This window comes from Euleptes europaea, chromosome 18, assembly GCF_029931775.1.
Source record: "Euleptes europaea isolate rEulEur1 chromosome 18, rEulEur1.hap1, whole genome shotgun sequence".
Classification (NCBI taxonomy): Eukaryota; Metazoa; Chordata; class Lepidosauria; order Squamata; family Sphaerodactylidae; genus Euleptes; species Euleptes europaea.
In genome coordinates, this window is record NC_079329.1 from 40,971,748 (window position 1) to 41,399,110 (window position 427,363).

Below are 427,363 nucleotides of genomic sequence, written 5' to 3' on the forward strand. Positions count from 1 at the left end.
AGTCTCGCAGCTGTTGTGGCATATATCAAAAAGGTTCTTTGTGTTGCTAAGTCGTCTGGAATCATACTCAATAACATCATTTCTGGTGTTTTGGATATATTCTTTTGTAGTATTAATCTCAGTTCGTTATAAATCATGTCCCAGAAGTCTTTGGCTTTGTCACAGGTCCACCACATGTGATAAAAGGAACCAATTTCTTTGTTACATTTCCAACAAGTAGGGGACATCGTTTTATAAATCTTTGCAATTTTCTTGGGTGTTAGATACCATCTATACATCATTTTATAGATGTTTTCTCGCACTGACTGTGCTTTTATTCCTTTTAAATCTTTAGACCATAATCTTTCCCATTTATTTAAAACAATATCATGTCCCACATTTTGAGCCCAATCAATCATAGTTGGTTTAATCGTGTCCTGCTCACAGTATATTGTTAAAAGGAGATTATACATTTTAGAAATCAGCTTTGTATTATGGTCTAGTAGAATCCTTTGAAAAGGAGATTTTTCTTTAGAGAAACCTTTTTTTGCATCTTGTACAAAAACTGATTTGATTTGGTAATATTGAAGCCATTGTAAATCATCCTTAAGCAGTTGAAAGTCTTTTAGTGAGCATTTCTTTCCTTCCCAATTAATTAGATCTTGATAAGTAATAAATTTGTCTGGTCTAAGTGGGCGCAAAGTTAGCATTTCTTGGGGCGATATCCACATCGGTGTTTCTGGTTCCAAAATGTGTTTATATCTCATCCAAATACGAAGTAGAGAGGACCTGATTATATGATTACGGAATGTTGCTTGTAATTTAATTTTATCATACCACAAATAACCATGCCATCCACTTAAGTTATTATAACCTTCCAAGTCTAGCAAACGTACATTTGACAAATTCATCCAGTCTTTTAGCCATACTAAAGCTACCGCTTCAGCATAGAGTTGAAAGTTAGGCAGTGCTAAACCTCCTCTAGTTTTTAGATCCACCAAGTATTTATAAGCAGTCCTTGGTTTTTTTCCTTGCCAGATGAAGTTTGAAATGTCTTTCCTCCAAGTTTCAAAATATTTTGTTTGTGATATTATTGGTAAATTTTGGAATAAGAAGAGCATCCTCGGTAAGACATTCATTTGGATCGTTGAGATACGTCCCATTAATGACAATTTTTTGTTTGACCATATAATCATATCAGTTTTAATCTTAATTTCTGTTGCCTTTGTTGAAGTGCTTTTATATCTTTGATATTTTCATCTATCTTCAATCCTCATTAAGGTTTCTTGTAAATTCTTGTTGCTCTCGCAGATTCTCATTGCTTTCCTTGTTTCCTTGCACTCTCCTCACTGAGTTGTAGCATAAAACTTTTAAGCTCTTCTGTTTATAAACCTGTTGCTGTTCCCGGGCCCTTGGAGCTTCTCCTTAGGTTGCAGTGTGTGTGTGTGGAGGGGGGGAACCATGTTGCCAGACCTGCTGGGTGGCACTTAGTTGCTCCCTGTATCTACTGGCCTTGGTAAGTGTGGTGGTGGGTGTGAGCCCTTGGCCCACAGAACCAGAAATCACCACAAAGTCATATAGAGTCCAAACAGATGGCTTTTACTGATCAAATAGGCATACAGTGCAAACGAATAAAATGACAGCTATGAGAGGCTCACTAGCTGGGAGATATTATAAGGCAGGAAAGGCGGGAGATTACACGCATGAATACAGTTTCCCAGGAGCTGAGTTCCCAGGCCTAGGTATGCGACCTTGGGGGGCAGACAATACAGCACAGAGACAGAGGCAATAACGAAACCGAGATAGCAGCCTGACATTCTGCTCCCCTCAAGGCCCCCTCCCAGTTCGCAAGGGGGCTGGCCTGTCCGGGTAAGCAATGTGAAAGGCGTCGACGAGGTCGGGGGCGGAGACATCCCGTGCGCGCACCCATTCGTCATAGGCAGGGGGGAAATGTTTCCAACGAACTAGATATTGCAGATTGCCATGGTGAATACGGGAGTCAAGGATCTTGGAGACTTCGAAGTGTTCTTCCCCCCCCACCATGATGGGTTGCGCAGGCGGTGGGTCCGGATGCCACCGTGGAGAAGCAACATGGGGTTTGAGGAGGCTTATGTGGAAAACAGGATGCACACGCCTCAAGGATTTGGGGAGAGCCAGTTCCACTGTGACAGGGTTTATGACCCGAGTAATGGGGAAAGGGCCAATGAATTTGGCGCTGAGCTTATGGCACGGTTGGGTGGAACGGAGATTTTTGGTGGAAAGGTAAACCAAAGCACCCACTTGCAGATCACCCCCGGGGGAGCGATGTTTGTCAGCTTGCGCTTTGTATTTACGTTTGGCCCGGTCGAGGTTGCTAACGAGCCAGGGCCAAGTGGTACGGAGGGCGTGTGCCCAGGAGGCAATGTCGGGGTTCCCCTCCCCCTCTACATCATCTGTAGGAGCGATGGGACTGAAATCTTGTCCATACACAGCAAAAAACGGGCTAAAACCTGTGGATTGATGCATGGCATTATTGTAGGCATATTCTGCTAAAGGTAACAGTTCCACCCAGTTATCCTGGTGGTAGTTAACATAACAACGCAAATAACATTCAAGTACAGCATTGACACGTTCAGTTTGACCATCAGTTTGAGGATGGTATGCACTAGACAATCCCTGTTCCACCCCCACCAACTTGAGGAAAGCTTTCCAAAACTTAGAAACGAAACCACTTCCGCGGTCACAAATTATTTTACGCGGAAACGAATGTAAACGAAAGATATGCGTCACGAAGAGGCGGGCCAGTTTCTGAGCAGAGGGGATCCCTGCGCATGGAATCAAATGTATTTGCTTAGAAAACAAATCAGTAACAACCCACAACACAGTTTTACCCCCACTGAGAGGGAGATCAGTCATGAAGTCCATAGCAATTACTTCCCAAGGTCTGCTGGGCGTTTCAAGAGGTTGTAGCAGTCCCGGGGGTTTGCCCTGCGATCGTTTCGCAGCGGCACAAACGGGACAGCTGCGGATGAAGGAGTCAATGTCGGAACGCATTCCCCCCCACCAGAACTGTCTGCGCAATAAGTGAAGGGTCTTCAGAAACCCAAAGTGCCCAGCTGTTTTGGCTCCATGAGCTAAATGTAAAACGTCCTTCCGGAGAGCTTTGGGTACATACAATTTTGAGTCTTTGTACCAGGACCCCCCTTGTTCCAAAACACCAGGAGGTAGGGTATGAGCGGAACGTTCTAAAAGGCACTGGTCCCGAAGGACAGTTAAAAAGGATTCGGAGATGGGGATTTTGGAGGGAGCCCCCCCGTCGGTCATGGAGATCTGAGAAACAGTTATAGGGCTAGTGCTTACGTGCGGCGGCGCGCAGACTGCAGGCGGCTGAGCGGTCGGAGGGGTAGGAGGGGCGGGAACTCCGGTCTGTTGCGGTGGCGGCTGGGCAGCCGGTTGGGCTGGCGGAGCTTGCGAGTTAGGGAAGGTGTGCTGATGCTGGGATCGGGTTTGCACAGCCAGCATAGGTAGGGCCCCACGTTGCATAGGGGTGAACAGAGAGTTGGTGGGTCTTTCGAGTTTTACCGGATATTGTGGTAAACGGGAGAGGGCATCCGCGAGAACGTTCTGCTTCCCAGGGACGTGCTTCAGGGTGAAACGGAACTGAGCAAAGAACTCCGCCCACCGTTGTTGTTTCGCCGATAGCTTATGGGACCCCGTGAGGGCAGCTAGATTTTTGTGATCGGTCCAAACTTCAAAGGGTACTTTAGACCCTTCCAAGAATTGCCGCCATAAAGTCAGTGCATGATGAACTGCAGAGGCCTCTTTCTCCCAGATGGGCCAGTTTAATTGAGCGTGCGCAAATTTTTTTGAAAAGTAAGCGCAAGGGTGAAGAAGACCGTCCGGTCCTTGCTGGAGGAGAGCCCCTCCCATGGCTACATCGGAAGCATCGACTTGCACAATGAACATTTGATTTGGGTCTGGGTGCCGTAGCACCGGCTCCGAAGTGAAGAGGCGTTTGAGGGCCAGAAAGGCGGCTTGGCATTGCTCAGTCCATAGGATTTTTGCGGAGGGCAAGGCAGCCGAGCTTACTTTTCCCTTAGTTTTCAGCAGGTCCGTAATGGGTAGAGCCACTTGGGCGAAGTTAGGGATGAATCCCCGATAGAAGTTTGCAAATCCCAGAAATTGCTGTACTTGCTTACGGTTGGTGGGGGGAGTCCAATCGAGGACGGCTTGGACTTTGGCGGGGTCCATGCGAAGACCTTGGTGGGAGATGATGTATCCCAAAAACGTGAGTTTGCTTTGGTGAAATTCACACTTAGCTAGTTTAGCGAACAGTTGATGGTTACGCAGGCGTTGTAGAACTTCCCTGACCAGAGTCACATGCTCGTCCACAGTTTTCGAATAAATGAGAATGTCATCTAAGTAGACCACCACCCCACGATATAGAAGGTCATGTAGGATTTCATTGATGAGTTGCATGAAGACCCCCGGGGCCCCTTTTAATCCGAATGGCATTACAAGGAATTCATACATTCCGAAACAGCTAGAGAAGGCAGTGAGGTGTTCATCTCCTTCGCGGATACGGACTCGGTAGTAGGCTTCCACCAAGTCTAATTTAGAGAACACACGGCCTTCCTGTAATTGTCCCAAAATATCCGATATTAATGGGATAGGATAGGCGTTGGTCTGGGTAACCGCATTGAGCTTTCTGAAGTCAATGCACAGGCGAAGGTCGCCCTCTTTTTTCCGGACGAAAAACGCGGGGGCCGAGTTTGGGGCATTCGAAGGGCGAATGAACCCTCTGGCGAGGTTTTTGTCCAAAAAGTCCCGGAGGACAGTGCGCTCGGAAGCGCTCATAGGGTAAATCTTACTTTTGGTTAATGTGCAGTCCTTTACTACTTCAATCGCACAGTCTGAGGCCCGGTGGGGGGGTAAGGCATCACATTCCCTAAGGTCGAAGACATCTTCAAAGTCCCGGTATACAGCGGGTAGAGCCGGTGGTACTGGGGCAGTAGAGGTTAATGCTGGAACGGGCGGAAATGGCAGAGCAAAGTTTTGCCGATGCTGGTCGCAGGTGGGACTAGCGAAAGAGATAGTGTTTGTTTCCCAATCAATACTGGGACTATGTCCTTTAATCCAGTTAATTCCCAAGACCACTTCAAATCGGATAGGGGCTATAGTGAAGTCTATTTGTTCCCAGTGGGAATCAATTCCCATTGCCACCCCTATGGTGCGGTGATCAACTGGACCCCCCTGGAATTGGCTCCCGTCCATTTGAGCAAATTGGACGGGGGCGGGTAAAGCCTCTGAGTCGGCTCTGAGTGCAGCAAACGTGGCTTCGCTTATGAGAGTGCGACAGCAACCGGAGTCAATTAGTGCTTTGACGGGGATTTGTGGACCTCCGTTAAGTTGTTGTAAAACTGCATCCACGTAGATGGTGGAGTCCACTTCTTTGATTTTGGTAGGAGCATTCGGTTTGATAGGAAGATCCTGAGAGGTCTGTGGAGATGCTCCATTCACCACAGACCGGAGCCGTTTTTTGACAAGTCGAGGGGAGATTCCAGGTTTAAGGCTGGAGAAATCCAAGGGTTTTCCTCATCCGAAGAGGGAAAGCTGTCCCCCAATGGGGCACTTGTAATCCGAGACCCGGCGGGGTCGTTGGAAGCAGGCAGGGAGGCTGGGTCCCCGGCATGGAGTGCAGAGGGTGTGGGCCTTCCCGGAGCTGCGCTGCGGGTGGCCGCGGTGCCTCTGCGTGGTGGACGACCTCGGGCGCGGGTTGTCGTGCTGGGACGAAATAATTCCTGGCGGCGTGGGCAAACGGCTGCAAAGTGGCCCATTTCTCCGCATGTAAGACAGGCACCCCTCTGAAATCGGGCTTCACGTTCCTGGAGCGGACGTGGGGGATTTCGTGGGACGAGCAGTGGTGCCTTGGGTTGAGGCTTTTGGGTGCCCTTCTCCTTGTGCTTTTGACGGACGAGAGAAATAAAGCGGCGGCGGCTTTCCACTTCCTCGGCTAATAGGATCCAGCCTTCGAGGGTATCGGGATCGCCCCGCATGTAAGACCAGTTCAGAATGTCAGGATGCAAGGCTTCCCTGAAATGATGGATTAGGGTGGTCTCGGGCCAACCTACAATTTTACTTGCCAGTCGCTGAAATTCATCGGCAAATTCCCGAACTGTAGCAGAGCCTTGTTTTAATTGTAAGAGTTCCGTTTTGGCTCTTTCCCCCAGGAAGGGGTCCTCAAACCTCCTTCTCAGGGCAGTCATGAAGTTGTTGAGGGAACGAATCGCACGAGAGCGGGTGTCAAACTGGAGGACCATCCAGTCAGCCGCTTTGCCTGTCAGGAGGGAAGCTACGTACCGCACCCGGCTATCTTCCGTGGGGAAAAGTTGACCTTGTTCTCGCATATAACTGTCCACTTGATGCAAGAAACAAGGCAAAGTCTCAAGAGATCCGTCATACGTAGTCCTCAATTTGAGTTGCTTCCAAGGGCCGGGCGCGGGTTGACCCGGTTGCACGGGTGGTCCGGGCGGAGGAGCAACAGGAGCTCCAGGAGGCAAGGGTGGAGCAGGCACATTAGCAGGTGGTTGCACGGGTGGTCCGGGCGGAGGAGCAACAGGAGCTCCAGGAGGTAAGGGTGGAGCAGGCACATTAGCGGGTGGTTGTACGGGTACCCCCTGACCCGGTATCGGAACGGGCTGTCTCTGAGCTATCAGGGTTTGTTGTAATTGCCTGTTCTCTTGAAGCATAAGTTCCATTACTTCCTGGAGTTGATCAACACGGTCGGAGAGCTCCCGATTCTGGGCTCGTAAAAGATGAACCTCCTCACTTGGGCCACCAGTAAGATGAGGCTTACTGGTTCGGAAGCTCGTGGCCCATTGAGAGCTATCCCCATATAAATCCTCGTCTTCAGACTCATCTGAGTCTCGACGTCGGTCAGCCAAACGGCGTGCGCGTTGGGTCGCACGCGACGGGACAAACGCCGGGGAAAAAGTTAGACCTGATAGTCCCAGTACATAGTCCTTGGGGCGCGTGTCCACGTTCACCTGATTCCTAATCCTTGCTGCAGCCGCCCTGGCTGCTTCCGCCGCCTCTCTCTCTCTTGCGACCCTAGCCGCTTCGGCGGCTTGCTGATCCGCAAGAACTTTGGCGTTCTCAAGTCTTAGGGCAGTCTCTGCCGTAATGCGCGGCAAAAGTTCTGTCTCGAGGAGCAAGAGTATGGGGTCAGGTTCCCCGCCCAGCAGAGGTTGTACTCGAACCGCCAGTGCGGATGCCTCGGCTCCAAACGTCGGGGTCAAAACTTGAGCCAAGGTGGCTACCGGGGTGTCCTTTGTACATTCCACAAGGAGAAGAGCGGTGCTAATAGCGACTCGCTTGGCCTCAGCCTGGCAGCTGGCCGCATCCGGGATCAGGGAAAAACCCTCCGGCGGGGCTCCCGCCATGGTAGAAAGAGTTTGTCGAGAAATAAGATTATCCAAAAGTCCAGTTAATATTTGTAAATCCTCAGTCGCCAATCAGGCATCGTCCAGTAATTGATCCAAGTCCTGAAGATCTAAACGAGCATCAGTATCCTCCGATGTTAACATCCAGAGACGTCCTGTAAGAGATTGCCACTGCGCCTGTACCAGTCCCCTCAAGCGGCAAACCTCTCGGGTCGTCCGGAAAAGTTCAGCGATTAAGTCTTGTAACAGAGTAGGGTCCTCTGAGAAGGGCTCCAGGGTAGTAGATCACCTGGAGAGCTGCACAGCTCCCATCCAAGTGGCAGGCGAACCCCCCTGGGCTCCAGCCTGGCTAGGAGAACGGTGAAGATGAGTGATAGCTGTCATAATGTGAGCCCTTGGCCCACAGAACCAGAAATCACCACAAAGTCATATAGAGTCCAAACAGATGGCTTTTACTGATCAAATAGGCATACAGTGCAAACGAATAAAATGACAGCTATGAGAGGCTCACTAGCTGGGAGATATTATAAGGCAGGAAAGGCGGGAGATTACACGCATGAATACAGTTTCCCAGGAGCTGAGTTCCCAGGCCTAGGTATGCGACCTTGGGGGGGCAGACAATACAGCACAGAGACAGAGGCAATAACGAAACCGAGATAGCAGCCTGACAGTGGGCTCCCCAACTCTGCACACACAAACCTCTTGGTGATGGCTTGGCTTAGGCTTCTGAGACCTTGAAAATCCTGGACATAAATTCTGCATTCAGGTGATCCTTGCTGGGCTGGTGTTGCACAGCAAACCTAAAGGGCAAGAGGAAAAGAAACCACCTTAAACATTGTGGTCTTTACTTCAACACATCTACTGTAATAAGGCATGGTCCATGACCAGCATGAATGGGTAATTAGTGAGATAATATTGGACGGCCCATATTCCACCACGAGCTTCCTTTTCTACTGTGGCATAATGCGTTTTCAGGGTCTGCAACCTATGGCTTAAAAATAATATTTAGAATTCTTGTCCATCCCAGTACTGAGACAGGACCATTCCAAAATTGGAGACCAAGGCATCTGTATACAGGATGAAGGGGCTTATCAAAATCAGGGTTCCAGAGGGTGGAGGTCTGAGACAGCACTGACTGACATGCCCAAAAGACATTGGTTACATTGCCTTCATTGGAGGCAATCAGAGACAGTTGCAACCCACAAAGTGAAGTGGGGGGATAAATCTGGTGTGGCAGCCTATCAGGCCCAGGACCCGCTGCATCTGCGGCTTGTTACTGGGGACTGCACATGCCTCCAGGGAGGCCAGATTTTCAGGGACTGGCTTTAGGCGACTGTCACCAACAAGCACTCCCAGATAATGTAGCTCTCCGAAGCCAATGTGGCTCATTGTGGTGTTGGCTTTTAGTCCATAGAATCGAAGAATTGGAAGGGACCACCAGGGTCATCAAGTCCAACCCCCTGCACAATGCAGGAAATTCACAACTACCTCCCCTCCACACCCCCAGTGACCCCTACTCCATGCCCAGAAGATGGCCAAGATGCCCTCCCTCTCATCACCTGCTTAAGGTCATAGAATCAGCATTGCTGACAGATGGCCATTAAAAACCTCCAGGGAAGGAGAGCTTACTACCTCCCGAGGAAGCCTGTTCCACTGAGGAACCGCTGTGTTAGAAAATTCTTCCTAATGTCTAGATGGAAACTCTTTTGATTTAATTTCAACCCGTTGGTTCCGGTCCGACCTTCTGGGGTAACAGAAAACAACTCAGCACTCTCCTCTATATGACAGCCCTCCAAGTACTTGAAGATGGTTATCATATCACCTCTCAGTCTTCTCTTCAGGCTAAACATACCCATCTCCTTCAACCTTTCCTCATAGGACTTGGCCTCCAGACCCCTCACCATCTTTGTTGCCCTTCTCTGGACACATTCCAGCTTGTCTACATTCTTCTTAAATTGTGGTGCCCAAAACTGAACACAATACTCTAGGTGAGGTCTAACGAGAGCAGAGTAAAGCGATACCATCACTTCGCGTGATCTAGACACTATACCTCTGTTGATACAGCCCAAGATCGCATTTGCCTTTTTAGCTACCGTATCGCACTGCTGACTCATGTGCAGTGTTTGGTCTACTAAGACCCCAAGATCCTTTTCACACACTACTGCTGAGACAAGTCTCCCCCATCCTATAATTATGCATTTGATTTTTTCTTACCTCAATGCAGAACTTTACATTTATCTTTGTTGAAGTGCATTTTATTGGTTTTTGCCCAGTTCTCCAGACTGTCAAGATCATCCTGTGTCCTGGATGATCTTGACAGGATATTGACAGTCTGGTCTAGGGCATCTAGGACTGCCTGAGTGTGACAAAGGTGTTATTGTCAACTGGGACTAAACATGATAATGTTATCTACATAACATGAATGCAAAAATTACGACAGTTGGCTAAAATGTGATCCAGAAGTTATTAGAAAAGGGCAGCAGTGCCATGGAGTCCAACCGTAATTCTGCAGAATGGAAGTAGCCCTTGCAGAGTCCTTCACAGACCCTCAGGCTCACAGGGCACTTGCCAGTATCCTTTCATAAGGTTGACAGAGGTCAAGAAACAGGCAGTTCTGAGCTAGTCTATGAGCACATTGTCATGAGACATCCGATAGGCATTGTACTTAGTCACCTTATTCTTTTCCCTTTTTCAACATAGACCAGGACAAACAGAATGAGGAATGCAAATTTACTGCCAGAGAAAAGGAATGGAGGTGAGAGCCCACTGGACAACGAGACGCACATTTGTGTGCTTCCAATCTACTTTAGTCTTTAATTAAAAAAGGATGAAGTAGATGGATGAGAGGGGGGCAAAAGGATTTCAAACTAGACATTTTAAAGTCATTAGTTTAAGGCTTCTTTTTTCCTGATTTAACAAGCCAGATAAACTGATCTCTGGAAAGGCAGAGCTGGTTAATTGTCAGGGAAGCTAACGGGGGGTAAAGACCCAAGAATTAAAAGTCAACTTACTCGAAGCCACAGAGAGTCCTGCCAAACAAGAAGGAATTTTGCCAGCTTAGATGGATTTTATCCAAGAAAGATTTCGTAGGCAAAGCTCTTAAATAAAACTTAATAGAATGATAGCATACGGAATTAAAAGTTCTGCTTGTGTCCATGTTATACAGTAGGTTTAATGATCAAATAACTGATGTTAAAATACAAACAGGAACTGGGAAGGAAAGTCAGCAAATCTGATAAGAGTGTCCAGAGCTTTTTGCACTGCTAAATGATCTGTCAAACTGCTGAAGCACAAGTCATGTATTTGAAATCTTTGTTTCTCGACAGTACATTTTTACTACGTGAATCTACGCTATGCTATATAAATCTATGCCATGTCTGCACAAACTTGTCCTATGTATCAGTATCCTATCTATCAGCATCAGTGAACCAGGTTTTTTCTCCACTCCTCCCCATGAATGGTAGACTCTAATATGGAAAACCGGGTTCGATTCCCCACTCCTCCACATGAAGCCTGCTGGGTGATCTTGGGCCAGTCACAGTTTTCTCAGAACTCTCTCAGCCCCATCTACTTCACAAGTTACCTGTTGTGGGGAGAGGAAGGGAAGGAGATTGTAAGCCAGTTTGATATTCCTTTAAAAAGGTAGGAGTCAATGTATAAAAACCAACTCTTCTTCTTCTAAGATGGATTCTGTCAGGAGATAGGCCACGTTAGTAGTGGTGAGTCAGATGCAAAGGTGGTCTTGGCACAGTTACAACTTCAGGATGACCTGACCCAGCCTCAATGGGACTTTTTGGCATGAGGACACCTTTGAGAGAGACTCATTCTTGCCTGTAATTTTTATATGCCCATATGATTTTTTTTTTGCCAAATTCCACATGGAAAGACCCTGCCAGCAAATTGGTAAAAATCCAGTATGGGTTGGAGCACCTTGATTGGCTTAGAGGTATCAGGCTTTGGAGGGTAGGTAAACTGGATAAAGTATAAGAATGAGTGATCAGTAGGGAATCAAAGAGGATACAAGCCTCTCTCCTTCATTCTCTCTCCTTCAGATACTCCTCTGAAGGGGACGAATTTGCTGAAGAAAGGGGCCCTCAAGGTGAACAGCTCCTTGACCACTTTTGTGTGTGCTTTGCTGCCCTCTTCCAGTGGACTGGTGAGATTACGGTTTTATGATTAATGAGCTATACAGAAATTAGCTACTAAATCAAATTAAATTGTATCCTCTGAGAATGTCTGTGCTGGGGTGCGTTCTGGAAAATTACTCATGTAATTAAAGAGAAGCAAACTCTTGTTAAAAGCTTATGGACCAATAAAATCCCATAAAACCATATAACCTGGTGTCCACGTTTCTTTTTCCTGGTAGTGCTATTCCCTACATAAGAATTAAAAGATCCCTCTCAAAGTACAAGTTTAGCCTGGAAAACTATGCAGGTTAACAACAGGTCACTGATGTTCATGGACACAAGAACGTTAGACCATGCGCCTTCTGGCCAGATAGGCAGTGAGAAGATGCTTGTGGATCATGAAGCTCATAGTCCCTCAGTCGAGCATGTCATTTTCCTGAACTGTGAAGAGTCGGCAGCGGACCCTTGGTTTGCTGACTAGCATAGCTATGTCCATCTAGCACCATCATCATGGCAGCACTCAAAAAATAAAGGTTTTAATAAGAAACTAAACATATATACACAGCAAAACTGAGTAAGGATTAAATGAAAAGTGATAAAACTGCAGTCCTTTAACCCCTAGCACTTTACATACTTTAAAGATGGTTAATATAGATGGTTAATATAAGGATATGCCATTTGTTCTTGAAGTTTGAAGTTTCAGAAATGATCCATTACCTGGGATTCACGATGTGAGGGTTTTCCCCTGTGTTTACCAACGTGGTCACGGCTGCCATTGCAATGGGGCTCTGGTGTGAGAGAGCTTCCAGTAAGACAAGAGGGCATTTTTTTTCTCATGGTCAGGGGATTTATGATTCAATTCCTTGTGGGGCATCTTTCTTTCCTTGAACCAGAAGGACAATTTATTTCCATTTTGGCCTCTCAGGCTCTGTGGCTTCTGTCTTTCGGTCTTCCTTGGCTGGGCCATCTGCATGTCTATGGAATGGGATAGCTCTGGTACTAGGAGATGTCTGTACCTGTACTTGTGTACCTGTACTTGTGAGCCTGTAAAAGACACAACACTCTCAGTAGAGAGGACAAATCCATTTGACATAAAATCTGGGGTGTAGGGGTTTACAGCAGCGGATTCTAATCTGGAGAACCAGGTTCAATTCCCCACTCCTCCACATGAAGCCTGCTGGATTACCTTGGGCTAGTTGCAGTTCACTCAAAACTCTCTCAGCCCAGGTGAAGGCAGGCGTTGGCAAACCACCTCCGAAATTCTCTTGCCTTGAAAACCCTACAGGATCACAGGCACTTTACCACCAAGGCATTTTACCACAGGTACAAACTAGGCCTTCTCATACTAAACCCCTTGAGAAGTGTTGAAGTCAATGTTTGACATGCTTCCTCCATTTTAGCTATACTGGAGATTTTAAAACTATTTCACACACACACACACCATTTAGTAAAATATACATAAATGAGAGAAAAAGAAAGGAAACTGTCCTGACTACTTTCTTTTTTTCTATGAATACAAAAGCCTTTATTGGCATTAAAAGGGAAACTGTACAGTGAAGTTTACAGTAGGATCATGATATAAAGGCATCCAGATATCATATGACAAAGTTGACTATAAAATCATTTTTATAAGAACATACAAATCCCACTAAATTGGTTACTTGGTTATTCAATCCTGACTTAACCGTTATATGGTGCAGAGTAACAATCACGTCCTCTAATTACAAGCTGAAAAAACCTTGGCCCCGAGTCAATAATTGCTGGATCCTGCGTGGTCATAAGGTGGGACACCTTTGATTTGGTACGTAACCATTCCCTATCAGCAAGTAACGGGTCTATGTCCTTTGTGTTGTGTGTGTTAAGTGCCGTCAAGTAGGGCTGTCGATTCAGTTCGGCCCGGGAGTCCCGGGAAGAGGGGCGGGGGGTCTTTAAACCCCTCTGCCCTGCCTGCGCAGACAGCGCAGAGGGGCTTGGCAACCCACCGCTCCTCTTCCCAGGAGTCCCGGGAAGAAAGGGGGGGTCTTTAAACCCCTCTTCCCTGCTTTGCAGGCAGCGCAGAGGGGCTTGACAACCCACCGCCCCTCTTCCCGGGAGTCCCGGAAAGAGGGGCGGGGGGTCTTTAAACCCCTCTGCCCCCCCCCGTGCCTTCACTGGCTTCCCTGAAGGCGCGCGCGGGGGCCTTTAAACAGATCTGTACCTGGAAGGCGCAATCTGTTTAAAGAGCCCCCTGCGCGCCTTCGTGGAAGCCCCGTGAAGGCCCGCGGGGGGGCTCTTTAAAGACCCCAGGCCCCTTCCCGACTCTTTGAAGTGGTGAGCGCCGCCTGGGCAGGCGGCGCCCAGCACTTCAAAGACCCGGCCGAATGTTTCCCCAAACTCCGGATCTCCCGCCGAATTTCGGGGATCCAAAGCGGGGCTTCCTTTATTGAGTCAATCCATCTCTTGTTGGGTCTTCCTCTTTTCCTGCTGTCTATGTCCTAGCTACCTGAAATTGCTGGTCCATTTTTTGTGGAGCTGTTTTTTCTGTGGTAGCACCTCATCTATGGAATGCCTTTATGCCTCTGTCTTTTTATATTGATAATTCTTATATGTTTGAATGATTGTATTGTTTGACTTAATGAGTCACATTGGGCAGGTCTCTGAAGAGCTGGCAGGTAAATTTTCTAAGTAAATTAAAAGGGTGCTGATGGGAGCCATGGTGCTTTTCTCTGAAGCCCTCACTTCAGACTGACAGAGAACGGCTTCCAACTGTAATGTTCCACTGGGACAATGCTGCCCTCTAAGTAGATTTCGAATGCAAATTCTGTTTTGGCCTTGTTGCTAGCTGACTATTCCTTTGTTAGGCTAATGGCTCGTAAAGGTTGGCTAATGTTTCTCACAACTGGTAGAAGATTATAGGTCTGTCAGGTCCTTGCAGCAGAGGGGAAAGGCTAGGTATGAGAGAGAGAAAACCAAGGGTTTGAGGCTGGAAGAGAGATGGAGAGGTGCAGACAGACTGCTGTGAGATGGCCGGTGCCTTGGGGGTTCAGGATTTCTCTTTCTCCAGTGATCTGATGTGGGTAATAGATCTGACCAGCAGGAGTACCTCTTGGCCTTCTCCTGTTCTCATATTTATAAAGTAATTAAAAAACCAAGTAAAACTGTACCTGGAACGTCTTACTGCTTGTTGAAGTGTGCTGCATGTTTTCACACTACAATATCTTATAATGGATTGCAATTGCCTGTTATTAAGGACATAAGAAAAGCCATGCTGGATCAGACCAAGGCCCATCACCATTTATTCATACTCTCTGTTTCCTATTTTTCATCCAGCTTCGAGCCCCGTGGCGCAGAGAGGTAAGCTGCAGTACTACAGTCCAAACTCTGCGCACGACCTGAGTTCGTGGGGGTAAAGGGAAGATGACTGGGGAAGGCACTGGCAAACCACCCCGTAAACAAAGTCTGCCTAGTAAACATGGGGATGTGATGTCACCCCATGGGTCAGGAAAGACCCAATGCTTGCACAGGGGACCTTTACCTTTTACCTTTTTTTCAATCCATAAGCAGTCTGGCTCATTCCTGTCCACATGCTTATTGACACTTTCAAAAAACTCTAAAAGGTTAGTAGGACCTACTCTTGCAGAAGCCATATTGGGTTTTGCTCAGCAGGGCTTGCCCTTCTGTATGCTTGACAATTCTATCTTTAATAATGCTTTCCATTAATTTACCTGGAACAGATATTAAGCTAGTTCTGGCCTGTAATTTCCTGGGTCCCCCTGGAACCCTTTTTATAAATGGGTGTAACATTGGCCATTCTCCAGTCCTCTGGTACAGAGGCTGATCTAAGAGATATGGTACATATCATTGTTAGAAGTTCAGCAATTTCCCATCTGAGTTCTTGAAAAACTCCAGGATTAATACCATCTGGCCCCAGTGACTTGTTAGTTTGCAGTTTGTCTACAAGCTTGCATTTCTTTGTGCAAGTTTGTGTTTGCTTTTGTTTGCCTCGCTTGGGCAAGCGTTCCAGTTTCTGGAAGCCTTTTTTCCCTCTATCTTCACCTTACCTGTTAGCCATGGCGATGACGTCTTGAACTTTATACTACCTTTCCTGGCCTGCAGTATACAGTCTAGCTGACTCTCTAGTATTGAGGACTTGAGTAACCCCCATGCCTTTTCCAGAGATTTAACCCTTCTAACTGTTCCTTTCAACTTTCTTTTTAACAGGTTCCTCATTTTAGCGAAGTTCTCTCTTTTAAAGTCAAAGGTATTTGTGTATGATTTCCCAGGCACTTTCCCACATACATATAAATTAAATTTGATGTCACTGTGGTCACTGTTGCCAATTAGCTCAACCACATCCACATCCCACACATCCACATCGCTGGCAGCTCCACAGAGTATTAAGTCCAGGATTGCCTCCCTTCTGGTTGGGTCCATGACCAACTGTTTGAGGGCACATTCATTGAGGATGTCTAGAAATTTTCCCTCTTTGGCTTGACTGGAGCATGCATTTATCCAGTCAATATGAGGGTAGTTAAAGTCTCCCTTTATTACAACTTCATCACCTTTGCATTTCCCTGATTTCATTCTCCATCTCTACGTCACCCTGAGCTTTTGGTTAGGGGGCCAATAGTACCTTTGGGGCCCAGTATTGTTACTCACAGGGATTCTGTGGACGAGTTTGCCCGTTTTATGGTGCCTTTGATGTACACAGCAAACCCCCTAATACGCCCCTCCCTATCATTTCTATAGTTCGTATCCAGGAATTACTGTATCCTACTGGTTCTCTCCCTTCCACTAGGTTTCTGTAATATTCACTATATCTAAGTTTCCCCTTAAAACCAAGCGTTCTAACTCCACCATTTTCACTTGGAGGTTTCTAGCATTGGCATAGAAACATTTCCACACTACCTCTCTCTTTTGATTTGTGCCCTTGGGTATCCTTAAGTGGCTACCCTGCTTTACTTTATCATCCCCTTTCCTATCTACCCCATCCCCATGTGGGCAATCAGGAGCATCATGACTAGTATTCATTTTGACTAGTAGCCATAGATAGCCCTATCCTCCATGAATGTCCACTCCCCTCTTAAAGTCTTCCAAGTTGGCAGCCATTAGAGAGACAGTATAGGAGCCTTTGAGGCTTACAGGGAGTCTGGTCAGTACAAATGTGTGCAGATGTTCCTTTATTTAAATCTTTGCTATGTGATGACCAATCCAGTGTATGGCCAGTGGCTGACAAAAACCTCTGTGTGAGAGATCCCCTCTCTCCGAGTTTACTTCTCCAAATCAAATGTTCAGACGTTGGTAAAGAAACAAAGGATTTATTGAAGACATCAGGAGATGAGACAGGCACAGGTAGAGAGTTGCAAGTGAGGGACTATTTGGGTTTACAGAATATATTGACTCCAGGGCACTGGGGCACTGGGGTTCACACTTATTGTTATGGGAAGTTACAAGCTTGGCATAATACAAAACATCAGACGAGTCCCAGGAAGTCTGGTGAAGCTATCACACTTCCAAGGCCGCATCGGCCTGAGGGAGTACTGACAGGAAGAACAGCGGGGGGGGGGGAAGATACTTGGGGCAATCAGGCCTGGCGCCTGAGACCAGAAGGTGTGAACTGCTTTTACGAGTTCACTGATAACAAAGCAGGTGATGGGAAGCAGAGACACATAGACAAAGACCCTCACACTCTGTCTATTTCAGAAAAAATAAAATAAAACACTACAACTAACTATTTCTTGTTGACCCCATGCTGATATAGGTAGAGACTGATTGTTCACTTGGGGATGGGGTAGATATGAATGGGGATGATAAAGTAAAGCAGAATAAAATAAATCTACAATCAGTTTGTAAGTTCATACTGGTAATGCCTGTGTTTCCTTCATATTGGAAGTTCATACTGGTAACTCTTGTGATGGGCAATCAGCCAGTAATGACAGCTTCTGAACTAGCAGGGCTATGTTCATTTATTTTTAAGCAAATGACTCCTACATCATTTGAACCGCATCCAGCCTAAAATTGTTGGAAAGGAAATTTTTAGGGACATCATCTCTTTCTGACCATGGGACTCCATTAGCCTAGTCAACAACATTTGACTGGTGGATGTAGTTGAGCTCAGTTTGTCACATATTATCCTTCTTGGCTGTACCTGATTTAACTTTGCTAGCATGAGAACTGTTCCCTGAAGAAACTTTTGTTGTGACATTAAAAAATATATATCTGGGTCCAAGATAGTCATGTTTAAATTATTTATTTTCAAAAATGTGAGCATATATATATGCATCCTCTCACTCCTCTCTGTGCATCCCCTCCCCCATTCAGATTGTCAATTCATACATACAATCTCGGTTTTCTCAGCAATTGGTCCCATTAATTGGTAAATTCTTACATACAATCTCAGTTTTTTCAGCAACTGGTCCCATTACACCTAGCCTCTCAATAGAGAGTTCATATGCAAAATAAAGACTTCTTGGTGGCATCACAGAATGCTATCAAGTTTTGCTATCGGGTAAAGTTTACCTTTGGAAAAATGTCAGGAGAAACTCGTTTTTAAAATCCCAGTGAAGATTCCCACAAATCTAACCAAAGCCTTGAATAAGTCTGTTATATGTATGTCTGTTGATACTTGATAGCCTGCAAGTCTTCTCCTTCTTCTCAGCTATCGGATCTTATCTGACTGTGCCAATACTGCCATCTTGCTAACTGTGTGCAAATTTTTGTGATTTTAATTATTTAATAATTGTAATAGCATAAATACATAGAATCCTTGCCCTTTTTGGAATTGGTGCCTGGTAGTGTTTGTAATCGTGTCAGTCTGTACCAATCCTGGTGCAGTTATAGTAAGAACCTGCCCCACTCAGAATTTTAGGCTTAGTATGATGACTAGGAACTGTGAAAACAAGAGGAAATATTCTTTTAAACTGTGCCTCTTAATTAGGGATTCATCACTTATGTATGATCACCATGGCAACTAAGAGACTGGAATAGTGAATTCCTTTTATGGCCCATTTCCTGCTTCAGCGTGGCCAGAATTGGTGCTTGCAGTTACTTAGCAACCTGTTCTCATGCTGCAGTTGCACACTGTCCATTGCAAAGTGTTTTTTTTTTACCAGCAGCGCCTTACTTAATTATCATGTGTTTCATTCTGCTTGCTTTTGTTTCTCTCTCTGCCGTTAGCTGTGGTATGAATAATTGGAATGAGATAAATCTGTAGAGAAATTGCTGTTTTCCTTTGGCTTTGTTGCTACCTTTCCCCCATCCTTGACTGTGTGATTATTTTGCGTTTTTGGGAAAGAACTACAAAATAACAGGCAATTGTCTTCAAACATTCCATGCCAAGGTATTAGTTATCAAAATGATTTGGTTAGAAAAACACTACATTGCATATGAGAAAATATACAGGATAGGCTTTGTAAAATACTGATGTCATTTATATGTACCAATCTGCATCAAGAGTACACTGAACGTACAAAGATAATTTTCTTTCCTGAGCAGTTTGTGGTCCATTATCTTGATTCAGATACATTTCAGTTGTGACAAATACACTGTGCCTATTTAACTTGAACCAAGTGACTGGAACTGTTGGAAGATAACTATACATTTGATTAATAAATGGTGTGTATTGATTTTTTTGTGTTCACGTGAATGATATAAACTAGAATATTTACCTGCTTAGGATCTGGTTCCAAAAGGAAAGAGACTATAAGGACAGATGCCTTTCAGTCCTACTTTTTTGTGAAAGCTAATCTTTCTCCTTTTCTCTGATTAGCAGGGTAAAGAAATTGGGGTAGATGTTCAGGTGAACCTCCAAGGAATTTGGTGAGGGATTAATACTTCCACAAGACAGCTACTCCACTTAGAAAGCAGACCTAAAATATAAGCCACCTTCCAGTTACCAGAGACAATTAAGATTAATCTCTGGGGTGTCAGGTTCTCCAGCCAACCTGGGCAATTCCCAAAAAGCCACTCGCTCAGACAGTCAAGTCAGAAGCAGGTTAACTTTATTGTAGAAGCATCAGGTACAGCTAAGGTAACTTGCAGGTTTCAAAGCTGCTAATGGCGGGTCAGAATACAGGATAATACTTAAAGCATAGTTACACAATTACATCACAGGTGCGAACACTAACAGGCTTGGGAAAGGGATTGATAACAAGAAAGGGCTTGATAACAGTGTCTGGTGGAGAGGAGAGCGAAACAACCCTGGGTAAGAACCATGAAACTCGCGAACCAAGCGAGGGGCCGCGACATGTGGGGCAGCCACCCACTCATCCTGGGCTGGTCCCAGGTGTTTCCATCGAACCAGATAAAACAACTTCCCCCTCTTAAGTTTGGAATCCAGTACCTTAGCAACTTCCAAATGCATCTCCCCCCACCCCACCATGGTAGACACTTCAGGACCCGGCTCTGGATGGAAGTGGGGGGCCGTAGTGTGAGGCTTGAGGAGACTGACATGAAATATGGGATGCACCCCTCTAAGAGCTTTGGTGAGCGCCAGCTCGACTGCAACTTCATTGATCACTCTAGTGATCGGGTATGGACCCACATATTTCTCACTGAGCTTTTTACACGGACGTAAGGATCGCAGATTCTTTGTAGACAGATACACTTGATCCCCAACCTTAAACTCTCCCCGGGAGAACGATGTTTATCAGCTTGCTCCTTATATTTGGTCTTGGCTCGCTCCAAGTTTTTTTGAAGCCAAGGCTAAGTGGTTTGTACTATATGTACCCAATCTTGGACCTCCATAGCCCCCTCCCCCTCCGGGGAATAGGAAGCATTAACAAAAGGTCAGAACTCTCTGCCATACACTACCCGAAAGGGGCTGAATCCTGTGGACGAATGAGGAGCATTATTGTAGGCATATTCAGCAAAAGGTAACAAATCAACCCAGTCATCCTGATGGTAATTCACATAACATCGTAAATAACATTCGATCACAGCATTGACTCTTTCTGTTTGTCCATCCGTTTGAGGGTGGTAAGCCGAAGACAACCCCTGTTCCACCCCCATTAACTTTAAGAAGGCCCTCTAAAATTGTGCCACGAATTGGGGGGCCCTGTTGGAGACCACCTTACGTGGCCACCCGTGATATTTCATCACATGTGTAACGAACATGCGTGTCAACTTCTGGGCAGAAGGTAAACCTGAACAGGGGACAAAATGCACTTGCTTGGAAAACAGGTCCGTCACCACCCACAACACAGTTTTCCCCTGACTGGGGGGAAGATGTGTAATGAAGTCCATGGCTACAACCTCCCAGGGAACAGACGGAGTTTCCAGGGGTTTGAGAAGGCCTGGGGGCTTGCCCATAAGCTTTTTCGAAGTTGCGCAGATTGGACAACTGTGCACAAATAGATCCACATCTGCCCTCATTCCTGGCCACCAGAACTGACGACGCAACAGATGTAAAGATTTAACAAACCCAAAATGTCCAGCTGTTTTTGCCCCATGAACCATTTCTAAAATGTCCTTTCTGACGGTTGAAGGCACGTACACTTGTTCTCCATGAAACCACAAGTCCCCCTGACGAGTAAGAGCTTGGGGGAGGGTCTGACTGCTTTCCTCTTGGCACAACGCTTCACACAGTTTTACCCGGAAAACCTCGGGGGGCTTACTGGATGCGGTGGAATCCCTTGCCCGGCTTTGAGCCCGGGTTGTCACGGCTAGCTCCTACACCTCCCCCCGCTGCTCCGGGGTGAAGAGGGAATCCACGGGACGGTCGATTTCCCCTCGGTATTGGGGCAGGCGAGACAAGGCATCTGCCAAAGAATTGTCTTTCCCTGCAACATGTTTTAACACAAACTGAAATTTAGCAAAGAACTGAGCCCAACAAACTTGTTTTGCTGACAATTTTCTTGCTCCCTTAAGAGCCTCTAGGTTTTTGTGATCGGTCCAGACCTCAAAGGGCACCTCAACCCCTTCCAGGAAATGTCTCCAAATTGTGAGGGCATGCTTCACAGTGGCCGCCTCCTTTTCCAAAATGGCCCAGTTAAGCTCCGTTTGCGAAAACTTCTTTGAGAAATAGGCACACGGCTTTAAATGCCCATTGCATCAGCTCCCCCCCCCCCATCGCAACATCAGAAGCGTCTACCTGCACAACAAACGGTTTTTCACAATCAGGATGTTGCAGTACCGGTTCAGATGTGAACAACTGCTTAAGAGTATCAAACGCCTGTTGACACTCAGGAGCCCACTGAAGCTGGGCAGACGGCAAGGTGGCTTCAGGCCCTTTCCCTTTAGTTCGTAGCAATGAGGTGAGGGGCAAGGCAACTTGGGCAAAATGAGGAATTAAATTCCGATAGAAATTAGCAAACCCGAGGAACTGTTGTAACTGCTTGCGAGTAGTGGGAGCCTCCCACTCCACTACCACCCGAACCTTTTCGGGATCCATCTCAAACCCTTGATGTGACACAATGTAACCCAGGAAAGTTAGAGACGACTGATGAAAGTCACACTTGGATACTTTCGCATACAGTTTATGGGCACGCAAACGTTTTAAAACTTCTTTGACCAGGGTCACATGTTCCTCCATGGTTTTTGTGTAAATAAGAATGTCATCTAAATAAACAATCACCCCTTTGAATAGCAAGTCGTGCAGTACTCATTTGCATGAACACACTAGGAGCCCCCGTCAATCCGAACGGCATGACTAAATATTCAAACATTCCAAAGCAGCAGGAAAAAGCAGTTTACTTTCGTCCCCTTCCCTAATCCTGATGTGATGGTAAGCTTCTACCAAGTCCAGTTTAGTGAAAATCCGGCCTTCCTTTAACTGAGCAAGCAGGTCTGGAATGAGAGGAAGGGGATAGGCATTAGACTGTGTGACCGCGCTCAACCTGCGGAAGTCAATACAAATCACCAGTCTTAAATCACCAGTCTTTTTTTTCACAAAGAACGCGGGTGCTGAGTAAGGCGCTTTGGAAGGACGTATGAAACCTCTTGCCAAATTAGTGTCCAAATAGTCTCTTAAAACCGCCTTTTCATTAGGACTCATAAGGTAAATTTTTCCTTTCGAGAGTTTTCCATCCCCCACCACTTCAATAGCGCAGTCAGTATCCCAGTGGGGGGGCAACTCGTCACATTCGCAAACATCAAACACATCAGCAAACTGAGCATACTCTTTAGGAAGCAGGGACGGCTTCCCCGGCAGTTGCTCTACCACCGCAGCTGCTGACGCTCTGAGGACCCAGTCCCGGTTATGCCTGTCACACTGAGCTTGAGAGAACGTTAGAGTGTATTCTTTCCAGTTTATGATGGGACTGTGACCAAGCAACCAGTTCATACCCAACACAACAGGGGCTTGTATAGGAGCTATGGTGAAGTGGAGTTGTTCCCAATGTTCTCCCACACCCAAGGCGACCCGTGCAGTCCTATGAGTGACTGGACCACCCTTAAAGTCGCTTCCGTCCATCTGGGAGAATTTAACGGGCTCGGGTAGCTCAACCCGTTTCACTTTTAACACCTGGGCTGTCTCTTCGTTCATTAAAGTCCGAGCACAGCCCGAATCGACCAGTGCTGCCACCCGCAGTGTTGGTCCCCCTCTAGGCAACTTCAGGGTTACCTCAACGTACACATTATCCTCTTGTTCGTTTTTTGCCGGCAGTCTCCCCTCCTCCCTGTCACTCAAGGAGAGGGAATCAGAATTTGTAATCTGCGACTCCGATGAGTCAGAAGTCGGATTTGTAATCCGCGGCCCCGATGGGCCGGCTGCTTTCGGTTGGTCCCGGTCAAGCTGTGCCTGCAGTGCTGAGGGTATACTCCGCCTTCCTGGCAGGCCACTCTGGCAATGGGACGAAACTTCGGTGCATGCTCTCTCGGTGTCTCCGACCGTGGGCTGGGAAGGACCCGGTCTCTCGGCTCAGGAAGGACAACAGGCAGCGAAATGCCCCAAACCCCCGCAAACGAGACAAGCCCCACTCTCAAAGAGTTTGTGGCGTTCTTCCACGGACTGCCCCCCTCCTTGGCCGGGGCGAAAGTCCTTAACAGTCCCAGGCTTGTCTCCACGGGGTTTGGCGTCTCGTGCAGTGCGCTGCTTGGAAATCTGCAGAAGCTGCCTGCAATTCTCGATGTCGGCCGCATGCCGCACCCACCCCTCCACATCAGGAGGGTTTCGTTGCATAAAGGCCCAGTGTTGTAACTTGGGATTGAGGCTCTCACGGAAATATTGCACTCGGGTAGCCTCACTCCAGTCAAGGATTTTACTGGAAAGTAACTGGAACTCACTTGCATACTGCACCACCGACAGTCCCTTGGCGCAGCTGTAGCAGGGCAGTCTTGGCTCGCTCTCCCTGGTGCGGTTCCGGTTCCGGAGAGCAACCATAAAGTCAACCAGGCTTCGTAAAATACGGGAGCGGAGTTCATATTGCTGCACCATCCACGCTGCAGCCTCACCTTACAGCAGCGAAGCAACATACTGAACCCGGCTTTCTTCGGAGGGAAAGGTGTCCCCCTGCGCCCGCATGAACACATCCACTTGAATCAAAAAGTAAGACAGCAGGTCACTCGACCCATCGAACATTATTTTCAAGTCCTGTCCATGTGGCGGAGCTGGAGTGGGGTGGTCCCCTGGAGGCAGCACCGGCACAACCGGCTGCCCTACCCCTACGGGTTGCTGGGGCTATGGCAGTCTCCGCCTCAAATCATCCAGTTCCCGTGCCATGACTTGCATTGCAGTGTACATAGCATCCATTCAGTCAGACATCTCCTGTCTCTCAAATTGCATATGCCAACGTTCCTCTTCCCATTCATGCCGTAAGAGAGACTCCCGACGCACTGCATCATCTTCCAGGTCCTCCAACCCAGAGATCGCTGGTCTCCGTTGGGTGGTCGTAACCCCTGATGGGACCCAGGGGGAAGGGGAGTCCAGCCAGGCATTGAGACGGGACACCTTCTGTTTGGCCCCAGTGCCTGCTCTGGCTGGCCTCTCACTCCGGCTTTTCTCCCACCGGCTTCTCCTTCGGGACGTTAGGATCGGGCTCACCCGGTGTCGCCTTGTCCCCTTCAGCTTTGTCATCCCTGTCTCCCGCCATAGCCACCCCAACGTTAGAATGGGAGCGAGATCCGGAGCACGATGATTAGCAGCTTAATGTCAGGTTCTCCATCCAACCTGGGCAATTCCCAAAAAGCCACTCGCTCAGACAGCCAAGTCAGAAGCAGGTTAACTTTATTGTAGAAGCATCAGGTACAGCTAAGGTAACTTGCAGGTTTCAAAGCTGCTAATGGTGGGCCAGAGTACAGGATAATACTTAAAGCATGGTTACACAATTACATCACAGGTGCGAACACTAACAGGCTTGGGAAAGGGATTAATAACAAGAAAGGGCTTGATAACAGTGTCTGGTGGAGAGGAGAGCGAAGCAACCCAAAACAGACTACAGCTTGTTAGCCACTCAAGGCCAAGGCAGAGGGCGGGGGGAAACCGGGAGTGAGAACAGTAAAGCAACATTGTAAACACCCCGCAGGGCCCTGACTCATGTCAAGAGCCTGACCGCTTGTACGGGCCAGCTCCAGCATGGCCAGTATGGGTAACACAGGCATCAGAGAAGAAGGAACCAAAGACCACCTCTGACAGTAAGGACCTGTGATTCATTTGACTTCATGTGGGACATGAAGGATACCAGGTCGGAAACCTAAGAACTATCTGGCATGATTATTTGTTGCTGTGAACATTCTTTCAAAGGTTGGTCTGCAGCACAAAAGCTAGATTTGAGCCTAGTAGTGCCTTTGAGACCAATGAGATTTTTGTGGTATGAGCTTGTGGAATCAAAGCGCCCTTCATTAGATACAAAACTGTAGGGTTGTGATCTTTCTGCCTTCAATGTGTGGTCTCAGTCTCTACTCATCTTTAGTCTGCAACCAGCCCGCCTATCCAGCCATCTTAGGAAAGCCTTACACACCCTAGTCTAAAGTTATTTACCAAAAGAACTGGATGAGCCTCAGTTGGAGGGGGCTATGTGAAAGACAGAGGAGGTTAGATTGGACAGGAAAAAGCATTTCCATGACAACCATGTATAACGATGACTCAGTCAGGCATTGCCGGCTCTGCAGTTACTGTTGTAAAAAAAACCAGTTCGATCAGGGCACAATTGTTGCTCGGCCTCAGTCGTGCTGAACAGATGGGTCAAAATGGTTTTCTGATGGCTCTGAGTGGGTTTTCCTGTCAATATGGTCAGTGCTCCTGTCAATGCCCTAGTTGACCTCTGGAATGAGGAAATCCCGAGAAAATAACATGATACTAGGCACCCTCTCAGGTGTTCGAACCCAGGTAGCCCCTTGATTTACTGCGGGGCTGTGGGTGATGTCAAGATGAGGCGATGGCTAGTGACAGTGGTGGAAGATGGGATTAATCTAACAAGACATGGGCTAGAGCTCATTTTAAACCCTAAACTGTGGTGGTGGTGATGACAGCAAAAAAGCAACATTTCCCCACTACTTTTGCACCTGTACAGTGCAGGCCAGCACCACTGCAGGTTAAAGGAGATCTGCTGACACTTTACAGAAAAAAATTCTTGTTTTTGTACAGACTTGGACTGTGTATTAGTAGTAACAGGTCAAATGGTGTTTGGACACCTACGTGCCCAGTTGTTTGGGATAATTATCGGTTTATTCAGTGTGAGGATGTGAACAAGTTCCTTGGATTTGAGGCCTATCGCCTGTATGTATGACCCTCACCCTTGCCCTTCCTGGCTGCTTAAATCAGTGCCTGGAGGTAGTTCTGGGATGAATAGCGAATAAATTGAAGCTTAATCCTGACATGTAACTGCTATATTGGAGTGATTTACAATTTAAGGTGTCACCCATTCTGGATGGGGGTTGCACTCTCCCCCTGAAGGAGAGAGCAGGTCTGTACCTTGGAACTGTTGGACCCCAGGTCTACTACTGGATAAGCAGGCAGGTGGCCTGTGGGTAGGAGGTGCCTTTTAGCAATGTGGTATAGTGGTTAAGAGTGTGGGACCAGTATTAAGGAGACCTGGGCTGGAATCCCCACTCGTGCCATGGAAGCTCGCTTTGGGCCAATCCTACTCTCTCAGTATAACCAACTGTCAGAGTGTCTGAGGTTGTCAGAGGTTGCCTTTTGATTGTCTTCTGAGTTCTTGCCTAGCCATGCTTGGGCTGGCCCAACAAGCGGTCAGGCTCTTGACATGAGTTCAGCCAGTGTTTGCATTTTGCTTTGATGTACATTTGCTCTGTTATTCCCACTCCCTGTTCCATTCCCCCTCCCTTGCCTTGGCCTTGAGCGGCTAACGAACAGCACCGTGTTTAGGCTCCGTTTCCCCCCTCACTGCCAAGTACCGTTATCTAGTCATTTCCCAGGCCATTTGAAACGGCACCTGTGATGTAATCATGCTTTTATGTTATGCCTCGTAGCCTGGCTCGTCATTAACAGCTTTGAACCTGCAAGTTGCCTTAGCTGTACCTGTTGCTTCTACAATAAAGTTTACTTCTGACTTGGCTGTCTGAGCGAGTGGCTTTTTGGGAATTGCCCAGGTTGGCTGGAGAACCTGACATTAAGCTGCTAATCATCTTTGCTCCGGTCTCCGCTCCCATCCTAACGCTCGGGTGACTATGGCGGGGAACGGTGATGACAAGAAAGAGGAGGACAAGACAGTGCCGGGTGAGCCTGCTCCTGACTCCAAGAAAGAAAGGCCTGTGGGGGAGAAGCCGGACGGGGCGGGCACGGGAGCCAAACCGCGAGTGTCCCGTCTCAGCACTTGGCTGGATTCCCCCCACACCTGGGTCCCTTCCGGGGTCAACACCATGCGGCAGAAGCCGGCGGTCTCCAGTTTGGAGGAGTTTGATGGCGATGCTGCCCGACGAGAATCCCGCTTACGGCATGAGTGGGAAGAGGAACGTTGGCATCTACAGTTTGAGCACCAGGAGATTGCAGAACGGATGGACGCCATGTACACCTTGATGCAAGACATGGCGCGGGAATTGGATGACTTGCGGCAGAGACCTCTGCAGCCACAGCAGCCCGTGGGGGCTGGACAGCCCATGGGGGCAGGACAGCCCATTGTACCTCCGCCGCCGCTGGGGGATCAGCCTGCTCCAGTCCCGCTGCACCGGCGGGAATTGAAGGTGACTTTCAATGGGTCGAGTGACCTGTTGTCTTATTTTCTGATCCAAGTGGATGTTTTTATGCGAGAGCAGGGGAAAACTTTCACCGGGTTCAGTACGTTGCTTTGCTGCTGCAAGGAGAGGCCGCAGCGTGGATGGTGCAACAGTATGAACTACGCTCCCGTGTTTTGCAGAGTCTGGATGACTTCATGATTGCTCTCCGGAACCGGTTCGAAGACCCGCACCGGGGGGAGCGGGCCAAGACAGCTCTGCTGCAACTGCGCCAAGGGACTAAATCGGTGGTGCAATATGCAAACGAGTTTCAATTGCTTTCGAGTAAAATCCTGGACTGGAGTGAGGCCACCCGGGTGCAATACTTCCGTGAAAGACTTAACCCCGACTTGCAGCATTGGGCCTTTATGCAGGGGAACCCTCCGGATGTGGAGGGAAGGGTACGGCATGCGGCCGACATCAAAAACCATAGACAATTACTGCAAATCTCCAGGCAGCGGACAGCGTGAGAGGCCAAACTCCGTGTAGACACACCAGGTACCTTCAAAGACCTGAGGCCCATCCAGGGAGGGGGGCAGTCCGTGGCAGAACGCCGCAAACGCTTCGAGAGTGGGGCTTGTCTCATTTGCGGGGGTTTGGGACACTTTGCCGCCCGTTGTCCTTCCCGGAGAGGCCAGGACTTGCTCAACCACCACTTGGAGAAACCGAAAGAGCACGTACTGAGGGACAGTCCCACCGCCAGAGCGGCTTGCCTGGGAAGCGGAGTACACCCTCGACGCTTCAAGCACAACCCGACCAGGACCAGCCAAAAGCTACCGGCCCATCGGGGTCACGGATTACAAATCCAGCGTCCGGCTCATTGGAGCCGCGGATTACAAATTCTGATTCCCCCTCCTCCAGTGATGGGGAGGAGTGGGGCCGGCAAAAAACACCGCCGGTCTGCTGTAAAGGGAGCTCCTTGGCAGACTGCCCCGGACCGTGAGCAGGGAGCTCCAGTTATGGTAAGCGAACAGGAGGACAATGTGTACGTTGAGGTCGCCCTCGCGTTACCCAAAGGGGGACCAATGTTGCGAGTGGCAGCCCTGGTTGATTCGGGCTGTGCTCGGACTTTAATGAAGAGACAGCCTGTGCTTTGAAGGTGAAACGGGTCAAGTTACCTGAACAGTTAGGTTTTCCCAGATGGATGGGAGTGACTTTAGGGGTGGACCTGTCACTCATAGGATGGCCCGGGTTGCCTTGGGAGTGGAAGAGCATTGGGAACAGCTCCACTTCACCATAGCTCCCATACAGGCCCCTATTGTCTTGGGAATGAACTGGTTACAGGGGCACAGTCCCATCATAGACTGGAAAGAATGCATGCTAACGTTCTCCCAAGCTCAGTGTGACAGACATAGACGGCAGTTAGTCTTCAGAGAGCAAGTGGCTGCATTGCTGGATCAGCCGTCGGTGAAAACTCCACCGCCTCAGCTCCCTAAAGAGTATGCACAGTTTGCCGATGTATTCGATGTTCGCGAATGTGATGAGTTGCCCCCCCATCAGGACACTGACTGCGCAATTGAAGTGGTGGGGGACGGCAACCTGTCAAAAGGGAAAATCGACCCTATGAGTCCTAAAGAAAAGGCAGTATTACGGGAGTATTTGGATACTAATTTGGCAAGGGAGTTCATCCGTCCTTCCAAAGCACCTTATTCAGCGCCCACTTTCTTTGTGAAGAAAAAGACTGGTGATTTACGACTCTCTATTGATTTTTGCAGACTCAATGCGGTCACACAGTCTAATGCTTACCCCCTTCCTCTCATTCCAGACCTGCTCGCTCAATTGAAAGAAGGCCGGATTTTTACTAAGCTGGACTTGGTGGAAGCTTACCATCGTATCAGGATTAGGGAAGGGGATGAACATAAAACTGCCTTCTCTAGTTGTTTTGGGATGTTTGAGTACTTAGTAATGCCGTTCGGATTAATGGGGGCTCCTAGTATGTTCATGCAAATGATTAATGAGGTGTTACACAACTTGCTATTCAGAGGAGTGATTGTTTATTTGGATGACATTTTAATTTACACGAAAACTATGGACGAACATGTGGCCCTGGTCAAAGAAATTTTGAAACAGTTGCTTGCTCATAAACTGTATGCAAGTGTCTGTCAGGCTGTTATCTCGGTTTCGATGTTGCCTCTGTTCCTTTGCTGAACCGTCCAGACTTCTAGGACGGCTCCACATACCAAAGCCTGGGAACGCTACTCCTGGGAAAGTGTGCTCTGTTTATGCTTTGTAATCTCCCGCCGTTTTCAAGCTTTATATTGCCAACTAGCTAGCAAGACACTCATAGCTGTCATCTTATCCTCAATGCACTGTATTGCCTATTTGACCAGTAAAAGCCATCTGCTTGGATTCTAAATGTCTCTGTGGTGAGCTCACATTATGACAGCTATATCATACAACTCTTCCTCAACGATCCCCTAGTCAGGCTGGAGCCCTGGAGGGTTCGCCTGCCACTCGGATGGGAGCTAGCAGGTCGCTCTCCGAGTGAACCGTGACTACTACTCCTTGGAACCCTGGAGTCCTCATTTGAGGATCCTACCCTTCTACAGGACATAGTCGCTGAACTCTTTAGGACTAATTTAGAGGTTTGCCGCTTGAGGGGACTGGTACAGACACAGTGGCAATCTCTAGTGAGAGTTCTCTGGATGTTAAAGTCGGAGGATACTAATACTCGTCTAGACCTCCAGGATTTTGATCAGTTGCTGGATGATGCCCGGCTGGCAACTGAGGACTTACAAGTACTAACCGGATTATTGGACAAGCTTATTGCCCGGGAGACTCTCCCATCCACGGCTCTAACGCGTCCTGTTGCCCTGGGAAAAGGTACCATGGCAGGACCCGCGCCGGCAGGTTTTTCCCTGATACCCGATGCAGCTAGCTGTCAAGCTGAAGCCAAGCGGGTCGCTATCCAGACGGCTCTCCTCTTTGCGGATTGTACAAAGGATACCACGGTAGCCACCTTGGTTCAACGTTTGGCCTCGACGTTTGGGGCCGATGCACCCGCGATTGCGGTTCGAATACAACCATTGCTGGGCGGGGAACCCGACCCCATACTCACATTCCTGGAAACGGAACTTTTACCGCACATTACCGCAGCTGCAGCCCTGAGACTTGAAAACGAAAAAGTTCTCGCGGATAAAGAAGCGGCTAAAGCGGCAGCCGAGGCTCAAGCAGCAAGGGATAAGGAGTTACAGTTGGCTGCGGATCGGGCGCGGACAGGCGGTCGCCCCAAGGACACTGTAAGGAGCGGCCCTCCGTTAGGTCTGTCTTTTCCCCCGGTATTTGCCCCGTCGCGCACGACCCAACGCGCACGCTGCCTTGCAGACCGACGCCAAGACTCCGGAGAGTCTGAGGAAGAGGACCTATATGAGGACAGTTCTCAATGGGCCACGAGTTTTCGGACAAGTAAACCTCATTGTACTGGTGGCCCAGGAGAGGACGTTCACCTGTTACGAGCCCAAAATCGAGAGCTATCTGACCGGGTTGATCAACTCCAAGAGCTAATGGAACGTATGCTTCAGGACAACAGGCAGTTACAGCAAGCCCTGGCAGCCCAGGCACAGCACAGCCCGTCCCGATACCGGGTCAGGGGGCGCCAGTCCAGCCACCCGCTAATGTGCCTGTGCCACCTCCGCCTCCCGGAGGCCCCGTTTTACCTGCACCCAGGGCACCCGTGCAACCGGGTCAGCCTATGCCCGGTCCTTGGAAACAACTCAAATTGAAAACTACGTACGATGGATCTCTCAAAACCCTACCCTGTTTCTTGCATCAGGTGGACAGCTATATGCGAGAACAAGGACAGTTCTTCCCTACAGAGGACAGCCGGGTTCGCTATGTGGCTTCCCTTTTGACAGGTAAAGCAGCCGACTGGATGGTCCTTCAATTCGACACCCGATCCCGCTCTATCCGTTCCCTCAACAATTTCATGACTGACTTACGTAGGAGGTTTGAGGACCCCTTTCTGGGGGAACGAGCCAAAGCGGAACTGTTACAACTAAGACAAGGCTCTACTCCAGTTCGAGAATTTGCCGATGAATTTCAAAGACTGCCAAGCAAAATTGTGGGCTGGCCCGAAGCCACCCTAATTCACCATTTCAGGGAAGCCTTACACCCTGACGTTCTGAACTGGTCGTACATGCGGGGTGATCCCGAAACTCTTGAGGATTGGATTCTATTAGCCGAAGAGGTGGAAAGCCGCCGACGCTTTATTTCCCTTGTCCGCCAAAAGCACAAGGAGAAAAGCGTCCAAAAGCCCCAGCCCAAGGCACCACCTCCCAATCCACGGAAACCTACGCGTCCACCCCAGGATCGCGAAACCCGATTTCAAAGAGTTGCCTGCCTCATTTGTGGGGAACTGGGCCACTTTGCAGCAGTCTGCCCATACCGCCCTGAACCCTTTCGTCCCAGCACGACAACCCGAGCCAGAGGACGACCGCAACGCAGAGGCACCACGGCCACCCGCAGCGCAGCGCCGGGAAGACCCACACCCTCTGCACTTCACGCTGGAGACTCAGCCATCCTGCCTACATCGAATGACCCCGCCGGGTCTCGGATTACAAGTGCCCCATTGGGGGACAACTTTCCCTCTTCTGATGAAGAGAACCCATGGAATTCTCCGGCTTTAAACCTGGAATCCCCCCTTGATTTGTCAAAAAACGGCTCCGGTCTGTGGTGAGTGGAGCGTCTCCACAGACCTCTGCAGATTCTCCTGCTAAACCGAATGCTCCCACTAAAGTAAAAGAAGTAGAAACCACCGTTTATGTGGACGCAATCTTACAACACCATGAAGGTGGTCCCCAACTACCCGTTAAGGCACTCATTGACTCCGGTTGCAGTCGCACTCTCATAAACGAAGCCACATTTGCAGCACTCAAAGTCGAGTCCGAGGCTTTACCAGCCCCCGTCCAATTTGCCCAAATGGACGGGAGCCATTTCCAGGGGGGCCCAGTTGATCATCGCACCATAGGGGTGGCGATGGGAATTGGCTCCCACTGGGAGCAAATAGACTTTACCATAGCCCCTATCCGATTTGAAGTAGTTCTGGGAATTAACTGGATTAAAGGTCATTGTCCCAGTATAGACTGGGAGACGAACACGATCTCCTTTGCCAACCCCAAATGCGACCAGCACCGGCAGCAAGTTGCGCTGCTATCTCCACCCGCTCCAGCATTAATCTCCGATGTCCCATCACCGCCATCCCTCCCTCCTGTATACCAGGACTTTGCGGATGTCTTCAACATTAAAGAATGTGATGCCTTACCCCCCCCACCGGACCACTGACTGTGCAATTGAAGTGGTGAAGGACTGCACACTAACCAAGAGTAAAATCTACCCTATGAGCACTTCCGAGCGCACTGTACTACGGGACTTTTTAGACAAAAACCTTGCCAGAGGATTCATTCGCCCATCGAATGCTCCCAACTCAGCCCCCGCATTTTTCGTCCGAAAAAAGGAGGGCGACCTACGCCTCTGCATTGACTTCCGAAAACTCAATGCAGTTACTCAAGCCAACGCCTATCCTATACCGCTAATATCAGATATTTTGGGACAACTGCAAGAGGGACGTATTTTCTCTAAATTGGACCTAGTTGAAGCCTACTACCGCGTCCGTATCCGCGAGGGGGACGAACCCCTCACTGCCTTCTCTAGCTGCTTTGGAATGTTTGAATTCCTTGTGATGCCCTTCGGGTTAAAAGGGGCCCCGGGAGTATTCATGCAACTCATCAACGAAATCCTTCATGATTTACTATACCGCGGGGTGGTGGTTTATTTAGACGACATTCTTATTTATTCAAAAACCATGGACGAACACGTCGCATTGGTCCGAGAAGTTCTACACCGCTTACGCAACCACCAACTCTTTGCAAAACTGGCTAAATGCGAATTTCACCAGAGCAAAATAACTTTCTTGGGATATATAATCTCCCACCATGGCCTTAGCATGGACCCGGCCAAGGTCCGTTCCGTCCTCGATTGGACACCTCCCACCAACCGCAAACAAGTACAACAGTTTCTAGGCTTTGCTAATTTCTACCGCGGATTTATTCCTAACTTCGCCCAAATAGCACTGCCCATCACCGACCTTCTGAAAACCAAAGGTAAAGAAAACTCTGCCACATTGCCCTCCGCTAAGATACTGTGGACTGATCAATGCCAGACCGCCTTTGTAGCCCTCAAACGCCTTTTCACATCGGAACCTGTGCTACGGCACCCAGACCCTAACCGAATGTTCATTGTACAAGTCGATGCCTCCGACGTAGCTATGGGGGGGGGCCTACTGCAAAGAGGACCAGATGGTCTCCTTCACCCCTGCGCTTACTTCTCTAAAAAATTTGCGCACTTCCAATTGAACTGGCCTATTTGGGAGAAAGAAGCCTCCGCTGTTCACCATGCACTTACTCTATGGCGACAATTCCTGGAAGGGTCTAAAGTCCCCTTCGAAGTTTGGACCGATCACAAGAATCTAGCCGCCCTCACAGGAACCCATAAGTTATCCGCGAAACAACAGCGTTGGGCGGAATTCTTTGCGCAGTTTTGTCTTGTCCTGAAGCATGTCCCAGGAAAACAAAACGTTCTCGCGGATGCTCTCTCCCGATTGCCTCAATACCCGGCGAAACTCGATCGGCCAACAGACTCTTTATTTACGCCCGCACAAAGAGAAGCCCTACCCGTATTGGCTGTGCAAACTCGATCCCAAACGCTACCCCAGCGACAGCACACAGTCACCGGCGTGCAAACTCCTCCAACCCTACCGGCTGCCCAGCTGCCCCCGCAACGGAACACCACGATGACCAACGCTCCAGCTCCTCCAACCCAACTGGCCGCCCAACCGCCTGCAGTCTGCGCACCGCAGCACGTAAGCACTTCCCCCTCGTCAGCCCCCCTAACTGCTCCTACTGCCACTTTAATCAAGGGGGGGGTTCCCGTCTCCGATTCTTTCTTAAAGTCCCTTCGGGAACAATGCCTTATGGAACACTCCAATCAAACCCTGCCTCCTGGTGTAATCGAACAAGGAGGTTCTTGGTACAAAGACTCGAAATTGTATGTGCCCAAAACGCTCCGAAAAGACGTTTTACACTTGGCCCATGGAGTAAAGACCGCTGGACACTTTGGGTTCCTAAAGACCCTTCACCTGTTGCGCAGACAATTTTGGTGGGGGGGAATGCGTTCTGATATTGACTCTTTTATTCGCAGTTGTCCTATTTGCGCCACAGTCAAACGATCTCAAGGCAAGCCCCCAGGACTACTGCAACCACTTGAAATACCCTCCAAACCCTGGGAAGTGATTGCTATGGATTTTATGATGGATCTCCCTCTCAGCGGGGGAAAAGCTGTATTATGGGTTATCACTGACTTATTTTCTAAGCAAATACATTTGGTTCCATGTGCGGGGATCCCCTCCGCTCAAAAATTGGCCCGCCTCTTCGTGTCACATATCTTTAGACTACATTCGTTTCCGCGCAAGATAATCTGCGACCGTGGCAGTAGTTTTGTTGCAAAGTTTTGGAAAGCTTTTCTCAAATTGGTGGGGGTGGAGCAGGGATTGTCTAGTGCATACCATCCCCAAACGGATGGCCAAACCGAACGTGTTAATGCTGTACTTGAATGTTATTTGCGCTGTTATGTCAATTACCATCAAGATAACTGGGTAGAATTATTGCCTTTTGCAGAATATGCTTACAATAATGCTGTACATCAGTCCACTGGTTTCAGCCCATTTTATGCAATATATGGACAGGACTTCGGTCCTATCACCCCAATGGAAGATTTGGAGGGGGAGGGGGATGCAGACATTGCCTCTTGGGCACACACCCTCCGCACCACATGGCCCTGGCTGGTTAGCAACCTTGACCGAGCCAAGCGCAAATACAAAGCACAGGCTGATAAGCATCGGTCCCCCAGTGGGGACCTACAAGTGGGTAACCTGGTATACCTATCCACCAAGAACCTGCGTTCCACCCGTCCGTGCCATAAGCTCAACGCTAAGTACATTGGCCCATTCCCCATCATTCGCATCATAAATCCTGTCACGGTGGAACTATCTCTCCCCAAAACCCTAAGGCGTGTGCACCCCGTTTTCCACATCAGCCTCCTGAAGCCCCATATTGCTTCTCCGCAATGGCATCCAGAACCGCCTCCTGAACAGCCCCTAATGGTGGGGGGGGGGAGAACATTTCGAGGTCTCCAAAATCCTAGACTCCCGCATTCACCATGGGGTCTTGCAATATTTGGTCCGCTGGAAACACTTCCCCCCTGCCTATGACGAATGGGTTCGCGCACGAGATGTCTCCGCCCCCAAACTCGTCAACGCCTTTCACATTGCCTACCCAGACAGAGCAGCCCCCTTGCAGAATGGGAGGGGGCCTTAAGGGGAGCAGGATGTCAGGCTGTTATCCGGTTTCGATGTTGCCTCTGTTCCTTTGCTGAACCGTCCAGACTTCAAGGATGGCTCCACATACCAAAGCCTGGGAACGCTACTCCTGGGAAAGTGTGCTCTGTTTATGCTTTGTAATCTCCCGCCGTTTTCAAGCTTTATATTGCCAACTAGCTAGCAAGACACTCATAGCTGTCATCTTATCCTCAATGCACTGTATTGCCTTTTTGACCAGTAAAAGCCATCTGCTTGGATTCTAAATGTCTCTGTGGTGATTTCTGGTTCTTTGGGTCAAGAGCTCACAGTGTCCAAGTGTGACTTCCATCAGCCGTCTATAACTTTCTTGGGTTATATTGTGTCGCAACAGGGGCTTGAGATGGATCCTGAAAAGGTTCGGGCCTTGGTAGAGTGGGAAGCTCCCACTATCGCAAACAGTTACAGCAATTTCTCGGGTTTGCTAATTTTTATCGAAATTTCATTCCTGATTTTGCCCAAGTTGCTTTGCTTCCTAAAATTGATGGGATTGGAACAAGGTTTGTCTTCAGCTTACCACCCTCAAACGGATGGACAAACAGAAAGTCAATGCTGTAATTGAATGTTATTTATGGTGTTATGTAAATTACCATCAAGACAATTGGGTTGAGTTGTTGCCCTTTGCTGAATATGCTTACAATAATGCTCCCCATTCGTCTACGGGGTTTAGCCCTTTTCGGGTGGTACATGGCAGAGAGTTTGGGCCTTTCGGGAACATAGCCCTTTCCCCGGAGGTGGAAGGTACAGGGGAAATCAAAGATTGGGTACACGTAGTACAAACCACCTGGCCTTGGCTCCAGAAAAATTTGGAACGAGCAAAAAACAAATACAAGGAGCAAGCGGATAAACACTGTTCACCAGGGTGGGATCTAAAGGTGGGGGATCAAGTGTATCTGTCCACAAAAAATCTGTGGTCTTTACGTCCTAGTAAGAAACTCAGTGAGAAGTATGTAGGTCCCTATCCCATTACTAGAGTGATCAACGATGTCACGGTGGATTTAGCGCTTCCTAAAGCACTCAGGGGGGTACACCCAGTGTTTCATATCAGTCTTCTCAAACCCTATACGGCAGCCCCCACTTCCACCCAGAGCCTGAGCCTGAAGAGCCTACCATGGTGGAGGGGGGGAGGTACATCTGGAAGTGTCTAAAATTCTGGATTCCAAACTGAAAAGGGGAAAGCTGTTTTATCTGGTTCAATGGAAACATCTGGGACCGGCCCATGATGAGTGGGTAGCCGCCCCGCATGTTGCGGCTCCTCGGCTGGTTCGCGAATTTCATTGCGCCTACCCTCTGAAGCCCCAACCGAGCTCGGATGGGGGAGGGGGGGTCTTAAGGGGGGCAGAATGTCAGAGTGTCTGAGGTTGCCTTCTGATTGTCTTCTGAGTTCTTGCCTAGCCATGCTTGGGCTGGCCCGTACAAGCGGTCAGGCTCTTGACATGAGTTCGGCCAGTGTTTGCATTTTACTTTGATGTACATTTGCTCTGTTATTCCCACTCCCTGTTCCATTCCCCCTCCCTTGCCTTGGCCTTGAGCGGCTAACGAGCAGCACCGTGTTTAGGCTCCGTTTCCCCCCTCACTGCCAAGTACCGTTATCTAGTCATTTCCCAGGCCGTTTGAAACTGCACCTGTGATGTAATCATGCTTTTAAGTTATGCCTCGTAGCCTGGCTCGTCATTAGCAGCTTTGAACCTGCAAGTTGCCTTAGCTGTACCTGTTGCTTCTACAATAAAGTTTACCTGCTTCTGACTTGGCTGTCTGAGCGAGTGGCTTTTTGGGAATTGCCCAGGTTGGCTGGAGAACCTGACACCAACCTCACTGGGTTGATGTGAGGATAAAATAGAGGAGAGGAGAATTATGTAAGATGCATTGGGTCCCCATTGGGGAGAATTAAATTTCTTTGTTGCACCTTGGTTGATGATGGAGCCAAGGAATAGAACATCTTGAACAATTTCCGTTTCTTCATTGTCAATCATGTAATTTCTCACTAGTAATTACTTTCATTTTCTTCATGTTCAGCTGTAATCCTGCTTTGGCACTTTCTCCTTTAACCTACATCTGTAGTTATTTCAAGTCTTAACTCTTTTCTGCCTAATGTGTATCTCAAATTATGAAAGTTCCTTCCACCATCTAAATCTAGTCCAGCTTTCCTTACAATATGTTCTGCATATAGATTGAACAGATGGGGAGATAATATAGAAACTTGTCTGACACCTCGGTGGAGCATACATAGCTTTTCATAATCCACAGTCAAAAGCTTTGCTTTATAAAACACCAATTGATTTTCTTCTAAAATTCTCTGGTATGCTCCAGTAGCCAATGTAAATTTGCAATATGACCTCTAGCTTCTCTTCCTATTCCAAAATCTAGCTTGAACATCTGGATTTTATTGTTCCACATATGGTAAGAGACTTTGTTGTAAGATTTTGAATATCTCTTTACTTGTGTGGGAAATCAATACAATGATAAATAAATAAATTTTATTTGTGGCTAGTATGCCAGATAAAACAGAAACTGACCATACAGAGTAGATGTCTCCAACCAAGGCCAATAACATTAGGAATCACCCAATTTTACACTTCCACAGATTAAGGATGTACATTAAGGCGACACAGCTTCATTGCTACTGCATAGTGTTTTGCGACCTGTGTGGTGAGTGGTGCGCTGTCTCCCAGCAGAAACCTTTTTGGTCCATTCACCCTCATCACCAGAGCCCATTTCCCTAATCAAAGGGTCAATAATATTGAAGCAGGCTAACTTGTGGAGGGGGCATCTAAAAAATACATGCTCAATGGTTTCCAGCTCCCCTGTGTTACACGGGCAAAGTATCTTCACCCTGGGGATCTTCTTAAATCTCCCTTCTAATATGGCAGATGGTAGGGCTGCACATCTGGCCGGTGTATAGACCCCCCTATGTGTGTTCCTTTCCAGGGAGTATAAATATGCAGCTGGTGCTAGAATATACCTGGAATGTTGAGGTGCTATAAATGCAGGGATCTCAAGAAATCCATTTGATGCTCAGTATCTTTGACTCTTTCATTTATAGTTAGTCTAGCTTGGTCCATACCCATTTGCAAAAGTGCTGACGGAGCAAGTCCCAAACTATTTAGTTTATCCCCTATAGCAATGATTTATCTTGACTCAGTACCAGTGGCAAAAGACCCCTAGGATTAAGATTCATCCTAAACCATATGTAGAGAGAGGATAAGCAGACCTTTGCCTTTACCATCATACCAGTTTCCAATCAGATCAGGGAATTTGACATGCATCTTGGGAGTTGAAGGGCAGCTCTAAGAAATTTGGATTGCACCAGTTCAAGAGGTGTAAAGCAAGAAGGTGCAGAGCCAAGGTGCGTTCCACAGAGCATCTGAGCTAATGTTTTTGCCTGGAAGAAGGGCAGCAGGGACATAGTGAGCCCCTTTTGTCTGCAAGAACTTAATTATATTGCCAGCTGTTCTCGTGCCTAGATTGGTGGCATAGGTATTATGGGCCATCTTAGATCCAGAAGCCTGAATAATCACACCTAGGTATTTAAAACTAGACACCTGTTCCAATCTTTGCCCATTGACACTCCAAATCCTATTTCTAGGACGTTTACCAAAGGCCGTCACTTTTGTTTTCTCATAGTTGATTGTTAATCGTTCGTTTTCACAGAACTCTGCCACTCTTGCAAGTGCTCTCCTTAATCCCACTGGAGTCCTGGATAAGATCACAGCATCATCCGCATAAAGCAAAACAGAAATGTGCCTACTCACCAGTTTAGGTGGATGAAGTTCTGGTGCATTAAGAGAACTAACCAAGTTGTTTATATATAAGGTGAAAAGCATAGGAGCAATACAATGGTTGGATAGTTACTGCAATCTTTGACATCTTCTTTTTTTGGAATTAGAATTAGAATCTTTGTTTTGGAATTTCTAGTCATTTCTAGTTTTCCATATTTGACATATTCTTTTTACAATTTTGATGGACTCACTTTCTGCAACTTGAAATAGCTCTATTGATATCCCATATACTCCTGGTAATTTGTTTCTCCCGATTTCTTTGAGTACAGCTTTCTTTCACTTCACTTTCTAAAACTTGTCCGGATTCTTCTGGTTCTATTGCTTCTCTAGCACACGTGCTTCTGGAACATCCTTTTTAGGAGGATCTAAGATCAAAAGTACCCAGCTTGCTGGGGGTAAAGGGAGGATGACTGGGGAAGGCACTGGCAAACCACCCCAAAAACAAAGTCTGCCTAGAAAACGTCGGGATGTGACATCACCCCATGGGTCAGGAATGACCCGGTGCTTGCACAGGGGACCTTTACCTTTTTTTAAAGATCAAGATGCTGTTAAGGATAGGACACTTTGGAGGACATTGATTCATAGGGTCACCATGAGTCAGAAATGACTTGACGGCACTTAACACACACACACACACACACACAAGATCAAGATATATTATTCCTCTCCTAGCAGATCGTACTAGTAACTGTGTTTGAGCTAATAACCTATTTATTATGTGACAACAAACTAATCAGTCACAGCATCCAGGCACCTGGCCAGTGTGTCCAGAGCGGAGTCTGGGTGGTCCATCAGCAAGTAAAGCTGGGTGTCATCAGCATACTGATGACATCCCAGCCTGAAACTCCAGACAAGCTGGGCTACGGGTTGCATATAGATGTTAAACAACATAGGGGAGAGGCTTGTCAGCATGGTTTAGTGGTTAAGAGCAGTGGTTTGGAGCAGTGGAGTCTGATCTGGAGAACCCTCGAAGTCTTTAGGCTCCCCGGAACCTGGCCTGCCCCGAGAAGTAGTACGCAGGCAGTGGCTCACCTTTGTGCCTGACGTCCCAGAATATGAGGACGACTTGTATGCAGAGGAGGGCGACTGGAATACTAACTACCGAGCTAGCCAAGCCCGACGGACCAGGGGGGCTGAGGAGGAGATCCATGCCTTAAGGTTTCAAAACCGAGAGCTTTTGGATTGTATGGCTCGTATGCAGGACCAAATGGACATGTTGATGCATGAATACGGTCACCTGCAGCGAGCTCAAGTGGCACCTGCGCCAGCACCGGCCCCAGGCCAGAAACCCCCTGGCCAGCAGCCTCTGGTACAGCCAGTACCACAGCAACCTCCAGGACAAGCGCCGCCGGGGCAGCCGGGACAACAACCCCCCGGCCAGCAGCCTCCGGCACAGCCGGTTCCAAGACAGCCTCCGGCACCTCCACCAGTGGCACCGGTGGTGCACTGGAAGCAACCCTGATTGCGTGTGACATTTGATGCCTCTGTGGATGCATTGCCCTGTTTTCATCACCAAGTAGACAGTTACATGAGAGAACAAGGGCATACCTTTCCCACGGAAGACAGTCGAGTAAGGTTCGTTTCCTCACTTCTAACTGGAAAGGCTGCAGAATGGATGGTCCTCCAGTTTGATACCCGAGCCCACTCCATACGGTCGCTTAATGAATTCATGCAAGTGTTGAGAAGGCGTTTTGAGGACCCGTTTCAAGGGGAGAAGGCCAAAGCGGCCCTCCTACAACGTCAAGGATCCTCCTCAGTCCGAAAGTTTGCAGATGAGTTCCAAAGACTCGCTAATAAAATAGTGGACTGGACTGAAGCCACCTGGGTTCACTACTTCAGAGCAGCATTACATCCTGAGATTCTAAACTGGGCATACATGCAGCGGGACCCAGCCACCTTGGAAGAGTGGATTTTACTGGCGGAAGAAGTGGAAAGCCGCCGCCAGTTTATTTCTCTTGCCCGCCAGCAAACCAGGGAGGGGGGAAGCCAGAAAAACCCTCCCAAACCTGCCGCTCCTCAGGCCCCGCGGAGGCCGGCTCTACCTCCACCAGACCGAGTGTTACGGTTTCAAAGGGGAGCCTGCCTCGTTTGCGGTGCCATGGGTCACTTCGCTGCCACTTGTCCGTCACACCCGGGGCTGCTGAGTCCCACTCCCCAGCCAGATGGGACTCCTCACAGGAGAGGACGCACCTGGGGAAGAGGCACCACAGCCGAGCAGAGCATCTCTCCAAGACGAAAAGCGCCCCCAGCTCTACACGCCAGAGAAGTGATGACGTACCTTTCGCCAGCGGACCCATCGGGGTCCAGGATTACAATTACTACTCCTGGGGAGAGTAGCCCTGCATCTTCAGAGGAGAGCGACCACTGGAACTCCCCAGCCCTTAACTTGGGATCTCCCCTCGACCAGCCAAAAAACGGACTGGGTCTGCGGTAGAGGCAGCGATACCGCAGACCTCCACAGGTGTTCCTGCGAAACCCGAGGCTCCTGTCATGGAGAGTGAAGTAGAAGAGACTGTCTTTGTAGATGTGATATTACGACATTATCGAAAAGGTCCTCAATTACAAGTTAAAGCCTTAATAGACTCAGGGTGTGCCCGCTCGTTAATTAACGAAACCACCTTTAAGGCACTCCAAGTGAAGTCAGTCCCTTTACCGGCACCTGTTCACTTTGCTCAAGTGGATGGCAGTGATTTCGGGGGGGGGGGGCAGTCGACCGTCGCACTCACGGAGTGGCAATGGGAATTGGCCACTATTGGGAACAAATCAACTTCATTATTGTGTCCAGTGTTCGATATGCTGTGGTGTTAGGAGCAAATTGGCTCAAAGGGCACAGTCCCACCATAGACTGGGAAGCTGAGACCTTAACGTTCAATAGCCCGCTATGTGAATTGCACCTATACGAAGTGTCCGTTAAAACCGTAATCCAACCAACTCCTGCCCTAGTCTCAGACACCTCCAGTCCGACCCAATTGGCACTCGACTACCAGGACTTTGCAGATGTATTTAATGTGCAGGATTGTGACGTGTTTGTTACCCCCCCCACCGCCGTATGGACTGTGCTACTGAAGTGGTGGGGGATGAAAAACTGCCAAAAAGTAAAATCTACCCGATGAGTCCTACGGAACGGGCGGTGCTCCGCAGATTTTTAGACAAGAACTTGGCTCGCGGTTTCATCCGACCCTCCACCGCGCCCTATTCGGCACCGGCTTTCTTCGTACGTAAGAAAACAGGAGATTTACATTTGTGTATTGACTTTTGAAAACTCAATGCTGTTACCCAAACAAATGCTTATCCCATCCCCCTCATTTCTGATCTCTTGGGACAGTTGAAAGAGGGACACATTTTCACCAAATTGGACTTAGTTGAAGCTTATTACAGAGTCAGAATCCGGTAGGGTGATGAATCTCTGACTGCCTTTTCTAGTTGCTTTGGAATGTTCGAATTTATGGTGATGCCTTTTAGATTAAAAGGGGCCCCGGGGGTCTTCATGCAACTCATTAATGAGATCCTCCATGATCTACTGTTCAAAGGAGTGGTGGTCTCTTTAGATTATATTCTCATTTACTCTAAAACCATGGATGAGCATGTTGCCTTGGTTCGGGAAGTGTTGCAACGTCTGAGACAATCAGCTGTATGCTAAAGTATCTAAGTGCGAGTTCCATAAGAAGCAACTGACTTTCCTGGGATACATTATCTCTCACCAGGGACTGACTATGGATCCTGAAAAGGTGCAAGCAGTGCTCGATTGGGAACCACCCTCTACTTGTAAACAAGTCCAAAGATTCCTCGGGTTTGCAAATTTTTACAAAGCGTTCCTCCCACATTTCGCTCAAATTGCGCTACCCATCACGAACCTTCTTAAGACTAAGGGAAAGGGGAGTACAGCCACCTTACCAAATGCCCGGGTGGAGTGGACCCCCCAGTGTCAAGCCGCCTTCGATAGTCTTAAGCAGCTTTTTACACCCAAACCTGTTTTGCAGCACCCGGACTGCAATCAACCATTCGTACATGTAGACGCTTCCGACGTAGCGATGGGGGGTGCACTCCTACAGCGTGGGGGGGATGGGCACTTGCATCCATTGGCTTATTTTTCTAAAAAGTTTACTCCATCCAAACTCAATTGGGCCGTTTGGGAAAAGGAAGCCGCTGCGGTAAAGCATGCCCTGACAGTGTGGAGGCAGTTTTTAGAAGGTTCTAAGGTGCCCTTTGAAGTGTGGTCCAATCACAATGGGGCCCTAATGGGGGCTCGTAAGCTGTCCGCAAAACACGTGCGCTGGGCGGACTTCTTCGCCCAGTTTCGATTTGTCCTAAAATATGTACCAGGGAAACAAAACCTTCTGGCTGACGCTTTATCCAGACTTCCCCAATATACCACCAAGGTTGAACAGCCCACAGAGTCGCTCTTCACCCCTGCCCAATGAGGTCTATTGCCCACTTTGGCCATGCAAACCCGGTCTCAGACCCGATCCCCACTGCCTTCGATGGCGGGGGGAAGTCCCACGCCTGGCTGAGCCAACAGCACCGCCCGCCTTCCTTCCTCCTCCCCCTGAGCGACTGACAGCCACGGTTCCTGAGGTCCGGGGACCCAAGCGCCCCGTTCAGTCGCTCCCTACACCTGTATCGACTCCGTCCCCAGTCGAGCTGCCCGACGCCTCCTCTCTGGAGGGGGTGGAAGGACTGTCTGATTCCTTTAAGGAGACTCTCCTTCGCAGTTATCAAGCGGAACTGTCCTCGCAAACCCTCCCAGCTACTTTACTTAAACGCGGGGAGTTTTGGTACAAAGATTCTAAATTGTATGTTCCGGCAGTGTTGCGGGGGGAGGTTTTGGGTTTGGTTCATGGCGCCAAGACCACCGGACATTTCGGATTCCTCAAAACATTGCATTTGCTACAGAGACAGTTTTGGTGGGCGGGCATGCAGTCAGATGTGGACTCCTTCATCCGCATCTGCCCCATATGTGCAGCAGCCGAACTATCACAAGGCAAATTCAGAAGGACACTAGTAAGGGGCAAAGTCAAGGTGCAGAGCATATATGGAAAAGCAACAGGAGATAACTGGTAACCTAGGCAACCCCCCTCCCAAAGGCAGGAAGGAGCACTTGGCAACAGTGGGACTTTTACAACCGTTAAAGACTCTCTCAAAACCATGGGAAGTGATTGCAATGGACTTCATGATGGACCTACCCCTTAGTGGGGGAAAGACAGTTCTTTGGGTAATTACTGATTTGTTTTCAAAACAGGTGCATCTTGTACCCTGTGAAGGTATCCCTTCCGCCCCAAAATTGGCCCGCCTCTTTGTGTCACATCTTCCGTCTCCATTCCTTTCCGCGCAAAATAATCACGGACAGGGTGTGAGAGATCCCCTCTCTCTGAGTTTACTTCTCCAAATCAAATGTTCAGACGTTGGTAAAGAAACAAAGGATTTATTGAAGACATCAGGAGATGAGACAGGCACAGGTAGCAAGTTGCAAGTGAGGGGCTAATCGGGTTTACAGAATATATTGACTCCAGGGCACTGGGGCACTGGGGTTCACACTTATTGTTATGGGAAGTTACAAGCTTGGCATAATACAAAACATCAGACGAGTCCCAGGATGTCTGGTGAAGCTATCACACTTCCAAGGCCGCATCGGCCTGAGGGAGTACTGACAGGAAGAACAGCGGGGGGGAAGATACTTGGGGCAATCAGGCCTGGCGCCTGAGACCAGAAGGTGTGAACTGCTTTTATGAGTTCACTGATAGCAGGTGATGGGAAGCAGAGACACATATACAGAGACCCTCACATTCTGCCCCCCTTAAGGCCCCCCTCCGGGGTCCTCGAGAGGGCGAGGCTTATCGGGATAAGCGAGGTGGAATTCTCGGACCAAGCGAGGGGCCGCCATGTGGGGTGCGGCCACCCACTCGTCATGAGCGGACCCAAGGTTTTTCCAACGAACAAAGTAAAACAGTTTCCCCTTCTTCCATTTGGAATCTAAGACCTTGGATATTTCCAGATGGGTATCCCCTCCTACCACAGTAGGAATTTCATGGTCGGGAGGGGGGTGGAACTGGGGAGCTGCCACATATGGTTTGAGGAGACTAATATGAAATACAGGATGGACTCCCTTGAGGGTCTTTGGGAGTTTCAGTTCCACGGTAACCTCATTGATCACTCTGGTAATGGGGAAAGGTCCCACATAACGGTCGCTCAGTTTTTTGCAGGGACGAAGAGAGCGGAGGTTTTTGGTAGACAGATACACTTGCTCCCCCACCTTTAGCTCCCATCCCGGAGACCGGTGTTTGTCTGCTTGTTCCTTGTACTTGCTTTTCGCCTTCTCAAGATTTTTGAGCAGCCACGGCCAGGTAGATTTAACTGCCTGAATCCACTCCTGAAGATCAGGGGTGGTTTGGAGCTCTGGCGTGACGGGGGCGGAACCGAAAGGACCGAATTCCGTCCCGTATATTACTTGGAAGGGACTAAAGCCGGTAGAGGAATGCGGTGCATTGTTGTACGCATATTCGGCGAATGGCAGCAGGTCGACCCAGTCATCCTGGTGGAAATTTACATAGCAACACAAATAACATTCTACCACCGCGTTTACTCGTTCCGTTTGACCATCCGTTTGGGGGTGATAGGCGGAAGACAAACCCTGTTCCTCCACCCCCATGAGCTTTAGGAATGCTCGCCAGAATTTGGCAACAAACTGGACCCCCCGGTCGGAGAGGACCTTCCTCGGTACCGAGTGTAGCCTGAGGACATGTGTAACAAATAGTTTAGCCAAACCCTGGGCTGAAGGAAGACCTGCACACGGAACAAAATGGACCTGTTTGGAAAAAAGGTCCGTGATTACCCAGAGAACCGTTTTTCCCCGACTAGGAGGTAGGTCGGTGATAAAATCCATGGCTATGACTTCCCAGGGGCGGGAGGGGTTCTCCAGCGGTTTGAGAAGCCCGGGGGGTTTTCCCATCCGTTTCATAGCTGTGGCGCACGTGGGGCAGCTACGCACATACAGCTCCACATCGGCTCTCATACCGGGCCACCAGAACTGCCTCCGTACCAGGTGAAGTGTTTTAATGAAACCAAAATGACCCGCCAATCTGGCACCATGTACAAGTCCCAACACCTCTTTGCGAAGGGAGGATGGGACATACAGTTTCCCCCCCTGCATCCACCAAGTGTTGGTTCGTTCCAGGCCAGTAGGGAGGAGATGGTGCTCCTCCTCCTGTAAGGAAGCGTCCCGGAGCCGCTGTTGGAAGGCTTCCGGGATACCCTTGAGTGAAGGGGGGGTCTCTGGTCGATGGGCTTGGGACCGGGTGGTGACGGCTAAGCCGGGGACCTCCCCACGCTGCTCGGGCGTGAACAGGGAGTCGACAGGGCGATCGAAATCGTTGCGATACTGGGGGAGTCGAGACAGAGCGTCGGCTAGGGCATTGTCTTTACCCGGGACATGTTTGAGAGTGAACCGGAATTTGGCAAAGAATTGGGCCCACCGGATTTGTTTGGCGTTGAGCTTTCTAGCTCCCTTGAGAGCCTCGAGATTTTTGTGATCGGTACACACTTCAAACGGCAGTTCGGCACCTTCTAAAAAGTGTCTCCATATGGTGAGGGCATGTTTGACCGCCGCCGCCTCCTTCTCCCAAATAGCCCAGTTGATTTCGGACTGGGAAAACTTTTTGGAGAAGTAGGCGCATGGTCTCAACCGCCCCCCTTCATCCCTCTGCAATAAGGCCCCACCCATGGCCACATCCGAGGCATCCACCTGCACCACGAAAGGCTTGGTGCAATCCGGGTGAGCCAAAACGGGTTCGGATGAAAAAAGTAGTTTTAAACATTCAAAAGCCTGCTGGCACTGGGGGGACCATTGCAAACGGGCTGAGGGAAGCGTGGCGCTAGCCCCCTTGTCCTTGGTACGCAACAGATTGGTGAGAGGAAGCGCAACTTGGGCAAAGTTGGGAATGAAGTTTCGGTAAAAGTTAGCGAATCCCAAAAACTGCTGAAGCTGGCGGCGGGTAGTGGGGGGTTCCCAATCTCGCACCGCCTGGACCTTTGCGGGGTCCATTTCTAAACCTTGGTGGGAAATCACGTACCCAAGAAATGTAATGGAAGGTTGGTGGAACTCACATTTGGATACCTTAGCATACAGTTTGTGCTCCCGCAGCCGCTGGAGCACTTCTCGCACTAGGCGCACATGTTCTTCCATGGTTTCAGAGTAAATGAGTATGTCATCGAGAAATACCACCACCCCCCGAAACAACAAATCATGTAAAACCTCATTAATCAATTGCATAAACACACTGGGAGCCCCCGAAAGTCCGAACGGCATGACTAGGTATTCAAACATTCCAAAACAGCTGGAAAAGGCCGTTTTGGGTTCGTCTCCTTCTTTAATGCGAATGCGGTGGTATGCTTCCACTAAGTCCAGTTTGGTGAAGATTCGGCCCTCCTTTAATTGTGCTAAAAGGTCGGGAATAAGAGGGAGAGGGTAAGCGTTAGACTGGGTGACCGCGTTTAGCCTACGAAAGTCAATACACAGTCTTAGATCTCCCGTCTTTTTCTTCACAAAGAAGGCTGGGGCCGAATAAGGAGCTTTGGAAGGGCGTATGAAACCCCTCGCCAAGTTGGCGTCCAGATAGTCCCGTAACACCGCCTTCTCACTAGGGCTCATGGGATAGACCTTCCCTTTAGACAGTTTGCCTTCCCCCACGATTTCGATGGCACAGTCCGTCTCTCTGTGGGGAGGTAGTTCGTCACATTCCTTAACATCAAAAACATCCGCAAACTGCGAGTATTCTGTGGGAAGTTGAGGAGGAACGGAGATCGGGGTGGGGGACCCTACCAATGCGGCGGCCGGAGTCCTGAGTACCCGTTCCTTGTCATGCAACCCACAGGGGCTTTCGGGAAACGAGAGCACCCGTTTAACCCAGTCGATGGAGGGGTTATGTCCCCGTAGCCAGTTCATCCCTAACACCACTGGGGTTACAATAGGGGCGATGGTAAAATACAAGCGTTCCCAATGTTCTCCCACAGACATAATCACAGCTGCAGTTCGGTGGGTCACTGGGCCCCGTTTAAAATCACTCCCGTCCATTTGGGAAAAGCGGAGGGGTCCCGGAAGCCGCTTGCGCCGGACTCCCAGCTTTTTGGCAGCTTCCTCACTAATCATAGTGCGGGCACACCCCGAGTCAACCAAAGCGGGGAATTCTAAACTGGGACCCCCTTTGGGTAGGGACAGGTGAACACGCACATACACATTGTCCTCTTGGGCGCTTACCATCGGTGGAGCTCCTTGCACAACGACAGGGGCGGTCTGCTGCGGAGCCCCCTCTACAGCAGACCGACGGCGTTTTTTGCCGGCTGTTCCCACTCTTCCTCCTCACTGGAAGAGGGGGACGGAGTGGTGGCGTTCGGGGATCCGTCCGAATCAAAAGTAGTATTTGTAATCCGGGACCCCGTTGGGCCTGTAGAGGTGGAGATCACATCCTGGGGGCGCGCATGGAGAGCGGAGGGTGCGCCGGAACGCCGGCCCGGTGGCCCGCTCCTGCGGCAGAGTTGGTCCTCAGCGGCCGCCTTCTGCGGTTCGGTCGGGGCTTGGCGAAGGGGGTTGGGACGACCCGCACGAGAGGGGCATTGCGACGCAAAGTGTCCCTTTCCTCCACAGGTCAGGCAGACGCCGGTCTCAAAACGTTTGCGGCGTTCAGCGGCCGAGGGACCCCCGCTCCCTCCCGGTCGGAAGTCTCGGCCCCGGTCACTCCGGGGTCTCGGGTCTCGTCCAACGCGTTGCTTGGACAAGGTCAGGAGTTGTTTGCGGTTCTCGATGTCGGCAGCGTGGCGAACCCAACCTTCCACATCCGGGGGGTTCCCTTGCATAAAAGCCCAATGCTGGAGGTCCGGGTTGAGGCCCTCCCTGAAACACTGTACCAAAGTGGCCTCACTCCAGTCCAGGATTCGGCTGGCCAGTGATTGGAACTCACTTGCATACTGCGCCACCGACTTGGTCCCTTGGCGCAGTTGCATCAGGGAGGCTTTAGCCCGCTCACCCAGAGTCGGGTCCTCGAATCGGTTTCGGAGTGCTACCATAAACTCGTCCAGGGTTCGCAGCACCGGCGAGCGGAGCTCATACTGCAACACCATCCAGGCGGCCGCCTCCCCTTGCAGCAAGGAAGCCACGTACTGCACCCGGGACTCCTCGGAAGTGAAGGTTCGGCCTTGTTCTCGCATAAAAATGTCCACTTGGACCATGAAAAAGGTCAACTGGTCTCCTGAACCGTCATAGGTGACTTTCAGGTCCCGACGGGATGGGAGGCTAGGAGGCGCGGGAGGGGCTGCCGGTGTTCCGTCCGGGGGGTTGCCGGCAGGCGGTTGCACTTTCAACGCGTCCAGGGCCGCGGCCATCTCACCCATCACCCGCCGCATGGACTCCATCTGCTCCTGCATGGCTTGGCGATCCTCCAGCCACTGCCTGCGTTCCTCTTCCATCAGGGCCTCCTTGCGCGCCGGGTCCCCCTCAAGTCCCGTGCTGGGGAAGGCCAAACGGCGATCCTTCGCCGCGGTTCGGGAGAGAGACCAACCCTTGGGGGAGTCCAGCCAATTGTTAAAAAGTCCTCGGGGGCGTCCGTCCTGGCCTTGGTCGGGGATGGGATCCCTAGGCTTCTTTGGCTTGGCACCCTCCTCCTTGGGGTCCGGTTTCTCCGGTACCACCGGTCCGTCCGGTGCGTCAGGGGTAGTAGGGGTGTTTTCCTCATCGCCTGACATTCTGTCCCAAAAGGTACAGCAGCAGTTCGAGAGGCGAAGACTTGCAACTTAATGTGAGAGATCCCCTCTCTCTGAGTTTACTTCTCCAAATCAAATGTTCAGACGTTGGTAAAGAAACAAAGGATTTATTGAAGACATCAGGAGATGAGACAGGCACAGGTAGCAAGTTGCAAGTGAGGGGCTAATCGGGTTTACAGAATATATTGACTCCAGGGCACTGGGGCACTGGGGTTCACACTTATTGTTATGGGAAGTTACAAGCTTGGCATAATACAAAACATCAGACGAGTCCCAGGATGTCTGGTGAAGCTATCACACTTCCAAGGCCGCATCGGCCTGAGGGAGTACTGACAGGAAGAACAGCGGGGGGGAAGATACTTGGGGCAATCAGGCCTGGCGCCTGAGACCAGAAGGTGTGAACTGCTTTTATGAGTTCACTGATAGCAGGTGATGGGAAGCAGAGACACATATACAGAGACCCTCACACAGGGGTTCAAATTTCGTGGCCAAATTTTGGAAGGCTTTTCTCAGGTTGGTCGGAGTAGAACAAGGACCGTCTAGTGCCTTCCATCCCCAAACGGATGGTCAGACTGAACGAGTGAATGCAGTGTTGAAATGCTATTTACGCTGTTACGTTAATTACCATCAGGATGATTGGGTAGACCTGTTGCCTTTTGCTGAATATGCTTATAATAATGCGGTTCACCAATCCACAGGGTTCAGCCCTTTCCAGGTTGTCCATGGTAAAGAGTTTGGCCCCGCTGGTCATATTGATATTTCTGAGGAAGAGGGGGGAGCTGATGTGGATGGATGGGTGCGTTCGATTCAAACAACCTGGCCATGGCTGGTTAAAAATCTGGAGCGAGCAAAACAACGTTACAAGGCTCAGGCTGATAAGCATCGCTCCAGTATGGAATGCAAAGTGGGGGATCTTGTCTATCTGTCCACCAAAAAACTACGATCCACCCGCCCATGTGATAAACTCAGTGCTAAATATGTGGGTCCATTTCCCATTTCCTGGAAATGGCTGTGGCTGTGGAACTCTCCTTGCCCAAGTCCCTATGGAGGATCCATCCTGTGTTCCATGTCAGTCTTTTAAAACCGTATGTTCCTTCCCAAAAATGGCATCCTGAACCACAACCCGAAGTGCCTGAAATGGTGCTGGTGGTGGGGAGAATTTTGAAGTAGCTAAAATACTGGATTCTCACATTCGCTACGGTACCCTTCAGTACCTGGTCCGCTGGAAGCATTTTAGTCCCGCCCAGGATGAATGGGTGCGCGCCTGTGATGTCTCCGCTCCCCGCTTAGTACAAGAATTTCATGCAGCTTACCCTTACAAACCCACAATGGGAGGGTGAGGGGCGGGTCTTTAGGGGGGCAGAACATCAGGAGCAAGCCATGAGAATGGTATGCGGTAGTGAAATTGTGCTGGTCCCAGGTGCTGTTGTGCTGTTCTGTCCAAGGTCAATCTGTGCCCCGTGTTTAGTCTTCCTAAAATCCCACTGTTGCCAAGTGCTCCTTCCTGCCTCTGGGAGGGGGGTTGCCTAGGTTACCAGTTATCTCCTGTTGCTTTTCCATATATGCTCTGCACCTTGACTTTGCCCCTTACTAGTGTCCTTCTGAATATGGCTTCTGAAACCTGTTGATAACCAATAAAACTGCTTTCGTGGATTTGCCGTCTGCTGGAATCTGTTTATGGTTTGCCGCAGGGCTAGAGCTTACATTCTGCCACCACCAACTCCAGCTCATCTTGACCTTGGGATTCCATGGAATTTCGTCAACCCTAGATTGGGTGTTTCGGTGGCCAGAGTATGGTCTGCCTGGACCTGCCACAGAATTTGGGACAGGCATGAGGCATCACGGCCCAGTAGTATCGGGGAAGGCAGTTGATCCATCCGGGTGACTTCCAAGGGAAATGTTCTTTCGCCCCATTTTATGCTAATGGCCACAACAGGGTACTCTTCGAGGTGCCCATGGAAGCACGCTACTGTAGCCCGCCGGATGACAGGTAGGTGACCAGGCAGTATATTTGTGCATATCATTGAAATAGAGCTCTCACTATCCAAGAAGGCTTTCAGAACCCGTCGGTTGAGGTGCACCGGGACCACCAAAGGTGGAGGTCAACCACCGTGACGTGAGACATGCTAGACTTCTTCCCACCCCATGGCTCACACTCCATGGTGGGACAATCCCGGTTTAGATGCCCTCACTGTCCACAGGTGTAACAGGGCCCCATGTTGGAGCCCTCCGCTCAGGGAGGGGTCTCTCTGGGGTTAGCATGCCTCTGTGGGTGTCTAGGGGTCAGCGACAGGGCTTCAGTAACAGCGGGTGGCCAGCAGGGTCTCAAACCCCCCACGCCAGGTGCCAGCCTTATCTTCCCCCCTTTGTTACCTTCTGGCGGACCGGGGGTCTGGGGTCGGAGTGTTCCTGGGTCATTTCATGGTTCTCGCATTTCTGATGCTACAACATTTTCCAACAGCCAAGTGGCCTCTGTAAGGTTGGCCAGTTTGTTGTATGTGATCCACTCTTTAGCCTTGTGATTAATTGTTCCAGCATTACTTGGTCCACCACCCCTTTTGCTTCATCGGATTTGGGTGTCTATAGTACTTGCAATACCCTTGCACTGAGAAATTATTGTTTGGTTATTGATTACCTACCACTATCTTTTAGTGAGGGTGAACAACGATCCAGAAACTGGAACAGAGTTGTTTCAACTTACAAAAAACACGTCTGATGATGTCGGCAGGGACTCTTGAAAGCTGCTGCTGGAATAAACTGTGACACCAGACTCCTGTTTAAATTTTGTGCAATAGACTAATACAAGTGGGCATCTTATTTCCCTCTCCCTGAAAGCCTTCATACCCTTTCCATGTTTCCTGCTTCCTTCTCTCTTTTGTACCCAAGAGCCTTCCTTCCCTGCCAGCAGCCTCTACCTGGAAAAATTATGACCCAGTTGTGTGGTAGGGAACCTGCAAGGACTTGTAGGGTATACCTTACCCCCCCCCGGCAGTATCCTTCTCCCTGCACTATTTCTTCTTTCTCTCCTCCTGCAACCCCATATCCTTTACCCTTTCCCTGTTTTCTGTCCTTCTCAGTCATTCACCAACTTAACATTTATCTGCCTTCCACCTTTAGCTATATTTATTATTAATCTACTTCATTTATACTCCACCTTTCTCCACAGTGGAACCAAAGCAGCTTACATTGTTCTCCTTTCTTCCTTTTTTTATCTGCACAACAACCCTGTGAGGTAGATTAGACTAAAGTATGTGACAAAATCACTCACTTCTGCAGCAAGATGGGAATTTGAATCTGGGTCTCCCAGGCCCTTCTCTGGCTTTCATAGGGCGGCAGCTGTTGAAGAGTAGCAAGCAGCCAGGCCTAGTTGAGTAATGGAGTTGGGTGGTATCAAGTCATCCAGAGGCTGCTGCCAGGCCGAGGGTTGTCAACCTCCAGGTTGGACCTGGAGATCCCCTGGAATTACAACTGAACTCTAGATGACAAAGATCTGCCCCCCTGGAGAAAATGGTGGCTTTGGAGGGTGGACTCTGTGGCATTACATTCGGCTAAGGCTCTCTCCGCCCCAAGCTCTGCCCTCCTCAGACTCTACCACAAAATCTCCAGGAATATCACAACTTGGAGGTGGCAGCCCTCAGAACACTTCTGCGAGTCCCAGGGGCTCTTGATCCCCGGGGTGGGGGGGGGGCTGGCCATCCCAGTCCCCGACTAGCGTATCTATCTGGGCTTAGAGACCATGCTGGGAAATCCACTCCACATGTTCTTTGCCACTCTTTTCGTGTAATGCATTTCAATGGAGCCCATGCAAGTCGAGGGACACCCCCCGCCCGGCTCCCATTATCTTCAGGGGGGGGGCTGGGCGTCCTCTCGCCCTGCGTCTGAGCGCGTCCCCCGAGGGAGGGGGTCCCTCGCTTGAAGCCGCAACCTCTTCTTTGCGTCACGCGGGGCTTTTAAAGCGGGGGGGGGGGCGCCTCGCCCGCGTCCAGCTCCGGTCCGAAGTGTCCGAGCGTCCAAAGACTCGGCTGACGTCACCGTCAGACTGCAAGCGAGGCCGGCCGCGGCGGCGGCACCGTCGCCTGGAGCGTCCTGGCCGGCGGGCGCGAGGAGGGCCGCGGAGTGCCGCCGAAACCCCCGGGGGCGACCCCCCCTTCCGCCCCCTCCGCAGCCCCCTTTTTCCCGCCCAGCGCCCCTCCCTCCGCCGGCAGCTGGGATCCTTCCCCCACACGGAGGCCGCCGGCAGCGCCTTCTGCAGCCCGACGCCGCAGGGGGGGCTCTGGCGGGGCCCCCCCGGGGTGGGAGGAAGGGAGGGGAAGGGCTGGGGTCCGCCGCTCCTCCCCCTCCTCGCCGGGGCCTCCGCGCAGTCAGTCCCCGCCTCCCTCGCCCACCCGGGCGCCGGGCACGTGCCGAGGGGGGGGAAGGGCGGGGCGGGGCCGGGGCGCGCGGTTGCGGGCGGCGCGGGGGCGCGCGCGCGCCTCGGAGGTGTTTCTCGTTCCGCCCAGCACCTGCGCACACGCGCCCGCCTCCGCCCTTCGCGCCGGGGGTGGGCAGCGCGCGCGCGCACGGGGGGGGAGCGGGCCCGCGCACCACCCAAGGCGGCGGCGGACGAGGCGCTGCCGGAGCTCCGAAAGCGCCCCCTCCGGCCCTGAGGGTGCCGGCCGCGCGCGCGCGCTCCCGCTCGGGGGAGAGGCGGCTGGGCGACCCCCGGCGGCGGCAGCGGCGGCGTCGGGCGGGCGGGCAGGCGGGCAGGCAGGCAGGCGGGGGCCGACCCTGCCCCCCACCCGGGGATGCGGTGAGGGCGGCCGGGAAGGCGTCCCGGCGGGGAGGAAGGAACGACGGACGGGCAGGGCCGGAGCGGCCGCGCCCGGCGGGGAGCCCGGCCCCGCACCAGGTGAGGCTGCCGGGGGGGGAGGCGGCGGAGGGAAATGGGGGGATGGGCCGCGGCGGGTCCGTGGGCGCGCTCCCGGCGCGAGTGGCCCCCTGCGGGCGGGGAGGGGGCGGAGGCGGCGCCAGCCGGCCCGCGGGGACCCCCCCCTGCAGAGGCCGCTGGCCCGCCCCGCTAGGCGTGATGAAGGTAAGGGGCGAGGGGGGGCTGCTTGGAGGCCCTCGGGCAGCGGCCGAGGAGGGACCCGGGTGGCCAGAGGAGGCGCTGCTGGGGGCGCCCTCCGCCTCCCCCCCCCCGAACAACCCCATTTGCCACGTCGTTGTGGGAAGGTGGGCTGGGCTGGTGTGCTGGGGGTGGGTGACGAGCTGGGTCGTCAGCAGCAGAACTTAAGGTGAAGTGGGGGGGCAGGTCGCTTGGTCTCTGGGGACTGACCCTGGTAGCGGGTGGGCCGGGGTGGCTGGGAGGGGGCTGTCAGCTGGGACCCAGCGGAGCCCCTGGGGAGCAGAACCCCCCCCCGCGGCAGAGGTGGGCGGCTCCGCCTGGGGGCGGGGGGGGAGAGGAGGGGCCGTCTGTCCGTCCGTCCTGCCGCTGGGGTCCAGCAGCGCCTCCGCGGCCAGGTGGCGCCTGGGGTCGACTGTTGAGCGGCTGCGGAGAGGGCTGTCGCCGCCGCCGCCACGTGTTGCCGCTTTTAAGCATGTTGCGCCTTTGCGTTGTTTTCATCCATGGAGCGGGGGGGGGGCGCTTCAGTGCCTTGTCAACACGTGCGGAGTGGGGGACGGGAGTGGCCGGGATGCGCCGGTGAAGAAGCTCTTTCAGCGTTCAGCAGCTTTGTGTGGGGAGCAGATAACATTTTGACCTGAAGGATGGCGGAGCGCGCTTTGTAAGGCAGCAGAAGGTCGAGGCATGGGACCAACTCAACGGGGGGGGGGGCGGTTGTGTGTGCGGGCAGGGAAACAGGCTTGTGGGCGCAGGGCAGGACTGAATGGGTGACTGTATCTTATTGTCTGGAGATGGGCCCTTTAAGAGTGATGGGGTGGCAGGAAGACTTCCTTCTTAGACATCCTCCTGCCCTGTTCATGGGCCTGGTCTGTGGCAAGAATTACAAGTACACTCCAATTGCTGTTTGAACTTTCTCTTAGCACTGCTGGTGAGAAGCAAAATTATTTGGAATTCAAATATTTTACAGACTTTATGCCCCACTCTTATCCTCAGAGTGATTTACAAGATTCTGCTTTCCTCCATTTTATCTGCACAACAAACCTGAGAGGTAGGTTAGGTTGAGAGTGTGTAACTGGCCCAGTGTCAGCCAGCAAGCTTATTTGGCAGAGCTGGGATTCAAACCTAGGTCTCCCAAATCCTAGTCCGACACTCTTAACAATTACACCAGTTACTATGATCTTATATGCACTGGCTGAAAGTAGTGAGCAGTGTAATTCTAGTGCTCTTTTGTGGGGGCTGATCAGAAGAGACCCCCCAACTGAGTTACTCAGACTGTGTCAAGAAAGTAATTGAGTTAATCTGGTTGACGGAGACTACCTTGATCATGCATATGAAATATGTAATTTCTACTACTATTAATAGTTAATGAAACTTAGCACCATTATGTGATCTCTCTTGCATGAAATCATGAACAGTATGACACAGTTGTGTTTGTAGGGCATCTGACTTGTTTGTTTGTAATTAAAGATACAAAGTTACCTTATAGCAGCACTTGTATTTAATTTTAAATTGCATGGGAGCAGCAGTATCTTCACACAAGGCAAAGTCAACCAATCCTCAAGTAATGGTGATCTATATTATGCACTAAAAGAATAATGAATGGTTTAGAACTGGGGGTGAGTTGTGCAGTTGCCAAGTTAGCAGATGATAGCAAATTATTCAGGACGGTGAAAACCAAGGTGGATTGTGAAACCTACAGGAGGCCTTCTCTAAATTGGGTAAATAGGCAACAATGGGGCAAATGAAGTTCAGTGTGGTGTGATGTATATTGGAACAAAATCCTAATTTTAAATATATGATGACAGGGTCTGAACTCGCTGAGATGAAGACTGAAAGAGAACTGGGAGTTGTAGTGGAAAGCTTGCCGAAAATGTCGGTCCAGTGTGCAGCAGTGGTGAAAAAGTAAAACTTCGTACTAGGAGTTATTAGGAAAGGGAATAAAAATTAAACCTCCAGTATTGTAATGCCCTTGTATAAAGCTATGGTGTGACCTCATTTAGAACACTGTGTGCAGCCTTATCTCAAAAAAAGGATATTGCAGGAGCTGGAAAATGTACAAAGGAGTGCACCAAAGATGATTTAGGGGTTGGAGCACTTTTCCTACGAGGAAAGGCTGTAGAGCAGGGGTGTCGAACTCATGTTATGAGGGCCGGATATGACATAAATGTCACCTGGTCGTGCCGGGCCATGTGTGCCAAATCAAACAAACAAATAAATACCATAAAATGTAATGCCTGGTACCGGAGATATGGACTTAATAGAAGACACAGGCAAAGTCAATTAATTATATTATTTTTGTTATCATTTTAAGCATGTTTGTATTTTAAGGAAAAAATATATCATTAATTGGCTTTGCCTGTGTCTTCTATAAAGTTTGTATTTCTGGTCCTTGGCCTTTAATTTGATCTGGACTGGAGGGGTGGCTGCCTTGGGTTGCCAGAGCTGGATTTACATATTTTTTGAAGTGGGGCACAACATAATGTCCCTATATACTATATACATATTTTTTCTTTATAAATACATATATAATATACATACCAACTCTTTTAAACAATGGAATAAATTGTGCTGTCTTCCATGAATTGTTAATGAATGGTTACACTTTTACATCATCTGAGAGGCTCTAGGCAGGGATCAGGGTCTACCAAGAACTGGTACTGGTGTGGCTGGTGAGCATGCAGTGGGAATGGGGGGGAGGAGCGGGGGTGGCTGCTTTGGCTCTGCAGGCCGGATAAAAGCCCTCGGCGGGCTAATCCGCCCCGCGGGCCGTGCCTTTGACGCCCCTGCTGTAGAGTCTGGGAGTTTTCTAGAAAACAAGATGGTAAAGGGGAGATATGATAGAGATTTAAAAGATTGTGCATGGAATGGAGAAAGTGGACAGCGGGAGCTCCCCCCCCCCCCCCGTCCATAATAAAAGAACTCGGGGCATCCAATGAAATAGTTGGAAATAGGTTCACGAGAGACAAAAGGCAATACTTCTTTACTCAACAAGTAATTCTACTGTGGAATTCATTGCCAGTGGTGGTAGTGATGGCCACGGGCATAGATAGCTTTAAAAGGGGGTTAGACATTTGTTTCTTTAAAAAAGATGCAACTTCCATTCAATGAAGGAGGATTTGGTTTCCCTGATCTTAGTTTATATTATAAAACATACTTTTTAACTTGTACTAATTATTGGGATCGCTCCTTACAGTTGGAATATCCATCTAGGACTGTTGAAGGCCTCTTGTCTGGTGCCCCTCTCTAAGTGGAAAGCATTAGAGTCTGCTTCTGCTAGAGTGGATTCCATTCTTCAGGCAATTTCTGCAACTAGAAAGCATAATGTCATGACAATATCAATTTGATTCATTTTCACTTGCTAAATTAATATTGTGGGCCAATCCAAACTTAAATATTGGGAATAAATTTTTTTAATGGAAGGCTTGGACCAATGTTTTTTTTTTTTTTTTTACATTGGACAAGTCGTTAGACAGCTCATTCCTGAGCCTTTTGACAGCCGGGGGACGGGATGGCTGAGGCACCGCTGCTGCGCCTCCAAAGAGGTTCCCCAGCCACCGAAAGGTCTAAAAAAGCCTTTTAAGGCTTTCTAGGAAAGGAGGGCATTTTTCCCCATAAAGAACACTGAAGCTGTGCCAGGGAAAACCTGGCACAGCAACACTGTTGCAGGAGGAGGCATTCTCGGGCTGGAGGGGCTTTGGAAGCAGACTACCATCAGCTCCGCCCCGGGATGCTCCCCACGCCCCCCGCCCCATATGCTGGTGCCGCATTTCCCTTCCGGGATTTAGGTCCTGGAGAGTCTGTGGCGTCAGGTGAGCAATGTGGAGCTCTGTGGCACCCAGGTGCTGACAGAACTGTCTCTTCTGCCAGCTCTTATCACGGAATAAGAGCACGTACGCTGGCAGCGGGGTTACACCTCCTATGCACTGCCAGCCCATTTCTCAGGAATGGGCTATAAGATTATGAGTTTTTGTCATTTTCTCGGCTGACGTCTAGATATGACTTGTCAACTTCTGTAGAATCAATACAAAGTTAGCCTGTTGTCATGTAGGTAGTGAATAAGAAACAACAGAATGGCCAAACAACAAATGATATGCAAGGGTGAGCGCTGTTATCAGTGTATCAAAGAAGTGCAACAAAGTGCAAAGACATGTAACAAGAAACAGCTTGTATACGAAATACAATTATATACAAAAGTACAAAATATAAAAATGTCCAAGAAATATGGTTTACCGGATCCCTGTATTCCTACACTCTTGATACAGGTCAAGGGAACTCTACAACAGCTCTTTATGTCCAAGAACACGTGCTATAAAGCAAACAGGTGGATAGCCCTGGAGGCACCTTTACCAGGTTCACACTGTGAACTAAAAGGACCATATTTCTTGGACATTTTTGTACTTTTGTATTTTGTATATAATTGTATTTCGTATACAAGCTGTGTCTTGTTACATGTCTTTGCACTTAGTTGCACTTCTTTGATACATTGATAACGTTCTGTAGAATGGCAACGTTTACAGTTGCAGCATCTGTTGGTATCTCAGTATGGCACCACAACATTAAGGCTGCAGTCCTGAAGGGGGGTCTTAGTAGCCGGTGTGACCTCACTCCAGCATAGGTGCTACCTTATCATGGAATAAGTTGGCACCTACGCTGGCGCAGGGGCAAACATGCCAGCGCCAGAAAGCCACGCCACTGCACGGGGCTCTGCTGCCAGCTCTGCTATGCTGGCAGCAAAATCCCAGGATTGGGAGCCCATACTGGTTTGTGGGGCGTTCCTAGGGGCGGAGCTGCCTTTAGGCAGCTTCCTAATCCCTTTGGACCCGGGAACGCCCCGGCTATGGCACCGTTTTTGGTGCCATAGCCTTGCTGTTTGCTATGGGGGCATTATCCCTTTTTTATTTTTTAAACTGCTTTTATTTTGAGCAGCTGGGAAGCCTTTGTGGATGTGGCGTGGCTGTGCTGCTCCTGGCCACCGCGGATCTACCCCCTCCTTAGGAATGGGCTGCCCGTGTCTCAGAGTCCCCTTTGCTCCTAGAAACTCTAATTGAGTCAATGCATAAAACAAAACCTACAATATGTGTATAAATGTTTGATATTGATTACTATATATCACTGGTTCCCAACCAGGGGTCCGTGGACCCCCAGGGGTCCGCGAGAACTAAATTAAAGTCCGCAAAACAAAGTTATAAACCCATAATAAATTAATGTTTTCAATTAAAAGTTCTCTATTATAAAAATATATATTCAAATATTATTCTAAGCTTAATGTTTAACAGTTATGATTAAAGTTTATGTTCAAATTCTCGGCATTTTTATTTTGAGCCTTGGGGTCCCTGCACCGAACAAAAAAGTCCTAGTGGTCCCTGGTCAAAAAAAGGTTGGGAACCACTGCTATATATGATGCGCAGGGTCTCAGGAATAAATGATATAAGGAGCTAGGTCACCCTGTTTTGAGAAAGCGATGGAATATGGCCTTAAAGTTTATATCTTCTCTCTCTATGGATCTTAATTTGTGGCATTCAGCAAAAATTATGTTTAGGTTGTACTGAACACTGCAGCGACTCTTTAGCAGAGGACTAATTGTAGTGTCTAACTATTGCTGTAACTCACAGAATGCATCCCTTAAACATATGATTTGGACATGTCTAGTTATTTGGTTTTTTGGGAAAAGGTCATATAAATTTTGACTCATATAAATTCTGTATTAGAATATTCATTGGTATTTGAGGCTGCTTATGTACTTTTAAACTATCTGCCAGTCTCTTGGAGGGTAACTGACTCACTTTGACATTGGAGAGATAAAAGCCCACCTCTGGTGAATCAATGAATTGTAGACCTTAAAACTTTATCAATATTTGAACACATAGCACATAGACGGCAATTGCTTATGGACTCGTTTTTAGATATTTGGAAACTCTTTATAGAAACTTATATGTAGATCTACCATCTGTGTTGTTATATTTTTGTCTTTATGTGTGTGTGTGTGTGTGTGTGTGTGTGTATATATATATATATATATATATATATATATATATATATATATATATATATATATTTCTTTTAAAAACATCTTATTTAGTTGCTGCATTTTAAGTTTTTCCTCCTTGTTCTTTTTCTGTTTTTTTTGAAAGAAAGAAATAATTAAAATTATTTTTAAACATTTAAAAAAGAGATTGCAAGTTTTTCATACATATGATTTTCCGTTGGACCCCAACCAATACACTCATGTTCAAACTGTGGCCTCACTTCTGTATTTCGTTGGACATTCTTGCGATTCTCAGAGGCTTCTTGTGCCTGGGCCCAGACACATTTTATATCTATTGATATTAACTCTGTTATTTTTAATCTACCAAATGCCATATTCTCTGATCTGGATAGCCCAGGCTAGCCTGATCTCATTAGATCTCAGAAGCTAAGCAGGGTCGACCCTGGTAAGTATTTGGATGGGAGACCTCCAAGGAGTACCAGGGTCGTGTCGTGGAGACAGGCAATGGCAAACCACCTCTGAATGTCTCTTGCCTTGAAAACCCCACCAGGGTCACCATAAGTCGGATGTGACTTGATGGCAAAAAAACCAAAACACCCCTCCCCCACACGCACGCCATATTATTTTGTTACTCCTTTGTTCCTCACCTCTCCCCAAGGCGCTTCAATTCTCTCTTTACCAAGTTTAGATCAAAGACCAGGCAGGCCTTGTTTATGGCCTGCAGAAGCATCTTCCATGATCTTTTTAGTCACGACCAGCGGCACATCCCCTGTGTTTCTGACCATCTGTTCTCGTTCTGGGCTCTCCAGGCATCTTGCAACTGTGGGTTTTACCATCACGTGCCCAGGGAGGCAGGACTAAAAGCTTCACTTCCTGTCTTCCTGGGCGGGATCTCCACCCATATCCAGTTTCCGTCCTGCCTTGTACAGGGAAGCAGCTTCGCCGATAGGCTCCGCCATTGTACCCTTTTCACCCAGGATTTTCCTGTCTTCTGATCCTTTGCCTTCTGTTCCCTTGGCTCTTCACTTCCTAATTCCTCCTCTGTTAAAAAAAAAAGAGAGAGATAGAGAGATCCAATCTCTCCCTCCTGCTTCTTTACCGTTCCCCCCCCCCTCTTCCCACTCCTCCCTCTTCGCTCCGGAGAGCAAGATGATGGGCGAACGGGGTGACTCGGATGAGGAGCTCCTCTCCGAGGGGGAGAATGACCCAGCCCTCGTCGCTTCGACAGGGCGGAGTCGCAAAAGGAATTCCAACGGCCGCCCTTGTGGTTCTGTGGAATCGGGCGCGGAGAGCCCAGGCGCCTCAAAAACAGTGCGCGCCACAAACTCAGGCGCGGAGGCTTCTGGCGCCACAAAGAGAGCGCGCTCGGCTGAGCCGCTTGAAAATGGCGCCCATGGGTTCCCGCATGGTGGCGAGTTGAGCGGCGGCATGCCGGACGTGAGTACTCCGCCAGGGGAAGGCGCTCCTTTTAAAAGCGGGGGGGGGCATGCACGTTTTCCCCAGATTCTCCGCTTTCCCGCGGGGAAGCCTTTAATTTGTTTACGGGGGTTATGGAAAAGCAGCACAGATGCTGCAGGCTTTTAGCGAGTCCCTCTCCCCTCTGTTCAGGTCCTTGGGGAGATTTTCTCAGGATAGTGCTACGAGCTCAGATTCTGGAGACACTCAGGGCACACCTGGTGAGGGCCCCCTAGAGACAAAAGGGCCGGGCTGGAACACAAAGGTGGCAAGGAAATCTTCCCGCGCCCTCCAGACTAGGGCCCCCCTGGAGGATGATTCATCCGTTTTGGGTGATTCTGAAGGGGAGAGCAGAGAGGAGGGCGAATTTGACTCCGACGAAGACAACCCACTGGTTTGGGAGGAACAACAGCTACTCCTCTTTGGGGCAGAGGATTTTCAGAGCCTACTAGTTGCCCTAGATCTGAATGAAGAGCCAGACTCGGCTCCAGTGACTACCAGCACAAAGAAAAAAGGGGATAAGGAATTTTTCCCCAGATCCCAGCCCCGGCAACATACCTTTCCTTTCCTGGAATATTTTGAAAACCAGGTCAAAGCAGAATTAGACAAACCCCTGGCCAACAGACAGTTCCCAGCCAGCGTCAAGAGGCTCTATGCCATGACACCTCAGGCTATGGAACTTTTACAGGTACCTATCATTGATGCCCCAGTCGCTGCAGTCCATTCCCCGGACTTACCCGCTGAGGACGGCATGGGCAACATAAAGAGACCCCATGGATAGAAAGGCCGAAAATCTGACCAGGAAAATTCATGACTCCTCGGCACTAGCCATTCAAGCCTCGGCAGCAACTTCAATCATGGCCAGAGCATCCATAGTTTGGATTAGAAAGATAGCTCAGCTGTATTCAGGCGAGAACTGCAGGGTTGTAGAGGGCCTTAATTGCCTCTCCAAAGTGGCTGCTTTCATGGCAGATGCGTCCTTTGACTCAATGACCTTCGCAGCCCGCAGCCTATCCTCCACCATAGCAGTGAGAAGGTCCCTGTGGTTGAGGCCTTGGAAGAATTTCAAAACCAAGTCACTTACCCTTTCCTACCCCTTCACAGGAGGGAAGCTGTTTGGGGATAGGCTTGAAAAGATCCTGGTCGAGGACAAGGACAAAAGGAAGGTACTACCAAAGTCAGTCAGAAAGGATAGGAGATCCACCACTTCCTACCCTGCCTTCAGGTCCTTCCACTCACTACCACGTTTCAGGCCAGACCAGCGTAGAGATAGCTGGAACAGCTCCAGGGGCTCCTTTCGCAGGGGGAGTGGAAAGTTTTTTCATCCCAACAGGGCCAACAGCATTTCCACCCCAAGGGAGACAAGTTCTCCAAGGGCAATAAGCCATGACGCCGAACACCTGGCAGTGGGGGGGAGACTGCAGCACTTCAGCCACAAGTGGGTCCCTCCCCACACAGACGTTTGGGTATCCCGAGTGGTGTCCGAGGGATATCAAATAGAGTTTGTGAACACACCAAAAAGCAGATTCCTGAGGTCCCCCAGATCACAAAAAAGGGAAAAGCACCAGAGAACCCTGGCAGTCATAACCCATCTCATGTCCATGCAGGCAATAGAAGCGGTTCCCTCCACGGAGATTGGCAGCGGGACTTAATCTACTTTACAGTCCCAAAACGCAACGGGGACTGGAGGGCCATCCTGAACCTGAAGCCCCTGAACAGGGCTGTAAGGTACAGAAGGTTCAGGATGGAGACGTTGAAGTCCATCATAGAAGCACTGCAGCCAGGGGACTTCATGACGTCCTTGGATCTCAAAGAAGCCTACCTGCATATCCTTATTCACCCACTGCACAGGAGGTTTCTCCGCTTTTACTACGCGGGAAAACATTACCAATTCAGGGCCCTCCCCTTTGGATTGGGCTCCCCCCGTCGAGTGTTCACCAAGGTACTTATAACCCTGGTGGCCACCCTCAGACTGGAGGGGATAAGAGTTTTTCCTTATTTGGACGATCTTCTGATCTGCTCCAGGTCGGTGCCGGAAGCAGAGGTAGTGCAGACTCTGTCAGAGCATGGCTTCCTGATAAATCTGGAGAAAAGCCAGTTGACACCCACTCAGCGCCTATGTCATCTAGGGGTCATTTTGGACACCAGCAGGAATTTAGTCTCCCTGCCTCCAGACAAGATACAAAAAATCAGATCCGTCCGTCCTAACACTGCTAAGGGCAAAATCGGGAAAAATAATGTTTCTAACCAAGTTGATGGGACTAATGGTGTCTTGCCTGAGTTGTGTTCCCTGGGCCAGGTTCCACTCGAGACCACTGCAGAGTCTTCTACAGCCTCACCAGCAGCTGATCACCAAGAAGTTAAACAAAAGCCTACTGCTGGACCAGAGCTTCCGGTCCAGCCTACTGAGGTGGCACAACCCAAGGAATCTCAGCAAGGGATTGGCCTTCCTGATGGAGGATCAGATCCAGATCCACACGAATGCCAGCATGGAAGGATGGGGAGCGACATGCCTATCTCACATATCCCAAGGAACGTGGTCAAGGTCAGAAAAAGGTCTTCACATAAACGTCCTCGAGCTCTGAGCCATCTGCCTAGCCCTGATCCAGTTTCAAGACACGCTTCGCCATCGTCATGTCCTCGTGAGAACAATGTGTCAGCCAAGGCACACATAAACAAGCAAGGGGGCTCCAGGTCGTCAAGACTTCACAAGGAAGCAGTCCTCATGTTCACCTGGGCAGAACAGAACCTCCGGTCCATCTCGGCGGAACACGTCAGAGGAGTCCTAAATCTCCAAGCCAACTGGCTGAGTCGCCAGACATTCGACGAAGGGGAATGGACCCTCAACAGATCCATCTTTCTCCAAATCTCAGAGAGATTCAGACAGCCGACAGTGGACCTGTTTGCTTCGGGTGAGAATCATCTCCTCCCATGCTTCTTCACGAGGTACTTCCATCCACAAGCAGAGAAAATGGATGCCCTGGTGTCTCCATGGCCCTCAGAGCTCCTCTTCGCCTTTCCACCTCTTCCCATTCTCCCGAAGGTACTCAGAAAGATCAGGAAGGAGGAGGCAACAGTCATCCTGGTTCCCCACACATCCTGGACAAGAAGGCCATGGTTTCCCAGTCTCGAGCTGGCGATACAGCAGCCTTGGGAGCTGCCCCCGATACCAGACTTACTACTTCAGGGGCCTCTGCATCATCCAGACCCTCAATGGCTGCGCTTGACCGCCTGGAAGTTGAGCGGAACCGGCTCCTAGAACAGGGATACAGCACAGCGATCGTCAATACCATGATCGAGGCTAGAAAGCCATCCACTAGGAGAATATACGGCCTGTCGTGGAAGGCCTTCGTTATGTGGTGCAGAAGAAAAGATGTCGACCCTCTTTTTCCTACAGTTCCCGAGGTCCTGGAATTCTTGCAAGACGGGGTGGAACAGGGACTGAAAGCAGCTACACTACGCAGGCAGCTAGCAGCTCTATCTTCAGTCATTCCTTCCATTAATGGCATTGCACTCTCCAGGCACCCACACATTCAGACCTTCCTGAAGGGAGTGATCCAGACCAGCCCTCCAGCCATCCTCCGTTTTCCTACATGGCGTCTCAACGTGGTGCTGGCTGCACTCACTAGACCTCCCTTTGAACCCATCAGGGAGATCCCGCTAAAGATGCTAAGAATGAGAGCAATTTTCTTAATGGCAGTTACCTCGGCCAGGAGGGTCTCGGAATTAGGAGCATTATCAGTTAGGAAGGGCTTGTGTGTTTTTCACAGGGACAAGGTTGTCCTGTGACCGGAAATCCACCTGCCGTCTTTCTGCCCCAACCCTAGCCATTCAAAGGAAAAGGAGTGGCACAACTTGGATCTGTGGAGAACACTCAGGGTCTACATTAAGCGTACTTCTCACTTGAGAAGGTCAGACTCTCTGTTTATCTCTTTAACCAGCAAGGGTCTTAAGATGTCTAGGACGGCTATAGGCTACGCCATAAGACAGTGCATCGCTACGGCGTACCAAGCCAGTAAGGTCCCGGTCCCGGAAGGGATCACGGCTCATTCAGTGCGAAGTGCTGCCGCCTCAGCAGCCTTCAATAGACAAGCCTCGGTGGAGGAGATTGTAAGGCAGCCACCTGGATGTCAGTGTCCACCTTCACCAGGCACTATAAGATTAACACCATGGCCTCTGCCGACGCAGCCTTTGGCAGGAGAGTTCTGCAACACGTCTTGGAAGCTCCTCAGCCCGCCCAAACAGGGTAGCTCTTGGAGATCCCACAGTTGCAAGATGCCTGGAGAGCCCAGAACGAGAACGGAGCCTTGTTGACTTACGTGAGGGCTCCTTCTGTTCTGGGATCGAAGGCATCTTGCCCGCCCAGAGCTCACTTCTAAGACATAGTAGTAATTTAATGTAATCAGTTTCAGGATTTTCATGGGGCACCCTGTAGGGGACCATACCGTCTCCTTCGCCAGTCAACTTTCTCTCAACAAGAGCGTGTGTATCCTTAAGTGCTCATGTGGATATGTTTCCTCTCATTTCCTTCTCTCACTCTAATAATCCTGGGTAGCGTTGTTGCTGTTTTTTGCACTTACCTGTCTCCTTTAGCTTGGCGAGTCCGAAAATGGATATGGGTGGAGATCCCGCCCAGGAAGACATGAAGTGAAGCTTTTAGTCCTGCCTCCCTGGGCACGTGATGGTAAAACCCACAGTTGCATGATGCCTTCGATCCCAGAACAGAAGGAGCCCTCACGTAAGAAAACAAGGCTCCGTTTCACAAAGTGAATCACCAACTTAACCTGTTCTCCCCCGCACATGTGCTAATCAAATAAGTTTCAGTAACGTTAGCAATTTCCTCCTTGCATTTTTTTAACTTCTTTTGTGGTTATAGCCAATGTACATTTGTTTTTCCAGAGATTCGATTCTTACCTATTTTATCAGGTAGGATTTTTAGGTTTCAAAGCAAGCTTCCTTGCATGTCTCTTTGATTCTGCTACTTGATCCTTTTGGACTTGTTTGCCTTTGCTTAATAGTGTGTGGGATATATATGATTATATTCAAAAAGATTGTGGACAGAATGGAGCGGGTGCAGAGGAGAGTAACAAGAGTGATCGGGGGACTGGAGACCAAGCCCTACGAGGAAAGGAGCTGGTAATGTTTAGTCTGTAGAAGAGGAGGTTGAGGGGGGGTCATCATTGCTGTCTTTAAGTATTTGAAGGGTTGTCACTTAGAGGAGGGCAGGGGGCTCTTCCTGTTGGCAGCAGAGGATAGGAATTCACAATAATGGGTTTAAATTACGGGTGGAAGGGTACTGGCTGGACATTCAGTAGAGGAATTGGCTGCCTAGGGCAGTGATGGCGAACCTTTTAGAGACCGAGTGCTCAAACTGCAACCCAAAACCCACTTATTTATCGCATAGTGCCAATACGGCAATTTAACCTGAATACTGAGCTTTTAGTTTAGAAAAAACAACTCATACATTAACTAATTAATGGCATTTGTACAATCCCCTCTTAAAGGCATCTAGGCTAGATGCCATCACCACATCTTGTGGCAAAGAGTTCCACAGGTTAGTTACATCCTGGGTAAGTGGGTGTTCCTCTTTTAGTAGGGGATTTCACTGAAAGGTGGGAGGTGCCACAAAGCCCGCGCTGTGGCCACAGCGCCCTGCTCCTCTCCAGCTATGCCACTCTGTGAGCTATGCTCCCCTCCAACCTAGCTCCTCTCCAACCCCACCACGGGAATCACCTTCGCCACAGACTCAACAGGCTGCCATCTGCGCCGCACCCTCACGCCGCATGTGAGTCACCCTGCCACATGTGACGGGAGGGAGGAAGCACTCCCTTTGGGCTGCTGGGCAGAGGGGCGGGTGATGTGAGAAATGCCCTAAGGCACATGTGGAGAGGGGGAGGGGAGCAGCCTGGCCCCACGTCTCTCTGGCTTTCTAGTAATGAACTCAGGCGAACTCTGCGCTGGGGCGACGGCAATCATGCCCACAGAGAGGGCTCTGAGTGCCCCCTCTGGCACGCGTGCCATAGGTTCGCCGCCACTGGCCTAGGGATATGGTGAACTCCCCCTCACTGGCAGTCTTCAAGCAGCGGCTGGATGAACACTTTTCAGGGATACTCTAGGTAGGCTGATCTTGCATTGAGCAGGGGGTTGGACTAGATGGCCTGTATGGCCTCTTCCACCTCTATAATTCCATGATATATTGTGGTTTTTAAATCATGTTTCAAAATGAGACTGTATTCTTTTATTCAGTAATGTGGATTTCTTGAAAAATATGAATCAGGAACCTTTCTGAATGCCCTAAACACCATACAGTTTGAGTTAGCATTTTTATTTTGACTTGTATTTAGTAAACAAAAGTAAAAAGGGTAAAGGTAAAGGTCCCCTGTGCAAGCACCGGGTCATTCCTAACCCATGGGTGATGTCACATCCCGACGTTTCCAAGGCAGACTTTGTTTGTGGGGTGGTTTGCCAGTGCCTTCCCCAGTCATCTTCCCTTTACCCCCAGCATGCTGGGTACTCATTTGACCGACCTCGGAAGGATGGAAGGCTGAGTCAACCTTGAGCCGGCTACCTGAAACCAACTTCCGTTGGGATCGAACTCAGGTCGTGAGCAGAGCTTTTGACTGCCGTACCGCAGCTTGCCCTGACCTGGATGGCCCAGGCTAGCCTGATCTCATCAGATCTCAGAAGCTAAGCAGGGTCAGCCCTGGTTAGTATTTGGATGGGAGACCACCAAAGAAGTCCAGGGTTGCCATACAGAGGAAGGCACTGGCAAACCACCTCTGTTAGTCTCTTGCCATGAAAACCCCATAAGGGGTCGCCATAAGTCGGCTGCGACTTGACGGCACTTTACACACACACCGCAGCTTAACACTCTGCGCCACGGGGCTCCTAAACAAAAGTAGCCCTTGTATGTCCCAATAACAACAAATATTTGAACGGAAATATTTGATTGAGAAAAAACAACTGTCATTTACATTTTCAAACAACTTCAAAGTCTTATGTAAAAATTGCTTTAAAAAAGACAATATCACATGTAGTTCTTTTACATAGCTTAAGCTTATGAAAAAATTGGTTCTTGTAGGTTATCCGGGTTGTGTGACTGTGGTCTTGGTATTTTCTTTCCTGACGTTTCGCCCACAGCTGTGGCAGGCATCTTCAGAGGAGTAACACTGAAGGACAGTGTCTCTCAGTGTCAAGTATGGAGGAAGAGCAACATCTAGTCAGAAGGGGGTTGGGTTTGAGCTGAGTCATTGTCCTGTAAAGTATTGAAGGTAATGTGCTAATCATTGTCCTGTAAGTATCAAGATAATGTGCTAATGAGGGTGTGGTATGTTAATGTGGAACCATTGTATCCTGAAGTGATACAATGAAGTTGTATCCTGAAGTTCCAAGACACTGACATACTGGACAATTCTACCAACTATTTTGTCAGATTGCACCGAGAAGCCATTGAAATTCATAAACATCAGCACAACTTTAACAGAAAAGAAGAGAGTTTAAGAATGAATAAGGCTTGGCTTCCTGTCCTGAAAACCTCCAGACCAACAAAGACTACAGTCCACAATAGCCATGCAGATTAGCTTTGGATTCCGCATGTTAACAGATCACTTCAGGATACAATGGTTCCATATTAACATACCACACCCTCATTAGCACATTATCTTGATACTTACAGGACAATGAATAGCACATTACCTTCAGTACTTTACAGGACTATGACTCAGCTCAAACCCTGACTATATATTGCTCTTCCTACACACTTGACACTGAGAGACACTGTCCTTCAGTGTTACTCCTCTAAAGATGCTTGTCACAGCTGTGGGCGAAACGTCAGGAAAGAAAATACCAAGACCACGGTCACACAAACCGGATAACCTACAAGAACCAATGAACTCTGACCGTGAAAGCCTTCGACAATACTTATGAAAAACAACAACCCAAAGGCACTGAAAACTGTTAATACATCAAGTTTAGCATACACAAAGAAGTGTGCATGATGTATCTTTGACTTGGTTGTCCACACATCCAACAGAACGTAACTCTCTTCCACTGAGGTTACCAGCACTGACTGTGTAGTACTGAGAAGAGTTGGGAGGACAGGGAGAAGATTCTTGGCCCTTTTAAGAAAGAGCACAGGTCATCCTGAATTCGTTAGAGTTAACATCCTTCTTAAGGATGAATTTTCTCAGGTAACAAAGTTAGTGGACAAGTTTTGTAGAATTGTATTTAATTATAGGAAATCTAAATAGAAATGAAAAAGTTGTAGAGTGGATTGATTGTTTAATTTTATATAGTTTTTAAAGAGTAATATTTTGTATAGTGTTTTAATCAAAAGGTATTGTTTTATACTGCCGGTCTGAGAAAGGCGATGTACGGTCTAAGGACCATAAAATTGAATAAACTAAACTGGGGGAAGTGAGTATGATGTTGGGTCCCCATTAAGAAGAAGTGGGGTATAAATATCTAAATGAATCCCGGTTTCACTGTCACTTATTTGCATTTTCCAAAGCATTTCTTTAGGAGGAACATTTTGGGCTCCAGCAGGAGGGGAAGGTAAGAAACATGTGCTTGGCAGACTGTAATTTTTCTGTCCGTGGAAACACTGAGGAGGATTCAGCCCAGCCTCAGTGATGTTGCTTGTAGTGCTTGTTCTATCAGAATGGGGGTTACTGTACCACTTCCACCATGTAAAAAGGGGTATATAAATAAGAATTTTAGATTTGATTTTGATTTGACCTGTGCAGCCAATCAGGTGAATTCATAACTTGATTTTTAAAATTTGAATTATTATCCTCGATGCTGGTCTAAGCTCTTTCTTGGAAGGGTTTGTGCTTCCCACGTCTGATGGGGTTCAGATGCGAAGGCCTGGAAAAATTCAGAAAAAATGTATTTTCCCCAAGCACTTTCCCTTGGAAACTTGGGGTGTGTGTGCTGAAAACCCCTCTGTTATGAACAGTTTTCTCTTCTAGAGTGACTGAAATACTTCTTAAGGGAGGCCTTAACAAATTAGCTTTGGATCTAGGAGCCAGTCCACAATTTAGGAGCCAGACTTTTAAAGACATTATTTTCATTGTCCTGTGAGCACCTCGAGCGGATCTCTGAAGACACTTGAAGCATTTGCCAGTGCCAGATTTAGAAGCCCACTGAATTGCTTTCCCTTTCCAAGCACTTTGAATTCATGCCACTCACTGAGAAGAAGTTGTGTATTCTACATGTTTGTGGTGAAAGTTTTTGGAAATGCTGAGCCAGTGGTGTTATTTCAGTGACACTATAATTTTCAAGATTACATGCTGGCCAATCCTCATGCAACCAAAGAACAAAATACTCTGTCCCCCAGACCTACTAACTGGCTGGAAACTACAATTTTCAGCTGAGAATCACTGAGCAAGTATTAGCTCATATGCAAGGGATGGGACACAGAAATTTCAGATAGTTTTAACCATCCAAATTAAACACATTTTTTGCATACTAATCATGGAATGTGCTTTTCTCTTAGGGACAGCAGCTACAAAAAGGTTTGGATAGGATTTTTTTCCTTCCCAGTTGATGCTGAATGCTTGAGCACTGACTCATGAACTCTCATACTGAAATAAATATTATTAGTCTTTAAGGTACCACTTGACTGTTTTGTTACAACAGACGTAACACTGTTACCTGTCTGCACTCCTATTCACAGTTATATAAGAGTGTGGTAGAAAGTGCCCTCAAGACACAGATGACTGTGATCCTGTAGGGTTTTCAAGACGAGATGTTCGGAGGTGGTTTGCCATTGCTCACCTTTGCATGGGCTGATAGAGTTCTGAGAGAACTGTGATTGACCCAAGGTCCCCTAGCAGACTTCATGTGGAGGAGTAGGGAAATTGAACCTGGTTCCCCAGATTAGAGTCTGCTGCTATTAACTACTATACAATGCTGGCTCTCTATATAGGGGTAAACACCATTAAACCCAGTGGGACTTGCTTCAGATTAAATACGCACATGATCAGACTGAAGCGCTCTAGCAATTGGATTTTGGAAAAAAAAATATGTTTTTAGCAGAAATAAGTTGCAAAATTTATTTTAAAATGTTTTTAGCAGAAATAAGCAGCAAAATTTATTTAAGTTCTTAAAAAAGAACAACTCTCTAATCAACTGCTAGATGGCAGCCCCAGTTTTAGCATCAAATGGTTAGCAGAACCAAGGCCAGGGCTAGATTCTAAATAATAAGTAAGCATTTATTTAATAAACAAGGTTTCAGCAAGCGCAGATTACTAAAGCAATTATTTAAAATTAGTCCACAATGCCAATTTATTGGACTTACAAAAGAGGCTCCTGACCTGGATGGACAGACTAACTTGATCTCATCAGTTGTAGTAAGTATGACAAATGCACAGTTAAAACTAAAAGGAAAAGAAACTTGCCCTTCTCTTCTTCTGTGGAGAAAAAATGACTGGGGGGGGAGGGGGAAGCTGTGATGCCACACATGAATTTGTTGCAAGGCTGGTGGGTAACTTGCCAAACAAAGTGGAAGTCCAGCGGCATCTTAACAACTAACGTTTACCCAGTATGAGTTTTTTATGAGTCATCTTTTAAAATGCTGGATGGTGAGCATAGTTCATGATCAGCAGATTCATATGAACTTATGCAGTTATTTAGGAGTAAACTCCCCCCACCCCCCAGAAGTGGGACTATGCATATGATCAGACTGGTCCTGGTCTCCGATTTGGTGTTGAGCTAATTGCCATCAACCAGGCAAACTCCATCAGCAAAAAGTGAGGGCCTAGGAATGGTTTGCTGCCTACCCTGGGCTTTCCCAAATCCTCTGTCACAAACAAATTGTAAAACTGCCAGTTGCCAGGAGCCAGCTTGCGGTCAATGTGACCTGGAATCTGGGGTTTGTTAAGCCCTGTCTAAAGTGTAAGTGGATGGCCCAGGCTGGCCTGATCTCGTCAGATATCAGAAGCTAAGCAGGGTCGACCCTGGTTAGTAATTGGATGGGAGACCACCAAGTAATGCCAGGATCACGATACAGAGGAAGGCTCTGGCAAACCACCTCTGTTAGTCTCTTGCCTTGGAAACCCTATGGGGTCACCATAAGTCGGCTGCGACTTGACAGCACTACACGCACAAAGTGTAAGACTTAGCTTGTTTAAAGAAAATAATGGTTCATTCACCAAGCAAACAAAAAAGCAGAAAGTAAGTACACTCAAGTGTAAGCATGTTGCATCACACGCATAAATGCCTCGCAGGGCTTAAAGCATATAAAGCATATTATGCCGCACTGAATTACACAATTACACAACTTTAAGGTTGACAATGAGGAAATTGAAATTGTTCAAGACTTTCTATTCCTTGGCTCCACCATCAACCAAAAGGGAGACTGCAGCCAAGAAATTAGAAGGAGATTGAGACTGGGAAGGGCAGCCATGAAGGAGCTAGAAAATATTTTGAAGTGTAAGGATGTGACTCTGGCCACCAAGACTAGATTAATTCATGCCATCATATTCCCTATTACTATGTATGGGTGTGAAAGCTGGACAGTGAAGAAAGCTGATAGGAAGAAAATAGATTCCTTTGAAATGTGGTGTTGGAGGAGAGTGTTACGGATTCCGTGGACTGCCAAAAAAACAAATCAGTGGGTTATAGATCAAATCAAGCCTGAACTGACCCTAGAAGCTAAAATGACTAAACTGAGGCTGTCGTATTTTGGTCACGTCGTGAGACGACAAGAGTCACTGGAAAAGACCGTCATGTTAGGAAAAGTAGAGGGCAGCAGGAAAAGAGGAAGACCCAACAAGAGATGGATTGACTCAATAAAGGAATCCACAGCCTTCAATTTGCAAGATCTGAGCAAGGCTGTCAAAGATAGGACATTTTGGAGGACTTTCATTCATAGGGTCGCCATGAGTCGGAAGCGACTTGACGGCACTTAACACACACACACATGCCGCACTGAGCTAGTAAAATAAACAAAGTGAAAGTACAGCCGCTGAGTGCTACAATTTTTCAACCATGACAGTAGCGCACTATTAAAAGTTCAGATTGAAGATATTTCGTGCTGTCACAAAGTATTGATCACTGAGAAACGGAGACAAAGAAACAGCTGGTTGGTGGCAAGAACAAGTTTCGGGAAGCCTTTTTCAGCTTGCCGACTGGATCGCTGCTGTAGAAACCGCCGCTGCGAATTGCTTTCAGCTGTTACGCAGAAATTGTTGCATATTTCTAGAGTACAACACAACAGAATGACACTGTAACCAAATATCTATAGGCTAAGTTGCAAAATTTAGAAAACATATACATAGTGACAATGTAGCTTACCCAAATCTTCAAAAGCAACCAGCATAGCCCTCAAAGTTTTCAGTATGCAAGAATGGTGCAAAGCTGGCCACTGTCACTTTGACGCGGTTTTAGCTTGCGGTTGGGATGACACAGCTGAATGTATTTGAGTGCTTTGCATGATTATGAGTTAGGTATATTATTAACTTGTTTTATTTTTGACCTTAAACTTTTTTTTTTCTTACCTCTCGAATTATAAAAATCAAGTTAAATGTGCTGTGGTAATATAGGGTGTGGTAGTTTGCAACTCTCTCAAGTATCTGGTATATTTGCAATTTCTCTTATGCAAAATGAAGCCAGTTATTCTTTTCAAGTAAATTATAAATTATACATTAAATGTTATTAAGACAGTAAAAGAAGTTTAGGTTGGATTAGAAAATAAGTATTGCATATATTTCAGTTTTTCCTGAAATGTCCTCCCCCCCACCAATGGGTTCAAAACGTCTTGAAAATTATATATATCTTGGTTCAGCTATTTATTTTAAACATTTATTAGCTTTCTTTCTCCCTTTGTGGGACAAGCTGCGAACCTGGTTTTTCAAGGCTTTCCAGTAACCCCATCCAAGACGGGAGATGTGAAGTCTCTGGTCTGCCTTTTTGCTGGCCCAGAGAACCTCTGTCTTGTCACAATTAAATTTCACATCAACATCCTCAGAATTAGGTGGAAAAGAAAGCGGGGCTGGGTATCATCTGCATATTGGTGACACCGCAGCACATACCTCCTGTTGACCTCTCCCATCTTCATCTAGATCTCTTCATATAAATATTAAATGACCTCTTCATAAATAATTAAATAGCATGGGAGATATTAAATAGCATGGGAGATAACTTGTGGGGTGCCACAGCATTCCATCTTAATGGCCATGGGCAGAGCAGGAATCCCCCAACACTTCTGAGACCGAACTCCCAGATGGGATTCGAACCACTGTAACATGGTACCCCTTAGTTCCAGTGCCAAGAGGCGGCCCAGTAGAATACCATGGACAGTGGCATCAGAGGCTGCTGGGAGATCCAGCGGAACTAGCAGGGTCACATTCCCCCGTCTAATTCTCAATAAAGGTCATCAGCCAGGGTGACCAAAGCAGTCTCTGTTCCAAATCCTGGCCAGAAGCCAGACTGCAAATGGGGCCAGAAAATCAGTCTCTTCCAAGAATCCCTGGCGCTCTTAACACCTTGCCCAAGAACGAAACATTGGAGACAGGCCAGACATTTTCTAATATAGTAGTGCTCAGGGATGTTTTTTCCAAAACAGGTCTAATCACTGCCTCCTTGAGCACGGGCAGCGCAACTCCTGCTCTAAAGGAAGCATTTACCACTCCCCTTACCCACTCAGCCAGTTTTCCTCTGGCAGCTTTTATCAGCCAGGAAGGACAAGGGTCAAGAACACAAGTGGTAGGTATCTGTCCAATGTGAGTTTACAATGCCAGCAATTAGAAACTTTGCTTAATCCTTTACTAAAGAGTCACAGTGGTGTATAATATATCCTAAACACATTTATTGCTGAATCAGTGTCAACTTCAGATCCTTAGATAAAACAGGTATAAACTTAAAGGCCATATCCCATTGCTTTGGCAAAATACGGTGTTCTAGCTCCTATTCCATTCATTTGTGAGACTTTGCATATAATATTTATTAATCAACATCAAATATTTATAAACAAACATTGTAGGTTTCATCTTTTGTATTGATTCAGTTAAAGTTTCCAGGACCAGAGGGGACTCTGAAACACTTAATGGCCATATTTAGATACCAACAGATGTTGCAATTGTAAATACTACCATTCAGCAGAGGTTAAAAAAGTCGTATGTAGACCTCACCTGAGAAAGTGAAAAAGACTCATTTTATCAATTGATCCAAAGTAAAAATCCCCCTATTGGTCCAAGCCTTCCATTAAAAAAGATTTCTTCTCACTTTTTAGGTCTGTAAAAATGGACCAAATTGCTAATCTCTGGCTGCTGGAATGGGATCCACTCTAGCCTAAGTAGATTCCGCTTATAGAAGGGCATCAGACAAGGAGCCTCCAAAAGAGCCCACGCCCTGCTGAAAAGAGCAATTCCAGTGATTAGTACTAGAAATCAAACATGCTTGATGATATAAACGAAGATCAGGGAAACCAGTCCTCCTTCATTAAATGGGATTGCATCCTCTTTAAAGAAATCCCAGGTGGTAGGGAGCCCCACATACGTCTCCAGAATAAAGTATTAATTTTATGAATATATCTACAAAATATGTGGAAAGAAATTGCATTTAAAACATATGTAATCCTAGATATAATGTTCATTTTGTTGTGTATTTACTTTCCTCCATAAAGACCTGTTTAAGTTGGCCCGTCTGTCCACATTCAGTAATCAGCTTGTGGAAATTTAGCATAGCATAATTATACGCACAATATAGGAAAATGTCCATGAGCAAATAAACTCCATGATATATTGCCTCCTAATGGCATCAACTCAGGTTTTGTCCAATTAATCAATAGCCAGACATATATTCATTAATCATATGCATTAAGACAGGAATGGAAGACTGAGGTTCTGAAGTAAACAATAAAAAATCATCTGAACAAATAATAATTTTAAGTTCCAAAGAATTTATGTACAAAGTTATGGATCTTATTAGTTTGTTTGATGGAAGAAGCCAGAGGAAGGTGGACTATAAATTAAGTAAGCAAGCAAATATGTTTTTGTACACGTGTAACCCCTTTTTGTGCCAATGGCCAGGTTCCAGTATTTCAGAGAATTTATTTCAGTCTTTATATCCCTCAAACATTAGATTTAAAATTACACTGCTCAAGATCAGTGGATCAAGGAGCTTCTAAGGGATAAAGGAAAGTGTTTCAGAGATTCTGACAATTTAATTAAACAAGGCAAAGAACATTCCAGAATCCTAGAAAATGTCCAAATGGTCCATTAACAACTAGCCATACCAGACCCATGATCATCCTTGTCCCTCTCCTCTGCACCCGCTCCATTCTGTCCACATCCTTTTTGAAGTGGGGCCTCCAAAACAGCACACAATACTCCAGGTGTAGCCTGACCAATGCTGTGTACAGCGAAACTATGACATCTTGTAGTTTGGATGTTATGCCTCTGTTGATGCACCCCAAGATAGCATTTGCTTCTTTTGTTGCTGTATCACAGTGGCTGCTCATTTAACTTACGGTCCACTTGTACCCTAAGATCTTGTTCACACACACTGCTACCCAGAAGTGTACCCCCCATCCAGTATGTATATCCCTCATTTCTGTTACCCAGATGTAGAACTTGGCACGTATCCTTGTTGAATTGCATCTTGTTCACATCTGCCCACTTTCCCCCAGTGTGTTCAGATCTCGTTGAATTCTATCTCTGTCTTCTGGTGGGTTTGCTGCTCCTCCCAATTTGGTGTCATCTGATATTCACTGAGTAGTCCCTCCACACCCTCATCATTTATAAAAATGTTGAAAAGTACCGGGCCCAGAACCTAACCCTGTGGCACCTCGCTGGATACCTCCATCCATTCAGATGAAATGCCACCGACAACTACTTTTTGAATGCAGTTTTCCCTTTTTTCAGCTTGTTTCAGAAAAATGAGAAGCCTCTTTGGTTTGCTTGATTATGAAGAATGTCCCCCCCCCCCCCCCGTTAAGCTTGGTACCTTTTCTTGTGTACTGTTACTGGAACAATTTAGACCTCAAAAGATTTTTCTGCTATCCATTCCTATATAATCTGGCATGCTGTCATCAGTAGTGAAATGCCCACCCAACAGACATTTGGTTCTCTTTTGTAAGCAATTGTCTTGCTAGATGAATGCTAGATGTTGTACTTTTGACTTGACATAACAATTGGTGTCTTTTAAATTGCCATGTAGTTTTTTGGAATTTGTTACTGAGGCCTTGGATTTTCAGAAATCCCAGACACACCAGAGTTTTGTGACCACCTTGGCTGTAGGTTAGTGTTGGGCTTGTGCATTCATTCCCTCCTTTCCTTTTCTTCTTGCAAGGTGTTCCTAGGTTGAAGATGGATGTCTGAATGCTGGTGCCTTAACAAATTGAAGTTTATTTCATTCCTAGTAAACGGGATTGATAAACTTGGTTTAATCTAGGCATGCCAAGGGAGGGAAGGAGCAGAGCAATAAGCCAGCTTCAGGCCCATTACAAGTCATTCATGACATCTGAGTACACCTTTGAAAACTCAAATGAGTAGCTTTTATATCCTCCTTCAAAGTGGAACATGCCAGATTTGTGCATATTTATTGTTCTGAATGTGAACTTTAAGATTTGAGCTGGAATTTAGTATGCTGGGTACTACAGCTTTCCCGTCGTTCTAGAGAGACAGAAACTTGGTTGCAGTTTCTGTCTTTATATATAGGTGGTGCCTTCCGCCTTTAGTTATTTTTCTTGCATGGACAAAATTAGAGCTCTGCTTCTATCTTTCCTTTGCCCTTCTATTTGTAGTTCTCCTGTTGCAGAAAACATTTTCTTTCTTCTGTGTCTATGAATTTTTTACTTCGACAGCAACAATCATCCTTCTTTGCCTATCCTGCCTTTTCTTCTTTTGTTTTTCCTACCTGTTAGCTGAGTGGATTCAGTGGCAAAAGCCTCCAAAGCAGCAGGAATCTTCTGACTTGGGTACTAAAATCACCATGTCGAAGAGCAGGTGGACCCCCTGTCAGCTTGTGCGGCAGTCCTGATGGCCAACTCCAGGGTATAAGAAGGCCCAGCTGAGTTAGGATGTGAAAATGGCAACAACAGGCTGTGCCACCTTTTTGATGCCAAAATATCTAGCACCCACTGGCTGGGGGTAAAGTAGCACGGAGTGAAAGGCCAGTGGGCCCTTTTGCTCTGCGTAAGTCTAGAGGAGACTTCTCAAGCCCACCCCACTCTCTTATGATGGATGATGAGGAAGAGCTTTTACCAAGTATTACAAAGTAGATGCGGTGCTTTGGGAAAGGGAAATGGCTCCAATGGACAAGAAGGAATTCAGGAGGAGAAACCTGTTTGAGACAAACACCCCCTGTTTATCCCCTCGGTGGTCTCACTAGTGACTGGCTTCGAAACTCAGTGTTGCCTGACAAGGGGAAATTGTACTTCGGGACAGAACTCAGAAGATCAGAAACAGCAGCCATGGTGCGGGAAACCTGGTGTTCTTGACTCAAATTCAGGGCTTGTGGCCATAGATAGCAATGGTTATCTCGGCCAGATTGCACACACTCCCATATTCTGCCATCGACCTTATTACCCTTTCAAAATGAGACAGCCTTGAGCAGCTAGGTCAGAGTCAGGATGAGTACACAACTTTGACACAGCATGGCAGTCGGTGCGCTCGTTCCTGTCGGAAGGGAAACACTTCCAGATTCAGGACAAGTTTGCTATCACCATGGGAGCTTCTTGGCTTGAGCGCGCTTGGTCGGCTGGAACCGGTCCAAGGAACCTGGATGGAGGTGGAAGAAATGCTTGGCGTAAGTCTGCTGGGACTGAGAGTCATTCAGCAAGTCTTGTTTCACCCTCACAGTTTCTTGACCAGCTGGCCCTTGCACATCCCCTTGTCAGTGTAATTGCAAAAACTCAATCCTTTGTCAAATAGGAGGCAGGTCTAATGAGTTACAGGAAGAAACTTGGGACACTTCTTACGTGGGCAGAGAAGAATGTAGCTTCGTATGGGTAGTACATGTCAGCAGTGTAAACACTGAAGAGGCCCGTTGGCTTAGCAGGATACAGTCTTGGGTGAATGTACTTTGAGAATTCAGAGGAATTTGTCTCCATTTTGGATAATTTCATGTAGATATCTTCGCCTCACTGCAGAATACACAGCTACCTAGATCCTTCTCCTGGTTCAGCTGCCAGAAAGATTAACAGATGGGAGCTCTCTGAGCACCATGGCTTGCTGTGTTCCTGTAGTAATTTCTTCCTTTTCCCAATATTCCCAATATGCTTAACAAGTTTAGGTGGGAGGAGGTAAAGATGATCTACATAACTCCAAAGTGGCTAAAGGAAATTTTGGTTCTCCATCCTAATGGAACTGTCAGTTCAACTACATTGAACAGTTCTTACCTCTGAAAAGATGCTAACACAGGGACCAGTCTCTCATCTGGACCGGCTTCACTTAGTTATATAGTATATCATTATATCACTTAGTTATATAGTATATCACTTTCTGAAAAGCTGTTTTTTCCCTTCATTTTGACTCTTGTTATCTCTTTCTTTCCACTTCCTTTTTTAAGCAGTACACTAAGTATTTTCCAGGTTTGTTAGCATATTGGAAATGTCTTTGCTTAACAAATGTCATTTTTCTTTGCAATTCTTCTGTGGCTATCATGTCAATTTCAACCCTTTTCTTAATTTCCTTTAAAGTGCTTTTCTTATGTGTTTTGATATGTTGTTCTTCTAGCTTTTTTAATTCTTGCATTAATTTTTCTTGTTGCTTCAGTTTCTGCTTTTTCAATTTCACATTTATTGCCATCAATTTCCCTCTCATAAAGGCCTTAGTTGCATCTCATATCATTGCTTGCATGACATCTGGAGTGTTATTGACTTCAAAACATTCTTTCAGTTCTTTTTTACGTTGATTTATGATCTCTTTTTAAAGTAGAATGTTGTCAAACAAAGATGTTTGCAGGTGCACCTAAGGAAAGGGGCATCATGCATCTCACAAAGACCAGATAGACCATGGATTGTAAGTACCTTGTTAGTAGTAACTTTTCATTTGTTTATTTTGCTAAGTGTACCTAGAGTCTGTCTTGTAGTACCCTGAGTTTGTTCCTTACAGAAATAAAGTTGTTTAACTAAGAGAGTCTGCACACTTCCTTACCCACCTACTCGACATGCTGAAGTAATACACCCCTGTGGCATCAGCATCGGGTGACACCAAGGGAGAGAGGGGCTGATCTAACCGAGATGGTGGCAGCTATTGGAGAAAGGAGGGCAAGAAAAGACTTTCTGACACAGCTTCTGGGCTGGGCTGTGAGCTGGCTGGGGAAGTCTGGGGAGAAAGTACCCTCACCACATGGTGAACAGGGTACACTAAGAGTCAAGCCAACAACACCATGCCAAAGATGTCAACTGCACAGCTGCCGATTACAGGCAAGGGATGCAACACAGATAATTTACATGACGCTTCCCACTGCACAGGCACAAAGAGGGGAGAAACTGAGTGATATGCTCCCTTTAGTGATGTTGTCTGACCATTAATCTGGGGGGAGTTTGAGTTCCCAGACTGTGGAGTTGCAGAAGTGCCTGCAAGACACAAAGAAGCAGAACTTATTTATGAAGGCTACTGTGCAGCTGAATGTTCAAGTCAGGATGAATCAATCATGCATGTAGTGTGTTTGCCTGTGATTGTGTTCACAGTGAAATTCTCAGCATCCTTAGTGCTGACTTAGAATATTTTAATTGACCATCAGTGTGCAGATTTGGGAGCATCTGCTGATATGCAGTACAAATGCAGGTTTCACTCTCTGCAATCTGCTGCAATAAACAAATCCATGATGTCAACTTGCTATTAATACTGCACCCACAACCGGTCATTCTCAAAGTGACCACTTCTTCTCATTTTGGGTCAAGCACTGACAAGTATCCAGCAAACATCTGTAATTTTGAATGTCTGCTTGGGTTACTTTATTATGACGCTGAAGTGTGATTTTTGCAAGATCAAAGGTAACAAGATGGGGTGTCCTTATCACCCTTCCTGTTTGGAACTGCTAGTGATAATAAGAGGGAACTGATAAGATAAAAGTGCTATCAAGAATACACTGGAAAAAACTGGTATGCTGGTGACATATTACTGACCAAAACAGAACCTGAATGTTCCCTGAAAGAGTTTGATAAAGTCATGAGGGTTTATGGACAGCAAGCTGGATATAAAGTAAATAAAGAAAAACACACATTATGGCAATTAAAAGGGAGAGAAGCAACATGGATTTTACATGTGATTAGACAAATAAGCCTACAAGATACTTCGGCATCTATGTAGCAAATTAATGGGGTTCTTTAAAAACATAATAATAACAAGCTGTTTATTATCACTGTTAGTAGACCAGTAGAAAAAGTTAAATTTATCTGAAATAATGTCATTTTCTTAGTCAACAATCCTACCAAAAATTAACTTCCTTTTCCAATTCTTGGCAATGAAAGTGAAGGAAGATGATATAAACGATTTGTAACATCTTTTGAGTAAACATGTGGGTTGGCACAGCAACCCTGGATAAGGGTTTTGGTTGGGTGCATTTTGAAGTATAGGGATGCAGTTTTTGTTATATGGGTAGTGATTACCCCTGATTAGTCAGTACAAGCTGCTCTGAGCCCGGCCTTTGGCTGGGGAGGGCAGGGTAGAAATGAAATAAAATATAAATTATATATAATACATAAATAAGAGAGATATAACTGGAAGTGAATTATCATGAATTATCACAGTTTTTTGGGAAAAGGACAAACATTGAAAGGAGGTAAAAGCTCCTCTGTAGCTAATTTGTTGAGAGTCTGGTATATAGACTGCTTAAATCCTCTAAAAACGTCTAAGGCTTCTGTAGTAGACGAACAAGATTTTAATCATGAATTTCAAAAGGTTTTAAGATTCAGCAAGTACTAGAGGTTTACTGATAGGAAGACTTGAATGAGTATATAATGTTCACTTTTAATGAAGTTAGACTCAGAATTAATGGAGTTGCTCCTCCGTCATTAGAATATTTTCATATCACAGCATATTTGCAATCCTTTCTGAAGAGGAACCACTTTCTATGACCACTAACATTATTTGAGAGAGAGATGCTTAGATATGAGAAACGTGCTTTATTTAAAATGTATAAAAAACCCCAAACAGTTTGAATATGAACCTGAACAATTTAAGTAGTAAATGATGACATGGGCTGTGGTTATGGAAGAAACCGTGTGTATGTGTAGATACCTGGGAATATTTTTGGGGAAATGGACATCGTTTCTCTTGAACATTGATAATGAAAATTTTTTAAGACGGTACACAATACTGGTAGTTTTAAGTAAGATAGATCTCGCCTATAGGAGCAAATGTTGAAAGTGTCAGGAAATGTTGAAAGTGTTCGTTTTTCTAATCTTTGGTGAACATGCAGCTATATCAGAAGATTTTGGTGGAAACGTGTGCAGATGAATTAAAAAATCCTGTGATAAGTGAGTTCTTATCCATTGTTGAGCTTGCTAACCTATTACAGAGTTGTTGCGAGGATAAAATAGAGTACAGGAGAATGTTGTGAGCCACTTTGGGTCCCCATTGGGAAGAAAAGCGAGATACAAAATTACATAAATAAAATATGAGAATATTATGCATTTCAAAGATGGAGTTAGTCTTGTCATGGTAGCCAGAATAGAGTACACTAACTTATTTAACATTAACACTTGGGTATATGTTGTGCTGTTATTAATTTGTTTTATTAATCATTACTAATATTTTGATCTGGACTTTTGGGGGGAAGTGTTGTCCAATCAACCTTTATTGGCATATACCCAGAAACATAACATTAGCAGTGCACAAAATTCTCATTTTCAGTTTAAATACAGTTTAGACTTTGGTCCTAGTTTTGACAACTTTCATCAGAAATTCCGCTACCTTTAAAGTGACTTCAGGAATAGAATAATTCAATAAAAACCGGCATACAGAGGATTCTTGGCGAGAAGTGTCTCTCCCCTGCTGCCATCTCCATTATTTCTGCTCAGGCCTAGGCTTTCCACCTTCAATCCTTGGCTTCTTTGTCCACTGTTTCACCACTAATAACTAGCCCTGGCTTATTTTCACTTGAGGAGATTGTGGAAGAAAATACTCTCCTGCTTAGAGTCCCTGGGGGCAGGAAGTAGGCTAATCTTTCAGTCTCTATTTGAAGAGGGAGTACCTGGGCTGGTGACCCCAGGAGGCCAACCATGTCTGGGAGCAGTTTATCTTAGAGGAGTATAGGGCACATCACTCTGAGATGTTCCGCTGAATGCTCCAGTTTCCCACAAGGCAGGTTTCTTTAATCTCTCATTGTCCTAGCAAGAGGCAGCAGATAAAAACACAGTGGATAATCTTTTACCAAATAGTTGACCAAACCTATTCCATTACATTAAAAATTCTCCAGTGTTTACTCTGTTTTCTTCATGAGTCCCTCAAAGGCCATTCTGGACCTCAAGCTTCTGAGCTAAGTATTGACATATAAGCAGTTCATGTGGAGACTCTCTAAGGTTCTTCAGATGGGGGATTTCTATGATCGCAATAGGTTTGATGGAAACATACCTTTGTGTTCCCATTCTGCCTGATAATTCCACTGATTTGTTTATATTTATTTAAAATATTTATATCCAGCTTTCCACAATGCCTAAGGTGGCTGGCAAAATGTACACAATTATAGAACATAGTTCAAACACATAAAACACATCACACTAAAATGTTGTCACTAGTAGCTGCCCAAGATTACTTCTGCTAAAGGAAGAAAGTGTAGAAGCTTTCCATACCAAATCTGGCAGGCTATTCCAGAGAGCACTGAAAATGAACATGCATTGGACTATAGCTGAAGCAGCCTGAACTGTCAGAAGTGAGGCGCATGATGACTATAGTGGGTACGCAGGATCACAGGGGGAAAGCTAGTCCTTTACATGTGCAGTTTGCAGGCTGTGAAAGGTAACAACCAGCATCTTGAATTGTTATAGAAATAAATAGGTAACCAGTGAAGCTGCTGAAGCGCCAGTGTAATATGATTATAGAGTCATAGAAGAGACCACCAAGGTCATCTAGTCCAACCACCTGCACAATCCAGGAAATTAATAACTGCCTCCCCACCCCACCCCACTCCATCATACTAGTGTAAACTAGCCAGTAATTTAACAAAAACAAAAGAGAACAACAAAAAAGCAAGAACAAGAGATCTGATCCACAAGATCCAAGAAATCAAGGGGAAATTTAAAGCATGGTTAGGCATGCTGAATGTTCAACATTAACTGAACAGGACAAAATAAAAAAGGTGGGAACAATACACTAAAAAACTATACAAAAGAGATGAAAGGATAAAAGATGCTTTCCAAAAAGAATCTTTTGAAGAAGAACCTACAGTTTTAGAAAGTGAAAGCTGCGTTGAGAGCAACTGGGAGAAACAAATCACCAGGAGCAGGTAAGATATCCCAAGCCACAGAGTTATTCCAAGCCACAGAAACAGAGTTCATCAAAATCTTAACAAGAATATGCTAACAAATATGGAAAACAAAGCAATGGCCCACAGACTGGAAACTTTCAATTTACATTCCAATTCCCAAGAAAGGAGATGTCAAAGATTTCAGCAACTATTGGATCATCACATTAATTTCTCATGTAAGTAAAGTGGTGCTCAAAATCTTACAGCAAAGGCTTTTACCATATATGGAACGAGAAATGCCTGATATTCAAGCTGGATTCTGAAAAGGAAGAGGCACTAGATATCATATTGCAAATCAACGTTGGTTACTGGAGCACACGAGAGAATTTCAGTAGGAAATCAGCTTGTGTTTCATAGATTAAAGCAAAGCTTTTGACTGTGGATCACAGAAAGCTATGGCAGGTTTTAAAGGAAATGGGTGTGCTACAACATCTGATTATTTTGATGCACAACCTGTACTCTGGACAAGAGGCCATGCTTAGGACAGAATATGGAGAAACAGAATGGTTTCCAATTGTCAAAGGTGTTAGACAGGGATGTATTTTATCTCCCTATCTCTTCAACCTGTATGCAGAACATATAATTAGGAAAACTGGATTAGATGTAGATGAAGGTGGAGTGAAAACTGGGGAGAGGAACATTAACAATTTGAGATATGCTGATGATACTACATTACTGGTAGAAAATAGCGAAGACATGAAACGACTATTGCTGAAAGTTAAAGGAGAAAGTGCCAAAGCAGGCCTACAGCTGAACATCAAGTAGACAAAAGTAATGACTACAGGATAATTACTCAACTTTAAGGTTGACAAAGAGGAAATTGAAATTGTTCAGGACTTTCCATTCCTTGGCTCCATCATCAACCAAAAGGGAGACTGCAGCCAAGAAATCAGAAGGAGATTGAGACTGGGAAGGGCAGCCATTAAGGAGCTAGAAAAGATTCTTAAGTGTAAGGATGTATGACTGGCAACCATGATCAAGTAGATTCATGCCATCATATTCCCTATTACTATATATGGGTGTGAAAGCTGATAGGAAGAAAGTAGATTCCTTTGAAATGTGATGTTGGAGGAGAGTGTTAAAGATAGGACATTTTGGAGGACACTGATTCATAGGGTCGCCATGACTCAGAAGCAACTTGACGGCACTTAACACACACATAATCTAACAGTCTCGTTCTGTACTAGCTGTAGTTTCTGAACAATTTTCAGGGTCAGCCCCACATATAATATATTACAGTAATCTAGCCTTGAGGTTAAAGAGGCATGAATTAGTATGGCAAGTTAACTGAAGTTTTGTGTTGTTTTAAATGTTGTTACCTTGCCCTGAGCCTGGCCTGGCTGGGAATGAGGGCAGGCTATAACTTTAAAAATAAATAAAATAACTAAAGGGTAGCACCATCAAAATAGGGAGCCAGCTGGTTCAGTCAATATGAAAAAAATGAAAGTGTACTTCTCCAACTTGCTTTTCTAAGAGCAGAGTTGTGTGCAGTGTTATTCTCAGGCTTTCCACCAACTCAGAGAAGTATTAGTATTGACCTCATACAATTGGCCTTCAATACCAGCATTACCTCCATCTTCTTCTGGATTGAGTTTGTTTGTTCTGCCTTAACCACTTGATCACCACTTCCAGGCATGGGCTTATCACCAAGACCATAACTTCTGATGGTTTAGATAAAGAGATGTACACTTAGGTGTCATCTGCATATTGGTGACAGCCACACAAACGTTTCAAACAATCTCCATCAAAGGATGTACATAGATGTCCAGTTTTTCTGTTGAGCCAAGAGATAGGTCATCTATTAGGCTGAAGAGGCACACAGTGTGGTTGATTCCATTTGTTTTGGAAGTCTCAAACCTGAAGAGAGGTGAGTACTCCCTCTTCAACTGGAGAAAGCTCAGCCTGATTTCAGCCTCCAGAGATTGTGGGCAGGAGAGTACTCGGTTGTTCTGGAATGCTCTCAAGTAAAATGAACGTTCATTGTACAGTGTTCTTTCTATCTTGACACATGCTTTTGGGCTGCTGAGCACCTTTGGAGGATATGTAAAATCTGCCTGACTTTGGTGACCTTAAACATTGCTGTCTTCTGTGCTACATATGTGGTCAAGCAACATTACCACCACATACTGATTAAAATCCTTTCTAAAAATTCCCCAAGCCTCTCCTCTGCCTTTTGATATTTTGCTGAGACATTCCCCATGGTCTTCTCTCACTTTCCTCCGGGGACCCATCTTTTTGTGATGCCTCTGGTATGTCTCCTTAACCTTGATTCCAAATATAACAGGTTTAATTATGTGTAACTGCATCAGCCACAAACACACCCTGGCTGTCTTTTGTTTTTGCTTCCTTCCCTCTGGTGCGTCCTGCATTGTTGCTTATAGGTCGTCCTCTCCTGGGGAGTGGTCAGTCCTCTGGCATTTGTTGCCTGTGTAACTCTGCAAGGTGCCATGTTCATTGCTGACACTTGGATACACTTTATTTTTATATTTGTACAGCTTCTGGGGTGTGCTGATTCAAGAACCGTCATGTTCCGGAACAGTCTCAAGATGCTTCTGACAGGTGGGAAATCAAACCGTAAAAACAGATCCAGTGGTAAGTGAATGAAAGATTATCTTGGTGTAGTTGCAGTCACTTCAGCAAATGAAATTCATTTATAGAAACTTGGTGGGCCGGGGTGGGGGCGGAACCACCGTCACGTCTCGCAATCTGGTGGGTACGTTTTGTCATATTAGTGATTTCTGCGCAGTCCCCAGCTTTTTTTGCCAAGCGTTGTAGCAGTAGGGGTTGGATCCAAAGACCTTCTATAGACTGTCTTTCTTCCTGGTTGCAGAAAAACCAGCTGTTTAAAAGTGTTGATACAAAATTTACCAGGATGTTTCCCATCAAACTCCCCACCTTGCTGTGCAGAATGCTAGTTGGTTTGAATGGCAGGCATTTTTTGAGGGGGGAGGGAGAGATTTGGGCTTGTTATTTTAGTCTAGTTTTAACTGGAAGTGAGTTTTATTATTATTGTAAGCCTCCTTGAACCACAAGGAAAGGTGGGATGTAAATATCTTATTAAAAAAATAAAAATTGTTCCAAGGTTTTAAAAAAGGGAGTTATTTTTAACAAAAAAGAGGCAATCAATAGATTTTTAATGACTAATAATGCTGAGCGCCGAAAAAAACCAATGAAACAAAAGGAAAAGTACTCAAGTTATGGGAAGAAAGAATCAGGCAGAGAAAGGAGGTTGGGGAAAAGCAAAACTCGTTCCCCACAGCATAAAAAACACCCACCTTTGCTCTTGGAGAAAATGTTGGTTTTCGTCCCAAGGCACCCATTGTGACTCACTTTTGAATAACATGTATAGAATTTGACTTTTAACGAACTAATGATTTTGTGCTTCAGTTATATAAAGTTCTACCCTAATATATCATGCTGCTTTTTGATTTAAGAAAAATGTAGTAATTCCAAAATGCAGTGCACAAAAGATGCTTTTAAAAAAAATTGCTTTTAGAAGAAATTTATATTCAAATGCTGGTAAAACATGCCAGTGTTATTTTACAAAATGTCCAGATGTCTTGAGTACAGTGTTTTATTTATAACAGATCTATGTTGGTATGTAAAGTTTCTATTTCCTCCCTTGCTAAATATAAATAAAGGGGATTAAATAAAGCATTTTGGTAGAGTTGCAGGACCTGATATTGACTCTAAGCTCTTAATCTGTGAGAGGGACGTGTTGGTTTGTGGATCATTATCATAGTTTGTGTGTTTACTGGACTACTAATTGCATATTTTTGAATTTGACACCTAGATTTCAATGGGTTAGATCAGTGACGGCGAGCCTTTTAGAGACCGAGTGCCCAAACTGCAACCCAAAGCCCACTTATTTATCGCAAAGTGCCGACACGGCAATTTAACCTGAATACTGAGGTTTTAGTTTAGAAAAAACAACTCATATATTAACATCTTTTGCCTTAAAGCAGGGGTGTCCACTCTTTTTTCAAAGAGAGCCAGATTTGATGAAGTGAAGATGCGTGAGGGTCGACCATTTTGCCTGACATTCTTTGAACCATTAAAATTAAATGCAAATTAACTACTTTATGCAAAGTTTATTGCAAACGGCATACTTTTCATTTCGTCACATGGATGACAAATCTAAACAGGTGTTAAATCACTCTGCCTTTTATATCTGAAGGCCAGATGAAAAAAAATCCAGGAAGCTGAAATATATGTCAGGAACATTGTAAAGTACATTACATATTATTGGTAATAAAGGTTGTCTGTCAACTTTTAAGTTCAAAAAATCATGTGAGCGCAGTGCCAGAGGTTTTGGTCTAAGTGTGTTACTAAGTTCCTTAGTAAGACTTCAGCACAATGCTAGAGAGTTGGAATTCATATGCAGATCTGATACTGAGCCTTGGACAGAATAAAAAAATGTTACCAGCTGATAGTAATACCATGCATCTGACAAACTGGGCTGGCTTCAGTAGATAATGCCACAATAGGTGCCACAAGAATTTGTTGTTTTAGCTGCAGCAGATTGCCACTGCTACTCCAGTTAAAAAGGTTCAAATTTATTTATTTGAGTGTGTTTTTCACATGACAAGGGACCAAGTCTACACAGCTTCCAGACTGTATAGGGGCCGTGGCTCAGTGGTAGAGCCTCTGCTTGACACGCAGAAGGTCCCAGGTTCAATCCCCAAAATCTAATGACACATATACAGCCCTGCATATATGTAATATGTGTTATTAGATTCAATTCAGGGCTGTATATGTGTTATATGTGTTATTATATTTTAACCTGTAATAAATCCACATAGACATTGGGCACTGACACAACCTCCCGGCTGTTTTACCTTTACCTGCACAACCCTTGGCCTTGAAAGTTTCCTTCTTTTTTCCTGACCTTGTGGGTATTTAATTCCCTGCCGGGTACACCATGGTGATTCTGAGCAGAAACTCCAGTGCGAACTACAATCATTAGATGCAGGCAACGCACAGTGAGAAAAAACCACCAGGAGAAAGCAGGCTTTTCCAACACACATTTGCCCCCATTCTTGAATCTGCGCCTTGTCGAACCACTAACATTAAAGCACCGAGCTCTTCCGCTGCGACGCTTTCTACCCTTCCATAAAACAGCCGGGGAGCAGAAAATTCGAGCGCCACTTACTTAACATTGGCCACTTAAGCATGGGAAGTTTTGCCCTGGATTTGCCGCTCTCTAGATGCTCATCTTCCACATCTGAATTCTCAAAACTCTGCATGGGGGGGGCTTATTTTTGAGTTTTGAGAACTGGAAAAATGTGCATCTAGAGAGCGGCAAATCCAAGACAATACCTCCCATGCAGAAATGGCCATCCATACACAATTAAGCCTCCTCTTTTAGAAAAAATATTATTCTCTTATGGGGGGGTGGTGCGGTTTCCACAAACTTCCTCTTTTGAGGGAAAAGCTACATTTAAACAACTCCCCTGCGTTCAAAGCCACCCAGCTGTATGTAATGACTTAAAAGGCACGCGACGCCAACTAGAGTGCGACGCGGGCTTCACCTCCCCCTCTCCGAGCGGCACCGACCGGGAACGCTCCCCATGGGTCTATTATTAACATGCTCGGGCAGAGGCGTTTCTTCCTCTCCCACGCGCCGAAAGGCTTCAGAAAGGGCTTGGCGGCTCAGAGCGAGGCGCCCCGTGACGCAGGCCTCGGCCCGGGGTTTTTCTGCCGCCGCACGAGACCCAAGAGTGAGCTGGTGGTCAGGACTGGAGGAAGACGGCCACAGAGCGCCAGGGCTACCGCCACAGACCCGCGCCGCCCCCTCCCTCGACCTTGTACCTGCCAGTCCTCTGGTGAGGTCGATCACTTCCTCAGAGAGGAGATAGTCCACCCTTCTATTCAGGCTTTGCTCTTTTGCACGGCTCTGCCTCCCACCTGCCCTCACCTCCTCCTTCCCTTCCTCTACACGTTTTTCAAGCGCTGCTGCCGGGAGCCGCTGCAACCCGCTCGGCCCCAGCCTCGCCCGGCGGAGAGGGAAGCGGGCGAGGCTGAGCTGGAGCTGCGGCCAGACGCCGGCGAGAGAGGCGGGGCGGGGAGACCCGACAAACAGCTGAGAGAGAGGGAGGCGGCCTGGGGAGGAGCCGACAAACAGCTGAGCTATTGATTTGAGCATAAGAATTTTGTGTTTTCAGAAGAAGGTGCCAGAAGTTATTCTTGGAAGGTGACAGGTTATGCACAGAGAAACCAAACGGCTGGGGGTGAATCCTCACACCCCAGGGCAGGGGTCGGCAGACTCATTAGTCAAAAGAGCCAAATAACAACAGTACAACGACTGAGATTTCTTTTGAGAGCCAAATTTCTTAAACTTAAACTATATAGGTAGGTACACTGTTTATTAACTTAATAAACTTTAATTAAAGTTTTAAGTCTCAATTAAACTATAGGTACACTGAATAAAACTTGATATCATACTTAATAGTGATCTTATTTATTGATAAAAATTAAATTGTAAGTCCCTGCCATTTCCCCCTCTCCGTCTGGAGGCCTCGTCTGGAGGCCTGGTCTACCGCCATAAAAGCCTGTTGGTAGACCTGGCCTCCGGCTGAGTCCCATTGGGAGGCCAGGTCTACCCATTGGCTTTCTTGGCAGTAGACCTGGCCTCCGGAGGCCCATAGAAGCCAATTGGTAGACCTGGCCTCTGAAGGGTGACTTTTTCCCCTCCTCGGAGTCCAGGTCTACCGCCAAGAAAGCCAGTGGGTAGACAAGGCCTCCCAATGGGACTCAGCCGGAGGCCAGGTCTACCAAAGGAAGCCCGCCCGGCCCAACAGCTGATGGGCGGAGGGGGGGCAGGAACCGCCAAACCGCCCGGCCAGCAATCGCGCGGCTAGAGGCTTTAGCCTCCCAACCATTGAGGGCAAGGGAAAGGGGGACCTGGCCATTCTCCACGGTGGGGGGGGGGAGAGACAGTGCGCCCGCTCGCCTGCTCTCTCTCTCTCTCTCTCTCAGGCGTGTCGGTTCCGCAGCCCGGGTGCGAGAGCAGGGGCTCCAAACCAAGTTCGGAGAGCCGCACTCAGCGGGCCAAAGAGCCGCATGCGGCTCGGGAGCCGCAGTTTGCAGACCCCTGCCCCAGGGTAACCAGCACCACCAGTCTCTGTAACTAACCCTTTAGCCAAGAGACCAAGGGACAGAAGCTCTAGCCTTTACGAATGTTCATCAGGAAGTCAGCCCTGCAAGATGGAACACTTGGAAGCTGAGTTCCACAAAACAATTACTCTGGTTGCTGTTGCCAATAAAGGGCTGAAGTACTGGAGTCAGATTGCAGTCCCCAAACCCAAGAACACCACAAAATATAATTAATAAGGGTAAAGGAATGTGCAGAGGTAGACAATAGAAGAGCAGTGAATAGCAAGGATAAAATAATAAAAGCTAAATATCTAACCTAAGGCACTTGTACAAGCATTGGTCTTCTAATCTAGATGTCACCTGATCAGTCTGAGTCCAGTTTCAAAGTCCATGGCAGGTGTTCTGGCCAGCGCCCTAATTTGGAATCAAGAGGTGACCCAAAGGCAGGTATAATCCAGACAAAGGGCACAGACTAGAATGAGGGATCCCCCTTTATCTCAAACTGTCTGGATTGGCATGATTCTAGCTGACCAATCAGATGCGTTGCTAACCAGGCAATCTTAACTAATCAGGTGTGTTGCTACCATGAGACCATGTACTCTGCTTGATGTTTTAGAACTATACTTCGAGGCTCTGGAACTTTGCAGGGAATCTGGCCTACATGGCTTAACTTCCTGCTTCTTCTCCTAGTTGGAAGAAATGTGGCTGAGATGATTTTGGAAAACGATCTGACTATACTTGCAAGTCAACTTGAGAATCAGTTTGGATTTACATCTGACACCAGTTAGTGGAGCAGTGCTCATATTTTAATACCTCTTGCCATTTTTAGAAGTTTTCCACCTTGCAAAATGTTAACTGTATGATTTTTTTTTGTAATAAATATTTTCTATTTTTTGAATTAAAAAAGACCATGTACTCTGCAGCTGTACATAGGCCCGATTAAGCAAGCCACCTTCCCCCCACCTGGGGGACCTTGTACTAACGAGAGATGGAATGTGTAGGTGAAACTCCCTCCTGGCTCCTGGCCTTGAGATCTCCAGGCTCCATGACTTGACTGGGCACCTGTGTCCCTCGCTTCCTCCTTACCTTGTTCTCTGAAGCTGCAGTCAGCAAGCATGACCTTGAATTCACAGAGAGAAGCTCCTGAATCAATGTTCCTGAAAAGCCAAGAGACTGCTAGGCAAGCCAGTCTATTTATAGGTATAGTCTGTTTCTTCATGATGTTGTTTTCCAGGAAATAGTTTTACTAGGCCTCTTGTTTGGCACTAGCCTGGCATGGATTCTTCTTTTCCCTATAGCAAACTGACAGTAGAAGTGTGTGATGTTTCGCTCATTTATTTGTCACAATTTGTACATGGCCTGTTGATCAGGACCGTCAGCCAATTGTATACTCTCAGTCTAATCTGCCTCACAGGGTTGTTATGAGGGTGAAATGGAGGTGAGGAGAACAATATAAGCTGCGTTGGGTCCCCGACAGACTATAAATGAAGTAAATAAATTAGAGGCTTATAGGGGAGGTTCCTTTAGGTTTTCTCAAGGCTCACGGGTCAGCCCACACTCAGGGTGGCTATTGGTCTCTCCAGGACACTGAACTGTGGGCAGCACAAGCAGCCCTGTTGCCTGCTGCATTAAGCCTTTCCCTTCTTACTGAGGAGTGACCAGCAGCCTGTCAGCAAGAGGATGGTCTTGGGTCCCTGCTTAATTTATACCAAATAAAATGGAAACTGTGTCATCGTCATCGATAAAATTTATTGTCTGTGGCCGAAGGCCATCACAATCCACCATACGAAACATTAAAATAACATTAAATTACTTTAAAACAGTCTGACCCACAAGAAACTAGTATTTATGTTAAGTTTCCTGATTAAAAACAGCTTTAGCTCAGATTTTCTTAGCTGCTAAAGCAAAGAGTGACACTTTATAGGAAACATCAGGATTGGCATCTGATAGGAGAAAGAGCAGCTTTTCTGGATCTGGAGAAAGATTTAGTCCCTTTAGAAACGCTCTGAGAAATTTAGATCTGGGCTCTGTGTAAAGAGGACAGAATAAGGTGTAATGAATTAGGTCCTCTGGAGCGGCTCTACAAATACATAGGCGAGAGGTCCGGGAGTAACGTCCAGCTATCCAAGCCGGAGGGAGGTAAAAGCGATTCTGAGGTTATGGAAGGGGATACTGACCAGGTATGAAGCTCTGACATGATCCCTTTTAAACTGTTTAAACAGTGGTGAGAATTTGGACTGCGAGATTGATTGCCTGTCTGATGCAGCATCACACTTCAGCACCCAGTCCCAAATGTTGGTACCTGCTGTGGGGACAGCCTGGGTGTCATCTGATATGGAGTAGCAATGCAGGATGTTGTTAGAGCAGGCTAGCTTGTTGGTATCATTTTGCACCATCAATTTAAAACACTGCCTGCGATGTAAATTGGTGGTGTCACTACTTTGCTTTCTCCAAGATCTTAACAGGGCTAAGTGAACACGGGCCCTGATTGAGGGCAGACTGCTTGCATCAGGGCTGCAGGGCTGCCTCTGGGTAAGGCTAGAATTCTCCTCAAGAAGGTGATTTTGGATAGACTCCAGGTTTGTGACCAGATAATCCTTCCAGCCCCAAACCTCTGCACCATACAAAAGTTGGGGAACCGCCTTACTTTGATAAAGTTTCAGAGCTGGGTCAATCAAGAATCCCCCTTTTATAGAATAAAATTTCAGAATAGCCCCTATGGATCTTAAGACTATGGCTCTGGTAATTGCCAAATGAGCCCTGCAGGTTAAAATTTCATGGAACGTCATCCCTAGATATTTGAAGGTGCTGGATTGCTCTATAGTTGGTCTATGGACCACTTAAACTTGCGAGGCTTTTTCCTAAAGACCATCACTTTGGTCTTAGCATAGTTGATTCTTAAGGCGTCTTCTTTACAGTAATCCCCTAGTTTGTGCAACAAATGGAAACTGTGGCTAATCAGCTTGTGGCCTTTTTATACTCAGCTCATTGTATAAATCTTGTCCTTTGTCCTCTCCGCTTTCCCATCATCTCTTAAAAGCAATTGTTCTTGTTAAAGCCATTTTTAAAATTTCATTTATAGTCCACCGTTCTCAATGAGACTCAACATGAATTACACAATGCAGTCAGACAGCATAAAGTATCCAATAAACAAAGCTATAGAAGTTAGGTTACAGAACAGGAAAAATGCAGCAAAAACCTATCCATGCATCTGCTTGCCGGCTTAGTATTTGAAGCAGAATTCAAATATATATTATGATATTTAGATAGCATAAGTCTTCCATTTGGTATCCATCTAGTTTTATGTTGGGAGCCCCCCCCCTGTTTTGGTCAGTTTTGTTGGCATCACTTTCCTGCAGTTTTTTTTTCCTTCTGTGCATGCTGCCATATTTTTCTTCTCTTCCCAGCTCAAACATCAAGTTATATTATCAAATGATAGTCCGACATACACAACAGTGGTAGGGAACATGGTCTTCTAGATATTGTGGGGGGGGGGATATTATGCTCTTCTGTGCATTGTATATGTTGCAGTTCCCAACCATTTGGGGACTGCAGACTCCTTTGGGGTTTTGAGAGTGGGCAGTGAGCACCTCCCCAGAATGGTTATCACGGGAGGCAGAGCCAAATGGAGTACCTCCCTCTGGGAAGAAGGAAATCCTGGCAGGGGAATGAAACCACACCCTAAGGAAAGCACAGGTGTTTACCGGTCCTTAGGATCCTTCAGTGGAAAACCCTTTCATTTGAAAGAGGGCAGCCAATATCAAGCCCTGCCTCGTGATTGGCTGCCCTCTTGGCAGTTGTCAAGGGAAGAACTGGAGGGAAGAGTTCCGTTGGGAAACCCTGGAAACCTGGTGTGGTTGACATAACAGTTTTGCATATTTCAATTTTTTTCTGCATAAATGGCACTGCAATGTGGTAAGCCAAAACTGGAAACTCTGTATTGGGTTTAACGGGGGTTCTTTGAAGGGAGTGAAGATAGGAGATTTGCTCGAGCAGAGCAGCATTTTAGGCTCTGAAGGTTCCTGCCCTGCTGGATCAGATCCAGGATCCAGGCACCAGCAGCCAGCCATGCGTCTGTCTGCAGAGAACAGCCGTTGTCCGCTGTTTGTTGACTCTGTTTGGCATTGAGACAATGTGAGGAGGGTGGCATGTGGCTGGTAGTGGCTAGTGCAAACAAGAAGTAAGGCTGGTTTTCTCTCCTTGCCCCCAGCCGGATAAATATCTAAGACTGCATAATCATGCATAAGTAAACAGAGCAGGTTATATACACTTTGCTTTTAACTGTATGGAACACATTTTCCAGAGTTTCAAAGACCAGTAGGGATGGAACTATTGTTAAGCAATTTTTGCACACTTGTGCCTGTAAAATTCAACAGCTGAATACTTCATGTTCTTGTATATTTATAGTAACAAATCATGTAATGTTTATATGGTGCTGATGATGAACCAGTAAAGGAAGTACAAGTATACTGGAGGTTGTGCATATAGCTGATTTGTAAAAAGTGTCCTTTGCATCTAGTATTGTATTGATTATTTTGTTGCTTTACTGTACACAAGTATTATTTTTTAAACTCTTATTAGTTTAAAAAATCCCTCATGTATTTATTCTCTTATTCAATTTAGCTTAATATCAGTATGTACATTATTTATCAATATTAACCATTCCAAGATATCACCATGCCTTCCCCACCCTTCTAAGCCCTTTGGACCCCTTCTTCGATGCACACTGAAGCGGGTCAGTGCCTTTCGAGTGACTATGCTCTTAGAATTGACCCCTTCCTGAGAAGTGGTATGTCATCTTAATTCAGATAGTCACCTACTAAGCTGGACTCAACTACTTTACTCACTTTAAAAAAGCAAGTCTTTTTATTGATATACTCCAATGTAATTGTGTATATATATGTGTATATGCAAGTATTACAAAGTCCTAATATTCAGTAACAATGTATAGTAGCAATGTATACAGTAAAGCAAGCAAGTTCTACATACTATTCAGTTTTAAAATCCAACACTTAAAATGTAACAGTCAAATAAGTCTGATTTATTGGTTCTTGTAGGTTATCCGGGCTGTGTGACCGTGGTCTTGGTATTTTCTTTCCTAACGTTTCGCCAGCAGCTGTGGCAGGCATCTTCAGAAGAGTAACACTGAAGGACAGTGTTACTCCTCTGAAGATGCCTGCCACAGCTGCTGGCGAAACGTCAGGAAAGAAAATACCAAGACCACGGTCACACAGCCCGGATAACCTACAAGAACCAATGAACTCTGACCGTGAAAGCCTTCGACAATATTTTGAACGCCTCTACGGGGAGGAAATATTTCAACAGACCCGGAGATTGGAAACACTTTGGAACAAGTCTGATTTAGTTCAAAGTATCTAATTCACACTCTATAATAATATATTTGTAAAGCCATATATCTCTTCTTGAGACCCTCTGAGAGAGGTCTGAAGTACTAGCCTTTCTGTGCCTGTATTTATACTGTTTCGGTCACCTTATGGATGTGAAACCAATTCTCAATGTATGTGAAACTGATTCTCAATGAAGAGACAGTTTTACTGTACATGCTCAGTAGCCTTGTCAGGAGTGGGCCTGTTCTCGACGCTTCTCGACTCTCTGGGTTGTTTTGCATTTCTCGCAGCTTCTCACAGCTGCTTTGCTTTGCTCGTCTCAGCCAAGGATTATTGATCTAATGGATATTTTATCTCGGGCATTCCTTCTGACTCTTCTTCCATGGGAGAAGGGGTTGCCATGCCAACCTACACTATCTGCTATGCCAATATATGTTACTGAATTGAACCAGCCAGCCATTCCTGGCTTAGTTTTATGCAAGCTCTGTTTACCTGCATGATTTCCAATAAAGTCAACTTGCCTTAGGACCACCTGCCTGGGTTGTTGCTTTTGGGGATTCTACGGACCAAGGGCTTACATTAAGCAAGGAATCATCTTTTAACCTGCATGGCTGGAGCCGCGGAGGGTTCGCCTACATCTCAGGTGGAGGTCACGTCTCCCCGAGTACGGGTCCACGTCTGGAATCCTGGAGGACTTAACCCGTTGGGCCCTTTTTTTCATTCATTCATAAACCTTTAATGGCATATAAATTGTTACAATTGATACGAACAATGGTCATAAATCTTAAAACCGATAAGATAAAATCATAGCCAGTAACATCAGATATCAGAGGTTATACGTTTTTGGACATTTAGCACTTCTAATAAAAAATTGGCGACATCCACAGTAACCTCTGGAACTGAATCATTCATTAAAAATTGACATTTAACTTTATTAGACAGGTAAAACTTGGGATGTAACCAGTTTTTTAACCATTTTCTACGTTGGGCCCTTTTGTTGGGTACATCTGCCTTCCCAGACTACCCTACTCTGCCGCATGATGTGCTCGTGGAAGCTCTGCAGACTGATGTGGAAATTAACCACCTAGTTGGACTTCTTCGGCTTCAGTGGCGCTGCCTTACGGAAACGACGCCCTGGACATCTGAGGACGTTGACCGTGAAGCCCGTCACGATCTCTTAGCCCTGGACGGACTATTGGAAGGGCTAAAGCCGAACTTTTACAGCTCCGACAGGGCTCAACCCCAGTTCGGGAATTCGCTGACGAGTTTCAACGACTCACCAGTAAAATAGTGGACTGGCCTGAAGCAACCCGCATACACTATTTCCGGGAGGCCTTACACCCTGACATTTTGAACTGGGCATATATGCGAAGGGATCCTGACATCTTGGAGGATTGGATCCTGCTGGCGGAAGAGGTGGAAAGCCGCCTCCAGTTCATCTCTCTGGTTCGGCGCCGGACCAAAGAGGGGAGCAGTCAAAAGCCTCCCTCTAAGGGTTCAACGCCCAACCCGCGGAGACCAATGCGACCCTCTCAAGACCGCGAACCCCGGTTTCAGAGGGGAGCCTGTCTCGTTTGCGGCACCATGGGCCACTTCGCATCAGCCTGCCCGCGTTGTCCAGACCTCCCTCTTCCTCCTCATCCGGAAGGACCTCCCCGGGCCCGGGGGCGACCTCAATCGGGGGGTAGAGGCAGCCAACCCCTGAGAGGAGTCTGGGACTGGCTCCTCCGCCTTTCCCCCCCGCTCTCGCTGAAAGGTTTCTCCCCCCCTTTCTGTGACTGTCTCGGGAAGATCTCCTGGGATCGCCAGGGATGGGGGGGGTACAGGCAGCCTTCTCCTAAGGGGGTTCTGGGACTAGCTCCCTCGCCGCTGCACGGGCTTGGGCTCTGGTCAAAACCCCCGCGCTTGTCCCCTCCGGTTCCAAGCCCAGGTGTTCCCGGGTAAAAAGGGATCCCACCGGCCATTCGACCTTACAGTCATATTGCGGCATCCGGGATAGCCCGTCGGCCAAGCAGTTTTCCTTCCCCGCCATGTGTTTAATGCTGAAACGGAACTTGGAGAAAAAGTGCCCAGCGAAGCTGTTTGGCCAATAGCTTCCTCTGACCCAATATAGCCTCAAGATTCCGGTGGTCCGTCCAAACCTCGAAAGGCTCCGCCTCCTCCTCTAGGAATTTCTGCCAGACCGTAAGGGCATGCTTGATAGCCATGGCCTCCTTTTCCCCAATCGGCCAGTTTAGCTTGGGGCCAGAGTACTTCCTAGAAAAATAGGCACAGGGTCTAAGCACCCCTTGGTCATCCCTCTGAAGGAGCGCACCTCCCATGGCCTTCTCCGAGGTGTCTACTTGGAGGGTGAACAGCTTCAAACAATCCGGGTGAGCCAGAATGGGCTCGGAGGTAAAACGCTCTTTCAGAGTCTCGAATGCCGCCTGACACCGGTCAGTCCATGGCACTTGGTATTGCACAAAGGTAGCCTCCTGCCCCTTCCCCTTAGTCTTGAGCAGATTGGTGATTGGTAAGGCTACCTTGGCAAAGTCCTGCATAAAATTCCTATAAAAAATTGCGAACCCCAAGAACTGCTGAACCTGCTTGCGAGTTCTGGGGGGCTCCCACTCCCTGACTGCCTGGACCTTCTCGGGGTCCATGATCAAACCTTGGGGGGACACAACATACCCGAGAAAGGACAATTGGCTCTGATTGAATGCACATTTCGAAAGCTTGGCATAGAAATGGTTGTCCCTTAAACGACGCAAAACCTCCCGCACCAAATTCCGGTGTTCCTCGGGATCCCTGGAGTAGATCAGAATATCGTCCAGATAAATGATTACACCTTTAAACAGTAGATCATGCAGGACCTCATTGATTAATTGCATGAAGCACGACGGTACCCCCGATAGACTGAATGGCATAACCATGAATTCAAATAACCCATAACAAGAAAAAGCCATTTTTGCTTCATCTCCCTCCTTAATACGGACCCGGTAGTAAGCTTCCGCCAGGTCAAGTTTCGAGAAAACACAGCCCTCCTGGAGAGCACTCAGGAGGTCCGGAATTAAAGGGATGGGGTAAGCGTTAGTCTCAGTAATTGTGTTACGTCCCCTATAGTCCACACACTGCCTGAGATCAGATGTCCCTTTCAAAGAAGCAGGGAGACGAGAACGTGGCCTTGGATGACCGTATGAACCCCCGCTCCAAGTTCTTGTCCAGGAATTCCCGCAGTACCGCCTTCTCTTGGGGGCCCATGGGAAAGACCCGGGCTTTGGATGGCTTAATGTCTTTAGTAAGTTCTATGGCACAGTCCGTCTTGTGGTGAGGTGGTAATAAGTCACAGTCAGTCCCCTCAAACACATCCGCAAAGTCACTATACTCCAGGGGCTGCGTGAGTGCCTCAAACGTAGCGGCATCTCCTCCTTCGCCTCCAGGTATGTTGTCCCGGCTGTGCCTCTCGCATTGGGGGGCCCCAAACACTATCCGCCGCTGTTCCCAGTCGATACTAGGGTTGTGTCCCGCCAGCCAGTTGCTACCGAGAACCATCGGATAAGAGATCTTAGGCACTACCGTGAAGTGGATCTGTTCCCAGTGGTCCCCCACCCCCAGCAACACCTTGCGGGAGCACAAATGGACTGGACCCCCCGTAGATCACTCCCATCCATCTGATGGAAATGCAAGGGCTGGTCCAGTTCTAGAGTTCAGACCGTCAGGCGTTCCACCACAGCCTGATCTATTAAAGTCCGGGAGCACCCGGAGTCCAGGATAGCAACAACAGCAACAGGTTCCCCTCCCCGGCGGTTCCGCAACACAATAGGCAGCAGTAAAGTTTCCCCCTGGTCACTCACCTTACTTGGAGCCGGTTTGGAATCTTCCGAGGGTGCCCTCCGTGCCTTCTCGCTCACAGAAGGCTGTCCTCGTTTTTGGCCGGTGAGGGGTCTCTGGAGAGGCCTTGAGGGCTAAGGCTGTACGGACCAGATGCCGGTTCCGCTTGAAGGGCCACCGCTCCACGTCGGCTGGCTGTCCCCTCTGCTCTTCTCCGATCCAGGGTCCTAGTCAGGGTAGTCTCCCGTTCTCGGGACGCTCGGTTGCCTGACAACTCCGCCGATGTGCTGGTGCATTTCGCCATGAAATGGCACATCCTCCTGCACTGGAGACATGCTCCTTCCTTGAAACGGCGCGCCTTTTCCAGGCTGAAGCCCCCTCAGTTCCTTCCGTCTTGCTGCGGTTCCGCTGCATTGCCCCCTTTGGCGGGACCCGCGGGGGGCTCCTTTGACGGGCGATCTTTGGAGTACTGGAGGATCTGCTTACGATTCTCCACTAAGGCCGCCAGTTTAATCCATTCTTCTACCGACTCTGGGTCTCCCAGGGTCAGGCAGCCGTCCAGCACTTCCCAACGCAGTCCTTCGCGAAAGTGCTGAACCTTGGTGGACTCACTCCATTCCCTTATCTTACAGGATAGGGATTGAAAGTCCTGGGCATACTCAATTATGGAGCGGGCCCCCTGTTTCAAACGACACATGGCAATCTTGGTTTTCTCCCCCCTATGAGGGTCTTCAAAACGGCGTCGCAGAGCAGACAAAAATTCATCCAGGGACCTCAAGACCCCGGGCATAGTCTCTGCCACCGTCACTGCCCATTCCACCGCCACTTTCTCCAGTATGCTGATCACGTACCTGACCCGGGCTTCCTCCGAGGGAAAAGTCTCCCCTTGGTCCTTCATGAACCCAGAGACTTGGAGTAGGAAATGGGGTAACTGTGCGCTGGATCCGTCAAAGGACACCTTCAGATCCCTGGCAGTAGGGCGCCTGGGTAAGGGCGCCTCTCCACAGACGGGTGGTTCAGCGGCGGGCAGCGAGCTGGCTCGGGGTTGCTATGAGGGCTTTCTGAGATCCCTCACTGCCCCCAAAACTGCAGCCAAGTCCCTTTGCAGAATGCTCATCTGTGCCTGTAGGTCCCGGTTCTGTAGAGCCAGCGCCTGATTCTGTCCGCGTAGCAGGATGACTTCCTCCGTGGCAATGGGGGCTGGGGTGACTGGAGCGTGGGTGATCGAGGGTCCTTCCAACCATTCCCTAGGAATGACCTCCCGGCTTTGCTCTTCCCCCTCTCTGTACCAATCGGTTAGCGGTCCTCAGTACAACCCGCCCCAAGGTTCCGACACTGCCCATTCACTGGCCCCAATTCTCCGTCGCTGCTCGGCTTGCATGGGTAAGTAGGTCCATGTCGGCATCCCAGGGAAATCGGTAAGCCCGGGTGAGCTCTGCTCCGGGGTCGCTTCTTCCTGGCCAACATCAATATCAATAACGGTCTGACGAAGGTCCTCTCCCGCGGAGAGCGGATTTGAGGATCTTGCAGACATACTAATACTAACTTTTCACTAGACAAAAAAATAAATAAATAAACTAAAATAAAAATAAAGAGGAAGGCTAAGGAAAACTGGGATTCTGACCTACTGTCAGGACTTCAGGACTTCATTGCATATCAGTAATAATAAACTTCACTCCAGACGGTGCAGCAAGTTAAAAGTTTTATTAAGAAGGCAAAACGAGTTCAGTAGGTCCATACAAACTTAAGGTCAGAATACAGATGGGGGAAAATACTGGTCATCTTTATAGGGAACTACACATAATGGCGGAACACAAAAGGATGAGATGCAGCAGAGCTGTTTTGAATGGGAAAGGATACAAGTTTACAATAAGGAAGTATTTGCCGGTAATTACCCATTACGAGACATACTGGTGAAATTGACTAGTAAAGGACTGGGCGATTTCTCGGGCTCCCAGGCATAGTCCTGCGGCTCCAGCTAGCTCACAGCAGATGTCTGTTGAAACGCTAATGCCGAGCGAGAGAAAGAATGAGCACGGGGGGGGGGGGGAGGAGAGAACAGAGCTTGCTTATCCGGTCCCGAATGGAAGCCCTTGCTGACACCTCTCCGGGCAGGCACAGCGAGCCCCCCCCCCCAGCTCCACTCTCTTGCCAGCTCTCCTGGAGCCACTCACCCAGAGCTGGAGGGGGAGGCCCGTGGGGGGAGATCCCATCTTTCCCTCTCCCCCTCACCTTCCAGCCTGGCTACAGCCGGACGGGCCTGCCAATGTTTCCCAGGCTCCACTGCGGATGGGCCTGTGCTAGTGGCTCCCAGGCTACGCCACTGCAGTGGGCGCAGCAGCTGTGTACCCTGCTCCCAACTGGGCCAGCAGGGGTTATAGGCAGCCCCGAATGGTAGGTGTGTTCTCTGTGGGTGCGCAGAGAATGCTTTTTAAAAAAATCTGTGGGATTTAAACTCCCCGTTGTTTTAATTTCAGATGTTGCAGATCTAGGGGGGTCCCCCAAGTCTGCAGAAACATCTGTTGGGGTGGGTGTGCCGCCATCTGCAGATTTCAGTCTCTGCAGGCAGGGGGGGCTCACTTTGGAATCAGATACATAGATTAATACCTTATCCCAGTTACTGAAGATAAATAAAATATGAAAGTTAAGTAAAAATGGAGTGAGACATGGCATGATGGACAAGTTAGGCTCTGCCTGTCCCTAAGAGCGACCAATGAGAGCTAATTGAATGTTGGGGAGGGACCAGTGAAAACAGCCCTCATTTCAGTGGAGGGTGAGGCTGAGCCGAGGGGGGGGGGCGACGCTGCTGCGGCAGAAGAGCGGCTGAAACTCCCGCTTGGGAAAAAAGCCAACTTGGAAAAAAGAACGGCAAATGCCAGAATAAGGAAATAGCTCAAACTTCTACTGAAAAGCAACCTTGTAACCGCTACCTGATTTTCTCCAATGTTATATTCAAACCATAAATAAAAGTCAACTCTTTGTGTGTTTGACCCTGTGGGCTTTGTCTATAGGGTCTCAAGGGAAGAAGTGCACACACAAGCTAAGATCTTGGTTTATATATAACTATACATCAGGATGTGAAAAAATGGTGACAGTGTGTGAATGAAGCAGCAGTTGAGTCCCAGCCCCCAACAGTTCTGTGCAGTGTCTGAGCGAGGGGTTATTATTAAGAGGGACTGGACTACCTTGTCTGGTAATGTCTGTGTAAGAGAGGGGACCTGGTATGTTAAAGGGTCTTGGCTCTCTAGATATTTTAAAAGAGGCAAGACAGGTGGTAAACTGTGACTGCCTGACCTACATGTAACCCACAACCTGTGAGACAGAAGGTGTGGAGGTGGTAGCGATTCTGAGTGAGGTGGTAACTCAAGAGCATACCCTAAACATATTTGTTGAAGTTGTCCAAAGATTAAGGAAGTTTAAATGTTGGTTTTGGAACATGCTTAAAATGAGAGGGCAGGAAATGACATTTCAGTTAGTTTTTGTTCAGTCGGGATTTTTAAAGGATATGGTTTTCTTTGATGAATATGTTTGAGGGGAAGCATCCGAGTAAAGAAAGAATGGTGTCTGCAGGATCTGAGGAGTTGTCCTGAAAATTAGGAATCCCTGGAACAGCATGCCCATGTGATATGACTTAGAAACAAGGTAATAGCAACCACTTCCAACCTAGCCATTGTCTGCCTAAAAACTATTTTAAAAGAGCTTTTCAATATCCAAAGCACTTATTTTAAGGGAATTTTATTTTGTTTTGCCTTTCTGTTGCAGAAGAGCACAATTGTATTCTTCTCTATACAGAAACACCTTCAAAGCTAGTCCTTTTTGTGCCAAAATTGTTTTTTCTTTTTAAACCTTTTCAGCACACAAAGGGATGGTTCCCTTTTTGTTGTATCAGATGCGTGGTTTTTTTGGGGGATCCCTGAATCTCAAGAGTTGTGAAAATGGGCCCCTTTGGGATTTTTTATTTGCAGTCTCTGGATATTGGGGGAAATAAGGGAGTCTCCACACACATGCAAGCCCCTCTTGGACTGCTCATCAGATCTCCAATGGAGTTTCAGTCTGAAGGTATGGATGATGAACCAGGTTTAACTACAAAATACGTTTTAGTTGGATTTTATCATCCCTCCTAATCTGTGGGGAGTTGTTGAAGGCATACGAGGGGGTTCTTGCAAACAGATTTGGAGGGCACTGTAATAGCTATTTTCCTTCTGATGCTGTACATGTAGATTTTTACTTTATTCTGTTGTTTTAATGGATTTAATTGAATTTGTAACTTGCCTTGGATCCATGATATGGATTGGGGTTGGGTAGTAGTGGAATAATTAAAAAAAAAAAACCTTCAAAACAAATATTGCGGCGACCTTGTTCTCCCTGGCTCCTTGTTCCTGTCTTGTCTGTGTCCCCTTCTGAAATTACACTGGTGTTAACCACGTCTCTGTTTGTTGCAACCACTGGTCTTCAGGTGGAGGAGAGAGCAGAATGCTTTCTGCAATGGGCAGTTGATAGCAAGCCTGAAGCACAGAAAGGCCTGAAGAGAGATCACATATTGTGACTTCAAAGATTATTGCACCAAGTCCTTTGCTTGCTTGTCTCCTTCCACTATATGGTTCTACAGCTTTTCTAGGTGGTTTTGAACAATATTGTTGTGAGAGTTTGTGCTAGATTTGAAGAATGGCACTTGTATGTCTAGCTAAAATGAATAAGAAATTAAACATTTACAACATTTAGCACAATGAAATGTACAAAATTTCAGGTTTCTGCATAATTTGTTCTACTTCAATTCTTTATTTTTACTGAGGACTCTGGAGTTTGAATCCACTTATCTACAAAAGATTGAAGTGGGCTTGTCACTATTTCCCAGTCTAACATATCCCATAAGAGCTGCTTACAAAAAGTATGTGAATCAGAGATCACCTTTTGGCCTTTTGTGAATGAGCAAGGCCCCCCATTATCCATTGAGCTATTGTGGCTTTGAAAAACAATGAAAATAGTGTCGAAGGCTTTCACAGTCAGAGTTCATCGGTTCTTGTAGGTTTTCCGGGCTGTGTGACCGTGGTCTTGGAATTTTCTTTCCTGACGTTTCGCCAGCAGCTGTGGCAGGCACCTTCAGAGGAGTAACACTGAAGGACAGTGTCTCTCAGTGTCAAGTGTGTAGGAAGAGTTATATATAGTCAGAAGGGGGTTAGGTTTGAGCTGAGTCATTGTCCTGCAAAGTATTAAAGGTAATGTGCTAATCATTGTCCTGTAAGTATCAAGATAATGTGCTAATGAGGGTGTGGTATGTTAATGTGGAACCATTGTATCCTGAAGTGATCCGTTAATGAAAATAGTGATGAAATAAGTTGTAATCTCAGACAGAACCTAGTGAGAAATGCCTCTATTAATGAAGAGTAGGAGAGTATGTGATTCCATATTTGACTCCTCCCATTCCCCCACATCTTACTTTGCAAAGTTTGGGGTAGTTGTGAATTAAAAATGAGTTTGGGTGGCACCATTACAGACTGCTTTGAGGACGGTGCTGCTTAGAACCCCGGCTTACACCTCATGACAGGCCACCAAAGCAGTCCGTGACATTCTTGCAATATTTCTCCATAGTTTGAAGAGCTCATGCTTTCCTACTCCCTATTCTGGGCCAATTGCGCCCCCCTAGGTAGTCTAAGTATTACGTATTAAATAAATAATATTTTGGGATGAGGGAATAGTGAGCTGTCTGCTGCTGTGTGCAGACTGTGATCCAGTCACTTGGCTGAATCTCAGAAATAAAGCAGCAACACTTTCCTTGTAAAGGACCTGAGCAGTTAGGCCACCGGCAAAGATCAATTTCCAAGTTACTTATTGACGGTAATGGCCTTGCATTTCCTGGTTGCTGAGGACAGTGAAGGTGAAGTGGATATTCTGGATAGCCATAATTATTGGGTAAAGAGTTAGCAAACAGCCACAACTTTTATCAGCTGATTGCATGGTAAATACCGTGAGACATGGTAGATACATTGGGCTTATATATATAACATTCTGGGCTTAGTTTAGCACTTCAGCATTACATTCTAGTACCGTGTTGGTGAACCTATGGCACCCGTGCCGGACTTGGCATGCGGAGCTCTCTCTGTGGGCACGCGCCCACCGCCTAGGTGGGCGGCGGGGGCTTTCTAACGGGGGGGGAGGTTGGGGGCAGCAGGGCCAGGTGCCCGGGGGGGGACAGGGGGGGCTCGTCCTGCATTTGTGCTCAGTCAAGTTGGAAGGGACCTCCAGGGTCATCTAGTCCAACCCCCTGCACAATGCAGGAAATTCACAACTGCCCCCCACACCCCCAGTGACCCCTACTCCATGCCCAGAAGATGGTTCATCTAGGCCAGCAACCTCCTTCACACAGTGGCCAGCTATTTGCCCTGTAAGGGCAACAAACAGGGCAAAGAGGCCAAGACCTTCTCCTGATGTTGCCTCCTAGTACTGAGCTTCAGAAGTTCATGGCCTCTAAATATGAGAGTTTCCTTTACTCACCATGGCTAGTAGCCATTTATGGATGTGTTCTCCATGAATCTCTCTAACTCCCTTTTAAAGCCATGTATACTTGTGGCCATCGCTACATCCTCTGGCAAGAAGTTCCATGATTTAATTATTTATTAAGTAAACAAGTGTTTCCTTTGTCCTGACACTATTGCACATTGGGTGCCCCAAAGTTCTAGTATTATGGGGGAAGGAGAAAAAGATCACTGTGTTTGCATTCTCCACCCAGTGTATCATTTTAGAACCTCTATTTATCGTGTTCCCCTTAGTCATCTATTTTCTGAACTGAATAGTCCCAGACTCTTCAGCCTTTCCTCACAGGAAAGGTGTTCAAACCCCGTAATCATCTTGGTTGCCCTCTTCTATTCATTTTCCAGCTCTGCAATATCCTTTTTGAGATAGTATTCCTAGAACTGTACACAGTATTCCAAATGCAGGTGTCCGGTTGCTGTACACAAGGGCATTACAATATTGGCTGTTTTTATTCTCGGACCCTTTCCTCATAATTCCCAACGCGAACTTTGCCTTTTTCACTTCTGCTGCATGATGAGTTGACATTTTCATCAAGCTGTCCACTATGACCAAGAGATCTCTCTTCAGATCTCATCAACGTATATTTAAAGTTAGGATTTTTTGTTCCAGTGGGCATCATCAGTGTGCTTACAACACTGAACATTCAACTCTCACCCAATTTAGAACGATACTTATATTGCTCTTCATAATTTGCCTTGGTTTTCACTGCCCTGAATAATTTGGTATAATGTGCCAACTTTGCTAATAAACTACTCACCCCAGTTCCATATAATTTATGAACAAATTAAATGGTGACAGTTCCAGTACTGATGCTTGTGTCAGGCATAGGCCTGAGAACGGTATGCTGTGGTTTCACCAGGTGCCGACCAAGGCTGGCTCCCAGATTGTTTTGACTTTCTCCAGTGGGAACTCTTCCAGAGCTCCTGACAACTCTAGTGAGGGAGGTTGCCATGGTACCCAGACTTATCTCCCATTTGCCCATCTATTTATGCCATGTATGAATTTATGATCTTTACTAGTATCCTTTTGACTCCTGGCTTCTGCTACCTGTAGATTTTCTAATAAATCAGCTTTCTTTGGACTGTGTCTGCTGAAGTCTGTTTATGGGATTATCACGGGACTAGAGCTCACAGCTTGTTCAGTTTCCCAAAGAACTCCAAAATGTTGATGAGGCAGGACTTCCCTTTGTAGAAGCCATGCTAGTTTTCCCTTAGCAAGCTTTGCTTCTCTACATGCTTAACAGTTCTCTCTTAATCACATTTTCTACTAATTTACCTGGAACAGATTTTCTTTTTTTGTTCATTTTGATTTTTATTCCACCCTAAATCCCAGGTGAAGGTCGGGCTCAGGGCAGCTAACAACATAGTATTTGATACAATAAAATGCAATTGAGAGTCTATGGGTAAAAATAAAAGGAGTAAGAAGTAATCATGCTATTACGGTGGGGGTCTGCTATCGTCCACCAAACCAGGCAGAGGACTTGGATGAGACACTCCTAGACCAGATTACAAAGTTCTCAAAGAGACGGGGCACAGTGGTCATGGGAGACTTTGTGTGTGTAAAGTGCTGTCAAGTCGCAGCCGACTTATAGCGACCCCTTTTTGGGGTTTTCATGGCAAGAGAGCAACAGAGGTGGTTTGCCAGTGCCTTCCTCTGCACAGCAACCCTGGTATTCCTTGGTGGTCTCCCATCCAAATACTAACCAGGGCTGACCCTGCTTAGCTTCCGAGATCTGACGAGATCAGGCTAGCCTGGGCCATCCAGGTCAAGGCTGGGAGATTTTAATTACCCGGATATCTGTTGGAAGTCCAACTCTGCTAGAAATGTAAGATCCAATAAATTCCTGACTTGTCTTGCTGACAACTTCATATTCCAGAAAGTGGACAGGGAAACAAGATCTGCTTAGACTTGATTCTCACCAACAGGGAAGAACTGGTTGATGAGGTTAAAGTAGTAGGCACTCTGGGTAGTAATGACCATGTAATCTTGGAATTTACAATCTTGGGGAAAGGAAAAACTGTATGTAGTCAGACATATAGGTTGGACTTTAGGAGAGCACATTTTACGAAACTTAAACTTATGCTGGGTAGAATCCCATGGTCAGAAATACTTAAGGAGAAGGGAATTCAAGAAGGGTGGGAGTTTCTTAAAAACGAAATACTGAAGGCACAATCACAAACCATTCTTATGAGAAGGAAACATGGGAGGAGCCTAAAGAGGCCAGGGTGGCTCCATAAACAGCTTTTTATAGAGTTGAGAAATAAGACTCATTTAGGAAGTGGAAGGAGGGCCTTATAACCAAAGAGAAATATAAACAAATAACTAGTGCTTGTAGGGAGAGTGTTAGGAAAGCTAAAGCTCAGTATGAGCTTAGGCTAGCGAGAGATGCTAAACACAACAAAAAAGGATTCTTTTCCTATGTACAGAGTAAGAATAAGGACAAGATAAGCCCATTGCAGGGACCGGAAAGTGAAATTATAGCAGGAGATGAAGAGAGGGCAGAACTCCTCAATTCCTACTTTTCCCCAGTCTTTTCTTGTGAGGGAAGCAGTGCTCAACATGGCATAAACAGAACACATGATGAGGGAAGGGATTTGCATCTTAGGATTGGCTTTGGGGTAGTGCACAAATACTTTCTTTAAACTAAACAAAGTCCTCAGGGCCAGATGAATTACATCCAAGGGTACTCAAAGAACTTGCAGATGTAATTTCTGATCCTCTGTCCATTATTTTTGAGAAGTCTTGGAGAACAGGTGCCAGAAGATTGGAGGCAGGCAAATGTCGTCCCCATCTTCAAGAAGGGGGGAAAGGAGGATCCGGGTAACTACGACCCATCAGCTCGAACCAATCATCAAACAGTCAGCCCTTGAGCATTTAGAAAGGATGGATCTGATCACTAAGAGCCAGCATGGGTTTCTCAAGAACAAGTCATGTCAGACTGATCTTATCTTTTCTGAGAAAGTTACTACCTTGCTGGATTAGGGAATGCTGTAGACATAGTTTATTTTGATTTCAGTTGACAAATTTTGATTTGTTGACAAATTGGGAAAATGTGGTTTAGATCCGATTACTGTAACTGGTTGACAGATCGCACCCAAAGAGTGCTTGTTAATGGTTCTTCATCCACTTGGAGAGAAGTGACTAGTGGAGTGCCTCAGGGATCTGTCCTGGGTCCTGTGTTCAACATCTTTATAAATGATTTGGATGAAGGAACTGAGGGGATGCTTATTAAATTTGCAGATGATACTAAATTGGGAGGGGTAGCAAATACGGTAGAAGACAGAGCCAGGATACAGGATGATCTTGACGGGCTGGAGAATTGGGCTAAAACTAATAAAATGCACTTCAACAAAGATGAATGTAAAGTTCTGCGTTTAGGAAGGAAAGACCAAGTCCTATGAGGAAAGGTTGAAGGAGCTGGGTATGTTTCGCCTGAAGAGGAGAAGGCTGAGAGGGGATATGATAACTATCTTCAAGTACTTGAAGGGCTGTCATATAGAGGATGGTGCTGAGTTGTTTTCTGTTGCCCCAGAAGGTCGGACCAGAACCAATGGGTTGAAATTAAATCAAAGGAGTTTCCTTCTACACATTAGAAAGAATTTTCTAACAGTTAGAGCAGTTCCTCAGTGGAACAGGCTTCCTCGGGAGGTGGTAAGCTCTTCTTCCTTGGAGCTTTTTAAGAAGAGGTTAGTTGACCATCTGTCAGCAATGCTGATTCTATGCTACAACAGTGGCGAGAGTTGTTCTGGCAAAAAAGTCGAAACAACCAACTTTGCCAGACATTGATGACTGGAAAGATAAAATGATGGAATATGCCACAATGGCTAAAATGACTCACATGATAAATACAACCGATGAGGAAATTCTCTAACAGTTGAATGAAAAATGAAAGTTGTTCTATAGATATATAGAAACTAGTTGTTGAAACTCTATAACAATAGCAGTACATCAAAAGGTATAAACATCTCTCAAAGAATAGTGAAGTTATTTTCCAGCAGAATAAGATACAAAGGTACTAACATTGGTTAAAGTATATCTTCTAGTAGAATAAGATACTTTATTTGATTAATCGGAGAAATAGATGTGGTAACTACGTTATAATTTTCTATGTTGAAATGTTCTCGTTCATATATATTTTTTATCAGTAGACAGTTCCCCTATCCTACCTTTTTTCTCTTCTGTATCCCCTTTTCTGAAATAAATAAATAAATATTTTTTAAAAATTCTGATTCTAAGACCTTAAGTAGATGATGAGAGGGAGGGCATCTTGGCCATCTTCTGGGCATGGAGTAAGGGTCACTGTGTGTGTGTGTGTGGGGGGGAAGGTCGTTGTGAATTTCCTGCATTGTGCAGGGGGTTGGACTAGATGACCCTGGTTGTCTCTTCCAACTCTATGATTCTGTGATTCTATAAATAAAATAAAATCACAATATATAAGTCTATAAAATAGGAGCTATTTAGCAGCCCCATGAATGAAAATGATAAACAAATGATGTTCATCATTTAAGCATACAGACCTCTGTAGGCCTGAAAGAACAGTCGGGTCCCCATATATTAGTTGTTTCCAATATACTGGAAGGGGGTGGGTAGGGAGACCAGCTCAGATGGAAAAAATGTAGCTGGCCTGGCAGAATATCTCAATTTTACAGGTCCCATGGAATTCATTAAGATCTCGTAGGGCCCTTGTCTCATTGGAAAGGGAGTTCCACCTGGCCCTAGTTGAGGACAGTCGGACACTCTTTGAGCGGGGGACCACCAGCAGATTGTTATTAGCAGAATATAATGCTCTCTGGGGGCATACCAGGAGAGGCGGTCCCGCAGATATGATGGTCCCAGACTGTGTAATGCTTTAAAGGCCAAAACCAGCACCTTGAACCTGAGCCAGTGCTCCACCTGGAGCCAGTGCAGTTGACAGAGCACTGGCTGAATATGGGCCCTCAATGGGGTCCCCGTAAGGACCCTCAGCTAATATTCTGGACGAAATCCTTCATATCAGTCGCTACTGGCAGAATGACACCACTCACTGAATCACAATTCTACTGTTCCTGATACAGTATACTACAATAATATGATACAGTACATTATAAACACTATAAGCTATAGCCTCACTGCCCCACTTCCCCCCAAGCATCTCACTTTGACCTATTTACTAAAAGCTAAGATGTAACTGTTCTTTTGCTTAATGCTGAGCAATGTTCTAACAAGAATATTGTGAACTATAATTGCTATATGTATAGATGACACATCCCAACCACAGGAACAGTCTCTTTCGTATCAAGAGAGAGGGAGAGGAAGAGGGGGGAGAGAGGGAGAGGGGAGCGCTTCCCTCCTTAGCCAAGACAACACGTTCTCTAGTGGCAATTCCCAGGATGTAAGCGGCACTGAGCAGTGCCAGCAGGGAAAGGGAAGCAAACCTCACAAGCTCAGTAGCCATTCCATGACTCCCATGGAATTAAAGTCCCATGGAATTAAAGCCTGAAGGCAAGCGTCCTAAAAGTCGCCGCCAGGGGTTATCTGCCCTTCAGTCAACAGCGAGGGATGATGGTACTACCTTGGCTAAATGGCCTGTAATTCCCTGGGTTCCCTCTGGACCCCTTTCTAAAAATTGGGGTGACTTCCCAGTCCTCTGGCCCAGAGGCCAATTTTAGTGACAAGTCACAAAATGCTGGCCAGCACATGGGTCACCAGCCCTTTTCAGCTGAAGGCAGCTTTGGCGTTTTGAGAGGGGGTGGGGGAGTCCCACCCCGAAGGGCCACGGGGTAGACCCAGGATGGTGGCCACAGGAGGCGGAGCCAGACACAGTACCTCCCCCCCCCACGCTATAGAGGAATTGCACCCCAACCATAAACGAACACAACGAAGCAACCGTATTCCATTCACCTTTCAATGTTCGAATGGCCTCTGCTCTGACTGGCAAATATCCTTGGTGACATTCTGTTGAGTGACATTCACATTGTTTACGTTTCTCTCAGGGTTCCTATAATAATAGGCCTTTTTATGGGGCAACCGAATATTTATTAAGAGAAGGGAAAAAGAAATGAAGAAATGCCTGGGAGGAAGAGAGGGAGAAAGAGAGGGAAGGGGAATAAAAAGAAATGAAGGGAAGTCTGAGGGAGGAGAGGAGAGATGAAAAGATAATGAAAAGAAAGCTGGGTGGGGGGAGTGAAGGGAACTGGAACCTCATGGGGTTTAAGGAAAGGCCAGGTGCTTGTCAGTCCCACCAATCCCCCGGTGGCCGTGGCTACAGTTGGTGCCATTAAAAGCCCATCTGTTTGAAGGAGGTTAGCCTTGCCTTCAGTGGCCTCAGCCACCTTGAAGACCTTTCTTTGAGACTGGGCCAGTCACGCACGTTTGTTTTCTGTAAACTACCTCACAGAGTTGTGAAGGTAAAATGGGGCAGGAATACCACATCTATTGCCCTGACCTCCTTGGAGGAAGAGTATGGTTGTCAACTCTGAGTTGGGAAATTCCTGGAAGTTTTTGGGTGAAGCTTGAAGAGGGTGGGGTTTGGATCGGGGAGGGACCTCAGGTATAATGCCAGAGTCCATCCTCCAAAGCAGCCATTTTCTCCAAGGGAACTGGATTCTGTAGTCTGGGGATCAGTCGTAATTCTGCAATATCTCCAGGCCCCACCTGGAGGTTGGCAGCCCTAATGAAGGGAGCGATTAAAGTGTGGTTGACAGACAAAATGTTGTACTTCGTTGATCTGTTTTCAAAAATCTGCACATCTGCATATCCTGCTATAAGTGAGGGCGGAATACCAAGGGGGTATTCCTGTATGTTTGGATGAGAGCAGAGCACCAAGAGATAGGCTGTCTACTCAGATGTGCTCGTAATATAGGAGTCCTGTCTCTGTCATGACGACAGGCAGTTTGCTCCATTATGAAAGCTAAATATCTTTTCACAAAATAATTAAAAAGCAAGATTATAAAATAATTTATTTGGCATACTGTGTATTCAAATACATTACAAAGTTTCAGTTTATTTATCAAGTTGTAACACAGTTAATACATTTACATATCCAGGCATCACAATCATGTGGAATTTGCAATCAATTCAGAGCATGATACTGCCATGAAACTTCTTGATATACATTCTGCCTCTTAAATCAAGATTTTGTCCATTATGCTGATCTGGATCTTCCATAGCCTGATCCTGCAATTGATTAGTGACGAGTATAAGCAGAGCGCACACCTGCTGTTGCGAGAACAGAAAGGCGGCCCTGGCTGCAGCAGAAGGGCTTTCGGTAGGCACCTGTGGGTTTAGTGCATTCAATGCACAGACTGCAGTATGAGGTTAGTGCTGACATTGCTGACTCCGGGAGACTCCTTTGCCGGCTGCTCTGGCAGCTTCCGCACCGTTCAGAAGACGAGGCAAAATGGTGCAGTGTGATCTGGGCTTGCTTGAGAAACAATAACCTTCGATCTGATCCAGAGGTAGGTTTTCAGTGCTGGCTAGCAGAACAGAGAGATGGAGAGGGAGCAAGAAGAATTGCTTTAGCAAGATTATTCTGGATGTACCACATTATCAGAGCCTGAATTTAGTTACAAGCATTTGAATTTTGCATGTGAAATATGTCTGCATGCTTATGTTAAGAGATAATGTGGAACACATTGCTACATGTATTAGATGTAAATGTATGGTGAATATTTCTAGCATATTTGAAAGACATGCATTCTTATACTAAGCTGTATTCTTTAGACAATTATCATGAGCTATTTGTAGTTGCAGTGGATTCCTTGGGGGTAGGCAGGGGGAGGAGAAGGGAGGATGATTTATTTTGTGTTCGTGGAAGATTCTCAGTTGAAATGGAAAAAGAGAAGAAACCTATAAACAGCACTTTATCTTTTTGTTGATGATTGCAGTCTCCTGTTAGGTTTTGATCAGATTTTGAAAATCACTTCCTTCGTAAACAAACTAATTGTATTTGATACAGGGAGGGATATAAGAACAATGAAGAGCCCAAGGACCCATTTCTCACGATACAGCAAGCATAAAAGCAAATTAGATTTCTCTTTGCTGAAAGCATTGTGTTTAAAATAGCTCTAGTACTGATTGTTTACAACTATTTGCTGTACAGTTCATGTACATCGATAATACAACATCACTAGAAATGTTTTGATGAAAAGTGATAGGAATTGGTCTGTCGGTAATCTGAAACCATATGGTTTCTGGTTAGTTTTAAGTGCGATTGTGTTATTTTCCCTACTTTTTTATTTTTCTTTAGCCTGGCTCTCAAGCTTTTCTTATTGCATGCTGAAGGTTAGGGAATGTAATAAAAGGTTGAGATTAATTGGCCACAGCTGGGTGTTTTTGTGGCATCTTGGTCTGTGATACGATAAATTTGTAATCCGGTGTGCACGCACAAAATGGAGTGAGGCATTTCAGGCAATGCTGCATTATTAGCTTGATGATTGCTATGCTTTGTTTAGATCTGTTTAATACAAAACACATTTGATTGAAAGGACTGCATCTACCTGTGTACTAGAAAACAAAAAAAAGCCACATATGCATAGAGAAGTGGTGGTACTCATCTCTTCTCCATCTATAGGGGTATTTCGAACGATGGTTTGGTGTGGTGATTATTTTGTTGGTGGAATAAAGTATTGCTCCTGGGGGAGAAAACGCAGAATGTAATTTTTAAGGGTAGAGAAATGGCTAGGTGTAGGAATTTTATTGCCATTTTGAAATTACTGGTGATGATCTAAATATTCTTCATTTTCGATTCTACATTAAGAAATTTCTCCTCTCCAATCTAATCAAAGAAATAAGTTGAATACAGTTTTTAATATTACAAAATATAGAATGTTTACCTTTTACCAATATCCAGTATTTATCCTAGGAGACCACCAAGGAATACCAGGGCTGCCATGTGGAGGCAGGGCAGTGGCAAACCCCCTCTGTTTGTCTCTTGTCTTGAAAACCCTCTGGGGTCACTGTTAAGTCCCCTGTGACGGCATTTTACACACACACAACTTCATTTTCATTGTCTTCCTTTGAGCCCAAAAGTGCTCTTCTGTTCCCATGTGTTAAGCCCTGTGTTGTTGCTGTCGTTATTGCACTATTGTGTGCAACTGTAACAAGATTTAGAACATCATTTTATGTGCAAGCAAGTAACTGACCTGAGTTGTGTACTTGCTCTCATGACTAAGTCTCCTGCATGCGATAACTTCTGGACATTTTAATGTCTGTAAAACATTATATAATGCTGATGGAGTGTTGCAGATGAAATGGAGGAACCTGATTGGCTGTTTAATGAGATACAGCAACAGTGAGATGTGTTTGAGTGTCTGCTTCAACCTCTTCTTAAGCTTGCTGGTGAGAGAGGAATGTCTCTGGGGCATATGGGGAAAAACCAAGACAAAGAGAAGCCAGGGCAAACCTTAGCTCAGTGTTCAGGGTGAATTAAGGTTGTGCTCTGTCTTTTATTCTGTAGAGTTGAAATCAAACATTTTTGTATGTTGTGCTATATTATTTGGGCTCACTTTCCATTATAAAATTGGGCCGTATTGAGAAGATGCTCTGCACGAGGGAGGGTGATTTAATCTCAACTAGTTGCTGTCCTGGAGTACCGAATGTAAAACTTACATTTGGGACAGATGACTCTAGTGAAACACAGACCACAAGCTCCGAAAGTGTCTGAGTTTAGATTTTTAAAGCATATTGGAAAGAGGACAAAGTAATTGGCATTCATACAGCAGGTTATTGCAGTGATGCAGGTGGGGATTTGGTTTCCTTTTACTGCTTTGCAGGAGCCAGAGTATCGTATGCGGGCTTTGACATTTATTATTTATAGCCAGCTAATGCAAGGAAGTAGATTTATTATTATTTTACGAAATGTGTGACTATTTTCCCTTTTATTGTTAAACATTTAAAAGGTTAGCTGTAGTTTAAAACTGTTTATAGGGAAAGTATTTTGTTCTCAAATCATAGAGTTTAAATCTTGCCTCCTATTTAATGTTTGAGTGGCTGCAGTATGTGTGTGGATGTGAAAATAAGAGGCTCAGAAAAACTGCTATGTCCTATGAACAAAGGCATGGTCTCCCATGTCTGATATCTTGTGGGATATATTATTCGAGTTGTTAAATTTAAAAATAACGAGGTCTGCTAATCAAGAAGTAGAATGGAGACATCTGGTAGCCAGCCTTTCACGCGCCAAACAAAATGGCTGGTAACTCCTTTGGCTGCAAATTGCAGTTGAAGAACTGGCCGCAATTAAAATACATTTTCAGTGCAAGGGAGAATAACAACATAGGGCGATTTGGACTGGCTGTTTTGTGGCAGATATTTTCAGGAAAGAGAGATAAAATACTCATTTCCTATTAAAGAACATTTGCAAACAAATGCTCTGAGTTGTGGTTTTAATGTTTTTTAAAGGTAAAAATGGTACAGAATAGATGAATGTTTTCAGTAACGTTGTACGTTTTTATTCTTCTAAGGCCGTGTTGGCGAACCTATGGCACGTGTGCCACTTCCGGCACGTGTAGCCCTCTCTGCCGGCATGACAGATCCTCCAAGCCGCTGGCCTTTCCGGCTCTGCCCCTCCCCGGATGGGGGAGGCTGTAGCCCAGGGGTGGGGAACCTCCGACATCACTGGCGATGGCCCCCGGACTCTCCCACAGAAGCAGCCGCCATTGCCGCCACTGGAGGGAGAGTGCGCGGCCGGCCAGGCGGGTGGGAGAGCGGGGAACAGAAGCCGGGCGCCCACACTCGGCATGGCTGGCGGCTTCTCCGGCGCCCTCTGGGCCTGTGCGGGCAGAGGGGCGTCGCTGGCCGGTGGGCGCGAAGGAGGCGCCCTCTGCCCCACTTCGCTCGCCTCTCCCCGCATCCCCCCCTTGGAGATCCCCTCTGGGCGGGGGGCTTAGGGGCCTGGGCAGGCAGGCAGAGAGGGGCACTGAGCTAGGCTAGGCTGGGCTCCCTCCCTCCTTCTTTCCTTTCCGCCAGAGCTCCACTCTGAAAGGGGTGGGTGGAGGCGGTGGTGGCGAGGCCCAGCTGGGCGGGGGATCCTCCTCCTGCTGCTGCTCACCCCGGGCACGTGGGAGGCGGCCGGGGGGGTCCAGCCCCGTGCACAGGCGAAGGGCGCAGTGGCAGGGCTGGTGGCTGGCGAGCCGTGGGGCGGGAAGTCAGGCGGAGGCTCTGGGGCGCCTCCGGGGCAGGACACCGAGCCTCCGCTGGAAGGGAAGGGTCTCCTGGCACCCGTGTGCTGCGGGCTGTTCTGCGCGTGCGCGCCCCTTCTCTGCTGCGGGCTGAGGGAGGAGGGTGTGTGTGTGTGTGTGTGAGAGAGAGAGAGAGAGAAGCGGGAAGGCTTTCCTGTCTCTGGCCATTCATGCATGGGATGTTTTGCCTTGGATTTGCCACTCTGTAGATGCACATTTTCCCCCTCCAAATTCTCAAAACTCATCAGTAAGTCCCCATGCAGAGTTTTGAGACTCCGGATGGGGAAAATGTGCATCTGGAGAGGCAAAACCTCCCATGCATAAATGGCCTCTTTCTTTCTCTGTCTCCCTCTGTCCTTTTCTTTCCCTACTTTTCTTTCTCTTTCTCGCTCCATTTCTTTCTCCCTTTCTCTCTCTTTTTCTTTCTTTCACTCCCTCCCTTCCTTCCCTTTCCCCCTACCTTCCCTTCTTTCCTTCCTTCCTTCCTTCCTTCCTTCCTTCCTTCCTTCCTTCCTTCCTTCCTTCCTTCCTTCCTTCCTTCCTTCCTTCCTTCCTTCCTTCCTTCCTTCCTTCCTTCCTTCCTTCCTTCTTTCCCTCCAGCGGCTTCTCCGGCGCCCTCTGGGTCTGTGCGGGCGGAGGGGCGTGCAGTCCTATTCCACCTTTGAAGTGCCCACAAGCCATCCTCCAAACACCTTCCCATTTGTCTTGATATGTAGAGAGAAAACACTAGTTGCCAGTCTCCAGGTACTAGCTGGAGATCTCCTGCTATTACAAGTGATCTCCAACCAATAGAGATCAGTTCCCCTGGAAAAAATTGCCACTTTGGCAATTGGATTCTATGGCACTGAAGTCCTTCCCTAAACCCCGCCCTCCTCAGGCACCACCCCAAATACCTCCCACTCATGGCGAAGAGGAACTTGGCAACCCTAGCCTCTCCCTCTGGGCCCCCTCTGGGGGTGGTATTCAGGTTAAATTGCCGCATTGGCACGCGGCGATAAATAAGTGGGTTTTTGGTTGCAGTTTGGGCACTCGGTCTCTAAAAGGTTTGCCATCACTGTTCTAAGGGCAATAAGTATTTCCATTTATTTAAAACAAAATGTAATTTAAATTATGGAAGCAAAAGTTCAGGTTTTTACATTCTTAGAGATTTAAATGTATCTTGAGGGAAGACAAAAGCTTTTCAGAAAAGTGTACATAATGTTTTAGGAAGGCAGTTTGTATGAGTTCATAAGACAATGACAAATTGCCCAGGTCTTAGGATACAAGGAATTATCCTTCCAGTTGTTATTAAAATATGGAACGGAGATAATTGTTTGAAGCGTTTCCAGTTAGTTGTATGGGTCCCGTGACCTCATACTCTTCTGCCACAGCCAAGGGGAGGGGCTCTTTGCTGGCTGTGTTTTGGCAGTGGTGCCCACACCCGACCAGCTTCAGTATGCATACCTCGTCCTATGGAGTAGCGTAACACAATTCATTGTACAGCACAGTGTTTGCTTCTCCTGGGGGAACAGCTAACTACAGGTGGTTGGATGGGCTTTCCTTCCTTCTTCCCTGCTAACTATTTCCTGGTACCCTCCATCTATCCGATTGCCAAAGCGGCCATTTTCCCGAGGGGAACTGGTTTCTGTCGCCTGGAGATCCAATTCAAATTTATTAATACGGTCAACTGACCAATCATATTCCAACACATCAAAATTTCCAGACTAAATAGTTTTGCACCGCAAAATTACAGACTGCCCATACAAATAAAGGTGTAAAATCAATAAAAGCAACCCCCATCAGCTGGCCGGCGGGAGCGCGCTGGGAGAGGGCCCGGCAGGCGAATTACCGTATTGACCCGAGTATAAGCCGAGGTGAGTTTTTAAAGCCAAAAATCATGGCTAAAAAACTCGGCTTATACTCGAGTATATACGGTAACCTCTTTGATCTAGGGATCTTCTTATATTTCCCTTCTAAAATAGCCGATGGTAGGGCCTGACATCTTGCAAGGGTAAAGGCCTTTCTATAATTAATAGGCTCAAGATGAGAAAAGTAAGCTGCAGGTGAGACTAAGTATCTAGACTTATCAGGTACTAGAAAAAATGGTGATTTTCCGAGGTCTGTCTGGTGTTCAATGTCTTCCACCCTTTGCTTCAAGAAACGTGATGCTCAGTCTACGCCCATGGCTAACAGGGTAGGTGGAGAAAGGCCCAGGCAGGCCATTTTATTAAGGACCATCTTTAGCCATGTTGACTGGAACTTAATCCTGTAGAAGCAGGGGTAGTAGTCCTTGAGGGTTAAGATTTAATTTAAGCCAAAGAATAATGGAAGCAGTATAAACCCTTGCCTCCACCCTCACCAGTCCTGCCTTCAGTCTAGCAGTAGCATTTGAGGTAAATGGGGGGCTGCTCTCAAAAATTTAGATTGAACCTGCTCCAGTGGGACAAAAAGTAGATGAAGGTGGCCCGAGTACCCTCCATCTAGAATGCACTGGTTAAATCCAATAATCTCATTCATTCAAATAAAAGTTTCACTAAAGCACATTGAAGAAACATTAAAGCATGCTGAAGAAGTTTAATCTTGGGCATCTCCAATTAAAATGGACATAAGTAACAAGGCTGGAAAAAGATCTTAGAGACCCACAGGCAATCACAGCTGATGTACTTCACCCCCCTGGTGGGGTTTTCAGGGCAAGAGACTGTTCGGAGGTGGTTTGCCATTGCCTGTCTCCGTACCAAACCCCTGGGCTAGGGGCAACTACTTTTGGCCATAGGCTGCTGAGTGGGTGAGAGGTGGAGAGTAGGTGTGTACCCTTCTTGAGAAGATGAGCCAGTTCCCTTCTAGACACGGATGAGGGATGATTGAGATGGGCTGTGTCTCAGGACTTTATAAAGCAGCCAAAAGCCTTTTGCACCATTACGGAGGACTCTGGGGCACATCTTCACCAGGGAATGCCAAGAGCTTCATGAACACAGTTGCAGACAACCTTGCCTTGATCCATCTCCTTACTTATGGATTGTGTCGATGTTGCTGTTTGATGTCAGACTCAAGAACAAAGTTAGTGTAATATCTTTTATTCCAGTGAGATTGACACAAAGCATTTTTAGACCCAGAAGCCGCGATGAGCAGCTTTGTGGCTGCTCCAGTAACTGCTTCTGCTTATAGGGCCATGGCTTGGCTAGGACTTCTTAGATCAATGTCATTTACTCTGTCATTTAGATCAATGTCATTTACTCTGAGTGCTTGAACACTCAGGGATCTCAGTCTTTCCCCAACATCATGGTTGGATCACTAAAGTGATTTTTGTATTCATCGCACAAGAAATGAGTTCATAAGAGTTATTTTATGTTTTTAAATGTTTAATGCTATCATGTTTCCCTGCAATACAAGGGGGGACCCACAAGGAACTTGTGGGAAGATGCCTCTCATGCCCCCCCCACTGCTTTTCTCCCACTCAGCATTTCTCTCTCTCTTTCTCCCTCCCCCCCCCACCCTCTTTCCCGGGCTTTCACTTTCTCACTCTCCCTTTCTCTCAGATTCGCATTGTGAGGGTCCTCCTTCCTTTTTTGAACCCTCACAAATTTTTTCTTCTGTTACCAATAACTGTGAGGGTTTTTTAGTATTTCTTAAATCCCACACTTGGTCACCTTTGTTTGTGTGAGGAGAAAGCTTCCCTTTCCTCTCTCTCTCTCCCCCCCAGGTGAAATTGAGAGGCTTCGAGGCTGTAACTGATTTTATAATAATTAATATAAATTGAAGTTTATTATTTACAGAAAAGGTTGTTAGATTGATGGTTTTTCTTCAAGAGAGACACAAAGTTTAGTTGGTTACAAGCAGTCCAAATCTTAGATGGTTACAGGTCCTTTTGTCCTTTAAACCTTTATTGGCATACAGAATACCTGCAGAGAACATAATCATACAATTTTACTCAACAGAGCTCGCCTGTTTCTGTTTACAGCATCTTTCGCGGATCCACATTGCATGTTGCAAAAACTTGGCTACATGGTCAGTTGTGGCCACATCCTGAGTAGACATAAGAAAGGCTACCTTGCGCTCAACTGGGTGCCCCATTCCCTACCAGCGAACAACGGGTTGATGAACTTAAGGCAGATTCCCTGATAAAGGGGGCAGCGCAAAAGACCATGTGCAACCGATTCTGTGTGTTTCATTCCACAGGGGCATAACCTTGCAGTGAGTGGTATTGATGGATAGTTCTCAGTTCAGTTTCTTCAGGTTACTCAGATGTTGTTCAATATATTCATATACTTAATATACTCAGTGTGGACTCAGACTACCCCAGTGCACAAAATACCAGAGAGTGGAGGTTTATTCACAAACTTTCCCACTTCTCAGACTTGCCCACCTCCTGTGGAAAACAAATCTTTCTCCCCAAAACACTGAATCAGGAGTCTCCCTACTTCAGGAGCCACCTCGCACTTAGTGACTGAAGAAAGAGTTATCTCTCTCTCTGCCACAGGCTTCCCCTTGTCGCCACTCAGGTTTGGCTTGTGCCAAACCTCCAAGAAGACTCCTGTCAGCTCACCAGCCTCCACCCACCGCCTGCGGGCATTGGCTGACAGAACTCCTTAGCCTCAGTGCTTACATTTAACCCTGTATCCGTCACACGCATCTTAAAAACTGCTTGGTTGCTCAGCATGGCTCCAAGTGCTGTGAAGTGCACGGAGGGGTTCCTGCTTCCCTCCCATGCTGTTTTCCCTACAGGAAACAGCTATGGGAAAGAAGGCAGGACCAAAGCCCCTCCTCACAGCACTTGGAGCTACACCAAGCAAGTTATTAAGGCGAGCCCCTGAAAGATCCCCCTGCCCCGAGCTTGCACTGTTGGTGCAAGCACCGGATTCTTGTCTGTTTGGGGGGATTTAACTCCCCAAACATTTTTTCTAAGTCTTAGGATCTTTCTGCAAACCTGGAGGGTTCCCCCGCGCTTCAGAGCTCACCGAGGGGGGGGGGGTTCCCCAGTGCTGCTAGAACAGCTCTTTTTCCCCAGGGGAAAGGGTCATAAAAGGCACACAGTGTCAGCAAAGCGGAGGTGTATTTCCACAAAGGTATAACCATTCATCTACCCTGCCAAAATACGAGTGGGATATTAAAACCTGTGCAACGTGAACTCTAGTAGAAAAGAGCAAGAGTCCAGTAGCACCTTAAAGACTAACAAAAATATTTTCTGGCAGGGTATGAGCTTTCGTGAGCCATCTCACTTCTTCAGATACAGCTAGAATGTGAATCCATCTGTCTTTAAGTAGAGGAGAGTGAATTCAGACAAGCATTAGTATGTAAATGTTAACAGTATGTAAATGTGAATATCAGGCGTGATGGGATTAGGTGTGGTATGCAGAAGAGTCTGTGATGTCCAGGGGAGAGATGGGTGTGGAGAAATCAGCATTGGTAATGAGCCATGAATGCAAGGTCTTTATTCAGCCCCGGTAAATGCATTGACTTTAGTTTGAATATCAACTGTAATACAGCAGTTTCTCTTTCCAATCTCCCTTTGAAATTCCTTTGTAAGAGAACTGCTACTCTTCTGCAACAGAATGTCCTGGAAGGTTGAAATGTTCTCCCACTGGTTTTTGAATATTGTGGTTTCTGATGTCAGACTTATGTCCATTTAATCTTTGTCTAAGAGACTGACCTGTTTGTCCAATGTAGATTGTGGAAGGGCATTGCTGGCATGTGATGATTAGAAAAACGTGAACTCTGTGATGATTGAAGGGGGAGGCACTCTGGATTGGGTGAGGAACTTCCAACCAGCTAGGGTGGAAAGGGTTAAAAGGTCTGAACAGCCCAGTAATGTTGTTCAAATGCTGGGATTGTGTTGGGGGCCGGGATCAGTGTTTGTCCCATGAGGTGTCCAAAGCAAGAGGTGTGGAGGTAAAGAACTGTAACATTAGGGTTAGGCAAGAGGTGTGACTTTTCTTTTTCTAAATCTGCTGCAGCCTGTTATGCACACTGAGAAAGGGGAGGGGTAGTTGGGGAAATCTGCCCTTTGTACATGCTCAGAGACAGCTTTTATTTGTACCTCCCAGACTGCTAGTAACCGTAAAAGACTGGGTTCTTAGTCTGGGGTGGTGACAACTGAAGACCTGACACACACACACAAACTGGGACACCCTCAAGTTAGAGAAAAATTTTCCTTCTCTCAATGTGGCTCTGGTCTGTGGATTTAAGGCAGGGCCAGGTTGAGAATTAGATATATCACAAGCAAGGACCCACAAGGAACTTGCAGGGAGGGCACATCCCATTCCCCCTGCCTTTCTTTCCCACTCTCTTGCCCACTTCTTATTTCTCTCTCTCCCCCTCCTCCACAATACCTTCTCTTTTTTACTCTCCCTCCCTCTCTCTCTTCAGGGAGGAATTGGTGGTGAGGATGGTGGCAGTGGCAACAGTGCTGGCTCCTGATCCCCCTCCCCTGCTTCCTCCTTGTTCCTGCCGGAGAGGAAGAAATGGTGGGCATGGCAGTGGTTCCTTCCTGCCACCTGCAGCGATGACTGGACTGGGTGGTGGTGGTGCATCCTCCTGCCCCACCCACGGCACCTCCACCAGCTCTCCAGCACACAGAGCTGCTCCTGAGGAGAGTCCTTTCCTTTCCTTTATCCCTTAGAAGCTCCTTGATCCATTGATCTTGAGCAGCGTAAATCTAATGTTTGGCGGATGTAAGGACTGAAACAAATCTCGCCACTGACAACGTAGCCTTGGGATCCCTGTCACTTAATTAAAAAAAGGCACTATGTCAGACACAGAGGCATTAGATTTATATGTTAAAAGGGGAGAGAAATAATGTGATCGGAGGGCCTCATAAAAGCGGCATTGCAAGAGGGCACGAACTAATGGATCAACACAGCCAGAAGAGCAAGGACAGGTCCTGTCTGGGTATGGTATGTTCAGAATTCCGCCCTGCGTGACCATAGAGGGGTTAGCATTCAGTCTAGCTAAACAGAAGGCTCTAGAAAGAGGAGTAGGCTGAGGAGAGTCAGCGATGACAGGGCAGCCAGCGTGAGTAGCCGTGCTGCGCATGTTCATATAAGGTTGGAAGAAGTTGGTTTTTGTACTCTGCTTTTCTCTACTTTAAGGAGTCCCAAAGCGGCTTACAATTGCGTTCCCTTTCCCTCCCAACAACAGATACCTTGTGAGGTAGGTGGGGCTGAGAGAGTTCGGAAAGAACTGTGACTGGCCCAAGGTCACCCAGCAGACTTCACATGGAGGAGCTGGGAATCAAACCTGGTTCTCAAGATTAGAGTCTGCTGTTCTTAACCACTAAGCCATGCAGGCTGGTTCTATATTTTGAGGTTGTTTAAAAAAAAAAAAAAAACCCTTGTAAAGGTTTTAGGGTTTTTTTTTTTTTTTTTTTTTGAAAACCAAGAGAGGTTTTCCAAATTTGGAGAGAAATCTCCCTTCTGTCAGCGTGGCCCCACTCTATGGATATATGTGATCTTCGTATGGGACCACACTTGACTATTAGAATATAAGATACTAAAACATAAATAAACTCAAAATATTGTCGAAGGCTTTCACGGTCAGAGTTCATTGGTTCTTGTAGGTTATCCGGGCTGTGTAACCGTGGTCTTGGTATTTTCTTTCCTGACGTTTCGCCAGCAGCTGTGGCCGGCATCTTCAGAGTAGTAACACTGAAGGACAGTGTCTCTCAGTGTCAAGTGTGTAGGAAGAGTAATATATAGTCAGAAAGGGGTTGGGTTTGAGCTGAATCATTGTCCTGCAAAAGTATCAAAGGTAATGTGCTAATCATAGTCCTGTAAGTATCAAGATAATGATCTAATGAGGGTGTGGTATGTTAATATGGAACCATTGTATCCTGAAGTGATCTGTTAACATGTGAAATCCAAAACTAATCTGCATGGCTATTGTGGACTGTAGTCTTTGTTAGTCTGGAGGTTTTCAGGACAGGAAGCCAAGCCTTATTCATTCTTAAACTCTCTTCTTTTCTGTTAAAGTTGTGCTGATGTTTATGAATTTCAATGGCTTCTCTGTGCAATCTGACAAAATAGTTGGTAGAATTGTCCAGTATTTCAGTGCCTTGGAATAAGACCCTGTTTCCTGTTTGGGTCAGTCCATGTTCAGCCACTGCTGATTTCTCAGGTTGGCCACCCTGAGAAACTTCAGATACTGCAGAGTTGGCCAACCTGAGAAATCAGCAGTGGCTGAACATGGACTGACCCAAACAGGACACAGGGTCTTATTCCAAGACACTGAAATACTGGACAATTCTACCAGTAGAAAAATACTATGGCAGGGTATATGTATTTTTATGAGCCTATGTAATAAAGGGCATCCATATTTCCAAAAAGTTATTTTTCATGTTCAGATTCCTGGCCAACAATACCTGTTCCTTTCCTTTTTATCCCTTAGAAGCTCCTTGATCAATTGATCTTGAGCAGCATATATCTAGTGTTGGAGGGATATAAGGACTGAAACAAATCTTGCCACTGACAATGTAGCCTTGGGGTCCCTATCGCTTAGTAAAAAAGGCATTATGTCAGTCACAGAGGCATTGGATTTGTATATTTAAAAGGGGGGAAATATAGTGCGATCGAAGTTCCTCGTAAAAGCGGCATTCCAAAAGGGCATGGGCTAATGTGTCAATAGAGCCAGAAGAGCAAGGGCAGATCCTGTCAGAGTATGGTATATTCAGAATTCTGCCCTGCATTACCATAGAAGGGTTAGCATTCAATCTAGCCAAGCAAAAAGCTCTACAGAGATGAGGAGTTGTTAGATAATATGTATAGGCAGGCAGACCACGTGGAGGGGGTATTCCGAAGAACTGGGATGAACAGACGCGACGAGCACGAAAAGTAGTGCTGTTATAATCGAGGTCTTCAATGCGCCTTTTAATCTTGGCAAAAGCTTCAGTTTTCCCAAGATCTGATAACATGTCCTGCGAGAAGCCCAACGACGACAGTTTCTCATCTAAGATTTTTTGCCATGAGGATTTAAAAGGGTCATGCTTCAGAGAAGCTAGGAACCCCTCAGTGCTAAAGCACAGTTTAAGGTGGAGTTTAAAGGCGGCCAACCATGCCCTAGCTTCAAGTGACATTTGGCCAAACTCGGAACGAAGAGTAACGCCAGCAACACATCGAGGGGCATTTAGGAGTTTTCGTAAGAACTGAAGCAGTGGACGATCTATAGATTCATTGATGACTGTAATCCAGATGGCAACACCAAAGAGGATAATTGGGGTAATTTTCAGGTTAAAAACCTGAATAGCCCCTGGAATATATTTGCCACCTTTTGTGTGAAAAAAATTGACAATAGCACCAACCCCAGGTTTAATTTTGTTGGACCCTGCTTTTTTGATGGGCATTCCAATTTAGGTTATGGGAAAACAGAATACCAAGGTAAACAAACTCCTTGACTTGGTCAACCTCAAAGCCATCTAATACCTGTTCAGTGCTTTTGCCCATAATGGCCTTATCTGAGCATGCAGTGCAATGACTGAGGGAAGGAGCTGCGCAGGAGTTCCACTCTCGGACTATGCAGAATTTGGTAGCACTTAGAAGAAATCTAAGAAGCTCTAATAAGCTCTTTGGGGGCGGGGGATAAAGAAAAGCATACCATTCCAGCCACCTGGCAGCCCTAACCATCTGTGGGGCTATATAAAATTTTCCCATTACATGGCAGGTTGCTCAAAAGAAAAGCAACAGCTCTCCAGGAGGCTGACCTGGTGTGCATCACTGAGGTACGGTTGGCGGAGGTGGGAGGTGTTAACCGCTCTCAGCTGTTGGTCCCAGGGTCATCAGCGGAGCTTCAGCACAGGCCTGGTAGGCAGCAGAATAGTGTTGCTGTAGTTTGTAGGGGCTCTGGTGCCCCGTCCAGGACTCTTTCAGTTTTAAGGCTGTGCCCCTACTGCTTACCTTGCTGTCTAACATTCTCCCAGGGGGTGTGGGCATGGAGGTGATGTTGAGGACCCCCAGGCTGATTGTCCTGGGGGGGTGGGACTTCAGCATTCATGCCAAGGCTGCCTTGGGACTGGCTCAGGATTCATAGCCTCTATTACAGCCATGGGCCTATCTCAAGTAACTGGTGTAGGTCACACTCTTGATCTGGCGTTTTGTTCTGAGCAGGAAGAAGCTCATCTGAAGATATAAGAATTGACTATTGTTCCTTTATCATGGAAAGAACGCTATTTGCTCAGGTTTGGGCTTTGCAGAGGTGGGGAAACTATGAAAATGGTCTGCCCTTGGAGCTAGATGGATCCAAATGACTTTCCGGTGGCTCTCAGGGATTTTGCTATTGATAGTCGGTGTTCCTGTTGATGCCATAGTTGACCTCAGGAATGAGGAAATAGCGTGAGAAGTTTTCAAGTGTTAGAGGCCAGGTAGCCCTAGGATTACTGAGGGGCTACTGGGGATGGAATGGCTAGTGAAGGAGCAGGAAGCCTTGGGATGAGTGTAGTCAGGCACGGGCCATCCTGTGGTGGTGATGGCAGCAAAGAACCAGTACTTTCCCACTACCACTGTGTCTGTGCAGGGCAAGCATGTCCCACAATGTAGGGCACGCGTATCAAACATATGGCCCCCGGGCTGGATCCAGCCCCCCGAGAGCTGCAGTCTGGCCCGCGAGCTAGCTGAGGCAGCCTCTCTCTCACACATACACACATTGCTCCCGATATCGTGTCTCCCAGTGGCCCCACGCCCGCTCCTGTTCTCTGCGTTTGGCCGGCTTCTCAGAATGAGCATGCGGGCCCCCACAGGAGTTTCCTGGAGGAGTGTTTGAGCTCCATTGTTGGCAAATACGGGGCAGAGGGAACTAAAATGGGCTTAATGATTAGTATGTGTTTCCCAGAATTTGAGGAGAAAATGGGCCGTAGATTTTCTGGTTCTCTGTTTTAGTTATGTTACTTTTATGGCTCTAAGGGGGAGAGGAAGTGACTGTACATTTTGGGAGAAGATACAGTCAGTGAACACAAATGGAGGAAGACAGAGTAACCATGACCTGTTACAGGACTCTTTTTTTAAGAAAACCAAACAAAGCCAGCTTTCTCCCTATCATGTATACATTTCTCTTTTGTATGATGAAAATAATATTTTAAAAACCTGTGGAAGTGGTGCTTTTATGCAAAGCTTAATTTTTAAATTCAAAGACTGGCACCTTGTGAAGGAAATAGGTCAAATGTATTTCTGTGATTCTCAGTTCTGAGTAAACTTGTCTTTTCCTGGTCAAAGAGAATGTGCTCATAAATACCAGTGCCATCCTATGGACATTCACGCACTTGCACGACCCTTGCTTCAGTCTCTTAGCCTCAGTGTTCCCCAGCTGTAAAATGGGTCATTATGCTTCCGCATGCAGACACAATTTGCAGGGTCTGGCCTTGAGTTAATCCTTTATTTATCTTTTTATCTCCTTTCTGTCCCCTTCCCCATCCTGTCAATGGCAGGTAGATTTGTTGTTAGGTAACCCGGGTTTAAATAGTTGTGGTATTTGATAGGTTTCTTCCATTACTGCTTCTGACGTCATGAGCTGCTTCAAGTCTATGTTGAGTGGAGACGTGGGTTTAAAATGTCCAAATAAATATAACAGTATTTACACATTTGAGGTTTAAGCTTGTATTCTGCAGAGTGGCGTCAGGAGGAGCTCAGAATGCATGGAACCAATAACGGCTTTTCTCCCTGGAATACATTTCTGACATGCTTTTGCTCTGCTGCGACTGTTGTGGGTTACTGAGATGGCCTGTTTTTGATGTTTTGGGAAAGAGGCTGGTTTTATATTGGATATGTTGTGCTAGTTCGTCCTAGTCTTTTTCTATTTTGTCTTCCAACTGCTGGTTTTTGTTCTTCTGTATTTTGGATGTTTTAATGCATGCCCCTTTTAAAAACTGTTGTCAAGAAACGGAGTCCCTTCAGTTTCTTGTTCTTTCAAAGACTGGTTCAGGCTTTTTGGGCCTACATGGCAAAAACTTATGTTGGGAAAATAACTATGCTGGTGCTTGGAATTCAGCAAGCAATTACCTTTAGCAACTGAGATAAGAATTCCAGGGACTGGGAGGCTAGCAACTGCTACCCTAACTCCCTCCCTCGTAGGTTGTCAAGGTTGTAGAACCGAGGTGCCACATTCCATTGAATTAGTAGAGAAATTATGGTCTGTCACATGAGAGAAATGGGAAGTTTTAGCTGCAGATAAGACATACCACTTTTATCTCACGCCAAACCTTTCAGTCACCTGACCAGCAACAAGGTAGTGTAATTACCTTGGATGAAAGGAATAGAGGGGATGCATTTGCAGATGATACTAAATTGGGAGGGGTAGCAAATACGGTAGAAGCCAGCCAGGATACAGGATGATCTTGACAGGCTGGAGAATTGGTCTAAAACCAATAAAAATGCACTTCAACAGAGATAAATGTAAAGTTCTGCATTTAGGTAGGAAAAACCAAATGCATAATTATAGGATGGGGGAGACTTGTCTCAGCAGCAGTGTGTGCGAAAAGGAACTTGGGGTCTTAGTTGACCAAACACTGAACATGAGTCAGCAGTGTGATGCGGTAGCTAAAAAGGCAAATGCGATCTTGGGCTGCATCAACAGAAGTATAGTGTCCAGATCACGTGAAGTGATGGTATCGCTTTACTCTGCTCTGGTTAGACCTCACCTAGAGTACTGTGTTCAGTTTTGGGCACCACAATTTAAGAAAGATGTAGACAAGCTGGAACGTGTCTAGAGGAGGACAACAAAGATGGTGAGGGGTCTGGAGACCAAGTCCTATGAGGAAAGGTTGAAGGAGCTGGGTATGTGTCGTCTGAAGAGGAGAAGACTGAGAGGGGATATGATAACCATCTTCAAGTACTTGAAGAGCTGTCATACGGAGGAGGGTGCCGAGTTGTTTTCTGTTGCCCCAGAAGGTCGGACCAGAACCAATGGGTTGAAATTAAATCAAAAGAGTTTCCATCTCAACATTAGGAAGACTTTTCTAACACAGCAGTTCCTCAGTGGAACAGGCTTCCTCGGGAGGTGGTAAGTGCTCTTTCCCTGGAGGATTTTAAGCAGAGGCTAGATGGCCATCTGTCAGCAATGCTGATTCTATGACCTTAGGCTGTTCATGAGAGCGAGGGCATCTAGGCCAACTTCTGGGCATGGAGTAGGGGTCGCTGGGGGAGTGTGGGGGAGGTAGTTGTGAAATTCCTGCATTGTGCAGGGGGTTGGACTTGATTACCCTGGTAGTCCCTTCCAACTATGATTCTATGATTAATTAATTGAGATGATCATCAGCCAAAGATCTGGTCAAGAGCTCAGGGCAACTCAGCATCTTTTGGCCATAAAACTAGCATTTCCAATTTCGAAATCATGGTGCTATGATCCAACTTCTTGGACCTCTCATTTCATGCTTGCTCTGTGGGTCAGGTGCACTGTCTGCCCATGACTCTGGACAGTTGGATATCTTGTTGTTTTGAACCAATGTATTACTGTGTATAGAAGCCCCATGGCGCAGAGTGGTAAGCTGCAGTACTGCAGTCCAAGCTCTGCTCATGACCTGAGTTCGATCCCAACGGAAGCTGGTTTCAGGTAGCCGGCTCAAGGTTGACTCAGCCTTCCATCCTTCCAAGGTCGGTAAAATGAGTACCCGGCTTGCTGGGGGTAAAGGGAAGAGGACTGGGGAAGGCACTGGCAAACCACCCCGTAAACAAAGTCTGCCTAGAAAACATCGGGATGTGACATCACCCCATGGGTCAGTCATAACCCGGTGCTTGCACAGGGGACCTTTACCTTTTTATTACTGTGTAGCTAGTTCTCTTGCTTTAGCTTTGGTCTAGTCACAGTTCTCTTAGAGCTCTCGCAGCCCAACTACCTCACAAGGTGTCTGTTGTGAGGAGAGGAAGGGTAGGAGATTGTAAGATGGTTTGGTTCTCCTTAAAAGGTAGAGAAAATCGGCATATAAAAACCAGCTCTTTTACTGTGAAGGGGGAGGGGCTGTGGCTCAGTGGTAGAGCCTCTGCTTGGCATGCAGAAGGTCCCATATTCAATCCTCGGCATCTCCAGTTAAAGGAACTAGGCAAGTAGGTGATGGGAAAGACCTTTCTCTGCCTGAGACCCTGGAGAGCCTCTGCCGGTCTGGGTAGACAATACTGACTTTGAGGGACCAAGAATCTGATTCAGTATGAGGCAGCTTCATGTGTTCATGTGTTTGTGTGTTATTTTAAATGCCTCACTTGCTCACTGTCCTTTTAGAGATATTCTTGCACAAGTTTAATCAATCACTTTAATTTTATCTTGTGTTGTTTTTTACTTCAGGTGGCTTCAGTCTAATTCCAGTACCTTGACCTAAGTGCTACACCTACCAGGTTAACTATTTGTGAAACTTATGCTACAGGTGGACTACCTTGCAGGGCTGATTTTCTGTCTTAAATCCCAGGATGGTTGGAAGTCTGCCCATTGGCTTCTGGTTGTTTGGTTTAGAGAATGAGAATTATTTTTACAGTGACAGTAGTTCAGCAGAGGAATTGGCTACCTAGGGAAGTGGCAAGCTCCTCCTCTCTGGCAGTCTTCAAGTAGTGGCTGGACAAACACACTTGTCAGGGGGGCTTTAGGCTGATCCTGCATTGAGGGGGGGGGTTGGACTTGATGGCCTGTCTGTCCCCTCCCAGGTCTATGATTCAATAAATCTCTGATGAAGGGAGCTCTGACTCTCAAAAATGTGGTTGGTTTTTAAGATGTGACTGGACTTGAATCTTGCTCTGTAATAAATTGTTTTCTGCCCTCAAATTGCGGAGGGAGAGAATTTGTATGAAAGACAAAAGGAAAATGTGAATAGCTGGTGGCAATTTTGTCAGCATGCAAAATAGGAGAGACTAACAAGGAAAATGAAAATAAAAAAACGTGAGAGGGTCTGCAAAATAATGTGTAGAAACACAAACTGCTGGGACCTACCTGTTGTTTTTAGAAATTTCTAAATTAAAAACTCTTCCAACAAGCCACTTTAACATAAGAAATAGACTGGCAGTGCCTGGCCTGACTTCCATCTGTTCTACAAAATACAGCTTAAGGAGGCGACAACTGGACAGTTTATGTAATTGTCAACAATGTGTAATTTAAGGATTTATGACTTTTGGCCAGCATGGTGTAGTGGTTAAGAGCAGGTGGACTCTAATCTGGGGAACCCCACTCATCCACATGAAGCCTGCTGGATGACCTTGGGCTAGTCACAGTTCTCTCCAAACTCTCTCAGTCCCACCTACCTCACAAGGTGTCTGTTGTGGGGAGAGGAAAGGAAGGCGGTTGTAAGCTGGTTTGAGACTCCTTAATGGTAGAGAAAATCTGGGTATAAAAAACAACTCCTCTTCTTACTTCTGCTTTCAGTATGGCTGTGGGAGTGTGAATGTTGATGCTGTGATGGAGTGATGTTTCATTCCATTACCTCCGTAAATGTTTGCCACTTTGCTGGCAAAGTGCTCAAAGGTTAAGCTAGAATTAAGTCAAAACATAGCAGAACAAGTTTTTCCTTTTAGCGACTAGCCTGCAAAGGTAGCATGGTGTCATTTTATATAGTGATGGAGATAGCCAGAATTAGATCTTTTCCTGGAGCCCAGGAGAGCAACACCTATTCAGTGGAGATTTCAAGAACCTTCTGGGAGCTTGATAGTAATTTTACTGTAGATAGGATGGGAGGGCTGTTATCGGGGAGAATATGGTTTGATTTGGGAATTCTTTGTGGGAAGAGAGGGGAGGGGAGAAAGACCTCAAAGCCAAAGGCCAACAAAATAGTGGAGAAAGTAACGAGAATAACTCACATAATGGCCATCAAGGGATCATGTCACCTAGTTCCCAAACATTTTCTTTATAAACAGAAGGATCTACCCTTTGAAAAATCCTGGACTTTCCCTAATTCTGAAAAATGGCTTGTTAAGGACTTAATAACTTGTGTTTTATGGAAGGAAATGTGATTTCCAAGACCTGGACTGACTTGGATGTCTTTCAGATGGATGTACCAGTAATATAATAGAATGGGGTGCAGAATCATTCAGAGAATTAATCTGAATGGGTACAAGGGGATTGTAAACAGTGTTTTGCATGTATGATTATCTGCCTGCTGGACAGAAACTGTGCATGTATGTTCCTGATGCATGGAGCTCTTGGTTCTCAGTGAATGAATTTATTCCCTTGAGGCTAGCATTACCTACCTTGAGAAGATGAGAAAGAGAGGGGGATGAGAGGGAGGGCAGGAAGGTTTGCATCAGTGTTTGACTCTCATGGCCCTTTCTTGCATGTGCAGGGTAGTGCTGATTGCCACTTTGGGGTCAGGAGATACTTTTTCCTCCAGGCCAGATTGGCCAGGTGTCCTGGAGGGGTTTTTCTTTGCCATCTTCTGGGCGTGGAGTAGGGGATCACTGCGGTGTGTGTGTGCGGGGGTGGGGAGGTAGTTGTTAATTTCCTGCATTATGCAGGGGGTTGGACTAGATGACCCTGGTGGACCCTTCCAACTCTCTGATTTTATGATTCTGAAACAGAGAGGTTTGTGGGTGAGATCTTCAGGGACCTCCTCTGTTGTGGAGAATGCAGGCATCAGGTTGAATTGTTCTCTAATACCAAGGATGCCCCACTGGGACTGGGCAGAGATGGATGGTTGGTATTGGGAAATTTGGCCATTAGTAACATAGAGAGTGTGATGCTGTTAAGTATAATACCGGATATCATAGTGACTCAGAGATCGTTCTTGATGTATGCCACTACAGCCGCTAGATTGGTTTACGGTAAGAAATGGAAAATGACTGAGATACCAAATAAGACTGAGTAGATAGATAAAATGATGGAACTAGCTGAAATGGCAAAACCTACAGCATTAATAAATCAAAAAGAAGATATTGAATTTGTGGCAGAATGGGAGGCATGGACAAAATACTGTATGAATGAATTTAATTGTGATATCAAGGGATATATTTTGATCTAATTCAGATTTGCTGAAATAATTACGAGAAGATATGAATCAATTATATCTATATGTAAATTACATGGGTGATTTATTATAAAGAATTAGACAATAAATACAAAGAGAGCAACAATGATAATAAAGAGACAGGAGGGGAGAGGGGAAGTCAAAGATATACATGTTAGTTATGATAGGAAAAAGTTTGTTATATTATATAATTTGTTAATGGATATTTGTAATTGAATATGAACAAATTTGGGGAAAAAATAAAAAAAAATATTTTAAAAAAAGTAACATGGAGAGTGGGGTCTGTTATGAGTGTTTTGATTTGCTGGTGTAGTGTGAAGGTTGTGAACATCATATATTGTCTTAACAGGTTGAGCTCTAGTACAGGTCAGCAGTCATGGTGTCTTATTCTACCAGTGATATTGGAAGTATAGTCTTTGGCCTTGGAGGAAAAAATTAGGTTACTGTCCAGGACCTCAAAGGGAGCATTTTCAGAATTGCTATCTGTACATGGAGGGCAAGGCCGGCTAGGCATGCAAGAGAGTAGGGGTCTCAATGCATGGATGAGAAAGTAGGTACTGGGAAGAAGGATTTAGATTTGTTAGTCACTGGGGAACTTTCTGGGACAAAGGTGAATCTGTACGAAAGAGATGGGATCCACTTGAACTGAAATGGGACCAGGTTTTATTACAATCATAGATCAGCATAAATGCTTAATACAGAAAAGGTGGAGGGAAAGCTGGGGGCAGACAGCAACGGCTGTTCATTAGATGGAGCTTCCAGTTCACTAGATGGACTGTTATTTATGTAATTTAAAAGGTTTATTAGCGGCCTCTCCCTGTGATCTTAGTTTCTGGGCATGACTGTATGGGAGGAGACAGTCCTTCAGATACCCTGGTCCCAAGCCACGTAGGGCTTTCAAGGTCAAAACCAACATCTTGAATTGGGCTCATGAGTGTATCAGAAGCCAGTGAATCGCAGTAAGATTGGGATCACATGATCCCAATAACTACTCCCAACTAGTAGTATACCCACAGCATTCTTCACTAGCTGCAGCTTCCAAACACTTCCCAAGGGTAGCTCCAAGCAGAGCACATTGCAGTAGTTTAGTCTAGATGTAAGCTAAGGCCTAGGTCCTGTGGCTAGATCAGACTGAGCCAGGAATGGGCACCGCTGGCGCATAAGCCAAAGCTGGGCGAAAACACTCCGAACCACAGCAGATGCCTGGTTTTCTAAGGTGGAAGTTGGGTCGAGCAGCACTCCCAAGCTGCGGACCTGACTTTTCAAGGGGGGTGTAACCCCAACAAGACAGGGGAGATCCCCAGTCCTCCTTTCTACTAAACCAGAGCACCTTTGTCCTGTTGGAATTAAGTTCCAGCTTGTTCACCCTTATCCAACCTATCACTGACTCCAAGCACTGGCTTAGAACATCAACAGCATCTTCAGAATTAGGTGGAAAAGAAAGGTAAAGCTGAGTATCACCTGCATATTGGTGACCCTGCAGTCCAAGCCTCCTCATGATCGGGTCCGTGATAGACAAGTTTGTTTATTTACAAAAATGTGAGCACATATGTGCATCTTGGAGCATTATACCATATCTTTCTCTCCGACTCCCTTTCAAATTCCTGCTTCTCCCCTTATAAATTCTGTCATGACATATACAGTCTTCACTTAAGAAGCTTATCTTAGTATTCTGGCAGCATCCTTTCACAACCAGATACTTCTAACCTTGATTCTGTGATGAGACTTCTGGGTGCCAGAAAAAAAGAGTGTGAATATGACTTGCAAATGAGTATGTTCTTTGGAAGGTGATAACTATCAAATACAAAGGTCACCAGGCATTAATCAAATGGAAATTGAAAGTCCCCAGGTTGGCAAGTGAACATCTTTCAGTGAGAGGATGAAGTCTTGTGAACTTTGTGGATTTCTGGGTGATTTCAATGTGATTTCCATTTGTAAATGCTATGGAAAAAATTACTCTGGAATCAGTAAGTACACGTACTTATATAATTAGTGTTAAAACAAGTTGCTAAAGTGGCTGTGCTATTCTGAAATTATTTGTATCCAGTTTTTCTGTCACTATAGTTATTGAGATGCATAATGGTATTGCCCATGTGATAATCTGATTGCTGAAGAATGCATGTAATTAAATGCATATTATTTCCATGTCCTCATCTGTCCCCAAAGGATTCGTTCTATGTTACTATCTGCTATTGCAGCAGGGTGGATTTGATGCAAAGTAAATTTAAATTACTTGTCAGGAATATCATAGCTTTCTACATTTCTTATAGATTAGTACAACTTTAATTCTTCATAACTCAGAGACATGTAGGTTTCATTTTCGATAGTACTAAACACAATGCATTTTAAAACAGTGATTTGTTTTGAAAACTTTTAAAGATTAATTTTACAGTTATATCAAAATGAATGAGGTATTTCGTTTCCCATAGTTAACTGAAGCAGGTATTTATGAAGTCGTTGGGAAGTGAAGATCTCCCATTCTGTAGGTTAATCATTCCTGTTTAGGGGATATTCTTGTTGTGCTGTATTAGGCTGTACTTATCACCAGACAGGGAGTTTAATTGTTTTATTTAACTAAATGCAACAAATGCTATAAATTCTGGATTTTTTCTTTGACCGCAGACATATAGTAGTTTAACACAAATATGTATTTTTGGATTTAGTTAAAACATTTAAGGTTTTTAAAAATCAGGTTTGTTTGTTTATTAAAATTGTTTTTCACTATAATAGCTAAATGATCAAAAAATTAAATCAATTGTGTCAGCCTGGTCAGCAGAAGAAACTTAAATACTGACCTGTGCTCTGAATCAATTGTACTCCCCTTAATTTTGCTGGGTGTTCGTAATCTCAAAAAGAAAAACAAGTTCTCCAGCTTTTTCATGATTTCTCAGTTGGCAATGAATTATGGTTTGGGAGCAGCATACCTTAAGGGCAGGCACACTCCCATGTGCTCCTGCTTGACCACTGTGGTCATCTTTAGCGATCCTGGTTTGGGTGCCCCTGTTATTTGAGGCAAGGCAGCTGGTAACCTGAGAAAGGGCCTTCTTGGCACCTAAATCATGGCACCTAAATGATGGAATTCCCTACCTCAATCCTGGTTTTGGTGCCCCTGTTATTTGAGGCAAGGCAGCTGGTAACCTGAGAAAGGGCCTTCTTGGCACCTAAATGATGGAATTCCCTACCTCAAAATAGAACACTTTACAATCCAAATGGCTAATGACCCAGAGTAGAGTCGTTGGTGTGCAGGTCAGCCATACTTAGATTGGCTTGCCTTGCTAGGGTTAATGCCTTTCCTTCAAGGATGCTATATGGAAGGTATCAACAAATACCAATCCAGGATAGGACTTGTCCCTGTGATGCCTATTCCCTGGACTCAATTGATCATATTCTGTTGGTCTGCCCCTTATATGAATCACCCCTGGGGAAATGGTTAAAAAATTGGCTTCTTTCCAAATATCACCTATCTACCCAAGCAAAACGTCAATTTTTATTAAACGATTCCAATCCGGAGGTTACCTTAGATGTTGCCAATTTTCTAGTGGATGTGATGAAAGTTCAAAAAGCCCAAAGTTTGTAATTTGTAATTTCTACTTTTGGAATTTACTGGCCTATGTTTTTATCTTAATGACTGCATATTTTATGTACCTTTGTAACAATTGTAATATTACTTATGCCATTAAAGGTTTTCAATATGAAGGGATTAGATTGGCTTGCCTCATCATCATCTTTATCAGGGGGGCAACAAACCTTGCCATTTGGAAAGCAATTAAAATTATCCCTGTCTGTCAGTGGCAGTGCTAAGTTATCCTGATCTGATTTCCCCAGGAAATGAGATATAACGGCTCTCAGAAATCTTTCACGCTGAGTGTCAAGTCACTGAATGTGATGTGGGACAAGTCTTCAGTGGCCCTACAGTCACAGGGGCAAACTCGTTCACTATATGGAATCCCATTGAAGCGGCAGAGATAATTCTACTCTGACCATAGCTGAAGATGTCGAGGGAGGAACAGCCAACAGAAGACGGGCAAATTTGTTTTGAGCAACTTCTAAGGAATGGAGATTTCCAGAGCCCCAAATTGCTGCTCCATATAGAAACTGGGCACTAATTTCATTTTAAAGATTTCCAAAGTTGGAGAAACCACACAACCTCCTTTCTTCCTATAAAATCTAAGGATACCAAGGACAGCCTTTTCAAGGTTATGGTTAGCATAATCAATATAGGCTGTCCAAGAGACTGATAGATGGAACACCATCCCTAATAACTGGGCACCTGACCTTGCGGGAGGGGGAATCCAAGACACAAGACCCTCACATTCTGCCCCCCTTAAGGCCCCCATCCCGCAAGGTCAGGAAGACGGGGCTTATCGGGATAAGCGCAGTGGAATTCGTGAACCAGTCGGGGGGCTGCCATGTGGGGAGCTGCCACCCATTCATCGTGAGCAGGTCCCAGATGTTTCCACCGGACAAAATAGAACAATTTCCCCTTTTTCCATTTGGAATCCAATACTTTGGACACTTCCAAATGGGTGTCCCCTCCCACAACAGTAGGAACTTCGGGTTTCGGGGGGGAGTGGAACTGGGGGGCGGCCACGTAAGGTTTGAGGAGACTTATATGAAAGACGGGATGGACGCCCTTAAGGGTCTTTGGTAGGTCTAGTTCCACAGTGACTTCATTGATCACCCGGGAAATGGGGAAAGGTCCCACGTATCGATCGTTCAGCTTTTTACAGGGCCGGAGTGAGCGCAGGTTCTTGGTGGAGAGATAGACTTGCCCCCCCACCTTGAGCTCCCAGCCCGGGGACCGATGTTTGTCAGCTTGTTCCTTGTATTTGCGTTTGGCTCGTTCGAGGTTTTTGAGTAACCAGGGCCAGGTAGACCGGACCACCCGCACCCATTCTTGGACCTCTGGGACCGTCTCGAGCTCGGGGGTGACGGGAGTGGAACCGAAAGGACCGAACTCCGTTCCGTACACTACCCGGAAAGGACTGAAACCTGTGGAGGAGTGGGGGGCATTGTTGTAAGCGTATTCGGCAAACGGCAGCAGATCCACCCAATCATCCTGGTGGTAATTGACATAGCAACGGAGGTAACATTCGACCACTGCATTTACCCGTTCCGTTTGACCATCGGTCTGGGGGTGGTAAGCCGAGGAGAGACCCTGCTCCTCCACCCCCATCAGTTTTAGGAAGGCCCGCCAGAATTTGGCGACGAACTGGACCCCCCTGTCGGAGAGGACCTTTCTGGGGATCGAGTGTAGCCTGAGGACATGGGTGACGAATAATTTGGCTAACCCCTGGGCCGAGGGGAGTCCGGCGCAGGGAACGAAGTGGACCTGTTTGGAGAAAAGGTCTGTGATCACCCATAGGACCGTTTTACCCCGGCTGGGAGGTAGGTCGGTGATAAAATCCATGGCGATCACCTCCCAGGGTCGGGTGGGATTTTCCAGGGGTTTTAAAAGTCCAGGGGGCTTTCCCATCCTTTTCTTGGCCGTAGCGCAGATGGGGCAGCTGCGCACGTACAGTTCCACATCGGCTCTCATACCGGGCCACCAAAATTGCCTCCTTACTAGATGCAGCGTTTTTACAAAACCAAAATGACCCGCCAGTTTGGCCCCGTGGACCAGTCCCAGAACCTTCTTGCGGAGAGACGTTGGGACATAGAGTTTTCCCCCTTGCACCCACCAGGAGTCCTTTTGCTCCATGCCCGCAGGAAGGATTTGTCGCTCCACCTCTTGCAGGGATGCGTCCCGGAGTCTTTGCTGGAAGGCTTCCGGGATACCTTTGAGCAGGGGACTCCCTGGCAGGCGGGCTTGAGACCGGGTAGTGACGGCGAGTCCCGGGACTTCCCCTCGTTGTTCTGGGGTGAAGAGGGAGTCCACAGGACGTTCAAAATCATTGCGATACTGGGGCAGTCGGGACAGGGCATCCGCCAGGGCATTTTCTTTTCCGGGGACATGTTTGAGGGTGAAGCGGAATTTGGCAAAAAATTGCGCCCACCGAATCTGCTTAGCGTTGAGTTTCCTAGCCCCCTTGAGGGCCTCTAAATTTTTGTGGTCGGTACACACCTCAAACGGAAACTCGGCCCCTTCCAAGAAATGCCTCCAAACGGTGAGGGCATGTTTCACCGCCGCCGCCTCCTTCTCCCAAATCGCCCAATTGATTTCGGATTGGGAGAATTTTTTGGAGAAGTAGGCGCATGGTCGCAACTTCCCCTCCTCGTCCCTTTGCAGGAGAGCCCCTCCCATGGCCACGTCCGAGGCGTCCACCTGGACTACAAACGGCTTAGTGCAGTCCGGGTGGGCCAAAACTGGCTCTGACGAAAAAAGCAATTTTAGCTCATCAAACGCCTGCTGACAGGGAGGGGACCACTGCAACCAGGCCGAGGGCAGTGCGGCGTTCGCCCCCTTTCCCTTGGTGCGCAAAAGGGAAGTGAGGGGGAGGGCCACCTGCGCGAAATTGGGGATGAAGTTGCGGTAGAAGTTGGCAAACCCCAAAAACTGTTGTAGGTGGCGGCGTGTGGTGGGGGGTTCCCAATCCCGCACAGCTTGAACCTTCTCGGGATCCATTTCTAAACCCTGGTGAGAAATCACGTAGCCTAGGAAGGTGATGGAGGGCTGGTGAAACTCACATTTAGACACTTTGGCATACAGTTTGTGCTCCCGCAAGCGTTGGAGGACTTCGCGAACCAATCTAACGTGCTCCTCCATGGTTTCAGAATATATGAGAATATCATCCAGAAATACCACCACCCCCTGAAATAACAAATCATGTAAAACTTCATTGATTAATTGCATAAAAACACTCGGAGCCCCCGAAAGTCCGCACGGCATAACCAGGTATTCAAACATTCCGAAACAACTAGAAAAGGCAGTCTTGGATTCATCCCCCTCCTTAATGCGGATGCGGTGGTAGGCTTCCACCAAATCCAATTTGGTGAAGATCCGGCCCTCTTTCAATTGCGCTAGAAGGTCTGGAATGAGAGGGAGGGGGTAAGCGTTAGACTGGGTCACGCGTTCAGTCTGCGAAAGTCAATGCACAGCCTTAAGTCCCCCGTTTTTTTCTTAACGAAGAAGGCGGGGGCGGAGTACGGGGCTTTGGAGGGGCGAATGAAGCCCCTTGCGAGGTTGGTGTCCAGATAGTCCCGCAGCACCGTCTTTTCGTTGGGGCTCATGGGGTAAACCTTCCCCTTGGACAACTTGCCTTCCCCCACGATCTCAATCGCGCAGTCCGTGTCTCGGTGTGGGGGCAATTCGTCACATTCCCTCACATCGAATACGTCCGCGAACTGGGAATATTCCGCGGGTAGACGGGGCGGAGAGGCAATCGGGGAGGGGGACCCCACCAACGCTGCGGCCGGGGCGCAAAGCACTCGGTCCTTGTCGTGCACCCCACAAGGGTCCTCAGGGAATGTGAGTGTCCGTTTGACCCAGTCGATCGAGGGATTATGCCCCTGCAACCAATTCATCCCCAGGACTATGGGGGCAACTATGGGGGCAATAGTAAAATACAAACGTTCCCAATGTTCCCCTACAGCCATAATCACCGCAGTAGTACGGTGAGTAACGGGTCCCTTCTTAAAGTCACTGCCATCCATTTGGGAAAAGCGGAGGGGACCCGGAAGCCGTTTGCGTCGAACGCCTAACCTTTTGGCCGCTTCCTCACTAATCAAGGTGCGGGCGCACCCCGAATCTACCAAGGCGGGAAATTCTAAGACGGGGCCCCCTTTTGGTAGGGAAAGGTGTGCCCGAATATACACATTGTCCTCTTGGGCGCTTACCATCGGTGGAGCTCCTTGCACAACGACTGGGGCGGTCTGCTGAGGAGCCCCCTTTACAGCAGACCGACGGCGTTTTTTGCCGGCATCTCCCACTCTTCCTCCTCTCTGGACGAAGGAGATGAGGCAGTGGTAGTTGTAATCCGTGACTCGGCTGAGTCAAAGGTTGTACTTATAATCCGAGGTCCCGATGGACCAGTTGAGGAGGATGCTCCATCTTGAGGGCGTGCGTGCAGCGCGGAGGGCGCGCTCCGCCGGCCCGACGCTCCACTACGGCGCCGGGGTTGGCCCTCCGCCGGGGCTTTCTCCGGCTCGGTCGGTGCCTGGCGAGGAGGTGCTGGACGGCCCGAGCAGGATGGGCACTGCGAGGCGAAGTGCCCCTTACCTCCACAAGTCAGGCATACTCCGGTCTCGAACCGCTTGCGGCGCTCGGCTGTCGAGGGACCGCCCCCGCTCATGGGTCGGGAGTCCCTGCCGCCGGTCCTGTCACCCCGGGCCTTTGGATCTCGTCCGACTCGTTGTTTGGACAGGGTCAAAAGTTGCTTCCGATTCTCGATATCGGCAGCGTGGCGGACCCAACCTTCGACGTCTGGGGGGTTACCTTGCATGAAGGCCCAATGTTGGAGGTCCGGGTTCAGACCCTCCCTGAAGCACTGTACTCTAGTGGCTTCACTCCAATCCAAGATCCTGCTGGAAAGGGACTGGAATTCACTCGCATACTGCGCCACCGACTTAGTCCCTTGGCGCAGTTGCATTAAAGTGGCCTTGGCCCGTTCTCCCAGGTTCGGGTCTTCGAACCTGTTCCGGAGGGCTACCATGAACTCGTCAAGGCTCCGCAGTACGGGGGAGCGGAGTTCATATTGTAACACCATCCACGCAGCTGCTTCACCTTGTAGTAGGGAAGCTACGTATTGGACCTGGGACTCCTCGGAAGTAAAGGTCCGACCTTGCTCCCGCATAAAAATGTCCACTTGGACCATAAAGAAGGTCAACTGGTCCCCGGAGCCGTCGTACGTGATCTTCAGGTCTCGACGGGTCGGAGTACTGGGCAGAACGGGGGGAGTCGCCGGTGTCCCATCCGGGGGGTTGCCGGGGGGGGTGTACCTTCAGCGCGTCCATGGCGGCAGCCATCTCACCCATCACGGTCTGCATGGCATCCATGCGCTCCAGCATGGCTTGGCGTTCCTCCTGCCACTGCCTCCGTTCCTCGTCCATCAGGGCTTCCCTACGCGCGGGGTCGTCTTCGAGTCCCGTGCTGGGAAAAGCCATCCGGTGTGACTTCATCTCGGTCCGGGAGAGCGACCAGCCCTTAGGAGAGTCCAGCCAAGAGTTAAAGGTGTTCTTGGGCTTCGTACCCAAGCCCGGTCCCGGGTGGGGGGCACCGGGCACCTTCCGCTTGGCACCCTCCTCGTTAGGGTCAGGTTTCTCCGGAACCTCGGGTTTCTCCGGAGAACCCGGGGGGGAAGAGGTATCCTCCTCGCCTGGCATTACTGTCCCGAAAGGTACAGATGCAGAACGAAAAGGCAGTGACTTGCAACTTAATGTGAGAGTTCCCACCTCTAGTGCTAACTTCGCAAAATCACTGCTCAGGCTCGGATGCAGAAACAAAGGATTTATTGAAGGCTTCAGATAGATGAGACAGACACGAGTTTAAAGTTGCAAGTGAGCTGGCATACCAGAGTTACAAAATATATCTACTCCAGGGCACTGGGGTTCACACTAGTGTTATGGGAAGTTACAAGATAGATTGGTGCAATACAAAACATCAAACGGGTCCCAGCGAGACTGCTGGGACTATCAGATCTTCAAGGCCGGACTCGGCCCGAGGGAGTGCTTACAGGAAGCGCGGCAGGGGAGGGCACCTGGGAAAGGCAGAAGAGGCGCCCGGTTGCAGGGAGGCATAGGGAGGTGTGAACTGCTTTTACGAGTTCAAAGAGATAGGCAAAGAACAAAGAGGGGAAGGGGGAATCCAAGACACAAGACCCTCACAGGCTTCTCACCCATTGTCCATTTATAATGATGTACCCTTCTACTAAAAATCATGGGAATTTGAGAATGATAAATGTCACATATAATTGCCTAGATAATCCGTTCAAGTATTTATTAATAAGATGTTGCAACAGAAGGCAATGGTCTAGGGTTGAATGTCCCTGTCTAAATCCAGTTTGCTCTGGTGCTAACAAATTCTTTTTCATTTTCCCATGCCTCCAGCTTCAGTAGAAGATGTCTTGCATAGAACTTTCCTATCAAATCCAGCAGACTGATCGACCTGTAGTTAGCTGGATCAGTATGCTCCTCCTTCTTATAAATTGGCACAACAATAGAAGAGGTCAATTCCTGGGGAAACCTACCAGACATATATAATATATGTTTGACTAATAGATACAGGCAGCCATTCTGTTGATTTAGTTGATGGCATTATCATGGGGATGTCAATTATGTTTCCTTCCTGAGTTGGATTATTAAGTACTTTAAAAAGGTGTTCTTCCCAGCAATCCTTAGATATGTAAGAGTCTAGCTCATGGTGTACTCTAATTTCCGAGGTTGTGAGAATACTCCAAAATTGGCATGTTTTTCTGTGTTCATACCAAGGCGAACTCCTGCCATGATTCTCACACTGAGAAGTTGTGTTTTTCCCCCTTAGGGTAGATGTTGATATTTATTATGAAGCTCAGAGGACTTAAAAAGGTAAAGGTCCCCTGTGCAAGCACCGGGTCATTCCTGACCCATGGGGTGACGTCACATCCTGATGTTTCCAAGGCAGACTTTGTTTGCGGGGTGGTTTGCCAGTGCCTTCCCCAGTCATCTTCCCTTTACCCCCAGCAAGCTGGGTACTCATTCGACCGACCTCGGAAGGATGGAAGGCTGAGTCAACCTTGAGCCGGCTACCTGAAACCGACTTCCGTCGGGATCGAACTCAGGTCGTGAGCAGAGCTTTTGACTGCAGTACTGCAGCTTAACACTCTGCGCCACGGGGCTCCTCTCAGAGGACTTAGGTAAGCAGATAATTTGAGTCTGCTTGTATAGCCTAATAGCATGCCTTAGTTGCTTTTTTTCATATCTGAGTGCTCACTGTCAAACCAATTGTTCTTAAATTGCCCTCTTCCATTTGATATTCAACGTTCTTAGTCAAGAAGGGCCTCAAGGATTTAATTAATTCACCAAATAGTGTCAGGGCTGCCGCAATGTCTTGTGCTACAAGAATTTTCCCCCTAAGCTCATGGAATGGTTCACTGTTAAACATCTGTTGAATTTCATGTTGGAGGGTATAGGCCCATTTCAGACAAATATCAGTAGTAATTTCAACATGGGATATTGATGACCCACAAGACCTCAAAATACAGTTATACAATATAAGCAGTGACCCTACTTCAAAATGCAATGTATCATCACAAAGAGATGGTGATATTAATATATAATCAACCACACTGGTGCTATTTTGATTATAATAAGTGAATTCCCATACCGTATATACTCGGGTATAAGCCGACCCGAGTATAAGCCGAGGTGCCTAACTTCACCTCAAAAATGGGGGAAAATTAGTCACCCGAGTATAAGCAGAGGGGGAAATGCACCCCCTCCCCCTCCCGCAGGCTTACCTGACCGGGCTCCAGGCGCGCAGGCAGGCGGTGGCGGCGGCAGCGGCCCCCTCCCTGCGTGCAGGAGGCCCCGCAGGGTCAGCTGGCAAGCGGGAGGACCGGCCCAGGTGAGGTGGGGGGGTGGGGGGGGGAAGAAACTGCCACCGCCGCCGCGCAGAAGGCGCGATTGGGTGGGGTGGGGGGGAGAAGGCGGGACAGCCCATCCATCAGCTGGCCGGCGGGAGCGCGCTGGGAGAGGGCCTGGCAGGCAAATTACCGTATTGACCCGAGTATAAGCCGAGGTGAGTTTTTTAAACAAAAATCATGGCTAAAAAACTCGGCTTATGCTGGAGTATATACGGTATTTATCTTCCTCTGTGTTACCATTTAGTATTATAAAGTTAAGCTTGTTGATTGGTTGGCTGAAAATTACACCAAGGGGTCTTTTGTATTCCTCTTCCTATAATAGAGCCCCATGGCACAGACTGGTAAGCTGTAGTACTGCAGTCCAAGCTCTGCTCACGACCTGAGTTCGATCCTGACGGAAGTTGGTTTCAGGTAGCCGGCTCAAGGTTGACTCAGCCTTCCATCCTTCTGATCAAATGAGTACCCAGCTTGCTGGGGGTAAAGGGAAGATGACTGGGGAAGGCAATGGCAAATTACCCCGTAAACAAAGTCTGCCTTGGAAACGTTGGGATGTGACGTCACCCCATGGGTCAGGAATGACCCGCTGCTTGCACAGGGGACCTTTACTTTTACTTACTGCTATTATAGAGGTCAGCATTGTAGTCATTTCCCCTAACCCTTACACTACCACTCCTATTGTGAGCATTAACAATATTACTTGTGCCTTGGGATATTTGACTTCACGTTCATAGATGTAGTTTTCCAAATCAGGCCAATAATGCTCATAATAAAAGGGCGAAGGGTAAGGAGGGTTATATACATTTGCAGCCAAAACCTGATCTTTAAGAGTCAAAAGATAGGCCATTCCTATGTATCTGAAATGAGAAAGCAATGAAGTAGAAATCAAATATTCCAGTCTGCCCCCCTCCCCCAGGGCATCCTTTAGTAGACTGGAGGGTGGGTAGGATTGAACGTGTAAGTGAGGAATCCATTGAATATCAATGCTGATGTTAACCAGGTCTCTTGGATCCGCTACTACATTCCAGTCATGGGAATCATCCCATCAAGTTTCCATAATGTCTACTAAATCTGACTGCATTAGAAGCTCAAGCTCTTCTTTCTTATTTTCCAAGCTTTAAGCATTGTTACAGAGACACCTGAAGCCCCGCACCTTTGTCTCCTTTAGACCAGTCCCTCCCAGGTGGGTCTCTGCTGTTCATAGAATCATAGAGTTGGAAGGGACTGCCAGGGTAATCTAGGCCTACACCCTGCACAATGCAGTAAATTCACAACTACCTCTCCCACACCTCCAGTGACCCGTACTCCATGCCCAGAAGATGGCCAAGATGCCCTCCCTCTCATGAACTGCCTAAGGTCATAGAATCAGCATTGCTGCAGATGGCCATCTAGCCTCTGCTTAAAATCCTCCAGGGAAGGAACACTTACCACCTCCCGAGGAAGCCTGTTCCACTGAGGAACCGCTGTGTTAGAAAATTCTTCCTAATGTCTAGACGGAAACTCTTTTGAGTTAATTTCAACCCGTTGGTTCTGGTCCGACCTTCTGGGGCAACAGAAAACAACTCGGCACCATCCTCTATATGACAGCCGCTCAAGTACTTGAAGGTGGTTATCATATCACCTCTCAGTCTTCTCTTCTTCAGGCTAAACATACTCAGGCTATGTTTCAGGCTAAACATACCCAGCTCCTTCAACCTTTCCTCATAGGACTTGTTCTCCAGACCCCACACCATCTTTGTTGCCCTCCTCTGGACACATTCCAGCTTGTCTACATAGTTCTTAAATTGTGGTGCCCAAAACTGAACACAATACTCTAGGTGAGGTCTAACGAGAGCAGAGTAAAGCGATACCATCACTTCACATGATCTGGACACTATACTTCTGTTGATGCAGCCCAAGATCGCATTTGCCTTTTTAGCTACCTCATCACACTGCTGACTCATGTTCAGTGTTTGGTCTACTGAGACCCCAAGATCCTTTTTGCACACACTACTCCTCAGACAAGTCTCCCCCATCCTATAATTATGCATTTGAAATTTCCTACCTAAATGCAGAACTTATCTCTGTTGAAGTGCATTTTATTGGTTTTATTGGAAATGCATTTTATTGGAAATGCATTTTATTCTCCAGCCTGTCAAGATCATCCTGTATCCTGGCTCTGTCTGCTACCGTATTTGCTACCCCTCCCAATTTAGTATCATCTCCACATTTAATAAGCATCCCCTCTATTCCTTCATCCAAATCATGTATAAAGATATTGAACAACACAGGGCCCAGGACAGATCCCTGAGGCTCTCCTTCATTTAAATCCCTACATTGGTCATCTCCTTACCCTTGCAGTATTAGTTTAAAGCCCTCCTGGTGAATCTCTCCAGGTTTCTTCCAAAAACATTCTTTTCCAACCTTGAAAGGTGAATTTCATTGTATGCTAGTATTTTGTCATCCAACCCAGTGTTGAGGGCTTTGGCTCAAACAGTGCCATCTTTAAAATCATAGAATCGTAGAGTTGGAAGGGACCTCCAGGGTCATCAAGTCCAACCCCCTGCACAATGCAGGAAATTCACAACAACAAACACAGATTTGCTCACAAACTGTCATTAGATTAGGCCAGTTTTCAATATAGTGCTCAAAGCAGCCCACTGCTAAGTTCTGTCCCATATCCTGTGGGAGAATTAGTTTGGGTCCTTCCACTTTTTTTGGATTAGTTCTGCAACGTGATTGTTATGGAAGTATGTTGTGATTTCAATTATGCTGTTCAACTCTGAAGTCTTCAGCTATTAGGTACATCAAATGAGCACTGACTGCAACCAGTCAGTGTGGCTGATTTAGCTTGTGGCTTTCTTTTAAATTTCTTCTAATCTTGCGTAGACTTTCAGCATTGCCTGTGACCAAGCTACAGACTAGATATTTTTTCACAGCTTGTTATATGTTTTCCTGCTACTTGTTAAATATTCTGCTGGGTGTTCATTTCCTGATACATCGATTGTTCCTGTAAAGAAGATATTCTTCGCTTCTGTTATCACTCGCTTACATATAACTAGGATCATTGTAGACATTTCTCAACCCATTGAGACTGAGGCTAACCATATTACCCTCTACACTTTTTGAACACTGCTGAGTTTCTTTCATTCACTTTATCCAGTAATTTGCCTGCAGCATCTGCTGTATTGGGTGGACTGAATCCTGGTCTTAAAAGACTGGATCGCATTAATGGAGTGTGGGTTCTCATACAGAGAAGTCATACAGAAAGCATAAACAAACATGGCAAATTTTCATCAGTTGCTGCTCAGTATGATGTAGTGGCTAAAAGTGTTGGACTAATATCTGGAAGACCTGGGTTTGAATCCCAACTCATCCCATAGAAGTTGGCTGGGTGACCTTGGGCCAGACACACTCTCTCACCCTAACCTACCTCACAGGGTTGTTGTGCGGATAAAATGGAGAAGAGGAGAACAATGTAGGTTGTTTTGGGTCCCCATCGCGGAGAAAGGGTACAAATGAATTTAATTTTTAAAAATAAAATGAATTTTCAACCCTCTGGTTCTTACCACAGACTTTTCTGTGGCTGCTTCTGGATGATGGAGGTCCCCCCTTTTGATGCAGGGGATGATGATCCTGGGTATCACTGAAGGAGCCATGCCTTTCTGGCTGAGGCTGTCTGGCACCTGCTTGGTTCTCCTTTAGGCCTCAGGCCAAAGTGCTTATTTCCCCTCAGCTTTTAATTAAGTGGCTGATCTTTCAACACGATTTTATAGTCTTTATCCTGAAAAATGTAAAACTAAAAAGTAACTCAATATGTAATGTTTTTATTATGTTTTGTCTTGTAAACCACCTTGGGCAGGTTCCCTGGTGAGATTTCACAGAAATTTTCTAAATAAAGAATTATGAAACGACAAAAATTACCGATGTGAAGTTCTGACCCGCTCCTTTCACCAGCTTCAAGTCCATCGTAGCTTCCTCCTGAGAAGGAACACTTCTCATAATGTAGACAGAATGATTCTGTATAATTTATACAGAAATCTCTGGAGCCCCATTAGAGTGGACAACTAATCCTTGAACTGTTGGAACTTGTTTATAAAACCTTCCTTAAACATTGTAAATGTATTACAATGTATTAGAATGTATTTAAGCAAAACTAGCTTTTAAAATTTCCTCAAAAAAGCACTTTATTACAAAATCGACTTTAAAATTTATAATCCCAGAGGAATTTAAAGCAAATCCCCTTTTATCTATGCATTTCTAAGAATTGCACATACTGAATTGGGGGAAAAAGAAGAAGTTTTGCGTTTCGTCTTCCTGGCCACAATAACATCGGTTGGCTGGTTTCCTCTGTTGTCCCATAAGAGACAGCCAGGGCAGGGAAGGAAAGCTGATTTTTCTACTCTCCTTATACATTTTTGCTATTTTGGCTGTCCTGCAGATGGAGGGAGCGAAGAACCAAAAGACCGAAGGCAGGCAAGTGTAGATTACCGGCAGAGCCATTCTGGGCAAGGTAGGTAAACAAAGACTTTCCAAAGATTGCATATGCCTTGTAGAGTGTATATGTCATGTTCTGTTCTATGGTACTACAGATGTGGGATTAAAAAGTCTAATATGCAGAGCAGGAGATAAACTCTAGCACAGGTTGTAGTGGCCCAAATAGTTTTGTAGGACCCCAAATCTTAAACCCATTAAATATGGTTCATTTCATGTGAAATATAGTTAGGACAGCAATATACTCTGTTTCCTTGAATTAGTAGGCTGCTTCTTGCAGTGGGCTTCATTATCCTTGGGGTAGAGAAACAACAAGCCCATACTTGGCCACAGAAGGATGGGGCCTGATAATTTGCCGCACTTTTCTCTGAGGGAAGATTCCACTGGAATGCAGATTATGTGAGCTGCATTAAGGAACTCACTAAAGGTAATTAGGATAAAAGAATGTCACCTCAGCTGTGGTAAAGGATATCTTATTACTCATTTAATTATTTGATTCCTTTGTACCACACCTTTCTCCATAATTGGGACGCAAAGTGGATTACATCATTCTCTTTTCTGCCATTTTATCCTCACAGCAACCATGTGTGGTAGGTTAGGCTGAGAGAATGTGACTGGACCAGGATCTCCCAGCAAGCTTCCATGGTGCGAGTGGGGATTCAAACCCGGGTCTCTCCGCTACAAGTCTGACACTTTTAACCACTACATCACACTGGCTCTTCTCTAATCCCACCCCCAGAAGCTTAATGTAGGTGTCTGAAATTAACCAGCTTCACTCCAGCTGCCTCGCAGTGTCCATTCTGTGACATGCAAAATGTTCTCTAGGAATGCAGAATTAAGGGCAGCCGGAATTCTCCTCATGAGGAAATCTGTGGACAGCTTAATTAGTAATTGTGTGATACAAAATGTGTAGCTCCTTTCCCCCAGCTCCTTTCCTTTGGTCATGCTGTTCTGCTGATTTTATTTACCCTCTTTTGCTCATTCTGCTTTGCTGTCTGTCAGGAATTGTTTTGTGTCTCTCCCATCTTTGAGCTTCTTCTTCAGCAGTTAAGGAAAGAGGACTATACATTTATACAGCCTGTGAAAGAACAGATCCCCCCCCCCCCTTTCCTTCAGGCTGGCACCCAGAATGTCACAAAACCCAGTGGCTGTCCAAAGTCTCTGCTCTGCATCACCAAACCTTTCCGTTACTCCTGGGGAGGGGGCGGTACCAAAAATAAACTGGACATACCCTGCCACCAGCAACTCAGAGAGTATCTCCTGTAGGAGTTGCTTAACTGTGAGTCTGCATTGCCGTTTAGAGGCTCCACCCAGTGGCCGTGCCTCCCGCTGCTCCTACAAGCTAGCACTGGGAAGGTCTGTTGCCGCTTTGCAGTTTTGAGCTGTTGTACTCCAGGGTCGGAGTGAGGTGAATTCTAGGTTGAAGGGCATTTCTCCACTCAGCCTATATGACTGTTAGAATGCCAGGTCTAATTTTTTAAAAGTTATATGTGGAATATGAATGCCAGTCTCCATAAGCAGTATTCCACAAAAGTCCTCGCCTGTAGTAAAGGTGTGTTTATGAAGTTTTCTGTATTGCTCCTTAAGAGCTTCGCAGAACAAGGTTTGAATTCTTGGCCCAGGTTTCAAAAGCTGCTGTTCTGCTTCCCTTTCCCTGCTAATATTTTCCCATTCAGGAAAAGAGAGATACTGGAGAAAGTGAACGAGCACTCAGCACCATTATGAAAAGTACCACTTTTCCTCCTTGCCTTTGGATATCTAGCAGGGAAGAATAGAACAGTGTTTTTCTTTGTGGTCTCAATATACCACACTAATGGGAGCATGGGCAGAGCCTCTAGTCATAACCTTCTAAAGTTAATGTAAAAGGTTCCTGGCACCAGTTCTACTTCTCTGCCAAGCTGGGGGTGAAACCATGCATACCTGTTGTGGGTGAGGTCGCACCTTCTGTTCAGTTCTTCATCAGTCATCACAGCAGTACTTCAAGAGGAACTTTTTCTCTTCAGAGCTTTCTTAAGTTTTATTTTCTGGTTAATTTGACTACTGGATTCCCTCTGTTATGGTCTTCTGTGCACCTATGGTGACGTGAAGATCTTTCAAGCACTGATCATTGTGTGGGAGAAAGATACTGTCTACAGATGGTTATGACCATTGCCTATTGTGTTGAGGAATATGTTGTCCATTGATTCCTGCTTGCAGAGTCAAAATCCACTGAACAGGCTCATTAGAACAGATCCTCCAGATTATGGGCGTGGCTTAGGGAATGGGCACTTCCCACTGAATCCGGGGTCTTTATCATACTTCATCCTCAATACTGAGTCTGCCTTTGTTGGCTGTGTCAGCTCCATCTTGGTCGCTGAAGGTGGCTTCAGTCCTGTCCTTATTGGAACCTTCTGGTCCTGAGCAACAGTTATTCAATTGCCATCCAGGTGTATAAGACTAAGGTAGCTCCGTTATTATTATTTGGTGTACCTTTGGCTATTGCCAAAGTTAATGAAAAGTATGATTCCTGCTTAATTTTTTTTTACGTTCCATGTTCAACTTGCCAACATGTATTTCTGGTCTAGCAATTCATTTGGAATTTGCAGAAACATCCTTTAGAAGCTAAAGCTTGGGTTGCAACATTCATCGTCAGATTGAAAATTCTTTATTCTTCAGAGGGATTCTATTTGAATTTACTTATGAAAGACAGCTTTTGCAGTTCAAGGCAAAAATTTGTTGATGATAGATTGCAGAGACTGAGCTTTTCCTTTGAGGCTTTAAAGCAAATGGAATATCCCTCTGCATGTAAAATAGTCAGATCTAGAGTGTTGCACTTTGACAAACGGAGCACTGGCTGTGGAGCCCGTAGGCTATGCTCCTTGTACTATCTGGGCCTCCCCATTTGAAGGATCCTACCTGCTTATTGTAAATTTTTAACTGTCCCCAAATATATAATACTTTTTTCTAAGGTCAGATTAAATGCACTACCATTGGGGGATTTTCAGGCAGATTTTCAGGGATCCCATTTTCTAAACGATTTTGTGACTGTAAATCAGGGAACATGGGCATTGTTTGGCACTTTTTAATTGATTGTAAAAAGTATGATCCCCAGAGATAAAGGGATCACAGTATACATCCAGAAGTGGGGACTTGCCCTGAAGCAAGAAATAGTTGCGAAGCTATTGGCTGACACGGATCCAATTTTAAACCTTGCTGTGGCAAAATTTTTACCTATGGCTTTTAATGATACTTTTACTAATTGTATACCTTAGTTTCTGTGTTTTTCTATTTCTGTATGTTTGGCTACTTCTGTATTACTGTCAGGCCGGCTCTCTGCAGATAGAAACAGACTGTGCTTGTTTTGGTTTCAACAGGTGCAGTCCAAGGCCGAGAACTGGTAACTGTCAAATTCCTTTCCTAGCTGTGGGAACGGCCCTCGTAAGGAGGGTGGTTGCCATTACTGCAACCGCTATCTTGATGTGACCAATGCTTTTCCATATAGGCCGCAGGCCATGCCTTCAATCCCCATTCGTGCCAATTTACCTGTTAGCTCTGTATACCTGTAGGTTTTCTAATAAATCAACTCTCTTTTGGACTATTGTCGAAGGCTTTCACGGTCAGAGTTCATTGTTTCTTGTAGGTTATCCGGGCTGTGTAACCGTGATCTTGGAATTTTCTTTCCTGACGTTTCGCCAGCAACTGTGGCAGGCATCTTCAGAGGATTAACACTGAAGGACAGTGTCTCTCAGTGTCAAGTGTGTAGGAAGAGTAATATATAGTCAGAAAGGGGTTGGGTTTGAGCTGAGTACTGTCCTGCAGAAGTAATGTGCTACTCATTGTCCTGTAAGTATCAAGATAATGTGCTAATGAGGGTATGGTATGTTAATATGGAACCATTGTATCCTGAAGTGATCTGTTAATGTGTGTAATCCAAGGTTAATCTGCATGGCTATTGTTGACTGTTGCCTTTGTTATTCCCACTCTGAGCGAAGGGCATCTTGCAAGCTTGGGTTTTCCCGCCCTTTACCCGGGGAGGCAGGACCAAATTTCAACTTCCTGTCTCTCTGGCGGGAAAGCCTACAACTTCCACTTTCCCTCCTGCCTTTGACGGGGAGAGCTGGTGATTAGCAGAGCTCCGCTCTACTTACCCTATTCTTCTAATTCTTACCGCTCTCTTCTTACTTCCTATTCATTCTCCTGTCTTTTCCACTTATCCAAAAAAAAAAAAAAAAAAAAAAGCCCCCCCTTTTCCCCCCCTCTGATCTCTGCTAAGAACGGCCCCCCCCCAAAAAATGGCGGACGCCATTCAAGAGGTCCCCAGAGAGGACGATTTGTTGTCGGAGAGAGACTATGATCCCTCCCTTCGCCCCCTTGTAGTCACGCAACCGCTAGAAGCTTCGGGCGGTGGCTCTGGTGCAGCGGCGGAGATCACAGAGCCGGGCAAGTCCGCTGCCGCCAAATCCAGCTCCGGAAAAAAGACAGGAGCAAAACGAAAGGTTAAATCCTCCAGCTCCGGGAGGAGCTCCAAGCGGCATCGGGTTTCCAAGCGCAGCTCGGGTAACCCGCCAGCCGCCGTCTCCGGTCTTCCCTCCTTTGCAAAGCGAGTGGAAGTACCGCCCCCCATCGATTCAGTACAAGCCCGGAGGACGTCGGACGGTAATGTACCAACGCCCGGGTCGGCTTCGGTTGGGGGAAGCCTCTTCTCCTTTGAGGAAATGGAGGCTATGATGCAATTTGTATTGAGTAGAAGGCAGGCTCAGCTTAACATATCCGCGCCTGCTGGCCAACTTGCAGAGCAGCCCTCTCCCTCCCCCTCCCAGTCCTTGAGTAGCGAGCCTTGCTGCAGCCACCAGATGGCAGCCAAGTCTTGGCCCACTAAGGCTGCTCTGAAGGAGAGTTCCCGCGTCCAGACAGAGGCTGATCTGTCCTCTTATTCTTCCTATAGTGATGAAGACAGGGAGGAAGGAGAATATAATTCTGATACTGAGGACCCTGTCAGGGAAGGGGAGGATCCCCAGAGGCTTTTCTCCCCGGAGGATTACCAATTCCTTTTGTCTAAAGCTCTCATTGCCCTAGAGCTCTCTGAGGAACCAGGCACCACTGAGGAGCCTAAGGCCAAGCAATGGCCCACTGGGGCCAAAGGATACTTTCCCCGAGCCTCCACCCAGACCAAGAAAGTTCCCATGCCAGAGTATTTTGTCAAACTCATCAAAACGGAATGGGATAAACCTACCCAAAACAGGCAATTCCCATTTGCCATAAAAAAGCTATATGATATGTCCCCAGCAGCCATGGATCTCCTTAGCCTACCGGTAGTGGATGCTCCTATAGCATCATTGCAATCCTCTGATGTCCTGTCTGAGGATGGGGCGGGAACTATTAAGGATAAGTTTGACCGCAAAATGGAGTTTCTCTCCAGGAAAGTCCATGAGTCCTCAGCCCTGGCGATTCAGGCTACTACCACAGCTGCCATTATGGCCAGAGCTTCCATTGCATGGGGTAAAAAGATATTCCAACTCCTTGAAGGAGCTGATAGGAGAATAGTTGATGGAGTAGACAGACTAGTAAGAGCCTCAGCCTTCCTGGCAGATGCATCCTTGGATGCTCTGTCCTTCTCTGCCCGCTCTATGTCTTCTAACGCGGCAATCCGTAGGGCCCTTTGGCTGAGGGCTTGGAAGGTGGAAGGCAATTCCAAATCCATGCTATTGTCAATCCCCCTCCAGGCTGGCAAACTATTTGGAGACCGCCTGGACAAAATGCTGGCAGAAACTAAAGATAAAAAACGCACCATGCCTGACCCTCCCAAAAAGGAGTCCAGGCCCTTTTCCAGGCCTTTCCGTTCTTCCCACACTCTTTCTCGCTACCGACAAGAGCAGAGGCGCCCATCCTGGCCTAGCAACCGGCAGCCCTTTCGTCGCCAAGGGCGATTCAGTCGCCCTTTCCAGCAGCAACAACAACAATTTAGAGGCGACAAATCTGAGAGGTTCCAGAAACCTCAAAAACAGTGACGCCAAGTCACTACCAGTGGGCGGAAGACTACAGCTGTTCAGCCCACAATGGACAACCTCCCAGTCGGATGCCTGGATACTACAAACCATTCAACACGGCTACAGCATAGAGTTCCGAAAGACTCCTCCAGACCGCTACCTACCATCTCCTGTGTCTCGGTCCCAGGCAAAGCACTCGAGATCCTTGGACGCCATACATCATCTTCTGCTCATAGGGGCAGTGGAGAAGGTCCCTCCCAAGGAACTTTTCTTGGGGGTCTACTCGATCTTCTTCACTGTCCCAAAGAAGAACGGGGACTGGAGGTCCATCCTCGACCTCAAGTTTCTCAACCGCTACGTGCCACGGAGACGTTTCAGGATGGAGACCCTGCTCTCCGTCACAGAAGCCCTCAAACACGGAGACTACATGACTTCCATAGATCTTCGCGAAGCTTACCTGCACATCCCAATACACCCATCAGATCGGAAGTTCCTAAGGTTTGCGTACATGGGAAACCACTTTCAATTCAAGGCTCTTCCCTTCGGACTTGGCTCCGCCCCAAGGACCTTCACCAAGGTTCTGGTATCCCTGATCGCTCAGCTAAGACGGGAAGGTATCCAAGTCCATCCTTACTTAGACGATCTAATTATCTGTGCACAGTCGGTCCATCTATCCCAGGCTCACACCAGCAGAGTCATTCAAATCCTAGAGGAGCACGGCTTCCTAATCAACGAAGAAAAAAGCCATCTCACACCCACCCAAAGAATTCGACATTTGGGTGTGGTCATAGACACCTCATTGGACGTCATATTTCTTCCAGAGGACAAGGCCATCAAGATCGCCAGACTGGCAGACACCATAGCCAAATCAAGCCAAGCACCTCTCCTATCCCTAGCATGTCTACTCGGGCAGATGATTGCTTGCATCTCCTCCATCTCCTGGGCACGCTTCCACACTCGCCCTCTACAGTGGCTCCTCAGACCACACCAACGATCCATTACACTAAAAATCAACAAGCTCATCCCATTAACACATCAAGTCAGGAAGAGTTTACTCTGGTGGAGTCACGCCCCAAACCTTCAGAAGGGCAAGCTCTTCATCCTCCCGGACCCCATCCAGATTTTTACCGACGCATCCCTTCAGGGCTGGGGAGCTACCATGGACAAGCAAGCAGTTCAGGGACAATGGTCAGAATCAGAACAGAAATTGCACATCAATATCCTGGAGCTGAGAGCGGTTCGGTTAGCTCTCTTCCACTTCCAACCCCTCCTGCGCTCCAAAAATGTGCTAATCAGAACCGACAATATTTCGACGAAGGCCCACCTAAACAAGCAGGGTGGGTCCAGATCGTCGTCCCTACACCTGGAGGCCCAGATCATCCTGAAGTGGGCAGAAAAGAACCTTCTCCACCTTCAAGCCGAGCACGTTCAGGGAGTCCAAAACATTCAGGCCGACTGGCTCAGTCGTCGCTCCTTGGACGAAGGCGAATGGTCCCTCTGCTCCCAGGCTTTTCAGATGGTCAACACCAAAGCAGGCCCTCTACTGGTGGACCTTTTTGCGTCAGGGTTGAATCACCGCCTTCCCAGGTTCTTCTCCAGATTTCACCATCCGCGAGCAGAACAGATAGACGCGCTCCTGACACCCTGGCCTCGGGGAATCCTTTACGCATTTCCTCCTCTACCTATCCTGCCAAGGGTGATCAGGAAGATTCGTTCAGAAAGAGCCAAGGTGATTCTGATTGCTCCAGACTGGCCTCGACGGCCTTGGTATGCAGCTCTCCAGCAGATGTCGGTCCAGAGTCCATGGCGCCTCCCTCTTCTTCCCAACCTCCTACAACAGGGTCCCATCATTCATCCCAACCCGGCTTGGTTCCAACTAGCCGTTTGGACATTGAAAGGCTCCGGCTAAGTCATCTCGGTCTCAGCAAAGACGTCATTGACACCATCATCGCAGCCAGACGTCCCGCTACTAGAAGGATCTATGAGTACACTTGGAAAACCTTCGCCAGGTGGTGTCGCAGAAAATCAAAAGATCCCTTACTCATTGATCTACCATCGTTACTGGAATTCCTACAGGATGGAGTTCACCAAAACCTTAGACCTGCCACCTTGCGTAAACAGGTATCCGCTATCTCTACAATCATCCCGACACTAGACGCTTACAAGTTAGCCGAGCATCCCCAAATTAGAGCCTTTCTAAGAGGGGTCGTCCAATCCAACCCTCCTCCTATTCATCGGTTCCCTACCTGGAAGCTCAACACCGTCCTCCAGGCACTTACCAAACCTCCTTTCGAACCGTTACGAGAGGTCCCTCTTAGATTTTTAGGTCAAAAAGTTATCTTCCTAACAGCTATCACTTCGGCTAGAAGAGTATCGGAACTTGGAGCCCTTTCCATCCGCAAAGAGTTATGTGTTTTCCATAAAGACAAAATAGTCCTAAGACTTGATCCTACCTTTATTCCCAAAGTGAACTCGGTTTTTCACAGGCAACAAGAACTCCAACTTCCATCCTTTTGCCCTCACCCAGCCAACCCAAAGGAAAAGGAGTGGCACTCCTTGGATGTTCGGCGAGCTATTAGAATTTACATCAACCGAACGGCGCCATTTAGATCTTCCGACTCGCTCTTCGTAGCCCTCTCAAGGCCCAACAAAGGTCGGAAGTTATCCCGACCCTCTCTCAGCCGGGCGATCAAGCAGTGCATCGTTGAAGCATATCACGCTAGCAAACTTACCATCCCAGAGGGCATCTCTGCCCATTCCATTCGGAGTGCGGCGACCACAGCGGCTCTTCACAACCAGGCATCAGTGGAAGAGATTTGCAAAGCGGCCACCTGGTCCAATGTCTCCACCTTCGTACGTCACTATCGCATAAACACCTATGCCTCAGCTGAAGCCGCCTTCGGGAGACGTGTTCTCCAGCATGTTGTCGAGGAACAGGACGATTAACCCCACCCGGAGATTTAGCTCTTGGACATCCCAAGCTTGCAAGATGCCCTTCGCTCAGAGTGGGAATGTAGCCTTGGTACTCACCGAGATGGCTCTTTCCACTCTGAGGAAGAAGGGCATCTTGCCCACCCAAAATTCTTATACTCTCACGTTAATCGCCTGGGTGGTCACTCTTGGCTGGGATGTTTCCAACTTAATAGAGTTTGCCTCGACATTTTTTCCAATAATAAGTAACCTCAGAAAATGTAATTCCCATGACAAGGCCCATCCACTGCCCTTGCCTTAATCCTAACCTCTGTCCCTGCGGTTTTTTATCTTCCGCAAACCCTGTTTTCCTGTTGTCCAGTTAGACTTTACTAAGTCTCCGAGTTGACCTACGTACATATGTGTACTTCTTTTATATGTTTAGCCTTTTCTACTGTTATCCTTACGGTTGACAATGTTACACTGTTATTATTCCTGTCTCTATCGGTCTATGCTTTCGGAAAATTGGAAGTTGTAGGCTTTCCCGCCAGAGAGACAGGAAGTTGAAATTTGGTCCTGCCTCCCCGGGTAAAGGGCGGGAAAACCCAAGCTTGCAAGATGCCCTTCTTCCTCAGAGTGGAAAGAGCCATCTCGGTGAGTACCAAGGCTACAGTCTGGAGGTTTTCAGAACAGGAAGCCAAGCCTTATTCATTCTTAAACTCTCCTCTTTTCTGTTAAAGTTGTGCTGATGTTTATGAATTTCAATGGCTTCTCTGTGCAATCTGACAAAATAGTTGGTAGAATTGTCCAGTCTTTCAGTGTCTTGGAATAAGACCCTGTGTCCTGTTTGTGTCAGTCCATGTTCAGCCACTGCTGATTTCTCAGGTTGGCCAAGTCTGCAGTATCTTTCATGTTCTTTTATCCTTGTTTGTATGCTGCGTTTTGTGGTCCCGATGTAAACTTCTCCACAGCTTTCTCTTTTGGACTACTCGTCTGTGGATGTTGTTTATGGGATTACCACGGGGACAAGTGCTCACATTTTGGCACGAATCCCTTTCCACCATCACCTGCCTGGCTGGAGCCCTGGAGGGATCGCCAGGATCTCGGATGGGAGCAGGTGACGTGCTCTCTGAGTGAGTTGCCTGTGGCTGGAGCCCCGGAGGGTTCGCCTGGGCCCCGGGTGGGAGCAGGGAGAGTGCTCCCCGGGTAGAGGGTTCCTGGCTGGAGCCCTGGAGGGTCCTGAATGTTGGTACCTTCCGTAGGGAACGTCGGACGAGTTCCCCGACGACCCTACTCTGCTGCATGACGTTCTTGCTGAGGCGCTGCGGACTGATGCGGAGATCAACCGCCTAGTTGGACTTATTCGGGTGCAGTGGCATCGCCTTGCTGAAACGACCCCCTGGACGACCCACGACGCAGATCAACGTGCCCAGCACGACCTCCTGACACTGGACAAGTTGTTGGAGGAAGTTCGGCTGGCGCAGGAGGATTTAGCAATGTTGACCCACTTGCTAGTGGGATTGACAGTGCGTGAGGCGCAACAGGAGCCGGCGGCGGCCCCGCCCCGTGTGTGACTCTTCCATGGCTGGAATGCGGGCGGAGGGGGTTCCGATGTCAACCGTTCCCGATCCCAACGTGTGCCTAAAAGAGGCACCGGACATGGCAGCCCGGACGGCTTTACAGTTTGGCTGAGATCACGAAACGACTAACCCCGGAGTTTGGATCAGACGCAGCTGCTCTGGCAGTCCGGGTTCAACGATTGTTGGACCAAACTTCCTCTGAGCTCCTGCTTCTGGAGCAAGAGGCCCTCCCGATCGTTACAATGGTGCTCGCCGTTAAGCTCGAGGCCGACCAAGCACTCGCCGATCGGCAGTGAGCCGAGGAACAGTTGCGGGCCACCAATGCGGCTGCAGCCCAGACGCTGGTCGATCTGAACAAGGCTGAGGAGCTACGTTTGACTCAAGCGGCCAACGCTCGGAGCAGCGTGATGACGGCAGCGGACAAGCGTCCCAAAGGAAGCACAGGGTTCGGATTGTTCCCCTCATTTTCCCCGACCTGTGGCCCGTCTCGAGATGTGAAACGCGCACTCAGATGAGGAGGAGTTATATTATGAGGAGTCTCACTGGGCTACTGGCCTCCGAGTCAGTCAGGCCCAATGTACTGGGGGTACTGGGGACGAGATGCGTCTCTTACGGGGCCAGAACCGGGACTTGACTGATTGTGTGGCCCGTTTGCAGGACCAAATGGAGCTCCTGTTGCGAGAAAACGAATGTTTACAGTGAGCTCAAACGCCCCCAGTTCAACTGGTGCCAGGGCGTCCAACTCAGCCGGCTCCACGGCCGCAAGTTCCACCGCTGAGACCGCCGACTCTGCCCCCTCCGGGGCAACCGGCCCAGCCGGCACCGGGGGCACCAGTCCTATCGCCTCTGAGACTGCCGACTCTGCCCCCTCCGGGGCAACCGGCCCAGCCGGCACTGGGGGCACCAGTCCTACCGCCTCTGGGACAACCAGTTTTGCTGCCCCCAGGGCAACTGCCAGCACCACCCCCAGCGCCCCCTCTCATGCAGTGGAAGCAACCACGGTTAAGGGTGACTTATGACGGCTCAGTTGAGACTCTGCCCTGTTTCCTACACCAAGTGGACAGTTATATGAGGGAACAAGGGCAGCACTTCCCCACTGAAGACAGCCGAGTACGTTTAGTTGCCTCACTATTGACTGGAAAAGCCGCCGACTGGATGGTTCTCAAGTTTGACACTCGGGCCCGATCTATACGCTCACTCGATGATTTAATGCGAGCATTGCGGCGATGTTTTGAGGACCCCTTCCTGGGAGAGAAGGCCAAGGCAGCCCTTCTGCAACTTCGACAAGGCTCTACACCAGTGCGGGAATTCGCAGACGAATTCCAAAGGCTCGCCAGTAAAATAGTGGACTGGACCGAGGCTACCCGAATACATTATTTCCGGGAAGCCTTACATCCTGAGATATTGAACTGGGCTTATATGCAACGAGACCCAGCCACTCTTGAAGAATGGATTTTATTAGCTGAAGAGGTGGAAAGCCACCGCCAATTCATTTCGCTGGCCCGACATTGGGCCAGGGAGAGGGGCAACCCAAAGCCCCCGTCTAAGGTTGCTACTCCTACACCGCAGAGACCTGCTCAACCCTTGCAAGACCGCGTGTCTCGGTTTCAAAGGGGAGCCTGTCTCGTTTGCGGAACCATGGGCCACTTTGCTGCAGCCTGCCCGCTTCGACCGGACCGGTTAGCCCCTTCTCGACTGGATGGACCGCCCCGGAATTGGGGGCGAGCTCAGCGAAGAGGCACCGCGGCCAACCGTAGCACTGCTCCAGGACGGACCGCGCCATCGGCACTCCATGTCGGAGATGCGCCCAGCGAGCCTGCACCGACGGACCCATCGGGGTCCCGGATTACAAGTGCCCCGAGAGGGGACAGCTCACCATCTTCGGATGAGGACAGAGGCTGGGACCCCCCTGCTTTAAATCTTGAATCTCCTTTGGATCTGTCAAAAAACGGGCAGAGTCTGCAGTGAGTGGAGCGACACCGCGGACCCTCACAGCTGTTCCTGCAAAACCCAAAGCTCCAGTGAAGGTGAGTGAGATCGAAGATACTGTGTATGTGGACGTAGTGTTACAACACCATAAAAGGGGCCCCCAGTTACAAGTCAAAGCACTCATAGACTCCGGGTGTGCCCGCTCCCTGATCAATGAAGCCACTTTCAAAATGCTCAAAGTCAAGTCAGAGGCCCTGTCAGCTCCCATCCAGTTCGCCCAAATGGATGGCAGTGACTTCAATGGTGGGCCAGTAGATCGTCGCACTCACGGGCGGCGATGGGCAATGGCCACTATTGGGAGCAAATTGACTTCACCATAGCCCCTATCAGATACGAAGTGGTGTTGGGAATTAACTGGCTCAAGGGGCACAGCCCGTATATTGACTGGGGGGCTGGGACTAAAAAGTTCTCTGATCCTAATTGTGACCAACACTGTCACGAGGTGGCTGTTGTACCTCCATCAACGTCGGCTTTAGTCTCAGACACCCCCTCGTCCTCTCCACTACCTGTTGAATATCAGGACTTTGCAGACGTTTTTGATGTGCAGGAATGTGATGTACTACTCCCCCACCGCCGAACAGACTGTGCTATTGAAGTGGTGGGGGACGAGAAACTACTTAAGAGTAAGATTTATCCCATGAGCGATTCCGAACGTACCGTGCTACGTGAATTCTTGGACAAGAATTTGGCTCGGGTTTCATCTGACCACCTACTGCCCCTTTTTCTGCCCCTACTTTTTTTGTGCGCAAGAAAACGGGTGACTTGCGCTTATGCATCGACTTTCGAAAACTCAATGCAGTCACCCAGTCCAATGCCTATCCCATTCCCCTGATCTCGGATCTCTTGGGACAATTAAAGGAGGGGCGTATCTTTACTAAATTAGACTTGGTGGAAGCCTATTACAGAATCAGAATAAGGGAAGGCGATGTACCTCTAACAGCCTTTTCCAGTTGCTTTGGCATGTATGAATTCTTAGTGATGCCTTTTGGATAAAAAGGGGCCCCGGGGGTCTTCATGCAATTCATTAATGAGATCCTACATGACTTGTTGTATAGAGGAGTGGTGGTTTATTTGGATGATATTCTCATTTACTCTAAAACTATGGACGAACACGTTGCCCTGGTGAGGGAAGTATTGCAACGCCTCAGAGACAATCAGCTCTATGCTAAGGTGTCCAAGTGCGAGTTTCACCAAAAACAATTGACCTTCTTGGGCTATATAATTTCACACCACGGTCTCACTATGGACCCTGAAAAGGTGCAGTCTGTAACCAGTTGGGAACCACCCTCCACCCGTAAGCAGGTTCAGCAATTTCTTGGGTTCGCTAACTTCTACAGAGGGTTCATCCCCAACTTCGCTCAAATCGCACTCCCCATCACTGATCTCCTTAAGACTAAGGGAAAAGGAAGTGCCGCCGCATTGCCTTCAGCTAAAACCAATTGGACCCCCCCCCAGTGCCAAATCACTTTTGATACTCTCAAGTGACTGTTTACCTCCGAACCAGTGTTAAAACACCCTGATCCTGAACAGATGTCTATAGTCCAGGTGGATGCCTCGGACATGGCAATAGGGGGTGTGCTTCTACAGCGAGGGAGGGACCGTCTTCTGCATCCGTGCGCTTACTTCTCTAAGACGTTCACGCAGTTTCAGCTCAACTGGCCGATCTGGGAAAAAGAAGCGGCCGCCGTCCACCATGCCATCATGGTGTGGAGACAGTTTTTGGAAGGTTCTAAAGTCCCTTTTGAGGTATGGAGCGATCACAAGAGCCTGGAGGCGCTCACGGGGGCCCGTAAACTGTCCGCGAAACAGGTACACTGGGCGGACTTTTTTGCTGAGTTCCGTTTTGTATTGAAACATGTACCCGGGAAGCAGAATGTCCTGGCTGATGCTCTATCCAGACTTCCCCAATACCCAACCGAGGTTGAACGCCCCACAGAATCCCTGTTCACTCCTGCTCAAAGAGGTTTGCTGCCCACTCTAGCAGTCCAAACTCGATCACAAGCCCGGCTCCCGAGGGGGGGAATTCCAAGTCCGACCACGCCAGTCGGCCCGACCACGCCACCCCTTATGCCTCCTTCACCAACTCCACCTGCACCCGGTCGCCCTGAGAATTCAGCCATCTGACCCCCCTCAGGGATGTCAGCTTCCCCTAATGCCAGCACGGTGCCCACAAATCTGGATGGGGGGGGTCTAACAGACTCTTTTTTGAACTCACTTCGTTCCGGTTGCCAAGCAGAACTCTCTGCGCAAACCCTCCCCACCACTCTTAACGGAACGTGGGGGTTTTTGGTACAAAGACTAAGCTGTATGTGCTGAAAGGACTACGGAAGGAAGTACTGCAGCTAGTCCATGGAGCCAAGACTGCAGGACACTTTGGATTTCTAAAAACGTTACATTTGTTACGTAGACAGTTTTGGTGGGAGGGCATGCAAACTGACGTGGACTCGTTCATCCGCGGTTGCCCGGTATGTGCTACTGTCAAAAGGTCCCAAGGTAAACCCCCCGGGTTGTTGCAACCATTAGAGACCCCCACTAGACCTTGGGAAGTAATTGCAATGGATTTTATGACCGATCGCCCCCTCAGTGAAGGAAAAACTGTACTTTGGGTAATAACGGACCTATTCTCTAAACAGGTGCATCTTGTCCCTTGCGCAGGTATCCCATCCGCTCCAAAACTGGCCCGCCTTTTTGTGTCACATGTCTTCCGACTCCATAGCTTTCCGCGCAAGGTGATAAGCGACTGCGGAAGTAGCTATGTAGCCAAGTTCTTGAAAGCTTTCTTAAAATTGGTGGGGGTGGAACAAGGTCTTTCAAGTGCTTTCCATCCCCAAACTGACGGCCAGACTGAGTGGGTAAATGCTGTATTAGAATGCTACTTGCGTTGTTATGTTAACTATCATCAGGATGATTGGGTTGAATTGTTGCCCTTTGCTGAATATGCATACAATAACTCTGTACATCAGTCTACAGGGTATAGCCCCTTCCGGGCCGTGTATGGTCAGGACTTCGGTCCCATTAGTCATGCTGATGTCTCCAAGGTGGAGGGAGGTAAAGGAGTTGTTGACTGGGTGCAGACAATTCAAACAACCTGGCCTTGGCTTGTAAAGAACTTAGAACGAGCCAAACGTAAATACAAAGCTCAGGCTGACAAACATCGCTCCCCCGGGAAGAACTATACAGTGGGAGACATGGTTTATTTGTCCACCAAGAACCTACGTTCCAATCGCCTGTGTAACAAACTCAGTGCCAAATATGTGGGACCCTTTCCTATTTCTCGAATCATCAACCCAGTAACTGTGGAACTTTCGCTCCCAAAGCATTAAGACGAATCCATCCTGTGTTTCATGTCAGTTTGTTGAAGCCGCATGTGCCTTCCCCGGAATGGCATCCAGAGCCTCTCCCTGAACCACCGGTGATGGTGGTGGTGGTGGGGGAGAACATTTTGAAATTGCAAAAATCTTGGACTCGTGCATCCATCACGGCTCCCTCCAATATCTAGTTCGTTGGAAACACTTCAGTGCTGCACAAGATGAATGGGTACACGCACATGATGTTTCAGCACCCCACCTGCTCCGTCAGTTCCATACTGCTTACCCTCACAAGCCTGTGTCCACTCGCTGGGCGGTGGGAGGGGGGCCTTAGGGGGAGCAGGATGTCAGTCCGGCTCTCTGCAGAGAGAAACAGACTGTGCATTTTTTGGTTTCAACAGGTGCAGTCCAAGGCCGAGAACTGGTAACTGTCAAATTCCTTTCCTAGCTGTGGGAACGGCCCTCGTAATTTTCTAATAAATCAACTCTCTTTTGGACTATTCGTCTGTGGATGTTGTTTATGGGATTACCACGGGGACAAGTGCTCACAATTACTAAATTTATTGATTTGTTTTGCTCATGACCTGTTGGTCTGCAGCACATGGAACAGAATAAAGTTTCATTAGGTTCAATTTCCACAAAATAGGACCATCCATGCCACCCACCCACCTAGGTCCTGCAATAGCATCAGACCCTGCTGCCATAAGTGTGCAATCCTCTGCTGATCTTCCCATATCAAGACTTTCTCAATGCCAATGGTGACTTTGGTACCATGGCAGACACCTCTTCTTACTCCAGTGCAATATCTGATACCTAAGACTATCACCAAAACCACAATCTGTATTTCAGTGTTCCAAGTCCACATTAGCTTCCAAACTGAGGTAAAGAAGTCCCCAAGTGAATTGAGTGAGAGCAAAATAATATGAACATCTAAACCTGGAAAGGCTAAAATGTAAGCAAGCACCTACTTATTGATTTTTAACTATAAAATGTTGACATCTATATTGGCTAAAATGACCTGGATAGCCCAGGCTATGTCATCAGATCTCAGAAGCAAAGCAGAATTGGCTTGGTTAGTGTGTGGATGGGAGACCATCAAGGAATAACAGGGTCACTGCACAGAGACAGGCAATGGAAAACCACCTCTGAATGTCTCTTGCCTTGAAAACCCTGCGGGGGTCATCATAAGTCAGTTGTGACTTGATGGAAAACAAAATGGGTAAAAGTCTGTGAAGCATGACAGCTAAGCATGGGCAGCCCGTTCCTGAAGGGGGGCAGTTATGCAACATCCGGGGGTAGCACAGCCATGCCGCCTCCACAGAGGCTTCCAGGCCTCTGAACAGAAATTAAACTATTTAAAAAATAAGAGGGGAACGCCGGTTTGAGCCGTCCACACAAGCGCCCAGCCGGCTCTGTGCCGCCCGCCCGCCTCCCAGCTGGCCGTCGGGAAGGGGGGCGGTGGGGGTTTAAACTGCTCTGCGCTGCCTGCCAAGGCAGCGTGGAGCACTTCCCCCCCCAGCTCAGCTGTTAGGCGGGAGCATCGGGACGGGAAGGGGGGGAAAGTGCTCTGCGCTGCCTGCCCAGGCAGCGCAGAGCACTTCCCCCTTAGCTCAGCTGTTGGGCGGGCAACAGCTGAGCATCGGACTGGGAAGGGGGGGGAAGTGCTCTGCTCTTCCTGGGCAGGCAGCGCAGAGCAGTTTAAAGACCCACTGCCCCCCTTCCCGGGACTCTCTGGAAGGGGGGCAGTGGGGGTTTAAACTTCTCTGCACTGCCTGCCTAGGCAGCGCAGAGCAGTTTAACCTCCACACACCCCCGCGCTTCCCGGTCCCGAGGCTCAGCTGTTGGGCGGGGGCAGGGGCAGGTCCCATCCAACAGCTGAGCCATGGGACCAGGAAGCGCGGGGGGAGGGGGGAGGTTAAACTGCTCTGCACTTCCTAGGCAGCTTTGCCCTTCTCCCCGGGGCCGGATTCATACACATTCGCTCCATAAGACGCACAGACATTTCCCCTCACTTTTGAGGAGGAAAAAAGTGTGTCTAATGGAGCGAAAAATATGGTACTACCTCCTGAGGAAGCCTGTTCCACTGAGGAACTGTTCTTACTGTTAGAAAATTCTTCCTAATGTCTAGACGGAAACTCTTTTGATTTAATTTAATCAACGGGGTATGGCACCAAAAAAGGTGGCATAGCCACACCACTGTAAGGGGGGGTTCCCGGGCGAGAAGGGGTTAGGAAGCTTCCTAAAAGCAACTCTGCACCTGGGAATGCCCCCCCCCCCATGCTGGTGTTGGCTTTCCGGGAACTCCCTGCTGGTGTGGCTGCGCTGGTGGCAGGGGCCGGCGCAGCGCTGCAGCTTTCCAACGCTGGCATGTTTGCCACTGGAATGGCATAAGTGCTCCTTATCCCGAGTTAAAGGGGCCTTACGTTGGCGCGGGGTCATGCCAGCTCCTAAGGAGCTTTGCCCCCCCCAGGATTGCACGCATAGTTACCGATCAAACAGGGTACACCTCAAAATAGCATATCTAATATATCAATGTGATGTACATTATATAATATTTTAAAAAGAAAAATAATAATTGGCCATATATGGAGAGTTTTGGCACAGCACAGTTTCTGTTGTTACAAGCTCCAGATCCTGCCAAATAAGGAAACCATGTTTTCTCTGACCATAACCTGACTGCAACACATCCTGCCAGTTTAAGCCATTCCTCATGGAAGGGTGAGGTAAGAGTGAAGTGGCAATTTTGGGTTCTAGCTGGATGTATTTTGAAGTGAACTGTGATTGTACTCTTTCGTTTCCCTCTAGCTATATAGAATTGGTTGTTATCTAATGAGAAACTGAGCAGAGAGAATTGCATCTATCAGATGATTTATATAATATTGTGTATAATAAAGTACCATGGATATTAGAAAGGATTAAAGCATTTTGAATGACATGTTTTAAAGGTTTTTTTCTTTCCTTTTTTCTCCCCCCCATATATGCAATTAACATATTATCTACTTTTAAATTTTATTGTTATTACTGTCATTGACCAGAAAATGCATATTCACATATATAAAACATTCAAGACAACATTGAAGACAAAAGCAATTTTCGATACAACAACACCAGAGGACTAATTCATGATAATAGTAAAACCGTTTAGCCACTTGTATAATTCCAATAACGGTAGAGTCAATAAATAAATCTGTAAAAGCTAAAATAAAAATAAAATACAGTAAAAATATGACATTTAAAATTCATTTAGCATTTGTATTATTATACCTGCGGCATATTTTATATACAGAAGCACAGAACTTACCAACATTACTTGTGACTTGTGGGTTTTCATCAGAGAAGAGTTTTTCGAGTTGAGTTTTTTCAGAATGACCTGCAGTTTTCTTCTTTGATAATTGATCAGAAGCTCACAATAAACAGAGAGTTTGTTCAGTGCGCTATAGAGCCCCACTGGGGTTCTAGAAAGAAGAACAGCATCATTGGCGTATAACAATATAGGTCAGTGATGGCGAACCTTTTAGAGACCGAGTGCCCAAACTGCAACCCAAAACCCACTTATTTATCGCCGAGTGCCAATGCGACAATTTAACCTGAATACCACCCCCAGAGGGGGCCCAGAGGGAGAGGCTAGGGTTGCCAAGTTCCTCTTTGCCATGAGTGGGAGGTTTTTGGGGTGGCGCCTGAGGAGGGCGGGGTTTGGGGAAGGACTTCAGTGCCATAGAGTCCAATTGCCAAAGTGGCAATTTTTTCCAGGGGAACTGATCTCTATTGGTTGGAGATCACTTGTAATAGCAGGATATCTCCAGCTAGTACCTGGAGATTGGCAACTAGTTCCTTAGTGTTTTCTCTCTACATATCAAGACAAATGGAAAGGTGTTTGGAGGATGGCTTGTGGGCCCTTCAAAGGTGGAACAGGACTGCATGCCCCTCCGCCCGCACAGACCCAGAGGGCGCCGGAGAAGCCGCTGGAGGGAAAGAAGGAAGGAAGGAAGGAAAGAAGGGAAGAGAGGGAGAAAGGGAAGGGAGGGAGAGAAAGAAAGAAAGAAAGAAAAAGAGAAAGGGAGAAAGAAATGGAGCGTGGGAGAGAAAGAAAAGTAGGGAAAGAAAAGGACGGAGGGAGACAGAGAAAGAAAGAGGCCATTTATGCATGGGAGGTTTTGCTTTGGATTTGCCACTCTCCAGATGCACATTTTCCCCATCTGGATTCTCAAAACTCTGCATGGGGACTTACTGATGAGTTTTGAGAATTTGGATGGGGAAAATGTGCATCTACAGAGCAGCAAATCCAAGGCAAAACCTCCCATGCTTGAGTGGCCAGAGACAGAAAAGGCTTCCTGCTTTCTCTCTCTCTCTCTCTCTCTCTCTCTCTCTCTCTCTCTCTCACACACACACACACACACACACACACACACACACACACGGCCCTCGCCTCCTCCCTCAGCAGAGAAGTGGGGGGCGCGCACGCAGAACAGCCCGCAGCGCAAGGGGGGGGCGGGAGACCCTTCCCTTCTCGCGAAGGCTTGGTGTCCTGCCCCGCTCCTACACAACCATGGAGGGCTGGGGCAGGTCCTGGGTGAGGGAGAAGGAGCTGGGAGAGGAAGGGTGAAGGGGCAGGAGAGGCAGAGCAGCCCAAGGAAGGTCAACAATGCGGTGGTGTGGCTCAGGCCCACCAGCCAGCTGGGCGGCGAGCAGGAAGGCATGCAAGGGGAGAAGGGGGGAAAGGGGGGAATGGACAAGGGCCCAGAAGCCTTCCCCAATCAGGCACCAGCTGCGAAGGGGGACAAGAAGGGAAAAAGAAAAAAAATCCTGCCCCGCTGACAGCTGCCCCCACCCAGCCGGGCCGGCCGCCAGCGAGGGAGGGAGGCACCCCAGAGCCTCTGCCTGACTTGCCGCCCTGTGGCTCACCAGCCCTGCCGCTGCGCCCTTTGCCTATGGATGGGGCTGGGTCCCGCCGCCTCCCACGTGCCAGGGGCGAGCAGCAGCAGGAGGAGGATCCCCCGCCCGGCTGGGCCTCGCCGCCACCGCCTCCATCCACCCCTTTCAGAGTGGAGCTCCGGCGGAAAAGAGGCCCGTCTGGCGCGGAGGGAGGGAAGGAGGGAGGGAGCCCAGCCTAGCTCAGCGCCCCTCTCTGCCTGCCTGGCTTGCCCAGGCCCCTAAGCCCCCCACCCAGAGGGGATCTCCCACCCGGCCTGCCTGCCTGCCCCGAGGGGAGGATGCGGCGGTGGGGCGCGGCGGCGGCAGGCTTGTGAGAGGCCAGCGGGGTGGGGCAGAGGGCGCCTCCTTCGCATCCACCGGCCAGCCACACCCCTCCGCCCGCTCAGACCCAGAGGGCGCCGGAGAAGCTACCGGCCATGCCTAGTGCGGGCGCTTGCCTTCTGTTCCCCGTTCTCCCACCCTCCTGGCTGGCCACGCGCTCCAGCGGCGGCTTCTGTGGGAGAGTCTGGGGGCCACCGCCAATGATGTTGGAGGTTCCCCACCCCTGGGCTACAGCCTCCCCCATCCGGGGCGGGGCAGAGCCGAAAAGGCCAGCGGCTTGGAGGAACCGCGCGTGCCAGCAGAGAGGGCTACGCGTGCCGGAAGTGGCACGCGTGCCATAGGTTCGCCAACACGGATATAGGTACATGTCAGCGCGCAAGTTTAGGTGGGTGACACTCAACATCTTTAATACATTTGACCATATCGTCTATATAAACAGCATAGGTGTCAGGCTGTCTGTAACCTCCTCATTTCACCTTGACTTCAAGGTTGTTTTCTGGCGCAGCTGCCAGTTGCTTTGCTTTGCCTCGCTTCCCAGGGTCTGAAGTTCGTGGGAGCTTGGCGTTTCCAGACTGCATATGTTATCATGATGTGACTGTACTTCTGTGTCTGTAATTCTCCATATAACCAAGTGCACCCCCATCCCCCACCGTTCCTGCCTTTTGATCTCTAAGCTCTGCATACCTGTTTCAATAAACCAACTCTTTTGGACTTTTGTCTCTTGATGTGGCTTTTGGATTTCGGTACCTACAAGTGCCAAAAGCCAACCCTAGAGATTTTAATTGGATCTGTTAAAAGTCCTTGTCTCCTACATCTAAGGGTGTTTTGATCGTAATGGGCTCTGATCAGGAAAAAAAGCCTTCTATCTATAGTAGAGGAATCTAGCTTCTCATGTGGATAACTTTACCAACTTTTCTGTGGTGAAAACAAGTGCAAATGATTAATTCTATTGCTGTTTAATCTTCCCATTTGGGGGAGAGGAGGTTTTCTTTTGTTTTAGGGTATGAAAGTTTATGGAATTCATTGAAGTGCCAATACAGAAAGGGGAAAGATGGTGGATAGTTGGCTTTGCTGAAAGTATCTTGAATGGCTCACTCTAGGCTTTCCTGTCTGTTCCCCATCCTTTTTTTTTTTTTGCAGAAGACTAGTAGTGAACAGGCTACATACATAGCAAAATATTGCCAGCAGCTGGGCAATGTAAAGGTGCTTAGGGTAGCATCCAAGAATTCTTAGAATCAGGAGAGGAGGGGAGTAGCAGAGTTTACGAATAATCTTTGGTTTCTAAGGTATTTCTGACAACTATGGTTTGCACAAATGCATATTAGTTGTGTTGACAAATAGACTATAGGTGAGTCGGTAAGTACTTTCCAGCTGCATGCCTGTGGATGTCATACCCTTTCCATGAGTTCAAAAGGGAAGGTGTTTTGGAAAGAGGGAAAAATCAGAAAGTACCAAAACAAGGATAGAGGGAGCCAGTTCATAGTCTTGTTTCTATCAAGGCAGGAAACAGGGTGGAGAAGAGGAAGAGGCTCAACCAGAAATTATGGCAAATTCATTATTAATTCTAGAATCAAGAAACATTTGATTTAAGAGAGAGCATTTTTACATGCACCAAAAACATGACATGGTATGTTAGGGCATCCCCCTTAAATTCAATATCATGTTAACATTTTCTACTGGCTGGCATACTGTGCTCACTTATAGCTTAGCCCACATTCACTTGCACAAAGAATACAAGCCCTGAGAGAGGGGTGTGGTGGCAAATGTCTGTATCATCATCAGGCAACATGCAAATAAACAAAGAGAAAGGAGGAGATGAAGACATTGTACATATGATTAAACATGCATTGGAAATGGCCGTTACAACTGGTTGGTTCTGTTCAAAACGTACTAATTGAAGCCTTAGGATTTAAATAATGCATCAGTATTACTTTGCTGTTATTACTATGGTTAAATGTGCACATGGTAGTTCTCTGCAGCTTAAAATAAGATTTGTAGGGTTATTGTGAAAATTATTCAATACAGATGTACCGCTAGCACCAGCATTAATGTTTCCCAGTGAAAGATTTAGGGAATGTATATGGAGGCTAAATAAGCCAACACAATGGCTCATCCTTCAAAATCATGGTTTAAACTTTGGTTAGTTGGTTGTCTGAAAGAGAACCTCTCCACTATGGTTAGTTAGCGTCCATCAAACTAGGACCTGAAAATAGGATCTGAAATTAGTTTATTTAACAACAGTTAACTTTAAGTATGATTTCGCATGATGCATGAACCCAGAATCCTGTTTAAGTGTGACTTACTCCCTGGAGTTGCCATGTACACTCGTTGGCTGCAGAGATACCTGGCTAGACCAACTCACAAAGGTCTCGCCTTTCCCTGCCTCCGACAAACAGACCCCACACCCGTGCCCTTGGCTCTGATAATTGCCTGGGCTCCGGCAGTGACGTTATTTACATCATCACCCGACTGTCTTTTTTTCACAGAGCCAGCAATAGGGAGGGTGGAGGGAAAGCTAACCGGGCAGGGCTCCCTGCTGCCCTGTGATAGGAGGAAAGCCTGGATATCTGTGCTCAGGTCACCCACTGGTTAGTTATCCTATGGAAAGCTGCAAGTAAACAATTATGTGTGAATGACCTAAGCAAGCCATGGGTTGTCTGCAGGACCAGCTGCAAAACACTCCGTCCCTCACTCCTGTCTCCCCGGAGCACAGGAAGAGAACAGCTGGCCCAGGCAACTCCTGCCCACCCTGCCACCGCACACCAGGGCATCACACGGTCTGTCACCTATAAGTGAAGACTCTCAGGATTCCAATTAGTTAAAAATGGGAGGGCAAATCAGTTGGCAGAGGTTGTACGACAGGAGGCAAGGCAAGCATCCCCCATCCACCCCAGCAGCTCAGGCCTAAAAGATAAAAAGGTCTGGCTATCAGTCTTCCAACTTTCTCTCTGAATTATCTCCCCTTTTACTGTTCATTTTCTGTGGAAACACACAATGGGATTGGAAGCTATACAAAGCACTAAAAACCTGCTCTTTCCCTGTACAGGTGATCTTCAGAGGGCTTCTGAGGAGGAGGAAGAGCAAGAAAAAGATCTTCATGCTCGTCCACTCATAGGGGTGCATCTTGAGGAGGAAGAGATTGAGGCACAGGGTGTGTGTGTGTTTGTGTGTATGTCTCCAGGTGACTAGGAAAATCACTTGTAGTACCATAAAAGCTACTTGTCGCCAAGAATGATCCTGTACAACCCCTTGCAACCCCACCTTGTTTTAGGATGCCTAGAACCTCCTTACTTCTTGAAGGTCCTAGGAGCAAGCCAGAGACAGGACTTTTTTTTCTGGGCAGCAGAGGACAATAGTTCTATCTCTTACTGTTTCTCCTTAAGGATCCTTAGTATTTCTGTGTCTCTGTTTTGAAGGTCTTGTGTCATTGTTCCTAAGAAAAGCTTTCTGCTGTTTTGAGTAGCAGGGAGTCTATCCATGAAGAGATGTTTGCTGAAATTATTAGCATACAACTATTTCCATTTTGAATGCAAAGCGCCATCGGTCAGTCGGTTACTTGTTATAGTCTGCCTGCTTCCTTCACTCATCAAGAGTCAAGGGCCTTATTGGCCTTCTTTAGGATTCTTCTGTTAATGGTATTTTTGTTCAATAGTAAATACTTTTCCTGAGAAAAGTACAGTGTGATCCTAAGTAGAATTTATTTAAATTACATATTTATTTTGCCCCTCCTTTTCCTTGTGGCTCCAGGTGGCTCTTCCCCTCCCCCAAACAGCGTCAGCTCAAGCACCATTAAAAGCCCTACCAAGTAAATTTGGCCTTACACATTTGTGAACGAACGAATAGGAATGAATACGAAGCCTTTATTGGCATTAGTTATACAAACACTAGGATCTATATCTTATACATTTGCTTTCTAAAAACTTCTAAGAATGGTTCCTTCTCACTTCCTCTGGAAGCCCATTCCACAAGGTAGGAGCCACTGCTTGAAAAACACTAGGTCATGGGAGATTCCAAGCAGGCAACCTTAAGGAAGGGGACAGTCAGAGGGTATATATTTATTTACTTCATTTATAGTCTGTCTTTCTCATTGAGACTCAAGGCAGATTACAGAATTTGGTAATGCAGCAGGAACGGTATAAGATATATAATAAACACTGTAGTAAGTCTCCCAGTTTCCACAGGTGATCCATGTGATGCATGTTAAGCGTGGATATCATTGAAGACCATCCCTATGATATTCAGTTGTGGCTCATGTCCCTATTCCGTGTACCAAGGATCATTGATGAAATACCTGTAATTACTATCAACCTCTCTTGGGTGTCAGTGAAGAGGATATTTGGCTATTGGAAGTATTGCTAGAGAGCCCTGATTTTTTTTTTTGTCAAGTTGCAACCGACTTATGGTCACTCCATAGGGTTCTCAAGGCAAGAGATGTTCATGGGTGGTTTGCCATTGCCTTCCTCTGCATAGCGACCCTGGTTTTTCTTGATGGGCTCCCATCCAAGTACTAACCGGGGCCTAAGTACTAACAAGTACTTAGTTTCCAAGATCTGATGAGATTGGTGTATCCTGGGCTATCCTGGTCAGAATGCAAGGAGTCCTGTATACACTGTTGGATACCCCAGAAGATCTTTGGAGGTCTTTAAGCAGAGGCTGGCTGGCCATCTGTCGGGAGTGCTTTGATTGTGGGATCCTGCATGGTGGGGGGAGGGTTGGGGTCATTGGGGATATGCGGGGAGGTAGTTGTTAATTTCCTGCATTGTTCAGGGGGTTGGACTAGATGACCTTGGTCCCTACTGCTGCATTGTGCAGGGGGTTGGACTAGATGATCCTTGGTCCCTTCCAACTCTATGATTCTATGATCTGGTGGTAGATATGTTTTGTGTTGCATGCTGCTCAACATTTGTGAATCCAGAGTTGATCTGCTTCTGCAGAAACAGCTGAAACTCCCATGTGAGGCCTCCCATGTGAGGCCAAGGTACATGAGTATCCAGGGCAACTGCATGTGTTGGATCACCTGTCCCAGACTATAAACGTCCAAGGGACCAGGCTGGAAGGAAGGATGGGGCACAGGAGAAGGAAAGACTGAATGTGCTTTCTTGGTGCTTTGGTAGTGACTGAACTCTGTATGAGTAAACACTCTTGAGGAAGACAGCTGGGGGAGGAATTACACAGTAAGCATCTAATATGGCAGATGTGCAATGTTTGGTCATTTTGGGGTAGAATGAGGTTTCAAAGGTGGAATGGTACCCTTGAGTGACCTTGGGTGTTCATATGTCTGTGTGGGGGATGTGTTTAAATAGGCAGCAGGAGTTTGGTTTATTTGGGTTGGTGTGAGGAAAGGATTAACCTCAAGAGCAAGGCAGCTTCCTTTGCAAGTGCCTGAGGAAGGGGGCATTTGCTGTCCTGAGAATGGGCAAAGATTGTGGAAGAGCCAAACGTGGCTTTGTGGCCCTCACAGTGCTGGAGAAATGGGCTAGAACTAATAAAATGCACTTCAACAAAGACAAATGTAAAGTTCTTCATTTAGGTAGGAAAAATCAAATGCATAATTATAGGATGGGGGAGACTTGTTTGAGCAGTAGTGTGTGTGAAAAGGATCTTGGGCTCTTAGTAGACCAAACACTGAACATGAGTCAGTAGTGTGATGCTGTAACTAAAAAGGCAAACGCAGACTTGGGCTGCATCAACAGAAGTATAATGTCCAGATCACGCGAAGTGATGGTATCGCTTTACTCTGCTCTCGTTAGACCTCAACTAGAGTACTGTGTTCAGTTTGGGGCACCACAATTTAAGAAAGATGTAGACAAGCTGGAACGTGTCCAGAGAAGGGCAACAAAGATGGTGAGGGGTCTGGAGACCAAATCCTATGAGGAAAGGTTGAAGGAGCTGGGTATGTGTCGTCTGAAGAGGAGAGGACTGAGAGGGGATATGATAACCATGCTCAAGTACTTGAAGGGCTGTCATATAGAGGATGGTGCAGAGTTGTTTTCTGTTGCTCAAGAAGGTCGGACCAGAACCAACAGGTTGAAATTAAATCAAAAGAGTTTCCGTCTAGACATTAGGAAGAATTTTCTAACAGTTAGAGCGGTTCCTCAGTGGAACAGGCTTCCTCGGGAGGTGGTAAGCTCTCCTTCCCTGGAGGTTTTTAAGAAGAGGTTGGATGGCCATCTGTCAGCAATGCTGATTCTGTGACCTTAGGCAGATGATGAGAGGGAGGGCATCTTGGCCATCTTCTGGTCACTAGGGGTGTGGAGGGGGGAGGTAGTTGTGAATTTCCTGCATTGTGCAGGGGTTGGACTTGATGGCCCTGGTGGTCCCTTCCAACTCTATGATTCTATGATTCTAAGTAGTAGTTTAGTATAATAGTTTCTTCCATGGTCAAGCCATTATCTATTGAATGCTCATATAGTTGTGGCTCCTTTTCCCTGTGGGTACCTCTCCTGGAGAAATATGGATCTGATTGGATTCCAGAAAATTCTAGGGGAATTGGGGTCCCAGAATAGTTAATCTGCTCATGCCGTGTTGGAGGCATAGAATATGAGGCTTTTAGAGTAATTCATAAGATGGGATCTGGCCCCATAATTTACTATGGAACTACTTGAACTGAAGAGGATTGAAAGATGGCTAGAGTGTTATTGATGGGAAACTTGGGGTGAGCCTGACGGGAATTGATTCTAAGACCTGCATTCAAAACACATGCTTTACTACTCAGACCCTGCCTGCCTCCACAAAAATACTGGGAACATTGCTGCAAATTGAGATAATATTAGCATTATTGTGCTTGATCATATTATAAGTGCTTCATGTGTCATCAGTAATCTTTACAGCAACCACTGTCAAGGAGGCAACTTTCATTTTTCTCCTTATTATCCCTGTGTTTTTTAAAGGATCTTCATAGTTTATTTTATATTTCAGGAAGTGTGCAAAGCTTACAATGTTAACAATTGTTGTTAATTTCATATTACCCGTATTTTGAGGGGGAGGGGAAGCTGTGAGAGAATGATTTATAACAACCATGGGACACAGAATGCAAATCAAGTGACCATGTTGGAAATCTCAGAACACATACACAGTGTATTAATCCAGAAAATAAGTTCAGACTGCAGTTAAAGGCACAGTATGGAATTTAAGCTGCAAGAATTAAGCATGTAGAAAAACATTTGGACATTCTACAGATAGAGAATAAAGATAGATTTCAAAATATTGTCGAAGGCTTTCACGGTCAGAGTTCATTGGTTCTTGTAGGTTATCCGGGCTGTGTAACCGTGGTCTTGGAATTTTCTTTCCTGACGTTTCGCCAGCAACTGTGGCAGGCATCTTCAGAGTAGTAACACTGAAGGACAGTGTCTCTCAGTGTCAAGGGTGTAGGAAGAGTAATATATAGTCAGAAAGGGGTTGGGTTTGAGCTGAGTATTGTCCTGCAAAAGTATTGTCCTGTAAGTATCAAGATAATGTGCTAATGAGGGTATGGTATGTTAATATGGAACCATTGTATCCTGAAGTGATCTGTTAATGTGTGTAATCCAAAACTAATCTGTATGGCTATTGTTGAATGTTGTCTTTGTCTGGAGGTTTTTCAGGGCAGGAAGCCAAGCCTTATTCATTCTTAAACTCTCCTCTTTTCTGTTAAAGTTGTGCTGATGTTTATGAATTTCAATGGCTTCTCTGTGCAATCTGACAAAATAGTTGGTAGAATTGTCCAGTCTTTCAGTGTCTTGGAATAAGACCCTGTGTCCTGTTTGTGTCAGTCCATGTTCAGCCACTGCTGATTTCTCAGGTTGGCCCAGTCTGCAGTATCTTTCATGTTATTTTATCCTTGTTTGTATGCTGCGTTTTGTTGTCCCGATGTAAACTTGTCCACAGCTGCAAGGTATATGATATACTCCTGCAGAGGTGAGGGGGTCTCTTTTGTCTTTTGCTGATCGTAGCATTTGTTGTATTTTCTTGGTGGGTTTAAACACAGTTTGTAGGTTATGTTTTTTCAAAAGTTTCTCCATCCTATCAGTGACTCCTTTAATAAATGGCAAGAATACCTTTCCTATGGGAGACTGTTTTTCCTGAGTTTTCTGATTTTTGTTTGGTTTAATGGCCCTTCTGATTTCATTCTTGGAATAGCCGTTTGCTAGCAGTGCGTGATTTAGATGATTAGTTTCTTCCTTGAGAAACTGTGGTTCACAGATCCGTCTTGCACGGTCCATTAATGTTTTGATTATTCCTCTTTTCTGTCGGGGGTGGCGGTTGGAGTTTTTGTGTAAGTAGCGATCTGTGTGAGTTGGTTTCCGGTAGACCTTGTGACCTAACTGAAGGTTTGTTTTACGGATGACAAGGGTATAGATAGATTTCATTGGATGTGAACTGTTGTCACTTGTGTGCACCACCCATTCTCTCACACATATATAGCTTTCCTCTCTTTGCTTTGCACAGGTACATATGTAACCACAACACCTGTCTCTTACTCTCTCAACACTTCTACCCCCACACCTGTTTCAGGCTCCTCCTGGGTTCTGCATGCCTGTTTCAGCTCTTGACAGTCATTTTTCTTTGACATTGTGAGCACTTGTCCCCATGGTAATCCCACAAACAACATCCACAGACGAGGAGTCCAAAAGAGAGTTGATTTATTGGAAGAAGAAGGGGCGGTAGACGGCCAGATGAAACCCCGAGCCAAATTCTTGTCCAAGAATTCACGTAGCACGGCACGTTTGGAAGCGCTCATGGGATAAATCAATAGCACAGTCTGTCTGGCGGTGGGGGGCAGTACATCACATTCCTGCACATCAAAAACGTCTGCAAAGTCTTGATATTCAACAGGTATTGGACAGGACGAGGGGGTGTCTGAGACTAAAGCCGAAGTTAATGGAGGTGCAACAGCCACCTCGAGACGGTGTTGGTCGCAGTTAGGATCAGAGAACTTTATAGTCCCAGCCCCCCAGTCAATACAGGGGCTGTGCCCCTTGAGCCAGTTAATTCCCAACACCACTTTGTATCTGATAGGGGCTATGGTAAAGTCAATTTGTTCCCAGTGGTGGCCAATGCCCATCGCCACCCCGCGAGTGCAACGATCTACTGGCCCACCCTTGAAATCACTGCAATCCATTTGGGCGAACTGGATGGGAGCTGGCAGGGTTTCAGACTTGACTTTGAGCGCTTTGAAAGTGGTTTCGTTGATCAGGGAGCGGGCACACCTGGAGTCTATGAGTGCTTTGACTTGTAACTAGGGGCCCCCTTTATGGCTCTGTAACAGTACGTCCACATACACAGTCTCTTCGATCTCACTCACCTTCACTGGAGTTTTGGGTTTTGCAGGAATAGCTGCGAGGGCCCGCGGTGTCACTCCATTCACCGCAGACCCCGGCCATTTTTTGACAGATCCTAAGGTGATTCAAGGTTCAAAGCAGGGGGGTCCCAGTTCCTGTCTTCATCCGAAGACGGTGAGCTGTCCCCAAGTGGGGCACTTGTAATCCGGAACCCCGATGGGCTCGTTGGTGCAGGGTCGCGAGGCGCATCTCCGACGTGGAGAGCCGATGGCGCAGTCCGCCCTGGAGCAGAGCTTCGGTTGGCTGCGGTGCCTCGGTGCTGAGGTCACCCCCGATTCCGGGCCGTCCATCCAGTCAAGAAGGAACCAACCGGTCTGGTCAAAGCGGGCAGGCTGCTGCAAAGTGGCCTATGGTTCCGCAAACGAGACAGGCTCCCCTTTGAAACCGAGACACGCGGTCTTGTGAGGGTAGAGCAGGTCTCCACAGTGTAGGAGCTGCAGCCTTAGTAGGGGGCTTTTGGTTGCCCCCTCCCTGGCTCGACGTCGGGCCAGCGAAATGAATTGGCGACGACTTTCTACCTCCTCAGCTAGTAAAATCCATTCTTCAAGAGTGTCTGGGTCACGTTGCATATAAGCCCAGTTCAATATCTCAGGATGTAAAGCTTCCTGGAAATAATGTATTCGGGTAGCCTTGTTCCAGTCCACTATTTTAGTTGCTAGCCTTTGGAATTTTTCCGCGAATTCCCGCACTGGTATAGAGCCTTGTCGAAGTTGCAGGAGGGCTGCCTTGGCCTTCTCACCCAGGAAAGGGTCCTCAAAACGTCGCCGCAACGCTCGCATGAATTCGTTGAGTGAACGTATGGATCGGGACCGAGTGTCAAACTGGACCATCCAGTCAGCGGCCTTTCCAGTCAATAGGGAGGCAGCGAAGCGCACCCAGCTGTCTTCGGTGGGGAAGTGCTGCCCCTGTTCCCGCATATAACTGTCCACTTGGTGTAGGAAACAGGGCAGCGCCTCAACTGAGCCGTCGTAGGTCACTCTTAACCGTGGTTGTTTCCACTGTATGGGAGGGGGCACTGGGGGTAGCACTGGCGGTTGCCCTGGAGGCAGCAAAACCAGTGCTCCTGGGGCCGGCAAAACCAGTGCTCCGGGGACTGGCTGAGCTGGAAGTCTTGGAGGCGGCTGGGCCGGTTGTCCCAGAGGGCGAAGAAGTGGTGCCCTCAGCAGCTTGTGGAGCAGGCAGAGTTGGCTGAGTTGGCACCGGTTGGACTGGGGTAGTTTGAGCTCGTTGTAAACATTCATTTTCTCGAAGTAATTGCTCCATTTGGTCCTGCAGACTGGCCACACGATCAGTCAAGTCCTGGTTCTGGTCCTGCAAGACGCATGTCGTCCCCAGCCCCCCCCCCCCGTGCGTCGGGACTGGCTGACCTGGAGATCAGTAGCCCAGTGGGGTTCCTCACCATACAGGTCCTCCTCATCCAAGTAGTCCGGCTCGGTGAAGCGACCTGCAAGCCGACATGCGCGTTGTGTGTTGTGCGTTGCGAGATGGGCCAAAACTTGGGGAAAATGAGGAGATAAACCCAACTCCTGTGCTGTCTCTGGGACGCACGTCCATGACCGTGTGGGCTCGAGCAGCGGCCAAACGTTGTTCCTCTTCTTTCTCGGCTCGCGCCCGAGCTGCTGCCGCATCCACTGCCCGCAATTGTTCCTCGGCTCGCTGTCAGTCAGCCTCGAGCTTGGCGGCGATCGCCGTGGTGACGATCGGGAGAGCTTCTCGTTCCAGAAGCAGAAGGAATTCAGAGAAATCTTGTAGGTCCAATAACAGTTGAACCTGGACTGCCAGAGCAGCAGCGTCTCACCAAAATCAGGGGTTAAGCGTTTCGTGAGTTCAGCCACTGTGGCCATGGCCGAGGTTAGTCCTACAAACAGTAAGGCCGTCCGGGCCGCTACATCCCGTGCTTCCTTCAAGCACAGGTTGGGATCAGAAGCGGTTGCGATCGGGGCCTCCTCCGCCCGCATTCCCGCCATAGGTCGGGGCGGAGCGGGGGGGATCGGAGCCGCTACCTGCTCTTGTTGCTCCTCATGTACAGTTAACCCCGCTAACAAACGGGTCAAGGCTGCTAAATCCTCCTGCGCCAGTCGCACTTCTTCCACCAAACAATCCAGTATTCGGAGGTCGTGCTGGGCACTTTGATCTGCGTCGGGGTTTGTCCAGGGGGTCGTGTCAGCCAGGCGACGCCACTGAACTCGAATGAGTACAATCAGGCGATTGATCTCCGCATCCGTACGCAGCGCCTCAGCAAGAATGTCATTCAGCAAGGAAGGGTCGTCGGGGTACTCGTCCGACGGTTCCAACGGAGGGTACCAAGGTTCAGGACCCTCCAGGGTTTCAGCCAGAAACCCTCCACCTGGGGAGCACTGTCTCAACTCCCACCCGGGACCCAGGCGAACCCTCCAGGGCTCCAGCCACAGGTAATTCACTCGGAGAGCACGTCCCCTGCTCCAATCCGAGACCCTGGCGAACCCTCCAGGCAGGTAAAAAATAGAGAAGTTAGTTGTGCCAAAATGTGAGCACTTGTCCCCGTGGTAATCCCACAAACAACATCCACAGACGAGGAGTCCAAAAGAGAGTTGATTTATTGGAAAACCTACAGAGCTAACAGGTAAATTGGCACAACTGGGAACGGCTAGCACAGAGCAAGGCCTATATTGGAAAGCATGAGTCACAACAGGTCACGGTAACCCCCCCTCCCAACGAGGAGCCGTTCCCATGGGAGATAGTGCTGGAACAGGAATGCAACAGCAGGTTCGGCCTTGAAAGGCCTCAAAATCAAAACATTCTCAGTCTGACAGGCTGCTGAGAGCCGAGGAAAGCAGGCCTGACAGACATGGATATACATGGCCTTCCATTTTTCCTAGCATTCTTGTATTTTTCAGTGACTCTTATCTTCGTTTTAGCTTCTAGGGAGAATTCAGGCTTCATGTGATCTAAAAAAGGTAAAGGTACCGTGCAAGCACCGGGTAATTCCTGACCCATGGGGTGACGTCACATCCCGACGTTTACTAGGCAGACTTTATTTACGTGGTGGTGGTTTGCCAGTGCCTTCCCCAGTCATCTTCCCTTTACCCCCAGCAAGCTGGGTACTCATTTTACCAACCTCTGAAGAATGGAGGGCTGAGTCGACCTTGAGCCGGCTACCTGAAACCGACTTCCGTTGGGATCGAACTCAGGTTGTGAGCAGAGCTTTTGACTTCAGTACTGCAGCTTACCGCTCTGTGCCATGGGGCTCTTTATGTGATCTAGAACCCACTTATTTGTCTTTTTGGTGGTCCATGGTATGTGTGTGTGTGTGTGTGTGTGTGTTTGTTTGTTTCAATTTATACCCCACCCTTTCCTAACCAAGTCGGGCTCAGGGCGACTACCAACAATCAACATATCTGTAAAACTCTCCTTCAACATTACATTTCAAATGAATCAGTTCTTTTACTTTCAGTTTCCTTCGTTTTCCAACCTTTACATCCGTACATAGTAATAAGGAATATCATAGTATGAATTACCTTAATATTGGTTGCCAGCAACGTTTTCTTACACTTAATGATCTTTTCTAGTTCCTTCATGGCTGCCCTTCTAAGTCTCAATCTCCTTCCTGTTTTCTTGGTTGTCATTTCCTTTGTGGTTGATGAGGGAGCCAAAGAACAGAAACTCTTCAGAAACTCTTCAGAAACTCTTCAGAAACAATTTCAGATTCTTCATTGTCAGCCTTAAAGTTGTGCAATTCCTCATTAGTCATTACTTTTGTCTTCTTAATGTTCCGCTGCAATCCTGCTTTGGCACTTTCTGCGTTACCCTTCATCAGGAGTTGTTTTCAAGTCTTCAATATTTTCTGCCTGTAATGTGGTGTTATCTGCTTATCTCAAATTATTTATGTTCCTTCCACCAATTTTCACTCCCCTTCATCTAAATCTAACACAGTTTTCCTTATGATAGGTTGTGCATGTAGATTGTTTTACAGCATTTAGTGTGAGCAATAAAATGAGGTTCAGCGATGGGCATATTATGGCACCCGTCTATTCCCAGTTTCTCACTTTACTCAGGCCCAGTTGTAGAGAAACAGAAAGTGGGCCTTGCCCGTGCCTAATTCCTGGTTCTTCCCCAGAAGTGCAGTGTAGCCAAGTTGTATTGATAGGAAGATGAAATGCAGCATCTCTCATATAATGATCAATACTAAAGGAAAGGTGTGAGCGCTCTTGTTCAGTTCCAACGTTCATTATTTCTTATTGATTTGTATTTGTGCACTGGAATTACAATATGCTTCAGTATTTCTGATCCCTGCCGTCTAGGCCACATTGTCGACTGTGCCCTTTCCCTGACGATGTTCTGTCATCCTTAGCTGTGCAGTCTGTCAAGCTGGATTTGCTGACAGACAAGGGTATTGTTACCCTAATCACCTAAATGCATAGTCTCCAATTAATAGTTGGGGAATATTAGCTCTAGAGACAGAAAGGCAAGCAAGAGGGGGTAACAGGAGATCTTTGTCTACCAGGATAGTCTTAAAGAGGAGCTGTAAATAATGAGACTGATGTTGAATTAAAAAGGTATTTTTATTACGAAAGAATATAAACAGAATAATATAAATAGTACAAAGGCTAACACACAATTCAAACAAGAGCTGCAGAAGGAAAGAATGGAATCTGAATAGAGTTAGGGTGGATGATATTTATCAATCAGACGAGATGTGGCCCTCAAGGTGCAGCATTTGTAAGAGGCAAAGGTAGCGTATCCCACCATGCAAGGTGAGGGTGGTGCGAAGCACACATACCTCTGCCTAAAAAGGACCTCTCTTTATACTCAATAACCAAGGTGTTGTAAAAGTGGTCTAGAAGTGTAAAAGTACTATTGAGAACAAAGGATTTTATTGTTTATCCGGAGTTTGATTAAAGAAAGGAAAGGCAATAATGCATGAAATATTTGAAATGTAAACACTGTCAGGCTGCATGGTAGACTTTTTGTGGGAGACTTTATATGTCAATTGCTTATTGGCATCCTTTTGAGGGTGTCATGGTGCAAAGGAAATGTGTCTGACTCCTGGGATAGACACCAGGTGCGTCGCAGGCATGTTTGTGGCCTCCCTGCCTACCTGAAGAATGGTCCTAATGGGCAGTCAAGAATCCAAGAGAATATCTGTGTGATCCTCTTGAATAACTTAATTATCTAAAGAGGGTGCAAGAAAGATGGGGAGATGGTTTGCCGGTAATTGCTAATTAAATCTCTTTTTGGAGTGTTGAAGGACTTCCATCCTTCTTCAGCCATTTGACACCCCGAGCCTAGGAAGTGTCAGGCAGCCCGCTCTCTTCCTCAAGAGTTTTGCTCACCCATGTGGAGCAATACTTTGCTTGTTGCCAACTTTGGGGCAAAATGGTATCCCTGTAGCTGGAGATAGCCCGACTAGCTACAGTATGTCCTGAAGGAAAAGAGCCCAGCTTGAGATTTTTGGCCTGTAGAACTGCGCAGTTTCCACTTACTGAGAAAGCAGTGTGATTCTTAGAAGAAAGTGGCCCATTTCAACCCCTGCTTCTATATGAAGAATTGCTGGTCCTTGCCATGGTAGTCTTTTGTCTATGAGCTGTTTCAGAACCAAGAGGAGGTATCTGGTTATGATGTTTTCTGTTGACCTTCCTCCCAGGTGGCAACTCTGCAGAGAACGAGTGTGCTTTTGAATCGGAGTATGCGCTCCCGTCGCCCCCGGTGCCTGAAGGAATGCAGCACATCCGGATTATGGAAGGCGTGTCCCGCTCTCTCCCTTCTTCCCCGTTATTAACACATCAGTCGATCAGTGTTCGGCTTCAGCCCATGAAGAAGTTGACTGGTAAGGACCTTCCAGGAGTTTATTGGCATATGAATTGTTTGATAAAACTTTTTCCCCCCAAGCCAAGCAAAGAGGTTGAGAACAAAGATTGTAAAAGTGCCTGGCGATTTGTAAAAAAAGTGTGTATGCATTCTCTGTTCCCCACATTCCATAAGAGTCTAGGGTCACATGATGTAAGCGGGCAGTCTGCTGAACTGCACATTGGTCTGTATACTGTTGGTGCTGAAATGGTAGAATATTCAAATAGAAGTGACAGTTGAATGTTTGTTTTTAACTGAGGAAGGGAGTTTTTACTTCATGATGTCTGGTTGAGAGATGCCCTCAGCTTATCTGGAATATAAAACACAAGTTTTGTGTGAGTTGTAGGGGCTGATGATGAGGCTTATAGACGAGGTGGTACAACTCAGTGCTCCTTTTCTCAGGGCTGGGGCCCTTCTTCCGTCTCCTCCTCCTCTGTCTCCTCCAGCTCTTTAATTCAAGCGATCCTGTTCACTTTTCTCCTCCACCACCAAGCCTCTCTGCCTCCCCTGCTCTTTTCCCTATTCCCCCCTCACCCTCACTGTTCTTTATACCCCTTGCTTTCTCTGCCACTCTTGCTCCTCCCAGGCAGCCTTGTGTGGCCAGTTAAGAGCCCTCCACCTCTCCCTGAGCCACACCCCGCAGGCCATGTCTTGAACCACCTGTATTTGGATGAGCTCCTGCAGCTGATGGTGGTTATTCATGGGTGGCGGGGGCAGGGGTAATCCTCCTGGCTAGCTGACTGTCAGATCCACAGCTGGAGACATTGGCAGTCCTCCTTTGGTCCCCCAAGGCTGCTGTGGGATCAGTCCCCTCCCTCCACAGATTTTTATCTTGGGAGTCAACCCAAGTGAGGACTGTGGTGAAATGAGGGGTGGGGGTGGGAGGAGATGCCTTGACAATTATGGGGATGGAATGCAGTTCTGGTGTTTTGGTTGCTAGGAAGAAGGGGAAAAGATGCTCTTTGCTGGATATGGAGCATCCTATCCGGCAGGGAGGGATAACACGCCAACCCTTCAATGTATTAACACCTCTTGATTGGCGGGTCTGGTGGGCTGGAGACCCAAGGCTTAGCCCCCAGATAGGCTGAAGACCCCAGAACATGCATGGGATGGGCTCTGAAAAGGGTAGCTGTTCCTTTGTTAGAGACGCCTTCTTGTTTCAAGCTCTTGGGGGGGGGGCTCCTTATTGGGAACTCTTTGGAGTGGGTGTTTTGCTATGAGGGATGACAGAGGGGAGAATGATGCTAAAGAGAGTTGCAGATGTACCAGGGCGGGGGCATCCTGCAACTACCAGATCAGATGCAGCGTGGATTGTAAGTACCTGTATTGTTAGCACCTGTCTTTTGTTTACTTTCTTTAGTGTGCCTTCCTTTGCAATACCCTGAGTTTGTTCCTTATATTTCTATAGAAGTAATTTTTATATTTCTATTGTTCCTTATATTCTATAAAGTTTTGTTTAACTGGAAGGAGTCTGCACAAGTCCTGACCCACCTGCCTGGCTGCTTGGCATGCTGCTGAACAGTACCCCACGAGGTTGACTTTGGGCAACCATGTGAGAGAGGAGCTGGATTTTACCTGAGCGAGTGGCAGTGACAGTAAAGGGGGACAAAACAGTGGCTAGTCTTGGCCCACAAAGTGACAGAGACCATGACAGGGCCCCACAATAAATTAATAGGAAAAATAGTATGTCGTATTCCTTTGTCTGATGTGTGTGAAGAGCGCCTTATAGTGGAGGCATGAACCCAGCCCGTGTGACTGCAGTATCTGGGTTTTACATGGCTGTGGTCAAGGAACAGGGCCTGAAGTAAGACAGGGCTTTTTTGGTGGTGGCACCTTGCCATTGGAATGCCCCCCCTTTCAGGCTCAGATTGTATTTACTTTCTAGCTGTTTTATAGTCTGCTCCTAGTCTGAGGATGGTTTTATTAATATCATTTTAGACCAGTGGTTCTCAACCTGGGGCCATATGGCCCCCCCAGGGGCCCCCAAGATATTCCAAGGGGGCTACAGGTGAAAATTGCTGTGTGCATTTTGTGCTGTGTGCATTTTCTTTATGCTTCTTTGTTCCTTGGCTATTTACAAACAAAACATTTAAATGGCTACCTTTCTACTGGTAGGACAGGAAAGAAACAAGGTCGGAAGGGGGCCGCGGTTGGAAAAAGGTTGAGAACCACTGTTTTAGAGTGCTTTGATGTTTTATGTGCTTTCATGCCCTGAGTTGCTTTTAGTGGTTTTTTAAAACTGTTTTTTATTGTATTTTTGTTTTGTGCTATTGCTATGATCTACCTTGAACAGGTCTGGAGAGGCAGCATACACAGTTTCTAAATATACAAATACATAATAGAATGAGAAAGAGCACAGGGGAGAAAGAACTTGAGAAGTGGTAGAAGCACTACCTCTTGGAAGAGTGAGGTTGGTTTGGAGTGACAGAGCCAGAGATGGAGAAAGAGAGAGAGGACAGGCAGCTAGAAAAGGAGAAGACAGAGGAGGAGGAAGGAGGGGCATCCTTGACGGGGGATGGGGGGTAGAGAAAGCCGAGGCGGGTGGCCTGGGTGCTGTTAACTGTTAATGTTAAATGATAACATTTTAAAGTTGCTTTTAAAAGTGAACTTCGCATTCCTAATTCAGTTTCTGATACTTCACCACACCATAACCCCCCAAATCCCTTTAGCAGCTGTTCTAGATAAAGTACAAGCGACGTATCTCCCTGTCTGCCAGGTAGAGAACACCACATGGATAGAATGGATTCTGTGTCCACCAGGGATGTGTTTATGAGGGCATGAAAGGGAGGTCTGTTGTTTGTATTCCTGCCTCTCCCCTTTGAACTCAATATCTTCTCTTAATACAACAGCAGGTTGTTGATCGTGAGGTGCTCCCCGCTTGGAAATCCTCTGCTCATGTACAGGGCTGGCTACTAGGAAATCTTACGGTCACAAGTAAAGAAGATTTGTATACATTTTCCCTGTGCATTTTGTATAAATTTTTCCTGACACAATGTGCTTGGTCTGTCCATAACACCCTGGAGCATGGGGTGTGTTTGCAGATCCATCTGCACGGGCCCTTTTCCGTCACTGAGAGTTGGTCTCTTTGCCTTTCATCTTCTGTTGGATGAATGCTCTGTTTTTTAAAATATAAATTGGCTAAAGGTTTGTCGAAGGCTTTCACGGTCAGAGTTCATTGGTTCTTGTAGGTTATCCGGGCTGTGTAACCGTGGTCTTGGAATTTTCTTTCCTGACGTTTCACCAGCAACTGTGGCAGGCATCTTCAGAGTAGTAACACTGAAGGACAGTGTCTCTCACAGTTGCTGGCGAAACGTCAGGAAAGAAAATTCCAAGACCACGGTTACACAGCCCGGATAACCTACAAGAACCAATGGCTAAAGGTTTCTTTGAAGGCCTGCAGGATGTAGACTTGCTCCGTTTCACTACCGGGAATCGTTCCACGGCTTTGTCCCAAGTGATGTGCAAGTGCTTTAAAGCCTTTTTTGTTCTGCAGTTTCTGGCGTCCGGTGCTTTTGGTGGCTGCAGCTTTAGGTGAGTGTGTGAGTGAGCTGTGCATTGTGCATCCTGCCCCACTTTCCTGATGCATTCTTCGGGGCTGTCTTTTGCTGTCTCAGAATGGGTTTGAATGTGCTCTGCCTACCCTTAGTGTCTGCACTGGCTCTGTAGCTCCATGCTACTGCCTTCTGATAGATGGAAAGGCTTTGTATGGGATGGCATTCCTAATCAAGCATTTTTTTCTCACTGGCTGGTCTCCATCATTACTTGTGTTATAAAATGTCCCACAAACCTCTCTCTTTGGGTCAAGGGTCGTTCATCTAGAGGGACAACTAATTCTTCAGCCTTTCCTAGAGGACTGTCTGTCTGTCAGAGACCTGTGGAAGGTTGCCACCCAATTCTACATTGGATGGATGGTTTTAGGTTACTGCTGTTTTGCTCAGGGCAGTCCTTTTCAATGCCCCACCCCCCGAGAACACCAGTAAACTCATTTAAATACTTCGGTTCTCTCAAGGGCCATTCTAGGGTCAAGGAGACCCAGGTCTGAATCCCCACGTGCCATGGGAGCTTCCTGGGTGACAGTGGGCTAGACACACACTCTCAGCCTAACCTGCCTGTGAGGATAAAATGGAGTAGAGGAGAATGATGTAAAATGCTTTGGGTCCCCATTAGGGAGAAAAGTGTGGTATAAATGAGGCAAATAAAAGAAATGAGTGTCCAATACGTAGGACTTCACTGAGACCATGAAAAAGGACAGGTTGTTCATTTGTAGCTGTAGGTGTTTGAGGGGGTCACATGTGCCTTCTAGCTCAGCACCTTCACTGCTGTTACCACCAGTCACACAAACCACCTTTCCTTCCTGCTGCAGGTGTTATTGGCCTTAATGAAGGTGGTGGTGGTGATAATGGTAGCGGTGGTAACAGCAGTGAAGGTGGTGAGCTGGAAGGCACTCGCCCTACCTCCAGTGGTACGCACATAGGCTAAAGGCCTCCTTGGAGAGGAGCTGTCCCCACCAGCTTCCTAGCTAGAACTCTGCAATTTCTGAACTTGGGTCCCTGTTGACTGCTTCAAAATCAACAGCTACAGGTAACCAGCCTGACTTTTCTGTTCCTCAAGGTCATCTGAACTAAGAACTTTGAGCGTTTTAATACACAAGCGGTTAGGTCATATCCATAGAGATATTTGCAGCTTATGTGTATTCATTTTTTCTAAACATGCTTGTAGCTCTTGAGGCTCTAACTTGGCATTTATAGGGCTAAAAAAATGACTGTTGTAGTAGTGACAAGGCATTCTTGGGTATTTGACCCTGCAGTTTTGAAACTGAAGCATTTTAATCAGCTCCTTCAGTCCATATAGCAAATAGGTAAACGTGCTGCCTCTCCGAAGAGCTGGCCAGCTGTTGCTGAGGTCAGCTATTGCAAGGGACAGCATATTTCTGCAGAAGTATACAGAATGGATTTTTGAGCCACCAATTTAATGCTGAAAAGGTTTCAGCAGAACTTCCTGTGGCAGTGGCTTTATCTGTGAGGCGCCTTCCCTTTGAAGGGGATGGGCCACCTGGAAAGGAGGCATGAAGTTCCAGGAAAGATAGGAGTCTGAAGCATGTGGACAGTGAGCAGTGGGGTCCCTCAGGGACCTGTGTCGGGACCGGTGCTTTTCAACCTGTTCATCAATGACCTGGAGTTGGGGTTGAACAGCGAGGTGGCCAGGTTTGCAGATGACACCAAATTATTTAGGGTGGTTAAAACAAAATTGGACTGTGAAGAGCTCCAAAAGGATCTCGACAAGCTGGAAGAATGGGCATTAAAGTGGCAAATGAGATTCAATGTGAGCAAGTGTAAAGTGATACATATTGGGGCAAAAAATTCCAACTTCACATATGCACTGATGGGATCTGTTCTTGTAGCGACTAACCAAGAAAGGGATCTTGGGGTGGTAGTGGATAGCTCAATGAAGATGTCAACCCAGTGTGCGGCTGCTGTGAAAAAGGCAAATTTCATGCTGGCCATAATTAGATGAGGAATAGAGAATAAAACTGCTGATATCATACTGCCCTTGTTCAAATCTATGGTGAGACCACACTTGGAATTCTGTATACAGTTCTGGTCACCACACCTCAAAAAGGATATTGTGGAGCTTGAGAAGGTGCCGAAAAGAGCAACCAAAATGGTTAGGGGACTAGAGCAAATGCCCTATGAGTTAAAACGCTTAGGGCTGTTTAGCTTGGAAGGTGGTTAAGGGAAGACATGATAGAGGTCTATAAAATTATGCATGGTTTGGAGAGAGTGGACAGAGAGAAGGTTTTCTCCCTCTCCCGTAATATTAGAATGTGGGGTCATCTGCTGAACTTGCAGGTGAGAGATTCAAAACAGATAAAAGAAAGCATTTATTCACACAACACATAGTTAAATTGTGGAACTGCCTGCCCCAGGAGGGTGGTGATGGCTGCCAACGTGGAAAGCTTTAAGAGGGGAGTGGACATGTTCATGGAGGAGAGGGCTATTCATGGCTCCTAGTCAAAATGGATATTAGTCATGATGCATACCTATTCTCTCCAGGATCAGAGGAGCATGCCTATTATATGAGGTGCTGTGAAACACAGGCAGGACAACATTGCTGCAGTCGTCTTGTTTCTGGGCTTCCTAGGGGCAACTGGTTGGCCACTGTGTGAACAGACAGCTGGACTGGATGGGCCTTGGTCTGATCCAGCATGGCTTTTCTTATGTTCTTCTATAAACTGGTGGAGCCTTCCCCTATGCACCAGCCAATAGGTGGCTGGCATGAAATGCCTTCTAGATTCCATCCATTCACATGGGATCCATGGTGGGACTGGATTCTCCACTTGCCCCTATCAAACCAACCTTCTTGGTTTGTCCTGATGGTGCTGAGTCAGCTGTGTATGAGTCTGTACCGCTTTCTAGTGCCACTGGGTGGGGTTTGCATATAGTTGGCTGTCTACACATGACGGCTTTCAAAAATCTCTGCATGTTCTGTTGTGGATCAGATGATTGGTGTGCGATTGGGGAACACAAGAGAGAAAGTTGTTTTGGGAGGCTCAAGCTAAGGAGGCTTGAGAAAAACCGACCTCTGATAAGCTCTAAATCACTGAGATTCAGTTTTGAGAATTTGTGGGATATCTCCTCCTCCTCCAGAGTTTTGTCTTAGGCTAGAAGTCCCCAATGTGGTAGCCATGGCGCTCTCTCTCTCTCTCTCTCTCTCTCTCTCTCTCTCTCTCTCTCTCTCTCTCTCTCTCTCTCTCTCTCTCTCTCTCTCTCTCTCTCTGTTTCCCAGTGTATTTTTAAACTACCCCTCTAATCCCCTGCACACTGCACGTGGGCTTCCTCTGTGTGTGTGGCTCCACCCCCTGTGGCAACCATGTGGAGATTGCTCCCACAACCCTGTGTCCAAATTCCAAAGGTGCCCACAGGCTCAAAAAAGTTGGGACTCCTCTCCTAGGCCAAGGTAAACATTTAAAGCGGTCCCCTCCTGTACAGCAGTGCTGACATAATAGGTCAGAGGGTTAGTGGGTTGCTTGGATGTCATAACTGAGGAAAGGCTGGGCACTCTCTGTTCACGGGAAAGCCGTAGCCGCAGCCCTGCCTTGAGTTCCAAGGCACTGACTCTCCCTTAGCTCGTCCCTGTAGGGGCCTGGAAGGCAGCCAGCTTCTTTGTCGAGCAACTCTCCCTCCTCAAAGAATTGCTGGGGGTGGAAACAGAGAGGCAGAAACACAAAAATAGTCAACTGTAGGCGGAGTAATGCTAGATTAATGTATAATGTGTGTGGTTTTATGAAGGGGCTGTGAAAGAGCATCATGGCACGAAGATACAGGAATAAACCTGTAATTCTTGGCTACTTCTCTTCACCTTTATGATGCAAGAAATTCCTGTGGCTTCTCATTATAAAGGGATTTTTAGATACATTTTTCCAAGGTTGGAAATGGTTTGGAAGAATACAACAGGCATGAGCATCTGATGGGGGAAAGGGCTGCTGGGGGAATTGCCCCTGCGGTTATTATGATAAACAAGCACCATAATGCCTTGTACTTGTGCACTGGCCTCTTTCACATCTGTGAAAAAGTTAAAACAAAGGAGGTTTTAAATTCCTTGCATTTCAGTTGATTTCAAGTAACTATAACTAATATTAAGCTTTATTAATAATAATTTTATGTAGTTTGTGTATATTGCTTCACTTATAGTATTTTTCAGGGTTTCCAGCTGACCTGCAAGGTAGGCTGCAGGATCACAGTAGTGCAGACAAGGTGTGTGGTGGCTGTGGGGTGAGAGAAAGGGGGTGGGAGGCTCTGGGTCAATTGGGGTCTTCTGGTCTGTAGAATGCCCAGTTCCCCCCCCCCCCACACACACAACAACTGGCCTCTCTTATAGATTATTTAGACCCTAACCACCCACAACCCAATAAAAAGGGGGACACCAGCTTTGGATCAAGGACTGGTAGCGTGTCAGCTATGTGGCTCCCTAAAGGTCTCCTATTTGGAAACCTGCTAGACCGAGGCTGTGCTTATTTGTGAAGTAAATTGAGATCATGTTTTTAGATATTTGACCTGGCAGACACGACACAGATGGAGATGAACATCAAAGGTTTATTTAACAGAAAATAAAGTATTTAATGAGGCAAATATGAGGTGTGGAGAACTTAAATGTATAAAGTAAAGCTGGCTCTCAACGCAAATAACCCCTGAGGGGAGACTTAGAATTCCCCTTTCTCTGGACAGGGAGCCTCAGCAGGCCCAATGGCCGCTCTTTCCTCTCACAGAGCTCCTTTCCACAGAACCAGCACACCCCAGGTAGGCATGGCGGGCCCTTAACAGGGTGCTTATTTGTCACACAAAAACCAGCTTCCTTCCCTAAGCTGCCCCCCAAACCCTCACTAAAGAGCCCAGATAAAAGGCTGCTCTGCTGAGGCCCCTTTCCGGAGCCACGAACCTCCCCGGCCTCCCCAGAGGGAAACATTTTTCTTCACCACCACCACCACTACCACCACCACCACCACCCCCTGAACGTCTGAGGCTGGCTCACCCCCTCCCCTCCAGTGGCTTTTCCTGGGCTCTGCTTGATCACTTGGATTTGCCAGTGATTGCTAATCCTCTTCACATCAGCTTGTTGTGAAGAGGCCTTTCTAACATAGTTTATGGGGATTTGTTTCCGGTTAAGATGTCGGTAACTGTGGTGTCTAGACTCTACAAGGTGGTTTAAAAACAATCTGCATTTTATAGCCATATGCCTACAATATAGCACATATCTTGTAGCTTTGGCCTAGATGAAGAGTCTACGTTGCCTGAGACGTGGTGGCTTTTGAATGTTTAGGACCAGAAAAGTGTTGCTGGAAAGTTAGATCAATGCTTCTTAATGGGGCAATCTACATTGGGAGGCATTTAGAACTTTGGGGTTCAAGTAGAGGCATTCAGAATTTTAAGCAGCCCTTTCTCCCCATTTGCAACAGCCTCTGGCATCCAGCAGAGGAGGGTACTTTTATACTGCTTACCCCCTGCCTGAGAATAAAATTGCAGATCTGAGATTTCTCCCAGCCCCCACCCCCCCGGCCCGTAAAAAAAAAGTAACACCCAGAAAACAGGAATCTAATATCACATCAAGGAGTTGGCTGTTGGATATTAAGGTTGAGAGTCTCATTGACTCTTAGATCACTGTATCAAATTCATGTCATAAATATTCCTATATAAAATAAAGTTGCTTTGCTTGGAAAGCTTTTTTTATATTCTATTTTTTATTGTGCCCTGAGGAGCATTCAGTGATTATGATGCATATCTGGTGGGAGGCAATTGATTAGACATTAAGAATCACTGTGTGAGATGCTAGATTCTAAAACCATTCTGGATGTAAGGAATTATACTGGTATCAAAAGGGAATTAGTATTTTATAAATACCATGTGATGAGTTTTAATTTGGAATATTGTTTATAGAGACAGTGATGGCTTTGAAGGATTCTCCTTTATGATATGCTGAACTTTTAAAATTATTTTTATACAGGTTGTTTAGGTGGACCTGATGATATTCCCTGTTTTATAGCTTGGCAGAATTTAAAAATATTTTCTTTCTTTTTTTATTCTTTTTTTATTTTCAAATCAATTAAATACAAACAAGACATACAAACAATACATAACACTGAAACAAACACAACACAATATCCTTAAAACTAGAGTATACCAAAACATTCTTTAGATGGGTGAACTTACAACTGATTTCATCCTGTGTTCTACAATATATGAGTCTAATATAATGCTATTACTGACTGCCCTTTACATTACCATTGAAATCATAATATACATGCTTTTCTTTTGCCTTATTACAATGGGCTACAAATACATTTATGATTACTGTCAACTTATATATATTCAAAAGGGATTATACAAAGCTTTACCAATATAGTCTTATATCTAAGCATTTTCATCTTTAGTTGTACTTTACTCTTGCATAATAGTTCTATCCAGGATTAAAAGCTATCACCAATAAAATGCTTATAGGATTTTTTTTAATGATAACTAACTTGTATAATGCCCTGACCTGGATGGCCCAGGCTAACCTGATCTCGTCAGATCTCAGAAGCTAAGCAGGGTCAGCCCTGGTTAGTATTTGGATGGGAGACCATCAAGGAATACCAGGGTTGCTGTGCAGAGGAAGGCACTGGCAAACCACCTCTGTTAGTCTTTTGCCATGAAAACCCCAAAAGGGGTCACCATAAGTCGGCTGCGACTTGAAGGCACTTTACACACACACACACAACTTGTATAATGCTAATTCCAACACAATCTTATAGTTAAACAGTTTCCTTTCTATTTATACAAGCTTTACGGTACATATGAATAGTACAATTTTCAGTTTTTTTAAAACTATTCGCTAGATTTTTTATTTACTTGATTTGTCAACTTCGCCATCACTGCGTACTCGGCTAGTTTATCTTTCCAGTCTTCAGTGTCTGGACAGTCTTCTGACTTCCACTTTGATTCAATAATCACTGTTGCAGCTGTAATCATATATCTAGCCAACTCTTCCGAAGTCTTCATAATAACGGATGGTAACAATCCTAACAGCATAGTTTTGGAATCTATTGTAAATTTCACCTTTAAAATATTTTGAATTCCAGAACTTTTTTTATCTTCTTACACGTCCACCATAAAAAAGTCCCATCTGTCTTCTTTCATTTCCAGCAGTGTCCGCTCAATCCCATATTCATCTTCTGGATTTCCTTTGGTGTAATATACCAGCAGAAGAACATCTTATACCAATTTTCTCTCGCTTGGCTTGCTGTAAATTTGATTGATTTAGTCCATAACCGCTCCCACTGTTGCAACTTAATCTCCTCTCAAACTTCTGTATCCATTTCACCATACAGGGTTTTACTTGTTCAGGCTTTGTATCATATTTAAGTAACAGCTTGTATAGCTTACTCAAAAGATGATCTTTATTCTTTATAATCAAACTTTCAAACCCTGTCAAACCTCTCAGTTTACCAGTTACTAAAAAGTCTTTTTTTCTTAATCTTGATACCAATTGGCAGTATGCAAGCCATTGTATATTTCATTTTCTTTCTGTGCTGTCTTAGTACACTTCTATTGGGACATCAGTGGTGACTGTGTAGGACTTAGCCTCTTTTTATTTGTCATCCATATCCTCAACAAACTGTCCTTGATTACATGTTCTCTGCCTTGTTATATCTCTCAGTGTTTTTTTCATCCAAAGATGACAATGTAATCCTTCTTTCATATCAGCTTTTTTTCCAAATTTTTCATAGCAGCTTTTCCCAACTGTTTGCTGGGCTCTGAGTGGGACTTGGAAAGTGCTGCTGTACTGCTGAGTGTGCCTAACTGAGGGAGCTGAGTGCAGAAGGTGATTGCCCTTGATTGGGGAGGATCTGCTCTGCCTGGGCTGATTGCTGGCCCCACCTTCTGCTGTTGGCTGTTGAGGGGTGGGGCTGAGAGCCTTTAATTAAGAAGGCTCCTCTCACTCTTGCCCTGTGGCTCATAACCTGGGGGTCAGGCCTGGGGGCCCTGTAAGCAGCTGACACATTTATACATTTTAGATGCATTGAGTGTTTTTGCTTCTTCAAGCAGGGAGTCTAGAGAGGCAGTTTGTCAGCGGAGCTATCAGGGAAGTGCAGGAAAGAAACTGAACCACCTCAGCAATGGATCGCAGCAGCATGGCTAGTGAGGAGAAGGGAGTTCAAGAAGGGTGGGAGTTTCTTAACAATGAAATACTGAGGGCGCAATCCCAAACCATTCCTATGAGAAGGAGAAATGGGAGGAGCCTAAAGAGGCCAGGGTGGCTCCATAAACAGCTTTTAAAAGACTTGATAAATAACAAAGACTCATTTAGGAAGTGGCCTTATAACCAAAGAGGAATATAAACAAATAACTAGTGCTTGTAGGGAGAGTGTTAGGAAAGCTAAAGCTCAGTGTGAGCTTAGGCTAGCGAGAGATGCTAAACACAACAAAAAAGGTTGTTGTTTTTTCCTATGTTCAGAGTAAGAATAAGAAAAAGGACACGATAAGCCCATTGCAGGGATCAGAAAATGAAATTGTAACTGGAGATGAAGAGAGGGCAGAACTCCTTAATTCCTACTTTTCCTCAGTCTTCTGTTGCGAGGGAAACGGTGCTCAGCGTGGCCTAAACAGAACACATGATGAGGGAAGGGAGTTGCAGCCTAGGATTGGCATTTGGATAGTGCATAAACACCTAGTTTCTTTAAATGAAAAATGTCCTCAGGGCCAGATGAATTGCATCCAAGGGTACTTAAAGAAACTGCAGATGTAATTTCTGAGCCTCTATCCATTATTTTTGAGAATTCTTGGAGAACAAGTGAGGTGCCAGAAGATCAGAGGCGGGCAAATGTTGTCTCCATCTTCAAGAATGGGAAAAAGGAGGATCCAGGAAACTACTGACCTATCAGCTTGACCTCTATACCTGGAAATGTTTTTGAACAAATCATCAATCGTTCAGTCCTTGAGCATTTAGAAAGGATGGATCTGATTACTAAGAGTCAGCATGGGTTTCTCAAGAACAAGTCATGTCAGACTAATCTTATCTCCTTTTTTGAGAAAGTTACTATCTTGCTGAAATAAAAGTCACAGATGAAGATTTCTGATCTTAAAACGACAGGGTTACAAGGGAAAAGTTTATATCATCATAGCAAAATATGCTCCTAACAATGCGAGAGAGAATTTTTTTGATAAGTTTTTCCAATCAATTTTAGATTTTCAACAAGGAGAAGTAATGATCCTAGGGAACATGAATGGAATTCTGGGCCCCAAATCGGACAGATCTAAAAATAATAAAGGAGACAAACTACCAAAGAATGTCTTCAACTATTTGGAATTGTTGCATTTGCAAGATGGTTGGAGAAACAAGCACCCAAAGACTAAGGACTATACTTCCTTTTCAGATAGATACAACTCATTTTCAAGGATAGACATGTTGGATATCCAGGACTTTGATGAATAATCTTGAAAGCGCTGAAATCTTACCAAAAACGTTTGCAGATCACAATCCATCGGAAGTGCTGTGATCATATGGGAAACAGGAGGAGACTTAATGACAGTTACAACAAGAGGAAATAGTTAAAAAATGCCAGAAAGATTTAAATAATACACCAGAAGTCTCTAGTGATACAGTATGGGATGCTAGTAAAAGCCTTTATGAGGGGTGGACTTATTGCAATAAATGCCAGTAAGAAGAGAGACAAGAACAGTGAAAAAAACTAATAAAGATTAAGAGCCGTGAGGAGCAGCATCAAAAAAATACACAAGAAAAACATTATGAAGGAAATTGTGTGTGTGTGTTAAGTGCTGTCAAGTCGCTTCCGACTCATGGCGACCCTATGAATGAAAATCCTCCAAAATGTCCTATCTTTGACAGTCTTGCTCAGATCTTGCAAATTGAAGGCTGTGGATTCCTTTATTGAGTCAATCCATCTCTTGTTGGGTCTTCCTCTTTTCCTGCTGCCCTCAACTTTTCCTAGCATGACTGTCTTTTCCAGTGACTCTTGTCTTCTCATGACGTGACCAAAATACGATAGCCTTAGTTTTGTCATTTTAGCTTCTAGGGTCAGTTCAGGCTTGATTTGATCTATAACCCACTGATTTGTTTTTTTGGCAGTCCACAGAATCCAACACCACATTTCAAAGGAATCTATTTTCTTCCTATCAGCTTTCTTCACTGTCTAGCTTTCACACCCATACATAGTAATAGGGAATACGATGGCATGAATTAATCTAGTCTTGGTGGCCAGTGACACATCCTTACACTTCAAAATCTTTTCTAGCTCCTTCATGGCTGCCCTTCCCAGTCTCAATCTCCTTCTGATTTCTTGGCTGCAGTCTCCCTTTTGGTTGATGGTGGAGCCAAGGAATAGAAAGTCTTCAACAATTTCAATTTTCTCATTGTCAACCTTAAAGTTGTGTAATTCTCCTGTAGTCATTACTTTTGTTTTCTTGATGTTCAGCTGTAGTCCTGCTTTGACACTTTCTCTTTTAACTTTCAGCAGTAAAGGAAGGAAATTAAGAAGTGGAAAAATATGTTGGATCTGCTAGATACAGAGGAAGTGCAAAACAAGATTAAATTTATAAAGCAGAAGCTTTTTGAACATGCCAACAAGCCAGGCAGATATCTCGCACATTGTTTGAGAAAATAATCTGAAAAAGAACGATAATTGGAGTTAAGAAAAACAATGAGATAAGCTATATGGGAAAGATATTAAGGAACAATTCTATTCTTTTTTTCTGAACTGTATAAAAGTCAGCAAATAACACAGGATGGAATGGAGGATTATATGAGAAATTATCAGAAAGAGTCATTTTCAACAGAGGAAAAAGAGGCACTTAACCAAAGTATATCGATGCAAGAAGTTACATAAGCAATTGCAAATCTGAAATTAGAGAAGCACCAGGACCAGATGGCTTTACAACTAAGTATTACAAATGGTTTGAAGAATAAATTGCTTTACAGCTTAAAAAAGTAATGACTGATATAACCAGGGAAGGAAATATCCCCACATCTTGGCAGGAAGCATATATGGCATTAATATTTAGGGAAGTATGAGCACTTGTCCCGTGGTAGTCCCACAAACAGCATCCAGAGACAAAGAATCCAAAAGAGAGCTGATTTAATGGAAAACACACAGGAATTGCAGAGCTTACAGGTACATTAGCACGAATGGCAATTGGGAGCACAGGGTAGGCCTATAAGGGAAAGTATTAGTCATGACAGGTCAAGGCGCGCCCCCCCCCCTTCTACTGAGGAGCCGTTCCCACGGGAGATAGCACTGGAACAGGAATTCAGCAGTTAGCAAGTTCAACCTTGAGAGGCACCTGGTGGAATCGAAACTAAAACTGTCAGAGTCTGACAGGCTGCTTAGAGCTGTGGAAAGAAGGCCTGACAGGAAGGAAATAATTATCTATTACCACAATCTTATAGACCTATCTCAATTCTGAATGTGGATTATAAACTTTTTGCAGCCATTATGGCTGAAAGACTTAAGAAGATAATAACCAAGGTGATACACCCGGACCAAACAGGATTTATATCAAAAAGACAAATGAAAGATAATGTTCATTTTGTATCGAATGCAACACAGTTTGTGAAAAAGAGGTGCAACAAAGCTGCGTCTATATTATTGGACGTAGAAAAGGCTTTTGGTAATAATTCCTGGTAATTTTTATTAAAAATTTAAAAATATTTTCAAACATATGTGTTCCATCTATTCCTCAAATAGCAAGCGCCTCTTAGAATGTAAATGTTTAAAGAGAAGTAAAGTGTCCTCAATGGGTCGCCCAAAATGCGGCCTAGCCAGTCTGATCAGGAACAATAGCTTCTTTAAGCAAACCTTTTTGGGAAATTGTGATTGTTTTGCTCAAGCAATATTACTCTCCTCTCCTACTCTGAGCCTTATTATGATTAATACCTACCTGCCACCCTCTAATAATATTAAGGACTTGGACACTATGTGGTCCAACCTCTCTAAATTTACTTTTAAAATTGCTCAAAATCATCCGTTGGCTCAAATTGTTTTATTGGGAGATTTAAATGCTCAAATTGGATCAAACCAGCAGGAATGGTCCACCTCTATGGGTTTTGATGGGGAAGACTTGTTACCTCCCCAGTTAAGTTTGCCTCATTACTCTACTGATAAAATATATAATAAGGCTGGAGTTAGACTGATAGAGTTTTGTGTGACTCATAGCTTAATAACTAAATGGACTACCACAATTCCCTTCATCAACGAACTCCACCTTTATATCTACAAGAGGCTGTAGTGTGATTGATTATGGTTTATGCTCTTTGAACTTGTTGCCTCTTTTCAAGTCAGTGAATATTGAAACCCGTACCAAAAGTGATCATCTCCCCCTTTCATTTCTATTAAATTTCCCAATAAAGACCTTCAATTTTTTAAATCCCTCCCCTGATGAGAACAAGGTTTTAATCCTGACAAGGATTAAATGGTCAGAATCTACAGAAATTGAATTGTTCAGTATCCTCCAATCTGATTTATTCTCCAAACTAAAGATGTCTATAATTGGCTCTTCCTCTCATGAGGAGGTACTAATAGCCTTTTCTCAAGTTATAGAGCAATGTAGCTCTATAGCCAAACCGATATGTAAAACTACTTTTGAAACATCGACCTGGTTTGATTATGAATGTTTAACTCAAAAAAGGAATTTGCGATCGGTTTTTGGGAAATCTAGGAAAGGAGGCCAAACAATCGATATGGAGCAATAATTATCATCAAAAAAAGCTTATCAGGAATTAGTGGCTAATAAAAAGAAAGCCTATTATCAAAAAAGATGGGACCAGCTCTTTTTATCTCTGAAATCAAGTGACAGTAAAATCTTTTGGAGAACAATTTCTTGTCTATTAAACAACAAACCCTTTCCTGACTCAAATATTATTCCTCAAGTATGGGTTGATTATTTTTCCAACATCTTTGGCCATGCTGTGGTCCCTCCATCTGATAATGAGGAAATTATTCCCTCAAATATCCCTCCATGGCATGCAGTAAGTAGGGAAGAAATTATGACCCTAATTTCTAAACTAAAAACCGGTCGAGCACCAGGTCCTGATGGGCTCCCTGTCGAACTCTTTAAGAAATATGCTGACTGGTGGGCTTCACTACTAGCCAGTCTTTTTACATCAATTGATCGTTATGGTATCCTTCCTGATTCATGGCTGAACTCAATCTTAATGCCAATCTATAAAAAGGGAGACCCCAGTCTACCAGGAAATTATCGTCCTATTAGCTTGCTATCAGTACTGGGCAAGTTATATGCTAGACACCTTGAGACCCGCCTTTTGGAGTGGTCTCAAGCTAAATCCATTAATGGCCCAGAGCAAATAGGATTCACTAAGAACAAATCATCTTTAGATCACTGTCTCGTTTTATCCTTTCTTGTGGAAAAATACATGAAGATGGGGGGGGGTTGTTTGCAGCTTTCATAGATCTAAAAAGTGCTTTTGACTCTATTTTTAGAGAGAAACTGTGGGACAAATTGTCAAATCTAGGAATTGACCCCAGGCTGCTAATACTTTTAAAGAAATTACACTTAAACACCACCTGCCAAGTGGCAAGCAACTCGAACAGCACACAGAGCAAGACTCCACAGAGCTGCAGATTCTGGGCAAGCCAGGTTTTGGATTCATGTTCCCACAATGCTTGACACTCTCCAGTGGTGAAACCCACCAGTAGTTTATAACACTGATGTGAGGAAGTGTGGAGAGAAGGTCTTACAAAGAGAGTTGGGGGTGGGGGGCTGTAGGCTGTGGAAAGAAGCCATGTAGAATCCCCCTGGTGGGATAAAGAACCTGCTTTTATCACTGCAGAGGCCTGCAGAAAAGATACCGAGAAGCCAGACCTGTAGAAGTATAAGGGACCCAGCAGAGCTGTCACTGGGGATGCCTCGGTGGACTGATTACTGCTCCAGCTTCTTGTTGTCTGCCAGGATCAATAATGGGTGTTGAAGTAGTTCTGTGGAAAAGGTTTTAAAGATGGAGACCTGCCGTTAGAAGCCTGGCTGAAAGAAACGCTGTAGCCTCATGGTGAGGTACCACCACTGAAAAAGCCCTTATCTCTCCCTTATCTCTGCAAGTAGAGACACGGAAAGCAGCGCTTGAGAAAAGGACCTTCAATAGTGCCTTATGAGTAAGAAGCAGCACTTGAATTGTGCCTGGAAACAGATGTGCAGTCAAAGTAGATCTTTCAAAACAGAGCTGATACAACCCCAGTTTCTAGTTCCTGGCGATAACCTGACTGCCACATTTTGGGCCAATTGAAGTTTCCAGACAGTTTTCAAAGGCATGTCAAGTGCATGGCAGGAATCTAACCTGGGTGAGGATGGATCACCATGGCCAGATCATGCTTTTTGAGGAATGGTTGGTACTGGCATTTCAGCCGAAGCTGATGAAAAGCTTACTTGCCCCAGAGGACACCTGTGCCTCCAGCAGTAGGCCAGGATCCATCAGCACTCTATTCTGGATGACTCTGTTAGGCCTGATTCAGATATAGGTGTGCGCATAAGAAGCCGTAGGCATCTAGTTACCTTTCCTGTATCAGATCATTTAATTCCTGGTAAGAGGTACACCTCAACAACATTTTTGGTTCATTATCATACACAAGTAATATGATTAGAGAATCTTTGGTTCCGTTTTATCCATTCATAACATATAACTATATGCATCTTTAACATTGACTAAATCAAAATAAAATTATACCATCTGTTACTGCTACATAGAGAGCAATTGCATGAGTCCATTAAAATATCTTACCCAAAGATAAGGAGGCCCACAAGCAAGGATCCTCTTCTAAGAAGAAGCTCTTAATCAATTCAGACTCCCATATTTATAAGTTTTAAAAATAATCTTCCAATAATACTTAGCTGTCCCACTTTATAAGGGCACACATTCTTGGCTAACTAATTATAACTTTAAACACCATACAGAGTTATCTGTGCTTGAACATCTTCCTACAATATATAAAAACTAATTATAACTTTAAACACCATACATAATTTTAAACATCTGTACTTGAACATCTTACAATATATAAAAACTGTTCGTTCATTCTTCTTTTTATTATAACAAGGTCTATTTAAAAATAGTGATTACAAGTTTCTCATACATACAAACGTCTGTTCTCCCCCAACCAATACACCTCCTGTTTGAACTATATCCTCACTTCTGTGAAACTGGGCATTCTTGCTATTCTCAGATGATTCTCACACCCGTGTCTTGTGATATCGGTTAGACTGTTTCTAATCTACACAAGGCCATATAGTTGTGCTACTCCTTTCTTTCTTGCCTCTCTCCAAGGCTATTCTATTCTGGGTCTGTAGACTCCCCTTTTAGCATGTTCACCTGAGAGGCTGGGCCAACAGCCGCACACAGGGAGAGCACCCATGAGTCCTCTCCTATAAAGCAAGTGTCTGTTGGCTCCTTCTAATTGGATATTATTCTGTTTACAGGGTGAATTGTTTCACTGTAAATTGCAAGTATAGTTATTTCTTCTCTATCTTTTTACATCTCCCTGTCAGTAAAGTCAGCTGATGTTGACTGTAGAACTGCCTCCCTTTCCATCCACACACACTTGCTTATGTACACAGGCTTAAAGATCCCATGCATGGGTTAAGCAGCACATGTGTGAAGGTGCCACATCTGTTAGAGAGCTTAGAGATAGAGCATTTCTTGGTGAAGAGATTAACATAAGATCTTCCGAAATTGTCAAGGCAGTGTGAGGGAGAGTCATTCCAAAGTTGAACATTGAAGGAGGAGGGTCTCTGTGTCTCTTTGTCACAGGACTTCAGGGCGGCTCCCCTGGCTCCTTTTCAGTAGACTGTGCCCGCTCTGTGCCTGCCTGGCATCCCTGGGTCCTCGCTTCTCTTCCAAGAGTCCGGATCACAACCCAAGGGGGATCTCTGTGCTTAGCTGCTGCCAGAGGAGTTTTGTGGCATTAAAGTGTTGTTACTGCAGCTGCACTTTTCCAGAACAAACAGGGTGTGTTTTTTTAATGGGAGGTGACAGTGAGAATTTGTTGTGACTGAAAGGAAAGGCTGTGCATAGCTATGTGGTAGAGAGAAGGTCATCATTAAAGGTTTATGGCTTTTTAATATCAACGGTTCGCAGAATCCATGTCACAGCTCCATATATGGTGTTGCTCTCCCCCCCCCCGCACTGTGTGAGTTGCCATGACAACAGCAGCACTGCACCATTCATCAGCCCTGGACAAGGTTTGCATCACCATCCTTTACTGAATGTTACTCCTGAATGTTAAGGAGCCGTGAATCATCCGTCCGTGTCCGCTGGGGTCTCTGCTGCGCCATGATCGACCTGTGTCCCTTCAGTGCTTGGCTCTGACAGGGGCTGAGGCAAGTGAAATGTGCAGTAGAGAGGAGCAGGAAATATTGCATTTAACTCCCAGGGAGATGTAGAGTGCACATTTTGGTTTGATGTGGCAGTGCGAAGGAAGGAACCTGACGGAGAGAGAGACTCTGCATTTATGAGAGCTCCCCTGCAACTGACCTTGAATTGGCTTTGCTGGTTCCCTCAGAAGAAGCTGTCCATGCCAGAAGGAGGCTAGCTTTTAGGATCCGATCTGACAAGATGCATAACAGCACAGTGATGTTGTCAGTGGCAATATGGACCCGATAGCACAGAAATCGAGCGGTGGGGATCACCGAATGCCTTCCTCATGGCAACTATGCCTGTGAAAGAGCAGGCATTTTGTCTTGCCAGCAGAAAGATTGCATGGTTTCGAATGGGAAAGAAGAATGGAAGCCTGTAAGTAAATGGGGAGGAATATTTGCCTCTTGGCTCTCCTCTAGCTGAGCATATTTGTTAGTCCTTTCAGGCCTTTAACTTGCATTAAAATCCATTCTTGAAAAGGAATTTTGATTCTTGAAGTGAATACACAAGATGTTGCCATTGTGAAGCCAGGGTGTTATTGTTGGGATTTCAAATGGCTTGCTTGCATAATACATATATAGTGCTCTTATATTTAAAAAATCCATCTTTCCTTTTTCAAATAAGGGTTTTACTTTTACATGAAACAAATTAAAAATGTAATGATTTTCATAAAGCATTAGTAGTTGCATTTTTTTCTGTTCAAATTTCCTAAATGGCTGGATTACGAAACCTGTATCTCTCCATAATTTTCCACCACCCACAAAGGAAAAAAAATAGACCTGACCTTTGAAGTTGTTTATGCACTACAAAGATTCAGCAATGTAAGGAACTGTAGGGAAGGATTCTTGAGTTGTGGATTTTGTTATCTGAGATGGAAATTTATTTTATTTTAGGAAGTTGCTTCAAAATTTTGTGTGTGGACCAATATTTGGATTTTCAAGCAAATGTACTGAGTTTTTTAGATTACCTTCTTCATTTGGAAAAGGGCAAACCTTTGAATATGTGAACTATAATCTGAATTTCATTAGATGCCTGAAAATCTGTAAATGGGCTTAAAGATGGTACCAGGTAGAAAGGGTGGACGAGGAAGCTTTTATTTTTGCATTAGCCTCAGTGGACTTGTGAGCTATTGAAACTATAGAATTGAGCAAAGATTGCAACTCATGTTTGTTATATTCTATGCCAACATGGAAATAAGAGTTCTTGAAATTAGTAGGGCTTTTGTTTACAGCTTGACTGGTTTTACATCCCATAACTTCTCCTCTTTGATGGGAAGTTTATAAATCGCTTGATCTCATATAATTTTCAGAACCCATTCTAATGTGTTGGTCTTCCAAAAGAGCAAAGTGAGGAAGATGTATACTGATGACTATGCAGGCCTGTGATGAACGAGCTTGACAGCTCAATCCTATGCAACGGGACTCCTGTCTAAACTCCATTAAATTAATGCACTCCAGGTCATGCTGGAATGGAAAAGGTTGTGGGTCTTTAAGGTGCCAGGAGACCCCTGCTGATTTCTGCTGCAGCAGACTATAACCCACCCCCAAGGAAATCATTATTGTTGCCTTTTACTTGTGCATGGTTTGGTGTAATGGATTTGTGATTTTTCCTCTGCGTTCATTGCTGACTATGGCTGTAGAATTTCTAGAGAATAACAGTGCATTCCTGAGCCTCGAGAGCAAAAGCCCTTAGGAGGCCAGGATGGCGCTGTGCCGGCGTTCGGGCCCCCCACACTGGCGCTCGGGCTACTTATGCCAGTGTTAGTGGCCCCAATGCCGGTGTGGAGGCCGGTGTCATGGGTCAGCCTGCTGAGGCTTCCTCAGGAGTAGAAGAGCTGGAAACTGCTGCCAGTGACAGGGAGGAACCACAGGAGGCAGAGCAGGCACAGGCAGATGACTGTGCCCCATGCCTACAACCACCCAGAGCAGAGGACTCACCTGGACCCAGCAGCAGTCCCCCACCCCCGCTACAGCAGCAGCGCCAAAGGGGTAGAACCCTCCTCCTCCAGCGTAGGAGAAGTGCAAGATTACAAGCTCTACGGAGAACCATGCCAGCTGACAGCGATGAGCAGGATAAGCTCCCTCCGGCAAGGACTGGGTCCTCTTAGGCTATTTAAACAAACATTAGCAGCCAGGCTGGTGTGGGAACAACTTGTGTTTTCACTCCGTGCTACCTGTGAGTTACTGACCTGAAACCCTTCATGTATCTGTGACTTTGGACTGGACTTTGACTATTCTCTTGCACTGTGTTTACCTGCTTCTGACCCTCGGCTTTGAACTTGGACTTCTCTTGACCATGCTTCTCTGCCTCTGGCCCTGGGACCTGACACCCGGACACCGGGTGCCACCATGACAGCATCGCCCTGGAATGCTGGTGGGGCCTTCTGCCGGCGTACCACTAGTGTAAAGGCCCGCACCAGCGTTTTTTTTGGGGGGGGCATTCCAGCATCCCGGGAGGCATTCCCGGGGCGTTCCAGGGGAGGAGCTGCTGTTAGGCAGCCTCCTGTCCTCTTTCGCTCTGGGTACGTCGACTGCGAGAAGAGCGAAGCTGCACCTGCTTTTCTCTATGTGGCTCATAACCTGGGGGTCAGGCCTGGGGCCCCTGTAAGCAGCTGACACATTTATACATTTTAGATGCATTGAGTGTTTTTGCTTCTTCAAGCAGGGAGTCTTGAGAGGCAGTTTGTCAGCGGAGCTATCAGGGAAGTGCAGGAAAGAAACTGAACCACCTCAGCAATGGATCGCAGCAGCATGGCTAGTGAGGAGAAGGGAGTTCAAGAAGGGTGGGTGTTTCTTAACAGTGAAATACTGAGGGCGCAATCCCAAACCATTCCTATGAGAAGGAGAAATGGGAGGAGCCTAAAGAGGCCAGGGTGGCTCCATAAACAGCTTTTAAAAGACTTGATAAATAACAAAGACTCATTTAGGAAGTGGAAGGAGGGCCTTATAACCAAAGAGGAATATAAACAAATAACTAGTGCTTGTAGGGAGAGTGTTAGGAAAGCTAATGCTCAGTGTGAGCTTAGGCTAGCGCAGGGGTCGGCAAACTCATTAGTCAAAAGAGCCAGATATCAACAGTACAACGATTGAGATTTCTTTTGAGAGCCAAATTACTTAAACTATATAGGTAGGTACTCTGTTTATTAACTTAATAAACTTTAATTAAAGTTTTAAGTCTTAATTAAACTATAGGTTCACTGAATAAAACTTGATATCATACTTAATAGTGATCTTATTTATTGATAAAAATTAAATTGTAAGTCCCTGCCATTTCCCCCTCCCCGTCCGGAGTCCTTGTCTGGAGGCCTGGTCTACCGCCATAAAAGCCTATTGGTAGACCTGGCCTCCGGCTGAGTCCCATTGGGAGGCCAGGTCTACCCATTGGCTTTCTTGGCAGTAGACCTGGCCTCCGGAGGCCCATAGAAGCCAATTGGTAGACCTGGCCTCTGAAGGGGGACTTTTTCCCCTCCTCGGAGTCCAGGTCTACCGCCAAGAAAGCCAGTGGGTAGACATGGCCTCCCAATGGGACTCAGCCGGAGGCCAGGTCTACCAAAGGAAGCCCGCCCGGCCCAACAGCTGATGGGCGGAGAGGGGGCAGGAACCGCCAAGTCGCCCGGCCAGCAATCGCGCGGCTAGAGGGGAGGGGAGGCTTTAGCCTCCCAACCATTGAGGCAAGGGAAAGGGGGACCTGGCCATTCTCCACGCCGGGGGTGGGGGGGAGAGACAGTGCGCCCGCTCGCCTGCTCTCTCGCACTCGCGCTCTCTCAGGTGCGCCGGCTTCACAGCCCAGTTGCCGGCGCGAGCGGGCGCGAGAGCAGGGGCTCCGAACCAAGTTCAGAGAGTCGCACTCAACAGGCCAAAGAGCCGCATGCCGCTCGGGAGCCGCAGTTTGCAGACCCCTGGGCTAGCGAGAGATGCTAAACATAACAAAAAAGGGTTATTATCCTATGTACAGAGTAAGAATTAGAACAAAGGCATGATAAGCACATTGCGGGGGCCAAAAAGTGAAATTGTAACAGGAGATGAAGAGAGAGCAGAACTGCTCAATTCCTACTTTCCCTCAGTCTTTTCTTGTGAGGGAAATGGTGCTCATTGTGGCATAAACAGAACACATGATGAGGGGAGTTGCAGCCTAGGATTGGCATTGGGGTAGTCCGCAAACACCTAGTTTCTTTAAATGTAACGAAGTCCTCAGGGCCAGATGAATTACATCCACGAGTACTTAAAGAACTTTCAGATGTAATTTCTGAGCCTCTGTCCTTTATTTTTGAGAATTCTTGGAGAACATGTGAGGTGCCAGAGGATTGGAGGCAGGCAAATGTTCTCCCCATCTTCAAGAAGGGCGAAAAAGGAGGATTCGGGTAACTACCGACCCATCAGCTTGTCGTCTATACTGGGAAAAGTTTTCAAATCAATCATCAGTCAGTCAGTTCTTGAGCATAGAAAGGAAGGATCTGATTGCTTAGAGCCAGCATGGGTTTCTCAAGAACAAGTCATGTCAGACTAATCTTATCTTTTCTGAGAAAGTTACTAACTTGCTGGATCAGGGGAATGCTGTAGACGTAGTTTATCTTGATTTCAGTAAGGCTTTTGATACGGTTCCCCATAATATTCTTGTTGGCAAATTGGGAAAATGTGGTTTAGATTCTATCACTATTGGTGGATCTGTAACTGGTTGACAGATTGCACCCAAAGAGTGCTTGTTAATGGTTCCTCATCCACTGGTAGAGGAGTGACTAGTGGAGTGCCTCAGGGATCTTGTGATATTCAACATCTTTATAAATTATTTGAATGAAGGAATAAAGGGGATGCTTATTAAATTTGCAGATGATGCTAAATTGGGAGGGGTAGCAAATACAGCAGAAGACAGTGCCAAGATACAGTATGATCTTGACAGGATGGAGAATTGGGCTAAAACTAATAAAATGCACTTCAACAAAGATAAATGTAAAGTTCTGCATTTAGGTAGGAAAAATGAAATGCATAATTATAGGATGGGGGAGACTCGTCTGATCAGTAGTGTGTGCGAAAAGGATCTTGAGGTCTTAGTAGACCAAACACTGAACACTCGTCAGCAGTATGAAGCTGTAGGTAAAAAGTCAAATGCAATCTTGGGCTGTATCTACAGAAGTATAGTGTCCAGATCATGCAAAGTGATGGTATTGCCTTACTCTGCTCTGGTTAGATCTCACCTAGAGCATCGTGTTCAGTTTTGGGCACCACAATTTAAGAAGGTTGTAGACAAGCTGGAACGTGTCCAGAGGAGGGCAACAAAGAGGGTGAGGGTTCTGGAGACCAAGTCCTATGAGGAAAGGTTGAAGGAGCTGGGTATGTTTAGCCTGAAGAGGAGAACACTGAGAGGGGATATGATAAACATCTTCAAGTACTTAAAGGATTGTCATATAGAGGATGGTGCCGAGTTGTTTTCTGTTGCCCCAGAAGGTCGGACCAGAACCAACCGGTTGAAATTAAGTCAAAAGAGTTTCCATCTAGACATTAGGAAGAATTTTCTAACAGTTAGAGCAGTTCCTCAGTGGAACAGGCTTCCTCGGGAGGTGGTGAGCTCTCCTTCCTTGGAAGCTTTTAAGCAGAGGCTTGATGGCCATCCGTCAGCAATGCTGATTCTATGACCTTCAGCTTATGATGATAGGGATGGCATCTTGGCCATCTTCTGGGAATGGAGTAGAGGTCTGTGGGGATGTGGGGTGGGGAGGTAGTTGTGAATTTCCTGCATTGTGCAGGGCTTTGGACTAGATGACCCTGGTGTTCCCTTCCAACTCTATGATTCTATGATTCTGTTCAAAGACTTAAAGAAGTCCAGGGGGAAGGGCCAGTGACCTCACCACTTCAATGCAAGCATCCATTGGCCCAGGGGCTTGTCACTCCCCAGGGCTGGATTGCTCATACCCTGCCAGAAATTTTGTTAGTCTTGTTAGTCTTTAAAGTGCTACTGGACTGTTGCTCTTTTTTACTGCTAGTGACAGACTAACACAGCTACCCATTGTGATCTGTCTCCAGGGCTGTATTGGTGAGGAAGGGTTGGCTGAGCCCAGGATTATCCCTCTCTTGGGACAGCATTTAAAGGGCGTTCCCAGGACCAGTGGGGGGGGGGGAGCCAGACCCATTCCAAGGCAGCAGAGAATAGGTTAATGGGTGAGCAGAGTGGGGAAGTTGGGTGAAGAGGAACCCCCTCCTCTTGCTGTATTGTGAGGCTATATCCTGGGGCACCTGGCCCAACTTAAGGCGGCCCTGGAGATGGAGGATGAGAGACAGCCCCTGGACCTCTGGGGTACATTCTGTCTTCAGCCCACCATTTTTCCTTTGGGTAATTTTCAAAATAATGTTTTTCTGCCTGGTGGCGGAAGGAATGGGCAGGAGCCGGGGCTCACTGAGCGGGTAGGAGAGAGTCTGTGCTAGCGGGAGAGAGTCTGCGCAGGAGGCTCTCGCGATACGACGGAGCGACCGCGTGCCGCTGATGCTGGGGAGTAAGAGAAGAACCAAGGTAAAGAAATGTGTCCTTCTGCCCGTGGCAATGGCTTTTCTTTTTGGCGGGGGTGTGGCATTGAATGGTGAAAACGTCGCCAGCCTGCCCGCTGCCTCCTGGCTTCTGCTTTGGGCTCCTCGAGAGAAATTCGCATTGCGCCAAAGGATGCGGCGCCCGGACGAGGAAGCCCCACACGGCGCCTTTCTCTCTTGAGGCCGCCCGCAGCCTGGAGGAGAGGGGGAGGCAGAGAGCGAGCTGTCCCCACCTCCCTGCTGCGCGGGCCCTCCTTCCTCCGGGGCTGGCAAGGGGAGCGCCAGAGCGCGGCGCTCCCTTCAGTGGAGAGGGGGGCTTGCCAACAACAGACGGGAGCAAGAGGCGGGAAGGGGCCCGCCCCGGCACTCAGTGGCTTGGCCTTTGGGGAACTCCGAAGGAGAGCAGAGGCCCCCTTTCCCCCCTCCCCCGGCCTTTTCTGAGCTTCCTGGGGGCCGTGCGTGGCCAGAGAGGGAGTGCCGAAGGCTTCTGCCCGGTTGCACCGGGCTGCGGGGCCGCATGTACGGCCCTGTGTGTGTGTGAGGGGAGAGCACTCAGCGGGGCACCGACCAGTTCTGGGCCACCTAGGCAGGTCCCGATGGTGCCCCACCGCTGCTGTGCCCCACCACCTCCGGGAGGCACCCGGCACAGCTGAGCTGCTACTTGTCCTCCTCCACCACCACATTCTGGCAGGCACCCAAAATGGAGGGAGGGCTGATAAATTGGCAAACTTAAGTGGAGGAGTGAGAGGATTTTGGGATCATGATGCACGCCTGTTCTCTCTAGGATCAGAGGTGCATGCCTATTATATTCCCCCAAATTGTATTTCTTGCACTTTGCAAATTTGAGAGATTGTCCACGGCCCGGGATTTTGCTAGTATATGGCCTGGTGTTTGAGTGACTGTACTGACCATCATAGGGTTCTTAATTATAAGATTTGGGGAAAGCAACCCTTAATCCAGTGTTTTATATACATTAAATTTATATACATGAAGTAGCAACGAAAATAATTTTCAGGGGACTCCCCTGAAGGCGCACGGGGGGCCCCTTTAAATAGATTTGTGGCTCCCGGCTGGGAGGCACAGATCTGTTTAAAGACCCCCCGCGCGCCTTCAGGGAAGCTCCCTGAAGGCGCGCGCAGGGGGGGGGGAGATCTGCACCTCCCGTCCGGGAGGCACAGATCTATTTAAAGGGCCCCCCGCGCACTTTCAGGGAAGTCCTGGGAAGAGGGGCGGGGGGGTCTTTAAACCCCTCTGCGCTGCCTGCGCAGACAGCGCAGAGGGGCTTGACAACCCATCCCGGGAGTCCCGGGAAGAGGGGCGGGGGGTCTTTAAACCCCTCTGCCCCCCGCGCCTTCACGGGCTTCCCTGAAGGCGCACCGGGGGCCCTTTAAACAGATCTGCGCCTTCTAGCTGGAAGGCGCAGATCTGTTTAAAGAGCCCCCTGCGTGCCTTCATGGAAGCCTCGGGAAGGCCCGCGGGGGGGGGGAATTTCCCCCCAAACTCCGGATCTCGCCCGAATTTCGGGGATCTGAAGCGGGGGAGTTCGGACTTAGGCATGGCCCGAATTTAAAAGGGCCGAATTTTGCCGAAGCCGAGCTTTACCTATTTTTTTTCCCCTAACAGCCCTAGTATTAGGCCTGGTGCTGTTTAATTTGTTCCCAAATGATCTGGAACTGGGGTGAGCAGTGTAGTGGCCAAGTTAGCAGATGGCACAAAATTATTCAGGATGGTGAAAACTAAGGCCAACTTCAAAGAGCTCCAGGAAGATCTCCACAAATTGGGTGAGTGGACAGTGATGTGGCAAATGAAGTTCGGTGTAGATAAGTGTAAGATGATGCACACTGAAACAAAAGATCCCAACATCAAGTCTAGGCTGATGGGGTCTGAACTTGCTGAGTCTGAGAGGGAAAGAGGCTGTGGGTGGATAGCTCAATGGAAGTTTTGCACTTTTCAGCATTTTTAAAAAAGGTGGGGAGAGAAGCCATGTCCCCTCCTCCCATTACACTCAGCCAGAACTGTATATAGGACATCGCAGTTTCAATTTTTTCCTCGGATTGTTTGAAAGACGATCACCCCGCCCCCCGCCCAATTTCAGTTGTATTTTTTCCACCTATTTTATGTCTGACTCTTTTAAAAAGGATGTATTGTTATGGTTTTTTTCATCTCCTATATATTGAATGAATCTTCTGAGTTGTTGGCATTTTTCTTGTTTTGGTGATATATCTTCAAATATCTTCCAAATCTGTGTTCTCAATATTCATGAGCTCCCAACTTTCTTAAGCGTTAACTCTCCGGTGCCTCGTTAATTGAAATGGAAGAACCTTTTGACAATTTTATGACTGAATGGAGGGAAATTTGGTTTTATTAGGACCAATGAAAATATCATAGAAGAGTGGCAAACTTTTGAATTCTTCATAAGACTGGATGTGCAGTACAAAAGACAGGGAGGGAGTAGGGGATTTTTTCAAAGAATAATGGGAGAGTCTCAAGTATGCAGAGGCGACTGCCATTTTAAAAAATCTCTTTTGCACCAGAAATCTTTGGTTGAAAACCTGCGCTGAACTCAGTACCTTCTAGTCTCACTAAGGGCAAAAACGCACGGTCACTTACTGCAGTTTCTGCGCAGTTTCCTCCCTGTTTATTCCCAATTTCACCCAGGATCAAATCCTCGCAAACAAACGGCGCTTGATTTGCTGCTGGCTGAGCGATATGTCGACTCAAAACGAACCCAGTTTTGCAATCAAGGAGCCAAACCTTTATCCCTGGCTCGTCTTAATTGCTTAATTTCCTTGAGGTAGAGGATCTGAAGATAGAATGGCTCTCATTGGCTGAGCTGCCCAGATCTTGAAAAGGCAGGGCAGATAGACCTATCCAGTGATGGCAGTAGAGTCTGAATCGACCAATCACCAGGGGGAGGGGGCGTTGCTGATCTTGAAAAGGCAGGGCATATAGACCTATCCAGTGATGGCAGTAGAGTCTGAATCAACCAATCACCAGGGGGAGGGGGCGTTGCTGAACGACCAGGAAGCATGTCTCTCTCACATTTTCTGTTTTCACGGAGGGATCAGCACATAGTTTCAGCACAGATCAACAAAGGTAATGTGTACAGATTCTCCCCCAGCCCGGGTTCATTTAATCCTGGCTGGAACGGGGAGGAAACTGGGCAGAAACTGGAGTAAATGGCCGTGCGTTTTTGCCCTAAGTCTGCAGCACATCCTGTATACCATTCTAAGATTATAAGATTTACAAGCTGCAGACTTGGGAGACCAGGGCAGAAGAGATATAAAGTAAGGGCTGCAGATATTTTTCTTTGTTCACAGTGAATAGCAAAACTTCCACATATCCTCAAACTGTTTGGGAACCCTACATTTTGTTTTGGATTTCCCCCCTGTGTATCAGTGCAATTGCATGCAAGCTGTGTTGCTGATGTTTTCTTTCATTTGATTGATCTCCTTAAAATATTTGTTGTCCTGCCTGGATAGCACCAGCAGCAACAAGATGTCTGTGAGAAGGATGCATTTGTCCAGTGTGCGGAGATGTCCCAGGCAAACTTGCCTTGCCTGGATAACTAAACTCGGAACCTTCATGTTAATGCGCTGAGCATCTGAAAAGCTGAGACATCAAAGAAGACTGAAGGAAGGACTGCTTGACTGTATAGAAGGCTGTGAAGAACAGAGATTTTGATTGAAAATACAAGTTACAGCAATCTCAGTTAAATGAAAAGAACAAATAACAATTCAAGAACAGAGAGGGTAGAAAGGGAAGTAAGAGACTGGAAGAGAACAAAGAGCTGAAGAACTTTAATAGAGTAGAGATTGGAAGACAGAGAAATTTAAAGAATTAAGATTTTTTCAAATTGTAAAGTGACAAGGAGCTGACAAATGAAGAAAGAAAAGGAGTGTGTCAAAATAATTTAATTATGCCATAAAAAGGAATAATTAATGGATCAGTTAATAAAAAAGGAAGGAAATAGATCAACAGATAAAAAATAGCAACAATTTTTACCGTAACAATAAATATGATTATTATTGTTGTTACTACAGTGGGAGCAAAAACGGGAGGCAGAGTGACACTGACATCACTTCCGATTGAACCTGGAAGTGATGTCACCACACTGTAGATATCCCCCAGTCTTTGTGGTGAAAATCATAAAGACTTGGGGAATTCCCAGAGCATTATGACTTCACGTCAAGGTACAACTGGAAGTGATGTTTGATCTTCGCTTTCTAACCCCCATTTTTGCTCTGGCTGGCATTATGGGTGGCAGTGGCAGCAATAGGGGCCATATTGGGCAATCCGGCAGCAGCACCAAGATCTGCAAGAGCAGCAGAAACAGGGCAGAGAACCAGCTTAATTGCAGGAAAGACTGCGGAAGAAAGACTTGCAGAAGGTCTCAGAGAGACAGTGAAGGCTTTTATCATCTCTTTGGTTCCAACTGTAAATTGTGTTCTATATATGTGTGTCCTAATTTAATGACCTATTGCTCCTTGTTGAATAAACCCAATTTGTATCCAATCCAATCTTTATTAAAACAGTCATAGACCAGCACAGCTCTTCACAATTTACCACTGAAAGACCCAATTTGTATTTTTTCTACTTGTGAAAGATAAAAAGTGATTAGATAGTCTGGGGAGTTATGAAATTGAATTTTTATCTTTCTTTGCCTTCTAGTAATCTGCCCCCCCTCCCAGGGAGTAGAAGCCAGAAGGTTGGAGAAATGGCAATTTTCTCTCTTTTCACACCCACCTCCCTTTAACCAACCCAGGTCCCATACTTTCTTCCCTTAACTGGGGTTTGTGGGAGAAACTGGGATTACACTTACAGCAAAGCACCTTTAACACTCATTTATTTATACTGTCGTTTTATTCCTTAGTGTTATTAGCAAAATCTATGCAAGGCATTTGCTTGATAAATTCGCCTGTTGGCTTGATCAAGAGGACATTCTAGCTATAGAACTGGCAGGCTTCAGGGAAGGGAGGTCGACAATAGATCACTGCCTTACCTTGCAGCATCTTATAGAGAAATCCCTTGCATCGGGTCGGTCATCACTATATGCTGCATTCGTTGATTTCAAGGCAGCTTTAGATTCAATATCTAGACCCCCTACTCTGGTCCAAGCTAGAATCCTGAAACGTAGATAGATAGAAGGCTCTTGTTGCTTAATCGTCCTGTAAGCACTTGTCCCGAAGAATTCCCCAAAAGCAACAGCCCAGGCAGGTAATCCAAGGAAAGTTGACTTTAATGGAAATCAGGCAGGAAACCAGAGCTTGCAAACTAAACTAAGCCAGGAATGGCAAACAGAATCTACACAGTTGTATTTATGGTCATATCAGTTAACACAGGTTGGCATGGTAACCCCTCGGCCAAGCTTCCACGGGAGAGGAATGTCCGTTAGGTAAATAGTCCTTGGCTGAGACGAGCAAAGCAGAGCAGCTGCGAGAAACCCAAAACAATCCAGAAGTGTCGAGAACAGGCCTGCTCCTGACAGTGCCCTTCATGAGCAGACAGTACTAAGAGTTAGGCGTATCAGAAATGGGCATCTCACTGATCCCATTAACACCTATAGAGGAGTTAGACAGGGCTATCTTCTTGCTCCTATGCTTTTCACCTTCCATATAAACAACTTGGTTAGTTCTCTTAATGCACCAGAACTTCATCCACCTAAACTGGCGAATAGGCACATCTCTGGTTTTCTTTATGCGGTTGATGCTGTGATCTTATCCAGGACTCCAGTGGGATTAAGGAGCGTGCTTGCAAGAGTGGCTGAGTTCTGTGAAAACGAACGATTAACAATCAACTATGAGAAAACAAAAGTGATGGCCTTTGGTAAACGTCCTAGAAATAGGATTTGGAGTGTCAATGGACAAAGGTTGAAACAAGTGTCTTGTTTTAAATATCTAGGTGTGATGATTCAGTCTTCTGGATCTATGATGGCCCATAATACCTATGCCGCCAATCTAGAACAGCTGGCAATATAATTAAATTCTTGCGGACAAAAGGGGCTCACTATGTCCCTGCCGCCCTTAAACACTTCCACGCAAAATCATTAGCTCAGATGCTCTATGGAACGCACCTTGGCTCTACACCTTCTTGCCTTACACCTCTCGAACTGGTGCAATCCAAATTTCTTAGAGCATCCCTTCAACTCCTGGGATGCGTGTCAAATTCCCTGATCTGATTGGAAACTGGTATGATGAGGGTAGAGGCAAAGGTCTGCTTATCCTCTCTCTACATATGGCTTAGGATGAATCTTAATCCTAGGGGTCTTTTGCCACTGGTACTGACTCCTTTAGGTCAAGATGAATCATTGCTATAGGGCAGCGGTTCTCAACTTGTGGGTCGCGACCCCTTTGGGGGTCAAATGACCCTTTCACAGGGGTCGCCAAAGACCATCAGCAAGCCCCAGCTCCAGCCGGGGGCAGCCCGCCTGCCCTCGCTGGGGCTCTTGGCCACCCGGGGGGAGCAGCCACCGCCACCGCCAGGCATCAAGGTGGCCTCGGGGAGAGCCCTGGAGAAAGCGCCCGCCAAAAGCGGTGTGAGGCTGGGCAGCAGAAGCCCGCCGGAACCCCCCTGCGCCAGGCAGCTGGCCGACGAGGAGGAGGAGCTGCGTAGGGAGATCGAGGAGCTGCGCTCGGAGAACGATTACCTCAAGGTAAAGGGGGAGGGAGGCGCCAGGGCCTGGGGGCAGTGGGCAGGCAGGCCGGCGCCTCCCCTGCCAGACTGGAGAGAGAGGAGGTGACTTTTCACAACTCGGCAGCCATTTCTGGCCCCTCCCTCTCCACAGGCAGGGCCGGTGCTACCATTAAGGTGAACTAGGTGGCCACCTAGGGCGCAGACCTCAGAAGGGTGCAGACCTGGCCTGAGGGGCACAGTTTTAAACAGATTAGTTTCTTGGGGGGAGAAATGCAACTGACATTATATTGTCGAAGGCTTTCACGGTCAGAGTTCATTGGTTCTTGTAGGTTATCCGGGCTGTGTAACCGTGGTCTTGGTATTTTCTTTCCTGACGTTTCGCCAGCAGCTGTGGCAGGCATCTTCAGAGGAGTAACACTGAAGGACAGTGTCTCTGAGAGACTCTGAGAGAGACAGTGTCCTTTAGTGTTACTCCTCTGAAGATGCCTGCCACAGCTGCTGGCGAAACGTCAGGAAAGAAAATACCAAGACCATGGTTACACAGCCCGGATAACCTACAAGAACCAATGCAACTGACAATTTGTATTTTTATTTTATTTTAAGATACGTGCCACAACAGTGCTATGGACCATAATTAATTACAATGTCGTATAAAAAGTTTTGTGCTTTAGGTTTTTCTTCAAGACATCTGTTTTTGAAAATTGGTTTGCAATGGGAACCACATAAGTAGTTAGCCTTGCCTGTGTGTGTGTTAAGTGCCGTCAAGTCGCTTCCGACTCATGGCGACCCTATGAATGAAAGTCCTCCAAAATGTCCTATCTTTGACAGCCTTGCTCAGATCTTGCAAGCTGAAGGCTGTGGCTTCCTTTATTGAGTCAATCCATCTCTTGTTGGGTCTTCCTAGCCTTGCCTAGGGTTCAAAAATGACTGACACCGGCCCTGTCCACAGGTCTGGGGAGTGAGTGTTGGCGGGCTGCTGGAGGCTTCCAAGATTGGCTTGCAGCCCGCGCCCATGGCCGCTTCCTGTAGCGAGGGGTGGAAAGTTTCTTGCCAGCTTAAGACCAGGGAAGGATGTTGGAGGCCAGGTGTGCTGGTACAGGGGCAAGGAGTTGTGAGGAGAGAGAATACATGCGCACCCGGGAACACTTGCACATCCCACCTTCTTTTCAGAGCAAAGGGAGTAGGAGCTGGTGGTCCCTGAAAGTATTTTGTCAAGAATGGCCCCCTTGAGACAAGTAGGCAAAAAAATCTCCACCATTGTAGAAAATTATTTCAATTTTTCTGAATCGTCTGTTTGGTGTTTTGTTTTGTTTTTCAATGCAGTCCTAAGGACACTTTTCTAGGAGTAGGAAATGCCATTTCTTACATTCAGGAGGCAATTTTTTTTTTAGTTCCTCCTTATGTGTTATGCAGATTCATACAGTAGAAAGCAAGCACTTTAATTCTGCAAAAAAATGCTTGTGTGAGTAAAGGATTGAGATGGAAGATGCAAGGCTTGGGTTCACACTGTAAGGTTGCCAGCTTACAGGTGGTACCTGGAGATCTCCTGCTGTTACAGCTGATCTCCAGGCGATCAGGATCCATCCCCTGGCGAAAATGGCTGCTTTGGAGGGTGAACTCCTTGGCATTATACCCTGCTGAGGTCTCTCCTCTCCCCAAACCCACCCTCCCCAGGCTCACCTCCAAAATTTCCAGGTATTTCCCTGAATGGAGCTGGCAAGCCTACTTCACAGATACGAGAATGAAACTGGTGAAAGCAGTTATCAGTTGATACTTGGATATTATGGAAGGATGGATTAGATATGTCTAATATCCTGTCTCTCCAACCATTTTTTGGTGGGTATTTTGAATGACTATATGATGCATTTTTATAGTAGTGTGATCTCTAGCCCACTCTGAAACATTGTCAGATCTGGGCTTTGGGAAAATATGGTGCTAGTGATACCCAAATTGTTTTTGTGATTAATCACTATGCTTTAATTATGTTCAATTTGTAACAATGAAAATACATCCCTCATATCAGATATTTACATTACGATTCATAACAGTAGCAAAATTACAGGTATTAAATAGCAACGAAAATAATTTTATGGTTGGGGGTCACCACAACATGAGGAACTGTATTGTTGGTCTGGGACCGTATTAAACATTTCGTACATGTATTAAAGGGTCGCGGCATTAGGAAGGTTGAGAACCACTGCTATAGGGGATAAACTAAATAGTTTGGGAATTGCTCCGTCAGCATTTTTGCAAATGCATTTATAGCTCCTCAACGTTCCAGGTATATTCTAGCACCAGCTGCATATTTATACTCTCTGGAAAGGAACACAAATAGGAGGGCCTATACACTGGCCAGATGTGCATAGTGAAGTCTGACAGTGCAGCCCTACCATCTGCCATATTTAGAAGGGAGATTTAAGAAGATCCCGAGGGTGGAGAGACTTTGCCCGTGTAACACAGAGGAGCTAGAAACCATTGAGCATGTATTTTTTTAGATGTCCCCTCTACAAGTTAGCCCGCTTCAATATTATTGACCCTTTGATTAGGGAAATGGGCTCTGGTGATGAGGGTGAATGGACCAAAAGGTTTCTGCTGGGAGACAGCTCACTAGTTACTACCCAGGTTGCAAAATATTGTGCAGTAACAATGAAGCTACGTCACCTTAATGTACATCCTTAATCTGTGGAAATGTAAAATTTGGTGATTCCTAATTTTGTTGGCCTTGGTTGGAAACATCTGCTCTGTATGGTCAGTTTCTGTTTTACTTGTTTCATCTGGCATACTAACCGCAAATAAAATTTTATTTATTTACTGTCATTTTACAATTAGCCTTCCTTTCTTTTGATTACTGTCTTTCCTCTGTAACGTTTCTTAGACCTATGGTATTTTTTAAAAAAAATATGTATAGTGACTAGCAATTTCAGATGTTTTCTCATTAAGTTGATATTGTATTAGTACAATCAATCAACATTTATTATGATCAAAAGATCAGTCAACGTCAGTTTAACAATAATGTTGTATTAGTATTAACATTTAGATGTTTTGAACTCTGTCAGAATGACCCTTCGGGGCTTGCATGACTCATTGAACCTTTGTTGGGAATGGTCCAGAAACTTAGCCATGTACAGCTACAAGTTTCAGAAGAAGTTTGGTTCAATAACATAGCAGCTCTAAATCTTTTAATGTTGGAGAGATTTCAGTAAAGATGGGACTGCTTTTTTCAGACTTAGTAATTGGTCAGCACCCAGCATATGAGTCATCCTCTGGCAGGAAAATTCATTAATTCAGCGGGAGAGATGGAAACAGACTCAGCTCAGATGGCTGGGTGTTTATTTTATTCAAAACGAGTCAATATCATTCTAGTCAGCAGTAGGTTTATCAGAGGTCCTTTTAAAGAAGTAGTGCAAAATAGTCGTGCTGAAGTTGGGGTGGGGCCAGTGAACTTGTCACTGCCCCTGGAACATTTGCCAGTTGCACCTCGGCCTTCTTTCAAGAAAGCCGCGATTGTCAGTTTGTGGCATTACAGCTTCTATTTAAAGAATGATGGCTTGTTTTAGGATAATAAATTATATAATTACAAATGCCACTGGTGGCTGATGTCCAGGAGAAGTGGTAGTGGTCTCAGCTGACCTGTCAAGCTCTACCCCCCTCCCAAGATTCTCCCTGGCTCAGAGCAGATAGATCAGCACCAACCACCGTGACCTGCTATGACTGACCACAGCATGGCACCTGAAGCAGGTGCAAGTAGAAATGACAGCATGGATGTTGCTCACAGTCCCTTGAGGTCCCCCCATCCCTGCTTTAAACACCTGCCATGACCACACTGAGTGAGGGGCTTCAAGAGGGACGTTTTCCAAGTTCACACAAGGAAGGAAGAAAAGAGCTATTTGCTCTTCTGTAACCATTCTGTAACCATTTTTATACAGATGATCTTATACAATACAATGGAAGGGAGCTTAAAGGGGCATGGGCAGGAGGAATGAAATTGCCTTGAAAAATGGCTGTGCGCTGCTTTGCCTTTTAGCCCTTAAGCACCCTCCCAGATTCGTATAAAAACATCTTAAAAGATGTGAAAAACTTCATTCCTGCCTGGATGGCTGGAGGAGGAGAAAATTGATGGGGCTGGCATGCCAGAGAGATGGTTGGAAGAAAATGAAAGGGTGTGGCTCTGTCTCAGTTACCTCTGATTGATTATGCAGTTCTCCATCAGCCCTGCCTGCTTGGTGGTCATACTCTTCGATTCTTTCCTTTTTTTCATATCCCTGTGAATACTATAGCTGGCATTTTATGTCTGCTCCATATGTCAAGTTCTACTTATTTTTCAGCTGCCCAGTTCCCCACTGGGCACCCTGTCTGACCTGGCGGAAGTAATCTTGGGTTTGGAGCTGGAGACACCCAGATTGATTGTTCTGGGTAATTTCGGTGTTAATATTGATGGCATTTTATGTGGGTTGGCTCAGGATTTTGTAGCCTCTTTTGCCACTATGGGAGTCTCTCAGGTAGTGACAGGCCCTACACGTTAACAAAGGACACGCCTTGTAAAGTTTTGCAGTGAATCTTTGGGAGAAGGTCTGGTTTAAGGTCTGGAGGTCCAGCCTGTGCCATGGTCCAACCACTGCCTCCTCAAGGCCTGGGTGAATGTGGCGCTGATGTTTTGCAGTGGTGGGGAGGTCAGTTAAAGTGAGCCACCCATGGAGACTTATGGATCCAATTTGTTTCTGGAATGTCCTGGGAGATTTTAAGATCCCAGTTGACAGCCCTGTTGAGGCCCCAATGGGAGCCTAGAATGAGAAGATTCTGTAGGTTATCAGTGTGGTTGCCTCCCGCTGACCTCTCCCACCCTCGAGGGGTATATCCGGCGCCTTCATTTCCCATGAAGCTGGGTTACTTGAAGAGGGATGGGAGATGTCTAGAATGGTGTTGGCAGAAAACTTGGAACTGCTTCTGCATCTGCTATAGAGTTCATTGGAAGACCTGTGAGGTGGTGAAGAAATCTTACATTCCTGCAACCACTGCACCAGCAAGTTTGCACCCAGCTCAGTTACTTAAGGTATTTCAGCACTTTTGACTTCAAAATCTGAACCTTTAAATTATCAGGAACAGATGTGACATTTTTACGAAGTTTAGGTAAGGTAAAGGTCCCCTGTGCAAGCACCGGATCATTCCTGACCCATGGGGTGACGTCACATCCCAACGTTTTCTAGGCAGGGTGGTTTGCGGGGTGGTTTGCCAGTGCCTTTAATTGCTGATAAAATCTGTCAAATATGTTGCATGCTGGTTATACAGCCGAGACACTAAAAATGTCCAGTACCCCATCTGGTCTGTTTATGGATAATTGTGGTCCAGTAACCCACAGTGGATGCTGATGGGATGGATAATTGAAAACGAAATTAGTGACCCATAGAGCATATGTGGTATCATGAGCGTCCTGTAAACTTTCAGGAGTGCTGGTATGTACTTGAGCACCTTGGGTAAAGAAAAATGCCCTTAATGCTAGTAATGTTCGTTCAGGGTTTTTTTTGTTTGACATACTGAATATGTTTAGACCATGAAAGTTTGGACTGAAAGACAACCATGCTTCCAGCCAAAGGTATGACTAACCTTGACAGACCAATGGCTGGGCCCTCAACAAGGCAGCTTCATGTGTTCATTGTAGTTGCTATGTGATTCTTTTGCAAAGTGAGGAAGCAGGTATTGTATTTGGCTCCACCTCCTGTGGCAGCCATTTTGGAGTGGAGCTTACTACCCCATCTCAAAATTCCAGTAGTGCCTGCAGGCTCAAAATGTTGGGGATCCCTGCATTAGACAGGAAAGGTGTGAAAGGATTAGTGAAGAAATGATAAGGAAATTGAAGAAATGCTAGTTTTTTCATTGATCTTCATTACCAAAGATATTGGACATAGCTCCTCATATGCTCAGCTAGTATTTGGGCGGGGAGGTCATATGAAAAGCAACAATAGAGACAAGAAAAGATGAAGATTGAGCTAATTGACAAATTACACCTTTTCAGGCCATTGGGGCTGGATAGCATTCACCTAATAGTTCTAATTAAAGTCAAATGTGAAATTTGATGAGCTAAGGGAGAAAAAAAGGAAATGTTCAAGAAATGGAGGCAAGGACGTAACGCTAAAGAAGAGTATGTGATTGTGTGGGCTACCCATTCTGATGGACAAGTTTTTATCCCACAAGAAGACTACAATTGTTGAGTCATTACTGAGAGAGTTGTGAGGTTTTTCAGGCTCAGATGCCAGCTTCCAGGTGATGCTGGCTATGTGTGATGGCTTGCTATACTTGCTAAACTGCCTTTTTCTTGTGTGTATGGAGCCAAGCAAATGGGTGGCTGACTCCACCTTGGAAACATAAGTGTTGTGTTACCTGCATTGTGAGAACATAAGTAGAGCCTACGGGATCAGACCACTGGTCCGTCTAGTCCAGCATCCTGTTTCACACAGCAGCAAACCAGTTGCCCTGAACAAACTGGGCATAGACAATGACGTCCTCCTCCGTTGCTGCCTTCCAGCATTTGGATCCAACTGTTTCCTACCTCTGTATATGGCGTGAATTCCACAGTTTAATTACTAGTTGAGTTAAGACATCTTTCCATTTGTCTGTACTGAACATATTTGTCAACAATTTCATTGGGTGCCCCCTAGTATTATGGGAGAGGAAGCTCCCTCTGTCCACTTTCTCTACCTCATGTATAATTTTATAAACCTCTATCATGTCTTCCATTTGCCATCTTTTCTCTAGACTGATACGGCCCACACTCTGCAGCCATTCCTCATAGGAAAAGCGTTCCAGCCTCTAATCATCTTGGTTGCCCGTATTCATACTTTTTTTTAGCTCTGCAATATCCCTTTTGAGATATGGCTCCCAGAACAGCACACAGTAGTCTAAATGAGGCCACGCCATAGCTTTATACAAAGGTATTACAATATTGACCATTTTTATTTATTACCTAGCATGGAGTTCACATTTTTCACTGGTGCTACACACTGGATTGACATTTTTACTGAGCTTTTCACTACAACCCCAAGATCTCTTTCAATCTCAGCCTCAACCAGTTCAAATCCCATCATCATATACTTAAAATTAGGATTTTTTTGGTTCCAATATGAATCACCTTACACTTACCCACACTGAAATTCATTTGTTATGTTGTTGTCCACTCACCTAATTTAGAGAGATCCTCCTGGTGGTGAGGATAAAATTACACCAACCATGGCAATGTTCCACAATGTGAAGGGGTAAATGAGCTGTCCGAGTATGCTGAGAGACTGAAAGATCCATGCAATGGTCACCTCCAGGCTAGTAACTCTCTCTGTGCAGGGCTCCCCTTGAGACTGCTCCAGAAGCTTGCCCAAAATGCAGTGGCAAGGGTCCTTATGGGGGGGGGGACCCCATGCAGGGCGCATATCCAGCCAGTGCTCTGCGAGCTGCACTGGCTCTGAGTTGAATACCGCATCAGGTTCAAGGTTCTGATTTTAACCTTTAAAGCCCGAAATGGTCTGGGACTGCCTCTCCTGATATACCCCCCATAGAGCCCTGGGCTCAGCTAGTAACAACCTACTGGTGGTCCCTGGCCCAAGGAGTGTCTGGCTGTCCTCAACCAGGGCCAGAGCCAAAAAGGAACTCTCCTTTTAACTGTTTGTGGGCAAAAATAAATAAATAACCCACCTGGGAAGGAAGTTAGGGACACCTGAAAAGCCAGGTGGCACTTCAATAGCCTCTTCTCCCAGTATCAGGTCAGATTCCTACACCTGGATGTCACCGCCCTTAAACTAGTAGCATGGTAGATAACTCCCCACCAGCCGTCACTGTGACTTCAAGTAAGGTCTTGTGCACTAAAACCAGACCAGGCAGACTATCGTCAACCCTGTTTTTGACAGGAGTCAAAAGGCTGCATAAATGTGCTGTAACTCCTGGCAGTTTTTAAATCCCTGCATGCTTTCCTTCCCATTTTTCCTGCTCTGGTGTTCAGGAGCCTGTGGGCAATAATAAAATAGGGGCACCAAATCCAACATACTTTCCTGCTTGTCATCTGTCAATGGGAGAGATGCATACAGCTACATGTAAAACTCATCTTAATTCACATTGCAGAAGCAGACATGTTACTTACTCAGAAAAGAGTGGTGGATAAACTGATCATTCTTCAGGCTCTGGGGCTGGATAGAGACAGACTTAATTGTCTCATCTGCCAATAACAGTTACTGGAAATTCTGTGCTGGTCAGGAATAGAGCATAATTTCCCTAGAGGATGCTTCTTAATTCCATGGAATGGAGGATTCCTCTATATGTTTTACCCTATGAACCTGATAACAAAAAAAACCAATACAATAATTCAGGACAGGGTGACATGCAACCTATCCAGTCCAAATTGATCTTGCCAGCTTCAGTTGATGGAAACCTGGCCAAGTGAATTTCCATTCAGCCTCCTAGCCTCTTCTCCCAGTATCAGGTCAAACTGCTGCACTTGGATGTCATCGCTCTTAACCTAGTAGCATGGTAGATAACGCCCCACCAGCCGTCACTGTGACTTCAAGTAAGGTCTTTGGACCGAAAACTAGTACTGTCTCAATTTACAGTGCAGCTGTTTGAGCCTATGGCAGCTTGCAACTTTGGAAGATAACACTTCCTGTAGCCATATCATTGGCCAGACAGGCCAGCGAGCTCTGCACTCGACAATCAGTGACCCTTCCCACCTCTATTTTTCATAATTATAAAGTGGTCCTCATCCAGATTAGGAATATAAATTAATAAATGTTTAAATAATTAGATAATGAGTTGTTGACCTTCATGAGCACTGAAACCTTAAAAGACGTCGGGAGAAGTAGGCAGGCCGATCTTGGTGTTGACACAAGTATGCAAACGGAGTCAGCTGAGAGAACTGTTGCTATTCTGCCAGTGGGCAGTTTCCACACGGCCAGGGAAGCTCTGTCTGCCCAGTGGGGACCTTCCCCTCTGTACATGCACTCTGCTCAGAATGAGTGGAACTGGGGCCCAAGTACAAGTTTCTGCATTGTGCTCTGCGCTGGCGCACGGAATAAATGCACAGACAATCACTTCAAGAACACCAGTTACTGGGAAAGAAGCCAACCTCCAGGTCCGAGGTCTCCAGGGACATCCAAGGGAGGATGTGGACTTCTCTCTTCTCTGGTGCATATTATAGGATTATTAAGATTTTCTAGCATTCCTTTAACCAAAACAACAATCACCATCTTGGCTTGGAAACAAAAATATTTCAGAATACATTAATTTAGCATATGATGAAGAGCCGTCAGCAGCGGAGGAGATGGCATTTGCAAAACCATCTTGAATATAACTAGGGCTGCTTTAAGGATATTTCTCTCTTTATCTGGGAACTGTTGGGAGATATGCAGCTGTAGCCACACAGCCTCCTGCTGCTTTTCCAGTCTAGGCCCAGTTGTGGTATTGGACTCAATCACGTGAGGGGTCTGGAGACCAAGTCCTATGAAGAAAGGTTGAAGGAGCTGGGTATGTTTCGCCTGAAGAGGAGAAGACTGAGAGGGGATATGATAACCATCTTCAAGTACTTGAAGGACTGTCATATATAGGATGGTGCTGATTGTTTTCTGTTGCCCCAGAAGGTCGGACCAGACCCAACGGGTTGAAATTACATCAAAAGAGTTTCTGTCTAGACATTAGGAAGAATTTTCTAACAGAGTGGTTCCTCAGTGGAACAGGCTTCCTCGGGAGGTGGTGAGCTCTCCTTCCCTGGAGGTTTTTAAGCAGAGGCTAGATGGCCATCTGTCAGCAGTGCTGATTCTATGATCTTAGGCAGATGATGAGAGGGAGGGCACCTTGGCCATCTTCTGAGCAAGAAGTATAGGGCGTGAATTTCCTGCATTGTGCAGGGGGTTGGACTGGATGACCCTACCAACTATGATTCTCTGATTCTACATTTAAGGTCTTACTTCAAACGTTTTCCTTATTTATTTGCAGCATTACAAAAGGACAAGGGAAATGGTTGTATACAATCTCAATTTGGCATTTAATTACCTGGGTAGATCAAAGCAAAACAATTTTTAATTGGTGTGCTTGATGTCTGAGCTGTTACTTGAACCAATTGATTTCTGTACCATATTCTAAGCATTTTAAACCAATGTTCAAATGACTTACAGTGGAACCACAGGGTAGCAGTTTTCACTTGAGTGTCACCATCGTGTTGTGTTGTTTTAAACATGTATTCAGATGCCTTTTCCTTGAAAGTCCAAAGAAGTAGTAATAGCTCTACGTGGTTTGGGACTGGGGTCTCTGAAGGACCATCTACTCCCATATGTTCCTGCCTGGGAATTAAGATCATGGGGAGACACCCTCCTTATAGTACCACCAATGAAAGAAGTTCATCTGGTGGGCACAGGAGAGAGGGCCTTTTCAGTGGCAGCCCCACGATTATGGAACAACCTCCTAAGGGAGGTGTGGCTGGCCCCTTCTCTTTCGGTCTTCAGGAAGTAGTGGAAGACAGTTTTAGTTAGGACTGCATTTGACTAATTTAGTTTTTATTTATTGGCGGTCCTAATTGGAGATTGAAACAGTGGCCTTCTATGTGTTTTCTATCATTGTGGTTTTATTTATATTGTGAGCCACCTTGAGTTTCACAGAGTAGAAAGGCAGCTAATAAATCTTTTCAGTAAATAAATACTGAAAGTCTAAGATGGCTAGGACCAAGCTCTTCACAGATGCTGTTAAGGTTACTTCTCCATCCTGTTCTGTATATTACAAATTCTATTTAAGGAAAGGGTCTGACATTTTAGTAATGATTTGTCAGCTACTGGAGTTGCTGCCATTCTTCATATATGGTTAAGTATATTATGGGAGAACCAAGGTGGTGTCGTAGTTAGGATATGGTCTAGGACGAGAAAGACCCAGGTTTAAATCCCAACTTTTAACCATGAAACTCAGTGGGTGACCTTGGGCCACTTAGGGTCCCTTTTGGCTGATTACTGTGAAAGAGAAAAATTGAGGATCAATAATGATAAAAACAATATTACGGTTTTTGTAAATAGCAAAGCCAAGCGCAAGTGAACAATCAGTGCTCAGCCAATTGAACAGTGCCCTTTAAAAAACATATTTGGCTGTTCTGTTTCAGGGATCCTCGTCCTGGAAGGCACACCCAAATGAGGCATTGATAACTGCTCGACAGACAGTGGGAATCATCCTAAAATTCTTTTTATCCAAAGGTGGTCAACTAATAGCTCCTGCTCTCAAAATATTCCAGGGCAAAGTAATTACCCCACTCCCATATGGGGCAGACGTTTGGGGTTGAAACAAGAAGGTGCTTGCCCAGCTGGAAATTGTGCAGAACAACTTTCTAAGGAAATCTTTGGGCCTCCCTCAGGGCATTTCCAGCTGCACATTTAAGGCTGAGACGGGTCTGCCTTCAATTACTGTTCTGCCTTCAGTTACTCATTCAAAACTGATAAAATATTTTAAGAAATGTGATGGCCTTTTAAAAGATTGCCTAATTAATTCTTGGTATTGGCACTATTGGGAGGGAGGTTGGTTTGGAGGAATATGCTGTCTCATATTTTGCTAACATATTTCACACCCTCAGTAGAGATGGTTAAATCATGGGATACAAAAGAAATCTGTGATTGGTCCTACAAGTGTGATGCCAGCTGAGATGCTATTCTGGTTGGATTCTCGATGTTCTCCCTTTGGTATCCTTTTTTAAAGAAAAATAAATTTATTTCACAGTACCTAGTCACCCTTACTAGTCCTTCATTAAGAAAGGCATTCACTGGTTTTTGTTTCCAGACTATGCCTTCAGCAGATCTTGAAGGCAGATATAGTAAAGTTCCTGTGGAGCAGCGCCTCTGCCCCTGTAGCCAGGGTCAAGGGTCTTAAACACGACATCTTATACTGCTCCTTGTATGAAGTTATAAGAGAAGGTGGATGGGCCACATTATTATCAACTTTACTGGCTCAAATGTGGTATTCATTACATTTTTACTGGCAGATGGTATCCCTTGATGTCAATTGGCAAGTGTCTATTTTTGCCTTACTATCTTTTAAAATAATTAAAAATATTTTATCTGTTAATCCTTGTTAGACATCTGGATAAATTGTAGTTTCTGGTTTTGATCTGCGAGTAACAATTTTTGGCATCTTGTGTTTTATAGTTTAATAGTTTACTTGTATCTCATGTTCATGTTTAATTTTTGTGATTCTGTTTGTTATGACCTTGGGATTACAACAATAAAATTTATCTATCTGTCTATCTGGCTAGTGATTTAAATTGTGATGTAAATCATCATTTAAATCAATTTGATTTAAATCAAATCCACCCTGGCTCACAACCATCCAATTATTCAAGGTCACTCAGCAACTGCTGACACCAAAATCTGGGTTTCAGTTGTAAGATAGGCACACCAGAAGACAGGGCTAATGTGCTGCCAGGTCTATTCATGGATCATTTTGTCCCCGTTTCCATGATGAATGTCAACAAGAACCTGGGATCAGTGAAGGCCACTCCTTGAATGCTGGAACTTTTCCCATCCGCACTGCTAAAATCATGCAAGGACCACATCAACAATTCCTTAATATCTATCATAAACCAGTCACTAACTCAGAGGCAGTTATCTATCCACTACTTAAAAAAAAATCCCTATAGAGAAATGATGTGGCCAATTATCACCAAGTCTCAACCTGCCCTTTCTTGGCAAAGTGATTAAGAGAGCAGTAGTGAACCAGCTCCAGGTCTTATTGGAAAACTCATCTTCTCTAGACCCTTTTCAGTCTGGGCTGTGGGCAATGGGATGGAAACGGCTCTGCTAGCTTTAGTTAACAACCTCCATCTGAGTGTAGACAAAGGCCTTGCTTCTTTGTTGCTCATATTGAACTTATCATATTGGACAGTAGATCATGCCATTTTGTTGAGGTGCTTGGAGGCAGAAGTAGGTATCAGGATACATGCTGAACTCCTGTAAAGTTCCACAGGGTGCAATTCTATCCACCATGCTTTTTAATCTCTATGTAAAGCCCTTAGGACAAATCATTTGTAGCTTTAGGGTTGGATGTCATCAATATGCAGATGACACCCAGCTCTGTAAATCCTTATCCAAATCCCCTGGTGATGCAGTAAAGGCCCTGAATTGTTGCCTGGCTGCTGTGGTTAATTGTTTAAGAGTGAACAAATTGAAACAAACCCCTTAAAAGAGAGTGGAAATGCTGGTTAGGAAGGTGGAGATCTTGAAGGACTTTGTGCTCCCCCCTTTTGATGGAGTTCAGCTGATCCCTGCTGACTCAGTTAAGAGCTTTGGGGTTATACTGAACTCAACTTGATTATTGGAGAAGCAAGTTAATGCAGCTGCAAATAAGGCTTTTTTTCCAACTCAGCCTAACCCGAAAGATGGCCCCTTACCTTGACACATCTGATCTGGCTACCTGGATTCACTCCACAGTCCCTTCAAGACTAGACTACTGTAATGCTGGTCTGCTCTCAAAATCAATTTGGAAATTCCAGTTGGTGCAGAATGCCCCATGGCTCGGCAGTTATCAGGAGCTAGATGGATGCTGCTCCCATCCTTCTGGCATTCTACTGGCTGCCTGTCAATTATTGGGTTCAATTTAAAGTATTGACTACCACATGGCCTTGGACCCTCTTACCTGTGAGACCGTTTCTCCCCCATGCTCTGCCAAGATAGCTTTGCCCATCAGAGCAGGATCTTCTGCAGGTGCCAACCCGCAAATGGGCAAAATCTACGACTGCCCCCTAAATGTGCCTTCTCCATTGTGGCCCCCAAATTATGAAATGGGCTACCTGAAGAGATCAGGAAGGTTCCCACTTTCCTGGCTTTCCACAAACTATGCAAAACTGAATTATTCAAGAGAGCTTTTCTATGTAGGCAATAGAGTTGCACTGTACTAAATGAATTCATATAGTTACTTGTGTGTGTGTGTTAAGTGCCGTCAAGTCGCTTTCGACTCATGGCGACCCTATGAATGAAAGTCCTCCAAAATGTCCTATCTTTGACAGCCTTGCTCAGATCTTGCGAATTGAAGGCTGTGGCTTCCTTTATTGAGTCAATCCATCTCCTGTTGGGTCTTTCTCTTTTCCTACTGCCCTCAACTGTTCCTAGCATAGTTACTTAGGTACGTTATTAGGGGCAGTGGTCTATAGTACTGTGTATAGTTTGCTGAAAATAGAATCCTACTATGTAATTTTTGCATCATTGAATGTATCATGTTAATACTTTTGCTTTGCTTCAGTTCTGTTTTTAGACTTCTGGTTGGATCTTTTCCCATGGTGCAAGAGGAGCCCTGGCTCCTGCTCTCCTGTGTGACTGCAGTTCTGCTGGATGTGAGTGCGGGAGGTGGCATTGCCGGGTCTGACCTGCCAGTGTGTGGTCACCCCTTTGGGTCCAGCCTCCAAAGACAGCGTTCTGGTTAGGCTTCTGCAGTGAGACATGCCAGCCGCAGAGAGAGGACTTTGCTCTCTGCCCCTTGGCTGTTGGCTCAGGCTGCTGGCCCGGCAGTGCGAAGGGTCCTCGCTCTGCCTTTCCCACCACCACAGTGCCCATGCCACTCGCTTGAAGGTCCAGGCCACACCCCCAACCCAGCGAATTGTGGGGTGTCCTGGCTAGGGTTTTTGTAGGGCTGGGAGGAATAGTAGCTTGTTGTTGGGGAGGGGGCTTGGCTGCTGCAGAGGAGGAAGGTGACTAGTCATGCCCATAGTCGGCATCCTGAGCTCCTCTGGGCCTTTTGTGTGTGGCCATATCTTTGGGAGGTTTGCGTGGGCATCTATGGGCTATGCCATGTTTTTTGGGTGGTGTGGTTTTCTGCCACTGATAGGGGGCATCCCCAGGCTGAAACAACTTAGGGAGCCACGTAACTCCAGCCATGCCCCCTGGCTTGCCCACTTCCATGCCTGCAGCAGGACCTACGCCACTAGCCCTGCTGTCTGGCAGCCATTGTGGGGCAATGACAGCGGCCGATAGCAGCAGGGTGGTGCTGGGATGCTGCCCCCAGTATAACTCTGCCTTATGCTGGTATACCTCCGAGACATGGGAGCCCCAATCTATGCTGACGATGGGCCAATTAAATTAGAATTGTGTATTGAACATCCCCTTATGCAGAAAACTTGGAGCCTAAATAATTATTTATTTAAAAATGAGGAAATGATTAGGCAAATGAAAGAGAAAATTATTTTCTTTTTCTAGAAAAATCAAGAATTGTCATTTCATATAGTATGGGATGCTTTTAAGGCCTTTCTCAGGGGTTTCTTAATATCTCTGCAAAGCCATGCTTTTAAGCAAAAAAGACAGGTGAGAGAAGGTTTGTTAAAAGAACTGGCTGAAAAAGAGAGCCATCATAAGATTCAGCCAATGGAGGAAATTGGGTTGATGTTAGAAATAAGATGCTCAAGTAGCTGCTAAAGCCTTATTATATCCAAAACATATTTTTGAGTATGCAAATAAGGGAAGAGTTTGGCCAGTCTTCTGTCAGAGGCTCACTGTTAATAAAATGTTGACCCAGAAATCAAGATAAATGGTAAATCAGGATATGTTGGTTAACTGTGGTGACGGTGAAAATTGCAGTTATGTAAGCACCACCCTGGTGGTCCCTTCCAACTCTATCATTCTATGATTCAATGAAACATAATAGACCAATTATTATTGGTCTGTAATGAACAACTCATTGAAATGGCTTGAAATTGATATATTGTGTGCTCCTCCTAGGGTACTAGATCCTGCATTTGGATGGATCCAGCATGCGTCTGGGGAACACAGGACCTGTTATCTTCCCTGTAATTGATGGTGCACTGGAAGTTATAATTGGACCTCGGTTATGCCTGGCATCAGTATCACCTCCTGCTTGGCATCTTGAGAATCAATTTAGAACCAAGCAGGAAGGATGCCCTTTCCTTTCTCAGCATCCCACAGACAGCTCCTTAGTAGTAGACCACATTCAAAGGAAGAATAAGGGCACTCACCACTCACCCCTGATTGATAACAAAGGCTGTACATTGGACAAGGCAGGCAGAAAAATTTACACCTCCTCTGCTCTCAACTTCAAGATTACCAGTTATCAGTGTATAACGGCCCACTATCAACTATTCCCATGTGATGGCATTGTTGGTGGTGGAAAGTGCTGTCAAGTCACAGATGACTAATGGTGACCCTGTAGAGTTTTTTCAAGGCACGGTGGTTTGCCATTGCCCACCTCCGTGTGGACTCAGAGAGTTCAGAGAGAACTATGACTGTCCAGAGGTCACCCAGCAGGTTTCATGTGAAGGAGTGGGGAATCGTACCTGGCTGTCCAGATTTGAGTCCTCCGCTCTTAACCACTAGGCCACCGGATGGCCGGATGACAAATGCAAGCTGTCAGAATTGCTGGCCTTAGAGGCATCAGTGCTGTCCAAACCTCACATCTCCTCAGCCAAGCAGTCAGCTGACTGCAGCGTGCAGCCTCCCCGCAGTGATCGCATTGCGCCGCCACTCCTGGCTGAATCCACTGCATTTCCCCAAGATACACATGCCAGAATTGAGGGCCTACCATTTGAGGGCACAGACCTGTTCAGTGGGCTACCATTTACAATTAGGCAGTTTTCTTAACAACATACAATAGCCGAAAAAATAGAGAATGAATACTGTTTGATTACACAGGTTGAATGCATGTTTATTTATTTATCTTCCTAGTTTTAGTCTCTGTAATTTAGGTTATTATCATGCTTTCTAATTTTATTCACATTTAGTATTTGTTTGGATATTATTTAGCTATACACTTTGATAATCTTGCCATTTTTAACCATTTTAACTATGTTAACTGTTTTAACTACTTAATTATTTTAATAGCAAATCTATTTATATCTGTTTTTATCCTGTACCTTTTAACCATGCAGATTTGCTTTATTTGATGGTCTATGACTGTAAATAAACTATTGATTGACCTGTTCAGCTCCAACACTGAGGAAGTGCTCACTAAAATGAGAAAGGACAAGGAATTTTAAAGTGGTAATTTTCTAGTCGTTCATATGCCTGATGATGTGTCTAAGCTGTGGAGCGAAGTGCTGGGCAGCCGTGACCAGTGGGCGGCTCTCCCATTGGGCAGACATGAAAAGCAGATGTGCTCTTCTGTGTGGTTTTGGGAAGAATTAGAATTGCACATTTTTATTGTCCTGTGAATGGAAGAAACTGTAAGAATTGCCTTCTCTTCAGTCTAACGTTACACGAAGTAGCTCTATTACCTGGTGTGCATGTTGATCAACCCACAAAACATTTTAATGCTTACGGGGGGCGGGGGGAATGGAAGGCCAGCCAAACGTCTGTGGTGAATTCATGAAAAAAATGCAGTTTGAGTTCTTCTGAGAGTGAAGTGGTCAAGAAATGTGCCCCTCACAGCATAGCTGGTGAGAAGCCACATTTATCACACCACCACAAAGCCTTTTCAAGGGGTTTTGGGGGGGGGGGCACCAGAAGTGTGAGTTAGGTTAAGAGCGTCTCTGCAACTCTCAGAGATAAATTAGCCTGATACGGTCAAGGGTACTCGGCAGACTCAGCGGGATTTACAGCAGGGCAGGGATTTAAATCTGATCATCTCCATCAAACCCAGTATTATAAAACCAGTTTTCTGGGCACATCAGACACTGGCTTTCCTTTGAATAATGTGTACGTTAAAATTGTGGAGGATCTTAGTTCATGTTTAATCTTTAATTGATGGCTCAGTACTTGATTTGTTTCCACTGATTGACAAGGGTCCCTCCTTGGGAATTCTGATTTGGGAGGAAAGAAAGTGTAGAAATTTTGTAAATACATAAACATTTAAAGCATCAACACCAAAACCCTAAAGAGTTATTTTAGGTAAAGGTAAAGGTCCCCTGTGCAAGCACCGGGTCATTCTTGACCCATGGGATGATGTCACATCTCGACGTTTCCTAGGCAGACTTTGTTTACGGGTTGGTTTGCCAGTGCCTTCCCCAGTCATCTTCCCTTTACCCCCAGCAAACTGGGTCCTCATTTGACCAACCTCGGAAGGATGGAAGGCTGAGTCAACCTTGAGCCGGCTACCTGAAACGGACTTCCATTGGGATCGAACTCAGGTCGTGAGCAAAGCTTTGGACTGCAATACTGCAGCTTACCACTCTGCGCCACTGGGCTCCTTAAAGAGTTATTTTACCCCCCTTTTATTCACACTTAAGTGCCCCTCAAATTTCCAACTTGTGATACAGTTGCATCTGTTTAGAAACTTGAGCTAAAAATCACTTCAGTGTGCAAATTTATATCATGTGGCATATTCCTTGGGGATCCCCTGCTATAAGCCTCCTACAAGGAGATAATCCCTCAATCACCTCTCAGGTAGAAAGATTTTGTACAGCTGCAATGACAATTCGTTGCCACAGAGTAGTCTCTTAGTCCAAATTGCAGATGTAACTCGGATGTTATCTATTTTATTTTTTTTATTTTTTTAAGTGACTTAAGACTCGGACTGTAAATCTTTGTCGGTAAGACCATTTTAGTCCATGTATCTTGTTTTATCTGGCCAAGGGCCGCAAATAAACTATCCCTGCTATAAGTCAAAGAGAGACCCAAGAAACCACAAAGACCAAGTGTAAATAGGGTACTTGTGTGAGTAAGTGTGTTGGCAAGAGCACATAGGGTTACACCAATTAATGTGTAGGATGCAAGTGAGGTGCTGCAGTCATTCCCACCACATTTGCATGTGCAGGGGCAAGAGAGTCTAGCATAACTTCCTGGGGAAACGGCTGTGCCACCAAAGCTTTTCTGTTCTTGCTTCCACTGAATGCAAATTTTTCTCCCAGAAATTATGCCAGAGACAGGGGGAAAACATTATGATGGGGCTGTGTTAGTAAGAACGTGCATGTTTTTAGAGTGGTCTGTCTCTTTCCTGAAGAATTACCTTTTGGTATTTTTCAAAAAGCTGGAAGGATGGTGTGACCTGGGTGCGGCCCAGATGGTTGCTTAGTGACATAACTTCCATATGTTACTAGCTGTTCTTTTTTTCATGACCTTTCTTTCTTTCTCCCTCTCCTAAAGCTCCACTGAGGAAGGCAAAATTTGTTGAGAGCCCACGAATCCCGGAATCAGAGCTTGGCTCACCAACCCTCACTTCGGCACCAAAACTGGACCTTGATGTGTTCTGCCCGGGTAAGCCTGTCCTCTGGCCCACTGCATTCTTGAGGGTGGGCGGGTGTCCCCTCTGGCCCAGCACCATCTCACAACCCTCTAGAAGCCCCAACACGGCCGCAGCAAAGGCCAGATCTGGGGGTAGGTAGTGCCTGGGGACAGTGGAGTTTTAGGAGGCCCAGACGGGGACGGTTTCACTTCCTGGTGACACTCTGGGCTGCCCAGGGGAAACCAGGGGGAATTCCTAGAGCAGCACTGCATGGAGGCTGTTTTCTCTCCCTCTCCTCAGTTCCCTGGTGGGGGGTGAAGGGCAGGAAATTCACCACCCTGGGTGGGTAAATGGGAAGCCTACAACCCTCACACCCTGCTAGTTGCCTTCCTTGACCAAAGCGTATAGATCTGAGCACCCAGCAGATCTGGCGGGTTTTGGTTTTGACATGTAGTTGTGTTTGGGTAGTATGACGGTGGCAAGCTCCCTGCCTCTGCTAGTCCAGGCCATTAAACATTTGGAAAAGCTGGGACTGTCATACAAAGGGCAGCCAGGTATTTGGATACAAATTCATATCTAGTGTGGCAGCAGGAGCAGAACCTTAAATGTAATTGGAAAGTTTTTTCCATTCATGGATTAAGGAATCCTTAATCTTTTAGGGAAATTCTGAATGAGAGAATGTTGGGAATCTCCTGCATTCCTTTTCCACTGTGAACCCTTCTTGGTGACCGTGGGAAAATTACAAAGAAGTCGGAGGCTCTTCATCTTATACGGGCATCTCTCCAGTTCACAGTGGCTTGGCATTGAATGTCACTGAGACCTGTCTGGGTGAAAGGAAAGGGGCCTTGCTGCAGCAGGAACCCCCTTCTGTTCCATTTGCTTCTTTTTTGTTTGTGTTTTGGAGATGTGTCCTCATTCCTTTCTGTTTATAAACCACTTCGTGAATGAGTTCCTGGTTGAGAGACTGCAAGATAAAAACTTCTAATCGGCTCAATAGGTTGGACCCGCTCAGCTTTTTCATTCAGTCTTACCTAATTCCCTGTCCCATGTGGCTTTTGTAGCTGTAGGTTTCATAATCCCCAATGTAGCCTTTTTGGGCCATCAAAGGGGGCGTCTCCTCCCTTGTTCCACCAGCAGAGAAGATGCCAGATCCAACCAATTGTTAGTGTCTGGACCTTCCTGGCCCTGTTCAGGGGCTCTGTCTTCCAGAATGTCAGTTTTCTGTAATGAACAGCTGCCACGTGGTTTGGTAGTGTAGGAAGCAGCTGTCTTCTCTGTCAAGGACTGGCCAGCCCCTGGTGAGGTTTAGACAAATGGAAACTCAGATCCTGTGCGCGGTTGAGGAGCCTAGTCAGATGGCCTGCCCTCGGACCATCCTTGGTCCATCCTGTTTTCCACCCTGGTTGACCAGATGCCCCACAACGCACGCAGCAGCGGCCTCCTGTTGCCTTCCAACCACTGGTGTTCCACAGCCTCTGAATAGGGAGGCCACACTCCACCCCTGTGGCTACTGGCCCTTAATGAAGCGTTCCTCCTTGCATTTGCCTAAATGGCACTGAGTGCCACGAGGCGGTTGCCTGCCCCACCCATCGTAGTTTGTTTGTTTTATCCCATTTCTCACCATGCTCACTGAGACTCAAGGCAGTGTCAGGCCTGCTTTCCTCTGCTCTCAGCAGCCTGTCAGACTGTGCATGTTTTCGTTTCGATTCCACCAGGTGCCTCTCAAGGTCGAACTTGCTAACTACTGAATTCCTGTTCCAGCGCTATCTCCCGTGGGAACGGCTCCTCATTGGGGGGGGGGGCGGGCGCCATGACCCGTTGTGACTAGTATTTTCCTTTATAGGCCCTGCACTGTGCTCCCAGTTTTCATTTGTGCCAATTTACCTGTAGCTCTGCAAACCTGTATGTTTTCCAATAAATTAGCTCTCTTTTGGACTCCTTGTCTGTGGATGCTGTTTGTGGGATTACCACGGGGACAAATGCTTACAGGCAGGTTATAAAACATTTTTTAAAATTCAGTCAGACTGCATGTTAGTTAGCAGTATTCTAGTACTGTGGGAGATGAAAAAAGTTCTCCTTGTCCAAACCAATGAATAATTTTATAAGCTCTTGGTAGGCTTGCCCTTAGTTGTCTTTTTTGTAAACCTAAATGTCCCAGACTCTGAGTGGCTTTTCCTTGTACAGGAATCATTTCAACTTCTTGATCATTTGCCATTCCTACAGTTGGGAATCGGGTGACTGGAGCCATGCACAGTATTCCAAATGCAACTACACCATAGATCCATACAAGCACATTACAACAGCAACCATTATGTTTGCGCTGTCTTTTCCAATAAACCGGCACATTGGCTTTCCCCTCTGCTGTCTCACAGGGATGTTTGTGCAGCAGCAGCCCCACAGGGGCCGCACATCAGCGTTGCACCTCCAGGGTCCTGCATGGAAGCAAAAATGCGCCCCTCCCTCACCACTGGCCTCTCGGAAGATGCCTGTGGGGAGATGAGTGGAGGGGAAGGCTGAGCTGGTGTGGGAGAAGCAGGACAGCTCACAGAAGACCCATTGCTCTTGGAGCCTGCGGAAAACGATGATTCCCTCAGCAGCCAAGTGTCCCTTGGTGGCTGCAGCTTGTGCCTTGTGGGGGCTGGATAACCCCCTTCTAGGAATGGCAGCCTAGCAGGTCTCTGTGGCACCTGACAGCTTCCCTGGGAGTCTTATAATGGCAAGTAGGAAGCCAGGAATTTCTCTAGCCCTAAATAGGCACCTTGCCTGTCAAGAGGCATGTCAACAAACTTGTGGAAATTTCTAACAGAGAGGACTGACAGAACTCAGAACCCGGAGGTTCCCCTGTGAGTAGATAACTGACTTTAATTGACTGGAATACTTTACCTGTAAATATCTCCTGCCGTGGAAACAGTATCTCTGATACGTATGAGCTAATAGCATCAGCTGTTGTCCAAACACAAAATTACTGACTCCCCCCCCCCTTTTGCTTTGGGGCTCCTCTAAATTCTGCACCCTGGGGAGAAATAGCACATTTTCAGCACATGTTCAGCACATTTTCCCAGTTTTATTACCTACTTATTAATTTTGGAGAGATTCTCTTGGACATCCTCATAGTCATCTACTTTTTTCGTCGCCCTGAATTATTTGTTGTCATGATCAACCTTGGCAACTTCAGCATCACTCCCAATTTCAGATTGTCCATGGACAAAGTAACCGGCACCACTCCTTCCATGGGGAGAACAGTCCATTTGCTCGTACTTTCGGCTTCCAGTTATTATTCCACAGAGACCCTGTCCTCTTGTCCCATGATGGCTATGCTTACTCTAGAGCAGGGGTGTCCAAACCTTTTTCAAAGAGAGCCAGATTGATGAAGTGAACATGCGTGAGGGCCGACCATTTTGCCTGACATTCTTAATTAAATTAATTAAATGCAAATTAACTATTTTATGCAAAGTTTATTGCAAACAGCATACTTATGCCCATAACCACAGACTGCACCACAAAAACCATGGCTACATGCCTTCCTTTCCCCAAAGCCCCTTTCAGCTCACCGGACGCTCCCCAGCTTCTAAATCTCCAACCTTCCTTCTGTAGGGAGGGAGCAGGAACTCTTCCTCCCCCCCCCCCCCGCTCATGTGCCTCTCTGGGACTGTCGACTCTCTCCCTTCAACCATGCCGGGGGTATTCTATCCTCATCTGAGCCAGGAAATAAACTGGTTTTCATTCTCATGGAGTCCAAGATTCAAACACTCTGACATCTCCCGTGCAGGGAGGAATGTGGAGTTTTTCTCCCCATGAGAGCCAGCGTGGTGTAGTGGTTAAGACGGTGGTTTGGAGCGGTGGAGTCTGATCTGGAGAACCGGGTCTGATTTCCCCACTCCTCCACATGAGCTGTGGAGGCTAATCTGGTGAGCTGGATTTGTTTCTCCTGCTCCTACACCCGAAGCCAGCTGGGTGACCTTGGGCTAGTCACAGTTCTCTTAGCCTTACCTACCTCACAGGGTATCTGTTGTGGGGAGGGGAAGGGGAGGGCGATTGTAAGCCACCCTTAAGTGGTAGAGAAAGTGGGCATATAAAAACCAACCCTTCTCTTCTTCTTTCCTTCTGACCTCTTTGCTCTCTGCTCGGGGCTTTGACCTCTGGAATGAACACGGGTGTCCTCTGCAGACTCGGCCCCGTCTGAACGCGCCTCATTTCCAAACACGATACATGCCAGGAGTCATTTATTTCCCCCACCCTATCCCTTCTTTCGAAGCAGCCACTTGCCTTGGAGAAAACCTGCTGGGGGGTCTGACTCCAAACACTCCCTGCCCCCAAATCTACCCCCCTCTCCCCCCTGCCTTTCCTTGACTCACAATCTTCCCACTCAAGACCCATCCAATCTCTCCCCTCCTCCCTCCCACCCACCCTGCAAATCTGGATCCCTCGCGAGGCCTCCACAATGCAGGGAAGGGGCTGCATCTCCCCCCACCCCAGCCTTCTGCAGAGAGGAAGAAGGAAAGAGGAGAGCCAGACGGAGCAGCCCCCCCCACTCCCAGGCTTTTCGGTGTTTGTGTGTGTGTGGGGGGGTGTCTTTCCTCTCCCGGATTGAGGCCAGCCTCTGACCTCCCTTGCATTTCCCTTTCCCCCCCGCCACCTTTCCCACCCTCGAGTCCCTCCCAACCCATCCTCAGAATCCCCCTTGACCCACTCGGGAGGAGCTGCTGCTGCTTTTCCATGTGTCAGAACAACAAAGGTGCGGGCTCTGGGTAAGAAGGAAGTGGCCTCTCTAGGGTTTCAAACTCATTCCGGGGGTTGGGGCTGAGACAGCCAATCGAGGCGACCCTCCGCCCAAGCGTCGCCCCCTCGGACAGCCCCCATGCACCCCCTTTTCGCTTTCTGCAAAACAGACTGGGGGGCCGTATTAAACTGCCCAGGGCCGCAATTGGCCCTCGGGCCGGACTTTGGACATGACTGCTCTAGAGTCTTTAGTGAGGTCAGACCCCTTGTCGAAGTCCCAGGGTCGAATGTCTGCCAGATCACCCTTTCCCACATCCTTGTTAACATTCTCAAAGACCTCCCAAAAGCTGGTGGGTCATCTCAGTCCTTTGCAGGCCATGCTGACTTTTCTTCAGTAGAACTTGCTCTTTTATGTGCTTAATGATGCTGTCTTTAGTAATAGTTCCCAGCAATTTACCCAAAGCAGACATCAGGCCAGTGGTCTGCAATTTCCTACACCCTTTTTAGACACCTTTCTAAAAATCAATTAGCCTGGGCTATTTTCCAGTTGTCTGGAAGGGAAGCCAATTTTTTTTTACAGAACTTCAAGTTTTTAGTAGGAAATGAAGAACTTCACATATGATTTCCTTAAGAAACTTCAAGTGTATGACACTCACACCTGATGACTTGTTAGTTTTAATCTGTGAATTACTACAATTCTCCTGTCACCTCTGACTCAGCCTTTGCCATCCACTCTGAAAATAGCCGTCCCTCCAGGCACTAGAATTAATTCAGCTTCTGTGCCATCTTCCTGCCTTACTTTAGTGATCCAGTCACTCCTTTGTCATTCAGCCACCTGACCCCTTCCATGGCCAGATTTCTGCTTTTGATATATTTATAGAAATTGTTTGTTTTATTCGTTGTCTTGACATTTTTAGTGCTGAGCTCCTCAAAATCTTGCTTCACCTGCCTTGGCATCAGGTAACACCAGAGGTATGCGTGGGGGGGGGGGGATTTCAACAGCAGTCACAGAGTTGTTAAAATGGCCGGTTGTCAACAATGTTCCAATGATGGAAATGAAATTCTGAGTTACTTATGAGAGAGGCTTACAGTACATTCCTGAAGGGAGGGGTGAGTCGGCTTAGGAGCTGTGACCCCATGGCAGCGTAAGTGCCTGGTTATCCCGGGATAATGGGCACTTATGCCGCCACGGAGTGCATTCCCGCCGGGCCCAGGATGCCATGCCACAGTGTGGGGCTCAGGCGCCGGCAGGGCCTTCCACCGGCATTCTCCTGGCACAAATCCCCACACCGGCAGGAATGTTCCAGGGGGCGGAGCTGCCTTTAGGCAGCTTCCAAACCCTTTTCGCCCCGGGAACGCCTCCTGGGATGCCGGTGGTCCTGCAACCACCTTTTTAGGTGGCGCAGGCTCGCTTTCCCCTATCGGGGGGAAAAGCCATTTTTGCTGGTTTTATTTTGGAAAAAAGGCTTTTATCCCCTCTGCAGCCGCTGCAGGTCGCCACCTCCCCTCAGGATTGCACTGTAAGTTTGACTCCTCCTTGTTTCCTGCATTGGGGCAAGACTTCAACTCTTCCTTAGTTTTGCTGGAGAACTCTGCTGGTGTCCTCTTTGTTAATCTGTGGTAGTCTTAGGCCATTTATGCTTTGACAGATTTGCAGGTGGTTTTCTGCCCTGGATCTTAAAAGCCCTATGCATGGGTGGCTGTTCCCCCTGAAATAATTCCCAAGTGCTTTATGCATCACCAGGGAAATTGCTGAGCTTCAGAACTAATGGGGGAGGGGACACCGATGTAGTCATTTTTACGTAGCTTCCCCCCCCCCCCTGTTTTGTTCACCCATGGGCTCTAGTGATAGATGTCTGGATCGCTAATTTAAAACACTTACCTCGGTATATGCATTATTCCCCCCCCCCCCCACAAATACTGCTGTGTGATTAGTTGGCTTTCAAATGCAGAGAGAAAAGCTGATACGCAAAGCTGGTTTCAGGACTCACTCCCCCGCCCCCCCCCCCCATCGTTCTCACCCCCATATGCCTTTGCTGAAAACCAACACCCTGGCAGTTGCACTGTCTTTCTTTCTCTCTATCTCTCTCTCACACACACAGAGTGACCCTTACACGCACACACACACACACACACCAGTTGAGGGGAGGAGTTGGAGGGAGGGGGAAAGCATATGGGAGGGAGAAAAGAATATGGATGAGGGAGGGACGAGCAAGAATGGGTGTGGAGAGAGAAACCTGAAGCTACAGTTATTCACAGAAGTTGCCTCTGCCTAGCTTTGGGATCAGGGCTAACTTTAAATTCATGCTAAAACAGGTTCTTGAAACCTCGAGGAAAGCACAAAGTGGCTGCAAAGTGACTTTTGAAGGTTGCAAAAATCATGAACAACTCCAAGGAAGCCCCGAAGCAGTCCCGCAGGGATCGTGAGGCAAAGTACCAAGCATAAATGGCCTTAGTGATTAGTGAATATTCTCTAGGAATCCTGAAGAGATTTGACCCTTTGTTCAATCAGTCCTCTGTCAGGCCTGTGTCTCAGTTGCTTTCGTTTCCTGCTCTCTGTTCAGACTCAACAGCTCAAGGATTGTTATGCATACCAGTCTGACTTTGAAGCTGTGTGAACTGCAGTACTGTTTGTGTTCTGTAATCTCTTACGTGTTTTCATGCTTTTATATTTCCAAGCCCAAGTCAGCAAAAGCCATTGCTGTCACCTTTTCCTCATGCTCTGTAATCCTATTTAGACCAAGTAAAAACCAGCTTCTTTTGGACCTGGCAGTCTCTGATGTGGTTTTTTTGGTTCTGATTTAGGCCAAGGGCTCACATTGTGACAGCAATCCCTTTTCTTTTCTCTCTTCTCATCTGCCTGGCTAAAGCCTCGGAGGGTTCGCCAGGCGCTCGGATTGGAGCTGGGACGGTGCTCTCCGAGTTATTTGCCCGTGGCTGGAGCCCCTGTGCGGTTCGCCCGGATTCCAGGGGGGGAGCTTGGTCGCTCCCCAGACAGTGGGTTCCTCACCGGAGCCCTGGAAGGGCCCCATCCTTGATACCTTCCTTTGAGGACGCTCTAGACAAAGTTCATCGGGCAGACGTGGAATGCCTGACTGGACTTATACGGGCGCAGCGCGGAGGCCAGCGCCCGCCACGATCTCCAAGCGTCAGATTATCTAGTGGAGGATGCTCGACTGGCCCGGGTGTGCGGAGCCGGGCCAAAAGCACTAACGAAATAGATGGTTGCGCTCTTCCACGGAATGACCTCGACCACCACTTCAATGGCCGGGATTGCTAAGCTGTCTAACCCCGCCTTTGGTGTCAGCGCAGCGACCTTAGCGGTTCAGGTCCAGCCGCGACTGGATCTTCCGGATCAAGCCGGACCTATTCCGGCATGGGAACAGGAGGCTCTGCCACTAGTTACCATGACCCTGACCACCAAACTTGAAGCGGATCACGTTTTGGCGGATCGTGAGGGAGTCAAAGAGGACTTGCACTATGAGGAAACTCTCTGGGCTGCAAACCTCCGAATCAGCCAGCCCCGTCGCTTAGGTGATGCGGGCGAGGATATGTTTTTGCTCCGACAGCACAAACGGGAACACATAGACCGAGTGGCCCGCTTGCAAGATCAAATGCACCTTTTGCTTCACGACAATGACTGCTTGCAGCAGATACAAGCCGTACCGGGTGGCTCGGCCCCAGCTCCACAACCAGGGACTCCTGATCAGGTTCAGCCGCAGCAACCTGCGGCACCTCTGGGCGGAGCGCCCGTGTTGCCAGTAGCTCCAGCAGTGCCTGTAGCTCCAGCAGGAAACCCCGGAACTCCCGTCCTGCTGCCGCCAGGAAGGCCAGGGGCCCCGTTCCTTGGATCTACACCAGCACCCGTACTACCTCCAGTTCCATGGAGACCACCCAAACTGAAGATCTCTTTTGCCGGCTCGGCAGAGATACTACCCCGTCAGCGACCCAAGGAGAGGGGAAGCCAGAAGCCTTCCCCCAAAGCTTCCGCTCCCTGCCCGCGGAGATCAACACCCCCTCAGGATCGCGAATCCCGATTCCAAAGGGGGGCCTGTCTCGTTTGCGGCGCTATGGACCACGTTGTTTCAGCATGTCCTCAACGCCTGGAATTCCCTCGACCGAACGCATCGCCCCAAGCTCGGGGACGACCTCAACGCAGAGGCACCGCGGCCACCCTCAGTACAACGCCGGGACGGCTCACACTCTCTGCACTTCAATTCAGAGACTCTCCTGATCTTCCTACGTCCACAGACCCCTCCGGGTCTCGGATTACAAGTGCCCCAGTGGGGGACAATTCTCCATCTTCGGACGGGGATCATCTCCAGGTTACCCCAGCGCTAAACCTGGACTCACCTCTTGACCTGTCAAATAACCGGTCACAGTCTGCGGTGAATGGAGTGTCCCCGCAGACCCCCGCAGTTTCTCCTGCAAACCCCAAGAAACCGGTGAAGGTGAGAGAAGTAGAAAATACGGTGTATGTGGACGCAGTGTTGCAACACTACAAAGGGGGTCCCCAACTGCCTGTCAAGGCACTTATTGACTCTGGCTGCGGCCGCACTTTAATCAGTGAAGCCACGTTTGCAGCCCTCAAAGTCAAGTCCGAGGCTTTACCAGCTCCTGTCCAATTTGCCCAGGTGGATGGGAGCCCTTTTAAGGGGGGACCAGTCGATCATCGCACACGGGGAGTAGCGATGGGTATTGGTTCTCATTGGGAACAAATAGACTTTACCATACCCCCCATCCGATTCAAAGTCGTCCTAGGGATTAATTTGCTTAAGGGTCATGGTCCTTATATAGACTGGGAAACGGACACTATTTCCTTTGCCAATCCCAAGTGCGACCAGCACCGACAGGGAGTCGTGGTGATACCTCCACCCGCTCCGGCTTTAACCTCCGATGCCGCATCGCCACCGCCTTTGCCCGAAGCATACAGAGACTTTGCAGATGTCTTTGATGTTAAAGAATGTGATGCCTTGCCCCCCCACTGTACCACTGACTGTGCAATTGAGGTGGTAAAAGATTGCACACTGACTAAGAGCAAGATTTACCCCATGAGCGTTTCCGAACGCGCTGTGTTACGTGACTTTTTGGATAAAAATCTTGCTCGAGGGCTCATTCGGCCATCGAACGCTCCCAACTCAGCCCCAGCGTTCTTTGTCCGGAAAAAGGAGGGTGACCTCCGTTTATGCATTGACTTCCGAAAGCTTAATGCAGTTACCCAAGCCAACGCCTACCCCATACCGTTGATTTCAGATATTATGGGGCAACTACATGAGGGTCGCGTTTTCTCCAAATTGGACTTAGTGGAAGCTTATTATCGCGTCCGTATCCGCGAGGGAGATGAACCCCTCACTGCCTTCTCTAGCTGTTTTGGAATGTATGAATTTCTTGTGATGCCCTTCGGATTGAAGGGGGCTCCGGGGGTCTTCATGCAACTCATTAACGAAATCCTCCATGATTTGCTGTACCGCGGTGTGGTAGTTTATTTGGATGATATTCTTATTTATTCGAAAACCATGGAGGAACATGTTGCTCTGGTCAGAGAAGTTTTACAACGACTGCGTAACCACCAGCTCTATGCAAAACTGTCCAAATGCGAATTTCACCGAAAGCAGATAACTTTCTTGGGGTACATAATCTCTCATCGTGGCCTTAGCATGGACCCCGCTAAAGTCCAATCGGTACTTGACTGGACTCCGCCCTCCACCCGCAAGCAAGTGCAGCAATTCCTGGGTTTTTGCTAATTTCTACCGCGGTTTCATTCCCAACTTCGCTCAAGTGGCGCTGCCAATCACTGACCTCCTGAAAACAAAGGGTAAAGGGGTTTCTGCAACGTTGCCTTCTGCCAAAATACTATGGACTGATCAATGCCAATCCGACTTTGTAGCCCTCAAACGGCTTTTCACTTCTGAACCGGTCCTACAGCACCCAGATCCGAACCAAATGTTTATTGTACAGGTCGATGCGTCCGACGTAGCCATGGGGGGGGGCCCTACTCCAGAGAGGACCGGACGGTCTCCTTCACCCCTGTGCCTACTTCTCGAAGAAGTTTGCACATTCCCAATTAAACTGGCCCATTTGGGAAAAGGAAGCTTCAGCCGTCCACCATGCCCTTACTCTGTGGAGGCAGTTTCTGGAGGGGTCCGGGGTCCCCTTCGAAGTCTGGACCGATCACAAAAATCTAGCTGCCCTCACGGGGACCCATAAATTGTCCTCAAAACAACAGCGTTGGGCAGACTTCTTTGCTCAATTTCGTTTTGTTCTTAAACATGTGCCCGGGAAACAGAACGTGCTTGCAGATGCCCTATCCCGGCTGCCTCAATACCCAGTAAAACGGGATCGGCCGACAGACTCTATGTTCACCCCGGCACAAAGAGAAGCCCTACCCCTGCTGGTCGTGCAGACCTGGTCCCAAACCCAACTCCAGCAGGGGAATCACACGGTGGCCGTCAAGGTATCCAGCCCTAACCAGCAGGCTCCCCCGCCTGCCCCCCTTGCGCCACCCGTATCTAGCGCTCCGCAGCAACCAGTTTCTCCCCCCCCTCCAACACCACCAGCTCCTGGTTCGCCCTCTCCCGCGAAAGAAGGAGGGGTCATCATCTCCAATTCCTTCCTGGGCTCTCTTCGGGCTCAGTGCCTAGCCGAACGCACTGCCCAAACCTTGCCCCAAGGTGTACTTGAGCAAGGTGGTTGTTGGTACAAAGACTCAAAACTATACGTGCCTAAGATACTTCGAAAAGAAGTTCTGCAGTTGGCCCATGGAGCTAAAACTGCGGGACACTTTGGGTTCCTGAAAACCCTTCACCTGTTGCGCAGACAGTTTTGGTGGGGGGAATGCGTTCTGATGTGGACTCCTTCATTCGTAGCTGTCATATTTGTGCCACAGTCAAACGGTCTCAAGGCAAACCCCCAGGACTGCTGCAGCCGCTGGAAATCCCCAGCAAGCCCTGGGAAGTGATTGCCATGGATTTCATGACGGATCTCCCCCTTAGCGGGGGCAAAACTGTACTATGGGTTGTTACTGACTTATTTTCCAAACAGGTACATTTGGTTCCCTTAGCGGGTATTCCCTCCGCCCCCAAGTTGGCCCGCCTCTTTGTGTCACATGTTTTCCGGTTGCATTCGTTTCCACGCAAGATAATCTGCGACCGCGGAAGTAGTTTCGTGGCTAAATTCTGGAAGGCGTTCCTAAAATTGGTGGGGGTGGAGCAAGGGTTGTCAAGTGCTTACCATCCCCAAACGAATGGACAAACTGAACCTGTTAATGCTGTATTGGAATGTTATTTACGTTGTTATGTTAATTACCACCAAGATGACTGGGTAGAACTATTGCCTTTTGCTGAATATGCGTATAATAATGCTGTCCACCAATCTACAGGGTTCAGCCCTTTCTATGCTGTGTACGGTCAGGACTTCGGTCCTATTTCCCCTACGGAGGTTCCCGAGGGGGAGGGGGATCCCGATGTAGCCTCTTGGGCGCATACCCTCCACACCACATGGCCCTGGCTAGTAAGTAACGTATACGGCATGAATCCCTGCAGTATTTAATTCGCTGGAAGCACTTCCCCCCTGCCTACGATGAGTGGGTGCGTGCACAAAATGTCTCCGCCCCACATCTGGTCAACGCCTTTCACACCGCCTACCCGGACAAGCCATCCCCCTACCAAGCCGGAGGGGGGCCTTAAGGGGGGCAGAATGTCAGGCCTGTGTCTCAGTTGCTTTCGTTTCCTGCTCTCTGTTCAGACTCAACAGCTCAAGGATTGTTATGCATACCAGTCTGACTTTAAAGCTGTGTGAACTGCAGTACTGTTTGTGTTCTGTAATCTCTTACGTGTTTTCATGCTTTTATATTTCCAAGCCCAAGTCAGCAAAAGCCATTGCTGTCACCTTTTCCTCATGCTCTGTAATCCTATTTAGACCAAGTAAAAACCAGCTTCTTTTGGACCTGGCAGTCTCTGATGTGGTTTTTTTGGTTCTGATTTAGGCCAAGGGCTCACATCCTCTCATTTTTAAGATGCTTCTGCTTCAGAAATCAAATGTGGCCACGTTTGGCTTTCCATTTACACAAACTTTCCCTTGTCCCCAACTGGTTCAACCATGGTTACATTGTTCACTTAGGATGCCTCCCCTCTAATTGGTTTCAAGGCAAGTCCAAGGTGGCATGGAAGCTATCCTGGGTGGTTTCTGGAAGGTTGATTCTCTTGCTGATATTGTTCAGTATGTTTGGTTTATATAATTTATATGATAGCCTTTTGAATGAGATAATTTGGAGCTTTGTTGTCAGTTTCAGCTGTATGCTGATGACATCAATCTCTGTATTTCTTTGAATGCACCACCAGGAGCTCCAGTTTCTGTTCTGGGCCAGTGGCTATTTGTGATGGTCAAGGCTAAAGCTGAATCCAGACAAGATGGATTCAGAAGCCATTTTGGGTTTTGCCCAGCAGACCTTGCCCTTCTATATGTTGACAATTCTATCTTTAATAATGCTTTCCACTAATTTACCAGGAACAGACGTTAAGCTAACTGGCCTGTAATTTCCTGGGTCCCCACTGGAACCTTTTTATAAATGGGTGTTACATTGGCCATTCTCCAGTCCTCTGGTACAAAGGCTGATTGAAGGGACATATTACATATCTTTGTTAGAAGTTTAGCAATTTCCCATTTGAGTTCTTGAAGAACTCTAGGATGAATACCGTCTGGTCCCTGGGACTTGTTAGTTTGCAGTTTGTAAACGTTCTAGGACTTCCTGCCTTGTTACCACTATTTGCCTCAGTTCCTCATTTTCCCCTCTCCAAAATCTCTGTTCAGGAGAAGGAATCTGCCCTGTATCTTCAACAGTGAAGACAGATGAGAAGAATTCATTTAGTTTTTCAGCAATTGTTTTATCCTCCTTTAGAGTTCCTTTACTCCCATTGTCATCCAATGGTCCAACCACTTCCCTAGCTGGTTTCCTACTCCTAATATACTTAAAGAATTTCTTATTGTTTGTTTTGATGTGTTTAGCAATATGCCCCTCAAAATCTTTTTTTGCATCTCTAATTATCTGCTTTCATTTCCTTTGTGCAAGTTTGTGTTTGCTTCTGTTTGCCTTGTTCGGGCAAACCTTCCAGTTTCTGAAGGAAGACTTTTTTTCTCTAATTGCTTCCTTCACCTTACCTGTTAGCCATGGTGGTGACCTCTTGACCTACGGTATACAAGCTAGCTGAGCCTCTAGTAATGTGGACTTGAGTAACCCCCAAGCCTTATCAAGAGATTTAACCCTCCTAACTGTTCCTTTCAACTTCCTCTTTACCAGTTTTCTCATTTTAGAAGTTCCCTCTTTTAAAGTCAAAGGTAATTGTGTGAGATTTCCCAGTCACTTTCCCACTTGCATATAAATTAAATTTGATGTCGTTGTGATCACTATTGCCAACTGGCTCAACTACACCCACATCCCTCACTAAGTCACTGGCAGCACCACAGAGTATTAAATCCAGGATCGCCTCCCCTCTGGTTGGGTCTATGACCAACTGTTCAAGGGAACAGTCATTTAGGATGTCTAAAAAATTTATCTCTTTGGCTTTACTAGAGCATACATTTATCCAATCAATATGAGGGAAGTTGAAGTCTCCCATTATTACTGCTTCATTACCTTTACATGCTTCCCTAATTTCATTCTCCATCTCAAGATCATCCTGAGCCATTTGGTCAGATGGGCAATAGAACGTCCGCAGTACTAAATCTCCTTTGGGGCCCGGAATCGTCACCCATAAGGATTCTGTGGATGAGTCTTCCCTTTTTTATGGTCTCTAGCTTATTAGAAGGGTAGGCTCTCCTAAAACAAGAGCTCTTGCAAGCTCAAACCCTCAGTATTTTGACAAGAAGGAAACTTGGTAAGGGATCCAAGAAGCCAATGTGGATAAACAGAGAAATCCATGATGAGCTAAGGGAGAAAAAGAAATGTTCAAGAAATGAACTTCTGGTAGTGCAGCTGGACTGAGCACACGTTTCCCGGGTTTCTCTCCCGGGGGGAATCCAAGTAACGTTCAATTTGGGGAGCTGAATAGCACCCCAACCTGGTTCTAATCAGTGGACCGGGAAGCAGGATATTCCCTGCTGCCGACAAGAGCGGTCTGACCCCTAAACTATCCGAGGGAGCTTTGCAAATCCCCCGGAGGTTTAGATGCCGGTCTTGCCTGGCAAGAAGGGGTATACCATCACCAAGAACGCTGCTTCGGCAATAAGGCTCAGTCCTCCTCTATCTTCACCATCTAAGCAACTATAAAGAAGCAAAGTACCTACTCTCCTAAAATCTGAGGAAGTTCAAAGAACTCTTTTGTTTTACCTGGATCTTGAAGCTCCAAAAGATTGTTTAAACTCATCTATCAAATCCGTATCTCCTTACCCCATTCTTTATCAACTCTTTGAAAACAAGAAAGGATCAGATAAGCAGGCAGGAATCTTATCTTTCTAATCGGCGGCTAGACATAATAACCGGGACTTTTGAAAGACACTCCAGGCACCAATCAGATACCATGACGTGTAAGGGGGAGGGAGGTGTTGTCTTTCTAACAAAAACAAGTCTCCCTGCCACGTTCTTCCGGGAACCAATTTATCATCGCGAGAGTTTTGGAGAACTTGGAATCGGATGTGTGGCATTATTGAGTAACCGGCAAACTCTTCCCAAGTTCCTGAACAAAAGGAAAACGGAAGATTTACGACTCGGACTCCTGCAGTACCTCCGTGTTATTTACGACACTGCTATAATTGTCTGGACTCTGTTATCTACTCCTTATAAGAACTCTCAGAAGCAGCAACCATGGAAAGCCTGATTAAACAAGTGGATCAACTTCTTGTTTTAGTGAACACCCAGTATCAACTTATCAACCAAAAACTGGACGATCTTAAGGATATAAAAATCCAATTCATTGCAATGAGACCAGAGATGACACTAGAGGGATCTCTAGTTGAAATAAGAGATGTACAACAGAACAGCTTTGCAAAGGAAACAGGCAACTATAATAAATCTCTTGCAGCATTCCAGCTGTTTACAATGGATTCGACAGAGAGTGACTTTGACCTTTGTCTTTATAATCTGCCTGATCAACTCTTTACTACTGGCCTGGAGAACTTAAAGGGTAGAAAAACTGAAATTACAGCGATTTCCCTTTTTTATACTGGAATGGAAGCAATTGGGCAGCAGATTTATTATGGAGTCTATTCACCAGCAGAAGAAACTTCATCAACAGCTTCCAAGGATGCCCTTCGGCGCTTAACATTACTGCGAAAAAGAAGAATGTGTTGGAAATTCCGGACAAAGGAACTTGTTTAAAAGAGTCTAGGTTTTCTTTTGGAAGGGATTAAAAAAAAAAGGAATTGAATAACAGGCTTGGCTTTACTGGAAATGGAGTTATACATGACATTAAAGAATTAGAAATACAATTAGTATATTGAGGGCTTGGGAGAAATGGAGGATTTATAAAATAATTAATGTTTAATGCAGGTAATTAATTATTCTCTATTGTTCTAATCCATTTATTACTAGTTAGATCTATTAACTTTTTTCCTTTTTAACTTTTTTCCTTATGACAGTATTAATTATTAATTTTTCCTTTATTGAAGAATAATTATGTTAAAGAGATTAATAGGTATGAATAACAATATTAGGATTAGAATTTTATACAAAAGAGGCTACTAATTCATTATGAGATGGAGGGAGGGTAGGGGAAGTCAATATATTCTTGATTTTATATGAATACTGTCAATAATGTTTTTAACATTTCACTGGTTGATTATTTTAATTGTTGAATTTTTGTTTGATATTTTTGAAAAATAATAAAAAATATTTTTTAAAAAAAAGAAAGAAATGGAGGCAAGAACATACCTCTAAAGAAGAGTTTCTGTGGGTTGCTAGCCACTGTAGGTCAGCCATCAGAGAAGACAAAGCTCAGAGTGAGCTGAGGCTGGCCAGGGAGGTTCGCTACAACAAGAAAATCTTCTTCTGATATTTGAGGAGCAAACGTAAGGTAAAAGAGGCCCACTATTGGGTAAAAATGGAGAAACTCTGACAGAGGACAGAGAGAAAGTAGAAAGGCTCAATGCCTGTTTTGCCTCCATTTTCTCCCTGAAGAATGGGCTGATGTAGAGATGGAAGTAGGCAAGGCACGGTGTCTGGGCTGCTGGTTGACATGGGCAGAAAGTTAGTTGAGAAGCACCTGGGTGCATTGGATGAGTAGAAATCCCTCGGGCCAGATGGTATGGCCCCTTGCTCAAATAACTTTCTAGAGAGCTTGCAGAGTCTTTGTCCATTATCTCCCAGATCTCTTTGAGGATGGGAGATGTTTCTCAACACTGGAGGAGGGTGAACGTTATCCCAATCTCCCAAAAAGGGAGGAAGGATGACCCGGGAAACTACAGGCCAGTCAGTCTGACCTCTGTCCCAGGGAAGATATTGGAGCAGATTTTAAAAAGGTCATTCTGTGAGCATCCGAAGGACAACTTGGTGATCCCGGGAAGTCAGCATGGATTTCTCCCCAACAGGTCTTGCCAGACCAACCTCGTTTCCTACTTAGATCGAGTGGCGAGCTTACTGGATTGAGGGAATGTGGTTGATGTTGTTTACCTAGATTTCAGTAAGGCTTTTGACAGGTTTCCATATGATGTTCTGATGGGTAAACTAGAGGACTTGGGGTATGGATGGACTGTAAGGTAAACTTGAGCAGCCAGTGTGTAGGGAGAGTGTTAGGAAAGCTAAAGCTCAGTATGAGAGATGCTAAACACAACAAAAAAGGGTTCTTTTCCTATGTACAGAGTAAGAATAAGAACAAGGACAAGATAAGCCCATTGCGGGGACCGGAAAGTGAAATTGTAACAGGAGATGAAGAGAGGGCAGAACTCCTCAATTCCTATTTTTCCTCAGTCTTTTCTTGCGAGGGAAGCGGTGCTCAACATGACATAAACAGAACACATGACACCGGCCCCTCTGTGTCGTGTAAATGGGTAAGTTTGCCATGATGCGCTTGGCAGGCGTTGCGCAGACATAATTGTTTGCATCTGCTATGACAGAGAAGCCATGTGTGTGCAGAACAGTCCCCAAATGTTATCAGTCTCCCTGCAGATTTTCAGTTGCTGCAGCCTTCAGATGTGATCCAGCTCCACCCAAGGGGTGGAGAAGGCTGCCTTAATAGAAGGGCTTCTCCTGGCAGCTGGGGAGGAAGGTGATGCAAAACCTCTCCTGAAGCAACCCAGGTCTCCAAAATCCTGGTCTGACACTCTGACCACCACTCCAGACTGACAGTTTAGAAGCTGTCACAAAAGCATGGGGCTGGCTATGTCGGGTAGACATGTTTTGAATAAATAAATGTGCCTACCCTTTTAGAAAAATACGAAAAATGTTGGGCCACAGAAAAAAACAGAAAAACAATAAATGTGCAATACCTTTTAATTACCAAAATATCACAACATTGTGTGAGCTAATTTCTGAGTTATCATCATCATCATCAAGTCTTTATTACATTAGCAAAAAAAATGCCATAGCAATACAGAATAAGAGTTATCAAGAAAGGCTGGATATTTAGTACTACTGTCGAAGGCTTTCACGGTCAGAGTTCATTGGTTCTTGTAGGCTATCCTGGCTGTGTAACCGTGGTCTTGGTATTTTCTTTCCTGATGTTTCGCCAGCAGCTGTGGCAGGCATCTTCAGAGGAGTAACACTGAAGGACAGTGTCTCTCAGTGTCAAGTGTGTAGGAAGAGTAATATATAGTCAGAAAGGGGTTGGGTTTGAGCTGAATCATTGTCCTGCAAAAAGTAACAAAGGTAATGTGCTAACCATTGTCCTGTAAGTATCAAGATAATGTGCTAATGAGGGTGTGTTATTTTAATATGGAACCATTGTATCCTGAAGTGATCTGTTAATGTGTGAAATCCAAAGCTAATCTGCATGGCTATTGTTGACTCTAGTCTTTGTTAGTCTGGAGGTTTGAAATTCATAAACATCAGCACAACTTTAACAGAAAAGAAGAGAGTTTAAGAATGAATAAGGCTTGGCTTCCTGTCTTGAAAACCTCCAGACTAACAAAGACTACAGTCAACAATAGCCATGCAGATTAGCTTTGGATTTCACACATTAACAGATCACTTCAGGATACAATGGTTCCATATTAACATACCACACCCTCATTAGCACATTATCTTGATACTTACAGGACAATGGTTAGCACATTACCTTTGTTACTTTTTGCAGGACAATGATTCAGCTCAAACCCAACCCCTTTCTGACTATATATTACTCTTCCTACACTTCCTACCTTTCTGACTATATATTACTCTTGACACTGAGAGACACTGTCCTTCAGTGTTACTCCTCTGAAGATGCCGGCCACAGCTGCTGGCAAAACGTCAGGAAAGAAAATACCAAGACCACGGTTACACAACCCGGATAACCTACAAGAACCAATTTAGTACTACCTTTCCAGAAAGGTGTGTGTGTGTGTGTGTGTGTGTGTGAAATACAGTTCTGGACATGATAGAAAAGCCTCCAGCCTACAGTTTATTAGGGTCTTAAAATGGACTACTTGGTATGGGACACAAAACAGGTTCCAGAGTGCACCAAAGGCTTTCCCCCCCTTTCTCCCTCTTGTCCTCTTTTTAAAAGCAGAGTGGCCAGCCGGAGGGAACTGGAGAGCTTGCCCGCTGCTCTGGGTAGAGCCCTCTCAGGGTGCCTTTCCCTTTGCGAGAAAGCTGCTTGGCAGGAGGTTTGGATAGAAGGAGTCTAGCAGGTGCTGCAGCTGCCAACTGTGCCCTTCCCGAGAGAGGAGAGTCATGCGCGCTCGGACTTCTCAAGTGTAGTATATTTTGTAAGGCTGCATGGGCGACTGGGGGGACAGAGGCATGTGACAAGGATTACTGCAGCCTTTCTCTCTCCCTCGGACTCACCATCGGAGGAGATTGCAAACGGCTCTGTATTTGCTATGTAAAACGTCATCTCTACTTTCTGTTCCCTGCAGATTTTGACAAATGTGCGTACCATGCTGTAATCTGTAGAGACTGCCATTGTTAGAAACAGAGCATTTCAGCTCTCAATTTAACCCTGTCTGTGTCTTGACAGGGTTCCTCATCTCACTTCTTCAGCATCTTGTGGCCCTGGCAGAGGCTGCTGCAGATGTGAGCAGTGTATTCAGTCTTTATATAGCTGTAGCTCCCTGCTCAGATTCTTCTGAATTTCGCCGAGTTGCTTGGCAACCTCATGTAGGTTGGGCACAACACAGGCAGGCGGAGACTTTTATCTGAAGAGCTGGGGAGGATCTATTTTCGGCTGTTCTGAAATTTTGCAGCCTTGTCTTTTGACTTCTGAGTACACTTATATGCACAGGTATTGCCTGGTAATTATATTCCTCTTATGTGGTTGCCAGTGAGAACAGCCTTGATAGTGTGTGGTCATATACAATTTTTCATTTAAAACAGGGTCTGACTCAGTGGACGTTGGTGGCAAAATCAGGGGCCTTATTTCCATGGCAAAAAAAACCCTTGTTCCAAGGGAGGCTCACCTTGGCTCAGATTCAAGTAAATTATGGTGAAAATGAACGTTCCATGGTTCGCTCCCACTGTGTGGTTGGAAGCTACCTTCATCCCCCTGGGAGTCCTTGCGTGTTTGATAAGGGGTGTATGTTACAGGTCTGGAGGACTCGGACAACTTGGGTCCTTCCTCCTCCTCAAGAGAGCTAAAGTTCATTGGAGAGCAGGGAACATAATCTGCGTGGCTGGGCATGTTTTCAGCATTTCAGCACATTGTGTGTGTGTGTGTACTGTTGTGAGGCTGAAGCATAATAGAATGAAACAGGATTTTGTTATATTGCCCTGAGGAAGGGTCTTGGAAGAGGGGCAATTTATGTGGCAGAACACCAGATTCCTCCCCCTGGCCTTTTTGTAGAATGTTCCATAGTAGGTACGTACACTTTATTCCTCTAGTGGAGCCGAGTTGGGGCTTTTCGTCCTCAGAAACCAGCGCTGGGGGTTGAGATGGGAATCCTGTTGTTTGGCATTGAAATTTCTCAATAAAATGAACTACTTTGGTCTTTTCCTCCCACCCTTACTCTGTCACATCTTGCTGCATTACATGCTTGCTTAGCCTTCTTTATAAAGCGGCTAATAAATACTGTCATTGAAACCAGGCCCCGCCCAGCGACGACCCTGCATTGAGCGCCATGGCGCCTGCCTTGCCCAGCCCCGGAGGATGGGAGAGGCGGAGCCTGCTCAGTCTGCCCCCGCCGTTCCCGTTGCCACGGGCGGGAGAACCAAGGTGGGAGGCTGGGCCGACGGAAGGTCGCCGCTTGACCTGTTGGACACTTGTGGGCTGTGCGGGCTGCTGCTGCTACCACCGCACGTCCAGAGCCGTCAGCCCAGGCTGCTGCCATGCCTCCATCCACGGCGCATCTGCCGCCACCGCCCCTCCAGCCACATTCGCCCCTGCACTGCAACCCGGTGGATGTTGTTCATGGTTCAGTTTGTGGCCAGGAATGTGCAGAAAGACACATTATAGGGAACATTTGTGCAAAGGATACTACTGAGGTTCAAATTTAAATTTTAAATAAATAAAATACAAAAAACCAGGCCCCTTCAAAAGTGGACAAGCTGGAATTGGGGAGAGCCGTGCACACCGGTCTGAGATCTTTGGGAGAGGATAGGAGAACAATGCACTGGACAGATAAACGGAAGGATCTGTCAAATGGACATCAGACCTTTGCACTGTATCTTGCTAGTTCTGATCTTGATGTATCAAAATACAGTATTTGGAGACATTTTCTTTTAAAACAGGAGAAGGCAACTTGTTCAGTTGGCCAGGGATGACAGCATGAGCCAGAAGGCTCAAGGTGGCTTGCAGACTTTTATTTCATTTAACTGAAATCATATGCATATGGGGGATCAATTGTGTACTCTGGGTACACAAAGAAAGAGGTATTGTCATGAGTATTCTCAGTCTGCTATGAAAGGCCCAGCCTCACCCCTAGGTGGAGCAATCTGGGGCTTCTCATTGGTCCAAAATTTATCACTCCTGGTTCCCAATGGCATTAAATGGTGCAGAAGAGGGGATTCCTCCCTTTCTGCACTGTACATGCACACTGCTAGCAGCTTTTGGGCGGCGTTGAGGGTTATTGGGGTAATGCACAGAGTGGTCAAGGGGAGGCAGTTACAGCAGTTAATGCTTGGAGCAGGGCCCTTCCTTCCTTCCCTCCTTCCCTCCTTCCTTTTTTTAAAAGATATTTTATTAACATTTTCAAGAAAAAACAAATTATATCCACCTACATTCACACAGTTTAAACTCCTTCGGCCTTCCTTCCTTCCTTCCTTCCTTCCTTCCTTCCTTCCTTCCTTCCTTCCTTCCTTCCTTCCTTCCTTCCTTCCTTCCTTCCTTCCTTCCTTCCTTCCTTCCTTCCTGTGTGGGGGGTGCGTTGTACCTGCACCCCCGGTTGGAGGAGCTGAAGCTCACCTGTGTGGTGTCTGTGTCTGGGTACCTGTAAATGTCATGAACAGAGCAGTATTAGCAATATGTGACAACATTTCTTCTCTCCTTTAGTTGTTTGTGCAAAGTGCTCTCTTGTTGCACAGTGTGCCCTTGTGCACACCATAGTTCCTGTCAGCAATGTGTCTGACATGAGGCAGAGTGATGCAGCCCTGCACCCCACGTCCCAGCATCTGAGCTACAGTTGTCCTTGGCTGGTTTGCATCATGCTTAGGAAGGCTGTGGTTGGCTGCATATTTAATGATCATCCTCAGCTGCACCAGGCTGAGAGTCCATGTGTGGGTGGAGGAGTTTTGCTCTTCTATAAAGTTATGTCAGTGTCATTGTTGGCCTAATGTTACGCCATCGCCAGGAGCGTGGCCAAGGCCAAGGCGATGTAGGATGCCGACTAAGCCCTGGTCCGACCCTGACATGCTCCTCACACCACCTGTTTTTATGGTGGTGCCAGGCTTCACCAGCTTGGCGTTGGCCTGTCTTGGAGTGACGTTGGCGCTGGGCTTGGTCTCCATTCTCAGCTGTTCACAGGCAGTGCTCAAGATGACATCTTTAGTACTCAGCTTTTCCATGGCCTTCAGCCTGTTGGTGTCTCTCATGCCCTCTCTCTGCCTTGATACTTTTAGTACTATATGACCAATTAATACTGCCCTTCAACATCTCTCTTACCTCTTCTCAAGAAGTGTAGCTCTTAGACACAGCAAAAATAGCCAGGTATTCACAGACTAACAGTTTCTTGGAGTATAAGTTTTTGTAGACTAGAGCCGATTTTGTAAGGTTAATGGCAGTCAGCTCGTTATCTATAGCCTGATTACAGAGAGAATTGTTGAAATCAAAGTGGGTCAAATGTTTTAAACCATGCAACAGATTTCAGTGGGTGCATCACAATACCTGTGTAGAATATAAAACCCAGGCCAAGATCCGATTGTTGCAAATCACTTCTAGCTCCACTGTAGCTGCTTCCTTCACACTTGGGGATCTGTCTTCACCCTCTTTATACCTGGCTTCTGGTTTCTGCTGAGCACCATGAAAAGAAAGACTGGTGGCACCTGCACTTAGTTAATGCTTTTTTCCATTTGGACTCCTTGCTTGACAAATGAACTCTGTGCCATGAAGTTTTCACATTCCTAACTCCTGCTCTTAAAATCTCAGCTTCCTTTGACTCCCAGAGGTTGAGTTCTATAATAAGCTGCTCTGGCCTGTCTCTTATTTTTTGTCCGTCCTCACAGTCTGCTCACTGTTCCGTCCCAAGAGCTTGCATTTTGATTTCAAATTGTCCCCCTCCCCCCATACTTCTTTCCTTTCTTTCAGTTTCTTAGCACCATCTGAAATATTCTACTATAACCTGCTGCACTTTAGGCTTTTCCACTGTGCCTTGGCAGAACTTATCTCCCCTTCTCCCTCAACCCCATTTTGTGTTTTTTGTGCTGGACATCTATACTATTGAAGAGTCCTAGAATATGCAAAAGCTTTTCTACTGTGTGGGGATATTTTAGTTTAGGGAGAAACAAATCACCAGGAACAGATGGGATATCAATAGAACTATTCCAAGTGACAAAAAACGGACTCCATCAAAATCTTGACAAGAATATGCCAACAAATATGGAAAACAAACGGGCCCACAGACTGGAAACAGGCAATTTACACTCCAGTTCCAAAAAAGGAGACTTCAAAGACTACAGCAACTACTAGACCATTGCATTAATTTCTCGTGTGTAAAGTGATGCTTAAAATCTTACAACAAAGACTGTTACCATATATGGAATGAAAAAAGCCAGATGTTCAAGCCGGATTCAGAAAAGGAAGAGGCTTTAGAGATCGTATTGCAAATATATGTTGGGTATTGGAGAATACGAGAGAATTTCAGAAGAAAATCAGCTTGCGTTTCATAGATTACAGCAAAGCTTTTGACTGTGAGGATTGTGAAAAGCTATGGCTGATTTGAAAGGAAATGGGTGTGCAAAACATCTGTGCTCAGTACTCTGGACAAGAGGCTACTGTTAGAATATTGAGAAACAGAATGGTTTCCAGTTGGCAAAGGTGTTAGACAAGGATGTAATTTATCTCCCTATCTCTTCAATCTACATGCAGAACATAAGGGTTATGACCTTAAAGTTTATACCTGTTCTCTCCATGGATCTTGAGCTGAGACTTACTGGACACCACAGCGTCTCTTTAGCAAGGGAATGAGTAAAGTGTAACTCACCGGATGCGTCCCTTAAACATATGTTTTGGGCAGCCCTTAAACATGTTTTGGGCATGTCCAGTCATTTGTTTTTCTGGGAAGAAGTTATTACTCATATCAATTTTGTTTTAGAATGTTCATTGATTTTTGAGGAGGCTTATGTACTATTTGCCTGACTCGTGGAGGCTAACTGATGATCAGTGGAACTTAACCCTTATATTACAACACTGGACAGATAAACACCCACTTCTGGTAGATCAATGGATTGAGGACCTTAGAACTCCATCAATATTTGAACACAGGGCATATAGACGGCAATTGCACATGGACTTGTTTTCAGATATTTGGAAACCATTTATAGAAACTTATGTCTAGATCTTCCACCACTGATATCATATTTCTGTCTTTATGTATATTCTTCCTATGTTTTTTCTTTTTAAAAAATGTTTTTTGAAGAAAAAGAGGAAAAATTAAATTAAAAAATCTATATGCAGTACATATAAGGAAAACTGGATTATTTTTAGATAAGGTGGAGCGAAAATTGGTGGAAGGAACATTAGCAATTTGAGATAGGCAGATGTCACCACATTAGTGGCAGAAAATAGTGAAGACTTGAAACGATTACTAATGAAGGTTAAAGCAGAAAGTGCCAAAGCAGGATTACAGCGGAACATCAAGAAGAAAAAAGTAATGACTATTGAGGAATTACACAACTTTAAGGCTGAGGATGAAGAAACGGAAATTTCCTTCCTAAACTCTTTCCTTCCTAAATTCAGATGTGACTCAACCTTCTTATCTAACGTGGTAATAAAATTTCACTTGAATCGGGATAGTCTTACCATTTTCTTCCCATCTCCAGCTTCTGAAGCTGAGAGATCACTCCATTCCCTAGATGTCAGAAGGGCTCTAGCCTTCTATGTGGCTTCTCCTTTAGAAGGTGTAGCAAACTCTTCATGTCTTTCTTGGCCATTACTAAATCTTGGCCATTACCTATCTGCCCAGTGTATCAGTTGCTGGATATGCAGTACCTTCACACTTTGCTATCAACTGGGGCGTAAATAAGCCTCTGCTTCTTCCTATCAAGGCACATTCTGTGAGGGCAATGGCTACTTCCTCAGCTTTTGCAGGGGGGATTTCCTTGCTTGAACTGTGTCATGCTGCAATATTGGCTGAACCATCCTCTTTCATTGGACATTATGCCCTGGACTCCAGGGCACATTGGGATGCCCTTTTTGGGGGCGGCAGTGCTGCACTGCATTCTCTCTTTTTCTACATACACCTGCACCCACTTGCAGGGACCATGAAACACAGGCTTCTTACCTGTCACTGTTGCTCTTTGAGTGGTCATCTATGCATTCACACAAGATGCCCATTTTCCCTACTGTGGTGCTCAGTTTTGTGCTGCAGTGTACTTTTTAAAAGTTGGAAGGAATTAAATAGGACGGTGTGACTCCCCCCACCCCCCCGGAGCATGCGTGGTCCACCACCATGTTCCTTGGGGGAGGGGATTTTCACACCCTTTTTTATAGCTCTAGAGGTTTCTGCATCCAAGCTCTGCAGGGGTGAAGTTCATCGGTGGCTTCACAGTGTGTTCATTCAGACCATTCAAAGAACAACAATTACAGGCAGCAACCGGTTTTAATCCACAATAGGCACTGAATTGTTACCTGGGGAAAGTTTTGGATTTGTACCTGGATTAGGACCTGGAACAACCAGTGCTGAGCCTGGCTTCGAATGTATTCTTGTATTGCTCTTTGAATCCCACATATAAAAAAACAGGCTGCCTTTATCGCCATGAAGTTGGTTGTTAAAAACAAAAGGAAAATTAGAGTTGGTATAATTTGAATTAACATTTTATTGCATTTTATAATAGTTAAAAACATAATGTAAGTGTATTAAATGTAAGGGGTGTGTGTATTTTGGGTGAGAATGTATTCCTGTACAGTTTCTTGAATTTGCTTCTTCCTCAATTGCATTGTTGTCCTCTGATAAATTCTACAGCTTCTGACCTAGCTGATAACAACCAGTATTTGCAGGCTGGCTACCTGCAGATTAAAATTACTGCTTGTGTTTATGTTCTCTGGTGATTCGTTGCAGCCCAGTGCACAAACATGGCAAGCCATCTTGGCTGGAGATGAGACAAAAAGATAAAATCAAGCAGTGTGTCTTGCCTGTTTTGTAGTGTGGTAGGATTTGGTTAAAACTTCCTTTTGTGAGCAATTGAGGGTATGTTTAATTTTCCCACAATGTTGTGGCAACAAAAAAAAGATTCCACACAAAAGAAATGCTGTGTTTCTTTGCTCAAAGGGAGGAGAAGGAAGAAGATGGCCAGTGTAGTGGTTAAGCCTTTACCTTTATCCCTTAGAAGCTCCTTGATCCATTGATCTTGAGCAGCATATATCTAATGTTTGAGGGATATAAGGACTGAAACAAATCTTGCCACTGTCAATGTAGACTTGGGATCCCTGTCACTTAATAAAAAGGCATTATGTCGGGCACAGAGACATTAGATTTATATGTTAAAAGGGGAGAGATATAATGTGATCAGAGTTTCTCATAAAAGCAGCATTCCAAGAGGGCGTGAGCTAATGAATCAATAGAGCCAGAAGAGCAAGGACAGGTCCTGTCTGGGTATGGTATGTTCACAATTCTGCCCTGCGTGACCATAGAGGGGTTAGCATTCAGTCTAGCTAAACAGAAGGCTCTAGAAAGATGAGTTGTTGTCAAATAATATGTATAAGCAGGCAAACCACATGGTGGTGGTATTCCAAAGAACTGGGATGAACAAACGTGGCGAGCACGGAAAGTAGTGTGGTTATAATCAAGCTCTTTAATGTGCTTTTTAATTGTGGTGAAATCTTCAGTTTTTCCAAGATCTAATGACTTATCCTGCGAGAAGCCCAACAATGACAATTTCTCATCTAAGATTTTTTGGCATGAGGATTTAAAAGGGTCATGCTTCAGGGAAGCTAGGAGCCCCTCAGTGCTAAAGCGCAGCTTAAGTTGTAGCTTAAAGGCGGCCAACTATGCCCTGGCTTCGAGCGACATTTGGCCAAACTCGGAGCGAAGGGTAACGCCAGCAACACATCGAGGGGCATTTAAGAGTTTTCATAAAAACGGAAGCAATGGATGATCTATAGATTCATTGACAATAGTTATCCAAATGGCAACCCCAAAAATAACAATTGGAATAATTTTTAGATTGAAAACCTGAATAGCCCCTGGAATATATTTGCCACCTTTGGTACTGAAAAAGTTGACAATAGCACCAACCCCAGGTTTAATTTTGTTGGACACTGCTTTTTGATGGGCATTCCAATTTAGGTTATGGGAAAACAGAATGCCAAGATAAACAGACTCCTTGACTTGGTCAACCTCAAAGCTGTCTAATACCCAGCAAAAAAGAGGCATTTTTCTCCTCTTAGTGAAGATCATAATCTTAGATTTATGATGGTTTATTTTAAGATCTTCCCTAGAGCAGTACTCAGAAAAGGTTTGTAAGGATCTTTTCAAACCAATTCTTGTGCAGGACAGGAGAACTACATCGTCGGCATAGAGTAAAATTGGGGTGGGACGACTTGCAAACTTTGGTTAAGAGTGGTGAACTCTAATTTGGAGAACCGGGTTGGTTTCCCCACTCCTCCACATGAAGCCTGCTGGGTGACCTTGGGCTAGTCACAGCTCTGTTAGAGCCCTCTCAGCCCCACCTACCTTACAGGGTGTCTGTTGTGGGGAGAGGAAGGGAAGGTGATTGTAGGCAGGGTGTAAAAACCAACTCTTCTTCTAAGGCCCCTTTTCTAGGATTAAGAAAGCAGACTCCTGACTGAGATGAAGTCAGAGAAAGAGGAGGGGGCATCTTCCCTTAATCCCCACCCAACTTTCTACCTTTGTTTTGGCAGGCTAGGGGAAGGGTCCTGTTGTGAGAGAGCAAGAGGAAAGTGAGGCCAGGCTGGATCAACAATCCTTCACCTACTTGTCATTCACCATAGGACAGCTTCCCCCCTTTCTTTCCCTCAATGTAATCTGTTCCCACAGTGCAGTCTCCTTGCTTGTCTAGAGCAGGACAGAAACAGCACAGGTTCCAGAAGCACTGGATAACTCTCCCCTTCCCAAATCTGGCATGGGATGGGAAAAACTCTGCCAGACATGTCATACAGCATAGCCTCCAAAGTAGCACACATGTCAAAGAGTGGCCCTGCTCATATAGGGAGCCTGTGCAGCCCCTGCAAGGGAGTTGTGAGCAGCGGCCCACATTACCTGGAGGTCACCTTTTAGGAGCGCCTAAGAGATCTTAGGGGGGTGCATGAAAGAAGGGACCTTTCATTATCCATCTTGCCCTTAGCCGAAACAGGTTTTCCATCCCTCGGGGCCCAAGCACATCTTGCTATAATGAAATAAAGTAAAATACATAGGACTGTCAGGCCAGACGGCTTTGGTGGCAAAGCTTTCAATTACTTATTGACAAAAGATCAAGTCCGCTAGAGACACCTTAGTAATATCTACCATTGTTACTCTATACTTGACGATCTTTTAGATGTTGCCTCGGATAACTCTGCACTTGGCGACTGGGTGTTTAGGATGGATAGTAATCCAAGAATCTAAATTTTAATAGTAATCCAAGAATCTAAAATTTCCCCCTAGTTCCATACCTATAAGAAAGATCATCTCAGATCCCCCTATTTGGTCAACCTCGCGTCCCAGAACCTTAGGGCAGCTTTCACCTCCCTAAGATTTCAGACTATGCCTTCGGCCCTTCTGACAGGATGGTATAATAAAACCCCAAAGGAACATCGCACATGTATCTGTGGATCTTCATCATTGGAGGACACCTTTCACTGTGTGTTAAGAAGTCTGTTGTATAGCGAGCCTAGAGCCAAAATTTTGGATGGAATCTTGAAGGGAGTAATTTTCTGTTCTGAATTTGATAAATTGATCTTTTTACTTTCTGACTCTGATTCGCATGTAACCCTCAATATGTCCCAATTTGCTATTACAGCTAGGAAGATTAGAAAAATTCTGCACAGGAAATTAAATAATATTTTAATAGAGATTGTGTATGTAATTGATTTTACCAGGGCAATGTACACCGTTGTAATTTTATCTTATTTTTTATATCATTTTAAGTTTTCTGTAAGGATGTTTTGTAATGGCCTATGGCTAAGCTAATAAACAAATACATGACATCTTGCCCTCTCATAGAAGAGGAAAACATCCTCCATTCTATCTGTGTAGACTGGGCAAAGGTGATCTTGGATTATAGTCTCTCTGGAGTCTACTCTGCTGAGCCTTTGACTGGAATAAAATGGGGGAAATATCCCTTTCTGGTATAAAGTGGTGACAAAGTTTTCTTGTTGAGAGAATGACAGAAGCCATCTAAATCCAAGCCCAACCTTCATTTCTATTCCATGTGTCTCCCCACTAGCAGCATCATGCAAGCCCTCGTTATGGAGCCTCTGTTGTCCAGTGCCCTCTTCCCTTCTGACGTCAATGAGGTGCACATGGAGGAACATGTCTGCCGGGCATTGAGTTAATGAAACGTTAGCCATGGTACTGTAAGCTTCACCAACACCCTAAATCTCATTCATTCAAAACATTTAGGGTGTTGCCTCTGCTCAGAGTGGCTCATAAAACAAAACAAGATAAAAACATGACAGCCGTTAGAGACTTGGCCAATAATTACCCAGAAGCATTAAACGATTGATAACCTCAAGGATCTTCAAAACAGTTCTCAGGCTAGAAGCAGCTGGTAAAAACGTGTTAAAAAGCCAAACCCCTAGTTAAAAACCTGAGTTAAAATAAATATTTTCACCTGGCTCTTACAAGAGAGTAGATTTGGTGCTAGGCAAGCTTCAAGGGTGAGGGCATTCCACAGGTGAAGTGCCACCCCTTAGAAAGCCCTGCATCTTACCTCTGCAGTCGGGCACAGAGAGCGGCAAGCCAGGCTTGAGAAGAGAATCTAAGCAGACAGGAAGGGAAAGGTTGGTTGGTCCCTCAGGCAGCCCAGCCGTAAGCATTGAGGGGCACTCTGAACTGTTTTTGGGAACAAAGGTGCAGCCAGGGCAGATATTTTGGCATGTAACCCAAATCAGTTCCCTTGTCAGGCCTGCCATGTGTAGAGTGCCCGGTATGTGGAGAACTAGACAGTTCCAGTTTGACACAATAAATACTTGAAAGGGGTGAGATGGAAGGGAAACAAGCACTTAACCAGCAAGTAACTGCATTTTATTTAGTGTATTTTTATCACTGCCTCTTCTGAAGAACCAGCCCAAGGTGGTTTAAAAATAGCATAACAGAAAACAAACATTAACAGTTACAAATTAAAACCCAGCCTTAACAAACCCTAGCCAAAAAATTATTTTAAAAGTTGAGCAACTTAAAACGCGTTTAACCATTTCAAACTAAAAGCACACTATAAAATGATTTAAAAAGATCAACCCCTGGATTAAAAGCCCAGGTAAACAAAAGAAGATGGCCATTGTTGGTTGCCGCCCCTCTCACTGCTGAAGGTGGGGACACAGACAAGAGGACGTGTGTGGTGTAGTGGTTAAGAGTGTTGGACTAGTATCTGGGAGACCCGGATTCATATCCCCACTTGTGCCATGGAAGCTTGCTGGGTGACTTTGGGCCAGTCACACCCTGTCAGCTTAACCTACCTCACAGGGTTATTGTGAGGATAAAATGGAGGAAAGGAGAATGATGTATGCTGCTTTGAGGAGAAAGGCAGGGTGCAAATTAAATAAATAAATATGAGGTGGGTCTTATCTGGTGGGCTGGGCAATGCGGGAGGAGGTGGTCATTTGAGTACCCCAGCCCTCAGACATAAAGGTCAGAACCAGCATTTTGAATGTATTGCCCTGTCCAGGATATAGAGTAAAAAGCAGGAAAATCAAGCTGAAAGCTCAAGAGAACAAGCCATTGCAGTGGGGCCATGGCCGTTTATATAAGGCAATCAATTCGTGTTTGCGCAATCCTAGCATTCAGTCATATTACTTTAAACTGAGTACCCAATTAAAGTTTACTTTCCAATTGTGTTCCCAAATTGTGGCTAGTCCAGAGAGAACCATAGCCAGGGAGATGAGATAGGTGAGGGGTTGCCCAGAATTGGACCAGATGGTACTGTGGGATAAACGAGGAAGAGAAAAGGAAAGGGTTAGGAAAGGAGGGAGATGTAGTGGGGAAGGACCACCTGGCAGTAGGGCAGACTGGCCATGAACTGGAGATGGAGGAGCTGAGGAATGGGGAGACGGTGGAAAGATGGGGAAGGATACAGTCAGGAAGGAAAGTAGGGTGGGGGAAAGAAAAGACATTCTCTGCCTGTCTTGAAGAGAAGTGGTCTGGTGATTTCATGTTTGTGGTGCTGGAAGAAGGTTCTGGAGGGAAACCAACTACCAGATGATGGTAAAACCATAGAGTTTCCAGTAATTCCTAGAGCTATCTACAGTGAGGGGGGAAAGTATTTGATCCCCTGCTGAATTTGCCTGTTTGCCCTCTGACGAAGAAATGACCAGACCATAATTTTAATGGTAGGTTTATTGTAGCTGTGAGATATTGTAGCATCCCGTCTTGCCCTCCCTCTCGTGATCTGCCTAAGTTCACAGAATCAGCATTGCTGTCAGATGGCCATCTAGCCTCTACTTAAAAACCTTCAAAGAAGGAGAGCCCACCACCTCCCTAGGAAGCCTGTTCCACTGAGGAACCACTCTTACTGTCAGGAAGTTCTTCCTAATGTTTAGCTGGTAATTCTTTTGATTTAATTTCAACCCGTTGAATCTGGTCCAACCTTCTGGGGCAACAGAAAACAACTTGGCACCCTCCTCTATATGACAGCCCTTCAAGTATTTGAAGATGGTTATCATATCACCTCTCAGTCGTCTCCTCTCCAGGCTAACATTCTTAAATTGTGGTGCTCAAAACTGAACACAGAGCAGTGTAAAGCGATACCATCACTTTGCATGATCTGGAAAACTATACTTCTGTTGATGCAGCCCAAGATGCTACATAGCTTAAGTCCTGCAAGTGTGAGCTCGGTATCTGTTGGGTGCCATATAAGGCCGAACAAATGGACTTTGGTAGGAGAAAACAATATATATTTCTTAAAGTACATGGAATTAGCTAAAGGTTGATGGCTAGAAATACCTGGGAAATATTGACGAGTGTAATGATTTGATTGTGTGAAGTTTCGTTTGTACAGTTAACGTTCTCTTTTGCTTTCTCCGTACAGGTGAAGCTGAGCAGGAGCTCGGACCCCCGCCATCTGTAGATGAGGCAGCAAATACACTCATGACTCGCCTCGGCTTCCTCCTGGGAGAGAAAGTGACCGAGGCGCAGGCAGGGCAGCAGTACAGCATGGAGGGACATGAGGACAATCAGGTGGGTTCCTTATCTTATACTAAAGGATGGTGATTTCACAGTGTCCTGTTCCTGATACAGTGTTTGGTTAGTACAATGGAGTTATCCCTCATAATTCTAGATCTGCTCATGGAGTTTCTGAAGCAAATGTAGGAATATTAGGATAATCCAGTCCCTTGTAATGTATGAGGCCAAAACCAGATTGTGGGACAATTCCCAGCTCACATTAGGTGCTGAAGCTTGCTACTATTTTTTCTAAAGTAGGAGAGTAACTCAGCTATCATAAATGTAGCTGGAGATTGTCTAATATTCCTATCATGTGGGCCAAGCAGGCCGAAGAGTTTCTGTTTTTAGGGTACATCTGCACAGTAGGATAAATCCATCAATGACTATCAGCCAGATTGAAAAATGCAACCTCCATGTTCAGCAGTAGTAAACTCTCTGAATAACAGTGCTTGGCGCAAAAACAAGGAGAACGTTCGGCCTCTGTACCTTGCTCGTAAGCCACTGGACTTGGTCAATCATTGGTGTGGTCCAACTTGCCTGCTCATGTTCGTATGGCAGCCATAAAGTCCTGACCTGATGGCAGAACATTGGTGTGAACACTAAAGTTCCCCAGTACAGGGTGTCTGGGGACCTCTAAAACCAACACTGAGACCAGATTTGTCCACTCATCCAGAGTGGCTGGCCTGCCTGGTGCATCTCCGTTGAGTCAGGACCCAGGGTTTTGGTTGTTTGTCGAACTTTTCAAGATAGAGCAGGGGTGTCAAACTCATTTGTTAGGAGGGCCAGATATGACATAAATGTCACTTGGTCGGGCCGGGCCATGTGTAAATAAATAAATGCCATAAAATGTAATGCCAGATACTGGAGATGCAAACTTTATAAAAGACACAGGCAAAGTCAATTGATGTTATTGTTTTTTACTTAAAAAACAAGCTTACAACAATAACATTCTTACAGTATTTTCTTTTACTTAACAATCTTATTGTTATTGTGTTAAGTATGCTTGTATTTTAAGTAAAAAATAATATCATTAATTGACTTACAATCGCCTTCCCTTCCCAGAAAGTTGCAGTCTAGGATCGGTGTAGGGGTAGCAAATAAACACCTAATTTCTTTAAATGAAACAAAATTCTCAGGGCCAGATGCATCCAAGGGTACTGAAAGAACTCACGGATGTAATTTCTGAGCCTCTGTCCATTATTTTTGAGAAATCTTGGAGAACAGGTGAGGTGCCAGAAGATCGGAGGTAGGCAAATGTTGTCCCCATCAGCTTGATGTCTATACCTGGAAAAGTTTCAGAACAAATCATCAGTCAGTCCTTGAGCATTTAGATAGGATGGCTATGATTTCTAAGAGCCAGCATGGGTTTCTTAATAATAAGTCATGTCAGACTAAACTTATCTTCTTTTTTGAGAAAGTTACTGCCTTGTTGGATTAGGTGAATGCTAATGGACATAGTTTATCTTGATTTCAGTAAGGCTTTTGATAAGGTTCCACATAATATTCTTGTTGACACGTTGGTAAAATGTGGCTTGGATCCTATTAGTGTTAGGTGGATCTATAAGTGGTTGCCAGATCGCACACAAAGAGTGCTTGTTAATGGTTCCTCATCCTCTTGGAGAGGAGTGACAAGTGGAGTGCCTCAGGGATCTGCCCTGGGCCCTGTGTTGTTCAACATCTCTATAAATGATTTGGGTGAAGGAATAGAGGAGATGCTTATTAAACTTGCAAATTATAAATTGGGAGGAGTAGCAAATACGGTTGAAGACAGAGCTAGGATACAGGATGATCTTGACAGGCTGGAAAACTGGGTTAAAACTAATAAAATGAATTTAAATGAAGATGAATGTAAAGTTCTGCATTTGGGTAGGAAAATCAAGTACATAATTATAGGCAAAAACATTAGCTCAGATGCTCTATGGAACGTGCCTTAGCTCTACACCTTCTTGCTTTACACCTCTTGAACTGGTGCAATCCAAATTTCTTAGAGCTGCCCTTCAACTCCCGAAATGCGTATCAAATTCCATGATCCGATTGGAAACTGGTATGATGAGGGTAGAGGCAAAGGTCTGCTTATCCTCTCTCTACATATGGCTTAGGATGAATCTTAATCCTAGGGATCTTTTGCCACTGGTACTGAGTGACTCCTTTAGGTCAAGATGGGTCATTGCTATATAGGGGATAAACTAAATAGTTTGGGACTTGCTCCGTCAGCACTTTTGCAAATGGGTATGGACCAAGCTAGACTAACTATAAATGAAAGAGTCAAAGATATCGAGCGTCAAACAGATCTCTTGAGAACCCCTGCATTTATAGCACCTCAGCATTCCAGGTATATTCTAGAACATATTTATGCTCCCTGGAAAGGAACACAAATAGGAGGGCCTATACACTGGCCAGATGTGCAGCCCTACCATCTGCCGAATTAGAAGGGAGATTTAAGAAGACCCCCAGGGTGGAGAGATTTTGCCCGTGTAACACAGGGAGCTAGAAATCATTGAGCATGTATTTTTTTAGATGTCCCCTCTACAAGTCAGCCCACTTCAATATTATTGACCCTTTGATTAGGGAAATGGGCTCTGGTGATGAGGGTGAATGGACCAAAGGTTTCTGCTGGGAGACAGCTCACCAGTTACTACCCAGGTGTCAGGCTGCTATCTCGGTTTCGTTATTGCCTCTGTCTCTGTGCTGTATTGTCTGCCCCCCAAGGTCGCATACCTAGGCCTGGGAACTCAGCTCCTGGGAAACTGTATTCATGCGTGTAATCTCCCGCCTTTCCTGCCTTATAATATCTCCCAGCTAGTGAGCCTCTCATAGCTGTCATTTTATTCGTTTGCACTGTATGCCTATTTGATCAGTAAAAGCCATCTGTTTGGACTCTATATGACTTTGTGGTGATTTCTGGTTCTGTGGGCCAAGGGCTTACATTATGACAGCTAACACTCATCTTCACCGTTCTCCTAGCCAGGCTGGAGCCCAGGGGGGTTTGCCTGCCACTTGGATGGGAGCTGTGCAGCTCTCCAGGTGATCTACTACCCTGGAGCCCTTCTCAGAGGACCCTACTCTGTTACAAGACTTAATCGCTGAACTTTTCCGGACGACCCGAGAGGTTTGCCGCTTGAGGGGACTGGTACAGGCGCAGTGGCAATCTCTTACAGGACGTCTCTGGATGTTAACATCGGAGGATACTGATGCTCGTTTAGATCTTCAGGACTTGGATCAATTACTGGACGATGCCCGATTGGCGACTGAGGATTTACAAATATTAACTGGACTTTTGGATAATCTTATTTCTCGACAAACTCTTTCTACCATGGCGGGAGCCCCGCCGGAGGGTTTTTCCCTGATCCCGGATGCGGCCAGCTGCCAGGCTGAGGCCAAGCGAGTCGCTATTAGCACCGCTCTTCTCCTTGTGGAATGTACAAAGGACACCCCGGTAGCCACCTTGGCTCAAGTTTTGACCCCGATGTTTGGAGCCGAGGCATCCGCACTGGCGGTTCGAGTACAACCTCTGCTGGGCGGGGAACCTGACCCCATACTCTTGCTCCTCGAGACAGAACTTTTGCCGCGCATTACGGCAGAGACTGCCCTGAGACTTGAGAACGCCAAAGTTCTTGCGGATCAGCAAGCCGCCGAAGCGGCTAGGGTCGCAAGAGAGAGAGAGGCGGCGGAAGCAGCCAGGGCGGCTGCAGCAAGGATTAGGAATCAGGCGAACGTGGACACGCGCCCCAAGGACTATGTACTGGGACTATCAGGTCTAACTTTTTCCCCGGCGTTTGTCCCGTCGCGTGCGACCCAACGCGCACGCCGTTTGGCTGACCGACGTCGAGACTCAGATGAGTCTGAAGACGAGGATTTATATGGGGATAGCTCTCAATGGGCCACGAGCTTCCGAACCAGTAAGCCTCATCTTACTGGTGGCCCAAGTGAGGAGGTTCATCTTTTACGAGCCCAGAATCGGGAGCTCTCCGACCGTGTTGATCAAATCCAGGAAGTAATGGAACTTATGCTTCAAGAGAACAGGCAATTACAACAAACCCTGATAGCTCAGAGACAGCCCGTTCCGATACCGGGTCAGGGGGTACCCGTACAACCACCCGCTAATGTGCCTGCTCCACCCTTACCTCCTGGAGCTCCTGTTGCTCCTCCGCCCGGACCACCCGTGCAACCACCTGCTAATGTGCCTGCTCCACCCTTGCCTCCTGGAGCTCCTGTTGCTCCTCCGCCCGGACCACCCGTGCAACCGGGTCAACCCGCGCCCGGCCCTTGGAAGCAACTCAAATTGAGGACTACGTATGACGGATCTCTTGAGACTTTGCCTTGTTTCTTGCATCAAGTGGACAGTTATATGCGAGAACAAGGTCAACTTTTCCCCACGGAAGATAGCCGGGTGCGGTACGTAGCTTCCCTCCTGACAGGCAAAGCGGCTGACTGGATGGTCCTCCAGTTTGACACCCGCTCTCGTGCGATTCGTTCCCTCAACAACTTCATGACTGCCCTGAGAAGGAGGTTTGAGGACCCCTTCCTGGGGGAAAGAGCCAAAACGGAACTCTTACAATTAAAACAAGGCTCTGCTACAGTTCGGGAATTTGCCGATGAATTTCAGCGACTGGCAAGTAAAATTGTAGGTTGGCCCGAGACCACCCTAATCCATCATTTCAGGGAAGCCTTGCATCCTGACATTCTGAACTGGTCTTACATGCGGGGCGATCCCGATACCCTCGAAGGCTGGATCCTATTAGCCGAGGAAGTGGAAAGCCGCCGCCGCTTTATTTCTCTCGTCCGTCAAAAGCACAAGGAGAAGGGCACCCAAAAGCCTCAACCCAAGGCACCACTGCTCGTCCCACGAAATCCCCCACGTCCGCTCCAGGAACGTGAAGCCCGATTTCAGAGGGGTGCCTGTCTTACATGCGGAGAAATGGGCCACTTTGCAGCCGTTTGCCCACGCCGCCAGGAATTATTTCGTCCCAGCACGACAACCCGCGCCCGAGGTCGTCCACCACGCAGAGGCACCGCGGCCACCCGCAGCGCAGCTCCGGGAAGGCCCACACCCTCTGCACTCCATGCCGGGGACCCAGCCTCCCTGCCTGCTTCCAACGACCCCGCCGGGTCTCGGATTACAAGTGCCCCATTGGGGGACAGCTTTCCCTCTTCGGATGAGGAAAACCCTTGGATTTCTCCAGCCTTAAACCTGGAATCTCCCCTCGACTTGTCAAAAAACGGCTCCGGTCTGTGGTGAATGGAGCATCTCCACAGACCTCTCAGGATCTTCCTATCAAACCGAATGCTCCTACCAAAATCAAAGAAGTGGACTCCACCGTCTACGTGGATGCAGTTTTACAACAACTTAACGGAGGTCCACAAATCCCCGTCAAAGCACTAATTGACTCCGGTTGCTGTCGCACTCTCATAAGCGAAGCCACGTTTGCTGCACTCAGAGCCGACTCAGAGGCTTTACCCGCCCCCGTCCAATTTGCTCAAATGGACGGGAGCCAATTCCAGGGGGGTCCAGTTGATCACCGCACCATAGGGGTGGCAATGGGAATTGGTTCCCACTGGGAACAAATAGACTTCACTATAGCCCCTATCCAATTTGAAGTGGTCTTGGGAATTAACTGGATTAAAGGACATAGTCCCAGTATTGATTGGGAAACAAACACTATCTCTTTCGCTAGTCCCACCTGCGACCAGCATCGGCAAAACTTTGCTCTGCCATTTCCGCCCGTTCCAGCATTAACCTCTACTGCCCCAGTACCACCAGCTCTACCCGCTGTATACCGGGACTTTGAAGATGTCTTCGACCTTAGGGAATGTGATGCCTTACCCCCCCACCGGGCCTCAGACTGTGCGATTGAAGTAGTAAAGGACTGCACGTTAACCAAAAGTAAGATTTACCCTATGAGCGCTTCCGAGCGCACTGTCCTCCGGGACTTTTTGGACAAAAACCTCGCCAGAGGGTTCATTCGCCCTTCGAATGCCCCAAACTCGGCCCCCGCGTTTTTCGTCCGGAAAAAAGAGGGCGACCTTCGCCTATGCATTGACTTCAGAAAGCTCAATGCGGTTACCCAGACCAACGCCTATCCTATCCCATTAATATCGGATATTTTGGGACAATTACAGGAAGGCCGTGTGTTCTCTAAATTAGACTTGGTGGAAGCCTACTACCGAGTCCGTATCCGCGAAGGAGATGAACACCTCACTGCCTTCTCTAGCTGTTTCGGAATGTATGAATTCCTTGTAATGCCATTCGGATTAAAAGGGGCCCCGGGGGTCTTCATGCAACTCATCAATGAAATCCTACATGACCTTCTATATCGTGGGGTGGTGGTCTACTTAGATGACATTCTCATTTATTCGAAAACTATGGACGAGCATGTGACTCTGGTCAGAGAAGTTCTACAACGTCTGCGTAACCATCAACTGTTCGCTAAACTAGCTAAGTGTGAATTTCACCAAAGCAAACTCACGTTTTTGGGATACATCATCTCCCACCAAGGTCTTCGCATGGACCCCGCCAAGGTCCAAGCCGTTCTCGATTGGACTCCCCCCACCAACCGTAAGCAAGTACAGCAATTTCTGGGATTTGCAAACTTCTATCGGGGATTCATCCCTAACTTCGCCCAAGTGGCTCTACCCATTACGGACCTGCTGAAAACTAAGGGGAAAGTAAGCTCGGCAGCCTTGCCCTCCGCAAAAATCCTATGGACTGAGCAATGCCAAGCCGCCTTTCTAGCCCTCAAACGCCTCTTCACTTCGGAGCCGGTGCTACGGCACCCAGACCCAAATCGAATGTTCATTGTGCAAGTCGATGCTTCCGATGTAGCCATGGGAGGGGCTCTCCTCCAGCAAGGACCGGACGGTCTTCTTCACCCTTGCGCTTACTTTTCAAAAAAAATTTGCGCACGCTCAATTAAACTGGCCCATCTGGGAGAAAGAGGCCTCTGCAGTTCATCATGCACTGACTTTATGGCGGCAATTCTTGGAAGGGTCTAAAGTACCCTTCGAAGTTTGGACCGATCACAAAAATCTAGCTGCCCTCACGGGGTCCCATAAGCTATCGGCGAAACAACAACGGTGGGCGGAGTTCTTTGCTCAGTTCCGTTTCACCCTGAAGCACGTCCCTGGGAAGCAGAACGTTCTCGCGGATGCCCTCTCCCGTTTACCACAATATCCGGTAAAACTCGAAAGACCCACCAACTCTCTGTTCACCCCTATGCAACGTGGGGCCCTACCTATGCTGGCTGTGCAAACCCGATCCCAGCATCAGCACACCTTCCCTAACTCGCAAGCTCCGCCAGCCCAACCGGCTGCCCAGCCGCCACCGCAACAGACCGGAGTTCCCGCCCCTCCTACCCCTCCGACCGCTCAGCCGCCTGCAGTCTGCGCGCCGCCGCACGTAAGCACTAGCCCTATAACTGTTTCTCAGATCTCCATGACCGACGGGGGGGCTCCCTCCAAAATCCCCATCTCCGAATCCTTTTTAACTGTCCTTCGGGACCAGTGCCTTTTAGAACGTTCCGCTCATACCCTACCTCCTGGTGTTTTGGAACAAGGGGGGTCCTGGTACAAAGACTCAAAATTGTATGTACCCAAAGCTCTCCGGAAGGACGTTTTACATTTAGCTCATGGAGCCAAAACAGCTGGGCACTTTGGGTTTCTGAAGACCCTTCACTTATTGCGCAGACAGTTCTGGTGGGGGGGAATGCGTTCCGACATTGACTCCTTCATCCGCAGCTGTCCCGTTTGTGCCGCTGCGAAACGATCGCAGGGCAAACCCCCGGGACTGCTACAACCTCTGGAAACGCCCAGCAGACCTTGGGAAGTGATTGCTATGGACTTCATGACTGATCTCCCTCTCAGTGGGGGTAAAACTGTGTTGTGGGTTGTTACTGATTTGTTTTCTAAGCAAATACATTTGATTCCATGCGCAGGGATCCCCTCTGCTCAGAAACTGGCCCGCCTCTTCGTGACGCATATCTTTCGTTTACATTCGTTTCCGCGTAAAATAATTTGTGACCGCGGAAGTGGTTTCGTTTCTAAGTTTTGGAAAGCTTTCCTCAAGTTGGTGGAGGTGGAACAGGGATTGTCTAGTGCATACCATCCTCAAACTGATGGTCAAACTGAACGTGTCAATGCTGTACTTGAATGTTATTTGCGTTGTTATGTTAACTACCACCAGGATAACTGGGTGGAACTGTTACCTTTAGCAGAATATGCCTACAATAATGCCATGCATCAATCCACAGGTTTTAGCCCGTTTTTTGCTGTGTATGGACAAGATTTCAGTCCCATCGCTCCTACAGATGATGTAGAGGGGGAGGGGAACCCCGACATTGCCTCCTGGGCACACGCCCTCCGTACCACTTGGCCCTGGCTCGTTAGCAACCTCGACCGGGCCAAACGTAAATACAAAGCGCAAGCTGACAAACATCGCTCCCCCGGGGGTGATCTGCAAGTGGGTGCTTTGGTTTACCTTTCCACCAAAAATCTCCGTTCCACCCAACCGTGCCATAAGCTCAGCGCCAAATTCATTGGCCCTTTCCCCATTACTCGGGTCATAAACCCTGTCACAGTGGAACTGGCTCTCCCCAAATCCTTGAGGCGTGTGCATCCTGTTTTCCACATAAGCCTCCTCAAACCCCATGTTGCTTCTCCACGGTGGCATCCGGACCCACCGCCTGCGCAACCCATCATGGTGGGGGGGGAAGAACACTTCGAAGTCTCCAAGATCCTTGACTCCCGTATTCACCATGGCAATCTGCAATATCTAGTTCGTTGGAAACATTTCCCCCCTGCCTATGACGAATGGGTGCGCGCACGGGATGTCTCCGCCCCCGACCTCGTCGACGCCTTTCACATTGCTTACCCGGACAGGCCAGCCCCCTTGCGAACTGGGAGGGGGCCTTGAGGGGAGCAGAATGTCAGGCTGCTATCTCGGTTTCGTTATTGCCTCTGTCTCTGTGCTGTATTGTCTGCCCCCCAAGGTCGCATACCTAGGCCTGGGAACTCAGCTCCTGGGAAACTGTATTCATGCGTGTAATCTCCCGCCTTTCCTGCCTTATAATATCTCCCAGCTAGTGAGCCTCTCATAGCTGTCATTTTATTCGTTTGCACTGTATGCCTATTTGATCAGTAAAAGCCATCTGTTTGGACTCTATATGACTTTGTGGTGATTTCTGGTTCTGTGGGCCAAGGGCTTACACCAGGTTGCAAAATATTGTGCAGTAACAATGAAGTTATGTCGCCTTAATGTACATCCTTAATCTGTGGAATTGTAAAATTGGGTGATTCCTAATTTTGTTGGCCTTGGGGGTGCACTGCTCACCTTGTCGTTAACGGTGTGGCTTCCCCGTTGGGTCCTGCCTGTGCATCTCTTGTACCTGAAATGGAACTTGAGTGGGAGAGCTCAGCCACAGAGGGTGTGGACTTTGCTCTCCTGGGTGGGTTTTTTGTGCAAAGTGCTCTTCTTGTGCTATTTCCACCATCATGAGTGGGGAGATGCTCGTTCTGAGTCCCCACGGCAGGGTGCTGACGGGCAGCATCCTGAGCCACACGCACCTTACCTGCCAGAAGGTGTTTGCAGGGGGACCGATACTTATGAGGGGGTTGGTGCTCTGCTATTGGGCTCCTCTGTGGGGGCTTGGACCTCTTCCACCCCAGCCCATTTGCTGGCCACTTGGTCGACATCCTCTGCTGCCTGCGCCCTGGGGCATGGCTGTGCTGAAGGGTGGGGGAAACTGTCAAATGCCTGTGGTGGGGGTCTATGGGCCATGCCACGAATTTAGCTGGCATAACTTCATGCTGGAAAAAGTGGGTGTTCCTGGCCTGAAACCCTTCAGGGAGCTGACTACTGTCTGACATAGGTGCCACTTATGTCACTTCGGCCCACCCATTCAGGATTGCACGTTTAGTAGACCATACACTGGACTTGAGTCAGCAGTGTGATGCAATAGCTAAAAAGGCTGTATCAACAGAAGTATAGTGTCCAGATCACGTGAAGTGATGGTATCACTTTGCTCTAGTTAGACCTCACCTGTGTTCAGTTTTAGGCACCAGAATTTAAGAAGGATGTAGACAAGCTAGAACATGTCCAGAGGAGGGCAACAAAGATGTTGAGGGGTCTGGAGACCAAGTCCTATGAGGAAAGGTTGAAGGAGCTGGGTATGTTTCGCCTGAAGAGGAGAAGACTGAGAGGGGATAGGATAACCATGTTCAAGTACTTGAGGGGCTGTCATATAGAGGATGGTGCCAAGTTGTTTTCTGTTGCCCCAGAAGGTCGGACCAGAACCAACGTGTTGAAATTAAATCAAGAGTTTCCTGCTAAATGTTAGGAAGAACTTTCTGACAGAGAGATTCCTCAGTGGAACAGGCTTCCTCAGGAGGTGGTGGGCTCTACTTCTTTGGAGGTTTTTAAGCAGAGGCTAGATGGCCATCTGAGAGCAATGCTGATTCTGTGAACTTAGGCAGATCATGAGAGGGAAGGCAGGGAGGGATGCATTAATGCTTGGCTCTCGTGGCCTTTCTTACATGCCTGGGGAAATGATGATCGCCACTTTGGGGTCAGGAAGCAATTTTCGTCCAGGCCAGATTGGCCAGAGTTCCTGGAGGTTTTTTTTTTTTTTTTGCCATCTTCTCGGCATGGAGTAGAGGCCACTGGGTGTGTGTGGGGGGGCGCGGGTGGTAGGTAGTTGTGCATTTCCTGCATTGTGTAGGGGGTTGAACTAGATGACCCTGCAGGTCCCTTCCAACTCTATGATTCTATGTAGACTCTCAAAAATGAGCCCCGGTAGGCGCTTGCATGCCACACCAGTGATGCTTTCCTGTTTTTTAATTTGCAGGCCTCAGCAGTGTCCCAGCGGATAAGTCCCTGTTCCACACTGACCAGCAGTACGGCTTCACCACCGGCCGGCAGTCCCTGCTCCACTCTCCCTCAGGCCAGTACCAAGGATGTCACGGCCAAGGACTGCAGTTATGGAGCTGTCACCAGCCCCACCTCTACTCTGGAGAGCAGAGACAGTGGCATCATTGGTGAGTCCTGTTCCTGGGCACCATCGTGGTCATTTGCATGTGTGGGGCTCCTGATGGGCAGAACAGGCTCGCTTCTGAGACTGAGCAAGCACCGTTGGGGCTGCCTTTCCTGTCATTTCTCCTTCCTCACAAACTAATAGAACTGAAACGTTTTTCAAAAAGAGGTTTGATTGGTCTCCAAGCTTGTAGCAAGAGCATCGTTCCAACACCAAAGCCCTGCTCTTTACAAACTTTAGGGTATAGGTTTGCTTTGAAAAAATTTCACAGCAGAAACATCCAGAAAACGGCATTTTGTATGATAAAATTTTAACAGGGCCCCTTAGTTTTAGAAACTATGGACTTTATTTCCAAGTGGATTTTGCAACAGAGTCATTAAAAGTTACTCCAAGGCATTTGAAATTCCTGCATTCCTGCATTAATTATGACTAATTAGTCAATCCTTCCAACCAATAGCCACCACTTGGGTTTTAGCATAATTTATGCTTTGGTTTCTTCTTTACAATGTTCACTGAATTTAAGCAACGTTTTCTTTCTGCCAATACAAGGAAGAGTTAAAATCATATCATCTGCATACAAAAGAATGAATACCTTCCAAGAATCCAGTGAAGGTGATAAAACTATGGTTCTGAAATCCTCTAGATTATGTCATTAAATTAAAAAGCAGTGTGGCTAAAACACACCACTGTTTCACTCCTCAGTTAACTGGAATTGCCTCAGATAGTGGTTGTACTTTTATTTTAGCAGTTGCGTTACCTGGACGTTCCTGCAGCAGGTATAAAAAGTATTGTTAGTACCTGCTAATTTAAACCAGAGCTTCTTTCTATCAACTGAATCAAATGCATTGATGGCTAATAAAATTCAGACCAAAGCTACGTCTGACCCAACAGTAGATTGCCCAACCTTGCTGTAGTTTAGTTTGTTTTATGGGATGGAAACTTAAACTTTATAGTTCTTTTATTATAAATGTTTATCTTTGGGGGTCTTCTTGGTTTTTGTATTTTAAGTTCTTTATGGCCTTTGTACCATATGAACTTGAAAACAAAACAGTCATCTTTGACTCGCATACAAATGAGGGTGGTGGAATGTGCCACCAAGAAGCAGCCCACTTACAAAGACCTTGTTGAGTTTTCAAGGCAAGAGATGAACAGAGGTAGTTTGCCATTGTCTGCGTCTGCAAAGCAAATCTGGACTTCTTTGGTGGTCTCCCATCCAAGTACCAACTGGGGCCTATCCTGCTTAGCCATCCAGGTTAGGGCTGTAAAGGGCCATCCAGGTTAGGGCTGTAAAGTTGCCCCCAACTCTATTACTGGCAGGCTCCCTGGGGGCGGGGGGAAGGGGTTGCCATGCCCACAGCCTGAAGAGAGAAACAAGAGAAATAGATTTGCAAAATGAGCACAAGGGAAAATAGATCAAGACTATAAACACAATATCAATAATCACGTTGACAACTGGACTAAAAGCCCTTTTAGGAAATCTGAGGATATAAAATGAAAAAGTACAATATGTTATCTTTTTCATGTTTTTCATGTGTAATAAAGATTATTTAAAAATTCAGAAAGATTTTAACAACCATAACATACAATTCCCCCTGAGTAGCTATGAAAAAATAAATTTACAAATTGAAAAATTGGAATGCAAAAATAAATTTTAAAAATTATGTTGTAAAAATATAGTTATAAGGCATATTCAGGCTACATTTTTTCTACCCACCTTAAAATATTCATGTCATCTGTTTACAGAGGGTGAAATATGTTGAAAAAAAGACTAATTGCGGTCTAAACCTAAAAAATATAGCAATAATAAATTCAGATAAAATTACTGCTACAGTTATGTACATCGCTAAAGTTGTAATTGCATAAAGAATGTTTAGATAGTCTACCTTTTAAAAGAAAGCAGTGGAATCAGTAGTAGAAAAATTACTCCGCAAGTACTTCAGCTGCATACAATGTATTTTAAGTGCCAACAGTGCACAAAGGTCTCTGCATCCAGAGCAAATACAATCACTTTAAATGGGTGGAGTCCCTAAAGGATCACAGTGCTGAATGATCCTGTGGAGAACTGTTTCCTGCTATTTATAGACCAGAAAGGTTAAGCTCTTGACTAGACAACTGAATTTACCTGTAAAGAACTCCTTGCCTTAAAGGTATAATTGTTCTAAAACAGAGATATTGCAATATAAATCCAAAATCCAACCCTTGTACAGCTCAAAAAATACACCCAGCTGAAGGCTGTCTGATAATGGCAAACTGACAAAATAACATGCCCAGAGCAAGCGTCTTGCCTAAGAGCCAGCCAGCCGGCAGCACCATGATTGTCGGCATCCCCAACAAATGCCCAGTTCAGCAGAAGCAGCCCTGGCGGCCTTCACAGGATGCTGAGCTGAGGAGACTTCTGCTCAGCTGGCATCTTAGCCGACATTCCTCATTTTCCGAGCAAAGAGAGGATTGTGTGTGTGTGTGTGTGTATGCCTAAAGTGCCGTCAAGTCGCAGCCGACTTATGGCAACCCACTAGGGTTTTCAAGGCAGAGACTAACAGAGGTGGTTTGCCATTACCTTCCTCTGCATAATGACCCCTGTTATTCCTTGGTGGTCTCCCATCCCAATAGTAACCAGGGCTGACCCTGCTTAGCTTCTGAGATCGAACGAGATCAGGCTAGCCTGGACCACCCAGTTCAGGCAAGGAGAGGATTAGAGCACAATATAGTTTCCTTTGTCTGAAAGTGTATTGGAGACTTACTGCTTTATATTAGTATTTCTTTTAACAAATGCACATATTTTCCTTTGGGGACCGTTTCCCAGGAAAAGAGGAGGAAGGGCTCTTTAATTTTTAGGGAATCTTTGTTCTGCCTCTCCAAAGACCTTTTCAAGGTGGCTCACAAGTAAAAACAGCACAATAAAAATAATAAAAATATTAAATTATCAATATTAAAAACAAGTAACGGAACCACATGAAAGAACATTCAGCAGTCTAAAACAACATATCTAAAACAGCCCTCAGGCTAGGAGCAGACCATGAAAACATCTAAAATCTTATACCTCAGCAGCTGCTCCTGATCTCAGTCAAGGATCTGAGGGCTGTTGTTTGTAGGAATGTAAAGAGCTGGGAAATCGGATCACATGTCCCCCTAAGTCCCCTCCATTTTGTCCTTGTGTTTCACACCCTCATATAAAAAGATCACATCTGCAACAGCTGCTTCCTTTGCCACTCAGGCTCTTCCTCTTTATTTCTTACAGCAACATTGACAAGCTATTCAGAAAATATCGACCGTGCAAAGTATGGAGGGGAGAGCAGTCAAGAAGCAGGGTCTGGGGGCAACCTGAAGCCTTGGCAGTCTCAGAAGTCCAGCATTGACTCTTGTTTATACCGAGTGGATGAAAACATGGCAGCCTCTACCTATAGCTTGAATAAAATCCCTGAAAGGAGCTTAGAGACAGTTTTATCTCAATCAGTACAATCCATTCCGCTCTACCTGATGCCGCGACCAAACTCTGTAGCAGGTAAGTTGCTCATTTATCCATAGGAAAATTCATGATGAGTTTTCATTCGAATATCGGCATTTTAAGTTTGTAACATGCACACACACACACACACACATATCTTTTTTAAAGTATGCATATGCTTCAAGCTTGTTTAAAAAACATTTCTGGAGAGGTAGCTTACAATAATTGCCTTGCAGATCCTGGATCTCTGGCTGCCCGACTTTCATGGCCCGTGGATTCCTTGGTTTGAACAATGACTGCTGATTGTTCCTAGTTAATGAAGTACTCATATCAGTGTAATTCAGTGTAACTTGTATATATTTATCATCAGATCATACACACGGCTTTCCTGGAAATCTAAATATATTGTTGTTTGAAACTGGAAAACAGGAAAGACAAAATACAACATGAAGTACATAATACAGGAAGGGGACTGTGACCTAATAGGCATCAATGAAACTTGGTGGGATGACACTCACATTTGGAATATTAGGATTGAGGGGTACAACTTGTATAAAAGGGATAGACGAATAAGGAAGGGGAAGGAGTAGCATTATATGTCAAGGATGTGTATACTTGTGAGGAAATACGCCCATCAGAATCTCTCTTTGCACCATACAAATCTGAACCCCAGGCCTGAAATGTTATAGATCCACTATTAGTTGATGGCTTAGAAGATGTTATCTCTCTGGCATACACATGAGGGCTGGCCTTGCTAGGGAGGAGTAACTGCTCAATCACTGAAAGGTTCAGTTGCCCCAGAAACCTCATGCACAAACACACCCTAGGAGGATATTTGCCCAGTGGCGACTTGGGCATCGGCTTCTACATTTATTTGACATTAAAATATTGATACTTTGGCAACTGAAGACACTGACTTCAGGAGGCATGGTCTTCAGACAGGTTGCCTAAACATTTTTCTAAACAAGGTCTTCTCATTCCCATTTGGGAAAGGGAAATCTTGCCCATCTTCTAGAAAGCTCTTTCGGGACAATGTAGACTGGCCTTATAGGAGCCATCTTCCTTTCTTTTGCTTTCTTCAGTGTCGTTGGGATTATCCTTCTTGAATTTGAATTGTATTTGATAATGCTTCAAGAACTTAACATCTCTGTTGTAAGAACCTTCAGTAAGTGAATTTAGGAAGTTAGTGTTGTGGTTTTTATGTACTTTGAACCCTCACTGGAGCTGTATTGTTTTTAACCGTTTTATGATAAAGTTTATTTAGATTTATTATAAAGTTAATTTGCTGTCAGTTGTCTGGTGCTGACCCAGGGTAATCTCGGTTATGTTATCACATGAGGGCCTTGTTCCAGGGTCTCATTGGCCGAGGTCCATCTAGAATCATAGGGTTGGAAGGTACCACCAAGGTCATCTAGTCCAGCCCCCTGCACAATGCAGGAAATTCACAACTATCTTCCCCACACACACACACACACACACACACACACACACACACACACACAGTGACCAGATGGCGCTGTTCCCGTTGCGAAATGGGCCCCTACAAAGACTGGAATCGCCATCTGAAGTTCAGTCTGGCCATTCATATACAAATGCAAATGAGGGCAAGGCTCCTGCTAGCTGCGTGGCCCCAACAGGCCTCCATCCTGCTCAACCCCCTGAGATTGACCAGGCAACTTTCCCAGTGCCTTATGCGTTTCCATTCATGTGGCCAAGGTGTTGCTTTCAGGGCTCCTTGTTCGACCCTTCCTCCCCGCCATGCTATTCTGTGCACATGGCCTTTTCTGCAGATTGTTCCCCTCCAGTCCCAGTGTGCCCTGTCCGCGCCCTCATTCTGTTTGAGGTTCTCCCCCCCTTTGATTTGTGCCTTGCTCTCATTCAGTGCTGCATCCCCTTCCCCAATGCCACACCCCACCTTCCTGGGGCTTTGGGCACCTCAAGGACTCTGGATGGCAAGGGCTTGGGATCCAGGTGAGTGCCCCTGCTATCTTGGGACTATCATTTTGGGGGGAGGGAACAGGCGACTGAAGCAAGCAGACAGCATTCAGTGCCGGATGTAGGTGGTGGTCTTTGAGAGTTCCATCCCCATCCGGCCCACCCACCTACGCATTCACCGTAACAGAGATGTCAAAGCCGATAAAACTTTATTGGGGGGGCGTTAAGTGGGCACGGGAGCGTCCAGCCACAGAGACAGGAGCTCTGGGTCTGCTGGGAGCATACATGCCACTCACCTGCAGCAGGTTTGTAATAAAGCTGGTATCCAGCCAGAGAAGCTGCAGGACAGGGCCAAATCCATTCCAATAGGAGGCTGGTTTGGCAGGCAAGCCTGTGGGTGGAGCAAAAGGTGAATAGTCGTGTGCAAACCTTTACCTGTTGGATGGCTTCCCGCAACAGTCTGTTGGTGTAAGCACTTGTCCCCGTGGTAATCCCACAAACAGCATCCACAGACGAGGAGTCCAAAAGAGAGCTGATTTATTGGAAAACATACAGGTTTGCAGAGCTACAGGTAAATTGGCACGAATGGAAATTGGGAGAACAGTGCAGGGCCTATAAGGGAAAGTACTAGTCACAACGGGTCGTGGCAGCCCCCCCCCCCTCTAATGAGAAGCCGTTCCCATGGGAGATAGCGCTGGAACAGGAATTCAGCAGTTAGCAAGTTCGACCTTGAGAGGCACCTGGTGGAATCGAAACTAAAACATTCACAGTCTGACAGGCTGCAGAGAGCAGTGGAAAGCAGGCCTGACATCCTGCCCTCCTTTAGGCCCCCTCCCCACCATTCCCCATCGGTCCACTCGAAGGCGCTGGCTTGTGAGGGTAGGCAGTATGGAACTGGCGGACCAAACGGGGTGCAGACACATCTCGTGCGCGTACCCATTCATCGTGAGCGGACCTAAAATGTTTCCAACGAACTAAATAGTGGAGAGACTCATGATGGATACGCGAGTCCAAGATCTTTGCAATCTCAAAATGTTCCTCCCCCACAAACATTACCGGTATGTCAGGGAGTGGTTCAGGATGCCACTCGGGAGAAGGCACATGCGGTTTCAGTAAACTGACATGAAAAACAGGATGGATCTGTCGGAGTGATTTTGGGAGTGAAAGTTCCACGGTCACTGGGTTAATGATACTAGCAATGGGAAAGGGACTCACGTACTTGGCACTGAGTTTGTTACACGAGCGGTGGGACCGCAAATTTTTGGTGGACAAATAAACCATGCCCCCCACTGCGTAGTTTTTACCTGGTGAGCGACGTTTATCAGCTTGAGCTTTGTATTTACGTTTAGCTCACTCCAGATTTCGTACCAGCCAAGGCCAGGTTGTCTGAATTGTGTGAACCCAGTCAGCAACACTCTCACCCCCCTCCACCCTGGAGACATCGGTATGGCTTATGGTTCCGAAGTCTTGCCCATAAACGGCCCGAAAGGGGCTGAATCCAGTGGATTGATGCACAGCATTATTGTACGCATATTCAGCAAAGGGTAACAATTCAACCCAATCATACTGATGATAGTTAACATAACAGCGCAAGTAGCATTCTACTACAGCATTCACTCGTTCAGTTTGACCATTGGTTTGGGGGTGGAAAGCACTTGAGAGACCTTGTTCTACCCCCACTAATTTTAAGAAAGCTTTCCAAAATGTAACCACGTAGTTACTTCCGCGGTCGCTTATCACCTTGCGCGGAAAGGAATGTAGACGGAAGACATGTGACACAAAGAGGCGGGCCAGTTTTGGGGCGGACGGGATACCTGCGGAAGGGACGAGATGTACCTGTTTAGAGAACAGGTCCGTGATTACCCAAAGTACAGTTTTTCCCTTGCTGAGGGGGAGGTCAGTCATAAAATCCATAGCAATCACTTCCCAAGGTCTACTCTAATGGTTGCAACAATCCGGGAGGTTTCCCCTGGGCCCTTTTGACCGTAGCGCAGACTGGGCAACTGCGGATGAACGAATCCATGTCAGTTCGCATGCCCGCCCACCAAAACTGCCTCCGTAACAAATGTAATGTTTTTAGAAAACCAAAGTGTCCCGCGGTCTTGGCTCTATGGGCTAGCTGTAGGACTTCCTTCCGGAGCTCTTTAGGCACATACAGCTTAGAGTCCTTGTACCACAAACCTCCACATTCAGTTAGAGCGGAGGGGAGGGCTTGCGCAGAGAGTTCGGCTTGGCAAGCGGAACGAAGTGAGGCCAAAAACGAGTCCGTTAGATCCAACCCATCCGGCGGTGTGGGCTCCATGTTGGAGGGAGGGGATGTCTCCGAGGGGGGTTGGATGGCTGGATTGTCAGAGTAACCGGGTGCCGGTGGAGCTGGTGAAGGAGGCGAGGGGGGTGGCGCGCTCGGGCTGAACGGTGTGGTTGGGCTTGAAGTGCCCCCCTCTGTGGAGGCTGTGGTGGGAGCTGGGCTTGCGATCAGGTTTGGACTGCTAGAGTGGGCAGCAAACCCCTTTGAACAGGAGTGAACAGGGACTCCGTGGGGCGTTCAACCTTGGTTGGATATTGGGGAAGTCTGGATAGAGCATCAGCCAGGACATTTTGTTTCCCCGGAACTGAGCAAAGAAGTCCGCCCAGCGAACTTGCTTCGTGGACAGTTTACGGGCCCCCGTGAGCGCCTCCAGGTTCTTGTGATCGCTCCATACTTCAAAAGGGACTTTAGAACCCTCCAAAAACAGTCTCCACACCGTAAGGGCATGGTGGACGGCAGCCGCTTCCTTTTCCCAGATTGGCCAGTTGAGCTGAGATTGCGTGAACTTCTTAGAGAAGTAAACGCATGGATGTAGAAGACCGTCCCTCCCTTGCTGTAGGAGTGCACCCCCCATTGCCACGTCTGAGGCATCAACCTGAACTATAAACATCTGATCAGGATCAGGGTGCTTTAACACTGGTTCAGAGGTAAACAGTCGCTTGAGAGTATCAAAAGCGGTTTGGCACTGGGGGGTCCAATTGATTCTAGCTGAGGGCAACGTGGCGGTGCTGCCTTTTCCCTTAGTATTAAGGAGATCTGTGATGGGGAGTGCGATTTGAGCGAAGTTGGGGATGAACCCCCTGTAGAAGTTAGCTAACCCAATACATTGCTGAACTTGCTTACGGTGGAGGGTGGTTCCCAACTGGTTACCGACTGCACCTTGTCAGGGTCCATGGTGAGTCCGTGGTGTGAAATTATATAGCCCAGGAAAGTTAATTGTTTTTGGTGAAAGTCACACTTGGACACCTTAGCATAGAGCTGGTTGTCTCTGAGGCATTGCAGTACTTCTCTTACCAGGGCAGCGTGTTCGTCCATAGTTTTAGAGTAAATAAGAATATTGTTCAAATAAACCACCACGCCCCTATACAACAAGTCATGTAGGATCTCATTAATGAACTGCATGAAGACCCCCGGGGCCCCTTTTAATCTGAAAGGCATCACTAAGAACTCATACATGCCAAAGCAACTGGAAAAGGCTGTTAGAGGTACATCACTCTCCCGAATCCTGATTCTATAATAGGCTTCCACCAAGTCAAGTTTTGTAAAGATACGCCCCTCCTTTAATTGTCCCAAGAGATCCGAGATCAAAGGAATGGGATAGGCGTTGGACTGGGTGACTGCATTAAGTTTTCGAAAGTCGATGCATAAGCGCAAGTCACCCGTTTTTTTGCACACAAAGAACGCAGGGGCCGAAGAAGGGGCGGTAGACGGCCGGATGAAACCTCGAGCCAAATTCTTGTCCAAGAATTCACGTAGCACGGTACGTTCAGAAGCGCTCATGGGATAAATTTTACTTTTAGGCAGTTTTTCATTTCCCACTACTTCAATAGCACAATCTGTTTGGCGGTGGGGGGGCAGTACATCACATTCCTGCACATCAAAAACGTCTGCAAAGTCTTGATATTCAACAGGTATTGGACAGGACGAGGGGGATTCTGAGACTAAAGGCGAGGTTGACAGAGGTACAATAGCCACCTCGAGACGGTGTTGGTCGCAGTTAGGATCAGAGAACTTTATAGTCCCAGCCCCCCAGTCAATACAAGGGCTGTGCCCCTTGAGCCAGTTAATTCCCAACACCACTTCGTATCTGATAGGGGCTATGGTGAAGTCGATTTGTTCCCAGTGGTGTCCAATGCCCATCGCCACTCCATGAGTGCGACAATCCACAGGCCCACCCTTGAAATCACTGCCATCCATTTGGGTGAACTGGATGGGAGCTGGCAGGGTATCTGACTTGACTTTGAGTGCTTTGAAAGTGGTTTCATTGATCATGGAGCGGGCACACCCGGAGTCTATGAGTGCTTTAACATATAACTGGGGGCCCCCTTTATGGCGCTGTAAGACTACGTCCACATACACAGTCTCTTCGATCTCACTCACCTTCACCGGAGCTTTGGGTTTTGCAGGAATAGCTGCGAGGGTCCGCGGTGTCGCTCCACTCACTGCAGACCCTGGCCATTTTTTGACAGATCCAAAGGTGATTCAAGGTTCAAAGCAGGGGGGTCCCAGTTCTTGTCTTCATCCGAAGACGGTGAGCTGTCCCCAAGTGGGGCACTTGTAATCCGGAACCCCTATGGGCTCACTGGTGCAGATTCGTGAGGTGCATCTCTGACGTGGAGAGCCGATGGGCCATCCTGGAGCAGAGCTTCGGTTGGCTGTGGTGCCTCGGCGCTGACGTCGCCCCCGATTCCGGGGTGATTCATCCAGTCGAGCAGGAACCAACCGGTCCGGTCGAAGCAGGCAGGCTGCTGCAAAGTGGCCCATGGTTCCGCAAACGAGACAGGCTCCCCTTTGAAACCGAGACGTGCGGTCTTGCGAGGGTAGAGCAGGCCTCCGCGGAGTTGGAGCTGCAGCCTTAGTAGGGGGCTTTTGGTTGCCTCCCTCCTCAGCTAGTAAAATCCATTCTTACAGAGTGTCTGGGTCTCGTTGCATATAAGCCCAGTTCAATATCTCAGGATGCAAGACTTCCTGGAAATAATGTAGTAGCCTCGGTAAATAATTCGGGTAGCCTCGGTCCAGTCCACTATTTTACTGGCGAGCCTTTGGAATTCGTCCGCAAATTCCCACACTGGTGTAGAGCCTTGTCGAAGTTGCAGGAAGGTCGCCTTGGCCTTTTCTCCCTGGAAAGGGTCCTCGAAACGTCGCTGTAACGCTCGCATGAAGTCGTTGAGTGAGCGTATGGATCGGGACCAAGTGTCAAACTGGAGGCATTGATGCCTCTGGCCCCGCCCCCTCCGGCTTCGCAGTTGCAACGCTGGGCCCTCTAACACCTGCCTGGAGCTGCTGCAAACGCCAGTGCTCATAGGTGGGTCCTGCTTGCCATCTTCTCAAGGGGGGGCACTGCTCCTCTGCAACATAAAGGGTGCGAGTTGCCTTTGGTGATACACAGACCTGTGTTTGTTGGGGCACTGTTGTTCACACAACTCCCTCGCTCCCTGACCATCAGAAAGCCCAGATACTGCAGGTGATGGTAAACAGTTGCACATCCATCCTATTTCCCCTCCCCTCAGCCCAAGCACCAAAGCATCACAGCCCTTTGTGGGTGGGGGCAGTGGACAAAGTCTCTGGAGCCGCTGCTGCTGCCGCTTGGTGCCGAAGTGTGCAAGAGCCACCCAGCCCGCGAGGGCTGCCGACCCCAGGAGAGGGAAAGGGAGGGCGGAAAGGTGGTTTGGGGCTCAGTGCCCAGCTGACCTGTCATGGCTTGTCTGCCCCGTCTGGTCCTGCCTGTGCAGCTGTTGTACTTTTGTGGACTTTGCTATCCCAAGTGGGTGTTCGTGCAAAGTGTTCTCCCTGTGTTATTGCTGCCACCATGAGTGCTGCGCCGCTCGCTCTGAGGTCCCTCTGGCAGGGAGCTGGCAGGCAGCACCCCTGGCTGCGCTCCCTGCCTTCTGAGCTTTGGCCCGTCCTGGCTGGGGTTTTCGAAGAACAAGGGGTGCCGCCATTGGTTCCTGGGGAGGGGGCTTGGCCAGCACCTGGGAGTGCTCTATTGGCCGGGGGAGTTAGTTGGCATCCTAAACAATTTGGTACCTTGTTCGCAGGGCTGCACCAATGGGGGGAAGGCTAGAAAATGCTTATAATGGAGCCCTATGGGCTACACCACCATTTTTGATGGGGTAAGTTTGAGCTTCCCAAAGAGGGTGTTTCCCGGGCCAAAAGTCCACACAGGGAGCCAACTCTCTGCCTCCAGGAATACCCGTTTTTACACCAGAACACACGCATAGCTCAGCTATACCTGAGTTACTCTGGTGCAGCTAAGCAATGTGGCTATGCTGCAGTAACTTCCTGACTTGTTAGTCCTGAGCTCAGGTGTAATGGGAGTTACCACGGAACTCATACTGATGCCACAGAGGTCACACTGTTCCCTTAAGATTGCACGGTTAGTATTTTCAGTAATGCTTTTATTGTAGTATCTCTCAGCAGTTCTCAGTGGAAATTCTAAGACTTGGATCTAACTAGTTTTTCCACTGGTCAAAAAGGGAAGAACAGATCCCCTTTCACCCCCACAAAGGCTATGTTTGGGATGATGGGATCTGCGTGGAGAAAGCCATGTGGAACAGGGGCTATAATAAAGAAGAGAACTGAGCGTGGGAAAAGTTGGCTGGATCCAACCCGAAGCTCATTTACTATTTCACATTAGAATATATTCTTGTATGATGTAAAAATAAATGTGCATGAAGTCCTTGTCATTGATTGTTGTTATGTAAACTTAACTTTATGCCATTCAATGTTAAGGAATTAATTCATTTGTTAACTAGTTGCTTTCTGTACTGGCTCCAATTTTATGGAGGTTTTTTAAAAAAACAATACTGGAATTATGTGACATTGTGGTGGTGATGACAGTTAGAATGACCCCTATAGTTGTTTATATATTACAATGCTTTTATCATAGCTTTAACAGAATCACAAGAAACTGTGATGGAGTTAGAATTAGGATTTGTGTCAGCAATACTTCGAAAATCTAGTCATTAAAATAGGAAACACCAAAGGCTGAAAACTGAGTCTGGGTACTACATCTGGGGGCTGGCTCATCAAGCCCAAGAAAATTTGTCAAGGCAAAAGCTTATCTGGGTAAAGAAGCTGAAGCCTTCCCTGCCGTTAGGTAAAGGTAAAGGTCCCCTGTGCAAGCACATGGGGTGACGTCACATCCCGACGTTTACTAGGCAGATTTTGTTTACGGGGTGATTTGCCAGTGCCTTCCCCAGTCATCTTCCCTTTACTCCCAGCAAGCTGGGTACTCATTTTACTGACCTCGGAAGGATGGAAGGCTGAGTCAGCCTTGAACCGGCTACCTGAAACCAACGTCTGTCGGGATCGAACTCAGGTCATGAGCAGAGCTTGGACTGCAGCACTGCAGCTTACCACTCTGCTCCACGGGGCTCCCCGCTGTTACATCTGCACAAAGCTGTCAAAATGAGCTCTTCTAAGGGAGAAGTGTTGCTTAAAATGACGCCTGATGATACCAACTTGGGACATTCAAAAGTTTGCCACAACTCTCCTGCGAGGCATTTTGCTGGTCACGTGCATCTGCCCCAGTTCAGCATCTTCACCAAGTGCTATTGAATCTCAGTTGCTTGGATAAATTTTACTCATTGCCACCTGAGAATATGGACAAACCATTTGGGAGAGCCCAGCCAACAGCCTGCGTGCTCGACCTTGGCCTCTCTGGGCTCCAATCTAGTCATTTTCCCGACATGCCAGTCCCTTGTTGCTCCCTGCTTGGGGTCACCTACCAGGCAGCAGTGACCACCTGTGCCTTAGCGTCTCTTAGCCGGTGAGCAGTCAGAGGTCTTCAGGATGTACTGCAAGACTGTCCTTTGCTGGGGCTTTAATGGGGTTTAGGGTGCAGAGGCATCATTGTAGGGGAGGGCTGGGTTGTGTGGGCTTCTCTTATAGTTTGTATTTTATATTTGAACTTGCAAGTGGCCTTGAGCTATGGGAAAGGCAGGGTGTAAATATTTCAGTACGTAAATAATTCCCTTTGATTTATCTCAGTGAACCGTAGAAGGAGAGCAAAAGCCCAGTTTCTTTGAAGGAGGTAGTGATGAAACAGCCCAGAAAAAAAAGAATACTGCCTGGACCCCAAAGCACTTAATGCCTCTGCCTCCCTGTGACAGCCATCTCCTTCTTGGGCAAGGTGGTTGAGCAAGAACTGTCTGGACACCTAGACAGGCGTTCTTTGGCGACATGGATTACTGAAACCCATTTAAATTTGGGTTCAGGTTTAGGCTTGGGACCCCTGACCACCTTGGTTGTCCTGATGGATGAGCTCTACCAGGAAAAGAGACTGGGAGTGTGGCCCTGTTGATTCTCCTTAACAACTCTTAAATTTCAATACCATCAGCCTTTATGTCCTTCTGGATTGATGGGCTTCACAAGGCTTGACTGTTATCTTACTATGTAATGTTATTGACTGTTAGTGTGTGATTTATTGGAAAAGAAAATGAAATATCTAGGAATTACAAATGACATGGTAAAAACTACAGAGACCATAGAAATGACTAGGCTAATCAAAATGCAAGTAAAGATATTGAACTCTAACAGTACATTTGTTAGGGCTTCTAGGGTATACTCGGCTTCCTATTTGGAAGTATTTCTATCGCCTGACAGTACCAACACTCAGAAGAGCTTTTACTTCAGCAGTTTTGGAGGGCAGATATTAAAAAATGCCAAACTCAAGTAGAACATGTAGAATCTACATTGTAGATACTTACATGACAAAGTTGAAATTATCGAACATATGATCATGGAGTGTCCTATATTTAAAGAGCTGAGGGCCAGTTTAATTACTCCTTTAATTAAAAACATGGAAATGTCCAATGAGGTATCTGGCAGTACGAGGGCGCAGGTGATGTGGCTATTATCAGATAGAAATGATTCTGTTACTCTGTGGCAAAATGTATAGGGGCAATAATTAAATACCAAAAGAATAACACTAAGTAAGGGTTTTTTTATTCTTGCATTTTCTGCTCAAGGCTATAGCTGTGTGAGCAGTACTAGCTAGATGATTGATCGAGAGAGAGAGAGACCGAGAGAGACAGGCAGGCAGGCAGGCAGACTGACAGACAGACAGACAGACAGTGTGGTCAGGTATCATCAGTGTGCAGATGAGACTCGGCTCTACTTCTCTTTGTCACATGAGTCAGCTGAAATTATGGGTATTCTGAACTGCTGCTAGAAGCAGTAATGAGCTGGATGTACACCAGAGTATTCATGTTTAGTGGTTATTATTTATTTATACCTACACTGATTTTTAGTTTAGTTTTGTTGTGTTATATCTTTTGTTCTTGTTTTGTCGCCCCAAGAACTAGTTTTGGTTGATGGCAGGATAGCAGTATTTTAAATTGCAGAAAAATAAATGTGAAACGGAAGGGAGGGTGTCTGGAGGGCTGGTGGAAGAACATCCATGTTGAAGCGCGATTGCTCATTTCAGAGCCTATTCTCTAGCAATGATTGTGGGAAAGAAATCGGACCTTTCTGGCTCTGCTCAGTGCCAGAGAGCAATGTTGCTTGGTGCACTGAGGAGTCTTTTGCAAACTGGACCCCAGGAGGAGCTGGTAGAGCCCCCAACAGCTGACTGGGACTACTTTGCAAAGTATTTTGCAGATAAAATCCATTGTAACCCATTCAATTTAGACTCTATGTTAATTGCAGTTCAGATGGTGGATGTTCCTGAGGGTTCCGCTTGTCATGTTCACATGGATGTCAGCTTGTACAGTGTGAGGATGTGGACAGAATCCTTGGAGAGGTGAGGCCCCCCCCCCACTTGTTTTCTTGCCCCTCTTGGCCAGTTAAATCTGCCAAGGAAGAGCTGGTATGTTGACTACAGCAGAGTATGAAAGCTGCAGTACATCATTTTGAAGAAAGCAGCAATAAGATGTTTATTTTAAAAAGCTTTCCTTGCATCCTTCTGACCAGATCAACTTTTGGCCTCTGTTAAATTTGCCTGAGGTGCTCGAGCAAGTGATGGCACCTCAGTTCAAGGCACTTATGATCCAGATTATTTGTATCCTCTTCGATCCCCCTTCTGATCCTCATACAGGGCCTGTATATGGATCACCCCACCTTTGTTAGGCAGCTGCCAGGGAGAGTGCATCTGTGTTCACTTTCCTGGATTTCTCAGTAGTTTTTGCTGTGTCCTTATTGTCTGTTTGGCTAAGATAGGGATGGAGAATGTTTTGCAGTGGTTCTAATATGTAATTCCTGATAGACACAGTCCAGAAAGTAGGGCTGAGAGACAACTGTCCTAAACCTTGACCACTGGCTTATGGAGTTATGCAGGGTTCCCCCCTTGTCCTGTGTCATGTAACATCCACATTCAATAGCTGGGAGAGGGTCTCTGGAGACATGGCACAGGGTCATAAATATGCGGATATTATGCAACTCTGTCCCAGTCCTAAAATACTTAAATACTGCAGTGCTCTGAAAAATCCACCTGATGTTATTTCCAGAGAAAAAGGATAATGAAACAGTAAAATCTGAGATCTCAAAGCAGAAAGCCCCCCCCCCCCCCGAGCAGATTTCAGAAATGTAATGTGGTAGTGGGCAATCTAGATGTCGCAGAAGTGCTGTTTATGTAAAGCCAATATAAGGATGTGTTTCTGGACTCAGCCCTACTGCTTGAAAAGCAGATTGCACAGGTGTCTAAGGGTTGGTTCCACCAATTTAGGCTGAATTCCCAGCTGTTGCCATTCCAGGGAGGGGATTGGGGTTTTGCCACAAGCATGCATGCTTAACATCCAGACTAAATTATTGCAAGGTGCTTCATGTGGGGCTGCCCTTGAAGAATGTTTAGAATCTTCAGATAGTTCACAGTGTGTGGAGCCATTCTAACCAGAACCTGCCAGTTCTGTCTGTTGTGGGGAGGGGACGGGGAGGTGATTGTAAGCCTGTTTGATTCTTCCTTAAGTGGTGGAGAAAGTCGGCATATAAAAAAACCCCAACAACTCTTCTAAACTTTCTAAATTTTAGATAAGCATGCCAGCCAGCACATATTTTCCCAGCAAGCAAGGAACAAAAACAGAAAGTGATAAGGTTGTGCTAATTCAATCTTTAACCCAAGATGGCTGTCCTCTGGCCTCTACACTACAAGAGCAACATAGGGCAAGGTTGAGAATAGGCAAACTAGGTTTCAGAAAAGGTATTTGGCTGGTCACAGACAAATAAAGAGTAGGCACTTCTTTTGTACATAAATACATATATATTTTGTTATTTCAGGTGGTACTACTAAGTTTCATTTATAACTGCTTGACACTTGGTTTCACACTGAGAGGGCTCTCTTTTGGTTGACTGTTTCTGTTTGGTTTTCACTCAAAATTCACTTAAATACAATGTTTCTTCAGTTTTTAGGAGTTAGGAGCTGTAAACAAACTTTTCACCAATTTATTCCTTAACCTGGACTGGGATCACACTTGGCTCCAGAGATATTTCTCCTAAACCCTTTAGGGATCACTCACTTCACCAGAGCGATTTCCCTCTCTAGTTTAGAGATCACTCTTTCCTTCAGAGCTGTTTCCCACTTTAATCATTAGGACTCCCCTCTCCACACTTAGGGATATTGTCCTCATTAATAACCAGTTGCTATGACCCTATCTTGATCAGACAACTCAAGCAGTGTTCCTTGGATTTAAACACCTGAGGAGAAAACCCTCTCCAGACAGCTCCCACCTCTGCCCAGCTGCTCTGAGCTCCATCTGTGCGGAGCGGACTCTCCGCTCTGAACGGTTCCAGTTCCAGCGGCCCCTCGCAGAATTCCGCAGCTGTCTGTCAGGTGGCTCCAAGGCCAGAACAGCTCCCTGGAACTGAGCAGCTCTTCACAGGAGTACCTCTGCCTAAACAAGACTGATCTAAAATCAGCTGCTTCTGCTGCTGTGCTCTCTGTGTGGGGCAGCCAAGCCACCACCACCCCACACACACTATGTTCTAGCTTCCAGGGCATGCTCTACTGTACCTGATTCTGGCAGCAGGGATTGTAACCGGGAGGAAGGCCTGCAGCACAGCCCTGGAGCTGCCAGTGCAGCTGATGCCAGCCAGGTAAATTTGGGGCTGGTTTGCTCCTTCCTTTCCTTTTAAGCTTCAAAGGGACATTGGGAGTAGACCTGGCCTCCAGAGCTTGATAACTGAACTGCTCACCTTCAGCCTCACCAGCACCAAGCTTCTGCCCGTGCTCTCCTCTGTGTCTGCCTGGCCATAGACTTTTCTCTTCTGTTGTCAAAGGCACAGCTTCTTCCATACATCCATAAGGGAAGCAAGGCAACAGAACACGACTGACCTTGATTTTCTGAATTTTCTATTCTCCATCCATGAAGTAGTTTACACCCTATTTTCATGTATTCAACTGAAACAATGGGCTTGGCAGCAGCGGAGGGGGGAGTCTCCACATGCATGGCGATAAGAAACCATGTTGTCTATGCTTGAATGTCCTCATTCATTGCCCTTGGGACAGCCTACTCCCCAAACTCTCTAACTCCTTTTTTGTCTCAGTCTTCTCCCAAAAGAGGAATAGTGCTCAACCTGGGAATAATGGAGGAGAGGACGCAATAGGGGAATTACAGCATAGTATAGACACTGAGATAGTACCGGAATACCTGGCTACTCTCAATGAATTCAAGTCTCTGGGGCCGGACAAACTTCATCCAAGGGTGTTAAAAGAACTGGCTGAAGTGATTTCAGAACCACTGGCAATAATCTTTGAGAATTCATGGAGAACAGGAGAAGTTCCAGCAGACTGGAGGAGGGCAAATGTGGTACCCATCTTTAAAAAGGGGGAAAAAGAAATCCCAAGCAATTATCGTCCAGTCAGCCTGACATCAATACCAGGTAAAATACTAGAGCAGATAATTAAACAGATGGTCTGTAAGCACTTAGAAAGAAATGCCGTGATCACTGACAGTCAACATGGGTTTCTCAAAAACATGTCATGCCAAACTAATCTCATATCTTTTTTTGAAAGAGTGACAAGTATGGTAGATGAAGGGAATGCTGTAGATTTCAGTAAAGGCTTTGATAAAGTCCCCCATGATCTTCTTGAAACAAAGCTAGTAAAATGTGGGCTGGACACTGCTACTGTTAGGTGGATTGGTAATTGGTTGACCAACCGAACCCAAAGGGTGCTCATTAATGGCACAACTTCATCCTGGAGAGGAGTGACCAGTGGGGTGCCACAGGGGTCTGTCCTGGGACCGGTACTATTTAATATATTTATAAATGACTTGGGTGAAGGGATAGAGAGCATGCTAATCAAATTTGCAGATGACACCAAGTTAGGAGGGGTAGTTAATACCCTGGAGGACAGGGTCAGAGTTCAGAATGACCTTGATAGACTGGAGAGCTGGGCCATAAGTAATAAAATGGATTTCAATAGGGAGAAGTGTAAGGTACTTCACCTAGGCAGAAACAACATAAGGCACAGGTACAGGATGGGAGAGAGTTGGCTTGACAACAGTACATGTGAAAGTGATCTGGGAGTCTTAGTGGACCACAAACTGAATATGAGTCAACAGTGTGATATGGCGGCTAAGAAGGCCAATGCAATTCTGGGCTGCATCAATAGGAGCATTGTGTCTAGGTCAAGGGAAGTAATACTACCACTGTATTCTGCATTGGTCAGACCTCACTTGGAATACTGTGTCCAGTTTTGGGCTCCACAATTTAAGAAGGATGTTGACAAGTTAGAGCATGTCCAGAGGAGGGTGACCAGAATGGTCAAAGGTCTGGAATCCATGCCCTATGAGGAGAAACTTAGGGAGTTGGGTTTGTTTAGTTTGGAGAAGAGAAGGTTGAGGGGAGACATGATAGCCATGTTTAAATATTTGAAGGGATGTCATGTTGATGAGGGAACTAGCTTGTTCTCTGTTGCTCCAGAGACTAGGACACAGAGTAATGGATTTAAACTAATAGAAAAGCGATTCCACCTAAACATGAGGAAGAACTTCCTGACGGTGAGGGCTGTTCGAAGGTGGAATGCACTGCCTCAGAGGGTGGTGGAGTCCCTGTCTTTGGAGGTCTTTAAGCAGAGGCTGGAAGGCCATCTGTCGGGAGTGCTCTGATTGTGGGATCCTGCATGGTGGGAGGAGGGTTGGGGTCACTAGGGATGTGGGGGGGGGAGGTTAGGGTTAGGGTTAACTTCCTTCATTGGGCAGGGGGATGGACTAGATGACCCTGATGGTCCCTTCCAACTATGATTCTATGATTCTAATAACCTTTGCCAGAATGCTCCAACAAAACAAAGTGCAGATTAGCTATAAATCACATTTCTCCCTCCCCCAGCAAAACTGGCTTTCCCTTCAAGCTACATCCAGCACCTCCCTCTGGACTTGCCCAAACTACAGGAACTTTGTGGAGCACCACCCATCCGCTCAGCCCAAGGCCAGCCCTGCCATTATTCATGGGTAGTTGGTTTCCCCCCCTTTTGTGCTGCTGCACTTTGTTACAGTCTGGCATACAATGACCTCTGAGTTCCTCTTGATGTTGGTTGATAACAGTCAGGACTTCAAGCCCCCCCCCCCCACCAAAAAAAATTAGGGCCAAGTAGTGGGCTGCTGGTGAGATGAACATTCATAGGCTTATGGCTTAGCAAACATGTCCAAGAGGGACTCGCTAACCTGAACCACAGTGAAGCGATGTTCAGTTGGCTCTCCAGGGAGATGGTCAAGAAAGGCTGACTTCATGCACCAGCAGTTCTGCAAGAAGATCCTTCTTCACAAGAATTTTTTTCCAGTCATTCTCTGTCAGTCTAACCTACCTAATGGTGAAGCAGATCAATTGCTGTGATAAGTAGCTAAATTTCTAGATCTTGTATTTCACTAAAAAATACTTTATCTTATTTAATTAGCCACCTCAAGCAATGACAGAACTTTGAATTTTCAAAAAATTCCTTTTTATTGTAAGAGCTTCAATAATACCAATAAAAAAGTAAAAAACTCAAAAAACTCACTAATATATTTGAAAAGTAGATTACATGAAAAAATCTAACAGATACTAATAAAATAACACAGATCTGAAATACAGTAACAATTACAATGAAAAAATGCAGTAAAGTTACATACCCTTCAATGTGTCATGCCAGGCATAATTCTCAGACAGACAGCATGCAAGCCTGCCTGGCCAAGAATATCCAACCTCTCACAATCTCAAGCCCCTTTATATACTTTTGGCTATGAGAACCAATGTGAATCAACAAGAAGTTATTATGAAATTCCCAGATATAAAAAATGCATAAAAAGACAAAACATCCCTTTAACGAACCTCTTTCCCAAACTTTGACCTCATATCAGACAGACAGGTATCATAGGAATAACACCCAAATATTTCCGTTCTCAAAATAAATTTCCTTTCTCACACTTTCATCTTCAAGGCTTGTTAACCACAAAAGACAAATAAATTTGTTGTTCTCACTTTGACTTGAAAGCACGAAAACCAGAAAGATAGATAAACTTGTTTTCCACTGCTTGGGATTATCAGTAACCTTGGCAAGTTATACTATGTCTGACCTTGTTTTGTGGTTTCTGTGGTTTAACATCCTGTCTCACAAACAACTTGCTTTTCTCAAGTGTCTGTCTCTATTTGCAGGCTTAAATGTTAACTTGGATTTTAGATCAATGCTGTAGGTTGTCAATAATCCATACTATTGACCATAAATGTATTGAAAACCACAACAATGGGATGGTTATAACGATACAGTGGAGGAAATGAGAACCACTTCCACCACCACGAGCTCTAGGAGGAAGGGCAGGATAAAAATGCACCATATAAATGGTTGAAGGAGATCACCACACATAACAAGCTGTGTGGTGTGGAGCCTAGGACCCTGAGAGCCATCCTCCTGCAGAGAAGGGAATTGGGAGAAGTATCCCGGTTCCCTGTCAGCAGTAGAAGGGAAGCCTCATGATGTCCACTCCCACCTCTGCCATCTTTCCAACCTGGCCCTGCAAGGGGCATCAGTCATAAGCAAGTAGGTACAGAATCAACACTTGGAAGACACCTTGGCCATCCATCCCAAGAGAGGTTAAAAGTCACAGGTGGTTACAGTGACCATCTACCACAGGGACAACCAACCAGCCTGTTCAGCAGAGGGTTATGGCAACCATACTGTGGGCCCAATCTCCGCTTCCCAGAATCAATTCGTCATCCTCCAGGGCCAAATACCCCTTCCAAAGATAATCATCTGTGCCATTTGCTGCACCAGCAAAGCACTTGGACATGAGTTGCAGAAGGGCTCCTCACACTTACTGCCACTGTGAGAAGAAACATTGTCCGGTCCTGTCAGAAGTCACCATTGCAACAAGCCACCTCTTCAACCCCGGAACAGTCCATCCCCTTTGTTCTGCATGTCTCAGGATGCCGTCAAATGCTGCCAAGGAGATAACCCACATCCAGTATCTCTACAGCGTTGTGATGCAGTGTACGGTCCCAGTTGAGTAAACGCTTGCCTTCATTCTTTATAAGCTGGCATTCGCTGTCTTATACTTGGAACTTAGCTAGCCGTTTGAGATAGGTTCTTCCGCTGTCTGTGAAATCTGGGTGGGTTTCTGGGGCTCCCCTTATGACTGGCGTGATGGATGCACCTTTACTGCGATTTTAACAGCAGAGCAGTCTTGTGAGGAGGAATGCTACAACAGAAAATGCTACTATAGTATGCTGCTTCAGGATTTGGAGGTCTCCAGTGTACGGTTCCTGGAAATGTTTGCCAAGGTATCTGGCATCACTATCTTTTGGTTGCCCAAGAAGTTTGCCACAGCAACTTCCTCCTCCTCCATCCACATACAGTGGTCAATGTGGTGGAGCTGAAGCCAACCATCATTGAAGACCACACCTACGCTCTCCAGACTCTGCTGATACTGCCTGCTGCATTCCACAGACTATTGTGGAAAAGAACTACTGTGACTATCACAGACAGTCTCAGATGTTGGTGGAGAGGGTGTGTAGCTGCCTGAAGCAGTGCCGGCACTCCCTTTACATAATATTGGATGTTGAGAGAAATATGATGGCGGACACGATAATGGTGTGTTGTGTCCTACACATCATCTGCAAGTCATGGTGACGTACTTCTTAAACAGCACCCTGGACTTCCTTGGTCTTCTTTAAGAAAGATGTAGACAAGCTGGAACGTGTCCAGAGGAGGGCAACAAAGATGGTGAGAGGTCTGGAGACCAAGTCCTATGAGAAAAGGTTGAAGGAGTTGGGTATGTTTAGTCTGAAGAGGAGAAGACTGAGAGGGGATATGATAACCATGTTCAAGTACTTGAGGGGCTGCCATATAGAGGATGGTGCTGAGTTGTTTTCTGTTGCCCAAAAAGGTCAGACCAGAACCAACGTGTTGAAATTAAATCAAAAGAGTTTCCGTCTAGACATTAGGAATAATTTTCTAACTGTTAGAGCGGTTCCTCAGTGGAACAGGCTTCCCCAGGAGGTGGTAAGCGCTCCTTCCCTGGAGGTTTTTAAGAAGAGGTTAGATGGCCATCTGTCAGCAATGCTGATTCTGTGACCTTAGGCAGATGATGAGAGGGAGGGCATCTTGGCCATCTTCTGGTCACTAGGGGTGTGGAGGGGGGAGGTAGTTGTGAATTTCCTGCATTGTGCAGGGGGTTGGACTAGATGACCCTGGTGGTCCCTTCCAACTCTATGACTCTATGATTCTATGATTCTGACCCCCAAGACAGCAAAGAGCCACAGTCTCCTCTCAGGTGGCCAGCCCCCAAGAGGTGGAGGCAGTCTGCAAAGCCATCAACCAGAACATTTGGGACAATTGCCCCCATGTCTCTAGAGGCTGCTGACAGTCCACTCTAAATCTGAGGCTCCCCTACTCACGGTAAGTACCCAAGGTTCCCTTTTATATCCAGTCCATTCAAGTCAGGATTCACTGCTGTCACTGCTTACTACTTGCTGTCTCTATTCAGTAAAGCAGTTCACATTTGTGTTGTTGTGTAAATAAAAACATTTTGGGGAGGAGGGGTGTTTTTGAAGGGGCTTTGTGGGGTCGGGGCCACGGGTACTGAATACTCTTGGTATGTAGCAGGCAGGTGGTGTTTGCATGGAGACAGGAACATGCAGGGGCATATGAGTAAGACCGCTGGTGGAGGTTCAGTATTGCCTCCTTGGAACATAGAGCGGGTGGGTAGGAAAGGGTTTTGCTGGGTCTGTGTGGGGGAGGAATTGAATCGGCAGCTGGGATTTGCTTTCCTGGGGTTTGGGGGAGGAAAAACTCAACGTGAAATCCTTGCAGGTTCCTTGGCTGGCCTCTGGGAAGGGCTGGTGTGGCTGGCAGCTGAGTGCCCTTCAGAGAGCAGGCAGATTGTAGAGAGGAACTTCCTTCCTCTTGTTTCTGGCAGCCATCATTAGTGAAATGGCAAGCTTTTCCCCATCAGTCGAGCACCATGAAGCAGGCTGGGGGAGGGGAGGCATCTCTGGTGGTGCTGTGGAAGAAAGCACTGAAGCCATGATGGGTCAAGACAACCTGGGATTCACTGATCACCTCCATGCTGCGTGGTAGTTTTTTTTAATCAACGGATGTCTGCCAAAACAAGCCTTGGTTTCGTGTTGCATCTGAACTGACCCACCGTGCCCATTTCTGCCACTGTGGCTGGGAAATCCCAATTCATTTCAGACAGTTTCTCAGGATATTGTTCTGTGCTAAGAATGTTCCTATCATCATGCTTGACCAGAACAAGTTATGATCCTTTTCGGGTTAATTCTCCAACATCATCTGATTAAACAAAGATTATCATGTTTGCATGATGGGATGTGTTTGCAGTTCTTGCTCTGTGATTCTGGAAGTTGTTCTTGCTCATAACTGCAATCCCAAAATGAAGCTGTCTTATACTGAATCAGACTCACCTTGGTCCATCAAGGTCAGTATTGTCTACTCCGAATGGCAGCAGTTCTCCAGGATCTCAGATAGAGAGAGGTCTTTCACATCACCAACCACCTGATCCTTGTAGCTGGAGATGGTTGGAATTGTCCCTGGGGCCTTCTGAATGCCAAGTAGGTGCTCTACCACTGAGCCACGGACCCTCCCCAAGATTCAAAATGGGAGGTGTGAGTTTTGAGGACTTTGATGATGATAATATTTTAAAATACAAAATCACACACATTTCCATGAAAAATATATACAGTAAACTTTTATGTTCAAAGAAGACAACTGTAGATATTTTACCTTGACTGTTTTCCTTGGCCCAAAATATTCCTATCTGGACACCAAAAACATGTCCTTGTGATTTCTCTATGGGAAAAGGTGTTAAAAATAATTTTTGTGTTGACTATCTTGGACTTTTCACATAGCTAATTTTTCTCACCTTTTGGAAAGGGTTGTTTATGCCCTCTGCTTGGGCTGTTGCCAATTTTACCTGTTTGCAGGGTGGCACCTTCAGAAGGATTTGCTCAGTTGAGTGAAGCTGTCATGGGGAAACATAGCAGGACACGTGTCCCCTCCCATCTCTCCTGACCTCCCAGGTGGAGCCTCTGTGGGCTCTCCCACCTCTCCCAACCTGTTGTTGGCACCAACCCCATCACCCTGGTGGTCCTCCAGGTGTCATGGCTAGAACCTTGAAATGAGCCTGGCACCTGCTTGGGAGTGATATACAGATTCCACTTAGTGCCCAATAGTAGCCAGGCCACGGCATTCTGTACCCACTGGAGTTTCCATGTTGTCTTTAAGGGAACGCCCATATAGAGTACAAAAGTGCCCCGTGGTGCAGAGTGGTAAGCTGCTGCAGTACTGCAGTCGAAAGCTCTGCTCACGACCTGAGTTCGATCCTGATGGGAGTCAGTTTCAGGTAGTCGGCTGAAGGTTAACTCAGCCTTCCATCCAGCCGAGGTCAGTCAAATGAGTACCCAGCTTGCTGGGAGTAAAGCGTAGATGACTGGGGAAGGCACTGGCAAACCACCCCGTAAACATAATCTGCCTAGTAAACGTCGGGATGTGACATCACCCCATGGGGTATGATGTCACCTCATCACCCCATGGGGTGTGATGTCACCTCATCACCCCATGGGGTGTGATGTCACCCCAGGAATGACCCAATGCTTGCACAGGGGACCTTTACCTTTATCATTACAGTAGTCTAGTTGTGGCTTGATTGTTTTTCATAGAGTTGGAAGCGACCACCAGGGTCATCATGGAGTTGGAAGGGACCACCAGGGTCATCTAGTCCAACCCCCTGCACAATGCATGAAATTCACAACTACCTCCCCCACACCCCCACACCCCCTACTCCATGCCCAGAAGATGGCCAAGATGCCCTCCCTCTCATGATCTGCCGAAGGTCATAGAATCAGCATTGCTGACAGATGGCTGTCTAGCCTCTGCTTGAAAACCTCCAGGGAAGGAGAGCCCACCACCTCCGGCAGGTCAGGGATACACCAGGACTCTCAAGGGAGAGAAACCCTATTCCACCTCCTGCTTTACCTCTCCTCATAGTGTCTCCAATTCTCTCATCCCAGCCCCTACTTCCCACTTCACTATTAAAGGCCCCCCCTTTTAGCACCCACTCCCCCCCTCTCTGCTACAGGTGTTTCTGATTCCTTCCTTTCCTCCCTCCTCCCCATCTTGCTCTGGCTACAATCTGTTTTCCCTCCTCTACGTGTCCCCTCCCATCTCTCCTGACCTCCCAGGTGGAGCCTCTGTGGGCTCTTCCGCCTCTCCCAACCTGTTGTTGGCTCCAACCCCATCACCCTGCTTTAATTCCACCCCCCCAGTGCCAAACAAGAGCTTTCATGATTACCTTGCAAGGTCTCAACTTCCGTTCCAGGTTGCCTGTGTAACCTCAGACGGCACTACTGAGATTCCCTGTCTCACATAGAATCTTTTGTTGCATTTGCTGAAGGATTTAGGCCCAAGCATCATCAACCTTTCCCCCCAATCTTGTATAATGAGCTCTGAGCCCTTCAGCAAATTTCATGTAAGATTTTAAGCAAGGCGTGGGGCCTTAGCAATCTTGCCTGGTCTCCCAAGGAAATCTCTTGAAATCTTGGTTGTCTTTTCCTCCTCCCCCCCCCCCCAGCACACACATACACACTTTTGTTGTCTAAACATTTTCAGATTTTCTGCAAACCTGGAGGTTTCTCCTGGTTTACCGCAAACTCAACCGTAACTCTGGGTGCCCCCCTTGTGAGTTTTTGATCTGTGTGTGGGAATACCCATGGCTATTGGGTATATGATTTCCACTGTTCATTCTAGTTACATATACTATCATATTAAAGGCTTGCAAAATAGACCATTTTCTGTTCTTTTTGTGAACCACGTCAGGAGCCTTCAGGTTGAGTCTGCAGTCTGGAAAAAAAGTTAAATAAATAAATAGATTTTGCCTCTCTTGGGGGGAATGGCCTTGGATGAGTTGAGAAGTTCAGCACTGCAAGAGAGATGTGTTTTTAAATACAGTTCCAACCCTTTGTAAATTTTAGTTGTGAAAACTGATGTGATCTGTATAATTCTCTATCTAGAAGGGTCAGCTTTTTTTTTCAATCTTGTATTTGTTCTTAAATTTTATGTGCTTCATTTATAGTACACATTTTTCATTGAGACTCAAAGTGGGTTACATAATTAAAATATGGCAGAGTGTTATACATACAATCAACAATGCAATAAAATGTAATTACAAAATTAAAGGGTAGCATAGTAAAACAGTGTTCTACATACAAACACAATAAAAGAAAATAATGAAAGAAAGCCAAAATTTATGTGCTTCAGTCAAGGAGGCCTCTAAAAGGCTATGTTCACCCCTCAAAGGTTGCTTTCTGTGCATGAATGTGCTCTATCTGCTCTGAAAGAAAATCTATGTAAAGGGTTGTGTTTTTGAAATCCCCAACAGCAATTGACAGTGTCGGATCCTACAATATTTATTTCAAGAGGGTTGAACATTTGTATGGGGTACAACATGTGAGTAAAAATGCTCAGAAGGGTGTGTGAACAATCATTTTTTCCTATTAACAGCCACCAGCTCAGCCCATTTAGAAGATCTTGCATACTTAGATGAACAGAGGCATGCTCCCCTACGAACATCTCTCCGAATGCCTCGCCAGAGCATGGCAGGTGCTCGTGTGCAACAGGACCTAAGAGGTAAGGATGATTTATACGTTGCTGAGGTGTTACATCCAAAACATTTTTTCAGCCCCAATATTCATCTGGGAGCAGTAGAAACCTGCCTGCATGATCAGCCCCGTGCTTTCCCTAGATGCTTTCCTTGGGGTTGGAGAGAATGGAATGCTTCAGAGCCTTGGTGGATAGGTGGAGGATGCACGGCAGTGGTCAGGACTGGTGCAGACAGTCACGGGGACCGACATGCCGTGACCCCTGTCAGCAGGACAGAGAAGACAGCAGTCCTACATTTGTGAATAAATATGCCTTTGGAATAGGTGGGTTCCATTTAAAATGATCGAATTGAAGGCGAAGCAAGGATAATATTCTGATAATGCTTGAACAGTTGTTTACTGTTTTCCCTTTATGTCAAATATCCAGAAGATCGTACTCTGCAATACGGTTAATGTCAGGTAGGCAAGCCTTTGCTTGTCTTAATGTTTAGAATTTACAGGCAAGGCTCTTGTTAAGGATTAAAACGACACAGACCAACTTCTGTGCTGCTTCTAATCTGCAGAGGGAAAGGGCAAGCTTCAAGAGAAGGTGGATGTGTGGAGGCGAAGCTGTGAGCCAGCAGAACATAGGAAAGGAAGGCATAGGATGGTTTTACTGTTTCCATTGCAGATAAGTTACCCTAGAATATTCTGGAGCATGTGCATTTATAAAGTTTCTTAAGGGCTTCTCAGATCAAAGGCTGTTTGATCCTAGAATGCCTTTACTTTTAGAAAGGAAACTTCACTAATGACATGAGCCCCACTGGGGAGTAGGTGGCAAGTTTAACTTTACTGAGGCTCTGTAAGAGGTGTCACTGATGCATTATAATTTGTCAACACTCTCTTTTAGGCACCAAGCAAAAATATTTCTTTTTACCCAGTCTTTTAACTAAGAGGTTTGGTCTTTTTAATCATTGTTTTTATGGGTTCTTGTAGGTTATCCGGGTTGTGTGACCGTGGTCTTGGTATTTTCTTTCCTGACTTTTCGCCAGCAGCTGTGGCAGGCGTCTTCAAAGGAGTAACACTGAAGGACAGTGTCTCTCAGTGTCAAGTTTGTAGGAAGAGTAATATATAGTCAGAAGGGGGTTAGGTTTGAGCTGAATCATTGTCCTGCAAAGTATTAAAGGTAATGTGCTAATCATTGTCCTAGATTCTATAAGTATCAAGATAATGTGCTAATGAGGGTGTGGTATGTTAATGTGGAACCATTGTATCCTGAAGTGATCTGTTAACATGTGGAATCCAAAGCTAATCTGCATGGCTGTTGTGGACTGTAGTCTTTGTTAGTCATGAACAGATTGATGGAGTAGCTATGGGAAGTCCTCTCAGTCCAGTAATAGCAAACTTTTACATAGAATATTTTGAAAAGACAGCATTAGAATCGGCACCTTACAAACCTACAGTCTGGTTCAGGTTTGTGGATGACACATTTACTATTTGGAGCCATGGTGAAGAAAAATTAATGGACTTTCTAAACCATCTCAATAATATCCATCCAAACATTCAGTTTACCATGGAAAAAGAAATTGAGGGTAAACTCCCATTTCTTGATACCCTTGTCATCCGTAAAACAAACTTTCATTTAGGTCACAAGGTCTACTGGAAACCAACTCACACAGATCGCTGCTCACACAAAAACTCCAACCGACCCCCGACAGAGAAGAGGAATAATCAAAACATTAATGGACCGTGCAAGACGGATCTGTGAACCACAATTTCTCAAGGAAGAAATTAATCATCTAAATCACACACTGCTAGCAAACGGCTATTCCAAGAATGAAATCAGAAGGGCCATTAAACCAAACAAACATCAGAAAACTCAGGATAAACAGTCTCCCATAGGAAAGGTATTCTTGCCATTTATTAAAGGAGTCACTGACAGGATGGAGAAACGTTTGAAAAAACATAACCTACAAACAGTGTTTAAACCCACCAAGAAAATACAACAGATGCTACGATCAGCAAAAGACAAAAGAGACCCCCTCATCTCTGCAGGAGTATATCGTATACCTTGCAGTTGTGGACAGGTTTACATCGGGACCACACAATGCAGCATACAAACAAGGATAAAAGAACATGAAAGATATTGCAGACTTGGCCAACCTGAGAAATCAGCAGTGGCTGAACATGGACTGACCCAAACAGGACACAGGGTCTTATTCCAAGACACTGAAATACTGGACAATTCTACCAACTATTTTGTCAGATTGCACAGAGAAGCCATTGAAATTCATAAACATCAGCACAACTTTAACAGAAAAGAAGAGAGTTTAAGAATGAATAAGGCTTGGCTTCCTGTCCTGAAAACCTCCAGACTAACAAAGACTACAGTCAACAATAGCCATGCGGATTAGCTTTGGATTTCACATTTTAATAGATCACTTCAGGATACAATGATTCCACATTAACATACCACACCCTCATTAGCACATTATCTTGATACTTCTAGGACAATGATTAGCACATTACCTTTAATACTTAGCAGGACAATGATTCAGCTCAAACCTAACTCCTTTCTGACTATATATTACTCTTCCTACACACTTGACACTGAGAGACACTGTCCTTCAGTGTTACTCCTTTGAAGACGCCTGCCACAGCTGCTGGCGAAAAGTCAGGAAAGAAAATACCAAGACCACGGTCACACAACCCGGATAACCTACAAGAACCAATGGACTCTGACCGTGAACGCCTTCGACAATATATTGTTTTTATGGTCTGCTTTTAGCCTAGGGGCTGTTTTACAAGGATTATTTTAAGCTGCTATATGTATGATGCTGTTTTATACTCTCACTGCCCTCACCTGGATGACCCAGGCTAGCCCAGTCTTGGAAGTTAGTTCTCAGAAGCTAAACAGGGTCAGCTCAGGTTAATATTTGGATGGGAGGCTTGATGGCACTTTCTACTATGATATTCTGACTGATCTTTTATGGCGGGTGTTTTATGCTTTTTTAATGTTAATGGCTTTATGCTGTTTTTATTACTATATCATGTTTTACTTTGTGAACCACCTCAAGCAGTTCTCTTGAGAGATGACATAATAGCCAGCGTGGTGTAGTGGTTAAGAGCGGTGGTTTGGAGCGATGGACTCTAATCTCAAGAACCGAGTTTGATTCACCACTCTCACATGAGCGGCGGACACTAATCTGGTGAACCGGATTGGTTTCCCCAATTCTACACATGAAGCCAGCTGGATGACCTTGGGCTTGTCACAGCTCTCTTAGAGGTCTCTCAGCCTCACCTACTTCACAGGGTGTCTGTTGTGGGGAAGGAAAGGGAAGGCAATTGTAAGCCGGTTTGATTCTTTCTTAAGTGGTAGAGAAAGTCGGCATATAAAAACCAACTCTTCTTCTTCTTCTTCTTCTACTACTACTACTACTACTACTACTTTTTCTAAATAAATAAATAAGTGCCTTTATCTCTGATGAAAAATAATTTTGAGGCAGGTTACGGTACAAAATATTTTACAAATCTGGCACCTTCATAAGGGCCACCAAGATGGTTAACAAATTAAAACATAAATACTAAAATTACATCTTAAAAACCATTAAAAACAAGAATCATGTCGTGTAAACAATTAAAACCGGAGCTGAAATATGTACAAAAACATTAAACCAGCAATTAAAACATTGAGCAGGAAGAAGGGTGTGAGGGTCTCTGTCTGTGTGTCTCTGCTTCCCATCACCTGCTTTGTTATCAGTGAACTCGTAAAAGCAGTTCACACCTTCTGGTCCCAGGCGCCAGGCCTGATTGCCCCAAGTATCTTCCCCCCCCCCGCTGTTCTTCCTGTCAGTACTCCCTCAGGCCGATGCGGCCTTGGAAGTGTGATAGCTTCAACAGACTTCCTGGGACTCGTTTGATGTTTTGTATTATGCCAAGCTTGTAACTTCCCATAACAATAAGTGTGAACCCCAGTGCCCCAGTGCCCTGGAGTCAATATATTCTGTAAACCCGATAAGCCCCTCACTTGCAACTTTCTACCTGTGCCTGTCTCATCTCCTGATGTCTTCAATAAATCCTTTGTTTCTGCATCAACGCCTGAGCAATTGATTTGAAGCAAACTCAGAGAGAGGGGATCTCTCACAAAGGGATTACTGAGGGATTACTCCAAACAGAACAAAAAAAAGTCGTCACCCACTGGCAGAAGACGGCAACAGAAGGGGACAGATGAAGCTTCCTGAGGAGAGAGTTCCAGAGCTTTGATGCTGTGACTGAGAAGGCCTTCTCCTGGGTTACCGCCCACCTCATCTCTGAAGGTGTGGGCCTCCGAAGCAGGGCCTCCGAAGATGACCATAGTGGTTGAGTAGATTCATAAGTGTGTAGGCAGTCCTTTGGGGTATTTAATTATTTGTTTATTGCAGTTTTAATGCACCCTCCCCAGCCCAAAGGCCGGGCTGAGATGTGTTGGTCCCAGACCATTTAAAGGTCAATACAAGCACCTGGAATTGTGCCTAGAAACAGATTGGGAGCCAGTGTAGAGGGGTCAAGACTGGAGAGACACAGGCCCTACAGTCCACTCCAGTCAACATCCTGGCTGCAGCATTCTACACTAATTGAAGTTTCTGAACACTTCTCAAGCTGTCACCAGGGCAGGCACCACAGTGGCCAGATCTCTTCTGCCCAGGAAAGGCTGCAGCTGACTAACATTTGAAGCTGTTAAAAGGCACCCCTGGCCACAACTGCCACCTGTTTATTGCACAGTAGGCCTGGCTCCAAGAGCACCCCCAGAGAGCACCTTCCCCCCCACATCCAGAATGTGTGAGCCCTTCAATCCTGGGTCAGACCTTCTGCTCACCAGTAGCACTTCTGTCTTGTCAGAATTAAGCTTCAGGTTTTTAGCCCACACCCACTCCAAAACTGCCTCCAGCTTTGGGTTCAGGGTTTCTACGGCCTCCCCGAGACCAGTCAGAAGCACTAGACGGAGCTGAGAGTCATCCACATATTGGTAACAACCCAGCTCGCATTTCCGGATGACCTCACCCAGCAGTTTCATGTAGATGTTAAAGAGCACAGGGGACAAGATGGAACCTTGCGGAGTCCCACAGGCCAGAGGCCAAAGGGGCTGAGCATCAGTCCCTGAGCACCACCTCCTGAAACTGAGCTTCCAAGTACGACTGGAACCACCACAAAATGGTGCCTCCTGATTCCAGTGGTCTAGAAGAATACTGTGATCAGTGGTATCAAAAGTTGCTGAAAGATCCAGGAGAATTAACAGGGTCATACTCCGCTGTCCATCTCCTGGTGCAGGCCGTCCACCAGAATGGCCAAGGCTGTTTCACTCCCATAACCAGGCCTAAAAACAGATGGATAGAATCTAAACAATTCATTTCATCCAGGAAACTTGAAGTTTGCTTGAAGATAATTAAATACTATAAAGCATAGTATATAGTATAAAATACTACAAAGTATAAAATACTATAAAGCATACCAAGCAGCACAATATGAGAGAAAAAGAAATCAAAGAGCATTCAGACTAAAAAAAATAGCAAATAAAATAACCATAAAAATGATCAGAATATTAAAAATTATTATCAGTATCTACTCAGCAGTGATTTAAGAAATTAAAAATTTGCATTTTTCTTCCAAACATTTGATTTATTTTCATTATATTTATAACATTCATTAGTTTTTGTTTAATTGGTTTAAGAGAGAAACACATATATTTCTTTCTTTTATATTCATTTTGAAATATATATTCAGTGCTTATATCTTCACTGAAGAGGATTCACAACTTGTCAAATTTCAGAAACAGGAACAATGATTCCCGTTTTACAACCAAGTAAAGGCAAATTTAATTCCCAGATGTAATATTTTTGTTTTTCCACCCAATTTCACTGACATTATCAGGGATTGACACAAGGGATCATCCTTGCAATACGAAGGGACAAATGGGCTGGTTATTATGACACAGTTCAGTTCTTCACTTGGCAGAGCAGTCAGAATGAGGTGGTGGGTTACCAAAAAGGCAGCTAGAAGGAGCTGTTCAGCACAACTGTAAGGCAGACTCACAAGTGTCTTTCTCCATTCCAAGATTACCCATCGTATGTTTTGAGGGTGGTGATGGTATTTTTATTTTGAGATCCAATGTTCTTACTCATAGTGATTCTGTGCCGGGGGAGGGGCACAATTCTTCTTAAGTGTTTCTAGTCAGCCCTGTTTGACAGGACGGTAAAGTTGGTTCCCAGTTCCTTATTCTGGCTTCCTGGCTCCTCATTCATGAATCCAACCACACATACTGATGATACTTCAAAGGTTCTGTGCCCAAAAATAAGCTCGGCACCACAACAAATCATACACACTCATATTCAGGGAACTCTGCCCTACAAGGAGACCTATGTTGTTCCATAGTTCAAAACCTAGTTTTTGTCTGGCTGTTCCAAAGTGGGGTGCCCCAGGAGAAATGCAGATTAAGAAACTGGGGGTAGATGTACCCTAAAATTAGCTTTGGAGCACCCTGAATCATACATCTCCATATTTTGAGGACTGTGAGGGGGCGTGCCCCAGTACCCAGTCCAGACACTGGACCCAGCACCTTCTAATTTGGACACCCCCCAGAAAGTCTCTATGATTATGCGGAAAGATGCCCTGAATAATGAACTGGGGCAGCTACCTGCCCTTTGCACCCCAACTTGAGCTTTGAATCATCCTGAAGCGCACATCCCCAAACTCTGGAGTCTGCCCCCTTACAAGACTACACGCAGTGGCACCCAATTCAAACATGGACTCAATATCTGATAAAAATTAACAAACGTATACCATTTTGCATTGTTAAAAAGGCCTCAAAATGTGCAGTAATTCCATTAAATCATAGATATGAGTATCCTGCTTAATAGTGCTCAACTAATGTGGCCAAAATTTATGTAAGAACAATTAATCTAAAATTCCGTGTAGTTGGTCAAGTGGATTAGGCTAAGGTAGATAAATTAAGATATAGAATGTTAAATAAATTATGTTAAGTCATGTAAATTTAGAGAATCCAGATGTTGTTATCTAGTGCAATATCCGTTCCTTCCACATAGCTGAAGTAACTTAAATCATGTAGTCAAATCATGCATCATAAAGAAGTATAATAGTGCACTGCTAAGCATATCTATTCAGAATCTTACTGACGTCTAGTCAACGGGGTTTACTCCCAGGAAAGTGTTCTTAAGATGGCACCATTAGTGAATTGAGTTAGAAAAATAAATTTGATACATTATAATAATGTCCGTGAAGTTGCTTTCTCACCCTGTTTTATTAGCCTGAACAAAAATCCAGATCATATGGGGTAGGCTTCACAACATCGAGAATCTTATCCATCAGCCAGGAATACCAAACCAAAGCTATCCATAAAAGGACCGGATGGTTGTAGAGATACTTCTTCTACCTGATATATTCAATAACTGGTGTTGATGATGGAATGGATTTGAGGCATTTTATCAGCAGTTTTAAAATATCAAAATTAATAGCCAACTGTGTATTCTTGTTTCCTTTGCAGTACGTTTTGCACCTTATAGACCTCCCGACATCTCTTTGAAACCGCTGCTTTTTGAAGTGCCCAGCATCACCACAGAGTCCGTGTTTGTTGGCCGGGACTGGGTATTCCAGGAAATTGATGTCCAGTTGCAAAGCTCCAACACCAGCATGAACAGAGGTGTGGTGATAGTTGGAAACATCGGCTTTGGCAAGACAGCAATTATCTCCAGACTGGTTGCACTGAGTTGCCATGGGACTCGGATGAGGCAGATTGCCTCAGACAGCCCCCATGCATCCCCCAAACGTAAGTGGAGAGATGCGCTATCTCGACTGATCTGGTGGGTGTTGATGTAGTCATCTGTAATTGGGAGAGATGTGAACCTGTGTGCCTTATATGGAAAGTCTGAATCCTTTCTTGGCACATGTGGATGTGAGGAAAGCTACTTGCTTTTCAGCCATATGTGACTGCATGAGATTCAGGGGTGCTATTCTTTGCAGCAAATTGAGGCCACTTCCCCGTTGTTGCAACAGAGGTTTGGAGCAAAGTGTTAGTACGAGTCTTCTGAAGCTCCACTGTGCAGAAAGCAGGCCCTCGGCTGCCAGACCTGGGTAGCAAATCTGTTCAATGAGAACGCCTATCAGGAGTTCCCACGGCTGCATCATAGCTAGGGACTTCTCACACTGGAAATCTGCGAAAGTGCAGACCTTTGGATCTTCTGGTAGTGCTGCAAAGCCCTTTTGAGTGTCAATTGGGAATTCAGTGTACGCATTTTTGCTATTACTTTATTTTACTGTTTTATTTTTTCGTCATTAGCTTTGTTACAAGTATCTATTTTCGTTTGTATATTCATTTTTCACTTCCTTTGGTTTCAATGGGAAACATTTTTTTGGCTGCTACTTTCTTTTCCCCATCCAAGTTGGATGACATTCTCAAGAACTGCAACCAAAGGGATCCTGACCCCTGCTAAACGCCGGGCAGAGAGGAGAGCGCCTCCTGTTTTACAAGCAGGTGAAACTCTTGTTTGCAAAGCAGGCACAAGGAGGCATTCAGAAACCTAAACGAGCAGGTGATGGACACAAGTAATATATAACCGAGGGCACCTAATTGTGCATGAAGAAATTGGGGAGTAGTGTGACTTTAACCAAAGACAGAATGAGCTGGTGAGGCATGAAGCCCACTCCAACCCTGCAACTTATTTGGCTGCACTCAAGGACTTGAAGCATTTTTTCTCCCAAACTGTCTCCACAAGCAGAAGGGAACTGGGCTATGAGAAAAATGCAGAAGGAAAATATCCCAAGAAAAAAAGATGGTTTGGCTCCTGCTAATCTGTGCTCTGTGTTTTAGTTTAAAAATAAACACCCCCAATTTTCTTGACATGGAAATGGACAGATCCCCCCCCCACTCTGCTTTGGCCTCTGTGTGTGTATCAAGTGCCGTCAAGTCATTTCTGACCCATGGCAACCCTATGAATCAATGGCCTCTAAAGCGCCCTGTTAATAGCCTCTCTCAGATCTTGCAAACTGAGGGCTGCGGCTTCCTTGATAGAGTCAATCCATCTCACTTTGGCCTTTAGTTTAACTAAAACAGTCGCTTATGTTTTTTCCAACGTGGGACTAGTAGCAGCTGAGGGGCCTGTTTTTATTAGGGAAATGGTAATGGGTGGAGTTTATTTACTTAAAATATTGATGTCCCTGACTCTCAACCCATAGGTTCCTGAGATATCTTCCAATATCCATAATTTAAACAACACTGAGGACAGAAGCATTGAAAATTATATTATAAAGCCATAACAATAATAACACCAAGAGGGATAATTTGGCCAGAAAGGTACAGGGGAAGAAGTAGCATATAAAGGTGTGGAAGAAAAAGAAATGTTTTTAACCGGCAAATGTTTTCAACTTAGCAAACTGGACACCAGGCCAGAGCTGTAGAGATGAAAATCCGAAGCTGAGGTTTGCTCTTTTTAATGGGGCGCAGCCATAACCTCAAAGGGCTGATTCTTCAGTCCCTGATGACTTGCATAATTGAGCGATGACACCTCTGTTTTGTGTGGATTAAATGTCAGTTTACACCTGGAGCTATTCAGAGTATCCACTGTCTCACCTGAAAGGAAAAATAGAGCTGTGCCATCATCATACTGATGACATCTCATTCTAAATCTCAAGGTGATCTCACCTAGTGGGTTTCTTGCAGATGCTGAACAGCATAGGAAACAAGATGGAACCTGTAGTAGAACCAATAAGCTGCCCTTCCCAGCATTACCTTCTAGTCCCAGTTGACGAGATAGAAAGGGGTCCACTAGAGCACAAAAACTCCTGTTACTCATTTTGGCCAGCTTGTCCAGAAGGATGCCATAGTAAATGATACTGAAAGCTGCTTAAGAGGCCCGGGAGAATCAACATGATCATACTCCTAGCGATCTACAGGTAAAAGTCAGCAATAACAATAAGCTAATTGTTACCCAGTCTGTGGGTACATGTGTCACAGTGGTTTGAGGGAGAGATGAAAAGATCAAACACAAGGGAAGAGTCAGGTGAAAAGGACAACAGAAGGCATGGAACAGTTGAGAAGCAGTGAAAGCCCTTCATGCACCCCTCATGACAATTAGGCACCTTTCTATGTGTACAAATGCCTCTTGTATTTAAGAGCTATATACATCTACAGCATGCCCACCTTGTCTTTAAAAGAATTACACTCATTTTAAAAGATAAAATATTTCATAGGATTTTTTCAGTACTCCTCCAAATTTGAAATGTTTCCATTGGAAAAAGTTGAAAAAAAGGCTTCTGGAAAAAACCAGGAAAAACCTTCCCCTCAATTTTTTTGATTTTTTCCAAGGCCTTCACACCTCTACTCCTCCCCTGCATTAACTGCCAGCCTAATCTCGACAACTTGTGCTGCAAGGAAGGGCTTAGATTTGTTAGGCTCTGGGGAATTTTCTGTGACAGTCTATACAAAAGAGGCTGGCTTCTCTTGAACCTAAGAAGGTGGGGGAGCAGTTGTTAAACTCCTGGGGAGGGACTGACTGGAGCTGGGGAAAGCCACTGGTTTGGGCCAACTTATCCAAGTCTAAGGGATGATGCAATGAACGTTTGGGGTAATGTTGGAATCACCAGGTCTAAAAGGATGCCTGCATGGTTAATGATCCCTGTCAAGAAAACCATAAAGGGGTAAAAGGTTTCCTTACAAACTTAAAGGCTTGCCCAAATGAAATGAACAGAACAGGTTCTGGCAAAATAAATGTAGGTACACAATAAGGTGAGCAAAAAGAGAATTTGAGGAGGGGATTTCTAAAAACATTAAGACAAATAATAAGCATTTCTTCAAATAGATCAGGAGTAGAAAACCAGGCAGAGCAGTGGTTGGGCTGTTGAATGACAAAGAAATGAAAAGATTATTAAGGAAGTTGGGAAGATGACAGAGAAGCTGAAGGAATTCTTGGCATCTGTGTTCACATAGAAAGTTTGGAGCAAGTACCCACACTGGAGCTGCTTTCTTTGCAAAGAGTTTCTGAAGAACTGAGTCAAATTAAGGTAATAAGAGATGAAGTTATAAGAATACTAGGCAGACTGGAATCTAGTAAGTCTCCAGGTCCACATGTCAGCTACCCTTGAGTTCTTAAGGAACTCCAATGTGGGATTGTTGACCTACTAAGCAGTATATGTGACTTGTCAGTAGGGTTGCCAGCTCTTGGTTGGGAAATACGTGGAGGAGGGTAGAGTTTGGGGAGAGGAGGGACTTCAGAGGGGCATAATGCCATAGAGGTCACCTTCCAAAGTAGCCATCGTCTCCAGGTCGAATAGATCTCTACCACCATCTGGAGGTTGGGAACCCTACTTGTCAGTTAAATCAGCCTCCATATCAGTAGACTGCAGAATATCAGTGGAGAATATTACACTATTTTTTAAGGTCTAGGGAGCTCCAGGAAATTAGAGGCAGGTTAGCCTAAATTCTGTTCCAGGTAAATTAACAGAATCTGTTACTAACATTATTAAGCATGGAGAGGAACAAACATGGAGAGGGAAAATCATCATGGCCTCTCCTGCCTTTCAGAGTATTTTGAGAAAGTAAACAAGCCTGTAGGTAATAGTGACCTTGTAGATATTGTATGCTTGGACTTTCAAAAGGCTTTTGACATGTTACCTCATAAAAGACCCCTGAGTAAGCGTAACAGTTGTGGAATAAGAGGACAGGTCCTCTTAAGGATTGAAAACTGGCTAAATGACAGAAAGCAAAGGGCAGTGTGAGGTTTCTGTCCCTCCAGCATTGCTGGTTATTTAGTTTTGCCCTCCTGCCCAGGGGCTGGGAGGCTCTGGCAGGCATTGGGAGGGGAGGGGGAAGCTTCACCTCATCCCGCCAACAATTTTACAGTAAGAGTTGTTTGACAGTGGAATCAACTACCTAGGGTGGTGGTGAGCTCCCCCTCACTGGCAGTCTTTAAGCAGAGGCTGGACAAACACTTGTCAGGGATGCTCTAGTTTGATCCTGCATTAAGCAGGGGGTTGGACTAGATGGCCTGTGTGGCCCTTTCCAACTCTTTGATGCTATGATTCTATGGCACTAACCTGAGAGCTGGTTCTGGCCCTGGACAAGTAGGAATAAATGGAGAGTTCTTGCAATGGAGGGAAGTATGGATTGGTACTCTGCTGGTGCTATTTAATTTGTTCATAAATGATCGGGAACTGGGGGTTGGCAGTATAGTGGCCAAGCTTGCAGATGACACCAAATTATTCAAGGTGGGGAAAACCAAGGCAAATGGTGAAGAGCTCCAAGAGGATCTCTGAATTGGGTGAGGAGGCACCAGTGTGGCAAACGATTGGTAAATGTAAGGTGATTGTGAGCCCTTGGTCCAGAAGAACCAGAAACCACATCATAGACAATCAGGTCCAAAGAAGCTGGTCTTTACTGGTCAAATAGATTTACAGAGCATAATAGGAAAGGTGACAGCAATGAAGCCTGCTGGCTTAGCTTGGTAATATAAAAGCCTGGAACAGGCTAGAGATTACAAAACACAAACAGCGCTGTGATTCCCACAGCTTCAAACAGGACAGAAAGTCATAACAGTCCTTGGGTCTGGATAGTGGGAAGCGAACGTACAGAGATACAGAACGTCACCTGCTGAGAAACAGAAACCGAGATACAGGCCTGACAGTGATGCCCATTGGAATAGAAATTCTTAACAATAAATGTATGCTGATGGTGCGTGAACTGGCAGTGACTGAAAGGGAAAGAGATCTGTAGATGGATGGATGGATGGATGGATGGATGGATGGATGGATGGATGGATGGATGGATAGATAGATAGATAGATAGATAGATAGATAGATAGATAGATAGATAGATAGATAGATAGATGGATGGATGGATGGATGGATGGATGGATGGTTTCTTTACTGCCCTTGGTCAGATAAAACAAAATACATCGACTAAAATAGTCTTACAGACAAAGGTTTACAGTCCGAGTCTTAAATCACTTAAAAAATAAAAAAATAAAAAAATAAATAACATCCAAGTTAAATCTGCCATTTGGACTAAGAGACTACTCTATTGCAACGAATTTTCATTGCTGCTGTACAAAGTTTTGCTACCTGAGAGGTGATTGAAGGATTATCTCCTTGTAGGAGCTTTTCGATCTTTTCTCTTTCCCTGTCGGGTCCCATTCTCAGTATGAGGGGCTAAATAGAACGAGGTATTGTGTAAAAGTTACAATTCATGAGAACATGTTCAGTGGTTTCTAAATCCTCAGATTTACAGGGGCAGAGTCTCTCCGTCCTGGGTATCTTCTTAAATTTCCCCTCCAACATAGCAGAGGGTAAGGCTGCACACCTAGCCAAGGTAAAAGCCCTCCTATATTTTGTCGAAGGCTTTCACGGTCAGAGTTCATTGGTTCTCGTAGGTTATCCGGACTGTGTAACCGTGGTCTTGGTATTTTCTTTCCTGACGTTTCGCCAGCAGCTGTGGCCGGCATCTTCAGAGGAGTAACACTGAAGGACAGTGTCTCTCAGTGTCAAATGTGTAGAAAGAGTAATATATAGTCAGAAAGGGGTTGGGTTTGAGCTGAATCATTGTCCTGCAAAAAGGTTATGTAGTTTGTCTTCGATGGCTATTATCCACTTTGACCTAAAAGTATCACAAAGAATCAGTGGAAGAAGACCCTTAGGGTTGAAATTAATTTTTAGCCAGAGATAAAGCGAGGACAAGACAACCCTTGCCTCAACCTTCATCATGCCAGTTTCTAAACGGATCATAGCATTTGATACACATCTTGGCAATTGCAGGGCAGCTCTAAGAACCTTAGATTGCACTCGTTCAATGGGAATGAGGGTGGAGAGTCAAGGTGTGTTCCATATAACATTTGTGCTAGAGTTTTCACCTGAAAAAGTTTAAGGACAGCTGGAATATAGTGTGCCCCTTTGGTCCAGAGAAAATTTATTATTGAACGGGCTGATCTAATTGGCAACATAGGTATTATGAGCCAGCTTGGATGGAACAACCGCAACAAAGATCAAAACCAAGAAATAAAAAGTTGCAGAGAAACAATATGTATAAATATATTATCAAAAATGGGTACAAGGTGTCTGAATGGGTCTGAAAATAAACTGCCAATATTGTATAAAGCCGTGGTGTGGCCTCATTCAGAAGAGTGTGTAGAGTTCTGTTTGCCTTATCTCAAAAAGGACACTGCAGAGCTGGAAAAGGTACAGAGGAGGGCAACCAAGATGATGAAGGGATTGAAACTCCTTTCTTGTGAGAAAAGACTGAGGAGTCCGGGGATTTTCAGTTTAGAAGGGTGGGTGAGTGACATGATAAAGATTTATGAAATTGTACAGGTGGTAGAGAGCTTTTTCTCCCTCTCTTGAACTTGGGGCACTCAGTGAAGCTGATGTACAATAGGTACAGGACAGGCAAAAGGAAATGCTTTTTTACCCAACAAGTGATCAGACTCCTGTCTGGGGTAGTCCTCCTCTTCCACCGAGCACACAGCTTGTGGAGGGATGCACATGGAGTGGGGAGGCAGGGGACACCCGCCCAGCCAAATCAACTGTGGTGATCAGTGGGTGGCAGATGATTACCCTCACGCCTTTCTCATGTATTTCAGCCATGGTATATTATTTTGTCTAAAAGCCTATGTACTATGTAGACTTCCTTGAATAAAGGAAAAGTAATTAAGCTGTGGAATTAATTACCAGTGGGCATGGTGATAGCCACCAGCATAAATGGCTTTAAAAGGGGGTTAGACAGGTGTATGGAGGAGAGGTCATCAGTGGCTTCTAGGCATCTGTACTATCCATGGTGACTAAAGAGAACCTCCATATTCAGAGGCAGCAAACCTCTGAATACCAGTGCTCTATGCCCTGTTTTTTGGGTCCTCCTGGGCAACTGGTTGGCCTCTGTGTGAAACAGTATGCTGGACCAGATGAACCAATGCTCTGACCCAGCAGGCTCTACTTACATTCTTATGTTCTTAATTTCAGGGAACTCAGTTTATAAGTCAAGAGGATCTATACTTCAGATCCATGTTTTTGTGCCATAGCAGCCCCATGGAATGCTACACCGATGTGTTTTCTGGTGCAATTATGAACATTGGTGTGGAGTGTGATATTACAGCACATTTTTGATGGAATCCATACAAAAATCACAAGGATCCGTGGGGGTCTGTGGTTTTTTATGCAGTTTTTTGCATCATGGCAGTGATGGATCTGTGTTTTCTGCAGCTGCAATGTTTGATTTGGTGGTGAATTTTGGGAGACACCATTAAAATATTATGAAGATCCATTTGTTGGATCTATGTCTTTGCATAGATTGGAATGCCGTAAACCACGAGATCCACGACTGTTATGGCATTGTCCTTGGACAAGCGTATGAATTGCAACTGTGTTGCTTTAATGTATTTATCGTATGAATTCATTATGATTGATTAAAAATCATCTAGACTCAATACTTATGTTAGATTCTGTGTTTTGTACAAGTTGCTGTTTTGTGCCTGGGAGCTCCCAAGGCTTTTGGGCGGCGCCGGCGCTGGGGGCGGGGGAATTAAGTAACGTCCTGAAGTCCAAACTGTGCCTTCTTCTGCTGGGTCTGATTGCGGTTTTCTGTCATTGGTCAGGTAGGCTTTTGTGCAGGCAACGGGGCTGTGTTTTGGGTGGGCATGAACATAGTTTATTCGGCTCCCACTCACCAAGAACAAAACCAGACAAACGCTCTCTTGTGCACATTTTGCCTTTGCACAGTGCCACGGAATCTGTGAGTCTGGATCTTTGTCTTCCAAAGGGGATTCAGGCGAGGGAAACAGATTTTGGAGCCTCGGCCGGTTTTCATTTCCCAGGCAAGATTCCTTGTTGAGCGTATATTCGGGGTTGATGGAATGATTTGTATTCCCCTATATTTTTTATTTGGAATGAACTTAGCCAGAATCACATCATCTATCAGTGAGCGCTCTAGATAAGTCCTGGACATATTCTGTCAGGATTAAAGTGCGAAGGAAACAGTCCTGTCGATTCAGACCAGCCCAGGCAAAGAGTTGTTGGAGTCCTCTGGAAGGCTGACCCACCACTTGTCCCCCCTTTCCTCACGGCAGATGTTGATGCCAGCCGAGAGCCCCCCCTCACGCAGCAACCTTCTGCTCACTCCTCCATCACCAGCGGAAGCTGCCCTGGAACCCCGGAAATGCGTAGGCGCCAGGAAGAGGCAATGCGAAGGCTCGCTGCCCAGGTATTAAAAAATTTTTAAAAGACATTTTTTATTTTTCCTTCTGCTTTTCAGTTATCTTTTACTAAAATGGGAACATGGATGCTGCAAACCAGTATGTTTAAAAGGGGAATAGTAGTATACATTAGGCATTTTTTATGAATAAGGTATATGATGACATTTTTAAAAAGGAAAAGTGGGGTCCTTCTTCCTCACTGAACAACTCCAGAAGTATTGTCGAAGGCTTTCACCGATGCTCCAGAAGTGTTCCTGGCTCTTTGTGGTCTCCTTGTCTCATTCAAATAAGCTCCATGGCTGGTGGCTCTAGAGTCAGGCCTTTGGCTCTTGTACCGGCAGATGAGTTGTGCCTGCCCAGCTTTCCCCTGGTGTACCTGCTGGCCTGTCAAAGGCCCTCATACAGAGCGCCGGCCCCGCTATAACCACTGTGGCAGGCAGGCATTCTGCGGCGTCAGTCAGAGCAGTGCTGGATGCTCAGTTGACGGCACTTGTGCCCTGCCTCCAGACAGGCCGCCTGCTCGTCTTTCTCCCGTTTGTGTGCTGAATAGAGACCATGAAGAAGAAAGACAGGATGCTTACATGGAACTGCGGTTCTTTGAGTGCAGTCACACAATCCATCTCTTCCCTACAATTCGTGCCTTTTCAACTGGTATCTGCATTTCCTTTGGAAGAACTGAGAAGAAAATTGCACACACGCACGCACACACACAGGTTAAGCATGAATTTAAAAGGAGGGAGGATTTCATACTGAAAGGTTAAACTCTAGAAGGTGCCATGATCATGCTCTGTGCAGGCTTAGATCCTATTTGTGTGAGAACATCAGTTATAAGTGAGCAGCCTATTTTTCGGGCTTATTGTTTATTTAAAACTTTTATGTCTCACACTAAGTGAGCCTGTGGGCACCTTTGGAATTCTGACACAGTGCGGTGGGTGCAGCCCCAAAATGGCTGTTCCAGGAGGCGGACCCAGCCCCCAAATGGCTGTTCCAGGAGGCGGACCCAGCCCCAAAATGGCTGCCACAGCTTACCTTCAGTCACAAAGTGAAGATCCTTGTGCTGTGGTGGCAGCTGTTGCCATAGCAACACTTTAAAAAAATGCAGAACCAGCCAAATCTCCATTGGTCAATTAGAAGCCTTCCTGGGCAAAAGCCCACCCCCCATCCCCACCCTCTTTCTAAAAGTCCTTGGCGGGCGCCAGAAAAAGTGTTGGTGGGTACCATGGTTCCCACAGGCACCATGTTGGGGACCCGTGCTTTAAGTGGTTGAGCATGGCAGCTTCCATACAATCAAATGTAAGAACAAGTTACAACTGGTAGCTGCAGAAATTCTCTCTTTCTCCCCTTTGGGTTACTCCTTCATCATTGTCATTTCCAGCATAGTATTCCTTTTAGTACATTCATTTAATCAGTGAACTTTCTGTGCAAATTCACAGTGGGTAGCCGTGTTAGTCTGTCTGCAGTAGTAGAAAAGGGCAAGAGTCCAGTAGCACCTTAAAGACTAACAAAAATATTTTCTGGTAGGGTATGAGCTTTCTAGCCCTGACCTAGATGGCCCAGGCTAGCCTGATCTCGTCAGATCTCAGAAGCTAAGCAGGATCAGCCCTGGTTAGTATTTGGATGGGAGACCACCAAGGAAGTCCAGGGTTGCTGTGCAGAGGAAGGCACTGGCAAACCACCTCTGCTAGTCTCTTGCCATGAAAAACCCAAAAAGGGGTCGCCATAAGTCGGCTGCGACTTGAAGGCATTTCACACACACATGAGCTTTGTGAAGAAGTGAGCTGTGGCTCACGAAAGCTCATACCCTACCAGAAAATATTTTTAAGGTGCTACTGGACTCTTGCCCTTTTCTATTTCTGTGCAAAGTCATTGTTAAATTAAATTACAATGGGAGAGAAAAAGGAAAAAATTAAAAGTGTATATGTACCAAACCCTCCTCCATATGCTATTTTATAACCAAAATTATATTTCCTGCCTGACTACCCATACCTTTATTATGGCTGGCTATCTTACCAGTTTTTGATTTCAGAGAAATAACGTGTTGCGTTCAAAGCAGGCATCCAAACTGAGCTCCTGTACATGTAATTAAGTTTTACATGAGGCAGATTTCAGTGGCGTGTTGGAACACCTTTGTTACCTCCTCTACGAGAATCTGCTGTTGGCAGCTTTTGCTGGTCTGGACCTCTTCAAACCAGGGCCTTGTCCGTATGTAAAATGTCTAAAATGTGCACATTAGCTTTCTTTGATTAAAAAATAAGTCTGCCTCTTGCAATGATTTAGTACCACAGAGTCCTCATACACCCTACCCAACTGTGTTTCAGGCGGGTAAGTTAGTAGCTACCTTTGTTTCTGCTTTCCTTTTTGTACAGCTCAACAGCTGCAATAATTTCTAAGGACCAGCGTGAATTTCCTTATTATCTGATTCCTCCAGACTCGGCCTCACGGATACTTAGCGTAGGATACCTTTTCTTGTAGAGTGAGAGCAAGCAGGAAGTGATGGCGGCTTTCGTTTCCTGCCTGCTCCTGGAGAGACTGATAGGTGTGTTTCCCCTTTTGTAGGTTGTTGCTTATCACTATTGCCAGGCTGATAATGCCTACACCTGCCTGGTGCCAGAGTTTGTACACAACGTGGCAGCCCTGCTCTGCCGCTCCCCTCAGTTCGTGGCCTACAGGGAGCAGCTGCTGCGGGAGCCCCATCTTCAGAGTGTGCTTAGCTTGCGTTCCTGTGTCCAGGACCCTTTGGCTTCCTTCCGGCGGGGAGTCCTGGAGCCTTTGGAAAACCTTCATAAAGGTAAAAACAACAACAACATAATTTACCTTGACTGCATCCGTATGAGCTGAACATTTTAATACTTATTTTTCTCTGTTCCTCACAAATGCTCAGAACGGAAGATCCCTGATGAGGACTTCATCATATTAATCGATGGCTTAAATGAAGCTGAATTTCACAAACCTGATTATGGGGACACAATAGTATCTTTTCTCAGCAAAATGATTGGGAAATTTCCATCCTGGCTGAAGCTGATTGTAACAGTTAGAACAAGCCTACAGGTGGGTTGTAGCCTGTTTTTTCCCACTCCTCAGTTCAGTTTCCTTCGCTAGGACCGAGGGCAGAGTCCCTTCTGTGTTGGGCCTCTGTGGCTTCAGGCTTTCTGTGAGGCAGAACCCAACTTTGTGCCCAGTTACATAGAGGCCTCTGGTACACAAGTTGGGAGGACGTAGCAGAGTTGACCACAACCTCATAGCCTCTCTTTTGGAAGTGTTTCGGTCAGTATTTTCATGGACCCAAGGTCAGCAAATGGGATAGTGTCATTCATGCGTGCCCCAGCAAGGAATCTGCGGGTTGGGGGGGATGAGCTTTCCATGCCCACCTCTTCCTCTTCTCTGTCTCTTTTGGCTCTGGGTGGGGAAGACAGTTAAAAGATTTGGCTTTAAATTTATTTTGAAGGTAGTTTAAAGATACTACTTTGAGTCACTTCACAGATCTTTTGCTGGGATGGCTCCATCTTTGTCCTTTCGTTTGGGAGATAAAAACCTGACCTGTATATACTGTAACAAGAAACTAGTAATTGTATTTTTTTCCATTTTCAGCTTCTCCAGAATTTACATTATTCTTTTTTTTTCTCATAGGAAATAATTAAGTTATTACCCTTCCATAGGATATTCCTGGATAGACTGGAAGAAAATGAAGCTATAGATCAGGATCTCCAAGCCTACATCCTGCACCGAATACACAGCAGCTCTGAAATCCAGAACAACATCTCCCTGAATGGCAAGATGGACAACACAACTTTTGGCAAACTCAGTTCTCATCTCAAAACCCTGAGTCAAGGATCCTATCTGTACCTTAAGCTCACTTTTGACCTCATAGAAAAGGGCTACCTGGTCTTAAAAAGCTCCAGCTATAAAGTCGTCCCTGTCTCCCTCTCGGAGGTATATTTGCTGCAGTGCAATATGAAATTCCCCACACAGTCTTCCTTCGACCGGGTGACGCCCCTCTTGAACGTTGCTGTGGCATCGCTGCACCCCTTGACTGATGAGAATATTTTCCAGGCTATCAATGCAGGAAGCATTGAAGAAACCTTGGAATGGGAGGACTTCCAGCAGAGGATGGAGAACCTCTCCATGTTTCTTATAAAACGCAGAGACATGACAAGGATGTTTGTCCACCCATCTTTTCGAGAGTGGCTGATCTGGAGAGAGGAAGGGGAAAAGACCAAGTTCCTTTGTGACCCTAGGTAAGTAACCCGTTAATTTTGACAGGCAATGGTACCCAGATCTCACTGTTTTTAGGAATGCATACTCACAAGAAATTCAATCTGGACTGAAAATCTGGAATAAAAATTAATACTGTCTGCGTTTGTATGATATCAACTTATTGTTAGTGTAGAAAATGTATATTTGTTGTTCATTTTGGGCTTTGGGTTAATAGTAATGAATGAAGGGATAAATGCCGGCTGCCTAAAGCAGGAGTGGGAGTCTGTCACAATCTAGTGATCTGCTTCTGATCTGAACCACATCAGAGCCAAAGGAAGTCTGGAAGCTGCCTCTTTGACCAGCTCTGTCACCTTTCCTATCTGGAGAATGCTTGACTGAAAGCAGCTACGGAGGGAGCCTCTTCCTGGCACTGGTGATGGTTGTTCTTGGCTGACTGTAGGGATGGTGGATCAGGAAGGAGGTAGCCTGAGACCATGGTGCTTGCTGCTGGTGAGGCAGGGGGGCTTTCTTAAGGTGTTTTGAACAGAGACAGGAGACCCCGACTAGATGGGATGGATGCCAGTCCAGTGGTTTCAACACAGGCTGCCCTGATCACAGCTACAGTCGGGGGCTGGGAGCCACATTTTGAAGCAAATGTGGCCCATTGAGGGAGAACATCCCCCCCACACACACACACACCTTATGCTGCTCACCTGTCAAGTGTCCTGAGGCGAACTGCTGTTCTCAAGTTCACAGAATCCTTATGGGTGACGATTCCGGGCCCCAAAGGTGATTTAATACTGGGGACGTTCTATCGCCCCCCTGACCAAATGGCTCAGGGTGATCTTGAGATGGAGAATGAAATTAGGGGAGCATGTAAAGGTAATAAAGTAGTAATAATGGGAGACTTCAACTTCCCTCATATTGATTGGATAAATGTATCCTCCAGTCAAGCCAAAGAGATAAAATTTTTAGACATCCTAAATGACTGTGCCCTCGAACATTTGGTCATAGACCCAACCAGAGGGGAGGCGATCCTGGATTTAATACTCTGTGGTGCTGCCAGTGACTTAGTGCGGGATGTGGATGTAGTTGAGCCAGTTGGCAATAGTGACCACAATGGCATCAAATTTAATTTATATGTAAGTGGGAAAGTGACTGGGAAATCTCACACAATTACCTTTGACTTTAAAAGAGGGAACTTCTCTAAAATGAGAAAACTGGTAAAGAGGAAGTTGAAAGGAACAGTTAGGAGGGTTAACTGTCTTGATAATGCTTGGTGGTTACTCAAGTCCACATTACTAGAGGCTCAGCTAGCTTGTATACCATAGGTCAGGAAAGGTAGTAATAAGTCCAAGAGGTCACCACAATGGCTAACTGGTAAGGTGAAGGAAGCAATTAGAGAGAAAAAGTCTTCCTTCAGAGACTGGAAGGTTTGCCCAAACAAGGCAAACAGAAGCAAACACAAACCTTCGCTCCCTACTCCCGTGTAAGAAACTCAGTGAAAAGTATGTGGGGCCTTTCCCAGTCTCACAGCTCATTAATGAAGTCACAGTGGAACTCAGCCTTCCGAAGTCCCTGAGGGGCATCCATCCAGTGTTTCTTGTCAGTTTGCTAAAGAAATACGTGCCTGCACCAGAATGGCACCCCGGTCCTGCTCCCGAGCTCCTGGTGTTGGGGGGGGGGGGGAGGAACATTTCAAAGTTTCCAAGGTCCTAGATTCCCGGATCCGCAACAAGGTGCTCTACTATCTGGTTCGCTGGAAGCACTTGGTCCGGGTCATGATGAGTGGGTGGCTGAACACCATGTAACTGCCCCCCGTCTGGTTCGCCAATTTCACAATGCTTACCCTCAGAAATCTCGCCGGATTGTTGGGAGGGAGGGGGCCTTAGGGGGAGCAGAATGTCAGGCCTTTGCTGTTAGCAGGAGTAAAGGCTCTTGACATGAGTAGGCCAGTTTCTGGCTACACATCAAGTCCTTGGTTCTCATGCCTGTAAACTCTATGTACAGTTTTGCTCATCCTGTTTTCCACAGCTGTGCTCTAATGTTTAGTCTTCCTTCCTGGGAATCGCTTATCTTGGGGTTGCTTAGCCATGTTTACCTTCGCAGCCTGTAGTGCTTTTAAACATGTAACCTGCCTATGTTTTGCCATTACCAGTCTCACCTGCCGTTAGGCAGTCAGTCCTTTAATCTGTCTTTTTGCTCCTAATAAAGTATTACTGCTTCAGAGCTACCTGCCTGGATGAGTTTGCTTATGGGATGCTAGGGACAGACTCCTGATCCTGACAATACTCACAAAAGGTCTAAATTTTACAATAAGTCTTGCATTTAGAGAAAAATTATTTAAGGTGTCACATATGTGGCATCTTTCTCCAAGCAGAGTTCAAAAAATGTGCAACTTGGATAAAAATTCTAGTAAATGCTGGTATTGTGATTCAGCTGCTGCAGATTATCTACACATGTGGTGGTGCTGCAGTAGAGCCCAAACATATTGGATGAAAGTGATTGAAATCATATCCAGCGGCCTTGAAATTGTTATTCCAATAAGACCAGAAACAATTTTATTAAATTATCTTCCAGATAAACCAAAGATTATTCAAGTTATGTTTTTCCATATACTAACAGTTGCAAGAACAAATCTTGCAAGATATTGGAAAAGCAAAAAATTCCCTGATTTAAATAATTGGCTTGATAAGGTTAAAGAAACCTATGCTTTAATTAAGTTGACGTATTATAATAATGACAAAAATACAGAAGAACTGGACGCTCGCTGGAATGTAACAATTTCAAAGATGGAAAAAACACTCCAATGTGTAAATCGCAGAGAGGGAGGGAAGTGACAACCATGCGGATTTTAGATAAATACGGTAGATAGAGTAGTGCTTGGTTCACTATTATGGATATTTTAGTTATATTAGCAGCACAGTCTTAGTTTCTTTTAAAGAGTTTGTATTATGAGTATTTTAGTAATGTTATATTTCCATTTTCTTTTGTTGTTGTATTTCTGTTTTCCTTCATTGTTGTATTCTCATTTTCTCTTAACAAAAAAAAAAAGATGACGGTAGCAAGTTAGATCATTTCTATGAGTTAAAAATAGTGAAATTGTATCCTACAAAGTAGTAAATCAGTACAGTAACTATACTGCCCCATGGCTTCAGTATTTCCAGTTATGTCATTTGCATAATAGAATTGAGGACTTTGATGAATAACTATGAATTATGCTTCTTACAAAATCAAAGCAAAATGTTAGTATATTGTAATTATATGCGTGACGGTAATAGTAATATAAGCTCAAACAGTGCTAAAAATGGACAAAATCTTTAGGTTGTGAGGGTGGGGGCACCATGCTTAAGTGGTTCTGCTGTTACTTGACTGGCCAATTCCTGAAGGTGGTGCTGAAGGGTTGTATAGGGTTCCATTTTGTTCTTCTTGCTGTCGAACAACTACTTGAAACCACAGGAAGAAATCATCTGTGGATTTGAAGTGAGGGGGTCCAATACATGCATGACCCACTCCCAGCTTTATTTCTCTGTAACCGTTGGATCTGTGGACATTCTGAGCAGGCGCCTGGAAAAGGTCATGGGGTGGTTGAGGGCCAATAAATTGAAGCTCAGTCCAGACAAGGCTGAGGTGCTCTTGGTCCATGGAGAAGCTACTTGAGGCCTCTGGAGTCAGCCTGTCCCGGAAGGAGTTGCACTCCCCCTGAAGAAGCAGGTTCCTGGCTTGAAGTTGCTGCTACATCCTGGCCTGTGGTTGAAGGCTCGGTTCTCCTCCATGGCATGTAGCGCCTTTTATTAGCATGATGTAGTCACAGTGATTCATGCTGTGGTCACATCCAGGATACATTACTGTAAGGCACTCTACATGTGGCTACATTTGAAAATGGCCCAAAAATTTCAGTTGGCCAGGCTATTGTTGGTTGTTGATTAGGGGAATTGTATCCTTCCTGTGCTGAAAAAATCTTCCCTGTTTGTAGGCACAATTCAAAGTATTGGTTCTTACCCTGTAAGGCCCTAAATGCTCTGGGGCCAGGATACTTGAAGGACAATTTCTACTCATACTGTGCAATCTGCTAATTAACATCTGCCTCCCAAGTCCTGCTCTCTGTGCTCCCACCTTCAGAGATGAGGCCAAGTGGTGACTAGAATAGGGGCATTTTCTGCAGTGCCCCCCTTGCATTTGTAATGCTCTCCTCCTTTAGGACAACCAGACTGTCTATCAGGTACCAAACTGACAACCAGACTGTCTATCAGGTACCAAACTGAAACATGTCTTTTAACCTAGGCTTTTAATAAAGGAGTTCATCTGTTTAGCTGTTTTATAACCTCCTTGTGGTCTGAGGTATGTTTTATGGATAGCTTTGTGGTGTCTTTATTTTCCTGGCTTATTTTTATTGATAATTTATTATGATTTTATGGTGTTTTTACTTGTAAGCCGCTTCAAACAGGACTCTGGAGAGGCAGCTTAAACGTTTCCTAAACAAATAAATAAGGAATGTTTTATTCATACATTAGACATTAAAAGTTTTATTATTTTATTTGAACAGAAAACATTTCAAGAAGGACCCTCATGTGTTCCTTTGTTTGGGAGGTAAAAATATGCTAGTAGTGACAGCTAGTAGTTAAAAAATACATATTTGGGTGTATTGTAATTGCCTTGTGCTTTTGAAGCACTCTCTGATATTACATTATTTTTCTTTCCTGAAGGAACCAAGGCAACACACACACACTGTATGGAATTTCACCTTCTTTTTCCTGTCATATTTCTTCTTTCTGTTGTCTTTTGTCCAGGAGTGGCCATACGCTGCTGGCCTTCTGGTTTTCTCGCCAAGAGGGGAAGCTCAACAGACAGCAGACGATTGAGCTGGGCCACCATATTCTCAAAGCACACATCTTCAAGGTAGGAAGAGGTCGTACTATGATGTGTCTGCCATGACTTTTGAGTACTAATGCGATTGGTATCTTCAGCATGTGTGAAGAATTTAACAATAGGACTGAGAATGTTTCTTTTGCAGGGGCTGAGCAAGAAAGTGGGGGTCTCCTCGTCCATTCTCCAAGGGCTATGGATTTCCTACAGCACAGAAGGCCTCTCCATGGCTCTGGCCTCTCTGCGGAACTTGTATACCCCCAACATCAAGGTATGGAGATGTGAGCCAGCATCTGTCCTTCAGGAGGCCCCCTACTCTTGAGGGTCTAATGAAGCCGGGGGCCAGCACCAGGCCCAGGGCACAGAGGGGCTCCAGCTCAGGCAGTCTGCAGAGATTTCTGTCTTTCTTTGTCTTGGGGAGCAGCAGTGGGGCTAGATCGGGACCTCAGCTGGCCACTGAAATGGCCTCCTCATGCCCTCAGCGGAGACACAACCAAGACGTTTGCAAATTTTCTGTTTCTTGCAGTGGTGCTCTAGCTGTTTGGTATGTCAAGGAAAGCTTGGATTCTCACCCAGTTGGCGTTGGGGAGGCTGGAGGAAGAGAAGGGCTTCCTTCCATTCCATGCCATTCCACCATCCTGAGCTTTTCCATTGGCATTTTTTGCTTCCTGACCGTTCCTGTGCGGTGGAAACTGGCTCATGTATTAATACTGATTTCCATGTGAACTTAGCAACACAGATTGCTTCTCCCCACAGATTGCTTCTCCCCATCTCCATTGCCTGGACTTTAGCCTTTTTTCTCTTCAAGAAGAATTCTGAGTTCTCTTTTCATTAATATTATTCTTTTTCCACTTTATTTGATTTCTAACTAACATAGAAAATGCAAGGTAATGAATAAGATAAAACATAAAGTCTCTGGAAACCTTGTAGTGATGAGCGGCTAATTTTCAGGCCTCAGAAATTGAGGAAAGATGAGAGAAAAAGCATTGCCTTATCTGCTTTCTTTCTTCCTGATCTTCTCCTCAGAGGCCTTCCAGTGGAACTGGGTGGGCTTTTGCTCTAACTGGGTAAAAAGGTCCTTGAGAATCAGAACCACATCCTAACAACAAGGGCCATTTTGCATTCTTTTTTGCTTGCAACGGTTGGCAGGCTGGCACCAACTGAGTCCTACCAAGCAATGCCCCAGGGCACACCAGAGTGACTTGTGAGAGAAAAGCCCTGCTGGATCAGACCCAGGCCCATCAATTTCAGCAGTCTGTTCACACAGTGGACAACCAGGGTCCTCTAGGAAACCCACAAATAAGACGGCTGCAGCAGCAGCATCCTGCCTGTGTTCCTTTACAGCACCTAATATAATAGGCATGCTCCTCCGATCCTGGAGAAAATAGGTCTGCATCATGACTGGTATCCATTTTGACTAGTAGCCGTGGATAGCCTTATCCTCCATGAACATGTCCACTCCCCTCTTAAAGCCTTCCAAGTTAGCAGCCAGCACCACATCCTGGGGCAGGGAGTTCCACAATTTAAAACAGAGCCAGCCCTTACAGGGATCGAACCCATGACCTTGGCATGATTAGCTCTAACCAACTGAGCTAACTGGCCACCTTAGAATAGTCTTCTATTAGTCCAAAACTCTTCTTCCTGCTGTGCTTGGAATGTACCAGCTGGTACTGTTCCCCTTCAAGATGGTGAATGCCAAGGCCCTGAATTCTTCTCTAGCTTGGGTTGTGTGTCTGAGCCAGAGAGGAACTGCCCTGCCTGCCCTTCCTTCCACAGTCAGCTTTTCGCAGCAGCCCTGGCTGGTGGCATTTGTGGCAACTGTTCCTGGCCAGTGAGCTGACAGGCAAGCCAAGAAGGGCTCTGCGCCCAGCCCTTCTTCCCTAGCACCTCAGATGCTGTTTCCTAACATCTGAGGCACGCCTGGGGTATGAATACCTCAGCTCCTGAGCCCAGTTATTAATCCAGATGGTGTATGTGTGGGGGGGGGGGGGTAGTGATCTTGCCTCTAGATTTAGTTGAGAAAAAATGTGGGCCTCAGCTACTAGAATTGTTAGAAATGCTCCTCTATCCTGTTCCCCTTTCTCTCTTGCTGTTTAGGTCAGTCGGTTGCTGATTTTAGGAGGTGCCAACGTCAATTACAGGACAGAGGTGCTGAACAATGCCCCGATTTTATGCGTCCAGTCACATCTGGGCTATGCTGAGATGGTGGCTCTGCTGCTGGAGTTTGGAGCGAACGTCGATGCCTCTTCTGAAAGTGGCCTGACGCCACTGGGTTATGCAGCCGCTGCTGGCTATCTAAGCATTGTGGTGCTCTTGTGCAAGAAGCGAGCCAAGGTGAGGACAGGGGCTGGTGCCTGCTTGTGGCCTTTAGTGGGATGGGTGTGGAGCAGGAGCACCCTGGGTTAAGCCCTTCCTCAAGAAGTTCAGAACAGAAAAGAAACGGTGGTTTGGGGTTGCAGCTTTGCACCTGCCTTGAAACTGGGCCTCAGGTTTCCTCAGAAAGAGATGGGTTAAAGTTAGACAGGAATTCTAAAATGTGAATTCAGGGTAGATTAGGCTGCATTTAGATGTCACAGTAAACCAAGCTTTGTTAATGATTCTTTGATTACACTCCAGTTTACTGTGATGTCCAAATGTAGACCGCCCAACAAACGATGTTGATTGGTGGCTGCTAAACCCAAATTCTAAGACATAGTTTGTATCTGGTTTGTTAACTGCAATTAAATAGATGCTGATTATGGTACACAGAGGAACAAAGCCTGTTGAGAGAAAATCAGCCTGGCTTCTGCAAAGGGAAGTCTTGCCTCACCAACCTTTTGGAATTCTTTGAGAAAGTGAACAAGCATGTAGACAACGGTGACCCGGTAGACATTATGTACTTGGACTTTCAAAAGGCTTTTGACAAGGTACCTCACCAAAGACTCCTGAGTAAGCTTAACAGTCATGGAATAAGAGGACGGGTCCTCTTATTGATGAAAAGTTGGTTAAATGACAGGAAGCAGGGAGTAGGTATAAATGGGCAGTTTTCGCACTGGAGGGAAGTGAGCCGTGGGGTCTTACTATGGTTCATAAATTATCTGGATTTGGGGGTAAGCAGTATAGTGGCCAGATCTGCAGATGATACCAGATTATTCAGGATGGTGAAAACCAAGGCAGATTGCGAAGAGCTTCGGGAAGATCTCTTCCCAAATTGGGCGAATGGGTGAGTTTGTAGCAAATAAAGCTCAGTGTAGGCAACTATAAGATAACAAAAAATCTTAATTTAAAATATATGCCGTTGTGGTCTGCACTGGCAAAGACTGAGAGAGAAAGAGATCTTGGGATTAAGGGAGCATGTATGTGCATGTAGAATGCCATCAAATTGGTAGGCAATAGATTCAGGATGGACAAAAGGAAGTTGCTCTTTATTTCTAAAATTTATGTTATTTATAGTGCCCCTTTCTCACTGAGACTTAAGGTTAGTTACACAGTGTATGTCAATATAATCAGTCAGATCCACTAAGACATCCAGTAAACATAATAGGATTAGGATTGCAGAAATCTGAAATCAAGCCAGTGTGATGTAGTGCTTCATCTTCGGTCTTCAAGTGTAGCCCCGCATAGGTTTTTCAAGCTTTAGCCGCTAGGTGGCGCTGCACACCGGAGCCATGTAGGCATTCCCACTTGAACCATCCTGTGCTCCCTGCAAGCTGTGCCCCTTCCCTCAGTTCCTTTTTCATTGCTGTCGAAGTCAGTCGCATCTAGCCAAGCTCTGTGAGTTACCTTGCTGAAGGAACTTTTGATTCAGTATTCAGGGAGGTTATTCTTCATCCCCCGGGTGAGGATCGACCCTTTTGTTCTTCTCCTTTGGTTTTTTTGCCATGGCTCAGAAGTTTGTTTAAAAATGCATTCAGTGTATTGTGAAATTAACCCAGACTGATGAGCTTGAGTTCCACCTGCTCTCTGTCTGGGAGAGGGGCACAGTGTGGCCACTTGTAAGGCTTGCCAAAAATTTACCACCAAGGCAAAAAACTACAGGGCTGCAAAGTTGAAAGCTGCTCTGTGGCAGCAAGCCCTCAGGTTGGTAGTAACCCCGGCAAAATCTGCCTCGGAACTGACCCGACCTTCGGAGGGTTCATTGACGGCATGAGTAAGATTGGTCTCTTCGAACCGTGGTTCGGAACCAAAGCACCATCAGAACAGATCTTCATCACCAGTTCCGTGATATTCATCGGAACCTCCCACCAAACATCCAAAGCTGAAGGAGGCCAAGGAGAAGAGAAAGGAAAAGTGCCCATCAGAACCAGAATGTGCTCGTTTGTTGGATCCGACTCCAGGACATTCACCAGAGGTCCAGGAGGTGCTTCCTCCTCCTCCAAAGACTTCTTGCCCAAGGCTCAAGTCACCTCGCATGTCTTTTTCTGAGGGTGAGCTGGATCCGGGTTGGGATGCCCCACTGGATCGGGAGCCTGGACTGGGTCATTCATGGAGGACCCACTTTGGATACTTCAGTCATTGGGTATGTCCCCGATGGGTGGAAGAGATTGGGGCAAATGTTATGGAGATCACCCCAATCATTTTTTGTACCCGGATTCGTTCTTCAGGGACTCAAGATCTGCATCAGCCAGGATCTCTAGGAGACTTCCATCCCCCATACAGGAGGCTGAAGGAGAGGGTTCGGAGGTGTTTCCGCCCAGTTCTGAAGCTGGCTCCGAGGGAGCGTCGGAATCCAGCCCTGATGAGGCTGTTAGCCACTCTTTCAATGCATCCCCAACTGAGGATCTCTGCATGTATGTGGAACAGATGTTGAGAATGGCCAAAGCATTGGATGTCATGGTCTCGATCTCGGCACATCAACATAATGACATGTATCTGGGAAGGTTATATGTAGATTCACCAGGGGTTGTTGCCTTCCCAATGCCACAGGGACTTCTGGACTCTGTCATTGAGATTTGGCAAAAGCCAGCTTCCATGCTTGCCACTGCCAGGAGAGTGGAGGGGTTTTACACGATACAGAAGGAGTCTGCCCCTTTTCTTTCCATGCATCCACTGCCATCTTCTCTGATAACAAAGGGGTCAGCCCTCTGATAACAAAGGGGTCAGCCCAAATGAAAACAAGGGGTCAGCCATTCCAGCATGCCTTCCCTGCTGATAAAGAAGGAAAGAAATTGGATGCTTTGAGCCGGAAGGGGTACTCCATTGCTGCCCTGAGTATGCGCATCTCGAACTACCAAGCGTGCAGCTCCCCCTAGCGGCTAAAGCTCGAAAAACCTCCGGTAGCAGGCCTGCACAAATGCAGTCCCCTATGTGTGCCTGCACTGAAGACCTCGATGAACGGCAGTTACAGGAATGCCAGGAGGGTGGGAGCCTCCATGACTTCATCAGGCAGGCTGTTCCATCAGGTGAGAGCCACAATGGAGAATATGCAGATGACCCTGATCAGAGAAGCAAAGCTGCCATGGCAGAGCAAAGGGCGAGTGGCTGTCATGCAGTCATGAAGGACCAAGGTCAAGAAGGGCTTTAAAAGTAGCTTTGAAAGAGCCCAGTAACTGATGGGCAGTCAATGGAGTGACTGCAGAATGGGAGTAATATGCATCCTCCGCCCAGCTCCTGATGATATCCAAACCCATCAAGATATGGCCTTGGCCTCTATGCCTTGTTTGTTGCCCCCACACTGTGTGAAACAGAAGGGGACCAGTCAGAAGTTGCTCTGATCCATCTTCAATGTCATAAGAGAACTCTTAAGAGGAAGAGGAAGACTCCTCGAGGGAGACGAGCCCCCATTGCACTAGAGGCTCCTTACATCCCAAAGCCTCCAGTGGAAGACCTGTTTGCCTTCTCTACCACAATAGGCACCCATTCAAGAGCCAGTGTAAGAAACAGGCAAGGACCCCTGTGAATGGCCCATCAACCTCCAGTAACCCCAGTTTCTTCCAGGAATGAAGAAAGTGGATAGCCTAGACAAGGTGAAGAAGTACTTACCCGTTATCTCAAGACATCTCACACTGCACTCCCATGCAGAAGAGCAACACTCTCTAGATCTTTGCAGGCTCCATCTGTGACTAGGGCTGTTGAAAAAAAATTTCGGTAAAATTCAGATTCAGCAAAATTCAGCCCGTTTTAATTCGGGAAATGCTGAACTCCCCCGATTCGGATCCGTGGAATTTGGCGCCAAGTTCCGAGTTCGGGGGAAAATTCAGCCAAATAAAGCCATTAAAACGCATTTGCTCCTTTCTGCGGCTCCGGGGGGGGGCATTTTTGGGGGTAGAAGTCCTAACCTTTCAGGGTAGCTTGAGGGGACCTTTCTTGCAAGAACCCCCAGGTTTTGTAAAGATCGGGTCAGGGGGTCCCGAGATATGGGTCCCGGAAGGGGTCGCCCCCCCAAAAAATCGCCCACAGGAATAAAGCCACTTAAAACACATTGGCGGCATTCCGTGGCTCCGGGAGGCATTTTGGGGGGTAGAGGTCCCAAACTTTCCAGGTAGCTTTAGGGGACCCTTCTTGCAAGAACCCCCAGGCTTTGTAAAGATTGGGTCAGGGGGTCCCGAGATATGGGTCCCGGAAGGGGTCACCCCCCCAAAATCGCCCACAGGAATAAAGCCACTTAAAGCACATTGGCGGCATTCCGTGGCTCCGGGGGGGCATTTTGGGGGCTAGAGGTCCCAAACTTTCAGGGTAGCTTGAGGGGACCCTTCTTGCAAGAATCCTTAAGTTTTGTGAAGATTGGATCTGAGGGTCCCGAGATATGGGGTCCCCCCCAACTGCCCATTGGGATGAATGGGATCAGGCGATCCTGAATGTGCATCTCTACAGAGCGGCAAATACAAGGCAAAACCTCTGGTGCATAAATGGCCAGAGAGTCGTGAGAGATCCTGTGCAGCAGCTGCTGCCCTGCTTTTGCTGGAACAGAAGACATCCACAGTTTGACCCATTTTGGGGCTTTTATCTATAACTTTTTTCCTGTGTGGGGGGAGGGGAAGGAGATTCTGTGTGTGTGTGTGTGTGTGAGGGGGGAAGCCAAAGTGGGGTGGGTTTGATTGCCTCTGTGTGGGACTGTGCTATCTCCTGTTTTCATCGGTTGCCAACTTTGTCTGGAATTAACTGTGGGTCAGTGAGTCTCTCTCGGCTGGCTGCTATTGTTTCCAATGGGCTGTGCAGCCACTTCTGTTGTTTGTAATGGGCTAGCCTGGCATTCCTTGTAGTGCATCCCCTGTAATGTATTTTCAGTGGAGTCAATGCAAGTCAACTGACATTCCCCTCTTCCATTATCTTCAATAGGCTGGGCAGCCTCTCCCATTGTTTCCAATGGGCTGACTTGTCATTCCTTTTAGTACATCCCTTTTAATGGCTTTATTCCCCCGGGCTGGGGTAATTGTATGACCCAACTGCTGAGGCAGCCAGACCCCCGGCTGAGCAGATGGGGGGACCCCTTCCAGGTCCCATATCTTGGGACCCCCTGACCCAATCTTTACAAAACTTGGGGGTTCTTGCAAGAAGGGCCCCCTCAAGCTACCCTGAACGTTTGGGACCTCTACCCCCCAAAATGCCCCCTGGAGCCACAGAATGCCGCCAATGTGCTTTAAGTGGCTTTATTCCTGTGGGTGATTTTGGGGGGGCAACCCCTTCCAGGCCCCATATCTCGGGACCCCCTGACCCAATCTTTACAAAACTTGGGGGTTCTTGCAAGAAGGGTCTCCTCAAGCTACCCTGAAAGTTTGGGACCTCTACCCCCCAAAATGCCCCCCGGAGCCGTGGAATGCCGCCAATGTGCACACGCACATACCCCCACACGGGGATCTCTCTCACACACAAACAGATGCTCTCTCTTTCTCTCCCCGGGCTGCGCAGCAGCTGGGCTCATACACTCAACCGCGACTGATTGGCCAGAAGAAGACCCAGCTTGGCCACCAATTGGCCGCAGGAGAATGCTGCTAGTTGCTTATTAACTGATGGTTATGCTGCTGATTCGGAGACCCTGAATTTGCTGAATTTATTCGGCAATCGCCCCGAACCTGCTGAATTCGGCACGTTGTTTTCCCACCTTTTTTGAGTTCGGTACCATCCGAACTGATAACCACCGAATCGGGAGAAATTCGGCTGTTTATTCGGTTCGGACGAACCAAATCGACAGCCCTATCTGTGACTACAGGAAGGAATGGATTAATCAGCAGCTTCTGTAAGCCTTCAGTTGAGATTCAAAAAAAGTTAGATCCAAAAACAATTTGCTAAGGCCTGTTTTGAGAACGTGGTTGCAGAGCATCTCCACATCATCATCATCATCATATCATTATCATCATCTTACATTCTAATAGTGAAGTCAGCCAAATCGGAGGATACTCAAATCCAGAGACTGAAGCTGTGAATGGGCAAGACAGAGCTTTCTACAAACATGAAAAACACCCCAAGTTTGCTGAAAAATCTGAAATAAAAGTACATTAGGGAGTTTTTAAAACCCCAAAATGATAAAAGGAGCTCCTGTAGCTTTTAATAAACAAAATTATTCCCTCAGTGGCTGTTGCTAGGCAACCACTGCATTCCAGGTTTGGGCTTTCTGTGAGTAGAAGGCAGGGGAAGGGGGCAGGGCCCTTTCAGTGAAGACTCATAGCTCCAGGTTGGGAAATTCCTTGAGACTTTGGCGTGGAATCTGGGAGGGCAGGGTTTGGGGAGGGGAGAGTCCTTAGCCAGATATAATGCCAGAGTCTCCCCTCCAAAGTAGGCATTTTTTCCAGGGTAACAGATTTCTGTAATTTGAGACCAGTTGTTAAAAAAAGGAAAGTTTGTAGTTTTGTTTGTAGTTTTCAGTGAATGTTTTGTTTCATGTTTTAGAAGTGATAGCAATACTGGGAGATTCCTTCAAGCTGACTTTACTGGTTAGAATGGCATTCAGTGGTTTTGACTGGAGATAAGGGATGATGAGTGGTCTGTTGCTCCTTTTAGAGATTCCCCCCTCCATTCTCTTAAGAACACAACACAACACAAGCCTTGATTGGCATATAAAAAGGAAGAACGTACATTTGGATAAAACCGAGTACAAATAAATAAAATTGGATAAAACCATCCCAAATCAGCCATTAAGGAAAGCTACACACCATTCACGATACCTGATTGCTAGCTGTAAGAACCTTGCCACTGATTCAATTATATTTGAGTTTTGTGTGGTCATAAGATAGGATGTCCTTATTTCACCAGAGAGCCATTCCCTGTTTACGAACTGTGGGTCAATGAATTGGGATCAGCTACAAGCATAAAAGCAACAATTGAAAAGGAAATGCACAAGGGATTCAATTTCACCATTCCCACTGGGGCAAACTGTCCGCAAATGGGATTTTATTAAATCTTCCATATATAAAGGCGGAGGGTAGTGCATTTAGCCTGGCAAGCATATTTGCTCTACGCTGTTGCTGTGCAGTTAGACACGTAAAGTATAGTGCTATATGTTGTCTATTTGGCCAAGGCTCCCAACTCAAGGGGGAACATCTACTGCTTGCATGGCTTCTAAGCTCCTGCATTTCTATGTCTAAAAGTCTACGTCTGATCACATCAAAGGCTGACTTTTCTGTAAGGCAATACAGGGAGTCTAAAGAAATCCCTATTGATCTTAAGAAGAGACTAATAAGTGTAATGATGGGCTTTCCAGGTTGTTGCCAATCCACGTAGTGCAGCAGTTGTTTGTCCTGAGGGATTTGTCTTGGGTACTAATGGCTTTTCATTATGCTTTTTAAACAGCCATGTCATCATGGATGGCTAAGCCCTCTGAGCCATGAAGAATTCTTGACAGGATTTGGAGTGGTCCAAAGGCCAGATTTCCCTTCTGCCCATTGGTGTCTTGTTACATGCAGGGAGGCAGACACAAAACCTTGGTAGGCCATACAGGTGAAAGGCCATGTAATTCATGTTAGATGTGAGCAATTTACTGTGGGCATAAGGAAGAGGACATCAGTAAAATCCACCATGGGTGGGCTGTGTCTTGCCCAGAGAAACATGGTGGATGGATGAATGCAGCAATGTTATGAGAACAAGGATCATAATGAAAGCAGTCAGTTTTAGCTGTATTGGGTATTTTTTTTCCTGTCTTTGCAAAGGTGGATCACTTGGATAAGAATGGCCAGTGTGCCCTGGTACATGCAGCTCTCCGAGGCCACCTGGAGGTTGTCAAGTTCTTGATTCAGTGTGACTGGGCAATGCCTGGGCAGCAGCAGGGGGTGTTCAAGAAGAGCCAGGCCATCCAGCAGGCCCTCATTGCAGCTGCCAGCATGGGATATGCCGAGGTACGTTGCCGCTCATGGCCTAAGCCACATTAAAAAGCAAAACTCTGAACAACAAAAGGGGGCTTTAGACTTAGAGGCATGGAGTCACTGAACTGGTCTTTCTCTCCTTATGAGGTCCAGTATGATACAGTGGAAGACGTGTGTACAGAATCCACCCGAGGGTAGCAGCCACCTCCCTAATTCACAGGGGTCACTCGGTAACTCTCTCTGTCCATACAATAGAACTTCACTTTCTTGACTACGTGGCTACATATCGATGGCTAACAAGTATTGGGCACCTCTCAGTTCTTGTTGAATGTGTGTAGGCTGGAAAGCTGAAAGCAGAAGATTAGATTCAACACATTAGAAGACTGAATTTTACACTTTGGAAGATTAGATTCGACATAGATTTTATCGCAGTGATTTTTTCAAGGGAGAATTGATTGCTTGAGTTAATAATGTTGTATCTGAGACTTTCATCATACTATTTGTGTACGCTCATATCCTATGATTTATAAAAGCTTATTTTGCACAATTGTTTCCAAAAACAAAAAGGTGTGCATGCATTCCTTGCAACGCGAGATAAAATAACTATTGTGTTTGGAATAATAGGGAATTTGTTGACTGTTTCTCCCCTCTTGTTCAGAGCAACTCTTGTTTCAAATGTCAGCAGCATATTTCTAGCATGTGGATTGGTTTCTGAACTGACACGTTTCTTTGCTTTTAGATTGTCTCCTACTTGCTTGATCTTCCAGAAAAAGATGAGGAGGAGGTAGAGCGCGCACAAATCAACAGCTTTGACAGTCTTTGGGGAGAGACAGGTAAATTCTGTAGATTGTGTGTATCTCCCTTCCAAGGCTGTGAATACCTCTTTGCTATATGGAATGCTGTTGGCTGGCCTTCAGGAGATCCAATACAGCTTCCAATTTCTTCTTTTCCCAGGGCGCTGAGTGTCTTGTCACAGTTTGTTCTAGGAAGTGAAAGATTCCATAGTCAGTAAAGGTGTGCAGGTAAAAAAATATTATTTTAATTCTGTATTGGGAGATCAGGAAGGGCAAGCTTATCATCGTTAAATATCAGGAGTATTGTCATGGTACCAGAAAATCATTCTGGAAATACTGGGAATACTCCCAATATTTAATGAAATGAGCTTGCCCTTCCCCACACAGAATTAAAATGGAGGAAGGAAGGCAGACTAAGGGGAAATTCCCTCCTCACTGGTGAGAGTTGAACTTTATTATTTTAAATTTTAAAGGGGCATTGCTTTGTATGTGGGTAGACCTGGCCGCTTTAACATGTAATGCCCCTTTAAAATGTAAATGCTGAAGGTCTGACTCTTAGCTTGGGTGCGGGTGGGGGGCTCCCTGCTTCCTAGCTGCTGATATCCCCAACAGGACTCCCATTTCCAATGTTAACGAGAGTAATAATGCTGGAATGAGGAGTTGTGTCAGGGAGTCAGCAGTGTGTCAGATGTTGCCCACCCAACTAGCTAAACCTAAATATTGTGCATCTTAGCAGAACAGCACTAGGCAACTGCACATCCTGACTTAGTGGGTCTGAAAGTTCAGCCTTGGCCCTGGGGGGAAAAGCCCCTCTGCAACCCAAAGCATCGGAAGGGTAGAACTCCAATGGGTGTATGGGCTGTCTGATGTCTAATGCTCTTGCCTGGCTGGCCATGTGCACAGCTGCTCCTGTACAGCAGACACTTGTTTAAATTTGGGGGAGGCGTTCTGGTGAAATATTGTGTGTGTAAAGTGCCGTCAAGTCACAGCCGACTTATGGCGACCCCTTTTGGGGATTTTCATGGCAAGAGACTAACAGAGGTAGTTTGCCAGTGCCTTCCTCTGCACAGCAACCCTGGACTTCCTTGGTGGTCTCCCATCCAAATACTAACCAGGGCTGACCCTGCTTAGCTTCTGAGATCTGACGAGGTCAGGCTAGCCTGGGCCATCCAGGTCAGGGCGGTGAAATATTAAGTTAGTGTAATTTGTGCAGCATGTACTTTTGTTTGCGATATACATTGTGGGATTCCACTAAGCATAATAAAACAGCCTCTGCACAGAAACTAGGAGCCTTCTTTTATGGGATAGATGGGGAATTCTTGAAGGTACCTCTGCTGACATCCTGTATTTAGGAGCTTTGCTTACAGCTCAGGATAGGAAGCAGAACTGTAGAAAGATTGCCTCTAGGAATGTCCTGACTTTTCCTGAAGCCTCCATAGAAGATGACAGAAGACTGTTATTGCCAAATGGTTCTGTGTCTGGAAAATTACATTACCACCGAGTTCTCTGTAGCGGTCTCTGTAGGCTGATTCACTTATCGCCAGATCCCTAAAATATGCTTTAGCGGCTTCCCAGATACTTAAAGCAGAGCTTTCTGGTTGTTTATTTATTTCAAAATAGATTTGGAGATCCTTTTCTAATTTCCCTTTTACTTTTTGATTATTTAAGAGTTCTTTATTTAATATCCAAGAGCGATGTTTCCTATTATCCGTAGTTAGGCTTAAGTAAATTGGGGCATGATCAGCATAAACCATATTACCTATAGTTGCTTCCTTAACCCTATTCTTGATTGAGTTAGAAATCAAGAAATGATCTATCCTTGAATAAGACTCATGAGAGTTTGAAAAAAAGTATAGTCTTTCTCCTTAGGGTTATGTTCTCTCCACACATAAATGAGCTGAAATAAATCAGTACTGTTACACATCAATTTACCCAAGGAGGTTTGCCTTTTTTAGTGTTCTTACTACTTTCTTTAGATCTTTTATCTTCTTCTAAATTCATTACATTGTTAAAGTCCCCTCCTAGCACTAAGTCTCCCTCTACAAAGTCTATCAATTGGTTATGTAAATCATTATAAAATTGCTGCTGTTGATGGTTAGGAGCATAGATATTGCCTAAAGTTATATTTTTCCCAAACAGTTCTCCCTTAATGAACAGAAATCTACCTTAAATGATTTTTAATCTGTTTTATGATAAACAATGGCGTTTTAATATAAGTGGCTACACCTTTGCTTTTCTGTGTAGAAGAAGCTGTATATAATTTGCCTAGCTTAGAATTACCCATCAACCATTCTTGATTTCTTTTTAAGTGTGTCTCTTGTATAAAAATAAGATCTGCTTTTTCTTTAACTAGCTGTTAAAAGAGTTTTCCGTTTGCATGGTTCATTTAAGCCATTTACATTAACTGATAATAACTTTAGCAAGCCTTTAGTTAGGAACCTATTTGTTAAGACCTTATTTACAACCTTGGATTTGAAAGATCATTTCTATAGTGTTATCAGTGTCCCAGCAAACACATGAATTAATTTTTACAGATGTAAACCATATTACCTATATAGATATTTCTGGTTCCAAAGGGCTAACTCCATGGTTTGCTGCCCTTAATTCCCCACAATCTTTATGCCCTGATTGTTGCATCCTAACTTCCGTGTCCTCTTTGTCAATCTTTGAGGAGTTAAATATTGTGGTCCTCTTCAGTCTATCCAGTACCATTCTTTGTTCCATTTTAGATAATTTCCCAAACGAGTCCGACACGTTCTCTTCCCATGGGGATAGTGATGCCAAATTCAGCTCATTTGGACTTTCTTGTATTATAGGAGATGATGATGTGGCATTTGTAGTTTGACCTATTTGATTCAGTCTTCCATTTTTAGATCCGTCCTGCTCCTTGATATGAATACTTTGCTTCTGATTAAAGTATATGTCTTTAAACACACTTTGGATCCATATCCCGTAACTGTTCATTGTATTTTTATTCCTGTTAATAAGATCCGGCATCTTCCTTGTTTTAAAGTGCAGAATCAATCTTAGTTTGTTATAGTACCTTGGTAGGTACTGTACATAATTTAAATCAATATCAAATGTTGGAATATTCAAGATAATACACAGATAATGTAGGATCTGCATTACTTCCTCTTGGGCAAGTCTTGGAAACCGAACCTGAAGCCTGTTCCCTTTGTCGTTTACTAACAAATACCCCCTTATTTTTTTCCTTTCCTTTGTTTTTCAAAGTTGAGAGTAAGCCTGTAGGCAGAGATTGTCTGTGCCAGTGCACAGCTCCAAGCTCTGCTGATGCCAGATTGTTGCCCCCATTTGGAGTCATGAAGCAGATGCTTTCCTTTGCATAATCTTCCTTCCAATCAGCCTTTTCTCTCTTCCAGCTCTGACTGCTGCAGCAGGACGAGGCAAGCTGGATGTCTGTCGTCTGCTTCTGGAGCAGGGAGCAGCCGTAGCCCAGGCCAACCGACGCGGGGTTGTTCCTTTGTTCAGCGCCGTTAGACAAGGCCACTGGCAGGTAAGGAACAGGACAGAGCAGCTACTCGGCCTGGATTGTGCCACTGACCTTGATAGACCAAGGGTCTGGTTCAGTAGAAGGCAGCTTCCACTTGCTCACATCATGCAGAAGCAGTGTCTTTCTGCAGCATCTCTGGTGCTGACAGAATGGGAAGAGAAATCCTGGGACGGCCGTGCCATTTGATGAGTCTTGTTGCTGCTGTTTCATCTTTGTAAACAGATGGATACCTGCCTGAGGGCTAAAGTAGATGAGATGCTGTTCTCCTGACAGTCTGTGGAAGTCGTTTTTACTTCTTTTTTTTAATATATTTTTTATTATTTTTCAATAATTGCTATACATCTCATTTGACAATACATCCTATATACCAATCTTTGAATCGATAAAAAATTAAAGAATTATTAGGTGTATGTCTTCAGTATTAAATATAATTAATTATAATTGACTTCCCCACCGACTTCCTCTATCCCTACAGATATCTAGTATCTCCTTTGTATTGATATTTTCTAATCCTTATAAGTCATTATTTTAATGTTATACTTTCCCCTTATTTAATACATTTCGATAAGCAATAATAATATAATATTAATACTAAAGAGAGAAAAAAGAAGAAAATCATTTAAAAAATGAAAACAGAGACATAACAATAATATAATCTAGGGGTTCTCAACCTTGTTGAACCTTGTTGCACTTTTGGAATTCTGTTAGTGAATGCCACAGCAATGACTGCCATGGTTGGGGGGGGGACCAATCACATAATGGCTGGCACAGGGTCTCAGTCCTGTCACAAAACATGGGGGGTGGGTTTCCACAAAATGTTAGGAGAGTCCAAGCCAAGCATGACGGAGGTGGTGGCTGCCTCCAAACGGGTGCTCCTGCAAACACACTCCACTTCCTACTCCAGCAAAGTGGAGGAAAGCAAGGACTGGCTCTGAACTTAGAGGAAGACGCAAGTAAGTGCCAAGAAACACAGATGTTGGGTGTCACTTGATTCATCCAAGACGAAGACTTCAGTTGAACTTGTGGTGCCACTGAAGACACATTTCTCACCAGCACCACCAATCACTTTTCAGAGATCAGATGTGATGTTGCCAAATGGACCAATAAAGAAGTGAAATGAAGTCAGCAGGTTCATCCAGAGCATCTCCTTTGGAGCTGTCTGCAAATAGTGGCTGTGCCTGCTGCACCATCTGAGGGCTTGCCACAGCAACACAATGAAGAAAGCAGTAAGCCTTCCTTGCCCGCAGCAACAGCTGAAGTACAGTCACCTTGCCAGGGCAGTACAGAGACAACCCCATGAGAATGTACCCCCCACTGAGATGTGGGTTGTACATGAGGGTGCAGGGACATACGCTTCTCAGTTTCCTGGGGTGAAACGTGGCCCAGGCCCATACTTTTCCAGGAGCAATTGGGGGTGGGGCCTGGCATGCTGGTGTCACACCAGAGCACCTACATCACTTCTGGTTTAAAACGGAAGAGACACGGGGACACTCAAGCATTTCGTCAAAAACTCTGGTTTACCATAGAATTTGGGGAAATGTTGGAATGTCCTGTAGAATGTTCCAGCATGCCAGGCCTTTCCTCCTCACCAATTTCTACTGCTCAGAAATTTGTGGCATCCCTAATTTGACCCAATTGATAAAGGTACAAAGCATAATATCATGGCACTAAGTTCTGTTCTGCAGCAGCTTTCTCACTTTTGATCAGCAAATGTATGTTATGTATGGCATGATATTTTTGTGGGAAAGAATCATTTCCCTCTTGGGTCTCCTTCCTCAAGGTAAAAAGGATCCGGTTCTAATTTTTGAGAATTACAGGCTACGCTTCACAAAACAGCACACTGATACCTCTAGGCATGACATAGACTGCAGTGGCAAGAGAATGGCAGGTTCTGTGGCCCTAAAAATTCACCCTTGGCTTTGCTGTACCTCCGTGAGCTCAGAAAGTAAAGCAGGAATAAAAGATCTGCTGTGTGATGGAGTGGGTGTTCATCAATGAGACCAATGGCACTTAAGAATGCACCCCAAAATCAACAGCCCATTCCACGGACTCATCCTTACCTGCACCAGACCCCCAAAGCGGAGGCACTGGTTCAGAGGACTACGAAAACCTCCTTTTTGGTCACTGAACAAGCGATCCCCAGGACACAGATTCACTTTCTGACCGTCCTCCTTTAAAATCCACTCAGAATCTTCAGGTGTTTTCCCCAGGTGGACAAACCCCTCTCTCAGGATGAGAGGTAAAATAGTCTACAGTGATGTTGCCTCACAGAACCTAGTAGTTTCCTGGACATGCTGTTTAACTCCAGAAAACACATTCCTGGTATGGAGACAGAGACCCTGTCTCTCCTGTAACACAACTAAGCAGTTTCAGTGTTTGGCCAGTAACAGAAATAGCTTTATTGAATAGAAAAATTAGAAAAAGATTTAAAAACACAAGCTACGGTTTTGTAGCAAGACACAACAATAAAACAACAAATCTGCCTAGCTAAACACTAAGGTTCTTGCATAGCATAGATGTTACTTAAAGCTTGAGTCTAATTGGCAGCATCTCTGGCAAGAAGGAGGGGGAGTAGAAGGAATGTCCTAACTTCTGAATAGCTAAACTTATGGAGAAGCAGGCTGCAAACAGGTGACCCTTAGCAACCAACCAACAGGCTTCAAGCTAGTGCGAGCTAATTCAGCGTTCCCAAGGAATGACCGAAGTTATCCCTTTCATCTCAGTTTCCCAGATGTAACACACAAACTAATTAATGGAGGCTTGAGAACCTGTTCTTGAATCAGTCTGCTGATGGGACAGCTGGGCCTCTGGTGGAAAATTACAAGCAAGACAAGATGGATTCCGCCTATCTTGACACCTGGTCTTTGAAATTGAGGCAGTTCTGTTTGCTACACAGCAGGGTTGGGGATCCATTGTAATGTGCAGCGATCTCAGATTGCTGCACCTTTATTTCCACTGACACATCTTCTCACGGCACCCACCTGACCGATGCCACTGCCCTCTATGTGTTCAGCCTTAGTTAAGCAGCTCATGAAGGGTCTTGCTCAAATGCACCCACCAGTCTCTCCACCCGCACAGTGGCTGCATTTGTACCTGCAGGTTTTGCAATTCATGAAATGGCAAGCAGTGTCCGTCGTTTGACTGTAAATGTAGTCCTTCTGCCTGCAAGACCGGCCTGCGAGCTTGGTTGCCTTTACATGGACCTTCCTTTGTCAAGAAGGAAAAGGAGTCCTCCATTGTGTTGTAATGGACTAGAATCCAGTAGACCCAGGGTCAAGTCCCCACTCTGCCATGGAAGCTCACTAGGTGAGCTTGTGCCTGTGCATATACTCAGCCTGACCTACCTCAAAGGGCTGTAGTGAGGATAAAATGGAGGAGAGGACAGTGAAGTAAGCTGCTTTGGGGAGAAAGGCAGGATATAAATGATGTAAGTAAATGCATTCTTACCCAAGGTTTATTTTAATTTGGGTGGAATGTGGTATTTTAGTTTTTTGTCTCATCCCTATCAGCCACACTGCCATGAATAGGAGACTGGCATCTTGTGTACTCTTTTCTGATCTTGTTTTCCACTGCTAACGTTTAGGGGAAAGGCACTTATAGAAAACACAATCACCTTAGTGGCTTGGTAAATTATACTGCTACTGCTGTGGCCAATGTAAAACAAGAACCGCATGTGAAAATGATTGTTGAAGGAATTATATGAATGTTTGACGGGGCATTTGTTATGCACGTACTCCTTCTGACGGCACTTGAACAAAGCTGCTCATTTCCCCCCGAGCAGGGCTCCTCACTGGAGATGAGGACCCCAAAGTGCTGCCCCTTCCTCAGCTCACCCTCTCAGTTTCCTCCTCCTCCTCTCTCCAGCTTCAGTCTTCCTGTCTGTTCCCAGATCATCGGCTGCTTCCCTCAGACAGCTGTGCCCGGGCTGCTTTCTTCTTGCCTCCACTGGTGATGGCTGAATCCTCCTCGTCTCCCTGAGAGACTCACTGGCAGACCCCGAATCTCTTCTCAGACTCTCCCTGACTAGGCTGAGGCTGGCCTTTTATTCTCTTTGGCTAGATCCTTCAACCAATTAATGCTCAATAGATCTCTGGTTCTGCAACTCGTTGGTTCTACTTGCAAGGCAATGTAAATGGTAGCTTGCCCACCCGCTGACCAGTCCTAAGCTTGACTGATTTGGAGTAATGGGTTTTGACTCCTTCCATCCCATATAAATATGAGAGACTCATACTGTGTACACGCTCCCCGAATGTCAGATTTAGTGGTGAACAAATTCTATGAATGATGGTCTATCTTTTTAAGGTATTGGTGCTCCAAATTCCGAGATGGAATCTGCCCGTATGTATTCTTTAGTGTACTATAACTGATGATGATGTGTAATCAGTTTGTAAAATAGATTTGGTTATAAGAACTTCTTGCTAGCTATTTAATTTTAAACTGGAAAATATGAACATGAGAGTCACTGAAAACCTCTCCCTTGGTAACAGTGACCAGGGACCTGGCTCTGCTGCTGGGGCTCCCGCCGAGGGGCCGACAGACTTGGTAGCTTTACTTACCTCACAGAAGCATAATCACCTCACATTTGCCTCATAACTTTACAATGTCTTAATATTAAAAATTACATTTGTATTCAGAATTAGACACATATGAGAACCCGTGAGGAATTGTGGGAGGCGCCCCATCCCCCCACTCCGCTATTTCCTCCTTCCCTGCCCTGAAGCCCCATCGACCTCCCCCCTTGTTCCTGCTTCCTTCTCTCCTTTGTTCCTCCCTCCGCCCCTCCGCCTTCAGCTTCCCCTCCCACCCACCTCCAGCCGCCTCTGCCCAAGGGAAACTGAGGCCCAGCTGTCTGGTGCCTGCTGCTGGGCCAGGCCCCCTTGCATGGGGGGGCACCTCACTTCCCCCTGTGTCTTCGTCCTGGCATCCCCCATATCCTCTCCCCTCTCCCGGCCTCATTCTCTCCTTGTCAGCCATTCACCAACTTATTATCTGCCACCCATCTTCAGCTATATTTCTTATTTATCTACTTCATTTATACTCTGCCTTTCTCCACAGTAAGGACCAAAGCAGTGTACTTCATTCTCCTCTCCTCCTTTTTATCTTCAACACAACCCTGTGAGGTAGGTTAGGCTGAAAATATGTGACTGGCCCAAAATCACCCAACGAGCTTCTGTAGCAAGATGGGAATTTGAACCTGGGTCTCCCAGACCCTACTCTAAAACACACTGGCTTTCATAAGGTAGCTGCTGTTAATCTGTAGTAAGCAGCCAGGCCTAGGTGAGTCCTGCCAGTGGTTACTACCTGGCCTGGCCCCAGTAAGTCCTCCCTCAATGACCAAAACAACCTGGAAAGTACCATGCCCCCCTCCATCCTGTCTTTTACTCAGAATCATAGAATGTTATGGTTGCCAAGGAATGGCCACCAAGGGCTCTCGCTTCTTACAGGCAATCCTTTTATCATTTTGGGGAACATAGGAACATAAGAAAGGCCCTGCTGGATCAGACCAAGGTCCACCAAGTCCAGTAGTCTTTTCACACAGTTGCCAACCAGGTGCCTCCAGGAATCCCACAAACAAACTGCAGCAGCATTATCCTGCCTATGTCCCAAAGCACCCATTATAATAGGCATGCTCCTCTGATCCTGGAGAGAATAGGCATGCATCATGACTAGTGTCCATTTTGACTAGTAGTCATGAATACCCCTCTCCTCCATGAACATGTCCACTCCCCTCTTAAAGCCTTCCAAGTTGGCAGCCATCACCACATCCTGGGGCAGGGAGTTCCACAATTGAATCATGCGTTGGTAAAGAAATACTTCCTTTTATCAGTTTTGAATCTTTCATCCTCCAGCTTCAGCAGATGACCACCGCTTTCTAGTGTTGTGAGAAAGGGAGAAAAGCTTCTCCCTGTCCACTTTCTCCATACCATGCATAATTTTATAGACTTCTACCATGTCTCCCCTCAGCCGTCTTCTTTCCAAGCTTAACAGCCCTAAGCGTTTTAACCTCTACTCATAGGGCAGTAGCTCTAGTCCCCTGGTTATTTTGGTTGCTCTTTTCTGCACTTTCTCAAGCTCCGCAATATCCTTTTTTTAGGTGTGGGAACATCTGTTTGGGGTGAGTGTGCCCACTGTCTGTGGATTTAAGTATCTACAGATAGGGGGCATAGGTGGGAATTAGATATATAGATGATATTATGACAATTCCGCAGGGCTCTTGGCTTCTGCATTGACAGGACTGCATCCTTCATAAAGGAACCCAGTTTATTTGTGCACTACAGTTGAACAGTAGTACAAAAAGTGGGTTTCCCCTCAATGCTTGAGATACTGGATCACATCTGAAGTGAACTGTGTTGTAGTCTAGCATGCAAACCGCTTCCAGCATTAGTCCAAGAATGCTCAGCCCATGCTGCTGCCATCTCTAGAGCCTGAAGCAGCGGCCGGCCACTCCCAGAATTCTGCAGGGCAGCCACCTAGGCTCATCTTGGTCTACCTGTCTGTCTCGTAGATTTGTGTTCTTCTTTTCCTCCATTTTATTCTCACAGCCACCATGTGTGGTAAGTAAAGCTGAGTGAGAGTGATGGGCCCAGCGAGCTTCCTAGCAATGTAGTGATTTGAACCTCAGTCTTCCAAATCCTCGCCTGATACTCTATTCTGACATTATGAGAGGCATGGTGCTGTGGATGTGAGCACCAGAACAGAGCAAAGCAGTGCTGGTAACTTCACCTGCCCCCTCTTTCAGGTGTGGTCTTTTCCCATAAGTATGACTGTAAGGAGACCATGAAGAAGGAGATCAGGTTGCTCACTTATAAACGTGTTCTTTGGGCAGTCATACAACCCACCATCTTCCCCTGCAAGAGTTACTTTCTTTAATCTGCTGCATCAATCTAGGGAAGAACTAAGTAGAGGGGGTGGCTCCAGCCCTCTAGATACGTAACTGGCATTCCTGGATTCAGGATGGGTGGAGCCAGTGCCCAAAAGTCTGAGCTGAAGGAGACTCCAAGTGGTGACCTGCACAAGTCTGGAGGCCTTAGATGTGCTTGCCAAAATACACACTTGAAAAACATCAGGTACAAGTAGGCAACCTGTTCTTCTTGGCTTGTACATGATTTATTTACAGAGCATCTTGCTGTGTGTACTTTCAGATTGTAGATCTCTTGCTCACTCATGGGGCAGATGTAAACATGGCTGATAAACAAGGTCGGACACCCTTGATGATGGCGTCTTCAGAGGGTCATTTGGGCACCGTGGAGTTCTTATTGGCACAAGGTTAGTTCTTGAAATTGGCCCCCAAACTGCTGAATTTCTGTGTAAAGCCAGAATTAAACCAAATATTACTCTCAAAGTTAACTTCCACTAATTGTATGAATGGATGAAACTATGCGAGGTCTGTTCATTGCATCAAAGTTTAGAATACTATATATGAATGCTACACACATTACAGAGGTGGATTAACTGCAGGAGTGGATTTTTTTCAGTAATTGATGGAGCAGAAAAGGTGGGAGCTCTGCTAAAAAGAATCAGGCCTACCCAGACCAATTATTAATTTCAGATCTGATATGTGAGATTGACTGGTGCAAAATCCATGCTGATAGAAAGGATTCCTATTGGCAGAGTGTGACCCCCCCCCCCTTCTGCTGGAGTCCAAAGCATCCCTTCAAATGACTTCCAAGAACAGCATTGGCGGGGTGGGGGTGGGGAGGTCAAAAGTCTGCCACAGAAGTGGGGGAGGGGCAAAAATCACCCTCCTCAGCCATCAACATAAGTCTGTTCTGGGTCCAACCCAGAATGTTCATCAGCAAATAGAGTTTAACTGTACTTGACAAACCCAGACACGTTTGTAACAGTTGCCAAGACCAGCCACACTGGAACTGATTGTTGGAAATACAATGTCTAGTGCACAAAGATTGATTAAAGAAAGGAAGATCAGCAGGGGGCAGCAAGTGTGAGAGTTGGATAGATAGAAAGGTTGTGATCCTTCTCCCTTCTCTTCCTGTGTTCTTGCTTGTTCCCATAATGCACCCCTCCTCTTCCTTCTAGTTACAGTGAAAGAGAGGAGCAACAGGCCGCGTGTTGCCCTGTTAGTTATGGACCCTAGTTAGAAATAAGCCTGTCTCTCAGTCATTTACCAAGTTTGTGATTTCTGAATAAACTCACTTTGTTCAGTCCTTAATCAGACTCAGGATCATTCTTAAGAAAAACTCCATTTCCTTCATGGTAGCAGAGGATGGTTGTGGGTTGATCTCTGAGTAAAGGAAAGGCAAGATGGCCGCCTACAATAATCAGCATGCTGCTGTGATAGAAAGACTGAATGAACAGAACTATTTAATCTGGAAAGCCCGTATGCAGACTTACCTCATGGAGCTGGGAAACTGGAGTGCGATAAAGGATCCAAGACCAGCAGATGCCGAGGGAGAAAAGCAACGCAAATGGGACGAGCATAATGACAAAGCAAAAGGAGTCCTGTTCAAAGGTTTGGAAGACGGACATTTTGAGGGTGATTCAGTTTGATAAAGCTAAAGAAATCTGGGAAGAAGTTCAGAAACTTTATAGATACCTCTCTGAAAAGTAGAATGTTTTTGCAAAGAAAGTTATTCTCCATCAGAATGAGAAATGATCAGAGCTTGCGTGCACATTTGGACAATTTTCTGAATTTAGTGCAGCAGCTCCGCGCAGCTGGAAAAGACTTCCTTGATGAGGATTTGATAATACTGTTGTTAATAAGTCTGCGCCCAGAGTATGAAAATTTTATAAACCAAGTTGAAACGAAGAAAGACTTAACCTTGAGTCAAGCAATAAGTATGCTGGAAGAGTATAATAGATACAAGGAGTTTAAGAACTCAGACAGGGGGTGTGAACTGAAAGATTGTGAGAATGCAATGAGTGCTGTAAAATTAAAAAAGAAAACTGAAATCATATGCCATCAGTGTGGGAAGTGTGGACATATTAAAAGAAATTGTCCTTTCTTTAAACAAGGAAATAATTTCTCCAAGAAAGAAGGAGAAGAAAAGGGGAATTTCTCATATGAGAAATCAAAACCTCCAAAGAAATGTTTTGTGCTGGCAGAGAAAGAATCCAGTAATCAAGTATGGCATATAGATTCTGCATGTACTGCACACATGACAGGAAACAAAAACTTCTTTGAAATATTAAAGGAAGAAAAAGGGGAGGTACTGCATGTTGCTGATGGCAGGACTGTAGAAATAGCAGGTATTGGGTCAGGGACTTTTGAGATGCAAACTTCCAAATGAAGAAATTCAAGAAATCCTAATAACAAAGTGTTTTTATGTGCCAGCCTTGAAGTCTAACCTGATTTCTGTGAGTGTTCTTACTGAAAAAGGCATGAATGTGTCTTTTGGAAAAGAATGTGTTATTGAAAAGGACAAAGAAATAATTGCAATAGCTAAGAAAAGAGATGGACTGTATGTACTAGAAAAATGCGAGCAGGTAGCAAGCTTTGCCAATGCAAAGGAAAGTTGCAAGCACAGAGATTGTTCATTAACTTAGCACTGACGTTTTGGTCATCGTGATGCAAACGCAATAAACCAGCTGCAAAGCAATGACTTAACAAAAGGCATTAAATTTACAAAATGTGCTTTTGAAGAAAAATATATATGCTGCATTAAAAACAAGGCAACATGACCAAGTTTCAAGGGCAAAAGAACTGAGAAAAATGAAGCAAAAAAACCACTGGACTTGGTTCATAGTGACTTATGTGGCCCAATGAAAAGTGCGACACCTAGTGGCAACAGATATATTCTCACCTTCATTGATGAATACTCCAAGTATACCATGACTTACTTGATCAGAGAGAAACGTCAAGTGTTTGAAAAGTTTACAATGTATGTGGCACTGGTTAGTAATAGATACCAGAGAAAACCACTAATACTACGCACTGACAATGGAGGTGAATACGTAGGACATGAAATGAAGAACTACATGTCTGAGCAGGGGATCCAGCATCAAGTCACAGTGCCTTTCACGCCAGAGATGAATGCTGTGGCAGAGAGAAAGAATCGCTCTCTCACTGAAATGAGCAGATGCATGCTTTTTGAAGCAAGACTACCTGAGAAATTTTGGGGAGAAGCAATAAATACTGCTACCTATTTGCAAAATAGACTGCCTACCAAAGGTGCAAGCAGTACCCCTTTTGAGCTATGGTTTGGATACAAACCCAATGCCAATTACATTAAGGATTTTGGATCAAAAGCCTACAGCTATGTTCCTAAAGAAAAGAGGTCCAAAATGGATCTGAGAGCAGAAGGAATTGTTGTGGGATATGCACAAGGAAGTAAAGGATACCGGGTCCTCAATCCAAAGACTGAAACAATAAAAAATTGCCATGCTGTTTATGTTGATGAAAGCAAGAAAGAAGATGTGAGTGACCAAGCACTGACAAAGGAAGATGAAGAACAGCACCTACAAACAACAAAATTCTACATTATGGACCATGAACCTGACACAAATGAAGAGCCAGAAGGGGCTACAGAAGCCAAAGAGTCAAGCATCAGGCAGGCAGGCAGAACAACCAAAGTGATTCCACCAAACAGACTTTCGCATTTGGCTAGAACTGAGCCTTCCACATGGGAAGACATAATAAGAAATATCCAAGAGGAAGGGCTTGTCGAGTTGAAATATTGCTGCACAGAGAAAATGATTGCAGGTATACTTACAAAGCCTCTCCCAAAAGACAAGTTTAAAGGTCTATGCCAGAACCTCAATCTTGTAGACTTTGTACGCTAGACCTTGAGAAGGGGTGTTGGAAATACAATGTCTAGTGCACAAAGACTGACTAAAGAAAGGAAAATCAGCAGGGGGCAGCAAGTGTGAGAGTTGGATAGATAGAAAGGTTGTGATCCTTCTCCCTTCTCTTCCTATGTTCTTGTTTGTTCTCATAATGCACCCCTCCTCTTCCTTTTAGTTACAGTGAAAGAGAGGAGCAACAGGCCGCGTGTTGCCCTGTTAGTTATTGACCCTAGTTAGAAATAAGCCTGTCTCTCAGTCATTTACCAAGTTTGTGATTTCTGAATAAACTCACTTTGTTCAGTCCTTAATCAGACTCAGGATCATTATTAAGAAAAACTCCATTTCCTTCACTGATTACCTCCATGGTCACCTGCTCCTCTTACAAAGGTTTTGAATTTTGGCGTTAGTAAAATATGTTTTCTTAGTAATACACAGAAAGGTTTTTCGAAGCTGTGAAGGGATTTATGGGGTGTGTCGGTGTTACTTGACATTTGGATTATATACAGGTTTTGCTTCTAAGGCTTTGTTCCCCTTTGGTACAAAGCCCATATTTGCTTGTTAAAGACAGCTGGGGAGGAGTATCGCGTGGGGTCCAGGAAATGAATCCAGGTTCAGACCTGGATTTGAAACATCTCTGGTTTGTGATGTCACCCAGGAATCTATGTAAGATTTTCTACTTTGCTTCGAGAATTTAGGTTTACTCTGTGAATGCTCAGTGGCTAAGCTCAAACTGCCTTTACAGGTCATCTGGTCAAAAGAAAGAGCTAGTTTTCTTCCTCCTTGCCCATTTTCTCAACACCTTCCGAATTACAGGCTGCAGAGTTTGCAGCAGTAAAGCCGTTTGGTATGATAATGAAGGCAGCTCAAGGTTAAGGGCATGAACTGTGTGCAGTGGAGACCATCAACCCTCAAAGTCACCCAACGGGTCTAGAGTCTGCTCTTCTCTCCCTGGTGAAGTTACTGTGGCCATGTTTATTTTGGGGGTGGTTGTGGTGAGGAGAGGGGCTCCCTTTAAAATGGCGGGGGGGGGATCATTCTTCCAGATGAGACTTGTTGGAAACAACACAAGGAGCATGTAAAGAGAGTTCATGGGTGTCTGAAGAGTCAGGGGGAGAAAAAGGTGATCTGAAATGTACAGAGCCTGAACAACAAACCTGGAACCATTATGATGTTTTTATCTTCCTCATTAACATCATAGAAATAAGTTTAGACCTAGGGAAGGAGGAGTGTGTTTTCTCTCTGCTCAGATGCTGCAGCCTTTTGCTGATGAGCTTTCATTCACTGTTTTAGTTGTATGCTATATTCTTTAAGATAAAAATTTCTTTATCTGAAACGGGTTATTTGGGCTTGCGGATGACTGGTGGTTAATGCTGCAGAGACCTCCTAGACAGTCTTCATTCTCACCTTGCAATCCCTATGTCCCAGTCAGTTCCTGTGCTCTGCTCTGCAGGTAGGCATTCGACATGGTGTGGAAGCCATTGTCTCTGAGTCACTTCCAAGTAGACCTGCTGTCTAGGGTGGGTCACAGTCTGCAAAGTGAACCAAGGGCATGATCACCCTCTCTGCTTGCTTGTAGTGGGAGGATTTACTCATTAATAAACACCATTGGAGCCCCATGGTGCAGAGTGGTAAGCTACAGTACTGCTCACAACCTGAGTTCGATCCCAACGGAAGTCGGTTTCAGGTAGCTGGCTCAAGGTTGATACAGCCTACCGAACTTCCAAGTTCGGTAAAATGAGTACCCAGCGTAGATGACTGGGGAAGGCACTGGCAAACCACCCCATAAACATAGTCTGCCTAGTAAGAGTTCTGATGTGACGTCTCTCCATGGGTCAGGAATGACCCGGTGCTTGCACAGGGGACTACCTTTACCTAAACACCATAACCTGTTATTTCAAGGGACAGCAGGCTCACTGATGACACTGTTCCTCTTGTGAAGTCCAGATGTCCAGATGGTATGAGGAATATTGCAGGGGACATGAGTCTCTCCGGAAAGAGGTTCATGTTTTCCTGGGAGGAAAAAACCAAGCCTCAGGAATGAAGCCAGGAGGAGGGGCAGAAGTCACCTGTATTGTGTTTCTTCCAGGTGCCTCCATTTCCCTCATGGACAAAGAGGGGCTAACTGCCCTCAGCTGGGCCTGCCTGAAGGGCCACCTTTCAGTAGTGCGAGTTTTGGTGGAGACTGGGGCCTCTACAGACCACGCTGACAAAAATGGGCGCACTCCATTGGACCTGGCTGCGTTTTATGGTGATGCAGAGGTGGTAAGTTTTGTCTGGGGAAAGAATCAGGATGATTCCCTGTGAACATCAAAGCTACCTCCAGACATCTGCCCTTCATTGTGGCTGATGGCAAGGGAGCCGCTTGCCATTTCCCCGGGTCAGAATTAGCAGGCACACAATCCGAAGCAGCAAGAGAGGTCCTGGCTGCAGCCTTTTGTGTCATAGGAGGGCTTTGTCTCCAGTCTGGTGAGCTAAGGCGCTTAACTAGATGTTACAAGCTGTATGAGTTCTCCATTGGGACTTGCAACTATACTGTAGCTGCTATTGCCCGGAGGCATCTCATGAGTAAATGTGCAGCAGGGCCCAATTTGGATCAGGACATGGGAGAATAAAGAATTCCTGCCTTCTCCCCTGTGCTGTTCTTGGCCACTGAAACAGCAGTGGGGTCACGGGTGGAAGCATTATTTTTCTGTGGGGAGCCAGCACGTGCAAGCATTCCGTGCACTTGCTGTCCCCCAGCAGAATAAATTGCTTCTCTCTCGTGGCCTCCCGAGCTGTTTCAGCCAAAAGCAGCACAGGGGAGAAGGCAGGAATTTCTCCTTCTCAGCTGTCCTGATCTGAATTGGGCCCTGTTGTGCATTTATTCATGAGTCGCCATCAGGAACTAGTAGCTACTGTATAGCTGCGAGTCCTCATAGCAAACTTGTGTAGTTCGTAATGTCCAGTCGTGCTTAAAGAGCACAGTGGTCTAGTGGCAGGCAGGAGCGTCAGTCTGACTCCTGGGGCATTCATGCTCCCGTCCAGGTACTCTGTGTGTTCACATTGTCCATGCTCTTGATTGTCCGCCACCCCATGTCCTGACGAACGAAGGGGCAATGCAGTTTTGGGTTGAACAAATAAGACACGTAATCTTGGTTTCAATTACCATAGTGGAAGCTACAGATACTTGCTGTATGGCACTCTGACTTACTGTGGCCTATGATTTGTGGGCTGTTGCGTGGATAGTCTTGCATTTGGGAAGGGGTTGGGCTGGTCGGCCTCCTTGTTTTAGGACTCTCAACAGTCAAATGAGGTGAAAGAAAAAGAACAGATTAGATTAGGGTTGCCCCATTAAGGTCAATATCCTACCCTCGCCTCTTTGAAACTCAAAAACCTGGACTTAGTTGCATAAATGTGATTGATCCAATTGTTTCCTTTTTTTGTAGGTTCAGTTCCTGGTGGATCATGGCGCCATGATTGAACATGTGGACTACAGTGGGATGCGCCCCCTTGATAGAGCAGTGGGTTGCCGCAATACTTCTGTTGTGGTGACCCTTCTGAAGAAAGGAGCCAAGATAGGTAGGGTGGAGAGAGAGGAAAGGGAGCCCAGCTGCTCGGACCGTCCCAGGCGGTGTAAACGCAACACCTACCCCTCACACAGCCTTGTCAAGCACGCATGGAGAGCGCCTTGTGGGCAGAATGCAGCCCCCTTTGTGTGTGCTCTTGACTGTGGTGTTGTGTGGATGGAATGGGGGAGCTCTGTCCCTGCCTGGCTCTTGGCAAAGGGGTCGTGATTGAGGCCCCTCCTGTGACGACGAGCCCCGCGTGGCGGGGTGCTGTGCAGATGCGTGGCTGTCGGTGCTGCTTTCCCAGCTGTGTAGACGCATTCGGGTTGGAGCATGACCACCCTCTTCCCCTTCCCCCATAACCTCTTCCGTCGTGAAGGGGGCTTTGCCGGGCGCCTTCGCTGCTTTGCTGCCTGCCTCTCACTGCTGCTTTTTCCTTCTTTTTTTTAAACTCACCTTCATCCATTTTTTTCTCCCTTTCCGACAACTTTTTTGTTTTTTTTCTTTTCTTCAAAGGCTGTCAGACGCTACCGAGTCGCCCACGAGGTATATTTCACTGCTCTCGGCATCCGGCTTGGTGGTCTGATGGCTCTGCTTCCTTTTATATGGTTTTGCCTGCATGCATTTCCCCCACATCCTGTAATTTTTTAAAGTTTCCTTACCTTTGAATAATTAATTTTTTCCATGCTGTTGTGGAGAATAACTTGAACTCAAGACCTAATTCACTGATCAAATGCTACTGATGTGACATTTAACTAACATCTGCTGAAAACTCTGCCTGTATGAGACCTCCCTATTTAGCAATTAATTTGTTCAATGAGACCACCAATATCTCTGTGGGTTTTAAAGGCCAATTACAGATTGGACTGCATCAGAAGGGTGGGGGTCACGCAAAACATTTCATGGGTGTGAACCCTGTTCGAGGTGAATATTGTTCCAAAGCACCGACTTTTTCAAACTCTGAATGCTTATGTCTTGGTTAGACAAAAGATGTCATGAAACCATTTGCAAGGCTAGATATATACCCAGATCACTGTATTATAAAATGTTTTAAATATTCATAACTGTGGGGGAGGTTCTTTGATGAACACTTTGATCTCCACAATTAACTAATTTATTTATTTAGGTTATTTATAGTCCGCCTTTCCCCCTAGACTCAAGGCAGACTGCACAGTGTAAGCCAAGTACAATCAACAGGATGGGACATCCAGGGAACAGGGCAAGAGAGGGTTTGGACTACAGAAATCTGGAAACAAACAGAAATCTAAAACAGAGCTGAAACAAAGCATAAGCATTTAAACACAATATGTTAAATGGTATAGGAACTGGAGCACTTTTTCCAGAACAAAACTGTCAGTCAGTGAATATTAGTTCACTCTTATTATGATTAGTGAATATTAGTACACTCTTCTGGGAATTTCTACAGTAGTTGTTGAAATGAAAGATTGAGTGGGAAGGGTGCCTTGATCCAGATGTGAAAGCCCAGCTTTTCCCTGGGACCAGAGAGCTCTGTGGCTTGACCGCACCAAGTTGTTCTCTCCAGCAGAAATTTCCTCCCCAAGCTATTTTCCCACCTTAGCTTCCTCCCTTGCCCCTTTTTGCATTGTATGAGTTTTTTTACCCATCATGCATCCTGTACACTGCAGGTCCAGCCACTTGGGCGATGGCCACCTCCAAGCCAGATATCCTGGTCATCCTTCTGAGCAAGTTGATGGAAGAAGGGGACATGTTTTACAAGGTGAGAGGGCCTCAGGAGTTGGGGATCCAGGTGCTGATTTGCTTGACGTGTCTTTGTGTGTGTGTGTTCTGCTGTTGCTGTTGCAGAACCCAGAATCTCAGCCTTTAGGTTAAAACAAAACAAAAAACATTACTTTTGAGCCCTGTGGACTGCAAGAGCAGGATTACATGAGACCAGTGTCAGATTAAGAAAATCAAAAACCACAGGAGGGCTGAATACATGTCCAGTAGTTAAGGGTTAGAGGAGAGGCGGCATGGTGTAGCCCAATCTCGTGAGATCTCAGAAGCTAAGCAGGGTCAGTATTCAGGTGGGAGACCACCAAGGAAGACTCTGCAGAGGAAGGCCATAGAAAACCACCTCTGCTTCTCAGGTGCCTTGAAAGCCCCTTGCTGGGGCCACCATAAATTGGTTGCGACTTCACGGCACTAACGTACATAGTTAACTGTTTGGGGTTTCATCGCTCTGCAGAATTCCCAATGACTGAAGAATGAACCTACAGTGTACTTAATTGGCACCATTTAATTATGACATGTCAGCTGGTATACACTTTTTCATTTTTACCAAGTATGAACAGTGCTGACAGTAGCTTGATTTAGTAATTCCAGAGAAGCATCCTGGCCACTAATGCTGGCCACCAAGAGTGAGGGACAGAGGTCCTTGGCACGCTGCCATCCCTGAAGGCAGCAGCCCCTGCAGAGAGCACCCTTTGAGAGCGGAGCATTCCAAGTATTCTCCATTCAAGCCACGAGACTTTTTACTCTTGGGTTCCTTGCCTTCCGGCACCTCAGAGGTGGTGACCATGGCTCACGCCAGACGAAGCATCCTCACTGCCCAGGCTGAGGCTGCGTGCCTGTGCAGCGTGTGCCATAGCCTTCGCCTAGCTCTGTGGCAGGCCGTGTCTCGGCCTAGCAGAGGAGGCACCGGCCTCTCCCAGAGTTAGACAATGAGGTCAGGAAGTTTCCCTGCAACTGGTCCCAATGCCTCTTCTTAACAGTGAGATGCCTCCACTCAGAAACTGAAGAACTGGGAGAGTTGAGCACAAGAAGCTTTGTTCCCTGGCAGGAGAGCGGGGCCTACTCTTCGGGGTCTCTTTATTCAGGAACGCAAACTAACCAGGATTGTTTATATTCTCAGCTAAGATTAAAATGCTGCACCAGATTCTGCACGGGGAGGGCTGAGGTCCAAAGCAGACCGTGCTCCTGATCTCTAGCAGTGGTTAAGAGACTGAGAGAAAGCTGTGGAATCTCCCCTCCCCTCCCCCAATGGCCTGCACTCACCTTGTGTGTGTGTTAGGTGCCGTCAAGTCGCTTTCGACTCATGGCGACCCTATGAATGAAAGTCTTCCAAAATTTCCTATCTTTGACAGCCTTTCTCAGATCCTGCAAATTGAAGGCTGTGGCTTCCTTTATTGAGTCAATGCATCTCATTGGTTCTTCCTCTTTTCCTGCTGCCCTCAACTTTTCCTAGCATGACTGTCTTTTCCAGTGACTCTTGTCGTCTCATGACGTGACCAAAATACGTTAGCCTCAGTTTAGTCATTGTAGCTTCTAGGGTCAGTTCAGGCTTGATTTGATCTATAACCCACTGATTTGTTTTTTTGGCAGTCCACAGAATCCGTAACACTCTCCTCCAACACCACGTTTCAAAGGAATCTATTTTCTTCCTATCAGCTTTCTTCACTGTCCAGCTTTCACACCCATACATAGTAATAGGGAATATGATGGCATGAATTAATCTAGTCTTGGTGGCCAGTGACACATCCTTACACTTCAAAATCTTTTCTAGCTCCTTCATGGCTGCCCTTCCCAGTCTCAATCTCCTTCTGATTTCTTGGCTGCAGTCTCCCTTTTGGTTGATGGTGGAGCCAAGGAATAGAAAGTCTTCAACAATTTCAATTTCCTCATTGCCAACCTTTAAGTTGTGTAATTCTCCTGTAGTCATTACTTTTGTTTTCTTGATGTTCAGCTGTAGTCCTGCTTTGGCACTTTCTCTTTTTACTTTCAGCAGTAGTCATTTCAAATCTTCACTATTTTCTGCCAATAATGTAGTGTCATCAGCATATCTCAAATTATTAATGTTCCTCCCTCCAGTTTTCACTCCACCTTCATCTAAATCTAATCCAGCTTTCCTAATTATATGTTCTGCATCTAGATTGAAGAGATAGGGAGATAAAATACATCCTTGTCTGACACCTTTGCCAATTGGAAACCATTCAATTTCTCCATATTCTGTTCTAACTGTGGCCTCTTGTCCAGAGTACAGGTTGCACGCTCACCTTAGCTAATACGGGTTTACAAACCCAGTTTAATTCTGGCCGTGGTTGAGCCGTGTTTGCATGATGCCTGTGTAGATGGCAGGAAGCAGGCAGAGCAGGGCGCCAGAGGCCACTTGCGGTATGCCAGGTGGCCATGTGAACAAGCTCCAACGTTCCCGGTGAATCCAGGCCAGCCACAAAAAAGCCAGCAATTCTTTACAGACTCTGCATCTGTTTAGTTTTTCTCTGCTTCAGTCAGAGCAGGAAACATCCAAAACTGACAGATATAAATCTGGATGTTCTACAAAGACAGATCTTTTTGAATGATTTCCAAGCAAACCTTTATTCAGCAGTCAATGCCACGTTATTCCTAGTTCTGTGTGGTATAACCGGCTGGCACTCCAGCATGGTGTAGTGGTTAAAGAGTTGAACTAGGATCTGGGAGACCTGGGTTCGAATCCCCATTCTGCCATGGAAGCTTGCTGGGTAACCTTGGACCAGTCACATGTTCTCAGCATAATCTACCTCACAGGGTTGATGTGAGGAGAAAATGGGGAAGAGGAAAATGATGGAAGCCACTTTGGATCCCCATTGAGGAGAAAAGCGCATATAAATAGAGTAAAATAAATAAATGAATTTAAGAGGTTGCTTATCAACTACTATGGCCCTGTAGAAAACTCAGTGGTTTTGACCTGTTTGCCATTTTGCCAGAAAGGGAAAGTGAAGGAGGCCGCGCAGCGCTACCAGTATGCTCTGAAGAAGTTCCCCCGAGAAGGATTTGGAGAAGACCTGAAGACCTTCCGAGAGCTGAAAGTGTCCCTCCTGCTCAACCTCTCTCGCTGTCGGAGGAAAATGAACGTAAGTGCCTCTTCCTCTCTGAGGCCCCTCCCAGACACATTCCTTTCCTGGCTCCTTCCCTGTGCCTGACCACTCCCTGACCGGACTCTTTCCCAGACTCCTGGAATGGCCTTTAATAACCTCCACCTCTTTGTAACCTGGTTGTCCTTCACAGAGCACTGGCATTTTACAGTTCTGAAACAGCCAAGCAATGATTTGAGATTTGTTTCAAGCAATTAAAAAAAAATCATTGCCATATAAAATAGCTGTTACAGCTCTCTGATTTATTAAAAAAAAATTCTGTATGTGTGCAGATTGGAGGATTCTGGTGGAATCTGGGTGGATCTAACCATGGGGTCTAACAGTGCCATCCTAAGCAGAGTTACATGCTTCTAAACATCGACTCTGTTTAGGACTACACTGTTTGCCATATGAAACTGGTGTTTCTCTTAGGACAGTGACTCACTCTGCAAACATCTGCCCTCCCCCAATGCCCTTCCCTCCTCCTCCTGGAGCTGGGCAACCCCTCATGCTAGCCACACATGGCTACTCTGTCCAAAAACATAACATGGGAAGGGGCTTCTACATGTGTGTGCGTGCCTGCGTGTGAGAGAGGGTGTGTGCATGTGTGTGTGCATGCGTGCTGCTTATACTTGAAATCTAGTTGTGACTCAACAGCATAGAGGTTGACATATAAAACTTTGCCCTGATAGTCTTTTCATTTGCAAATACTTCTAAGGAGAGGCAGGTTTTGCCACAGGAAGCCTCGAGAATGGCAGCCAGGTGCCCTGGGGTTGATGCTGAACCTGCCGGCAGGTCAGGTGTTGTAGGGAAGAAGGAGAGACAAAAGAAGCTACTCAAATCAATTCAGGCAGTTTTGAAGGGATGCATCTTTACGAGTGGCTGACACAAAGGTTTCAGACACACCAATGTCTGACGGACCCTTCAGCTCAGAATGGGAAACCGCAGAGCGTCAAGAGCACTGCTGGATCAGATTGCCCAGTCGTGGCTCCGTCCATCTCATCCAGCTTCTTGGTTCTGAGAGAAGCCGTCGTAAAGACCCCAGGCGCGCTGCCTTAGACTAACCGCGCTGGCAGCGCAGCGGCAAGGAGTGCCGGAGCCGCCAAACCAGAAGCCGCCAGGAGACGGGGGTGGGGGAGAGCGGGCGGGGGGCAGATGCCCACGAGAAACGAATGAAACCTCCACCAGCCCAGCTGGGAAGTGCGTAACTTCTCATTTCGCAGAACCGGGTGGGATCATTGGATGCCACCTGTGAGCGACATTTAAAAAATACCAAGTCCACATAGAAAAATACATCCATGTCATATTTATTTTTTCTTCACAAATTTTGTGTGTGCGTATGTGTGTGTGTATATTCAATGACTTATCTACACACCTATTGTAATGGCAGGATTTTGGAATGGCGGAGGAATTTGCCACTAAAGCACTGGAGCTGAAACCGAAATCTTATGAAGCTTACTATGCGCGAGCAAGGGCCAAACGCAGCAGCAGGTGAGAGGAGAGCCAGAGAGAAGCGAGAGATTCTGTCCTCCTGAGGTTTGGATGTGACACACTCCAAAAAAACAACCACACCCCAATCCCACACACAGGGAACAAACAGCCAGGGCTGGCCCCCAAGGGTGTCACTGTATCCTCAAGCCCACAGGTTCAGAAACTCCCCCTCCGTCGAGCACTTCCCGTGGTTCCATCTGGAGCAACTAAGGGGGTTCTCGGAGCGTTCTGCCAGGGGTGGCTTCACCACACCACAGCCCAGCACTTGCAGGACGATGCTCTGTGTGCAAGGTTAGATGTGACATGAGGTGGGGAGAGAGGGGGCAACGGGGCCCAGTGATGGCTGGTGCATGGGGGCCTGGCTCACTGGCAACAGAGCCTGTCTCCAAGCTGGTCTCTTTGCGCGGCTCATGGAATGGGGCACCTGCTGTGAATGTGTGGCATTTCGTTTGGGCCAGGGGATCCCATCCCCACGGCTGATCGCTGTTGTAGAGCGTTGCAGTTTCACCTGCACTGTGACTCCACCTGTTGGGCTTCAGCCTCAGTTCCTCAGACAAAGCTCTGCTCACCGAGCAGCACCGCCAGTCCTCTGCTCCCCACCCCCCCAGCCACGATCTTTTATTTGGCTCTCCACTGTTTGCAACGTGCTGTTCAGAAGCCTGACGACCGAAGTCCTTTCTGGGACTTTTGCATGTTCAGTTTCTGAGGCTCTGCCATGTCTCCTTCAGCTGTCAGTAAAGATCAAACCTCTGGGGTTATCAGGAATGAGCTGGAGCATTTCTGGTTTTCCAGAAAAATCAAACAAGAACATAAAGGGCACAAAGGGCGTGGGGGCACTCTCTGCCAATTAGAGTCTTGGTCAACGAGATGACTGTTTTGTTCCAAAGCTACCAGTGTCCCTGTAAATGACAACCCGCCTCCCCAAACTCCCCACCCTTCTGTTCCTCCCAGGATGGCTGAAGGCCTTGCAGTTGCACTCCCCTCGACGGATCCCTTGCAGTCCTCAACTAGGACAGAATCGGCTGGCCAAGGCCTGAGCCTGCTGCTTGCCTGGAGCAGTGTGTGGGCCTAGACGCAGACTGCAGGGTTGGAGAGCCAGAGCTCTGCCTGCCCCGGATATCCCACAACTGCCCTCCTGGTTTGCTTGAGTCCCCTGGTGGGTGGCCGGTTCCCTCTGCCACGGACACGAGAGAAACAGCCGCCGGCTGAAGGGTCTGTCTCTTGCAAGCCTTGAGTCACCCTCCCCGTCCTCACTGGCAAGATGCTCCTGAGAAGCTTGTTACTTGTGAAATTGGTTCCAGTCCGGAGTAACTTTTGTTTCTTCTTTTTGTCTCCTCTTTTGGGTCAAGCAGGCAGTTTTCAGCAGCACTGGAGGATCTGAACGAGGCCGTCAAGCTTTGTCCGAACAACCGTGAGATCCAGAGGCTTCTAGTGCGGGTGGAAGAAGAGTGCCGGCAGACACCGGTGGGGCAGCAGCAGCAGCTGCCGCCGCCGCCCCCTCCAGTCACACCCCAACCCAAACTGCAGCAGGAAGACTTGTATGCTGTGCAAGACATCTTGGAAGAGGACTACCAGGAGCAAGATGTCGACAATCTTTCTGTGAGCTTGCAGATGGAGACACGGCCCAGCCAGGTGCTGCCTGCCATCCCCAGCCCACCCTCTTCCCCTGCCCCCCGGGACTCTGCCTACATCTCCAGCTCACCCCTTGGCTCGCATCAGGTGTTTGACTTCCGGTCCAATAATTCCGTAGGGTCACCGACCCGGCAAGGGTACCCACCTGGCTCTCCTGCCCTCTCTCCAACACACCAGAACTCCCACTACCGACCCAGTCCCCCACACACATCTCCTGCTCACCAAGCCTCTTCTTACCGCTTTAGCCCACCTCCAGTTTGTAGCCAAGGAAAAGACTATCAGAGTCCGCCGCCTTCGCCCCTCCGTAGAGGCCCTCAGTACCGAGCCAGCCCTCCTGCAGACAGCATGAGTGTCTACAGGGCCCAGTCAGGTTCTCCAGTCCGGTATCCGCAGGAACCCAACGTCAGCCAACTTCCAGGTCGGCCAAAGTCTCCGCTCTCTAAAATGACTCAGAGATCCTTCCAGATGCTTCCGCTGCCTGTCGCAGTCCCTCAGCAAGGCCTTCGGTTGCAGCCTGCGAAGGCACAGATTGTCAGAAGCAACCAGCCCAGTTCAGCTGTGCACTGCAGTACTGTGATCCCAACGGGCACTTACGGGCAGATAGCCCACTCAGTGGCCAGCAAGTACCAGTCGGCATCAGCAGAAATGGCAGCCTGCCCAAGTCGGCTGGTCTACCAGAGCTCGGTTGGAGGACTAGTGGGGGACGGGCGGCCCGTGCAGCACGTTCAGGCCAGCCTCAGTGCAGGAGCCATCTGCCAGCACGGAGGGCTGGCCAAGGAGGATCTTCCACAGAGGCCTTCTTCTGCCTACCGTGGTGGGATGCGATACAGCCAAACCCCACAGATTGGGCGCAGCCAGTCTGCTTCCTATTATCCAGTCTGTCATGCAAAGCTTGACTTGGAACGCTCCTCCTTACCCGCAAGCCAGTTGGGTTCCCCTGACATCTCCCACTTGATACGAAGGCCCATGATGGTGAACCCCAATGAAATAAAGCCTCACCCACCAACACCACGACCGCTGCTCCACTCCCAAAGCGTTGGACTCCGATTCTCCCCGTCCAGCAATAGCATCTCGTCCACCCCCAGTCTGAACCCTCCCTTCCGCCCATCTGCTTCCATCCAGCAGATGGAGATCCCCCTCAAGCAAGCCTATGACAGATCATGTGATGAGCTTTCCCCCGTCTCCCCAACCCAGGGCACTTACCCGAGTGAGCCTGCCCGCTCCAGGACCACCCCTTTCATGGGAATCATAGATAAAACTGCCCGGACTCAGCAGTACCCCCATCTGCACCAACAGAACCGAGCCTGGGCCGTGTCTTCAGTGGATACTGTCCTGAGCCCCACATCTCCTGGAACTCTCCCCCAGCCGGAAACGTTCAGCCCGCCGTCCTCCATCAGCAGCATTGCCTTTTATAACAAAACCAACAATGCCCAGAATGGTCACGTGCTGGAGGAGGACTTCTACGGTGCACATGGGATGCTGGCCAACGGCTCCCGTGGAGACCTTCTCGAGAGAGTTAGCCAGACCACTTCCTACCCCGATGTGAAGGTGGCCCGGACACTGCCTGTTGCACAGGCATACCAGGACAACCTCTATAGGCAACTTTCCAGAGACTCCAGGCAAGGACAGACATCCCCTATCAAACCAAAGAGGCCATTCGTGGAGTCTAATGTGTGAAAGAGGCGTGTCTTGGAGACCCTTGAGCACACTTTCCCAGGGTGAATTCCCCGTCACACTGCTGCTCTTCTTCCATCCTTCCTTCTTTTTGTTTTTAAATGTCCGTTCGCTAGCAAACAGCCAGCCGGGGGGTTTCCTTTGCTTTCTGTGTGGTGATCAGGTAGTTCAAGGCACCCACCAAACCCTTTGCTACGCACAGCTGACCTCAGATAAAGCCAGCACTGTCTATCTTTTCAGCAGTCAATCGGGCACTTTTAGTACATGATGTTGAAGTTAACTCAAAAAAATTCTATATGTATTCAAGGGAGGTAACCAGCTCTTTGAAGAAAACCTTCCAATCTAAATCTAATTGATCTGAATGGATGTTTCAAAAATATGACCTTTTCCTTGAGATTCGTATCCCATGTTTTTGCCTTGACGTGGCACTCTTCAGCCAGCCCACACGGCCCACATTGTCTCCTTGTGTCGAAAGAGCTTGTTAACCTACACAGAAGGGAGCTTTTTTAAAAACAAATACTAATGAGGAGTTATGCATAAAAACCCAGCCTGTGTTAACTGGTGTGATAGGATTGTAGCTGGAATTATTATACATTTTTTACATCTTTGCCTTGCTGGTACAGACAACTGCGGGTAATGTTGCTTGGAAAGGCAGGTTCCAAACAATGCTGTATGGATTTGACCATTCAGAAAGGAATCAAAGGTGTTTCCACTTGGGCCAGTCTCTGGACATCTGCCTTGGTATGTCCATTAGACTTCCTTTCCCTGTGGACTTGACTTCACAATAACTTACTATGATTCACACCCTCCAGAAATTCCCGTATCAAGTTTGTTTTAAAAAACATGGGGTGACTCGGTGTTTTAAAGCATAGTGAGGGAGCGGAGATAAAGGCACACAGCCCGGACATTGCAGCAGTTAGGGACCTCCTGGCCATTTGAGTCTTCTTTTCCAGCAGGTGCTCTTGGAGTGGACGGAGCCCCTGGTTTCCCTCTCCTCTGCTTAGGGTGTGCTGTGATCTGGGTGGTGGAGCTCAGTGGTTTTCAGCCTTTCGCCATTGTGGTCTGATTTGTTTCACAGACCCCAACAGCCTCTCTGGCACCCAACCACCCCCTTTCAAAATATGGGGCAAGCCACTCACCCCATGGAGGTCTCCATCCTCTGGTGTCCTCAAAACAGTTACAGTAAGAACCAAATCAGCTTCACTTTAAAAGCAAGTTGAGGAAGAGCGTGTGTGTTGTGTGCACGCGGCCTACAAGTTCAGGGCTCAGAGGGTCACTGGTTATGCAGGGCCACCACTCAAAAGGCCTTCATGGTGAATTGCTTCTAGACAGAGGCCAGTTCCACAGGGGTGAGAAAAGGTCTGGAAGAATTTTTGGATCTGTGTAAACAACTAGAAAAAGACGAGCACCACGCACGGCTTGAACCTCTAATATTCAGTTGAAGACCATGGTCTTGTCTGCAGACGCAGAGGGTGTGGTAAAGCCCTTTGCATTGGAGAACACAGTGAGGAGTAGTTCAGTTTGTGGTGACTGGATTAGGATTTGCACCTCCTTGGAGCCACTCAGCCAGTAAGAGCTCTAGGGACTTTCTGGCTTGTGCGGTGAGGTGATCTGGAAACTCAATGGCTATGGCGGTGAGGGGGGGGGGCGGGGTTGGCATCCCACCCCTTTTCCCTGATGAAGAGAATTCCCCAGAAAAGGAAGGAGGCTGTTTTCGTGCGAGATGGGCGTGACAGGCCTGCCCCCTGGCCTTACAGCGGGCCCACGGGCTCCCTGGAATGCCATTGGGGTCCCCCGTGCTGATGCAGGCGATGGGATGGGGTACAAGCGGAGGGAGACACTCTTGGGTTTTCAAAGTAGTGCCAACAGCAGATTGCAGATTGATCAAGGGATGGAGGGCAAAGAGTGACCAGGGAAGGTCAGTGGGTGTCCTCACAGCAGTGAAGATGGCAGACACGCAAAGCCGGGCCGAGTGGATTTTGTCTTTCCTGCATAGAGAAGGCTCTGTGCTTCCTGTAAATGGTGCAAGAGTTATTCTCCACACCATATTCTGTGCCTGGAAGTTTTACAAAGCCTGGAGTTGAGACAGAGAGATAAAGTGTTTCTGTAGATGGGATCACTGCAGGAGACAGTTAGTTTAGTCCTTTTAATTTCTAACTACTGTTTAGGCAACATGGAAAGAGAAAATGTTTTCAGCAGTTGTTCCCAGATTTCCTTTCTTTTTGATCCTTTACCTGAATATTTTTGTGTATCTTTTTCCAAGCTCTTATTAGCAGCGTTCCAAAACCTGTTTCACAGTAAAGGAGGATAGTGTGTGTGTTGTATTTAAAAAGTCTGATGCTTTTGGGGGGCAAGGGGGTCTTTCAGTGGGCAGATTGAGAGAGACAATATTCCCTGTTTCTTCGTGAGGGTGTCTGTGTGAGTGGTTGATAAATAACCTGAGAAGTAAGGAATGTGCCGCTTCAGACATTGCTTCCCTTCACTTTGAACCAGTCCCTGCTTCTTCTAACATCCCCCCCCCCCACTCATTCACACACACACATTTCTTTGGTGTCACAGGAAAGAGGAAGAAGGTGGATAAGGTTTTTTTTTCTCCTTCACAAAAGGATCTTACAATTTCTGTCTCTTCTAAGCAGTGTTTTCTGCCTTTTGGATATTATTTTAAACTTACAATGCATGAAGGTGGAATACATCTCTATGTTTCAGCAGTTTGTGAGTCTGCCCTTTTTGCCCTCATAAAATTTACTTGTCCCGAATTCTTTAGTGCAATTGGAGTATGAAGAAAATAACCAAATTATGCATGGGAAGTAGAGGAGCAAATGATGCTGCTGCTGCTTTTGTGCCAAAGATTCCTGGGCTTGGCTGCTTCAAGAATTGAACCTTCTTGGCGGTCTAACGGGCAGGCCTGACTCCTGGCTCTGCTGTTCATTGCCCTCCGGTCCCCAGTGCCAAATCTATTTGCATTTCACAGGAAAAGAAGCGGTGCACGCGTCCAAAGCAAGGTTATAATCCTGCCAATGGGCACAGCTCCTTCTCTACCCCAGCAGTCCTGCGTTGTGATTTCACAGAATTCTTGCACTGATGGGCTGGTTGCTTCCCCCCCCCCCCACCAACGGGGTGCACTTTACATAGATTTGTTACTATGATCAATGCTGGCTATTTAAACATGGTTAGTATCTTCATTACAAATTCAGGCAGAATGGCCCTTGCCAGTGGGTTTTTTTGGGGGGTGGAGGGGGGAAACAAGCAATTGCTTCCTTCTCAAAGACATAGCACAAATATTAGCTCTTGAACATAAGCATCAAAAGATGAAGTAATTTTTTTATACTAAGAGAGCAATTTGCTATGTCATCCAAAAAATCCCCAGCAGTTCTCTTTTGGGGGCACCTGAGGCTTAATTGTGGCTGTTTTTAGTTCCCAAGGAATGGCTCTGGGCTCAAAGGTCTTAGAATTGGGCCGGGGCAAAAATGGCGACTTGGTCTGTCTTTGATCTTGGCCCTGGTCTTGGACCTCCACTGCATCCACTCTGGAAAGGCAGTGCTATGGAACTCAAGTCTTAATTTTGTTCATGGTACTCTTTAAATGAAATTACTCTTCACGTGAGTTTTTGTTTTTTAAACTCAGGAAAGTGTGGTAGTGTAGCACATTCCCCCAAGGGCTCCCAGAAGAATTGGTTTTTTAAAAAGACAATGCAGGAATATTGTACCTATTCCTTCCCCCCCCCCAGAGTTCTAGAACTTTATCCATGAAATCAAACATACTGAATGAATGAGCTTCTTGTGTCCAGCAACGTCTCTGCTCGAGTGTGTGTTCTACCAAAAGCCCCCACAAGGTGTCACTCCAGTGACACACGAGAGGCTGTTCTTTGCTTGCTGGAAGCTGCTTCTGGAACTTGGCAAGTCCTGATTCCCGTTCTTGCTGCGTTTCTGGTTCTGGGTCTGCTCCCTAGGCTAGGTGTCCAATCACACAGCTGCCTGCTGTCTAGGAAAGACAAATAATTAGAAATCCTCACATCCCAAATGGTGGTGAAAGTCTCTTGTGAACTGTAATGCTTCTCTAGCTCTGCTTGGCTGCAGGAGTTAGCTCTCTACATGGTTCTTGTGCTGGTTACAAGGAAGTTTTGGTTTGAAGAGGGTTTCTGTTGAAATCTCACGTAAAAATTCAGATTTTTGCTGGTCAGAGACTATATGCAGAGTGTTTGGGAAAGAAAGGTGCTTGGTAAAACTAAATCTGTAGCGTTGCTTTTTTTAAAAAAATGTGGTTATTTTTACAAGCATTAGATGATGAACTGCAAAGGATATTCTGAAAACTAAAGTCCTGAGCTGGGGCATGGGAGCAATTAAAAAATTGCTGCTATTCTAGATCCACACAGACAGTCATAAAGCAAAACCAAAGTGCCGGCTGCTCTGCGCCTTACAGAACGCAAAGAGCATCCCCCGTGTGCCTGGAAATTCTTCTCTTCCTCTGCTCCGAGTGGTCTCTTGCAAGGTCTTGGATGACTGGCCCCGTTTCTTCTGTCTAGCCCCCGCCCCCCCCCCCCGGCACATTGGGTGTTCCAGGACCTTCCTTTATCAAGAGTTCAGCTTATCACAAGGGCTTAGAGGGTGCGAGACTCATCACTCCTCCTGTGCTGTTTGATGCCTTCACTAAAATTGAGGTGGCTGTGATAAGGGGGGGCACTCGGCACACAAGCACAAAGAGGTGGAAAAACCTGAGCTGCTTCCCCCCCCCCCCCCTCAGAATTACTTGAATATAGTTGCTGGACTCCCATTCAAATGCTTTTTTCCCTCCACTGACAACAGACATCACATTAAGGGCTGAATTAACTTGGGATTGAGGTTGTGGTCAGATCTTGAATTACACTGGAGAAGCTGAGTTTGTCCAGCCCCACTGGAACGGCCCCTCCCTGGCCATTATGTAAAGCCTCTGTCATCCTTTGCTTCTTAGCCCAGTTTGGAGAGGCTCTCGCACCGGCGCACTCCCTCTTCCTGTCCTTCGAGAGGTGGATGCTGCTACCTTTGGACTCTTTGTTTCTGTGTCGGCATTTGAGGAAATCAAGTGAAGCATTAGGCTCACTTCACAGCAAAAAGGGGCGGAGAGGCTTCTCTGTTGGCTACCCCCCTCCCCAAGTTTGTCAGAGAACAAGAACAATTTGGCTTTGATAAGGGCCATACTCTCTGTTCCGTACAGTGGCAAAAGATTGGGGTGGGGGATCCCTGTAAAACCCAGGGATTGGGGGGGGGGTTGTTCCTCTTAACTCCGATGGTGCCATCTCTCTCTCTCTCTCTCTCTCTCCCCTCTCCCTCCCCCCTCCATTCCAGTGGGGCTCCTCGACTTGAGCACTGCAGCATTTTGCTAGCCATGTCTTTGTATTATACCCTTTCTCATTTGCCCTCCTTCAAGACTCCTGCTGGGAAGATGAGTTCTTTTTGCTTTTCTATAATTTTGATGTAAAGGACTTTCTCTGTACAGTATAATATTCAATTGCATGTTCTGTTCTCTTCCTGATATATTGAAACAAAACACAGTTTGTGATATTTTGCAGCGGGGCCGTTGCACACACCCCTGCGCTTGCCTGAGGCTCTTGGCCTCCCCTGTATAAGAGGAAAGAAACTTCCTTCTTTCCCTTCACTGTACTTGCTTGAGCAGAGTTTTATTGTCTGTACATGTGAGCTGTGAGATAGACGTGGAAAAAGTTAAAAAAGAATGCATTCTCCACTCCCTCTCCCCACTGTATACAGATTGTAAGCTGTACAATGAACTGTATGTATGAAAAAATGTACTTATTTATAAATGGTTAACACTTGGACATGTGTTGACTACTGTGTCGGTCACTGTCGGTGGTGAGTTTTCAGGCTGGTGGGGTAGAAAAAAAAACACAAGGAAGGTTTCTAGTCATAAACTCCACAACCAGCACAGCTTGTCCACCGACCCTTTGCCAGGGACGCCTCCCTCCCTTTCCTGGGTTCAGCAGCCTCATGGCCCCAAGCCAAAGGCTCAGGAGTTTAAAGCTCTCACCCTCCCCTCACACCAGGGCTTTTGCTTTCTGGCACACAGCCTTGAAGGAGCAGGGCCGTCACGTTTTCACATCTAAAATATGAGCTCACTTGTTTAAGCCACCTCCGGGCCATGGCATTCTGTGCATACTGCCGGCTACAGTCTAGAGGTACATGCCAAGAAACAGGAATTTCCCCTTGGTTGGAGAAGCCGCTGAACCAATATCTTGGCAAATTATCCGATGAGCAAAACAGAGCTCCCACAAGCAGAGGGGTCAGCAGAGGGCAGGTTTAGTGTAATTAAAGAGGCCCTTGGGGGAAGCAGGCGGAGGGGGAGATTTGCACAGGCACACAGCAAAAAAGAAGGCCACATCCAGTACTCAAACCTTTGGATAATATGAATTCATGTTCTGGGCCCTCTGCCCGCCTTGGTCAACAATCCTGTTTAATATCTGAGCGCATTGAAAGGCTTTGGACAGAACTGGGACAGTTCATAAAAACACAGCTAGATTGTAAATCTTCATTCCAAGGGCAAATTCCCATCTTTATCGAGGCACCCTGGGACAGGTTGAGCGTTTTGGGTCATTTCGGCAGCCAATCAGTTAAGACTCCATGGCTTGCAACAAAGATTTATTGAAAACCACTCAACCCAACAGTACAAGAGATCCTAGCCAAAATCAAATTTGCATTCTGGTAATGTATATTCTATTTCAAACAGAACAATGTGGTACTTTCAAAGAAAAATAATTATTCTCAAGGAAATCCTGGAAAATAAATATTTTATATACAATCATAATTAACATTTATATAGCACAGTTCTAGTGCTTCAACACATCTCTCCCGACTTAGCACGTCTTGTCACTCAATTCACCAGGCATAGGCAAGAATTCCCTAATATGAGTTCAGGATGAAAATTTTGCCTCACCTTTTTCATCTAAGGCTGGTTTTTAAAACCATATATGAAGTTTAATTGGGGTGTATCTCTCTCCCTCCACCCATTAATTGTAAAGACGCAAAGCAAATGAATCTGTTTTCATCTCTGTTGAAGTGTAGCTCCCACGAAATAAAATCAGAAAGTGCAAAGCATCAGTCAAATTTTCTTTCAAAGAGTGAGAGATGAAGGCAATAAGAGTCTGGTCATTGTGAAAATACATGGAGCTACTCTGCAAGAAGCCATCTTTCCTGAACGTCATTTAAAGAAATTTGACCCAGCTACTGGGCATTAGAATTTATTTTTATGGCCCACCCCTTGATAAGCAACATGGCTTCCAGTTGCACCCAGCTTGCTAACTTCCCCCTTTCAGCCCCATCTTTAGATCCTATCAGTCCTCCTCTGGGCTTAGCGGTGAAATCTCTTGCAAACTAGCCAATGATTTACTTACACTCAGACACCAGAAACTGACAAAGGCAAAACTGAGGCCTCCAGACCCATCCCCACCACTGGGAACACGGCACAGACTCCAAAGCCCAAAAGCAGCAGTAAAGCAGAACCTCCCTTGCACAACTTCTGAAATAGACTTGAGCGGCCAACTAAGGGTAGGGAAATTGAAGCTGTACTGTGTGGCTGGCGAGGAGGAGGTTGCTTACACCCGAGAAGCAGGGAAGGGTTCACAAGACAACATACACACACACAGCCACTGCCTGCCTCACGGTGCCCGACCAGGATGACGGGGGCCACCTCAGTGGGGGCCTGCTGGGCTCTCTCCTTCCGTGAGGGTTTTGAAATCCATGGACAGGGCCAGCTCCTCAGCCAAGGGGGGTCTTCGCCACTCGTCCCGGGTCAGAATGTAGGCCAGGGCTGCCCCAAAGGCCACCAGCAACAGACCCAAGATGTTGGCCAAGACTTCTTCAGGGACGAGTGAACTGTAGCTGTCCCTGCAGAAGGAGAGAAGGCATCTTAGAACAGCCCATTTAAAAAACAAAACCTAGTCAAGGAGCATTTCCACGTTCCTGGAGCTCTTGGATGCATTCGTCTAGATACAGGGCCAAGTAAGTTCAAAAAATCAAGCAGAAGAGGGCAGCCCCTTGATATGGGAAAAGAAAAGCCAGGACCTCTCTGGGGGGGAAGGTGCTTGTTGGTGGGAGGGGTGGTCCTCTGGGCTCATTTTTTGTATAGCTGAAAAGTCCCCAAGCAGGGTGTGGCCCCTTGGCCAGCGTCCGCCCCCACTGTCATCCTAAAGAGGCTGCTCCCATCCTGCTGGCGAGGGGGAGGGGAGGCAGAGCATCCCCAAGGAGGCCAGTCTAGGTCCTGAGAGGTGGGGGGGATTTCCTCATGAGCAAGGGCAGGGCTCTCCCTCCTAGGGGACACGCCACTTGCTGCTGGCTTTCAGCCCCTGCCATGACAGGGTGGAGGTGGCTGGCTGGACCGTCTCCGACAGCCAAGAGGAGAGCCAAAAAGAAAGTCTGTGGGCGTGGCTGAAGCTCCCCCCTCCAGCTTGCTCTGCCCATACAAAGGCCACCTCTTGGCAGGGTGCTGCAGTGCCAAAGGGGGCCCCTGACTCACCACTGCTTCACACCCCTCATATCTCCAGGTGGTTCTGTTGGGCTGCTTCAATACCCACAGAGGGCTGCGGCTTGTCTTTTAAAATGCCAGGATGATAACACCCAAATCTGGGGCATGTGTGGGCACTGGGGAAAATCCCTGAGAACTTTAATGGGAAACCCTGGCCGAAGAGCTAATCAGGTTTGTTCCCTACTAGAAATGAAGTCGTCCTCAAGAGAGTGGATTTACAAGAGCTCTCAAGAGGACGGACCCACATCAAGACAATGCGCCCCAAAGGAAAGGCATTTCTGGTCACACAGAAGAGCAAAGGGTGTGGCATTGAGAGGAAGGCCTTCCCCTTAAGGGCGTTCTGAGCACTGGCCAAGGCAACTCCTATGCAGTGCCGTCCCAAGCCCAGCGACACCCTTCTGCCATCTGCCGACACTGTTGGGCACCTGGGCTGCAGGACAACCACCGCACCCCTCTTGTTCAGCCTTGCAAAGAGAGGCACTTCAGGGGAAGTGGGGCTTTATTCTTAATTCCCAGCTGGACAGAGCCACTTAGGACACCAGATGATTTTATGAACTTAAACACAAAGCAACAAACTACACAACGCTGTTGCTCAACTAACAGATTAAAAACTTAAAACCCATCCTGAGAGAGCTTTCACTGGCAAGCATTTACAGTGAGGGAAAAAAGTATTTGATCCCCTGCTAAATTTGCCCGTTTGCCCTCTGACGAAGAAATGACCAGTCCATAATTTTAATGGTAGGTTTATTGTAGCTGTGAGAGACAGAATAACAACAGGAAAATCCCCAGAAACCCAGAAGACAAAAGTCAGAGATGGATGTGCATTATAATGAGTGAAATAAGTATTTGATCCCCTATCAACCAGCCAGATTAGGGTTAGGGTTAGGGTTCTGCTGTCGACAGAAGCAATCAATCCATCAGATTCCAAACTAGCCACCATGACCAAGACCAAAGAGCTGTCCAAGGATGTCAGGGACAAGATTGTAGACCTGCACAAGGCTGGACTGGGCTACAAGACTATTGCCAAGCAGCTTGGTGAGAAGGTGACAACCCTAACCCTAACTGTCAACCTCCCTCGGTCTGGGGCTCCGTGCAAGACCTCATCTCGTGGAGTTGCAATGATCATGAGAACGGTGATGAAGCAGCCCAGAACTACACAGGGGGAACTTGTCAATGATCTCAGGGCAGCTGGGACCATAGTCACCATGAAAACAGTTGGTAACACACTACGCCGTGAAGGACTGAGATCTTGCAGAGCCCGCAAGGTCGCCTTGCTCAAGACAGCACATATACAGGCCCGTCAGCAGATTGCCAATGCACATCTGAATGACCCAGAGGAGAACTGGGTGAAAGTGTTGTGATCAGAGGAGACCAAAATCGAGCTCTTTGGCATCAACTCAACTCGCCGTGTTTGGAGGAAGAGGAATGTTGCCTACGACCCCAAGAACACCATCCCCACCGTCCAAAATGGAGGGGGACATATTATGCTTTGGGGGTGTTTTTCTGTTAAGGGGACAGGACACCTTCACCGCATCGAAGGGACGATGGATGGGACCATGTATCGTCAAATCTTGGGTGAGCACCTCCTTCCCTCAGCCAGGGCATTGAAAATGGGTCGAGGATGGGTATTCCAGCATGACAATGACCCAAAACACACGGCCAAGGCAACAAAGGAGTGGCTCAAGAAGAAGCACATTATGGTCCTGGAGTGGCCTAGCCAGTCTCCAGACCTTAATCCCATCGAAAATCTGTGGAGGGAGCTGAAGGTTCGAGTAGCTACACATCAGCCTCAACATCTTACTGACTTGGAGAGGATCTGCAAAGAGGAGTGGGACAAAATACCTCCTGAGATGTGTGCAAACCTGGTGGCCACCTACAAGAAACATCTGACCTCTGTAATTGCCAACAAGGGTTTTGCCACCAAGTACTAAGTCATCTTTTGCAAAGGGATCAAATACTTATTTCACTCATTATAATGCACATCAATCTCTGACTTTTGTCTTCTGGGTTTCTGGGGTTTTCCCTGTTGTTATTCTGTCTCTCACAGCTACAATAGACCTACCATTAAAATTATGGACTGGTCATTTCTTCGTCAGAGGGCAAACGGGCAAATTCAGCAGGGGATCAAATACTTTTTCCCCTCGCTGTATGTGCCATCGCTGATGTGCTCAGCCTAATATACTCTCAGTCCAGAATTTTGGACTTCCCAAGGAAAAAAACCTGAGCAGCCCAATTTAAAACACCAGCGGGAAGAAAAGCACACCTGCCTTATCTTGAAGAGCAGCAGCTCCACGATCCCCAGCAGTGAGGTGGTGATGGAAAGGATGAGGAGGAAGACCCCGAAAAACACGTGCTGTGGCTTGTATCTGCTGCGGACCGAGAACGAAACGCCGGGGCAGAGGAAAAAGACCAGTCCGAGCAGCCACTTGGGAGAGGAAGCAAGGCCCAAAATCACATTCCATGCTTTCAGCAGGATCCAGCCCCCCACAAGGCCCCCTCCCTCACACGCAGGATCATGGCGATGCTAAGATGAGGCACTTCAGCACCCAGCAATCTCCCCATTGACCTCAGGAACAGATCACAGAAGCTGAGTCCAACTTTCAGGGCTACACGTTATGCTTTTTGTCGAGTGGCGCTAGCAGCTGCTGGGCAAGGCATCTGTAAAGTCCCCAGGAGCCCAGTTCAGCTTGGAGGGGGAGGGGAAGGGAGCTCCTTCCTAAATGGCCCCAGCAAGAAGTTTGGTTAGAAATGCTTGGAATACGCCACGTGCAGCTCCACAGTGAGGCAATCCCAACTCAACACATGCAAAAAGAAACACGAATTTCAGCATAGGGTTGCCAGGTTCCTCTTTCCCACCAGCAGGAGGTTTTTGGGGGTGGCGCTTGAGGAGGGTGGGGTTTGGGGAGGGGAGGGACTTCAATGCCATAGAGTCCAATTGCCAAAGAGGCCATTTTCTCCAGGGAAACTGATCTCCATTGGCTGGAGATCAGTTGTAATAGCAAGAGATCTCCAGCTAGTACCTGGTGGTTGGCAACCCTAAGTTTAGCCCTCAAACTGCATCTCAAGTTTCGCTGGGAGGCCAGGCCTGGATGGGGGGGGGGGCGTTCCTGCCACTGAATGGGCCAGCGCAAAATACCTGGTTCCAGGGGCACCCTGGAGAGCCCACCCGCTTTGCGTGAAGCCTCCCTGTTTACCTGCACCCATCAAAAGTGCTTTTAGCTGTGGGGTGGTTGCCAACTTCCAGGCGGCACCTGGAGATCTCCTGTTATTACAATTGATCTCCAGACGACCAACCTCAGTTCCCCTGGAGAAAATGGAGAGTGGAGGGTGGACTCTATGGCACTGTACCCTGCTGAGGTCCCTCCCCTCCCTAACCCCCCTTCCCAGGCTCCACCCCCCAAAATCTCCAGTTTTTCCCCAACCCAGAGCTGGCAACCCTAGCTGTGTGTCAGAGAGGCCCCCGCACTTCTTTCACAGGAGGGCATGTCTAGAAAGGGATCAGAACGGCGGCAGAATGGCCCGGGCAGGAGGGCACTGGTCTAAGGGGCAGGACTGGGGTCTCTGGCTGTCTTTATTCCTTCTGTCGTCTGTCTTTGTGATCCACTCTTCGCGTTTTTAGTGGTGTGTCTTGCCTGAGACAGTTTTCTGTTTGCATGGCCCATTCCTCTAATCCCAGACCTGCTGCATAATTTGCTATGAGGATGTCTGACGTTGACTGGGTTGTTGTTATTTTTTTAAAAAAAAAACTGTAATCTCTCTTGAATCTCAGTGATGAAGGCATAAATGAAGTAAATAAATGCACAACTTGTTGGGCGCTACCAGGGTGCTGGCCCCGAACAGCCGTCAGCACTTGCCTCCATCCTTATCTGCAGGGACCCTATTCATAGGCCTTGCCACAACCACAGAAGAAAGGGGCCCCTGTCCTAAAGAGCCTCATTAAGCCCATCAGAAAACAACGATATTCAAGAGCAAGAGGACAAAAAGGCCACGGGGAAGGAGCAGCACAGCCGCCATGGTGGCCAAGGATCAGCTGGCGATGACCCACACACAGCGAGGTTGAAGACCCAGATCACCAGTCACTCATTTCCCAGCCGCCCCCAACATTTCTTGCTCCTTTCAAAAATGGAAAATGACCACTGAAGTTACGACTAGAGATGGGCAAACGCTGCAAAAGCCCGGACAGAAAGCCTCCAGCATTCTTACTCGGAGAACCTCAGCCCAGCCTTGGTCAGCTCCTCCCTGGGGCTGCCGCGGCTTGACCTGAAGAGCAGGGGCAGGCAGAATGGCGGTGCCGGCCTGGGAAGACCCGGGTGCTCTCAAGGGGGCTGTGAAGAAACCAGGGCACCCCAAGGCAGCCATTCCCTGAGGGCCAGCCTTCATGGACACAAACGGCATGGCCAGAAGCATCCAAGGCCTCAAGCCACCTTTGCATTATGGGTTAAGTGCAAACTGGACCAAATGTGATGTGGAGAATGGAGCCGAGCTTGAGCCCTCCAAGCACAGACATGGCGGTGCTATGGTCTCCTGATGTTGGAGCCAGCTGGAACCGGACTTGGCTAGAACGCCTGAAGGCCTCATGTCCAGATTCGTGTTGGGCAGACATAAATGACAGTGGTACCCTTCAAATACAGCAAGAGAACACGGCAAATCCTGAAGGTTGCCAATATCTTTAGTCCAGAACTTCACTCATCCCTGCGTCGTCCATCAAAATCAGTCCTGACGGCTCAGACTGGCAACAGCTCATCAGAGTGTCAGGCGGAGGTCGTTCACATCACCTACTATCTGACCCTTTTAACTGGAGATGCCAGGGATTGAACTTGGGACCTTCTGCGTGTCAAGCAGAAGCTCTGTCACTGAGCCAAGATCAGCTGAAAGACGGCCTAGGAGCCACCAGCTGCCAGGCCCTGCAGCTCTCCCTCTAGCTCACCTGTAGCAAGTAGAAGCTAAAAGCAGCAATTCCACACCAGCTATGGAGGCTGTACATATTCGGAGCGTTTTTTTTCTTGTGGTTTTCAAAGACAGCAATCAGACCTAGAAAAGCAGGCAGGCATAGACCTCTCATTACCACCACCACCCATAAGTCCCTCGTGTGTCCCCCACCCCCTAAGCTGGGGCAAGTGCACTTGGCCCCCAAGTAAAGCTCCCGCAGGGGGGCAGGAAGTGGCCTTAGGAAGTGGCCCCTGGATACTGCTGCTGGTGGTCTGTGGGGGGGGGGCAGCAGCATTGCTGGCTGTGCTTGTGTGGCGTTGGGCCTCAAAGCCCGCGCCCAGGTTGGGGAAGCCAGCATTCTTCGGCAGGTGTGGCTTGCATTCTTCCCCAAGATCTTTTTTTTGGGGGGGGGGTAGGTGGAGGAATATCAAGTGAGCTGAGTAAACTGCAATGCTGAGTTATGAAAAAATGTTTAATGTCTGGGGGTGGGGGAGAGTCAGAAGGTGGGAGAATTTCTGGGGGGACTTTTTTGACTCACCAACCAGGGCAATGACCAGCGCCAGGGCATGGAGGAGGCCATGCAGGATCTTGGTCGAACGCTTGCTCTCGTTCCTGAAAATGCGATAAACCAGGAGGGCTGTAAGAGGGAGGGGAAAACAGACATGAGGCCCTGCTGTGGTACTCCCTGGCAAGAGGCTGAGAGGACGCTGGGCGTGCAGGAGGAGTCCTCAGCCGGGAGGGCTCCCAGCAGCTGCTCTGAGCCCCTGCTTCCCTTCTCACAGCATTGCTCATCACTGATGAGGCAGGAGTCACCATAGGCGAACAGTGTCTAGACGGCATAGGAGCTACAGTGGATAAGAAAGCCTCGCCCATTCCTGGGAAAATGTACATGCAGCTCTCAAGATACCTGTTCAAAGAAGCACATCATTCACATTTATTGGCTAGCAGGGGTTCAGAAAACTCTCTGCAGGAACTCCCTTGGAAAGGGTATCCCAAGGGAAGGGGCTGCTTGTCACTACGATGCACGAATCCTCACTCTTGGGCAGAGAGGGAGAGTACCCCTCCCATTGGTGCACGTCATCCCTTCTGCACCTTTAGCTAACATGCTGCATCAAGCTAGCAGGGGTCATGGAAGATTAGAATATGTGGGTTGATCTTAACACCTGCAGCACACCTGGTGTGCCTCCACCTTGACAAAGCTCAAGGTCCTTTGGGATGGGGGAGGCTGGGCTCTTCAGACTTCACCGCAAACAGCAAACATCTGGCAGAGGATAACACAAGCCAATGGAAGCACAGATGGTTTTTGCAAAACGGGGTGGTGCTTACTTGTGACTCGGCTGTGCATCGCGTGGCCACCGGTCCAAGTCACACATGGGCTACATCTGCACATGCACAGGCCTGCCCTGGAGAGGTTCTGAAGCTCCAGAACTCTAGAAGACCCTCCTTCCCTCCCCCCTCCCATGCTGCTTTCCTGCCAATTCCAGTGTAAAGGGAGGAGGCGAAACTCCAATCCCTCCGTTCCCCACTGCAGCCATCCTAGAGAGTCCCGTCTCAATCAGTAGGTTCATCAGAGCTCACAGCAGGACAGGAGGGAGGGATGTGTGCCTGCACAGGTGACCACTCGATGAACAACAGTTACAGGTAAACACAACCCTGTTTTCATCATTGTGGTACCTTTGGAGGCACCTCTAGGCTTGACTACTGCAACTTGCTCTACGTAGGGCTGTCCTTGAAACTGATCCAGAAACTCCAGCTGGTGCAAAATGCCACGGCGTGGGTCCTTATGAGGACCCCGCGATGGGCTCATACCTAACCAGTGCTACGCCAACTGCACTGGCTCCATGTGGAACACTGGATCAGGTTCAAGGTGCTGGATATTACCTTTAAAGCCTTACATGGCCTGGGACCATCGTATCTGCAGGACCTCTCCTGGTACGCCCCCAAAAGCGCTTTATGCTCCGTTAATAGCAATCTATTAGTGGCCCCTGGCCCAAAGAGGACCAGGCTGTCCTCAACTAGGACCAGGGCCTTCTCTGCTCTGGCCCCTGTCTGATGGAATAGTCTTTCCAATGAGACCAGGGCCCTGTATCAGAAGTTCCTGACTGGCCCTCTAGCCCACCACTGGCCCTGCAGGCCGTGAGCTTATTTTTGTTGTTGTATTAATTGTTAGTTGTATTAATTGTATCAATTATTTTAACTGAAGCAGGACTGGTTTTATTATATATTTATGTTGTTTATTGTATATGATGCTATTGTATATTATTAATGTTGTTAGCTGCCCTCAGCTCGGCCTCGGATTGAGGGCGGGTTATAAATTGAATAAAAATTTTAAAAATAAATTTCTTAGGTCAAGTCAAGAAAGTTTTGGATTTTTGGACCACGGTTTACGCTTTTGAGATGAAGGTCTTCTTTTGGGAGATGGTTTGCACCTCACGAGGGTAGGAAAAAATGTATTTGGTGAGAGCCTTGCCAACCTGATAAGGAGGGCTTTAAACTAAATCCTATGGGGGAGCGAGACAAGAACTAGCATGATGACAATAACTGGAGATGGGAACAATAAAGATTTGAGGAGAGTGCCAAGTATGCAAGGAAGCATAAACTCACAGGTAAGTTCAGAAACAAAAACCTCGGGGCACATAAACCATGGACTCCGATGTCTGTCCACTAATGCGCCGGGTATGGGAAACAAGCAGGAAGAACTTGGAAACCCTTATACAGGAAAAGGATTTTGACCTAATAGGCATTACTGAAACGTGGGCTATCACTCATGATTGGAATAATAACAAGTACAACTTGTTTTAAAGAAATAGACAGATAAGGAAGGTGGGAGGAGTACCATTATATGTCAAAGATGTGTACACTTGTGAAGAAGTACATGAATCTGAGCATGGTAGTGCAGACGAGACTCTATGGGTAAAAATAAAAGGAATAAGAAATAATAGTGATATTATAGTGGGGGTCTGCTATCGACTACCAAACCAGGCAGAGGACTTGGATGAGACTCCTAGACCAGATTACAAAGTTCTCAAAGAGGCAGGACATGGTGGTCATGGGAGATTTTAACTACCCAGATATCTGTTGGAAGTCCAACTCTGCTAAAAATGCAAGGTCCATTAAATTCCTGACTTGTCTTGCTGACAACTTCATATTCCAGAAAGTGGACAGGGAAAAAAGGGGATCTGCAATCTTAGATTTGATTCTCACCAACAGGGAAGAACTGTTTGATGAGGTTAAAGTAGTAGGCACCCTGGGTAGTAGTGACCATGTAATCTTGGAATTTAAAATCTTGGGGAAAGGAAAAACTGTATGTAGTCAGACATATAGATGGGACTTTAAGAGAGCTAATTTTAACAAACTTAAACTTATGCTGGGCAGAATCCCATGGTCAGAAATACTTCAGGAGAAGGGAGTTCAAGAAGGGTGGGAGGTTCTTAAAAGTTAAATACTGAAGGCGCAATCCCAAACCATTCCTATGAGAAGGGGAAATGGGAGGAGCCTCATGAGGCCAGGGTGGCTCCATAAACAGCTTTTTAAAGAGTTGAGAAATAAAAAAGACTCATTTAAGAGGTGGAAGGAGGGCCTTATAACTAAAGATGAATATAAACAAATAACTAGTGCTTGTAGGGAGAGTGTTAGGAAAGCTAAAGCTCAGTATGAGCTTAGGCTAGCAAGAGATGCTGTTGCCCCAGAAGGTCGGACCAGAACCAATGGGTTAAAATTAAATCAGAAGAGTTTCAGTCTAGACATTAGGAAGAATTTAACAGTTAGAGTGGTTCCTCAGTGGAACAGGCTTCCTCCGGAGATGGAGAGCTCTCCTTCCCTGGAGGTTTTTAAGCAGAGGCTAAATGGCCATCTGTCAGCAATGCTGACTCTATGAACTTAGGCAGTTCATGAGAGGGAGGGCATCTTGGCCATCTTCTGGGCACTGGGGGTGTGGGGGGGGGAGGTAGTTGTGAATTTCCTGCATTGTGCAGGGGGTTGGACTAGATGACCCTGGTGGTCCCTTCCAACTCTATGAATCTATGATTCTAAGACTTTCTCCCATAGAGCGACGTTTAGGTGTGATACTCTGTCACAGCATACGTCGCTCACCTTTCTACACACCGGGCACCTCAAAGCACCATGCTGTTCACTGAGGCATACTAGACAAGGCGTATGGTCATACGTGGGGGGAGGGATTAGCATTTGGGGCCATGTCTTTTGAGGCCAATTGCTCTAAAGTCTTCCTAGTAACAATTTTAGTCTGTGAAAGCAGAAAAAGGCTTAAGATCATAGATTTGAGATTTGTTTTCCACACAGAGCTTCAGTGGAAGGCAGAGAGAGGAGTGAGCAGAGGACACTTCCACCCTTTCTTTTTATGCTGGAAAAGGCAGGGCAGCAGCATGGAGGAGGGGAAAGGCGCACCCTCTAGAGTTCTTGAGCTTCAAAATCTCTCCATCGCAGGCCTGCACATGAGCAGTAACCCCAGCTGGACTCCATAGATAACACGAGGACTCTTTGTAGCTTTCATTGTTAAGTCTACTCTCATCTTCCTCCCTTTTGTTCTGACAGGATAGTGGCCAGGATGATTTGTACTTATCCTCCAAAAAAGTAAAAAAAAATTAGGCCCGGCTCAGTCCTGGAGGGCATTCACTGTGGAGATACCCAACCGTTTACCTGAGTGAGCTTGTGGTTTTGCCCTCACTCCCATTCACAGCTAATGGTTTGGCATCAGCTGTCCCACCAGCCTCACAGAGACGGCTCTTCCATGCAACATGCCTGCAACGATCAGCAATCCCCCTCCTCGACAGACCAGTTCTTGGAGCAAGAGACGACCCTGGCATCAACGCAGCCCAAGAACACCCCAGGAAGGGCCTTGCCGGCAGGGATCGCCAGGCACAGGACCTTTTCCTCCCCTCAGAATTCTCCCTCGGAGCTGGCAGGTGCGGAAGGGAGCGGGAAAGCAACGGCAGGAAGCCACTTTTCCTCCAGTCAAGGCGAGCACAGTCAAACCAGGAGGCATTCTGGGGGCGTGGGGGGGGAGGTAGTTGTGAATTTCCCGCAATTTGTGTGGCCCTGGTGGTCCCTTCCAACTCTATGATTCTATGAGAGAAAGTGTGCACGCACATCTATGCAAAAGGTACTCTCCCAAAGTACTGCTGGGTGACGGAGGAGCTTCGTTGCCAGATCAGGTGTGAAGCATGCGGCACCTTGCCCCAAGGGATGCCGGGGGGAGAGGGGGAGTGCCAGCCACCAGCAAGCTCTGGCTCAAGGAGGCAACCGAAGACGTTTTCCTTCCATGTAGAAACAAGCCAGAGCACACCCCAGCGGCAGCTCTGAGGGTGGAAGAGCCACGGAGCAGCCAGACCTCAGCCTTGGCTGGCGAGTCAGCCTGACCCTGCCACAGCTTTCAGAGAGCATTTGGAGCCACAGTCTCCCCACTGGGGCTGCTTGGCTTCCACCTTGCACCCCCACCCAGGCTGACCCATTTATTTGTTACAACTCTTAAGCACATGAAGACCTCACAAGGCACGCGGCCCAGCCTTTCAGGTGGCCTGCCTATGCTCGTGCCCCACTCCATGCTTCTGGAGACTCCCCAAGCCTGCACTCGCTCTGCCGGAGGGGTCATAAGCACTGAGCTGTTCCTCTGGCATTGAGACTTTTCTCCATGTCGCTTGCATACAACCTGTCCTGAGTCTTTACAACAAATGAATGAATGAAAGACCAAACAAACGATTGATGCTGTCACGTGTATCTGGGCTCAAGAAGCTCTACTTTCCAAATGGAGCAGGAATGGCACCTTGTGCACAAGCAGTTATCCGTAGTGCCATCCAATGGGGCGACAGGGCAAGGAGAGGGGGTCCCAGGCACAGAGGGGCCCTGGTTTGCCCCCAGGCCTCTGTCCTTTGTGGGTCAGGGTCGGCCAGGCTGGTTTGCTGGGTGGCTCCTTCCGTGCCTTCTTCAGGGAAGGAAGTGATGCCACTTGTGAGGCTCATCAGTGGTGGATCAAACAGGCTACCCTTGGAAAAGGAGGCTCCGCTTGACGTGCAGCAGGAAAACCTCTGAGCATTTTGGGCCGTGGCTGCCGGTCCTCTTTTTGTCATTTGTGCCAGAGGACCTCTGGGTTGCTCTCCACCAAGTTAAGCTAAGTAATTACATTTAAACTGTTTCCATGGTGGCCAATACAGATGAGGGAAGCAAAGCCCGAGCAAACCCTTGGAAAGGCCTCACAAGGGGCAGAACATTTTCCAGTGCTATATCTTTCTGTGGAAAACCTTTCTGCCCAGCCTGTTCATCTCTACTTCTCAGGGCTGTTGTGCTGCAAATCAGTCATGTTAGCTGGGGTCAATGTACGATCCGAAGCATAACCAAACCCCGGCGCTTGCACATGGTGAGTTTGCTTTCTTTTGCAAATTTTCCAAATCGGTTTTTCCTAGCAGACCCATCTCCCTGGCCAAGGCCACACACACACACCTGCGCTCAGCACTTACCGTCTCCTTGCAAGAACACCATTCCGACAATCATGCACAGCGGATGGATGTTAAACTGCAGCTCTGAGCTCTCCCAAGCGATGCCCCCACGATATACTCCAATCCAGGCCCCCAAGACCAGGATCACAGCCAGGCCCAAGGCCTGTGAGGTGGCCACCAGGTAGGTGAAGCCCCCTGAGGGGGGCGCAGGGGCAGCCAAATCCTCCATGCTACGCACAGATGCCACTGGAGGGGGCAAAGAAGAAGAGAAAAGTGTTCAAGGCAAAGGGGCCAGAACAGAAGGGGGCCTCTCCTCTGGAAATCCTGAGAGGATCGGGGATTAATGTGGCAGAGGTGTCCCTCACTGGTTCCGTGTAACCACACGTTTGAGGGAGGGGCTCACACAGCCCATCATAAGGTGCCACTGGACTCCTTGCAGACTTTATTCCAGGAGAAGCTTTTGAGAGCCAGAGCTCACTCCATCATCAGGCATGAGATAGACTCTTATGATCAGTTGATTCATTGGGATGGGGGGGGGCACTCCCAACTGTTAAGCAAAGCGGGATCTTGTTTTAAACCAGCCTTGATTTGTAAGATCTCCTGCTTCTGCCGTTTGTCGTCTTATATAATAGATAAGCCTGGTGGATCTCACGAAGCGAGCTCCAATTCAGAAACGTTTCTGCTGGCAGAGTGGAGATTTGAACCTGGATCTCCCAGACACTAGTCTTAAGACTCTTAAGTATGTGATATTTAAGGATACATTGAACTGGGGGAAAGGACATGGGCCCATAGTTGGAAAATAAAATACATACTTAATAGGATTGCAATTGAGAAAAGGCCACTTTTCTCTTGCTTCCACTGACTGTGCAATTCCAGGGGGTCCCAAAGCACAGGCGGCCTCTTGAGTTCTTCACAAGATAAACCCGCATCCTGGGGGCAGGATTGGAAAAAAAAAGTGCGGGGGGGGGGGTCTGGATGCTCCCCATAGCAGCTTGCAGGGTCCAGTCTGAGAATCTGGGGCTTTATGATTTGAAGCAGTCCCAAAATTATCTTGGGGATTGAAGCTGATTACAGCTTGATAATATTTGTGGAGACTGGAAAATGAGGTAGCAGGAATCGCAAGTCAGGAACGGGGCGCTTCGGCCCCCACTAGTCTGAGCAGCAGGGCTGCCCGTGCACACAGGCAGCCCCTGGCATTGGGCTTCATCAGGGCAACGCTGGAGGAGGGGGCATTGGTCCTTCCCCGCAGTCCACACACGCACACACACACACGTGTTTGTCTCCAGAGCCCAGGTTTGATTAGATCAGCACAGCTCATTGGATTAAGGCAACTGGCTTAGTCTGCACCATTTCCCTGCCAGCGCTGGCAGCGTCCAGCCCCACTGGGCCCAGGAGGGGCACCCGGGCTCCTGGGAAAGGGCCCCAAGACCCGCAGCTGGAAAAGCAGCCTGGGGGCTGGGAAAGCGGCCCTCCCCTCCCCTCCCCTCCCCTCCCCGACGGGCTGCTGATCTTGGCACGCGCGCACAGCAGGGCCAGCAGGGCAGACACCGCCCCAGTAGGGCCCCCTACTGCCGCTGACATTTGGTCTCCCCGCCCGCCCCCCCGCCCCCCCAGCGCTGCCCCCCTCAGGTTCGGGTCCAGAGGCTCCCAGGAGAGGTCCTGCCTGGCTAGGGCGGACTCTGGGGCGCGGGCTCCCCCCGCCCCCCGCCCCCCCCCGTGGGAGCCCACCGCAGGGCGGCTCCCTCTGGCAAGACTGGCAAGAGAGGAGAAGCAACAAGCACCGGCAGCTGCCCGACTGCTGGGGGGAGCGGGCGGGGGGCGGCCGGGCTGCCAAAGGAGGCCCCTCTCTGCCCGGCGGAGGCGCGCCGCCCGGGGGGCGCCTGAGGACCCCCCCCCCGGCAGGAGGGGGGCAGCCGAGGCCGGCCGAAAGCCCGCCGGCCGGAGTCAGGCCGCAGGTGGGCAGCAGCTGCCCGGCATCACAGTGGGCAGCGGGCGGCGGGAAGGGAGGGGGGCGGGCGGACCCCCCCCCCGCCGGCCTCTCCAGGCAAAGCCTCCCCTGGCCGGGGGGGGTGGGTGGGCGGTGGGCGGCCCGCGCCGCGGCTTGGAAGCCCCTCCCCCCGGGGACAGCAGCAGGGCGGGGGGTCTGTGCCCCCGGGGCCCCGCAGCCCGGCGCCGGGGAAGGAGCCGCCCCGCCGGCACTCACCTGCCACCAGGGCGCCGCCGCACCTGCCCGCCCCCGCCGCTCGGCATGCCGGGAGGGGAGGGGCCGCCCCGCGGGGGGGGGGCGGGGGGCGTCTGCGGCCCGTCGGAGCCGCCCGGCGGCGCCTCGAGAGCCGCGCCCGCCGGCCAGGGGGGGCGGGACGGGACGGGACCCCCGCCGCCCAGGAACAGCCCCGGCTCACGAAGCCAGGGCTGACCTGGAGGCCAGCTGGCACACAGGTACGCCCCTACGCACACGTGTATGGCTGGCCGTGGAGCCCGGGCAAGCCCCTGGCCATCCCCGGCCGCCCCTGATCGGAACGGGGCCCGCAAGCCTCGCCCCACTTTCCCCGCCGGCAGCCCGGTCAGTCCTGGGGCTGCAGCCCCCCCCCCGTGGCTTCTCCCGCCTCACCCAGGGATTGGGGCCCCAGACGGTCCCACTGGCGGAGAGACCGCCCAAGCCCTTTGCCCGCACAGGGCCTGGCAAGCCGCTGGCACTGCTCGGCCCGTTAAGAAGGCTGCATCGGTTGTGCACCATTGGCCCTGCAGAGCGAGGGATGGAGGAGACGTGCCTGAAGAGGCAGCCCAGCGGGGGGGGGGGGGGGCGGTTCAGGACCCTCCTCTGCCGTGAGGCGCCCTGGCCGGCCTTTGGGCCAGAGACTCCCCTTCTGCCAAGCAGCTGCCCTCTCTGGGTTTCCTGGAGCACCATCCTGAGCTCTTGGGCAACAGGGCAAAAGAACGCTGGACTGGATGGAAGCTGAGCCAGAGGAGAAGGGGGGGTCTTCCCCCCCCCCAACCGTGCCTCTTGACACAGTCAGGACAGCCCCCCTTCCCTGCCTCTTGTTCAGGCATCACACGGGGCAGCCGCTGTTCCTGGGGCCGGAGGGGCAGGGAGGGTGCCGAGGGTGCTTTGCAGTGCAATCCTGAACACTGACATTCTTCTAGGTCCCTTGAGGCCAGTGAACTTAGAAGGGTGCAATTCTGCTCAGGCAAGCCCTGTAAGCGGCCCCCAGAAAGCCCTGGCTGTGCGGCTCCCTCTTTTCACGTAAGACTGGAAAGAAGGTGCTTCCAGGTGAGAAGACCTCTCAGAGGGGCATGATGCGTGTTGCAGGCCCTCAGCGGCCCGCGATCCACGTGGAGAGGGGATGTGTGTCATCGGCCCCAGTGACCTCACCCCACCCCTTGTCAGGGCACGCTCTGGAGCCCCCAGAAACCTGGAACAGCCACTGGTGGTTCTCTGCATGTTGGTCCAGGGGGCTGAGACCCCAGCTCTGGACACCAGAGCCTCCCTTTGTGACATTGGCTCCCAGTCACATGACTGAGGAAAAGAGGTGAGCCAAGCCAGAGACTGGAAGCCAAGTGAAGGTACAACAAGCCCACTACCACACACAAATCACAAACACGTGCAGCCCAGGGACCCTGGACAAGCATCCACGCAGGACAGTTTCTCTCGCACATGCAAAAACACACACCCAATTAAGTCGTAATTCTTTCCCGCTATAGTATCTGAATATTATCACACAAAAGAGGGATGAGTGACATGCTGCCCGTGGCTCTGCTGAGCATTGTTCCCCAATGTGGCACCTGACCCATGTTCTAGGAAAGTGATCAGGGCTTGTGGTTGGCAGGTGGTCCCCATCCCAACGCAGCTGCCACCACAGGGACTGGAGGACCAGTCAGCTGCCGGTCGTCCTGAGCCGTGGTCCTTGTGCCGAGAATGGAAGTCAAGGCCCAGCCCTTCCCAGCAACCCCCATCGTTCCTGAACTCTCAGCACCAGGGCAGCTGCCAAGAGCGAATGAAGCCACCACAACCATGGCAGCCCCCTGGGGACAGAGCCGAGCTGGCCTCTGGGCACCGGGGGCGTCTCGCTCTCTCACCTGATCTGCTGTGCCTTGTGTGGGGGAGAGAGCGGAAGGGGCAAGAGGGAAGCCCTTCCCCCCTCGCCCCAGAGACGCAAGGGCTGGCTGGCTGGCTAAAGCTGTGGCAGGAAGAGACCAGCCTACGTGACCAGAGGTGCTCTGGCAATTTAAAAGGTTATACTTCTATATTTAATAGTTACATTCTGTATGGTCGTGTGTGGGTGTTTGCGGTGGAGCACAGGGCATACAGTAGTTACAAGGCTCTTGTGGTTGATGGTCACTGAATGTGGGTCTCTGTGAGTTGCATAGTCAGTACCGGTCTCTTAGGGGAAATCACTGGTGGTTTTGGTGTAGATCAGGGGTGGGGAACCTTTTTTCTGCCAAGGACCATTTGGATATTTATAACATCATTTGTGGGCCTTACAAAATTATCAACTTAAAAATTAGCCGACCAAGCCCCAAGCAGGCAGCTGCCCCAGATAACGCCCCCCTGGCGTGGGCAAGCAGGCAGGCATCCAACCAGTGGTGCACTCTCCCACCTGGTGGCACAGGATGGTCTGTTGCACTAGCTGGGCATAGCTGTCCAGCCGCATGCTGGAGTTACTCCTGCTCTGCATGGTTGGGGCCAGATTCTACAGCCAGCTCCTGGATCACCAGTCTTAGATCCTTCTGAGCTAGAGATCTGCCAGGACCCACAAGGGCCAGACCAAATGATTTTGAGGGCCTTATACGGCCCCCGGGCCTGACGTTCCCCACCCCTGGTGTAGATTGTCATCAAGATGCAGATGGCCCTCGACTCTCTGTCTGAGTTGCTTGGTGATGCCTCCAAAGGTGTTCCTTCATCTTCACTCGGCTTGTCAGATGGCCCCCCTACCTTGACTCGTCTGATCTGGCCATGTGGACCCATGCTTTTTAATTTTATTTAAGACATTTCCTCTCAAATTTGGTCTCCATGGCAGCAAACATCAAAACATTAAGCAGCATATCAGTTTTAAAGCAAACACAATAAGGGAGGAAAGCTAATAACAGTCACTGGTTGTTGTTTTTTTGCCAAACCAAACAAATGAATTCTCCACCCACTGGCAGAAGACAGTGATAGAGTGAGACAGACAAATCTCCCTAGGGAGGGAGTTCCAAAGTTTTGGCACCACGACCAAGAAGGTCTTTTATTGGGTTACCACCCATCTAACCTCAGATGGTGGGTGCACCCGAAGAAAAGCCTCCAAAGATGACTGGCGTGGGCAGGTAGGTTCACATGGGAGAAGGCAGTCCCAAGGTAGGCTGGCCCCAAGCCATATAAGGCTTTAAAGGTCAATACCAGCACCTTGAATTGGGAGCCAGTGCAAGTGGAACAAGTCTGGAATGATGTGGTGCCTGTAACCATATCACTCAGTCAACAATCAGGCCACAGCGTTCTTTACCAACTGTAGCTTGCCAAAAGTCTTCCAGGGCAGCCCCATGTAGAGTGCAGTGGGTGTGTTAAGTGCCGTCAAGATGCTTCCAACTGACGGTAACACTATGAGTCTATGTCCTCCAAAACGTCCTATCGTTAGCTTTGCTCAAGTCTTGGCTTCCTTTATAGAATCAATCCATCTCTTATTGGATTGATTCTGCTGCCTTTGACTTTTCCTAGCATTATTCTCTTTTCCAGGGACTCTTCTCATAATGTGACCAAAGTACGATAGCATCAGTTTAGTCGTTTTAGCTTCTAGAGACAGTTCAGGCTTGTTTGATTTAGAGCCTAAATGGTCTGAGACCACTGTATCTTTGGGTCTGCCTCTCCCTATACACCCCACCCCCCGAGCCTTACAATCAGCGAATAACAACCTACTTGAGAACTCTGGCCCTGAGAATGTCTGGCTGGCTTTGGCCAGGGCCAGGGCCAGGGCTTTTTTGGCCTTGGCCCCAGTCTGGTGGAACTTTCTGTCTAATGATACTCGTGCCCGGCAGGACCTAGTTGAGTTCTGCAGGGCTTGCAAGACTGAGATGTTCCAGCAGGCTTACAGTTGTGGCCAATGGTATCATTCAGAAGCCAGCCTCCCATTCCCATTCCCCTTTCCCTCTTCTCTTTCTCTTATTTCCCTTCCTCTCGTTATCAATCTCCTATGTCTTTCCCATCTTTTCCTTACATGTGATCCTACCCTAGTTGTTAGTTTGTAATTCATTTCTCCCTCCCCCTCCCAGGTATGGCATTAAGTGGTATAGTGGCCGGCGTAGTAGCAGCTCTACCTGCAGGGAACTAAATTGGCGCCATGCTTTAGAGCAATATCCCTTGGGATCTTGTAATCGAGGAGTGTTCATTCTTGGTAACTGGATTTTAACATGTTTACTGTCCCCAGGGATCCTGGAGCTGCCTTCATAGAATCATAGCGTTGGAAGCGACTACCAGGGTCATCTAGTCCAACCACCTGCACAATGTAGGAAACTCACAACTACCTCCCCTCTCCACACCCCCAGTGACCAGAAGATGGCCAAGATGCCCTCCCTCTCATCATCTGCTTAAGGTCACAGAATCAGCACTGCTGACAGATGGCCATCTCTGTGTGTGTGTGTAAAGTGCCGTCAAGTCGCAGCCGACTTATGGCGACCCCTTTTGGGGGGGTTTTCATGGCAAGAGACTAACAGAGGTGGTTTTGCCAGTGCCTTCTTCTGTATAGCAACCCTGGACTTCCTTGGTGGTCTCTCATCCAAATTCTAACCAGGGCTGACCCTGCTTAGCTTCTGAGATCTTACGAGATCAGGCTAGCCTGGCCATCTAGCCTCCTCTTAAAAACCTCCAGGGAAGGAGAGCTCACCACCTCCCGAGGAAGCCTGTTCCACTGAGGAACCGCCCTGTTAGAAAATTCTTCCTGATGTCTAGACGGAAACTCTTTTGATTTAATTTCAACCCGTTGGTTCTGGTCCAACCCTCTGGGGCAACAGAAAACAACTTGGCACCCTCCTCTATACGACAGCCCTTCAAGTCCTTGAAGGGGGTTATCATGTCCCCTCTCAGTCTTCTCCTCTTCAGGCTAAACACACCCAGCTCCTTCAACCTTTCCTCATAGGACTTGGACTCCAGACCCCTCACCATCTTTGTTGCCCTCCTCTGGACACGTTCCAGCTTGTCTACATCTTTCTTAAATTGTGGTGCCCAAAATTGAAGACAGTACTCTAGGTGAGGTCTAACCAGAGCAGAGCAAAGCGATACCATCACTTCGCGTGATCTGGACACTATACTTCTGTTGATGCCTTCTCAGTTCCCATTAAAGAACGCTGGTTTGCCAATGGTTAGTCTTGCTTAATTTTTTTTTAAAGTGTAGGACTTTCACTCTTGCCTTTGCTCGGGAATAATATTTGTTCACAGGGCCCGCTGTAGACATGGCCTTTGAAGACATAAATCCAGCAGTTTCTAACTAGTTTCTAACTACTATTAAACCATTTCAATAGAAATTAGCTGGGCTAAATATTTTATGCATCTTTTACTGAGTCGTCTTCCCCTTTTAATTGATTGAAAACAGCTCTGCAATAAAATGTTAACTACAAACATAGATTTTAAAATTCCTGCTTTTTATTAATAGGCTGCATTCAACTGCTGCCTGCAAGCCCCTGCTCGAACCATTGAGACGGGGCCTGCAGTTCACTAGCATCTCACCTCTTCTGTCTGATCAGCTGGAGACCGCAGAGAGAGCGTGAGTCCCTGCCTGGCAAATGGCACAGCGGAGGTGAAAGGGAAGGGCCTTGGCCTGCCTTGACGGTTCTATGCTTGGCCAGTAGGGGGCAGGAGAGGCTCAGAAAATTGGACGCAGGTCCCCCCCAGACTCAGCGGTGCAGGAGGAAGGGTCTCCAGATGGGGCCTTGAATGAAAACTGCTCCAGCCGGTGAGAGATTGTGTGGTTACAGGTACAAAGTGGCTTTTTTGGTGTGGTGGATTACTGCAGGTAGATAGAGTAGAAGGACAAGGGGAGGTGTTTGTCACCATCTCAATTAAAAACATTTTCTCTAAACATCAGAATAAAAAAATACTACGGTACCATCACAACCAGTAGTACAGTTTAACTTCATCTCCACTACATCTTGTTACAAACGTTGCCTCTCGGATGCCATCAGATCAGCACCACAGCTATGGAATCCTAACATAGAACTCAAAATAACCACATAGTGGTTAAGAGCGGTGGTTTGGAGCGGCGGACTCTAATCTGGAGAACTGGGTTTGATTCCCCACTCCTCCACATGAGCAGCGGACTCTAATCTGGTGAACTGGGTTGGTTTTCTCACTCCTCCACACAAAGCCGGGTGGGTGACCTTGGCCTAGTCACAGCTCTGTTAGAGCTCTCTCAGCCCCACCTACCACACAAGGTGTCTGTTGTGGGGAGGGGAAGGCGAGTGTAAGCCGGTTTGATTCTTCCTTAAGTGGTAGAGAAAGTTGGCATATAACAACAAACTCTTCTTCTTCCAAATTAAAATCACTGGATGCATTTTGACCCCATAGTTCTCTTTGGCAGCACCGTTATACCTCTTTAAGAAAGTTTCGTAAATGTGGAACCAACAGGATGAGGCAAGTTTTATTCACAGGATAAAATACAGAGGAACTGCTTATATATCAAACACTCAATTTAGCAAAGCTTTCTTTAGCAAAGCTTGGATTCACATGATGAACTACTGCTGAGCTCCATTCAGTTCCCACCTATAAATATAGTAGGATGAAAATTATCACCCTGGCCTAAGGAAAAGGGGATTTCTATAACGTTTTCAGGCTGGTGATCCCAGGGGCAAACTGTAACTACTTAAAGCATTTTTATCCATTGGAATTTTTAAAAAATCACAAAAAGACAACATTAACAACACTTTGAGAACATTGGCCAGTCTCTGCCCTTCGTGTGGTGGATGCTGTCACCACTCAAAGTGGGGAACAAGTAAAAGTACATTAAGAACACAGAAAAAAGTGTTGCAGTGTTGGGATAAAAAAAATGATAGGAACTCAGTAATGATTATTTGAGATTCTGTAGTGAAGCCTGAATTTTTAAATTGCATTAATACCAGGTGTATTACTATTAATATATTGGTTTGGTAAATTTAAAATCTAAATCTAAATAATAATGAAGAGAATAACTCTGAACCAGGATAAAAATGAGCATAACCAGATTTTTCTAATGACACGGGCTGCCTTTCCTTGACTGCTGGGGGGAGCTGGCGGAGGTTACTGTGTGGGAGGACCATGCATGAGGGTGGGTGGGTGGGTGGGTACAGCCTGCTGGAGAGTGGTGCCTGTTTGAGTAAGTGTTGTTTCTGTTTGTCTCTTTTGCCTGAGTTGTAGCTGATTGCGGAAGGCGGTTGTTGTTGATTGGGGAGGGTCTGCCTTGCCCGGGCTAACTGCTGGCCCCGCTCTCTTGCTCCAGGACACCCGCAAGCACTCATCAGCACTCAGGACACCCGCGAGCTGCCTCCCCCCAGCAGGGCATCCCCGGGGTAAGTTGCGACTGCTGGTTCCCTCAGCCGGCACGCCTGTAACCAGGGCACCAAGATCCTCCCATCCTCTTCCCGAAGCACAAAGCAGTCTCCCGGTGTAACAAAACCAACTTTATTCCAAGTGAGTTGGAGAGCGGAAGGTGAGAGGGCAGGGGTGGGGCAGGAGGGCTGAGCACGGAGTGAGTTGCAGGTGTCTGATGGGGTGTTTGTGGGGGCCAGGGGGGTCGGAGAGTCAACAAGGAGCATCGAGGCGGCGGCAGTGGTCCCTCGCTGAACTGCTTCTCTCCTTGTGACAGCTTGTGTGTGGGTGGATGAAGGTGGCTGGGTAGCCGTCGGAGAGACCTGCAACGAGAAAGAAGGGTCTGAGGTGAGATGGGCAGCAGACCCCTGGCCAGCATGTGGGCCAGCCAGGGGACTGGCTGCAACGCCATGGTGGTGGTCCCGGGCTGTGGCTGCTCCTCGAAGCGGCAGGATCGTCCGGAGGCTGCCTGTGCAGCCTAGAAGACAGCTGAGGGCAAGGGCGGCGTGAGTGGCTGCCGGCCGGGGTGAGGGCATCAGTGGTGAGGGAGAGGCAGAGCAGCATGGATGTGGTGGCCAACCCCTGGCCTGGGCAGGACGGCATCGGCATCTGGAAAAAAGCACTGAGAGGGATAAGAGGCGCCCTTGCCCTGGGGCTCTCGCTTGAGTGAGGGCAGGTGTGCAGCACCTTGACAATTCCAAAGGTTAGGGTGGAGGGGGAAAGTAGAATAAATATGCACATCTCCAAAGCTGTCAGGAGCAAGCCATGAGGATGGTATGTGGTAGTGTGATTGAGTGATAACTGATCTGTTTTCGAAACAGGTGCATCTTGTACCCTACGCAGGTATCCCTTCCGCCCCGAAATTGGCCCGCCTCTTTGTGTCATATGTCTTCTGTTTCCATTCCTTTCCGCGCAAGATAGTGATGGACAGGGGGCCAACTTTCGTGGCTAAATTTTGGAAGGCTTTTCTTAAATTGGTTGGAGTAGAACAAGGACTGTCTAGTGCCTTCCATCCCCAAACAGATGGTCAGACCGAACGGGTAAATGTGGTGTTGGAATGCTATTTACGCTGTTACGTTAATTACCATCAAGATGATTGGGTAGACTTGTTGCCGTTCGCGGAATATGCTTATAATAATGTGGTTCACCAATCCACAGGGTTCAGCCCTTTCCAGGTTGTCCATGGTAAAGAGTTTGGCCCCGCTGGTCATATCGAGGTTTCTGAGGAGGAGGGGGGAGCTAATGTGGCCGGATGGGTACGTTCAATTCAAACAACCTGGCCATGGCTGGTTAAAAATCTGGAAGGAGCCAAACGAAAGTACAAGGCTCAGGCTGACAAACACCGTTCCCCCGGTAAGGAATACAAAGTGGGGGATCTTTTCTATCTGTCCACCAAGAACCTATGATCCACCAGCCCGTGTGATAAACTCAGTGCCAAGTATGTGGGTCCGTTCCCCATTTCCCAGATTATTAATCCAGTGACTGTGGAGCTCTCCTTGCCCAAGTCCCTAAGAAGGATTCATCCAGTGGTTCTTGTAGGTTATCCGGGCTGTGTAACCGTGGTCTTAGTATTTTCTTTCCTGACTTTTCGCCAGCAGTTGTGGCAGGCATCTTCAGAGGAGTAACACTGAAGGACAGTGTCTCTCTCAGAGTCTCTCAGAGACACTGTCCTTCAGTGTTACTCCTCTGAAGATGCCTGCCACAGCTGCTGGCGAAACGTCAGGAAAGAAAATACCAAGACCACGGTTACACAGCCCGGATAACCTACAAGAACCAATGAACTCTGACTGTGAAAGACAAGATTCATCCAGTGTTCCATGTCAGTCTGTTAAACCGTATGTTCCTTCTCAGAAATGGCATCCTGAACCACAACCCAAAGTGCCTGAAATGCGGGGGGGGGGGGGAGCATTTTAAAGTGGCTAAAATACTGGATTCTCGCATTCGCTACGGTACCCTTCAGTACCTGGTCCGCTGGAAACATTTTGGCCCCGCCCAGGATGAATGGGTGACCGCCCGTGATGTCTCTGCCCCCCGTTTAGTACAAGAATTCCAAGCCACCTACCCTCACAAACCCACGGTGGGAGGGTGAAGGGTCTTTAGGGGGGCAGAATGTCAGGAGCAGGCCATGAGGATGGTATGCAGTAGTGTGATTGAGCTGCCTCCAGGTGCTGTTGTGCTGTTCTGTCCAAGGCCAGTCTATGCCCCGTGTTTAGTCTTCATAGATTCCCATACTGTGGGAAATGCCAAGTACTCCTTCCTGCCTTTGGGAGGGGGGTTGCCTGGGTTACCAGTTATCTCCTTTTGCTCTTCCATATATACCTTTGCCCCTTACTAGTGTCCTTCTGAAATATGGCTTCTGAAACCTGTCGATTATAACCAATAAAACTGCTTTCGTGGACTTGCCGTCCGCTGGAATCTGTTTATGGGTTTGCCGCAGGGCTAGAGCTTACAAAAGCTTTTTTTAATGTTGTAGCAATTATCTGCTCTTTTTAATTTGGGGGTGGCTTATTGTTATGGTTAAGCTCAAGTCCTTTGGTCAAAGGAGCTAGTAAATAAATGGAAAATGGAAATTTGGGGGTGGGGGTGGAATAAGACTGGGTAAACTTTCTATTATGGTCTAGTGACTTGGGACTTGGGACAGCTGGGTAAATCCCTAACCTCTGGTTGGATGGAGGTGACTTGGTGGGCTGCTTTGCCACATCTCTATAATAGGGGTCTGGAGCACACACGTGTTCCGAGTACGGCTGGGAGTCCTGCCGCTTCATGTCAGGCTCTCTGCCCTTCCAGCTGCACACTGTGCTTAAACACAGCCGAGTGGCCAGGAACGCTGCAGGCGTCTTGTGTGCTTGCCAGGTGTCGAAAGGGGAGACATCAAGACTTTTTGGAGAAGTGTCAATGGGACGGGACCTACAGTTCAAAAGTTCAAAGAAAGCAGTAGCCACCCTGTCTCAAAACAAGGGCAAAGCGGCACTTGTGGCCGCTCAGATAGTGATAAACAGCCACATGGTTACCGAGTGATTATAACTTCTCCAGCAATAATGCGTATCAGCACTCAAGGAACTGACATTTTTTTTAATCCTCTCTTTAAAAGGAAATAATTTACTTTGTCTCATTTTATGTACTATTAAAAAGCTGACTGTGTCCTAAACCACCATGTGCTTTGATGACTATCAGCTCTGCTTCTTGTGGATCATCCAAAGTTCAAGAAGAGAGAGAAAAAAGCGTAACAGGGAAAAAACAGGCACATGGAGCAACGGCCATGAGCATTTGTTGCATCCCAGTGCATGCACAAGATGAGAACTACTGCTTTGGCTGTACTATACAGCAAGGAAAAATATAGGTCAGTGTGGTCTGGGAAAGGCTCAGCTGGCTGAAGAGCAGCAACTGCAGAGCCAGAACTGCATACAAATGAAGCATATTTAGAGAGACAGTAATGAGGATAAAATAAGGGAAATAAACGAGATACAACAGTAGGAAAAGAGTTGCTTCCTTGACTGCAAGCTGTCAGCTGCCGTTTCCCACCCAACATACTAGGGGAGCAGCGTGAGGCATTCCAGTTTTGTGATTAATATCTGAGATGCAGCAAGGACTCAATAACTGGACTTGAAACAGGGCTTCTTTAGAGGTGTGATGGCCTGGAAATAAACAAAAACATTACGGTAGGTCCATTTAAAAAAAAAATCTCTGAACACTTCCTTGCAATTTTTCCAATGGAAAAATTAGAAAATTTGGATGAGCACTGAAAACAACTCCTGTATCATATTTTCTCTTTTAGAACAAGTGAAATGTTTCTTAAGGCAAGGTTTTTCACACTAGAATACAGAGCATGAAGAAATTCTGTGGAACACCAAGAAATGTTTCTATGTAATATTTTGTTTATCAGTTCAGTTTAGTCTTTATTGCAGCCATTCAGAAACAGAGACAACGGATAAAACACTAATATACAATTAATTAACTACATAAAACCTCTGTATACATCCCTCTCTATACATACCTACAGTTAAATTCTGTTTTTGAATGAGAAAAGCTTTGTCTTAAAAAGTGACTCAATTAAATGTACAGCATGAAAAAGTCTGAGGGCTTTGTCAATTTTCCCAATGGAAAAATTTGAAAATTTAGAGATCACTGGAAAAAATACTATTTCCCTGTTTGGAATGAGTAAAATGAAAAGCAAGATTTCACTCAGATTGTGTAGCATGAACACTTCTACAGCATTATGTAATGATTATTCTTACATAGCTGCAGACATATACAACATTTTCAAGATTTTTGGGGTGGTTAAATGAAAATAATTTTGGTAGCAATTAATAAGCTACAGTTTGTTTAATGATAATTTACTATTAAAGAGTTTAGTATTTTCAGTGTTATAAAGTTCAACTTAATATCCAAATATTATTTATTTATTTATTCAAAACATTTCCATGCTGCCTTTCCACCCAAATAGGGTTTCAAGAAGGTGGACATTAAAGTTTTCTGAAAAGTCCTTGGAAAGACGACCTGCGCTGTGGAATTAAGAACAACACATTTATTACAGCTCCAGAAATCATCAACACACACAGCAGCTGCGGCGGCCGGCGAAAGGAACAGGAACCGATAAAAACATGGAGCATAACGCCCTTTACTTAAAGGGCTAGAGCTCCCACATAAATTAAGTATGGTGAGCCAAACAGGCCAATACGTTACACCCCTTCCCCCTAGCTCACATAGTCCTTCAGGTACCATGGTCGAATTCTGATACGCTGTGGGCCACCTTGATTCTGCACTGGGGCTGGCATTGTCTCTGATGTCTCAACAACCTCCTGCTCATCAGTAGTCTCAGGCTCTATATCGACCTGTCTTTGCTCGGATTCCTCGGCAACCATTAGCTCCCCACCCCCAGCTCCTGGGATATCGCTGGCACCTGCCTCACAAGCACTTGTAGAGGGACGAGATGGTCCAGACACACGTCCCCTCATTTGGTCCACATGACGTCGTAACACATGACCATCTGGTGTCTCTGTCAGGTAGGATAGTGGCCCTGTAGCTTGTGACACAGTGGCAGGAACCCATGATGGCCCCATCCCGTAATTCCTAACATAAACAGGATCATCCGGGATGAACGTGCATAGGGGTATAACTCCTGCCCATGGAAACATCACTGCCTGCATATTTTGGTCGACGTAAAGCTTTAATGACAACACAGGATGTCATTGATGACACAGGAATAGCTTCCAACCATTTGGAATACGAATCAACCACAATAAAAAAAAACTCTGGCCTTGAGCTGGGCCAGCAAAATCAATATGACATGGTTTTTGTTGATTCCCACGGATGCGCTGGAGCATGTGGTGGAGCTGGCCTTGAGGCCTGACACTCATCACACCTCTTGACCCAATCTTCCACTTCATTATCTTTCTTGGGCCACCACACATAGCTGCGTGCCAAGGCCTTCAGCCACACTATGCCAGGATGTCCAATGTGTAGCCAACACACGATGCTTCAGAACTGCAGGGATAACAACTCTATTTCCCCAAAGAAGGCAACCCTTATGCACTGATAATTCATGTTGCCTCGACACAAATGGCAAGTATACTCTCCCAGCAGTAACTAACTGAATTGCATACTCTCCTGCAAAATGCAAGGAAGAACTAGGTAAAAAGGGCCCACCAGGTAGACAAGTAACAGCAAAGTCAAAAGGGCCTGCTCGGGGAAGCAATGGCACAACACATTGGGCAGATTCCTGCTGCCAACCCCCCTCCAGACCAGAAAGGGAACCTTGGAGATAAGACGGCCCCACAAGATATCGGGCAACACAAGAATCTACGGCAAGCCATGCTGAGGCCTGGAACTCGGCTGGACATCCAGGGCAACTGAGAAAGCACCACACAAGGGCACCAGAGCCTTCTTCACTCCACAAGGCGATGGGCTTTGTAGTAGCCAATTAACGTTCCTTTGTCCTGGGCACTGAATAAGTGAGGTTCCCCTTTTGTTGCCAGGCCCAGGCTGAGTCTTTGAGGCTGGCTTTTCTGTGGTTCTGTGTTCACTCCATTCTGGGTCTCCTCAGTCTTGGGTCGATCATCAACCACAATTGTTGAGACGTTAACAGCTCTGATGGCCTCTCTTGTTTTAAATCCCTGACACTTCATTGGTGGTGTCAGGCCTGTGTTTCAGTTGGTTTCGTTTTCTCACCGACTCTCTCCTCAAGGATTGTTTTGCATTCCTGGTCTCTTTGAAGCCTGCAGATGTCCGTGGGAACAGCGGTGCCTCTGTACTGTTTGTAATGTGTTCAAAATAATCTCATGAGACTGTACTGCTGAGTGCTTTTTGCAATGCTTTATATTATCAAGTGCATGCCAGTTTCCTCCATTGCTGTCTTGGGTTCTCTATGCTTTGCTTACCTATGCTACCATTAAACCAACTTCTTTGGACAACTTTGTCTCTTGCTGTGGTTAGTGGTTCTCGATAGGGCAAGTGCTGACAGGTGGCTGGTAGCCTGGGAGGGAAAACAGAGATATTTAAAGCGAGTAGCTGGCTTTGTTTTCAATTGATCAGGATCAGGGTTGATCAGGATCAGGGTTGATCAGGAAGGTTTTAAAGAAATGCGCATGGCCCAGCCACAGTGTTTTCCCCTCCGTATAGCATACAGGGCCCCTCCTGTGTAAGCTACATAAAGTGAGGCCAGGTGATTCTGAAAGTAAGTTCAGGAGCATACAGCAACATGATGAATGTTGCTTACTCTGCAGGTACGAAAAAAACAGCACATACTCTAGAAACAGGTTATTTTCCAGTTCTAAAGAAATGATCTTAAAAGTGATTCCTATGAAAAGGAAAAATGGGAGAAGCCTAAAGAAGCCAGGGTGGCTCCATAAACAGCTTTATAAAATTTTGAGAAATAAAAAAGACTCATTTAGGAAATGGAAGGCCTTATAACCAAGGATGAATATAAACCAATAACCAGCGCTTGTAGGGAGAGTGCTAGAAAAGCTAACGTTCAGTATGAGTTTAGGCTAGTGAGACATGCTAAACACAACAAAAAAGAGGGTTTTTGTTATGTTCAAAGTACGAACAAGAACATGGTTGGCCCATTGCGGGGACAGGAAAGTGAAATTGTAACAGGAGATGAAGAGAGGGCAGAACTGCTCAATTCCTACTTTTCCTCAGTCTTCTCTTACGAGGGAAACGGTGCTCAATATGGCAAGAACAGAACACACGGTGAGGTGAGTTGCAACCAAGTTTCTTTAAATGAAACTAAGTCCTCAGGGTCAGATGAATTGCAACCAATGGTAGTGAAAGAACTCACAGATGTAATTTCTGAGCCCCTGTCCATTATTTTTGAGAATTCTTGGAGAACAGGTGAGGTGCCAGAAGATTGGAGGTGGGCAAGAAGGGGAAAAAGGAGGATCCAAGTAACTGCCGACCCATCAGCTTGATGTCTATATCTGGAAAGGTTTTAGAGGAAATCATCAGACAGTCAGTCCTTGAGCATTTAGAAAGGATGGCTATGATTGCTAAGAGCCAGCACGAGTTACTCAAGAACAAGTCATGTTAGACTAATCTTATCTCGTTCTTTGAGAAAGTTACTACCTTGCTGGATCAGGTCATAGTTTACCTTGATTTCAGTAAGGCTTTTGATAAGGTTCCATATAATATTCTTGGTGACAAGTTGGTAAAATGTGGTTTGGATCCTATTACTGTTAGGTGGATCTGTAATGGGTTGACAGATCGCACACAAAGAGTGCTTGTTAACGGTTCCTCATCCTCTTGGAGAGGAGTGACTAGTGGAATGCCTCAGGGATCTGTCCTGGGCCCTGTGTTGTTCAATATCTTTATAAATGATTTGGATGAAGGCGTAAAGGGGATGCTTATTAAATTTGTAGATGATACTAAAGTGGGAGAGGTAGCAAATATGGTAGAAGACAGAGCCAGGATACAGGATGATCTTGACAGGCTGGAGAACTGGGCTAAAATGAATAAAATGCATTTCAGTGGAGATAAGTGTAAAGTTCTGCACTTGGGTTAGGGCTGTTGAAAAAAAAATTCGGTACAATTCGGATCCGGCAAAATCCGGCCCGTTTTGATCCGGGAAACGCCGAAGTCTGAACTCCCCCGCTTCGGTTCCATGGAATTTGGCACGAGTTTTGAGTTCGGGAACAAAATTCGGCCAAATTCCCAGGAAAGTGGGTGGGTGGCTCTTTGAACTGCTTCGCGCTGCCATGGCTGGCAGCGCGGAGCAGTTTTAAACCCCCCCTTCCCGGGACTCCCCGCTTGTTAGCTGGGGGGGGGACCTACCCAGCTGACAAGCGGGGAGTCCCAGGAAGGGGGGTCTTTAAACTGCTCCGCGCTGCCTGGGCAGGCAGCGGGGAGCAGTTTAAACCCCCCCAGCCCGGCCCAACGACCAGCTGATGGGCGGAAGACAGGCCGGGACAGGGGCTGAGGTTGTTGCTGTGCCCCGCCTGCCGGGCGTGGCCCGACCGGGTCGCCCTATCTACTTGCCAGCTTCCGGTGCGCTTGCCCGCCGGTGGGGCAGCGGCGCCTCTCCGGACCCCTTCCCCGGTAAGTGGGGGTTGGGGGGCTCCTTCCCCCACTCCCGCAGTGGCAGTTGGGGCCGGGGCTGGGAGTCCCATGAAGGGGGGGTTAAACTGCTCCGCGCTGCCTGCCCAGGCAGCGTGGAGCAGTTTAAAGACCCCCTGCCCAGTTTCCTGGGAGTCCCAGGAAACCGGGCAGGGAGGTCTTTAAAGGTGGGAAAAGGCAGGTTCAGGGAACGCCGAACCTGCCGAATTTATCCAGCGATCGCCGGAACTCGCCAAATTTGGTGCGCCCTTTTCCCGCCTTTTTTTGAGTTCCGTTCCATCTGAACTGAAAACCCCCGAATCGGGGGAAATTCAGCTGTTTGTTCGGTTCGGACGAACTGAATCGACAGCCCTAACTTGGGTAGGGAGAATCAAATGCATAATTATAGGATGGGGGAGACTTGTCTGGACAGTAGTATGTGCGAAAAGGATCTAGGGGTCTTAGCAGATCTTACACTTAACATGAGTCAGCAGTGTGATGTGGTAGCTAAAAAGGCAAATGCAATTTTGGGCTGTATCAATAGAAGTATAGTGTCCCAATCATGCAAAGTGGTGGTATTGCTTTACTCTGCTCTGGTCACCTAGAGTATTGGGTTCAGTTTGGGGCACCACAGTTTCAGAAGGATGTAGACAAACTGGAATGTGTCCAGAGGAGGGCAATGAAGAGGGTCTGGAGACCAAGTCTTATGAGGAAAGGTTGAAGGAGCTCAGTATGTTTAGCCTGGAGAGAAGATGACTGAGAGGGGACATGATAACCATCTTCAAGTACTTGAACGGCTGCCTGTGTTTTGCTCTCATGGCCCTTTTTTACATACCCAGGGAAATTCCAATCACCACTTTGGGGTCAGGGAGAAAAAGAAGAGTTGGTTTTTATATGCCGACTTTCCCTGCCACTTAAGGATCAAACCAGCTTACACTCACCTTCCCTTCCGCTCCCCACAACAGACACCCTGTGAGGTAGGTGGGTGTGAGAGAGCTGTGACTAGCCCAATGTCACCCAGCTGGCTTCATGTGTAGGGGAAACAAATCCATTTCACCAGATTAGTCTCCACTGCTCATGTGGAGGAGTGGGGAATCAAACCCGGTTCTCCAGATCAGACTCCACCGCTCCAAACCACCACTCTTAACCACTACACCACGCTGGCTCTCAGAGCTTGAAGCAATTTTCCTCCAGGCCAAATTGGCCAGGGATCCTGGAGGTTTTTTTTTTTTTTGCCATCTTCTGGGCATGGAGCAGGGTCACTAGGGGTGTGGGGGCAGATAGTTGTAAATTTCCTGCATTGTGTAGGAGGTTGGACTAGATGACCCTGGTGGTCCCTTCAAACTCTATGATTCTGTGATCTGCCCATCTGACCCTTGAGAAGGAGTGCCTTCACCAATAAGCGAGAACCTTCTGCCACCAGCTGCAAAAGCACAATAACTACTGCAATACGTAAGTTCAAATCTAACTGATACATGGCCCTGGAACATATGTAATGTGAGCAATGCAGTTCAAGCAGCTGGTGCTCCTCAAACACCTCAAGTGTGCAAGCACTAAGTTTCATGAATTGTTGCCCGATGGGAATTGTGAGGAGATCATCAGTGCAAATCCAGTAGAGTGTTTGGCTCAACAGAAGATAGTGATGGCAAGGAGGGTATGTTGGATTTTTAAAAATCACATATTTCAAACATCAAATTCTCCCTTAGCAAGACTACTGCTTTGACACACTTGAGACCAGGACTGGTGCAATTGGACATATTGGCCTGCAAATGAGTTCCATAGATTGTGATGACCTTGTTGGTCCAAAAGCTTGTGAGATAACATAGCAGATAAAGTTATATCTTTTAATGGTTCATTTAAAAGGATGCAATATTTCAGGTTTCACAGAACTAGCTGATAATAAGTTCTGAGAAACCAGAAACCCCTTTTGGTCTCCCCTTTGGAATCTGTACTTTCCAGTTTACTTTAAAGAAATATTGTATGGACATTCAAGCAAAGTACAAAGATAAAGCTGTATAGCAATTTATAAAATGATTATTTGTGCTGATTATTTATTGCTGTTGGAAGATTAGATTGTATCCAACAGCAATAAATAATCAGCACAAATAATCAGTTTACTTGTTTTTGAGCTATCATATCCTTTGTAAGAGCTGCATGATTAAAGCAGAGTTCTTTGAAGGGGAACACCTTGTCCAGTTTAATTGACATAGCCAAGCCCATGAGATCATTTCCATGGAGAACCAACTAGCTGGGGCTAAGTGAGAAGACTGCTGACCCAGTGCTGAATAGGGAAAGCGGCGAGAGGAGCAGAACCAAAACACGTACCCTCCGGCAAACAAACAACCAGAAAAATGGCTGGAATGTAAAATGGCCACGACTTTATAGGTTGCAGCTGGACAGGGCCTTGGAGTAGCATAGGAGCTGGATCCATGACATTGGCCGACCCACCTGCTGACCGATGAGAGACCTCCTACTCCCAGCCCACCTGCTGAGAAGTAGTATGGGATAGCAATCTATGGGCATGAGCCACTTGGTGATTCCATTGCCACTTGGAAGGAGGCTGTTCCTGACCACCCCCCAAGCTGGGCATGTCCCCTTGCAAAGCCTCCCTCCCCCAATTCCCTTAATGGGATCCCCAGGGAGGCGGAAAAGGGGCACATGCCCCTTTTCCCAATGGTTCCCCCCCAATGATCCAGCCCCATGCCAACACTGCCACAGGAATGGGCGGGGATCATTAGGAACCCATCCAGCTCCCGCCAAAGCACTTACAGCTGCAACCAATTCTTTAGGCTGTGATGGATGCTGTCGAGCCAAATGTCCTGTTCCCTTGAGGAAAGGTGGACCCTTTCTGGATGAAACAGTGCCTCCAAGCAGAAGGAGATATCTGGATGGCAAATAACCAAGCCTCGCCACATCCAATTTCTCCAGGCAATCAACACCATGCTAGGACCGACACTCCAGAAGGTCAGACCAGAGGAAGACAGTGCCAGGGCACCTTGCCACAATAGCCTGTAGGTCAGCAGCTGCTGTTTCCAACAGGTTTTTGCACTTCTGTTTGCCCAGGTCATTTTCACCCAGCAGGATCACTACAGCCTCTGGGGGGTAGGGTGTGCAGACAAGTAGCATAGGTACCAAAGCGTTCCAATGCGTTGGCATCCTCAACGTTGGACATCCAGGGGGCTGTCGCCAGAGAACGCCACTGGGCCTGAATTAATCCATGTAGGCGACTGACTTCCGTGCTAGTCCTCCGTAGCTCAGCTACAACATCCTGTAAGAGGTCGGGATCGTCTTCCAGGGTTCTCAGTCGGAACCCGCTACCCGGGGATCAGTTCTGGTGGGCCTGGGGCGAACCACACGGGGCTCCAGCCACGAGTCACTCGGAGAGCGCTTTCCTCGCTCCCATCCGAGTGGCAGGCGAACCCTCCGGGGCTCCAGCCTGGCAGAAGATGAAGGATTGAGATTGCTGTCACAATGTAAGCCCTTGGCCCAATTGAACCAAAAACCACATCAGAGTCAGGTCCAAAGAAGCTGGTTTTACTGGTCAAAACAGAGCATAAAGAAAAGGGTGACAGCAATGAGGCTTGCTGGCTTGAACTTGGTAATATAAGAGCACAGAAAAGGCAAGAGATTACATATCACAAACAAAGCTGAGTTCCCAGAGCTTCAAACGGAGTTCAGTAGGCATAACAGTCCTTGAGTCTGGTCGGTGGGAAAGCGAAAGTAAACAGCAACTGAGATACAGGCCTGACAAGTATTGGGATTAGTTCCTTTAGCAAAAGATTATACAATTTATTTTTAGATGGGAGAGGGGGAAGTCAATTTGTGATTAATTTAGCAATATTATTTGACTTTTTAGTACTATTAGTATTCTTTAACATTGGATAAGTGTATTATATGTTGACATTTTAAATCAAGAAAATAAAATAAAAATTTAAAAAAGGGGGGGGAAGGAGGCATACCTTACTGGGCAGAATTCCACAGCAATGGCCTCATTGACCAAAGCACCCTTGGGATAAGAAAGGTGGTGGATGAGGCGACGCTCTCCAGGGACCTTCTTAGGCACAACACCCGGGCAGGGGGGAGACACGTAAACTGAACGGGGAGGAGTGGTGAAGGGGGCCCTGGCAGCATGCCTGGCAGCACATTCCTTGGCAACCTTGGCTGCGACTACCTCAGGCGTCTCCCTAGCAGATTGCAATTTCTCTGCCTCCATAGGAACCTGAGAACACATGAATTCATTTTTACAGATGTAATTAATATTTCTGGTTCCAAAGGGCTAACTCCGTGGTTTGCTGCCCTTAATTCCCCACAATCTTTATGCCCTGATTGTTGCGTCCTAACTTCCTTGTCCTCTTTGTCAATCTTTGAGGAGTTAAATATTGCGGAACCGAAACAAGGGATGTGGAAAACACATTCGTGGAAACGCTCCCAAAGGAATGTAGCAGTAGACCTAAGAGGGCAGTGGGCAAGTACAGGGGGGGCAGGCTAGCCAGCGCCTCCAGCATATGCAAGTTATTGACCCCCCCCCAGAGGTGGCGCCAGAAGACCCTCCATCCTTGTGGGCAGTGTTGGAGGAAGAGGGTCTGTCCCTGCGAAAGGGCAGCTGGCCACTGTAGTTCTAAGGGCAGGAGGACATGTGATGTTGCCCTGAGCACCCCTTTGCCACTATGCGCACATTTACATCTTGTCCTCCTGACACCTCCCCTAGCTAAACTCTGAAAATAATGCGTGGAACCAAGCTCACTCTCCCACAAGACAGTAGGTGGAACTCTGCCGGGCACTGTTTTGAGCAGTAACTATATCAAGAACTGGCCTATTCGGATGACAGTTTGTGAACAAAACAGAGAAAATAGACTCTGCCAAAGTCTTCAACTTTAGGCTTAAGAGAAATGTTGAACATATGCTGAGCATCCAGAAACCCATTTCTGAAGCTTTAAACAAAATACAGGAAAATAGCTGTTTTGTTGCTGATGCTGTTGAAATTTGGAAGGAACTGAGTGAGCACTTAAAAACAGAACTACACAGTTCCAGAATTAAATTACAACCATTGAAAAAACAAACGGGACACAGCACCATCTCCAGCTCACTTTCTCGCAAATATTGTCAAGATCCTGTTTCAGGGTCAAACCTTAAGTGCTGTGAGCACTTGTCCCCGTGGTAATCCCATAAACAACATCCACAGACGAGTAGTCCAAAAGAGAGTTGATTTATTAGAAAACCTACAGGTATACAGAGCTAACAGGTAAATTGGCACGAATGAGAACTAAAGGCACGGCTAAAGGCCTATATGGAAGAGCATTGGTCATATCAGATAGTGATGGCAGTCATGGCAACCACCCCCCCTACGAGAGCAGTTCCCACAGAGGAAAGGAATTTGGCAGTTACCAGGCTTGGCCTTGGGACGCACCTGGCGGAACCATAACACACATAGTCTGGCTGTCTCAGCAGAGAGCAGGTATGACATTCTGCTCCCCTTAAGGCCCCCCTCCCACAGTCCCGTGCATGGGCACTGGTTTGTGAGGGTAAGCAGTATGGAATTGATGGACCAAAAGGGGTGCAGAAACATCACGTGCACGCACCCACTCATCTTGCGCAGAACTGAAGTGTTTCCAACGAACCAAATACTGGAGGGAACCATGATGGAGAAGCGAGTCCAGGATTTTTGCAATTTCAAAATGTTCTCTCCCCCCTCCATCACCGGCAGTTCGAGGAGGGGTTCAGGGTGCCACTCCGGGGAGGGAATGTGCGGTTTCAGTAAACTGATATGGAACACGGGATTAATCCGTCTTAAAGACTTTGGGAGCGAGAGTTCCACAGTTACTGGGTTGATGACTCGAGAAATGGGAAAGGCTCCCACGTACCTGGCACTGAGTTTGTTACACGGGCGGTTGGACCGCAGATTCTTGGTGGACGAGTAAACCATATCCCCCACTTTATAATCCTTCCCTGGTGAGCGGTATTTGTCAGCTTGAGCCTTGTATTTACGTTTGGCCCGTTCCAGGTTTTTAATCAGCCAGGGCCAGGTTGTTCGAATAGTGTGTACCCAGTCGACTACACCTTCACCCCCCTCCTCCCCTGAGACATCGTAGTGGCCGATGGGGCCGAAGTCCTGACAATCTACGGCCCGGAAGGGGCTATACCCAGTGGATTGATGGACAACATTATTGTATGCATATTCAGCAAAGGGTAACAATTCCACCCAATCATCTTGATGGAAGTTAACATAACAACGCAAATAGCATTCTAACACAGCATTAACCCGTTCCGTCTGGCCGTCGGTTTGGGGATGGAAGGCACTTGAGAGACCTTGTTCCACCCCCACCAATTTTAAGAAGGCTTTCCAGAATTTAGCTACATAGCTACTTCCGCGGTCGCTGACCACCTTGCGCGGAAAACTATGTAGATGGAAGACATGTGACACAAAGAGGCGGGCCAGTTTTGGGGCGGACGGGATACCTGCGCAAGGGACGAGATGAACCTGTTTAGAGAATAGGTCAGTGATTACCCAAAGTACAGTTTTTCCCTCACTGAGGGGGAGATCGGTCATAAAATCCATTGCAATTACTTCCCAAGGTCTAGTGGGGGTCTCTAATGGTTGCAATAATCCGGGGGGCTTACCTTGGGACCTCTTGACAGTAGCGCATACTGGGCAACTGTGGATGAACGAATCCACGTCAGTTCGCATGCCCGCCCACCAAAACTGTCTCCGTAACAAATGTAACGTTTTTAGAAATCCAAAGTGTTCTGCGGTCTTGGCTCCATGAACTAGCTGTAGTACTTCCTTCCATAGTCCTTTAGGCACATACAGCTTAGAGTCTTTGTACCAAAAAACCCCACGTTCAGTCAGAGCGGTGGGGAAGGCTTGTGCAGAGAGTTTGGCTTGGCAACCGGAACGAAGTGAGGTCAAAAAAGAGTCCGTTAGATCCACCCCATCTGGCATTGTGGGCTCCGTGCTGGCGGAGGGGAAGCTGATGTCCCCGAGGGGGATCAAATGGCTGGACAGTCAGGGCAACTGGGTGCAGGCGGAGCTGGCGAAGGAGGCGAGGGGGGTGGCGCAGTCAGGCCGACCGGCGTGGTTGGGCTTGGAGCCTCCCCCCCCCCATGCGAAGGCTGTGGCGGGAGCCGGGCTTGCGATCGAGTTTGGACTGCTAGAGTGGGTAGCAAACCTCTTTGAGCAGGAGTGAACAGGGACTCTGTGGGGAATTCAGCCTTGGTTGGGTATTGGGGAAGTCTGGATAGAGCATCAGCCAGGACATTTTGTTTCCCTGGTACATGTTTTAATACGAAACTGAACTGAGCAAAGAAGTCCGCCCAGCGAACTTGTTTCGCGGACAGTATACAGGCCCCCGTGAGTGCCTCCAGGTTCTTGTGATCACTCCATACTTCAAAAGGGACTTTAGAACCCTCCAAAAACTTTCTCCACACCATGAGGGCATGGTGGATGGCGGCCGCTTCCTTTTCCCAGATTGGCCAGTTGAGCTGAGATTGCGCGAACTTCTTAGAGAAGTAAGCGCACGGATGCAGAAGACCGTCCCTCCCTTGCTGTAAAAGCGCACCCCCCATTGCCACGTCTGAGGCGTCAACCTGGACTATAAACATCTGTTCAGGATCAGGGTGCTTTAACACCGGTTCAGAGGTAAACAGTCGCTTGAGAGTATCGAAAGCGGTTTGGCACTGGGGGGTCCAATTGATTTTAGCCGAAGGCAGCACAGCGGCACTTCCTTTTCCCTTAGTCTTAAGGAGATCAGTGATGGGGAGTGCGATTTGAGCGAAGTTGGGGATGAACCCCCTGTAGAAGTTAGCGAACCCAAGAAATTGCTGAACCTGCTTACGGGTGGAGGGTGGTTTCCAACTGGTTACAGACTGCACCTTGTCAGGGTCCATAGTGAGACCGTGGTGTGAAATTATATAGCCCAAGAAGGTCAATTGTTTTTGGTGAAATTCGCACTTGGATACCTTAGCATAGAGCCGATTGTTTCTGAGGCGTTGCAATACTTCCCTCACCAGGGCAATGTGTTCGTCCATAGTTTTAGAGTAAATGAGAATATCATCCAAATAAACCACCACTCCTCTATACAACAAGTCATGTAGGATCTCATTAATGAATTGCATGAACACCCCTGGGGCCCCTTTTAATCCAAAAGGCATCACTAAGAATTCATACATGCCAAAGCAACTGGAAAAGGCTGTTAGAGGTACATCGCCTTCCCGAATCCTGATTCTGTAATAGGCTTCCACCAAGTCTAATTTAGTAAAGATACGCCCCTCCTTTAATTGTCCCAAGAGATCCGAGATCAGAGGAATGGGATAGGCATTGGACTGGGTGACTGCATTGAGTTTTTGGAAGTCGATGCATAAGCGCAAGTCACCCGTTTTCTTGCACACAAAGAAAGCATGGGCCGAAGAAGGGGCGGTAGACGGTTGGATAAAACCCCGAGCCAAATTCTTGTCCAAGAATTCACGTAGCACGGTACGTTCGGAAGTGCTCATGGGATAAATCTTACTCTTAGGCAGTTTCTCATTCCCCACCACTTCAATAGTACAGTCTGTTTGGCGGTGGGGGGGGGATAGTACATTACATTCCTGCACATCAAAAACGTCCGCAAAGTCCTGATATTCAACAGGTAGTGGAGAGGACGAGGGGGTGTCTGAGACTAAAGCCGAGGTTGACAGAGGTACAACAGCCACCTTGTGATGGTGTTGGTCGCAATTAGGATCAGAGAACTTTATAGTCCCAGCCCCCCAGTCAATATATGGGCTGTGCCCCTTGAGCCAGTTAATTCCCAACACCACTTTGTATCTGATAGGGGTATGGTGAAGTCAATTTGCTCCCAATGGTGGCCAATGCCCATCGCCACCCCACAAGTGCAACGATCTACTGGCCCATCCTTGAAGTCACTGCCATCCATTTGGGCAAACTGGATGGGAGCTGGCAGGGTCTCTGACTTGACTTTGAGCGCTTTGAAAGTGGCTTCATTGATCAGGGAGCGGGCATACCCGGAGTCAATGAGTGCTTTGACTTGTAATTGGGGGGCCCTTTTATGGTGTTGTAACACTACGTCCACATACACAGTATCTTCGATCTCACTCACCTTCACTGGAGCTTTGGGTTTTGCAGGAACAGCTGCGAGGGTCCGCGGTGTCGCTCCACTCACCGCAGACTCTGCCCGTTATTTGACAGATCTAGAGGAGATTCGAGATTCAAGGCGGGGGAGTCCCAGTCCCGGTCTTCATCCGAAGACAGCGAGTTGTCTCCAAGTGGGGCACTTGTAATCCGGAACCCTGATGGGTTCGCTGGTGCAGGTTCGTGGGGTGCGTCTCTGACGTGGAGAGCTGATGGCGCGGTCCGTACAGGAGCAACGCTACGGTTGGCCGTGGTGCCTCTGCACTGAGGTCGCCCCCAACTCTGGGGCGGTCCATCCTGTCGAGCAGGGGCCAACCGGTCCGGCCGAAGTGGGCAGGCGGCTGCAAAGTGGCCCATGGTTCCGCAAACGAGACAGGCTCCCCTCTGAAACCGAGACACACGGTCTTGCGAGGGTAGAGCAGGTCTCCGCGGCAGTGGAGCTGTGGGCTTAGTCTGGGGCTTTTGGTTGCCGCCCTCCTTGGCTCGACGGCGGGCCAGCGAAATGAATTGGCGACGACTGTCTACCTCCTCAGCTAGTAAAATCCATTCTTCAAGAGTGTCTGGGTCTCATTGCATATAAGCCCAGTTCAATATCTCAGGATGTAAGGCTTCCCGGAAATAATGTATTCACTGGAGCTTTGGGTTTTGCAGGAACAGCTGTGAGGGTCTGCGGTGTCGCTCCACTCACTGCAGACCCTGCCCGTTTTTTGACAGATCCAAAGGAGATTCAAGATTTAAAGCAGGGGGGTCCCAGTCTCTGTCCTCATCCGAAGATGGTGAGCTGTCCCCTCTCGGGGCACTTGTAATCCGGGACCCCGATGGGTCCGCCGGTGCAGGCTCGCTGGGCGCATCTCCGTTGTGGAGAGCCAATAGAGCGGTCCGTCCTGGAGCAGCGCTACAGTTGGTTGCGGTGCCTCTTTGCTGAGGTCACTCCCAATTCCGGGGCAGTCCATCCAGTCGAGAAGGGACCAACCGGTCTGGTCGAAGCGGGCAGGCTGCAGCAAAGTGGCCCATGGCTCCGCAAACGAGACAGGCTCCCCTTTCAAACCGAGACACGCGGTCTTGCAAGGGTAGAGCAGGTCTCCGCGATGTAGGAGCTGCAGCCTTAGGCGGGGGCTTTTGGTTGCCCCCCTTAACTGGCCCAATGTCGGGCCAGCGAAATGAATTGGTGACGACTGTCTACCTCCTCAGCTAGTAAAATCCATTCTTCAAGAGTGTCTGGGTCTCATTGCATATAAGCCCAGTTCAATATCTCAGGATGTAAGGCTTCCCGGAAATAATGTATTCGGGTAGCCTCGGTCCAGTCCACTATTTTACTGGCGAGCCTTTGGAATTCGTCCGCGAATTCCCGCACTGGTGTAGAGCCTTGTCGAAGTTGCAGGAGGGCTGCCTTGGCCTTCTCTCCCAGGAAGGGGTCCTCAAAACGTCGCCGTAACGCTTGCATGAAATCATCGAGTGAGCATATGGATCGGGCCCGAGTGTCAAACTGGAGAACCATCCAGTCGGCGGCTTTTCCAGTCAATAGTGAGGCAACGAACCGTACTCGGCTGTCTTCGGTGGGGAAGTGCTGCCCCTGTTCCCTCATATAACTGTCCACTTGGTGTAGGAAACAGGGCAGAGCCTCAACTGAGCCGTCGTAAGTCACCCTTAACTGTGGTTGCTTCCACTGCATGGGAGGGGGCGCTGGGGGTTGCCCTGGGGGCAGCAAAACTGGTTGTCCCAGAGGCGGTAGGACTGGTGCCCCCGGTGCTGGCTGGGTCGGTTGCCCCGGAGGGGGCAGAGTTGGCGGTCTCAGTGGCGGAACCTGTGGTGCCCCCAGTGCCGGCTGGGCTGGTTGCCCCGGAGGGGGCAGAGTTGGCGGTCTCAGCGGCGGAACCTGTGGCCATGGAGCCGGCTGAGTTGGATGCCCTGGCACCAGTTGAACTGGGGCGTTTGAGCTTGCTGTAAACATTCTTTTTCACACATTAGGAGCTCCATTTGGTCCTGCAGATGGGCTACACGATCAGTCAAGTCCCGGTTTTGGCCCCGTAAGAGATGCATTTCGTCCCCACTTCCCCCAGTACGTCGGGTCTGGCTGACTCGGAGGCCAGTAGCCCAGTGAAACTCCTCACGGTATAGGTCCTCCTCATCTGAGTATTCTGGTTCGACCAGGCAACCAGCAAGCCGGCGTGCGCATTGCACGTCCCAAGACGGGCCATAGGTCGGAGAAAACAAGGGGAACGATCCGAACCCTGTACTTTCTTTGGGACATACGTCCGCGGCCGTCGACACGCTGCTCTGAGCGTTGGCCGCTTGAGTCAAACGTAGCTCCTCAGCCTTGTTCTGATTGGCCAGCGCCTGAGCTGCAGCTGCATCGGTGGCCCGCAAGTGTTCCTCGGCTCGCTTTCGATCGGCGAGCACTTGGTCGGCCTCGAGCTTAACGGCGAGCGCCGTTGTAACGATCGGGAGGGCTTCTTGCTCCAGAAGCAGAAGGAGCTCAGAGGAAGTTTGGGCCAACAACAGTTGAACCCAGACTGCCAGAGCAGCTGCGTCTGGCCCAAACTCCGGGGTTAGTCATTTCGCGATCTCGGCCACTGTGGCCGTGGTCGAGGTCAGTCCCACAAACTGTAAAACCGTCCGGACTGCCACATCTTGTGCCTCCTTCAGGCACACATTGGGCTCGGGAACGGTTGATCTCGGGACCTCCTCCCGCATTCCCGCCATGGGAGAGCCGCACACAAGGCGGATTGGGGCCACCGCCAACTCCTGTTGCGTCTCGTGTAAAGTTAATCCTGCTAACAAACGGGTCAAAGATGCTAAATCCCCCTGCGCCAATCGAACTTCCTCCAACAAACTATCCAGCGTTCGGAGGTTGTGCTGGGCACCTTGATCTGCGTCGGGGGTCGTCCAGGGGGTCGTTTCAGCAAGGCGACGCCACTGAACTCAAATAAGTACAACTAGGTGATTGATCTCCGCATCTGTCCGCAGCGCCTCAGCAAGAATGTCATTCAGCAGAGAAGGGTCGTAGGGGTATTCGTCCGACGGTCCCAACGGAGGGTACCAAGGTTCAGGACCCTACAGGGCTCCGGCCAGAAACCTTCTACCTGGGGAGCACTGTCTCTACTCCCACCCGGGACCCAGGCGAACCTTCTGGGGCTCCAGCCACAAGCAATTCACTCGGAGAGCACGTTCCCTGCTCCAATCTGAGATCCCGGCGATCCCTCCAGGGTTCCAGCCAGGCAGGTAAAAAAAAATAGAGAGGGATTCGTTCCAAAATGTGAGCACTTGGCCCCATGGTAATCCCATAAACAACATCCATAGACAAGTAGTCCAAAAGAGAGTTGATTTATTAGAAAACCTACAGGTATACAGAGCTAACAGGTAAATTGGCACGAATGAGAACTAAAGGCACGGCTAAAGGCCTATATGGAAGAGCATTGGTCATATCAGATAGTGATGGCAGCCATGGCAACCCCCCCTCCCTATGAGAGCAGTTCCCACAGAGGAAAGGAATTTGTAGTTACCAGGCTTGGCCTTGGGACGCACCTGGCAGGACCATAACACACACAGTCTGGCTGTCTCAGCAGAGAGCAGGCCTGACAAGTGCTGAGGAAGAGGAGTTAGCTATGACACGGGTATCCAGCAACCAACCATCCATAATGCCAACTATAATAAACTTCAGTGCTAAGGGGGAACCATTTGAAAACTGTATATTTGCAGGTGATGTTTTATAGAGAGTCACCCCAGTGAACTGGTGGAAGGTCACTTCAACACTTGGATTTGGAGACTG

At 46.9% G+C, this 427,363-nt stretch overlaps 2 protein-coding genes across 3 annotated transcripts; one reads left to right on the forward strand and one right to left on the reverse strand.

Annotated features, from left to right (window-relative positions):
* Positions 1-89,006: 89,006 nt before the first annotated feature.
* TANC2 (tetratricopeptide repeat, ankyrin repeat and coiled-coil containing 2) lies at positions 89,007-376,590 on the forward strand. Of its 2 annotated transcripts, XM_056863337.1 has the most exons (27): positions 89,007-89,100; positions 153,252-153,323; positions 177,357-177,461; positions 189,254-189,436; positions 241,532-241,642; positions 274,228-274,376; positions 285,200-285,389; positions 288,624-288,887; positions 312,719-312,844; positions 320,333-320,614; positions 328,890-329,023; positions 331,572-331,803; positions 331,897-332,063; positions 332,643-333,250; positions 338,000-338,108; positions 338,224-338,346; positions 340,173-340,409; positions 348,137-348,322; positions 349,029-349,122; positions 352,464-352,597; positions 359,737-359,860; positions 365,424-365,599; positions 366,763-366,895; positions 368,529-368,620; positions 371,586-371,732; positions 373,123-373,223; positions 374,576-376,590. In XM_056863337.1, exons 1-27 carry the CDS (start codon positions 89,034-89,036, stop codon positions 376,530-376,532), a joined length of 6,303 nt encoding a protein of 2,100 aa, XP_056719315.1. In that variant the 5' UTR covers positions 89,007-89,033; the 3' UTR covers positions 376,533-376,590. The 2 variants fall into 2 exon arrangements, with proteins under 2 accessions (XP_056719315.1, XP_056719316.1); XM_056863338.1 differs by lacking the exon at positions 177,357-177,461.
* Positions 376,591-384,204: 7,614 nt separating this feature from the next.
* LOC130489928 (transmembrane ascorbate-dependent reductase CYB561) lies at positions 384,205-396,647 on the reverse strand. Its single transcript, XM_056863716.1, has 5 exons — positions 396,437-396,647; positions 390,505-390,603; positions 389,965-390,068; positions 387,299-387,462; positions 384,205-384,394 (listed from the first exon to the last, which is right to left on the reverse strand). The coding sequence occupies exons 1-5, from the start codon at positions 396,642-396,644 to the stop codon at positions 384,205-384,207; spliced, it is 765 nt and encodes a 254-aa protein (XP_056719694.1). The 5' UTR covers positions 396,645-396,647.
* Between the last annotated feature and the right edge of the window lie 30,716 nt (positions 396,648-427,363).

What these genes read in the sequence shown, in the direction of transcription:
- LOC130489928 (XM_056863716.1), bottom strand. Translation starts at nt 396,644, where the DNA reads ATGGAGGATTTGGCTGCCCCTGCGCCCCCCTCAGGGGGCTTCACCTAC. An exon ending in GGTGTTCTTGCAAGGAGACG is followed by an intron (nt 390,604 to 396,436) that starts GTAAGTGCTGAG and finishes TCCCTCTTACAG; the next exon opens with CCCTCCTGGTTTATCGCATT. An exon ending in TTAGCTTCTACTTGCTACAG is followed by an intron (nt 387,463 to 389,964) that starts GTGAGCTAGAGG and finishes TCCTCTCCCAAG; the next exon opens with TGGCTGCTCGGACTGGTCTT.
- TANC2 (XM_056863337.1), top strand. Translation starts at nt 89,034, where the DNA reads ATGTTCCGGAACAGTCTCAAGATGCTTCTGACAGGTGGGAAATCAAAC. An exon ending in TGTGCAACAGGACCTAAGAG is followed by an intron (nt 312,845 to 320,332) that starts GTAAGGATGATT and finishes TTTCCTTTGCAG; the next exon opens with TACGTTTTGCACCTTATAGA. An exon ending in GAAGAAAGGAGCCAAGATAG is followed by an intron (nt 366,896 to 368,528) that starts GTAGGGTGGAGA and finishes TGTACACTGCAG; the next exon opens with GTCCAGCCACTTGGGCGATG.